Source organism: Rhinolophus sinicus, chromosome 17, assembly GCF_057876585.1.
Source record: "Rhinolophus sinicus isolate RSI-liver-muscle chromosome 17, RSI-T2T, whole genome shotgun sequence".
Taxonomy (NCBI): Eukaryota; Metazoa; Chordata; class Mammalia; order Chiroptera; family Rhinolophidae; genus Rhinolophus; species Rhinolophus sinicus.
The window spans coordinates 79,838,557-80,415,272 of NC_142517.1; the positions used below are offsets into that span (position 1 = coordinate 79,838,557).

General features: G+C 39.2%; 8 protein-coding genes, 1 long non-coding RNA gene and 1 other non-coding gene across 28 annotated transcripts in view; 4 read left to right on the top strand and 6 right to left on the bottom strand.

Annotated features, from left to right (window-relative positions):
* Window positions 1-1,667: 1,667 nt before the first annotated feature.
* TMEM45A (transmembrane protein 45A) lies at window positions 1,668-87,813 on the bottom strand. 8 transcript variants are annotated; one of them, XM_019756483.3, is made up of 7 exons: window positions 87,471-87,809; window positions 62,626-62,708; window positions 21,528-21,722; window positions 20,042-20,254; window positions 18,484-18,668; window positions 14,109-14,254; window positions 1,668-2,193 (listed from the first exon to the last, which is right to left on the bottom strand). In XM_019756483.3, the coding sequence occupies exons 2-7, from the start codon at window positions 62,642-62,644 to the stop codon at window positions 2,100-2,102; spliced, it is 852 nt and encodes a 283-aa protein (XP_019612042.1). In that variant the 5' UTR covers window positions 62,645-62,708; window positions 87,471-87,809; the 3' UTR covers window positions 1,668-2,099. The 8 variants fall into 8 exon arrangements, with proteins under 8 accessions (XP_019612042.1, XP_074188969.1, XP_019612037.1 ...); XM_019756478.3 differs by lacking the exon at window positions 1,668-2,193 and adding an exon at window positions 4,696-5,257 and having other exon boundaries at window positions 87,471-87,813; XM_088794031.1 differs by lacking the exons at window positions 1,668-2,193; window positions 62,626-62,708 and adding exons at window positions 4,696-5,257; window positions 84,950-85,020 and having other exon boundaries at window positions 87,471-87,813.
* A 16,284-nt stretch (window positions 87,814-104,097) lies between these two features.
* On the top strand, window positions 104,098-104,201 carry LOC141568024 (U6 spliceosomal RNA). The gene has a single exon (XR_012491039.1). It is a non-coding gene; the product is annotated as a U6 spliceosomal RNA (small nuclear RNA).
* Window positions 104,202-105,126: 925 nt separating this feature from the next.
* LNP1 (leukemia NUP98 fusion partner 1) lies at window positions 105,127-113,101 on the bottom strand. The gene is given in 4 exon segments (XM_088793732.1): window positions 105,127-105,417; window positions 109,161-109,391; window positions 112,801-112,847; window positions 112,850-113,101. Coding segments are annotated over 4 exon segments (543 nt in total). The 5' UTR covers window positions 112,965-113,101; the 3' UTR covers window positions 105,127-105,267.
* Window positions 113,102-132,201: 19,100 nt separating this feature from the next.
* Window positions 132,202-166,210, top strand: TOMM70 (translocase of outer mitochondrial membrane 70). The gene is made up of 12 exons (XM_019756491.3): window positions 132,202-132,988; window positions 144,290-144,463; window positions 145,742-145,868; window positions 147,525-147,634; window positions 150,198-150,346; window positions 152,537-152,744; window positions 155,024-155,158; window positions 156,179-156,286; window positions 157,695-157,811; window positions 160,101-160,198; window positions 161,500-161,622; window positions 164,099-166,210. The coding sequence occupies exons 1-12, from the start codon at window positions 132,659-132,661 to the stop codon at window positions 164,250-164,252; spliced, it is 1,833 nt and encodes a 610-aa protein (XP_019612050.2). The 5' UTR covers window positions 132,202-132,658; the 3' UTR covers window positions 164,253-166,210.
* A 9,537-nt stretch (window positions 166,211-175,747) lies between these two features.
* On the bottom strand, window positions 175,748-192,147 carry NIT2 (nitrilase family member 2). The gene is made up of 10 exons (XM_019756492.3): window positions 192,012-192,147; window positions 189,245-189,363; window positions 187,487-187,607; window positions 186,368-186,456; window positions 182,381-182,474; window positions 181,813-181,887; window positions 180,669-180,747; window positions 178,858-178,956; window positions 177,501-177,556; window positions 175,748-177,152 (listed from the first exon to the last, which is right to left on the bottom strand). Exons 1-10 carry the CDS (start codon window positions 192,037-192,039, stop codon window positions 177,061-177,063), a joined length of 852 nt encoding a protein of 283 aa, XP_019612051.2. The 5' UTR covers window positions 192,040-192,147; the 3' UTR covers window positions 175,748-177,060.
* Window positions 192,148-202,386: 10,239 nt separating this feature from the next.
* Window positions 202,387-255,928, bottom strand: TBC1D23 (TBC1 domain family member 23). 3 transcript variants are annotated; one of them, XM_074332893.2, is made up of 20 exons: window positions 255,730-255,793; window positions 240,881-240,957; window positions 238,303-238,414; window positions 236,749-236,854; window positions 234,673-234,877; window positions 232,078-232,201; window positions 228,988-229,112; window positions 228,842-228,888; window positions 227,964-228,067; window positions 226,472-226,594; window positions 225,238-225,330; window positions 222,877-223,047; window positions 219,621-219,663; window positions 217,481-217,590; window positions 212,032-212,171; window positions 210,671-210,715; window positions 208,478-208,566; window positions 206,347-206,482; window positions 204,885-205,079; window positions 202,387-204,048 (listed from the first exon to the last, which is right to left on the bottom strand). In XM_074332893.2, the coding sequence occupies exons 2-20, from the start codon at window positions 240,925-240,927 to the stop codon at window positions 203,967-203,969; spliced, it is 2,097 nt and encodes a 698-aa protein (XP_074188994.1). In that variant the 5' UTR covers window positions 240,928-240,957; window positions 255,730-255,793; the 3' UTR covers window positions 202,387-203,966. The 3 variants fall into 3 exon arrangements, with proteins under 3 accessions (XP_074188994.1, XP_019612087.1, XP_019612088.1); XM_019756528.3 differs by lacking the exon at window positions 240,881-240,957 and having other exon boundaries at window positions 255,730-255,926; XM_019756529.3 differs by lacking the exons at window positions 210,671-210,715; window positions 240,881-240,957 and having other exon boundaries at window positions 255,730-255,928.
* Window positions 255,929-280,064: 24,136 nt separating this feature from the next.
* Window positions 280,065-306,658, bottom strand: LOC109460773 (cell cycle control protein 50C-like). Of its 2 annotated transcripts, none has more exons than XM_088793989.1 (7): window positions 304,459-306,112; window positions 301,361-301,471; window positions 292,397-292,498; window positions 291,028-291,115; window positions 290,498-290,638; window positions 285,218-285,429; window positions 280,065-282,392 (listed from the first exon to the last, which is right to left on the bottom strand). In XM_088793989.1, exons 1-7 carry the CDS (start codon window positions 304,648-304,650, stop codon window positions 282,204-282,206), a joined length of 1,035 nt encoding a protein of 344 aa, XP_088650115.1. In that variant the 5' UTR covers window positions 304,651-306,112; the 3' UTR covers window positions 280,065-282,203. The 2 variants fall into 2 exon arrangements, with proteins under 2 accessions (XP_088650115.1, XP_019612043.3); XM_019756484.3 differs by lacking the exon at window positions 280,065-282,392 and adding an exon at window positions 306,129-306,658 and having other exon boundaries at window positions 282,538-285,429; window positions 304,459-304,657.
* A 3,471-nt stretch (window positions 306,659-310,129) lies between these two features.
* Window positions 310,130-576,716, bottom strand: part of CMSS1 (cms1 ribosomal small subunit homolog) — a 334,075-nt gene continuing 67,488 nt past the window's right edge. For 3 of the 8 annotated variants that reach the window (XM_019756500.3, XM_088794218.1, XM_088794217.1), the window contains 9 exons: window positions 343,831-343,919; window positions 333,341-333,412; window positions 331,345-331,474; window positions 327,823-327,882; window positions 326,017-326,119; window positions 323,084-323,144; window positions 321,667-321,754; window positions 311,829-311,917; window positions 310,130-310,426 (listed from right to left, as the gene is read on the bottom strand). In XM_019756500.3, coding sequence (XP_019612059.3) covers window positions 310,343-310,426; window positions 311,829-311,917; window positions 321,667-321,754; window positions 323,084-323,144; window positions 326,017-326,119; window positions 327,823-327,882; window positions 331,345-331,474; window positions 333,341-333,412; window positions 343,831-343,919 — 776 coding nt within the window. In that variant the 3' untranslated portion in view covers window positions 310,130-310,342. Of the gene's footprint in view, window positions 310,427-311,828; window positions 311,918-321,666; window positions 321,755-323,083; window positions 323,145-326,016; window positions 326,120-327,822; window positions 327,883-331,344; window positions 331,475-333,340; window positions 333,413-343,830; window positions 343,920-362,376; window positions 362,493-388,531; window positions 388,554-424,933; window positions 425,141-454,438; window positions 454,476-576,716 lie in introns of those variants that run through there. The other 5 variants (XM_074332954.2, XM_074332971.2, XM_019756504.3 and 2 more) reach the window with 5 other exon arrangements.
* Window positions 332,431-350,012, top strand: LOC109460785 (uncharacterized). 2 transcript variants are annotated; one of them, XR_016019748.1, is made up of 4 exons: window positions 332,431-332,735; window positions 339,711-339,969; window positions 342,228-342,453; window positions 347,171-350,012. It is a non-coding gene; the product is annotated as an uncharacterized LOC109460785 (long non-coding RNA). The 2 variants fall into 2 exon arrangements; XR_012496610.2 differs by lacking the exon at window positions 342,228-342,453 and having other exon boundaries at window positions 332,444-332,735.
* The window catches only part of FILIP1L (filamin A interacting protein 1 like), a 266,691-nt gene continuing 61,229 nt past the window's right edge, over window positions 371,255-576,716 (top strand). The window contains exons 1-4 of the mRNA XM_019756494.3: window positions 371,255-371,747; window positions 530,185-530,437; window positions 531,195-531,368; window positions 538,402-538,580. Coding sequence (XP_019612053.2) covers window positions 530,195-530,437; window positions 531,195-531,368; window positions 538,402-538,580 — 596 coding nt within the window. The 5' untranslated portion in view covers window positions 371,255-371,747; window positions 530,185-530,194. The remainder of the gene's footprint in view (window positions 371,748-530,184; window positions 530,438-531,194; window positions 531,369-538,401; window positions 538,581-576,716) is intronic.

The window sequence follows — 576,716 nt, forward strand, 5'->3', positions numbered from 1 at the left end:
ATCAGAGGCCGTAGTCTCCCAAGCAAAGGAAACTGGAGGGCACAGAAATCGCTGAGGAGTCGGTATCACATCAACAGCCATGGTTGATTTTGCACTGAGTTATTTAAAAACTTTCTTTCCTTTGAAATACCATGAAATACCATCCAATGAAGCATGGGATACCCTCAAAGATGAGATTGGGAAAAGCTCAGGCGTTGAGACCCCAGGTTTTGGGAAGAGTTGAGATAAAACACAGATAACAGTAAAGGAGGGTACCTTCCCTCAACACCTTCCTTGGTAAAGGTTTCCATAAAATTACAATAATGGTATTCAAATGTATTGCTCATATCAGAGACTAGAAGCAGATAGTCCCAGACTGTGGACTTAGACCCGGACCTAATATTCCTCCCCTGAGAACTATGGGCTGTATCTCACTCATATTCTCTCTGTGCAGAGACTGGAGGAATGGAAGTTTCTGTTCTCTCATAAAGATGGCTAGATTATTAGCCCTTATCAGTTTTCAAAATTCCAGGCTTAATCTGGTTCATATAATTATTCCTAGAGTTCCTGCTCGGGCCCAGCTATCAGCAATGTCATTTGCCTATAACTGCAGCTGCCAGCTCATTCTTTTGAAACACAAAGTTGCCTAAGTCATAGAAACTTGCTAGACTACAAGAGACCCCTGTGATACAGGACATGCGTGGGGCAGAAGGCCATGGTCACCTGAAGACCGTGATGTGCGGGTATTTTACATGCTAGAAATGCAGTAAGTTTTACTGTTCAAGATAGACCTTTAGGTACCCACATCAGTTGTTTTCAAACCTTACATTTAAAAATGAATGTGTTCAGTACTTTGGCCTAAACAATCCACTCACCTCCCTCGTCAGTGTCACTATGGTAATAGACTGGGACAGCCTTCTGGATTTATCAGTGTTTCTGGAATGCCAGGGAGCCTTCAGTATTTAATTGCCCACATTTCACCCCCAGCTGCCCACGAGGCTGACTCCTTCCCTCCATATTTGACTCACCCCTCAAGAATCCTTAAACCCCCCCCAACCTTTTCTGTCACAGCAGAGACTGGCCTTTCTAACTAACATTGTACAAAATTAGCTATTCTTCATGCTTCAATTTTGTCTCAGAGGCCCTAGATTTATAAAATGTGACATCCAGAAAGCAGCCCATGATTCATCCAATTCAATTCCCTTATTTTAGAGAGAACAATATGGTGATTGCTTAAGCTGTAGAGGCTGCTTAGTAGTAGAGCCAGAATTAGAAACAAGATTACTTGACTCTCCACTGGGGTCTACTTAGCCCACAGATTATGTATGGCTCTGACGTTTTACCGAGGTTTTCCATAAAAGGCGATTCTTTGTTTTAACCCCTTAACTATTTCAGCAGAGGAGATGGTATGGTGGCCATGCTACACTGTGTATGACTTCTTACTCTATAGATAACATCACAACTCTCCTTTCCCAGGCTCTTATTGCTTTGCAACTACATGCGCTGGGGATCATCTCTTTTGTCTTCTCTGAAAGAGTGCACAACTCAGGATGACTTCGGGCTTCCTTTTCCCAGGGGAGAACTCAGGTGCTACAGAAAAAGAGGAATTTCAATGTCACACAGCTTCTTCGTGATGTAAGGGTGAAGTGCACTTGAATAACAAAAACAAAGATTTGAGGTGTCTGAACCAAGGTTCATGTAGGCATTTATTTCTCACTGCAACATTAAGATAAACAAGTGTCATTCCATGTTTAACAAGTTACAAGTTGTAGGGAGCCCGGGAATCTTCCGCTTATCTATAAAGCAAATAAAACAAATGTTTTTCGTAGCACTGGCATCAAATTTTAGATGACCTGGGAAGAGTCAGACCAGGCCCTGCATACTAAGACTGATGTGCAAGATGAACTTATCCAAAGTATTTTCAAACTGAAAAATAAAACATTTAAAATCAAATATTTTAACAAAATTGGAAATACAAACAGTACACCAAGAATCATCCTCAGTCAGTTGTTCTCCAAACAAAAGGTCAAGAAACAAAACCATGAACAAAGATAATGTAATAAAATAAAAGAAAAAGAAAAAGAAAAAGTTCACCCAGAAAGACTAGATGCCCATCAAAATCACATCTCTTCTTCTGATTCTTGTTCTCGTTCAGTATTTTTCAAGAGTCCAACTTCTGAGGGGCAGAACCTGTTAACTCGATATTTAATCAACCTGAGGAGAATGAAAGACACCTCACGTTATGGTGTTCAAGAACCCAGAGCAATATATATTTATAATACAACAAGTCATTTGGGAGAGGCAAATGGGAGAGGCACCCCCCCCTTCAAAAAAATCACTTTTGTTTGTCTTTGGACCTACCTGAAATTTTTTTTTTTTTTTTTTTTGGATTAAAGCAGGGTAAATAGATACAATATAGCTTTTGAATGTATAACAGGAGTATTTAATTAGGCACAGAAGATGCCTAATTATTCATAACTTTTATCATTTCTAAAACAAACAAGAGACTCTGTGGACTGCAAAATGCCCAGAGGAAACCAAGCTCAGCGGAGCTTCTCCAAGTCTGCTCCTAGCTGTGTATTATAAGAAGGACCCCTCTCCTGAAAGGACAGGCGTCTCTTTCCCCATGTCAAGACTAGGATGTATTGCAGCCCCTACTTGCACCTTCAGAGGGGTGCTTGTTTACAGGCCACAGGCTGCTCAAATGCAGGTTATGGTTTATGATGAATTAAAAAGTTAGAAGTGCCCTCTACCCTTGTGACTATCTTCACAGATTAAGAGAATCTGTAGGATTGCAGGAAGCTGCAATTATAATTTTTGACATTGGAAGATGAGAAGCTTTCTAGTGGCAGAAACCCAGCAGGCTCTCCCCTTCTCTGTTGTAATAAGAGCTAGAAAAAGCTTTTTCTGTGTGTGATTGTTTGTGAAGACATTTTACTGTGTGATCATATCAATAAGACATATTATCTTCCAGAAATACATAGGAATATGCAAACAAAGTTGATAAACCAAATGACCAAAATCATTCTCCTTTTATGAAAAAGTTCACCAACCTGTCTACATCTTCATGCTCATTTTCTGCCTTTATTCTCTTTCCCATGAAGGTCTGGTCTGCCACTATCAATATGTAATGCCTTTACTTGTGCTCTGCATCCCACTAGAATATAAGTTTTATAAGAGCAGAGACCTCATCTTATTTACTGCCCTAACCCCAGCCAGAGTCCAGAACAATGTCCAGTACCTAATAGTGGCTCAACACACATTTGATGAATCAACGGCCTTTGGAGCAATCTGCCAGAAATTCATATCGCTCACCTATTCATAAATAATGTATAATTCTTCAGTCACTTCCAAGTCAGCATTAACGCCTCCAATACACAACTGAGCAGTATTCTGTAACATCTGTTGACTCATCAAGAGCTAAGGAAAACCACTCAAAATCATGTCTTGATTATTATTTGACTATTGCTGTTGCCTCCAATGTCTTCAACTCTTCAAGGCACTGTTCTCATGAAAGGCTAATAGTCTTAAATAAAGTCTGGGACAGCATTTGTGTTCTTGTTTTCTTAAACCCATACAGTTATTTCCACATTGTACAGCTTCAATGCATGCTAAATAAAATGGGTTAGTTAATTCATTCATTAGATTCATTCCTGATAACCCTTGTGGAAAATAAAACAAAGACACTGCTACTTATTACAAATTAATTGTTACCACAGTTCCTGTTTCCCATTCCTCCTCTCTGGATTATATCTGCTATTGCTACAAGCTACAAAGATGAGGGATGTTCAGAAACCTTAAACAGGTTCTGTCTACACCCTGTAGCTCTAGGTATTGACACACGCAGAAATAGCTACTGGGGGAAGATTCATTGAAGGTGGAGCGATAAGAGGAAGTACAAATAATTGCTAGTTCCTGGAATGATGCAAGTTCAGGGAAATAAGGTTAGGGTGTATCTAGGCTTTTGTTCCCATATGTTCTTCTCAATTAATATGAGAAAGAGCAAGGCTAAGACTCTGGGTGTACTTCCCGAGTCTACCTGGAAATGAAATTTCCATAAGGCGAACTATTATATGCCTGGAATTTGGTTATCTCTATTTTGTTCTTCAGAATGGTGCACATGAAGCATCACTTGGAAAACCAACCTGAAAATGGGCAATATTTTTCCACCCATAGAGAGGGGCTTTTGAAATAGTTTTGTGCAGCAGAGGTATTTAAATACAGTAAAACAAGTAATAAGATTTCCAAATAGATTTGTCACGGGACTGAATGAGACAATCTTTGAATCACTGTTCTGGAAAACTGGAGAAAATAGCTTCATTTTTCAGAGACTTTTGAGGCATTGGTTCCATAACTCCATTTTGCTTTCATGGTGACCTTTGTGCTATGTCAAAGCAATTCTGATATAATGATGGCTTCAAAATCCATCACCTGTCATTGGGTCATAAACCACTGCACAGTCAAACCCTGACAGACATTTTTCAAAGCTTTTTATAATTACAGGATTGAATTACCTACCATGGGAACTCACTGAAAGTCAATACTGAATCTTAATGACATTTTTTAAGCTATTGTTTAAGTTCATATCAAAATATGTCAGAACATGAGTTCCTCATCTTATGTTTTCAATAACAATATGAGAAAAAAACTAAAAAGCATAAAAAAAAAACAAAAAAAAAAAAACATGATTGCCAAACAAATGAAGCCTATATTCAAGTAACTCTGAAACAGATCTATTAAAACAGCAAATAAGTGTTTATTGAGTATCAACTATATTTGGACAGTGTGCCAACATCTGTGAGAAATATGAAAAGGGTTTTTTACTCAAGACAATACAATCTAGGTAACGGATGAGACTAACAGGCTAATAACAAACATCACAAGATAGATCAGAATTGTTAAAATGTGTGGTAGAGGCTAAAGTACTATAAAAACTCACGAAGGAAGATGAGCCAGAGCCAGAATAATCACAGAAGTTTTCATAGAAGAGATAGACATTTAATTTGGATACACTAGGTAGAGGGAACTACATGGTCACAACGTTAAGAGGGGGGCTGGGGGCAGAGGTTGAAAAAATAAACATGGAGTTTCTGGTTTCTAGAGAATTGTGAGTAGATAACAACTTCATTAGGGGTCTGAAGGTTTTTGAAACAAGAAGAGACAGTAGTCTTCTTTTCGCTCTGGAAGGGAGCTGACATGCAGTGGAGAGGCTCCCTGAATGTTGGCTTTGGTCTTGGAGACTGCCCAGCCCCTAAGGAGATGAGGCCCAGATGTCAGCCTAGAACAACAGAGGAAGAAGCCATGTTTCACTCAATAGCAGAGCCAACCTTAACAACCAGCTCATGCACATGCTTTAGGGAAACGGAAGAGGACTAATAGAAATCAATTAATGAGCAAGCAGAATTTCCCAGCACCCAACGCACGTAGACCTCTAGGAAGAGACAACTGTAAATCAAAGTGGGCTGACGCAGAGCCTAGCAGAGATATCTGGGAGCCATTTCCTTCATGATTTCCTCACTCAGAGAAACAGCACCAATTCTGCTTCAGAAGTGAAACTCAAAGAAGTACGGAGCAGAAGACGTGACCTGGGGCCCAAGTCTAGCGAGAAGAGTAGAAAGCTAGGTTTGGCAGAGGCTGAGAGCCCACTCGGCCTAGAAGCAGCTACTGAATTCTATGAATTTAGAGAACCTGGTGGTGTACTGTCCAGTATAGGAGTCACTATGACTATATGAATATTTATATTAATTAAAATTAATGTGGGACTAGGAACATGTCAAGGGCTCAATAAACCCACGGCCACTGTAATGAATATTGGAGATAAAGAACATTGTGTTCAGTGTGGAAGTCTGAAGGATTAGGTGAGAGAGTCTACATGCCTAGTAGTTGGGATCAGCCAGGTCAACTGTGGATTGGCATTAGCTACCTTCAAAATAGAAACTGTACTCACTCCTTTCTAGTCCTACTCATCCTTCAAACTGCAGCTTTTTTTTTTTTTTTTTTTAAGATTCTCTCTCGCTCTCTTTTTTCTTTTTATTGGGGAAGGGGAACAGGACTTTATTGGGGAACAGTGTGTACTTTCAGAACTTTTTCCAAGTCAAGTTGTTGTCCTTTCAATCTCAGTTGTGGAGGGTGCTGTTCAGCTTCAAGTTGTTGTTCTTTCAGTCTTAGTTGTGGAGGGCGCAGCTCAGCTCCAGGTCCAGTTGCCGTTGCTAGTTGCAGGGGGCACTGCCCACCATCCCTTGCAGGAGTCGAATTGGCAACCTTGTGGTTGAGAGGACGCGCTCCAACCAACTGAGCCATCCGGGAGCTCAGTGGCAGCTCAGCTCAAGGTGCCATGTTCAATCTTAGTTGCAGGGGATAGAGACCACCATCCTTTGCGGGAGTCAAAGAATCGAACCCACAACCTGATGGTTGAGAGCCCACTGGCCCATGTGGGAATCGAACCGGCAGCCTTCAGCATTAGGAGCACAGAGCTCCAACCACCTGAGCCACCAGGCCAGCCCTCAAACTGCAGCTTAATTCTCAATTGTGAGGAGGCCTCCTCTGAGCTACAATAGTGCTTTGTTCTTCTACTATTTCCACTTATTGCATTGTATTTAAATTGTCTGTCTCTCACCATATAGTCTACACTGATGCATCTTTGATACAGAAGAAGGAAGAGAAGGAGAACAAGAAGAATAAGAAAAAGAACAAGAATAACAACAAAAGAAGACTGGCATCAGAAACATGGCAGAACGAGGGCTACTCCTTGAAATCTCCCCTGGAAGTTACAACAAATTGAACAGCTATAATTCAACAAAGGATATCCTACTCAATATGCAAACACATCTGAGAGCTCTGCGCATCAAAACATCTGAAGGTGAGCTAATTGGGGCAAACAAGGGAGGGGGGAAATGGAAGGTACAGAGATGGAGCTCACAGTGCTTCCAAGAAAAGGCAGGATTGAGAATGCAGGTACACTGTCTGTGGCCCTTAGCATTCCTGCCTGCGGGATCAGCATATAACACAGCAGAACCCAAGGTCGGGGCAGAGAAGTCTGGGCAAAGACCTAATCCTGAAGGGTGAGAACTACAATTCAAGCCCTCACTGCCAGAGAGAAAACAAAGACAAAGAGCCTGGCTGCCTCTCCTGACCCTCCCAGAGTTCACCTCCCCCACACACTCCTAGTGTTAGCAGTGGGCCCCGGAAACAAATGTAGCAGTGTTGCACTAAAGAGCAGAATATCTACAGCCCTGAGAACAGGAGAGACCGTCCTGGAGCAGCAGACACACAGTGCAGCTAATTCTGATGAGAGACACAGAGCTATAGGGACGAGACAGCCGTGGGCTGGACATTGACATTGCTTGGAGCCACAAACACACCGGCTACCACTCCCAGCCCACCCCACCCCCACCTTTCATGGCTGATCCCTGGGAGAGGCATCAGGACTGCTGAGACACATAAGCTCTGCACTGGGCTGCAGGGCAGCATTGGGGTTTCAGAGGCTCATAAACACATCACCCACCGCATCCTCCCATGGGGGCAGTGCCCTGAGTCCTAGGAGACCTGATCACAGAGAAGAAGCCTACCTCCCAGGAAACCTACCACCACACCAGAAAGTGGAGCAGCACAAGAGAAAATAGAACATTGCAGCATAAGAGAAAATAAAACATTCCAGCAACACCTATGAGAAAGCAAATGAAAGACCTCTTCATATCACCCTGCTGCAGAATCCACTCCTGTAGATGCCCAGGAAGAGAAATCCAGTAATTGCCATGATGGCAAGGCAGCTCACAAAGAAAATGAAAAATCTCCAGGAAATGAACTTAAAGACATGGAAAAAATGTGACTTGAATGACAGAGACTTCAAGATTGCAGTTCTGAAAAAACTCAACAAGATGCAAGAAAATTCAGATACGCAGCTTAATGGCTTAATGAACTCAGAAATAAAATCAATGAACAAAATGAATATTTTACCAAAGTGATAGAAATTTTAAAAATGGAAATTCTGGAGCTGAAGAACTCGATAAAAGAGATGAAGAATGAAATAGCCAGCTTATGAAATAGAGCTGACCAGATGGAGGAAAGAATTAGTAATATCGAAGACAGAAATCTGGAAATGACACAGATGGAGAGAGAGAGAGAGAGAGAGAGAGAGAGAGAGAGAGAGAGAGAGAGAGAGAGAGAGAGAGAGAGACTGAGAGACTTGAGAGTTAAAAGAAATGAAAGAACTCTACAAGAACTATCTGACTCCAGGAGAAAGATGGGTATCTAAGAATAATGGGTATACTAGAAGGAGAAGAGAGAGAGAAGAGAGAGTCTATTCAAGCAAATAGTCAACGAGAACTTTCTAAAACCATGGAAAGACTGGATCCTTAAATCCAAGAAGCAAACAGAACACCTAATCACCTCAATCTCAACAAGCCTTCTCCAAGGCACATTGTATTGAAGCTGTCAAAAATTAATGAGAAAGAATTATCAAGGCAGCCAGGGAAAAGAAGACGGTAACCATTAGATTATCATCAGATTTTTCAACAGAAACTCTACAAGACAGAAAGGAGTGGAGTCAAATACTCAAACTATTGAAAGAGAGACATTACCAGACAAGAATACTATATCCAGCAAAGATATGAAAAACGAATAAAGCCCTTTTCAGACAGACAGAAGCTGAGGGAATTTTCCACCACAAGGCCTGCATTACAGGAAATACTGAAGGAGGCTCTTTGACCTAAAACAAAGTCAAAACATACAAAACCATGAGCAAGATTACTAACAGACAGAAGCAGAAAATGGCAACCCCTACACAAAATAGAGGACTACACACTTAAACATAATATAAAGGGTAAAGAACATAAAAACATAAAGAAAAAGAAAGAGAGAAGACAACTTGCTACTGCAAAACAGTAATCAACTCAGAGCATTAATAGGGATAATTTGTGACAACAAAAACATAAAAGGGGAGAAAGTAAAGGTCTGAACTTGTAAAAGGGAATGGAGATGAGAAACATGCTGAAGAAAAAGGACCACTGTATATAGGACAATTTCTTTTGCATAAACTTAATGGTAACCACTAAAAAAAAAGAAAATCCAGAACGGAGACACATAACATAAAAAAAGAGGAAACAGAGAGGGAAAATCATAGAATATCATCAAACTAAAATAACAGAAACACAAAGGCAAAGAAATTAATAATAGAGACACCAAGCTACAATAAAACAAAACATGAAATGACTATAGAAAATCTCATATATCAGTAATCACCCTAAATGTAAATTGACTGAACTCACCAATAGAAATGCAGAGTAGCATATTGGATCAAAAAACAATACCCAACCATATGCTGCTTCCAAGAGACACATCTCAGCTAATAGGACAAATACATATTGAAACTGAAAGAGTTTGAAAGGGCCCCCTGCAACTAAAATTGAACACAGCACCTTGAGCTGAGCTGCCGCTGAGCTCCCAGGTGGCTCAGTTGATTGGAGCGCGTCCTCTCAACCACAAGGTTGCCGGTTCGACTTCTGCAAGGGATGGTGGACTGCGCCCCCTGCAACTAGCAATGGCAACTGGACCTGGAGCTGAGCTGCGCCCTCCACAACTAAGACTGGAAAGGACAACAACTTGAAGCTGAACAGCACCCTCCACAACTAATATTGAAAGGACAACAACTTAACTTGGAATAAAAAGTCCTGGAAGTACACACTGTTCCCCTTCCCCAATAAAATCTTTAAAAAAAATAAAAAATAAAAATAACCTCAGCAAATTTAAGAAGATTGAAATCATATTGAGCATATTCTCTGACCACAATGCCTTGAAATTGGAGACCAACTGCAAAAAGAAAGTGTGAAAAACCTCAAATACATGGAGAGTAGACAACATGCTATTGAAGAACAATGGGGTCAAAGAAGAAATAAAAGGACATATCAGAAAATACATAGAAACAAATGAGAATGAAAATACATTGTATCAAAATTATTGGGAAGCAGTGAAAGCAATATTAGAAGAAATTTATGTCATTACAGGCCTATCTCAAGAAACAAAAAAATACCAAATAAACAACCTAACGTTACATCTTAAAGAACTAGAAAATGGAGAACAAATGAAACACAAAGTCAGCAGAAGGAAGGAAATAATAAAAATTAGAGCATAACTAAATGAAATAGAGAACAAAAAGACAACGGAAAAAATTAATGCAACAGAAAAAATTAATGCAACAAAGATCTAGTTCTTTGAAAAGATTAATAAAATTGACAAACTCTTGGCTGGACTCAGTAAGGTAAAAGGAGAAAAGGCACAAATAAAATCAGAAATGAAAAGAGGGGAAGTTATCACAGATGCCACAGAAATACAAAGCATCAAATGTGAATACTATGAAGGACTATATGCCACCAAATTCAATAACCTAGGAGAGATGGACAAGTTCTTAGAAATATATAGCCTTCCTAGACTGAATCACGAACTTGAAAATCTTAATAGACCAATCTATTGTAAGGAAATTGAAATAATCATCCAAAACCTCTGCAAAAGCAAAAGTCCAAAACCAGATGTCTTTACTAGTGAACTCTACCCAACATTCAAAGAGGACTTAATATTTGTCCTCCTCAAATACTTTTGAAAAATTAAAGTAGAAGCAATATTTCCTAACTTATTTTATGAGGCCAACATCACCCTGATACCAAAACTGGGCAACTATAACACAAAAAAAGAAAACTAGAGACCAATATATCTGATGAATACAGATGCAAAAATTATAAACAAAACACTAGCAAATCAAATACAACAATACATTAAAAAGATTATACATCACAATCAAGTGGGGTTCATTACAGGAACACAAGAATGATTCCATACATGCAACTCAATCAATGAGATACACCACAAACAAAATAAAAGAAAAAATGTTATGATTATATCAATAGATGCAGGAAAAAAGCATTTGACATGATAAAACATCCATTTATGATTAAAACACTTAATAAAGTAGGTATAGAAGGAAAGTACCTCACTATAATACAGGTCATATATGACAAACCCTCAGCTAATATCGTACTTAATGGTGAAAAACTGAAAGCTTTTCTTCTAAGATCAGAAATAAAACAGGAATGTCCCTATCACCACTGTTATTCAACATAGGTTTGGAAGTCCTTGCCAGAGCAATCAGGCAAGAGAAAGAAATAAAAGGCATTCAAATAGGGAATGAAGAACTTAAATTGTCACTTTTTACAGATGACATGATTCTTTATATAGAAAACCCTAAAGACTCCACCAAAAAAAACTATTAGAAACAATAAACAAATTCAGTAAAGTTGCAGGATATAAAATCAATGTACAACAATCCATTGCCTTCCTACATACTGACAATGAAATTTCAGAAAAAGAAATGAAAAAACAAAAACAATTCATTTTTCAATTGCAACTAAAAGAATAAAATACCTAGGAATAAACTTAAAGGATGTGAAGGACCTATACACTGAAAACGGTAAGACATTATTTTAAAAAACTGAAGAAGACACAAAGAAATGGAAAGATATGCCATGTTCATGGATTGGAAAAATGAACATAGTTAAAATGGCTATATTACCCAGAAAATCAATATATAGATTTCTTGCAATCCCCATCAAAATCCCAATGGCATTTTTCAAAGAAATAGAACAAAAAATCATCAAATTTGTATGGAGTCACAAAAGACCCCGAATAGCCAAAGCAATTCTAAGAAAAAAGAACAACACTGGAGGTATCACACTCCCTGACTTTAATTTGTACTACAAAGTGATAATAATCAAAACAGCATGGTATTGGCAGAAAAACAGACACACAGACCAATGGAATAGAATTGAAAAGCCAGAAATAAGCCCACATATATGTGGGAAGATCATTTTTGACAAAGGAACCAAAAACATACAATGAAGAAAAGAAAGCCTCTTCAATAAATGGTGCTGGGAAAATTGGAAAGCCATGTGCAAAACAATGAAATTAGACTGCTGTCACCATATACCAAAATTAACTCAAAATGAACCAAAGCCCTAAACATAAGACCTGAAACAATAAATTGCATACAAGAAAGCATAGCTACTATACTTATGGACCTTGGTTTCAAAGAGGATTTTATGAATTTGACCTCAAAGGCAAGGGAAGGAAAAGCAAAAATAAATGAATGGGACTATATCAAACTAAAAAGCTACTGCACAGCAAAAGAAACCATCAACAAAACAAAGAGGCAACCAATGAATGGGAGAAAATATTTGCAAACAACACCTCCACTAAGGGGCTAATATCCAAAATATATAAAGAACTTGTACAGCTCAACAACAACAAAAAACAAACAGTCCAATTAAAAAAGGGGCAGGAGACCTGAACAGACACTTCTCCCAGGAAGATATACAAACAGTCAACAGATATATGAAAAAATGCTTAACTTCACTAGCTATTAGGGAAATGCAAATCAAAACCACAATGAGCTATCACATCACACCTACCAGAATGGCTATCATCAACAAGACAAATGATAACAAGTGTTGGAGAGGCTGTGGAAGAAAAGAAACCCTCAAACACTATCAGTGGGAACGTCCATTGGTACAGGCACTATGGAAAACAGTATGGAGGCTCCTCAAAAAATTAAGAATAGAATTATCATGTAACCCAGCAATCCCTCTTCGGGGTATCTATCCAAAAAATCTGAAAACATTTATCTGTAAAGATATATGTGCCCCGATGTTTACTGCAGCATTATTCATGGTGGTCAAGACATGGAAACAACCAACATGTCCTTCGATAGATAATTGGATAAAGAAGTTGTGGCACATATATACAATGGAATATTACTTGGCCATAAGAAAAGATGAAATAGTGCCATTTGCAGCAACATAGATGGATCTTGAGATTATCACACCAAGCAAAATAAGTCAGACAGAAAAAGTAAAAAACCATATGACTTCACTCATATGTGAGATATAAAACTGAAAGCAACAAAGAAATAAGAGTAACAAACAAGAAAACAAAAACTCATAGACACAGACAATAGTTTAGTGGTTATCAGACGGTGAGGGGAGAGGGGGTGGTACATGAGGGTAAAGGGGATCAAATAAATGGTGATGGAAAGAGACCTGACTGTGGGTGGTGAACACACAATGTGATGTATAGATGATGTATTACAGAATTGTACACCTGAAATCTATGTAACCTTACTAACAACTGTCACCCCAATAAACTTTAATTAAAAAAATAAATAAATAATGAAAAAACAAAAACAAAACAAAAAAACAACTCATAGACAAAGACAACAGTTTAGTGGTTACCAGAGGGTAAGGTGGGAGGAGGGCTGGTAGAAGAGGAAAAAGGGGGTCAAATATGTAGTAATGTATTACAGAAACGTACACTTAAAACCGATACAATTTTACTAACCAATGTCAACCCAATAAATTTAATTAAAAAATAAAAAGAAGAATCACTTTCACTGAGCTCTTATTATGGCCTAAGGAGTTTACATAGATGATCTTTTTTAGGTACTATTATTATTCCCACTTTGCAAACAACAAAACTGAGACTTAATGTGGCTACATGATTTTCCCAAAGACATACAACTGATAACAGCAGAGCGAGGAATAGGTGTTCTTATCAATCGGCTCTACTGCTCCTCACCCATCATGTAATATATCAGGGTCCTTATAAAAGTATGCACTATTTAACAGAAGCTTACTTTTAGAAATATTTACAGTAAATGTCAAATTTACCAGGTACCTAAATTTAATAGGAAACATACCTGTTTGTCAAAAAATGACACCAAGCTTGTAAAATGCTATAATTGATGTGGACATACGCAAATGGAGGGCTCACTCACTACAGGTGTGGAGAGGACCATTCAGAAAAGGAAACAGCATATGTAAAGGCATGGAGGCACAGAAGAGTGTGTTGAAGGGTGACGCATAGGTCAGAGGCACAGCAGAGACACTGCTGAGCTATTCTAACTTTAAACCAGCATTTATTCTTTTCACTGGGAATTTCGGTGTTCAGATAATTTTCTGCGATATTACCCTATCTTGTGCAATGCTAAGGCATGAAATCCCCCTTTGAATTTTAAGTTCAATACTATCAAGGGTTGTTGATCATATAGCAAGGAATAGAACTTCCATGAACAAAAATCACTAACTTACCAGGTAACAAAGGCATAAATCATTCCAACGATGATACAGGTCAATGCATAATGCCAACAGAAGCATACGGTGAGAAACATAATGTTGTCATGATCCGTTGCATCCCACGCAGGACCTCCACTGGGAGGATAAAGGACAAAACCAATCTGTAATGTAAAACAAAAAGCACATATTAAAATAACCAGCCACTTCTCCAAAGATGGTGCATTTCAAAATGCTTGGTTCCAAGATCAATGGTAACTAAGATAACTCCCGTTATCTGAAATGCTACAGTTAAGACATCAGATTTTACTGCCTATTTTAGTAATATAGACAGTATCTAGTAGGTCATACTTTTGAGGGGAAAAAATTTTAAGGACATTTAAAAATCGATTTCAAAATATGAATAATAATCATCTCTGGGGATTGGTGGGCTTTCAGAGAATGTGCTAGGTTTCTAAGTTGCTCAGTTTCACTCAATTACTTCAATATTAGAGTACAAAAGGTTTTAAAGTAAATAATTGCCCACAGCTAACATTATATTCAATAGTGAAAGACTAAAAGTTTTTCCCCTAACATCAGATAAGACAAGGGTGTCTGATTTCACCACTTCTATTCAACATTATATTAGAAATTATAGTCAGAACAATTAGGCAAGAAAAATAAATAAAGGGCATCTAGACTGCAAAGGAAGAAGTAAAACTATATTCACAGATGATATGATCTTATATATAGAAAATCCTAAAGAATCCACAAAAAAATTATTAGAGCTAATAATGAATTCAGCATATTTACAGGATACTAGATCAACACATAAAAGTTAGTTGTATTTTCATACATATACAATAAACTACCCCAAAATTAAGAAAACAATTCCACTTACAATAGCATTGAAAAGAATAAAATATTTACGAATAAATTTAATGAAGGAGGTTCAAGACTTGTACACTGAAAACTACAAAACATTGTGAAAAGACGATCTAAATAAATGGAAATATATCTCATGCTCATGGACTGGAAGATTTAATATTGTTAAAATGGTAATAACACCCAAGGCAACCTACAGATTCATGCAATCCCGATCAAAACCTCAATTTCCATTGCCTTCTTGTAGCAATGAAAAGCTGATCCTAAAATTCATATGAAATTACAAGACACTCAGATTAACCAAAACAACCTTGAAAAAGAAAAACAACATTGTCTTACACTGACTGATTTCAAAATTTACTACAATACGACATACGGTAATCAAAACAATGTGGTATTGACATAATTACAGACATATAAATCAATTAAATAGAATTGACAGTCTATAAATAAGCCCATGTATCTGTAGTAACTTGGTTGACACGAGTGCTAAGGCTATTCAATGAGGAAACGGTCAACAAATGGTCCTGGGACAACTGGATATGCTCATGCGAAAGAATAAATGTAAACACTTACCTTACACCACATACAAAAATTAACTCAAAGTGGATCAAAGACCTAAATATGAGAACTAAAACCATAAAACTCTTAAAATAAAATATAGGAGCAAAGCTTCATGACCTGGGATTTGGTAATGATTTCTTATACATAACATCAAAAGTACAATCAACTAAAGAAAAAATAGATAAATTGGACTAATACATGATACGACATGGATGAACCTTGAAAACATTATGTTAAGGGGAAAAAGCCAGACATAAAATGTCATATACTATGTGATTCTGTTCACATGAAATATCCAGAATAGTAAATCCATAGAAACAGAAAGCAGATTAGTGGTTACCACAGGCTGGGAGGAGAGGGAAAAAGGAAGTGGCTGCTTAATGGCTCTGGGGTTTTCCTTTTGGGGTAATGAAAATGTTTTAGAACTAAATAGACGATAGTTGCACAACACTGTGAATTGCCACTGAATTGTACACTTCAAAATGGTTAATTTTATGTAAATTTTACCCCAATAAAAAATAAGATCTGATATGGATGGATGGATGGATGGATGGATGGATGGATGGATGGATGGATGGATGGATGAATGGATGGACGGAAGAATGGACTCTCCGTTGATTCATCATTCAGGTTACTTGCCTGACCCAGTGAAACAAGACAGAGAGTTTTTATTTTTGTGCTGGTGCTATGGATTTTATTTATCAACCAGTGTTATATATATGATATTTTTCCAAAATATCATATTAGTTGAAATTAGTAAGGTACTCTATAACTTCTTCCTGCCCTTCTCTACAGCCTAGGAGATAAAATGCACTTGTTGTCTCTGTGTTAGAGTTAAGAAAACTAAGTAATGCGTGACCTGCCCCTCCATCCCCAAACAGTTGCAGATATTGGCTTCATTGCTGCTTTCCCCCACCCACCAATGGTGAGGCCTCTGCGTGAGGACATGGCAACATTCTAAGGGGATGAGGCATTAGGACTACTGGCATAAGACATATGAGACATCAAATTAGAGATCTGAGCCGACAATATTTAGAAACTGCAGGAGGAGAATGCCACCCAGCTTGTTTGCCTGCTGCTTTAGACATATCGGTGTTTTGCAATACTCTTTTTCTATGCTGCTGGGAAAGCTCAATTTGGGGACAAAAACGACCAGAGCCCAGGTCTCTGAAAGACCTGGAAGAAAGCAAGAAATTCTAGATCCTCTCTGTTCACTGTTCAGAAATAACAAGAAGAAAACGAAAGTCATGCAGTCAACTCTCAATTCAAGGGACCCAGCCATTTAAGCTGGGTGTCAGGACCGTGAGAACCTGCTTCTCATGCTTTCTTCTCACAGCAACTCGTAGAAGGTGACAGAGAAATTCTGTGTCAACAAAGGGCCTTTTAGGAAGGGGGAGTGTAATGAACTATGAACTTACTCCCCAGTTCCCACCTATCAGTTCCACCAATGTTTCCCCAATTTAACTCAGATATACAACCCATCCATCCCATCTTGGAGAGTGATTTGCTTATCTTCCAGAGGTAAGGATTAATAGTTGTGAGTTAAATTGTATCCTCCAAAAAGGTGTGCTGAAGTCCTAAGCCCCAGTACCTGTGAATGTGACCTTATTTGGAAATAGGGTCTTTGCAGATGTCATCAAGATGAAGTCATACTGGGTTAGAATTGGCCCTAAATCCAATGATTTGCATTCTTACAAGAAGGCCATGTGAAGACACAGGTACACAGAAACAGAGATGTGACTCTGGAAGCAGTGACTGGGGTTATATTGCCACAAGCCAAGGAACACCAACGATTGCTGACAACCAGCTAGGAGAGCAGCACAGGACAGATTGTCCCTCTGGGCCCCCAAGAAGTAAACAACCCACTGACAGCTTGATTTTTGGACTTCTGGTTTCCAGAACAGTGAAAGAACAAATTTTCATTGTTTTAAGTCATCTATTATAAGGTATTTGTTGTTTTTTTCTTTATTAGTTTTCCTTCAAAATAACCCTTAAATCTAGACCCTCTGCTCCAACAGGCTTTCTGCTCCCCCACATCCCCGACCTTAAGAAGAACCCTTTTAGTTCCACTGGAACCAAACCCGACCATCACTGTATCACATATTCTACCGTCACATATTCCCTACCCCCTATTTTGACCATGATGTTTCTCCCCCTTCATCTTCCAACGCCATCTTATCACTCCTCAGGTACAATGCAAATCCCTGAAATAACCTCATCATCCCAAATCCCTGTTTTCTGCTGATTGAAAAAGTCTTCCCTGATTAAATCACATTCACCTTTCATCCTAGACTTTCTTTACATCTATATATGGATTATGATTTTTCATTCTCTATATGTTCACTGATTGGAACCCAGTTTTTCAACAACACACACAGGTTAGGGCGTAAAATGGAAAGAACCTGGGATTTGGGGTCAGACAACCCGCATTTAGATTCTAGTTCCATTATTGTGTGATCCTGGGAAAGTAACGTGGTCTCTCTGGGTTTCCTTATCAGTATATATTGGGAATGTTAATACCTAACTTCCAAGTTGTTGTGAGGACAGAATGAAACAATGTGTGTGTAAAAGTACAGTGGCTAACACATAGCTGTTTCTTAATAAATAATAGTTTCCTCCATTTCCTGCCTTTCATAGATTTCTTGAGTTTACTACCCATTAGGCTGTAAATTGCTTTAGCATCTTACAACTGCTTCCAACTAAAAGCACCAACTCAGAGTTCCTACATAGTGGATGGTCAGCTGTGTAATGAAGTTGTACACACCCTACTTCCTGCTCTGTCAACACTCCTCTCAGGGCCGCTGGGCCGCTCCAGGAAGCATCACCTCTCAAGCCCCACATTTCCACTACAGGCAGCACATCAGAAGGACGTCTCTGGGTTCTCGAGCAAAAGGGCCCACCAAACAAAGAGAGAAGGATACAAGGAGAGAGACAATAGGTACAGTAACTGGAGGTGCCCACTCACCTGCCAGAACCAGTTCCCCTGAAGCAGGATAAAGCTTGATCGCAGAAGCTCCAGAGTTAAGTTGCTGCGTGCGAAGAGCTCCAAGAAGGTAATGAGGCCTGTCAATAAGATGACCAAGACCAGCAGCTGGTGCACAAAGATGTCTAGCATTTCCCGGCCGTGAGTGTGGTTGTAGAAAATAAAAGCTGATGGAGGGAGGAAAAGAGTTTGTCTTTTTCAATGAAACCACTGTTTCTTTCTCTCTCTCTCTCTCTCGCTCTCTCGCTCTCTCGCTCTCTCGCTCTCTCGCTCTCTCTCGCTCTCCACGGAATTTTACACATACATACATCTGTCCACTGCTTCCCACAATAATGGCATTTTTTGGAGTCATCCTACCTCTTTAGAAAGGAATCTTTGAAACCTAACACTGTTTTTCCCTTCCGCATCCTTCATTCTCTCCTCTAACACATCATGACATTTGCAACTATATTTCAAAGCAGCTTAGGAAGCTGAATACTAAGCACGATGGGGTGAGGAGCAGGAGAGAGAGTGAGTACACAGATGAGTGAGACAAAGCCTCATCTTAAGGAATTCAGTCCAGTGGAGGACGACAGGTATACACAAATCCTATGAGTGGAATTAGAGACGTATGACAAGATGCTCTGGAAGGTCCCAAGATGTAGAAACTAACTACATTTTTTAATCCCACGGACAGATTCCAGCTTCAGCTTCTTCCTTTTCATTTAGATGACAATGAAAAGATGTTCATTCCAAATTTCCTAACACCGCGAGATCATGAGACTCGCACTGTGATTGCTGGTGCACGTCTTTGACCGAGCCCTTGTTCTCAAGGAGGGGTTGGCAGAAGTTCTTATCTTCACACATAAGAGGCAAGGTGGACAGTTAGGAAACAACTGCCTCCTAATAATTTGGGGCTTTTTCAGTTCCATAATCAATCTATTTCTTACAAGTGCAATAAATGAAAGCAAGTCATTAAACACTTGATTTCAGTGTTTCCCTATACAGTAACGGGGAGACCAGCTGAACCAAAAAAATGTTGTTGTCATGAATCTCTCAAAAACAGGACCTCATATTTTTAAGTGACTGAATTTTTTGCACCCAACTTATCATGTAATGATGGAGTTTTACTATTTCAATATTTAAAAGGTTAATTAATAAGTAGGTGCTGAAAGCAACTCTGCTATGTCTCTATATTTCAGTATATTCATGGTTCACTACTCTGAGCTCAGTTTCACTTGTTAAAAACAGAAATAATTATAATCTCAGGATAAGCCAGAGATTAATCACCATGGTAGCTGGTTCTTTAAGACAGATGTAAAATGTGAATATGTGAATAAAACACTTTGAATGACTGTTCGTGTCCAGTTTTATTAAATGAGTCAGTAAGGAAGGAAAATCTTTGGCATCCCACCTAGGACACTGAATAGTTCCCTGTGGCCCAAATAGGTAACCCTGTAGATCAAGGCTGCACCAGGACACTAAAGGAATATTATTATAAAGGGCTAGACAAATGCCCTATAATAGTGAAAGGGACAGGAAAATACTCACTCATACTTACCCTCCACAAATAAAGCATTTGCCATCATTAACTTGGTTAAAGACGCAGGCAGTGAACTGATGGTGTTACATAAGATGTTTGTCATACCCATCAGCCCAAAGAAGAAGTACATGGTGCAATGATGCCAGCTCAGGAGTTGGACCCACTGGCCCGCTTTATAGTTATATAAGGACAGGTGGGGCCCTCCAACAATGAACTGCTCCCCAACCATACCTGTAGAGGAAAAATTAAAGTTTTAGCAAACCTCTCCATCACTTTATGAAGAAAACAAGAAGATGCCGGAGGATTAGCCCCCTGCTTAGTCTGACCTAATAACATTCTATGACACTGATTGCTCTTTCTGAGCTATTCCCTCACAGGTAAACGCTGGTGCTTTAGGATGGTCTTAGAGGTTCAAATACTGGTTTGGATAACCACTTTTAGTCAAAGAGAACCAATTTAGTTAAACAGCTATTCAGATCGTTAAAGCTGATGATCTTAGTTCCACTTAGTTCCATAATCAGTTCCACGAATGATCTTAGTTCCTATTTTAATTTCATGACTAAATACATCTTGAATGATTTGGGTTTGGGATTTGTAAGATGAGTCCCATAGAGGCTGATGCACACACTATATCTCTGGGTAGCTGCCACAAAGTAGGGCGTTTCACTTGGTTCCCAATAAAAATGCTAGATTTCAGCTTTTCCCCAATTAAGTATAACTGGGAAAGCACAGACAGTTATAGCATATTGTCTAGTCAGCTACACCAACAGTTAAACAATCTTAAAGATGCTGCTTTATTTGCTCATCTATAGGATTTGGCAAGGAAATTTCTCTCTTTGGAAATGGTTGCTCTATAATTTGATGACCATAGATAGCAAAGACCTATTGCCATGAATTAAGCATGAAAAAATCCAAAGGAAAATTAGGAAGTTTTGCTCTTCATAAAGAACAGACTGAAGGGAAACTCTAAAAACACAACAATTTCACAGACTCTTATAGTCAATGGAAAGGCCTTAGAAGTTGTCTGACCTAACCTCCCTCTGCAATTTAGAAATCATACACAAAGGATGAATGCAAGTCTTCTTCGGCCTGAACTTTGTACAGCCTATCCACAGTGATTTATTATTGAAGCTTTCCCATAATTACTTCATTATTTTGGTGTTAGTTTGAAAAATGGTTTCTGATAGACTTCACTCTTTCAGGCATCAGAATAATTGATATAAAATTATTTCAGAGGCTCCAGCTAATTCTATAAAGGAAATTCACCTGCTGTGGGCAGGCAAGTTAATTATTATGACTAACTCATTAAGGAACAGGTCTTTGTATATAAAGTATCACCTTCTAACAATTGTATCAGATAAAAATTACAAGTAGAATATATGTTCAGAGATATTTCTAAATAAAAAAATTCATTTTAGCCACTTCTTGATTTGATATTAAATATTCTCTGTGCACATGAAAATACACAAAAGGAGAAAACAGAATTCAGAAATAGTCCACTCACCGGTTAAAGCCATGCAGATTATTATGATTCCCTCTAAAATTTCAATTCGATAGAATAATGCTTTGGAAACCAGGTAGGAAGTCCGCTTCTGCTTTCTGCAGGTATACTTCAGAATGCTCTTTATAGCCCACCAAGTACCCATGATGAAAAAGAAGGTTCCGGGGAGGGCATGGCCTTTGAAGCTCCCCATGGTTACTAAGATAAGAACATACAGAAGATGAAAACATTTCATTTCCAGAACTTAGACAAGTATCGCTTGTTCCTGTAAAGTACACTATCTTCTGATAATTATGGATACACCACTGATTGAGGGGAAATGAGAAAATTATATTACTGTCAACAGTAGGAGTTTTACTGTAACATTCATAACACCAATACAAAGAAAAATTCATGTTCTTTGAACACTTACCTTATTCTAAGCACTGTGTTAAGTGTTTTCCATGAGATCTCTACGCTAATTTTTACAGCATACCTATAAATGAGGAATTAAATCCCATTTTCAATTGGGATACAAATTTAGAGAAGTCAAATGACTTCCCTAAATGTCATAACTATTAAACATAAGCTTCATTGTTTTTAACAGGCTTCATTGTTTTTAACAGGCTTCATTGTTTTTAACAGCCCAAAAGGGTTTCTTAAAATGATAGTATGTACTATACCATATAGTTACACTTTAAGCATATTTGAAGGAAAGTAATATTTACTTTTATGTTTAAAACTTGAGATGATATAAAACTGCCTACAACTTTCTTTAAGTAGGTAATTTCACAGTATCAAGATTCAAGTGGAAGAGACCATTAGTGCTCATCAAACATCTGTCTGTCCTCAGTCTGTCCTCCAGTTCAATCAAAACCATGTCTGTCCCCAGTCTGTCCTCCAGTTCAATCAAAATCATGTTTCTAGTTCTGGCCAACAGACTGTGGAATGTATCACTTTCAGGCTGTCAGTTAAGAGCACACATGACTCTTTTAACTCTCTATTCCCCTGCTATAGCAACCTTGACATGGCATGTCTGCAACACAGAGGACGGCCAACCAGCCTGCTTCAGATTTTGCAAGAAACAACCTTTGACTGGGCTAAGTCATTGAAATATTGAGGCTTAACAGCTTAATCCAGCTGGTAACCCAGATAGATACCAAGCCAATTCAACTGTAAATTCTGTTTATGATTGCTACATGTTGGCACAATAATAAATAGAAATGTCCTCCTTTTTTATTTTTCAATTACAGTTGACATTCAATATTATTTTATATTAGTTTCAGGTGTACAGCCTAAGTGCTATAGAAAATTAGTCTTGAGTTAACTGAGTTTTTAATTATGTGAGCAGCCCCTGTTCAAATGTATTGTACCTTCAATGGAATTATGAAGAAAAAGGTCACAATCATCCTTGTGGATCTTACCAACAAAGGGGGTTTCAGTGTTTCCCTAGCCCAGCAGACTTCTTTATCTCCTTTGGGGTAACTAGGCCTCTCAATTCAGGGCAGATCCATTTGGCTTACGTACACAGCCCTCTGACACAAATGTGAGGTTTCAAGGGGGAACTGTGAAGCTGACTTAGATGATTAAAGTTTCTCACATATCTAGTCGAGACCCCAGATGGACATTTCAGCACAGCCCTGAATCATCCAAACCATCCAAGAGACTCTAACTCAATGTATCGCATCGTGGTACGTAAGGGCAGGTTCTTGCCCTAACTCTGACTTTAATTAGTGGAATGGTTTGGGGCATGTCACTTAATCTCTCTGAGCCTTAGTTCTTAATTAATAAAAGAAGGAGTTGGCATCGATAATATCTGCTCTAACATTCTGTGATTCTTTATTATCCTGACCACCATCCCCCTCATAGTGTTACTGAGTTTTCCTGTTTGTCTTGGCTTAGGAAACCCTATGGGGTTGAAAAATACTTCTATGTGGGATTGAAAAATATATCCAGACAGGAAACTATTTGAACTTCTCTGGGGGAAAAGAATGATATGTTTTAAGGAGCCTTAAACGTTTTATATTCCCTGGTACAGGAAACCCACTTCCAGGAATGTATACTAAAAATATAACTATAAATATAGGCACCAAATTAAACACCAAATACATGTCAAAAATTAGAACAATGATTAAGTAAGTTTTGTAGCCACTAAAAATAAATGTTCAAATAACTTAAATGATAGGAGATACATTCAGTGAAAATAATAGGATTTTTAAAAACTGAGAAGAAGGGGCTTTGGATTCAGACTGACTAAATAGGAATCCCAACTTTACCATTTACTAGCTACATGACTTAAGGCAAGTTAATAAATCTGTAAGTGCCTCAGGTTTCTCCTCTGTAAAATGAGACAAATAACAGTACCTACATCGTAAAATTGAAACAAGTTACTCCAAAGCAACTAACCCACAGTGCTATTAAACAAGCTCATGTTATCCTCAACCTACCTCAAATTGCCAAATTAAAACAAAAGTAATCCCAGATGAGTAATTTTACTCAGATACTAACTGCCAAAAAGCAAGAAACATCTATATAATTCTGTTGGCCATTATTCATGTACAGACCATAACATTTTTCCTGCTATTGTCTTACAGGGTTACTAGAATCTTCTGTGGTTATTTAATTCTTTGACTGCAATTAGAAAATAAGCTTCTTGAAGGCAGGGACCATAAATCTATTTTTTCTACTCCCACATTGGACCTGGATAGTGCCTAATACACTATGACCTTCTAAATTAATAACAGTAACTAAGCCCTTCTTATAATATAGGATCATATATTTATAAAATACCTCCACTCTGTGGTCTCAAAGCCCACTCATACTCAACAAACCGCAAAATTGAACTAATCATAGTATCCACCCACCCACTGCCAGAGAATAATTTTTCCCCCAGTTACCTATTTTGGTTAACAACACAACCATTCCCCGACTTACCCAAATTCAAAATATGAAAATCACCCTCGAGTCCACCTATGTCTCTAAAAACTAGTCGTTGAGATCTATTGCCTCTATCTTCCCCTAGCCCTTTCAATTTTGTCTGCTTGGGGAATTCTCCCTGATGGCCCAGACAGCAAAGAGGCCCTCTTATATCGTCTCAAGGTACCCAGTTCTCACTGCAATTAATTCTTTGTGTGACTAGTTATTGAAGGTCTGTCCTCTTCATGAGCTTCTATGTCCATGACTATATTATGAGAGGCTATGGAGCGGGCACCTGGGGACTCTCAGAGGTTAGAAGCTCCTGGTATATTAAAAAAGGAGGAAAATGCCAAAACAGAATTACAAAAACTGTGGTTGTTTTTAAATGTTTAGGTTTACCTAATAAATACGTTCAACACACGTAAAATATATCGCTTATGTTGAAGATAACATGAAAATTTAAATTTGGGGCTCTTCCAAAATGTGCAGCTATGGGCCAAATAAACTTCCTGACCCACGTCCATGACCAGCTGACATGTTCCTGCTGCCCCAATGGCTGAGCGGACCAGTATATCTCAGCTCAGCCATTGGAATGTGATAGGGAGGCAAGGGAGAGTAGTCGAAGGTTTTTGAAGAAGCATAAGAGGTGATCAGAGTAGGGGGAGAAAAACGAGTCCTTGTTCCTACTTCAGTTACAGAACTTCTGTATCTCTAGGCTCTTAATCTAAAACAATCTGATGGTTCCAATCATTCACTGATTAAAAAGCCCAAACCGAACTAAGTCAAAGCAGGCTTGCTATAGTTGCGTGGCTAAGCAACCCAACAAACCCATTTGCTCCTGGCAATGAAAATGGCATTCATTGTACTCCACTTCCATTGTGGAGAGGAAAACAATTGCCCAAAATTTCAAATATCGCTTCACTGTCATCTCCTACAACACCATTACCCATAAATCTATTTTTTGTCCCCTGCTTTACTATTGCCTGCAGATGCAACTCACTGCTTATAAAAGCAAAATACTCCCGAGTTTGATTAATCCCAAGAACAGACACATTGCACTTGGAAGGTGAACACAAGGCTTTTCTCACCCACAAAGCAGCACATACCTACCAGACAATCAGCAGAAACCCCAGGGAAAATCTCCAGGGTAGGAAACAAAAAGGTCCTTCCTCAATACCCTCTCTGCCTCATGTCACCACTTATAATCTCACAAAGTGAAAGCGGTCTACCCAGGCCTAAAACAGGCAAGATTCACCGCTGGCTTCCAGCTGCAGTTCATCCTAAAAATTCATACTTTTGCGCCATCCAAAAAAACCCTCTGCACCTAATCGCACCAAACATCGTCCTCTGAGCAAAAGACTCCTACGTAATACTCTTTTTGAACCCTTTTTTCTGACTATCCCCCAACACACACACACACACACACATACACACACACACACACACACACACACACACACCACCCAAAAGAGAAATATTTTAAAATTTACACTTACAGATAATATTGGGCAAATCCCAAGACCTAAATCAGGTGTCAGGTGTTAATGCTCAGTGTTACAGCCGCATAAACCACAGAGCAGGCCTATGCACAGAAACAGGAAAGCACTCAGAATAGGCCAGAGAAAGATATTCTACAGTGTTCTTGGTGGAATCTCAATCAAATAGCTAACTTCAATATAAAATGAATACCATGGGGAAAACCTTAAACTAAAATTTCTTTTTGAGCCACCACCAAAATAAAGTATTCCTAAATTTCAATTAATGACGTATGAGACACATTCAATACACATTTGTAAATTCCAATACACTAAACCAATTTCAACTATTTCTTGAGCTTCACTTTACTATTTGACTTAACACTCAAAGCAAAGCATATACAAGCAGATGTAGCTTTAAATATTTTTGATTCTCCATCATTCTGTACCAGCATTTTCTCTCCCAAATTTCAACCATTTTGAAAGAAGTTTCAGTGTTAAACTATCCTTACCTTCACCCTTCCCTCAGTGTCAAGTCCAACTCAATTCTCTTCTTCCAAGAATTTACAACGGTTCTGGTCTCAAGAAGGAAAAGCAGGTATTGATTGGTCTAAATCTAAAACGTCCTCCTTGGAGACTAAATCCAGGTTCTCATATCTTTCAGCATGAAGTCGAGCAGCTAAGTCTTCAGAATGTCAGAATGCCTGCCTAAATGTGACTCTACAGACCACACCCTTTTGAACATCACACCTTCCTGTCTGAACTTGTGTCACAGAGGATTTCCCAACAAGATTCGCTTTGTCATCCCACCCACATGACCACTAGCCTCAGTCATGTCCCACCTACTGTGAGAATCAAAGCCAGTGGAGCATGTGTGAGCTTTGCTAGCTCTCTTCCAGGCCATCAAGATGAACATAAGACAAAGGGAATGGTTATCACAGCAGTAACATAATAGACCATGTTCGATAAATCTATAAAAACAAACCATTTCCTAACATACAGTGCCTCAAGCAAGAGATTGCTGCAGGTGTCAGGGTTGAAGTCATGACCAAAACCAAAGTTATAGGAATAAGAAAAGATGATGGAACAAAATGGCTGTAGGTCAATAATGAAACTCACTGATCCTCAAAGGAATATTCAATCTGGTAAAGAGATCAATACATAAATTATTCTAAACCAATATGAAGTTTGCACAGAGCAAAATGGGAACAAGGAAGAAGCAAGTATCTGACTCTAACCAACAGCTATTATCCTGTTTGTATGCAAGTCTCATTTTTCCTCTCATTGTTACACCCTTGGTGAGCAAGGGCCATCTCCCTTATAATGCTTTGCTAACTAGCACTCAATAAATAACCAATGAAAAATGAGCTCCTGTCTGGGACCCCTCTCCCTGAAACCTTGACCTGGGTGGCAACCAATATCACAAAAGCTGTAGTGGTTAGTTAAATGCTGACTCCTGGGCCCCACTTCAGATCTACCAAATTGATAAGAAGGGGGAGGCCCAGAAGTCTGGCTTTTTAACAAGCGCTCATGAGTTGATTTTTATGTATTCTTGAGGTTTGTAGAGCCAAAAGCTTAGAGTATGTGGAGAAAAGCAGAGTAGCACTAAGACACTAAGATTTTAATGTGACCTCTACATCAGCATACCCCAGAGGCCATTTGTCACCCATCAATGTCGTAAACCCTGATGTGTTTGCTCATCTTGGGCTTTATATTGGACAGAGGTGGGTGGCTCAACAGCTGCTCCTGAGGCCAAAATAATAATGTGACTGTCACAAGACAATAATTGCTCTTGAGTGCTGCCATTCTAGTTACTTTATTTTATCATATAGTAAAACATTATTTTATTTTGATCTGTTTTCTATATCCTTGCCTCTTATTCCCATACTTCTGTCAATCTTTAAATAATTAAAGTTATTCATGTCCTATGGACAAGTCTTAATCAAACATCCAGAATGACAAACAGGACTCTAAACTTGAAAATATGAAAGAGGGCGAGGCAATCCTGACTTATTTCTTAAGAAACAAAACTAACAAATAGAAAGTATGAACAAATGTCATGTTGCATCACCTGCCTGTAACCAACTCTTCAAAGTAAATAGAAGCCTGGATTGTTTCTGTCAGTAGTGTTGTACCTGAGACAGGAAGGGAGCTAGCATTCATTAAACATCTACTATGTGCTAATAACGTTCCAGTCATTCTATCTTTGAAACAACTCAAGGAAGTATTATTTCCACCACAGGTACATGGAAACTGAAACTCCAAGAGATTTATTAAGCTAGTCTAAGTCACAGAGTTAGTAAAGACCAGAGCTAAGATTCCAAGTTCCTCATATATGTTATTCAAAATCTCATATCTGTTCCGCCAGATAAGGGCAACGACTAGAAAATGTTTGTGAAGAGCCTCATCAACTAGTCTTGTCGATCACCTTTGAGTATGTTAAACACTGTGGAGAAAGGGCATCTCCTCCTGGGATTTTCTCCCATTGAATTATCAGAGGGTGTAAAGGAGGTGAAGCTGCGCACGTAGCCTATTTATTTACCAGTACTGCAGTCAAGGTCAGCGTGAACAGGGCCGCCAACAAAAGGAAGGCTGGGCTGAGTAGTCTGCAAGGACTTCATTTGACAAAGGTCTGGATGCTAGAGATGTCAGTGATATGGTAAGAACCTAAAGAAGTCATTCTGTAGTTCCAGGATTCCTGCTGCATCACAAGTTCAAGTCAATGAACAACGATTGGGTACTTCATTATATATATATATATATATATATATATGGATCTGCTTCAAGTTACAGGGGACTCCAAGGTGAACAGTATATCCATTTTCTATCACTGCTGTAACTCAGGCGGTAAATGTTCTCCAATCTTAAGGGCCCATGTGATTAAATTGGGTCTGCCAGGATAATCTTATCTCAAGGTCATTAATTTTACCACCTTTGAAAACCCTTTTGCCAGGTAAGGTAATATATTACAAGTTCCAGGAATTAGAACACAGCAGGGTGGGGACATTATTCTGTCTACCACTACAACATATAAAGGTTTACAGTGTGTCAGTGTAAAGAAGACAAACACATAAGACTGTGATACAAAAGAGATGAGCTAGATTTATGGTAAAGGAGTAAAATACCCACGGTGTGCTGAGCCCCTTCATTTAATTCAGGGATGGGAGAGAGGCATACGACCGGGTCTCTTAGGGCCATTTGAGCTAGACCTTGAAGAATGAGTAGGGTTTTGAAAGGTGGAGCTGAAAGAGAAGAGCACTCCAAACATAAGGAACAGCATGAATAAACTCCTGGTGGCAGAAACATACAGGAGTTGATGAAGTTACTCCTACCATAGCAGTGGGAGACAAAAGAAAATACAGCTGGAACCCCTACGCATATGAGAAGTTGGTAAGTGGCAGAAATGACAATATAAATTACCAATAAGTGGAAAAAACTATTTTTAAATTAAGCCTCCAGTTATAGATAAAAATTAAACTAGATCCCTACCTCACACCACATTAAATTCTAGGTGCATTAAAAACCTAATTATGAGAAATCCAATTTTGAAACTATTTAGAAGAAAATATTTCAAAAGTTCCTTCTGACCTTGGGATTTGTTTAAAACAAGATACAAAAAGCAGGATAATGAAGAAAGGACTGATAAATTTGCCACCAAAAATTAAAACTTTTATATAGGAATGACAAGTATGCACAGGAAAAGATGTTCAACGTCATTAGTCATTTTGGAAATGCTAATTACAATAACAAATACCAAGACGTGTCCACTAAAATGGCTATGTTTTAAAAGACTGACAATAAATACCAAGTATCAGTAAGGACATGGACCCACTGGACTGCGGGTGGGGGCACAAAATGCGACAGCTCCATTGGAAAGCAGTTTGTCATTTTTCAAAAGTTAAATGTGCACATACAATTCAACCCACCTAGGTATTTACCCAAGATAAATTAAAGTTATATCCACACAAAGATTTGTACATGGATGCTCACAGTAGCTTTATTTTATAATAACCCAAACCTGGAAATAACCCAAATGCCCACCAACTAGTGAATAATCAAACTGATACATCTCTAAGTAAAAGGAACAAACTACTGATACAAAAACCTGGATGACTCTCAAAAGCATTATGCTACATGAAAGAAACCAGACACCAGAGTACATACCGCACAGATTCGTGTGTATGAAATTCTAGAAAATACAAAACTGTGGTGATAGGAAGCAGTTCAGCAGTTGTCTAGAAGTAAGGAGCATGACTGAGGAGCATGAGGGAGATCTTCAAGGTGGTGGAAATAAGCTACATACTCTATTTAACATAAAAAATAATTACACAAATGTATACATTTGTCAAAACTCATCAAATTACACACTTAAAATTTATGGGTGAACTTTATTGCATGTAAATTATACTTCAGTGAAGTTTATTGAAAAAGGAGAACAGACACTTTTTCAGCCCTTCCTTCTCTCCTGCAGCCTGATTGTGATGGCTAGAGCTTTGGCAACCATTTGAGATTCTGAGAATAAGACCCATATCCAAGGGAAGGAACCGTGAACATGAAATAGGCTTATTCTTGACAACTTTGTGGACCTACTAGTCCATCCATGAATACCCCATTTTCCTATTTTATGTGCTATGGAAATGAAATTACATCATGTATAAAAGCAAAACAAAAAATTTTAATCAATTTTGTATATATACCAACAACAAAATCTTAAAGCTTCTATATGCTAAAATTATAGCTAACATTTATTGATTGCTTTCTGTTTACTAGTCTCCATTCAGGCAAGGGTTTTGCATTTTAACTCATTTAATCTTCCCAAGAAGCCTCTGAAGTACATACTGTTATAACTCCAATTTTGTAGATGAAGAAACTGAGGCAAAGTTAGAGAGGAACTAAAGTGACTAAGGTCACGCATCTGATAAGCAATGACACGGATTCGTATCTTGCCTTGTGTCGACAGTAGCTCTACCACAGTGATACCATAACTAAAGTTCAAGGACACATGACAGAGAAGATATTTGCAATAAATGTAACTGAAGAAGGCTGAGGAGTCAGAATGTCATTTTCAACTAGGAATCAGTTGGAAAAAGAAAAACTGCTCCCCGCCCCACTATGGGCAAAGAAAAAGAACAGCCAATTCAACGCAAAGCAAAACCTTAATGTGCAATAGTCATATGAAAAGATGCTCAATGCCACTAGAAACCAAAGAAAACTAAAATTAGAGCAGAGGTATTTTTCACCTATTAGATTGTCAAAATTAAAAAGATCTAGTATGTCAAGTGTTGCTGAGAGTGTAAGGAAATGGGAACCCTCAGATGCTACTAGAAGTGTAAATTGACATTACTACTTTGCCAAACAATTTGAAAATAGCTAGAAGAGTTGAAAGTGCACATGCCCCACAACCCAGCAATTACATTTGTAGTATGTACCCTAGAAAAACCCACATACATGTTCTCTTGGATATGTAAAAAAAAAAAGTTCATTGCTGTACTGGTTGTAGTAACATAAAATTAAACGTAAGCTGAACATCCATCAATAGAGAAATGCAAAAACAACATGAAGTAACATATATTCAATAGAATGTACTACACTTTAAAACATTTTTAATAAAAGCATCATATCTATATTTAGCAATGGGGGTAGATTTTTAAAGCATTAGGTTGAATGAAAAATGCACACTGCAAAACACTACCATAGTTTGGCGCAACTTATGTATTATTTTTAAACACCTGAAAAATAATGTACATTGCTCATGTACATATATGAATATAAAGATATAAAAGTGAGGATATGCACTAATAATAGTGGTTTCCTTTGGCAAGGGCAAAGAAGAATCGAACTGAGGGATGTCAAGAGACATTCAATTGTAATATTTTATTTCTTTTATTTAAAAGAAAGAAAAACTTGAAGCAAATGACATAAAATGTCAGTTCTGTGTGGTAGGAACACAAGTGTTTGCCATATTATTTTTTCTGCTTTTCATTACATTTTTAAATTAATAGACTTTATTATTAGAGAAGTCTTAGGTTTACAGGAATTAAGCGGAAATTACAAGGTTCCATGTTTTCTTTCCCCACTGCTCACAGTTTCCTAATTATTAAATTCTTGTGGTACATCTGTTGTGGCACTTGTGGTACATCTGTTACAATTTATGAACCAATCTTGATACATTATTATTAATTAAAGTCCATAATTTACATTACAGTTCACAATTTGCTTTATAGTTCTATAGGTTTTGATAAACGCATAATGTCATGTATCTATCATTACTGTATCACACAGAATACGCCACAAAAAAATCTCCTGTGCTTCACCTATTCATTCTTTCCTTCCTCCCCCTGAGCCCATGGCAACCACTAATCTTCTTACTATAGTTTTGCCTTTTCCAGAATGTAATATAATTGGAATCATACAGTATGTAGCCTTTTCAGATTGAATCCTTTCACTTAGTAATATGCATTTAAATTTCTTCCATATCTTTTTGTGGCTTGATAGTTCATTTCTTTATATATATATATATATATATATATATATATATATATATATATATATATATGTGTGTGTGTGTGTATATATATATATATATATATATACACACACACACACACACACATATATATATATGTATACACATATATATGTATATACATATATATATTCTGAATAATATTTCATTGTATGCAAGCACTACCTACCGAGTTTTTTAACCCATTCACCTATTGGAGGACATCTTGGTTGCTTTCAAGTTTTGGCAATTATGAATAAAGCTGCTATTAATATTCATGCACAGGTTTTTGTGTGGACATAGTTCCCAACTCATTTGAGTAAATACACGGAAGCACAATCCTGGATCATATATTAAGACTATGATTAGTTTTGGGAGAAGCTGTCAAACTGTTTTCCAAAGAGGCTGTACCATTTTGTATTCCCACCAGCAACAAACGAGAGAGAGTTCCTGTTGCTCCATATCCTCTCTAAATTTTGGTGTCATCAGTGTTCTGGATTTGGGCCATTCTAGTAGGTGTATAGCGACATTTTATTGTTGTTTTATTTTGTAGCTCCCTGGTGACGTATGATAATTTGCCTTCTTTGGTGAGGTGCCTGTCCAGACCTTTTGCTAATTTTTTTAATTGGATTATTTGTTTTCTTATTGTTCATTTTTAGGAGTTCTTTGTATATTTTGCGTATCAGTCCTTTATCAGATATATGATTTGCAAATATTTTCTCCCAGTCTGTGGCTTGCCTTTGATTATCTTAAAAGTTTCTTTCACAGACTAGAAGTTTGTCATTAAAATGTAGCCTAACTTACACATTTTGTCTTTCATGGTTTGTGTAGTTGATGTTGTATCTAAAAACTCATCAACATACCCAAGGTCATCTTAATTTTCTCCTATGTTTTCTCCTAGAAGGTTTATAGCTTTGTATTTTACATTTAGGTCTATGATCCCTTTTGAGTTATTTTTTTGTGAAAGATACAAGAACTGTGTCTAGATCCTTTTTTGTTTGTTTTTTTGCATATGAATACACAGTTGTTATAGCACCATTTGTAGCCTTTCTCTGTATAGAATTGCTTTTGACGCTTTGTCAAAAATCAGTTGACTATGTTTATATGATTCTATTTATCTCTATTCTGTTTCACTAATCCATATGTCTTTTCTTTCATCAATACTGCACTCTCTTGATTACTGTAGCTTCATAGTAATTCTTCATGTTGCATACTGTCAGTCTTCTGAAGTTTTTCTTCAATATTGCATTGGCTATTCTGGGTCTTGCCCTTCCATGTAAACTTTAGAATCAGTTTGTCAGTATCCACAAAAACAACTTGCTAGGGTTTTGATTGGGATTGCACTGAATCTATAGATAAAGTTGGGGAGAACTGACATTCTAACAATATTGATTCTTCCTATTCATAAACATAGAATGTCTCTCCACTTGTGTAGATTTTCTTTGATTTCTTTCATCAGAGGTTTGTAGTTTTCCTGATCTAGATCTTACACATATTTTGTTAAACTTATACCTAAGTATTTCTTTTATTTTATTTTCTTTAGTGCTGATGTGATTAATGTTCCATTTTTTATTTCAAACTCCAATTGTTCATTGCTGGTCTATAGGAGAGCAGTTGACTTTCACATAATCTTGTATCCTACCTACAATCTTACCATAATAACTTTTTGGCTCCAGGAGGTTTTTGTTGTTGTTGATTCTTAGGAATTTTATACGTATATAATCATGTCATCTTTGAGCAAAGACAGTTTTAGTTCTTCCTCCCAATCTGTATATCTTATAATTCCTGTTTTTATCTTTGCATTACATAGGACTTCCAGTATAAGGTTGAATAAGAGTGGTGAAAGGAGGCATTCTTGCCTTGTTTCCAGTCCTAGGGGAAAAGCATCTAGTTTCTTACCATTAAGTATAGTGTTAGCTGGTTAGTTAGGTTTTATGTCACTATTCTATATCAAATTAAAGAAGCTTCCCTCTATTTCTAGTGTGCTGGTTTTCAAGGGTTTTTATTTGTTTTTTGTTTTTTAATTTCTTTAAAAAACAAAACCTGGAAAGGTGTTTTAGAGCCAGATCACAGAGGACCATAACTGCCAGGTTACGAAATTGAAACTTTATTCTATGAATAATACAATAAGAAACAACTAAATGTTTTGAGCAAAGAAAGGCTATAACACAGATATTCATTGAACCCTTTAAGCATTCCATATTACAAGAATCCAGTTTCTATCTAAAGATGTCCAGAAAAGTGGACTCTTTCAACTCCTTTAGAAACCCATTCTGGTGACACACACATAGCACTCTCTGTGAACCCTGTCTCACAGCAAACTTGAATCCCTTGGAGATTCCAGGGAAGATGCAGAACATTCATTAGCCTTGATCAACTGCTGCCACAAAGACATGACCCAAACTCAGTATTCCACTACCCGCTCTCTGCCCAGAAGAGAAAGCTACATCATTCTGGCTCAGGGAAGAGGCACCGGCACCCCATGGCCCCCAATAGCTTACTAAGCAATGTATAACCAAAATGCAGTGACCATACCCGAATTAACAGTGCTGACACCTGCATTTACATTGCACCTTCTCTTCTCACAGGGGAGTGCTGCTGTCAGGAGCTCTGTTGACAAAGACATCTGGACGGATGACTCCTTGTCTTATCTATCGATAACATCGGTAACTCGGTTTCCATGGCCTTGGCTGCCTCACCTCTCTTTACCCACCTTCCTACATCTTGCTCTCCCCTTCCTTTTCTCCCTCTCCCTACCATAACCAATTCTCAGCAGAGATGCAACTGGGTCCTAAGCAAATTGCCTCCAAGAGCACGCACGGACCATCTTGGGAAAGAAAGGCACTTCTGGATCAAAGTTCATATTTTGGCTTGGTTTGGATTTCTGTGTGTGGAGGGGTGGTAGACACAGGTAATCAGTAGAAGCCCATAGAGCAAAGAATAATGGAAAAGGGAATGATTTGCCAGCTAAAGCTAATAAATCTGAGTTCCTGAAGCTTACAGACTACACAAGCAGGCAGTTCTCCCCACCCTCAGCTCCACAGCGCCCACTGGTGGATGCCTTTTCCCCAGCTGGCTGCTCCACGAAATGCATTCTAACCTGGTTTTCTTCAAAAAACCTATTCTGGTTCTCTACTTCCTCCTTCCCTCCTGCTGCCAACACACACATAAATATGATTCGGTCTGGATCCTTTGCTCTTGGGGCAGGCTCAGGTGTGGGACCAGGTTTGAGGCCTCCATATTTTTTCTACTGTATCCATCTAACACACACCCAGCCTTGGCAACCACAGAATAATTAATCATTGAACCTCACCCTGTGTCAGAAGGGACAGTGTGAAACATCAGAGAAAGGAGGTCATTTCTAACCTGAGGATGACTGTGCTTCCCTGGGAAAGGCTTTTAGAAAATGTCTGGCTTTGTTGAGAGGAAATTCGGTTTTCTTTGGAAGAAGTGCCTCTACGGTTGATCAGAGATATGTATGGAAATGATAACTAGTGCTCTGGGCTGCCTGTCCAGTCATTCATTCCATCATTCCCTCTATTCACCCATGCTTTCAACAAATATTTATTAAACAACTACAATCTGTCAGGTACAGTTCTGTCCACCAGGGACACGAGCTTGAATCAGAATTCTCATTTTAACCAGATTCCCAGGTGATTCATTCGCACATTAGAGTTTGAGAAACACTGGTCTAGGGTAGAATTTCTCAACAGCAGCACTGTTAACATTTCAGGCCTGATCATTTGTGGGGCTGTACTGTGCTTTGTGGGACGTTTAGCAACATCCCTGGCTTCCACGTACTCAATTCTGGCAGTACTTTTCTTCCGGTTGTGACGATCAAAAATGTCTACAGATATTGGTAAATATCCCCGAGGGGCAAAATCACATTTCCTTCCCCAATTAAGAAGTACTGGTTTAGAAGGCCCTTGGTCAAATCCCCTTAATAAAAAAAAAAAAGACTTTGTTTTCTTTTCTCTTGTGAAAAAGAGAAATGTTACAAATTTAGCTGTTAACTATGATATCAAAGTAAGTCCAACCAAGATTGTGTGTACATTTTCCAGAATGATAAAGTTACATTATTGCAACTAATAAAAGAAACAAAACATCATTTGGAAAAATGTTTGCAAAATTCCCATGATCTTTTACATTAAAATGTTTTACGTTTTCTGTTTAATGTTACTACTAAGGGCAAAGAGGGGCCTGGTATTACATATGACATATATGAAGTTAAGGACCTGTCATTGGATGTCATCACTGCTGATTATATTTTTCCTGGGTGCAACCACACAAAGGTCTATCTGGAACATCTCCCCATTTTGAAAAAGATGGCCAGTGTGGTCATAATGCTACCATCACATAGTGGGAGTGATGGCAAGGACGAAAAATCATGTTCAAATCTAGCTTGCAAAAATATAAACCCCATAAACTAAGCTGAAACAGTATGGGGATATCTGACTAATGTGCATTTTTTATTAGAGGAGAAAACCAGCAGGATAATTCTTTGGTCTCTCAGTCCTTTGGTGTTGGAAAATTTATGTCTTTCTGTTTATTTTAATTATTATTATTATTATTATTATTATTATTTTTAAAATCCCCATCTAGGAAATAATGATTCCTGATTTTAGAAAGTACCTATGACAAGTAAAGAAAGAAACAAGATAATTTCAGCTATGGAGAAAATAACCCAGGCCAATGTGAGAGGTCTCAGGCTCCACTTGGGGGACCAGCGACAGTGGCTCCCCTTTGGAAATGCTGAGCTTCCACCCCTGTAGAAGTGGGTGGAGCTGGGCTGAGCCAAAGGAGCAAGGCTATGGCAGGGACTGCCTCTGTGGAGCCGATGAAGCCATCAGCCTACTCCTGCCCTCAAATACATCGGTTGTATTGGCTCCATTTCATAGAAGAGGCAGCTGAGTTTGAGACCTTTGGCGTCTTGCCTGAATATCCATAACCAGTAAGTGGTAGAAGGAAGAAAAGGAACCCAAATCTCTGAGGTATGACCCCAAATACCTCTGCTTTTAGTTTCCTGTGGCTGCTCTAACAAATGACACAAATTTAGTGGCTTACAGTTCTGGAGCTCAGAAGTCTGAAATGGGTTTCACTGGAGTGAAACCAATGCTTTAGCAGGGACATGCTCGGCTCCCTCCAGAGGCAGGAGGGGGAGATCCATTTCCTGGCTGCCTGCATGCCTTGACTGCTGGATGCTTCCTCCATCCTCACGGTCAATAGCATAGTCTCTTCAAATCACTCATTCTTCTGCTGCCACGCGGCCTTCTGCTCCTCCTGCCTCCCTCTTATATGGACAAGGACCATTGTGATTATATTGGGCCAACTCAGATATTCCAGAGTAATCTTTCCATCCCCAAATCCTTAACTTAATCAAATCTTCAAAATCCCTTTTACCATGTGAAGCAAACCAGAATATGTCACCCCAAAATATGCCTCATTGACATAAAAATTATTTTGAGCTGAAGGCAATTAAAAAGCAGTGAATGCAGGAAAGCTCTGTCTACCCCCCCTTTTCTGCCTAAAGTCAGGATATAAATTCTCCTTTTACAGGAGGCAGTCTTATCAGCCCAGAGATAGCATCAGAGGAATCTGCAAGCAAACCTTACTCTTTAGTTCTCCGCCATATATTTACATTCCCACAGTTTGCCACCCTTGGAAGCCTTAAACTACCTTCCTGCAAATGTGCAGTTCTTTACTGAAGATGTTATATAAGCTGGAATTCTAAGCCTCTGCTTTGAGTTTCGTTTTGTTGAGGTTTATCCATATGGTATGTGCTGAGAGCAGTTGCAAAAAAAAACAAAAAAAACAGTTTGTTTTTCTCTTGTTGATTTGTCTGTTTGTTAAAGAGTCCCAGCTGAAAACATAACATGGGTAGAGGTCAAGTTTTGCCTCCCCTATGCATGTACAGTAACATAGTTTCGGTTTCTGGAGATTAGGATATGGACATCTTTGGGGGACCGTTATTCAGCTTACCACACCTCCTTAGGAATGTCAGTTAGAAGGAGACATTCTAACAATCATAAAAAATAAAAATGTTTTAAAATCACTGACAGGCGGGAAAAGAATAGTCATGGGAGCCGTCTACAGACTCTCGGGTTCCAAGTCGTTGAGGGAGACTCCAGAGCAGTGTTATCTACTTCTCAATCCTGGTTGCACCATAGAATCCCTTGAAGAGCACATAAAAAACAACCCAGGCTAGACCCCAATTCCTAGAGATTTTCAGTCTGGGTTAGCCCAGGCATCATTCTAAAATCTCCCCTAGGGGAATAAGCGCCCAGCTTCTGCAATCAGACTCATTGCATACAAAGGTCAGCTCCGCCACTGTGTGCTAACCTGAGTCACAATTATTGAACTTTGCCTCAGTTTCCTCTTCTAGACAAAGCTAAGGATAAGCTGACATAATACAAGCTCAATTCTTGTCACATAATAGATACTGCATAAATGTTACATGCTGTTTTTATGTTAAATGCCTCAAAGCTCTCCAGGGGGTGTCTCATTCCAACTCAGGCGGGAACCCAAAATGATTTGCGTGTGTCTAGGGTGTGAACAGTGGGATTAGGAGGCAACTAAGCATGGTCTCCCCTAACTGTCTGGTTATGATGGGCTCCGGGAGTGCTCGCCCCAAGGGAAGGGCAGCATTAGGAGCAGAGCTGCAGATCTCCTCATGCTGGCGTGTGTAAAAATTACATGAGTGAGTAAGAAGAAACCATCAGAAAAGCTGACACTGGGGGTAGGAAAGGTGTGGTGAGCTGTACAAATGGGAGGACTGCTAAGAGCCGTCCAATAGTGTCAACAGATTTCGTATACACCAATTTAATGCTCATAAATATTACCCCCATTTTAAAGATAACGATAAAGTGCGTTTCGTAAAGATTATAACATGACTCGCGATAGTGCCGTGACAGAAACAAGATTCAACACCAAGTCTACATCCAAAAGGGAAACAGGAAGAAAAATGACGTTTGTAGAGCATCCACCTCTCTAGGAGTTTGCAGGGTCCTCCCAATTCCATAAGGTGGTATTTTCCTCCCCGTTTTACATGAACAGGATAGAGACCTGAGTGGCTAACTTGCCCAGGTCAAAAAGCTTACAAATGGTAAAACTGGGAGCCTGACTCCAGTCTGTCCACCTCTAAACCCCCGTCCTCTTTCCCATCACTTCCACCTTTCTCCACGCCTCCAAAGTGAATTGTAACAGCCAGAGCAAGAATCAAGAACATTTACTGAATCCTGACTCTGTATCAAATACTGTACTAGGAGCTTTCTATGCATTATTTAAGAAGAATCAAGTAAGGTCATCGTGACATAAAGACAAAATAGTTACTCTGTGTATGGCGCATGGGTCAGCAGCCTCACCTGGGAGGGTCGGAAATGCAGCTTCTCTGGACCCACCCCCTACGTATGGAGTCAAACAAAGTCTGCATTTTAACAAGATCCTCAGGTAACTCATCAGCACCTTAAGTTGGAGAAGACTGCTTTGGGCGGCTTTTTCTTACTGGTTATCTTTCCAAAGAGTTGTTTTGGTAATGTGTAAGTAAGGCCTAAGATTCTCCATTTACCAGAACTGACAGGGCACCAGTGAATGGTCCCCGGAAGCAGCTGTGGTTGGAGATGATGTCAGAGAGGGCAGGAGGCCCCACCTCCCTTTCCTCAGCACAACCTTTTCTCTTTGCGTGTTCCTGGGGGTTGGTCTCCAGCACACACCATTAGACTCGAAATATCCTCTGCAGGAGGGCACGCCACAGGACAAATTACACTGAATGTGGGATTAGCTAATAGCCCTAGAAAGCCAGACGGGATAAAGCAGTTCTTCTCAAACTCAAATTGTATGCAGACCTTGAAAAGGAAAACATTTCTTTCAGAGCCAGTGTGTGGACTTAAATTGTTCTTACTATAAATTTTCTGAAATAAAAAATACATATATCTTTGGACAACTATAAAAATAAGAGCAATTTATAAATTAAACGTAAGTGAAACTATAAAACCAACACAAATCAAATAAAGTAATACAAATCAAATATAGCAGACAATGATTTCTGCTAAAATAAATCACCTACCCCAGCATGACTAGGGCACTGACAGCTACAGCGTATCTTCTTTCTGGTCCAGAATCTGTGTATTATGTGTCCCCCAAATTGACTCCATTCTCTATTCAAACTGAAAGCCACTGAAATGCTGCCTGGCATATTAAGCCCATCTTCTTTACTCCTCAACCCTTGATAATTAAAGTAGTGCTGTTCGCCTCTGTCATGATCCTAAAAACAAACATAAGCTCCAGCACTGAGATCATTGGCTGAACTCCAATATGATGCTCACCCACATGCTCTAGAATATGCTTATTTCTCAGTTACTGTTGAAAGGAAAACGCAGAGTTAGATTATTATAATAGAAAGCTTGCTGACCTCCCTCCATGCCCCCAAGAACATGAGCAGACACCTAGGAATTTATCTTCAACTTGGGAAACACTGGGATAAAGAATTTGGAAAAACTTTACCCAAATAGTTAATAAGGGAAAATTCCTCTTGATATAAATATTTCAGCTAATAAATGCAGAAGAAATTATATAATTTAGAACTTTACAAACCCTAATGAATTAGTAAACCCAGGCATTGATAAACGAAGATTGCTGACATCCAGAAGGGATAACCAACAAAATGGGTCTGAAGTTTTGGGGGGGAAAAAATTGAACCTGTGTGTATTCCAACTCTCTAGATTACCAATTTACAGAAAATATAGGAGCAGAGGAGTGTGTTACATGACCTGGGGATGCAACTAGTAAAATCCAGATGATGTAAAATTCTAAAGGACGAACTAGTTTTTCAACAGACAAATTATAAAGAAAAACAGAGAGGAAAGGAGAACCTGTATCTCAATAGAGACTCCTGAGTCATATCTATAATTGACTTTATTTGGTCTGAGCTTTATTTGAATCTTAATTCAAACAAAAATAATTCAGGATTTTTAATTTCATAGGGGTAAAGATAATCTTAGGCTTTAAGTTTTGTAAAAGAATCCTTATTGTTTAGAGATATATACTGAAATATTATGAACCAAATAATATGATGACTTAGATTAGTTTCAAAATTATACTGGTTAATTTTATACGTCAGATTGGCTCAGCCCATGGTACCCAGTTTTTGGTCCAACACCAGTCTAGATGTTGCTGTGAGGATATTTTTTCATATGTGATCAAAACTTAAATAAGTAGACAGTGAGCAAAGCAAATTATCCTCCACATGGGTGGGAGGTGAGGGTAGGTATCTAATCTTTTGAAGGCCTTACGAGTAAACTGAAGTGCCCCAAGGAAGAAGTAATTCTGCCTCCATATTGTCTTCCCAATAGAAACTGAGAAATCAACTCTTCCCTGCGTCTCCAGCCTGCTGGCCTGCTCTACAGATTTCAGACTTGCTAGCTCTCATCATCTCAAGAACGAAGTCCCTAAAATAAATAAATAAACAAATAAACAAACAAACAAACAAATAAATCTCTCCATATATTTACACACACACACACACACACACACACACACACACACACACACACACACCTGCTTTGTTCTGTTTCTCTGGAGAATCCTGACTACTACAAAACTTATATAGGGGAGAGGAGAAGCAGATAGGGAAATAGATAAACCATATTGGCCATGAGTTAGTAATTGTTGAAACTAGGTAATGGCTACATTATACTATTCTCTTTATTTTTAAATTTTCCATTTAAAAAGTTGGGAAGGATAAGAAAGAAATGGAAGAGCCAAGCCAAAAGAAATGGAAGAAAGCTGGTTTTTCTGTCAAGGGTCTGATGATAGAACAGCACATCGTAAATCAAGGCTGTCCTGAGAGAACCCAGGCTGTGACCCCAATACTCACAAGGGAGAAATTAAAGCTGGAAGGGCCTGGCCTTGGAGGCGACTCTTCTCTTGACCTTGAACTTCCAGTCTATTTTAGACTGCACCTTCTCTGGCCCCACAGCACATCCCTTTAGCACCACACTTCTGTCACACTTTTACTCTCCATCTCTTCTCACTAGCCAGAGCTCTTTACTAATCCAAGCACCAAGCTTGCACTCAAAAATATTTCATGCATGAATCAAAGCAATGCCTACTCTTAAGCCAACTCATACGCTACCACCTTCTAGCCCATATTTTCTTCTGTTAATCATTAGAGTCTACCACTAACTGCTCCAGTTTTTTGGCATTTTCATATCCTCTGATTTCAAATATTCACACCCTACCAACCAAATATTTGAGGTCTCTCTTGGGGGAGGCGTGTAGACACTGGCATTCACAATCATACAACTTCGTAAAATGAACCTTCAAAATCCCATTTCTCGGCAGGAAACAAAATCCCATCCAACAAGCACCCTAATTTGCAGTGCTTTCCTTCCAACCTCATCGACAGCAAAACACTCCAACCTTTAGGACATGTCACGAATGTCATTCTTTTACAGAATTTCAATGTGACTATTCGTTCAAATGAGCTATTTCTTTGGCTTTGTCATAGTATTTCACATGTTTTGGGTATAAATTGATTGATTTTACAAATGGAGTGAGAAAAATCCTAGGATATCCTATCTTATACATTTTAAAACTGAAAAAAAAATCTAATGCCAGTTTAACTTCTGAATCTAATTTATAAAGGGAGACAGAAACTGTGTGAGAAAAAAAAAAAAAAATGAGGCAGAGGCATCTAAACTCCAGCCTCATTGAAATTCAAGTTCAGACAAGAAAAAGTGGATTTTTTTAGCTCACTATGCTCCATGGGAAATGCTCTGACCCCTATACAGGAAAATGAGAGGTCCGAGTGAGTTGAAGTCTCATTCCTGCCTGCCTCCTCTTCTGTCCCCTGATTTGACCCTGAAAGGCATTACTTCATCTCACAGAAATCTCCCCCTTTCTTCTGCCCTCACCTCACAGAAGGTCAGGTATACAAGTTCATGACAAAACCTCAAGGTAAATGAGAATAAACAAAGGGAATAAAGAGGATGAGTAACTGCTGCCTCAGCTGCCAGTGTCTGAGTTGGACTATGTGTCCAGGAAGAACAGCAAGTGTCCCTGAGAAAACCATACACAAAGAGCCTTCCTTTGACAGAAAGCAGAAAGAACTCCAGAAATTGTGTCAGTAACCAAAGTTGACAGCTATGCAAGAATGTCACCCATGTTTCCAGTTCCTGCTCTCCAGTACTTGGTACCATTTTAAACATCTGGAGGTAGATTTGCCACATTTAGCAACAACAACAAAAGTACAGAACGCTAGTGAAAACTGAATGTCAGATAAATATTTTTAGCATAGCTATGTCCTATACATTGCATGCCTTATTTGAAATTCAAATAATGAGCATCCTTTGTTTCCTCTGGCAACCCATGAAGGCATTTCCCTGAGGTAAAGAAACTTGCAACAGCTCAATGTGGAGGGTTCTCAAGCAATACTCGTAAAGTTAGTAAAGTAACTGACACTGAAGTGCCACATGAAAATAAGAGAAAACCAAGAATATTTCTTTCTCCCCAAGAATGAAATCCATTAGCCAGAGATTGACAAGTTTCTTTGAGTAAGAGAACTCAAGTTGACTTGGTTGTAACTTCTAAATATTTCCAAATCTCTATTTAAACATCCGTGCTTTTCTGAATTGCACCCTAACTATTTCTTAATCACAAGTGCTCCTGTGCCTTATTTATACAATGAGAAATTTGGTCTAAAAAAGTTGGTGGCTTCATCAAGTAAACTGAGGACGCCTGGGCCAAGGTTTCATTGTAAGAGGCCACCTGAGTTCATGTGGGTTTGTCTTTTTTTCTAAATCAATAGATACTGAAAGTATAGCCACAATCAAATTGTGGGATATGGTAGGAAGGGAACCTAGAAATCCTCTGATATTAAAAGTGGGTCATTCTTATATTTAATAACATTGCAACCACTGGTCAGGGATGATTTCCAATGTTTCTTCCAACTTCTTCATGAGTCCCAATATCAGAGCTACTAAATCATTGGTTCTTTACTGGTTCTTTTGAAAATTGGTTCTGAGCAAGTAAAATAAGATGGGAAAGTCTTGGGACCCAAAGTAAGAAGGACTGTCACAAGGTTGGCCAAGTGTGAGGGACACTGTGTTAACCTTGTTCCTTCACACAGATTTAACACATATACAGAGGGAACCAAAAACATGTGTACACATTTTAAGAAAGGAAATAAAACTATTAAAATTGTAATACTTAATATATACCAATAACAAAAGATGAACACAAGTCGTGTGTATACAATTTTTGGCACCATGGTAGATGAGGACCTAATATTCAAGACATCTTTTGAATTCCTGTTGGAGTTTTGTTCCTTTTCCTGCAGTCAAATGCTACAGTTATCTATCTATCTGTCTATCTATCTATCTATCTTCTTTCTATTTAATTGTATTTTTTAAATATCAGTTTTCAGTGACGTCCTCTTTATTTTATTACCATACTTAAAACTCTAAACACACTCCCACCCCCAGCACTCTTCTCAGCATTTTTCACCATCTGCCATACTATATATTCTCTTACTTCATGTGTCATTCATGCCCTATCCCACCACTAGAATATCAGTTCCATGTGTGTAAGAATTTATATACATATTTTGTATTCCCAGTCCTCCACTCCCTCTCCTTTGGCAACCATCAGCTTGTTTCCTGTATCTATGGGTCTGTTTCTGTTTTGTTTTGTTTATTCACTTATTTTGTTTTATCAGATTCCACATATACTTGTAAATGAAATCATATGGCATTTGTCTTTCTCTGTCTGACTTATTTCACTTAACATAATACCCTCTAGGTCCATCCATGTTGTCACAAATGGCAAGATTTCATTCTTTTTTATTGCTGAGTAATATTCCAGTGTGTGTGCGTGTGTGTGTGTACATACCACATCTTCTTTACCTATTCATCTATTGATGAACATCTAGGTTGCTTCTATATCTTGGCTATTACTAGTAAAGCAGCAGTGAATATAGGAGCACATACATGTTTTCGAATTACTGTTTTGGATTTCTTCAGATAAACAACCCAGAAGTGGAATTTCTGAGTCATAAGGTAGTTCTATTTTCAATTTTTTTGAGGAACCTCCATACTGTTTTCCATAGTGACTACACTAATTTACAATCCCACCAACAGTGCACAACGATTGCGTTTTCTCTGCATCTTCACCAGCATTTGTTATTTGTTTATTTATTGATGAACAGGTGTCAGGTGATACCTAACTTGTTTTAATTTGTGTTTGTCTGATGATTAGTGACATTGAGCATCTTTCGTATGCCTATTGGCCATCTGTATGTCATCTTAGGAGAAATGTCTGTTAAGTTCCTCTGCTCACTTTTTAATTGGATTTTTTGTTTTTTGGTGTTAAGTTGTGTGAGTTCTTTATATATTTTGGGTATTAACCCCTTATCATATATATCATTTGAAAATATCTTCTTCCATTAAATAGATTGTCTTTTTGTTTTGTTGACGGTTTTCTTCGCTGTGTAAAAACTTTTTAGTTGGATGTGGTCCCATTTGTTTATTTTTCTTTGTTTTCCTTGCTCAAGGAGATATATCCAAAAAGAGACTGCTAAGAGAAATGTCAAAGAGTTTACTGCCTATGTTTTCTTCTGGGAGTTTCATAGTTTCAGGTCTAACATTTAAGTCTTTAATACTATAGTGATTTAGATTGGGTAATTTACGACATTTTGATCTCCATAAAGGAGTTGTTGGAAACTTACTTTTTTATTTGCTTTCATTTACTCTCGCTTTACAAATATTTATGGTGCACAACCTCTAGACCAGGTTGACAAGCTTCTGAGTACTACATCTTCCAAAGAGATAAATGAAAAGAAAGATGAAATTTGTTTTTCAGTGATTTCCGATGTAGATGATGTCTCAGAAAGCACACATATATGTACGTGTGTGTGTGTGTGTGTGTGTATATATATATATATATATATATATATATATATATATATATATAATACGTAATATATTATATATATAATTTTAAATTATATTTATGCATTTTACATTTTGTATTTTAAAACACTGACATTAACAGTATTTTTATGTGTTGGTCTAAAAAAATTAAGGAACATTATTCTAGCCACATTAATTCACTTTCTGTCTTTGGCTGCAAATATGAAAGTCAACCTTAAGTCAAAACCTTCTTAAAGCTTCCTAGTTTGAAAAAGACCCTGCTTAATTACTCAGGGGACTCTGAAGCACAGTGTGTTCTTTATAACTTAATTTGTTTGAGTTGTGACCAGTAGTCTGTTGCAACCCGAAACTAACGGACTTAAAAAAAAAAAATTATGAAAATCTAGAACTGTTTCGGAAGATGATTTCTTTATTTCTTTCTTCCATTAAAAATAATAGACTTCTTTATGGCTAACTGACCTTAAGTCTACCTGCAGTGCTGTCTAAAAAAATGTTCCCTATGAGAAGACCCCAAGTTGCCTCGTCATTTTAACAGTGGGCCTTATATCAAGTCCCAGCCAAAAAATAGTTAGGAAAGACTGGCTAATAACAGCACCTTAAATTTGTGTGAGACTTTTAACCCTTCAAAGTCCAATATCTGATTAATTCTACGGCGGCCCTTAAGGAATATGAGCAGGAATACAGGAAGGCGTGAGGCTATTACTCATCCAAACTTTCACAGCTGAGTCATGTCTTAAAACCCCAGTGTCCCACATTTCTGGCTTCAAGCCGTTTTCACTGTTCCTCACTGACAGAAATCAAAAAAGACATCTAAATGAGAGTAGCCCAAAACAAGTGAAAAACCAGCAATAACAGGACTTTGGTGGAAAAAAACAAAAACAACTAGAGACTGCTATGCAAGAAAAACAACAAGCCCCGCAAAGGCTGACGACGGTTTTTCAACTCACTCCTCTGGATTTACTTGGACACACTGAGGGACCTTGCGGTCCTACACGGGATTGCCTCTTGAAGTCCTGTCCAGGTCTTTGATACCACTATTCAGTGTCCCCATCCAGGGCTCTGGCCAGCACCAAAGGTACACAAAAGTTGGACTCTTAACTGGCACGGGGGATGCAAAATGAAAGCAGGACCAGAGGATTCTGGAAGCATTGCTCTTCATCAGCGCGTGCACGGCTTACCATTCATTTAAACAATGCCCATGGATTAAGGACTTACTATGGACTAAGCACCTGCAAAATGCTTTACCTACAGTGTGTCATTTTATCTGCCCATCCTCCAGGGAGACAAATTACTCTTAGCCTCCTGGTATTAACAGAGTAGGAAACTAAGGCTTAGAAAAGATAAATAACTTATTGAAAGGGTTCTCATAGCTAGCTAAATGGCAGAGCTGAGATTCGAACCTAGTCTGGCTGACTCAGGAACCCACGCTCCTACTCATATGCTCTTGCTCTTCCCTGGGAGGCAATGCAACGTGGTGTTTGAAGGGCAATGAGGACTCCAGCAGGCCTGGCCCAGAGGGCAATCCAGGGCAGAAGCAGAAATAAGGGAAGAGGGCTAGAGGTGAGGCTTCAAAGATTCACCGTCCGCTGAAGAGGTTGCCAATCCTGCTGTAGGTCATGCTTCTCCGGGAACGATGTCATTACGGTGAAGAGGGAGAGAGGTGCCGCAGCTCCTGGCACACGGCTCTTCTGCCAGTGTCAAGAAGCTAGTAAAAGCTTTAAAGCGAGGAAGTTACATGGTCTAAATGGTATTTCAGGAAGCTTAATTTGGCAGCCGTGCACAGAAGATATCAAAGGCAGCAAGAGGCTGGAGGCTAGGAAACTGGTTAAGAGGCACTTGCAGACACTCATTTCTGAGATGATGAGTCTGAGTCAGAACAGAGTAGTGGGAACAGAGCAAAAGGACGAAGGTGAGACATACCTACCTGGGAAGAAGAACTGACCGGCGCTGGGGATCTATATAGCCACAACTGTGGTCCACGAAGGTCTCAGTGGAAGAGAGCAGGAAAGACATTCCCAGAGCCATTCGTCGCCCCAGCCCTGCACACTCAGGAACCTGCCCCTCTGTCTCCTCACCAGACCACAAACTCCAAGGAGTCTGGGAGACTTCTTGCGTCTGGCAGCGCCACAGCTTTCCCTCATTGCCCTGGGTGTTTGGTAGACTCAATAAATACTGACTGGCGGTCTGTTTCCTCTGCCTGGAATGCTCTATGCCCACCTTTGCCGGGAAACTATGTAGGAAGGCCTCCCTGCGGACCCAGCACGTCTCTTCCTCAGAGACCTCTGCGACCATCCTAATTAGGTCTTCCACTTTCCCTCCCCATACAAATGTTGTATTCACCGTATTTAGTACAGTGTGGACTTCAGTATCTGGATAGTTGAAATTTATTTTTATTTCCTCTTGTTGTTGTTGTCGGCTGTGGTTTCCTGCCTCCCCCCACCAGACGATAAGCTCCACAAAGTCCGTTTTTCTTTTCACCATTGCGTCCCCAAAAGTGAGGTCTCATGGAAATACAACACGAGCCACATTTGTAATTTGCAATTTCCATTAGCCGCATTTAAAAAAAAAAAAAAAGAAGAAACAGGTGACATTAATTTAATACTATATTTCTTTTAACCAAATAATCCAAAATGTTATCATTTAAACAGGTAGTCTATAGAAAAAAAATTGTTAATGAAATAGTTTACGTTCCTTTTTCTTTGTAAAAAGTCTTCAGCTTCTGTGTTTTACACTTTTAGCACTTCTCAGCTGGGACGAGCCACAGGTCAAGTGTCCCATAGCCCCATGTGGCTACTGGCTGCCATAGTGAACAATACAGATCCTTGCAGGATGTTTGACGTGTATTACTTACTTTCTGAACAGCTGATTCATGACAAAGGGAGGGTGGGGAGGGGAGAAATGGTTAGGTGGGCATTATGAGAACCATCTCCATAAATGAGGACATTGGTTTGAAGATATCATGTAACCTGTTGCCCAAGATCACTTGTCTTGTGAGTGAAAGCGAGACTGAGAATGCAGTCTGCCTTTCTCAACGGTGCTGCCTGCACCCACGAAGGCAACATAACAAGTCTGGTCAAGCCAGACTGCTTTGAAATCTCTCTCTCCTCCAGCTGAAACCTCGCAGGGCTCCTATAAGATATCGTTTGGAATCTCACAGACACTCTCATTTCAAAAGTATTATGTGACCATTGCAGGCTGACATGAGAGCCTCCCCTTCCTCCTCCATACATCGTTTAGAGGCACCCTCATCTCATTTGCTGCTGTCCATTAGGACTCTGCTATGACCAAAACAAATACACAAATAGCTAGACATAGAGATAGAGATATAGAGATACAGATATACTGAAGTTCCCCAAGTATGCTAAGCTTTCTAACATTCTTCCTTAGTTCTGTATAGTCTTTCCGCTGCCTGGAACCCTTCCCTTCTTTGCCTAATTAATACCCATCCTACACGACTCAGTTCAAGAAAAAAAGAAGGAAAAGGAGATGGAAAAAATTCAATTCAGCCGCCATCTCATTTCAGCCAAGGAATCTCCCTGACCCACTCACCAAGTATGAAGGTCCCCTTTTCTGTGTTCCCAAGGCATTCTGGAGGAATTTTTCATGCATATCATTATTATACACCTACGGTCTCCCTCACTGGACTGTGAGCTTCTGGAAAGTCAGAACTACGTATGTCCTTTATGTCCCCATTGCCTAGCATTTATTGAATGGGTTGTTAAACAAGTAGATAAGTGAATGGATGTGTGATGACCGTACTCATTGTCTTGTTCAAGTATAAGAAGCAATACCCAGTCCCACACAGTCCAAAGAGTTAAGAGGATAGAGTACTCTTGCAATAGCTGCATCTCACTCAGACCAGTTGTCAAGGTGTGGACCACAGTGACAAGAGCAGACAGCACCAGCAGAGTACCCTGTGATGCCTCCAACCATTTCGTAAGAAGCAATGTCCTAAGCTCTGCAGAAAATGTAGCAAAGCTGGTACTCCCCAGGAGGTCAGGAATGTGTGGAAGTTGTGAAATACTTAGGAATGTAGTGGGTAAGAAGCATAGTAAGCATGAGAAAGTGGTCACAGAGCCAAGGAGCCCGGGAACAGTGACCTGGAGGGGACAGAGGACATGGAGTTGTTGGTATCTGTCTCCCCCTGGAAGGGCAGATGGTGGTAACTATACTGAGCAAAAGGCAGGACCACAAAAACTTAGTTCTCCCTAACTCACCCCGCCCTGGGCAAGGATGTTCAGCCTCTTAGAGGGAATACTTAGAGAGGTCTTTATAGAGGGGCCTCTTGGCTGTATCCTGGGATTGTGATCTGTAGTAAGTCTTGGGCCAGAGCTTCTAACCTCTGATACAGCACACTGGTGTGCCCCTGGTGGGCGCAGGTGTGTCAGAGGAAAATACAAATTCCCTCAGTCCCAGAAGCAGGCAGATGAGGCTAAGGGGGGGCCAAGCCTGTGGAAGCCTGACCTTCCTGGACTGTTGCCTAGGAATGAGTCTTCGCATCTACACAGTGCCAGGTTCTATGTACATTGTGACATGAAAAATGTTGGAAAGCATTGAGGTAAACTATAATAAACGAATGAGCAGCACCAGAGATATAAGGTGAAAAGGATTTTGTTTCGACAGGGCCAAGTGGGCAGAAAGTAATAGATATCATGGTAAGTAGGATCCGGCCCAATAGCCTTGCAGGATTGCAAGCTCACAAATGTAAGTACAGACCCAGGCCAGCCTATTTGTGTGTGCGTAAGTAACAGTAACCCACAAGGCTAAGGCCCAGGTCCTCAACACACTCCTGAAAAACAAACAAATCAAGGCAGGTGACACTACATCCCTCAAATAGCCCATATTTCCTGGTCACAAGAGGCAGACCAGGGGCCAGAGTCAGCCCTACAGCCGTGCCTGGCACATCCCCACCTCCCTCCCTGGCAGGGGCTGGCCCAGGGAGAAATTGCTCCTTAGGAATTAGAAAGTCTGACAGAATTTCTCATGCATTCCATCATTATCACCTCATAGACAAGCTGGAAAATGAGAGGGAAGGGGTTGTCATTGTTAGTGAAACTGGGGCCATTACTCCCATACCCAACATTTACTCTTCTGCCACTGTTTGCCTTTGCCTTTTCAAGCATAGATATGAATACAGGCTTGGACAGAGGTGGGCATGCACATAACCAGAGAACCACAATGCTACCTGAGAGAGCACTAAAGGTATCAGAAAAGCATGGCTTCGATTAAACTTCTACTCAATTGGAAACCAAAACAAACACCTCTCCTTATATTACGAAGCTGCTCAGAAATATACTTCACAGTCACAGCAAATGGACCCAGAGCTGTACTGGGGCCAGGGTGTAGGAGGAAGGCAGAAGCTGAATGTGGCAAGGAAGGTCTAGTCTCTCTAAACATGTGTAAGACCAGTCCCACCTGTCAGAGTGACTCTAGCTGTCATCACTCTTCTGTGACCTAAGTGGGCTGGAGAATACAGATCCAGCTGGCACAAAGTGATATGGAGCAGACAGCCCCAAGGGTGTGTGTGTACGTGCTAAAGCTACCGTGGCACAATAAGAGCTCTAGCCAAGGAGAAGCTAACAGCTGAGATGTAAATAAGCCCTGCCTGGGTGTGGCAAATACCAAAAAGGAGAAACTAAAGCTAATCCCCACCACACCCAGACTCAGCCAAAGATCCAGATGTCACCTGCACTCCTTCTGTGCAACACTACCTGTGGGGAACTGAGCACCTACAAGAGGAATGTAAGCTCTACTAAATCCCAAACTAAAGTCATCCAGGGCCTTCACTGAGACGTACTCTCTAAACTTTGCTCCCAACTTCTGAAATGGTTCTCCAATATTTGGAAATGACGGGAAGGCAAATATCTTCGTTCCCCAAAGCTGGTAAAATGCTCACTCACTCATCATCCATCATGGGCTAAGGAAGAATTAGGGTGTCTCCTTGATGTGAATCTTACCCTGATACTGCAAAGGCTGCCTCCAGTCCCAGGCTGGCAGTGACACCATGATGACCTCAACTTTTTTGCTTCCCATTATTCCTCCACCTCCTAGGCCAAGACAGGAAAAGTGAGTTTTTCTTGGTAATGAGATACTCTGCTCCCATTGTCTTAAGGACCGGAAATGGGGAAAGCACAGGCTTCTACTGTCCAAAAGGATGAAGTCAATTTGATAGCCCGTGTGTTCTTGCTTCTCCAAGCGATGCAGGGAAAATACTGAAACCAGGGGTCCAGCCCCACCTTGGCTCACGTCAAGCTGCACAGAGTTGGAGGTACCTGGGGGGGGTGTGTGTCTCAAGGCAGGTAGTTATGTAAAAAAAAAGAAAAATTACAAGCAAAACCACAAAATGCATCAAAAGAGCACAAGACAAAAGTAGGAAGAAAGAATAAAGGCAATAAATAGAAAACAGTAACAAATATGGTAGATATTAATACAACTGTATCAATAATCACTTTAAACGTCAGTGGTCTAAATACCAATTAAAAGACAAGTTTGTCAGAATGGAGTGAAAAAGATCCAACTATATGTTGTTTACAAGAAACTCATTTTAAATATAAAGATACAAATAGATTGAAACTAAAGGGATAGAGAAAGATATGCTAACACTAATCAAAAAAAGTGGCAGTAGCTATATTAATCTTAGACAGAGCAGACTTCAGAGTAATCAAAGTTATCAAGAATAAGGAGGGGCATTGCATACTGATAAAGGGGTACATTCCCAAGAAGATATAAAAATTTTTAATGTACATAGTCCTAAAAACAGAGCATCAAAATACATGAGGCAAAAACTGATAAAACTGCAAGGAGAAATAGATGAATCCACAATTCTAGTTGGAAATTTTCACACCCTCTATGAGAAATGGACAGATCCAGCAGGCAGAAAACCAGTAAAGACATAGTTGAACTCAATAGCACCATCAATCAACTGCATATAATTGGCATCAATAGACTACCTCATCCAACAACAGCAGAACACACATTTCTCTCAGGCTCACATGAAACATCCACCAAAATAGGTCACTTTCTGGACCAGAAAAAACACCTTAACAAATTTGAAAGAATGGAAATCATACAATATACGCTCTCAGACCACAGTGGAATTAAACTAGAAATCAATAACAGAAAGAGATAACCAGAACATTGCAAAATACATGGAGATTAAACACAATTCTGGGTAACACCTGGGACAAAGAAAAAATCTTGAGAGAAATTTTGAAATGTTTTGGGCTAATTGAAAATAAAAAATATAACTTATCAAAATTTGTGGATTATAGCAAAAGCAGTGTAGTACAAAATTTATAGCACTGAGTGTATATACTTAAAAAAGAGGAAAGATCTACAATGAATAATTTAAGCTTCCACCTTGGAAATTAGAAAAAGAAGAACAAATTAAATCCAAAGTAAGCAGATAAAAAAGAAATAATAAGCACTAGGACATAAATAAATGAAACTGAAAACAAGAAATCAATAGAGAAAAATCAACAAAACCAAAAGCTAGTTCTTTAAAAAAAAAAAAAAAATCAATAAAATTGATGTCTGTAACCAGACTAAGGAAAAAAGAGAGAAGACACAAATTACTAACATCAGAAATGAAAGATGGGATATCATTAAAGTTCCCATGAACATTAAAAGGTAATAAAGGAATACTATGAGGAACTCTATACCTACAGATTTGACAACCTAGATGAAATGAACCAATTCCTTGAAAGACACCACTGACCAATCTCACATACAACAATTTGAATAGGCCTATGAGGTGTGATCAAACAATATGGTGAATGTTTAAATTTTAAAAGTTTATTGTTACAGTAAAAGACACACTGCCATTAATCCCCTTCAAAATACTCCCCCTCGCTTTGAACACACTTGTTTCATTGTTCTTGCCACTTTCCGAAGCAGTTCTGGATGTCCTCTTTCATGAGTGACTTTAGTTGTGCTGTCATGGCTGCCTAGATGTTGTGAATCATTTTGACTTTGGGGAAGAGCCAGAGGTCACACGATGCCAGATGCGGTGAATAAAGTGGATGAGGACACACCATAATATTTTTATTTGACAGAAATTGCCCTATACCAGAATCAATGTGCAACATGGAGCGTTGTCATGATGGAGAATGATTTACGGCACACTTTAACTAAGTACTTCATTATTTTTTGGTACATACGTAAATGGCATTTTTAAAGTTCATACTGCACTTGTTCATGCTGGTATATAGGAAAACAATGGACTTTTGCACGTTAACCATGCATAATAAAACCATGCTATAATTGCTTATTAGTTCCAGGAGTTCATTTTGTTGATTCTTTCAGATTTTCTACAAAGATGATTATGTCATCTGTGAACAAAAACAGTTTTATTTCTTCCTTCCCAATGGTTACCTTTTATTTCACTTTCTTACCTTACTGTAATTAGTTAAGACTTCAAGTACGAGAAAGGCTGTGTGTCACACATCGCTTACGGTACAGCAACTTCTGTCAGATAAAAACATTATGATGTGTCCTTATCCACCTTATTCACCGAATCTGGCACCATGTGACTTCTGGTTCTTTCCAAAGTCAAAATGACCATGAAAGGTAAACGTTTTAAATTGACTCAGGACATCGAAGCTGCTAACAGTGCAACTGAAAACATGAAACAGGACTTCCAGAACTGCTTCAGAAAGTGGCAATAATGATGGGATGAGTGTGTTCGAGTAAGGGGAAATATTTTGAGGCGGATTAATGGCAATATGTCTTTTACTGTAATAATTTCTTTAAATTTAAACATTCACTGTATTTTGTGATCACACCTCATATGCTTTTTCTGCATCTATTGATATGATTTTGTGATTTTTCTTCTTTAATCTATTGTGATGAATCACTTTAACTGATTTTTGAATGTTGAACCAGCTTTGCACTCCTGGGATAAATCCCATTTTGTTGTATATGATTATTTTTATACGTTGTTGTAAGTATTTTTACTAATAATTTTGCTGAGGAGTTTTGCATCTGTGTTCCTGAGATATATTGGTCTGTAGTTCTGTTTTCCTGAAATGTCTGTCTGGTTTTGCTGTTAGGATAATGCTAGCCTCATAGACTAAGGAGGTATTCCCTTTGCTTCTATCTTCTGGAAGGGATTGTAGAGAATTAGTATAATTTCTTTCTTAAATGTTTGGTAAAATTCACCAGTGAACCCACCTGAGCCTTGTGCTTTCGGTTTTAGAAGGTTATTAAGTACTTACTCAATTTCTGTAATAGATATACGACGTGTGATCAAAAACTATGGTGAATGTTTAAATTAAAAAAAAATTATTACAGTAAAAGACATATTGCCATTAACTCCCCTCTAAGTACTCCCCCTCGCTTCGAACACAGTTATCCCATTGTTCTTGCCACTTTCTGAAGCAGTTCTGGAAGTTCTCTTTCATGTCTTCAGTTGCACTGTCCTGGCTACCTCAATGTCCTGAGTCAATTCAAAATGTTTAACTTTGATGGTCATTTTGACTTTAGGCAAGAGCCAGAAGTCGCCTGGTGCCAGATCCGGTGAATAAAGTGGATGAGGACACACCATAACGTTTTTATTTGACAGAAATTGCTGTACCAGAAGTGATGTGTGACACAGAGTCTTTCATTGTGATCACAAAATATAGTGACTGCTGCTGCTGAGTGCCATCCAACAGAAAGGCAGGGATCTTCAATAGGGAAGTGGCCATCGAAGCATAGTAACCGTGTGTGACAAGTTTCAACTTGTTTGGTGCAGCCAATTGGGTTGAGCTATGGTTGAGAGAAGGTGCATACTTAGATAAAAATTGAATAAAATACATACAAGATCTATATGAGGAAAACAGTAAACCATTGATGAAAGAAATCGAAGAACCAAATAAATGGAGCGATATAACATGTTCATGAATAGAAAGACTCAGTATTGTCAAGACATCAATTCTTTCCAATTTGATTTATAGTAGATTCAATGTAATCCCAATCAAAATCTCAGCAAGTTACTTTTGTGGATGCCAACAAATCAATTTTAAAGTGTATGTGGAAAGGCAAAGACCCAATATAGCCAACACAATATCGAAGAAAACAAAATCAGAGGACCTGATCTCAAGATTTACTATAAAGCTGCAGTAATCAAGACAGTGTAGTATTGGCAAAAGAACAGACATATAGATCAGTGGAACAGAATAGAGGGCCCAGAAACACACACACACACACACACACACACACACACACAAACTGATCTTTGACAAAAGATCAGAGGCAATACAATGCAGAATAGATAGTCTTTTCAACAAATGGTGTTGGAACAACTGGATATCCACATGCAAAAAAATGAATCTAAACAGAAACTTTATACCCTTCACAAATGTTAACTCAACATGTATCATAGACTTAAATGTAAAACTGTAAAACTCCTAGAAGACAACACAGAGGAAAATCTAGGAGACCGTCAGTATGACGATGACTTTTTAGAAAAACACCAAAGGCAGGATCCACGAAAGAGATAATTGATGTCAGATTTACTACAATTCAAAACTTTTGCTCTGCAAAAGACACTCTCAAGAGAAATAGAAGACAATGGAGAAAATATTTGCAAAAGATATGTCTGATAAAGAACTATTATCCAAAATATACAGAGAACTCTTAAAACTCAATAATAAGAATACAGAAAGAAATTGAAGAAGACACAAATAAGTGGAAATATAATTCATGTTCATGAATTGGAAGAATACTGCTTAAAAGCCCATATTACCCAAAGCAATCTACAGATTCACTGTTATCCCTATCAAACTTCCAATGGCATTTTTCACAGAAATACAACAAAAATCCTAAAATTTCTGTAAAACCACAAAAGACCATAAATAGCCAAAGCAATCTTGAGAAAGAAGAATAAAGCTGGAGGTATCACACTCCCTGATTTCAAACTATGCTACAAAGCTATAGTAATCAAAATAATATAGTAATAAAAACAGACACATAGATCAACGGAACAAAAGAGAGAGCCCAGAAATAAACCACAAATATGGTCAATTAATTTACGACAAAGAAGCCAAGAATATACAATGGGGAAAGGACAATCTCTTCAATAAATGGTGTTGGAAAAACTGGACAGCCACATAGAAAAGAATGGAACTGAACCACTATTTTACACTATACACAAAAATCAACTAAAAATGGATTAAAGACTTGAACATAAGACCTGAAACCACAAAACTTCTAGAAGAAAATATAGGTGGTAAGCTCCTCAACATCTTGGCAATGATATTTTGGATTTGACACCAAAAGCACAGACAACAAAATAAAAAATAAACAAGTGGGACTACATCAAACCAAAAAGCTTCTGCTCAGCCAAGGAAACTCAACAAAATAAAAAGACAACCTACCCAATGGGAGAAAATATTTACAAATCATATATCTGATAAAGGGTGAATATAAACTATATAAAGAAATTATACAACTCAATAGCAAAAAAAGAAAAAAAATCCAGTTAAAAATGGGCAGAGAATCTGAATCGACATTTTTCCAAAGAAGATATAAAGATGGCCAACAGGAATATGAAAAGGTACTCAACATTACTAACCAGCAAGGAAATGCAAATCAAAACCACAATGAAATATCACCTCACACCTATTAAAACAGTTATTATAAAAAAAGACAAGAGATAACAAGTGTTGGCAAGGATGTGGAGAAAAGGGAATGTAAATTGGTGCAGCCACTATGAAAAACAGTATGGCGGGTCTCAAAAACCTAAAAATAGAATCACCATCTGATCCAGCAATCCCTCTTCAGGGTATTTATCTCAAGGAAACAAAATCATTGCCTTGAAAAGATATCTGCACTCCCATGTTCATTGCAGCAATATTTACAATAACCAAGACATTGAAACAACCTAAGTGTCCATAGACAGATGAATGGATAAAGAAAATGTGGTATGTTATTCACAATAGAATATTATTAAGCCATAAAATAGAGGGACATCCTGCCATTTACAATGACATTGATGGACCTTGAGAGCATTATGCTAAGTGAAATAAGTCAGACAGACAGACACATACTGTATGATCTCACTTATATGTGGAATCGAAATAAAACCAAACCCACAGGCAAAGAAAACAAATTGGCGGCAAGCACAGAGGCAAGCACAAGAGGGGTAGAGAGAGGTAGGAGAAATGGGTGAAGGTGGTCGAAAGGTACAAATCTCCAGTTATAAAATAAATAAGTCCTGGGGATGTAATATACAGCATGGTGACTATAGTTAACAATGTATATTTGCAAATTGCTAAGAAATTACATCTTAAAAGTTTTTAGCACACAAAAAAATGTAGCTATGTATGGTGATAGATGTTCGCTAAACTTATTACGGTAATCATTTCGCAATACATACATCTATCAAATCATTTTGTTGTACACCTAAAACGAATACAATGTTATATGTCCTTTATAGCTCAATTAAAAAAAAAAAAACAACTGGATAAAAAAGTGGGCAAAAGACATGAATAAACATCTCACCAAACAAGGTATACAGATGGCAAATAGGCATATGAAAAGATGTTCAACATGTCGTTAGGGAATTGTAAGTTACAACAGTGAGATACCACTATACACCTATTATAACAGCTAAAATCCGAAACAGACGTGAAACAATAGGAACTAAAATTCATTATTGATGGGAATGTGGTACAGCTACTTTGGAAAATAGTTTGGCAGCTTCTTACAAAACTAATCATAGTCTTATCATGTGATCCAGCAATCATGCTCAGTGGTATTCATCCAAAGGAAGTGAAAACTTACGTCCACGCAAAAACCCACACAGAGATGTTTATAGTAGCTTTATTCATAATTGCCAAAATTTGGAAGCAACCAAGATGTCCTTCAGTAGACGAATGAGTAAATAAAGTGAAATACAACCATATAACGGAATATTATTCAGTGATAAAAAGAAAGGCGCTATGAAGACATATCAAAACAATATGGAGGAAACTTAAATGCATATTACTAAATAAAAGAAGCCAATCTTAAAGGTATACCTACAATATGATTCCAATTATATGACATTCTAGAAAAGGCAAGACGATGGCGACAACAGAAAGATCAGTGGTTGCCAGAGGTTAGGAAGCAGGGAGGACGAACAGGCAAAGAACTGAGGATTTTTAGGGCAGTGAAACTATCCTATGTGATACTATAATGGTGGGCACATGTCATCATTCTACGTTTTCTGAAACCCATAGTATATGCAACACCAAGAGAGAACTGTAATGTAAACTATGAACTTTGAGTTACAATAATGTATCAATGTAGGTTCGTCAAAATGTGTCACACTGGTGCAACATGTTGATAATGGTGGAGGCTATAAATGTGTGAAGGCAGGGAGTAATGGGATCTCTATATTTTCTGCTCAATTTTGCTGTGAACCTAAAACTGCTCTAAAAAAATAAAGTATTTTTCTTTAAAGGCACTGCAGGTAGATGCCCAATATATAAAGACACGTGAACAACCAGACAGTATCACTTTCCAGCACCTGGCAGGGGCATCAAAAAGGGGGGCCCACCAATTTATCCTTTGTCTGGCATCTACGAGCATCTTCACACAGCCTAAAAGTCATATTCTGTGCTCTCAAACAACCCTTGTTTTCATGAGCCAAAAATGGAGAGGCCTCAGTGAATCAACAAGGAGGGAGGTGAAGAAAGCAGCAGGCACGGCTGCTTGGTAATAACAAGAAGGCACTGTCTGGAAATCGTGTCCAGCACACTGCAGGGGAGCTCTCTGGGTACCTCAACGGAAGCCAGTTATGCCAAGCCAGCTGAGTTATCCTCTGGCCCTGGCCCAAGAAAGAACCTCCCTGAAATACCTGCCAAATTCCACAGTCACTTGTGAAATGTAGGTCACCCGCTGCAGGCCCACAAGGATCGTCATAACCCTGAAGGGAACATTCACAGCTCAAGAGGCTTCCTCACTGGCCCTGATTTTTTTATCCTTGCACCATTGCATTGTTCACTTTGTTGCTCTCCTCTGAAATCCCTCTAGTTTACCCCAATTTCAAGAGTTCTGTTTGCCGTTCTCTGTAACAAGACTGTGCTGAAACAGTTACTCTTGGGACCTTGCCAAGAGGAGAGGACACTAGGGCCTGCTCACACTTCCTCCCAGGAGCATGCCCTGACTGGATCCTCCTGGAAGAGCCGGTGTCTCCCATGCTAAGGTAATGTACACACCTGCACCTTGGAGCACCCCCTCTTGGGACCAGGCATGTGGCCACATTTCCACCAGCAGGTAGGAAGGGCAGTTATCAAGAACCCTGTGCCCCAACAGACCTGGAGACAAACCCATCCGGGGGACCATCCCATCTTGTGTGCATGCCCGTCCATGCCAAAAGAATTTAAGTTTGCTTACAAAAGTTAATAGGGTTGGTAACATAAAATAAAGATGCATGAGAAAAATGGGAAGTTGAGGGGCCAGGAAATTCTGAATTGGGAGTGGGGAAAAACTGACAGCAATTGAATGGTCTCTAACTTCATCTTTTCCACCTCATTCTTTCCTTCTTTTACTGTACTGGTTCTCCGTGATTCCAGCTCTCTTGTCAAAGTCACCAAAGACCCCCACATTGCTAACTTCAATGGCCAATTCTGCCCTAATCTTACTTGAGCCACGAGCAGAATTTATAGAGCTGATCATTGTCTCCTCCCTCGAAAATATTCCCCCTTGTTTTTCCTCTTCACCAGCCCCTCCTTCTTTCTCTGGTTACTCCTGATCTCTCAGCTTCTTACAATTGGAATGTCCTAAGGCTCAGTGTTTAGAACTCGTTTCATTTCTCTCTATCCTCAGTACCCTCAGTACCAGGGGATCGCATCCTGTTTCACGGAGTTAAATACTATGCCACATGCCCACTACACCCAAGAGTTCATCTTTAGCCCAGACTTCTCCGCTGAATTCTAGACTCCTATAGCCAATGGCCCACTCAGCATCTCCACTCAGATGTTTAACATACATCGCAAATTCAAAACTGTCCCAAACAGAACTCCTGATATCCTCGACCCACAGTGCTTTACCCACAGTTTTCCCCCCTTGAGGACAACGTTCTCCCTGTTACTCACACCAAGAGTTTTAGAGTTGTCCTTGACTCCTCTCCTTCTCTTACTTTCCACGTCCAATCCATCAGAAAATCTTATTGGCTCTAGAATATGCTCAGGGCCTCACTGCTTCTCACCATCCTCTCCATGATCCCACCCCCACATGACCACTTTGGTACAGACCTCAGTTATTAAAATGGTCTCCTAACTAGACTCTCAGCTTCTGCCTTTGCCCTTTTCAGACTATTCTCAACACAGGAGCTGGTGTTATCCTGCTGAAATGTAAGTCAGACCCAGGTCCTCGCAAGGGCCTCCGTGGCCCTCCGTGATTTATTCCCATCACGTCTCCAGTCTCCTCTCCTCGTCCTCTCTTCTCAGCCACTCCCTCCCAGCCACACTTGCCTCCCTGCTTCTCCTTGAACACGCCAGCTCCCCTCCACCCTTAGACCTTTGTACTTGCTACTCCTCCTGCTTGAAATTCTCTTCCCCCTAACCTCCTCTAAGCTTTTGCTCAAATATTTTCTCAATGAGGCCTTCCTTGGTCACCTTATTTAAAACTGCAATAGCTTCAACACCCCATTCCCCTTTCCTGTTTTGTTTTCCCCATAACACATCCATCATTTACTGATTTATTTTGTTAATTACAACTCCCCTTACTAGAATGAAAGTTCCTTGAGTGCAGGATTTCTTTTTTCTATTTTTCTTTATTGCTTAATCCCTGGGTCTTAAAACTGTGCCTAGCATATAGTAAATAGTTCAGTATGCACACACCTTCCCACAACTACTTTGCCTATTTAACGACAATGCTAGATCCTAACATAGAAGGAAACGAAATATCCATAGAACATTAGAATTAGGCTAGTCTTAGCTTTGCCTCAATCAGCCACACCTCACAATAGGCAGGCTGGGGAAACACTCACAATTATAGGAGTCGAGAAAGGCAGACCATGACTCCCACAGTAGGGAAGTGGGTTAGGGTAAGAGTTGACAAACTAAAGGTAATACAACTTTTACTGAATTTCTACCATGCGATAGACTCTGCACCAGGCTCTTTGCTGACATTTCATTAAACCCATACCACCCCGGAAGCAGGCATAATTACCCCCATTTCACAAATTTAAAAAATTGAAGTTCAGAGAGAGATGAAGTTATTTGCACAGTGTCACAAATACATAGGAGAATCAGGATTCAAACTAGGTCTATATGAATCAAAAATTCTTGCTCTTTTCACACCAAAGATTACTCTAGAAAAGATAAACTAACCTTTGAAACCTTTGAACATTTTTCAGATCAATTCTCCCTTCCTAGCAGTCATTCACCATTCTTGGTCTCAGTAGATCAAGTACCTAGAATTGGGGCAGAAGGGATAAAAAAGAAGACGCTAAAACCAAGCCTTTGTTTCTCAGTTTTAATGTTGAAAATTATCCAACAGAATAAAAAAATAAAAAAATCAATAGGCTGAAACCTGACACTTTCAAGGCTCATCCTAAACGGGAGCACGCAAGACTACTCAGGTGACATTGGTCCGTTTTACACACACATACATGCCCACATGCACACCAAAAGCAACTAGTAAGAAAAAATATATATATATTAAAACTTACCACACTTTTTACCTCACACAAATTGCTCAGGGGTCACGAACAATGAAAATGTGCTGCTCGGTAGCTAACAATCCTGGCAGATGCTGCTTGAATGCTCAGAAAAGACAAGCATATGACACCAGCATCAGCCTTGCAACAGCCCAGAGAAAACTCTTTCCTTCCTCCCACTCACATGTTTCTTCTTGGGCGTTGTATATACCGCCAGTGGCCTCCACCTCCACCCAATATACAGAAACCTGGCCCATACCACCCAGCAATTAATGTCATGAGACATGACATTCTGCTAAGCTCTCAGCTTCCACACTGTCCTGTGAAATCAGGGCGGGAGGACTGAGTACCGTCAGCAGGTGTTTTTTCCATACCTACTAAGTATTCACACTAATTATTCCCACTCTCACCAACTTCACCTCTTGATTATCATTTGTATGGAATTATTCAACCAACCAGCTTAGGTGTCCAGTGTGTAAAGACAGCAAAATTAGAAGGCTCTCACAGGGAATAGCCCAGCAATGACTTTGCTTCTCTTGCCTGGACCGAGCTACCAAGCCAACCTGCTCACACCCAGTCTTACACAAGGAAAGCAGATAAATGCAGTAGTCTGCACCCCTCACCTGAGCTATACCTATGAATCCTAAGAAAACTCAGAGATGAATATTTGCAATCGTTGCTGCTGGTTTTAGCATTTAGACCCACCAGCCAATAAGAATATTTATTGGTTGTTGTTTAAAAAATAAGACCTACTGGAGTGTGTATGTGCATGTGTGTGTGTGTGTGTGTGTGTGGCATGCACCTATGAAATGTGAGGTTGTGCTCACTAGGTACCATAAAACAAAGTAAACCAAGGAGATATAGAAAATTCTTCTTTCAAAAGACAGAAGTACTGGTGACATCAGAAACATGGTTGGTGGTGTGACGGGTCCCCCTTGATCTCTCTCCTTGAAGTTACAACAAATTGAATAGCTATAATTCAACAAAGGACTCCCTACACAACACACAAACATGTCTGAGAGATCCAGTCATCAAAACATCTGAAGGTGGGCAAATTGGGACAAACGGGAGGAGGGAAGAGAGAAGTGCAGATATGGGAGCTGCAGGGCACTTCCTGAAGTTCACTGCACTCCCAGGAGAGGGGAAGATTGAGAATGGAGGTGCACTCTCTGTGGCCCAAATAACCCTGCCTGAGTGGTCAGCATATAACATGGCTGAGCCCAGTAGGGCAGAGACCTCAGGGCAAAGACCAAATACAGAGTACTACAGCTGTGGTCTAACAGCCCTCACTGCCAGGCAGAAAACAAAGAGAACCTGGCTGTTTCCCCCCACCATCCCAGAGCTCGCCTCTCCTGCACACTCCCAGTGTTAGCAGCAGGCCCTAGAAGAAACTGTACCAGTGTCAGATTAAAGAGCAGAATATCTACAGCCCTGAGAACCGAAGAGGCAGTTCCTGAGCAGCAGATGCACCCCGCAGCTAATCCCAGCGACAAAGGAGTAGGTACGGTGTGGGGCAAGGCAGCTGTGGTCTGGAAGTTGTCATTATTCGGAGAAGAACAAAGCCACAAACACACCAGCTGCCTCTCCCAGCCCAGCCCACTCCCACCTTTCAAGGCTCATCCTAAGCGGGAGCACGCAGGACTACTGAGGTGCACAGCTCTGCATCTAGCTGCAGGGGCAGCACTGGTATTTTGGGGCTCACTCACCAATCCTCCTACAGGGGTGGTGCCCTGAGACAGAGATGACCTGGTTACAGAAGAGACGATTTCCACCTCCATAGAAAACCTTCCACTGCGAGAAGCCAAAACAAGGAAAGAGAAAACAAAAATCTCCAGCACTACCTACTGGATAACAAAAGAAAGACTTTTTCATACTAACCTGCTGCAGAATTTATTCTTGTAGATGTGCAAGAAGATAAAAAAAGTCATCAATTACCATGAATAACCAAGGTAACAAGGGGGCTCAGAAATAAAACAATCTCCAGAAAATAAAGACATGGAAATATGTGACTTACATGACAGAGAATTCAAAATTGCAATTCTGAAAAACTCAATGAGATGCAAGAAAACTCAAATACGCAGTATAATGAAATCACAAATAAAATCAAAGTGAATGCTTTACAAAAAAACTGGAATTTTTTAAAAGAACCAAACAGAAATTCTAAAGCTGAGTAATTCAATGAAAGAGATGAAGAATGAAATAGCCAGCTTAGGAAACAGAGCTGACCACATGGAGGAAAGAATTAGTGATATCAAAGATAGAAATCTGGAAATGACACAGATGGAAGGAGAGAGAGACTTGAGAGTTAAAAGAAGTGAAAGAACTCTACAAGGACTATCTGACTCCATTGGAAAGAACAATATAAGAATAATGGATACAGGAGAAAAAGAAGAGAGGGAGAAAGGCACAGCAAGCCTATTCAAACAGTCGATGATAACATCCTAAACATACAGAAAAAAATGGATCTTCAAATCAAAGCAGCAAACAGAACACCTAATTACTTCAGTCTTAACAGGCCTTCTCCAAGGTACATTATATTGAAGCTATCAAAACTTAATGACAAAGAAAGAATTCTCAAGGCACCCAGGGAAAAGAAGACAGTAACCTACAAAGGAAAGCCCATTAGATTATCATCAGATTTTTCAACAGAAGCTCTACAACACAGGAGGGAGCGGTATAAAATATTCAAACTATTGAAAGAGAGAAATTACCAGCCAAGAATGATACATCCAGCAAAGTTATCCTTTAGATATGAAGGAGGAATAAAGCCCTTTCCAGACATACAGAAGCTGAGGGAATTTTCTACCACAAGGCTTGAATTACAGGATATACTGAAAGAGGCCATTCACCTGAAACAAAAAGTCAAAAGGATACAAAACCTTGAGCAAGATTACTAACAGACAGACAGAAGAAGAAAATGGCAACCCCTGGAGAGAATGGGGTATTATACACTTAAACATAACATAAAGGTTAAAGGAGATAAAAACTTTAAAAAAAAGAAGAGAGAAAAGAAGATGACAACTTGCTACTGTACTCACAAATAAACTCATAGCATAAATAAGGATAATTTGTGACAACAAAAACATAAAAGGGGAGAGGATAAACATCTGAATTTGTTAAGGGAAATGGAGATAAGATGCAGGCTGAAGAAAAAGGACTACTGTATACATGAAACTTTCTTTTACATAAATTTAATCATAACCACTAAAAAAAAGAAAATCCAGAACTGAGACACATAACATAACAAAAAAAAGAGGAAACAGAGGAAAAAAATCATAGAATACCACCAAACTAAAATAACAGACAGAAACACAAGGGCAAAGAAACAATGGAGACACTGAGTACCAGAAAGCAAAAGATAAAATGGCTATAGGAAACCCTCAGATATCAATAATCACCCCAAATTTAAATGAACTGAACTCACCAATAAAAAGGCACAGAGTAGCAGATTGGATCAAAAAACAAAACCCAACCACATGCTGCTTTTGAGAGACACATCTTAGCTCTGAGGACAAGTATAGACTCAAAGTGGAAGGGTGGAAAGCGATACTCCAAACAAATGACATCCAGAAAAAAGTGGGTGTAGCCATACTTACATCTGATGAAACAGACTTCAGGATAAAAAAGGTAACAAGAGACAAAGATGGACATTTCATAATGATAAAGGGGACAATACAACAAGAAGACATAACACTTATCAATATATATGCTCCCAATCAGAGAGCACCAAAATATACAAAGCAACTACTAACAGAACTAAAGGGAGAAACTGAAAAAAAACACAATTATAGTAGGGGACCTAAATACACCATTGACAGCTAGGGATAGATCGATCATCCAAACAGAAAATCCCAATGGAAATATCAGCCTTAAATGACACAGTAGACCAAATGGATATAATTGACATTTATAGAGCCCTTCATCTTAGAACACCAAACTATACATTCTTTTCTAGTGTACATGGAACATTCTCAAGAATAGACCATATGCAGGGACACAAAACTAGCCTAAGCAAATTTAACAAGACTGAAATAATACCAAGCATATTCTCCAACCACAACGCTTTGAAAATGGAGATCAAATGCAAAAGGAAAGCAGAAAAATACACGAGTACGTGGAGATTAAACAACATGCTACTAAAGAACGACTGGGTCAAAGAAGAAATAAAAGGGAGATCAGGAGATACATAGAAACAAATGAAAATGAAAACACATCATGTCAAAATTATTTGGATGCAGCGAAATCACTATTAAGAAGAAAAGTTATATCATTATAAGCCTATCTTAAGAAACAAGAAAAATCCCAAATGAACAACCTAACATTACATCTTGAAGAACTAGAAAGAGAAGAACAAAGTCAAAAAACAAGAAACCCAAAGTCAGTGGAAGAAAGGAAATAAGAAAAATTTGAGCAGAATTAAATGAAATAGAGAACAAAGACAATAGCAAAAATTAATGCATCAAAGAGCTGGTTCTTTGGAAAGATTAATAAAATTTACAAACTCTTAGCTAGACTAAGAAAAAAGAGAAAAGACACAAACAAACAAAATCAGAAATGAAAGAGCAGTTACGACAGATACCATAAACATGCAAAGAATTATATAAGAATACTATGAGGGATTATATGCCACCAAGTTCAATACCCTAAAATAAATGGCAAAGTTCTTAGAAATATATAACATTCCTAGACAGAATCACGAAGAACTAGAACATCTAAATGCACCTATTAACCATAAAGAAATTGAAACAATCATACAAAACCTCCCCAAAAGCAAAAGTCCAGGTCCAGATGGCTTCACTACTGAATTCTACCAAACATTCAAAGAGGATCTAGCACCTAGCCTACTCAAACTCTTCCAAAAAATTGAAGAGACAGTACTCCCTAACTCATTTTATGAGGCCAATATTACCCTGATACCAAAACTTGGTAAGGATAACACAAGAAAAGAAAAGCACAGACCAATATCTCTGATGAATACAGAAGCAAAAATCCTAAACAAAATACAAACAAATCAAATACAACAATACATTAAAAAGATTATATATAACGGTCAAGTGGGTTCATTCCAGGGGCATGAAGATGGTTCAACATACACAACTTGATCAATGTAATACACCACTAAAAAATAAAGGATAAAAATCATATGATTATATCAATAGATACAGAAGAAAGTATTTGACAAGATACCACATCCATTTATGATTAAAACACTTAATAAAATAGTTATAGAAGGAAAGTACTTAAACATAATATGGACCATATATGACAAACCCTCAGCTAATATCATACTTAATGGTGAAAAACTGAAAGCTTTTCTTCTAAGATCAGGAACAAGACATGGATGCCCCTGTCACCACTGTTATTCAACATAGTGTTGGAAGTCCCAGCCAGAGCAATCAGGAAAGAGAAAGAAATAAAAGGCATCCAACTTGGGAATGAAGAAGTTAAATTGTTACTTTTTGTAGAAGACATGATTCTTTATATAGAAAACCCTAAAGACTCCACCAAAAAACTATTAGAAACAACAAACAAATTCAGTAAAGTTGAAGGATACAAAATCAATGCACAAAAACCCATTGCCTTCCTATATACTAAAAATGAAATTTCAGGGGAAAAAATTTAAAAAACAGTTCCAAGGATGTGAAGGACCTATATACTGAAAACCATAAGACATTATTAAAAGAGATTGAAGAAGACACAAAGATATTCCATGGAAAGATATTCCATGCTCATGGATTGGAAGAATGAACATAGTTAAAAATGGCCATATTTATTACGCAAAGTAATATACAGATTTCATGTAATCTCCATCTAAATCTCAACAGCATTTTTTCAAGAAATGAAACCAAAAATCATCAGATTTGTGTGGAACCACAAACTACCCTGAGTAGCCAAAGCAATCCTAAGGAAACAAAACTAGGCTGGAGGTATCACACTTCCTGATCAATTTATACTACAAAGTGATAATAATCAAAACGGCATGGTGTTGGCAGAAAAACAGACATACAGACCAATGGAAGAGAACTGAGAACCCAGAAATAAACCCACATAAATATGGGCAGATAATTTTCGACAAAGGAGCCAAAAACACACAATGGAGAAAAGAAAGCCTCTTCAATAAATGGTGCTGGGAAAATTGAAAAGCCACATGCAAAAGAATGAAACTAGACTGCTATCTGTCACCATATACACAAAACGGATCAAAGACCTAAACATAAGACCTGAAAAAATAAATTGCATAGAAGAAAGTATAAGTACTAAACACATGGACCTTGGGATCAGAGAGGATTTATGAATTTGACCTCAAAGGCAAGGGAAGGAAAAGCAAAAATAAATCAATGGGACTATATCAAACTAAAAAGCTTATGCACAGCAAAAGAAACCATCAACAAGACAAAGAGGCAACCAATTGAATGGGAGAAGACATTTGCAAACAATGCCTCCAATAAGGAGCTAATATCCAAAATATATAAAGAACTCATACAGCTCAACAAAAAAACAAACACAAACAGTCCAATTAAAAAATGGGCAGAAGACCTGAACAGACATTTCTCCCAAGAAGACATACAAACAGCCAACAGATATGTGAAAAAATGTTTAACTTCATTAGCTATTAGGGAAATGCACATCAAAATCACAAGGAGATACCACCTCACATTTGTTAGAATAGGTATTCTGAACAAAACAAACAATAACTAGTGTTGGGGAGGTTGTGGAGAAAAAGGAACCCTCATACACTCTTGGTGGGAATGTAAATTGGTACAGCCACCATGGAAAAGATTACAGAGGTTCCTCAAAAAATTAAGAAGAGAATTACCATATGACCCAGCAATCCCTCTTCTGGGTATGTAACTAAAAATTTTGAAAACATTTATCCATAAAGATATATGTATCCCTATGTTCATTGCAGCATTATTCATGGTGGCCAAGACATGGAAACAACCAGTGTCCTATAGAAGATTGGATAAAGAAGCTGTAGTACATACATACAATGGAATATTACTCAGCCATAAGACAAGATAAAGTACTGCCACTTGTGACAACATGGATGGATGCTGAGATTATCAGGCTAAACGAAGTGAGTCAGACAGAAAAAGTTGAGAACCATATGACCTCACTTATACGTGGCATATAAAACTGAAAACAAGAAAGGAACAAGATAAACAATCAAAGAAACAAAAACTCATAGACACAGACAACAGTTTAGTGGTTACCAGAGGGTAAGGGAGGAGGGAGCTTGATAGAAGATGATAAAGGGGGTCAAATATATGGTGATTGAAGGATAACTGACTCTGGGTGGTGAACACACAATGCAATATATAGACAATGGATTATATAGTTTTCAACTGTTTGAAATTTATATAATCTTATTAATATTAACCAATGTCACCCCAATAAATTTAATAAAGATAAAAAAAGGACAGAAATCCCTCATGTTGCCTAGACCTGAATTACCCTTTTAACTACAGTTAAAATCAGTATGGAAATTGTTCTAGAACGGGAAAAGAAATCTCTGAAAACCTCCTATTAAAAGAGTTTAAACCGAGGGCGGGGGGCTCTAGAAGAGGGTAAACAGGGTCTAATATATGGTGATGGAAAGAGAACTGACTCAGTGGTGAACACACAATGTGAGGTATAGATAATGTATTACAGAATTGTACACCTGAAATCTATGTAACTTTACTAACAATTGTCACCCCAATAAACTTTAATTTAAAAAAAAAGAGTTTAAACATTAAATCAATTAAGACAAGAGAATCTGCATCAGTTTCATTAGATGCTCATCGTGATACATAAACTTGTAGAAAGGTGGTGAAACAGGCCCTTGATTTTATTTTCTCACTCTTGTTACACTTGAGTGACCCTGAAAGAGTAGAGGCAGAACCAGCCTCATGATATATAGACCCCAGAGCAAAATGAAGATGTGGGGCCCCTTGTTTATAAATTGTTGAGAATTTTAAAGTAGTGACATCAGAACATTAAACCAAGCATGGGACTCTTTTAAAACTGGGCTCTGTGCAACTGTACAGGTTGCATACCCATAAAGCTGGCCCTACAGATAGGGAACTTGTCCTCTAAGTGATAGAGACCTGGAGAAATACTATGGTGAAATTACATGCTCTCTGGCATCATTCAACCCTGAAAAGCTCAATGACCCTAGAAGGGTCACTCCATGGTGGTACCACTTGGAGAGAAGAGTAATTTCTCCCATCAGATATAATATTGAACTGAATTTCCCTAAGTGTGCCTGTTCCCCCAGGAGATTCAAAAGCTTTCTGCCCCTGTAGTTGATATGTATGTATGCGTTTATTTATTTGTTTGTTTGTTTGTTTGTTTGTTTGTTTAAGATTGGGCAAAAATTAACCTAACCAACCGAATTAATCTGGAAAGACCAATCTTGCAGGGATGGACCCAGTGAGAAACCTGAATGCTTGGTGGCAGACATTTTTCTGTAATGTTGGTTAGAGAAAATATTTCTCTACCCTATCAAGTTGAAAGAGACTTCCTTGGTCACCAGCTTAGTAATGATTGGGTTTTATAAGAACTAGTTACAAAAACATAAGACTCAGTCCCATGACTAAGGGGAATAAGTCATCAAGCAAACTTCCAACAAAATGCTTGAGAAGATTAGCTCGGTCACTTCTTTTTTCTCTCTTTCTCCTTCTTAACTGACCTACCCCCCTTCATGCTGTTCAAGACCTCAGTGGAAGAACAAGCAGGTCCTACCCTTTCCACCCACCAGTACCCCCAATCAAAATCCACTTACCCTGTGAATCAAACAGTTCCTCTAATAAATTAATTTTAGAAACGTGGTTAACGACGGTGGATAGGTTATACATGGAGAAGAGCCCAAAGGGAGGCCAGTGGAGGAGCTCATTTAAACCACAGAATCTTTCCTCAGAGGATACCACGAAAACAGCTGCTTTCTCCAATCACTAGTATTAATGGCCCTTTCCATAAGAGTAAGATGCTCAGTTAATGTAAGCTAACTTGCTCATCATTTCTCCAACTGGACTTAAAACACAGAAAAAACACTTGTTCACTTTTTTTCATTCAACACAGACTCAGAAGTGCCTTCAATGAATTGCTTCTCAAATCACACCCACAGGAAAAGACAAAGATGAACTTTGGTGTGGTGAAAGTAGAGGAGAGGTTATCTCTAAATATCATTTGTTAACTGTTAGAAAGCAAGACAACAGATCCAAAATGGAGTCACTTGTGCTAAGCCCCGCCCCTCTAATCACCAAACCAAGACTTAACTACAGTTTTGACTCTTCAAGAAATAGAATCTTAGTCAATCAGGAATTGACTGATCAGCACTAGTCAGGGAATCTGCCTGATAGATCCCTTCCCTCCCATAAAGGAAAGTATTTTGTAATAATCAACCCTTGTTTTTCTCTGGTCTAATTTCCTAGTGTCCATTCCCTTCTGTCTATAAAAGTCTTTCATTTTGTACAGCTCCTTGGAGCTCCTTCCTATCTCCTAGATTGGATGCTGCCTGATTCGGACAGATATTTTTTTCTCAAATAAACTTTAAAAAATTTTAATATACCTCAGTTTATCTTTTAACATAATTCAAATATGGAAAAGTAACGTATGAGTTGCCAAACGATAAAGAAAAAATTATATGCTTCAAGCCTATGACTTTTCCTGAAAATTTACTTTTTCAGGCCTTACCAAGTTCCTCATTAACAACATTCCATCCCAAATTTGACAATATGCTTCATGATTCAGTATCATCTATGATTGATAATGTGCCAAAAGGAAAATTCAGAGGCTAAAACTGGGCTCAATGTGAGAATAAATGCTATTTTCCATTAAATGTTAGGGCTGTACTGTCTGAGGGTGGGAGGTGCTTTTCCAGTGATAGCCCCAATCTTTTGTTTTCATAAGAACTAACTTCATGCCAGTGCCAGGATACCTCAAAATCAAAACATTCTTTCAGTTGACTCTTTCCTAAGTTTTCAAACACTACTTCTTTTAAGACACTAGCAAAAACCTTGGGTTCTTGGGGGCAGCTGGTTAGCTCAGTTGGTTAGATTGCAATGCTCTTAACAACAAGGTTGCCGGTTCGATCCCCACATGGGCCACTATGAGCTGCACCCTCCACAACTAGATTGAAACAACTACTTGACTTGGAGCTGATGGGTCTTGGAAAGACACACTTAAATAAATAAAAGTTAAAAAAATTGGATTCTTTTAATTTCAATAAAACCAATTGAAGTAAGATCATTAGAGTGATACATAAATTCTATTTCCAGCTCAAAAAAAAGATCCACAGAAAAGAAGAGGGAAAATTCTCATAATAGCCTCTTCTGAATCCTGTGTGCTTTCTGTGTAAATGAAGACCTAGAGAAAGTTGTTGACAAGGGCAATCATGGGTTTTGAGGGAAGTGGAATGAGAGTAAAGGGCGGAGACAAAATTGGGGACATGGAAATGAGACTGAGACTGAGATAAAGTAAAAGGTTCCTGTCCCCTTGACAAATCACATTGTCAAGCTGATTCTCTTCTTGTGGAAAAAAATCAACTCCCATCTGAGAACCAATCAGAATGTAACCACTTATCAGGGCACAGAAGCAATTTCATCCACTCATCCCACCTTCTCTTACTCATTACCACTGTAGAGCATAAATAATTTAAAAGAATGTTGAAAGTAAAACAACATTTATCACAATTAACAAAACAACAATAAGATTATATCAAGTGTTCTACGCACTTCTCTCTGGAAACCATCTTTGTCTTGATTGCTTCTTCCTGGTAGGCTGATGACCCCAGATATGTTCAAGAGTACAGAAGATAGTGCTGAGCTCATCAGATAGAGGCAGAATGCTCTTACCCATGCTCTCTCTCTCTCTTTTTTTTAAGCCCAATTTCCCTTGTTTGTTTGTTTTTTCTGTTTGTTTTGTTTTGTTTTTAATTGGAGAATATTGGGGAACAGTGTGTTTCTCCAGGGCCCATCAGCTCCGAGCAGCTGTCCTTCAATCTAGTTGTGGAGGGCGCAGCTCAGCTCCAAGTCCAGTCGCTGTTTTCAATCTTCAGTTGCAGGGGGCGCAGCCCACCCATGCAGGAATTGAACTGGCAACCTTGTTGTTGAGAGCTCGCGCTCTAACCAACTGAGCCATCTGGCCGCCCCGTACCCATTCTCTCTTAATCTCCTAGGTATCTCTCTCTCTCTCCATGGAAAACACCAGAGATGAACAGAACCTCCTCCAATCAATGTTAATTTGAAGGAAATTATAGTGATAAACTTACTCCATCTACCATCTAGTGTTGCTGCTGCTTCTGCTGCTGTTGTTGTTATTATTATTACTGTGATGATGATGATGATGATGATGCGAGTGAATCCTTTCTGCCATGGGAACCATCGTGGTGACTATGAGAATACTGACCAGCATCCATCCCTACCTCCCAGGTGTGGTTAACCAATCCGTACTACGGTTATATTGGGAATATAAGTAGTTTTCCAAGACCTCTGATCAAAAGCCTCCTTTCTAGGTGAAAAAAAAAAAAAAAAAAAGTGACTATAAGACACCTCCTTTAAGAGACAAAATGACTTCCAATTTTCCCAAAGACTGATCCTTTAGTCCCAATCCCTTAAAGAAGGTAAAACTTCTGTCAAATGATAGTAATGATATTTTGTCACCATCTTCAAGTAGGCACTTTCCCAAGAATTGATCTGGGCTATAATATTTTAAGAAACAATTTTCCAGCATCCAAGAGATTTACAAGTTCTATGAATAAAAATCACATATCTGCACAGGCAGAGTAAGAAAGAATGTCAGCCAAACTGAAGAAAACTTCTTTGTTCTTGTTTGTTCTAGCAACAAGGCATCTAAATAGAGAGATCCAGTAGGTAGGGCATCAAACTGGACTTCAGGTTGGTGATGCATCAGAGAATCACACCTGATAACTAAATTAAAAACCAATTCTCAGAAGGACAATAGACAGCTCAGAGTCAAAGCTTGGAGCTCAGTTATGGACCTCTGGAGCCTTAAGCCCACGCATGACCCCAGAAAACCACTCTCTGACCCAACCTCAAACCTCTGCTAATAAAGTCAAGCTCCGCGTCTTTATCCTTAGTCAAAGTCTTAACGGGACCTTGCTGACTTCTCTCCCTGTACGCTCCTGTTGGTTTTCAAAGGTTTCTGGTTCTAGACTCTGGCTTAGCCCACTTCCTTAGACCTGTCAGCAGATCTTGGCCTCCTTTGTTTAGCCCTTATTGCTCACTAAGGCCTCTGATTCTGAGTCATCCATTAGCCTCAGAAGATTAGCCCCACCTCACCCTCCATTTAACTTGCGGACCCACCCAAGCCACTTTCAGTGGCTTTTCCATATAAACAGTCTGTCTTGGCTCATGCTGCGGGCTTTCCTAAAGTCTCTCAAAGGTTCACAAACCCCAAACAAGCAGCATCTCGCCTCAGTGTATCCCATACCTCTAGCTGAGCAGCCCCAAGCCCAGCACTAGCAGCAGCTAGCCTTGGTTCACAGCTTAGCATTTCCAAAGAACCTCCAAGTCCAGCGCCAGTGGGAGATATCTGTGGATCGCTCTGTGGCTCATACCAAGCGGCCTGGGCCAGGGCACAGGCAGAGGCTGAACTTGGCCTGCAGCAGGGCCCCTCCCAAGAAGCCCCAGGGCCAGAACAACTGGTGGCCAGCTTCAAACCAAGCTGGAGCACCACCAGGCCACCTCCACAGATGACACAGGTGAAGGGCAGACTGGGCAGGCAGCAGAGCCCTGCCAGAGCCAATCTTGCTTTATAGCAACCTGCACAACAGCTCCTCCATTCTAGTTACAACCAGTCCTCACAACCAATCAGCCTGAGGGTCAATCCCACCCATTGATGTGCAAACAGCAACCAAGGCTCCACTATAATAAGAGGGCACACATAACCCATACAAGGGACATACTTGCAGCATCCAGCTCAGGTGACCAGGGAGACTGCGCCACTGGGCCTCACAGCACACCTATTTTGTAAAGCCAATTTACTAAGACTGGGAGACATAACAGCTTTACCTAATACATAGAAACAAACATGGGCAGGCAGCCAAAAAGGGGAGACAAAGAAACATATCCCAAATGAAAGAACAGAACAAAGCTCCAGAAAAAGAATTAAACAAAATGGAGAGAAGCACTCTACCAGATGCAGAGTTCAAAACGCTGGTAATAAGGATGCTCAATGATCTCAGTAAAAACTTCAACAAAGACATAGGCAACATAAAAATAGAAATAGAAAAGAACCAGTCAAAATGAAGAATACAATAACTGAAATAAAGAATACATTAGAGGGAATCAACAATAGATTACATGAAACAGAGGTTCAAATCAGCAATTTGGAAGATAACATAACAGGAAACACCCAATCAGAACAGCAAAAAGAAACAGGAATCAAAAAAATTGAGGACAGTATATGGGGCCTCTGGGACAACATCAAATGTACCGGCATTCACATCATAGGACTACCAGAAGGAAAAGAGAGCATGGAATTGAAAACCTATTTGAAAAAATAATGACAGAAAATTACCCTAACCTGGTGAAGGAAATAGACGTACAAGCCCAGGAAGTGCAGAGAGTCCCAAACAAGATGAACTCAAAGAGGCCCATACCAAGACACATCATAATTAAAACACCAAAGGTTAAAGACAAAAAGAGAATCAGCAGCAAGAGAAAGGCAGTCAATTACTTACAAGGGAGCTCCCATAAGATTGTTAGCTGATTTCTCAACAGAAACTTTGCAGGCCAAGAGGGGTTGGCATAAAATATTTAAAGTGATGGAAAGCAAGGACCTACATACAAGGTTAGTCTATCCAGCAAAGCTATCATTTAAAATTGAAAGAGAGATAAGGAGCTTCCCAGACAAGAAAAAATCTAAAGGAGTTCATTACCCTCAAACCAGAATTACAAGAAATATTAAGGGGACTTCTTTAAGAAGAAGAAAAAGAAGAAAGATAAAAAATGTGAATAACAAAATGGCAATAACGATGTATGTATCAATATTTACTTTAAATGTAAATGGATGAAGTACTCCAAACAAAAGACATAGGGTGTCTGAATGGATAAGAAAACAAAACCCTTACATATACCGTCTACAGTAGACTCACTTCAGATCCAACGACCCACACAAACTTAAAGTAAAGGAATGGAAAAAGGTATTTCTTGAAAATGGAAATGAAAATAAACAAAAAAAACTAGAGTAGCAATACTTATTTCAGACAAAAAGACTTTAAAATAAAGGCTATAACAAGAGACAAAGAAGGTCCCAGTAATCCCACTTCTGGGTATTTATCTGAAGAAACCCAAACCACTACTTTGAAGGTACATGTACATCCATATATGTTTATTGCAGCATTATTTACAGTAGCCAAGATATGGAGGCAATCTAGGTGTCCATCAATGACTGAATGGAAAAGAAGAGGTGGTACATATAAACAGTGGAATATTACCCAGCCATAAAAGGGAATGAAATCTTGCCATCTGCAACAACCTTAGATGGACCTAGAGGTTATTGTACTGAGTGGAGTAAGTCAGACAGAGAAAGACAAACGTTATGTTTTCACTTATATATGGAATCTAAAGAATAAAATAAATGAACAATCAAAATAGAAACAGACTCATAGACACAGAGAACATTTTAATGGTTGCCAGATGGGTGGTTTGGAGAGATGGGTGAAGGGTGTGGGGGTGTTAAGAAGTACAAATTGGTAGCTACGAAATAGTCATGGGGATGTAGAATATAGCATAAGGAATATAGTCAATAATATTGTGATAACTATGTATTAGTGTCAGATGGTAGACTTATTGTGGTGATCACTTCGTAATGTATATAAATGTCTAATCACTATGTTGCACCCCTGAAACTAATATAATATTGTATATCCACTGTAATTGAAAAACTAAAAAAAATTTTTTTTTAAATTGACCCTCTAAAAAAAAATTTACCACCTGAAATTCAGAAATTCCTTACATTTCACTTGTTTTTTTTCTTCTATTAAATTTATGACAAATTAAATATAATACCTTTTACTGAAAATGTAACTGGTGGTAGACTCTAGGCCAGAGACAGACACTGTCTCTCTGCACAAGGAACTGGGTCTGTTTGGCCACCCTCGTTGTTGACTCAAGTCATAAAACAGACTAATTATACTTTCAGGTCATTAGGAAGGAATTCAGATGCCTCTTAAACACCTAAGTTACTACCGGGAAATACCTACAGCACTGAGGGTACTTTGGCTCTGAGAAAAGTGAAGTTAAGGGAGCACTACATAATTTGGTGAGAAAGAGTTCACTTTTCAGCTTAAAGAAGTGAGTTTTCATGGGAATGAGGCCATACGATGAAAAAGGAACCACTGTAAACATCCCCAAGAAGAAGAGATTCCCATCCAATTTATTTTTTGCTGTTTTTTAACTGAGATATAGTTGACATATAACATTATAGTAGTTTCAGGTATACAACATGATTCAATATATGTATATATTGTGAAATGATCACCATGACAAATCTGGTCAACACCCATCATCACACCTCCTTGTTTAATTATGACCTATGAAGAGCTTTTCTCCTACTGTGACTGCTTGGGCCAGTTCTGAGCATTGGGAATGAAGGATCCCAGACTACCTGTAAGGGTTTTTACCTTTGGCTGGGAAACTCCCACTAGACTAAATCTGGACCAAGCATCAGCTTGCTCCTGGAAGCTTTTCACAGATGCCTGGGCTCCTTCAACACCTGTGAAAAAGAATCTCCCGGAGAGGGACAAGAGCAGGCATGTTTTTTTCAAAAGCTCCCCAGGTGATTCAGCTACACAATTAGTTATGTACCATGGTACAAGACTAGAATTCTCAAGGCTAGTGTGCTGTGTTTTTTATTATTGTTATTATTATTATTATTATTATTATTAGTTTCAGGTGTACAAAACAAGGTAATAGTTAGACATTTACACCCCTCACAAAGTGATAACCCCCCTTCCCCAATCTATTATCCCTCTGAATTCCATTGACTCTATTCCCTATGCTGTACTCCACATCCTGTGACTACATACATATATAATTATAGTTGACATACAATATTATTCAGCTTCAGCTTCAGGTGTACAGCACAGTGGACAGGCATCTATGCCATCCATGAAGTGCTCTCCCTCATAAGACAAGTGCCCATCTGACACCCTACAAAATCTTTACATTATTGATTATATTTAGTGTGCTGTCTTTTGAAGGCTGCAGAAATGTTTAATGAAAAGAACACTACAATCAGATAAATTTTCATATTCCTCATTTACTAGACAAATAGCAAAATTTACCTTTCTTAACATCGATTTCCTTATGCATATAACATTACTTTTCTAAAAATCAATTTTCTCATGTATTGAAGGGAATTCAGTAAAGTAATGTATATATATTTTAGAAGCTATAGAATTTTAGGCACCATGGAGAAAGGTAAGGATACACCACTCACTTCCTTGCCATGGAAAGTGCTGGTCACTTTTTATAAGAAACAGGAAAAAACAAAGCAATAGAGGATAGCAACATTTGGTCTAGACAGCGAGGAAGAAAGGAAGTATTTGTTTCTGGACCTTTTCCACTTTAGAATAATTGATGGTACCAGAAGAGCCCAGGCTGGTCAGAGTAGTGGCAGGTGAATGAAAAAGAACTCATCTTCCAGTGTTTCACTGAGGCAGCTGAGTGTCAGAGTCCTTGGAAGGAGCTCCGAAAGCAATAGGAGAATGGAAACAGTCAGATGACTTACAGAGAAGCCAAAGTCCAGAGAGAGGAAACAGTGCAAACAAGCCTGGCTTGACAAGCTTAGCCCAATGCCACTGTTACTCTAAGTGGCTTGGCCTTCTACAGCAAAGGAACATTCTTCCATTGGAGCTCCACTGTCTGTTCTCCATGACAAAATATGCTCACAAAGACCTGTATGTTTCAACTGACAAGTTGCAATATGTATATTATACATGTATATGTGTATGTATTTGTATGTGCACAGATATTGTTGAGTGAAAAAAAGCAAAAGCAGAACAATAAATATAATATAGTCTCATTTACATTTTTAAATTATATTTATGTTTAGATCTATACTTAAGTGGATTCTTGGAGGTCTGGAAGGATATAGGGCTAAACTATTAACAAAGGTTACCTCTGGGGAGATTAGTGGGATAGACGAAAGCAGGTAAATAAACGGGAAACCATTACTTTTGACTCTATACACTCTGTTTCAATTTTTTCAACATACATAGATTACTACTTTTTTCATTCTCAAAGCCAAAGAAAGATAAGGAGGGCTAGGAAGAAAGAAAGGATGGAAGGAAGGAAGGAAAGAAGGGTGGAAGGAAGAAAAGCTATCAGCAACGAGTGTCTTTTCAACACAGGGATAATCTTTCTTCCTTGGGACTATTAACAATTAAAAGAGTAGAAATTTTGAGTAATTCTATGAGGAAAAAAATAGGACTTTAGATAGAATTTTAAAAATAAGTCAAGCATGAATCAATGTTTTTATACTATGGCTATATCTATGCTAATGATGTTTATATAGAGATGACCATTATAATGATTGATAAGTGAATTGCTTAAATATCCACATGCAAGAGAATAAAGTTGGGCCCTTATCTCCATCATATATAAAAGTTAACTCAAAATAGACAAAAACAAAAAAACTGAACATCAGAACTAAAACTATAAAGCTCTTAGAAGAAAATCCTTATGACATTTGATTTGGGAATGATTTCTTGGATGTATAACACTAAAACCACAGGAAACAAAAGAAAAAATAAATTAATTGGACTACATTAAAATAAAAAACTTTTGAGTATCAGAGGACACAATCAACAGACTAAAAAGGCAAACCAGGTAATGGAAGAAAATATCTGCAAATAATATATCTAATAAGTAGTTAATATTAAGAATATATGAAGAACTCCTACAATTCAATAACCAAAAATAAACACCAAAATAAAAAAGGAACCTGACTTAAGAATGAGCAAAAGATGAATAGACATTCCTCCAAAGAAGATACACAAATGACCAATAAGCTCAAGAAAAGATGCTCAGCATCACTAATCATTAGGGAAATGCAAATCAAAACCACAATGAGATATCACTTCATACCCACAAGGATGGCTATTATTAAAAAAACAAAAACAATAGCAAATGTTGGCAAGGATGTGAAGAAACTGGAACACTTGTGCCTTGCAAAAGGGAATGGAAAATGGTGCAGCTGCTATGGAAAAGAGTATGGCAGTTCCTCAAAAAATGAAAAATTGAATTAGTTTATGATCCTGCAATTCCATTTCTGGGTATGTACCCAAAAGAACTGAAAGTAGGAACTCCAACAGACATTTATACACCACTGTTCATAGCAGCATTATTCGCAATAGCCAAAAGACAGTGTATTCGTCAAGTTCTCCAGAGAAATAGAACCGTAGCATATATATAGAGAGAGAGAGAGAGAGATTGATTTTAGAAATTATCTCACGTGACTGGAGTCTGGCAAGTCCAAACTCTTCAGGGCAGGCCAACGACCTGGAAACCCAGGGAAGAACTGGTGCTGCAGTTCAAGTCCAAAGGCAGTCTGTTGGCAGAATTCCCTCTTCTTCAGTGGAGGTCAATCCTTTTGTATCGAGGCCTTCAAATGATGGGATGAGGCCAACCCACATTACGGAGGATAATCTGCTTTACTCAACTGTCTACTAATTTACATGTTAATCTCATCTAAAACAATAACTTCACAAAAATAGCTAGAGTAATATTGAACCAAAATATCTGGGCACTGTGGCCTAGTCAAATTGACACAAAAATTACCCACCACAGATGGAAACAACCCAAATGTCCATCAGCAGATGAACAGATAAGCAAAATGTGGTGTATACACACAAGAGAATATTATTCAGGCTTAAAAAGTACAGTCACACTCCACATAACGATGTTTCTGTCAACAACGGACCACATATACGACAGTGGTCCCGTAAGATTAAAAGAACTATAAGCAAAAAGTTTATTTGTGATGATGAAAGAAAAGGCTGGACCCCACTAAGATGTTGACCTTACTGCTAGCTCTGGGTGGTTTAAATCAACGAGGGGTTCAGCATCCTGCCTGTCTGCCCCGTGCCTACTGCGTATCTGGGCCTGGAGTTAGTGCGAAAGCAGGAGAGGGCTGGGGAGAAGGGGAGCCCCCCACACACAGGGGCACACACATGCCATGCACACAAGCTCACTTCCCTTCCTCAGTTTCTCTTTAGCTCTTTCCTCCCGGGCCTCTCCCTTTCTCCCTCTCTCCTCCACCCCTTTCCCTTTTATTATTTCTCATCTCAAGTTTTCTCTCTCTGGGTCTCTTGATTGCTGCTCTCCCCTTCTCTCCCTTTCTCGTCCTTCCCTCGCTCCCTTCCTCCCTGCCTCCTCCTGAGCTCTACTCTCACTCAGATGGCTCCTCCCTCCACAGCCCTCCTCCTGCTCCCCACAATGCATTCTGGCACATGCATGGGCACACACACACTTTTTAATGTACCTTTTCTCTGGGTAGATACACAAATCCTTACCATTGTGTTATAATTGCCTACAGTATTCAGTACAGTAATATACTGTACAGACTTGTCACCTAGAAGCAATAGGCTATGCCATCTGTATTAGCCTAGGTGTATAGGGAACCATACCACCTAGGTTTGTGTAAGTGCACTCTACCTTCACACAACGAAAATGCCTAACCAGCATTTCTCGGAATGGATCCCCATCTATACGGGATGTATGACTATAATGAAATTCTGACACATGCTACAATATGGAAGAACATTGAAAACATACGGCAAGTAAAATAAACCAGTCATAAAAGGACAAATATTGCATTAATTCCACTTATATGAGACACCGATGGTAGTCAAATTCATACAGACAGAAAGTAGAATAGTGGTTGCCAAGGGCTGACAGCAAGGATAATAGAGTTATTATTTAATGAGTACGAAGTTTAAGTTTGATGAAAAAGTTCTGAAAATGAATAGTGGTGATCATTGCACACCAGTGTGAATGTACTTAATACCACTGAACTATACAATTAGAAATGGTTAAAATGCCAAATTTTACGTTATATTTTACCATAATAAAAAAATGAAATAAAGCCGGCCCTGGTGCCTCAGGTGGTTGGATCGCCAATTTCCTAACGCCGAGGTTACCGGTTCTATTCCCACATGGGCCACTGAGCTGCGCCCTCTACAGCTAAGATTGTGAACAACAGCTCTCCCTGGAGCTGGGCTGTCATGAGGAGCCAGAGGTCAGCATGAGCTGCTGTGGGCTACCGTGGGCTACTGAGTGTCGGGTTGAGCGGCCAGCAGCCAGCGTGAGTGGCCCACAGCCAGCGTAAGTGGCCGGCAGCCGGCGAGAGCTGCCGTGAGCTGCTGTGAACAGCCGACCGATGACTGGTGACAGATTCCCTCAGCCCGGGTTAGAGCAAGGGTCATAATACCAGCATGGGCCAGGGAGCTGTGTCCTACACAACTAGACTGAGAAACAATGGCTTGAACTCGAGGGGTGGGGTTGTGGGGAGGCAGAAGAAAGGGGGGAAAAAGAAAAAGTTTGATAAATTGTACTTTAAAAAAATGAAATACTAACATGTATAGGCTTTACTGTGATTCAGACACTATGCTAAATAATTTATATTTATTTTCTCACTTAATGCCTATTGATATGCCCATTTTACAGATAATAAAGCCTCAAAGAAAAAGTGACTTGCTCGAGGTACACTAGTAAGAAGCAGATCTGGGATTGAAACCCTCACATTCTGACTCCAAAGTCTGTGTGCTTAGTGTGTTATACTAAAAAGAGTGACTACATTAAAGTAATGAGATAAAAAGCAAATGAAAATATTTTCCAAATAATATTTCAAAGTTAATTCAATACATTAAAAACTTCAATAATGAATTCTCTAAAAGATGTGAAATCCAGACTGGGTATGATTAAAAATGGGACACCTAAAATAGCCCTACATTGGTCCTTCACCAGGAGAAGTTCTTATCCCCAAACCAGAGCATCTCCAGAAATAGGACAAGAAACCAGAATGTCCAAAAACTAGGAGTAGAATGTGTACCTGGCATCTGCCCCATTTTTCCACAGGCTTGGGAACATTTCATAGTTACTCTGTTTTTTAAAATAAAAACACCGTGGTCCCATTTATATTTTTAATTATATTTGTGTTTAGTTCTACACCTGTGAGTTGACTCTTGGAGAAGGACTGGAAGGATATTGACCAAACTACGAACAAAAGTTAACAAAGAGTTGTAGAATGGGAAGAAAGCAGGTAAATAAATAAAAGGGAAACCATTACTTTTGACTCATACACTGTGTCAGTTTTTCAAAGGAGACAAACCCTCAACTGACCTTTATTGAACGTCTACTATAAATCCAGGGACTATGATGGTTCTGTTCAAACAAGATGAAAAGACAGAGTGCTTATCTGCGATGAGCTCCACCTAATAAATAAAACGTCTTCTGTCTCCATGTGCAGCACATCCCATAAACAAGACTCATGTTGGAATTTCCCTTCCAGGGAAATTTTACCAACTCAGTTCCTCCAATGATCCTCCTTCCATGAACTTCCTGACCATCGCCACAAACAAGACAAGCAGCCCCGCTGTATTAAACCTAAGGCAGTGTAGACCAGTGGTTAAGGCTTGGGCTCTGGCATAACACTGTCCATGTCTGCATCTGCCACTGTGTGACCTTGGGCAAATTGCTTAATCTGCCTGTGCCTCTGTCTCCTCACCTAATAGGTACCAACTCTCACAGGTTTGTTGAGAGGCTTACATGTGCTAAGACATCTAAAGCACTCAGAACAATGTCTGCCATGAATTAAGTGGTCAGAAAACATTAGCCATAGATGTATCAAATAGCCATCTGTAAGCAACAGACTGTCCCAGAGATGAAGGGAGAAGAATAAAAGATCATCCAAGGGAGAAGGGACCTTACAGATCCTTTTACAGATGATGGCAAAAAGAGGGCCATAATGGCTCAGTGTCTTGCCTGAAGTCACACAGGTGGTCAGCAGCCATACCAGGGCCAGACTCAGGTTCGGTCTGACACAGCTCAGTGCCCTGGAGGAAGAGAAAGCAAGAGCTCTCCAAACTGACTTTCCACTTAGGTATATACTACAAGTCTTATCTCCTTCAATAATTGTAAATTATGAAGTTGTAAGTATTAACATGTGAATAGACAATTCTCTCAGCAGAATAAGAAACAGCTATTCTGCAAACACTGTGTGGTTTGGGGGAAGGGGAGGGGTGAAACAATCATCCATATCAAACACTTTAGGACCTGGCCTATTTCTGAAAAGTAATAGTCCAGAATGACAGACCTCCAAGACAGCCACCACAGAATGAGTCCAAAAGTGGGACCCAGACTCATTGGTCAGCTCTGCCCACACAGCTTGCTGGACCTGAAGGCAGGTCACAGAAGCAGTGGCGCAGATGACTAGAGTATGCTGGGCAAGATGTGGAGACCAGACTCCAGAGATTGATCATTCCAGAAACAATGCCGCTATGTAACCGCTGCCAGTTCAGCTTGCCATTTCCCATCAACCTACCTCCCAAGCCTCTCCTTCCCCTTTGGGCTCTCCATGCCATCTTCTCCCACCTCTCCCATGTTTCCAACCTCTCTTCCCACTAACCTTCACAGATTATTCTGCATCACAACGCAATGCCTGGGAAGATAGATCCTCAGTGCTTTCCCCAGGCTTTCCCTTCCTCCTACCGTATTTTCCCAAAAATAAGGCAGGGTCTTATATTAATCTGTGCTCCAAAAGACGCATTAGGGCATATTTTCAGGGCATGTCTTATTGTTTCATGTACATCAATCTACATTTCTTCTAATACAGTCATGTCATCTTCTTCTGGACCATCGTCATATATACTAAATGCATCTGTCTGGCTGACAATCTCAACTGGGGCTTATTTTCAGGGTAGGTCTTATTTTTGGCGAAACACTGTAGTATGCCTGCTAGCTGCTATTCTATGATACCTTTCCCCTCATTAAAACTGTTTGGCAAAATCTTTTCCCAGAAATGCCAACCCTTCCATGAAGCCATCCTACAATAAGATGTCCTCTTTCCATCCTCTGCACTCCCAGAACCTTCTAAATCTAAGGCATTTGATAAGTTCTACTTCACTCCCCTCACAAGACTCTCTCCTTTACAGCTTTATACAGTGCATCACTAACAAGTGGTCAGCTCTCAGTAAACACTGGTTACTAGCATAGAGGTCAGAATGGTGGCTGGGAAACTGACGTGCAGCAGAGTAAACTAGAAAGAAAGGCAATGAAGAGTGAGTACAACAGCACAGACTGACGATGTGCCAGAATTATTCTCAGTGTTTAACATATGTCAACTCACTCAGTCCTCAAGACAACCCCACAAGGTGGGTGCTGCTATTATCTCCACATTACAGAGGTGGAAACTGAGGCACGGATGGGCTGAGTAGCTTGCCCAATGTCAAACAGTGTGGTTATGAATTAAACCAAGCCAGCTGGCCCTGTATATTGTTTCTCTACAACACTGTTCCTTCTAACCTCGCATGCCTGAAAACCATTTCGATGGTTCTACCCGCTGTATGCATTGCCTTTCTGAATCAAAAACATATTCTGTAACTTGCAATTATGGTACCTACTGCTTCAAAAATTCTCACTTACTGCTTTCTGAACCAAAAATTATAGATCAATTCTGGCCACATCTCTCATGACAGTAATAATATATGACAAAGTCTCAAATCCAAAATGTTGCTTAAACAGATAGAACTATATATGTTTCGAATGGAATGGGCCTCAGGCCATTCACCTAGTTCAATATTTGCCATAATTTCCATTTCTAAATCCTGAAATATATACCAGAACTAACTGCGAGCATACACATCTAACAATCATTCTGAATATTATATTGATAGATTTATAGGATTAATATATAACTACGGTATATGTTATTGACACACACTGTTAGTTATTTGTCACATGTTTAAGGTGTTTTTTAGCAAAAGATACATTTGGGTTACAACTACATTCAAATTAAATGAAACAGCAATTACCTATATAATTGAGGTTTTAAATAATCTAATACTAAACATCCTAGTAACAGAAGCAAAAGTTTTGTTAACTGTGACTAAGCTCCGTAAATTTCTCAATCTTCCATCAAAACAGTCAGAGAGCTGAGGATGTATAAAGATTTCAGCTTTACAAATGTATACTCTTTCCCAGAAAGAAAATAGAAAAATAAGTTTATCGGTAGGTTCGACTTTGAAGTTAGGAGAGTCTTACAACAGGATATACCTTAAATTTCAATTACCAGGAATTTTAAAAGTGGCATACAAATGACCAAAAGTTAAATTAAATTACAATCTTAGCAAAGCAGGAGAACAGGAAGCCAAGGGTCTGAGGAGTTTGTGGCAGCAAGAGATATTTTCCTTTCCCTGATGAAGAGAAGACGAGTGAAAACAGCAAAAAGACAGAATAGAAATCACAGCAGGGGAAATACGAGAGACAGCACGTATCCAAAACTTACCCAACTCGGTCTGTTTACTCAACACTTTATTTCCCCCGCTTTGCCAGTTTTAAATCAGACAGCGGCTGGGCTTTTGTTGTTGCTGTTTCTGTTCTTTTGATCCCAGAGCCCCATGAAAATTAAACTGTGTGTTGGATAGGATCTGGCTCCCTCTCGCATTAGCGGGGAGGGAGGGAAAGTTTAAAACTTGGATCCTTGTTTGCTTTTGGGGGGAAATGAATAAATAATAAGTGGCCAGGAGAGGACGTGGTGGACGTGCTCAGCTGAAGTCCGGCCCGCGAAGGGGCTGCACACTTCCTCAGCGCAGCTGTCCAGATGTGCCTCATCTGGTTCCCCGCGGGGCACAAACCTCGGCCGCGGCAGCTACCCGAACCTCCAGCTGATTGGTGGCCGTGGCGCCTCGCTTGCCGCCTAGTGGCCCGCCGGCCCGCCACTCCAGCCGGCCTCGGGCCCGCCCCCGCCCCCCGGGCCAGCTCGCTCCATCCTCTTCGGGAACCTGGAAGTGCAGCGCGGGCGCTGATGTGGCACTTGGCGGCCGCAAGCCCTAGAGGGGGCCCGGGGCCGAAAGGGGGCCCTCCGCACCCAGGCCCGTGTTGTACCCATCCTTTTAGGCAGTTAGGCTGTTTTGTTTGAACAGCATGATTTAAATCGGTTCTTGGGATGACATCAAGGCGCGCCTGGCGCTCGCTTGAATTCCCTGCGGTGCCGAGGGGCAGGGACTTGGGCTCGGGATGCCCACGCGCCAACAGGGCGCGCAGGCCACGCTTCAGGACTTCATTCTCCCTACTTTCTCCAGGGAGCGAATTTTAAAATTAAAGAGTCTGTTCCTGAGGACAGTATTCTTTTGTTGGCGGAAAAGCCTTAATGAATCCTTCCTTGAACTCCTTGTTAACTAGAGGGTGGTTGTTTCTGCGGAGAAGCCCAGGGTTGGTTACAGTGCTTTGGTTGGTTCGGGTTTTTTGTTGTTGGGTGGTGATAGTGGTAGGAAAAGGAAAAATGTTAGTTGGTTCTGTGATAATTTAGACAGCACTGCACTAAAAAAATGTTTTGATCCTGGGGAAATCGTGGAAGGATTGACTGGTTAGTTGATTTGCAAATTAACTGCCATTATAACTTAAGGATGTTTACAGAAATGTGACGTCATTGAAATATTAAGATGGCAAGAGCCACCTTCATTGGATAGTTAAGATAATAATAGCTATACCCCAGCCAAACACTACACAAAAACTGTGGCTCCGCCCACATCCCCACCAGCAGAGGCCAAGTGGAGAAACTAGACTTCCACCCTCACAAGACTATAATAACGTGAAAACAAGGAGCTAGGTTTTTTAAAAGATCAATATAATTGGCAGTTAGCACAACTGACAAAAAGAGACAGAGAAAGAGAGAGAGACAGAGAGACAGAGAGAGACAGAGAGAGAAGACACGAATTACCAATGAGGAATGAACCAGGATCTCACTACAGACCTTGCAGGCATCGAGAAGAAAATAAGAAAACAGCTCAACACATAAATATGACTTAAATGAAATGGACCAGTTCTTTGAAAAACACAAGTTACCACAATTCACTCAATATGAAATAAATAATTTGAATACCCCTGTAACTATTAAGGAAATTTAATTCATACTTTAAATACATCGAAAAAATTAATCTCCAGACCCAGACAGGTTTCACTGTAGAACTCTACCAAATGGTTAAAGAAGAATTAACACTAATTTCACATAATAATCTTTTTCAGAAAATAAGAGAGACTAGTTCCCAATTCACTTTGTGAAGACAGTGTTACTCTGATGTACAACCAAAGAAACACAAAACAAAAAATGAAAACTGCTCACCAATATCCCTCCTGAATATAGACATGAAAAGTCTTAACAAAATATTAGCAAACAGAATTCAGCAATATATAAAAATAATTATATACCATAACCGAGTGGGTTTTTTTCCAGGGATACCAGGCTTCTTCAATATTCAAAAATCAATCAATATAACATGATATTGACAGCCTACAGAATAAAAATCACATGCAAACATATCAAGTGATGTAGAACAAGCATTTGACAAAATTCAGCACCATAAAAATGCTCATAAAAATAGGAATAGAGAGAAATTTTCATAATTTGACAAAGAGCACCTACAAAAAACGTACAACTAACATTACATTTACTGTGAAAGACTAGATGCTTTCCATAATACTTTGTTATTCTATTTATATAACATCCTTGCAATGACAAAATTATAGAAATGGAGAACAGATTCATAGTTGCCAGGGGTTAAAAAGGTGGTGGGGTGGGAGGGAAATGAGTGTGACTATAAAAAGGCAACATAAGGGATCCTCATGATGAGGGAAATATTCTGTAGCTTCACTGGACCCATGGGCTGTTGTTGGGATAGTGTACTATAATTCTGCGAAATGTTACCATTGGAGAAGACTGGTTAAAGGGTACCTAAGATCTCTCTGTATTATTTCTTACAATTGTATGTGCACCTATAATTATCTCAAAATTAAAAGTTTAATTTAAAAAAAAAAAGGTTTCTAACTCTCCCTCTCACCTCCCCCTTGTTCATACTACTTAGTAAAGCAGTTTTGTCACTGAATGCAGATCTTTCCAGAAAGGAATAATTGCCTCTTAGACTTTCTGGGTTGTGTTCAGGATGAAATGTGTGGAGCGTTATACAGAAGTATTTTAAAAATTTGGAATTCCGCCTTGACCATTTGGGGGCATGAAGTTATTCTTTTCCCTAATGGCAACACTAGGCCAGCTGAGCTGGTACACCCTCCACACAGCAGCCGGACCCAAAGGGAGTCTAAGGATTCAAACTTATTTCAGGCTCAGCCAGCTTCATTCTCTTGTTGGATTGACACGGTCTTAGATCATAAGGATAAAGAACAGCTGAGTACACTGCTCACCAAGTCCTCCTACAGTAGCTTGTGCAGGGCCAAGTGGGGAACAAGGGATCTCTGTAAGTTTCATTAAAATGTGCTCGTCCCTCTTATACTTTACCCTCTGGACAAAAGATGTGGGTGTGCATAGAATATGATTGGGAAAGAGGTACATTTATAGCTACTGGAATGGACACACTGGTTTTATAGAGGTGAATAGAGAACAATAACCCTGGCACCTGAGGAGGGACACCGCAAACCCTGGGACATAGGAAGGAGTAGGGGAACATTAATTATATTTTGTCTTTCATAGCTGCCCCTGGAGCCTTTCCTTGTTCCCAAGGAAAATGCCTTGATGCAACTCTCCTAAAGTGTTGCAAGCATCTTAGATAACACTGTGGGTCTGTCATTCCCTGTCAAATAGCTCTGAGCTTAATTTGATAGCCATTCCCCTTTCCCTTACCAAAAAGACTATTGGAAACAACAAAAGATAGCTCCAGCTCCTACACCTTACCAACAGAACACCTGTCAGCACCTCTGAATGTTTTCTTCACTCCCATTCTCAGTCATCCCTTGAGATGAGAAAATTGCCACTCAACAAAAACATAAAAAGGGGGAGAGTAAAGGCCTGAACCGGAATATGGGAATGGAGAAAGTAAGCGTGCTGAAGAAAATGGAATACTCTAATTATTAAACTTTATTTTACATAAACTTAAGGGTAACCACTCAAAAAAAATCCAGAACTGAAATATATACTGAAATAAAAGAAGAAACACAGGTAAACATCATAGAATACCACCACACAGAAATAATAGACAACAACAAAAAGGCAAAGAAACAATGGAGACACAGCATTACCAGGAAACTAAAGATAGAATGACAGGAAATCCTCACATATCAATAATCACCCTAAATGTAAATGGACTGAACTCACCAATAAAAAGGCACAGAGTAGCAGATTGGTTCAAAAAACTAAACCCAACCATATGCTGTCTCCAAGAGACACAATTCAGCTACAAGGACAAGCATAAACTCAAAGTGAAGGGTGGAAATTGACACTCCAAGCAAATGGTACCCAGAGAAAATCAGGTGTAGCCATAATGATATCAGATGAAACAGACTTCAGGGTGAAAAAGATAACAAGAGACAAAGATGGACATTTCATAATGGTAAAGGGGATTATATAACAAGAAGACATAACAGTCATCAATATTTATGCCCCCAATCAGGGAGCACCGAAATATACCAAGCAACTACTAAAGGGAGAAATTGACCAAAACAATTATACTGGGGGACCAAAGGCAATGGAAGTAAAAGCTGAAATAAATGAATGGGACTATATGAAACTTAAAAGCTTCTGCACAGCAAAAGAAACCATTGACAAAATAAAGAGGCAACCAACTGAATGGGAGAAGATTTTTGCAAACAGTGCCTCCGATAAGGGGCTAATATCCAAAATATACAAGGAACTCATGAAACTCAACAACAAAAAAACAAACAACCCAATTGAAAAATAGGCAGAGGACCTGAAGAGACATTGCTCCAAAGAGGACATACAGTTGGCAAATAGACATATGAAAAAATGCTCAACATCACTAATCATCAGAGAAATGCAAATCAAAACCACAATGAGATATCATCTCACCCCAGTCAGAATGGCTATCATCAACAAGACAAATAGTAACAAGTGTGGGAGAGGCTGTGGAGAAAAAGAAACCCTCATACACTGTTGGTGGGAATGCAGACTGGTGCAGCCGTTATGGAAGGCAGTGTGGAGGTTCCTCAAAAAATTACGAATAGAATTGTCATATGACCCAGCAATCCCTCTCCTGGGTATCCACCCAAAAAATCTGAAAACATTTATACGTAAAGACACGTGTGCTCCAATGTTCATTGCAGCTTTGTTTACGGTGGCCAAGACATGGAAACAACCAAAATGTCCTTCGACAGATGAATGGATAAGAAGTTGTGGTATATATACACAATGGAATACTATCCGGTGGTAAGAAAAGATGATATAGGAACATTTGTGACAACATGGATGGATCATGAGAGTATGATGCTAAGCGAAATAAGTCAGACAGAAAAAGCAGAGAACCATATGATTTCACTGATATGTGGTATATAAACCCAAAACAACAAAAGAACAAGACAAACAAATGAGAAACAAAAACTCATAGACACAGACAATAGTTTAGTGGTTACCACAGGGTAAGGGGGGTGGGGGATGGGAGATGAGTGTAAGAGAGATCAAATATATGGTGATGGAAGGAGAACTGACTCTGAGTGGTGAACACACAATGGGATTTATAGATGATGTAATACAGAATTATACACCTGAAATCTATGTAATTTTACTAACAATTGTCACCCCAATAAATTTTTAAAAAACAATAAAAAAGAAAAAGAAAATTGCCACTCAACTATCAGACAAACAGGACAGATTAGACTGACTACCCTCAGATAGTTTTTACTAAAACAAGGAATAACCTCAATTACTCTAATTTAACTGGGAAAAATAAGGTTTCCCAGCTAGTCAGGCGGCCACATTGGAGGCATTGTCAATCTGTGACCCCCAACCCTCAATGATACAGAATTCCCTGAGCAGTCCCCAACAATTGACAACACCCTGCTCTTTCCAGGGATACCCATGGGTGTCCAGCAGGAAGAAATGAAAGCCAGGCATTAACGTGTTTCCCTACCCAAAATACCTTGAGTAGCCTCTTTGGAATGGTCATAAGAGACCTACAAGTGTCTAAACGAACAGCAGTTCAGTAACTTTCAAATCACAGAGGAGGTCTGTGATTTGAAACAACAAGACTAGCCTTGGTTACTTAGAGAAACTTCCCAGAGGGATAAGTGGCTCAGTACTTATGCACAACCTGCTAGCAGTTTTCCCTACAATAGGAGTCATCCAAGTAGAAAAAAAGATGGTGCAAAATTTACTCTTTACTTTAGCTGAAGGAAACGATGACACCGCCTTGGTCCTCAAAGGCATTCAGGGCAGCTTCAGCTCACTGGCCAGGATTGGTAGGGATGATAGACTGTCTCCTATGGGCCAAGGTGGAGTCTGTACAATTGCAAACATATACTGCTGAATCTGGATTAAGGCCTTGAGCCAAGCGGAAAAGTCAACACAGAAACGTAAAGAGAAAGTCTCATGGCTGTCTAAGGTAGACCCTGATGGTTTATGGGATTTATTCAGCTGGTTGAATCCAGGACTCTGGTGGAGAGGGAGGAGGGTTTGAGGTTACTGTTGCAGCCAATCCTGCTGCTCGAAGTCCTGTGAATCGTAGCCTTATTTAAATGATGTCTGAGCCAAATTAAACAGATCTCGTCCCAGCCCCTGTTGATCAGATTAATCAGATGGGCGATGGAGTGGCATACTCACGGGAAAATATGTTCCAACTGAAGAAGATGTAGAAACAAGGGATGTATATTGTTTGGGAGACAATTCTCCATGGATGTCTCAGGTTTCTTCTGCATGTCTTGTGAGCAGAAGAACTGACAGCCTTTCTTCCAGACTATCTTCTCAAGAATGTTTGCAGAGCAAACAGCCTTGGAAAATAGAAATAACGTCTTCTTCCAGAGCAGAGGGCATTTTTGTCTGATAATACAGATTATGTCTCCTTCCAGGGCGGAGGTTAGAAAAGTGTGCTTGTAACCCACTCTAAAATATTAGGGTTTTCCAAACTCAGGAACACACTATATGTTCAAGCATCAACTGTCTCTCATTCTGTATGATTCGGGGTTCTGAGAACCAGCTCAAATGATACCTTGGCTGCTGTCATTACTATGAGTAATTCACTGCCCTTTATCTCTGACCCGGGAGTCTCGTGTTCTTTGTCACCATCCATGACACTGTGGCAGACTAACTTGTTAGATGACATGGAGGTAAAATCTCAGCGTCTCCACAGTTGTTGACAGGAGCACCCTGTCTATTAGCCATCAGCACAGATCCCTGTGGTTGTGACTCTGACCTTGTTTCCCTTTACGGTCATTAAATCCACCCTTGCATCTGAGATTAGGTGTCTCTCCTGCACTCCCATATTCTGAAATCCTATTATTGCTTTTAGGGAGCTCAGCTCTACGGCAGCATCTCCTACCATCAGCCCTAGCCTTCAGTGAATGGCCACCACTGCTCAAAGACACCAAATGCCCCATCCCTTTACTAGTGAATTCCTTAATACCTTAATCAATGGAGTGTCCTCTGGGCCCTGTTGGATAACATGAACAAGGGATGGGTTCTCTTGTCTCATATCATAAATCCACTCTAATTTCCAACTTGTTGAGCCCTCTGACCCCTTCCTCAATCCTCTGCCAAGGTAGTTCTGGCATTTCCTACTCTTTTACTATCAATCTTGCCTAAGCTTCAAGGAGTCATTCCAGCAGACTACTAAGACAAATTCCAAGTGTCCTCACCAGGTTATTAAATTCTAAGCCATAAGAGTGCTACCATGTCAATAAACTCTTCCCTATGTGGTCTTATATTTCACCCCATGTACTCCAGTGTTTACATATAGTCTGCTGGTTTCTGCTAGTTCATTTTAGCTGCGTCCCACAATTCTTTGGGGAAAGGAGATACTTTATCTTGGTGACAGAACTGTATTTCTCCACTTGGACTATCAGTTTAGAGGTAGTGAAGTATAGTGGGCAAACTTTAAGAAGGATGACAGTGCCCTATGAAGCAACCACTTCAGAGGGTCTTTCATGGTTACCAGGCAAAATGAGACTACTCTCCTCTAACAAAGGAAAGGCAACTGCTTCTTCCAACCTAAGTATTTAGGGAAATCTGAGAGCTCAAGATTCTCTGGCCTATCTACTCAAATATCTCCCTTGCAGGTCTCAGAGTCTCACGTCTTGGTCAGGGCTCTGGCTTTAGCATAGGAGACATATCAAAGCTACTTGTTCACTCTCCTTCACAGTTCTGCTATGTTTTCTACTAAATCTCAAGTTTGATTTTCATCACCAGAACCCTGATCCCTGCAACTAATGAGGGTCTTTTTAAACACTGCTTTTGAGATCTTCTGGCTTTCATAGCCTGGATCAAGTTAATAGTTGGCTGAATTAAGCCTGTCTGTCTCTTCTTTGAGGATTTGAGGCAATTAACAAAAGCCTGCCAACTCTATTTCTTATGATCTAGTCTCTTAATACTGTTTCTGGCCCTGTTGCATTCCAGTGTTTCCTCTTCCATTTATATCTCATCCAATACATGAAAGTTGAGAATCTGAGTAATTGTGATGCTAGAGTGTGCCAGAGATTATCGCTGCTCCTTTTCCACAGCAAGAGGATCCTTGATGTCGTTGCATCAGTAAGTGATCTGATTCTAGAGGCTAATCTTAATTATCAGTTTTCCATATCATTTCCAGTAGCATGCCTTAGTTTGGGTTTCCTTTCCCACCTCCCTCCCAATAAAAAAATCAGAGGCTGGGTAAAAACTTGGATGCAGATAGTTCACTTTCTAGGTGATTCCAGAAAGCAGGAGTGAGGGAGCAGAGAGAGCAAGACAAGAAAGGAGGAAGAGCCATTAATAGGTTTTGTTACTAAGGACATCATTGTGGGCCATAGGGACTGGCATACACAAAGGACCACTTAAGAATCCTACAGAGCAGTGGCTGGATGGCTCAGTTGGTTAGAGCGCGAGCTCTGAACAACAGGGTTGCCTGTTCGATTCCCACATGGGCCACTGAGCTGCACCCTCCACAACTAGATTGAAGACAACGAGCTGCAGCTGAGCTTCTGTAGGGGCAGCTGGATGGCTTAGTTGTTTAGAGCCCGAGCTCTCAACGGCAACTGGACGTGGAGCTGAGCTATGCCCTCCACAACTAGATTGAAGAACAACAACTTGGAGCTGATGGGCCCTGGAGAAACACTGTTCCCCAATAAAAACAAAATTTTTTTTAATGTGTTTTCTTTAAAAAAAAAAAAAAAAAGAATCCTACAGAATGTTTCCCATAATTGTCCTCTTAAAGGCTGGAGCATTTATTTACTAGCTCCTGTCATCCATTGGATAGGAAGGAAGAAAGGAAGGAAGGAAGGGAAAGGAAGGAAATATGATGGCTTATTATATAATTTCTTAAAGGATTTAAGGCTTCTTCCAAAATAAATATGGAAAAAAATGTTTAGAAAAGAAAGACTGGAAAAACATTGCCAAAATATTCATCACATGTATGCCTAGGTAATTGGGTTTTGGGTGATTTTTATCTGCTTCTTACTTTCCAATTTTTCAACAATCGACATGTAGTATATTACACTTAAAAATAATTTTGTTTTATTGTGCATGCTTCCTTCCACGAACACACTAAAATTGCAACTAAATTATAGAACAATCAACCTGGAGAATTATCTGAAGTCTAGCTGAATGGAAGTTTTATAACTAAGGATATAAAAAAGCCAATTTGAAGCTGGTAGGAGGGGTGGAGACATGAAACGCCCCAAACCTCCCTGCAGCAGTTGAGAACAAGGAGGGAAATCTCAGCCGTGGAGGTTCCCTCTGGAGAAGCTAGAGGCACCTGCCACAAACCAGTCTCCCCAGCCCAGAGTACTGGTGCTGGAAAGAGGAGTCCCCACAACATCTGGCTGTGAAAAACAGTGGGTATTCTGACCATTCGGGTGAGATGGGAGGCAGCCGGAAACCCAGGCATTCTCTTAAAAGGCCCACACACAGACTTTCTCACTCCCAGTCACTCACCTTGGGCTCCAGCAGAGGGACAGTTAATCAGGGGGTGTTGGAGACATACAGGGAGCAGACTGAGTTCTGTTACTTCAGGTTGAGGGCTGGAGGACAGTCACCAATTCCCTGCAAGGAGGTCCTCCTCCCGTGCAGCCAGCAGGCGAGCGCCATCTTTCCTGTGTTGAGCCCACCCCCTTACGCTTACTGCCAAATCTGAATCTGATTGGTCTGGTGAGCTTTGAAGCTCCACCCTGCTGACTCACTGCGACCCTACCCCACCCAACTTCCCCAACACATCACATATCTGATAAGAACGTATATCCAGAAAATATAAAGCACTCTTACAAATAAAAAATTAACAAAATACAACCCAGCTTTCTTAAATGGGCAAAATATTGGAACAGAATTCATTAAAAAAAGATATACTGATGTCAAATAAGCATTTGAAAAGATGTTCAATATCATTAGTCATTTGGGAAATGGAAAATTGAAACTACAATGAGATACCACTACATACCTATTAAAATGGCTAAAATTAAAAAGATTGGCCACAACTGTTGGTAAGGATGTGGAATAATTAGAATACTGCTGGTGGGATATAAAATACTACAACCACTTTGGAAAATAGTTTGATAGTTTCTTAAAAAGTTAAACATAAATTTACCATATGGCCCAGCCATTCCATCCCTAAATAAATGAAAGCATATGTCCACATACAATGAATGACGTATATAGAAACTTTATTTGTAATAATCAAAAACTAGAAACAACCCAAGTGCCCATCAATAAGTGAGGATATAAACAGATTGTGGCACCTCCATAGAATGGAATACTACTCAGCAATAATCAACATGGATGAATCTCACAATAATAGGGCAGAGTGAAAAAAGTCAGACAAAAAAAATTCATTCTGTATGATTCCATGTCTACAAATTTCTAGAAAATGCAAATTACTTTAAAGTGACAGAAAGTAGATCAGTGGTTGCCTGGCTCAGGGTAGGAGGGTAATGGGAAGAAGAAAGAGGGAAGGCTTACTGAGGAGCATGAGCATATACATGTGTCAAAATGTATTAAATTGGCCAATTTTATGTTATGTATATTTCATTACAAATTTTAAAAATTATCAAATTGTACACTTTAATATGGGCAGTTTATTATATGACAATTATACCATAATAAAACTGTTTTAAAATGGTGTTTTTAAATAAAATAATGCTATAAAAACATTATGCACCAATATTTTGTGCCACAATTACTATTTCTTTTTGTGTTTGTTTGTTTTGTTTTTTTTTAACTGGGGAATATTGGGGAACAGTGTGTTTTTCCAGGACCCATCAGCTCCGTGTCAAGTCATTGTTTTTCAATCTAGTTGTGGGGCGCACAGCTCAGCTCCAAGTCAAGTCGTTGTTTTCACTCTAGTTGTGGAGGGAGCAGTTCACTGGCCCATGTGGGAATCGAACCGGCCATCTTGTTAAGAGCTAGCACTTTAAACAACTGAGCCATCCAGCCGCCCCTACTGTTTCTTAAGAATAAATTCCTATAAGGAAATTTACTAGGTCAACTAATAATAATAGTTCTAATGTTTTTAAGACACAAAGCACTTTCAAGAAAGGCTGAATAAATTTTTACTTTTAGTATCATATCTCACCCTCTTCAAACTCTAAGAATTAGTTTTTTAAAACATTTGCAAATTTGAGTTGTAAATAGCCTCTTATTTTCATTTACTATGCACCACCTACTAGTTATTATTATGGATACCATATTTTACACAGAAAATTGACGAACTAGAGAGGTTCAAGTGAAGGCACTTAGGGTGATGGGGCTGCGGAACTCAGGTTCTGCGAGAAATGGTGGGTGGCACAGAATGTTCACCTGAGGAAACCCCATGGGACCAGAGAGCATGTGTGTTCTCCTGTAGGAAGTGCAGTGACATCATTCAGGAGAGGAACTAGACCTATTCAGCAGGGTACTCGAGGGAAAGAAAAAAACCAAGTTCCATGTGGCTGGAGCTCTTACAAAAGGGAGATTGCAGCTCAGGAGGAGAAAGGACCTTTTTTGTGGTGGTAGGGAGAGGGATGGCAGGATAATAACAGCATCAACTATGAGAGTTTCAACACAATGAAATAGGCTGCCTTCTAGTCCTGGCAGCCATCAAGAAGCGTCTGGAACATACCTGCCAGACCCATTACCAAGGGAGTGCCTGCCTCGACTAGGAATTTGAGTGCGATAGTCTTGAATCAGATGACCTTTATTTTTTTCCAGTTTTATTGAGATATAATTGACATGCATCACTGTATGTATATATTTCAGGTATACAGCGTAAAGGTTTCACTTACATATATTGTGAAATGATTACCACAATAAGTTTAGTTAGCATGCATCATCTCATATAGAGATAATAAAAAGAAATGGGGGGAAAAAGAGAATTTTTTTTTCTATTGTAACAAGAACTCTTAGGTTTTACTCTCAACAGTTTTCATATATATCATACAGGAGTGGTACTGATAGTCATCTTGTGTACATTATATCCCTAGTATTTATTTATCAAATGATCTTTAAAAGTTCTGCGATTTTGCTACTCTCATACCCCCTCCTTAACATGTTGTTGGGTTTTTTTCTATTCGCTCCTGCACTTCCCAGAAATACTGACTTGTCATTACCTTACTATGTTTGCAAATTGAGGGTTGAGAAAGTAAGCCACTTGCTTATAAGAACATAGTGAGCCGTCTTTAAACACATTAACTAATCACAGGTGGGAGATGTATTTCAGAGATGAGAAGAGAGATTCCTGGGAAAGTACTTGGTTGGCACCTTAATCATATGGAAACGGCTCATGACCTGTACATCATTATTACCCCTTAATGAATGGCTAACCAGTGCCCATCCCAAACGCAAAATCTAAACAAATAGACACAATAGTCATTATAAAGTTTTCATTTGTTTGCACTTATCCCTCCACCAAAACACTTGAAGGCAATTTACACAATAGCAATGAAAACATGAGCTGTGAAGAAAGCTCTATAGTACATAAAACACTGAGGAGGGAGAACAAAGGGAGGAAGCAAGATTGAAACAATGTCTTTCTTCATTAAAGCTTGAAAACCAGCTAGATGGGTGTTTGATGTCATGCTAAAATGTTTTGATTTAATTCTTTAAATAATGAGCAGCCTGCCAAGGTCTTCCAGATAAAGAGTGACACACTAATTTTTTTTTTTTTTAACAAGTTATCCCTGAGGCAGGGATGTATAGATTTTTGTTTACTATCTATCTGTCTTTATCGCTGGAATGTGAGTTCCTGGAAGACAAGGGTTTTTATCTGTTTTGTTCACTGTTGTAGTCCCAGCACAGGGCAGGCCGTCAAAACATCTTTGTTGAATGAACACATGGATCCTGGCAATCAGTAAACACGGGAGAGACTCAGGGCTCGTCAGCCAAGGTAAGGCGGCTACGCTCTGGGTTTTACGCCACTTGATGGCTGCTGGGCACACACGTATGCACAGGCTGGGGCCGAAAGGCTGGGAAAAATAGAAGTTTCTCCGTTCACATTGTTTTTTTCCCCCACTCGCATCTCTGTATGTGCAGATGGAGCACAGCTCTGCTCAACCAATTAATATGATAACTGGCTCCAAAGCGACAGGCGGAATTCAGCCAAAACAGAATTATGTAATCCAAGGTTAGAATACGATGTTAAAAACAAAGACAGAGAAAAATCAGAATTTATCATTTCTCCCTACCCCAGTTTAATATTTCCCATTGTGCAAATGTAAATCTTGTGCACAGTATTTTAAGCCCTCTTTCTCCTTTTGTGTCCCATGGAGATATCCAGTTTTTTATCTTCCCTCATGTATACCTTTAAATACATTAATAAGTCATGAGTATTACCCAACCTTTAATGTGTTTAATCTAACGTCTGAGAGTTTTGGTAGGCGGTGCTGTAATTCTCTCCTTTCTGTTTGAAAGCAATGGTAATGATTTTGTCGTCGGCCGGACACTGAGGCTCCTCTCGCATCCCGCGTTACCGGTCCAAACGTCAACTCAACTCTGCCCCCTAGAGGAGACGAACCAGAGTGCCGTGACCGTAACGGTGAGTTGTGTTAAGTTGGAAATTCTGACACTGGCTTTTCCAGAGGACTGACACTTTCTATTGTATGTGCTATTGCATTATTTAGAAGTGTGTCAAACATTGCTTTTATAAGTTTAAAAAGTTTCCATTCTAAGGGGGAAAATATTAACTACGAATACAATTTTCTATTCCTAGAGACTAATACATAACTAACAGTGTCCTACCTAAAATAGGGAAAATTAATTCAAGTTTTAAGGCCCTGGTTATTTGGAATAACACTTTCAAATTATACATTTTAAGTCACGACTATGTGATAGGCACCTATTAAGTTCTGGGAATGCAAAGATGATTAATATGTGGTTCCTGATACTAAGAATTCACAGTCTAGAAGACAGACATGAAGGAAATCATTACATTATATGATAAAACATGAATTGTACTATATCACAGGAGAGAATATGAATGGGCAAAGCCATTTTTATTTGGAGAAGGAAAGAAGGGAGGAACGAAGGAAGGAAGGAAAGTAGGAAGGAAGAAAGGAAGGTAGGAGGGAAAGAAGGAGATATAATAAACTTTAAAATGTTGTTACTAGTATTAGGCAAGTTAACCCCAAATAACACCATGGATTAATTAAATTCCAATACTGTTCAAGCTCAGTAGAACTTAAAAAGCAAAATTCAAATACTACAAAAGGAGGCTTGAGAGTTAGGATATAGAGCGTGCTGTCCAATGGAAATATGAGACATAGATGTAATATTTCCTAGTAGTCATATTAAAAATGGGTGAGGAATAAGAGAAATTAATTTTAATCATCTGTTTTATTTAACTAAGTATATCCAAAGCATTATTTTTGCTGGAATCAAGGCAAGATATAAAGGGCCTGACATGGCATAATGGCTATGAAAATAGAGAGAACTAGGTAGATCCAAGTGATATTTAGAAACAAAATAGGCAGAAGTTGATTATTATTTGAATGGTGAATGAGAGAAGTCCAAGAGGGCTTCAAACTTAACCAGGTTCTTGCTTACCAAATGGTAAATGGTGCTGCCATTCACTGACACAGGCAACAGAGGAGAAGGGCAGACTGGGAGTTGACAGGGCAAGAAGTAAGAGGTTACTTTTAAAAGATGATGGTGAGATGCCTGTGAAATCTGCAACTAGTTCTATGACCGAAGGCCAGTTGTGCACCTGAGCAAGGTCTACACCAGAGGGCTAGATTTGGGGATCATCAATACACTGGTAGCTGACATGGTGAGAATGTGTAAAATGGCCCCAAGAGAATAAGGAAAGCAACGGACAGAGTTCAGAGGAAAGCTATTGTTTAAGAAATAAGGATCCCTCACCAAAGACCAGGCAGGAGTGATCAGAGAGGTACAAGACAACCCAGAAGAATATAGGTCACAACAGCCAAAGAGGGAGAGGATAGTCGGCAGTGTCACATACTGCCAGAAAGTCAAGCAAACCCAGTAAAGCGATGTTTTCATACAACTTGGCAGTAAGGAGGTCACGAGTGACTTTGACGGGAACAGTTTCTATGGAGGGTAAGGATAGGAATCACATTGCTACAGACAGAAAATCGAGAGGGACGTGTACATGACTCCTCAAGAAGTTTTCTGTGAAAGAAAAGAGAGTTAAGGTGATCACTATTGAATATCAAGGATGGTATCTCTCGGTATATCATGAGGGAAAGTTTTCAAGATAGAGGAGACTTGAGCATGTTTAAGGGCTATTGGAAAGGAACAATTCAAATCATGTGCTAGACTATTTTATTGATTTGAAAAGATATTAATGATATTAACTGAAATGAGCTCATGCCTGAAAAATAGTTTTTTATCTAGGTCCATGTGTATCTACATTGACAATATTCTGCAAGGTCATATACCAAAGTATTAACCATATTTAGCTCTGAGTCAGTACAATAAAAAGCTTTTAGTTTTTATTCTTTTTTCTTTTTCTGTATTTTTTCTTAGAAGTGCTGTTTTATAGAAGCAGGTAACAAGTTGGTGACTTCATTTTCAGAGAGTCCCCCTCTCCTCCACTTACTATTGTCCTGAAAGTATGTAGAAAATAGAGTTCTTTCCAGTTTAATAAAATATATTATAAAATCCCTAATCATGACTTTTCGAGGTATTGCCATTCTTGAGTCCAGGTTGGGGAAGAGTCTTCACACATGTTCTGGCTGGAGTAGGAGGTAGCTACTGTCTCAGCCAACCAGCCACTGAGCCAACGGAACCCTATCCAGGTATCTCCTCCTCCCATGGATGGGCCATCTCTCCCAAGAACTTTCTATAGAGGCCAGAGCTGATGAGCAGACTGTCCCCAAGTCTGAAACTTGGTTGGCAAGACTGAAAAGTACCTGAAGAAAAGGTGGAGAAACAACTGGTTTTCCTATAACTACGGCATAATGCAGGGAGGAAGGTTAGGCCTCATCAGTGGCAAATAACAGGCAAATGTCATCATGTAAAAGCTTGAAATTACCTTTTGCATGTGTGAAAAAACATAATTCTGTGTGTAAAAGGCCACATGAAAGTGTCAATCTGAAATGGATGAAGGTACAGCTGTCTGAAATTGGAAAGCATGTAAGTCAAAGATCATTGCTACTTTACTTTTCTTTCACTGTTTTCCTCTTCATTCCTTCTCCTGTTCCTTCTTTCTACTAAGTCAAACTTAGCTTGTATTGTACACAATCAATCAATTATAGTATTAGTTTTGAGTAGTAGTTTTGGGAGCTATTCTTCTTTATGAAATAGAGACTAGCTGCCCTTGGGCATTTGAAGATCCAAGACAGAAGTGAAGACTAAACCAGGAGAGTCCTAGAGAATTCTAGAATCTTTTCTTCTAGGGGAAAAAAAAGTGATAGAATATGGCCTCAACGTGTTAATTAACCTGTTTGTGGTAATCATTCCATAAAGTGTACATACGTCAAATCACTGTGTTGTACAATTCAAATATATCCCATTTTATTTGTCGATTATACCTCAATAAAGCTGAAAAAAATAAGAAAAAGGAGTGCTCACTTCAGCAGCATATGTACTAAAATTGGAACGATACAGAGATTAGCATAGCTACTGAGCAAGGATGACACACAAATTCATGAAGTGATCCATACCTTTTAAATAATTCATGGAATGTAATATACAGCATGGTGACTATAGTTAACAATACTGTATTGTACATTTGAATTTTGCTAAGAGACTAGATCTTAAAAGTTCTCATTATAAAAAAAACATAACTATGTGTGGTGATGGATGTTAACCAGACTTATTGTGATCATTTCACAATATATACAAGTATCGAATCATTACATTGTACACCTAAAACTAATAGAGTGTCAATTATATTGCAATAAAAATAATTAATAAATAAATGTAAAAGGATGTGGCCTCATAAAGTTAAAACCCAGGGCGTAAAGCTGATCTCATAGAATCAGTCTCCACCCATGTAACTAAAATGGTAACCTACTCCCACTCCTGCTTTTCTGACACTGTTCATTCCCACCCACGTGGCACACATACTAAGTCGGGACCCACTGCAAAGGGGAAATGGAGGTCCTACCTCAGGTTAGGAGCACGAGTCGGAATGACTGGGTGCTGGCCCTAACTCTGCCACCACACCTGTGAGGTCCTGAACTTTTCTAAATGTCAGTTTCCTCAACCAGCAAGTGAAGAGACTAGGTCCACCTCCGAGTGGTGGGGATTATTTTACGTAATGCATTAAAGACCTCAGCCTAGTACTTGCTTTAATTACCAGTTCTCATTAAACAGTGGCCATTAGACATGCTTACATAAATTACTTCAAATAAGGAAGTAAACTTAGAGTCACACTAATGACGTTTATTTAAAATTATTTGTGAGATTGGCGTGGAAGAAGGGTTAGTAAAGATGTGTGGGTGGTTCTTTAAGTATCTTTCTTTACATTTTCAAGAATTGCTTTATTCTATTAAAATACCTTTTATTTTTCTTATTCCCATAAAAGGTCAATAAGGCAGATCAAACTCTCAACTAAGACACCAGAAGCAGTTGGAGGATGATGTGAGTCTCTTGGGGAGCAGCGGAACCAACCACCCACTTCCATCACTCAGCATCTAGTTACTCTTTCACAGCTACCACCCCTGGGTACAGTACACTGGGACTCAAAAAAACACAGTAGCATCTGTAGTTGTGATGTTGAAACAAAGCATTATTTGGGTCCTTTTTCAAAGAGGGGGACTATGTATGCTATTCCGTGTTCTTCCTTTCCAGAGCTCCTTCTTTCCTCCACTTTCTTGCGGGGTCTTATCTCCATCCACAGACATTCTCTTTCATTTCTTTCCTTTCTGCTCTCAGCTCCCTGAAAGACAAGAATCAGAAAAGCATGGAAATGTGCCAATGGCTGACAACATTCCACATTTCTCTTAATTGTCAGAAATGAAGAAACCCCTGATCGATCAGCAGACTTCCACGTCTTAGTTTCTAGTAATAAATTAGCATAAGCTAAGGGTGATACTAAATGTTTCAGTCATAAATAAAAGGAACAGGGAGGGGTGTTAGGGCGTCAGCAGATGGTCTGTGGAGGAAAGTCTCTGACGCATGGAGGGGTGATTTCACAGCATGATAAAATTAATAGTCTCCTGGTGCTTTTTGAAAAGGAATGTGGCACGTGAATCATACATGCAATGATTCTAACTTCCCTGTGTCCACTCCCTTAAATTACATTAATAGTAGGGTTTGCACTAGTTTTAATGTAAGGGCTGTGTGAGATGAAGTGTCTAAATAACATCCAAACGCATTAACAGTCCCCAACAGGTTACCCAGAAAGAGGTCCACAGGCACTGATTTATTGAACACACACTATTCTAGGATCAGGAGATATAGCACTAACTACAGACAACAGACTTCCTAGGTTTTATACCTAGTGGAGGGAGACAATCAATAAGCCTAAAAGGAAACAAGAGGAAAACAGATAGTGACAAGTGCAATGATAATTATACACAGGTGATACTATAGGGAACTATTAGGGAAAAGGCTACTTCTTTAGTTTCCATGGTCAAGGAGCGCCTTTCAAAGGAATTACTGAACTTCCCGCCCCTCCCAAAAAGGCATTGATAAATGTGGTGATGATACCTATTTATACTTCTGCTTTTAAAAGTAAAGAAATAAATTCATTATTCTCCCCCTCCTCCATTTGAACTGGATACACCGGAGAACCCCTGAGTGCCTATCAAGTGAACATACACAGTGGTGAGTGGAAAAGTCGTGACTCGGCCCTGCAGGCTGAGTTATAGGGATGCCAGGTGACTGCAATGGTGTCAGTTACTCTACAATGTTCACTTGCTTTTATACAGTATCTAGATTGTTTCATTTCTACCTGAAATGGTCCATTAGTCAAAGTTAGAAAGCAGAACAAATGATGAAGCTGAGATACAAATTAACAGGAACTTAAAAATAGCTCTATAAATGTGCCTCCAGGTAATTTTCATTAGATCCAGCATTTGTATTGGATCCATCAGTCTGATCAGAGTTTATATTTAGCAGTCATGAATGTCTCTGATACATACAAGAACAGTTTAAAAAAGAGAAAATATAGTGATGATTATTTCCGATTTGGCTTTTCTCTTACCGAAAATCAAGACTGTCTGAGAAATGCTCGTAAATAATGGCCTGAAATATTTTACTTGTCTCAATCATTTGGAAACAAAATGCAAAAATTATCAAAATAAGCCAATTGAGTTCTTCAATATCAAAATGAAAGAATTTAATGTTCTTGGTCACGATCAAGTCACAAAAGCAGTTTCTGCCTTTTTTTGATGCTAAAAGATAAAATTTAAATCTAGATGTTAGTATTCATTTGGCCCCCAAACAAAAGATAATAAGTATCATTTTAAATTCCCTGGCAAATCACACTTTTCAATATAGTTAGCTTTAGAAAAGTGTGTCAATTGTTAAATACAAAAAAGTTGTAAAGTATCTGTATATGTTCTGAAGTTTTAATTTTGCATTAAGATACACTTTATAATGTACTCTAAGAACTGATGTAAAACAAAATATTTAATTTAAAATTATTTACCATGTGTGTTTATCGTACAATATGAAAAAATATTAAATAATTTTGTAAATTCCTAGCAGGTTTCCAGCTATTATATATGCCTGTGAAAAGAGTTCTTGAGTAAAAAAAAAAAAGTTGAAAATGCTGCCTTGGTCACCTTGGCACTCAAAAGGAAGAACTTGGAAAATGAATGGAACAAACATATGTTATATTTTAGGACTAGTGCGATGAATATCTCTTTAATTAAAAATCTGATTTCACATTTACACACTTTTAGGGCTTATAATAATATTAGCAAATGGTTTCATATAAGCAGTTATATATGTGTTATTATGTGAGATTTGTTCTGAGGCCATCAGAAACAACAAAGAACTATTCGGATTAATTTTTTTTCAAAATATATGTACCCTATACCTTGTTCCAGAAAGAATTTGAGACAGATAAGTCTCCTGAATGAATATAATTAATGACTTTAACATGCAGTTTTAACACAGGAGTTCTTTCACTTCTGTTGTATTCCTGCCAAAAGTTCCTACTCTGAATCTAATGATGAGGAAATATCAGATGAACCCAAGCTGAGCGTCGTTCTAAAAAATAAAAAAATAAGCAGCCTGTACTCTTCAGATGCCAGCGTCATGAAAGACAAAGAACGACTGAGGAACTGCTGCAGAATAAAATAGAGTAGAGGGAATGAATTGGCTGCAACACATGTTCTGGAATCTCCCTATAAAGAAAAACAATGGGAAAAATATGAATAAGTTCAGTAGATTAGATATAAAAAGTATTGTATCAGTGTTAATTTCCTGACTTTAATTTTTGTACTGTTTTATATAAGAGAATGTCCTTGTGCCCTTGTTTGGGGCTGGGGAGGAGAGGGAGAGTATAGGTAAATATGGTAACATGCTAACATTTGGAGGGAATCTAGATGAAGAGTGTATTCTTTGTATTATTCTTGTAACATTGTTCTAGGTCTGAACCCATATTTTTCAAAAAACAGTAGAAAGAAAGGACAAAACAGGAACTCTTGATAAGGTTCAGATATAGTAAGTGACAGCTGTTTACTGTTCTTCCTTCTGTATTCCTCTTCTGATCAGGTAAAGAGAGCAGCCTACTGAAGGGGGAGCATAGATACACAGGGTCACTCTGACAAATGTGAGCCTAAGGTAGACAGCGACAGTCCCAATGGCCATCACTGCTGGGCAGAAAACATTGTGCTCAGATGAACAATAAAGGAAGGAAACACCTACGTGTCTTCCCCCTTTCACAGAGCACAGGTCAAGAACAAGGCCGCCATACACCTGGGCTCACTTATTTGCTCTGCCTACTACGTGGCAGAACATGTTATTCCTGTTTTGCAAAATAAAGCAAACGCCAAAAGCCCACCAAAAAAAAGAAGTATTTTTCTCAAGGTCACTCAGTGAGTTTGTTGCAGACTTGAAAAACTGCCCTCAGATTAATTGATCTCTATCTTATTACTTCTGTGTAAAGTTTGACATCATCAGTGGAGTCTCTATTCTTCCTCTCATTTCATGCCTGTCTCTCCCCTGTGCTTTACTTAGACTCCCCCAAGGCCACTGTGACCTCCTGGTCCACTCTCACTCCTGGAAACTTCCTAGAGAGTGTCCAGAGCGTTCCTTCTGTGTGCTTTTGAATGCACAGGGGAACGTGACGCCATCGTAGATTATTTGCTATTGGAGTAAATATGAAAGCACAGGCGGTTTTGCTCATCTCTACATAGTGAAAAAAGAAAGTCACATTTATCATAAGGGTGATGAAAACGGTCTCAAAGAACTAGAGGACCTCGATAACAAAAACGTTCCATGAGTGGTCCTCCAGGAATTCTTCCTACACCAGCTGTCTTCAATAAAAACAATAATAACATTTTATGTACATCTGGGCTATCTAAAACTGAGTGTCATTTTTCAAACATCTCACCACCAAGCTGTAAATAAAGAAGTCAGATTTGTTCTCCTCAAACTTGGGGGCAAGCAATCCTTTGGGTTTCCTTTTCTAAAGTGACTTAAATATTCAACAATTCTGTTACATACCAAAGAGAGAGAGCGTTTGGTTCTAAAGCATAGTTGCTGTTCAAAGGACTCTGAAAATGCCTGAATTTGGGAACGGGATCTTCTTTTTGATTCCAGTGGCTCCTTGAATGACCCATCCTCTAAGCATTTTCTATAATCCCGCATGTGGGTGCAGCATGGAAATCCCTGGCCCTCAACAGAATGCCTTCTAGGATGGCTGCCAGATGATGTGATTCTGGGAAGCCCAGGAAACTGGAAACATAGAGTAAAAATGTTTACAGTATAAAGAGACAGTACAATATTAGCACAGAAACAGAATATCCATAAATTACTAATTAAACAAATCTCATGTTGAACTGAAATTTTACCTTCTTTATCAGTAGGACCTTCCTCATACATGAAACAATAGAGCCAATGGGTTAAAACATTAAGTAGAACACCCTTAGACTAGCTTTGCTGCTCTTCCACTATCAGGACAGCATAATGAAGCGTTCCGAGCCTTAAGTTGGTACATGTAAGTAGATTCCAAAATGATCAAAAAGAATTTAATGAAGCCATAAATGTTTAAGAAATAATATAAAGGTATTCACCTTTCTATGATTTATTTCTAATATTGATATGAAATATTTCTATGATTTCTGTATGAAGCAGGAATTTCTAAGCAGAAGAGCAATGGAAGAAGTCATAAGGGATAAAATTACTTGTACAATATAAAAATAAAGCTTATATGCATTAAAAAACTTAAAATGAAATAATAGACAAAAACCAAAAAATATTTGCTATATGTTACTAATATTTAATAAATATCTTGAAAATACGTATCTTACACCTAGAAATACATAGGGACCATGTAATACAGTGACATCAGTGTTAAAATCACATCGAAAAATGATCAAAAAAGAAATGATTCATGGAAGTCAAACTTCTTGAAAGAGTTGTGACACTTGCTCTCTCAATATCTCTCATTCCCCACCTTCCCCTCAATCTAGCTTTTGCACCCACAATTAATTTGGGTCAGGGCATGTTGCCACGTTCTCTGCACGTTCTCAATGTTGCCACGTTCTCTGCACATTTTGTTCTTTAATCATTCAGGAGCATTCAATTCAGTTGTCCATAGGACCCTTCTGGAAACATACTTTCCCTTGCCTCTACCTGTACCCTCTCGGTTTCCCTGTAACCTTTCTGCCTGTGACTTCACCCACCACTTTTACCTCAATAATGGCTAATCATCCTTCCATCTCCACGGAAACTGCGTATCCCCAGAAAGCCTTTCCTCCCATCCTGATTGGTTCAGGTCCCTGTTAGATGCCCTCATACTTCTCCTTTACGATACTCATCACAATTATAATCCATAATTTGGGTAATTTTGCTACATATCTCTTTTCTGTTAGACTGGATACTCCATGACCTCAAGGGCTGTGTCCCATTCTCTGCTAGAATACCAGTACTATAGAGCGCCTTGCCTTACTCATAGCATGAGTTCATTAAATATAGACTGGATGAAGAAATATATAAAGAATGAAAGAAAAAGAAATACCAAATGGTAAAAATTGTTTATGCTTATTAGTAACCAAAGATTATGTGAAATGAGTTAATGTACAATGTTGCCTCTCAGGTTAGGAAAAAAAAATTTTTTTCTTAGTGATGATAGGAACACCGGCAAGAGCGCAGGGAGAGGGGCACGGTCAGTCCTCGCTGCTAGAACTCTAAATGCACACAGCCTTCCTAGAAAGCCGTGGGCAGCATGTGTCAAGAGGCTTAAAATATTGCCCTCCTTGGATGCATGCGTTGTATGTTGTGATGGGTTGAATTGTGTCCCCTTCCCCCCAACTGATATATTGAAGTCCTATGTGAGTAGGTCAGAATGTGACCGTATTTAGAAATAGAGCCTTTAAAGATTACGTTAAAATGAGGCCATGGGTGGGGGGCCTAATCCAGTCTGACTGGTGTCCTAATAGAAGAAGAAATTTGGACACACAGAGAAACACCAGGAATATAGTCACACGGTGGAAAGCCCATGTGAGGACTGTCTATAAGCCAAGGAGAGAGGCCTCAGAAGAAACGGAATCTGCCGTCTCCTTGATTTTGGACTTCCAGCCTCCAGAACTGGGAGAAAATTAATTTCCATTGTTTAAGCCACCCAGTCTGTGGTATTTTGTTATGGCAGCCCTAGCAAACTAATACTAATGTCTAGAAACTTACTCTCAAACAATAATCAGAAATATGGTTAAAGATTTGTAAAGGTGCTGATTAAGACACATGAGGTAAATCTTATATATAAGTCCATCTGTTATAGGTCAGATGTGGTACTTGGTAGTGATATTGGAATATTTCTCTGTGAGTCCCCAAATGATGGAGGGGACTTTTGAGTGAGTGAGTGAGTGCTGGGACTGAAGAATGGAATAACGGACCCAGGAGAGGCAAAGAGTTTTAAAAAGGATAGTTCATTGAAAGCAAAGGTCAGAGCTCCTGAGCAGGAGGGGGTCCCAAATAGGGGTGCCCAGTGACTGAGGGAAAAGCTCTTACTTTTATACCTTCCCTCTGTTGGGGAAGGCAGCTGGCGCCTTCTAATGGAATTCGTCTATTAGGTTTGTCCTGTTTGCCCATCCTGAAGGGATTAACGAACCCATCCCTCAGATCTGCTCCTTTGTCTGGCCAAAAGGGATTTATGAGATAATTTATTAAACTCATATCTTTGCCCTGGAGTGAAGGAGACATTCCAGAACCTAGAGTTTCAGGATTTGGCTGCCTTTTGCTCATTTCACCAGGGATCTTTCCTGTCTGCCTCACAACACGTTAACTAACCTGTCTCAGTAAAGTCAATAAGTTGGGGAGCAAAACAGGCACAGTGTCCCCATCTCGGAGGTTATGTCTGTGTAGGGAGTAGACATGAAACAAATGGGGCATATGACTACATACTTGGCCAAATGCTAGAAAGATTCAAGGTGCAATGAGAGGATATAACAGGGTAAAATTATATATCGAGGGATTTGAAGTAGGGTGATAGCATCAAATGGGCAATCTCAAAACATACCAAACTGGGATGAAAAGTTTCCTCCATGATGTGGGATTGTTTGGGAAAAAACGACTCCACAAATAGATTGAAAAAAATAAACAAAAACTTGACTTGGAGCTGAGGGGCCTGGAAAAATACAGTGTTCCCCAATATTCCCCAATTAAAAAGAAAAAAAGAGTATATCAACTATATCAAAAGTAGTGATTTATTATGTGGAATCCCCAATTCCTTAGAGGTCACTAAATAGTGAAACTATTTGCAGTATTTCAAAAAGACTATTGGAAATCACACATTGATCCACACCAATGCTACACAGACTAAACTGTGACATCAAGTTTCTTTCCTTGGACTTGAATTATATTATCCCTCAGCAGGATTATCTCAGGCTTATCAGAAGCTCTGAATAGCAGTTCAAGAAATCTCAGGTTACTGAAAATGAGGAAATCATTAGCTAATAGAAGAAAATCAGGTCCCTTGGAGGACAAGACAAAACGATAAAAGGGATTTTTGTGGATATAAAACAAAGATTTGGAAGTACTGATTTTCAACCACAGGAAACTATACAAAAGGACTCTTCAAAAATTATCTAAGAGAAGCCCCCCTCCCCTTATCCAGCTCTCCCCTGGTTCTGTGACAGTAACTCACTGAGCAGGGCAGGGACGTTTTCCTGTAACTGGCATCTTGTGATCGTCCCGGAGTCGTCTCTCATCCTCCTTTATCCAGCTGTGACGCCAGAAGCTGCTCGTCCATTTGGCAAAAGACTCATCATCATCATCATCATTATCATCATCATCGTCATCGTGCTCCATGTAAAGGTGATTCAGAATGTCCAAGACCTGCCCCTAAATCTGGCAGAGAGAACTATCATCCGACAGGGCTGATTTGGTGACACTCAGGATCTCCTCCAAAAGACAAACTAAAACTGGTATTTTCAAATGGTCTCTGATAATAAGATCCTTAAAGGAGGAAGGTTTACTAAACAACCGCTTCACCATCAGGCAACCTCGCATAATATCGATTTATAAATTGTGCAGCCCACATTCCTCTCCCCTCTGCCTGTCTTTTTAAATTAAGAAACTTTTTAATCCTTCCATTGCCCGGCTCGTGCCTCGCAGGCTAAGGGTGGGAAGTACAGTCCGTTGCCTGATTTTCCCTGTGCTTTGCACCAATGGCATGTGATGGCATCTCCAGCTGTCAATGATGATGGAGCATGACCCTCATAATATGCCTGTCAGCTCCAGGCCAGCTCTGAAACTGGGTCACTCACAAGGGACAGACTCACTGCAGCCTGCAAGATGTCCAGATGTTGGCATGTCATTTGTAGACTAGATCCTCTCCTGATAAATAAAATTGATATTGGTATAATCTAGCTCTTGGGGCAAAGGGAACAGTTTTTTTAATTGACATATTATTTATACATGTACAAATGCAAATAATTTACATGTACATGTAAATGTACAAATCTTAAGTACATTGTATGATGAATTTTTACATACCTATACCCCTGTATAAGCATCACCATGCTGGTGAAGACGAACATTCCAGCACCCTAGCAGTCTCCTTCTTTTCCTTTTCAATCCATCCTCCTTCCAAAAGGTTCCCACTTCTGACCTCTGTCATCATAGATTAATTTTGCCTTCTGTTGCACTCTTTTTCAGTGGAATTATACAATACGCATTATTTTGTACCGCACAATATTATGCTGGTGAGATTTATCCATGCTAACAGTAGTTCAGGCACTGTATGAATAGTCCACTTTTTTTTTTTTAATCTACAACTGATGGTCACTTGGGGCTGTCATTCGTGTAGCGTCCATTTGGGGCTACTATAAACAAAGCTTCTATGAACACTGTAGTCTCTCTCTTTCAGTGGGCATTTTTTTTTTAAGATAAGGAGAATATTACATATGTTGAACCCCTACTTCATGCCACATATGGAAGCAAGTATTTTGCATATGCTATTTTCTTTATAACAATGCTGTGACTGGGAGGTTTGTATCACATTTTATAGATTAGGAAATTGAGATTCAAATAGACCACCACTTGCCCGAGGGGAAATGACTACTAAGAAGCACAGACAAGTTTGAAGCAAGTAGTAAAACAACAAAATCTAGGCTCTTTTCACCACTCTTCCAGTGTTCCAAAGAGAACTTTGAAAAATCTTGCATTTTTAAACAGAGGTACTCTTGGCCATTTTCCATAAGAAAAGTCTTCTTTGAGCTGCAAAAAGATGGGCTTAATAATTGTGACTACCATTCTGAGAGTATGTTACCACAATTTATAAGTTACTAAGGGAAAGTAACCTAAGCATAAAATGAATTGCAATGTTGTTATTTCTTGTTTTAGTGAGAAATACACGCTTGTTACTTCGCAATGTTTTTATTAGAGAATGGAGGAAGCCTGCTTCTCAATGACCCAGATGGGAAAGGAAAAGTTATAACTGGATCCCATCATTGTTCATTGTAATAACATCACTGTAATAACATTGTTGCTGTTATCAAAGAAAGATGATAACTTCTCTTGGGGAAGCGGGACCAGTTTTGTCCACAAAACTTAACTATGGATAAACTTATCTAGTCTTATGACAGGAGTGTCTTTTCTTCAAATCGAAAAATAAATCTATGGCCAGGGGATGGAGAAACTAGAACAGATAATATCTAATTATTACTTTAAACTATTTTAAGTAAAAGAAACAGGACATTATTTTAAAACCTCTTTGAGTGATATCTGTCTCTTGGAGTTCTGAATCCTTTCCTTAGTGTCTTATGGACAGAAACTATTTAGAGACTGGAAAGTGTGCATAAAAAGATTTTATATATAAATATATATATATTTGGAAAGAGAGATTTATTATGAGGAATTGGCATCTTGAAATTATAGAGACTGAGAAGCCCCTCAATCTGCCACCTGCAAGGAGATCCAGGAAAGTCAGAGGTATAATTCAGTCCAACCTGACGTCCTGAGATCCAAGGAAGCCAATGGTGTAGATCCCAGTCCACGAGCAGAAGACAACGAGATGAGATATCCCAACTCAAACAGTGAGGCAGGAAAAAAATGGGCAAGTTCCTCCTTCTTCTGCCTTTTTTTATATACAGAGAGTGCCAAAAGGAATACACACTTTAAGAAAGGAAAACTGATGAAAATTGTAATACTCAATATATACCGATAACAAAAGATGAATAGAAGTCACGTTTAACCTCTGCAATTACAAGAGGTGCTCAAAGTGGTTACCATGAGCATCCAGACACTTCTGATTATGGCGAACTACTGCTTGAGCAACGTTGACCAAAGTGATCCCTTGTATACAATTTTTGGCACCCACGGTATATACTGGTATATATATTTAGGCCCTCAATGGATTGAATAATGATGTCCATGTACATTTGGGAGAGCAATCTACCTTACTGAATCCACTTATTCAAATGCTAATCTAGAAACACCCTTACAGACACACTCAGAATCTGGACTGTAGATGGTCATATTGACATATAAAATGAACTATCACCAGCACTAATCCCATTCATGAGGGCTCCACCCTTATGATCTATTTGCCTTCCAAAGGCCCCCCCCCAATACCATCACATGTGGATTAGGCTTCAATACATGAATTTTGGAGGACCATAAACATTCTGTCTATAGCAGCGTGCTTACGTGACCAGCACACAGTGAAAACCGTGGACACTAAATCTCTAATAAGCATGTAGACAACATTTCACATGTGTTGCCACAACTCAGCGCTGGAGGAATTAAGCACGTCCTATGGGACCCCACTGGAAAAGGACTTTTGAAAGCTTGTTCCTGGTTTCTTCTGAACTGTACCTAATATACTTTCTCCTTTTCTGATTTTGCATTGTATCTTTTCAGTGCAATAAATCTTATCCACAAGTACAACTATATGCTGAGTCTTGTAAATTCTTTTAGCAAATTCCCAAACTGGGCGGGGCAGTTGGTGTCAGAAGTAGGACTTGCCAAAACAACCCTGACTCACTGAAATATGGGTAGAGTAACGTTTCAGAAAAGGAAGGATGAGAGGACACAATGATGAACTTCAGTGCCTCGTGACTACATAGCCATCCGGGGTATGAAACAGCATCTGAGATGACGTCTGTGTAAGAGTTAAAGTTACCTATGGAATCGGAAAATGATAGATACAATCCCAGGAGAATTGGCTCCTTGAATTCACTGGCTGCTTTTGGCCGTGGCAGCTAAAGTGAAGGGATTAAACAGTACAGTCTGGGTGATGTCTGTGGGTTTCATTCTCTCGTCCGGGTGGGAATAAACAGTCCCCACAAACGTTTTGGGTTAGCCAAAATGTTGAATCTTTGTAATGTTTACTCCTCCAAGTGGGAGGAGAAAAGATTAACTCAGTTCCAAGGCTAGAGCCAACTTTAGATAACTCAGAAAAAAAGGAGGGGAGGGGGAAAATAACACTATCCACTGGTGCAACAGCCCCTTACATTCCAGCTGGGCTCTCAGTTAATCCAGAAAGTGTTAAATTTGCTGCTTGCGGTTTGAGTAAACTGGCAATGAAAGAAAAAGAGACTTTTTTAAATGGCATTTTAGTTTGTGGCTACTGCTTCTGGGGGTATGATTAAAACTAATGTAAATTTTTATATGCTTATAATTTCATACATACTAGAGGAATTATCCCAATTAGGAAAAGCTGCCTTATAAAAGGTGTTAGTCTAACATGACTTCCTTGCTTTTTGCTGCTGGTGGATGGATTAAAATTTAAGCTGTTTCAATATATGAGTATTGAAATCTCCATAACTGATTGTTGTTGCTATGAGTTTTGCCTGTTGGAGCCTATGGGAAAAGGTAGACCACATAAAAGGAAGAGATAATATCCACAAGAAAATATACTCTTTGAGTTTTGAAAAGCAGTTTTTAGTTTCCTAATAAGTTCCTGTAAAATTAGATGTCTGACCCTGAGAAGCTGATGCTTTTCCAGCCTAAGGTACATATTTTTGAGTGGGTCAACTTGGACTCTAAAATTGACAAGACAAAAAGGGCTTACGAGGACTTGGAGCCCCACTGTCTGGTCTTGTAGTCTCTCCACTTTGCTGCTGCTAAAGGAGACAAGTCCCTGGCTTTTTTTGGAATCCTATATTCTGAGCTCCTGTTTGCCTGGACCTGACGGTGGGCTGAAACCTGATAATGGCTGTGATGGACTATGCCAACCTCTGAAAGCGGGCAGTGGCTCAATGAACAGAACTCAGAGTCTGGGACTAGTGCAGATTTAAGACACCCCTCTGTGGGGTCCTAAACTAAGAAAACATCTTGGATGCTGGCTGGACCGTGTGGGACACTTGCGCCTGGGGAAAGACTTGTTCTCTGATGGGACCATCGGAAACCAAGCTGCTGGTGGCTCTATACTTCCAATGCAGGGACTAATTGCATCTGAGATGATTGATGACAAGAAACCAAACTGTGGTTCCTGTTGAAAGCTGCAAGTTGGGAGGGAGCACATTGTGCGGAGTGGGACCCCTCTACCCACTCCTGGCACGTGGGACTCGACCCCTTCTTGGGGGTGTGTCACTGGTATTGACTTAGGCTTTCCAGATTATTTGAAACTTGCAATGATGGATTGATAGCCTGATTGTATTTCATTCACCTTTCTGCTTAGTTAGCCAGTTTGATTATTAAATATAGCTGTCCCCACATAGAGATCAAGCCTCTCTAGGCTTCTTATTACATAAATGATCAGGACAAAAGGGGTGGAGGTTATGTAAACACATTCTGAAAACTTTTGAAGATTCAAGATTTTGTCCTAACTAATTCCTGAACAGGAGTTGTTTCTGGTTCCCCAATGTGGCACTGGGTCTCCAGGGAGTGTCCTGATCAATGACATTTTGTGTGTGCTGTCACAACTCACTCCTGAAGTAATGAAACATGTCCTGGGTGACTGTTGGGAAAGGACTGTTGGGAGCTTAAGACAGGTTTCCTCCAGGCTTCACCTACTTGGCGTTTCACTTTGCTGGTTTTGCTTTGTGTCGTCTCACTGGAGTAAACCTTAGCCATGAGTACAACAACAGGTGAGTCCTTGTAGAGAGTCACCACACCTGGGGGTGGTCTTCAGGACCCCAAGTACAGGAAGGAAAGGGAGCGCTTCAAACCTTGGGCCAAAAATTCTCCCAAAGCGGCAAAATGTAAATACATCCCTGGAAGAAAAAGAATTTGGTCTACATTATATAAAACTACTCCACCTCCATTGTTTTCCACTTAAGCCTATGTGTATATCTTTAAAAGTAGGAGAGAAAGATGTCACCCATTTTGCCTGGACTAAGGTTCTCAGAACAAACCTGGGGCAGTGAAGGAGCAACAGCTCGGGGAGAGCTGCCCTTCCCGCCTGTCCTGAAGCACTGGCCCGAGAGGAAGCCATGCCCCACCCGGGAGCCCAGCTGCAGGCTGTCCCCACAGGGGCCTGAACACCTGCCCTGCGGAGAGGCTGCCAGGCCACAGGACCAACGGGAGCTGCCTGTTTGACTCTGCTCTAATGCTCGGTCTCGCCAAGTACACGGAGTGTCCCCGGAATGTCAAGTGGTGGAGACATCTGCAGGTTTCTAGAGTTTGAGTGTGTGTTTTCTTATCATGTTTAATGTGAAATGAACTACCTTCTCTGAGACGGTAGGAAACTTCAGGTGTGTGTGTTTCATAACCTTGAGAGGTCATGGATGCCCAGGTAATCAGTGAGCATCATCCCTGGGCTGCGTAAAAATGAAGTCGCTTTTGAACGCCCTTTCTCATATTCTCTGTTTCAGAAGACTGCGATAATGAAAGGACGATTTTCCCTTTATTTATTTCATTCCTTTTCATTTATTTCATTCTCCGTAGTTCGTCTTGTTATAGTAACTTAGTTTTCTAGTTTTTGGGGTTTTTTTCTTAACAGTTAAAAAAAAATTGGCTTGCCTGAGCCAGTCCCATTCTGGAAAAGAAATGCTATGTACAGAAGAACTAAGCTGCTACCTTTCTCTCTCTCTGTCTCTCTGTCTCTCTCTCTATATGTGTGTGTGTGTGTGTGTGTGTGTGTGTGTGTGTGTGTGTGTGTGTGTGTAGTCATAATACATCAATGGTTTTAGACAATTTGTATTTGCCAGAAAGCACGGCTGTGTTCTATTTAATGGCCTGATTGTTTGAATGTTCTTTTGTAGGCGAAATGTACTAATATAATCATCCATTTCCATGAATGTTATCAAGTTACACTGTGAAATTTGGCACCCATTTGATATGGTCATCAAAGACACAGATTGTTTGTTGTTTAACCAAGTGTCCTAAAGCATGTACATGAGGGTACATCATCATTTTTTATTCTTAAAAACTATGCAGCTTCTATTATGAAACCAATGTTTCAAATATACCACTGTCAATGTAAAAACTATGTGAGGGAAATAAAGGTGTATTTTCAGCGGTTTGCCTACAAGAATATTGGTTATATAAATATCCAGTGACTTTGGCATTCAGTATCATTAAGTTCTGCAGGCTTCTGGCTAATGGTAGGCTTCATAGTTGTTAAGATAGGTTTTTATGAGACAATACATCATCTCTTCCACAGGACCTTTAAACACAGCATTGATTCTCATCTGCCAGAGATGGAAGGTCATTTTTGCAGCTTTGCCTCTAGGAGTGTTACTAATTGCATGACCTCTCAAGGTTTTTTTGACCCCAGGGCACCTATTATTCTAAAACAGATTGAATATACTATTAGTTAAAATTTACCATGATGTAAAAAACTTTATCAGTCTAGCTCGTCAGTGTGCTATATTTCAGAAAAGGTTTCTTCCCAGTTAGACTGTAATTTCACAGAATCTAAGGGTAATGTCTTAGCACTTTCTCCCCCCGCCCCTTTTTTTAAGGAGGGCGCAGCTCACAGTGGCCCATGCAGTGATCGAACCGGCAACCTTGGTGTTATGAGCACCACACTCTAACCAACGGAGATAACTGGCCGCCCTTGGCACTTTCTTTTAACTTGAGTCTCACTTCTAATGGAGCAAACAATTTGCAATGTACAATAAAAGAGTGGCTCACCAAACATTTAAAGGAAATGTGGCAAAACACGACATTTTGAAAAAGAAATCAAAAAGTTTGAGTCAATAAACAATGGAAAGTCTTCAGATTACTAAAAATGCTGAGTGAAAAAGCCCAATCTCAAAGTGATACATACTGTATGATTTTCTTTATACAACATTGTTTAACAATCATAGAGATGAGGAACAGATGAGTGGTTGCCAAACATTCGGGATGGGTGTGGGGCAGGGTTGTAGCTATAAAAGTTTAGCAGGACGGAGCTTTGTGGCGATGGAACCATTTTGTACTTTGATTGTAGTGGTAGTTACACAAAGCTATACATACGTGAAAACTGCACAGAACTATCACACACACACGGAGTGTATATATATATAGTTGGTGAAACATGAGTAAGTTCTGTTGACTGTATCGATGTCAAGCTCCTGGTTTTGATGTTGTCCTACAGTTATGTGAGTTGTCAATATTGAGAGAGGGTGAGTGGAGGGTACATGGGAACTCCATGTACATTTATTTGTAATTCCCTGTGAATCTATAATTGTTTCATAATAAAAGTAAAAAGAAAAATTACTGGGACCAAGCAAAAGAAACTTCTCTAAATGGGTAGCTATAGGATCAAAATGCTACTGAGCTAGAGATATTCTGGGAAGATAATAATGAAGACAGCATTGGTTTTCAATCTCTGAATCACCACATAAAAACCAACGCAGCAATTGTAGAGGAAGACATCCATGGACAACTCTACAACAAATAAAGGTGACAAGATGTCTCCACCCCAAGTGGAGGGTGTGGGGTCAAACCACCAACAGGTGAGACCTAATATAATTGTCTATGCAGAAGGAAAAAGAAGGTAGCAACAGGGCATCTGCCAGACCTGAGAACAGGAGAGTCACAAAATAGCCAATACTTTGGAAAGCACCAATTACAAAGGGACTAATTTTAAAACAGGGTTAATCTTTTATCCAGCAACATTGTTGAACTATTTTATTGCTTCAAGTAAATTACAGATTTTCTTGGATTTTCTATGGAGACAACCATATTGTCTATAAATAATAAGTTACTTCTTCTTTTCCAATATCCTTTTATTTCCAGGCTTTTTGTTTTTTTGGTTTTTTTTTTTTTTGGTCTTATTGTTTTGGCCAACACCTTCAGTACTATATAATAGAACCTGAAATCTCTGTTTCTTGACTGCAAAGAGAAAACTACGAACAATTCACTGTTAGGTATGATATTTATTTAGACTTTCAGATGGTCTTTATCGGGTTTTATAATGAAAATGTTTTCCTAATTGTGTCACAAACAAATATGGCAAAATATTAATATTGTTTAAATCTTGGCAGAAGATTGTGGTAGATTAAAAATAACTACAACTTTTTTGCTACTTCTCCCATTGAGAGTTGCGGTCTCATTCACCTCTGCCATGAATCTGTGCCAGCCTTAGTAACATGCCTGACGCATAGAATGTGGGAGAAGTGATATTTTGGAAAGCTTTGCCGCTTCTGCCTGAGGCTCTTGGGACACTCTCTAGGAACCCCAAGCTGTCACATAAGTCTGACTACGCTGACTGCCATGCTGGAGAGGCCACAAACATGTGCTCCCCTGGATAGTTTCAAATGAGCTGTCTTCAAGCCTCTTCACCAAAGTGTCAGAAACTGAGTGAAGCCGTTGTGAACACCCCCACCACCCCCAAGTCTAGCCCATCCACCAGGAGAGTAAACTTTGTTGACACCAGCAGAAAAGTGAAGTAAGCCTTGCCCAAAATTCCTGAGCAACAAAATAGTAAGATATAATAAAATAGTTGTTTGACGCCACTAAATAGTTTTAAGCTACTACGTCTTGGGATAGTTTGTTAAGCAGCAATAGATAATGGGAACATAGGTACAGAAATGATTTTTCATGGTTCTATGTTTTTTCATAATTTAACAAAATTGAGCCTTCTCCTCAGTGTTGGAATTGAGGCTGTTTTCCACTAGTTGGAAAAAAGAACAAAAGGAAAGATAGGGAAGAATAGCATAGAGGATCTCAGGTTCAATGCTGTACCACCGTACTGATGCTAAGACCCGGTCTGCATAACCAGGGGTACTAGTCTAATAGGAGTGAATCAGAAAATGGTGCCCGTAATGAGTGGGTACCATACTGCAGGTCCATCACTCAGTGATAACCAGCATCTTCATGCAAATAAAAAAGAAGCACCTTTTTCCCGGCAGACACCACCTGATACCAGACTGTGATGAACCAAGTGCAAGCTGGACCTTGGCGCCCACTTTCCCCAGCATCTTGTGGGATAATTAGGATAACCTATAGGTGATATCTGTATAATTTAAAGCGCAAGGCAACATTTCTGCATTTGCAAATGACGCACGCTTTTGTGGGTGGCAGTGAACTAAGTTGAAGAGGATGGAAAGATCTTATAACTTTGTGTGGGTAGGCAGAAAGGTAGCAAGTGAGTGCATTAAAGTATACATATGACTATCAGTCACAGCTAAGGAGAGGGAACTAGGGTTACTGTAGATCATTCTCTGAACATAAATGCAGAAGCTCCTTCTGACAGTAAAAAAGGGCATCCACTTAATTGAGTCATAAAGTGCCATTCCTCCTGAGAAGTAAAGAAGTGCCACCCACTCATCTGATGCTTTGATGGAAGTGGAATAAGGCAGAAACCATCAGGAGAAAGACTGGAGATTAACAGCACGAGGGCTCAGAGGAAACAGGGACTTATAAGTGGGGTACCAAGGACGCCAAGCGGGTCCCAATGGGAGCAGTGGGGGAGCCAGCAGCAGTGAGCAGCGTGCTTGGGACTGAGGCCTAGTATCCATGATGCTGGTGCTGATGGCAGAGGACTACTGCTGGTGATGGCAGTGGTCGCAGCAGGTGATGGTTTCCCAGCTGACACCATTGGTGATGGACAGCAGTGGTGACACCAGATTGTTAATGTTGGCAACAGTAATGGAGAATGGAGCCGAAGCGTTGAACAAACGCTTCATCAACTCTTTATTCAGCACTGACCATGTTTCGGGTATCAAGCTGGGTAGATAAATAAGTTAACAAACACCCGTTCCATACCTAGTCCCCTAGTAGGTGGGAGTATAAAGATGACAAGAACATGGTCCACACCCTCCAGGGACTAGGAATTGAGTATTGGTAGCACACGTGAGAAAAAATAATTATGACAATGCGTTCATTATGGGGGAGAAAAATCTCTATGGTCTAATGCAAAAAGAGAAAATACATTCCTTTGCTTTGACATATAACATTAGAGAAGGCATTGTATTAGACACTATAAGATACAAAATCACACATAGATCTGGACTTCTTCTAGTCCAGGAATGAGATAGGACAACTATAATTCTATAAAAGGAGGTAGAAAAATATGTTTTAAGAAAATTCTAGAAGGGGTCAAATATATGGTGATGGAAGGAGAACTGACTCTGGGTGGTGAACACACAATGTGATATATAGATGATGTATTACAGAATTGTACACCTGAAACCTATGTAACTTTACTAACCATTGTCACCCCAATAAATTCTAATTTTAAAAAAAGCTCTAGAAAAAGTCTTTTGTGAGTTCAGAGAAAGGCCTGCATATAGTAGGCACTCAATAAAATAAACATTCTACCTATTTCATATTTTTTTTCGATACTCTTCCATATCATTTACTTAAAAAAAAAATGTATTGAGTGCCTACTATACGCTGCTTTCAACTGAATGTTTCTGTCCCTCCAAAATTAAAATGTTGAATCCCTAACCCCCAATGTGATGGTATTTACAGACGTGTCCTTTGGGAGATGATTAGGGTGAGATGAGTTTATGAGGGTGGGGCCTTGGTCTGTTGGGATTAGTGCCCTTGCAAGAAAAGACACTAAAGAACTTGCTCTCTCTCGTTCCCACTCACCTGGTGAACACAAAAAAAGAGGTTATGTGAAAACACAGAGAGAAGGTGGTCATCTGCAAGCCAGAAATAGAGCCTCATCAGAAACAGAATTGGCCAGAACCTTGATCTTAGACTTCCCAGCTTCCAGAACTATGAGAAATAATTTCTGTTGTTTAAGCCACCCAAGTCTATGGTATTTGGTTATAGCAGCCCTAGGAGACTAATACAGATTTGGGTACAGGGAATGGGGCCCCCTAAATTTCATCTCCTTTTTGCATGTAAAATATATTCATTCCATTTCATCAGCTCCTTAACTCATTGCAGCATCCACTCTAAAATCTAAAGTCCAATGTTTCATTTATTTATTTTTTCAATTAAAGTTAACATTCAATATTATATTATAATAGTTTCAGGTACACAACATAGTGACTAGACATTTATATAACTTACAAAGTGATCCCCCCAATGTCTAGTACCCACCTGACACCATACATAGTTATTACAATATATTATTGACTATATTCCCTATGCTGTACTTTACATCCCCATGATTATTTTGTAACTACCAATTTGTACTTCTTAATGTTATCATCTTTTTCACCCAGGCCCCCAACTCCCCTCCCATCTGGCAAACATCAGTTTGTTCTCTTTATCTATGAGCCTGTTTCTGTTTTGTTTGTTCATTTATTTTGTTCTTTAGATTCCATATATAAGTGAAATAATATGGTATTTGTCTTTCTCAGTCTCACTTATTTCATTTAGCATAATACCCTCTAGGTCCATCCATGTTGTTGTAAATGGTAACGCTTCATTTTTGTAATGGCCAAATAATATTCCATTGTATAAATGTACCACAGTTTCTTTATCCAATCATCTTTTGATGGGCACTTAGCTTGCTTCCATATTCTGGATATTGTAAATAACACTGCAATGAACATAGGAGTGCATATCTCTTTTCAAATTAGTGTTTTAGATTTCTGCGGATAAATACCCAGAAGTGGAATTGCTGGGACATAAGGTAATTCTATTTTTAATTTTTTGAGGAACCTCCATACTGTTTTGCATCAGAGTTTCATTCCTAAACTATGTATGGGTGAGACTTGAGATATAATTCACCCTGAGGCAAACTTCCTCTCCAGCTGTGAACCTGTAAAACTAGACAAGTTCTGTGCTTCCAAAATACAACGGTGTGACAGGTATATTGTATACATTTCCATTCCAAAAGGGAGAAATAGGGAAGAAGAAAGGGGTAATAGGTCCCAAGCAAGTCTAAAATGTTAGCAAGGCAAATTCCATTAGATCTTATGGCTCAGGAACAATCCATTTTGGTGCAATGCCCTCCAGGCCCACAAGGGGGTAGTGTCACCTCCACAGTGTAGGGTGGAGGCCGCCCTACCCAGGCAGCTTTCTGCAGGGTGGCCCTGCCCCTGAGGCCCTGGGTACAGGCATCCTTGTGGCCCCACACTTTGAAATAGAGGAGAAACCAGCCCTACCCACTGGTTCTGTGGTAGGAGTGGCAGGCCTGATTTCAGAACAGCCTTTGCAGCATTCTTCCCATTGCTAGAAGGATAGAGCATATTTATAGTCAAATAGCTGTAAAACATCAAAAGTCCAACAGCCTTCCTTTATTCTGTCCCATTTTTCTAGTCCTCTTTAGTCCCAGCTGGCAGTGTTTCTGCTTGTATAATCCCATCTCTAGTCCTGGTTTCTGCTGAGATGGATGATTAAGTCTATGAGTTGTACTCATGATGTATCACATGGTTATTCAGCCACACCTTTAGTCCTCTTTAGAACAAGCTTTCTCTGTTTTCTGTTTTGTTTTGTTTTGCAATATGGATAGGCTACGAATGTTCCAAATTTCCAAGTTCTGGTTCCTTTTTATTTAACAGTTTCTTCTTTAATTCATCTCTCTCCTCTTGCATTTACTATAAGCAGTAAAGATGACCCAAGCCATACTTTCAATACTTGGTTTACAAATCTCCTCTGCTAAATATCCAATTTCATCAGGTGCAAATTCTGCCTTCTACAAAACAGTAGAACACAATTCATCCAAGTTTGCTACTTTATAACAATGACTATTCCTCCAGTTTCCAACAATCTGCTCCTGTTTTCCATCTGAGATTTCACTGTGGCCTTTAACATATTTCTACCAACATTCCATTCATGATTATTTATATATTTTTGTTAGAAGATGGAAGTTTTGTCTCCAGCTTGCTCCCTTTCACCAGAATCACGTTTCATGTTCTAGTATCTACCAACAGTTCCTTCAGAGCAATCTCGGCTTTTTCTAGCATGCGACTTACAACTCTTTCAGCCTCTTACCCATTGCACAGCTTCAAAGCCACTTCCACATTTTAGGTATTTGTTACGGTAGCGCTCCACTCCTGGTTCCAGAAGCCGTATTACTCAGGGTTTGCCAGAGAAACAGAACCAACCAATAGAATATATATATATATATATATATATATATATATATATATATATATATATCCTATTATATATATATATAATAGTATATAATAATATATATAATATATATATACACACATATATGCATATATATGAAATGGACTTACACAATTATGGAGATTGAGAAGTCTCAAGATCTGTAGTTGGGAAACTGGAGACACAGGAGAGGTGATGGTTTAAGTTTCAGTCAGAAAGCTGACAAGCTCAAGACCCAAGAAAACCCAATGCTTCAGTTCAAGTCCAAAAGCAGGGAAAGGTCAATGTCCCAGAGCTCAAGGTAGGCAGGCAGTTGAAGTTGCCTCTCTCTTACTGAAAGGAGGGTCAGCCTTTTTATTCTATTCAGCCCTTCAACTGATTACAGCCTCACATCAGGGAGGGCAATCTGCTTTACTCATCCAAAAACCCTCACAGACATATCCACAATAATGTTTGACCAAATATCTGGGTACCTCATGGACCAGTCAAGTTGACACATAAAATTAACCATTACACTTATTATCTTTTGGTCTCTAGAAGTATAAGATAAACAGTTTCTATCCTCATGGAGCTTATGTCCTATTGAGAAGTCATATTAATAAATAATTTCAAACAGCACTAAATGCTTAGAATGTAGACCAAGGAGGCAAAACATATGAGAAGAGATGGGGGTGGGCAGAGACATCTAACCTGATAGGAATTGGACAGGGCCTAAAAGTCTTTCAGCTTGAGAATGAAATTGGAGTTATGCCTTGGGAAGAGTAAGTAACCTAGTACCAAGGAGCAGAACGATACATAGAAGAGAGGCACCAGAGGCTAGGAAGCTAATTCAGCATCCAGGAAAGATGAAAGAAATGGAAAAGAGAAAAGAGAAGGGGAAAAAACTCCTATTTATTGAGCACCTGTTATGTATTAGACATACTTTTAAATGTTTTCACATATTTGACCTGGGAAGTGACAGGGGTCATGAAAAGGAAGAAAAATATTTAAAAAGATATTACAAAGAATCAGCAAGACTTCACAGCTGATTTCATGTTTACATATGTATATACTGGTATATCCACATGTGCTTGGGTGGGTAGGGCTGGAAAAGACAAAGGTCCAAAAAGATGTAAGGTTTCAATTATTAGCAACCAGTAAGGTTTAACAGTGGTATTATGAGAGGAAAAAAACGGATTACACAAAGGAAAACAATGAGAAAGGAAGATGAGTCACATTTTTAAAAATGAGGCATCCAGGCAAAGCTGCTCAGTAAGCAGTAGGAAATTATAGGGCTAGAGGTGAAAGAGATGGCATTCCAGATGTGTAGATAGAGATTATCTTCAGAGAAATTGCCCTTGAAGCCATGAGATGTACTTTGGTTACTAATGGAGAGACTGAAGACAAAGAGGACAAATTCTGCTTTTTTTTTAAAAAAAAAAAAAGATGTTTTTTTAATTGGGGAAAGGGAACAGGACTTTATTGGGGAACAGTGTGTACTTCCAGGACTTTTTTCCAAGTCAAGTTGTTGTCCTTTCAATCTTAGTTGTGGAGGGTACCATTCAGCTTCAAGTTGTTGTCCTTTCAGTCTTAGTTGTGGAGGGTGCAGCTCAGCTCCAGGTCCAGTTGCCATTGCTAGTTGCAGGGGGCACAGCCCACCATCCCTTGCGGGAGTCGAAACCGGCAACCTTGTGGTTGAGAACCCGCGCTCCAACCAACTGAGCCATCTGGGAGGCAGCTCAGATCAAGGTGCCGTGTTCAATCTTAGTTGCAGGGGGCGGAGCTCCACCATCCCTTGCGGGACTGGAGGAATAGAACTGGCAACCGTGCGGTTGAGAGCCCACTGGCCCATGTGGGAATCGAACCGGCAGCTTTGTAGTTAGAAGCATGGAGCTCTAACCGCCTGAGCCACCGGGCTGGCCCAAGAGGACAAATTCTTAAGGATTCCTATATTTGCATATCTAGAGCTGTGCTGTCCAATGTGGCAGCCACTAGCCACACAAAGCTACCTAAATCAATTTAAATTAAAATGAAAAATTTAGTCAGTCACACCAGCTATCAATAGCTATATGTGGCTAGTGACTATCATATTGGACATCACAGATATAAAGCCTTTCCTACATCACAGAAAGTTCTACTGGGCAGCATTTATCTAGAGATTGGTCAGAGAGAACCACCAGGAAAATTCAGTCTCCTGAAGCCAGGGAAAACAACGTTTCAAGGAGTGAATGAGAAATATCAAGTGCTTCAATGAAAGCATATGAAGACCAAAACAAACAATAAATTTAGTGACCTTGAAAGCCATTTCAGATTAGTAATAAACTTAGAAACTAGATTATAAGAGATTTTGGATAAGATGGGTGATAAATAAATAGAGATAACAGGTGTAGACAATTCTTTCCAGTAATTTTTCAGTGAAGAAAAACAGAGAGAGAATGGAAGCCTAAGGAAGCGTTGAAAGAGAATCAAGTTGTGTATGTACGTGCTTAATATAAGTATGTCTGTGGACTCACTGAAAGACTTAGACACCAATCAACCAGCTATCCACCAACCTTCGGAAAACCTTTCCTGTAGCAGTGACAATTGAGGGGATAGAATCAGAATTTTAAAGCTATAAGGAGCTTTAGCAAGCATTTAATCCATTGGTCACATTATGTAGAAAGCAGAGGTGCCCATAGTCACAAAGCTCAGTGGTATTAAAATTTAAGAACTCAGGTCTGCATGACTCGGTTAGACATTTTACCTCACTCAACTGCCTCCTAAGATACAGACCAGAGAAGAGATGAAAAAAGCTTCTTCTATTGAGTTCAATTCATTTGGCAAAACAAAACAACAACAAAACAAAACAAAAAAAAGGAAATGTCTATGTCCACATATACAAAACTTTGATTTTTTAGGATGGAGACATAATTTTCTAACTTCTTTAAAATTTAGGAAAAAATGAACTAAGCATTGTCTACTATTTTATAACAAACATTACACTAAAAAGACCTTAAATATTATTGAACTAAATCTTGAATATAACCTGAGAGGTGTGTGTTTTTGCTATTTGACAGCTTAGAAATTTATGCACCAGTTCAGAAAGGTCTAGGGCCGGCCTGCTGGCTCAGGTGGTTGGAGCGCCGTGCTCCTAACACTGAGGTCACCAGTTCTATTCCCACTTGGGACAGTGAGCTGCACCCTCTACAGCTAAGATTGTGAACAACGGCTCTCCCTGGAGCTGGGCTGCCGTGAGCAGCCGGAGATCAGTGTGAACTGCCATGAACTGCCACTGGCTGCACGGGCTGCTGTGTGCTGCCATGAGTGTCCGACAGCTATCGTGAGCGGCCAGCAGCTGGCCGCTGTAAGCGGTCAACCAACAATCGGCAACCGACTGCCTCAGCCTGGAGGAGCGCAAGGCTCATAATACCAGCATGGGCCAGGGAGCTGTGTCACACAGAATATTACGTGGGGTCTCAGCTCCTGCTCCCTGCATAAGGACCCAGGACATGGTGAGGTCAACAAGGAACACCCACGGAGCCATAGATAGGGGAGTTATACCACAATATTCTCGCTGGTGGGTGGGTTAGAGACACAGGAAGCAGGAGCCACACAATCCACAATCTGCTGTCTGCATATCTGTCAACTGACCCCACTTGCTAACTGCAGTCTGCGCTTGCTAGTTTAGCAACAGGCAGTTATATCAGTGGCTAATGGCTAACTGGTAACAGCTGATGGCCAACTAGTCACAGCTGATGGCCATTTACTACCCGAGGCAGCACCTTTCCATGTGAGTCCGAAAGCCTGGAAACTACTCTCTGGGACTCTGTCCCCACAAGCTGTGTCCTACACAACCAGACTGAGAAACAATGGCTTGAACCGGAATGGGGGGTGGGAAGGCAGGAGAAGTGGGGGGAAGGTCTAGTGACAAAGCTAGTGACATTCTTACTCAGTTCTATACTATATAATCATTTAGGAAATGACAGAGAAAATGGGAGAAATTAATAGGCTCAGGAATGGAAATGGAATATTTAACAAAGTATAATATAAAAGTAGCAAGAAAGAATTCATTTACTAGTGCCGATCTTAATAAAATCCAACCCTTCAGTTAAATATTAGTTAATTCAACAAAAAGAAACTCTAACACTGATTTCCTCTGGAGAGGGGAACTGGGTGGCTGGGTAATAGGGGCTGGAGAAAGACTTTACAGCTTTTGGATTGTAACCATAACAATCTGTTATCTATTCCAATAAATAAGTTTTTTCAAAAACTTCAAATGTTTTACTTCCCACCAACAGTTTGTAATTAGTAGCATTCTACAATTCCCTATGAGGCTGCAGAAAAAAATGGCAATTTCAGGAAAGAAAAATGTTAACTCTGTTCTGAAAAGGCAAGGTAGAACTCACATGCCCAGGCAGAAGACTTGCTTTGGGGGGTTGGGAATCAGGAAGGGAGAGAAGCCATTTGCCTGCAACAATTAATATATGTGCTGCCAAAGCGGGCACTACCTGCAATAATTAGTATTTGATCAATTCAATTCTATTTCTATCATTTTCAGCTCATCTCTTCAGTCTGTTGCTAAGGAACCCTGTTGCCTGAAAGCAATTTCCTGATAGGAACTTACATGAAGCAAGAGAAAAGCAATGATCCTGAAACTTTCAAATTAGGGCATTCTAATTTAACCAATCTATTTTTTTGCCACTTAATAATCTTTTATGTAGTGCTACTGTGATGTTGAAAATCCTCCAATGTACCCCAAAGGTAAACGATCACTTGTACATTTTTAATATAAAGGTCTGCAGACCAGTATACCTGAAATGGGCGCCATAGTCCTAAATTTTGATTCTCTATTAATACTTGTCTTTTCTTCTTTAAAATACTATGAATTCTAAACAATTCCTGGCAAAGGAAACTTTCCTATTTTAAAAGGCCTCGTGACAAAACTATTAGATATGTAATATTAGGTTGGAGCAAAGGTAATTGCGGTTTTTGCAATTTTTAACCTTTTAACCAATTACTTTTGCACCAACCGAATTGCTGTGGATTGAACTTTCTATCTGAGGGCTGAGGTAAGTGGGTTGAGACATCTAAAGTAAAACAAGCATGGCCGTGGGCGGATCACAGCACTGGGGAAGGAGGGGGCGAGTGCTCCAGGGAGCGTGGTGTGGGCTGGGGTGCCAGGCGGAATCCAGTAGAAAACACAAACCCGTAAAGGAAAGGTGGGAACTCGGGGTCTTTCACGTTTCTACCCACTGAATTCGAGAACCTGGTAACAACACACAGATGTCATCGCTTTCGCAATTGGTGAAGACCGGGAGCCGCAGGGACCACATTCAAGCCGTCTCAGTTCAGCCAACCTGGATTTGCCGATTTCCATCCAGTCTGATTTCAGTCTGCCGTTACCCCAATAGCCTCAAAATCATCCAAAGTAAAATTTGGCCATGGTAGAGATAAGAGTGGTGATACAGCACGCTATCTTCAGCTTTGACGTCTTTCCTCTCACATCTTTAAAAGTCCTTCCTATCCGCTGGTTTCCAGGACACGCGGAAAGACAACCAAGCTAACCGCCGCTGAACCCTAGGAAGCGCCAACGTGGCGGTAACTAGACAACTAGGGTTCAAATTCCACCAATAACCTGGGCAGTTCGGCCTACGTCCCGCCTACCACTCCTGCCAGCCAATAACCTTCTCAACTCCTCTGCCAGTCCCGCCCATTGCTAGGGCTGCGGTGGAGCCTATGGTCTGGTCGCCTGCACGCCGTAAAGCCCGCTGTACTCGCGCAGCTCCTCGGCCTCGTTAGACAAGAGGGCCCTCGGCCCTTTCCTGAAGGCCCAGGGAACGAACGACATCAGCTACCACTGGAGACCCAAGACCCCAGACGTTAGTGTCACCAACAGCAGCGGGGTGAAAGGAAATTGAAAAGGCTGCCCAGGACGCCCACCTGACCCCAAGTGTCCCTCAACCGGAAGTGATTATCTCCTCTTCCTCCCCCCCCCCCCACGGTTAAGAAGGGAGGAGAAGGGCAGCCAGGTCTGGCCCGGCATGCCTCGGGCTTCCGGTGACCTCTGGCCCTTTTCTGTCGCACGCTCTGCTTCCTAGCGTGCTCGCTCGCTCACTGCCTTCCCTTCCTCCGGTTTTCCTTCGCGCACTACCTGGTGACTGTGGCGCCCGCGACCGGCAGAGAGGCGGTGGCGGAGGACACCCGTCATGGCCGCCTCTAAACCTATAGAGGCGGCGGTGATCGCTGCGGCTGCGCCCGGCTCCGGGAGTGGGGTGGGCGGCGGCGGAGGTGCGACCGCGGCCCCGGGCACTGGGGGCCTGCCGCGATGGCAGCTGGCCCTGGCGGTCGGGGCGCCCCTGCTGCTGGGCGCGGGTGCCATGTACCTGTGGAGCCGGCAGCGACGGCGCCGAGAGGCCGGGGGCCGAGGCGAAGCCAGCGGCCAGAAGCGCCACAGTGAGCGGAAGACCCCGGAGGGCAGGGCCAGTCCGGCCCCGGGCAGCGGACACCCCGAAGGCCCCGGTGCTCACCTGGAAATGGTGAGAAGCAGCGCTGGGCCATGGAGGTGGAACCCAGCGGTTGCAGCCTTTCGTTGATGGGTTGTGCCGGTCAGGGGGCTTCCCATCTGACGGCAGCACGTGGGTTTAGGGAGACTCGTTTCTGGCTCCCTTCATAGGGAATGGAGTAGCCGGAGGGCACAGGCTAGCGAGCTTCTTTGACAGTTTCCTTTTGGTTTCAGAAAAATATTTTTCTCAGTGACACAGCATTTATCCCTAGTGATGTGGGTATGGTGGACATTTGCAAATGTGATGATTGTGTTTAATTAATTAGTGAAGGAAGCCAAATTCCGTTAACGCGTAATACCTGGTAATATGAATTGCTTTGGTGATATCCAAGGCCTAGAACTTAACCGGTAATATCTTTTTAATAACGAGGCACTCCCCTTTTTTGAAGTGTTTTTGGTTGACAGTAAAATGGTGTTCATTGGCATTTGTTTTTTCATCTGTGAGAGTGCTTAAACATTTTGGGTAGAAGCATCTTAGGTTCATTTTTCATTTTACCTGGAAATTTACATGACCAAGGTTGACATTGGTGAAACAGATTCTCTGATGTTAGGAGAAGCATTGGAGAATCTGGTGAAGTGCTTTGTATGCTTTTGTTGAACTATTAAATCCTTTTGGTATCTTAACAGCTGTGCGGGGAAGGTGGCCAGGCTGCATTTAACAATGAAGGATGGGGTGGGATAGAGGGTTTTATCCACCTCTGGGATTATACAGTGGTAGTTACAGAGTAAATCAGAGGTCAGAGAAACCACTGGTCAAATAACTCCTAATTATATATACATTTGCAAGTCATTTCCACTTTATACTATTCAGACTGAAGACATGTTTTCTTACTAAGTAGTCAAATTAGCTTTAAAGGAAGTTTTGATGTGGGAACCAACTACCATAATTTAGTATGTACTATATGTCAGTCATCGTCAGTCATGAGAGAGCCAGATAGTTTTTCTAATAGAGTAAAACAAACATTGCCTTTTTTTTTTTAATATAGAAAGTCTGCATTACACTATGGTGAAAGAACACATGAACTGTGAGAACTAGGAGATGTGTGCTTTATGTTGGGCTCTCCAGAATAGTTACCTTGGGAAAGTCATTTTCTCTCTCCGGCCTTAGTGTCATTCTGTAGAATAAGAGTATTAAAATACTAGATTAGATTGTTCGGCCCTAATGGTGATTCTGAGTGCTGCTAACGAGAATGGTAATCATGGGCATTCTTTGAATTAGTCATCACTTGGCTTATGTCATTTTCGTATGTCTGAAATTCTCTGGTCATTTCCTATTTCATTTGTCAATTTAATTTTAATCACAGAAGAATAAGGGATGAATGAAAAACACATAAAAGTTCTGTTATATAATAATCACCAAAAATAAAGATAGTTTCTATACATGAAACGAGGTTTTGACGTTTCATTGAAGTTTCAAATACCCCATCTCACCCATTTGGTATTTGGTAGAATTTAGCAAACTGTCTTTCAGATTTTAGATTTCCTTAAATCCCATTTTCAGTTTTTCAGCATTGTCTGCGTCAACACTGATGATTTTTATTTAAATTTCATGTGTTTTCTAGTTTTATCAGAACAATTCTTAAATTCACCTGACTGCTATTAAAAATTAGACCTTAAGAGTAACTTCTTTGTGTGCTTGAACTGCTTTAAAATGATTTGTTTTTGACCCAAAATAAAACAGAGTTAAACACTTGTACATAGTGTTGTACTTGTGGAATTTGTGGGCTTTTACCTATAATCTTGCTTTGAGTTACTAGGTGATTTTTTTAGTAAAGCGACAATAAGAATGCCAATTTTTTAGTAGAAATTTGTATTTTAACTGTTTGTGACCAATAAATACTAAAAGACTTTTTTTTATGGTCTAGTCGTTGGAGTTGTTATTTGACTATCTAAATATAATTTGTTTATTATCTGTGGTTGTAAAAATTGCTCTGTATTTAAATAGCACCTTTAAGTTGGCAACCTCAGTGGATTTTGCAATTAAGGAAGCATTTGTTTGAACTAATGGAAGAACTGGCAGAATCGTGATGCCCTTATTGTTCTTTCCTCACTTGAACGATAGCTATAATTTTTAAGGGAGTGAAGGAATGGACAGATATTGTCAGTTTAGGGTTCATTATCAGTGAATAATATGGGAAAATCAGTGGTTTTTGTCATTTATGTTTGCCTTTATGTAAAATTAACTAATAAAATTACTGGATTTCTCTCTTGGGTTTGAGATTTTCATGTGCAATGTAGACCATATTCAATTATCTTTTTTCTGGGATAGCAAACACTTCTAATGAAAAGGCAGACATTCATATTTTTGTTTAGCTATTGGAGATTTTAGAATTTCACTAAAGAAAGGCATCTAATCACGGTTGATAGCATCTGAGATTGAGGTACAGTAGTCTGCCTTTATCCAAAGGGTATATGTTCCAAAACCCCCCATTGGATGCCCGAAACTGCAGATAATACCTAACCCTATACAGATGTATCTTGACTTAACGATGGGTTTACATCTCGATAAAGCCATCGTTAAGTTGAAAATACTGTAAATCAAAAATGGCACATTGAAGAGCATCAGTTCTTTACCCTTGTGAATATGTTGCTGACTGGGAACTGTAGCTCACTGCCGCTTCCCAGCATCACCAGAGAATATCATACCACATATCTTTAGCCCGGGAAAAGAGCAAAATTCACCATCTGAAGTACAGTTTCTACCAGATGCGTAGCATTTTGACACCATTGTAAAGTTGACAAATCGTAAGTCAAAGCATTGCTAAGTCAGACTGCCAGTACCATGTTTTTTCTTATACATACATATGTTTGATAAAGTTTAATTTCTAAATTAGGTACAATAAGAGATTAACAGCAATAACTAATAATAAAATAGAACAATTATAACAATACACTGTAATAAAAGTTACGTGAATGTGGCGAGACTCAAAATTATCGTACTGTACTCACCCTTGTTATCATGTGAGATGATAAAATGCCTGCGTGGTGAGATGAGGTGAACAACATAGGCATTGTGAGGTAGCATTGGGCTACTACTGACCTGGAGATCCATCAGAAGGCGGATCGTCTGCTTTGGGGGACTTGGACTCGTCGTCAGGAGCAGACCATGTCGACACTGGGAAAATTTTCCGACTGTGGGTAACTGAACCGGGAAAGTGAAGTCACAGATAAGAGGGGACTGTTGTACTTACAGTAGTAACTCGTATTCCATTGGGGGCCATTATAAAAGTCTACCGTGATGTGCCATTGATTCAGTAGTTTTTAAACATAACTTGAAGAATTACAGATTCTCAGGAAATTCTTTGAAGATCATCGTATCCATAGGGCTTTTGAATCTCTGGGCCTGATACCACAGGAGACCACCACACCCACATATACACCACGCCTGGTATCTTGGTTGCACAAACGCCTTAGGTTTTTCTTTTTTCAAACAACCTGTGATTTTTTAAAAAGTGCATTTATTTAAAAGCATTGTTGACTTTAGCTTTTTATCCAATTGTTTTTTAATGTGATGATCAAAATACAGTTATTCTAGTATTCAGGTTTTTAAATGTTACACAGGTTATCTCAGCCCTCTGGAATGCAAAGGGAGAAATGCACCTAACCACTTTCATAATGGGATCAAAGACTGAGGAACCTGCTGTGTTATCAGTCATCTTCTAAATGAAATAATTCTCTTCCTGCAAATTATCTGATGATCTGTTTCTAGTTATTCTTTTTAAAAATCAGGATCACCAATGACATGCTTATATAAGTTCAGTGAATATCTTTCAATCTTTTATCTTACATGATTCTTGGCAATCTTTCACATTGTCTTCTCTTAGTATCAACTTTTCCTGTGCCTTTTGAGGCACTACAGTCTCTTGATTTTTTTCTTTTCCTTATTTTATGACTTCTGATACCTCTTCTGCTGATGTACTCAGTCTGCTTTCCCAGGCTCTTCTCTGCCTCTGCCTTTCAGTGACCGTGAAGGTTCAGTCATAGGCATTCTTATGCTCTATTCCTTCGGGATGCTTGCTTACACTCTAGCAGCTTTACTTAGCACTTGCATACTTATGGCTCCCTCATTTCTTGTGTGTAGCCCAGACCTCTCAAGAGGCTCATATTTAAAAGGAATCTCCACTTGATTACATCGCAAGTGTTATATTTCACACTCTAGGTGCCTGTTTCTTTTCTGCGAATACCCCTTATCAGTTAATGCGCCACATCTAATTTCCAAAGCCAGAAACTTGAACATCATCCCTAACTTTTTATTCTTCTCATGTTCTCCACATCCAGTCTAGAAAAACATCCGGGAAATCCTGCATTTTAAATATCTGACTACCACTCCATTCCCACTGCCATTATTTCTTCACTGAATAACAGCTACTCTCATTATTGCCTTCCTCCAATCCATTTTGTCACCACCAGAGTAAATCCGGAGAGTCCTGTGCTTAAAACAATTAAGTGGTGTACTGTTCATTGCCTGCAAGGTAAAACTGAAACTCATGGTTGAAGACACTCCGTGATCTTGATCCTGCTTAGCTCTTCAGCTTCTTCTCTTGCCGCTTCCTCTTGTTTCTCGCCTTGGATGTTCTGTGAACAGTACCGTCAAATCACAACATGTAGTCATTTCACCTTTTCTGAAATCCTCCTCTCCCTAAGCACACCACTATGTAATTACATGACACTGAACTTTTTCCTTATGTAGCACTTCCACATGGTACTAGGGTTGCTTACTCATGTTTTTCTACTATATTCTTGAGTCTGTCCAGGCTGGGATGGCTCTTACCTTTCTCACCGTTGTGTTCTGAGACCTAATACAACACCCAGCACATAGCAGGTGTTGAGTGAATGAACCAATGAAGCTTCATTCTTTTGACATCTGTAAATGTGTGTGTCTGTGTGTCTTTATGTATGTATATAAAATACATATTTTAATTCCACAGGTTGGGTATTTTTTTCAAATTTCCGGATTTTCATGTTTTTTCTACGAATTGATCCTGGAAATTGGTATAACATTCTTAAACCTCATTTAGGCATAATTTTTATAAGTTGCTTGATTTTGTATGCACTATATCCATAATGCTGCAGAAGCAGCATTCGTACAAGTAGGTCCTTGTTAGGTAAAGAGTAGTCTGTATTATGATTTAGTAGGTGGCTTTGGTTGTAGATTTTTTTAATTTAAGGATATAATATGGGAAAAGGCTTGATTATTTTAGATATTTTCTTATTATCCTAGGTTTGATTCATATAAAAGTAACAACTGGTCAATAAAATATTGAAAGATTGTTTTTCATGCAGTAAGTGTTCCAAAGTTAAATGCTACTTCTGTAAAGTTGTAAACCCTTTGGAATTTGGTGAAATTAAGGGAATAAAACCATTTAAGAGAAGCATTGTCAAACCACCTCCTGTATATTTTAACTGGATACCCATTTTATTTTTCTCATTCTAGCTCATTTTCTCTCACAGTGACTATATGTGATTATCAGGATAATTTATAAATACTTGCCAAGAATTTACAGTAATTCCTTACTGCCAAATGTATATCAGTGAAAGCTTTCTGTAATGTAGTCATGTCACCATTGCAGGGCTTATTTTAGAGGTCCCTTTCTGATCCCCTCAATTTCTTCTGTGTGTGTGCTAAATAACCCTTTCAGAGTTGTTTTTCCTTCTTGGAGTATTTTCCTGCCCTTCATTAGTCATTTTCGTTCCAGAGCAGATTCTTGTAAGTAACCTTCACTGACTGTTAAGCCTTGATTATTTTCTTACTTTGTATTCCCCTAAATTTACTGATTAGACCTTAATATCTGTAGTTTTGGTCTTGAAGTGTTACTTGTTTTTCAGAGTTGATTTGACTCTGCAGAGGTGGGGGGCAGGCTCCTAGGTTTGCTTATTTGATAAGTTTCAGTACACAGTGTTTATTGGAAAAAGAAGACACCGTTTACTGTGTCTCTCATTGTTTCCTTTTAGATTTATTAGCTGAGTTACTTTTTTTCAAGTCTTGCATTTTACCCAAATAGTTTTGATGCATTTGTGTGTGTATGCGTAGTTGCTTCTCTTTGGACTAATAATTTTCTGGTTATTATACAATTTACTAATGACCTAATGTCCAGTTTTTTAATGTGAACTGGGGTCTCAGTGTTTTGATCAGTAATAGTTCTTTTGAGAGGCTGCCAGTTTATACTTGTTTCCTGCAGTGGCCTCTTGTGTTCCGTCGGGATAAAGACTATCCTGTGGGTTGTCTAGTGGAGTCACACCAAGTGTGCTTTTAACTAACATGAATTCTGGTATACTTGCTTGGAAAAAAAGTAAAAGATCTAATTGTGCTGATGGTTTCCTTTGTCTTTCACTGAATGACCTTTCGCTCTGGAGTCAGTAGTGGGCAAGATGTTTTCATACCTGAATCTGTTTCCTTTGTTTCAGCTCCAGAGTGTGAATCTGGGTGTGATTTGTATGATAAAGGTTCACATTCATAAAACATACATGACAGTCCATCAGTATAGAGGTAAAGTTTAGGCAATTTGGAGTCAGGTTGCTTGAGATTGAATCCTATCTTGGGCAAGTTTCTCAATCTCTTTGGGCTTCAGTTTCGTTATATGTAAAATGGGGATAATAATAGCGCTTACCTTACATCTCCTGTGTGGGGCTTTTCGGAAGAATTTCCAGAATTTTGACAATTAATGGTTTTCTGCTTCATGTGTTAACTTCAGGTTTCCCTAGAAGATTTGACCCCAAATATTTGTTGAATTCATTTAGCAGAATCACAGGTTCATGGAGTTGACTGTTGGATAGTTATTAATTATGAAGAGATGAAACTTATTCAAATCTTTGTTGGAAAGGACTAAGTTTTCTAGTAGTTTGTCTAACACTTTGATTGACTTACTAGGCAGAAGTGAATGTCTTTTCTTTTTCATGATTTACCTGTGTTTTTACCTGTAAGTTTAAATGTATGACCATGCATTGCTTGAGGAAATTGAATATGGAGTACCTAATCTTTTCAAACTGTTTTCTTTTAGGAAGAGGTTAGTATTTTTTGAACCCACCAAAGTTACACGTAGGAGGCCAAAGTGGCAGAAGAGGAGTAATGGGAGTTTGGAGTCTTGTGTGTCAGCAGTGGAAGTTACTGGAGGGTTTGAGCAGGGAACGACGTGATCCAGCTTACTTAAAAGATCTTTCAGGTCAATTAGAGACTAATTTGTTATAAGAAATGCAGGGGAAAGTTGCATTTTCGCAGACATTTAGTGTAAAATATTGTGAAATGTTCAGAACCTTAAAAAGACCACCAAAACCAAAAGTGGTTTCCAGTAAAATAAATTACTTTATAGTCTTTTAAATCTCCTTAGTAGCTTTAAACTTTTTCTTCCAGTGCATTTATTTTAATTTCTACCTAGTATTGGCCTCAAAGCTTGTGAAAATAGGGTCTAGCTCCTGACATATCAGAAGGCTGGTGTTGATTCATAATCTGGACTTGTGCTGACCAGCTTTTTGTTCTAAATTCCATCAGTGGGCCCAAATAGTGAGCTTTTCTGTTCTGTCTCTGTTATAATGTCATTCTTTCACTGCATTTATATTAATGAAGGGAAGCAGTTGGGCAGAATGTAATGGGTGGAAAGGGACGGTGAGCAGTTGGTGATGAAAACGGTAACCAAAATTGAGAGCTACAGAAATGTAGTTTGGTTGCTTTCTGGAGTGGCAGTGGAGCAGTGGAAGAGAATGTAGGATTTGGCGGTTTGCTGGTGTAATTTGATCCTTTTCCACTCACTGTCATTTAGAGCATTGTTTTTTCTACAGTACAGTAAGGAAAGAATTAAGCAGGCTCTGATTTTGGTCTTAAGAGTTAAAGAATTTGTAATAATTTTTAAAAGGAAGCTATTGTAAAACTTGACTAAATGGAGGGAAATAGCTAATTGAAAAATTCAGTTGGTTAGTTTTAGGTTGAGTCAGACTTTGCTGACTAAAATAAGAAGTATCCATATTTCTGAGGAGTGAAAGCCTTGTGTACCAATCCAGATCTCTCTATTCTTTTAACTTGTTAGCTCTCACTATGGCTGCCGCTCCTTGTGTTCAGTGTGATACCGTTTAGCCTTAAACTTCTAGTAGGCAGGGAAGAGTTCATTGCCAATTTGTGCTTATGAAATAAGGTCATTACTCTGCCCATAGAAAGGTTTTGTTTAGTCTGCAAATCTTTAGTAAAAGTACTAAAGAAATCTTCAGTATGTATGTTTATAGTCAAACATACTTCTCACATGCATTTAATATGCCACATTATTTCTCTATTCAGTCCCTAGTGTTTTAGGAGGTGGAGTAGCCATGTTCTCAGTGAGTTAAAGAAACATTGTAAACTTTTTGCAAGAAATTGAAATAATGTTTTTTTCTTTTTGTTATAATGTCAAAAGTAATAGGCTTTCATTTTGAAGTTTTATTAGTCACCATAGGGTTCATAATTATAATGTGTTCTTGGCAGATTTTACGTTTTAACAATAAAACTGTCCTTCCTTCTGTGCTCCATCAAAGGCTTTTGAATATTATTTTATCTGAGACTGCCTTCTTTTTGTTAGTATTTGCCTTCTGTATCTACTTGACATTCTTTTTTGACCTGTCATTTTGTTTTAGGTCATGCCTTGTAGGCAGAATGTAATTTTTTATTTTAAATAGTTTGAAAAGTTTTTGGTGATTTAACTTATTTACAGTTATTGTTATTATTGACATATTTAATGATTCCTGCCATAAGTACCCTGCTTTTTTGTTTCTTAACCTTCCTCTGCCTGCTTTATATTGATAATCTGCCCCACTTTGGAGGTTTATTTTTAGTGTGAAAGCAGTTGTAGACCTCTATTTCTGTTCTTGTGTTCAACTTTAAATGTTAGTTTGGTTAGGTATAAGATTTTAAATTCAAGATACTCTTCAGAATTTTGAAGTTGTTAATTCATTGTTTTTTTAGTGCCTATTGTTGATGACAGTCTGACACAAGTTTGGTTCTGTATTCTTTGTAAGGAATCTTTATTTTTTACCTAAAAGTTTTCAGGATCTTTCGTTTTGAAAATTTTACCATGATGTGTCTAAAAATGTGTGTAAATTTTCTCCAACTTGTAATGTTTCCTTAGATACTCCTTCCTATGCCTTTTCTTCTAAACTTCAGCTAGATAAATGTTGTCACTTCCAGATTTATACTACATGTCATTTAACTTGCCCTCCAAACTTCTCACCTCCCTGTCCTCCTTTCTGTTTCATTTTCATAGTCTTCCTTGGTTCCACCTTCTACTTGTTAAATTTGCCCCTCAGTTATGCCTCCATTCTAATATACAACCCAGCCATTGAGTTAATTGTCATAATTCTTTTTAATTTTTAAGATGTCTAATTGGTGCTCTTTAGAAGCAACCCCTCTCCCTTTTTTAATGACTGTGATAGCCTCTCATTCCTCTGATGTTAAATTTTCTGTTTGCGTGGTTTATTCTGCCTTCTAAAACTAGTTTTGGATTTGAGTTCACTGCCTTTCTTTCATGTTAGCAATCCTTCACAGTGTGGTCTCTTGGAAGACAAGCAAGGTGTGCCTGTCACCTCTTTCTGTACGTAGGGGATCGTCCCTCCTTCCGGACGACACAGTCTCACTGCAGTCAATTCTGCTTTTCTCAGTGGAGTGGGATGACTGCGGAGGTTGCTTCAAATGCAGTTTTTTCAGCAATTACCTTGACAGTTGCCCCCCAGAATCCACAGCTACATAAGAGATTTCTTGTTGTCTTCTAATTATGGATGTTTTCTGCTGAGGATTTGTACTGTTAAAGTTTATGGAACTGGTTAAAGCTATTGACAAATGGAAGATTTTTATATTCATCTATTAATTTATTGGTGCTGCATTTGGTTTCTTTCATCCTAGTTTTAAAATATGTGTGTTTCTTGTTGACACTGACTAGCTTAAACTGGCTGTTTAATATTATGATCTTAGATAATTTCTTCTTTGTACACTATACTTAAAAATATAACTATAGCTGTAGTCAGAAAAGGGAAACAAAAGGTAAATGGAGGAGAAAAGCAGCAAAGAAAAATGAAGCAAGAATAAGGGAGAAAAAAGCAGATAGAAAAAATCATTGTTTTTGTGGCAGAGATGCCCTGGGTCCCAAAGCAACTTAGCTTTCACAGCCCCTGTAAGTCATTGGTGGTGGCAACTGTTAGGTTGGTGTGAAAGGAATTGCAATTTAGAAGGTTACAAATAATTGCAAAAACCACAATTAGTTGGTGCACCAACCTAATACTTCTGCTTTTGCTTTATCAGTGTTTACCTATTGGAAATAAATGGATTCTTTCACAATCACTTATCTAATAAAGTTGGATAATGTTGACAAAGTTTTGGGTAAACACATGCCACAAAGCTCAGGAGCCTAGACAACTGGATTTGTCTACAGAGATGCTTTCCATGTGTTGACATATTTGCAGCTGCCCTCAGTGGGTATTAACTGCCAACTCTTCTGTATTGTACACATGAAGTATAAAAGTTGGCTCCTCCAGAAATCAGACTCTGAGACAAAGATAGGAATGCAGATCTTATTGATGGGCAAACAATAGATCTGGGATAACAACTGTAATGAAGATCTAAAGTGTTTATAGTGTCTACTCTACACTGTTGACAGCCTAATAGAAAAATAGCAACACACACGAATGAGTGGTTTTCAGAATAAGAAAGCCAAGAGGCCAATACACATGAAAAGATTTTCAAATTCATTGACAATAAGGAAAATGCAAATTAAAATAATGGAATATTACTTTATACCAGGGTTTTTTAGCTTTGGCACTACTGACATTTTGAATCTGATAATTCCTTGTGGGGGGCTGTCCTGTGCATTGTGGGATGTCAGCAGCGTTCCGGTGTCTGTCCGTTGCCAATAGCTCCTTCTGCCATCCCCAGTTGTGACAATCAAAATGTCTCTAAATACTGTCAAATGTGCCCTAGAGAGCAGAATCACCCCTGATTGGGAGCCACTGTTTTATACCCATTGGACTGGTGAAAATCAAACGAGGTACCACACCTGTTCCTGGCAGGAATGGTGGGAAAATGGTACATTAAAGCACTACAACCTTTTTTTAAAAAAAAAAGTCTGAGTGTTTTTTAAATTAAAAATAATTTAAACCTTTTGGCTTAGCAATCCTACTGCTGAGACTATTTATACGAAGCGACTGGCACTGTAAACAGCCATTCAACCCTCCCATTTTTCTTGTGTCAGTTTGTCATTTAATCACTGTGATCTGAATCTATTCCTGAATATTGGTAATTACTTAATAATTGTTTCCTTCATTTCAGAATTCTCTTGATAGAGCCCAAGCAGCCAAGAACAAAGGCAACAAATATTTTAAAGCAGGAAAATATGAACAAGCTATTCAGTGCTATACTGAGGCTATCAGCTTGTGCCCTACAGAGAAGAATGTTGACCTTTCCACATTTTATCAAAACAGAGCTGCTGCCTTTGAACAGTTGGTAGGTATCCGAAGTTTTTCTCCATGCCTTTTGTTTCTGTTTATTTGTATTCTCTGCATTTATTTGTTCAACCAAATTTTACTGACTGTCTTGTATATGGAAGGTCACTATGGTAGGAGCTGGGTGTATAAAAGCAAACAGTGATGCATAGGACTTGAGGAAGGATCCTGGCGTATAAAGAGGTGAAATGGGAGAGGTAGCAGAGGCCAGAGCAGGCAAAGCCTTGTAATGGTAAGGAGTTTGGATTTGATTCTGAGTGTAATGGAAACTAAGAGTTTTAAGTAGAGCAGGGACCTCATCTAAAATTGCTCTCTTCTGTCAAGACTATATTGGAGGGATGCAAGCGTGGAGGCAGGGAGATTAAGTAAGGATCTCGTAGTATCCTAGGTAAGACACAAAGGAAAGCTGGCGACCAATAGCATTGGATGTGAAAAGTGAAGAGAAGCAGGAATTTTAATAACAGTGGGGTGGGAGAGGAGTAAGACAGCTAAGGAGACAGTTGAGTTGAGGAATGTCTGTTTTAGGAGAGTGGTTTGGGCTAAAGAGATACATTTGGGACTCATCTAACTACAGGTGTTAAGTAATGCCAGGGCAATAGATGTGGTCACCTAGGGAGAGAGAAGACATGAGGCCTTGAGGATTCCAGCCTGTAGAGATGAGGTAGAGGGGAGGATTCAGCGAAGGAAATTGAGAAGGAGCAGCCAGTGAGGTAGGTGGAAATCAAGTGGACTGGCAACTCTGTGGAGGTTTGGCAGTAACGAGGAACTGAAAATGGGGTGACAGCTATAGGGAAATACAGAATAAAAGGAGGGTTTTTAAAAGATGGACAATACTAGAACAATTTTTTTATGCTCATGGGAATGATTCAGTAGAGAAGCAGATTAGTGGAGAAGCAGGATGGCTAACAAACTGAAGCCTTGAAGTGGAGAAGAGTGTGGTCCGTATCACAGGTGGAGGGCGGCCTCTGATGAAGAGGCTGCTTCCTCAGTGGAACAGGAAGGAAGGGGGAGATGATATGGGCACATAGACGCACGTAGGTTTGGAGATTTGGTGGTATGTGCTTTGCCAATTTTTAAAAAAGCAGGTTGCTTATCTTTATTAGCTACTTATCTGAGCTGCTGTAATGTATTGTGGATATTAACTCTTTGTATGCATTGGAAATATTTTTTGTTGTTGTGGGACTTTTAATACTCAGCCTGTTAAGTTTGGGAAACTGATTTCTGTCGCACCGTGCTTCCTTTAATGTGACTTTTTTTTTTTTAATACTTTGAATTGCAGCAAAAATGGAAAGAGGTGGCACAAGATTGTACAAAGGCTGTTGAACTTAATCCCAAATATGTGAAAGCTCTCTTTAGACGTGCAAAAGCCCATGAGAAACTAGACAATAAGAAGGAATGCTTAGAAGGTGAGGGGTTTTTTGTGTTTCTGTATGAAAATTACTAAAGGCTTTGGAGTCATTAGTAAATTTGTATGAAACTGTCCATGAGTGGAGAAACCATTTGTCTTTAAAAGTTCAAATCTTTCCCAAATGAGACTTTGTTTCCTGGTTTAAATTGAAATTGCGGATATTTGAGTATCGTCTCTATTCCCAACTATGGATTAAATGAGTATTAAGATTCGCAGTTTATACACCGCACATTTGAAACTTGGCCATTCTAATGAGCATCCGTGTCATTCCATGAATAAGAAATCAGAAGAGGCTTAGGAAGTGATAGTGTTTCTAAGATTCGACATGTTTTTAGTGAATATTCTATATGTTAACTAAATATATATATAAATATGAAGTAATATTGAGATGAATCATTAAAGAAACATTGTTTTTAGTCCATGGTATTTTCAAACATTATTTTATATACCCAATTAGAAATTATGTAATTGGTACAAAGTATCAAGTGAATTTGCCATTCTTAGTAAAGACTGAATATTCCATGGCCTCCAATTGGCCATATCTGCTGCCAAAGCTTCAGTTAGAGTATAGGCCACGGGCTTTTTAAAGTACATTCTGCTGGGTGACATGGAGCTGAATAAACCGAAGTATAATTTCTACTGTCTAAAAGTGCTTTCCACTACACATTTAAATCTGACATATTTAAATTAAAAACAGCAATCGTCAGAAGATTTAGCCATAATTATTTTTAATAACAATAATTTTAATATTTAAAAGGAAGAAGCTGTTTTATTTTTTAAAATCTGGATTACCAAATGAGAGGTGGTTTAGAGAACATTTTAGAAAAATTTGAGGTTTTGTTGTATTCCATATTTTGGTGGTGGGTGGAAGGAATGGTTCTCTGGAAAAGAGAATTCTGGGTTTTAAGCTAGACCTTGAAGTTATTAGTAGATAATTTGTAGATAGGAGGTTAAATGGACTTTAGATAGCGGAAATGGAATGGGGAAAAGACATTGATATGGACGCCGGCCAGGTTATCAGGGGAGCATAACAGCAGATTGACTTGTTTGGAGGAGCAAGGATTGGTAATTGTAAGAAATTGATTTCAGAAAGAGGGGGAACAGCCATTGTTTGAGCACTTTGAATGAAAGATTGAGAGGCTCAGGAACCACTGATCTTACTAATTTCAAATCCTCCGTATCTTGAGCTGTGGCATAACCAGATGAAAATGGGATTCTGAAGCAGATTTACTTGAAAGCTCTGGCAGGATGGCTTTGGAGACGAGGAATAACTGTGAGGCCTGTTAAGAAGACCAGACATGGGAGCCACATTCTGGTGGTTCAGCCTGTAGTACTGGCCCGAAGAGAATGTTGTTTTATTTGCTATGTAAATTGTTAGAGTTGTGAGAAACATTACAAATCATGCACCATAGTCCCTTTGTTTCACAGGTGACGTAAGTGAATCCCATAGCAGTGAAGTGACTTTCTGAGCTTTGAGTTTGGTCATAAAGTATATAAAACTAGAGTGTTGAGAATCTGTTTATTGGAAATCAAATTGTTAGCCACATAAGGCGATGAATTTAGTTTGGCTTTCTGTGGTAATGTGCCCATTTGATACTATTAATCATCTTTGCAATAAATTCCTACTTAACTCTTGCTTTTCCATCATTTCTAGATGTCACTGCTGTGTGTATATTAGAAGGGTTCCAAAATCAACAAAGTATGCTGTTAGCTGATAAAGTTCTTAAACTTCTTGGAAAAGAGAAAGCCAAAGAAAAATACAAGGTAAATTAGTCTGAGTTGGTTAATAGAGTAGACACTATGAATGGTCATTTCTAATTTATATTGCTTAAACTTGAGCATGATGGTAACGATTGCTGCAATTAGATCTGGATTGTATTTCTTTATCCTTTAAGCATGGACTTTTGTGGCTTATCTTTTGTTAATAAGAATGTAGGCGATGTCCAGTGTTGTACCTGGAGACTATTGAAAGAATGCATCTATGTTAGGAGTTGCCGGACAGTGGCCTACAGGCCAAAACCAGTCTGTCACCTGTTTTTATTGGCACTCAGCCACTCAAACATTATTTTTGGCTTCTTCTAAGCTACAACGGCAGTCGAGTGTTTGTGACAGAGGTTGTATGGCCTAAAATATTTACCATCTGGCCTTTTTATAGAAAACACTTGCCAATCCCTATTCTATATCATTAAAGTTTTTAAAGGTATACTGTGTAAATGGACATTGGTTTTAAGCAGTCAGTAACAGATGGCTTTATTTAAGAAACATTTATTGAACAAAGCTCCATGGTGGACATTTTGGAGGGTGGCTGCAAAGACAAGTTCCTTGTCTTTACAGAATTATAGCTCCGTGAGAGAGACCATTAATAAGTATAAAAGGCACGATATGGTGACGTGTCATGGAAGGATATGAGTAGAGCCCCACGGGAGTGCCACAGCCATCACTAAAATCACTGGAGATTTTCTGCCGAATTTCAGTAATTTAGCAAGTGTTATTTTTTTCTTTAATAATAAATAAGTTGCTTTCTCTTAAATTAATTTTAATGAGCTGTGTGTATTTTTAACTTTACATCTCGGAGTATTAGCTGAGTTAAAACAGGTTTCTTCACTTACAAGACTTGCATGTGTCGGGACGTGTTGTGAATCTCTAAGAGGAATATAGCTGTAGTGGTTCCCCGCCTCTTAAACTATGGGACCTTTTTTTCCCCTCGAGCATCTCATAAAAATGGTATTCTCAAAACACTTTGTAAAATATCCTGTTAGGGTCTCACAAATTGAACCTCGTAGGAACCTAGTTTCCTTGTGTCTAGTTACATAATGTTAATGTTAAGTAATTATACTGGTGGAACAGAAGGGTGGTAAGGAAATGTAAGTTAACCTACATTTATATAGGTTCTAAATCAGTTTCCACATATATCTTTTAATCTGTTTGTATGCCACTTTGTAAATCACAAAATACTTTTCATGTTATTTTGATTTTTACAACCCTGTAAGATAAATAAGGCAAGTACTTTTATTGCCATTCTAGAGATGAGAAAACTGAAAATGACATTTGCAAGGTCACATAGATGATAAGTAACAGAGCTAGAATTTGTATCTTGTTCCTTTGATACTTAACTCCATTACTTGTAATATTGTTTTCATTTTAAATTTGTAACTCTATGTTAGGCAGGGAGGTGAAAGCTTCATTTCTAAGCTGAAATCGGAAATTAAAAGACATTAATGATTTACCCAGCCTCCAGTGGGTGCTATTTAAATTTCTATTTAAGCTTTTCTCCTAACATGGTAAATAATTACCAGTATATAGTCCTACTCAGATTCTTCAGTGAAGTATTAAAGTTAGGCCTATTTGTCACTTGATGAGTGACCATTTGATTTAAAATATTTATTTGTATAATCCTAAATTAAGACATTGAACCTCTGCCCAGAGAGAGCTCGAAGATATGGGTTTTCCTTTAGATTTCCTGTTCAGTTTTCTTGTTTCCCAATCTCATCTATCCTAGATTAGATCATTTAATTACACAGCCAGATTCCTTCTTTTCCCTCCTTCAAATACAAAGACATTAAACCTACCAAAATAACAAATGATATTTGTTACACATTTTAAAATACCACATTTTCATTTAAAACTTTGGGGGTTGAATTTTGTAGATCAAGGATCCAAAATATATTATGAGAGCCCTTTGGCTGTTATTCCCTCTTCTCTCTTCTTTTAAAACTTTATCATCCTAATTGTACTATAAAGAGAAACAAAATACACCTATAATTACGAATACAGTTGCCATGCCAAAAAGGAATAAGTGAAACAGGAAATGTGATTTGTTCTTTCAACGGCACTTACTGTAATGGAGATCTTCAGCTGCAGTGCAGTACTGCAGACGGGGCACAGGGCAGGTGAAAGCCTGTGGTAAGTGGAGGTAACGTTTCAGGGCCTGTGTAATGTGTCTGCAGTCACATCTTAGTAGATTGAGACATTGTCTTCTATGACAAGGACCAGGAGAAGGAGATCATTTTAACTCAGCAGTTATTTGTCTCCTGTCTTCCAGATTTCACCTTCTTTTACTTCAATTTTTGTGAGTGGTTCTAAGAGTTTTTAATATTTTACATCTTTGGAGAGGGAAAAGGCTGTCATTTAAAACCTGCTTGAACATCTGGGACTGGCAGCTTTACCATTTCCGTTGTCTTATGGTTTTGAGCCTAATAGTACCCTTCAGTTATTTAAAAAAGAGATTCCAGTTTTACAACAGTCATTCTCAGCGTTCTGCACACGCACCTGCTTCTCTGGTTAGTGTTTTCTCATTTCAGTATATTCCAACGTGATTCCATTTCAGAACCGTGAACCTCTGATGCCATCTCCACAGTTTATCAAATCTTACTTCAGTTCCTTCACGGATGATGTCATCTCCCAGCCCATGCTCAAAGGAGAGAAGTCGGACGAAGATAAAGACAAGGAGGGGGAGGCTTTGGAAGTGAAAGAAAGGTAAGTGTGTTGAGTGCAGTATCCGCCTAATGTTTGGGGGAGTTTGGGTTTCCATTTTGGTTTTGTTGTATTGCTGCCATAGTGGGGCTCTTAAATCATCTCAAAAAAAAAAAAAAAAAAATCTCTAGAGATAGATAGAAATATAAGAAAAATTACATGTGTGATAATAGTATTATAATAAAAGTACTCCTCTCCTTGTGTGTGTCTATTACACCCTGAGAGTTACTCTCTGGTGACTAAAATTAAGGTTGTACTGCCAGGAGTCTGCCCTGCTTTTAGGATCCTCCACGATATTCTCCAGAGAAACAGGGGCACTAATTTGGGAATTATCATGTAGCTGAATAGCCAAATGTTTTATTGCAGGGAAGTTTTTAATTTATAAACTGAGATGCTTAGGAATGCCCAAAAGAGTGACTTTCTTCAAGTTTTTTCCTGCTTGCCTAGGAAAGTGCCATTCTTTGGGCTTCTTGTGTTTAATTGTGTAGAGAGTTGAAACCAAAGTACAGTGCCATCAGACGCCATGTTTACAACTGGAGCTTCGTGATGTAATGTAGTACGTAAGCCATTTACCCTGCTTATCCATTTATAGTTATCAATACTTTTGTTTTGCTGTTAAGACTACCTCTCCTCTCTAAGAGAAAGTACGATATTATTGCCCACATGACATTTTTCAATGAATTTGGAAGAAAAGGAAATATTGTTCCCATAGCAAAGCATAGTTTTGGATCTAAGTCATACTGGAAAGTTTGAGGAAACACGCTATTTTCCAACATGACCATGTTCTAAGGGAGGATACTATGCCTAATTGTTCCAAGATGTTAAAATTTTAGTTATTTGATGCTTAATCTTTTCAGAAAATTGAGAAGTAGATATTTAAGACGATGCCAGTAATTTCCTGTTCTGGTTAGGAAATTATCCTTGTCCCAGGAAAACTACAGTGAAGTTAAAACCATTATTCTAAAAGCTATATTGAGAGCTTGCAAGACATAGCTACCTCTCACTGGAACACTAACTGGAATTGGACCTAAATTTTTGAATTGCATTTTACTCTGAGCTTTAGCGTCATCATTTTTAAAGTGGGGCTAATAATACTTACTTTGAGGGTCATTGTGAGTTTTAAGGGTTATGTTTGTAAGCATCTAGCACTTAGGTTCGCAATGAGTAGGAACCATTATTACTTCCATTATGACTTAATAATTACATTTTCTTAGCCTGGTGACCTAAGGAACAAATCTAGAGTGTAGGGAATATTAAAATGTAATTATAGGAAAGGTTAGCTCAGAGTTTATAAGATTTTGACCAATAACTTATAAGTCACTTACCAGTTTTCTCTATTCAGAATATGTAACAAATGAAATGAGAAAATGTACTTTAATTACAGTACCTTATATTTATTTGTAAATTCTTGTGTAAATTCCTCATCTTGTGTAAATTCCTTTTCAGTTAAAAAAAAAACAAAACCCCTCCTAGAAGCATCCTTGATAACAGTCATCATCTTAGAAGAATGATGATATTGTGGCCACTGCATTTTTAGAAGGAGGGATGGATGGGTGCTTTTTTAAAGTCCTTTTTGTTATGGAAGAATCTTCCTTTAAATTTGCTTCCTTGATATTTCCACCTATGCCTTCTAGGTCTGTTCTTTTCGGTGAAGCGACAGCTTCTCGATGAGAGAGCTCTTCAGCTATTCCCCTGCCTCCAGTGTTCTCTCTCGCCATCCATTTTCCACATCTCAGCCAGAGTGATCGTTACAAAGCACAGCTTAGGTCACACCCCTTCCCGTGGCATCTGTGGCCCTGAACTCACTTATTTCTCTGTTCTGTCAGTCATAAAATAACTGTTGGGTGCCATCAATGTGTCACAGATACGAAGGTGAATAAGACTTGCCCTTGTTACAGATCAGTCTGTCATTAGCTCTTTTCTCATAATTAAATATCTAAGCCTGGGCTTGTCACCCTAGGTTTCTGCCATTGACTGCTGTTTCCTTTTTTAAAACTCTCCAAGGCATCAAGAAAACCCCAGTCTGATTCAAAAATCCTGTGTTACCCCTCTGCCCCACTGCAGTCCCACTCTGGCTGACTAACTTGTTACGGGGAAATGGACATTTGCTTAACTTGGGTATAGTAATGTGTCAAGTTTTAGCATTTGATCTTTTCTTAGTAAATAATGTCCTGTGTTCGTTTATATTTTCAGTTCTGGATATTTAAAGGCCAAACAGTATATGGAAGAAGAAAACTATGATAAAATCATAAGTGAATGCTCAAAAGAAATAGATGCTCAAGGCAAATACATGGCAGAAGCTTTATTACTACGCGCCACCTTCTACCTGCTCATTGGCAATGCCAACGCAGCCAAACCAGATTTGGATAAGGTCATCAGCTTGAAAGAAGCTAATGTGAAGGTATGCTTCAACACATGTTTGTGCGAGAAAACTAATCAATAAAAATGGGGCTTTTTGGTATGTTTTGCCAAACTTTTTGCATTCTAAGTTGCCGTTCTCCAAACGGCTATTTTTTTTTTTTTGGAAGGAACTACACCTAATGGTGATTGAGTTGGTGTAGCGAAGCTGAAACATAAATATCAATGATAGCTAGGAAAGGATAATACTTTTTTTCTACAACATCTGGCAGTTTCAGCTTCCCCTTGTAGCACTGCCTACTGTAATGGATGATATGTGGGTGGCGGTAAGGCTGAGACAGCGATGCTATGTAGGTAATGCTGTAAGTAACGTGCCGTATGTAGTGCAAAGGTTATAAATGCATTTAATAAAAAATAAATAAAACACATTTGAAAATATATTCTGAAAGATTTTATGCTACATGAACTAAAAAACAGGTTCTAAAAATATGATATAGATACAGAGATATACCAGAAGTTTTTGCAGTTGTGTCATTGGGACAGCTTTTTATTTTCCAATGTGTATGCAATTGGAAAATTGCAAATGTGTATGCAATTATTTTCATAATTCACGTTGAGGGGTTTGTTGAGTTATGAGAGCTTTCTACTCAGTGTAACAAGACAGAACTTAGCCACCAAGTAACACTGTTCCTTACTAGTTAACTCTGTGGCCTGTTTCTTCATTGAATTAACTCTGGCTTTCTTTCCACCTTCAAATTAATTATTTGTGTATTCTATAGAATATAAAACTTGTTTTCAGGGCCTAAATATTTGTTAACAAATATCTAAAATTGTTATAAACAAAAGTAATTACAACTAAGTATTAAAAGTTCCTTTGAAAATGAGATTTTCAAAATACTCTAGTAATATTATCTTTAATTTTATTTCCTGCTGATTACAAGTATGTTGTTATGTATTTTTATTATAATCATGGAGGCATTCTTATTTGTTTCATGTAGAAAGACATGTAGTTTTGCCTTGAAAGAAGTGTTTAGGGAAGAAACCTCTATCTTGCTCTGTGATCATGACTTTTCATTTTAATGGCAAGCAGTAATGAGCCTATCATATGCCATGTACAAAAATGAACTCAAATGGATCAGAGGCCTAAATGTAACAGCTGAAACTATAAAACTTTTAGAAGAAAACACAGGAAGTCTTCATTACTTTGGGTTAGGTAGTGGTTCCTTAGATACGACACCAAAAGCACAACTAACCAAAAAAAAAAAAAAAAGACTTCATCAAAATTTAAAACTTGTAACTTGTAATTGAAAGGATACCATCAAGAAAGAGAAAACGTTCTATAGAATGGGAGAAAATATTCACAAATCATGTATCTGATAATGGCTTATATCCAGAATGTATATGGAACTCTTCTTACAAGTCAGTAATAAAAAGACAACTCAACTTAAAAACAGGTGAAGGATCTAAACAGACATTTCTCTAAAGAATATATATGAAAAGCTCAGCATCATTAGCTATTAGGGAAATTCAAATCAAAATCATGAGATAGCATTTTACACACACCAGGATGGCAGTAATCCGAAAGATGGACAAGTGAAAGTATTCGTGAGGGTGTGGAGAAATTGAACTGTTTATACATTGCTAGAAAGAATGTGAAACGGTAAAATACCTTTGGAAATTAGTTTGAGAATTCCTCAACAAGTTCAACAGAGGTAGCATGTGACCCAGCAGTTCTCTCTAGGTGTATACCTAAGAGAATTGAATATGCTATATGTCAACACAAAAATGCATGCATGAATGTTCATAGCAGTGTTATTCGTAACAGCCAAAATGTGGAAACAACTCAGATGTCCATCAACTGATGAATGGATAAACAAAATGTGGTATAGCTATACAATAAAATAATATTCAGTCATAAAAAAGAATAAAGTGCTGATACGTGTTACCAAACAGGTGAACCTTGAAAACATAGTAAGTGAAAGAAGCCAGACACAAAAGACCATGTAATGTATTATTTCATGTTTATGAAATGTCCAGATTTTACCAATTCATAGAAAGTAGATTGACAGATTAGAGGGGGAATAGGGAGTGACTGCTAATGTGTGTGAGGTTTCTCTTGGGGGGGATGGAAATGTTCTGGAGCTGGATAGTGGTGATGGTTGCACAACTCTGAATACACTAAAAATGACTGACTTGTACACCTTAAATGTGTGAGCTTTATGGTATGTGAATGATATCTCAATGCAGCTGTTATTTTTTTGAAAAATCTAAACTGGAATAAAAAGTAGTAGTAACAAACCTTTTCTCATTTTGGGCATGTAGCTTCGAGCAAATGCTCTCATCAAACGAGGCAGCATGTACATGCAACAGCAGCAGCCTTTGCTGTCCACTCAGGATTTTAACATGGCTGCTGATATCGACCCTCAGAACGCAGACGTGTATCACCACCGAGGACAGGTAAGCCTGTTTTCTTACCGCAAGTTCTGACCTTTGGGTTGAGAAATTTGATACCGCGTTTGAGTCTTGCAGTTTTCTTCTATCACTTCTGATAGCTGTGAACAAAGTATCACAGTGGTTTAACAGTTTGGTTTGGCATTTATTTCCATCTTGAACATTTGTCCTTATAATTTTAGTATTTACTTATAAAAAGCGAAAAGGAAGTCTACAAATATAAGCTTGCCAGTTCAGGTTTATTTTTCAGATGTTTCTGGTTCATAGGTTTTCAAATGAGTAAAACATTAAAAACATTTAATGAGCATTTTGAGTTAATGTTAGAATCAACAGAATGATTTCTGCAAGCTTCTTGCTAACAAAGAAATATTTAGCTTAGACTATCTGAACAGTACAAAAAAATCTTTTCTGAATGGAGTTATAATCTGCATATTTGTTTTTTAGTAAAAAACATCTAGTGAAGAAAACAATTCCTAACTTTAGCCTCATCTGGGGAAAACATGGCTTTATAATCTACTTGTTTAACATGACTTCTTGCAATGCATTTTGGTGGAACATATGGGCTATCCATGCAATAGAAAAGCTGAAGTGCTTTCTAATGGAGAATTTTACCTAGTATTCTGTATGAAGGGTGTTAAGAACTGTAGAGCTAACCTCTTAAAATTCTTAACATTTTGATCCTTACAGGTAGTATCTTAAAATTAACTTGAAAGCTAGTTATCCGATGTCTGATCTGCTTTGATATTTGAAAGTATAGAAATGTCTAGTTTCCTAGAAGAAAGGGTTTCTTGCTTAAGAGTGATCAAAATTGAAGTGCAGAAGTGGTGGGTTTATAGTGCTTTTTTAAAAATTGGACATTAGTTTTAAATTTTACAGTCGTTTAAAATTACAAGATTTTCTAGTTCTGTTTCTAGAAAGTAATTCTCTGTTGCGTGAAGAGCACATGCTTAGCATTGTGTGGAGCTGTGATGAGAGCATACTTAACGCTGCACTACTTTGAATTGTGTTTATGTATTTCTTCCTCAGCTGAAAATACTGCTGGATCAAGTCGAAGAAGCAGTGGCAGATTTTGATGAATGTATTAGGTTAAGACCTGAGTCGGCTCTGGCACAAGCTCAGAAATGTTTTGCATTGGTAGGTTCTACTTTCTTTTGTATTTTCTTAAACATCATTTTTATTTCCCCATTGTTAACAAAAATGCATATCTCATTGTCTATACAAAGTCATCTGTTTTTCCCCCAAAGGATGCCTGTAGGGGGTATGTGTTAATTTAGGGAATGAGAAGTGTGTTCTGATGCTCACTGAGGTACTTGCTCCTGTGTTTCTCTGGTGTATTATTATGAGTTCACCTTGATAGGTGTTTGTCCCTGATTTTAATGCTCGCCTGACCAGCAGTATTTTCTCTGCTTCTCCACCAAAAACTGGTACAAAGAACACAAACATTTTGAGGAAGTAACTGCAGTCATAATATCAAATAACTGCTCTCTCATCTTGCCTTTTTAGAACTATTAATATTCAGAAACACTGAAAATCAGGTAAAATAAGTCCATTTATATTGAAATGAGGTTCTTCCAGTTAGCTCTATAGGTTGAGTCCTAAAATAATTTTAGAAACTGGATAACAAACACATTTACAGTCATGCATCGCTTAACGACGACAATAGGTTCTGTGAAATGTTAGGTGATTTCATCATTGTGTGAACATCACAGAGAGCACTTACCAAATCTAAATGGTGCAGCCTACTGCACACCTGGGCTGTGCGATACAGCCTGTTGCTCCTGGGCTACAGGCACAGCATGCAACTGTACAAAACACGAGATTAAACCAAGCACAGGAGGAGAAGATGCAGTCAAGAGATTGGTAAACATGAGATGTGAAGCCGCTGCCAGCCTAACGCGGCATACCGTTTTATAGCAAATTTTATATAAGTAGAAAGAGTACACGCTGAAGTAATGATAAGTATAAATACAGAAACTGGTAAGTTTATTATCAGTCTCAAATATGGTGTACTGTACATAATTGTACATGCTATACTTTTATACAACTGGCAGTGCAGATTTGTTTACACCAGTATCACCACAAACGGGTAATACAATGCGTCATGTTACGACAGCTGTCACTAGGCAATAGGAATGTTTCAGCTCCATTATAATCTCATGGGACCACTGGTGTAAATACAGTCTGTCCTGTATATTACAGATGAAAAATGTTAGTAGATAAAAGGCACTTTATAACCCCTTTAGTAAAATGGCAATAAATTCTATTTAAAACCCCTGTTTGTATGCAAAGTTAAGTCCTGACAAGGTAGGGTGCCCTCTTCAGAGGACTGAACAGCTGGGAGTTGCAGTGAGTGGTAGCATAGCCCTGGCCTATGGATCCCCTGCTGCTGCGCTGTTTCTTTAGAACTCTTTTAGATGCAGCAAATTATGTTAGCCAATCACCTGCTTTTCTGGAAATACTCCTGTAACTTTGTGTGACTTTCATATGTTAACATTCCATGAGTTTTGAGTTCCTGATTTGACAGGCTTGATTTTTTAAACAGTATCGCCAGGCATATACGGGAAGCAATTCTTCACAAATCCAAGCGGCTATGAAAGGCTTTGAAGAAGTCATAAAGAAATTTCCCAAGTGTGCTGAAGGCTATGCACTATATGCCCAGGTAAATGATGTTTCATATTTTTTTCAGTTTCCAGTCCTTTTTTTATAAAGAATTGCATTTAATGAGTGGCTGGTTAGCTCAGTTGGTGAGAGCGTGGTGCCAATAAAACCAAGGTTGCCGGTTCGATACCTTCATGGGCCACTGAGCTGTGCCCTCCTCAAAAAAAATTAAAAATAAAAATAAAGACCTGCATTTGTATGCTGAATCTCAGTCTGGAAATTAGGTTACGCTGCTTCCCTGGTTGCAGCTTCTGTGGAAGCAGATGGCTTTGCTCCTGTGTCTCCAGGCCCTCAGGATGGTCCCTAGTCACCTCAGGAGGGGCGCCTGTGTCGTACAGTTTGAAAACCACAGGCCTAAGCTCTTAACATGGGGAGGCTTAAGCAGGACATTTCTCTCATGTTTTCATTTGGATTGGATTTGTAAAATTTAATTCCTTAGGGAAATTTGCTATATTCAGTTGGTGGGAAAAATGTCTGTGGAAAGAGTTTTCTTTCCATTTTGATCATCGTTCCTTTTGAGTGATTTGAAAAGCTGTAACAGTTCATTTTAACGTCTCTTTGGTTTGTCTAAAATTCTTGGTTTGGGATTGAACCTATGGGAAGTAGGATTTCAATTTGAATTATTTACTTACTAACTTTAAATCATCCATTTAAATGACAATGATTAGCTTCTTAGAGCCATAGTTAGATTTTCCCTCCAATTAAATGATCTCTGAATGACCGTTTTCTCTTAGTCTTTAAGTTAAAAGTTGCTTTTAATAACATAAACCATCTATGTTAATATTCAGTAATTTCTGTCTTATTTTTTTTTTTTTGCAAAGAAATGTCATACCTGCCTACACATCATAGAAATAGGAAACATTTGAAAATGACCATTGTCCAAACCATTCTTAAGGTTGCTTGTTTTCTTTTTAATTTCCTTCATGATATCTTTGTCAAGTTAAAATTTCATGGGGTGAAATTTTTTCTGAGGGTTTATTAAGAGGGAGTTTGAGAAGATTGATTTGATCCCAATAGAATTTGCATCTATTCTCTAAAGCTCTACATATCACTCCATTATTAGAGATTGAAATTCTCAAATAATTCTCGGGGGTATGAAGTTCAGCCCAGAAGTTCTTTCACCTCAGAAATAATATCTATTCAGTTTTTGTTCTTACAATTCCTAGACAGCATGGTGATAATTAAAAAATGAAACATTGGTTGCTGACTACATGCTCTATTTAGTTATGAAAGCATGTACATATACAATTTTATAGAATGTATAGAAGTTAACATACATGTTATAATTGTACGGCATCTGCATTGAATAGGTACACTTGGGTTTATTCCTATGTCAGGAACAAACCAGAAGGTGATAACACCATCCACATCACTGAAATGAAATTCAAAAGGACTTTTTTGGTACAGATTTCTACAAGCAGCTAAAAGAGCAAAGGCCACTGAATAGGTTTTAAAGAAACCAGTATTATAATAGGAACAACTCTTGCAGAGCTTTCCTAATTGCACATTTTGCTGCGACTGTGTTACTTTCAGAATATGTTTCCACTTACTTGAGCTATCTTATTAGCGTTAGCATTGTTACAGTCTGTTTGCACTGCAATTTCTATCCTTTGGTCCCTCTTCTGCTTTTTGCTTCACTATATATACAGTTATATGTAATTTTATATATGTACATGTACACACACACACACACACACACACACGCAAAGTTACATAGTACAACTTGTTTTTAAACTCTCAAAATTTGGGCTTAGATGCTGGCCAACTCTCAAAGTTACAGTCTGAGTGTGATCTGGTAGCCATATAACCAACCCTTCCATTTTTGCCATGGAATTTGCCTTAAAATGGTTGATCGTAGGCTGCTTTTTTTTTTTTCCACCAGTAATTTTTTAAGGAATGACTGATAGGTTAACACACATACCTGAACTTATCCTTCCAAATGAGTGTTGTCTTTAAATTCTCATAATAGGATGTATTATGATAAACTATAAGTGACATGAATGTACCTGTGAGAATCTGATATTACAACTGGCACCAAGAGTGGGATTTTACATATTCTACAGTTTTCCACATTGCTGTTGCATTTAACCACTTGCCAAAAAAGAGAGGCACAGTTAAGATTTCATATTTATAACAATGTCATGTAAAAAACTATAATTAAGTTATAACATTCTAAATGAGTTTACATTATTTGGTAATAAATGGATAAATGAAGTAACTTTTAATAATGTACTTTTAACTGCTTAGGTTGACAGTTACCTTAATATAACTGAAGTATCTCCTCACCTAGGCATTAACAGATCAACAACAGTTTGGTAAAGCAGATGAAATGTACGATAAATGTATTGATTTGGAACCAGATAATGCCACAACGTATGTTCATAAAGGGTATGTATTTTTGTGGTTCTGTTTGTCCCGGTAAGAAACTAAATGTCTTGCATATTAATAAGATGGATTTCTTTTGGTCAGTGAGGAAGGAGACTGGTGTAGAGTCAATTGACAAATTTCTTAGCTGTGGATGCTTCACTGTTAATTTTTTAAATTTTACTTATGTTTCATTCTTACATAGTAGTTAGTAAATGTACTGTTTTCACTCTAGCTTAAGGATTTCAGTTCCAAACACCCTGTCAAATGTTACTTGTATCAAAATAGGAAACATGTAAAATAAGTTTTTCTTGTTTTTGTGTACTTGAATTATTTAAAAAAACTTCACTTAAATTTACACAAAGCAAAAAACTAAGCTTGCAAGTAAATTAGTAACAGAGACTAGACTGCTAGGCACTTTTATTGAGGTTTAGTTGATACACATCATATTAGTTTCAGGTGTACATGAATCAGTATTTGTATTTATTATGAAATGATCATAAGTCTAGTTAACGTCATTATACATAGTTACAGAATTTTTTTTCTTGTGATGAGAACTTTAAGATCTGTCTTAAAGCAACTTTCAAATATACAATACAGTATCATTAAGTATAGTTGCTATGTTGTATATTACATCTTCATGACTTATAATTCGAAGTTTGTTCCTTTTGATTCCCTACAACCATTTCACCTACCCCTCATCCCCTGCTTCTGGCAACCATCAGTCTGTTCTCTGAGTTTGTTGGTTGGTTTTTTAGATTCTTTGTATAAGTGACATAATACGTTATTTGTTTCTGTGTCTGACTTAGTTCATTTTGCATAATGCCCTCAAGGTCCATCCATGTTGTTGCAGATGGTAGGATTTCCTTTGCTAATGGTTGAATAATATTCCTGGGTGGGGGTGGGGGTGTGTGTGTATGTGTGTGTGTGCACGCACATGCATATGCCATGTTTTCTTTATCCATTCATCCATTGATGGACAATTTAGGTTGTTTCCATGGACACTTTTTTTCTTTTTTTTTTTTAAGTTTATTGGTGTGACGATTGTTAGTAAAATTACACAGATTTCAGGTGTACAATTCTGTATTACATTATCTATATCTCACATTGTGTGTTCACCACCTGACACTTTTTTTTATAAGGAATTGAGAGTACAAAACCACTATAAAATGAAAACAATTTGACGCTGATTACGTACAGTTTTAGATTTTCCTTTTCCTTGTAAATTAAACTATAAATTCACTGAGGACAGAAATTGAGTCATACGCTTCGTTCCTGTTGATACTGGCCCATGGTCACATCTGACTGCCTTTTTGCATTTGCAGTTTACTTCAACTTCAGTGGAAGCAAGATCTGGATAGAGGTTTAGAGCTTATCAGCAAGGCTATTGAAATCGACAATAAATGTGACTTCGCATATGAAACCATGGGAACTATTGAAGTGCAAAGGTAACTTCTAGAGTGTTCTTAGTTAATTTAAGACAGCTCCACAGATACTTATCTTTCCATTCTACTCATTACAGATATTATTGTCAATATCCATTTTTTGTGTTTTACTATGTTTCACCTTTTGAGGCAAGCTTCCTTCAAAACTATACTTCAATTTGTCTTGTTACATCATTTTTCCAAAAGTCATACTTATAAAAATTAAGTCAAGCACATGCATTACCAAGGGAAACATAATCTTTCTCTAATACCTGTTGTGTGTTCTTTCCTCTTTTCACCTGTATTATTCCTGCTGGAGAACAAATAGCCTGCCACGTGCTTAGGCAGCGCAGTGTAGTAAGGACTGGTAGCCAGGCTGCCAGGAGACCTGGACGCTGCTACAAAGCAGCCACCAGCCACCTGATTGGGCATGTTGCAACATCTAAGTTTTTTTTTAAATCAGGGAGTTGGGTAAAATTTTTTACCACTCTGACTTCCCATAATTTCTTGTTTCATGTAAATGTTTATCCAGAGTTGCACTTGAGATCCACCATTACCAGATGACAGTCGTTTGTGCCACAGAATTCAGTGTAGTGTACTGTTTCCCCGAAAATCAGATGTAGCCGGACAATCAGCTCTAATGTGTCTTCTGGAGCAAAAATTAAGACCCGGTCTTATTTTACTATAAGACCTGATCTTATATAAGACTGGGTCTTATATTTTTGCTCCAAAAGATGCATTAGAGCTGATTGTCCGGCTACGTCTGATTTTCGGGGAAACACAGTACCATCTTATTACTGGCCTTGCTGTCCGTTTGAGTACCTCCTCTGCAGCCAGACACTGAACTTTAGGTGTTTTCCAAATATTATTTAAATTGATGTTTACCCCAATCTTTATAAAGAAAACATGCAGATTATATGATCCTCAGTGTAACTGAAGCGTGTAGAAACTGATGCCCAGACTTGTTGACAAGGTTATGTGATGAGCCAGCAGTAAAAACATGAGCCCGTATTCCACTGATATCAAAGTAACTGAGCTCGCCACTGTCGCTTGTCAGAAACCAGTAGCTGTCTGAATTCCGTCATCCAGCCCCTCCTGGGGTCAATCTTCTCCCTGCTCCAGAGTAGGCAGAGTGGGTGTGGGTGTGGGTGTGTTGGCTGATGATAATTTTTGTGGTTCTTTTGAACCCATTCTATACTAACAGTTGCATTAAATATTATTTCTTAAATGCCAGTTTGTTAATGTGAATGGAATATTCTCATTAGAATAGGATGGGGTAGTGGTTCTTAATCTTTTTAAGCAAATTTTTTGATTTTCTTAGAATAACATGCATACAGAAAACACTTTCCATTTAAATTGTTTCTAGAGCCTGGGTTAAGGACCCCTGACTTTCGAGGTTTGATGGATTTTGTTTGCATATTTATTGTACTTTAAGAAATTGTCTAAATCCTGCCTTACGAATAAGTGAATGTGAATGGGTGAAGGAAATTGCTGATTACCCTAGGATTTAGCAAATCCGCTGTCTACTTAATATCTGAATTCTTGGAACAAAAGTTTTATTAAATCTATCATGTGGCCATATATTGTAGTAGAAGGTTAAATACAGTCACCCCAGAGGTACATTGTATTTCTTAGAGTCTAACTGGCATATATATAGTAGGGACTTAAATATGTATTGTAAGATTTCCTGCATATATACATAGCGAATACGATTGAATTAAAGCAGCTCTTGGTTCTTGGTAAGTATACAAAGCCAAACCACACTTAGACTGTCAGAGGTAAATTATATATTTTTTGACCAAGCATATTCGTCCATTTACTCAAGAAACATTAATTACCAGGCATTGTACTAAGTTCTAGGAATTGAGAATTGTCTGTCTGTGTTCAGCTGACTATGCACAGAATGACAGCAGAACTGTGGGAACACTGACAAGGGAGCGGGGAATATTTCTTATGAAGATACTATATTTGAACTGTGCTTTAGAAAGGTGAGGCTTTGACTAGAATCAAGCAGAGGCTATAGATCATCTAATTGGATGCGCAGATATGAGTGTACAGAGAATTAAGGCAGACCCGTGTGACTGGAGTAGAGGTGCATAGGATGGGATATGGTGGTGAGATGAGGCTGAAAGAAGGTGGGCTCACAGCTCTGTAAGGTAAGGCCTCTCCACGCCTTACTGTTCTGTGCGGCTGTCACTGCTTTCTCAAGGAGCTTCATGGTACAGGAGAAACATGTAGAATTTAGGCACCAGACAGGAAGATTTCTTATCTGTAAACAAAGACTGAGTGGTATAATGCAAACACATAGTATTTGTAATAGTAGCTAACATGCATTGAGTGCTTTCTATGTGCACTGTTTTGTTTGTTACAAAGAAGCATTTTATTAGAATCATAGTTGAAACAATGGTCAGACTCCATGTAACATATCTTACTAATAACTTCATTGCATTCTGTGAAGTGCTTGTTGAATTTGACACATTTACAATTTTTGTTCTTTTAGAGGAAACATGGAAAAAGCCATTGACATGTTCAACAAAGCTATTAACCTGGCCAAATCGGAAATGGAGATGGCTCATCTATACTCACTCTGTGACGCTGCCCACGCCCAGACAGAAGTTGCAAAGAAATATGGATTAAAACCACCAACATTATAAAATATGGGGGAAGGAAAATGACCCTCTTTTTAGAAGTTTACCCCCCCTCCAACTGAACCCTAAAGACACTGTCATGAACGTGTTGAATGGTGGAACTTAGTATTTCCGTTTGTGCTGTTGTCATTGTCACACCTGTTTCTCAGTTAGGTGTTGTGGGAGTGGCTGTGGGAGGAAGTGTGCAGTGTTGCAGCTTTTATTCCCTATGCAACAGAAGCTTAGAACTTGTTAAAGGATGTCAAAATAAAGTTGCAAAGAGTACAAATGATAATTGGCCATGCAAATAAACACTTTGATTTGGCTTTTTGTTTGAGGGGGCTGGGAAGGGATGGTGATTCTCTGGATGATTTTGTCTGTGTGTGTGTGTTCGTGTTTTTAATATATATGAGTATTTTACAGCATGTTGGTTTTTAAATTAACATAGCAAGTGCTGTAAAATAGGTTTCTCTTAGATTTGATTAATCCCGTTTAGTTGTTTTTGAAGGAAACAAAGCTTACGTGGGGGTTTTGTTTTTAAGGCAGCAAAATTGAGACCCTTTAAACTACTGTCAGCATGCACAATGCTTCTGATTCTGCTCAACGTTAGACTCAGTGGCAACTCTTAAGCCACCTGACCCTCAACGCTACTGAATAATGTACATCATTCTTAAAGTGTACAACAGCTGGTTTTCATACAATTATGCAGAAGCAAAATACTCTGACTGATGTATGTGCTGGAAGACTGTGTATTAATGGGAGAGTGGACCGGGTAAGAGGTGAGGTGACATGTAAATGTTTTTATAATGGCCCATAGCTATTTTCTGTAGTAGGTACCACTTAATGTACTTTTTAAAGAAAATACAGGTTCGTATCACTTCATAGTGTACTTTTTAAAGAAAATGCAGGTTGGTTGTATGTATAAAGATGGAGTAAGTGTAATATGTGGGAGTATTTAATTAGCTTGAAATTTCTAGTGAAGAAAATGTGGCTAAAGGTTCAAAAAAGATGTAAGTCGTGGAGTCAGAAGCACAGTATTTCCTGAAGTGACAAGTTTAGTGCTTCAACTATGGTTAAATGTGCTTAAGGAATTCTGAGCCCGTATTTTCAGATGCTGAGGACATCAGGAATGCTTTTTAATTTTGAACTAGCCTTGGTCTCTAAGGATGACCGGCTGCCCGTGCCCAGGTCTTCACTAGGGATACTGTCAGGTTTTTGTTCATTGTATTTTTACCTCGCCTTCTTAGAAATCATTTCATGGTGTTTCTGTTTCCTCCAGTTGTCACTTTTATAGACCATGCTTTCGCTTATTAGCTGCATTTTTCTGGTGGTTGTATTCTTAAGGGGTCTCTTAAGAATGAGATATTTGGGGTGGGGACAGGTTTATTTAAGTCTAAGAATAATACTTTTCTGGAAATGAAATCTAATTAGAGTTTACATTGTTGGTCGTAAAGGAGCATTTTACCCCTCTTTTAAAAGGGTGCTTTATCCTATTGAAACCAAAAAGATTTTGTCTACAAATGCTATCTTTTTAGAAACTATTAGAAATGGCTCCCTTCCAAAGTCAGAGTCTGGAAAATATAGACGGGGCCTCTAACTAATTAGCGGGGGCAGTTAACATAATTTGACTTGGATAATGGAAATACGAGAGCTCTGCATTTTAGTTCTTCAATTATGTACCTACGATAACCCCGAAATACATAAATATTCTGTACCACTGAATAACCTCTGACAAAGTTTTTATTTGCATGGCTGTATTTACATTAACAGATATTTTCTTCTCTTCTCCCCTCCTACCCTTTGGGGTTGGGTAGAACACACAAAGGAAATTGAAGCATGTACCATTCAATACTGTCATTCCAAATCCTCACGGACTATTGCCTGTTCTGAAAAGTATTTGAACCTGCACTGAAAGCTGCATCTGTCTGTATCTTCTTTTGTAAATGACCTCACATGTAAATTCACCAAATAAATATTACATTCAAGCTTTTCTATCCTTCAAATCTATTTGCAAGCCTTAAACACACTGATAGAATGACTAATGTGCCCCAAAAGATATCCACACTTCGATCCCTGGAACCTGTGCTTGTTACCTGGTTTGGCAAAAATAAATGTTGTAGATGTGATTCAGTTAAGGATCTTGAACTAGAAAATTATCCTGGATTATGGAGAATTTCCAGTTTGTTTGCCAAAAGTTATGTACAATGTTGTGAGGAAACAGGTGAGTTAATGAATTCTGCTAAGACTTGAGGGATAAATAGGATTTAGGTAAGGACTTGAAGAGTAAACAGAATTTAAGTTAAGGATCTTCTTTCTAGAAAATGGGGCAACCAAAATTTAAAAAAATCTAAGTGAAGGGACATTGAGTGAGCTGAAAATAAGCCATTCAAGTTAGAGCCCAGCAAGATGAAGTTTTTTTTAAACTGGTAAGGAGTCGCCAATAGTGGACTACAGATTTATTTAAGACCATGCATGTAGGTGAGATTAGGACAAAATTAAAAGGGGTAAAAATAAACTCTGGGAAACGTGAACATCTAGGGGAAAAAATGATGAGTGATAATACGACCGAAGTCACATCGATGTTAGGTTTCAGGGAGGCCAAATAGGTCTACAAATAGATCACTAGTCATCTGCCAGGGAAGTGTCACTGGAATGGTGAGGGCAGAACTGGGCTACAGGGGTCTGAACAGTAACTGAAAGATGAGAATTACCTAGTGAGCAGAAATGATTCCTTTAAGAAATTGGGTGAAAACAATGTTTGAGGATGGCATGGTTTTTGTTTTGCAGGAGAAACAGAATGAATCTACAGACACAATAGTAATAGTTGCGCACAAAGGAATACAGTTGTAGGTTTTAAAATACTTCAGAAACGGCTAGAATCACAACGTGCCCACCATGCTCCATTATTACAGATGCCTATTCATCAGGTGAGTTATGAACCAGCTACAAAACAGACGTCCTTGTATGTGTGTTTTAGTTATTTGAGTGTAGATCTGGAGCTTAATTCCTGACTTTAACAAAACCATTTTATCATAAAGTGCGTTCTCTTCCAACAACTAGCTTTAACTTATCCTCCAATCTTCAAGAAGAAACAGAGCTTCATGAAGATGATCACTCATCTTCAATGAGTGTCACTCATTCTTACAGTGATGGGGTGTACTGTAAGATTTTCTACTTAAAAAAATGGCTTCACACTAAAATAAAGTTTTAAGTATGTGTGTGTGGGCTTGACATTTTTTAAAAGGATCTGTGAGGTTTATAATACTAAGAAATTATTTGGGAATTTCTAGTCTGGCCAAGATGGAGTTACAGTAATCAGATTTGCCGTCCCACCTAAATAACTGAGGGGGGTGGGGGCGGGGGGGGAGATCATGTATGAAACAGTAGTTTCCAGGCATCAAGACAGTGTTCACAAGAGAGGACCTCAAGAGCTTAATAAAGGAGATGAGGAATGCACTAGAGAGCACTGAAATAGAGAAGACCAGGTGGAAGAGAGAATTAGCAAGGTCAAAGACAAACCTAGAAATGACCCAGGAGGAGAAAGATAACTAAGAGATAAAAAAACTCGACAAGAACTATTTGTATTAGAAAGAGCAAGATAAGGATAATAGGTATTACCAGGAGAAAAGAGAAAGAAGGGGACAGAGAGCCTACACAAAGAAATAAGAACTTTGAAGCCCATGGAAAGAACTTGACTAGAATAGAGGAAGCTAACAGAACCCCTAATTATATCAACACGACAAGACCTCCAAGACACATTTTATTCAAACTGTCAAAAATTAATGAAAGAATTCTCAAGGCATCCAGGGGATAAAGGACTGTAACCTACAAAAGAAACCCCATTAGATTATCATAAGATTTCTCAGTAGAAACAATACAAGACAGGAGAGAGTGCAAGAAAATACTCAAAACATTGAAAGGAAAGAAACATCAGCAAAGGATAATTATCCCAGGAAATTTGAAGGAGAAATAAGGCCTTTCCCAAACAAAAGCTGAGAGAATTTATCACAATACCTGCATCACAAGAATTGTTGAAAGGAGTTCTACTGGAAACAAGATAAAAGTATACAAAACTTTGATTTCAATGACTAATAGAAGCAGAAAACTACAAATCTTCAGAGTAGGATATTAAATAATTATAAAGGTTAAGGGGGAAAGGGGAGTGTTAAAAAAATAACTACTGCAATTTGGTAACGAAATGTACAACATAAAAAGGGATGATTTGTGACAAAAGAGAGAAAAGGACTGAATGAGTACAGGTGATTGACAATAAGAGGTAATCAGAAGAAAAAGAACTATTGTATGTGTGACACATTTTACACAAAATTAATGATAACCATAAAACAAAAATCCAGAGGTGAGACATGAAAAATTAAAAAAGAGGAAATGAAGAAAAAGTTGTAGAAAACTGCCCAACTATTATAAAATAGCAGATAATCACAACGGGGGGGGGGGGGGGGGGAGATACAGAGAAACCAGAAAACAAAAAATGCTGCAGTAAGTCCTCATGCGTCAATAATCACCCTAAATGTAAATGGACTGATCAAAAGGCACAGAGTAGTGGGACGGATTAAAACAAGACCCAATTATATGTTGCCTAAAGGAGACTCATCTTAGCACCAAAGACAAACATAGGCTCAAAGTGAAGGGGTGGAAGATGATACTTCAAGCAAATGGCACCCAAAGAAAAGCAGGTATAGCAGTACTTTTATCAGACAAAATAGATTTCAAGATTTAAAAAGGGGACACAAAACTAGTCTCAATAAATTTAAAAAGACTGAAGTCATACCAATCATATTTTCTAACCACAATGGTATAAAACTGGAAATTAACTACAGGAAAAAAGATGGAAAAAAAATATGTGGGGATTAAACAACTTGTAACTGAACAACTATTGGGTCAAAGAAGAAATAAGAGATCAAAAGATACACAGAGACAAATAAAAATGAAAATATGCCCAAAACTTTGGTATGCAGCAAAAGCAGTACTAAGAAGCTAACAGCATTATAGGCCTACCTCAAGAAATAAGAAAAATCTCAAATACTCTAACATCACACCTTAAAGAACTAAAAAAAGAAATAAGAGTCCAAAGTCATTAAAAGTAAACAAAAATCAGAGCATTAATAAATGAAATAGAGAACACAATAGAAAAAAAAATTAATGAAACAGCTGTTTTTTTGAAAAGATGAATAAAACTGAAAAACTTCTGGCCAGACTAAGAAAAATAAAAATCAAAAAAATAAAATGAAAGAGAAGTTACAATGGACATCACAGAAATATAAAGGTTTTTACAAGAATACTATGAAAGGCTATATGCCACCAGCTGTGATAACCTATGAGAAATGGACAAATTCTTAAAAATACATAACCTTCCTAGACTGAATCTAGTTAATCAAAATTGGAAAACCTAAATAGACCAATCACTAGTAAGCAAATTAAAACAATAATAAAAAACAAACGTCCAGGTCTAGATGGCTTCACTCGTGAATTCTACCAAACATTCAAAAATTTAATACCAATCCTTGTCCACTTCTTCCAAAAAAAAAAAAAAAATTGAACAGGAGGGAATATTTCCTAACTCATTTCATGAAGCCAACAATACCCTGATACAAAAAATTATAGGCCAACTATCTCTGATGAACGGAAACGGAAAAAATCCTAAACAAAACACTAGGAAACTAAATACAATACATTAAAAGGATCACACATCATGATCAAGTGGGGTTCATTCCAGGGATGCGAGGATGATTCAACATCCACAATCAATGCGATACACATTAACAAAATCAAAGATAAAAATCATGATTATATCAATAGGTGCAATAAAAGCATTTGACAAGATACAACATCTATTTATGATAAAGTACTCAATAAAACTGGCAGAGAAGGAAAAGTATGTCAACATAATAACGGCCATATATGACAAATCCTCAGCTAACATACTAAATGGTGAAAAACAAAGCTTTTACTCTAGTAAGATCAGGAACAAGACGAGGATACTCACTCTCACCCTGTTATTCAACATAGTCCTGGGAGTCCTTGCCAGAGCAGTCAGACCAGAAATAAAAGGCATCCAAATTGGGAACGAAGAAGTAGAACTATCACCATCTACAGAAGACATGAAAACCCTAAAGACATCCCCCCGCCACCCCCCCACACACAGTTAGAAACAATAAATACAGTTAAGTTATAGGATACAAAGTCAACATACAAAAATCCACTGTGTTCCTATTTACTAACAATGGAACATAAGAAGAAATGAAGAAAACAGTCCCATTAACTGCAAAATTCCTAGGAACAAACTTAAAGGACATGAAGGAGGCTGTACACTGAAAACTACAAGACACTGTTGAAAGAAAGTGAAGAAGACACAAATGTTCATGGATTGGAAGAATTAACATTGCTATAATGGCCATATACCTAAAGCAATATACTGACTTAGTGCAATCCCTATCAAAATCCCAATGGCATTTTTCACAGAAATAGAACCAAAAAACCCTCAAATTCGTATAGAACCACAAAAGACCCCAAATAGTCAAAGCAATCCTGATGAAAAAAGAACAAAGCCAGAGGCATCACATCCCTGACTTTTCACTACAAAGCTACAGTAATCAAAACAGCATGCATGGTATTGGCAGAAAAACACAGACCAAGGGAACAGAATTGAGAGTCCAGAAATAAACAGACACACATATGGGGCAACCAATTTTCAAAAAAGGAGCTAAAAACACAATGGAGAAAATCTCTTCAATAAATGGTGCTGGGAAAACTGGGAAGCCACGTGCAAAAGAATGAAACGAGACTGCTGTCTGTCACCATGCACAAAAATTAGTGCCTATGTTTTCTGCTATGTATTTTATTGTTTCAGGTCTATATTCAAGTCTTTAATCCATTTTGAGTTAAACGTATGGACCTTGGTCTCAGTGTAGTTTTCTGGACTTGTCCCCAAAGGCAAGGGAAGTAAAAACAAAAGCAAATGAATGGGACTACATAAAGCTAAAAAGCTTCTGGAAGGCAAAAGAAGCCATCAACAAAACAAAAAGGCAACCAATCAAATGGGAGAAGATAATTGCAAATACCTTTGAAAAAGAGCTAATATCCAAAATATATAAAGAACTCATGCAGGTCAATAACAAAAAAAAATAACTCCAATTAAAAAATGGGCAGAGGACCTGAGTGGACACTTTTCCAAGGAAGACATACAGATGGCCAACAGATATATGAAAAGATGCTCGACATCACCAGTTATAAGGGGAAAAGCAAATCAAAGCCTCAATGAGACATCACATCACACCCGTTTGAATGGCTATCACTAATAAGACCAAAAAAAAAAAAATAATAATCATAAAAAACATGTTGAAGAGGCTGTGGAGAAAAGGGAATCCTCACACACTGCCAGTGGGAATGCAAATTGGTACAGCCACTATTGAAAACAGTATGGAGGTTTCTTAAAAAATTAAGAATAGAGCTATCATATGAGCCAGCAATCCCTATTTCTGGGTATCTACCCCCAAAATTTGTAAATGCTTAATGTAAAGATGTATGCACCCTTATGTTCAGTGCAGCATTAGTCACAATAGCCAAGACATGGGAACAACTTAAGTGTCCTTTGACGGATGGTAAGGAAGATGTGGTACATGCATAAGATGGAATACTACTCAGCCATAAAAAATGATGTAACACTGCCATTTGCAACAACATGGATGGGTCATGACAGTATTATGCTAAGTGGAATAAGTCAGAAAAGGACAAGAACTGTATGATTTCACTCATGAATGATATAAAACAAAAAGCAATGAACAAACAGAACAAACCAAAAACAAGCTCATGCAGACAACAAAATGGTGGTTACCAGAGGGGCAGGGAGTGGGGGGAGGAAGACGAGGGTAAAGGGGTCAAATGTAGAGTAGATAGATGTCATATTATATAGATGTACACCTGAAACGTATATAATGCTATTGTCAACCAATGCCACCCCCAATATACCGTTTCCCCAAAAATAAGACCCAGCTGGACAATCAGCTCTAATGAGTCTTTTGGAGCACAACTTAATATAAGACCCATTATTATATTATATTATATATATTATAATTATATTAGACCTGGTCTTATAGTAAAATAAGACCAGGTCATATATTAATTTTTGCTCCAAAGACACATTAGAGCTGACTGTCCGACTAGGTCTTATTTTGGGGGAAACATGGTAAATTTAATTTAAAAAACTAAAAGGATGGATAGGAAAAGATATATCATGATACTAATTAAAAGATTGACTAGCATTATTAATATCAAAGTCATTTTAGAACAAAAAATAATACAGAGATATAGTTATTTTATAATGGAAAAAGGATCAATTCATCAAGATGACATAATCCTAAATATTTATGTACCTAATAATAAAGCTTCAAAACACGTGAAGCAACTGATAAAACTGATAGACAAATCCACAATTATACTTAGAGATAGCAATACCCCTCTGTTAATAACTTATGGAAACATTAGAAAATTAGTACAGATATAGAAGACTTAAAAAAAAAATCAACCAATGTGACCCAATTGACATTTATAACCAATGTGACCCAACTGACTACCTAAGAACAGCAGAATAAACATTCTTTTCAACTGCACACAGAACATTTACTAAGAGAGATCAAACTCTGGGCTATAAAACAAGTCTCAATAAATTTAAAAGGCTTCAAATTATACAAGTATGTTATCTGGCCACCATGTAATTAAATATGTAATCAGTAACAAAAAGATTTAGGAAATCCCCAAATAATTAGAAACTAAATAACCCTCCAATCAAAGATAAAATCAAAAGGGAAGTTAAGACACTATTTTAAACTGAACAAAAATAAAAACATAACATATTAAAGGCAGGGAATGCAACTAAAGCAATACTTAGAAGAAAATTTATAGCACAAAACACTTATTCGAAAGGAGGAGAGGTCTTCAACCAATGACCCTCAGCACCCACTTTAAAAAACTTTTTTAAAATAGCAAATGAAACTCAAAACAAGCAAAAGAAAATAAGAGCAGAAATAACAATGAAATCAAATTCGAAAAACAGATCATCAATGGAACCAAAAGCTGGTTCTATGAAAAGAACAATAAAATTGATAAACCTCAAGCCAGAACAATCAAAATTAAAAGACAAAAATGCAAATTACCACACATTCCTCAGACCACTGAAGAGGAGGAAATACTTTTCCAAGTCATTTCATGAGTCCAGTAGACCCTGACACCTAAATCAAAGGTATTACAAGAAAAAATAAAACTATAGACCAACATCCCTTATGAACACAGATCCGAAAATTCTTAAAATGTGAGCAAATCAAATCCAACAATATATAAAAAAGGACCTTAATACACTGCAGTCGAGTGAAGTTTATCCCAAGAACACACAGTTGGTTTACCATTCCAAAGTCAATCAACGTAATTCACAATATTAACAGGCTAAAGAAGAAAAAGAGATATGGTCATCTTAATAAAGGCAGAAAAAGCACCTGAAAAAATCTAGCATCCTTTCCTGATAAAAACTCTCAGTACACTAGGAATAGAAGGGCATTTTCCCCAACCTGACTGAATGCATCCATGAAAGACTACATGCTTTCTTTCTCTAATGCAAATGTGTCCACTCACTGGAGGTCCTAGCCAAAGCCATACGCCAGAAAAAAATAAAAGGGAACCAGAATGAAAAGCAAGAAGCTTACTTATAGTGTCTTTGAGAATTAATCATCTATATAAAAATTCATACTATTTCCCCCGAAAATAAGACCTAGCCGGACCATCAGCTCTAATGGGTTTTTTGGAGCAAAAATTAATATAAGACCCGGTGTTATTTTATGTTATATAAGACCGATAATATAAAATAACACCTGGTCTTATATTAACTTTTGCTCCAAAAGACCCATTAGAGCTGATGGTCTGGCTAGGTCTTATTTTCGGGGAAACACGGTATAATCTACAAAAGTAAGCTGCTAGAGTAAGTGCGTTTAGCAAGATTGCAGGATACAAGATCAAATACAGAAATAAATTATATTTTACATACTGGCAGTGGAAAATTGCAAATTGAAGTTAATAAAACAATACTACAGCGTCAAAAATTTTGCGGTCCTTAGGGATAAATTTGACCAAAAAAAAACAACTGCATTAGTTTTTACAGTAAAATTACCAACCATTGATGAGAGAAATTAACAAAGGCCTAAATAACTGAGGAGGTATCTCATGTTCATAGATCAGTAGTTCAGTATTGTTGTCAATTTTCCACTAAACAGCTCTATACATTCAATACCATCCCAATCAAACTCCCAACGCACTTTTTTGTATAAAAATTTACAACCTGATTCTGAAATTTATATAGAAATACAATGACTTAGAATAGTCAAAACAATTTTGAAAAGAGTTAGAGGACTAATACTTCCTGACTTTAAAAATTACTAATAAAGCCACAGTAATCAACACAGTTAGTTACTGGTGTAATGACTGACAAACAGACTGATAAAATGAGAGTCCAGAAACAGATCAAGATATTAATGGTCAGTTCATTTTCCCTAAAAGTGCCAAAGACAGTCGGTAACCACAAGATTGCCACGGGGATACAAAAGTCAGTTTGGGGAACGTAATCAATAATGTTGTAAAGATTTTGTAGGGTCTCTGATGGACACTTGTCTCATGGGAGACCACCTCAGGGATGATGTAGATGCCTGAACTCTGCACTGTACACCTGAAGCTGAACAATAATGAATGTTAACTACAATGTTATACATATATATAGTTACAAGAAGCAGAGTACAGCATTAGGAATAGAGACAGTGGAAATGTAATGGTTGTGTGCGATGTCAGAGGGATAGTGGATGGGGGAGGAGGGTTGTCACTCTGGGAGGGCTATAAATGATAAATGTCTAACTATTACATTGTTTTGTGCACCTGAAACTAATTTAAAAAAGTTAAAAAAATAAAAGTGCCAAAGATACTCAGTGGGCATAGGATAATCTTTCCAACAAATGGTACTAGAACAACAACAAAAAGAATCTTGACTCTTACACCGTAAACAAAAAATCAATAATTCAAAATGAATTACAGACCTAAATATAAGAGAAAGTCTTTGTGACCTTGGATTTGGCAATTTCTTAATGAATACAACATAAGAAAGACAAACTTCAAAAGAAAAAAATTGGCCTTCATGAAAATTAAAATACTTTTGCTCTTTAAACAAAATATAAACAATACAGATAAGCAAAGAAGATCATGAAAAAATACTCGGCATCATTAGTTCTGAGGGAAATACAAATGAAAACCACAATGAAGTAACATTACATGCCCATTAAAATAGCCGAAATTGAAAAGACTAATCATATGAAGTGTTGGGGAGTATACTGGGCCTCTGACAGAGTAGCTGCTGCTGGTAGCGATGTATAAAGGCACACTTCGGAAAAGTTTGGCAATGCAATACACATATGCCCCCATTATTTCATTCCATTCCTAGATATCTAACTTAAGAGAAATGAACAACTTCTACAAAACGTTTCTAGAAGCTTTATTTGTAACAGTCCAAAACTGGAAATTCAAATGTTTATCAACAGGTGAATGGAGAAATGATGGTATATGCATACATCCATTCAATGGACTACTCAGCATAAAAAAGGAATTCTTGATGCATACATATGGATAAATCTCCAAACGATGATGAAAGACAAAAAATGTATAAATATGGTATAATTCCATTTTCACATAATTCTAGGAAATTCAAATGAATCTACAGTGACAAAGCTGAACAGTGATTTCGTGGGGACAAGAGGACTAGCTTGAGGATTATGAGAGGGCACAAGGAAACTTTTGAGGGGTGGGTATGTTTGTTACCCTGACTGAGGGGGTTTCATGGATGTGTCAGATGGTGCACATCTATTCCCACCTGTTTAAAGGTGTCATATTGGTGGCTGGAACCTGGCTATGGTGGAAGTATTTACACCACAGTAATGAGCAAACGTTACAACATCAGGGCTTTTTCTTAGGCAGCTGACTGTTAAACATTTAACGGCTCACCACTAGCTACAACATACATAAATAAAAGCTCATTGGACTTAATTTTGAATCGTGCAAAAAATTTCTGAGAACCACTTAGATTAAAATTTTGCCTTTATCAAGCTACAAAGTATTACTAGGGAGAAAAATAAAGAGACCCAGACACCCTTATCAAGAAATTCTTTGGCAGAGACACACATTGGTTGCCTCCACCAAATGCTGCCACTGCCATTCTCCCACAGGCTCATTGTTGAGACTTTTCTCCAAGACCAGAAGGGTCTGGGCTGAATCTTTAGCTCTTTTAAAGGCCCAAAAGCTGCTAGAGTGGCTGCCACCTCCAGCAAACACCAAGGATCCACATTTTTCTTCCCACAACTACTCAAGACAACAAAAACGTAACTTTAAAGTGCTGCTCAAAAAAAGTATACCAGACCAAATTTTCTACATAATGGATTCCAATTCCAGCAATGAGGTAAGAGGTTTACGACACAAATACATTTGTATCAGGTCCATCACCCACCAGGATACCGAGACCTGATACTTTCACCAGCTGCTTTGGGGCCATTTACGCATGGGATAAGGTTTAGAGCCACGCCCTTCTGCTGTTCAATCGCAGCCTGAGGCCTTTCTTACTAACGTGGGATGGAGGCGACCATGTGCTGAAGCTCCAGCCTCTCAATAGAGTTCCCAGGAAGGGAAAAGGCTGAAATTAAAAAATAAAATAAAAATCTCCATTAAAGAATTCAGCAGGGAGTTAATTATGCTGCAGAAACGTATCTTCCTATTTTATGGCACGTTGGAAACATAAACCTTAGGGCTTTTTCGCAGCCACTTCATAGAGGTCTGATCGCTTCTGGCTAAAAATGGGGATTTGCTGGCGTATTTCAGCCATCTTCTTCAGGTCTGTAAAAACAGGAAATGCACTATTAGTAAGATGTAACTAAATCTTCACTAACCAAAGGGATTTCTTCCCCAGAGTGTAAAAATAACCAGAGCCTCAGCAAGTAACTTGGTAACATGGGCCTTGTCTAGCGGCACAGAGGGCCTGGACTGCCCCTGGAGTCACTTCAAAGGAAACCAAGAAAACTGAAGCTGAACTACAGCCCTCAGGGCTTGGCCAGAGAACCACGGATAAATGAGGTGGGGGGGGCGGGGGGAAGGAACCCCTCCAGGTGACGGGCTGCAGAGTTACGGAATCTGGCCCCAGGGCAATGGGGCCACAACACCTAACCTGTGCCGGGCAGACCTTACCTATGTCTGAATACACGATCGTTTCCTCAGTGCCAGCTTTGGCAAGGACCTCGCCCCTGGAAAAGATTCAGGGGAGAATGAGTGGATTCACTAATGTTGGCTGATAGTCAAGACCTCTCTCTGTTTTTCCTCCCCATCTCAAGGGCCAAAGGGGAAGGAATCTGAGATTTAAACCAAGGAGGGGTATAAACTTCAGTTTACCACTTAAGAAACTGTGTGGCCTTGGGCCAAGTCATCTGTAATCTCCATTCCCTAATCTGTGAAGTGGAAATAAGAGCTCCAGGATGACTTGGTGAGAAAATTGTGGAGTATGTTTTATAAACTGCTAGCCTGTTATCTACGATATAAACATCTGGGAACAGACCACCTGTAACAGGAAGTGCCATCCCATGCCCGCACGAGTGCATGCCAGCAGGACCCCCTTACGATGGCAGTGTGGCACAAGGCTCATAACACCAGCATGGGCCAGGGAGCTGTGTCCTACACAACCAGACTGAGAAACAATGGCTTGAACCGGAATGGAGGGGGAAGGAGGAGGTGGAAAAAGAGGGGGGAAAAAAGAAATGAACCCTTCTCAGTCTTGTGACTGGTACATTTATCCTGAAATTATAGATATACGTGTGTGTGTGTGTGTGTGTGTGTAATCATACAGATGTATAACAAGTAGTATGACATAAATCCAAGTTCTGAAGTCAAAAATCCTAGAATCAAACACCAGTTCTAGGCACGTTACCCTGAACTTCAATTCTGCCATACACTGGGCTGAACGGAGGATACGTTCCTGAGGTTCAAATTAAGGCTGTGTGTGAAAGTGTTACGTCAGCTGTACAAATGCAGACCACACGGTGTGCATATCGGTGTATGACCACATGTGTATCTGGGCAGACTCTGATGCTGGTGTCACTGAGCAATACAACGCTTTACCCTCTCAGAGGACAAGCTCATACTTTTTCTTACTTGAACCCATCCTCCCCACTCTAATCATTATTCAGGGAGCAAAATCCTTACCCTGTAACTCATTTCTGCCCTAGGACCAGTCGCCCAGTCTAAATTTTAACCAAAAGAGTTTGGGAGCCTCTTTTACTAAAACCACGGACTGCTGCCTTGTTTGTCCCAGTACATGATCCAAGTCTGACTGACAATAAAAGCCAAGAAACTCAGAGGCCAAGCGCTCAAGCAGGAGAGCAGGACCATTTCTTTCTCACATGGTTTCCAGTGGAGGCTTCTCTTCGAGAGAGAGGCAGAGACCTGTCAGGCATGTGGGGACGTGGGGGCACGTGAGGGGCAGGGCTGGTCACGAATCAGGTGCCATCTGTCTGGAGTCCCTCGTGAGCCTGTCCCTGCTTAGGCAACTCACCAAGGATTCACGACAGAGCTGTGTCCCCAAGCGACATAGGAGGCGTTTTCATCCCGGGCAGGAGATGCCGTGGCCACATACACCTGGTTATCAACAGCCCTGTGTCAACGGACAGAAAAGAGGCGAATCGGACATTACAGACCTGCAACATTTTCCTGTTCTAAGTGTACAGATCCTCCTTTTAAAAACCAGGACAGGACAGACCGGCTCAGATGTGGAAGGAAACACCCAAACCCTGGAACCCTCTCCTCAAAGTCTCTTACTGCATAAGCCGGTTTGCCCCTGGGGCAATCTTGTCCAGCAGGGGCCATCCGCCAGTGTCTGGACACCGTTTGGATTGTCACACTAGGGGGATGCTGCTGGCACCTAGTGGGTGGAGGCCTGGGATGCTGTGCCACGTCCTACACCGCACAGGACAGCCCACTTGCTAAGAGTGACCCAGTCCAATGCCAGTACTGCCACCGGTGAGAGACCCTGGCCTGGGCCAACCTGTAAGACAGCAGAGCTTCTCTAGTTAATGAAAGTCAAGGTGGCCGCAGAGGATGGATTGGGCGTGCTGGCGCTACACCTTGCAGGGCTTCATGGCACTTCCCTGCCAATGGTGGCGGTCCCATCACCTCAGATTAGACCGTAATTTCTGGTGCAGCCCGCATACATCAAGCCACCTAACCTGGGAGCCCTCTGGGCATAACCAACAGATCCATGCCAGGTTACCCAGTCTCACCCAAGCTTTCCTTGCTTTCGACAAGGCTGTATTATTAATACTCACGGTGTCACACACCCCTACCCCATCTTCTACTGTGCAACAAGCCAAACACCTTGATGCCCCCTCCAATCAAAATTACCATCATCTCTAGAAGTGAGAACAGTGGCTGCCTTTGGGCAGAGAGAGGAGAGTTCTGACTGGGAAGGAGCAAAAGGGAGGATTCTAGAGGATGGAAATGTGCTGTGTGTTGATCTTGGTCGTAGGTGGATACATATGTAAAAATTCACTGACATGAAGACTTAAAATTAGTGCACTTTTCTGTAAGTATATTATACCTCAATGTAAAAACTTTTAGTGGAGAAAACCATCATCTCTGACCACAATTTCATGGCTGGCAGAACAGTTCACACTCACACACTCCCAGCCCATTTCCCTTCCATGGTACATCCACCTCTGCTATGTGCCCTTCACCACTTCTTAGCCTTAGGGGACTTGGGGGACTAAGGAAACAGCAAGTGTGACACGCCAGAGATACCTGTGTGATGCCCAGGTTTATAGGTTAGAAGAACAAGGGCTCACAGTGAGGTTCTTGGCAGAATATCTCTGGAACCTGCAGGCTGCTGTGGAGCACGGGGTGGGATAAGCACCCCGGTATGAACAGCTCAGGGGCAGCTGTGTGAAGACCACCGACCTCTCCCCGGGCTGTCAGGCTAAAATGGCCCCTGCTTTGCCTTGGCTTCTGGGGTTCTGAACATATACACTCTGGGTCTCTTAATTCTTTGTAAAAGTTGCTGGCAACTGTGTCAGACACACTGACCTGTATCTAATCAGAGTAAATGAACTTGATGCACTAAGTGCTCTTGGAAATGCAAAAATCACAGTCCCCAAAATCCTGAGTTTGGTGCTGTGGCTTCTGAAGAGAAGGTCGCCAATAGAAGCCTTCCCTTTGGGCTGAAAAATGAAGATTCATCTTTTTGAACTGCCAGGGCATTCTGAGTCATGGGCAGTATTCCACATCCGGAAGGTTGGTACTTTCGCCAAACTGGAAATCTTTCCACAAAGAAACACTGAGATGCCTGAAGGTGTGTTTGAGATGCTTTCTTACCGGCCTCGCTGAAGCAACTCCCAGTGAGCCGGTCCAGTGGTCAAATTGAAAGCTCCAGGATATACCAACAGCTGGCAGCCTTGGGGAGAGAAAGGCCGGAGAAGAGTGGCTGTAGGTGCACACCCAGCCACACCATTCCCTCCTTCCACTCCTTACCCAGTGGGCAACAAATTCAAACTTTCCCAAGCATAACAACGTGTCAGCAAGTCAGACAGTGTCAGCAGCATGAAGTTACGGCTCTGAATTCCTTTAGAGATACTCACATGACACAGACAGACACACGAAAAAGTGGTATGGATGACCGAAACCACAACATGTGACTTCACTTAAAAAAGTGAAGAACTGTCAAACAAATTTCTCTCAGCACCTGGTCAGCTCTGCATGGCCAAGGAGCGTGCTTTGTATGCTTTTCAACGGAAACAACGGCCAGAGGAGGTGCTTCAGTGCTTACCGATAAGCCTAACGAACCGCCAGCCCAGCGCCCATGTCTCCACCTTACACTGAGAGGCAGTCAAACCACTGCACCCACTTCACTTTGGCAAGTGCCAGTTGGATCAGAATGAGAGCAGCTTTGGCGGTCTGACAGGAGTGCTAATACCTGATCACCATACAAGGGGCTTTCTAAGTTCTCTCCTTAATCCTCACATCATTGCTACAAGGAAACTGCTCTAGAGATGAAATAATTTACCCAAAGTATCAGACCAGTTAGAAGATTTGCAACTAGAATCCAGATTTTCTGACTTGGCTGGGATCTTCCTGGATGGGAGGGCACTTCTTTTCTGCATCAAACGTCACTGACTACATTTCTCCTTTACCCAGCATCTAAGACTACTGAGTAGTGAAACCACGAGAGCACAGACTACATCTTCATTTCTACTGGGCTCCAAGTGACTCTTCCCAGACACAGCAGCAGGAAGGGCTCAAAGGGCAGAGCAGATGTTTAGGAACGTGGCTGCTGACATAGCTGCACAGTGTGTTAATTAAAACCTCCAAAACTCCATACTGCCCAAACACAGCAGAAGTCTGAGAAGCTAGATGGGGTGGAGAGAGTAAGACCTCTCCTCTAGGTTTTCCAACGAAGGGCTCCCTCTACCTACAAAGGCCAGTCCAGACTCAAACCTACGGAAGTGTACTGCTGCCTCACCTCTCTGTGCGTAGATCTGTGCAAGCTCTGCAAAGCGCATGTCGTAGCAGATGCCCAGGCCCACTCTGCAGTAAGCTGTTTTCCAAACAGAAAATGCACAAATGAAGTTAACCTCCCGCAGCACGGCATGGCAGGGTAAAGCTCCTGATGTAAGGATCACAAAATACTGATGCAGATACAGTAACACAGGGCCCATGGATAGAGAACATTTATAAGCTTATCCCTGCTTGGACTTCACCTCATAAAGACGTCATTGATGTCGGCAAAGTAGAGATGAGAAAGATAATAAGCATTCATTTAGAATGACTAAGTGAGAAGTATTCAATCATGGCCAAATAGGTCCACTCTGGAAGCTACCATACCAACGGGAAGCTGTGACCAAATGGAAGAGCAAAATGATGTGAAACCCTTGTTCTTCATTCAGCCCACCCTCTAGATCTCTGCCCCTCTCACTTCTGGACTTTCAGTCAGGTTACGTAAAGGAGCTGAGAAGGGACAAAAGAGAAAACAAAGGAATACCTGATCCTCTTCTGAGACTGCTAAAGGCGTGAACTTATCTGGTACGTACGAGTCTCAAATGTGGAGAAACTATCACCGGGACTCAATGTTTTAGATTCTTGAAATGTAATTTTCCCAGGAACGTCAATGTCAAACAGATGGAGCTGCGTCACAAACAACGGCTTTGGTTACCTCGCTTCCAGCAGGGTTCATGGTGGTAGTAACAAATATCTTTCCATGGCCAGACACGGGGAGTACCCTAAGATCCACTGTACGAACAGCACCCCCACCTTCCCACAACCCACCCCACAATCTGACTGGCATTTAGGCAAAATGAATTTTAACACAGGAAATGGGAAAAATGATGTTCTAGGTTTCAAAATCCTTCTGTGGTGGTGTATAAATCAATGTCTAGGTTTCTTACGGGAAGCAATTAATGTGTTGCTTTTTATACTCAATGTAAATGCTAAATGATAACTCCTCACAATCAGAATCAAAATGACACACTGGCAGGAGAGGTGTAGAGTAGGTGAGCAATTAGAAATAGGTAAAATTTTGCAAATCAAATGTAGTATAAACATAACAACATATCACTTCCAAATTAGATTTTGATTTATCACACCAACAAAATAAAGGAGAAAAGTTATATGATCATCTTAAAAGGTGCATAATGAACATTTGGTAAAGTTCTACATCCATTCTTATTTAAAAAACAAAAAAGAAAACTCTTCTAGGAAGGGAACTTCCTTAATCAGATAAAGAGTATCTACACACACACCCTAAAGAAACACTGTAATGGTTAAATACAGAAGGTGCCAAAAAAATGGATACACATTTTAAGGAAGGGCAACTGTATTAATTGTAATACTCAATATGTACCGATAACAAAATGAATACAAGTCACATCTGACTTCTGCAATTACAAGACGTGCTCACAGTGGTTACCATCAGCGTCCAGACACTTCTGATTACGGCAAACAGCTGCTTGAGCATAGATAGCATCTCTTAAACTGTGTATATTTTTTTGGCATCCCCAGTATTAAAAGCCTATTAAGATCAGGAACAAGACAAGGACGACCTGCTATTCAACACTGTACCAAAGGTCCTAACAAAGCAAGGCAAAAGAAAGGAATAAAACATATAACGATTAGAAAGAAAAGAACTATCTATTATTCTCAGATGATATAATTGTGTACCTAGCTCCAAAGGAAATCTACAGACTATTAGAATGAGTGACTTTAACAAGGTTACTATATACAAGGTCAATATTTTAAAAATAACTTGTACTTCTATACACTAGCAAGAAATAGAAAACGAAAGGATGCCAAAAACCACCAATGAGCAATAAATCTAGCAAATGAGATATAAGACTATATAAGACTATACCCAAAAAACTATAAAAACAATTTGAGAGAAATATGTAAAAGCCTAAATAAATGGAGGGATATATGCCATATTCATGGACTGGAAAACTCAATGCACTTCAAAGAATGGGGTTAATATTATAGTTCAATTCTGGCTCCTCTTCCAGTAATGGCAGAGTGGTTCCTATCAGATCTACCAGCTTTCTCACAGTAACTAAGGACTGTGGACGAAACGAAAAGCACAGCTATTTAAATGCACTGGAGAACAATCAAAATCTGGCAAGAACTGAAGGGAAGCCAACACCTGGAAGAACGAAATAGCACTGGGTGAGTGTCCCCTGTGTTCACAGCTTGTAGTTGGAAGCAAGGCCCCAGAGGGTGCGAGAAGTGAGTGGTGGTGCAAATACCCACAATCGTACTGGCTTGCAGAACCAGAGGATAGAGTTTCACAGCAGCTGGAGAGTTAGGGGGAAATCCTGAAAAGGAGAAGGCCAAAGAGGAAGAATTCAAATTCTACATATACAATCTGCCCAAATCTCTGGTTTTAACCCCTGAATTAAAGACGTATGTGGCAGACTCCAGGCAGCCCAGCTAACAACTGTAGAAAGAACAGAGCAGCTGAAGTTGCTGCCGACTGCACAAAGGAAACAGACTTTGGTGTTTTGAGCACAGCCATGTTAACTACTTGCGAAAACAAAAAAAATCAACACTTTTCAGAGAAATATAATAGAAGCTAGAATCTCAACAACATATAATCTAACATATAATAAAAAATGACTAGACACACAAATAAACAGGAAAATGTGACCTACATTCTAAAGAAAAAATCAGTGGAGCAGACCCCAACCTGACCCAGATGTGGTGACTGATTACCGAAGCCTTTAAAGCAGCTATTGAAACTAAGCTCAAGGGTGTGTGTGGTGGGGAGCTCTTAATGAATAAACAAATAGAAAGTATCAGTAGAGAAATAAAAGCTATAAAAAAATGAAAATTTTAGAATTGAAAAATTAAATATCTGAAATATTTAAAAATTTCACTGGATTGGCTTACAGGATACTGGAAATAACAGAAGAAAAACTCAACGAACTTGGATAGATCAACAGAAACTGTCCAGTTTAAAGAAGAAAGATAAAAAAAAAGGTTGGAAAAACAAAGAACCACAGCCTTGGTGATCTGGTTTGGTGAAACAGTATCAAAATTGGAATCCTATAAGAAGAGAATAGGACAGTAAAATATTTAACAAAATAATGCCCCCAAATATGGTGAAAGTGAAATTTACAAATTCAAGCACAAAGCAAGACAAATACCAAGAAAACCATCTAGGCACATCAGAGTCAAAATACTAACAACGAAAGATTACAAAATCTTAAAGGCAGGCAGAGAAAAAAACAAATTACCCAGAGGGTAACAACAATACAAACCACCACTGACTTCTTATCAGGGAAAAAAAAAGGTTAGAAGATAACTGAGTAGTCTCTCAAACTGCTGGGGGTTAAAAAACAACAATAACAACAAAAAAACCCAAAAAACTATCAATTCAGAATTCTATTTCACCAAAAATATCTTTCAAGAATGAAAGCAAAATAAAGATATATTCATAAGTAAAAACTAAGAGAATTCATACCTAACAGATCCTCACTACAAGAAAGGTAAAAGAGGTCTTTCTGTTTGAAGGTAAAATACCAGATAGAACTAGGATATTCAGAAAGAAATGAAAAATATCAGAAATGGAAAATATCTGGGTAAACATAAAACATTTTTCCTTTTCATTTCTTTAAAATACATGACTACTTAAATAAAAATGTTTTGTGGTATTTATAATGTATGTTGATGTAATACGTATGCTAACTATAGCATACAGAATGGAGAAGAGGTAAGAAATGGACCTATATGATTGCAAAGTTCTTAAATTTCGTATGAAGCAGTATAATATTAACTCAAGTGACAAGATAAGGGTGCATATTGAAATCCCTAAGGTAACAACAACAAAAAAGCAAAGAGGTATAATTTTAAAAGCCAACAAATAAATCAAAATGGAGTTCTAAAAAAATAATTAACCTAAAAGAATGCAGAAAAGAAGAACACAGGAAAAAACGGTAAATGTATATATGCTTAAATCCAACCATAATTATATTAACTATAAATGGAGTAACACTCCAGTTAAAAGGCAGACATTATCAGAATGAAGAAAAAAAGCAAGGTTCTCCTTGTGTTGCCTACAAGAAAACCATTTTAAATATAAAGACACATATAGTTTGAAAATAAAAGATTAAAAAAAGATGCACCATACAAACAGTAAGCATAAGAAGCCTAGAGTGGCTATAGTAATATCACAGATAAAATTCAAGACAAATGTATTACAAGAGAAAAAGACATGATGATAAAGGGATCAACTTACCAAGGAGGACTTAATAATCCTAAATGTATATGCATTTACTATTGCAAAGTTGTCAGCTCTCCCCAAAGTGATCTCTACATATTCAGTGCAATCCTAACTAAAATTTCTGTAGGTTTTTCCTTTGCTGAAATTGATAGGCAGAGTCTAAAATTTAAATCAAAATGCCAACAGCCAAGAATAGCCACCTGTGTCACCCAGTCAAAATTCCTGATGTGTGTACAATACAATGAGAGGAACCAGGGGTCTTCACAGCAAATTCTCAAGAGGCAATGAGATTTACCACGTTCCTTCTTACCTTTCTGTGCTTTACCAGTAAAGTTCCATCAGGTCCAAACACAGCACAGGTATTATATAATTTCCCAGCATCCTCTTCAGGAATGGAACCTTTTATTGAGAGGAGAAACACACAGTCACAGAAAACATTCTGAATAAAAAATTCTTTTAGGTTAACTGGACAAAGGTTTGACAAATTGTTACTTGGGTCCAATAATAAAGTTTAGTATCTTCTAAGGGTTATTTAACCATGATTTCCTTTTCATCTTGAATACAATCTTTCAGAGATAAACTCCAGAGCATAGATAAAATATAATTAGGTCAGATACCAAAGATGAGTTTCAAAAATAACCAAACGGCTTCTGAATTCAGCTTTGATCTTGAGCAACATTTAATCTGAAACACTGGAGCAACATGGGAATTCACTGTCAATTGAACTTCACCAGGTTCTGCAATATAACTATCCAAAAGGCCTCAAGATGGGAATGTCAGTGCACGTCTTTCCTATCACTAAATGCAGTTCCCACAGTTCTGTCTCTTCTGGCTTTGCCTTTTCTCCTTCCTCTTGTTCAGGTCTAATTCTTATATAGCATAACAGAAATAATTTTGTTTGTTATATTTATAAAACAGTTTTACTGTACTGATTTTTATTTAAGCAAATGCACATCTTAAAATTTATTTCAACACCATGTAAATAAATCTACCTTGATCTATATGGCATCTTTATGGAACAAATTTGCTTAACCCTGTTATCAGTATAATGGAAGACACTCAGAAACGGTTTTTCTTTCTACATTTCCACCTGCCCCTGGACTCCCACTCCTTCTCCATGGAAAATCATCAGTTTCACCTTGGTGCAGGTCCTACGATATTTACTATGTCTTGCATACATAGCTACATATAAAAATCAATAACCTTCCTTTGTGTGTGGGATTAATCTGAATGGGAGTACCCACTTGTGTATTGAATTTGGCTCTTTTTCCACTGAACAGTGTGTCTGGAAGATCTATCCACATAACTGCATATAGATCTACTTCATTCTTCTCAATGGCTAATTTGTATTCCATGGTTTAAATGTAACAACAAAAATTATTCAGATATTTTTAATGTTTAGACCATTATACCAAGGGTAGGAAGTTACCTCCAATAAGATATATGCTGCACTCCTTTGCTACTTCAGAAAGCTTCTGTGTGGATTCACCGGGAATTTTCTCTGCATATTCAGGAAAATAGTTCGTGCCATATGGAGAATTAAAGCATTCCTAGAATAGTGTTGGCAGAGGAAAAAAAACATCAAAACACCCAACTGATTTAAAATTCTCCTGTGAGAATACATAGCTGCGGCTTCTAACTCTGCTCTCAAAGGGGTAAAACACAACTGATGAGAACACTGACACTCCAGGGCTATGAAGCCTGTGGTCACAGGTAGCACTGAGCAGCTGGCTCAGGTGGGGCTGGAGAAGTCCCGAGTGCTCCCCCAGAACCCGGTCACCTTGGCAGAAGGCCAGGACTGCCTTTCCCATAGTCCGCAGGAGAGCTGAGTCCCTACCTCCGGCACCCAGGCCCCACTACAACTGGGCTTACTCGCAGGACTTTGGGTGTTAGGATGAATCCACAGGCTCAAAACTGTATTATTAACTATGTAAAGCAATAAGGCCTGTGTTTGAAAAAATACAGAAACTTTGAAAGCCACAGAGGTTAAGATAGCTCCTCATGTGCAAAATGAGCTATCCCTAAGCTCCCTTCTAGCACTATCATTCTGATCCTACAAAATCTCTCATTCCCCAAGATGTCTGTCTTCAACAGCTCAGTGACGAAAGAAAAACAACCTACTAGACTTCAATTCTAATTCATTCGTCTAGCATTTGTTGAGATTGCCTGTGCCACACACTTTGCTAGGAAACTAAAGTCCGAGGATCACTAGCTTGTCCAAAACACGTGTTAGGTAGAGAGGCACATGCTGAATCCAAGTGCTTCCACTCTTGGTCTTTAGACTCTGATCTCTGGCAACATAAACCAACAAGAGATCATAATTAGGGTACAAGTACAGGTGAGTCCCATGACTGGGGCTGTAAGGAAGACTGGATTAACATTAAGATCTAGAGCTCCCTTGTTCAAGATTCCTCCTCACTGGCCACATCTGTGATGGCCTGCAGCCTAAAATACGAGATGGCCCTGAAAACGCTCTAGTCCATCTAAACAGGGTTTGCAAAGGGCTGCCTCCTCCCCATGCGGTGGGGGTGCAGGGCGGGGGAGGTGGCCGTGTAGAACAGTCCCACGCAGCCCCAGCAGGCCTCTGCCAGTGGAAGAAGCAGTAGATGCACGTCCTGACACATGCAGGACTTTTCTCTGGAGCTAACCCCCAACTTGCTGACAAACAAACGCGGTGCAACCTTTAGCTGGTTTTGTTTTAAAAGAAATCACCAAGTAAAGAGATGCAGAATCCTACCGGCTTACTACAAGCTACCACATTTAGGAAGATGTAGTAGCCTGTAGTAAGCCAGCAGAAGGCCACAGGCTTCCTAAGTGTCTCTAACAATTTTTGGTTTTCAACAATTTTTTAAAAATGTTGGAGGCTTAGCTTTAAAATCAATACATCCTGGTCCTGTAAAGACTTAATTATAGAAGAAGGAAGTGTCTGAGGCTGAGTATTTTAGCTTTTAGCTAAGTCCCTCAGCCTACTAGGATTGTGAACAGAGCAGGTGAGCCTAAAGACCTGTGACCATGTTGGCACGTCCTACAACAAAGACCCATGCTTGGATCATCTTCCAGACAAACATGGAACAATCCTGGAGCCCCAAGGGACTTTGCTGGACACACAAGAGGAAAACCAGAGCTAGCAGACACTACTCTGCTGGGTCAACAGTTCCCAAAAAGGGGTGGGAGCCTCCATACTTACTGGCAGAGAAACTATTTTGGCTCCTTGCACGGCTGCCTTCCGGATAAGGCCACAAGCTCGAGTGAGGTTATCTGATTTGATGGAAGAAACCTGAAGTTGGATGAGGGCCAAACGGAAAGCTGAAGATGAAGAGAAAACAGATACCAGAAGATCTGACTGCTGAAATCAGAGTAGCAGTTCTCAACCTGAGGGCAATTTTGCCCCCCACCCCGACCCCCAGACATCTGGCAATGTCTGGTGACAGTTTTGATTGTCCTAACTGGTGGGGTGCTACTGGCATCTAGTGGGAAGAGGTCAGAGACACTACTACACCTGCCGCGACGTACAGGGCAGCCCCTCACAACAAAGACTTCTCCAGTCCCAACTGGCAACAATGCTGAGACAGAGTAACATCCATGGGCACAAGAACCTGAGGAGAAGGAGGCAGGGCCAGCTTCTTACTTACAAATGAGAATATGCTTGAAGGAAGACAACTGGATTTGAATAAAGAACTATTCCTTACTGTTTGATCTTGGGCCTTGGGCTTGCCTGATCCAGGCACTGAGCACAAGCCAATGCTTCTGAAGAAGGGAAAGATGAAGTCCACCATGGCTACTGATGGCTTCCCCTCTCCCCTATCCCACCCAGAAAGGCAGCTGTCCTTTCTGCTTCAGGTTTAGGACTGCCTCACATTCTGCAAATCACCCAGTCCACAGAGGGGCTACAGCAGGGAAATTTCACCACTGGGGAGTACTTGTCACTTCGTTTCCCCAGCTGTAAAATGAAAATAACAATGACTTTGAAGGTCTCCAGCTGTGTATAATATTCATGAAAATCTAACAGTGAAGGACGTAATCACCCAGGGAAAAAAAGAATATGCTAAGTGCAAGGACCAACATGGGAACAAGATAAGGAATGTGCCTGGTCCTCTACACATACAGGCATCTGTGAGGTATCGTTAACACCACTTGGTAGATGAGGAAACAAGAGGCCTGCAGGGGAAAGTTGCACAAAGTCAGTGAACAAAGTAAGTGGCATAGCAACAATCCAGGCCCAAATCTAGAATTGTAAATGTAAAGCAGTAAGGCCACTGTGGGGATAGAGTCCCAGAGAGCAGTTTCCAGGCTCTAGGCCTCACGTGGAAAGGTGCTGGCTCGGGTAGTGGATGGCCATCAGCTGCCCCTAGTTGGCCATCAGCTGTAACCAGTTAGCCAATTAGCCACTGATGTAGCTGCCGCGACTGCGTTGGTTGGTCAGTCGGTTGGTTGGCAGGCAGAGAAGCTGACAGCAGGTTGCAGGTTGTGTGGATCCAGCCTCCAGTGAGACTATAGTGCCACCAGTGAGACTATAGTGGTATGACTCCCCTACCCATGGCTCCGTGGGTGTTCCTTTTTGGCCTAGCCATATCCTGCGTTCTTATGTGGGGAGCAGGAGCTGAGACCCCACCTGCCGCCCTGCATGACAAATGGTGCAGCGAGCAGGGTCCCCCGCACGACAAGCACCTTGGTTGTTTGGTTGGTTTCTTTTGCAGGGGAGAGTTCCTGTAACTAGAAAACACTCCTAAGGGATGTCAAATCAACACAACCCTCAACCCCATTAAGAAGCACAGCTCTTAGATCGTCGGCCTGTCATGCCTGGCCTCTTCAAAGATGCCAGTCACACCCAGAGGGAGGTGTCTAACAGGACTTCTATATTACAATCCTGAGCACGCCAACTTGCACCTCGGTGCTCTAGGCTGAAATGAGAAACAAAGAGCACTTCCACAAAAGCCTCACAAAACCTCGGTAGGGGCAGTTTATGTCCATTTTACCGGTGAGGAAACTGAGGTCCAGAGATTAAATGACTTGTTGACATGGGAACCTACTGACTTAAGTCAAGACTGTAATAATCCAGGTCTCCAGACTGTGAGTACAGAGCACTCCACTGCCTCATGTAATATAATCTGACACAGGCCTGGGGTGGGGGGTGGGGGCAAATAAAGCTAGAAACTCACCCCTGGGGCTGAACCAGGATGGGGACGTGTAATTAACACGCAACACCCAACCTTAAAGCTCAGTGTTCAGATGCAGAAACCACCTTCCCAGTTTTTTGCTCAGGAGAGGAAGGCATTCTAATGAGTGTGAGGGGAGGTGCAGTGTGGAGCCAATTACCCAGTCCTCTTACCACACAGGCCAAATCAAAGAAAACAGGTGCTTTCGTTTCACGTGACAGGGCACAGCCACAAACAATTAGGGCTGATGCCTTTGCGAAACCCAAGTTCAAAAAATCAATCTTAGGTGAAAAGGGTGAAAGCAACCAGGCTAGATAGTCCCGCTTCTAATGCAAAACCTAACAGTCTCCAAGAATTCCACAGGGCAGAGGCTCTCACACCGTAAGAAATATCGTAATTATAGTTACAAAAGGCTTTACTGAAAGTGTAGAGGCGGGGGGACGGGGGGGGGGGGGGGGGGGGCTTGCATTTTACGCGAACACCCGCCCCTCCCGCGCAGGTGAACTTGACAAAACAGGGAGCTCCGGAACGCACCTACAAGCACTGCCTCACCCCACGCAGGAGCCCAGTGGAGAACAAGGGGCAGGCCCTTGACTCGAAGCCCTGAGGCTCCCGCGGCCGCCTCGCCTCCCTGGCCCGCCCGCCCTCTCCTCCCTCGCCTCGAGCCCCGCGGACACCCGGTCAAGGCCACGGCCGCCGCGGGGACAAAGTTCGGAGGCGAGGGTCTGAGTCGGCGACACCCGTCGTCTGCGCCGCACCCGAAGCCTCCCCTCCGGCTACGGTGGTCGCGATACTTACTGGCCATAGCTCTGCCTGGAAGCAGCATGCGCCGAGCGGGCTGAGCCTAGTCCTTCGGTGGACGCGGACAGCGCCGTGAGGGGCGGGGCAAAGGCGCGCCGGAAGGGGAGGGGCAGAGCCGTGTCGTGGGGGCGGGGCAAAGGCGCGCCGGAAGGGGCGGGACGCGACGCCCGAGGTTCCGCCTCCTCCCAGACTCCGGGCCCGCCCGCTGCCCTGGGAAGGTCTTCCTACACGCTTCACCTACTAATCAAATGCTGTTTGCACTTGGGTGGAAAATCGGGAACAGGCTAATTACTACGAAGTCGGGAAAAAGGAATGCCTCGAAAGGCAAAGGGACAAAGAGGGGGCAACCTAAGGCGGGGGGTTTGCTTGTGTATGTTTCACAACCGGCCTCCCATTTTCCGCAAAAGGACAGAATCTCTTGCTGGTTGGATTAGCTGCGCGACCAGGGTAATACGTGAGCTGATTGCCTTGGGCTATTTGAACAAATCGCTGTGACGGGGATGGAATTTTCCTGGTCAAGACGTCAGTGGGATCTGACTACTAGGCTGCTACGTAGTGAGGGAAGGGAAAAGAAAAACGAAGGGCTCAAATTCAAGATATTCAACAATTCAGTCCTTTAATATATTGAAATCTGTTTGCCAATATTGCTTTAGAGTTTTTGCATTTATATTAGTGAAGATTGCTTCTGATTTTTGTTTGTGCTTTTGTCAAGTTTGGGAATCAAAAATTATAAAAACTTCCTATCCCTTTTAATGCTCTGTAATAGTTTAGATCATATTGATATGGGTCCTAGTTTTTAAAAAGAGGCTATAAGACCATTTTTAGATTAAATTAGAGACACTTAAATATGAACTGGATAGTTGACGCTTTAATGAATTCTGTGTGGTAATGGAATTGTAATTATACCAGACAACATCTTTACTCTGAGGAGATACATGAGGTATTTAGGGTGAAGTGTCAGCCATCTGACTTGAAAATGCTCAGCAAAAAGACAACATGTACTGATATAAAGCAAATAAGGCAAAATGTTAATTATTGAATGTGCGATGAGGCTATGTAGCTGTGAAATTTTAAACTTTAAAACTTTCATAATAAAATGTGAGAGGGATACAGAGCAATTAGGGGTTTCTGCAGCTTTATCAGACGATCTGGACCAGGCTTTGTAGCAGGAAGGTCTTTAATAACCTTTTAATTCCTGCTATGCTTATTAGCCTATTGAGGTTTCTGAGTCAATTCTGGACGCTGACAATCTTAAAAAAATAAATCAACCATTTCATTTATATTTGCAAGCTTATTGCCATAAAGTTGTATTTACCAGTGGTTCCAAACATGGCAAGACATGTTATTGGAACATCCAGGTGGAGATTCCCAACAGGCAGTTGGGAATAAACCTCAAGCTCAGATGTCCAGGATGGAGACTGATTTCACGTCATCAGCAGTTCAAACTAAGACAAAGCTCTAAATGTGAATGACAACAGGCGAGTGGACTGTGAACAGCACAGGCAGAAGAGGGGCCTGTGGAGCCTGGGAAGGAGCCAAGAGGTACCGTGTTTGCCTGAAAATGAGACCGGGTTTTATGTTAATTTTTGCTCCAAAAGACTCATTAGGGCTTATGTTCAGGGGATGTCCTGAAAAATCATGCTAGGGCTTATTTTCCAGTTAGGTCTTATTTTCAGGGAAACACGGTAGCAGAACAGGAAAGGGCCATCAAGATTAAGAGCCTCTGGGTGCTGTGTTCCCTACATCACATGCAGGGAAGCTGCTGACTTGGAAAGCGGTCATTTCTAAAGAAGGGAAAGGTAATACAAATGAAAATTGTTTTTGAGCTTTCCTTTAGAACTTCGAGGGCAACATGGAAAAGCTAGTTGCTGGGTTCCAGTTCTGCCTCTGCCACTAATTTGAGGTTAACACCTAGGGCACTTCACTCTCAGGACCTTTCCATCACTTGTAACACAAAAGGATTTAGAGGCTAGAGGAGAGGCTGAGTTTGTGCAGCCCTGCTGCCACCACTCCACTCCCTGCCCCTTCAACTGCAGCAGATCTGCCTTCATGTTTCTGTGGTCCCTTTCATCTGACATTTGAAAAGTGGCCAAAGAATAAAATCACTAAACTAAATGGATCTCTAAAGCCCAGCTAAAAAGCTGGTATTGCTAACCATGTCTCACAGCTTTAATGACCATTTCCAGGCTGGCACTGGTCAGATTTGACTGAGGAGCTATTCCAGCATCTCGAGCTGCCTGTAAACCATCTCGGTTTACGTGTCTTGACATAAGTTCAAACTCAACAGTCTGAAACTACATCTGTCATCTCTAAAGGAGCTTTTCCTCCCAGCTTTCCTTTTACTTACAGGCACCACCATTTGTGCTATTTTCCAATTCTCGCTGCTCCCCATCCCCTCCCCCCAAAAATGTAGGTCACTTCTGTGTCTCTCAAGTCTTTTATCTGCCACCTCTTGTCAGGGACAGGTCCCTTCTTACTCTCCTAATTGTCGTGTCCAGGCAGTGAGGGTGCGAGAAGGAGCGGTTTGGGTTAAGTGTTTAAGAAAGAAACAAACAGAGACTTAATGCAGTTAAATCTCTCCGAAGGCCAGGGGTCCCTCAGTCTCAGAGGACTGGAGCCCAGAATAAGGCCGACTGAAGGTTTTTATTGATAGGTATACAAAAACAAGAAAGAAACATTGTTTCTTACATGGTCTGCGAGACTCATACATCATAGCAGAAAAATGTTTATTCCAATCACCCTTTATCTATAAACAGCCGAAGCACAAGGTCCCATGATGTCTTACCTAAGGTATGTACCTTTTCAGGGTCAAGTCTCTCATATTGTAACAGCTCTTTTGAGATAAGTGGAGAGAACTGATCTTTGTTGTCCTCATGACTGCTCTCACAAACAGGTGCAAGGGAAAAGCCAGAGCCGGCAACAGCTTTTCCCAGGCAGGGGGAAGGGGAGGCAAGGCCCCTTCTCATATTTTTCTAAGGCAGCTCATTGGGGGTCCCCACTCGGTTCCGCCTGGCTTAGGTTGTATCTCCCGTGAGATATCTTACCCATCTTTGGCTGCAAACCATCTTTTGGGGACCAGAGAGACATAAGGTATAAACACAAGGATGGAACAGAGTCCCAGAAAGGCACAGTCTTACAGACTCTTCTTTCCTTAAGGAAAGACACGGGGGACAGTTGGCTAGGCTGTTGCATGACTACACCTAATGTGCCCCTTGATGGCTGCCTCCTTTTCTGTCCCCATGACCACAGTCCATGGCTAGGCCTTCCTCATTTGGGGGAGACTGCTATAAGCAACTCATAACTGCTCTCCTTTCCATCAGCATCTTATCCTCCAATCACTCCTTCATAGTGTTAGGGAAGTTAGTCCGGGGAGACATGAGTTTAATTTGGGGGAGTGAGGCAGATATAATATCAGAGATGAAGAGCTGAAAATCAAGATGAAAAATTGGAATAATCTGCACAGAGTAAGGACACAAACTCTAAGAGTGGAGATTCTAGAAGGAGAGTGTATGATACTACAAAAAAAAGGCTCAAACTTGGGAAATACTGAGTTTAGAGCTTTGCATAGGGAGAGACTTCATGGGCATGTGTGTATAAATATACACATACACATGTAGATATGTCTATTTCAAAATTTCTGATGCAGTTGTCTACAAATCAGAAGATAACGAGTTCAAAACATTGCTCCATCACTCACTGAAAGGCCGTGTGACTTTAGGCAAGTTACTTAACATAGGAATAGCAACTTAATATACCTACAGGGGATAGAAAGGTACCTCTGGAATGAAGGTGGCAACTTGAAGAGACAAAATGAGTGGTGAACTGAAAAAGAACACTAGCTCTGGCCTGCTGTTTCCAGGCCAGCACACAGCAAACAGGTTGGGCATAGTATAGCAAGTAAAGAGCATGAACTCCATCCAGAATTAGGTCATCTGTTTGTAAACCACTTATTTGGTGTATGATCTTAAAAGTCACTTACCCTCTTTGTGCCTTAATTTCTCCATCATAATATGGGGATAATAGTACACACAGCCTAAGATTGTTGTGAGGATCACAAAACTCCTGATTTTTAAATGTTGCTACCTAGTTCAAATATCAAAAATTGTGTGGGCCACACAAAACATGCCAGTTTGCAGCCCCTGCTATTCTTTTCAATCATTTCTGCAAATAAAGGATGACCACTACATGTCAGGCATTGATACAAGCAGTGGAGATACAGTGACAGATACTTCACACTCATAAAAATTGGTTGTCTAAATTCCTTTATCCTGCCTCCTCACAAATTAGTTGAAAGGATCAAATAAGGAATATGAAAATTCTAAGGAAACAAAATCATAAACGTTGGATTTTGAAAATAAAATCTATTAACTTAGGAGCTATTGATTTTTAAAATATTTTCATTTCCTGACCTTTCTGATGTAATTCTATGAGTTTTAATACATTACAGATTTGTGTAACCACCACCACAATCGGTACAGAACAGTTCCAGCACCCTACAAATCCTTCGTCATCAAACCCTCCCCTCCCCCCTGGCAACCACTGGTCAGTTCTATCCCTATAATTCTGCCTTTTCCAGAATGTAATATAATGAAATCAGTGTGTATTTTGAGAGTGACGTCTTTCATGTGGCGTTATTGTTATGCCTTTGAGACTCATCCCTGTTGTTACATGTATCAATTTATTCCTTTTTATTGTTAAGCATTATTACACAGGATGGATGTACTAATCTGTTTATCCACTAACCTACTGAAGGAATTTGGGTTGTTCTCAGGTTTGGGCAATTATAGGACTGCTATAAACATTCTTGTCCAGGTTTTTGTGCAAATGTAAATTTTAATTTCTCTAGGTTAAATACTTAGGAGTGGGATTGCTGGGTTATACGGTATATGTATGTGTAACTATAAGAAATTGCTAAACTTGTCTAGAGTGGCCGTACTATCTGGTATTCACACAAGCAATGTACAAATGTCCTAGCCGCCCCCCATCATCACCAACACTTGGTATCATCAGCTTGTTTTCAGCATCAGCCCCTCTGATTAGGTGTGTGGTGGTATTATTGTGGTTTCACTTGCATTTCCCAACGGCTATCTTCCTATGTGCTTATATGCCATCTATATATCTATTTTGAAGTATTTGTTCAAATCTTTTGCTAGTTTTTAATTGGGTTGTTTTCTTATTGTTGAGATTGAAAGTCTTTATATATTCTCAACACAAGTCCTGTTAGATAAGTTTTGTAAGTATCTTTTTCCCCAGTATGTAGCTTCTTTTCATTCTATTAAACGTATTTTTGCAGAGCAAAATGTTTTAAGTCTGATAAAGTCAAATGTATTTTAAAAATTTAATGGATTATACTTTTCAATATCATATCTAAGAAATCTTGGTCTAACCCAAGGTCATGAAAATGTTCCCATTTTCACCTATTAGCTTAATAGGATTAAAATTTATATTTAGCTGTATGATCCATTTTAATTTTTGTATAAGGTATGAGGAACAGGTTGAGGTTTATTCCTTTGTATATGGATATCCAACACCATATGTTGTAATGACTATCCTTTCTCAATTGAATTACTTTTGAAGCTTTGCCAGAAAAAAACACCATTATTTGTATGGGTCTGTTTCAGAACTATGTGTTCTGCACTGATATACTGAAGCTTTATAGTAAATCATAAAATTGGGCAGTGTGAGTTCTCCAAGTTTGTTCTAATTTCTCAAAATTTTTTTGGCTATTGTAGTTCCTTTGCCTTTCTATGTGAACTGTAGAATCAGCTTATCTGTATGAACAAAAAATCGTGCTGGGATTTTGACTGGAGTTAAATTACATCTATAGTTCAATTGGGAAGACCTGACATCTTATGTTATCTTCCAATCCATGAACACAGTATGTTCTCCGTTTATTTAGGTCTTTGATTTCTTCCATAAGCATCTTGTAGTTTTCCGTATATGAATCCTGTGTGTTTTGTTAGATTCATACATAGATATTTCATGTTTTGAACACTGTAAATGGTATTTTTATGAGACTGACGCGCTGCCTGCTGTGCTGTGAGGGCACCTTGTAAATGGTATTTTTTAAAAAGCTTTTGATTTCTAACTGTTCACTGCTAATATATAGATATATAGATGATTTTTGTATGTTGGACATGTATCTTGCAATCTTACTAAAATCACTTAGATAGTAATGTAATGTGTGAATAAGGACAATTTTATTTCTTCCTTTCCAATCTGTAGGTCTTTTATTTCTTTTCCATACCTATTGCACTGGCTAGGACTTCTAGGACGGTGTTGAAGAGAAAAGTGAAAGTAGACATCATTACATGTTACTAGTCTTTGGGGGAAAGCATTCAGTCTTTAATCCTTAAGCCTGACATTAGCTGGAGGTTTTCCATAGAACCCTTATCAGGTTCATGAAGTTTCCTTCTATTTCTAGTCTGCAAAGTATTTGTTCTTTTTCTTTCCTTTTTTTTTTTTTAACACGAATTAACACCTTCACAAAATACCCAAAGAAATAGAAGAGGAGGGAACACTTCCCAACTCATTCTGTGAGGCCTATATTACCCTTATACAAAGCCAAAGACATCACAAGAAAACTACAAACCAATATCCCTTATGAACACAGGGATAAAAATCCTCAATAAAATACTAGCAAACGAGTCCAGCAATACATGAAAAGGATTATACACCATGAACAACAGGGATTTATCCCAGGAAAGAAGGACAGTTTAACATTTAACATGAAAACCAATCCCAATGTAATAAACCTTATTAATAAAGGAGAACAACCGTATGACCATCTCTAGATGCAAAAAAAAATAAAAAAATGTTTTGACAAAATCCAAGACCCTTCATGATAAAAACACTATTATGGACAATGTTTGTGTCCCCCTAAAATTCACATGTTGAAAGCCCTAACCATCATGTGATGGTATTTGGAGATGGGGTCTCTGGGAGGTAGTTAGGGTTAGATAAAATCATGAGGATAGGGCCCTCATGATGGGATTAATTAGTGTTCTTATTTATGAAAGGAAGATCTGTGTGTGTCTGTGTGTGTGTGTGAGAGAGAGAGAGAGAGAGAGAGAGAGAGAGAGAGAGAGAGAGAGAGAGAACAGAAGAAAGGCCAAGTGGAGACACAGCAAGAAGGAGGCCTCCTGGAAGCCAGGAAGAGATCCTCACCAGAACCTGACCATGCAGGCACCCTGATCTTAGACTTTGAGCCTCCAGAACTGTGAGAAAATAAATATCTGTTGGTTAAGCCACTCAGTCTGTGGTATTTTGTTACGGAAGCCTGAGCTGATATACTCAATAAAGTAGGACTAGAACAGAACTTCCTCAGCTTGATAAAGGTCATCTTTGGAAAAGTTGGAGCTAATATCACACTTAATGGTGTAATTCTAAATGCGGTGTTTCCCCGAAAATAAGACCTAGCCGGACCATCAGCTCTAATGTGTCTTTTGGCGCAAAAATTAATATAAGGCCAGGTCTTATTTACTATAATAAGACCAGATCTGTAATAAAGTAAATAATATAATATACCGGATATTATACTAATTTTTGCTCCAAAAGACGCATTAGAGCTGATTGTCCGGCTAGGTCTTATTTTCGGGGAAACAGGGTGCTTTTCTCCCAAGATCAGCACAAGACAAGGGTGTATGCTCTTACCACTTCTATTCAGTGTTGTTCTGTAAACTTTAACCAGGGCCATTATGTAAGAAAAACAAATAAAACTCATCCAGACTGGAAAGAAAGAAGTAAAACTATGATTGTAGATGATAGGATCCTCAATGTAGAAAATACTCATGAATCCCCAGAAAACTGTTAAAATAATTTTTAAAATTCAGCAAGGTTGGAGGATACACAATCCATATACTAAAATGAAATATTTTTCTTTACACTAGCAATGAATGATCTAAAAATGAAATTAAGACAATAATTCCATTTACAATAGCATTAAAAGGAAAAAATACCCTTAGGAATGTATTTAATAAAAGAAGTGTAAGACTTATACACTGCAAAACTACAAAACATTACTGAAAGAAATTAAAGAAGACCTAAATAAATGGAAACACATCCTGTTCAAAGACTGGAAGGCAGTATTGTTAAGATGGCAATATTCCCCAAATTGATTTACAAATTCAATACAATCTCTATCAAAATCCTAGCTACTTTTTTTGCAGAAGCTGATAAGCTAATCTAAAAATTCATATGGAAATGCAAAGGAATAAGAATAACAAGAAACTCAGAAAAAAGTCTTGAAAAAGATCCAAGTTGGGGGATTCACACTTTGCAATTTTAAAAGTTACTACAGAGCTACAGAAATCAAGACAGCGTGGTCCTGGCATAAGAATAGGTTTACAGACCAATGGAATGGACCGATGGAATGAGTGTACAGAAATAGAACTTCAGTTATGGTCCACTGATTTTCATTTCAACAAGGGTGCAAGACTATTCAACATGGAAAAAATAATCTTTTCAAAAGATAATGCTGGGACAACTTGATTATCCACATGCAAAAGAAGAAAGCTGGAACTCGCGTCACACAAAAATTAAGTCAAAAATGAATCAGTAATCTAATTAAAAGAATTAAAACTATAAAACTCTTAAAAGAAAACATAGGAACAATTACTTGCTTAGATAAGACACCAAAAGCACCAAGTGATAAAAGAAAAAATAAATAAACTGGACATACCAAGACTAAAAACTTTTATGGTTTAAAGGACATCATCAAGAATGTGAAAGACAACCCACAGAATGGGAGAAAATGTTAGCAAATCATATATGTGATAAGAGATTTGTATCCAGAATATGTAAAGAACTCTTACAACTCAACAATTAAAAAGAAACCAATTTAAAAAGAAATCTGAATCAACAGTTCCCCAAAGAAGATATAGAAATGGCTAATAGGACAATGAAAAGATACTCAACAGCATTAGTCATTAGGGAAATGCAAATGAAAACCACAAGACAGTTCACATCATAGTATGGTTATAATAAAAAAGACAGACAATAACAGTGTTGGCGAGGAATAGAGAAATTAGAGCCCTCATATATTGCTCCTGAAATGGTAAAGCCCCTATGGAAAAGAGTTTGGAAGTTCCTCCAAAAGTTAAGTGTAGAATTAACATATGACAGAGTAATTCCACTCCTATGAAGACACCCAAAAGAATTGAAAACATGCCAGTACATGAATGTTCAAAGCATAATAGCCAAAAAGTAGAAGCAACCCGAATGTCCATCAATGAATGTATAAATAAAATGTGGTATATCCACACAATGGAGTATTATTCAGCCATAACAATGAAATCCCGATACATGCTACAACACGAATGAAACTTGAAAACATTATACTGAGGGAAAGAAGCCAGACATAAAAGCCATTTCTTGTATGATCCCTTTTATCACGAAATGTCCAGAATATGCTAATCCATAATAAGAAAATAAATTAGCGGTTACCCAGGGCTGGAGGAATGGGGGTAAATGGGAGTAACTACTCATGGGTATGGGATTTCTTTTGGGGTTGATGAAATGTTCTGGAATTAAATAGTGGTGATGGTTGCACAACTCTGTGAATATCCTAAAAACTACTGAATTGTTAATTCAAAAACTACTGAAATGTTCATTATAAACTGAATTGTAGACTTTCAAAGAGTTGAATTTATGATACATGGATTATATTTTAGTAAAGATGTTATTTTTTTTAAAGTTCAAGATGTTAATGGTAAAGTTGAGATACTACTTTCATCACACGTTCTCCTAAGTCAAACTATTAATTAAACATGTTTTGTTAATGGTGGTCAAGTGGTATCAAATCTATGTAGAGCATTCATTTTACACTTAATAAGCAATAATAATTTCCCGGGAGTCAGGGGAGGAGAGGGGATACTTTTCCTTTTCACTCACTCAGTTTCATTGAGCCTTGATTTTCTCAACTTGAAAATACAGAAAATAATACCAACCTCATAATGTTACAACTTCTGCAGTCCTGAGAGTCCAGGAGAGGTGGCTATCCCAGAGTGTTCTAGTTCTGTGGTTAGTGAGCCAGTGAAGGGAGGATGAACTACATGAGTGCCTCATGCAATCTTGACATGTATTTTCATTTAATATTCACGACTAATAACTGTGATGTTAGCATAGATAACAAACTGAAGTTCAAAGAAGTTCAAGGTCAAAATTTACTACATGTGGAATTTCATGTCATCAGTATTAAACTACCTCTTCCCCCCCCACCATGTAGATGAACAGAAATAGTAATCTAATACTTTCAAACCTGAAATCTGAACATTTAAATCCCACTGAAACGATAGCCCTCAATTTTTTTGTATCTATAGAGATTTACAAATGGGAGGGAGGGGAGAAAGAGAGACTGTCATTAAGAACAAAGTTTTGAGCAAACTGTACTGGTTTATTTACAATTGTAATTTATAAACAATAACACAAACATCTTTACATTAATATTATGAAAAAAGCTGCCCATAGCTGAAATGGGGAAAAAATGAGACTTCCAGACATTTCTAAAGGGGGCATCAAGAAAAGGAAAAAATGCAATATAACAGTTGTAGGGAGTGTTATAAATATCAATTATTGCACCAGGTGCAATTTCATGCAAATGTCTTCAACCACTCAAGTAAACTGTTATTATTTAGATATTAGAATATTAAAATTTATTCAACTATGTTTCTTTTTATTCACTTGATTTCCATTAAGTAAATTAAAATAACTGGCTGTAAACAGGGTACATCTAAATAATTCTATCAACCCCTTAGAGATAATCCATTACATTTTAAGACATGGCAGATTGTAAGGATTTGCTACTTGCCAAATAGATTTTACAAGAAGTCATTCCATGGCCTCAAATGTATTCCCAGATTTCTCTTATCTAATGTGTCTAATACAGACCTTGATAAATTAAATTGAGGAAGCTGTAAAATAAAGCAGATCACATTACAGTTTTGTTGTATTAAGAGAATAAAAATAGTTTCAAGCCACTAGAATTTTAGGAAGACAGACAAAAACTAAAGAAGAGAAAGAAATTTCAGAAAGTGATAATAGAAACAACTGTAGTTGATACGGCTCGCTGATTATTTGGCTTTTATTTAAGTGGCATTAGTGTGGTCACAGGCCATAATCTCACTGAGGATAAATCAGTGTGTGCTCAACACCTGTTTTGAAATATCCTAAATCAAATATTCCATTTGTAGTAAGACCAATGACATTTTTACAGATACAATCTGTCCCCAAAATGTTAATTATAAACTTAACATACCTACCTACTTACTATAATGCTTTTAACTGCTTCTTAGAAACCATCAGGATGAAGTTTAGTATCTGAAGCACTTCCTGTTCAAATTATTGGCTAATGATGCAAAGATGATTTAGAAATTGATGTTTCAACATTTCACTAGCTGGACTGAATTTCTGAGTTAGCTGGAATCTTCATTTTATTAAAAATATTTCCCTATTTTTAAGAACAGAAAGAGGCTAATTATTAACCTATTGTAATACTTTTTAGCTTTTGATATTGCTCAGTGGGTAAAACTAAATGTAGCAATTAAAAGGGGTCTCTTCAACTAATTCTATTTTCTAATTTTCAGTGAAGACATTGCAAACATGTATGTGTATGGTTGTTTTTAAACCTGAAAGTGATGTGTGTTCCCTTAAAACAGCTCTTCAAAACAGAACTGTATTCTGCACCCTTAGTTCATAAGGGCACAGGGTCAGTTACTTCAGTCATTTAATAACTGACCTTTATAAGTAACCATTTTACAAAAACAAAAATGCAAAAGAAAATATTTAAAAAATTTTAACTGTCCAGGAGTGATTATAATAATTGATACTTTTTAGACCTGCTATTCAAGCACCCCTGTGAGCAAATGAACGGTCTGCAGTTAGTATTCAGTCAGAAAAGTATGTCCATATTTCTCTTGGTTGCTTTAATTTCTTTTGAAATAATTTTCTTTTATATTAACTTTCCAAAGCATCCAAAACTTTCATGATTTGTTGTTTTATGGCTTTGGTAGCATCTCCTGCATTTGGAATCAAATACCTACAGGAGAAAAAAAAATACACATATATATATTAATATAGTGCTTTCCCTTCAGGACTCAGATGTCACTTCCAATGGGAAGCTTTCTCTGACCTACAAAGCCAGCAGAAATGTCTTCCTATGTACTCCCATTAACTTATATTAACATATACTCAAAAGCATATTTTGAAAGACAGAAAATCTAGATATAAAAGCAAGGTGATTTCTCATAGAGTAGAGCAAGATGGAAGGAACTGCAGGTCAGGAGTTAGGAGGGCTATATTTGGTTCTATCACAAGCTAGGTATAAAGTTCTAGAAGTCATTCAACTCCTCTTGGCTTCACATTTTTATCTGTAAGATTAAAGATGGCTTAGTTTCAAGATCAGAGTGGTATATGGCCTTGTGCTAGTCTATAAACCCTCATTGGTCCATAATGACATGAGGAGCTTATACCAGATTGTAAATTAACTACACCACTCAGCACACTGCTTAATTCACTGACACTTTTTCAAAACAAGAATTATTTGATGAAAGAAAATAAAAAGATAGCCTTACATTCTGAGACAAGCATCTTACTTGACTGCAAACCAGCATTTAGTGCAGCACTGGTATAGATTATTTTTAAAGACCCTTCTGTCAAAAAGCTTATTTAATTACCATATGGAACTTACTGAAATCATGTGCTAATGGTTAAATCACATATGACTAAGGATTTGGAAGAAAAAGCAGCAAAGAATATTAATAAAAGTTCTTCAAGTATCCTATCCCACCAGCTATTTCCCAAAATAGAGAAACAAAATGCATTTAACAATAAACTAATATCAATAATTCAAATATCATCCTAAAAAAATCTTACCTTTCAATTGCCAAGATTTCTATTCCTGAAGCACTGCTGTTTCCATACTTGAAGGTAATTAGCTCAGGATGTTTCTTTTTGGACGTAATTTTAACTACAGAATTTAGTGCTTGTCGAGACTGTATATAAGCCAATCCTTTCCGTGAAAGAATCTCCCTTAAACAGTACATATGTGTTGCAGTAACCAACAAATGGCTTACAAGGAAAAAAAGCGTTAAGAAAGAAAAAAAATAGTTTTTAAAAGGTTATTCAAACAGCTGTTACTTCAACAGCCCCAATTATAAAAAAATGTTAAACTCCAGATGAAATTACTTTTGAGTTAAAAAATACATTGATAAACAAATAAGCTATCTAATAAAAGCTTTTAATTTTCCCTTAGTTGTATGCAAAATTAATGTTTTATGAACAGATAATCCTGTAACTGTTTAAAAGGCATAACACTGTATAATAAAATAAAAAAGCATAATACAATTAAAAATCATTAAACTAATAAATAGATTTTTAGAATCTAGTCTATGTGGCATATGGAATATACCATCTTTTAGACTTTTAACAGTATTGTCTATATTCATAAAATATTCTCATTCAACACACCACACCATATGTCTAGCATCAAAGACTACTATGCAATAGTTGGGCTGCCTTTCGTATTTTAAAATATTCTGTAACTGGATCCTGAAGGCAAAATGGGCAGAGAATTATTAATCCTCCCACACGTGCCTCAGCTCACTTTTTAGATAGTGATAATATTCATACACTTTTGGGTAATACAATAAGACAAATATCAGACAAGTCCAGAATGTGAGACATTCTGCAGAACAATTGGCCTAGATTCAACGGATTCATTCATCATGAAGAAAGGTGGGAAGCGGTGGTGAGGGGAGTCATACTTTGTACACTGGGTGAGACTAAATAGATACAACAGGCAAATGCATTGTGTGAACCGTAACTGGATCCTCGATCAGGGAGAAAAAACAAGGAGTATAAAAGATACGTTAGGGGCATTCTGAAAAACGTGAGCATGGTCTGTACGATGAATGATGTTAGGTTTTAAGGTTTTTAAAGATGTGATAACGCTACTCAAGTTGTGTAGGAGAATGCTCATATTCCTGGAAGATTCACGCTGAAGCATTTAGGGGTAGAACGTTGTATCTGTAAGCTGCCTCTGCATGGTTTGACAAATGGGAAGTGTATGTGTACGTGTGTATTTATATACACACATAAATAGAAAGCTGAGGTAGTGTGAGAAGAAGTTAAAAGCCGGTGAATCTAAGAGAGGCTTATAAAGGTGTGAGATTTTCCAAAATAAAAAAATTACATAAAACATTTTTAAAACTCAAGATATATAATACATATTGACAGAGGGAAATTATATCTTATTGTACTTGGATAAATAAAAGTTCTTCTACTATTAATTTCCTTAAATTTAATTTTACTTCTGAAGAAGACATTTTAAAAGTACCTAGGAAACATGTGTCCATTTTCTTTCACTTCTTTACAAGGAAAATGATGCTTGATATCTGGCTTGTTTATCCAAGTCTGAATGTTTACGACCTCTTTTCTATCATCATCTGACATTGAAGAACTGTCAATTTCATCTATAAAGAATTTAAAGTGTTAAAAGTGGGTATTAGCAACTTTAAAAATGATACATTTCTTAACAGCTTGAAAGGTTTTCCAATAGTATTTTAAACATGAGTTGGAAAAAAAAAAAGTTCTAGTCCTGCTACTATATTTCCTTATGACACTAGTACTAATACGGAAATATTGTTATGAAAAATCACTCTATCCAGTAAGAAAGTCAAGTGCAAATATTGAGAATACAATTTTAAAAGATTAAAGAATCTGAGAAATTTAAACTTTTTTGATTTAGATAACATAACTCTGATCTATGATTAGTTTGTAGAGAGACGGCTGAATTATCCAATAATAAGCACCCATCTTGAGGGCAAAGATGGTGAAGCCCTTTTTCTATTGCTGGTTCCTGATATTAAGGAAAATAACAAAAAATTCATCCTGGGATAAATAAGTAAAAACACTTTTTTTAAAAAATGAAATAAATAGAAAACATTCTAAGTATTTTGTTCTTCTCATTTAAGAAAGGAGAATTATAGTCCATAGGTTAATAATCATAAGTGTTCTTCCCTTGGCTTTTTAAGAAATACTTCAAAACATAAAAAGACAGTAAAAAAAGGAAATCTCATATATACACTTCCAGCTTAAATAAAGAAATGAAGCCCTCATGTATCTCTCCCGATCACATTTCCCTTCCTTCCCCACTCACAAACAGATGATCTGAATTTGGTGTTATCAGTCCCATACTCGTCTTTACTTTCACCATATGTGAATATCCCTAAATAATATAGTGTTTTGTATTTTAAGTAAAATTTATATAAATAGACTATTCAATTGTATTCTTCTATAACTGCTAACCTACTCCCAACATTGTAAAATTTATCCATGCTGATACACATAGCTCGTTTTCTCACTTTCATTACTGTGCAATTTTCCATAGTGTAAATTGTGTGTGTGTGTGTGTGTAAATACATATTTTATTCATCCATTTGCCTCTCCCCTTCGTTAATGAAGAGTTCAGATATTTGGGGAGAGACAGGTAACAGGAAGATGGCAACAAGAGTGTAGGGGGAAAAAAAGGAACATAAGAAACAATTAGAAATAGCACACAGAAAATTGCACGTACCTCAATGCAAGTTTTCTGGAAAGTGATTTTTAAATATGTATTAAGCTAAGAATTTACCCTCTAGATGTATTTGTAAAAGTTCATCTACATATATGTAATAAAAAATATCTGTTGCCATTTGAAACAAACTACCAGTTCAATTGAGGGAAGGCTAATTAAATTATGGTATGCTTATATGACAGCGGTACGTATGTGGGCTGAGATGGAAAACATGCAACATGTATTACTAAGTGGAAAAAAAGTGAGATTTGCAAGTATTTTTTTCTCATTTTGTACATTCATATACTGTTTTTTTTCTCTAACTCAATTCACATATTAACACTATGATTACTTAACCAGGGTAATCTGGGTAATGGGATTATGGACCAAAGAAATAAATTATTTTTTTAAATATAAAGACAACCAACCACACAGAGGATGACAAATTTCCCTGGCACAATATCTCCACCTTGTGGCCCGTTAGGATATTGCCTCCAGTTTCAAAAAGCTCTTTTCAGACGTCTCAGTTTTGGAACTCCCTGAACTTCAGTCCTACGACTCTCAGTCTCCTAGGTGGTGATCAAGGGGAATTAAATCCAATCCCATGGAATTAAATACTATCTCTACACTGATGATTCCCAGATTACCACCAGTTTAGACTTCTCTCCTCTGCTAAAGATGCCTATAATCAACTGCGTCCTCAATACTTCTGCTTGGATTTCTAATGGGCATAATTTAAGATGTCTAAAATCAAACTCGTAATAAAAAACCACACCCTCTACAATCTCCTCTACAGAATCTTGTGTCTTTTTTCTTTTTTTTAAAGCAGTTGTTCACTACTCCCAGAATAATCTCTGTAATCACTCCTCGTACCCGGGGAAAGCAGTTTATATATTTAAGTGTATTACTACACCTGTATCATATTCTTCTTCATCGCCAATGCTGAACACAGGCTTTACACCACGGTAAGGCTTGCCCACTCTGTCACTGCTGCTCACATGCCTATATTCAAAGAATTTTAGGGGGGAAATCATCACTTAAGAAGTTACCAAAGATTTTCACCAAGTATCATTTGAATATCCAAACAAAATGTAAATGTTCTTTGCCCACATACTACTCAGTCTTAGGATAGCTATGTTAAGGAAATTGAAACGAGGTAAGGAAATATGTTAGTAAAAGTGACTTGGTAGGATGAATACTTTCAAATCTGTAAAAATTAAATTTGAAACAATTTTAATATTCATATTAAAATCAATGCTTCGATCTGTGTGGCCTTAGGAAAGTTATTTAACCTTGCTGTGCTTCTGTTTCCTCATCTGTAAAATGGTAATAAAAATGCATCTACCATTCACAATTAATGTTAAGAATTAAGTCAGTTAATATTCTGTAAACCTCTTAGAACAATGCCTGGCATATAGCAAGTGCTACATACGTGTTTGTTAGACAATATAGATTATGGAACCAAATATGCAAATTATGGTAGGAGTGCTTAAGGCTTCTCATATAGGTGCAAATGTCTTAAGATTTTCCTCCCATTTTTTATTACTGTTACTTTTGTTTCAATAGACACTAACATTCTACTTCTTTTACGAAAGTGTAAATAAGCCATGAAAATAAATCTGCCTTTCTTCTTCAAGTGGAAGATGCATAAAGGACATGTAAACTAAGTTGATTAGCTCTGCAGGAAGTATGACCTCTTTTTAATATAAAAATTTAATCTCATTACTTTTCAGGTAATCTCAAATAAGCCAACAAGTAAAATTAAAATATTTTAACAAAAAACTATGTGTTTCTGGGGAAATAGCATTGTATTATTTGTAGGGTAAGGTTCAGTCAAGAATATCTACTATGAAGAAAAACTGTGGCTTTTTTTTTCTTTGTCATGTATCAAGAGATAGTCCAAAGTTGGAAAAAGAAAAATCAAGTTACATGTCTTTACTGAAGACTTAGCATTCAATTTTTCCAGAAGATGGAGATCAAATATGTATTTTAAATAATTTCTTTATATATTTCATCAATAGAAACCTTATCACAACCTAATCTCATTGAAATAGGTTTAAATGTTTACTTCTCCCATAACAACATTCCTCAATAGAAAACCAGTGAGAGTTGAGTGTATAACTAGATACTCTGAGAATTACGAGTATGAGTTAGGTTAATCAATACATAGCTTCAAGTTTAAGTTGAAATCATAAAATAGTTTGATTTTGTTAAAATATATCTAATGTAAAATTATCCTGTAAACCATCAAATGATGCTTGTTATTATTCCAAAGCTTAACTTACATTCAAAGTATAACTAGATTTTCTTTTAAGATGTTCATAGGTATTGCTGTAATTGATATTCTAATTCAAACCGCAAAAAAATTCTGTGAGTGTAAAAACTGTAAAACCATAAAGAAGTATTAAGTAAGTAAAGTTATTTTGCTCATCCTAATTTTAGATCTTTTCAAACTGATGGAATCTAATGACAAGCACCCCATCTTATTGGGGGCAGAGAAGAGATGGATTACATATTAACATGTTCACCATGACCTAATTTCTTTATGAAAACCAAAGGTAGAACTCCAGGACCGTGGTCCTTTGGATCCAATTTATGTATCAACTCACCAACTGAAATACATATATCTTATTAAGAAAAATCTAAAAATATTATAAAATTATGTAACAAAAAATTTGAACGATGAACTGTGCCTTTTTTCAGGTACTATCACTTTCTCCACTGTTAGGGCAAGAGATGGAAGTAAATGATCTCCAAAGCTAATACCCTATCAACTCTACATATTTTCTTTGTTTCACCTTCCTCTGTATCAAAATAAAAGCTGCAGGCTTTATGAAGTTCTTAGATTTAAATGTACTTGATTTTCACCTGAGGAATGGGAGGTATAAAGCAGCATGCAAGAAAAAAAAGTGTTGTAATGATCAAAGCAAAAAACAAAAAGAAAAAGAGATCAGTATCACACAGTCCTAAAAGCAGAATGAGAAATGTTTAGCATTTGAAACAGCTACATGAAATTTTATTCAAGACAGCATGAGGCTTATAGACAGCATGAAGCATGCTGAAGGAAAAGGATGGTCCAACAAAACTGCTCTACTCATTGGCTTACCGCTCTGTACATGTTCTGTCTGGCCAAGGAAGATTGAAAGACATTCTATAGCAAATTGAGGCAGAGGACAGAACAAAATGATTATAAAAAAACACAACAGCTTTAAAACAAAAATATAGTATAATCAGTTTTTCTAACCCAGAGCATACATTGTAAAGAAAATGTTTTGATCATCCCAAGTACAAAGAAAAATGAAAAAAAGCCAGTTTCAAGTGACTCTTTAACAGACAATAGTCTTTTCAATTTAGAGTTATCATTAGTTTATTTTAAAGTAAAATTAATGCATTTTAAAATACAATTTTAAATGTTCATGCTACAATATGCAGCAATAATAGTATTCTAATTCAGAATGTACTACCTAAAAGTACAAAGGTTAGGCTTTGGAGCAGACATATATTTTAATGAGCAAAAAAGATCTTTTTATTAAAAGCTTGATATTATGATTTCCTATTATTTATCAGCTGGCCATTTTAGACAAGATACGATTTTTTGGATTGGTGAAAATAACCTATTCTCTTCTTTACTATTTACAAAATGGGGAAAAAATGTACTAAAAAAAAGTGACATATAATATATTCCTGTATTTAGTTCTTCAAGACAAATGTTTCAACTTTTCTAGGATACTGCAAGTAAAACATGAGAGTGAAATTAAATACTATAACACATTTTCAAGATCAGGCTTGCTTAGAAAACAAATTCTGTACTGAGTTATTAGGTTAGCTTTGACCTCTAGGAACAAGAAACATCAAGTAGACTAACGTTTGGAGAAAAAAAAAAAGCGTGCACTCACAGTTCCAGCAAGAAACAATATGGCAGATATTCTTAAACTTACTTATTATTTGTTAGCTGTGTCCTTCATTTGTAATTCATGGGAAAACAGGGGTTGCTTATATTCTGTGAACAAAATTCTATGAAGATCTGACCTCTTAAACTTAAGAAAATGGGTTTCTGCCTTTTTAGCATGACCAAATTATCTAGATTTTAAATCCCTGTAGCAGAAGAGGTACCTGCTGTGAGATACTGCATTAAGACGATTCCCATCCATTTAATGTGTTGGAAACAGGTACCATATGAAGTGTAACACATACAATGGCATTTAAATATTTTGTAACGAATGACATGAAGGGGCAGAATCATTATTTGCATCTTATTCTGAGCAGTGGGACAAAAGAAAGCAATCTGTAGACAAATTTTACAGCAATAAAGGACATCTCTGCAATTATAATGAAAACTAGAACCATCTAACAGAAAAATGTACTTTATGATCCTTTTCTAGAACACATTCAACTAACATTTACTCTAAGATATTTTTCTTTAGTTTTAATTACTCATCATAAACTCATACCATATAAGCAACTCACCGGTCCACAGGAGTTGATGTATTCTCAATAAAACTGATCACTTTTTCCCTGACGTTAACGGATTTTGTCTTTAAAGCAATAGTCATTTTATTTACTAGTGATTTCATTCCTCTATCATTTGAGCCATTAGAACATTCACCCTGAAAAAAAATAAAAAGAACTTACTAAAGAACTGCTCTCCAAAAGATTAGCAGATACACTCCTGCTAAATGTTGTCTAGATGTTATGGACACTATTGTTTCCCTCCTCCTCCCCTAAATTCATTTGTTAAAGTCCAAACTCCCAGTACATGTCAGAAAGTGACTGTATGCTAACCATCATGTGACCCTTCATCGAGTTGTAGTCTTTTTGCTGGTGGAAAGACTGCCTATCTGAAATTGATGGCTGCTGACTCATCAGGGTGACGACGGCTGAAGGCTGGGGCTACTGTGGCAATTTCCTAAAATAAGATAACAATGAAGTTTGTTTGCCACATGGACTGACTCTCCTTTCACGAACAATTTCTCTGTAGCATGCGATGCTGTTTGAAAGCATTTTACCCACAGCAGAACTTCTTTCAAAATTGGAGTCAATCCTCTCAAACTCTGCCACTGGTTTATCAACCAAGTTTATATACTATTCTAAAACCTTTATTGTCATTTCAACAATCTGCAGAGCATCTTCACCAGGAGTAGATTCCATCTCAATAAACCACTTTCTTTGCTCACCCACAAGAAGCAACTCCTCACTCATTACTTTTATGAGACTGCAGCAATTCAGTCGTATCTTCAGGCTCCACTTCTCATTCTAGTTCTCTTGCTATTTCCCCAAAACATCTGCAAGTACTTCTTCCACGGAACTCCTGAACCCCTCAAAAGTTATCCATGAGAGTTGGAATTAGCTTCTTCCAAACTCCTGTTAATGTTGATACAGTGGTACCTTGGTTTTCAAACGTAATCCGTTCCGGAAGACAGTTCGAGTTCTGAAACGTTCAAAACCCGAGGCACGGTTTCCCCATAGAAAGTAATGCAAAATGGATTAATTCGTTCCAGGCCTTAAAATCAACCCCTAAAACAGCAATTTAGCATGAATTTTACTATCTAATGATACCATAGATCCATAAAATTTACGGCGTTCGTAAACCAAAATGTTCGCCAACAGAGATATTCAAAAACAGAGGTACTACTGTATTTTGATCTCTTCTCGTGAATCACAAATGTTCTTAATGGCATCTAGAATGGTGAATACTTTCCCGGAGGTTTTCAAATTACTTTGCCCAGACCCATCAGAGGAATCACTACCTATGGCAGCTATAGTCTTATGAAGTGTATTTCTTTTTTTTTAACTTTTTTTTATTAGTTTCAGGTACGCAAAACAATGTAAAAGTTAGACATTTATCATTTATATCCCTCACACAGTGACAACCCCCCTCCCCCCATCCACTACCCCTCTGATATTTCACACAGCCATTACATTTCCACTGCCTCATTTCCTAATGCTGTACTCTGCTTCTTGTAACTATATATATGTATAACATTGTAGTTGACATTCATTATTCTTCAGCTTCAGCTTCAGGTGTACAGTACAGAGATCAGGCATCTACATCATCCCTGAGGTGGTCTCCCTAATGAGACAAGTGTCCATCGGATACCCTACAAAATCTTTACATTATTCATTACATTCCCAAATTGACTTTCGTATCCCCGTGGCCATCTTGTGGTTACTGACTGTGCTTTCTAATCCCCTCACCTTCCCCCTTATCCCCCCCCCCATCTAGCAACCCTCAGTTTTTCCTCTATGTTTCTGAGATTGTTTCTGATTAGTTCGTTCATTTATTCTTTCCTTTAGATTCCACATATAAGTGAGATCATATGGTATTTGTCTTTCTCTGTCTGACTTATTTCACTTAACATAATGTTCTCTAGGTCCATCCATATCGTTGCAAATGGTAACATTTCATTCTTCTTTATGGCTGTGTAATACTCCATTGTATAAATGTCCCACAGTTTCTTAATCCAGTCATCTACCAATGGGCATTTCGGTTGTTTCCCTGTCTTGGCTATTGGGAATAGTGCTGCAATAAACATAGGGGTGCATAAATTTTTTTGAATTAGAGTTTTGGATTTCTCCAGATAGATACCTAGGAGTGGAATTGCTGGGTCATAAGGTAGTTCCATTTTCAGATTTTGAGATACCTCCATACTGTTTTCCATAGTGGCTGCACCAATCTGCAATCCCACCAACAGTGCACAAGGGTTCCCTTTTCTCCACCTCCTCACCAGCACTTATTGTTTGTTGATTTACTGATGATGGCCATTCTGACCAGAGTGAGGTGGTATCTCATTGTGGTTTTTATTTGCATTTCTCTAATGATTAGTGAGTTTGAGCATTTTTTCATTTGTCTGTTTGCCATCTGTATGTTCTTTTTAGAAAAATGTCTCTTCATGTCCTCTGCCCATTTTTTAAGTAGGTTGTTTGTTTTTTTGGAGTTGAGTGTTTTATAAATTTGGGATATATCATTGGATGTATCACTGGCAAATATCTTCTCCCATTCAATAGGATCCCTTTTTGTTTTATTGATGGTTTCCTTTGCTGTGAAAAAACTTTTTAGTTTGATGTAATCCCACGTTTATTTTTTCTCTTAATGAAGTATATTTCTTAAATAATATGACTTCAAAGTCGAAATTACTCCTTGATCCATAGGCTGCAGAATGGAGGTTGTGTTAGCAGGCATGAAAACATTAATCTCATTGTACATCTCCATCAGAGCTCGTGGGTGACCAGGAGCATTGTCAGTGAGCAGGAATATTTTGAAAGGAATCTTTTTTGTGAGCAGTACATCTCAACGTGGGCTTAAAACATTCAGTAAAGCTAGCTACACACAAATGTGCTGTCATCCAGGCTTCGTTGTTCCATTTGTCGGGCACAGACAGAGCACATTTGGCATACTTCTTAAAGGTCCTAGGATTTTCAGAACAGTAAATGATCACTGGCTTCAACTTCAAGTCACCAGCTCATTAGCCCCCAACAAGAAAGTCATCCTATGCTTCGAAGCTTTGAAGCCAGGCACTGATTTCTCTCCAGCTACGAAAAGTCCAAGAAGGCATCTTCTTCCAATATAAGGCTGTTTCATCTACATTGAAAATCTGTTGTTTAGTGTAACCACCTTCATGAATTATCTTAGCTGGATCTTCTGGATAATTTGCCGCAGCTTCTACATCAACACTTGCTGCTTTCCCTGCACTTCTATGTTAAGGAGACGGCTTCTTTCCTTAAATCTCATGAAACAACCTCTGCTGGCTTCAGTTTCTTCTGCAGCTTCCTCATCTCTCTCAGCCTTCACGGAATTGAAGAGAGTTAAGACCTTGCTCTGGATTAGGCTTTGGCATAAGGGAATGTTGTGGCTGATCTGATTTTCTATCCGGACCACTAACGCTTTCTCCACAAGACTGTTGCACTTTCTTATCATTCACATGCTCACTGGACTGTCACTTTTAATTTCCTTCAAGAACTTTTCCTTTGCATTCGCAACTTGGCTAACTGTTGGAAGTGGTCTTGCTTTCAGCTTAGCCCAGCTTTCAATATGCCCTTCTCACTAATCATAATCATTTCTAGCTTTGATTTAAAGTGAGAAACATGAGACCCTTTCACTTGAATACTTAGAAGCCACTGTTGGGTGATTAACTGGCCTAATTTCAACTTGTTGTGTCTCAGGGAATAGAGAGGCACAAGGAGGGAGGGAGAGAGCGAGGGAAGGAGGGAGAGGGAGGGAGAGAGAAAGGAGAGGGGGAGAGGGAGAGGTAGAGGAAGGGAGAGGGGGAGAGAGAGAGAGATAGAGAGAGAGAGTCATTAACAACACAAAAAAACCATGTTTCTGTTTCCATACTCAAATTCAAAACCAAATTATAATGAATATGGAAATTCTTTGGTACTTTTGAATATAACCATCTTTAAGAGAGTTTCTTTACCAGCCTCAATCAATGTTTTTTAAACACTGACTGAGGTTGGTAAAGAAGATAAAAACTTCAATGGAATATCCAATGCTATAGGTGGTTAACAAAAATTACAATAATATTTTCTGGAGGGCAATTTAATAAATGCGGAATTCTAAAGATATTGTTAAGTAATCTTTTGATCAAGTTATTTTACCTCTAGGACTAAATAATCATGACATATGCAAATAAATATATTACTACAAAAATTAATTGCAGTAGTGTTTATAACAGAAAAAAACTGGAAGCAATGTACATATTCAACAATTGGGGACTAACTGAATAAATTGTAATATATCACGTTGGAATACTATTTAGTTATTAAAATTGAAAATGGCAAATGTTTATTAAACAGTGGTCTCACTTGAAGAACTCTTAGATACCTAGATGATCACGTTGAAAATTTAATTTTCAGAGAAGCCTTATCTGCTGATTATTTGACCAATGATTTCCTTTACTTACATGGTTGAAGATGAACCTCACGTAATACATCTAATGAGTTACAATTTTATAACTACCATTACATAGGTAAGTGGCAGGTACTACACTTTTCATTTGGCCACTTCATTCTCACGTCATCCTTATGAGGAAGAGTCCATTATTACCATCCATCTTGCACAGATGAAGAAACTAGGGCTGAAAAGATTTTACTGAAGATCACGAAGAAAATAAGGGGTACAGATAAAACCTGAATACTCAGGTATGTCCGACCTATAAGCCCAAGTTAGTAACCATGACCATAACTCTGTCCTGCAGTTTTCCTTCTATTCCTGTTTTAAAGAATAATCATTAGGTATTCCTGCTACTTGTTAAGAAAATGATTTAATGACATCTAATTCAACTGACATGAAATACTGAAAAAATACTAGAGACTTATTGCCCAAATATTTCCAAAGTGTAAGAGAAAAATGGAGTTATCCACTATAGCAATATCCTGCAGTAACGTACATCTCAATAACTAAAAATTAAATATACTGGGATTGGCAGTCAGTTCCTGTCTTCCTCTGCCTGGCCCATTCTCAAATATGGGGAACTAAAGTTTTAATCATGTAAGTTTGCGGTGGGGAGGAGTACAGATATGGTATGCGGGAGATGCGGACCATAAGCCTCAGTATTATCCTGGCCCAAACTAACTGGGAGATTTCTAGAACTGGCTTACTTCAGAATGCCAGCTAGTCAGAGAACTCAGAATTATCTCCATTCATATTTAAGCTGCGCAGAAAACTGTCACTAGGTGATACCAAACTGCAGTTGGACAGGGAAAAATCTGAATGTAGGTGAACCTCCAGAATTCCTGGCTAGTTTAGCTTTGTGACAGGCCTGCTACAATATTTCATTAACCTCACAAAAATATGACTCATTACTGTATGTGTCTGAAATATTTTGACTCCATTTCTGTTATGGTGGGGGTTTAGTAGTTAACCACCTTTTCTGGGCATTTATCTCAATCTGGTGATGTACTGGACACATACACTTACATCAACAGAAGAATTGATACTGCTCCTTGAGCCTGAGGTACTAGCAATCCAATGGCCATATCCATTTTCTGGTCCATCCACATTAATGTCTGCCAAGTGCTGCTGCAATGCTTAAGATAAACAAAAAAGGACATATCAACCCCTTTTGGAAAGATTCATTACCAGAGAAGCATAATAAATATGTCATAGCTGAATCTGAAAAAGGATCCACAGATATGATCACAGGTATTTCTGCACCTCTGAAAAGGAGTAAAGGACTCCAGTCTACATAAAGCCTTCCTCTTCTCCTTTCTTCTAAAGCCTTCTGTACACATGTAACTTTTTGGAATTAACCCAAAGGGTGACAATAACTGTATACATAGGCTGGATGTTTTCTTCTTTGGAAGGTAATCTTTCAAGTATTGATAGAGCTCAGCAACATTTTTATAACATAAAAGATTAACAGAAAACTTATGGTGGTTTTTGTTTTATCATAAGGACACATTAAACTTGGCCATAATAAAAAAGCAGTCTTAGCTATGCATTAACTGCTATGGAAAGAGGTTATTCTTGGAAAAGAAATAACTCATAGTTTAGAAAAAAGTTTCTAAAATCTACATTATACTATACAAAAATGCTTTTCAGACACTTTTGAGAACAAGCATAGTGACCAAGTTTTGAATCATATTATCAGAATTCCTAACAAATAACACTGGGCCTAAGGCCAACACTTGCTTAACACTATTCATTAAAACAATACCTTTTGTAGATCACTCTGTGTATGAGTCTCAAAGGTAGTTAATTATCAGTTCATAATGTATAGGAGATAATCATAATCACTGCTAATATTAAAATCTACAAAGACCAAGAGGAACTAGGTCCTAATCTACCAAAAATCCTAAATTATAACATAATAAGATTATATTAACTCAGAACTTAATTCTTATAAGACTCCCATGATTCAAACTACAGACTCTATTACCTTCAACAAATGTTAATTTGATTTTATTATTAATTTTTCCCAGTGTTTCCAGGTCAATATTTTTATGACATATCTTTTCTTAATGTAAAACAAGCTTTTTATGTTTTAATTGAAATATATTTGACATACCCTGTTTCCCCGAAAATGAGACCTGGCTGGACAATCAGCTCTAATGCATCTTTTGGAGCAAAAATTATATATATTATATAAGACCCGGTCTTATAGTATAGTATAATATTATATTAATTTTTGCTCCAAAAGATGTATTAGAGCTAACTGTCCGGCTAGGTCTTATTTTCAGGGAAACAAGGTATTGACATTGTATAAATTTAAAGTATGCAACATGTTGATCTGATACATTTATATGTTGTAATATGATTACCATTATCGAGATAGCACCTATTTCACATCACATAATTACCATTTCTTTTTTGTGGTGGAATTAATTAAGATCTAGTCTCTTCACAAGTTTGATGATTACAATAAATACCTTTGTCCATATTCACTATCCTGTGCATTAGTACCCCGGGACTAATTATTTACCAGTTGCAAGTTTGTACCCTTAAATAACATCTCTTGTAAAAAATAAAAACTCTTTTTTAAATTCTTATTACCCTGCCCTAATCCTTCATAAATTCTCAAATATTTGACTGCAGAGATTTTGTCAATTATTTTACTATCCTGGATTACCAGATATTAGTCTACAGATTTGGAAACATCAGCTTTATTTGTTTTATTCCATTGAGCCAATATGTATTCAGCAGCTAATACCTTTAAGTAGTTCAAAAATAAAAACAAAACAAACAAAAAAAGCAAAAGTAGGAAGGGTATACAGTGAAAAGTCTTCCTCCTATTCATTTCCCAGTCCTATCTATCCCTTCTCCATAGAGGCAAATCATGTGGGCAGTTTTTCATACATCTTTACAAAAAATTTTTTTGCAAATACAAGCTAATTAAACACACTTATTTACACAGTCTTCCATTAAATATTCACTCATTTCAATGGCCTACTGTGTGTGTTATCTATATGTCCTGCTGGCTTTGCCTTTTTTGAAAATACTGAATACCTAAAGAAAGAGTATACCCATTAATTAATTTGGTCACTACTAATCAGCTGTCATGATAATATAATTTTCTCTGCAAAGAGGAGGTAAAGGGATTAATAAATTGAAATCTTACCCATGAATCCTCCACTGGCAATGCTCACATATTCTTTGCTTTTCTGTAATGGAAAATGAAATTTAAATTCCAAAATGCAGTTTAATTAAAACTTCTGATAATTCTATAAACACTAACAAATGTAATATAAGGTTATATGTTAAATTTCTGGACTTTTTCTTTTCTTTGACATTTTGGACTTTGGCACAGAAAGGTATATATGAGTACATTTACCTTGTATATTTTAAGGTCTGGTGTTTGGGTGGGAAGAAAGGAATGACTTCCTAGCTATTAACAAGACTAATTTTATTTGTATTTTAGTTCCAATCCTGCAAACCAGAGTCAAACCAAAATCAGTTAAATTGTATTTTTGGGTGTAATTAGAGTGGTTTTTAAGTTTTCAAAATATTTTCTGTCCTTTATAAAAAGGAAATATAAAAGCAAGTATTACAGCTAATTATGAAATGACAGAATGTTACCATTTTACAAACTACTAAAAATTAATAGATATAAGCAATGATAAACAATGAGACACAAAAAAAGAAAGATATCTGGGCAGTATTTTCCTCCTGATGGAAGTATACACAACCCAGGACCTCCTATTTCCCCCAAATGTAATCTGATCAAGTCTCTAGATCTAATTTAATTATCAGTTTATATTGAAAACACCAGGAACAGAACTTGATAAACGATACCATGAGATTGCAATCAGCAAAATCCAGAATGTGGGAAACTCTACAAGACAAAGTAACCAGTTTTTTTTTTTTTCAACAAATACATTCAAGGAAAAGAAAAAATCAGGAAAGAGAACCTATAAATCTATAAAATAAAAAAGGGGCGCCTGGTCAGCTCAGTTGGTTAGAGTGCAGTGCTCTTAACAACAAGGCTACTAGTTCGATTCCCACATGGGCCACTGTGAGATGCACCCTCCACAACTAGATTGAAACAATTACTTGACTTAGAGCTGATGGGTCCTGGAAAAACACACTTAAGATAAATAAAAAGTTAAAAAAAAAAAAGACTTAAAAAAGATATCAACCAAGTGCAATATCTTGTTTTGGATCCTGGAAAAGTCAGGGAAACCTGAATACTAGCTAGATTTTTATTTTGTTATAGATTTTTTTTTGTTAAAATAAGGTATTATTTTGATAATGTGTTTACGTCTTTATAAGGAGTTTATAGGGTTCAATTCTCCCTACTTTTAAATTTGTTTGAAATGACAAAAATTGGGGAAAAATATTTCTAAAACCACATCTAGACCTGAATTACAAAATTCACAATATTCCAAATTTTTACCACCTGACAGCCTTCACAATATATAACTTACACTAGAGCATTTTTAGACTAGGCCAATTAAATTTATAAGTAAAATGAGTTTGAGTCACTATTTTTGTTATTCTGTAATTATTTTTAAAAAGATTTTATTGGGGAAGGGGAACAGGACTTTATTGGGGAACAGTGTGTACTCCAGGACTTTTCCAAGTCAAGTTGTTGTCCTTTCAGTCTTAGATGTGGAGGGCGCAGCTCAGCCCCAGGTCCAGTTGCCATTGTTAGTTGCAGGGTGTGCAGCCCACCATCCCTTCTGGGAGTCCATCCAGCAACCGGGTGGTGGAGAGGACGGGCTCCAACCAACTGAGCCGTCTGGCCACCAGGGAGCTGAGCGACAGCTCATTGACTTCATTCTAGTTGCGGAGGGCGCAGCTCGCTGGCCCATGTGGGAATTGAACTGGCAGCTCCGTTGCCCAGAGCTCACGCTCCAACCAACTGAGCCACCCATCTGCCCCAATTTTTTAAATCTTTCCTTTAATATGTATGGTATAAAATTATCTTACAGTCCCTCTCCCAAATACCTGTTCCTGCTCTCATTTTGTCTTTCAAAGATTTTGTCCTTTAATTTTCTCAAATAAGATTTCCAGTAAAATACAGCACGAATAGAAATGGACCCAATTGAATGGCTTGTGCAACACCATGCCTATCGTCTTCCTGATTCCATAGTTCAGAGTCATAGAAAATGTACTTGAATGTACAAACTACCAAAGAATACTTAATAAACAACTATTTTTATAAAGAGTGAGCTATCAAATAGACAGCGTGTGCGCATATTGTATTTGTTAATAAAACCATAAAATTCTGCCAAAAAAACAATAAAGAGCGAGCCATCACCAAATGAGGCTTTGTAGAGAAGAGGAACAGAGTACATAAAATCACTAATACAGATAGACTGGTTATACCAAAGACAACATTCAAACACACACAAAAAGGAGGCTAAGTGTCATATACTTATTCAATTTCAAAATAAAGATATTAAAATGAATTATACAGCTACTATAAAAAGTACCAGGGCATAAAAAAGAATCAAATCAATGCAACAGAAATCAATGCAATCCAGAAATAGATGCTGATTACTAATAACTACCAGGGATCTTAATAGAGAAATTCAGTGTATTTAAAAGATGGTATTTCAAATTGATAGCACAACTGGTTAGCTAGCTGGAAAAAAAATTTTTCTTGACTCCTACCTCACTTCTTAGACACAAAAACATTCAGATGGCTCAAGACTTAAACATAAAAAATAAACCAGATGAGCAAGCAAGAAAAATCTGGGGGGGGGGGGGGGGGTCGGCCCGGTGGCTCAGGCGGTTAGAGCTCCGTGCTCCTAACTCCGAAGGATGCTGGTTCAATTCCCACATGGGCCAGTGGGCTCTCAACCACAAGGTTGCCAGTTCAATTCCTCGACTCCCGCAAGGGGTGGTGGGCAGCGCCCCCTGCAACTAAAATTGAACATGGCACCTTGAGCTGAGCTGCCGCTGAGCTCCCGGATGGCTCAGTTGGTTGGAGCCTGTCCTCTCAACCACAAGGTTGCCAGTTTGACTCCCGCAAGGGATGGTGGGCTGTGCCCCCTGCAACTAGCAAAGGCAACTGAACCTGGAGCTGAGCTGCGCCCTCCACAACTAAGACTGAAAGAACAACAACTTGAAGCTGAACAGAACACTCCACAACTAAGATTGAAAGGACAACAACTTGACTTGGAGAAAAGTCCTGGAAGTGCACACTGTTCCCCAATAAAGTCCTGCTTCCCTTCCCCAATAAAAAAAAAAAAAAAAAAAGAAAAAGAAAAATCTGAGGGAAAAGACCTTTCTTGGCAAGACACAAAATCAATGCTATAAAGAAAGAATACAGATAAATTTGACACTGTAGATAAGAGCACAACAGCTATGAGAATTTCTTAAAGGTGAAAGCAGCAACAAAGCAAAACTGCAGTAACCTGCCATCATACCTGTAGGAAGTGCGCCAGGACCATGTTCATATACATGTCTTCTTCCTCTCGGCCACTGCCCATGAAGCACAGGTGCTCACCGCCAGCGATGGAGCCAGACTCGATGGACTGCTTCTGTGCTTCCAGCAAGGATTTTACTGACTGGGCAAACTCGGATGGATTCTGAAGCATCTAGATAATTAAAAAAAAAAATTAAAACGTGCTAAGCCTTGTTTTACAAACATTTGCAAAACCTGAAATATTTTTCCAGGGGGAAAAAAAAACCAAAAAAGCATTTAAATATCCACCATGAAAACAAATGAAAAAGAAAAGGCTCTTATAAATAAAACCTCTGGGATAAGAAAAAAGAAATATACCTATAATACATTAGAACAAAAGTTGAAACTATAATTAAAAAATAAAGTTGAAAAGTCACAAAGATTAAACTATGCAAAGAAAACATTCTATTAGAAAACACTTGTGGTTATTATTTATTAAACAGTAAGCTATGGTGTCCTTATATCAGGACAAGAAAAGTTTCACACTGAGTGCAAGAGTCCATGACTAAAAACACTACATCAAAAACAAGCTTTATTTTTTATTTCCACTTACATGGCAAACCATGTATTTCTCAGACAGTCAGAAATAGCAGAAGCAGCCTTTTATTTATCATCACTACTCTAGGTACTAGAGATAAAACGATGAAAAATTAATTTCTTACCCTTAAGGAAAAAAGTATGCCAACAACTACAAAAATTTGTTAAAACTGCTATACTGAGGCTAGATAAAAAAAAGCACAATGAAAATCCAATAGGAAAAAAAGGACAAACCATAGAAGTAATTTGTAAACAAACAAAAAAAATTAAACAGCACACTCACAAAAAGATGCCCGGCATCACTAATAGTTACCACTGTTTCTTACCCATCATTCTTGTAAAATAAAAAATTGGTAATGTCTAATAATGCTGATGGTATAAAACAATTATTCTCATTTACAGTTGTAAAGTGTAAGCTGGTTCAGCCTTTTTAAAGGGCAATGTGGCAGTCTCTAGTAACATTTTTACACCCACACCCCTCAACCCAGTAATTCTACTTTTAGGAGTCTATTTTACAGAAATATTTGTACAACTTCACAATGTATGTATAAGGATGTTAACTGTGGCATTGTTTATTATAAGAAAACTGAAAACAACCCTAATGTATGGCAAGCAAGTCAACTGTACAGCAAACAAACAATAAATTATGGTATATCTGTACCACAGACCATTATACAGCCATTAAAAAGAATGTATTTAAATGGAAAGATTTCCAAGAAACTGTTAAGCGAAAAAAACAAGTGAACTGCCAAGTGAAAAAGCAAGTAAAAAAAAAAGTGAACAAGAAACGTGTAGATACATTTTAAAGGTCTGGAAGATTAAACAAGCTGTTAATAATAGTTAACTCTGGAGATTCTCTTTGAATTTCTTTTTTAAATTCAAGTATTCAGGAATCACTTCAGTAAAATGTTAAAATAAGCATGAAAGGTGGACCATCTGAGTTTTCCTAGATGAATCAAGGAAGAGAAAGGCGCAGAGTTCACTATCAGGGCGCAAACAAGCTAGGAGTGCCTCTTCTACAGCGCCCAATTCTCTGGGTTGTTTCACCTTTGCTTTCCCTGAGTTTCCTCTCAACACCACCTAGGCCCTTCTCTACATGCCTTTCAGCCTCAGCGACAACTTTGTCAGACAAGTTGGGAAGAGGGTAGACTGCATTGTCAAGAAAATAAGTTACTCCTTTTTTCTGTCTTCCCCATCCCTGAGGTTCTAATAATTCCAGAACGGCTTAAATGATGCCAGTCCTAGTTCTACCAACTGCTCTAAGCCTCTCTGACAATATTTAATTATTTACTTCATCCATTTCGTCAATTAAAGTGACCCAAAGATAGCAATTTTAACAACTTAGCACCCATATGCCAGACACTACCCTTATTAAATATTAGTTTATTATATGCGTAAGAACTCATGATGAAAAAACGGCTCATAGTAAAAACTTTTAGAATAATACCCAATTATAATAATTTATAAAGAACTTACTAGGCACAAGGCACTATGCTAAAGTGCTCCATCAGGTGGTGGCAGTAAGAAGTTTAGAATTTACTGACATAACAATGGTGAGCAATAGTAAGCCACAGGACAGTGTTTTCATCTATCCTTTATGATACCAAAAGGTGTCCTGGGTGAAAAGGTAACTTGAGAGCAATACTTTTATCATAAGGGCAGAGACTCCCTCCTTAAGCAGAAAGAAAAACATCCTTAATCAGGTACACCTACATTTATGAGCTAAAGAAAAAAACTGATTTCTTCCCTTAGGTTTAAAAAATTTTTAATCAGCATTTATACCAACCAGATCTGAATCTAAGTGGAAAGCAGTTGATAAATGTCCAGCATTATACTGTTCCGCAGGACGGCAGTCCACCACAAAGAACCGGACTCCTTCCTAAGAGAGAAGCATCTGACATACTGAAATTTGCCATGAGAGTCACATTTTACACAACATAATGCTAACAATTAACCAAAGGAGAGGGACAGATTTATTAAAAACATGGATCTCACATAGAATCAGGAGGACTCAATAAGTGAAGAACCAACAAAATAACCAAGATCGTAAATAATTTTATTCATTTTAAACAGTTAAAACATTTTGTATATACTGTTCTTGACTGGAAAGTCTTAAATTATGTAGCAGGAGAATGTCAGCTTGAGCTATAAAACACTACAGTGTACTAGAATTTAATTAGTTAATGTGTATCATATTAAACACTTTTTAAAAAAACATACAGTTATAAACTCAGATCTAGATACGATTCCTATTTCTGCAAATCGACAAATTTATCAATAATTCAATTCACATAAGAACTAAATATTCTGGGGGGTGAGAGGAAGTTCTACAATGCCAATTTGAACTGAAGAAGTTTACATGGATCTCTTTAAACTGGATTACAAATTTTCATTTGTTTTTTAAGTAATAGTTCTAATAAGGAAAATAAGTGAAATGCTTGTTTTGAAAAGATCTACTGTAAAAGGCATCTTTCCATGTCCATTCCTCTTCCCTCCTTGGAAATACACCCTACCTTCCAAGTATACTCACATAGACAAATGTTGTAATACTAGTAATGAAGAACATAAATTTTAAAAATTGGCTCATTAGATTTTCACGAAGACAGTAATACAGAAAATTATGATATACGGCCTCAATTCTCCTTTGTTATATGCTTTATAGCATTAAACCATGTAATTCATTTAGTTGTATAACTACCCAGAATTTAACTGTTAAATGCTAAATTCACCCTTTTGAGTATTTACACCACAGTTAGTTTCTTTGCTAACATACGAAAAATGATTTAACAATTTACAAAAATTGGTGTCAAAATAATTGTTGACAACTAAAATAACACCCAACCTGGCAGTTTAAAAATGACTATCTGAACAAAAGATTTAACACATTAATAATAAAAAAAAAGTATAATAGCTACAATGTTATAGTAAATTTTGTGGAAATCAATAAAGGGAGGACACGTTGGTTCCTTGCAGTTAAAGGGGACAGTCCTCTGACAAAACTGTGGGTTTGCTTTACTTACTCCCTGCAGCTGGTTTGCCTGAAGGATCTCTGACACCGAGACGGCCAGACACAGAGCCTGACTCAGATCTGCATCGTCATCTTTAATACCCAACAAAGTACTACCAAACAGATGGTGATTATCCTGTTGGAAGAGAAAATTTTAAAATATTATAAAGACAAAAAACAAAATTCTCCTACATAAATATTCTTAATAAACCATGATAAAGGTAATACAATTATATAATATCCTTGAGTCATGTGATTCTCAAAACTTGGTATCACCTCAAATCTTTAAGCTAAAAGCCACAAAAAAGCTACATACAAAGTCCCTGTCAGAGCTGACACAGAATGAAAGAAATGAAATCACAGAATCCACACAGCTATTTTCTATACTGTCAACTACAGCAAACATTACATTTTAAAAATGTTTACTCACAACTTTTCATATTTTAATAAAAACAAACACATGGCATGAATGAACTGCATAAGTGAAGTAAGACATTGATCTACAGCCTGCTCTAATTAGCCAATGCTAGTGCAGATTGTTTGCTCTGTCTGAAGAATTAAAGCTGGTCCTTTTGGAAGACTGGAAAAAGACTTCTTTGTCATTCAGCCTCCTAAACCACTACGGTATCCCACCATCTGACTTACTCAGCACAGCTGGGCGCTAAGATGGTCTGAATTAAGCAATTATTAAAATAGCTAAATGAATCCCTAGAAACAAAGCTCCTTTTTAATTAGTTTCAAGAGAACTGTTCTACAAAAGTTTCCCTTACCTGCCTTCTGAAACACACTATACTGAACAGAAATTAACCTCATCTTGATGTTTCAGTGACATGATGACTACCAACTAGCAATTATTATGGTAGAATGCCTTAAAAAAAAAAAAGACAACGATGCTCGCTTGAGCACCTGCGGTCACAGACAAACCTGTCCGCCTTACTAGATGGTAAGGTATTTCTGTGCCTCCCCCACTACTAACTTTTGCTTCTTGCAGTTTTACTTTCTAGGAGCTCATATCACTCATGTTTCTAATCGGGTGTCCTTTTGTCTTGAACACAGTGGTGTGGTCTGACTATGGGGCTAAGTGACCCTTTTTCGCTTACAAAATAGCTCTGTGTCATTCAAGTTGTACAAAGCTGAACTCTGGATAAAGGAGGCATAATTATTCATGCTCCATCACATTTTTGTAACAATTTTTAAAGTCAAGAAAGCACTAACTTAGGCAATATCTCATAGTCAATTTTCTAGCAATCAGAAATAACTAATAATCAGAGTAGAAGTGAGATAGTATACAAATACCAGCATATTTGTATACTATCTTTTTTAATCTGTCTGTTCCTTCACTGGGGAAAGCAGTTACAGTGGAAAATCACACAAAACCGCAACACATAAAAAGACAGAAAAGAATGCCAACCTAGAGTATTTTAACTGAACTGAATACAACATAAACAATAAAACAATGCACAAAATGTGAAATACTGAATAGTGCGTCATTTCTTGTCTTATACCTTCCTAAATGAAGCTGGGGTTTTACTGCAATAATACTGAGCCAGAGAGAAAAGGTCTTCTATATCTTCCAGATTCAAACTGGATGGAGTTTTTTCCAAGAACTCTGAAACAGGATAAAAGATAGGACAACATTTTAAAAACTGTTTAACGAAGAACACAACAATGAACATCATTTATGTATCAAAGCTGGAACGCCCTCAATATAATAAAACTGCTTGTGGAAAAGCAGATTTCCCCAAAGGTGCTAAAACTATTAATGCAGTTCTGCTGTTTGTGAATTATGGTGTCAGGCAATCAAATCTAATTCATGAGCCTTGATCAGAATATGATTTATTTATTTAACAACACCTAGTAGGTGCCAGGGCCCCTGGAAATAAAAATGACTAAGAAATAGTTCCTGACTTAAGGAACTTTGTCTTGTGTGAGATGTAAAAATAAATCATTAAAATGTAGCAAGATAAACACTGTAATAAAGATAGTACAAAGTGCCAGGCAATACAGAGAGAAGGTAACTAAATCTGTGTGGGGGCTAGAGTGGGGAGAACCCAAAAGGAGAACCAAGGTTTCACAATGGAGATACCAAGAAAGCTGAGTATTGAGAGGTAAATTAAGGAAGAGCCAAGAGGTGGGGAGAAAGGGGGTAGGGAGAGGAGGGGATTTTATTTGAACAATGAAACCAAAGAAACAGTATATGGAAAGGAATAAAAGTGAAAAAACATGAAGAAATAAATGAAGATAGCAAAACTGGGGAAAACAGTCGAAGGTTTGTATCATATCTGAAGAGGGTGTAAGAGTTGAACGGAACCTCAGAGATCTTCTACACTAATCTCCTAAATTTATAGATGAAGAAGCTTTCTCTACATTAAATGATACTTACTGATAACTTCTTCTTTGCTGTCAGACTCCTGTGCTAAAATAACTTCTCTGTAAAAAAAGAATCAAATTAATTTAAGTTAAATATTAACAGAGCACCCTGAGAATAAAGAGAAAAAAAAAATCTAACCAACTTGACACTTCACTTACTTTGCATTAACAAGGATTATTAACATTAAGAAATAAATAAAAAACGGATCTGCTTGTTGTAGATATCCATCCCATATTGCCTGAGTGACTTCAATGGAACAGTAACATGCAAAAAGGCTTCCAAGCTGTAATTAGGAAATCAAATGGCAAACATAAACCATTAGAAATGGATTGTTCTTTTAAAAGTATTAAAGCACAATCAAAAGTAACATTGTATCAAATTATCTACACCTGAAATTTAATGTGTACTTTAATTTTAGTGCACCTAATCCAAAGGCAGGACATGCAAATTCACACACAATGGAGCCACTTACCAGCTGTGTGACATAGGACATGAAATATAACCTCTAAAGCTTACATTTCTATTTCTGTAAAAACCAAAAACAACCAGTTATACTACTACTATCCATCTTCTACCATTGTTGTCACAGATAATTAACCTATACTATCTACCACATTTCTGCCATAGCATAACTAACACGATTACCCACAGAGCTCTCCCTAAAGTAACTAGCATAACTACTACCGTACTTAGCTTACTAAGTAATTGTGAGGATCAAACATGGCAATTTAAGTTAATAGCACCTAAAAAAAATTTAATGACAATATAAATGTGAATTGCTCCCAAAGCTTACTTGTACATCATTTGAAATAGATGAGACAACATTCATGTCCCTCAATAGGCTTCAGGAGCTCTATGGCTTTCAATATAAAATTAAAACGTTGTTAATGTATAAGTTTTTCAACAGCCCAACTGTGTTGTAAATTGCATGAATTCAGTGATACTTTTAATTTTCATTAGCTACAGAAACAATGCGATATCGAGGTTTACATTTAAAATATTTTTAATGGCTAAAAGGAGCTAATGGGAACACATACATTAAGTGCCAGAATACATACATTTTGTGCCAGGTACTAAGCTACTGTTGCAGTATTAAATATTTTTTATTAAATAATCTTTTATTAAATATCTCTTAAATATTCTCACAATAGGCCTTCAAAGAAGACATTTTTCTAAGTGAGGAAATAGACCCATTTTATAGGTGAGGAAACAGACTTGTATTAAATAACTTTCTCAAGTTCACAAAGCTACCGTGTTTCCCCGAAAATAAGACCCAGTGGACATAAGACCCGGTCTTATATTAATTTTTGCTCCAAAAGACGCATAAGAGCTGATTGTCCGGCTAGGTCTTATTTTCAGGGAAACAGGGGAGTGAGTGGCGGTGTTAGGAGCAGAATCTCTGAGACTACACAGCCCATGTAACCGCCATTACATTTGACTGCAAAGCCTTTAAAGTCCATATGCTACTGCTGTTTCTGTTGTTTAAAAAATTACTATTACAAATCCAGATTAAAAGATGCAAATACAAACAGAATGGCAATATATGTTCATCATTAAACTCACTTAAACTAAAGCTGCCATTGCACTGCTCATAATTATGGGTTTTCAAGGTATGGAAATTAGTTTTGTTTTATCTCATGATTAAAAAAATACCTCCATTCATAGACATAATACTAGTAGCAAGAATGAACTATTTGGGCCATAAACTGAAGAGAAACCAGTTCTTTTAATACTCAGCTAAAATGTACTACCAGCACTGAGTACTAATTCAGAGTTCTGGCAACAGAAATGACATTTCCTAGGCATGATGTGACCAGAGAGACCTTTATTAAGTATTAGAATGCTTAAAAAAAATATTTTCTTACTTCAACAAAAATAAGTAGATTAAATGCCAACATGTGAATCTCAGAGAAGCTACAATTTTATAGGTATTTTATTATTTTAATTCAACGTGACAAGACTGTAACTTAGAAGGAACTAAAGAACAGGCTGCTGCAGTTTGAGATTTAATGTACTAGAGTTGAAACCAGTTACAAGTCTCTAATGACCATTTCCTAATTGTTAACTCATCCTATCACCCTAAGGTAGGTACCATTATTGTTCCCATTTTACAGATGAAGAAATTGAAGCTCAGAGGCTAAGTGTCTTAAATCACACAGTTAATAAGTGGCAGAAATGGGATTCTTTCTGAAAACTTAGGTAAGGCATGATCGAGGAATATGGTGAGATTTTGACTACACATTCTTCTAGCACCCATCATTGTTTTAGAAAGATCTTCAAGCAAACCTAGGAGAGCAGCTCTCACAGTGGTCTGAGGAGTCCTCTAGTACCCACGCGGATGCGTACCTGTCTGGGAGTCCGTGCGGTTAAAACTATTTTCATAATAATACTTAGAATTTACTTGCCTTTCTCATACTCATTCTTACATATAAACAACAGAATTTTCCAAAGACTCCATGATATGTGGTATCATCACAGACTGAATAAAGAAGCAGATATGAGAACCTACCTGTCTGTGATCTGGCCAAATATTGAGATTTGCAAAATTATAAAACAACGCCACTATTCTCACAAATTTTCTTCTGAAAAATACAGTTATTTTTCATTTAAAAAATAGACTATTTATGTTACCATGTAATGAATTTATCATTACTTCTAAATCAATATTTAAAACTTCTTAGTTTTAATTTCTAATCAACATAATCTGTAAAAGGACAGATCCTCAATAAATGTTGTATATAAGAGGTCCTGAGACCAAAAGGTTTGAGAACCACTGATCTAGAATAATAAAATTTCCCAATGAAAATACAAATTGGAATGACGGCGTAGAGATGTACTTTATGTTCTTTTATATTAATCATTAGATAATCTTAAATCATTTTCCTCATGATTGGATATCAATTCTTATACAGACTATCAACAATTTAATCACACAAAGTTTTAAAGTAAACCAACACTTATCATATATATTTACATATATTAATACGTGTGTATTACATATATGTGTAAATGTCACATATATTTTATTGTAAAACAAAAGGCTAAACTTCATATGAAATAATCTGAACTAACATAAGTGACAAGCAAATAAAGCTATTTTTGAAATGCCAATAATTTTACTCCTTTGCTTTAAGTAGTAATGGTCTATAATTTAGTACTTTTCTTCCTCTTCCTTGGGGAAAAAAACCCTAATTATAGTTTCATAGAAATCTAGTTTTCATTAAGTGTTCCTACTTTCACTTTATTACCCAGTTGAGTGCATAGGAGTCTGGAGTAATTTTCTTTGTATCAAGAAAAGAACAAAGCTCAGGCTCGTGGTATTGGATGAGTAATCGGAAAAGATGAAATGGTCTCCCCTTCAGGGAACAATCCCTAAAAGACAAGAGAAGCAAGGTTTCTTGAATTAATGTCAGAAATGATCATATCAGTAACCAATCCTTTTGCAACACTCACCTCCTCTCCCCACTCCTAGAACACCTGAACACCAGCCTACCTGACACAACCAGACAGCACTCTCTTGCTAACACTTAACGTACCTAACCTGACAGAGTTTGTAGAAACAGCAGGTCTATAGTCAACTCTAGGGAGATTCTCTCCTGGTGAACCCAGGTGGCACTCAAACGAAAGGATTATAGGGACCATGAAGACAGCCACGTAGGTTATTCTGTTAAGTGTCGGACCTACCTAGTCTACGTATGTTTGAAACTTCAAGGATAAGTATGTTTTAAAAGTTCTTCGTCTGAACAGACATTTCTCAAAAGAAGATATACAAAGTGCCACTAAGTATGTGAAAAGCTGTTCAACATCATTACCTGTCAGGAAAATGCAAATCAAAACCATAATGAGATACCACTTCACACTCATGAGTATGGCTATAATCAAAAACATGGATGTTGATGAGAATGTGGAGAAACGGGGCTTCATTCACTGCTGATGGGAATGTGAAATGATGCAGTTGAGGAAAAGTCTGGCAATTCCTCGAAAGGTTAAACAGAGTTATATGATCCAGCAATTGTACTCCTAAGTACATACTCAAAAGAAATGAAATTACATGTCCACACAAAAACTTATACACAAATGTGCACAGCGGCACCATTCATTAATAGCCAAAAAGTGATATTCCAAATGTCCATCAATTGTTGAATTAGTAAATAAAATGTGTTCTATGCACATAATGAAGTAGTATTCAGCAATAAAAAGAAATGAAATAATATGTTACAGTATGGATGAACCTTTAAAACATGATGCTAAGTGAAAGAAGGTAGTCACAAAAGACCTTATATTATGTGACTTCGTTTATATGAGTCCAGAATAGGCAAATCCACAGAGATAGAAAGTAGATTAGTGGTTGTCTAGGGCTGAGAGTGTTGGAAGGAAATGGAGAGTTGACTACTAATGGGTTACAGGGTTTCCCTGATGAAATGTTCTAAAAATGACTGTGATTATGGTTGCACGAATCTGTGACTATACTAAAAACCACCAAGTTGTATGTACTAAAAGGATGAATTTTATGACGTGAATGGCATCTTAATAAAGCTGTTATCAAAAACAAAAAAAAGAAAAGAAAAAGTCCTTCAGTTGATTCTAACTAGCAACCAGTGCTTTACTTTAGTAAGTAAAGCACTGGTATCCATCCAAACTTAGGTTCAAATCCTGACTCAGTCACACACCAGAAGTGTAATCCTGGATAAGTCATTTACTCTCTCTCTTTGCCTCAGTTTTTGTAGTTGTAAATCAGAGATACCTACCTTCTAGTGGTCACTGTTTGAATGAGAAAATACACAAAGCATTTACACCTAGTATAGTGTGTTTTCACGTAGAAAGTAGTAAAATCTGGTAGTCATTTAACAACCACGCTCCAGAATAGTAGTGTCTACCTTGGCTACACACTAATCAATTGGGAAGCTCTAAACAAACACTGATGCCTGTGTGCCCTCCTCAGAGATCTGACTTCGTCAGCTATGCAAACAGGCACCAGGAATTTTAAGAGCGATGCCAATGATTCCAGTGTGTATCCGAGGTTCCCTGCCTAACCACTGATCTAGACTGTGTCAGAAGTACCTTTTGGCTGTAAAATCCTGACTTCCTGATCCACAGGACTGGCTACTACAAGAATTCTTTCTGGCCTCAGGAGTGCCGTGCCTGCCACTCCCCACCCCACCCCTAGCTATCTGTCTGGTTTCAGCCTCAGTGTCACTTCCCAGGGACGCTGTCCCTGATCTCCAGGGCAAGTTAGGTTGCCCCCTCATGCATCCCCACAGCACTCCTTACTTCATCTTCCTCATACTCAGCACACTTCTGATTATTGTTCAATGCCTATATTTCTAGGACTACGTTCCAAGCTGTAACCCCAGCACCTCACTTAAGGTAGCACTCCAAAAATTTTACTTTTCACTTAAATACTATAATGTTACTTTTATTTTATAGGTAAAGAAATTAAAAAATGGATACTACTGGGGGTGGCCAGTTAGCTCAGTTGGTTAGAGCGTGGTGCTAATAACACCAAGGTTGCCGGTTCGATCCCTGCATGGGCCACTGTGAGCTGCGCCCTCCTTAAAAAAGAAAAACAAAAAGAAAAAAGGAGATACTACTGAAAAAGCATGAAGCATGAAGTTATGCTGCATATATACGGATATACTCTAGAAGTATAAATTCTTAACTAAAGAATCCTTTAAATAATGTTTATAATCACAAAAATAAAGTGAAATAAGTTATGATTCAAATAACCTTCAAAACTATCTGATCCTTTTACTTTACCACCAAAGTAAATCTAACAACTTTACTTTGAAGCAAACTACACCTTTATTCATTTTTAAAACTATAATAACTAACTCATATTTTACCTGGGGATGTACTTATTCATGACAGCATAAAAGCAGTTGTATAAATCGCTGCGTGGCAGCTGAAGATGCACGAGTGGTTTGAGTAGGTGTATCCAGCTAAGCGACGTGCTGTATTTAACATTACGTGATTTACAATAAAAGGTAATTACAGATTCAATATCCAAAAGTAATTCTGCTGCCTCCTTTTCTGGCACTGAAAGCCGGTCTAGGAAAAAAGTGTCAAAATACAGTTACCAAGGGCCTGTTAGAGGCTCAGATATTGGACACAACAATTGTTTACAAGCATAAAGTACTATGTTAATGCATTTAGAGCATGACATAAAAATACTTTCCCTTATATTTATTCGGTATTTACTAGTTATTCAATATTTACTAACTTAATAATACTTAAAATGTATATATACGAGGTATGATCAAAATATATGGTGAATATTTAAATGAAAAATTTATTACAGTAAAAGACACATTGTCATTAATCCCCCTCAAAACACTCCCCCTCGCTTCAAACGTACTTATCCCATCATTCTTGCCACTTTCTGAAGCAGTTCTGGAAGTCCTCTTTTGTGAGTGTCTCTAGTTGCGCTGTTGTAGCTGCCTCGATGCCCTGATAATTTTGACTTTGGGGAAGAGCCAGAAGTCGCATGGTGCCAGATGTGGTAAATAAGGTGGGTGAGGGCACACAGTAATGTTTTTATTTGACAGAAATTGCCATATACCAGAAGCAATGTGTGACACGTAATGTTGTCATGATGGAGGATGATTTACGTCACACTTTAAAACACAGCTTCTCTCAACCGTAGCTCACACCCGACTGACTGCACTGAACAAACTGAAACTTGCCACACATGTTACTAAGGTTTGATGGGCTGCTGCTTGTATTGAAGATCCCTGTTTTTCCATTGGATGGCACTCGGCAACAGCATTCACTGTATTTTTTTATTACAACAGAAAGGCTCTGTGTCGCACATCGCTCTGGTATGGCAATTTCTGTCAAATAAAAACATTATGATGTGTCCTCATCCACCTTATTCACTGGATCTGGCACCGTGCGACTTCTGGCTCTTCCCCAAAGTCAAAATGACCATGAAAGGTAAATGTTTTGAATCGATTCAGGACACTGAGGTAGCCACAACAGCGCAACTAAAGACACTCATGAAAAAGGACTTCCAAAACTGTTTCAGAAAGTGGCAAAAACTACGGGATGAGTGTCTTCAAAGCAAGGGGGAGTATTTTGAGGGGGATTAATAGCAATGTGTCTTTTACTGTAATACATTTTTTTAAACAATCAAGGTGTAGTTTTTGATCACACCTTGTGTATATGCTAAATGTAAGGATGGACAATCTGAACTACAGGGCTAGGAAAGGTAGTCATAACTCATATTCCTGGAAAGCAAAAAACTGTTTTCTAAACAAAAGATTATCATCTACCCCATGATGGGCAGCTGCTTTATCAAGGGGAAGGAAAGTGATTCATTCTCTACCCACAAATTCCCTTTCTTTTTGCCCATACCAGTGATAATGTTTCTGTTGTAGTTAGTACACAAAAACCTATTTAATCAATAATTTAACTAAAATATAATGGAAAGAGAAACAAAAAGATACCAATGAACTGTAGATGAATTAAAAAAGTGAAATACAAACTAAATTAATTTAACCTTGAAAAAGATTTTGTGGAACAATCAGAAACTTATTCAACCATGACTTACCATAGTTTTTCTATAGCAAATCATGACCTATGATTTATAGATAAACTTTTGAAACACAGCCCCCTTTGAAGACTACATACAATCATACAGATATTAATTATACAAAAAACTGCAACAAAACTGTAAAGGTACTTGAAGAACTGAATATGTAATACAAAAGAAACACTAAAAATTGAGCTCTCTTTCTTGAAATATTAGACTTTATTTCATAAGAATTTCAAAAGACAAGTTCTAAAACTATTTACTAGCCTTTTACAAATGCTACATATCCCAAATAATAACAAGATAATTCTACTAAAGAGTGACTCCTCCACCCAAAAACTACTATTTCCAAAATTGTTTACTGTTTTAAAACAATTATTAAACTTACCAACAAACTCTAGACAATCTTTGTGAATAGTGTTCTGTTCTGGCAGGTCTAAAATACCATCCCATGATGCCAAACTGTCACCTTTTCCTGCAACATTTAGAGCAATCTGGAAGAGAGATAAAAAAGCAACTCTCTTCATGTTATTTCTCATCCTTGGAAATATGCTATAATAATGAAAGGCCTGAATTTAGGAATAATAATTCATACATCTAAGATTACAAAGTAATGTACCTACACTCCACCAAATGCTGAGCCCTTAGTCATATCACAATGAACAAACACAATTATTTTCAATCCTCCCACATTATATTGCACTACTTCATGTCAATCCAGTGCACAGAAAGAATTATACAAAATATTCACATAATTGCATATGTAAATTTACTTCAAGCAAACACAACCAATGCTATGGACTGAATGTTTGTGTGCTCCCCCAAAATGCATATGTTGAAACCAAATCCCCAATGTGACAGCATATGGAGGTGGGGGGGCCTTCGGGAAATGATTAGGTCATGATGGCGGGGCCCTCATACATGGAATTAATGCCCGTATAAAAGAGACCCAAGAGAGCTCCCTTGTCCCTTCAGCCATGTGAGGACACATTAAGAAATTACTATTCTTTCTAGTTTCATGGTATTATGGTTATTTAAAACGTCTTCATGTTAGAGTTTCATACTGAAGTATTGTAGTGTGCTACCAAGGATCTGCTTTAAAATAATCCAGCGGGGGGTGTGGGGAGGAAAGGATGGGGTACTAATCAAACAAGATTGGCCAAATGCTGATTAACAGTTGAAGCTAAGTGTTAGGTACATGGAGGTTCATTGTACAAGTCTCTCCACTTTCGAATATGTTTTAAATTTCTATAATAAAACATTCAGAGTGCTATGTACAGTTACAATTCCATTTCTGTTACGTATATATGTGCAAAGGGGAAAAAAGGAAAAAGATATACACCAAGACATTATTATGTATTTTACCTATAGGTAGTAGATGATTTTTATCTTATCCTTTGCTTATATATGTTTTAACAAAGATAAATATTTTTATTGTAATCATTAAAAAAAATCTTACTTTAAAATTAAAAAATAATACAAATGCACTGGAAAACAGCTGAAGAGGAAAATAAAGCAAAGGAAAAACCTCTGTAACTCAGACACCCAGAGATCTATTTCCTACCCCCCACATCCCTTTTTTTAATATAGCTCGATCATTCTACATCAATTAGATACTCAATGATTGCATTTTCCCCTTTCATTAATTCTTCATAAACATCATTTCTAATGATTACAAAATAAAACATTGCCTTTCAAGACCTAAATTATTAAATATATAGAACATCACAAAAGAAAACACTGACTTTCAAAACCTAAATTATTAAATATACCGAATATTACAGAAACAGACATTTTAGTAAGTTGTTCCATTTGATAAATTTTCTAGATGTGGCATGCTCATAGGATAATAAAGTCTTCTGCAATTAAGACAACTGAAAATAAAAATTCTCAAGTATTGTTCTTAAGTGATGACATTTTATTTGTTTTAGTTTCCAGTTACCTTCCAAACTTTAGCCCTCAGATCAGCAGGCAGTGGTCTCCCTTGAATTATATTTCTCAAAGTTTCAAGATCACAACCTCCTGCTTCCAGAGCTTCTTCAAGATCTTTTTCCCTAAAAAACAAGTCCTATATATTAAGATAAATTTTCTTGTATTTTTCTTATTCAAGATTTATTTATAAGCATGGCCTGTTAAAGGCTGTGTATCTAAGATTAAAAAAAAAAAAAAAAAAGGTTCTAAGCAGCCAAAATGTAATTCCAAGGCAAATACCATTTTGTTTCTTGGGAAATCTCAGGTTTTATACACTCAGTTTACCCTTAATTTGCATTTAGTTTTAACAAGCTCAGTTTTCAGTGTTCTAAGATTAAAGAAATTTAGAAAGAGAAGACAGGGCAAGCAGGCTGATGGCATTGAGAAGTCACAGTAATAGGATTCATGGTCGTAGTGACGACTGACACTTTACATAGCACTGACTTTGTGTCAGGCACTGTTCCAAACATTTTACATGTTCTGTAAATTCTCCCAACAATCCTATTAGGTTACATCATTGGCCCCAGTTTACAGATGCAAAAATTGAGGCAACTGAGGTACTGTTTCCCTGAAAATAAGACCTAGCCGGACAATCAGCTCTAATGTGTCTTTTGGGGCAAAAATTAATATAAGACCCGGTCTTATACTACATTATATTATATTATATTATATTATATATTATATCAGCTCTTATAGTAAAATAAGACCAGGTCTTATATTAATTTTTGTTCCAAAAGACACATTAGAGCTGATTGTCCGGCTAGGTCTTATTTTCAGGGAAACATGGTAGCTTGTGGTCACATGTCTAGCAAGTAGGAGAGCCAGGATTCAAATTTTAACAGTCTGGTTCCAGAATTTTTGCTCTTTACATTATGCTAGATAGTGGCAAGAAGAAGAAATTATAAAATTACTGCAGTACAGGAATACTTGGTACAGAACTATACAGATATATGCCTAGAGCAGTACTGGCTTACAGTAAGTATTCAATAAATGTTAAAAGAGGAACAAAAAAGACTCAATGGCATTACTGTATTACATATTAAAGCAATATAATACCACACCAAGTAAATTATGAAGTAAATCAACAAGCAGTTATGTTCAGTCTCCTATGTTTAAGGAGAAAAGTATGAAATAAATTTAATTTTCATATACGATATATAGAAATCTGTACAAATAAAAACCCATAACTCAGTCAGACAATCTCTAAAATTCCTTGAAGCAGCATGAAAGGGAGAACATCCCCCTAGAGTCAGGAAATGAGGATTTTGTCATTTTTTTGGTTTTGAGGAAAATAAATTACTCTCATTCCATATTCTCTCAATAAGGTAATGTAAATCTCTCCTAGTGATAGGATTCCAAGAATATTAGTTTAAATGTACAAATTTCCTCAAGTGTTGCCCTCTTAAAGTATAGGAATTTAATGAAAATGTAATCACGTGGGATCATATTCAACAGAAAAGTAGTGATCAAATCTGAAAGATTTCTTAACAAAGCTACTATAAACTCATATAAATAGAAAGATAACTAGTAACTACACAAGAATCATTTTGTTCTTTTGCTATATGATCACCAAAGTGTTGGACAGGAAAGTGAGGGAAAGAGATTTCACGTCTACTGCTGAGAAACATTTCAGGCCTACAGTTGATAAAGGATGGGGTTAATCTGTTCTATTCTGGCACAAAATTACAACACAGCCTGTGAGAATTTGAAGGATTGCTGATAACCATGAAAACAAAGAAAATTTAATGAAATCTTTGACGAATAAATAGCATATTTTTAATGACTGAAAGTGTAAATAAACTGAAAACACCATTTCATGAGATAAAATTCTTTTACCAAATAAATGAAGAACTAGAATTTTTCCCTTTTTCAGTACAAAATCCTTGGTTCCTTTTTGAAGTAACTTTGCCAAAACCCTTACTATTCCAGACAACAAAGTATTTGGGAGCAAAATGCCTAATCCTCAACGTACTTTTTAAATCATAACATTGTACAAGCACACCTTTGTTGATACAGCTACTGCTGGATTCTTTGAGCAACCCCAGGGAACCACAAACGTTGTCTCCAGCAGGACAACCATGAGGAAGAAACCAGAAAATGCTCCATCTTAAGTAGTAAAAGGAACTTCTCAGAAACTAAATAATTAAAAGTAACGTTATCTTCTGAAGAAGGTGTTCAAAGGTTCAGTTATCAGAACTTCAACATTACAAATGTGGTTGAAAAAGTAGTAAAAGAGCTGAAAATAAGTGAAGCTAAATAATTCATAAAAAGATCAAGTTTCTACCAAGAGATAGGAACTCTATGGCATTGAACTCTCCAGTAGAATTTTCCTCCCCTAAACCAAGTCTCCTTTTGCTTTTAAACAAGCAACACCTAACATTCAAAAGAAAAACACAAGTCTGGGATGGGTGATTGGGTATGTTGTGGTTTTTTAAGTTTTCTTTAGTTATGGCAGCTTGTTACTGACCTAACAAGCTAAAGGTTGGTAGACGTGCACAGGACATTCAGAGAAGTCTTAAAATACGAAAGTATGGGGCTTGTTTATTTACCGTGGTAAGTACGAAAAATAATTGTCTCCTTTGCTCACAAAGTTCATTCAGGACGGAGCATACCCAAAGCTTTGGGGCTGGAAAGAAGCAGAAATGCATGTCTCTCTGGCTCTGTGACACTGAAGATAGAATATAGGTTACTGCTCCTGATCTATAAATGACATATTTTCAAAACCTAAATAAAACATTACAGAATTTCCTTTCATCTGATGTTTTGTGTCAAAATCACCTAATCTAAGCATTGTAAACCAAGTTGCCTTAGAATTACAGCAAGGCAAACAATGTGACGAAATTTACATGAAATTAGTTTAATGTTTATATTTAAGCTAGCCACTGAATTAGATTTTTCTTCCTCAATCAAATGGTGAGTAACTTCTAGCATATGGAAGTATCTGCACAATGCTAGTTGTGGGGGGACGGGGGCAGGACAGGATGGGACACGGATTTTCAAGCACTACCAAAATAAACATGCATCTCTAAATGCTTCTAGGATTAACAAATTCAATTTGATATGTTGCGATTATTTTCTGTATAAGCCATACACTGAATCATATTTAAAATTATAATTTTAAAAGCATCTAGAAAATAAAAATAAATAAAAAATGAAAACTAGGTTATATATTTTGTGTTCTTAAAACTTAAAATTACAGAAAACCTGCCACTAGGAAAAAATAACTATGTATTACACTTTTTTCTAAATTCTGTTTTCCCCCAACCATGTTCTAAAAACTTGTTTTCCCCATAATTTCAAAACTTATGAAAACTTTCATTGTACACAGTCCAAACAGGAGATGAAAACAAGACTTGGTTCATCTCCTAAATTTATATAGGTAGGTAGGTAGGTGGGTAGATAGATAGATAATCTTTCTGTACTTAAACTCCACACCCTGATCAGCCTTCTCCATTCCTCCCACTGTGATGCCAGCCCCTGGCAACCACTGATTTGCTTTCTGTCTCTACATATTTACCTATTCTGGACATTTTATATAGGTAATCATATATATGTGGTCTTGCGTCTGGTGTTTTTCACTTAGCATGTTTTCAAGGTCTATCTATGTTGTAGCATGTGTATCAGTACATGCTTTTTATGCCAAATAATATTCCATTGTATGTATATACTATATTTTATTTTCTTATTCATCAGTTAAAGGACATCTGAGTTGTTTCAATTTGGGACTATTATGAGTATCCCTTATTTTTTAACATAAATATCAATAGTTAACTGGTTTAGTGTATGATACATACACAGTATTATTTGTTCATGTTATTTATTCTTCCTAAGGTCTCACAGAATTTAAAAATAAAGCTTATTAAAATATCACATCCATTAGGATGGCTATTATCAAAAAACAAGAAAATAAGTGTTGGCAAGGATGTGGAGAAATTGGAACCCTGTAAACTGTTGGTGGGAATATAAAATGGTGCAGCCACCATGGAAAACAGTATGGCTATTCCTAAAAAAATTTTAAAAACAGAATTACCATAGGATCCAGCAATTCAATTTCTGGATGTATACCCAAATGGAGTGAAAGCAGAAACTTGAATAGATATTTGTACACCCATGTTCACAGCAACATTATTCACAACAGCCAAAGGTAGAAGCAACCTAAATATCCTTCAATGGTTGAAGGGATAAAAACAGGGTATGTACATCTACAACGGAATATTATTCAGCCTTAGAAAGGAAAGTCTAACACATGCTACAACATGGACAAATCTCGAGGACATGATGCTAAGTGAAATAAACCAGACACAAAAAGAGAAATACTGTACAATTCCATTTACGTGTACAGTACGTACTCTAGAGCAGTCAAATTCATAGAGACAGAAAGTAGAATGGTGGCTGCCAGGGGCTGGAGGCCCGGGGGAAATGAGGAGTTGGTGTTTAATGGTTATAGAGTTTCAGTTTTACAAGATAAGAAGAGTTCTGGAGATTGGTGGCACAACAGTGGGAATATACTTTACACTACTGAACCGTACACTTAAAATGATTAGCATAAGTTTTATGTGTATTTTACTATTTAAAAAACCAACTCTATTCAATATATCACAGAAGCTCATGAATTCAGGCTTTAAAGTCAGATTTGAGATCCAATATTGGCCCAACTCGATGCCATATGATTTAAGCAAGTAACATGTATAGAAACACAGGGCCTACCTTGTAATGGTCGGTTGATGCTTAAATAAACTTCTGAACACAAATCACAAACGCAGTATTTGGCACAACATTTTTCAATTAACAGAAGCCATGAATACTATTACTCTTATTATTACTGACTTTTAAAAAATGACTTTTTTCTTATTGTAACAATCATTTTAGAGAAGTTGACCAATGTATAATATTTAAAAACCAAAAAACAATCACAATTCTATTACCATGAGATAACCACTGTTCACAGTCAGTGAATTACTTTTCAGTTCCCTCTCTCGATCGATCGATAGATAGATAGATATAGATATAGATATAGATATAGATATAGATATACAGATATATATGTATGTATGTAAAAGTGTATATGTGAGTGTACAGAGACATATATATAACACAACACTGGATTATATGGAATATGTAACTTTATACCTTGCAGAATTCATTTACTTATATTTTTCAAAAATATTACGAACAGTTCTCTGAGTCAACTCTTAAAATATCAGATTTTTAACGGCTGAATAATTGATTTGCCTATTCCTCTACTACTTGGTATTTAGATACTTTCTAAATTTTCCTTACATTAATCTTTTCCCACTTATCTTTAGCACAAATTCCCTCAAGAATTATTCAATAATCAGTAAGTATATTTTAATGTAAAAAATTAAATATTGTGGGCATAAAATATTTAGAATTATGGTAGTATCCATTAGAACAAAACCAAAATTGTGGAAGGTGGCGACTTCAGAGAAATGGGATCAGAAGGAGAATTTCACTTCTCACATAGCATCAGTCAGCACAACCTGAGTAAATGTAGACTATGTACTATAACCGTATGTACTGCTTGAATATTTAAATAATATTTATGGATTCCTTTTTAATATTTATACCCTTTCACCCAGCAATAATTGAGAATGAGCAAAATGATTAATCTACAAGCATGTTCAATGCAGTTCTTACTATAACTATGATGACTAACATAAAAAAGACATAATAATAAGTGTTGGCATTAATGTAGAAAAATTGGAACCCTCACACATTGCTGGCAGGAATGCAAAATGGCGCAGCCATTCTAGAAATCAGTTTGACAGATTCTCAAAATGTTAAACAAAGTTACTGCTGTACGACCCAGCAATTCTACTCCTAGGTATTTACCCAAGAGAACTCAAAACACGCCCACACAAAAACCTGTACATGAACCACAAGATATTACACTTTACATCCATTATAATGGCTAGCACCAAAAAAAAAAAAAAAAAAAAAAAGGCAATGATGTGGAGAAATTAGAATACTCGTGCATTGTTGGTGGGAATGTAAAATGGTGCAGCCATTGTGGAAAAGTTTGGCAGCTCCTTATAAAGCTAAATGCTGAATTACCATATAATCTAACAATTCCACTTCTGAATATGCATCCAAAAGAACTGAAAACAGGGACTCAAAATTGATATTTGTACAAACATGCTCGTAGCAGCATTATTCACAATAGCCAAAAAGTGGAAACAACCCAAATATCTACTGATGGATGAATGGATAAACAAAATGTGGTTTATACATACAATGGAATATTAATCAGCCTTAATGAGGAAAGAAATTCTGACACATGCTACAACATGGATGAACTCGGAAGAAAATGCTAAGTGAACTAAAAACCACTCACAAAATAGCAAGTATTATATGATTCCACTTATATTAGGTACCTAAAATAAATTCATAGAGACAGAAAGTAGAATAGAGGTTACGAGGCTGGAGGCCGGGGAGAATGGAGAGTTACTGTTTATGAGACACAGAGATTCTGTTTGAGATGATAAGAAATTCTGGAAATGGACAGTGGTGAAGGTTGTACAACACTGTGAATGTACTTATTGTCACTGACTTATATACACTAAAATGGTAAAAATTTTATGTTATGTATATTTACCACATTTTAAAAAGGCAACAACAAAAAACTCGTACATGAATTTCTGTAACAGTATAATTCATAGTAGCCAAAAAATAAACATTCCAAATGTCTATCACCTGATGAACTGATAAATAAAATGTGATCTATTTATACAATGAAATATCACTCAGCAATAAAAAGGAATAAAGTGTCGATGCACGCAACGCATGGATAAACCTTGGAAACATTTAGCTAAGTGGAAGAAGCCAGATGCAAAGGCCACATATTATAGGATTCCATTCACATAAAATGCCCAAAACAGGCAAATGTATAGAGACATAAAGTAGATCAGTGTTTGCCTGGGGTGACAGGGAAATGAAATGATTGCTAACGGGTATGGGGTTTCTTTTTGGAATAATGAAAACACTTTAAACTTACATAGCGGTGATGACTGCCTAACTCTAAATAATGAAAATACTAAAACCTCTTAACTGTACAATTTATATGAATTTTACGATACAGAAATTATATCTCACTAAAAATGTTACCAAAAAAAGTGACTCTTTGTCAGAAAAAGTTTAGGGACTCTTTAATTTAGGACTCTAAGACGAAGCTACTGTGGCGAATGCTCATTTACCATCTCAGTGAAGGGAGTGTATCACCATGAAGGGTCCAAACCACCCCTTGGATTGTTACAGGGGTAAGAGCTTGCCTTGCCTCTTTAATTCCTCATGTTAACTACCATTGTAGGAAAGGAACAGTCTCCTAAACAGTTGCCATGGCAACTCAATAGCAAAAGCACCAAAGAATTAAGGATATAAAGGCTTAGAGGAAAAGTGTTATAGAGAAAATAGTATAAAACCAGAAAATGTGACATCAGATCCCACACCCTTAACATCTAGCTGTGTGACCTAAGATACAAACTCAGTTTCTTCACCTATAAAATGGAGACACCATTTAATCAAAGGAAGCGGAGTGTATTCATACAGCATATGAATGATATTCTGTTCTACCAAACTACCCCTCCCATTCCATCGTAACGCCTACAGCTTATCTGAATCTGCCCTTTTCAAGTTTCTCTTTCAGGACAGTCTCCATAGAAGACTTCACTGGCACTGAAGCCTTCACTGTTTTCCAAAGGAGAAGAGTGTCAGACAGTGAGCTGCTATTCACACGAACCATTTTGGGGTACATGTGACACAAATCCTGAGACAAATCAGACAACAGTAAAATGTGGAAAAAACTAAAGTCAGAGGACAAGAGAAAACATGAGTATAGGAATACTAAGCCAACTTCATTTAGTCAAGAATAAATCTTTAGGGCGGCCGGTTTGCTCAGGGGTTAGAGCGCAGTGCTCATAACACCCAGATCGCCGGTTCCATTCCCACATGGGCCAGTGAGCTGCACCCTCCACAACTAGATTGAAAAACAACGACTTGGAACTGAGCTGAGCCGCCCTCCACAAATAGGTTGAAAAAAAAATGATGACTTGGAGCTGATGGGTCCTAGAAAAACACACTGTTCCCCAATATTCCCCAATAAAAAAAATATTAAAATAAAGAATAAATCTTTAAAGACAAAATAAGAACTCAAATGTTTTCTTTAAATAGAAAGGATTCAAATGAAATAATACAATAGCCCTAGAATTAAGCAATTAGCAATCATTACCAGCAACTTATTAGATGGTCTGCATGACTTTCCATAACTATTCAACTTCAAAATAGCACTGACACCCGAGCACACTGAGATAAGTTTCTAAAACACTTATGAGAGGATGAGTCCCAGATTGGAAATTTTTTTTTTAAATTCATGAAGCCTCTCAGTCTATCAAGTAAGCTAAGTAAACTTCACTAATTTTCAAAAGTCTTAAGCTCCAATCCTTTTCTATAATTATATAATTCTAAGAAATGTAAGATTATAGTTGAAAAAGACCACTTAGGACCCAGAATATATGTAATCAGCTAAACTGAAATGCAAAATACAGAGAAACTATAAAGAATACCCAATTACTAAACTTTTAAAAATTACTTTTGTGTCTTAAAGTGGTCAGGGTCTAAGATGTATTATTGCTTGAGTCAAATAAAAATACAAAAGCTGCATTACTGGGGAAATCAATAAAAGCCAAAAGGCTGCTATGTAAACATCTTAAACATATTATTTCTACTGCACATGGTATTGTTCAAACCTGAGTCTGCTAGCAGTATTACACAGAGCCAAGGGATAAAATGGACTCAGAATCGTCACTGAATGTATTCCTAGCATTCAAAAAAACAAAAACAGAACGGTGATATTTCCTCAAATATTTCCACATTTGCTTATTCAAAAGTTCCTAAGCATGACCTACTTCCTTTCAAGAAATCATCTTTCTCCTTCCCTTTACAGTTCAACTCCCTGCAAAGTCTCCCCTCGTCTGCACTAACTCTCTCCTCATTTACTCAAACTCTCCATCACTCTACTAAAACCGCTCCAAGAAGTCACTGGTCATCTTTCTCAGTCCTCATCCTCTTTACATACTTTGCAGTTAGCCTCTGTCCTTAAAACACTCCTTCAGTTTCCAGTAATTCTACTATACCTCTCTCTAAACCACGCTCTGAATTATTTCCTTCCCTGATAAAAGTATTTTTAGTCAAAGCTTCAATAAACATGTACTGAGCACTGAGCACCTACTACATGACAGCCACAAAATCCACACTCTCATGGAGTTTATACTTTAGCTGGCTATTCCAGGGTTTTAGCCCAGGTCCTACGAGCATATCTAAAACCCCTTGAAGAGAGGTGGGAACGGCTCTTTCTAAAGTGCAGTCCATTCAGAGTTGTTTGGAATGGAAACCACTATAAGCACAGATTAACCATGACAGGCCAGACTGACCATGCATGTATTTTATTATATCCAGGCACAAACCTCTGATCAATTATTTAAAACTCGAAAATGACCAACTAACTAGTTCTAAGCACGAACAAATTGCGTAACAGTGAGTAAGAGTGGCAAGTTGCATGTGCTGAGCTGTGATTTCATAACTTACTTTGTGCCACCATATTTCTGGTTATTTCTTAATGCTCAGGTCATGAGACATCAGCACCAAAGCTTTGTCTTAACTTATTTTGCGACTGTTGTTCGCACACTGGTTACTAATTACTACTAATTACTACTACTCGAAAACTTTCTAATTCGTTCCTGAATATTTTGTGTTACATTTGTGTTACATTTCCATTAGACATGGAAATAAGACAACTTTGTTACAGATTAACTCATACAGTAGATATGGATGGAGTGCAAAGACCATAAGGTATACTGCAATTTATTTTTAGATACCAATCTCAGACTATTATAAAAACTTCCTGACAACAAACAATATGATGGCACATACAGAAACGACCATGATCACGTGAGAACACAAGCTGATCACTGAAATCTTGAAGATAATATGGATTTTTGGTCAGAATCAGACACACTTGACAGTATTTTAACAAGATGTATATTTGCATGCTAAAGGGGAAAATGCCCCAGTCACCAGCTTAAAAAAATTAGTGAAACTTTTTATCAGGATCAGATCAAAAGCAGCTTTGGGAGTCCCCTTTCAAATAAAGTAATCCTCTCCAGAATTTGTGTTTAACCAGGATCTTGTGCCAAGTAAAAAAGATGCTAAATCTAGTCTTCTAGGCTTGACAAGCCAAACAAACATGATAACTATAGTATTTCAGCACTGTGCAATTGCAAAAGAAATAGGCATCACAAAATGTTGTTCTGCAAACTACTAAAATTAACTACAAATGAAACAGATGCTTTAAATCTTCATAGGCTTATTTTTGACCCATAACCCATGTAGATCAAATTACACCAAGGGTGCCCCTTCCTCTGCTAAGAAAAAACTCAGGAATTTTTGCCTGAAAAAAGAAAAGAAAAAACCAAGCAAGCAAAAAAAAAAAAAACTTCTCATAATTTTACTATATGTGAATGTTGCAATGCCTTTGCTGTAAGACTTGGCTTACAAAATAGAAGAATCTCTTCTCTATTAGCGAGAAGTTAACTTGAGAGAGTGCTCTAAATCCTTTTCTCTTCCATGCCTCCTCAAAATAAAGACACTAACACACGGTTCTTTTCTATACATTTGGAGGGACTTTCCAGCACTTTTAATGCACAAAGAAATGCATCAGGGTCCCCCAAATACACCAAAGCAGTAGTTTGTTTGGAAACTGAAAATAGATTGTATTTTTTGCCTAAGAGAAAGAATGGAATGAAGACAGCACAAGTCCACACAAAACAGCATACTTCCTATTACAAATTTCCACTTTATCCAAAATACAATGAGAAAAGAAATACCACCAATATTCCTTTTCTTGAAACCCTTACTTTGGAAACTAAAAGAACAATTACTGCAAATGAGGTGACAACACTTCACAATATTTACACAATTCTTTCCAAGGGTACTTTACCAATGGAGACCATCATTTGGCAAAGAAGTCCATGATACTTTTATTTTTTACCTGGATTCCAACCAATGATAATTTATTTGGTAAAAGAGGATCTCATTTGTTTTCATGTCAGTGGCCAAATCTAAATGGAATCTACAAAATAAAGCTCAAAAATTTCTGGTATTCAATTACATATCTACAGAGGGTGCCAAAAAAATGTATACTCATTTTAAGAAAGGAAAAAACTATTAAAATTGTAATACTCAATATATACCGATAACAAAATATGAATAAACATCATGTTTGATTTCAGCAATTATAAGAGGTGCTCAAAGTGGTTACCATCAGCGTCCAGAAACTTCTGATTATGGTAAACTACTGCTTGAGCAATGCTGACCAAAGTGTCCACTTGTATACATTTTTTTGGCACTCCCGGTATCTATGAGATAAATATACCCTTCTATGTGTCACTTTTTTATTCATAATTAGCTTTAATATTTCTTTTCACTGTACATACTGGAAATGTTTACATTTACTATTAAGGAATGCCAAGCACATCCATCACCAATTGAAGAGCTTTGCAGGGGATTTGTGATTTCCATGTTGTCCCTTCTCAAAACCCAATCTGGTTTAAGTCCTGAAACTATTCTGGTTCTTACAGGTGTTTCTGGGATAAAGGGAGTGATTATAGAAGAATTCTTATTTAGCTTATAAAGTATTCTTTCAGTATTCATTCTATGTTTATTAGCTATAAGTTTGTAGAGACTATAAACACACTCAACAACTTGGACCTATTTCAAAAAGCAGAGGCTTGATTTGTTGGCATCAGTAAACAGCTAACAATCAACAAGTTTTGGTGAAAGTGCTTCCGCTCTCACCTGCAACTTTGTCACCAGGCTTTTCTCAGTACATCTGCAAAAGCACCAACAGCGTTATCTACATGTGTCACTTTTATACTTTAAAACAAAGGCTAAGAACTCTTTAAAGGGGAAATAACCATAAGGGAGTTATTTTCAAAGCAAGCTTCTTACTTCTCCAACATCACTGAATAAAAACAACAAATTACTGATAAATTACAGATAAAGTTATTAACACTGTGTAATTGTTTGTATCTTCTAATTAAATATCATTGCGCTCTCATGGTCTGTTAATAAGTAAATCAAAATAAGTTATGATTCTATTTTTATATATGATATAGAGACATCATAACATAATTATATTACTAGTTATATTTTTACATATATTTAATATATAACTTATTATACAAATGCATTTACATACATAACATATATTAGCTATATATTATATAGATAATATATGCAACCATGATATCTTAAGATTAAAAAATAATCTATTTAAGTGATTTTTGGCAAGGGATACGAGAACACATTATGAAAACCAAAGAGGTACAAAGCGAGGTGGGATGCTACAGTTACATCTCTTGGGTTTTCACAACGTGTTCTCATATTGCCAGACAGACAATGTGGTACGGCTTCTGCATCTCCTAACAGGTGTCACAGGTAGCAATACACACATACCTTCCACAATGCACATCTCTGAATAGTGTATCTTTCAAAACACATATTTGAGTATAAGATTAGCATATTTTTAATTGGGTTCTCTCTAGGTATCTGTTAAAGTATGTGTGAAATATACAAGGTACATGTAATCAACTTTGGAAAGACCACAGGGTTTAACGAGATGTGAGTTTAAGTTCCAGATTTTCCACTAACTAGGTTTGTCACCTGGCCACCCTAAGCCTGTCCTCTCATCTCTAAAAAGGCAACAAGTCACAACTCCCCTTTCTCATAGAATTGTTGTAAGAGCCAAGTGAGATGGTATATATAGGCATTATATAAAGAATAAAGTTTTATGCAAATATGTAGTATTTTCTAATATCTTCTTGCTGAAATTATTAAATACCACCATAGCAATTAGTTTTATAAACAACTGCTGATAAGAAAAGCACACACTACAGCATTCCCACCCAACTATGAAATGCGATGTCAGCTTAAGGATAAGAAAAAACTCCTAACTTCAAGAAAAAGGAAGAAGACTTGAAACAAATGATTTATTAGTCATCATTTTATCACCTCAGGTCAAAAGATTAGAGCCTTAAAAACAAACATACATTAAATTTCAGGAAATAGCTTTTCTTTTCATTGGCTCTTAACTTACTGCTCTTGCATTTCCACAAGAAACAACTGGCTCTTACGAGCCTAACATGAGGGACTGATTTGTTTTCCATTTGTAATTTTCAATAACTAAATAAGTCACTTCAAGCACTGCCCTCTGCTAGAGCATGTAATTTCCAAAAACACCAGTATTAAGATATCTTTAGAAAATATCTTCACATATTATTCCTAGGGCTACAATGATGAAAAAATTGAAGTTCCCAAGCAAGGCAGAACAATGCACAATTTTGGTTTTAAATTTGTTTCAAATTTTTCTAAAACACTACTTAGCAGCTTGAATATAAGCAATATTTAATGTTTGCTGAATGAATTATGAATGTTTTGCTAAACTTTAATTTGCTTTTGATACATTGGGGGTAGGGGGCACTGTCTTTGGTCTTTGGTTTATACCAAGTAGGGTCCGCATGTCAGCATAAGCAACAGAAATGATCTGCCAAGCATATTTTATCAATTCTGTTCAGAAAACATCTACCGACTCATAAACTGGCTGTGTACTGCAGCACACTTAACTCAGTGCTCCAGAGTCACCTGAATTGCCTCACTGTACTTCGATAGGGAAAACACCTGTACTCTCTGCAGTGAGTACAAATAAATGTTAGTATATTAATTAAATCCTAGAAGAGAACTATTATTTAGGAATTGCCTCTAAAAACAGTAAAATCTGAATTACAATAAAAACATTAATGTAAACAGTATAAACAAAATAAGTCTTCTTAATTTCTAATCTTTGTCTGCCCCCTGCTTATCATTTAAAAAATTGAACAGTTGTCACTTAAAAACCCCTAATTCAGGACAATAAGGTTCATTTTCTCTTCACTTTTTGTAAGCTAATATCTAGTCTTCCCAGAACCAGAAGCTGTCAATATTCTTCTTAAACAATGGGTTCCATTCTCTCATATTAAATGTATTTCTTTACTGATTATATTACATCTAATATAGCAATCACCTACTCCTAAAGTGACATTTTAATACTCTCCTCATATTTAAACGCTTACGAAATGGTAAGCACTGAGAGTACTATTCACAAAGTACACAAAACTTTGAAAATGACCCTATTATTCTCAAACAATTCCTATTCACATCTTAAATGAACAATGGAAGCTTCTTTAATATAACTGATATTTTCACAATTTTAAGAAAAGCTTAGCATTAATTTAAGAAGAGTTTACAACCTTGGTGCAGCCACTGTGGGAGGCAATGTGGAGGTTCCTCAAACAATTAAGAATAGAATTACCATATGACCCAGCAATCCCTCTCCTGGGTATATACCCAAAAAATCTGAAAACATTTATCCACAAAAATATATGTGCTCCGATGTTCATTGCAGCTTTATTTACGGTGACCAAGACATGGAAACAACCAAATGTCCTTCGATAAATGACTGGATATAGAAGATGTGGTATATATACACAATGGAATACTACTCGGCCATAAGAAAAGATGAAATAATGCCATTCGTGACAACATGGATGGATTCTGAGATTATTATGCTAAGCAAAATAAGTCAGACAGAAAAAGTCGAGAACTATGTAACTGAAGGCGACAAAGGAACAAGACAAACAAATCAAAAAACAAAAAAGCATAGGCACAGACAACAGTTTAGTGGTCACCAGAGGGAACTGAAATACACATCGTCTAGAACCTTGCTAACTAGAAGGTGGTCCATGAACCAGCAGAAATGCCATCACCCAGGAGCTAATCAGTCAGAAATACAGATTCTCAGGTCCCAAGCAAATCTAAATCAGAATCTGCATTTTCACAAGATCCTCAGGTAAACTCAATGCACATTTAAATTTTGAGAAGCACTGATCTAGAACATAACTGAAAACCAGTATATAAGTAAAAGTGACATTTTATACTTTTAAGATTTTCAGGCCACATCCTGAGCCTTTGTATTTACAAATGTATACACAATTTTAACAAATTCAGCTACCTAGTTTCTCAGATTAGGAACAAACTGGGAGATACCACTAACAACAAAGAAAGGAAACGGGAAAAACTAATAAAAGCAATCTCAAAAAGGGATGTATAGGGACACTTAACAGCAACAATGCACCTTACCTGCCTAGATAGGCCCCAAAGGTCTCACTGTATTACAGAATTGTAACAGTAATTGATGTTCTTAAACGTGCTTCTCCTAACTAGACCACAAATTCCTTGAGGACAGAGACCTAGTTTTATTCTTATCACTTACCATTTGTAAACTCGATAACCCTAAGTCACTAAGATGAGTTTAGGTTAGGCAATGAGATGTATTAACACATTTCAGAAAATTTTCCATCTGAAAAAGTTACAATAAAAATGTGAGAGCTTTTGTTTTTTAAAGTAAACCCTCCCCATTCCGTAACAACCGATTCACCAAGCACTCTAAAAGGAAAGGCCTTACCAAACCTATGGCTCCAATTCTGAATATCCCTTCTAACTCTATTCAGACTCATTTCTAGGGGACCGGTGAGTAGTGAGTAGAGAAAAAGGAACAATTAGAAAAGAATGGAGGGAGAGTAGAAATCACAGAACACCTCCATTCATGAAAAAAAAAAAAAAAAGCAAAAAAAGAAAGCCACACCAAAGAGAACAAATGCTACCTCTAGCAATCATTCATTCCATGTTCCTTGCCCCTGTGAACCAGACTCGTGCTCACAATCCTAACCAAAGAACTCCTCAAAGACACTTAACTCTACAAACATTTCCCCTCCTGGCCTTCAATCAGCTGATTACAGTTTATGATACAACAATTCATTCTTCCCAAACAGCCAACTTCACGACGTTCTAGTCATTACTCTCCAAACAAATCATTAGTTTTCTTGCCTATGTCCTTGTTCGTGCTATTACTCCATTCAGAGACGGTTTCTATCTGTTAATCTGACTGCATTATCCAATATGTTAGTCACTAGCCACGTGTGGCTACTTAACATTTGCAATATGGCAATACCAAATTGAGACGTAGGGTAAATGTAAAATACACATTGTGTTTTGAAGACTTGGTACAAAATAGATGTAAAATTACCTAATTCTATTTTGATAGGTTTGATTAAATAAAATGGATAATTAAAATTTATTTCACCTGCTTCTTTTTTAGTTTTTAATATGGCTATTAGAAAATTTGAAATTATATAAGTGGCTCACATTACACTTCAATTGGACAGCACTGATCTAAAACCTACTCATTTTTCAAGGCCTAATTAAAACACCTCTGCTTCCATGAATTTCTCGATTACTGTATTATCAATCCCTTTCAATGATTTCCCTTTCTTTCTTGGGCATTAAAGTCCCTGTCCGCAAATGCCCTGTATTATTCTTATGCAAACAGCGTGCCAGTGAGCAGTATGCATACGACAAACAAGGAAATCTAAAACTAATATAGGTGGTCAATACATTTGGATCAAGTGTAAAAATTCGACAAGCCTCTAAAGGTTCCATATTTTATGATGTCCCTAAAAATGTATTGTGAAGATCAACTATTTCAACAATAGGAACTTTTCCCCAAAATTAACGACACTGGGTGACTAAAGTCTAGCAAAAAAATGACTGGAGATCCTCCCCACAACCCCGTGTATAAATCAGGCAAGCACGCCAAGGAGCAAGAGCGCATCGCATCCAAAGCTGTGAGGATCGAGCTGTGAGGAAAGTGGCAGGAAGGCAAAGGACGACTGGTGTGAGAGAGACGAACGGTGGAAATTGTTGGAACTCGAAACGAGGGGAAAAAAAAACACCTAAGATAAAAAAAAATCTCAACTATTTCGGAGGGATCCTCCCTGGGAGTGTCCCTCAACCTCTGAACCCGCAGGCAAATATCGCAGTAGTCCTTTCAAGGGATCTGTTCTTTAAATGCTATGCTAGTGCCTCAGATCCGCATCTGCGAAACTTCCCGACCAGCCTCCTCTTACTCCCCCGGCCGGGGACTCCGGCCAAACCCAGCCCTGAAGCCTCCCTCTCCAACGCATTTTGGGAACCCGTGGACGAAGCTGGAGGACCGAACTGAGGCCCAGTAGCTGGACGGCACCCCTCTCCCTTCGAGTCCGGCTTTAGCCCCTTGGGCAGCGGGCTGGCTGAGCGGACCCGGCGAGCAGAGGGGGCGGGGCAGGGCGCTGCACTGGGTTGAGGACGGGTCTTCCGATTCCATGCCGGCGCCTGCTGGTGCCTCAGAGCCAGGCAGGGTGGTGAGAAGGAAGAATGGAGGAGCAGTGCGAATCAGCTCCGGGCTTTCACTCACCAGCGGTCGTCGCTCGGCGTTGACAGTGGCAGGACCTCTTCTCCTTCCGCCATTGCTGTTGACGTCCACGTCACTTTGCCGAAAAGTGGACCGAGACCGACTCTGAGACCCAATGTCGTAAAAGGTCCTCGGAAGCCTGGAACCGAGCTTCTGGAGAGGGAAAGGAAGAGGGAGGAGGCAAGGGACTGGAGGAACGCAACGTCACGACGACCCACGGGCCACACGCAGCTGTGGGGGAGGAGACTTAGTGAGACGGCTGCCCCGTCAAAAACTACATGTCCCAGAATGCCGCGGGGGTCCCCGGCTGGGCGGGGTGGGCGAAGCTCGGTGAGGGAGCATCTCCTGGTAGGACGCCCTTATTAGCGTCGCTGCTTGGCTTCCAGTTAGTGTTTTCATTCCATCTTGGCGTCGTACTTAACAAAGTCAGCATTGAGAGTCCTTGATAGTGATAGAGAAGGGGAAGTGGGAATTTCACAAAGAAGGTGGAGGTAGGAGGGTAGACACGTTTCAGTCATTGCCTACTGTAACAACTGGAATTAAGGAAAGTCGAGTGAAATGACAAGCCCACTCCTATTTGTGGGGCCCTGTCAAAACTGCAAATGGACGCCACATATTTTATGTCTGAATGCTTAACCTTTTTTTCTTTTTTAAGCTAGACAGTAAAGGAAATATGTTCCAGCCTTCCACCTTTATAAATAGATCTTCATAACAACCTGGAAGGTCAAGTCCAAATTTAGGATGCTAGAACTCTTGGAGTTCCAAGAGGGAGGGCTGCCACGTTCCTTCTCACCCTACTTCCCCTTCACTCCACATGGATGACAACCTCGGCTTCCTCCATGTCCAGGCTCACACCACACCACTACCCCCAAATCTCTGGCCTTTTGTCTCCCCTTCATCATTCGTGTGCCCTGGGGTGGGCACAGACTCAGGAGGATGGACCTACAGAAATACTTCTGCAAGCCCTAAAACCAACGGTGAAGTAGAGCTACATGTAACGATATGGATAAATATGAAAAATACGATGTTAAAAGAGCAAAACAGTAAGGAAGAATAGGTAATGGGTGGTTTATATTTGGAGTTAAAAATAGACAAGAAAATACATTGTTTATGAATAGACGCATAAGTGCTTTTAAAAAATGCAGGAGAATGATATATAGAAAAATCGAAATGACGATTGTCAAAGATAAACACAGCCAGACACTAGTCAAAGCAATAAAGACAGATTTTGTTCGGAAACTACTGACAGTAGAAGACAAGATTTCAATTGAAAATGTTTAGCAATGATATTTTCTGGAATACTGGTATCGTCTGTTATTTATGCATCAACCTTTTCAGTGTTCTACTGAGTATTCCTTCTGAAGTCATGATATTCACCAAGATGACATCCTCTCATTCCAGTGGTAATTCTAGGAATCTGCTTGTTAGGTCAAGTCCTTAACCTTGGTATGTCTTTGGTTCCTCTTTCTTGAACAGGTTCCACTGGTTCACTGTCGACCATATTTGCTTGAGTTTGGCTTGTTGATAATCCAGGCTGTTGAGTTACTGCTACAGTTCTGATCCTCAGCCCTTCCTCTTGCTCTGGATCAGGTTTGTCCACATTTTCCCCAACATGCCTCACTTCCTCAGATGACAAGGACCACACTGTGCCCACAAAACATTTTCTAGCTGGCTACAAGATTTTATGGCTGTAACTTTCTGAGTGTTTTGGTGCTTTGAAAAAAATCTCAAAGTCCTGCCATTTATCTGAATTGTTACGTGCTTTAAAAAAAAGTATGAGCATGGAATGGCAAGTAGAATTTGTTAAATTCTAGTAGATTTCTGCTTAAAAAAAAACTTCTCAAGAGCTAGAGAGGATTTTATTATGAAATCATCTGCCTGTATTTTCTTATATTACTGCTTTCTCCTAGTTGTAAGAAGATTTCATCAATACTAGGAGCTCCTGCTATATTTCTTCCTATCCCTCTGGAGCAGAGGGAGTTGGAATCTTAGACCTCGTGCTGTGGTAAGGTGATGCTACTGGTGAGGACCATCTGGATCTGTGCACAATGTAGCCATTCCAAGATATGTCTCCAAGAAAGGCCCATCCAGTCATCTGCATGGGATGTGTTACCTGCCTGCATTTGTGCAGCTAACTGTATTCCCACACCCAAAGAGGAAGCTGTGATGTCATTTCATATTATCTTTGGATAAAATCAAATTGCATATTTTATGGAGAAAAAATTGTTTTTTTGGTTTTGAATGAAACTAAAAAACAAAAATATTTTTTGTTTATTATTTGGTGCTCTGTGCCATATAATTATGTAATTTATATTGTATTGTATGTACTTAATTCATATTATGACACATAGTCTAGTCTCAATATTTGTTAAATGAACTAAGGGCATTTTTATTGGTGTGTTTTTGTTGTTGTTGTTGTTCTTTGCAGTATTTTGGAATGGGTGAAGTCATTCACCTACATAGAAATGGCTAGTTGGGGTCAGGGGCAGGTAGTTGTGAACTCATCTGGTCAATTGGTCAATTGTTATGTTAGTGTAGTAGAACTTATTTCATTTTTTATTATGATATTATTGTAGCATGTCTTTAAAAAAGAGAGAGAAATGATCATAGTTTCTGATATTTTATTTATATTCAAGCACTCTTTTCTTGACTTTCATGCATTCTTAGTAAGAATGAAGACCTAATAAGATGTATTAAACTATTACTGCTTTAAAAATTACCCCAAAACTCAGTGTCTTAAAACAATGAACATATATTATGTCACAATTTCTGTGAGCTGGATGTTCTGGCTCAGGGACTTTTGATGTTACAGTCAAGATATTGGCCAGGGTTGTAGTCATATAGTCGTTTGAAGGCTTCAGTGGGGCTGGAGGGCCCACGTCCTCGGTGGTTCACTCATATGCCTGACAAGTTGGTGTTAGCTGTTGGCAGGATGCCTACCATCCTCTCCAAGTGAGGCTTTCAATGAGCTGTTTGAAGGTCCTCTTAACATGGAGCCTGGCTCCCCCTACAATGAGAATTTAAGAGAGACCAAGATTGAAGCCACAATATTTTTTATGACCTCGCTTCAAAAAGTCACACTCCATCATTTCTGCAATAGCCTATTGGTTAAACAGGTCAGCTCTATTCAGCATAGGAGGAAACTACAAAAAGGCTTGAAAACCCAAAGGCAAGAATCACTAAGGGTCATCTTAGAGGCTGACGGCCACTCGAGGTAACATTAAATCCTGCACAATCTTCTTGGTTCAATCAAACTTGGTCCTGAGATCCCTGCCCGTACCATCTCAGCTCTCCTCAAGCTCTGTCTCTTCTGAACTTGTGAAAAATGATTAGCAGGCCCTCTCATCTGGGCACTACAGCATCTTGTACTCTTTAACTCTGACAATGGCAACCATTTTTAACTTCTGTCATAGCCTCTGCGATGAGAAATGCAGGGCTGAAAGTATATGGTGCCCAAAAGTTCTTGTTAAATAACAAAACATTGATTTTTGTTTCTTCAAATATCATGTGAGAATTTCAGAATTCTTAACTTTCCCAGGAATTTTCCTTGTATCTTACAAGGACAAATGTTTCCACAATTATCAAAATTACTTCAGTTATTTGTAACGTTAAAATCCCATCAGGACCTGCATTCCAAGACGCTTTAAACTACTGAAGCCTAACATTTAGTTTAATGATGAGCAAAACCAAATTAATTCCCATTCGCTGATGATAAGTGAACAGCTAGCAGCAATTTCAACATCTGCTATTAATTCATTTAAAAATGTTGAGCAAACAATGATAAAGAGGAGCTAGAAACTATATTATTTCTCCATTATCCTTCTAGTAGTTGTCTTTGCTAATTGAAGTTGACTCTTCATAGATGATGTATATGGATCCAAAGTAAACATTTAGGTAGAGATTTACCCATTCTTGGTTTTGGAATGGTTGTGCTTTAATGTGGGAGTCTGTTTCACCCTTTCCTCATTCCAAATTAATTCCCTATTGTTCCAGATAAAAGGCTCTTGTTAAGGTTGAATCCCTGTTGGTTGGAAACAGGGATAGTAAACAATATATTAGGTGGAACTAACCTTAATTTGAAAGACTTAACTTCTTGCTTTTTGTGAGAACAAACACACACAACCGGTAAACAGTATCCTTAGACAACTGGCTATGCTATTCATGTATAATCTGTCTCCATTCCCCTCATACACTTGTACTCACCCTCCCTTTTAGGCATTTGTCTTGCTAAATAAAATAATTAGCAAGGAACCATTTAAGTTAATTTGTTGGAATTACATGATAGGTACTTTGAACAATATGTATAAAAAATATAGGCGTATGTTACAATTTCTATGACTGTTATTTGCAGGCTGGTATCTGTAACACCCATGCTAAATTGTACCGATTATCACTGTTATTTCTAAACTTTAAATTCACACAAGGAGAGTACAAAATTTTATTTTTAAAAATAATTCTTAGGATATAATGAATATGAAAATACCACAGGTACAAAAGCATTACAAATTTTTAAATAAATAATCTCTTCTCTATAATTTTGCTCACACATTATTTTTGTTGTTGTTTTTTTCTGGACAATATCAACTACTTCTCTGTTGTTAATTCCCACCTACAACCTGATAATTCCTAGATTTGTATTTCAAACCTTAGCCTTTCTTTTGTACTTTGCATCTATAAATCTAGCCATCTACTGGGAACTTGCACTTGGATGACCTACAAACACTCCAAACTAAACATGCTAAAACCAAATGCATTGTGTCTACCTGCTCCCCTACCATTTCTGTGGAAGTGAATGGTTTTATCATATATCCAGTCATCTAAGCCAGAAACTTGGGAATTCTTCTAGTTTCTTTCCTCCTTCTTTCCCATAGTTCATCAGGGCCTATGGATTTTTTTCCTCCCTAAGTATTTTTCAAGTCTGGTCCTTCTCCACCCCTGCAGCTTTTCTCTTGCTTTTGCTCCTCATTATGTTTTACATGAAGGGATTCCTTAATTGGTCTCCACTTCCTTCCACTCTCTTCCCTAAGCAGGCAACACAGCCCTTTACACCAGGGGTTCAAACTGGCAGCCCTTGGCTGGATTTATTTTCTTAGCAACTTGTATTTTGTCGTTGTTTTTAATCACCTAAATGTCTCTATACACTTTTCAGTTTGTCTCCCCCACCACTCCCCATCACTTTAGACCAGTCCCCAATTCCGTGCTTGTGACTTGCTTGGTCCTCAGAGGTATTTGAATTTGTGCCTCTTGCTGCCCATTTCTAAAATGGAAATCTACCTAAAATTTTTCAATTGCTACCATCCCCTTTAAAGAAAGTCCAAATTCCTTATCACTGACACAATAGTCTCACAATCTGAAGTACTTTTCCCTTCTTTCCTTATCACTCACTGTATACTCCAGCCATTCTGTATTTACAGACCCCAAACACACCCTGCTGCTCCATGACTTTATGTCTTTGTTAAAGCTCATTTTCTCTGCTTTGTTACATTCTACTAACTTCCATCAGCTGGTTCCGCCTCGCCATATGGCTTGAGCAACATGTTCTCTGTAACCCTTTCTCAAGCAGAATCATCCACTTCTGCTTTTTGCAACTACTTCCCCTTAAATATAACTCAATTATTGAGTTCATGGTCCCCTCACTTTATTTTACTTATGTGCTTATATATTTGTTTTCTGAACTAGACATGAGATCCTTGGGACCAGCTTAATAAGCTTTTACATTTCTACTGCCTGGCAGAGTACTTGATACATAGCTGTAATTAGCTGTATGAATAAATGAATGAATGGATAGTATACCGGGGATGCCAAAAAAATGTACACAAGTGGACGCTTTGGTCAATGTTGCTCAAGCAATAGTTCGCCATGATCAGAAGTGTCTGGACGCTGATGGTAACCACTTTGAGCACCTCTTGTAATCACAGAAGTCAAATGTGACTTGTATTCATCTCTTGTTATCGGTATATATTGAGTATTACAATTTTAATAGTTTTTACCTTTCTTAAAATGTGTATACATTTTTTTGGCGCCCTCTGTATATACATATAAAGTTATTATTGCAAACACTTATAGAGCATTTACTATGAGCTCGGCATTGTTCTAAGCACTTCTGTTAACTTGTTTAATCTCCCCAACAACCCTATGAATTAGCAATGAATAAATATGAAATCTGAATTCAAGTGAAATCAAATAGGCAAGTAGTTTTCTATCATGATTTAAGAGGCACTTCTTTAAACGTAGAAATGCTTGTCATATTTGTATTAAATAAGAAAAGTAAGTTAATGAAGACACAAAAGATGAAGAAGGAAGACTTTAATTCAGTGTCTTTTTATTACAAGTAGATACAATTGCTCAATTGTAGTTTCTGCTTCTGCTTAATGAAATCCTACCTGGGAGAGGCAAGATCTTGTATCACCATTTTTAGCCAAAAGCAAAATAATTTTTTCCTGCCATAAAAACAGTATTTTAAAAGTTATGCACAAAGTAATTGGTGGTAATCTGTAATCAGAGACAAATTATACATTCATATATAATGATAATGCTTAAATTTTGCCTAGTCATAATCTATACAATGTCCTATGAGGCTCTGCATAATCTGCAACCCCAGCATTCCCTCCATCTGGAAAGCTCTTTCCCCAAACATCTTTACAGCTCACTTGGATAGATAGTGTTCAGGTGGGCAGAGATATGGGAAAGAATTTCAAGGAGGGACTGAGAGTAGACCAGTAAGGGGAGAGACAGCCCAGCCAGGATTTGGCTGAAATTGGAGAGCCACTGAAGATTCTCGAACAGGAGAGGCCCATATGATCCAAGGAGAGTTTACAAAGACGAATGTGGACTTGTGTTCAAGTTGGATTTAATGGGGAAGAGATCAGAAATGGGGAGGTCAGGGAAGAGGAAGTAAGATCCTAAACTGGGATATTTGTCACAGGGCTAGAAAAAAGGTAATGGAAGTGAGAAAGACTGTGAGAAGAGAAAGGTTACGAGACAGAGTTCCTGATTACACATGAGAGACAAACGAGACAGGGGAGTGGTCCCGATGATAGAGGCCACAGCAGGAGCAGAGCCTCAGGAGAAGTATCTGTTGGGGATAGAGGTTTGATAGACATGGGGTGTACTGGGCAGGTGGAAATATGGCCATGACCCTGAAAATGGACTATGTCTAAGGATCCAAATCCTGTAAAATTCTGATTCTGATTCTTTTTGTAAGATGAGAGGTAGCTGATTAGGAGACAGAGAAAGGCAATGGACACTGTCATATACCACTATCGGAGGGAAATTGATGCAATGTTTTTGGACAGGAATTTGGAAATACTCATCACTGTCTAAAATATGCATACCCCTTGAAGCATTCTTTGTGGACTTTACTTTATAGAGATGTTTGCACAATTGAACAAGAGTATATACAAGGATACTCATTGATGTATTGTTTAGCTTGTAACGGTAAAAAAGAAAAAATTAGAGTATACTTAATTATCCATCAGTGAATGATACATCTTTATGATGAATTACATTGTCACTGATAGAATAGAATAAAGCTATAAATACTGACACAAAAAGATGTCTATGATATAGTAAGTAAAAAAAGCAAGCTGCAGGATGTGTTAATTAAATGGGAGGAATCCTATCAGTTTTGTCACTTATACTTCAATAAAGCTGAAAAAAATTAAAATAAAAAAACCCTCTTAAACAGTCTCCCTGCCCCCAACCATAACAGATTATCATTGGTGTAAATTCTGGTTCTACCGTAAAAAGCTGGGTCCAACACCAAGTCTCTTCCCCTCCCTGGGAACTGTGTTAACCGTTTTATTTATTTATTTAGTTAGTTATAAATAAAATGAAAGAGTTGGGGCGGCGGGGGGAGCAGGTTACAGAACAGTGTGTTTAGTGTAATTCCACTTTTTCGAAAAAAAGTGAACATACAAAGGTCTAAAAGAATATGTGGAATTGTTAACTGTGATCGTTTTTGGTGGGAGGACTTGGAGGAACATTCATCTTATCCCTCTATATATGGTTAGAATTTTTCCACTGAGCATCTATTCTGTTTGTAATAAGAATAAAAGTTTGGGGTTTTAGAAAACTCACGAACAGATTTTCTTAAAGAGGTCATTCAGTCACTGACACTAAAGGTGAGATTGTCAAAGTAGGTGAAAGCAAGGCAGGAAAACACGTGGTAGATTTTATGTGTGAACGAGGTACGTGTGTATTTGTATGTGAAAACGAGCAGGCAAGGCCCTGTCTGGTTTGGCTCCTCCTGAACATTGTAGTCCCTCTCCCAGGGCTTCCCCCCGCCACACACACACACACACACTGGCCACCTCTGTGCTCCTTGAATAAGCTTCTCAACACATGGCCTTTGCACGTGCTGTCTCTGTCTCGAAAAACCCCCAGCCCCGCACACACACAGACCCCCACATACACGTATACGTCAGACTCTTACTTCCCATCTCAGCGCTTACTCCTACTGCCCTTCCTCAGAGAAGTGATAGGGCAGCCTTTCAGAATAAGGCAGCTCCCTTTAGTAGGTGCATCTTTAGATACACAACATGCGGTTTGAATGAGGGAAGCAAGAAATTGAAAATGGGAAAGGAGAAGAAAAGCCCTGAGTGATGTATACTTTAGTGGTATTCACGCTGCAACATTTCTTCTTGATCTATATTGTCTTATCTACCAGCTTCTCTTACTTTTAAGTTTACTTGTGGTTCTTCACAGCTGTTTCTTATGCAGGGCGATAAGAGAATCCTGAAGTCGTCAGGAGACTATGACCTCCTTCGGTATCATCATACCATTTCCCTTTGGACAAGTTCCTTTCACCAATTATTTATTAAGCACCTGAGTACATACCAAGTTCTAATTACAGACCCGGGGTACAAATGACCTTATCTACTGCCACCTTTCCTATTTTTGCCTCTTCTACTTTCATTCAGAGCAATCAGCCCATCATTGTGATTTTTAATTCTGTGAGCATTGGAACCACCCAGAGAGCTTAAAAAAAGAATGACGTGGAAACTTCACCCCAAGGATTCTGACTTTGCTGGTCTAGAGTCAGACCAAGCACAAGATGCTCGGACAGTTCCTTGGGTGATGCTAATGTGCAGGCAGCATTGAGAACCGCTGGCCCAGATGAATCTCGAAACAGAAACTGTACATGCAGAACTGGAGAACAAACGACTTCTGGAAATCAAAGCTGAGTGGTTCCAATGACATTGGTCTCTAAGATGGTGTCAGACCAGCTTCATTGAAAAAGGTAGAAGCTGAAAGCAGAAAGCCTAACATGGTGACAGCTGAGGCATCACCCCAGAATTAAGCTGATGAATTAAGCGGAGCACTTGTTTGCGGGAAATAATTTGATTATTTGTACAGCTGGATGAGGGGCCGTTGTTCGTGGAGCTGACGAGCAGATTAAATGCCTGTAGCTCTACATTCACTTTCAGATTCTGTTCTCCGTCACTCATTTGTCTCAAAGATTTTAAGAACAAGCATAATACTACTTAAGGAGTTAATGCATGGGGAACTCGAGGCTCTGGAAGGTTCCAGCTTTATTCTTCGGCAGTCGAGCTGCCAGGACCCCTGACTCCCAAAACGCAGAGGCTATCACCAGTTGAGGAGACTGAAACCGGACACGGGATTTGCCGTCCTGGCTCACGCCCATATCAGACAGATGTGTGCCCGTGCTCAAAATACCTCTGCTCTCAGAGCCTCGGTTTCCTCAGACGGTTTACCCAAGCCCCTTCAGCTTTAACAAGTGACACTAGGTGGCACTCATGTAACTCCAATGCGGAGAGGCTGGCAGATATTGGCTGCCAGGCTTCTTCAGTGCCTTAAAAGACCCAGAGACATGTTACTTTCAACTGGAGACATAAGGCAGTTTTAAGAAGACTGCTTGGGCCTCCTTTTATGAGGAAGAGCTTTGGGATCTGCGGATGCCTGTTGTATTTTACTGGCTACTTTCACTAAGTAGTTCTGATTTCATATTGCTCTTTCTATCATCTCAAATGTCAAAATATCGTATAGAAAACGATGTCTATGGTCTCTATGGTCTAGCTACATTTGTAACACTGTCCAGACACACATGCTTGTGTGACATAAAAGCATGTGGTGTTACCTTAGCAGGTTCTAAGCTCTGCCAGTCACACAGCACTGCCCGAGTAACTTCTAGGGGACAGGCCACTGTGCCAACACAGAACTTTAAACGACTGGGTTTCTTCTCTTCAATGAATCACCCCTGGACAGCGTCAGCCAGACATGATTGTTGTTCAAAGTCTTGCTCCCACAGCTGCTTTGTCTTGGTGTTTTCAGGAGGTTCATTCTGGTCCAGGTTTGTTTCAAGAATCCAGTCTGGTTGAATCCAGCTTCAGAACTGACCTCAGAGGGGAGGGAGCTGGGAGCCTCCATGCTCAGGATATTGTCCCAAAGGTGATTCATTGGCAAAGTCATCCCCGTGACCTTCCACTGACACCTGTCAGCTAACCACACTTCTTGAAGCTGAGTGGCAAGTCCTTTCTTGAAAAGGAGGGCCTAACTGGCATATGTCGTGTCTGCCACAACTACCGGGAGTCACCACGAGATTATGAGTTCCTTTTCTCTGACTACAAACTTCTGATATTGTCCACTTCCCCTTTGAGCCCTGAACATGCTCTTCCCACCCTCTGTGACCCCTATGCTTCTATCCCCCTTGCCCCATTTCTTCACACTCACCGCCTTCTGATTTCTCATGCCTCTCTAGCTAGGTTTACCAGCTTCGACTCAAGAGTCTGGTATTTTAATGTCGCCCTCTCTTGCTCCTCTTGATCTTTTGACTCTCTCATGCCGGACAGACTGGTTTCTAACTCTGAATCACCTCACAGTCTGCTTTCCTGGGAAACTTGAGTGATGAGCCTTACTGGAGAAATTCATGTAAACCTACTAAATGGTAAACTACACTTCTGCGACAGCCAATTTCATCAAAGCATTTTCTGTTGCAATCCTTTTACCCAGTTCTTATTGTCTCCCTAGCCCACTTACGTTGCCTCTAACCCGTAGGAGATAACGGGCAATTACTCCACACCGCCCTGTGCTAGAGACATCTGTATACGTGAAACACATCCACTTTTGTCCCTCCAACTTGTATATGGCAACCCTTGAGGGCTAGGCCATGATTTGTGCTGACTCAATACCCAGAATAGTGCCATGAACTTAATTGGCACTGAAAAAAATATTGAATGAAGAAGTAATTGAGTGAAAAAAACTAAATTTGCTATATGCCTACTGCAGGCCAGGGATAGTGTCAAATATATAGTCTCACTTACTCCTCATAGCACTCCCATTCTGTAGGTTTTAATAATCCTACTTGGTAGATTTATATGTTGCCTATCTCTTGCCACTAAACATAAGTTCCTTGAGGGCAAATATCATGTCTGATTCATTTCTGTAGCTTTGTAGCTCCACTTCCAGGTAATATCTGACATATAGAGATGCTTAATAAAAGAGCAGGGATCTGGTAAGTGACAGAACCAACAAATGAAGGGCCAATTACAAGACCCAAACCCAAGTCTGTTAAACTCCAAAGACTGTACACGCTGTGCTATTATGTCACGTGACTCTGTCTGTATTAAGTGTGGTCCACTGCCCAAGGTCTCACAATTCAATGGTCAAATTTCAATTAGAAGAAATTGATCCTCCATGCCACACTTCAATCAAAATGGTGACAGAAATTGTAGTTATCACTCGCTTTATTTACTTCTAAAGAATGTACCTAACATCACAGGAAGGATAATTAACTACTTCATTAGTTTTCTGTTTCCTCTTCAAACATCTGATTGCAATTGTTCCTTTACCTTGATTTGAGGTCATCCATCATGTTTAATAAATGGCACTGTGTTCAGCTATCATTTTGGAGCTATTTGAATTCCATAAGCCTTCAATTTCTTACCAAGGGAACAAGAGGAGCCAATATTAGCATAATGCTAATACTGGTGACAAAATTCTAAAGCATGAGTTAAACAAATGGTATTTAGCAGAAAATGACAATTAAGCTCTTACTTAATCTTCCTTTCTGCTAGAATTTGGCTTTTAATCAACTGAAACCACTTGATAGTGTAAATGATGTGGCAAGCACCAGAAAGAAGCTTCTAGACAGCTTGTGCGTCCAAACAGTACACCAATCTTTGAACCATATGTTGAAAATTGAACAGTTGGGATTCTAGAATTTCCATTCCCACCACTACTTATAATGGAACCTAACAACTGTGAACACGTTTTAGAGATTAATGAGGCCTTCATTTATTAAAGCATTTTATGAACCTTTCAATGTAAATGCCAACTATTTTTAAATCTTGTGATCACATGATGGAAATGTTTTCCTAAACAATTTGGACTGGTCCATAATAATTCTAATGGTTTCCCTGTTTATGTACCTTTACAAATTAGCCACAATATTGCCAAGGAGGATTAAACAAACAGGTCTTTTTGAAATAGATGTTATTAACCAAACGGATGGTGCTAACTGAAAATTTCTGCTATAGCAATGAAAATGAAATAGTCTGTAATAGGAGGGAAATGAACTAAATGATCTCTAAGGTTGCTTTCAGTCATGGGGAAATAAAACCTATGGCTCTAATCCTGAAAAAGTTTAGCCAATGTGAAAACCTGAATACAATTCACATGCCCTGTTATTTGTGCCTTACCTGATAAATTCTTGCCCATTAATGTAACTCATATCTGGAGGGAAGTTAGCAACTCTATGTGAATTCATCCATTTGTTTTTATTAACTCATCATTCCATCTACAAGTTTAATAAAATGGTCATAATCTAACAAGAGTTTCTAGTTAAAGGAAGAGGCATTTCGGAAATGTTTTCTCCTTATGTTTTTTGCAAAGGTGGTGACAGAATTTCAAGACCCAGCTTTATATTCCACAGTTATAATTTTGTTTCATATATATATATATATATATGAAAAAAGAGCTGCTATTGCAGCACTTCTCACAATCATAATACCTTACATTCATATCATGCTTTACAATTTAACAAATTTATTTTTTCATTTTTTCATTTCCTCTCACAATCAACTCATTGGCTCTTCTAAACCACTTCTCATCACTCTTTAAGCACCTAGTCTCCTTGTCCCCTCAGGCTCCACCTTTGATCCCCTCAGTGGCCATGAGGAGAGAACTTGGCAGATATTCTCATTCAGAGATGAGCAAACCGGAGTTCAGGGAAATGAAGAAATGAGCTGGCTGAGGACGACGCCTCCGATTACAACTTAGTCTGTGTCTGTAAAGTTAATTTGAATCAAGTTTTTGAATGAAAAGGAATCATTTGGGTAACTGAAAATGGCTAAAACCATTTTAGCAAAGTTGATAATTGTTAGCTCCATTTCAAGACCATTTGCTTACTCACAAGGATCCATAATGACTCCTAACCAGAACATAATATTTCTTGACATGTATTCTTCTTGGTATGACGTAGACAGATCACTCAGATGGGTTTGGATTGAGACACTCTTGACTCCTTAACTGTGTGACATGTGGGATGGATATAATGCCTGGCACATAGCTGCACAAATATTTGTTGAATTAACAAATCGGCTTTGAAATTTTAATACAACCTCATTTTTTAAAATAAGCTATGTCTTTGGCATAATTCTTTTGGAAAACCATAAGGCAACAAATAGCAAGAATCATAGGAATGTCTATGTGATGCTCTTGGAATCAGGAATTCCACTCCAAAGAATTTTTCACACAGAAAATAATCTTCAAGAAGTAACATCCTTGAAGATGTTCCTAAGGTTATCAGTCACAGCCAAAATATTGCAATAATCTCAAAGCCCAGGATTTAGTATCTGTGAAAGGTACTATTTCTGCCTGCCTAGCATGTTTCTTCCCCACCACTTCCTTCATTCTTCTCAAACAGGGGTAAGTACATGACCCAGGATGGCCAGATTGTCCCATCTCCACAGCCCACAGTGACTGGTTTAGAAATGAGCCAATAAAAGTCCTTTTCTAGGTGTTTTCCTTTAGAATTAGTTAGGAAGACCTCATCTTGCTTCTTTGGTCAAGGACTGGAAAAATATAAACCTAGAATTGTGAGCCACATGGAGAAAGCTTAGCTGCAGTAACACAAAGTAAGACCAATACATAAGCAGAGGCAAAAGATGAAGAGAGACAGAAACTTAGCTGTCCCATTCCGGAAAACATCGTTTGAGCCCTGGATCCAGTCCCATCTAAGATATCTTGCACCCAAACTCACTCCAGTTACACAAGCCATTCAGTCTCCTATTTTTCTTAAGCTAGTGTAAGTTGGGTTTCTGTTATTTATAATTAAGAGCCCTGATTACTACATCCGCAGAAAGGAATGCTATGTAGCCTTTTAAAATAGCAATTATACAGGAACATGGGAAAATATTTACAACCAAATGTTAGGTAGTAGTAACAAAAGATAAAATAGTAAGTGTGTACTTTTACGTATGCGCATACAAGAAAAAAGGTGGATGTGTTAAGAATGCTTACTCCTGAGTTGGAGTGAAAAAGTATAGAAATTGTCCTTTTACTTTATATACTTCTATTACTTGAAAAGATTGCAGGGAGCATGTATAATATTGTTATTTTCATTTAAAAAGAAATGTCACCAAAGAAGTACGTACCTTAGGATTACCATGATATAAATATATGTAGTTACCTGGAAGATAATACAAAAATAGTTATTACAGTAAAAAGCAAAATTTTAGTTCACATTTTTTCCCCAAAACATCTTGAGATGATTTTACTGATTTATTGGCTTTTCAGTAAGCAAAGGGATGTTTTAAAGAATAAAATGCATAAGCTCTGTCATGTGATAAAGATGAAAACTAACAAAGGATAAGTGTAATCTCATCTTTTGGGAGTTTGTTTATAAATTATAACTCCATTTTCAAATTAACATTTTATTCTAACTTTACAGTGGTTGTGAGGGCACTTAGATTGTCGGCTTTTCTGGCCTTTTCTTTACCGCTCTCTCTCTCCTAACTCCTTTTAATGGTTGTATGATTGTAAAATTTGTCTGAGTAGATTTATTCTGAAACTAGTTGTGGAGGAAGTCATCTTTTCTTTTGACTTATATTAATATTAGCCCTGGTAGTTAACTCCATATAAGATATTTCAGCTTATCTCCTACTCAAGTTTCCTCACATAGAAAATGAGAACTTTAGGTATATAATTTCGTATATAAAATATCTATTTTTACCCAAAGACATGACTAGTTGTTTGGTTTTGTTTAGAATAAAAATTCACTCGTGAATGATTTTGAATGATAATCTGTTCTGGTAAATTTGGAACAATAAAATTCCATATATTCTATGTTTACATCTACTAAGAGAAGTGAAATATACCTATACTCCATTTTCTCTACCTACGATATTGGGGTGTCAGAGATGCTGGTACAATTAACTTACGATTCTGAAGCACTACTTCCCAGAAATAGGGAAAAAGGCAAAATTAACACAAGGCACATTTCTTCACCTTAAGTGATAAAGCACTGTTTTGGCCTTGGTCAACCATGTGAAAAGTAACTTAAGGAATTTGAAAAAGTTGTTTATCTTCTCTTTACCTAATTGTTTTTTAATTTAGAAAATAGAGACATAATAATAGCTTTCTTGACAAGTTCCTAGGATTTGTATATCAACTGAAGTACACATATTAGAAATGAACAGCTTGATAAATTTTTACAGACTAAACATGCTCATGTAATAAACATACAAGACAAGAAGCAGAATGTCACCGTAGCCCAGAAACATTCCCCATATACCTTCAGGTCACTACTCCCCTGACAAAGGAGAATTCACTATTCTGATCTCTAATACTATAGATTTTGCCCATGCTTGAACTTTATACAAAAGGACTCACACAATATGTACTCTTGTATGCCTGACTTATGTCACTTAACATTATGTTTATGAGATTCATCCATGTTGTTATGAATCATTCCTTTCCTTGCTGTATAGTATTCAGTTTTATAAAAAATACTAAAATGTATTTATACATATTTATGATGATGGGCATTTAGATAGTTTTTATTTCTGGCTGTATGAATTGGAGAACAAATATATGCATTTCTGTTGGGTCTATACCTAAAATTGGGATTGTTTGGTCATAGCTTGTACACATGTTCAGCTTTAGTGAATACTGCCAAACGATTGTTCAAAATAGGCAATCCAGTTAACATTCCTACAAGTGATGTATGAGACATCTGGTTGTTACACATCTTTGCCCACCCTTGGTATTTTCTCTGTTGAGATTTAATATAGAAAAAATTATTTCATAAACCATAAATCTTCAAATGCAAGGTGTTTCCCAATGTTATTGTACTAGTTTGTCTTGTTCCAAAGTAATGCAAGGTGACTCACAGATAACAATGTGAATGCCACTTCACTACTCACAGCTTCTCTTCAGATGGTTACTGCCTATGAGACAGACCTTAATTAAGCTATGCCTTTGTTAGTCCAAATAAAAGTAAGCCCAATAACCAAAATGAATTAATTTTTCTTAATTTTCCTGGAGTGTTTCTTAGAAATGCTAATTATGTTCTACAGACAACAGAGACTAATTCCTTCCAAGTCGTAAAACCTGGAGGCATTCAACTGTATACCACAGGCCAGGAAAATCTAGCACATAGCAAATACACTCACTTGAAATGCAAATCTGATTTCCTATGCAAAGTTAGTAACCCAAACACTAAGAACAGAATTCATCCAATTTCTTTTATGCCCACTGCCTGACTTTTCTACATCTGATTTTGAGTAGTTCTACTAGAGTTTTCTTTCTTTTTCTTTTTTTTTTCAATAACAATAGAAATGTTGGATAGAGAAGAAGGGAAAAGCCTATACTTAATAATGGCTGCGGTTATTAGCAGACCAAGCACAATGGTGGGTCTATATTGTGATGTGACAAAAATGCTCAAGCACCGAAAATGCTAATGCCTCATTATCATCTTCCCGCTACTCTTTGCAGTTGCTGACCCCTAACCTTCCCTGCTGCCTCAGTCTTCCCTTCCACTTGCTTTAAATCGATGAGGTTTTGCTGTTACTGTCATTTATACAACCCAACTTGCAACGGAGAGTGTGACTCTATCCTGAGGTGCTGTTTTAATTAATTAACAAAACATATTTGCAAAATAACTTCTATGTGCCTGACACTGAGAACCCAGAGGTAGATAAGACCCTTTAAATAGTTTATAGCCAAGTGAAGGAGACAGATAGGTACACATCTGGCTGTGAGTGCTAAAATAGCAATAACAAACAAAGCACTATGTAAACATAAAAGGACTTTTAATTGGTTACACTCGTGGATTCGAGACAAATGAGAAAGATATTTTATTCTCCCTTCTACTGCAATTTCATTTACTGTGTTACCGTAGTCTCGGGCTACAATTACAGTAATTTATTCAAAGTAGAAAGAAAACCACAGTCTGGCAAATATATGAATGTAACAACTATGATGAAAAATGCTCACCTTTCATATTTGTTTCTTTATTTTGGTTTTGGGTGTTTTCTGGGTTTTCTGTTTGATGTGCTTTCACAGATCTTCCTGGAAATCACCTATGACTCGACTCAAAGCTCATGAGTTATCTCCTACTGGGTCATTTCTGATTGGCACAGGCTTGGAAGCTTCTCCGAACAGGTTGTTCATTGGTCTCTCCTGTGTGTGGTCCAGCCATGCATTCCAGCCTCTCTGATCATAGGCTTGTTACATATATTTGATAAAAATGGTGTGGACATTTTGTCTTTATTTCTTCATATGTTCAAAAATAAAATAAAATAGAAGACCAAAAATTGAGTGGACAGGTACAGTGGACGCTAATGGGTCCCAAACCTTCAGGTGCGCAGGAATCACTGCTGTGTTCTAAATACAGATTCCCAGGTCCCCCTCCAGGGCACTTGGATTCCATAGTTCTGGCCCAGGACCCAGGAATCTGCATTTAACAATAGACCCAATTGATTCTAATGGAGGTGGTTCTTGGACCTCATTTTGAGGACCTCACTTTGGTTCCCATCTAACAACCATACAAATACTCTACATGGTTGAGGAGATGAAAATCTCTGCCTGGCCAGTCTTCATGCAGATACCTAGGCATTACCAGCCTTTTCATCAGCAGCTCTTTTTTTTTTTTTTTTTTCAGTTAACAAACGTTTTTTAATTTTAGATTTGTAGAACAATTGAGTAGAAAGTTCCCACAGATGCCTTAAAAAAATCTCCTGTGCTCTACCCATTCATCCCTCCTTTCCTTTCTCATACCTCTGGCAATGGCTGATCTTTATACTGTCAGCATTTGGTGTTGTCAGTGTTTGGATTGTAGCCATTCTAAGAGGTATGTAGTGGCATCTCGTTGTTTTAATGTACAACTCCCTAATGACATAGGATGTTGAACATCCTTTCACATGTTTATTTGCCATCTGTATATGTAATTGCTAATATCATCTAACTCCCAATCTGTTTAAATATCTCCAATGGGTTGATATGTCTTAATTCTTTCTAATCCCATGGTGCTGCTGGCTTCAGGCTGCCCCCAGTAGATATCTTGTTCATTACATGCTCTATTCCTACACGTCATTGGAACTGAGGGCCCTGGACTTTTCAAACAATATACTGGTTCCTCTAGAGGCTTTGACTTGGACTGCTGACAGAGAAATCTTTATTAAATCCCTGAAAATAATATTCAAGAGACACACAAGGGAAATGAGTGATGAGAAGAGGAGGTACTATTATGACAGTGGACCCAGGACATTAGGTTTTTCACAACATCCTTTTCATGAGTCAGTTCATCTTTTCCATTTCAGTTTCAGGGAGGATACGTGACCCCATGGAATTAGGAGTCCTTTCCTCCTTTTGCCAAACTGCTCAAGCCAATGAATATTCAATTGACATGCTATCCAAATTTGGGGGTCTGCTGACCACAGGGGACCCTCTGCTTGAGTTATTGCTTCTGAAACTTTCACACAGCTCTCTCTAGAGAGCGCAGAATGGAAGCCAAGTTTCTTGGATGAGCTGCAGTCAGTTTTCCAAGGATGTGGTTGATCCCAGAAAATACACAGCTAATTTATAAAGAAGAAGGCAGCTGCCTTGAGGATAACATATGGAGGATTCAGAGGTCAAGAATTGACCTCGGTCCATATGGGAAACTCTCACTGGTGTGAACCAAAGAAGCTTGCATGACGCTATAGGCTATCTAAAACTCCTGACAATGCTATTTTATGTTTTAGACAGAAAGAGGTCAAAGATGAAAATCCTGAAATACAGACTCTGTCTGTGCATTGGCTGGGAGACTGATGGTATCTGAGTTGGCTGGAAGGAGGTTGGGGAGTTGAAAACTCTTTCCTTATGCTGCTGCTGGTCCTGAGCCTAGGATTTAACTATTATTTTTCAGTTTAAATGAGTTCAATAGATCTATATATGTTAATATATTCTTATAGGAGAATTTTTCCAGTCTTTGAGTCTCTAGAAGTCAATAAATCACGTTAAAAAAAGGCCCAGATTATCTGTCTTCCTTCTTCTTAATGCCTTTGCAAAACCATGCATTACCTCACAGGATTAGTATGTGACAGATTCTATTTTGAGTCTTCAGATGAGTCCTTCATTTAGTCTTTCTTGAGAACCAGAGTTCAGAAGAATCCGTGCAACCGGCAGTCGTCCCCCGGCCCTGGATCTTGCAGTCCTAGTTTCAAAGAGGTCACTGTCTTCTTAAGGGCCATGTGGAGACTCCAGTGTGTTCCCAGGAGAATGCATTCCTTGTGCCAGAATGTTATCTACAGAGCATCTTAGACAGTTCTATTCGGTGATGTGGTGACATAAGATGTCTGTGGCTGAAGAACTTTTTGAGTGGTTAAATAATGGGACTGTCTTAGTGAACCCAATAAACCCTAGTTAATAAAACTCCCCATTGATGTGGAGACTATTCATTTCCAATGAAAATAGCAAGACAGGAACCTCACACAACAAGCATGCCGTCCTAATTTGTTGCAAGATATTGCAGCTGAAAGCCACAGCCATCACCACTCCATGTTTTTTACTGATATTTGGCTTGTTCAAATATTTAGCACGTGTATAAGAGCAACTCAAAAAGACTTTTTGGTATCTGCCATTCTCAGTTCCAAGCATGACACAATGACCCTGAGACTTTTCTGTGGTGGTGGTGGTGGTAAAATATACATAACATAAAATTTACCTTTTTAACCATTTTTAAGTGTATAGTTTAGTGGCATTAAGTATATTCACACTGTTGTACAACCATCACCACCATCCATCTCCAGAACTTCACCTTCACAAAGTGAAACTCTGTCCCCATTAAACAACAACTTCCCATTCCCCGCTCCTTGCAGCCTCCAGCACCCACCATTCTACTTTCTGTCTATGAATTTGAAGACTCTAAGTATCTCATGTAAGTGGAATCATATAATATTTGTCCTTTTGCGACTGGCTTTTTTCATGTAGCATGTCTTTTAGGTTCATCCATATTGTAACATGTTAGAAGTTCATTGATTTTTAAGGCTCAATAATTTATTTTTATCTATCTATCTATCTATAGACATATAGCTATAGATAAATAGATAGATATAGATATGTAGATATTTATCTCAATTACAGTTTATCTATTCCTCCATCAATGGACACTTGAGTTGCTTCTACATTTTGATTATTGGGAATAATACTGCTATGAATGTGGTTGTACAAATATCTGTTTGAGTTCTTGCTTTAGATTCTTTTGGGTGTAGACCCAGAAATGGAATTGCTGGATCCCATTCTGTTTTTTTGTTTTTTTTTTCTTTTCTTTTGTAATTCTGTTTTTATTTTTTGAAAAAATTACCATACTATTTTCCATAGTGGCTACACCATTTTCCATTCCCACCAGCAATGGTGCCACTTTCTTCACATCCTTGTCAGCACTTGTGATTTTCCCTTTTTTGGATGACAGCCATCCTGATGGGTGTCAAGTGATGTATAATTGTGGTTTTGATTTGAATTTCTCTAATGATTACATATTGAGCACCTATGCATGTGCTCAGTGGCCATTTGTATATCTTTTTTGGCGCTGTCTAGTCAAGTGCTTTGACCATTTCAAACAGGATTGTGTTTTTTTGTTGTTGAATTGTAGTTTAAAAAATATGTTCTGCATATTAATCCCTTATGAGATATATAATTTGTGAATATTTTCTCATGTGTGCCTTTTTTGTCCTGGAGGAAAATCTTTTCCCAAATCCCTCCAAAAGACATTCTCTTATGTCCCATAGTCAGAACTGGGTCTCATGGACATTCCTCCCTGAAGGCAAGTGTGTATCTAGCATTTTAACACTTGTCACATGAAGTGGGCTTTGACAGGAGGGAAGAAGGCAAAGGATGTTAGTGCTGGAGGGTAAGAGATTTGCCTCACTACACTGTGTGAGGAGTAAATAAATACAGTAATGTGGGTAAGGCACACCCAACCTGGCACAGAAAGGGCTCCTTCCTCATCTGCTTCATTTCTCCCACTCTCCCCTTCAGGTTTCCTTCCTCATTTTTCAGCCGCAGAAGATGGAAATCCAAAAATTTTCCCACCTTCCTGAAACAAAGATGCTGCCTGTCTCTTCCACCCCAGCCTACTGTTTGAAGTTCTGCAGCTCTAGTTTCCATAAACCATTTGGAATCAACCTGACCTTGCAAGAAAATCCCTGACCCTCAGACTGAGGAATACAACTTTATGGCCAGGCCAGGAATGTTGGTTATACGAACGAAACTGAGAATTCTTTGTAAACAAACAAACAAAAAACATCAGCAGAGTACAAGATATTTTTTATAACGTGAGCCTGCACTAACAACCGTCTGTTTCAGTGAACTGAAGCTCTTTCCATACAGAAAAGGAGCACAAGGCGCCTGTCTGGCCCGGCGGCTGGCTCTGTGAGCACAAGATGTTTCTTGCCATCAGAGTAATGACTTCAGTTTTTCCATTCCAACTGTGGTGAAAATGAATAAGAAAACTGGATCCTGCCTCTGGAAGCAGGATACAGGCTCCACACTAATCAAAAAAGGAAGATTCATTATAAGACAATATTTCACTCTCCAGACTTTGAAGAGTTCCTACATGTGTCAGAGGAGCTCTGAATCATTTCACGGACTGCCACAGGATTAGAATGAGGATATTGTACAAGCCTGACCCTTTGCAGGAAAGTTGTGTTTTTCCTCCCCCCTAAGTGAGCTCCTCTTGCTGCTCTCTGAGTCATTGCAATCCAAATCTCATAATTTCACCTCCTCTTCTAATCATTTTACCAGATCGCTATTTTAAGGGGGCAGGAATGGGGTAGAGATTAAAAAAAAAAAAAAAAGAGGTGGGGGAGGGGGCCATGGCTTACCCTAAAATGCATTTAACTAAGAAGTGCCAATGAAATACTGATACTGTGAACAGGTAAAAAAGAGAATGAAAATTTTAGAGACCAGTTAGCAGCTATAAGAACTTCAAAGGGCCACGCCGTTTGCCAAACCAAGGTAGAGTTAGCAATGGACCCTGCCCCAGTCCTTGTGAGCGGACCCTGGCTGAGCACTGCGGGGGTGGGGGGGGGGGCTTGCTCGGAGAAGGGGGAACGGGCTTCCCCGTGTCGCACCCGGTGGAGAAGCCAGGACAACGTGCTCAGCTGTGCTCTCATGTATGATCATCCAGAGACAAAATATGTTGACAACTGCTGGCCATGGCGCTGTGGGATTCTGTTGGACACACTGCAAAGGAAAACCACCAGCAGCTGTCTGAAACGGGTTTCTTTAATTAACATTTGGTTAATAAAGCCTCTGCCATGAAACAAACCAGATGGAAAACCAGCCTTCACTAGGCAGGTCTTAGTGCAGGCTGGGAAAGATCACGCTGTTGTGACCAAGTCAGGAGGTTTTTATCAACGTGAACACCTACCTCTCTGTGCCCAGCACGAAAGTAGTTGTCCTGGGCTTGGACAGAGGAGTACGAAGCCTGGTGCGGCCCCGTAGGAGAACGCTCTCCCTTCTGTGGGGGAGGCCAGGCTACCATTCAGGAAACTGAGAGAAGCCTATGGGAGGCGAGTGTGGAATCCACGTGCAACGGTGCGGGTCAAGTGCGAGTGGGTTTGGAAGGACACCAGGACGAGTGAGAGGAGTCCTCAGCGCAGGAGCCCCTCGGCAACGTGAACTTGTCACACAGAGTAGGGATTTCATTGGTACATTTCAAAGAAAGGTCAACTCTACACTTTTATCACCGCTCCTCCCCTTAAAATCTACTTCTGTTCATACACCCATAACTTCATCCTACCTGCTGCCTCTCCCCACGCGCTTAGAATATACATCTAAATAAAAGCGCTTCAAAACTCCAACACAGTTTCTAAATAGACATACTCACAGTCACACACTCCCAAGCTCTCACTGCTTCTCGTTTGTATTCTTTGTCTGTCTTGGTCTCTCGCTCGCTGTCTCTCCCTTCAGCGGTGTTGCCAGGCGTTGAAGAAAGAGGAGGGTAGCACCGAGTTTTGACAATCTGTCACCAACCAGTTCACAGAGCACAAGGATGAAGCATTAGAAAAGTGGAGGAAGAAGACAAGAACAAGAGGATGGGGGCGGGAAGAGAAAGGAAGCCAGAAAAGTCAAGCTTCCCGCTGTGGGTGGGGAGTTCATGGTGAAGGATGATGCTCGACCCCGACGTGGAGGATGGTGCCCGGATTTTATAGCAGGGTGAGAGTCACAGAAAGATACATCGTTTAGAATGTGCCGACTTGTGGAGAAGCCGAAAAGAAGAACTACACATCTCCATCCAGTCATAAATTCTGGCCACTTCTTTTCCTTGAATAGTAGTCTCTTGAGGCTGAACTTAGGTTTTGTATAGGGCCTTTCCATGGAGCCAACTCTAGTGCAAAGTGAAATGAAGAGTACTTTTCCTGAAAAGTCTTGATTACTTGGTGAATGCAGATGCCTTCTGTGATGGTTAATTTTATGTGTCAACTTGACTGGGCCGTGGGGCCCAGATATTTGGTCAACCACTATTCTGGATGTTTCTGTGTAAGGGTGTTTTTGGATGAGATTTACATTTAAATTGTCAGACGGAGTAAAGCAGATTGCCCTTCACAATGTGGGTGGGTGTCATCCAATCAGTTAAAGGATTGACTAGAACAAAAGGCTGACCTCCCCTGAGCAAGAGGGAATTCTCCAGCAGACAGACTTCAGCCTTCATCTGCAACATTGATTCTTCCGGGCTTCCCAGCAGGCTGCCTTTTGGCTTGAACTGCAGCTCTTTCCTGAGCCTCCAGCCTGCGGCCTCCCTCCGCAGACTTTGTACTTGCCAAGCCTCCACAATCATGTGAGCCAATTCCTTAAAATAATTCTATTTACACACACACACACACACACACACACACAACACACACACACCGCACACTATTGGTTCCTGTTTCTTTGAAGAACCCTGACTAACACAGCGTCCTATAAGCTGACAAACAAGGTTGGGATGGAGCAGTGTGTCCATGCCTTCATCCAGTCAGTACCGTAACTGAGGAGCATGGACTAGAAGGGTGAGAGCCCAGGATGTGAAGTCAACAGGCCTGGTTCACATGTGTGCTCTGTTCCCCCCTAGCACCCTTCCTTGGATAGCTCACCTAAGCTCAAGAGACAACAGTTGCTCAGACGACTAGAGCATTGCCAATCCCTGGTATGTTAGTTTTCTATTGCTACTGTAACAAATAACCATCCACTCACTGTTTAAAACAACATCAATTTATTCTCTTACAGTTCTGGAGGTCAGAAATCTCAAATCAAGATGCCAAGAGGGCTTCTGGAGGCATCAGGGGAGGATCTGTTTCTTGCTCTTTTCAGCTTCTAGAGGCCGCCTGCATTTTGGGGATGACGGCCCCTTCCTTCCATCACTCCAAGCTCTTGCTTCTGTTGTCACATCCCTACCACTTTTCTGAGCTCCTGCCTCTCACTCTTTTAAGAATGCTGATGGTTACACTGGGCCTTACACTGGGCCGACTCAGGTAATCCAGGATAATCTCCCCACAGCAGTGTCCCTAACTTAATCACATATGCAAAGTATCTTTTGAAATACACCAGTAAGGTGACATTCAAAGGTCTGAGGATTAGGACATGGGTGTCTTTGGGGAGGGGTGGGGCATTACTCGGCCCCACACCTGGTCACTGGTTGCATATGGAAGGTGAGATAAGGGAGTGATTTCAAGATTTCAGAGTTGGTACTAGAAACTATTTGGGTTTTTTTTTTTTTTTTTTTTTGAAAAGTACTAGACTATTTGTTGAACGCAGCAAGTTGCAACAAGGAAATTCTTTCCTGGCTGTTCAACAGACAAATATGTGTTGGTACTGTATTTTTCACTAACAATGAAAATTCTGCTGCTAGAGTCATCACAGAGAAAAGCTTCCCCCATGTCAAAAAATAATATAATAAACATGTTTTGAAAAGTATGATATTCTGGTCACCTTGGTACACAAGTATATGGGGTCTCTTGCCCTGGCAGCTTTACCAAGTACTTCGCTCAGTCTCCTCTAAGCGACCTTTAGCCGGAATGCCAACCTTTTCAGCTGGACTCTGAGAAGCTCCCTCAACACATATAATTCAAGCATCATAAGTCCGTGTCATTTGCATGTTAGACTGTGTTATCCCAACATAAACTCCAGAATTGTTTTGTGCTGAATAGTTTTTGAGGGGATCAGTCACTTTCAGAGCTTCCCTCCTGGATGCACGGATAACTTTAGGGAACTCCCTCACCTTCCTTTTTGCTGTATTGCTATGTTTTGTGTGCCCAGGGAATTGTCATAACCTTTGCTTGGATTAGTCTTAACAGAGAAAACTTAGTCTCCGTGGAAAGGAGAGAACATTGAATAAATCAGTTTTCAAAGTGCATCCCGAAGCTCAATTCCATGCTCAGCAATTATTGTTGGTAGTCTAGAATAATTTCAAAACGAAAGGAAGGAAGGAAGGAAGGAAGGAAGGAAGGAAGGAAGGAAGGAAGGAAGGAAGGAAGGAAGGAAGGAAGGAAAAAGGAAAGAAAGAAAGAAAGAAAGAAAGAAAGAAAGAAAGAAAGAAAGAAAGAAAGAAAGAAAGAAAGAAAGAAAGAAAGAAAAAAAAAAAAAAAGAATTTCAACCAGCCAATAAAGATTTGGGTCTGAGCTTTGACTAATGATTAAAAGCACTAACCTAAGCTTGGGGCCCCCAGGCCTACTTACTCTTGTCTGGTGATGGTACTCTCCTAGGCATTCAAATAAATATCTGAGACTTGGTTTAGAGCTCAAGGATGATTTATCTTCCCCATTCCAAGGACATTTTATTCTACATAATTATGCCTTTCCCCCCTCCTCCATCTCCTCCTCTTCCTCTTCACCCTGAAACTCTCATTATTTATCCACCTGGAATTGCACTTGGTTCGTCAACGCAGTTCCTCCTGATAAAATATCCGTCATGGTGAGGCTTCTCAGACATCTTTGGCTCCATTTACTTCACTGTCCATTTCTGCGTTTTCTACTTTTCTTTTTAAATCTTCACTTTACTGCTGGGAGTAGACCGTCTTCCTTCCATTCAGCATCAAGTGAATTGCCATCATGGAAAAGGAGGCCAGCCATGTCACGGCTCCGGTCACTGTGTAGGTGACACCTAAGAAAAGGCTACTGCCTCCACTCCACGTCAGGGTGGAGAGAACAACTGATTTTTCTCCTCGGAATCTGGTTACTGGAAAGTCGAAGAACAGAAAACGTGTTAAGGATCTGTCATCGCTCTTCTCAGCTCTACCACTGTATATCCTAACTACATTAGGTGGAACCTTTTCATTGCTGTTTCTGTAGTTTATAAAAAAAGGTTGACTATTCCATTTCATATTGTCGAATCTTTAGTATGTTTAGTAGTATGTTGTATCTTGCTGGAATGAAATTCAGTAAAAACAAGCCTTCTCTTTACATTCAAGTAGTTGCAATCTACGAAAGAGATTCTGACACAGATAGATCTGAATGACTTACAGACAACTAAATAACGTACAAATATATTTAAACCCAAGGAAATGAAAAGAACACAGATAGGCTGTACTGCAAACTTAGTTTTCACTTATGAAGGAGACCCAGGGTAGGCTAAAGTCTTTCATAGGCTAAGGTCTGAATTCCTACCTCAGGGAAAATTCTTCAGGAGGAGAGAAGAACAAAAAAATAGTGAGCTAAATGGCAAAACATTTTTGGTGGGAAAAGTAAAAGTGGGGTATTCGTTTAGGTTCTGAAAAGGCCAGCATCCCTGACTGCTGGGGAGAAAAGTGTTTGAAGTGGGTTTGCTATCGTTAGCATTTTAATGATGTCATTTTGATTATGCATGTGGCCTGAGGTTTTTAAACATCTGGTGCCTTTTGTAAACCAAACTAATAAACAAATAAAGGCTTCTCATAGCAACGGCACAGGACAGCAGCATTTCCCAGCAAAACGCTTAAAAGGCCTCGAATCATTTGGCAACATGCTATTCAAAGGCATAAGGAAACTTGTTAGAAAACCAGTTCTCACTCTTTCTTTTACGTCAAAATTCCTCATTGTCACCAGGTCTTTGGGTGCCACCTCAACTCATTTGCCTGTTTTTCTCCCTCAGTTCCATTGGGGGGGTCTTTATGTGAGGACACAAAGAACATCTTGTCTCTGTCAGAAGTGGTAAGCGTTTCCTGCCGCTCAGGCTTAGCTCTTCTCAGTGCATATTAGGCAGGCCATGAGGCGGGTTGGGTAATAGTCACACCAGGGCTCCACACAGGTAGTGCACACGGCAGGCCCAGGGCTGAGGTTCTGTGTGGAAGATGCTGGCTTGAGTCATCAGCATTTAGAACACGACTGTGGGTGAAGTCACCTCAGGAGAGCATGTCTCAGGCGGAGAAACGGTGTCTCCTCCGTTTGGAACATGGACTCCCTTCCTCTCCCCTCAAACCCAAACTCACTGTCATGCACTGTGAGGCCAGCGGTATGCGGTAGGATTCCCCCCCCCAACCCCATTTCTTGATTATAGTAACTATAACCGCTTTACTGGTAAGGCAATCGCAGACGGGGTCGACGGGACCAGAAGGTCCAACGCCAGAGACCATGGTCAAGCAACGTTTAATCTCAGTTTTTGGGGGGCGTGAGAGAGACAGGGATTGCTGAAATCACGTTTAAATTAAAAGGTAATATTCCGTGGCTTACTCTTTGATCTGTATGTATAATGCTGCATGAGAGAGAGCAATTTGTGGCTTTTGTTTTCATAGACTAGAATTAGAGACCTGTTAAAGGGACACACTGAAGGTGTTAAAGGGACACACTGAAACAATACTGGACAGTAAGCAAAAGGAGGCAACAAGCTGACAGGCAGTAGTGGTGTCACGTCAGTGTGCGTGTCTCCGACTGAGGAATGTCCCTACTCCCGTCAGGATGCAGAGGTCCACACTCTAGGACAGAAAAGAAGAAAAGATGGAGCAGGGAGCTGGAGCAGATACAGTCAGTCATTCACTTAAAAATTATCCCCAAGAACTTGTCATTGAAGTTCACCAAAGGTAAAGAAACTAAGAAGGTATTCTGTGTTACGATCCTCTAGCCTGCTGGGTGGGGGTCCCAGGAGCGACTCCCAGCCACCAGCTCTGAGATGTCCCAGGGAGTGCTGATGCCTAATCTGCTGATGTCCTGAAGCTGAGTCCGAGCCCTGGAAAGATTCCACCTCCCAGAGAATTCTGTTTCAGGGAGAATTGGAAAGAGACGTTAAGATTAAGTCTGAAGTCCAGAGTTAGTATACATTGTGTTTGAATAAGCAATTTTTAAAAGATAGTGTTCAGTCTCATTTTGAAGTGAAATCCTTTTTGTGTTAAAATCAAGAGTTACATTTGTATTTTTGAATTAAGTGAAAGAATTCAGCATCTCCTATTAAAGCCAACGTCTCCCAAACCGGACTGTATGTCCGTAACGAAGGCACTGACGCCTACTAGCTGGCTTTGTACCTAAGAGAGTGAAGAATACAGCTTTTTAAGTGCAGAGCTCGGTGCGCTCCCATGTCGGTTGGAAGAACTGGACCTGCCCCATGAGTCCAGGGCTCCCTTGGTCTATGATGCTTTTGTCTAGAATGGAAGGTTCTACCGTCTCTCTGTTTTAGTTATTTTTAGTCCATATTCCAAATGTACTCCTTCTCAAACCACTTTTTCTTTCCATGGTCCTCCATCTCATCCCATCCTATATAACAGGCTTCCCCTCACTGTTTCAGATCTCTAGGCTCAGTGTTATTTAATCTTTCTTGGGTGAAAGAAATAGTCCTTTTCTACTTATCCGTATCTACTTACTTGACATTGCTATTAACTGTTATTCCTTAACAAAAGGTATACATTTGATTGTATAAAGTAGAGACAAATAGCTATATGGTGATGGAATGACAATATGACCTATAAGAGAACCATATATTTCTTTAGATAGATAGATAGATTTGATTGGAGAATAAAAAAGTACAGAATAAAATAATTCAACGACTGGTACCCAGATGGACCCTGATTTTCCTTCATCGCAGAAAGAAGTGGAATAAAAGGATACTGTAGGTTATGTTGAAACTGTAATTACCAGCAGGCAAGCCTTCAGTAAAATACTGTATTCGATTGAGTCGACGGTACAGTTTTTTGAAAGTGGGAAAGGCAGCTGTCCGCATCCACACGATGAAATCCTCATTAATGAAGCCATTGTTTACTGAATCCTCTTCATCCAGTTTATAGACAGGCTTGGGCCAGTAGGGGGGCTTTGTGGTTCCTGTGGGAAGAAAACAATGGACGTGGCTGAGGAAATAATCTACCCCCTCCAGATTTCCTTAGAATGTAGAGAATGAAGTAACTTTTGCATTCTTGAGGAAAAAGAAATAGAAATTAGACTTAAAAAAAAAGTGTGTGTGTGTGTGTGTGTGTGTCTAAACCACCTAAATATGCAACTTTAAGAAAATGTGGGGGGAAATGGTGATGATATTTTCATAGGGTTAAAAAGGAGAGCAGCATATAATTTTATATATGCATATAAAGATAAGTACTGAAGAAATAGGTAGAGCAAAATAACAGTGGTTGTATACTGTGATAGCGTCATAGGGAATGTCTTTACTTTCTTTAACTTGGTAACTAAAGAGAGCAAGTTAAAACAAGATACCAGTTCATCTAAATCTTGTTTAATATTATATTTAAAGAAAAGAGTGACAATCATGGATGAGGCGATAGAAATGGGAACTCTTGTGCAAAGCAGATAGCTGTATGGATTAAAAACATCTCTGGCAATCTAGGAACACGCACCAAAAGCTTTAATATATTTTGCATACATTTCGGCCCAGATTTTCTACTTCTAGGCATGCATTCTAAGGAAATAACCATGGCAGTGCATGAAGATTCCGTCACATAGAAATTCTCCCCAACCCTGTGCCTGAGAGCTCAATGTTGGAAGTAAGGAGGAGGAACTGACAAATGGGAGCAACTGACAAATGGGAGCAGGAGGTGGAGAGCACAGGTGCCGCTGGCCTGTTCTAAAGCCAGGAAGCCTGTAGGTTTGAGTGCCGTAGCCATGCTGGAAACGCAGGGTGAAGGTCAGTGCCAGGGGCTACGTCTGCCGAGTTTCCTCGCATTCTCATCCTGCCCACTTTACCATGGTGGGCATGGCTGTGTCTCACTCTATAGCAGAGTCTTTTGTACAGTGTCATCCTCATCTTTTTTCCACAGGCATTTTGTCCAGTGCCTGGCACATAGTAGGTGTTCAATAAATGCTTGATAAAGGGACAAGAGATTCCAATTACAGTTGACGGAAGCTGATAATAAAAACCGTAGTGAATTTTAAAGAGCTAGTGAACAAGAGAAAATTGCTTAATGAACTTTTCGCTTCCATAAAACTGGGTTACTATTTATAGGATCCAAAATGCTCAATAGGGACTCTCTAATTTAGCCAGAGCTCATGCCCTAAGGCAATGTGTTCTATGGGCACTGACATCGGAATCACCCAGGCAGCATGTGAAAAATGCAGGTTCAAGCATGCCCTCCCTTATTAACTCCTGATCCCACTCGAGCCCACATCACCAAGAGAGTATGGGGAAGAGTGGTCTAAGAGGCACCAACTTCCTGCATTTCCCATCCCAAGTTCGGGTCATGTGTAGTCATCCATTCATTTAAGTATAAGCATTTCTTTGTTACGTTTTTTAAACTTGTTATTGGGGAATATTGGAGAACAGTGTGTTTCTCCAGGGCCCATCAGCTCCAAGTCATTGTCCTGCAATCTAGTTGTGGAGGGCGCAGCTCAGCTCCAAGTCCAGTCACCGTTTTCAATCTTAGTTTCAGGTGACGCAACCCTCCATGCAGGAATTGAACCAGCAACCTCATTGAGAGCTCGCGCTCTAACCAACTGAGTCATCCTGCCGCCCCAGTATAAGCATTTCTTGATTGCTCACTATGTATCAAATACTAGAGATACAAAACAGCACAAAATCCAATCCCTTCCTTCAAGGAATTCACACACTGAAGTGGGGATGACTGGTATCCAAACAGATCATTGTAGTATAATGTGGTAATTCTCAAATCAAGGTAAGAACAAAGTGCAGAGAGAAAGCCAAGGACCCTTTGTGTTACAGGCCTGTGGTAATGTGGCAAGACAAAACAATAGAAGGGGCCAAGTTCCTTTCAAAAACTAAGAATTCCATTATATAGTGACTACACATGCCAGCTTGCGTTAGACAGTCCCACTTATGTCTGTTATCCCAGCTGCTTTAGCACTTGTCCCAAACAAAGGATGTACCTAAAATTTTATCCTTCCAGCTTCCAACCATTGTCTTAGCTATAGTGTATGAGACACTCATGTGCAGTGAATGGAGTGCTGACTTTAACATGTAATTAATGAAACATACCCAGAGACCCTTTCGGTCAAAAACAACATCCCTGTGACCTCTGGCAGCTGCTTGACATTCCAGCCAGTTAGGCTCCAGCCTCTGTCTTGGCCTGTGAGATGCATGAAGCTGCCGGGCTGCCAGTCAGTGGGATCAGTAGGAAACATGGGAAATTAGAGATTATGTTATATGCACAGGACGTGGTGTGGGAAAGAGACGCTCAGCGGTCTTGCTGAGAGTAGTCTGAACTCTCTTGCAACATTGGTTCTGTTATTTATTACATGGTGTAAAAACATAACTGTTTTATTGTTTGGTATCAGTTTTTTATTTGCTAATAAATCCTTTTAGCTGTGAAGAGCTAAAAATGAAACATGTATCTTTGATGTAAAGTACAGTTTCTCAAGAAAGTTGGTTGCCATTTACTCCCTACCATGGGAACCATCGTAATGTCAATAACCCACATGAAAATCAAAAGACATAAATCTGCTGAAGAACATCAGAATATATTTCAAAAGTTTGTGCTTATTTTTAAAAGAGTGTATCCAAAGACAATACTTTACTTCGTGTAGCTACAGAAGGTCCATTTATATATCATGTGAGCATGACTTTTCATTTATCAAATGAGTTTCCTTCTAGTCTCACTTTTTTATTATAATTTTATTTTTTTGTAATCAAAGGAAAACTTTAATGTGTTGGCTCCATTAGTACAAAAAGAACTTTATAAACAGTTAAATGAGGCCAGTTTTACATTAGTGTCTTTAGATGCTTCAAACAGAAAAATCAGAATAAGTTAATTATAATAATGGCTTGATTTTTTTTTTTGTTTGATTCTTCATGGAATCAAAGTGAACCTTTTTGATATTCAATCTTGGAAGACAAAACCTCTGACATTATTGTAAACATTACTATAAATTCAGTTTAAAAATTCAACAATCAAGTATAAATTTCTTGGTGTTGTAGTGATAACATAAATGCAAATTTGGTGGAGCACAACATCTGAGTAAAGATAACGTTCTTAGTAAACTAAGAAATTTAAAGAGAAATGTACTTAAAATTGGTTAAGGTACATATATAATTCCTAATTGTATTTAAACAAGCTACAATATTTTAGTAATCAAAAAACAGCAGTAATTGTGCAAATTTAAATAGTTTTATATATTCATAGTTAGAGAAATTGAAATGCAAAATTTTTACAACATGGATGTTAAATGAAAGAAATGCTTCAGCATGATAGTATATGTGGCCTGTCTTTCTACACACCATCAACTTGAATTTTAGTAATGTTTGAGCCCTTAAAAACTATTTTGAATATCAAATGATGTATCCTGCAATGATCCTGAACTTTTTTTGGTAAACGAGCCCTCTAACTTTTGGTTGAATTTTGTTCAAAATAGTTGAAAAAAATTTAAAAAGTATTGATATATGGAATGCCAAAAAAACTTTAGTTTTTGAAGATTTAGTAAATTGTAATTATTGAAAACCAAGCTTGCAAATAAGAAGATATTGAAATTTACCCCTATAAAAGCAATGGAATAATTAAACATGTTATATAATGAGAGCTCAAAATATATACAAGATTTAATTTTTAAATTCTATAATGATGCTTTAGAATATCTCAACTTATAAGAAAACTCTTTTGATGGAGCTCCTATTTTTAACTGGACAAATTTTTCTTCTCTACTGGAATTAAATGACACCAAGAAGGTCTAAGATTTTGCAGCATCTAAATTTAGGAATACATTCAAAAGAATCATAAATTGAAAAAAACGTGAAGTCAAAAAGACAGTGCCTATGAAAATATTTGTGTTATAGTACTAGCATATTTCAATACAAAAAAACTGAAATTGAGAATATCCTCCATTTAGTAAAATTGACTGACAGCATAATAGGTACCTCAGCACCTATAGATATTTTCTCCATTAAAAAAAACATTAGGGGGCAGCCAGATGGTTCAGTTAGTTAGAGCGTAAGCTCTAAACAGCAGGGTTGCCAGTTCAATTCCCGCATGGGATGGTGGGCTGTGCCCCCTGCAACCGAAGATTGAAAACGGCAACTGAACTTGGAGTTGAGCTGTGCCCTCCACAACTAGATTGAAGGACAACAACTTGGAGCTGATGGGCCCTGGAGAAATACACTGTTCCCCAATATTCCCCAGTAAAATTTATGAAACAAACAAACAAACAAAAAACACCCAACAACAACAGCAACAACAAAACATTAGGGTCAAAAGAGAAGAATCAATTAAAGGTATTAACAAATTGAAATTGATTAACCATAAAATGCAACTTTAAAAAAGACTGCAGGTACTTTTGTGAAAAAATTTAAAAGAATATTCTAATAAAATGTTTTCTAAAAGAATAAAGTAAACACAAATTCACTAGAAAAATACAGGGGTATGTGATGAAGACATATATGACCAATACATATATGACTGTATCCAGAATAATTATTCTGCTTATGTTATCTTTTAATGTTTAGATAATAAAGTAGTTTTTTTAAAACAAGTTTGTTTAATGTACACAGACATACTCTTTTAATATTTTAAAGAACTGCATTTTTAAAGTAGTTTGTAATAGAATTATTTTATAGGTCTACCAAAATCTTAATGTTATTTTATTGATTAATAAATAAAAGTTTTAAATAAATATATAACTTTATTCCACTGCCCTCTTTCACTCTCAAAAGTGTACCAGTTCAGACAATAAATTACACGGTCACCCTAATTTTAGATGCAGCATCAAGTTTCTTAAGACACTGCCTTTTTATTAATGGTAAACTGGGAGGAAACAGGGCACCAATCATTTCATGTTTCTGATAGGTATGTGATGGAGGCCTGCACAGGTAGGAAAAGTTAGACCAAAAAAGAAGTCAACAGAGAAGGAAAGGAGGAGAAATCATAAATACCTCCCCACGCACACAAGACAACATATCTATAAAGACAAAAAAAAAAGTAAGCTAACGCATAGATCTTACCTGCAAATGTACTAGGAAGATTATTTAAACTTGGATTCTGAAACTTGATGTTTTTATCTGTCCACCATGCAATTCCACTCGATAGCATTGGGACTTTGATATGTATAGATGAATTAAGGTTGTATGAAAGAATAATGGTGTCTGTAAGGAAATTAAAAATTATGTTCGAGGAGTGAGCAAGCATTTCTGCCACCCTTTGACGTGCAAAACCAGACAGATGAAAAATAAGCCAGGGTTTTAGCGACTCTCTACATGCCTACTTGCCATAGATGCTGGAATTACAAGACTTCTTTTTTCTTGCCAAGGTCCCAGTTCTTGAAAAATACTCTTATACTCCATTTAACTTATGTCCCTAAGTATTTCAAATCTCTGGTAAGGAAGAACTTACTTGCAAATGAAATACTGTAAGTCAGTGGACAATGGATACAAATTTTTTTTTTTAAAAAAAACTGCTCATTCAGCTGCAGAGGTGAGCTTCTGAACGTTTAGGTTGTTACACATTTATGAAAGGAGATAGAAAAGTCACCTACCATTGAATATGCTATTGGCAATAGCACCACAAGGAGCGATGGGGGTCCCATTGTGGGACTTACTGAATGGAGCACAGTTTCCAACATCCTGGATGCAAGGTGATACAGGAATGAGAAGTGCTTTTAGTTAATTCCCTTAGAACGTTGAAAGTGAGAACATTGGCAATGTAAATCAACCCACACTGATTTATTGGCACAGACCAAGATTATGGACTGCTAACTGATTTTTCCCAGGCTTCTGGCTTAGACTAGGAAATTTTTGTTTTGGAGGGGCGTGTGTGTGTGTGTGTGTGTGCGCGCGCGCACATATGCACACGTGCAGGGTTTTCTTCTCCTTCATTAACAATACATAGCATACCAAATATGTCTGTAGAAAGGAAATTTACCTTGTTGGCTGTGCTACATATCACCCTAGGTCTACACTGGAAAATATTTTTTAAAAACTTTTTTTGAAGTGTAATTTATATTCCAAAAAGTATATAAATCGTGGGTCTCTAGCTAGATGACTTATTGCAGGAAATCCATCCACCTGAAAACCAGACTATATGTTTAAAAGAGTGATTGCTAAAAATCGTTTGTTTATAATTTTCATATAATAATGTCAGTAGGAAAAGGTTTCACTCTAGCTTTTCTTGCTATCATGCTGAGTATCACCGATCAAGAATAAAATTTTGTAATACTAGGTCTGAAAGGGTATTCAATTAAAGCAAGTAGAGCCCAATTTCCTTAAACTTGGTTGCTTGAAGGTCCCAATTATAGGAAAGACAACACTACCTAGATATAGGGTGAGCCAGACTGAGACCAACCACTCAAGGTTGGTATCAAAATGGTTGGTGAATCCATCAACTAAAATGGGCAACTTTAAAGATAACTACAGAAATTAAGTGTGAAGAAATAATATTGAAATCTAATCAATGTGTCAATCATTCAAAGAAGCAAAAACTTGACTTTTGAAGCAGCTCTAGTAGGTCATGCACGTTATTAAACAGAAACATAAAATCCTGAACTGTGGTTGAAAGGTACTTGAAGATTTGCCCTTCTGACACATTCATTCTTACCAAGATTTGGACAATTCAATATGCATCCAATTTTAATATAAAAGGCTGTCAAATAAAAAAAATGGTTGATGCATGAAAGGATAACCATTTAATTGGACAAGATTCACATTACTGTTCTGAAGAGGGAAAGTACTCTTTCTCAATAGCAGTTATGCTGAATACCCAGCCCCTTCAATTTATGCAAAAACGAAATGAGTATTTCTGTCTTGTAAAACTTTAGCTTTTGAGTTTATTTTCCATACTTTCTTTTAGACTGAAAGGTTCATTTAGTTAAAAAAAAAAGTATTATGCCAAAGTAAATAAAGCCTTACCTTTATATCTCTACCCATCAGTTGGCTATTACTTCTGGATAGAATATACGGATAGAGGTTCTGATAGAAGCCATATAATTTGTAATACATGTAAACATTACCCTGTAAAGAAGAAAAGAAAAAGTAAGAAGAGTAAAAAATTAAACTGTAATATTAATAAACATGGACAGGATTTTTAGAATATAAATAGTAGTACAGAAAAAAATGATGGAAATTGAAAGTTTCTTTAGCTCATACAGAAACCCAAGAAATCATTTAAAAACAAAAAACAAAAACAGTGTTGGAAAATCCTGGTCTACATAGAATTAGTAAAATGACTAAATAACTTATTATTATTTTTTTATATCTTTTTTTATTTTTATTAGTTTCAGGTGCACAAGACAAAACAAAACTTAGACGTTTATCATTTATATCCCTCACACTGTGTGAACCCCCCTCCCCCCATCCACTATCCCTCTGTATGTTCCTCAAATTAATTTTCAAACCCCCATGACCATCTTGTGGTTACCAACTATTTTTCAAAACCTCTCACCTTCCCCTTATCCCCTCCCCGCCCCTCTAGCAACCCTCTGTTTTTCCTCCATGTTTCCAAAACTGTCTCTGATTAGTTCATTCACTTATTCTTTTCTTTAGATTCCGCATATAAGTGAGATCATATGGTATTTGTCTTTCTCTTTCTGACTTATTTCACTTAACATAATGTTCTCTAGGTCCATCCATGTTGTTGCAAATGGTAACATTTCTTTCTTCTTTATGGCTGCGTAATACTCCATTGTATACAGTTACATAGATTTCAGGTGTACAATTCTGTATTACATCATCTATAAATCCCATTGTGTGTTCACCACCCAGAGTCAGTTCTCCTTCCATCACCATATACCTGATCCCCCTTACCCTCATCTCTCACCCCCCTCCCCCTTGCCTTCTGGTAACCACTAAACAATTGTCTGTGTATGAGTTTTTGTTTCTCATTTGTTTGTCTTGTTCCAGCACTATGTTGAATAGAAGTGGAGAAAGTGGGCAACCTTGCCTTGTTCCTGATTTTAAGGGGAATGGTTTTAGCTTTTCCCCATTGAGTATGATGTTAGCTGTGGGTCTATCATATATGGCCTTTATTATGTTGAGATATGATCCCTCTATTCCCACTTTCTTAAGGGTTTTTATCATGAATGGCTGCTGAATTTTATCAAATGCTTTTTCTGCGTCAATTGATATGATCATGATTTTTATTTTTCATTTTGTTAATGTGGTGTATCACATTAATTGATTTGCGGATGTTGAACAACCCTTGCATACCAGGGATGAATCCCACTTGATCATGGTGTATGATCTTTTTAATGTATTGCTGAATTCTGTTTGCTAGTATTTTGTTGAGGATTTTTGCATCTATGTTCATTAGCGATATCGGCCTGTAGTTTTCTTTTTTTGTGGTGTCTTTGTCTGATTTTGGGATCAGGGTGATAGTGGCTTCATAAAAAGTGTTTGGGAGTCTTCCCTCCCTCTGGATTTTTTGGAAGAGTATGAGGAGAATAGGTGACAATTCTTTTTTGAACGTTCTGTAAAATTCGCCTGTAAAGCCATCTGGTCCAGGGCTTTTATTTGTTGGGAGATTGTTGATTACTGATTCAATTTCCTTGGTGGTAATCAGTCTATTCAGGTTTTCTGTCTCTTCTTGAGTTAGCCTTGGAAGGTTGTATGCATCTAGGAAATTGTCCATTTCTTCCAGGTTGTCAAATTTGTTGGCATACAGTTGCTCCTAGTAATTTCTTAAAATTTTTTGTATCTCTGTGGTGTCTGTTGTCACTTCTCCTCTTTCATTACTGATTTTATTAATTTGGGTCCTCTCTCTCTTTTTTTTAATGAGTCTGGCTAAAGGTTTGTCAATTTTGTTTATCATCTCTAAGAACCAACTCTTGGATTCATTGATCATTTGTATTGTTTTTCTGGTTTGTATTTCATTTATTTCCGCTCTGATCTTTATTATCTCCTTCCTTGTACTCCCTTTGGGCTTATTTTGTTGTTCTTCTTCCAGATCCCTTAAGTGTGAAGATAAACTGTTGATTAGTGATGTTTCTTGTTTCTTTAGGTAGGCCTGCAGTGCTATGAACTTCCCTCTTAGGACTGCTTTCGCGGCATCCCATAGATTTTGGGTCGTTGTATTTTCATTTTCGTTTGTCTCGAGATATCTTTTGATTTCTTCCTTGATCTCCTGCTTGACCCATTCATTATTTAGTAACATATTATTCAGCCTCCATGAATATGTGTGTCTTCCAGTTTTTTTCCTGTAGTTCATTTCTAATTTCATAGCACTGTGGTCAGAGAAGACAATTGGTATGATTTCAATTTTCTTAAATTTATCCAGACTTGCTTTGTGGCCTAACATATGGTCTATCTTGGAGAATGTTCCATGTGCGCTTGAGAAGAACGTGTATTCTGCAGCATTGGGGTGGAATGCTCTGAAAATATCGATTAAATCCAAGTGGTCCAATGTGTCATTTAAGGCTGTTGTTTCCGTATTAATTTTCTGTCTGGAAGACCTGTCCCTTGTTGTCAGAGGTGTGTTGAAGTCCCCTACTATGATAGTGTTACTGTTGATCTCTGTCTTTATGTCAGTCAATATCTGTTTTATATATTTAGGTGCTCCTATGTTGGGTGCATAGATGTTTACTAGGGTTATGTCCTCTTGTTGAATTGATCCCTTTATTATTATATAGTGCCCATCTTTGTCTTTAAATATTTTCTTCATTTTAAAGTCTATTTTGTCAGAGATAAGTATTGCAACTCCAGCTTTTTTTTCATTTCCATTTGCATGGAATATCTTACTCCAACCCTTCACTTTCAGCCTGTGTGTGTCTTTTGATCTGAGGTGAGTCTCTTGTATACAGCATATACAAGGGTCTAGCTTTCTTATCCACTCAGCCACCCTATGTCTCTTGATTGGAGCATTTAAGCCTTTTACATTTAAAGTGATTATTGATAAATACATATTTATTGCCATTTTTAAATTTGTGGTTAGATTGTTTTCATCTTTCTTCTATTTACAGAAGTCCTTTTAGTATTTCTTGCAACGCTGGCCTGGTGGTAATGAATTCCTTTAGCTTATTCTTTTCTGGGAAGCTCTTTATCTCTCCGTCAATTTTTAATGATAGCCTTGCTGGATAAAGCAACCTAGGTTGTAGGCCTTTGTTTTCCATCACTTTGAGTATCTCCTGCCACTCCCTCCTGGCCTTCAATGTTTCTGCAGAAAAGTCATTTGATAGTCTTATGGGAGTTCCCTTGTATGTAACCCTCTGTCTTTCTCTTGCTGCTTTTAGGATTCTCTCTTTGTCTTTAATCTTTGCCATTTTAACTATAATGTGTCTTGGAGTAAACCTGTTTGGGTTTATCCTGTTTGGAACTCTCTGCACTTCCTGGGCTTGTATGTTGGTTTCCTTCATCAGGTTAGGGAAATTTTCAGACATTATTACTTCAAATATGTTCTCAATCCCTTGTTTCTTCTCTTCACCTTCTGGTATTCCTATGATGCGCATGTTGTTGCGCTTGATGTTATCCCATAGGTCTCTTAAACCATCTTCATTGTTTTTTATTCTTTTTTCTTTCTGTTGTTCTGTTTGGGTGATCTCTGCTAACTTGTCTTCTAAGTCGCTAATTCGATCCTCTGCTTCATCTAACCTGCTGTTAATTCCTTCAAGTGAGTTCTTTATTTCGGTAACTGTGTTCTTTAATGCTAACTGGTTGTTCGTTATGATTTCTACATCCTTCTTGATGTCCTCTCTAAGCTCCTTAAACATTCTTATCATCAGTATTCTGAACTCTGTCTCTGATAGTTTGGTTACCTCTGCTTCATTTAGTTCCATTTCTTGAGGTTTCTTCTGTTCTTTTATTTGGGATATGTTTCTTTGTTTCCTCATTCTGGCTGACTCTCTGTGTTTGCTTCGATGTATTAGGTAGATGCCCTGGAGTTCTTAGTTCTTGCTGGATTAGTATGTAATAAATGTCCTTTATATTTCACTTGCACTACTTCATTCTTCTCCCCTGCGTGTGCTCCAAAAGTGACTCTTGTGTTGTGTATATTGTCCTATTAAAGAAGACCCTTAATTGCTTTTTGCTTGTGAGTAGGTGGGGTTAACTCCTAGGCTGACTAGTTGTGAGACTTGGCTCTGCCCACGCAGGGTGTTGTGCTGCGTGAGGGTTGACCGCTTAGATGTGGTTTGGCCTCTATGTGCCTGTAAAGAATCCCCCCTGGGTGTGTCACTTGTAGGTCAAACCCGGTAGTACTCTGGCTTGGTCTGGAGTTGGCCGCTGGGTATGTTGAATCTTGTGCCTCTTAAGCTGGGCACTGGTAGGGCAATTACAGAACAAAGCAAATCACCAAGCACAACAACAAGGAAAAAATCAAATACATTCACATGTAAAAAACAATCGACAACCCCCACTCGACACAGGCAAAGATGTCAAAGATATAAAGACAAATCAAAACAGAACAAAAGCGTATTGTGCAGGTAGAGCCGGTCACCTGGTGCCCAGAGTGACATTGAGGCTGCAGCTTTAGATGCATGGGCTGAGGGGTCTGGACAGTAGTTTTTACAAAGCCAGTGCAGTTTCTGCCCTTGCCTGCACATATGCGCACTAAGAGTAGCACCACCAGCCCTGTGTCCCTAAATAACTTATTTTTGATTTTTTTAGATAAGGACAACTGCACTCCTACCTTGAAATTTTTTTATAACCAGGTTTTGTATTCTCAATATATAAAATTTGATTTTATAAATATTGTTATTTCCCAGCAATACGGGGAAAGTGCTTTGCCTAGGGGTAGCAGTAGGCATAAAAAATAACGTGATTTCAAAGCAAAGCCATGAATCAGAATCTAAAATTGGAGCCACTGAGCATACTTGGGTGCATGTACATATTGGGCACATGAAAGGCATGAGACGGGCTCTTTGCAGTCTGGCTCCAGGTGTGCTTGTCTTCTTATTCCTAGGATGTAGCACAGGTCCGGGCATGCAGTCCTTGCTTAAGAAACGGTGGACCCCTTGTCATGGACAAGAAGATGGAATAATTCAGTGATCCAAGACAAGTTGATTTTCACCTTAGCAATAAGTAGCGCTGCTGCCACGAAAGACATGCCTTTTCATGTATCCCGCTGCATGAGGCTGCCCAATCACAGGCGACCATCATGCTTCTACCTTTATGGTCACACGCCGAGTCCCCAAGTCTGTAGGCAGACTTGATACAGATTTTACTAACAGCATATATAATGCAAATAGAATTGGCCAGTGTAGCTGTTTATAATTCATATACTACCCACCTCCAAAATGCTGAAGGCCTGCATTCAAAAATACGTGAACATCTAACGTTCATAAGTGCCTCCCATCAAGTTAGGAGCTATATTCAGTGCTAGAAATACAAAAGTATTCCTTTATGATTCCCCGAGTCAATTGATTTTCTTACACTGTGCAGAAAACAGCATTCGGCAAGGCTTTTGGTCCCACTCCAAGGACCTTTAAAGAGGGTGACTAGGGACAACGGGTGCTGGTACCCAGGGCAGGCCGGATATAAAGGTCATGGGTAAGTGTGGTCAGTTACAGAAAACAGCAAGAGCAGGAGAGCTTAGTCACTGGTAAGACCCTGAGAAGGGGACAAGTGGGGGCCACAAAGAGGGAGGCTCCCACACAATGCACGGGAGCATGGATGTGACGGCGAATGAGCCAGGCATCGCGGGAATGACTGATTTCCCTTCCTCATCCGAGGAGGACACTGCGATTGTTGACCCTTAACTACAGAAAACACGAACTCCACAGAAAGGGATTTACCATACATTTTCTTGGACGCTTAAGAGAGAATTCTACTCACCCGAAGTTACATATTTATATCAATGATAAACAGGCAGAGAACACTCTCCACACTAGGGTACAGGAGTGTTTTAATAACCTTTTCTCAATGACCCTTTGTCCAAGATTTTGCTTAACAAGGCCTCCAAGGCCATCAGCTTTGTGATTGGTTCTGGAGGCACATACTTGGTGGTGTTTCTTCTTTTTAAATCAGTGGCGCTTTGTGCAGCATCCCGAGTTTAAAGCACAGAGTCTCGTGTGGACTCATGGCTACTGTGTGTCGTGAGGGCTAGCCGGCCACCGGCGGGTCCGGTGATTGCCCTGAGCAGTTGGTTGGATTTTTCTGGGAAAGCCTGTGCCTGAAAGGAATGGTAACACTTCATTTGCCTCTGGGGTTTCAAAGGACACAGACAGATGGGAACTGCATCCCTTTAAAGGTTTTATCCTGTGGATTTTTTCTTCAAAAATGTAAGCATTCTGAGCCCCAAGAAGGAACAACCCTGCTTGACACATCGATTTCAGTCTTCAGACATTCAGAACTGTGAGAGAAAAATATCTCTGTTGTTTTAAGTACCCCCACCCCCAATTAATCGACACTAACTTTTACTTTGGAGGGTAGGGGTTAGCATGGGGAGCTGAGGAAGGTAAGAAAGGGCACAGCTGTAGAGAACAAGAATTTTTGACCTATAATAAAAACACATATGTAAAACTTACTCCAGTGACTTTATATAGATTTCACTTGTAACCTAAGTATAAGTCAGTAATTTCCTTATAATTTAAATCTGACTTACTCATGAAAACGATTAGAGCTAGCCATAGTCAATATAGATGTATTCAGAATATTACTGATGCCAACCTGCTTTTATTGGGCATCAAAGGGGGAGATAAGAGGCACAAAAAAACCAAAGCTTCCTGGAACATAAAACATTATCATTTAGCATTTTATCTTTCCTCCATTTATTTTATAGCAAACATTTTTTGAGCATCTACCACATGAAATGTCCTGTGCCAGGCACTGTGGAGGAAGCAACCATTCATATGTTCATTCAATAAACATTAATCGAGCACCTACAGTATGTGAGGCATTATTACAGGCGCTTGGGATACAAGAGTGAGAGACAATAAACAATACATATAACAAACTATTCATTTCTATAGGCTATTAGAAGGTGATGAATACCATGGAAAATATTGAACTTACAGCAAGGTAACAAGGACCAGGAGGGCAGGGGTGGAACAGGATGGCCAGCACACGCCTCACTAAGGGGAGAATAGAGCCAACACCTGAAGGAGGGAGGGGAGTTAGCAAGAGGGGATCAGGCACGCGGAGCAAGGCAAGCGTATGCCTGACCGTCTGAGGAACGAGGAGTCCAGTGCGGTCGGAGTGGGGTGGGGGGAAGAGAATAGAGAGATCGGGTCAGAGAGGAACCACAAAGCCAGATTATATAAGGCCTTGTAAAGACTTGGGCTTTTTCACTAAGTGGAAAGAGGAGCCAAAAATTACAGGAATTTTTAAGCAAAGGAATACATGATATGACTCATGCTTTAAAAAGTTAACTCTGGCTGTTCTGTTGAGACACTGATGTAAGAAGGGAGACCTGTGAGGGGGCTCTTGCAGAAGTTTGGGTAAGAGCTGAATGTGGCATGGAACCAGGCAGCTGTAGCAAAGGTGTGGAGAAGTGGGCAGACTGGATATATTTTGAAGGTAGAGACAACAGGGTGAATCAGATGTGAGGTGTGAGAGAATGGAAGGAGTCCTGGGCCTTTGGCGGGGGATGGAGTTGCTGAGATGGAGAAGTCTGTGGGTGGAACAGGGTTTGTTTTTTTGGTTGGGGGCGGGGGGCAAAAGGAAGAATGGATATCAGTTTAGCCTTGGAAATACCTATTAGTCATTCACATTTTGACAGCAGGAAGGCAGTTGGAAATACAAGTGTGGACCCTGGAAGAGCTAGAGACATAAAAGAGTGTTGGCTATAGACGGCATTTAAAGCCAGGCGGTCGATGACATTTCCAAGGAAGCGAATGCACATAGAGAGGAGAAAACTGAAAATGAAGACTAAAGCCCTGCAGATCCGAACATAGAGTCTGAGGAAAAGGAACTAAAGAAGGGCAGCCAGGGAGGTAGGAGGAAATCCAAGAGAGTGTGGTCTCCTGAAAGCCAAAAGGAAGTGTGTCAAGGATGAGGGAGAGATCACCTGTGTCTGGGGGGCTGACAAGGCCCTAAGGTCCCCTGTGGGCTTATCCAGGGCGACGGCACGGGTAACCTTGCAAGTTCACTGGGCCTCGCTGACAGGTTCTTAGGGATACACTGTTGTCTAGCTCCTCCCTTCCTTCTTCCCTTATTTCGGTCCCTTCCTCCCCCTTCTCCCCTCCAGTCCGTTTCCCCTCCTCCCTTCCTTCCCTTGTTCCTCCTCCTTCCCTTTCCCTCACAGGGGTCAGAGCTGTGTGGTCTGACAGTTCTCCCAGCCTCCTCCGGCTCCCTCCCCATTTTCCCTCACAGGCAGTTCCCCCAATAAATCTCTTGCGTGGCTAATCCTGTCTGGGCATCTACTTCTCAGAGGACCTGGGCTAACACAAGACTTTAATTCGCCCAAGAGCAGGGACTTCTCTTATTATTTCTTTGGCATTTCTCACAGTGCCTGTTAGCCAGGCCAAGAGTTGCCTAAGGGATTCGGCAACTGCATATGTAGAATGACCTGGGGGGACCCAAGGGGAGTCCACCAGGTGTGTGACCCCTGACACTCACTCACTGTGTGACCTTAGTCAAGTCACTTATCCTCTCAGCCCATTAATCTTCTCACTATAAAAAGAGTGGTTAGATTCCATGATTTCTAAGGTCCCTCTTATGCTGACATTTGGAGTAAAAACTATTTGATTGATGGTAAGACTTATGTTACAAAATTGAGTAGGTAAAGAATCTGGAAACTTAGAAACAAAGGAGAAAAATAAAATTCCAGAGGAAAGGGGGTAAGAATTGCACATGAATTCAATACTTCATAAGATCTGTCACCCCCATGCTGCCTTATTTTTTTGCATGTTGAGTTTCGGGAGCATTTGGTGGAAATCATGAACTGCCAAGTGTGAAATAGGAGACCAGCATATCGCCAACTGAAGGCTCTTGAATATCACTTACCTGCATTGTCTCTGGAAGGTAGAAAGAAATAGAGCAGGTGCATTCTTTGTCAAAATTAATGGCATTTTCCCGCAGTTTTGCACAATTTGCACATGTATCTGTGTAATTAATCTGGCAGGCAGGGAAAAGAACCATTATTAATAAAAAGTTACATGAGTGTGTGCATATATATATATTAAAATTCAAGCCCTGAGCCCATCAAAGCCTTCAAGCTCTCTGGGTCAGGGGCGTGCTGTCTGGGCCACGAAGGAATGGTGGCATGCCGTGCAGGACGCACGTTTTTGCAGACGCTCGCTCGGAAGGATTGGGCCTCTGCGCAGTCTTTCGTTTTGGGACCTGCAGCATGTTGCCACTGACCTGGAGTGTTTCTGTTGCACACGTACATAACCTGCTGTGATAAAGTCTCACGCCTGGATCCTAAAGAGGTGTCACTAGGAAAGTATTAGTCAGTGTCACATGAGAACTGGGGCTACGGCCTGAGTCTAATCAGCTTTATGGGGAAGTCACTTCACTGTTTTCTATTTTATTGTATGGAAAATATTTATACTAACGAATACTTCTACATGGCATCTAGGGGAAGTTATTAAAAATGACCGAACATAGAAAAAGTACTTCCAAAATGTAGGGTTATCGACATATGTGGAATAATTCTGACTTTAAAGGGTTGTTACATTCCGTTTTTTTAAAAGTTAAGTTCTGTGAAAATGGTACAGTGGACTCTGTACAAAAGGGTAGTGTGTTCCGAATGGGCAAATCCTGTGAGCTGTGGCTGAGGGAGCCAGTTATGCAAAGGTGCGGCTGGAAGAGGAAGGCTGGGAGGCTGGGAGAGAGGCCATGTCTGTCGTTAAGCTGCAGGAAATGCTCATCTCAGGTGCCCAGGGCTTGTCATGGCTGTCAAGCCTTCTGCTTTTCCCCCAGTTTTGAGGCGTAATTAGAAGATTATGGGAATGGGGGAGGAGTAGGGAAGCAAGGCAGTGGCTTTGTCCTCGGTAAACTGCCAATGGGACTTCGGATTCTTTGGGAGAGAAGACTACTAAGAAAGACAGAAGGAATTCTGAATCCTTGCAAAGCCACTGGGAGTTTGGAAGCCAAACAGGTCAAGCATTGGTACTAAAGATTAGCCCAAAGGCTACTTAATTGTACTTAGATGCTTATATTTACTTAAATCATTCTTTAAACCGGCAGCAAGGCTTAAACTATTATTTTGGAAGAAATTGATTCATTTTTTGTTGGTGAAACTGCATTCCAATTTTTAAGAAGCGGTAAAGAACAGGGCTGTATTGTAACTGAGAGCTGGCACACTGAACCGTGACTGCGGAAACTGGGGTTCTGCTTCAGCCGGGCTCTGATCCTGAGTTAAATCCTTAACCTCCAGGGTCCACATTTTGTTCTTTAGCATCATTGCATCTAGCAATTAATTGGTCTGTGAGGTCATTGTATTAATAGTAGTATACATTTTACTCCATGGTTCTTGTTGGAATTCTATCAATGCAGTTAGAAAAAAAAATGTCTCACGATCAAATGATTTTTGAGTAGATGACATCTAAGGTGCTTTCTAGTTCTAAAAATCTTATGAGGAAAACATATCTCTGATCTGTTGTCACATACTTTGGTGCTCAAGTGGCCTTGTAAGCCTACAGCTCTAAAATGACATTGAAGATTACAATCTGCTTCTCATAGATTTTGGAGAGGCAGAATTAGCCTTCTGGCTTCCAGTGAACTGTGCAAAGGGCACCTGTTGTGCCCCAGGGCTAAGTGAGAAGGGGGAAGCCCACTCAGAACTTTTTTCTACTAGGTTTGTGCTTGATCACACGGGGCTGGGGTATGTGCTTCATCTTATCACCCAATATAATGAAACACTTCCACGTGCAAAAGAGGATCCCACACTCTGGATGGTTTCTGGTTTTCTCGTGTAAAAGCAAAGTGTTAGAAACAGTCCTATCTGAAGTGTCTTAAAAAAAAAAATCAATTGGAAAATCCCTTTAACATTCTGACGAAAGCATTCTGTTGAAAGTTGTCTGCAGAGTGGCTTTGGCTAACCATGGACCGAGGTCCCCCTCACATGCACGAGGCTGCCTTTTACAGAGGGTGAGGGTGGGTGACCAGAAGGGAGGAAGCAGAGACTACACAGGAAGTGGGGAAGAACTAGAAAGAAAGGGGTTGGTGAAGAATAGAAAAGTAAACAGGATGAGCAGTTATTGGAAATGAATGTGAACCTTGTAAACTGATTACTTTATCCCCTTCCACAAGGCCAGTTTAATCTCTTCCTGCCATTTTGTCTCTGCCACCTGGTGAGGTCTAATGGTTTCCATATCACACGGGAGGACTCAAAAGGATTTAGGGGCACTTAATTCCTGGAGAGAGAAGGTGCCCGGAGGTGGCAGGGGGCAGCAGAAAACATAAGTAGAAAGGCAATAGGGGGAATGGGACCTGAACCGCTGTTTTCCTTTTTGAAGTCCTCACTATTTGCTCTAATCCATATTTTTCAATAAGTGTGTGTCTATTGTGTACCGGGCAATGTCCAAGGAAGAGGCCGTGGATTACGTTGAACAAGACAGCTGTGCCGAGCTCTCTGTTCTTACCACACGCTGTTTTACCTCCTTAAGAGGCCAGAAAGATCTGGGTCCTTGCCTTTCCTAGAGTAAAGCGATGATCTCAGGGGGAGTTCATGTGCAAAGGGAAAGACACTCTGCTTGAAAGTGGGGCAAAACTGAGACCTCTATCTTTGGCTCCTCACTCTTTTTATTAATATGATTCATGGGCATCTGGCAGTCATTTGGCCTCACCTCTCCTTCTCTCACGTCTATCAACTGCTTGCTCAGTCCTCTGCCCGCATAAAAACCTTCTGACTTTCCTGGAGCCCTGAACAGTATGGCTGAGCCGACCAGTGTCAAAGTGATTGTCCTCAAGAGGGGATAGGGAGGAATGAAGCCACCACACAGAGGCTCTCATCGTCTGCACCTGCCAGCTGGAAAAGGGATGCTCCAGTCTCATCTAGTTCCCTGTTGAGGGGCTGTCTTCTCAAACAGACCACTCATTTACAGTCCCAAAGCTGACAATTCTTAGAAATTGCGTTAAACATGTAAGAAGGGACAAACCTCTATTTCCTTGGTGCTCTTTGCAGACAATATAAGGAGGATGCCCATGCTGAGGCAGAATGCTCCTGTGATAAAAAAGCCAGTGAGGACTTTGGTGGCTGAGAGCTGGAGCTGGTAGGCGGGTAATTGCTGCTGCTTCAAGGCAGTGCCGTCTGGCAGCCTGGACTGACAAATCTGGGATGTACTGTCCATTTTGAAGCTGTAGGTGACCAAGATATACTGCTAAGACATTTATAACATTACTACTAATAGTAATACCACATTATGGTAATATTAACTTAAGACTGATGTGAACGTTCCTTTGTCGCTGCAGTCTTTCGGCTTCCTGGAATTATTCCTTAACCAGAACCGACATTCAGCAGAAGTACAGCTCTCGTCAATCAGCCACTATTAGGTATATTTAACTTAGGTTCAAAAAGCTTTGTGCTAAATGCCATGCTGAGAAGGAATACTCCTCAGCAGGATCTGTATAAACCAACATCTGGCCACACTGGGAAGCGGTTCCAATGGGCTATTTCTGGGATGTGGTGACTAATTCAAGGTAATCCCTTCCTGAAAGGGGGAAAATGGATTTAACTTTAAGAACTTGTCTAAATCCTTGAAGGTTAATACAAAAAATAAAAGTTAGGGCTCTCAGCTTTTTTTCAAATGTGGCTATCCCCTTACATGAATATAAACTAAATTGGGAAATGCTCCCAGATTACAGCAAATTTTGTGATAATGAGGAAGAGAGAAGCAAACAGGGATTGTAGAACACAGATGTCTAATCTCAGCAGCTTCCAATTTTTTTCACCCACAAGAAAGACTCAAGTAGAAAATGTAGTTTAAAAACATCTTTTCTAACCTTTCCCAAGCACATGCTTTGGAGTAGCCCAACTGAGGCAAGAGAAAGGAAGAGAAAGACAGATAATGATTAAATGATCAATATTGCAAGATAGTATTATTGTTTTGGCTTGAGGTTTTTTAATCAATTATTAGAAATTCACTAAGATCATTTTCAATAGGCTGTTAATTACCACTTCCTTTTCTTTAAGATGCAGTTAAGATGTAGAATTAGGATTTTTTAAAAATTAGGTGAGTCTATAACTTCCTTTTTGATTAACATTGCACAGGAAATCCATGCCGGACTATTTTTGTACTAAAGGAGATGATGACTTTGGCAAATGTACCTAGTTTAAAAGAATACAAAGTTGGGGCTGGCCCGGTGGCTCAGGCTGTTAGAGCTCCATGCTCCTAACTCCGAAGGCTGCCGGTTCGATTCCCACATGGGCCAGTGGGCTCTCAACCACAAGGCTGCCAGTTCAATTCCTCGAGTCCCGCAAGGGATGGTGGGCTCCACCCCCTGCAACTAAGATTGAACACAGCACCTTGAGCTGAGCTGCCACTGAGCTCCTGGATGGCTCAGTTGGTTGGAGCGCATCCTCTCAACCAACAAGGTTGCCGGTTCGACTCCTGCAAGGGATGGTGGGCTGTGCCCCCTGCAACTAGCAACAGCAACTGGACCTGGAGCTGAGCTGCGCCCTCCACAACTAAGACTGAAAGGACAACAACTTGACTTGGAAAATAAAAGTCCTGGAAGTACACACTGTTCCCCAATAAAGTCCTGTTCCCCTTCCCCAATAAAATCTTTTTTTTTTTTTAAAGAATACAAAGCAAATGCAAATACTTACATTAGGAGGTTTCCAATTCAGAATCAAAGCTTCCAACCTGCAAGATTGGGGGGAAAAGCACAAATAGCAATGGGAACTTTTCAGCATGGCTTTTGAATCTGGTTGGGAGGTGGTGATGAGTATCACTGTTGGGACCAGACAGCCTTGTGTGAGAAGAAGGCAGGAAACACTTCTAGTTCACATCTACAATGTGTTTTACTAAATAAACATGGCCAAGAGCTTGGCTTTAAAAGGCAGTAACAGCCACGTGAAGCTGAAGATGAATAATATTGAATGTCAACTGTAATTTAATAAATACATACCTAGTCATGGGATATAGAATAGAGCATAGGGAATAGAGTCAATGAAATTGTAATACATATATATGACGTCAGAGGGGTAATAGATTGGGGGAGGGGGGTTATCACTTTGCCAGGGGTGAAATGTCTAACTATTGCATTGTTTTGTACACCTGAAACCAATAAAAAAAAAAAAAAGAAAAAAAGAAGGCTGGTTCCAAGGCCATCTGTTTTGGTCAATATAAGAATATATATATATATATATATATATATATATATATATATATATATATATATACACAAAGGCGGTAACAGCCTATAAGATTAGATTATCCACAGAGCTGGCCAACACAATACCAGGTATGTTTGCAATCTAGGTACTTGATCCAACCTTGGGTGGGATTATACTACATAGAAAATGCCTAGCAAAAGGGTCATTATAGTAACAAACTAAGAAGAACAGTATCTCTTAGGGTTTTTTTTAATAATAAAAACAACAAAACCAAACTAACCAAAATCCCAAACTAAAAGGAGCTTCACAGCTAGTATATTAGGGTTTGCCAGAGAAACAGAACAAATAGGATATACATGTATATACTGAGAGAGAGAGAGGTTTATTATAAGGAATTGGCTCACAAAATTATGGAGGAGGTTGGCAAGTCCAAAATCTGCAGAACCGATATCCCAGTTGGAGTCTGAAGGCCAAAAGCTGCTGTAGAATCTGGAAGAGCCGATGTCCCAGTTTGAAGGCCATCAGCCAGGAAGAGCTGCAGGTTCAGTTGGATGCAGAATTCTCTCTTACTCGGTGGGGGAGGGGTACTCAACCTTGGTTCTGTTTAGGCCTCCAACTGACAGAATGTGCCCCCCCCCCCCATTACGGAGGGCAATCTGCCAATTCCAGTGTTAATCTCATCCAAAAACACCCTCACAGAAGTACTCAGCATAATATTTGATCAACTATCTGGGCACCTGTGGTCAGTCAAATTGACACATAAAATGAACCATCATAGGCAGTAAGTGAGCACATTTCTGGGGCAACGTTCTTGAGAGACAGCCAGATACACATTTTATAAGTACTTTCGTACTTACATATTTCTCTCTTCTAAATAAACCTACTTCAAGCATGCAATTGTATTTCATATGCTCTGCTTTTCAAATTTCTAGAACAGGGATCTTAAACCTCAGAACTACAGAAATTTTTGGCCAGATGTGTCTTTCTTGTGGAGGCTATCCTGTGGGGTTGTCGAGAACTGTCCCTGGCCTCTACCCACTAAATACCAGTCATGACCTCTTCACTAGATGCTGGCAGCAGCCCCCTAGTTGTGACAACCAAACATGTCTCTGGAAATGGCCCCTGGAGGGGGGGAAAATCACCCCTGGTTGAGAACCACTGTTCTAGATTGATATGGAGGTGATGATTTGTTAGCAGCTGCTGTGTTGTAGTATCAGAAACCTCAGAGAGTGATTTTTTTAAGTCCTTGCTTTCATTTCTATTTAACCGCTGTGTAGACGGTTTCCTCAGGCATTACCAGTTATTTTGTATATATGGGGTTGCCTCATATTTCACTGCCTTTTCCTATTAACTGCTGGGACACAAATGTACAAAATATGAGGCTAAATCAGGAAGTGGTTATATGTGTGGGGTATAGTCACACCCACACATACTTACATGAACACATAATATTAATGATGGTCTGATTTTTTGGTTTTGGTAAGTCACTAGTGGCTCAGTGGATTGGTCCCAATTTTGATATGAACAGACTGCATGTCTCAATTTGCAAATCTGTCCTCTTATACACTCATGCTTGGTGTTTTCTTCCAGATTAATCTAAGACATGTCAATTGACAGGAAGTTAAATGCCTGTATTGGGAAGGCATACGATCCTTTTTTTTTTCTTACTATAGGCCAAGAACATCTCACATGTTACGATTAAAGAGATAAAAACAATGGGCTAAGTTTAGCTATAGCTTGAATACATTTTCATATTGTGGTGGCTTATTTTCTTTTGCCTCTAACTAGGTGGGCCTGAGTCAGGGTCCTGCAAAACAGAACTTGCTTTTCTTTTCTTTGCGTCCCTGCATTGGGCTTCCAGACCACAGAGGTGCACCAGCAGCAAGTCACTAGTGTGTGGAAGTGTGTGTTTGCTGGAGTTCGACTTGTGAGACTGCCAGGCTGATCTAAAATCACACAACATTCAAATGTGGAATTTTATATACTAATAGTGGCAGATGTTTGCTTTTTTTTTTTAAATCTCTTGTTTTATATACTTGAGTCCCTAAACAGGCAATCATGGTGTCCAAAAGTGAAAATGGGAGATCTGGGTTTGACTTCTGGTTCTGTTACTTAAAATTAATGCATGTCCTTTCTGAGATTCAGTTTCATCATCTATTAAATGTGAACAATAGCATTTTTCCTTTAGGACTATTTCAACAATTAAACATGACAGACTGTATGTAAGTGAAAGCCCTAAACGATGCTTGACACAGAATGGGTAATCAATAAACATTATTTAAATGAGTAAAAAAGTAAGTGAATTTGAGCAACAAAATAAAAACCAATAGTATTGAGTTATCACCCAAAGAAGAAAATAAACATTCATGACTCCATACTCATGTAAATAAACAACTGAACAAACAAGTAAATGGGTAAAAGAGACAGCTCTTTCTTACAGAATTCCAATTAATAAGTGTTGAAGCAATAAGGGAAACAGAAAAATCACTCTAGTAATAACGGTTTCAGGCAAGAATTACCAATGTTGCTAAAATTAGTAGGCAAAGTATGAGGAAAGGATATTTGTATAGCCTCAAAGTATTTCCCCCAAGATAGATATTAATTACAAAGGGAAAAATAGTAACTTTGCAGTAGAGAAAATCAGCAGATACCACCATAACTAGGTAGGTAGGTGATCAAGGTTGACGTCACCAGTAATAAGACACATCAATATCATAATATGTACCCTCTGCTATGATGCATTAAAAAGGACATATCACTTCTGTGATATTCTGGCCCAAAACTGCAGAACTTCAATCAAATCATGAGAAAACAATCGACAAATGCAAATTGAGGGCCATTCTACAAAATACCTCATCAGGACTCTCACCGAACGTATCAAGGTCATGAAACAAAAGAAAAACAGTAACAGTCACTGATCCGAGGAAACTAAGGAGACAGGACAACTACATGTAATGTGGGATCCTTGATTGGATCCTGGAGTAGAAAATGCACATTAGTAGAAAAACTAATGAAATCCAAATAATATCTGTAATTTAGTTATTTGTACTGTACTAATATTGATTTCTTAGTTCTGTTAACTGTACCACGGTTATACATTGCGAGAAGCTGGGGGAAGGGGATCTGGGAATTCTCTATACTATTTTGTTAACTGTTCTGTAAGTCTGAAATTATTTCATAATAACAAATTGAACAGTAAATGAGTAAGACAGTTGCAGTTATATTGTTGTCTTTTGTATGTTTACAACATGCCACATACACTTGCAGCCCTTTCTAATCACTACCAAAGCCACCCTTCACTCTGGGACCAGGCGTTACAGCTGACAGATCTGGTTCACATGTACCATCACACGGAATCCTCAACAATCCTGCGAGATAGCATCCCCATTCTGCAGATGACAAAACCGAGGCTCAGAGAGGGAAGCAGTTTGCCTAAGGTTGCCTAGCTGCTCTTTCATTTTTCCTACACAGTCACATCAGAGGCCAGTCGGTGAAAGAAAAATAAGCCGGTAATACTTTATTATACAGAAAGTTGGCAAAGGACAGATTCATTTGGTCAAAGAGCTTCCATCAAACATTCCCAGTGATCTACCTGGTGATACAGTTAACATAATCAAACACTGAGTGATTGCAGTGTACTCCAGAGCCATTAAACAAGATGCAAATCCCACTCTGAAAACTGGAATTCTCATTAGGACCCAGATTTAGAAAAGGCCCAGCTTCAAAGATTCTGACTTGCACAAACTGAGGACTCCCATTTCCAGAAGTTCAAAAACCTCCTTTCTTATCTAAATGAGGAAAAAAAAAAAAAGGTTAAGATCAAGAAAAGATGGTCTTTGTGAATAAATTCAACCATCTGGACTCCCTGGTAATGGTATTTAAGCAGCTGTTATGAACAGAATCAGGGATGACAAAAGTCCTAACCCACATTTTATCCAGAGTTGAAAGTTACATAAGTAAAGCAAGAGGTAGTATATAAAACATCAGTTTTGTTAAAGTGCCGTTTTGTTTGTAGCCATTCAAAAAAAAATCTCACACAAAAGAATCCCACGAAAGACATTCAAAGTGTGCCCCGATTATACATAATATTTTGATATAGGATAACTGCTAGTAATAACATCAACATAATAAAAACGATAGGTGACAAGTTTTTGTTGTTGTTACTATTTCTCCTTATTATTAGAATTAGAAAACTCATGGTGGATTACTCAAGTTTAACATTGCAATTGAAATGATCAAATATGGCTTCACATGCCAGACATAAAATTGGTTAAACCAATTTTTTAAAAATCAGTCAGTTCAGGAGACAGAGTGTGAGTCTGTGTGTGTGTGTAACTGAAAAAATTGTCTCAGCTTGAAATGTCTGATATAACTCACCAATCAATTATAATCAGGTCTGGTCATTCTGGGGATATAGTTTTATGTGATAAATTAATTCATTCAGTATGTTTTTAGGAGTAATTCTATGTCTCTTCACAAGTTACTGCCATGATTCATTCCTGGCTGGTGACGGGCAGCCATGTTTTTTACTGCACAAATCCTTTTCTCTCCAACAGCTACTTCTAAACATCTGGCTAGATTGAAAAATTAGCCCCATGATAACATGGTGGGTGGCAAATCAATTTTTCACATTATGGTGATAATGGATTACTTTCATAAATACATAACGAGCTAATGTTATGCCCACAAAGGTATTCAGTCAGTCTTAACCCACTGAGACATCAAAAAATGTCCCCATCCCCCCAAACCAAAACAGCCCTCTAACTTAAGTAAGTGGGATTTGGGGGATGTGGACATGTGGGCAACGAGGCAGATTTGTATCTCCAAGTGTATTTACAAGGATGAAAAGCAAAGGTGATCATGTGTCTACAGCAAGGCACACGGAGATGTGCCGACTCCGTCAGACCTTCCTGTTTCTCAAAGGTACGGTACAGCTATGGTCCCCAGTGGGGCAGAGGCCATCGGTCACTTAGTGAAGAAACAAAGCTGATTCATATAAAACACATGGAAAGGATAGAGATATATGTAAGGGGTGAGATGGACTCTGTAATTGTCGTTACTTCAGAGTAACTTTCAAAGGCCAGAATGTGCTGGCTCCCCATGTCAAAGACTTTATGACTGTGTTTGAACTTGAATGCAATTTGGAAAAAAAAAAGAAAAGATTAAAGGCAATTGCTGGTTACATGGTACCTCGGGAATGTCCATCATTCTCTTCAACTTCTGATCTCTCCAGTTCCAGTCAAAAACCAGAAACTTTAAGGGGTTCAAATTAAGGCCACCTGAAAGATACAGGGAGAGAGTTGCTGCAGGGAAGATCTCATGACATAGCTTATTAAAATACCTTTTTATTCTCCTGGTTGCGTTTTGCCTCATTTGCTGTCTTCTTCCCTGGTAACTAATATCTGCATATTAAATGCTGCCCTTGCCTGATGGAAAACAAACGCAGCTCTGAGACTTGCTCTCCTCATAATCTTATCACTGATTCTGAGGGAAGCAGAGACGCTGCTCGTGCTAAGCTTGTCAAATGCTCAAGTGCTGGCAAAGAATCAATACCAAGCCTCCATTTCACGAAGCCCCAGAGAGTACAGTTTCATTCCTGACAGGGATTTGATAAGCTCCCTGTGGTATGGGGTAGTGGCCCTTCAGAGGGGTTGAGTCCAGCGGAGTCTGCATGACTGAGGAGGTGAGTGGGAAGAAGGATGAGGATAGGGTTGGGAGATTAGTTTGAGGCAGAAAAGGGAATGAAGATGAATAGGTTCTATTCAAAGTCTGCTATCCTTTGAGACCGGGAAACCACTTAAGGACTCCATTCCCACCGTTTTCCTGTCTATCTAGAGACAATAATGGAATGTGGGGCTCGAGGGGACCTCGGGGACTGTCTGCTTCTCAGAGGTCTCAGGGCTGGGCACAGTTAGTTCTTCTCACTCCCCATGTTCTTCCCACTGCTCTAGGCTGTTACATGTTTCATTTGCAAACATAACTGAAGCCTTCCTTTATATAACTGCAGCACTTCCCTTCAACTTTTCTCTGCAATTATTTTAATATTTTCCTCTCTGCCCAAAAGACTTTTTCATGCTTCTTATAATTATGATGCCTATTATTTAAAACTCTTTCTGAAAAATTAAAAATGATAAAGACAATGGGTTGATAGTCTTCCCTTAAAAATAACTTACAGGTGGTAAGTTATTTAAAAATAACTTACAAGCAGAGCAAACAGATATAGCTTCTCTGGAAAGCAACTGGGCATTATATAATACGAGTTTTAAATGCTTACTATTTGATAAAACAGTTTTTCTTCTATGACATTTCAATAAAAACATCAGAAATTTAAACATAGTTTCTTGCAAAGATGATCACTGCAGTATTATTTATAATAGCAAAAATCAACACAAATATCCTACCATAATAGAATTGTTAAGAAACAATATAACTTAGAGTTAATTTATAAAGTATATAAAGAACTCATACAACGCCATAGCAAAAAAAAAAAAAAAAAAATCTAATTTAAAAATGGGCAGAGGAACTGAATACACATTTTTCCATGTGTATTCAAATGGCCAAAGGTACATGAGAAGATGCTCAACACCACTAATTATCAAGGAAATACAAATCAAAACCACAATAAAATATCACCTCACACCTGTTAGAATGGCTGTTATCAAAAAGACAAGAGATAAGAGATAACAAGGATTGGCAAGAATGTGCTGAAAAGGGAACCCTTGTGCACTGTTAGGGAACCCTTGGTGCAGTCATTATGGAAAACAGTATGGAGTTTCCTCAATACATTAAAAACAGGACTACCATATGATCTGACAATTCCATTTCTGGGTATATATCCAAAAGAAATGAAATTACTATATATCTGTACCCCCATGTTCACTGCAGAATTATTTATAATAGCCAAGACATGGGAACAATCTAACTGTCCATGAATGAATGAATGAATGGTTTTTAAAAATGTGATATACATACATAATAGAATATTATTCCGCTATTAAAAAAGAAGGAAATCCTGCCATTTCCAACAACATGGATAGACCCTGAGAGAATTATAATTAAGTGAAATAAATCAGACAGAAAGACAAATATTGTATGATCTTACTTATATGTAGAACCTAAAAAAACTGAATTCATAGATACAGAGAACAGATTGGTGGTTGCCAGAGGTGGGAATGGTGGAAATGGGTGAAAGCGGTCAAAAGGTAAAAATTTCCAGTTATAAAATAATTAAGTTCTGAGGATATAATGTATAGCCTGGTGACTATAGTTAACAATACAGCATTGTATATTTAAAAGTTGCTAAGAGAGAAGATATTAAATGTTCTCATGAGAAGAAAAAACTGTAACTATGTGAGGTAGCTGATTTAACTAAACTTATTGTGGTAATCATTTTGCTACACACACACACACACACACACACACACAATCATTATGTTGTATATCTTGGACTAATAATACAATATTATATGTCAATTATATCTCATTAAAACTGGAACAAAACAACATAACTTTACAATAGAATATTACAAAGCCATTAAAAATGAAAAATTAAAACTATTTAATGACAAGGAAAGTCCTCATGAGATATATTAAGTGGAAAAGGTAGATCATAAAGTTATGATCTACAACATGAGCTCCATTTATAAAAATATATACAAAGTGAGGAACTTCTAGTCAAGATAGTGGAGTAGGCAAATGCTGTGTTCGCCTCCTCCCACAACCACATCAAAATTACAACTAAATTATAGAACAACTCTTGAGAACCACCTGAAGTCTAGTTGAACAGAACTCCTATAACTAGGGAGAGAAAGAAGTCACATCGACTTGTAGGAGGGATGGAGATGCGGAACAGCTGGGCCCATACCCACTTGTAATAGTTAAGAATCAGGAAAGATATCTGACTGTGGAGGTCCCCCCCAAAGAATGAGGGGTCCCAGATGCACACTGGGCTCCTCAAACCACACCACCAGTGCTAGGAAGAGGAGTCCCCACACATGGCTGTGAAAATCAGTGGGGATTCTGTCTGGGTGAGACGGAGGGCTGCTGGAGTCCCAGGCATTCCTCTTAAAGGGCCCACCCATAGACTTACTCACTGATGGACTCACTTGCTCTGAGCTCCAGTGCTAAGGTAGCAGCTTGAAAAGTGCCAGGGACATATGGGGAGGAACTGAATTGTATGGCTTCTGGAAGAGGGCTGGAGGGGCAGCTCTATCCAGGACAGAAGTGCTGGCAGGAGCCACTGTTCCTTTGTTGAGCCCTCCCCACACCCAGCCTGCAGGCTCAGGCTGGCACCAAATCTGAGTCTCCATCAAGCTGGCTAATGCTGCTTGTCCCACTCAGGTGATTCCCTGAGGACCGACCTCACCCAATTGGCTCAAAGGCACGAACCTTTTCAGAGGCTGTTTCTCACAAGTGGCCAGTCTCAGCCTGAGCTGTGGACTTCCCTCAAATCTCTGAAAGGCCCACAAATCCCAAACAAGCAGTGGCTGGCCTCAGAGTGCCCTGTACCTCTTGCTAAGCAGCCCCTAGCCTGGTACTAGTGGCAGCTGGCCTCAGTTTGCAGCATGGCCTCTCCCAGGTGCCTCCAAGCCCATCACAGGCAGCTACCAACTGCAGATTATTTTGTGGCTCTTACCAGGTGGCCCCGGGCCAGGCACAGGCAGTGGCTGACCTAGGACTGTACTAGAACGTTTCTTAAGAGCCCCAGAACCAACGTACCTGGTAGCCGGCTTCTGACCACACTACAGCACCACCCAATTAGTTGGACAAATGACACACCCAAAAGGTGGACTCAGCAGGCACCAGAGCCTCACTACAGAGAGCCCCATTCTGTGGGGGTCAGTCCTCACACAACAGCTCATCTGCTGTAGTCATAGCCAGTCTTCACAGCCAGTCAGCCTGAAGATCAATCCCACCCACTGATGTGCCAACAGCAATCGAGGGTCAACTACAACAGGAGGGCACACACAACCTACACAAGGGATACCCCTGGAGCATCCAGCTCAGGTGACCAGAGAGACTGTGCCACTGGGTCTCACAGGACATTTACTACATATGACTACCCTCCCAAGACTGGGGGACATAGTAGATCTACATAATACATAGAAGCAAACACAGGGAGACATCCAAAATGAGGAGACAAAGAAACATGTCCCAAATGAAAGAACAGGACAAAACTCTAGAAAAAGACCAAATGAAATGGAGGCAAGCAATCTACCAGATACAGAGTTCAAAACACTGATTATAAGGATACTCAATGAATTTAGGGGAAGAATAGAGGAACTCAGTGAGAGCTTATACAAAAAGATAGAAACCATAAAAAAAAAAAGTCAGAAATGAATAATACAATAACTGAAATAAAGAGTGCATTAGATCAAATCAACAACAAATAAGATAAAGAGCAGAGACTCGGATAAGCAATTTTGAAGACAGGTAGCAGAAAACACCCAATTGGAATAGCAAATAGAAAAAAGAATAAAAAAGATGAGGATAGTTTAAGAGACCTCTGGAACAACATCAAGTGTAACAACATTTGCATCATATGGGTACCAAAAAGAGAAGAGAGAGAACAAGGGATTGAGAACTTATTTAAAGAAATAATGACTGAAAGCTTCTCTAATCTGGCAAAGGAAATAGAAATACAAGTCCAGGAAGTGCAGAGAGTCCCAAACAAGATGAACCCAAAAAGGACTACACTAAGAGACATCATAATTAAAATGCCAAAGGTTAAAGACAAAGAAAGACTCCTTTTAAAAGTAGGAAGAGAAAAGCATTTAGTTAAGTACAAGACCGTCAACTGATTTCTCAACAGAAACTTTGCAGGCCAGAAGGGATTGTCATAAAATATTCAGTGATGAAAAGCAAAGAACTACAACCAAGATTACTATACCTAGCAAGGCTCTCATTTAGAATCAAAGAAGAGATAAAGAGCTTCCCAGACAAGAAAAAGCTAAAGGAGTTCATCACCACGAAACCAATTTTATAAAAAATGTTAAAGGGACTTCTTTTAAGAAGAAGAAAAAGAAAGAGGTAAAAAATATGAATAACAAAATCGCAATAACTATCAATAATTGTTAAATGTAAATGGATTAAATATCCAATCAAAAGACATAGAATGGATAAGAAAAACAAGATCCATACATATACTGTCTACAAGAAATCTACTCCAGCTTGAAAGACACATACAGACTGAAAGTAAAAGGACAGAAAAGATTTCATGCAAATGAAAACAAAAGGAAGCTGAAGTAGCAATACTTATATCAGACAAATAGACTTTAAAACGAAGGCTATAACAAGAGACAAAGAAGGAAATTTCATAATGATAAAGGGATCAATCTAACAAGAAAATATAACCCTTGTATACATTTATGTACCCAACATAGGAGCACATAAATATATAATGCAAGATTGACCAACAAAAAGGGAGAGATTGACAGTAATACAGTCTCATAGGGGACACCCCCTTGACAACAGTGGACAAATCTTCCAGAGAGAAAAATCAACAATGAAACAGTGTCCTTAAATGACCCATTAGACCAAATGAATATAATTGATATTTTTAGAGCATTCCATACCAAAGCAGCAGAATATACTTTTTTTTTTTTTTCAAGTGCACATGGAACATTTTCCAAGATAGACCACACATTAGGCCACAAAGCAAGTCTCAACAAATTTAAGAAGACTGAAATCATATCAAGCATCTTCTCTGACCACAATGGTATGAAACTAAAAATCAATTACAAGAATAAATCTGAAAACCACACAAACACATGGAGGCTAAATAACATGCCACTAAACAATGAATGGGTTTACAATGAGATCAAAGAAGAAATCAAAAGATGCCTGGAAACAAATGATAATGAAAACACAACAACCCCAAATCTATGGGACACAGCCAAAGCAGTTCTAAGAGGGAAATTCATAGCAATACAGGCCTATCTCAAAAAATAAGAAAAATCTCAAATAAAGAGTCTAATGTTACACCTGAAGGAAACAGAAAAAGCACAAAGCCTAAAGTGAGTAGAAGAAAGGAAATAATATAGATCAGAGCAGAAATAAACCAAACAGAGTCTAGAAAACAATGCAAAAGATCAATGAAATCAAGAGGTGGTTCTTTAAAAAGATAAACAAAACTGATGAACCTTTAACCAGATTCATCGAGAAAAAAAAAGAGGACCCAAATAAATAAAACCAGGAATGAAAGAGAAGAAGTGACAACTGACATTACAGAAACACAAAGGATTATAAGAAAATACTACAAACATAAAATTATATGCCAACAATTGGACAATCAGAAAGAAATGGAGAAATTTCTAGAAAAACAGTGTTCCAAGACTGAATTAAGAAGAAACACAAAATCTGAATTGACTGATAACTACTAACAAAAGTGAATCAGTAATCAAAAAAACTCCAACAAACAAAAGTTCTGGACCAGATGGTTTCACAGGTGAATTTTACCAAACATTCAAAGAGGAATTAACACCTAAAGATTCTACCAAAAAAGTATTAGAACCAATAAATGAATTCAGTAAAATAACAGGATACAAAATTAATATTCAGAAATCAGTCGCATTTTAATGCACTAATAATGAAATATCAGAAAGAGACATTAAAAAATCAATCCCATTTATAATTGTACCAAAACACACCTAGAAATAAAGTGAACCAAAGAGGTAAAGGACCTGTACTCAGAAAATTATAAGACACTGATGAAATTGAATATACAAATATATAAATGGTAGCATATATCATGCTCATGGATAGGGATAATTAACATTGTTAAAATGTTCGTACTACCCATACTACCCAAAGCAATCTACAGGTTCAGTGCAATCCCTATCAAAATACCAATGGCATTTTTCACAGAACTAGAAAAATAATCCTAGAATTTATATGGAATCACCAAAGATCCTGAACAGCCACAGCAAACCTGAGAAAGAACAAAGGTGGAGGTATCATGCTACCTGATATCAAACTATACTACAAGACTATAGTAATCAAAACAGCATGGCACCAGCATAAAGACAGACACATATATCAATGGAACAGAAAAGAGAGCCCAGAAATAAACCCACACCTATATGGTCAATTAATCTGACAAAGGAGGCAAGAATATATAATGGGGTAAAGATAGTCTATTCAATAAATGGTATTGGGAAAATTGGACAGATACATGCAAAAAAAGAGTGAAACTGAGCAGTTTCTTACACCATATACAAGAATAAACTCAAAATAGATTAAAGACTTTAATGTAAAACTCAAAATCATAAAACTCCTAGAAGAAAACATAGGCAGTAAACTCTCTGACATTGATTGTAATACACATATATTTTTTTGATATTATCTCCTGGGGCAAGGGAAACAATAGAAAAAAATAAACAATTTTTTAAAATTGTATTGGGGAATATTGGGGAACAGTGTGTTTCTCCAGGGCCCATCAGCTCCAAGTAGGTGTCGTTCAATCTAGTTGTGGAGGACACAGCTCAGCTCTAAGTCCAGTCTTGGACGTGCAGGGGGTGCAGCCCACCATCCCATGCGGGAATTGAACTGGCAGCCTTGTTGTTGAGAGCTTGCGCTCTAACCAACTGAGCCATCCGGCCGCCCCAACAAATTTTTAGTTTGATGTAGTCCCATTTGTTTATTTTTTTCTTTTGTCTCCCTTGCCCGAGGAGATATATCAATGTTTGGAAACTCTCCTTAACATATAATAATGAGTTATGTATAATAAAATGAATTATGTATATCATATATGTACATAAAATGAGTTATGTCATTTGTCTCACTTTGTTAGATTTTCAGTTTCTATCCAGTGTGCTAGAATTGTTCTTTCTGAACATTTTGTATGTAGCCTAACACCTGTGGTTAATGAATATTAAACCTTTCATCCAATCAGAAATAAAGTTATTTTCCTTAGTATTACAAAAAATCAACAGCTCCTTAAATGATTTTCCTACTTAAATGAAATATGCTTTCATACTGAGTTCTCACAACTCTGTAGAAATCTAATTTCAACAATATGTACAGCTTCATTTTTCTTCTCTCCTTTCTTTTAAATACGGAGAAGAACGGCCCTATTGTATGCGGGGCCTGGTGATACACACCCATAAAAATCTGTATTCCAGGAAAGAGAGGGGTGAGTCTTTGGCTAAGAGCTGTGGGAGAGACAGTCTATCCTCGGCTTCTCCTGTTGCCCAGCCAATCTCTCCCGACTTTGTGTCTCACAAATAGACTACAAGCACCTCTCACCTGTTCCTTCACTTTCATTGCCTTCCTATGTCCACAAGACAAAAATCCAAACTCCTCAGTTTACTGTCTAAGGTCCTCCCTCCACAATCTTTCTTTCCAATTGAATCACTAGCTACTACAGCACACGAAGTCTCCAGCGAAGAAAGGTGGTCTCTCCAGTAACAAAAATAACTAGTATTTGTTGAGTTCTTAAGGTATAACACTTACTGTGCTGAGCTCTTTACTGGCATTTAATTTTCTTAAGAGTCCTTTGCGAAAGGTACTATTACTATCTCTGTCATTCAGATAAAGAAAAGGTTTAGAAAGATTAAGTAAATTGCCAAGGTCACAGAGCTGGTATGGTGAATTGCTGGATGTGGGGTTTGAATCCACACGTGAGATCTGAGTCCACAACAGGGGCTCTTAACCTCAACATGGTATTGCCTAATCACCTCCTGCAGATATGCCACCCGTGTCTGCCAACCCTCTTCTGATTCAGCTGTTCTCCCATTATGACTGCTTTTCTCACATCTCCGTACTTCATAGTTCCTATTTTAATCCTCCCACCCTCCAAAGATCAGTTAAAGAGTCTCCTCTGTAAAGCCTTCCCTGCAGATTCAGCTACATCAATGGCTCCCTCATTTCAACTCCTCTAGGACTTGGAAGTGCTCGCGTGGCCCCTGGCAGTTACTCCCTCATGTTGTCAATCTCATTCCATATGCATTTATCTCTTCCACTAGTTCAGGAGCTCTCTGACTGGGAAAGGCTCAGGAACCAGGAAAGTCTAGACTGAGAGACCCTGGTGGGGCCACTTAACCCTTGGGAGCTTCAGTTTTCTTTCATAAGAAATAAGAATGCCATCCTGCGAGGATGATGTGAGTCCTAAATGAGATGTGTAGCATGTTTAGCATAGTACTAAGCACAAATAGGAACTCAAAAAATATTTGTTTCCCGTCTTCATCCGGGTACTCCAACTTTGTTGCTTGTAATGGCACAGAACTCTGTATATAGTGGGTTTGTTTAACCCTGGATGGCTTTCATCTGGAGAAAAAACACTAGTATTTTTATTTTTTGTTCGCTTCCTGGCAAATGACCATATCTATACTGATGAACACATTACTTTTAGATATATAAAAAAATCCAGGAAGTGATCCAGAGAGTTATAAAGTAGTGCTCTATTATTATATTAAAGAAATAATTTGGAAATGAGTATTGACAAGAAATCTTTAATCTGGCAGGTAGAAGAGGTAATAAGATCATGAGCAGGTTGGCAAGTTTTTAGGCTACTTACTGCTTTTGAGAAAGTCAACAAATCCACCAGTGGATGTTGTCTGGAATGCTTTCTGGGTAAAGCATTAAAAGAGAAATGTATTTGGAGAAATATTCTAGAATACTAGTATTTCATCCACAGCAACTGCTTTTTTGTTTCAACATGTTTTATATACTAGCCCTCAAGTGAGGAACCAAGACTCAATTAAGGGAGAGGGAAATACTCAACACATCTAGCTCTGCAAATTCCAGAGGGTGTAAACTGATGGAATTAATTGTGGATCTACTAACCTATGTAAAGCAATTGAAATGTGAATGTGTTTAGGTGGGCACCGTATTGCATTTTGCCACAGTCCTTATCATTTCCTATTTCATGATACCTGCTGGTTGACTTTAGAGACTAAAGGTTGAGTTTCCAACTCTTGAAGTAATGCAGAGGTCTGGTTTCACTGCATCACACATGTGGTTTCCCAAACTCATGGGAATAAGGCAAACTCCCAGCTCTGAGCAGAAGTGTCACTGCACCTTTTCATACCTTGTTTCACAAGTTCTTTAATCCTCCCTGGAGTTCCTACACCCAGGTGCACGGCACGCTTCTCCAGCAACTTTACCTGCTCCTGGACCTATTCCAAGACAGAAGAGAATAAAGAAAAGTGTGACATTGAGATTTATTAAAAAAATGTATGTTTGGCTATTCAGACAACCAAAATGTATTTCTCATACATATGTGGTGGTCTTTTCCTACAGGCCCTGACTCACAGCTCCCCAAGCTCTTGGAATTTCCTAAGTATTCAAGGTGAGAAAGGTATCTTTTGTGATGTGAATGAGACGACCTTTGGAAGTACCTCAGGATGGGGACTGGTTGCCCGGAGAACCAATCTTGTGATTGGAGGGTTGGAACTTTCAGTCCTACTCCCAACCTCCAGGGAGGGGAGAGAGGCTGGAGGTTGAATCAGTTGCCAATGGCCAATGATTTAATCAATCATGCTAATGCAATGAAGCCTCCATAAAAACCCGAGAGGAAGGGGTTTGAAGAACTTCCGGGTTGGTGAACATGTGGAGATTCGCGAGAGTGGTGAGCCTGGAGAGGGCATGGAAGCTCCACACCCTTCCCCCATATCTTCCCTATGCATCTCTTCTACCTGGCTGTTCCTGAGTTATATCCTTTTATAGTGAACTGGTGATCTAGTAAGTAAAATGTTTCTCTGAGTTCTATGAGCTGCTCTAGCAAATTAATTGAACCCAAGCAGGGGGTCATGGGAACCTGTGATTTATAGCCAGTTGGTCGTAAGTACAGGTAACAAACAGCCTGGTCATGCGACTGGTGTCTGAAGTTGAGGGAGGGGATATGTGTGTAGTCTTGTAGGACTGAAGCTTCTACCTGTGGAATCTGATGCTATCTCCGGGTAGATAATGTCAGAATTGAGTTAAACTGTAGGGCATCAAGCTGGTATCTGGCACATGGCTTGGATGTGTGGGTAAGCACCCGCTCCCCATGTTGGAAATCGGGTCCGGGAACTCTTTTCAAAGAGTTACTACCAAGTATAGTCATACGCCAATTTAGAGCATTTTATCTAAAAGTTCAGAAAGCTAAAAAGCAAATGGGGCTACCCTTGTTTTGGGTCAATTTCTAGGGCAAAGAAGGTTAATATGAAGATAGAGAAGAAAGCTGGTACATCTTCAGAGTCCAGGGGTCAAACCTCAGCTTCTGTGCGGGAACCCTGGAGCTCGGAAGAGCAGGGACTGCTGTGGGGAGAGGCGGGCATGCAGAGAGGCAGGGAACAGAGAAAACCAGAATGGTTGTTCAACGTGTCAGATAAGGAAGGAGGCACCCAAGGAAACACCTGCTAAGGAGATAAGAAGAAGAGGTTGAAGGGAAAAAGCTGAGGTCTGGGAGTGGCCTTTCAGGATCATTCACAGCCCCCATCAGAAACCAAGGGCCCTCTGCTTACCTTTATGTGTTTCGCAAATAATTTCATAACTTTGCTGTCTCCTTTGAATGCTGTCATCGACCTAATGAATAGGAATAGATTAATGCATAAGAAAACTCACTCATTCTGGGCCACATTGACTACATAAGCATTATGTTTTGCTTTATTCAAAAGAATATGTGCATTTGGGTGTGTACATATACGCATATGTATGTGTATATATGCACACACGTAAAACATTCTGAGATTTTCAGGTTAGCCCACCTCTGAAATAAAAGCGGACTGGACTTTTATTCAGGCTTCTAATTCTGTTATACAAGGTTAGATTAGGTTTCCTTGATTATTGAAAGGCAGACCTGCCCTTCACGTGTTATACAGAATTTCTGTATTTCAGGTCCCCGGAGAACATTTATCTTCAAACTCTGCAGTATAGCTCTCATACAGAATTTGGTTGTGAGAAATACCGTAGAGCAGTGGTGCCAGCCTGCGCTCCGTGGAGCCCAGGGGCGTCTACAAAAGGTTATCTGTGGCTGCTGTGTGGGGAGTTGGGGGTTAGCTGACAGGGGGTAGCAAGAGCGCTTCTGTCCTTCATCAGAGCAGCCCCCCACTTTTACCTACTTTGTAGAGTGAGCTTTTCTGTAAAATTTATATGTGGAAATGCTTCAGAGGTAAATGGGTATAAAACAAAAAATCTTGTAGTTGATGTTTGGGGCAAGAACTAACACGGAAATACTGCTTGGAATACGACTTTGCCTTATACATATATCATTGCTATGTTTGGGGAAATATTATTGACCAGTAGGAATCTATGAGGTTGCAAATAGGGAATCACGTTATACAAGTTATGTTGCACTTGAGTTTTTACTTACACATAAGCTTTCTCCAGGACAAGGTTAGCTTGGAAGACAATTTAGGGGACATATTTAACATAACTCAGGGTTCTCAAGAGAGCAACTATTCTTAGAAACGTTAGAATTATTCAACATTAGTCTATGAATAGGGCTCGTTGTGCCCACTCAAAAATCACCTTTTGCAAATCACCTAACCTTGAAATGGATCACAGTTACCAGGGACACAGAAAAACACCGAGAATTTGTAAATGAAGTGTGACAACATAGTGCTTTCATGCCCCTCAGAAAGGCATTTACGTAGAGCAAACGCTCAAATCAATCTGACAACTTGTTTTTAAGAGGCCACCGCTTCGCCGTCAGTGTTTGAATCTGAAACGAGTTCTGTGGTGGTAGTTTTAAAATGCTGAAAAGTCACTGTGAACTCCCATGATTTCGGAACCAGCAAATACAGCTGCCCAGAAGCAGTTGGAATCTTGAAGATCAATTATGTTTAGAGCGGAAATAGTTGAAAGAGACACTTTTGTTTTACTGAGAGAGCGAGTGGGACAATTTAATGTCTGTGCCTAGTGGGGAAAGGAGAGTTTGAAGGAGTATTAACAAAGCTTAACGACTGCTTTTCTTAATTCATCCTCAGATTACTGCATCTGGAGAAATAGACGCTACATAACTACTGAGCGTCTGCACCTTCGTCTATTTGATCAAGTCCCTCCTTCTTTAGGACTTTTTCTTTACTTTGTCTTTTGTCAAAGCTTGGCGCAGAGCCTGGTCCTGGGAGACGGCGAGTCCCAGTAAATCCCCTTTTACTCTGATGGTTCTTCTCTGGAAGCTAAATGTTACCCCACTTCCAGTGGAAGCCTTTTTGTTTATTCTATCTATAAAAACTACAGTAAGTGATAAAGTACATGAAAGCACTTAGTAAAGCACTGACAAATTATCTCTAAAATACAACTTTTACATTTAAATTTTTGGTCCATTTGGAATTTATCTTGGTATAAGAAGTGAGATATGGATCCAACTTTATTTTTCCAGATGGCTACCTGGTTGTTCCAATATTATTTATTAAATAATCCATATTTCCCTACTGATTTATCACCTTCGCCATATGGTACATTTTCATGTACCTATGGGACTATTTCTGAACTTTCAATTCTGTTCCACTGATCTGATCTGCCTGTTATGCACGTGACAATTCCATACCGTTTTAATTATTGAGACTTTGTAATATATTTCGTGGTTTTTGTTTTTGTTTTTTTTAATCTAATACCATAGGTATAACATCCTCTCATTAGTATCTTTTTCAGAATTTCCCTGTGGACCGATTTCTTCTCATAAATTTAGAACTAGTTTATCGAGTTTAAAAACAGTTCTTTTGGATTTGCATTGGAACGTGTGAAACTTGCAGATTAGCGTAGGTAAAACAGCCATCTTTAAAACACTGCCTCTATTCAGGAATATAGTATGCCTTTTTGTTTATAAAAGATCTTTTGCATCGCTTATATAATATTTTCTTTATATAGGCTTTGGTAAGTTTATTTCTTGGTATTCTGTCTTGTTATTTTAAATGAGTTCTTTTCTTCTATTTTTTCCTTCTAACCGGTTATTGTTCCTATGATCTCCCTGCTTTCACTGTATGTTCTCCACACAGCAGCCAAAGTGATCGTTTAGAACGATTATTCAGATCATGTGACTCCTCTGCCCCAAATCCTCCAATTGCATCGCATCTCAGGGCCCTTTGCACTTACTCTCCCTTCTGCCAGGAATGCTCTCCTTACACACCTGCTTGGTTTTCTCCTTTACTTTGTTCACGTCTCTGCTCAAATGTCACCTCCTTAGAGACGTTTTCTGGGACCACCCTTTTAAAAGTAGCCCCCATCCACTTCTATCCCTTTGCCATGCTTTATTTCTTCTTCTATAACTTATCACTGCCTGACATTATAATATACTATATTTATTTGTTTCTTGCCTGTCTCCCTCACCGGAAAGTAAGTTCAATGAGAGTGGATTCTGTTCACTGTTACATCTCCAGCATACAGAATGTATCAACTTGGCACATGTCGGTTACTCAGAAAACATGTACAAAATAGAATAGGTGAAGCCTCCAACCTAATGAGCTCCAGGGCTCGGACGGCAGAGCTGCAGAGGATCAGCATCAGGACCGATTTCTTCTCAGTATGGTTTTTGCGAAGTTTTACCCACTTAGGGCAGACTGAAAAAAAGACCATAAGAAAAATATTACTCTAAATATAGCAAAATAGGGCTCCCAAAATTGCGTATTCTCCAATTACTTCTTTGTTAGGTTTAGGTAAAATAAAATATAATGAGCACTCTTTAGAGTCTATTCTCTGGTTATTCTATGTATTAGATTAAAATGAAATATCATTAATGTACAATACAAAATATGTAATATGCCAACTAGCTAAATGGAACTAGTTTTAGTTAGACTAAGTAAAAAAAAAAAAAGCTTGAAATAATGCATTTGCGATATTTTAATTTATGTTTGATGTTTGAAGGCAATGTTGATGAGGAAAAGAACTCTGATTCAATAATGTTAAATTTTAAAGGGGCACAGCATAAGATATGAAATGGAAATGACATTAAAATGATAGCAAACGTTTGTTAAATACTGACACTGTGCTAGGCAGCTTACATACATTCTTTTGTTTAGTTCTCATAATCTAGTGAGGGTGATTCAATTATTACTTACATTTACTGAATTTGAGGCTGAGGAAAGTTTATGAACTCAAGTAGAGTGTCACCAGAACTGATTAGAGTTTGAAAGAAGATTGCCAAATCTCTATATCTAAAATATTTCACTGTTGGTTACAAATAAATGACTACCTCGTATAAATACCCTAGTTATTATTGGCGACACAAAACACATATTGAAAAGATCAAATTAGATTGACGATGCAATAGCCACAGTCTGAATTCTGAGGATGTGAACAGAATTTCAGAATCTCATAGTTGGAACAGAGATCACACAGTCCAACTTCCTTATCTTTCAGATAACAAAATTAAGTCCCAGAGGAGTACTCAGTGACCTGTCCCAGGTCAAACAGCAAATTAGTGGGGAACTGAGATTAGAACACTAATTATTCTCTGGATTCCTAGAGTAACACTTCCAATGTGCTGTAAAACACACATGAGTCCAAAACACAGATTCTCAAAGCCAGAGCAAAACAAGAATAAACTTAAATAAAGATTAAGATGGACCCAAAACAAAATAAAACTTCCATTTAAAATCTATTTAAGGTAAAGGGATCAAATATGTAGTGATGGAAAGAGAACTGTCTCTGGGTGGTGAACATACAATGTGACATATAGATGAGGTATTACAGAATTGTACACCTGAAACCTATGTAACTTTACTAACAATTGTCACCCCAATAAACTTTAAAAAAAAATCCATTTAAGGTAAAAAATTTTGATTGTAAATGTGGTTTTAAAAGTTTTTGTTTTAAAGAGACAGATCTTATTATTTATTTATTTATTTTTAATAAATTTTATTGGGGAATATAGCATGCTTCTCCAGGGCCCATCAGCTCCAAGTTGCTGCCCGTGGAGGGCGCAGCTCAGCCCCAAGTCCAGTTGTCATGTTCAATCTTTAGTTGCAGGTGGCGCAGCCCACCATACCATGTGGGAATTGAACTGGCAGCCTTGTTGTTGAGAGCTCGCACTCTAACCAACAGAGCCATCCGGCCACCCCTCCAGAAGCTCAGTGGCAGCTCGTTGTCTTCAATCTAGTTGTGGAGGGCAAAGCTCACTGGCCCATGTGGGAATCGAACTGGCAACCCTGCCGTTCAGAGCCCACGCTATAACCAACTGAGCCATCCGGCCACCCCAGACCTTATATTTTAACGGAAAAATAACAACTTGAATAAATTTTTAAAAAAATGATAGTTTACTTACTTTCTTTTAGGTATGATGAAAGACTATGAGTCAAATCATTGGCCTTGAGGAAACAGGAGTCTAGAAATATGAGAAACATGCTTTGTAGAGAATTTTGCAAACACATAATCAAAATAGATTAAATGTAAATTACGTATTCTTGAACAAGGTTGTAAAACATTAGTGAATTAGTGAGCTCGTTATATATTTTAAAGTGTTGTCTAGTCTTTAAAACAATAGCAGCAGCAGCAACAAATAAACTGTCCATAGTTTCTTAGAATAGTGAAATAAGAGCTTATTGCATCAGTCAATGGATTAATGAAGCATTGTATTTTCAAATCCATGGACAGACAATATACAAAGGCAAAGCTGAAATAGCTAACAAACTATATAGAGATGTTCCAACTCACTAGTCATTGTAGATGTGCAAATTAATATAGTGATTATATTTTACACACACACTGGACTGGCAACTGCTAGAAAGAAAGATGAATAATACCAAGTGCAGTCAAGAATGTAGGGTGATGGAAACTCATAGGAACTGCAGATGTAAACTGGCATGGCTATTCTGGACAGTCGTAAAATTAAGATGTATACCACCCTATGACCCCACGATTACATCCCTGTGTAAATAATGGAAAGAAATTCCTGCGTGGTCTATAAAGAGGCATACATAAGTATATTCATCCTAGCATTATTTGTGATCGTGGGGAACTGGAAGCAAGCAGGTGTCCAAATCTGAGAAAATGGGTGAGCAATATGCGATAGCCGAAATCACGGCAACACTGTGCAGCAGTTAGAAGCACTGAAGCAGATGTACATAAAGCCATATAGACATGTCCTAACAAAGTGCTAAGTCAGGAAAGAAACAGAATGAGAGGTTTAGCACATGATTTAGATAAATTGTAAAATGTACACACATAGAACAACACAACATATTTACAAGGATATATACATATTTAAAAACCTATTAGCACAGAATGAATGCCTATAGGGAAATGAATGCCTATTGGAGTGTGTATTAAGAAAGAATGGGAATAATACATGAAAATACAACAGGACATAACACAACAACACAGTAAAAGACAATGTAACACACGGAAATAAAACCAAGGGGTTTTCTCAACCAATGACAATCATGGCCTGGCAACTATGTAGTATTTTTAACTCTGTAACTAAGATGTATAAAAAAGCATCCTGTTAACCATCCTAATTCTTTCTACAAGAAGAAGTTTGTCTATAAACACAACAGAGTGCTAGGGAGTAAACTATGACTACATTCAATGAAATTTATATTGTAACCCAGCATTTGTAACTCACATTCTGTGAGCAACAAACTTCAAAGATGTTGCCTCGCATACTGTTCTAGAGCCTTGGATCGTCTTTAAAACTGTAACTTCCCAAGCCTGGATGTGATTAGACTCACCTGAAGAGCTTTAGGAAAGACACAGGTTCCTGGGGTGGACTCCCTTTTGTGCAGTGAGTCAGAAGTCCCTGGGGATGAGCCTGGGAATTTGCTGTGTAAGTTCCCGGGTGACTTAGCGGCAGCTAGCTAAGGCTTTAGCTCTGCTCTAGAGCACCCTGCGGCTCTCAGGAGCAAGCAGGGTAGCTCCTTGGGACTCCTGCCTTGCAACTCTAAGTAAGTGCCCCTGTGTGAAATGAACAACGGACAGTGCGCAACAGGAATCGAAAAGCATGTTCCTGGCCCTACAGACACAAACAACCTCAAATCAAAACCAAGTTAGACACTCAGCAAACTAAATAGCAACGATACTTTAGTGTTTATAGCCACCTTACATTTAGGCCCCTTCCTGAGCCTGTTCCAAATACTCTTGGCTCATACCCCTGCTCACCCAGAACAGACTTCCCCTTGGTCCTTGGTCTCATCAGTGTGCTGACAGCATCGTTAGTGACAGGCCTTCTCTCTAAAACATTCCTGTGATGTCATGCCGCCGATCACTGTCTCAGAATGGCTTAATTTCTTAACCGAGAGTGAAAAATCTGTTCTTTTTGGCTAGGACAGTATTTTGTAACATATTTACAAAATGTTTGCTCCTCCTTAAATCAATCCATGACCACACATTCTTGCCTAACTGAACTCTAACACAGCAATAATATAATGGAAGCTCACTATGGAACGTAAAGGACTCCTTAAAGGTTTCTTCTGACCTGTGACTCTCTACAGTTGCGATGAATTAAAGTTTATGACGTTCCATGAGGTGATAGAGGAGCAGTGGGTCCCGTTATCTTACCAGTCCTTCCAAAATTGAAAGTATACTCTAACAAAAAATCTAGAAGGGAAAATTGACCACCGAGCCACAGTAAAACCAAATTTCAGTTAAACCTAGAAAAGAGGCTTTGTTTTAACACTTGCTTCCTGAAAAAGGGCAGTCAGGACCTAGCTCTCCTCCTCTAACTGCAGTTGGAGCCATCTGGGCTCAGTAAGTCAAAAACTCCAAATCAAGCTCATATGGAAAGGCACTCCTTCACGTCCCTAAAGGATATTCCTTTTGGAAAAGAAACAGACGGGCACTCATGTCTCCAACCTGACGCACATTTTGTAAAAAATCCTATCACAGAGGAATTATAAAAATTCAGGGAGCGGGCTGTTTTTCAGCTTCTCAAGCCTCTAGAAAACATAAAATTGTAATGGAAAAAGGAAATCAAACTGCCCTTGACGTGTTGCAAAAGCAGTAGTAGATATCCCTTATGGTCTATAAATAACTCATCTCAGGCAGGGGTACACAAAGTGTTTGTGGCTTGATTTTATGGCAACATCTCTTCAATCTCTGACCAAAAGAACTACAGGATGTATTATAATCTTGAAATTAATTAAAATAAGTTGTTTTAAGAATTTTGCAATATCTTTTAACTTAATTTTACATATTCTACATAGATTTCAAACAATAGTAGGCTGAAGAACCTGGGGCGAGGTGTCAGCTTTGCTAAGAATACAGAATTTTGTCCCTATCTTTACATAATTTGCTTGAAAAAGTCTGGGCTGGGACCCAGAACACTACCCTAAAAACAAAACCATAATTAGAAACCATCATAAGAATAACAAAACTCAGCTGCTTATTAAAGTCAACATTCTTGTCTATAAAGGATGAATAAATTCATGTTTCATATCTGTACTTTTAAATGTGTCTTATATTTATTTTTATGTAACTTCTATCCTCATTAGGGATTCTTACTTCTTGAAGAATCACTGAAAAATATGCATACCCAACAATTAGCCTTTTAAATAAAAAATACAATTACAAATCTTTCTGCTACACTGTACAAATACCATTTAGCATCTTAATAAAGAAATCATCCAAGAGTTAAAACTATCAGGTTGAGAAAAGAAGTATTAGCACGGGTAAAATATATTAATGTCTGGCTGACATACCCAGCCATAACATATAGAAGAGAAGAGATGAATCTGTTTTGTTCCTCATCATCAGGAAAATTACTAGCAATTAACAATGGGTCCTGCTGAATAACCTCAGAATAGTAAGGAAAAAAAAAAAAAAAGGAAAAAACAAAGAAGCCTGGCTGTACCTGGTAGGTTAAGTTCTTCTAATTCAATCACTGAACGGTTGCTGCTGTAATAGTCCTTGATCAGCTTCTGGAGGTCTTCAGGTGTGCCTGGTTTGGGCTCTGATTTTGCAAGGATGTCAGTAATTTTCTTCTAAGACAAAAGAAGAAAGAAAAAATGGGAAGAAAGATTTTAGAATGGTATTTGGCTTAGGATAGGTTGATTCCCTTGGCATTTAAACTGCACATAGGTTTCAGTGATGGCCAACTATACGTGTGAGTTCTAATAAACACATTTGAGAAAACTTGGTATTTTAAAATTGGGCATAACTGCTTTGAAGAATGAATGATCTAAAAGACTCCTTTTTAACTTTTAGTTTAGGACTTCTAGAAAAACTGACATTTTAATAGAAACTAATAAGGTATTCGTTTCTATTAAAAGTCAAGAAATCTTGTTGCTGTGGAACCCTTCTTTAAGACGATTTGTATTTCGGGGAGAGCAGAATCTTGCGAATTTGTTGCCTAACCTGGTTTTTAGGGCACTGACTCTCAGTTTGGATTTCTGGGATTAAAGTAAAAGCTGCAGGAGTAACCTAGCAAGGACTCACTGAAAAGGGAAACTTTTAGACCCTCAATTCTCAAGTCTGGGAAGATATAGTCTTGAAGTGGCCCTTTGGAAACTAGAACAGGAAATATTTTACAACATCTATTTTGATTTGGACTTATTTGTGTAGCACTTACTGAACACTTGTAATGTACTAGGAACACACAATTGTTCATTTAGTTTTCATCATAAACTTCCGTTCTCATTTCCTTCTAATGTTTCACCGAAGATCCAGAAAGAGCCCCCGCCCTCACCAGTTTTCGCCCCTCCTTCCACAAGATCCTCATTTCTATACCACTGCCAAGAATGGTCCAAGTTCTGTCAAATGAATTAACTTTTAAAAAGATGTCATCAGTGGGCACATTTTAGCATGACCTCAGCCAAGGCTAAACTATCCAGCTAGAGTTCTGACCTTGAGCCACCAAGAATTTAACACTCCTGGAGGCCATTAGTGTACAAACTATCAAAGAGAAGTTCAAGTTCCTTCTTTAAGGACTTGCCAAACCTCAGCCAATTTGGCATCTCCCATCTTCCTATTTGGCCATTTGCAAGCAAAGAAAACATATGCACACACACTCTGAGTTTTCTAAAAGCTTTCTGTTAAGTAATTGGTTCGAGTCCATCTTCTTTCCTCTAATCCCAATCATATTTCCTCTGCTGACTTCAGCAGTATATCCTTCTTGGCAGGGAGAGAATTACACTGCTGTTTTCACAACTGTGTTGGAAGGTCAAAGCTAACCACACTTTCTCCAAGTCTGAGCCATAAGAAAGTTCGTATAGGAGCAAGAGTCTTCCATATGTTCACAGGCAAGTATTAAAATGCAAGGGGAGTCTTTTGCTTTAAATTATGGTTCAGAATGTGAGTCAGAATGCCTTATGCTCCCTTCATCTGCTTATTTGTTTCTTTTTGTTAATACTCTAAGATAAAAGGCTTTTTTTTTCTTTTTTTCTTTTTTTTAGCATGGGTCTAACTTTAATAAGTGGAGAGTTAGAAATAACACAGGAGACTGGTTCCCCTGAGTTACCAACTTCAGCTCTGTCTCCGTAAGATAAAAGGTTTTAAAAATTGAAATGGGTAAGAAAAGAAGGTTGACACAGTTCTTTTCTTGGACAGAGCGAGGGGGGCTAGAGGGCAGGATAGCTCTGGGCCCCTTCTAGAATGAGAAACTCGTGTCTGACAGCCAGCCACAATGAAAACGCAGGGTGGGTAAGAATGATGTTTAGTGCTCCACAAAACTGAACTAGGAATCAGAAGGATTTATTTTTAGCTCTAACAGAAATACTTATTGCAAGTGACTTTAGGAAAGTCACCAAACCTAACTGAATCTTACAATTTCTGCATCTCTAAAGCGGGGATTACAAAAATGTGATGAAAACATGCAGGGCCACGTCATTGCAAACAATTATTGATATTACCTTTCTCCATTTCCTGGTCTTGGTGGATTCTTCTTTTGTTTCCTTTGGTTGTATCAAGAAACATTCCTTAGGCTATAAAAAATACAAATGAGAAAACTTTCCTCTTAGCATGATGAGTTGTCAACTAATGGTATGAATCCCAAAGTGTCCACTGCCATGTATATATTCTTCAGAGTATCTGTAACATTCTACAAAGAGAGAGATCCTGGAAGACCCACTGTAGGCTATTATGCGGCCTGGAAAATCTTTGAACAAAGGTCAAAATGTGTGAGTCCATGTATGTGTTTGGGGTGGTGGTAGAGGCTCTTAAAGATTGAAGAGAGTAGCCAGGTTTGTAAAATACAGACAGAAATAGATGTGATTAAAATTAAGATGCAATAAGGAAGTCTTTGACTAGTGTGACAGGTGTTTTCCGTTAACTGGTGATGTGTGAGCTTGTATTTCCAAGTCACTGGTTTATTATTTTGCTATCCATTTCTTTCCTTTTCTCAATAAGCATAGAAAATCTGAAGTAGGATATTTTTTTAAAACCTATATTTTTATAAAACCAGCTGCACCAAATGGCTTACTGATCTATAGTGACTACAAAATGAACGTTTCTACTGATGGCCTGAGCAGTCAGCACCCATGGGGGGGTTGGCGCTACCTTGACCCTGAAATACCCTCTACAGTTTAGTGCTATTTTTTACCGAGTCCTCTTTTTTTTTTTTTTTTAAATGTAGAAAAACAGGAAATTTGGACTAAGACCTTGATTTATAAAGTAGAATGCCTCAGATTCCAAATGTATTAATCATAAGCAGGAATATAAAATGTTTCCTGTGCTGGATCTTTTATGCAACATTTTCAAACAAGTTGCCAAGTAAGATATAAAGTATAAGTGAAAACGTATTCTTAGTTTTTCCTTGATTAAGTTGCCATTACAATTAGAGAGTACCAGTTTAAGCTGGTAAACTACTAACTAAAGCAAACTTGTTTCCACTGGCTCTGTTTAAAATGATTACAAATGAAGCTTTCTATTAAAGTTTGTGGACAGTCTGCAGATTAAGAATACCTATGGCCCGAAGCCAGAGAGAGAGAAATAATACTACATAATTTCTTCAGGACGTGGTCCAGGACCTGCAGTTTCTAGACCCCGTTTCACTCAGTAAAGAAGTAGATCCAAAAGACTCAAGATTAAAGTAACATGGAATCTTGAAATTTTAGTTTCTTCTCAGTTAAAACAAAAAACCTGCAAAGAGCAGTTGCATCATAGCTAAAGAAAAAAAGATATTATGACCTCTCTTATTTAGAAAGTTAAGCTATCTTGTGGATGTAGATACATGCCAATTTGTGCTGATACATGCCAATTAGAATCTGGGTCAAGGCCACTAGTGTGTCACAGAAGCTGCCAGATGGTCACAAGAGTCCAATTACAGAGCAGGCCAACGTCTGGCTCATGCTCCTGAGGCAACGGCCTGGATCCGATTAGCAGATCCCAAAGCATCCTGCAGTATCTTGTCACCAGTGTCAAGGTTCTGGAGAAGCACATGTAGAAACCTGTTCCATTTTCTTATTTAGCAAATGAGGGTGCTGTTGCAGGGTATGTTTAATGTGCTGGCTTATATTTATGTTAGGTTTACAAGGCCAATTAATTCAAATTCGACACAAATCTGGAAATGAGTTCAGGGATAAGGATACAGACTCTGGAAGAGAAATAAAAATGCAATTCTGAATCATGCATAGGAGAAAAGAAACATACTTGATGACCTGCTTTAGTCAAGACAACAGCATCAGGTTAAAACGCTAGGTTCAAATTCTTAGATCATCCTAAAGGAAATGCAGTATAATATTTGTTTTCTGGGAGCAGTCACCTTAGCTGGTTGAGGTAGGGTACTAATGAAGAAGCCAAGTTTATGGGGCCAATTTCCATACTGGTGAGATGGCTTTGTGAGGAAATAGAAATCCAGAGTGTTGAAAATTCCTAAACTTAGCTGCCTTATGAATGCTGATGTTTACTCTCAGAGAGACCAGGTAAAAAGATGTGTAAGACTGAGGCCAGGCCAGTTAACCATTTCTGGAAACCAATTTCAACAGTGTATGTCTTTGACAATTGATAAGTAATGACATTTCTTTATATGAAATGTAGTGATTTTAAATATGTAGCCAAAATATGCAGTTTAAATATTTAGAAGAGTCACAGTTCCCCCCAAAATATGAAATAAATTAAGCTTTTAAGTGAAGGAACTGAAGCAAATTCTCAGTTTCTTAAAGTGTCAAAAATTATATTATTTAATAATAATTCTTCTGGTTAAACATGACAAATTAGCCTCAAAATGCCACGATACTGAAAATAAAGGAAATTGAAAAGGTATAAATCTATAAGGACCAAGAAACAAGGAAATAGGGTAACAGTAGTGGAGAGATTTTAACAACCTTTTGGAAACTAGAAAGTGATTGAAACTGGGTGGAAGTGATTTAGCAGAGAGAGAAAGCTAGCATCTGGGTTTCTGGAGAGGAGGAAACTAATTATAAGGGAGTCTGTTTGACTTGTTGGACTCTGAAATGAGTTAGTAGTTGGAGGCACAAGGTACTATAGAGAGTGAAGGGTTTAAAAGAAAGAGACTGGCTCTTTATATTTAGAAAGATAAACTTCCCTCACACCTCCCACTGAGCTGTATCTCCTGCCCAGGCAGCCAAGCAACCCTCTTATTGCTGCTTCCTCTCATCTTGCTCTTCCTGGCAGCAGACTGGAGGTTTATTCTCTGGAGAGGACAAGAGGACCAAGAAGTCCGGCACAGGGGAGGTAGGGCAGAGATTGAGGCTCACTTTCTTTTCCCATCCCTGTTTCAAGATGTCTCAAGTCGCGCTTACAATACTACAAGCAGGAGACCACTGAATTATTCTCTGGAGAAATGAAATAGCCTAAGAGAAATGCCACAAGAGTGACATTTGAGGGTACCATACTAAAAATCTAGCTTGTTATCTTATCACCGAACTATGAAGTCCACTAATCAACAAGCCTTACTATGTACAAAAATTTTCTGACAATTTTTTAGTGTATCTCTCTTGCACAGGAATAGACAAGTTCATCAGACAGCTAACAAAAGTCTCCAACATAAGAAAATATGAACAACAAAAAGAAAAAGAACCCAGAGGAAAGAGGGACATTTCTTCAAAACAATTACAATTAATATTCTCAGAGTGATAAGGGAAAAATTTGCACCCATGAAATAAGAACAAGATGCTATTAAAAAATGGAGCAATCAGAAAACATTTAAATATTAAAACAAATAATAAAGTTGGAATAAAAATGTAGGAGGAAGGCTTGAAGATAAAGTAAAAGAAATCTTCCAGAAAGATTTTTAAAAATGATAAGAAAAAGTTTTAGAGAATCAGCCCAAGAGATTCATCATTCCAATAAAAAGTATATATAAAAAAAGGGGGGTCATGTAAAATAGTGAGGAAGAAGTGCTCAAAGTAATAATACAAGAAAAACTTTCCAGGACTGAGGGAAACTTTGTAGAACATGAAACTCCAAATTGAAAGCCCATTAGGTATAGAGTCTAATAAATAAGAAAAATACCCACACTAAGAAGCATCCCTGTGAAATTTTAAAACATTATGGACAAACAAAAGATCCTAAAAATTTCCAAACAGAAGAACAATAACATACAAAATACAAAGGGTCAGACAAAAAAAAAAAAAAAAAAAATAGTTTCAGACCTTGCATCAGTATTACTGGATGCTAAAACTCAGTGGAACAATGCCTTCAAAATTATGAGGAAAATTTATTTGCAAATTAGACTTTTATACCCGGCCAAACTATCCATAAAGTTAAGAGTAAAATAAAAACATTTGCAGATATTTAAGGTCTCAAAAAATTTATTTTCAACCCACAGATACTGAAGGCTGTATCCCAGCAAAATAAAGGGCTAAACCAAGATAAAGGAAGATATGGGATTCAGCAAATAGGGAGACTAACCCAGGAGAATGTTGAAGGGGAAGTAAAGAAAAGTCTCCATTGCTCAGCAGGCCCAGAGAATAACCAATTCAGAGCAGAATAGGACCATGGAGGTCTGCAGGAAAGAACAATAACTGATCCATTTGAGCATATGGAAAATATTACTCATAGGCATGTGGAAGAGATGTTGAACATATGGGAACAATTAATAATAGGAACACAGCAAGCTGGGCAAATGAAAAAATGAGGTAATTATTAATACCATGAAAATAAAAAGTTGTATAAGAAAGGAGAGATGATTATAGCTTCTCCCTTTCTCGGGGTTGAACAGCATTTCCATGGTCATAATAATGAAATAATGACAACTGTTTTAACCAAAATGTGATGTTGTGTTGGCAGGGGATGTAGCAGTTAGAGAGGGATGGGGGGTGGGGAGGTAAATGGAAGAGCTATGTCCTAATATGCTACCTTAGAAAGTTAATATATAGTGTCAGAAACTGATAAATCAAGAAACTGTAGAAAGTATAAGGTAGCAAATAAGAAAAACAACTAAAAGCTGAGGGTGACTGCCTTTGAGGAAAGACCTAGGGTAACAGTAGGGAAGCGGACTGTTGTTTTTTCATTAAAAACCTTTACTACTGTTTGATTATTACTTTGGTAAAAAAAAAAAAAAAAAAAGATTTCAATTGCCATTTTATAATAAAAAACAAGAATGTTCATTATGAAGAGAAACATAATTTAGAAGCAGCTTTTCAGTTTCGTTTGAGTGTGGTCAAAAGTTATTCAATATACACCCACCAAATGTTTAAAATGAAAAGACTGTTAACCCCAAATGCTGATAAGGATATAAAGCAACCAAAAGCCTCATACACTGATGGCAGGAAGGCAAAAATGGTACCGTCGTTTTGGAAAAAGGGTATAGTGGTTTTTGTAAACCTAAACATGACTCAGCAATTACACTCTTAGGTATTGACTCAAGAGAAATCAAAATATATGTTCACAAAAAGACTTGTATATGAATTGCAGATTGATTCCTAATAGTCCCAAACAGGAAATAGTCCCAGGTATCCACCATTGGAAAATGGATAAACAAACTGATATATTCATATAACTGAATATTACTCAGTGTCAGGGACTGCATCGTGCCCCCGCCCCCAATTCATATATTGAAGTTCTAACCTCCTATGTGACTGTATTGTAGATAGGGTCTTTAAAGAGGTAGTAAAGGTTAAGTGAGATCATTTAAGGGAAGGGTCCTAATCCAACAGGACTGGTGTCATTCTATGAAAAGGCAGAGACACGAGGGATGTGTACACAGAGGAAAGACCGTGTGAGGACACAGTGAGAAGGGGCCCATCTACAAGCCAAGGAGAGAGGCCTCAGGAGAAACCAAACCTCCCAACACCTTGATCTTGGCCTTCTGGCCTCCAGAACTGTGAGAAATAAATTTCTGTTGTTTAAGCCACTCAGTCTGTGGTATTTTGTTATGGCAGCTCTGGCAGAATAATACACTCAACAATTAAAAAACAAAAAAAGCCACTATACATGGACATAGATGAATCTAAATAACACGGTACTGAATAAAATAAGCCTTGAACAAAAGATCATATCCTGTACACTTTCATTTACATGAAATTCTAGAACAGGCAAAACTAATTATTTGGGAAAAAACATCAGAACAGTGGCTGCCTCTGGGTTAAGGAGTTTGGAATGGTGATTGACAGGGAGGTGAAAAGAAAGGGCTCTGGGGCGATACTTTATACCGTAAGGATTCATGTTAAGGAATTGCATGAATTTGCCAAAACTCATTGAATGGTACATTTGACATTTGTGCATTTTATTGTATGTTAATTTTAGCATAAAAGGACAAAAATAAAGATCTTTAAATATTGAACTTTTGTTAATGATGTGCATGCTGATGTGTTTGGGGGGAGTGTACCAATTTTGCAGATTACTTTGAAATGTGCCCAAAATAAGTAATGGATGGGTGGATAGTGTGTCTGAACACACTGGTCATAAAATGTTGGCCTTTGAAGACGTTGAGGGTGAAAATCTACTAGTTAGTGAGGAAAATTTTATTGAAAACTGAAGAAGAGAGGATCTTTGTTACGTAGTGGTAGAAAGTTTAGCAATACGGTCTGCAGTTACATGAAAAGTAGAAAATGTATCTAATGCTGTGGGTTATCTATCGAAGGAGAACCAAACAGTGTTGACGATACCACCAATTTTTTCTTGTGGCTTATGGGAAAATGCAAAAGGAGGGAGTTCAGTTGGACTATCAAAGAAGTCAAGGGAATGGCTGCAAATCCATTTGTGAAGACCTCAGAAAGAACAAAGGTGGCACCTCAGAGCGCTATTTAGTCACATAAGAGCTCTTTAAATAAATTAAAGGTTTGCCTCACAGATTTTCTCAAACATGTCTCTAGGAAGCTGAAGGGCTACTGTCCTTCAGTTGTCTCAGCAGAGGCCCAAGGTCGAGAAGAGTTTATCTGGAAAAGATCTGTGTGTGTGCCAGCGGCAATGTTATGAGGCAATCCTGTGGAGAGGCTCACATTTGAGGGATTGAGGCCTGCCAACAAGGAGGTTGAGCCCCCCAACCGCAGCCCACAACCTGACTGGCATCTGATGAGAGATGTAGAGCCAGAAGGAGCAGGCTAAGCCACGCCTGTGAGATAACAACAACTATGAGGTAAAGAATTTGTTATGTTTTAAGCTGCTAACTTTTGGGGGAAATGTGTTATTCAACAATAGATTAATACATAGAGGAAAAGAATTGAGACACCAGCACGGAAAGGAAGAAGGTAAATCAGAGAGAGTGGATAGGATATACTCTTCTTTTAACATCGTCAAGTGTAAACTTGAAGATCAAGAGTGGGAGAGGGGTGAAGTGATCAATGCTCAAACAAGGAAACAGGAAGAAAATACAACAGTAGAGAAAGGTGAGTAAGGACAGAAAGGGATAAGTACTCTTGCTGGAGATTTCTTTATGATCCAAGGAGATAAACAAAAAGCTAGCTTAAGAAAAAGAAGTCCAGTGTGGTCTCTGAGGGGGAGAGGATGGGTCATGGCACCACTGAAAATCTACTGAAGGCATCCATGAAAAGTCATGAAATCCCTCCTAAGGGATTATATTTCTTAAGGGAACCATAATTACCAAGTCACTAGGGCTGGCTCTGAAATGACTGATGGTGAGGAGGGAAGAGGGTGATGCAATCTCTAGGAGTAGGGGAATTCATCATTTATTTTGGAAGCAATATCTGGAAAAAAAAGAGAACTGTTGGCAAATCTTTATACTCACATTATTGAGGAGGCCAAGGATGATTATTTAGATGTGAAAGCGTTGCTAGAGATGATGTAGTTGCTTGGGGAAAGAAAACTTTTATAAAGTTATAAATCTGCTTCAAATATTGGACAGATGAGAGGTATAGAGTCAGTAACGGAAATGCGAGGCCGCCTATGGCACAGGAAAGAACACTGTCTAGCACAACAGATACTCTCACCTGGTGCAACGGAAGCCGACATGTATATGACAGCTGGCGGCATAAGGCCAGGAAGTTCCTGTGCAAACATTACAAACAACAACAACAACAAACTGAAAGAACAGCAAAGAGATTAAGCTAATGAAAAAAATGAAAAATGTAAATACAGCATAAAATATCTTTTCTTTTTTGATCCAGGGGAAAATGCAATTACTATTAAACAACAAACATCCAGTCACGTCTACCACATGAGTCAAACGCTTAGCACGCTGCCAGGCACTGTCGTAAACACAAAAACACCCTGGCTCCAAGATGCTCATGAACTAGCTGGAGACTCGAGCTCGATGAGTAAAGAACTAGAAGAAGATTCAAGAAAGGACAGTCTGCCTGACAAGGAGGATGTCTTTGGGGTGGTGAGATGAAGTCCAGAGGGAGGAGAGCAGCTGGAGAGAGAACGGGCAGCCCACAGAGGAGTCAGAGGGGCTGTGTGAGCAGTTAGAGTGGAGGAAGAGAGACCCCAGGTCTGAATGCCAAGGTCGGAAAAACTTTCAAAGAGGGGGCTGGAGGAGGGACACTGGGTCACCAGGGTCCAAGAGATGTCTGCAGGCAGCAGGCTAAGTGTCCCAGCTTGGCACACAAGCTGGGACACAAAAGGCTGAGATGGAAAGAGTGGTGAGAAAACTGGAATAGGGCTATCGTCACCCATTCCTTCATTGCACAACTAATGAGTGCCGCTCAGGGCAAAATCCTGTGCAAGGTGCTGTGGAAATGCAGGTAAACTCTGCATTCAAGGTGTTCAGAGCGGTGGGGGAGACCAGGGAGCTAGATGGGTAACTCTCATAGGAGGCAGAGGGGCACAGGAGACTCCCAGAATTCTCTGGTTCAGTAAATGAGGAGAGGCTTAGAGGAACGGGTTAGAGCACCTAGGATTTGAATTCTTTACAGCAACTTGGTAGTGAAAGAAATTAGAGCCAAGAGGATGGTGGTGAAAACGGGCCATAAAAATTAAAGCTTTTGTAATTTTTTTTCTTAGCCGAAAATAGTAATGGTATGTCACCAACAAAGCAGATGAGGACATAGCAAATCCCATTTTCCCCAGTTGAAAGAGAAAGGACAGGTGAAAAGGAAAGTGGAAGCAACAGCATCCACAGAACCTGGCTCACAGCCCCCCAAGTGGACCATGACCCCAGGATCCATCTCTCTGAGCCTCAAGTAATTTGTCAGATAGGGTACCCTGTACTTCACAGGGCAGCGTGAGGATTATGGGAGGATTACAGGTGGCTTTGCACAGGGCCGCCTGTGGTAAGTGCTCAATAAACGGTCTTTATTATTGTTGAAACTGGAGCTACTGAAAGATAGGCGAATGTTCACAGAAATGAAGAAGGTATTTAACTTTTTCCTCTCCCATTTCCCCCTCTTCTTCCTATGGTTCTCTGCCCTTTATCTACCATGGTGGTTGTCGGAAAAGAAGAGCCATGGAGGATGGAGCTAAAAATAGGAAATTTAGCAATGCAGACGGCTCCACGAATGAAGACAGGGAAAATGCAGGCTTGGGCAAGTCTATTAATGCAAACTTCTTTCACCAATGAGTCCTGAAAATGTGAGCAGGTAGCGAGAAGATTATCAAGGGAGAAAGGAAGAAAAGAGAAAGCCAATGGGGTATGAAGAAGAATATTTGGAAACAAGTTCTGCAGGTAGGCACTGATGAGAGGCAAAGGTCAAAGGAGGCAGGATGAAGGTGTGGTTAGTGGGCTAAGTTACTGTAAAATTACATTCCACCTTGGTGAAGTACATTGAAAAGCTAAGAATATTAACCTGTGTCTTTGACAGAATGAACTAAAACTGATAGAGGGACTTTGAGCAGAATAGTTAATGGTTGGACAGAAAACCAAGATGATTATATATTAAATACAGAGGGTGCCAAAAAATGTATACACATTTTAAGAAAGGAAAAAACTGTATTAAAATTGTAATACTTAATATATACTGATAACAAAAGATGAACACAAGTCATGTGTATACATGTTTTTGGCACCCCTGGTAGGTATATCTTTCTGCTTTCCTCTTCCCACAAAGAAAAAATAATGAATAAAATAAAAAAGACGAAATATATTTCACTATAATAATTAACACTTCAGTGCTTATTCTTTTTGCCATCTATTGTTGAAAGTGCTTGACAAGCATTCATGATTTACTACCCACTGTAACTGTGAGGAAAATACAATTACTTTCACCATTTTACCAATAAGGAGGCAGAGGCACAGAGTGTAACTTGCCTAAAGTCTCGCAGCTTGTAGGTAACCATTATGCAAAACTGCTTCTCACAATTATCCTCAACCTGGTCACAAACTTTGGGTAGCGTCACCCTCTAGTGAAATGAGTTTAGGGCCACTTATAATGAGACCACACATCCTTACTACACAGATGATAACTTTGGAGTGATAGTAGATAGTCCCCTAAAAATGACACTCGGTTACCAATCAAGTTTAAGGAACACATAACATGAAAAAGCTGCAAATGGATGTGAGTGAGTGAGTGAGGTAGTGAGTAGGAAGATTGAAAAGGAAATAAAAGGCCATAGGTCCAGGAAACAAAAGTTTACCAAATGGCCATTTGTGGTGTTATGAAGGCAGCAAATCCTGTGATAAGAATTAATACAATGGACCATGATGCTGGGTAGCGTGAGGCCCTGGGAGCCTGCTGGCAGCAGGCATGGCACTGTGACCCTGTGTTGGTGTGTGTGTGTGGGGGAATCTTGCATATCTTTATGAAACCTGTCTCCTTTTAGGCACTATACATAAAATAATAAGACTGGAGATTTGGTGAAAATGTGATACAAAAATCTAAGATGCCATTATTGTAAAATACATTTATATTGTAAAAAAAAAATGTTAGGGGAAAAAATAGACTTTGCTTGTTTATAATTAACGAAGCATGGCTTTGTCAAAGGCAGAGAAGGTAAAAGTTTCCCTGAAATCCCACCAGTAAATGTTAGGCACCGGGATGCTGTAGAGGGTACAAGAGGCTGATTGCAGAAGCCAGCAGTGTGACTCTCCCACAATGACTGTCACCTGTTTGGTTTTCTTTGACGGGGCAGGAACCGGAGCTGTTTTTTGCCGCTTCATTTCTGTGTCTCCTCCTCCTTCATCACCTGATGCTTCTAGAAAATATAAAGTTTAAAAATTAGAAAAGTCTCTCTTACCCTCTCCCCCCCACCTTTGCTCCCATTGCTAGTACAATCTTGGTACCAGCTTTCTAGAAGGTTCTATCCCTTGACTTAGTAATTCTACCTATAGGAAGCTGAATTTAAGGAAATGACCCAAAATGAAGATAGATATTTCAGCACCAACATGGCAGTCTTATCTATAAAACTGTACAACTGAAGATTACCCAGATGTCTAACCTTTGAGGATGCTCAATTATGGAACACTCACACTGATGTTACAGACACCAAACTCCTCATTTTCAGATTAAAAAAACTGCTGCTTAGTGGGGTGAAGTATTTCACCCCAGGTCACACACTTGGGAGCCCGGATCTATTTGAGTACAAAGTCTTCCCCATAAGTGATACTGCCCGCCCTGGGAGCGAGCCAGCTCTTGACACTGAGTACTGAGTCCAGGGGGAATGTTAAGAGATTGGGACAAAAGGATTATAGGTCATGAGAAATTCTTACTTTGAATTTTTAAAATCTTTCAACACTGGAAAAGAGAAATTCTTACTCCAAGAATCAAGAAAAAATAAACGTTTTAACAGTTTTCCTGTTTATAAAGCTCTCTTGAAGAAACATGACAACCATAAGTTTTGTACTTTCCCCGGTGCCATCCTGTCTTCCAGATTACAGTGGCTTCTCTCCATAAATACATTTTTGAATCTTTGAAAGGCTCTACTCATTCTCTTTGAGTTTCTCTATATATCTCAAAGTCAGCTCAAGATATGAATTTCTGAGCAACCTGGGTCAGAATTCATATTTAGCTCCAAATTAAGCCATTTAGTAGCCTTGTTGGCTCACTGTGATGACTGATTTTATGTGTCAACTTGATTGGGGCACAGGGTGCCCAGATAGTTGGTCAAATATTATTCTGGTTGTTTCTGTGATGAAATGACCATTTGTATGGGTAGAAGGAATATCCCAGATCGCCCTCCCTAATGCGGGAGGGTCAACCAATCAGATGAAGGCCAGAATAGGTTGACCCTCCTCTGAGTAAAAGAATTTTTCCTGCCTTTGGACTTGAATCGAAACATGGGCTCTCCCTGGATCTGGAGCCTGCCAGCCCTCAGACTGGAACTATACTATCAGCTCTTCTGGTTCTCAGGCCTCTGACTAGGATTGGAACTAAACAATTGGCTCTTCTGGGTCTCCAGCTTGCCAAGTCACCCTGCAGATCTCGGGGCTTGCCAATGTCCATTACTGCATGAGCCAATTCCTTATTTTATATCTATCTATATCTATATCTATCTAAGTATATATAGGTATAGACAGATATATAGATATTTATTTCCTATAAGTTCTGGCTTTTTTCTGGAGAACCCTGATTAATATACATACTTTCAACTGTATAGCATAAGAAAAAGGACTCTGCCTAATGAGTAGTAGCGGGTAGGGGATTGACAAAGATTTTTAAATGAGCAATTAAGTTGGCGTTAAGAGTATTTAGAAAACTCCTTCTGGGAAGATAACAGCAGTCAAATTTGTCCCGCTTTCTTTTGCTAAATACAGCTGAAAATCCTAGATTTTATATATAAAAACAAACATAGAAAGTCTCTGAAAGGTGGAGAGAAGAAGGCAGACCTGCTAGGAACGTTGGGGATCAACGAACAACACAGGGGTGAGGTCCTTGGGTTTTCATTTTGCCTCATTATCTCAGGCTTGAAACTTAAGATGCAGCAATTTGAAAATGCCAATTAGGGAGCAGACAAAAAAGGCCCCCCAATTACTCTAAAATTTATGTGGAAAGGCAAAGGAACTAGAATAGTTAAAGCAATTATGAAAAAGAATAACCAAGTGGGAGAAACTAGTTTATGCAATTTCAAGACTTATTATGTAGCTACAGTAATCAAGACTGTGTGGTATTAGCATAGGGATAGACACGGAGATGAATGGAATAGAATACAGACCCAGAAAGACACAAATATGCCCAAATGATTTTTGCCAAATATGCAAAAGCAATTCAATGAAGCAATTCAACCCTTTCAACAAATGTGAAAACAATCCACAGGCAAAAAAATTAATCCCTACCTAAGTTTCATGCCTTACACAAAAACGAACTCGAAATGGATCACGGACTTAAATGTAAAATTTAAAACTATAAAACCTTTAGGGAAAAAAAAAAAAGAAAATCCTTAGGATCTAGAATTAGGCAAAGAGTACACCAAAAGTACAATCAAGAAAAGGAATAATTAATAAGTTAGACTTTATCAAAAGTGAAAATGTCTGCTTTGCAAAGACCCTGTTAAGAGGATGAAAAAGCAAGATATAGAATGGGAGAAATATTTCCAAACCACGTATTCAACAAAGGACAAACTAGTATCTAGACAACATAAAGCATTCTCAAAACTCAGCACTAAAAAACCAAACAATGGAATTAGGAAATGGCAAAAGACGTGAATGGATATTTCAATGAAGAGGATATACTGTGGTAAATAAGTATATCAAAATATGTTCGACAACCTGAATCACCAAGGAAATGCAAATTAAAACTATGAGATATTACAATAAACCTATTAATGGCTAACATTAAAAAAATAGCACCAATACCAAATGCTGGTGAGGATGCAGAGACACTGGATCACTCATACACTGCAGTGCAACGTAAAATGGTACAGCCACTTCCATTCCACAAATGGGAAATAGTCTGGCAGTTTCTTAAAAGAACTAAACATGCAACACAGCAGCTGCACTCCTGAGCATTTATCCCAAAGAAATGAAAACTTAGGTTTATATGACAACCTGTATACAAATGTTTACAGCATCTTTATTTATTATTTATAATAGCCAAACAAACTGGAAACAACCCAGATGTCTTTCAATGGGTAAATGGTTAAGCAAACTGTGCACTTTCCATACCACAGAATACTAATCAGCAATAAAAAGGAATGAACTACTGATACACACAACCTAGATTAATCTCCAGACAATGGGTGTGGCTACAAAAGAACAAGAAAGCTTCTTGTGGGATGGAAATGTTCTGTATCCTAATTGCATCAACGTCCATATCCTTGTTGGATATTGTCCTACAGTTTCACAAGTTGTTACCATTGAGGGAATCTGGGGAAAGGGGATTTGTGATCAATCGCTCTGTATTGTTGTTGTTGTTTTTTTTTACAACTGCATGTGAATTTACAATCATTTCAAAATAAAGAGTTTAATTAAAAAAAAAATGTATTTAAAGGAAATCTGTTTTCTTTTTCAGGAAGCCCAAAATTAGATGCCGGAAAAGCTAACAGGTGTGTGGCTGGCTGTGGACCACGCACATACGTCACTGCAGTCCTGACTCGGAGAGCCAGGAGGCAGCTGCGTTCAGAGAACCACAGTCAAGCCAGGGAGCCCCTGATGGAGCCTTAAAAACAAACACACAAAAAAAACGAGTGAGGTGGGGGGAAGGCTAAGGTCCAGGGTGGCCAGATAAAATACATGATGCCTTGGTAAATTTGAATTTCATACAAACACTGAATAATTTTTTAGTATAGATAAGTCCCAACTATTGTCTGGGGAATATCAAAATTATTCATTCTTTATGTGAAATTCAAATTTAATGGGTTGTTGTGTATTTTTATTGGCTAAATCTGGCAGCCCTACCTGGGGAATATTCTTCCCCAGAAAAGGCCACCTTCAACTGTGTGAAATTTCTTATATTGGGTTCTATTCATCGGGCCCCCTTTTTCTTAACATCCTCCAACTTATCTTTATCTGGGATCCTTTGGGTAAGCCTTTGCTAGGACAACACAGCCCTCCTTTCTTCCTCTCATCCGCACTTGTACACTTATTGCACCTTGTAAATCAGCACGTGATTTTATCCTTCCTCACAGTGTGTGCTGGTATTGCCTAAATGTTAGGCTTTCTCTCCATCTCCACTGTAAACAGTTTGAGGGGACCCATGAGTACCTCAAGTACCTGTCTCAGTGTTGATTAAAAGTAAAAGTACTCCCCCACACCTATTGCTTCATTTCCTTTATATTATAAAATATATATTCTCTGTGTAAAACATGAAACCCCTTACAAAAATTTTTTATCCTTTTCTTAGCTTTAAAAATAAGATTAAAAGGATGGAATACAAATAAATAACTGTCAGGATCAAAACCGTAAATATTTAAAAATCAAACAATGCTCTTAAAAAAAACCTTCTGAATTCTGTGTTCCTCCATTGTCCAGAATCTGATAACTGAAGAGGACAGTATGTATTTAAGCAATCTAGTTGAAAATAACATATTTTTAAAGGTATGCAACTCTTATACAACAAAAACCCATGAGAAATATTTAAATACCTTGTTAATCAAATGCTCTAAATCTGAGTGACTTCTTGTTCCAAAAAATTATTTCATCTGAAACCTTTTAACATATAAAATGAGATCATCTCATAGCACCATACGTTGAATATATTAGTTGTTTCTTTAGTCTGTGATGCTTTTGATTCCAAAAAAACTGCTTTTCTGAAATAAGGATGTTAGTGCTGCGATTTCCGTTAAGAGAATACTAAACATATGGAGACCCAGGCTAGACCCAGATCCCTCTAGAATGGCTGGCCTTTGATGAGGTTCAGCCAGGCCTGTGCCACTCGATCTCAATGGTTGGTTCAGGCCACGGAGTGGAGCCACCAAGATGGTGCTGCCATCTCCAAATCCCTGAAAGTCTACAAAACAAACAAACACCCCCCACCCCCACCAGATAGGTTTGGTTGAATTCTTCCAAAAGAAGAGTCAAGTACACTGTCCTTTTAAAATATATGGCAAAAAGAGCAAGCTAAAATAAAAGGTCCTCTCTTTCCCTCTATCCCTGCCTTCGTCCTCTTTAGGAGAAATATCAGCGGTCCAATTTCCCAACGATTTCCTTAATCCTTAAAGTACTTGCTTGCATGAACCCTTTCTAGGCTCTGGGAGGGACCCTGGCATCGCACTATACAGTCAAGTTTTCTTTAAAATTTTGCAAAGAGAAGGTATTTTAACCACAATATGCATATATTAAAACCAATGTCTATTTCCAGTAAGAATTCTCTTGTCCCATATCCCCTAGTGAGTGGTGTTGGAATGGGAGCGAGCATTTTGGGGATCCAGTTAGAGGAAGTTGGTTGAACATACATTTTATTTGAATGTAATGGGATATTATGTGGTTCCCAATCATATAGCCTATAGTTAAATTATTGCTAGCTGTCCTAGTGTAGGAATGCTTCCAGGAAAACTACCACGCTATGCTAACCAGACACCCTGACACAAAGTGAGCGGGGCCAGATGTTGTAAATGATGACACAAATGTGCCTGTAGCATCCAGCCCTAGAACTATGTGGGAAGTGGAGAAACCAGGTTGGGGAAATATGAAACCAGAGCTAGTCAGTAGAAAATTCTTCCAAACATCAAAAATGTAAAATTGTAAGCAGAGAATTAGGTTCCCATTTTCGCCTATTCAAAGAAATGGAAGGTCTTTCCTGCAGGAATACAGTAGATGGTGCATTTTACATAGTTTTAAAGAAACCATATTTTTAAATTTCTTACTGGAGGGAGTAAAATAAAAATTTTCAGAATTCCTGTGTTTGTAGCAGTACTGTTGTGATTTCTTATTTAAAATAACTTTTTTCATACCTAATTTTGTATTGGTAATTTTGTATTCTTTTTCTGAGAGACAGCCCCCCCCAAATTGTATAAGCTTCAGGCCTGACAAAAACCTAGATCTGCCCTAGGTAGCAACCTGTTAAACTCTCATTAGTTTTCATAGTGTCTCAACAAAACAAACTACTGAAACAACAACATGGATAAGTTTCAAAAGCATGATGCTAAGCAAAAGAAGACAGATTCAAGAGGCTACAAAATGTGTGATTCCATTTATTTAACACTTTGGAAAAGGAAAAATTATAGGACAAAAAACAGATCAGTAGTTACTGAGCACTATAGATGGGGGACCTCTGGGGGGTGAGGGCCTGTTTTATCACTTGTTTTGGTTGTACAACTGTATGTATTAATCAATATTTATAGGACTGCACATTAAAAAGGGTTAATTTTAATATATGTAAACTATTCCTCAATAAACCTGACTTAAAAACATAATAATAGGGGGCTGCCGGATGGCTCAGTTGGTTAGAGCGCGAGTTCTTAACAACAAGGTTGCCGGTTCGATTCCCACATGGGCCAGGGAACTGCACCCTCCACAACTATATTAAAAACAACAGCTTGAGCTTGGAGCTGAGCCACTGGTGGGCGACCGGTTTTCTCAGTGGTTAGAGCACGGTGCTCTTAACACTAAGGTCACGGGTTTGATTCCCACATGGAGCAGTGAGCTGCGCCCCCTCCCCCCTGCCACACATACAACTAGATTGAAAAACAATGATTTGACATCCTGGAAAAACACACCGCTACCCAATATTTCCCAATTAAAAAAAATAATGGAAGCTAGCTTTCATAAACAATTTGTAGCACTTGCCCATGTAACACAACTAATAATCGACAGAGGTGGGATTAGAATCCCAGATACTCTTATCCTGGAGTCCAGATCTTAACCCTCAACTGCCCTGCATGAAAAGATGTCCCCTACAGCTTAATAATGCCTTTCCTTTTATTCCTTGTTTGCTAGGAGGGGTTTTTCTTTAGTATCAGAAATATATGTTAAATTTAATGCAATTCTTTTTGGTTTTGCATTTATTGAGATAATCATATGTTTTTTCCCCCTATAATCTGTTAATGTGGTGAATTGTGAAAACTGGTGGTTATTCGCTAGGACAAATCCCAATTGGTCATGACATACTTCTTTTTAAATAACATTTTATTTTGTTTTTGGGTTAACATTTTATTTAGACTTGTTTTCATCAATGTTCAGAAGTCACATTGACACAATTTTCCTTTCTTAGTACTGTTCTTTGTCTAGTTTAGATCTTGAGGTTATATTAGCTTCAAAAAAGAATTAGGAAATGTCTCTTTGTTTTCTCCTCTGAAATAGTTGTATATGGTTGAAATTATCTGTTCCTTGATATTTGGTAAGATCTGTCAGTAAAATAAGCAGAGTGTAGTATTTTTTTTGGTGAGTATGTTTTAACAAATGCTTCAATTTCTTATGGTAATATGATTTATTCAGGTTTTTCTATTAATTTTTAATTCAGTTTTTGTAAGTGATATTTTTCTACATAATTGGCTATCTTCTTTGAACTTTTCAAATTCATAGGTGAGAGTTGATCATTATATGTAGCTATGTCCCCTTTTTCTTTTCTGTCATTTCTTTTTTATTTGTATCTTTTTTCTTGCTTAAGCTTGGACAGGATTTTCTTTTAAATAAAAAAACCCCCAGGTTCTGCATTTATACATACTTTGTGTATTTGATTTCTATTACACTAATTACTGTTCTTTACTTTCTTTAGGTTCATTCTATCGATTTTCTAATTTTTGTAGTTGGATATTTAGCCTACTAAATTTTCCTTTTTCTGATGTTATAAGCATTAAAGCTATATATACATTCCCTCTAAATATAACTCAAGCTGAAGACCCTACCTTTTAATACTGTAGTTTTGATACTATAGCATTTTCACTATCATTTAATTCTAAATATTTTTAAAGTTTCCATAATGATTTTGCTTTGACAGATGAGTTAGTTATTTAGAAGTGTTTTTTTAAATTTCCAAATAGACCTTTTAAAGTTCTCTTGTTTGTATTGTGATTAGAAAAATGGTCATCCTGCATACCAATTCTTTCATATTTGTTAAGACTTGCTTTATTTTCTAGCACAGGGATCAGCAAACATTTTAGGTAAAGGTCTATATAGTAAATAGATGTAGGGTTTGCAGAGCAGTTAGGACTGTCAGTAACTACTCAACTCTGCTGTGCAAAAGCAGCCCTAGACAATATGCAAATGAAGGGGCGTGGCTATGTTCTGCTAAACTTTATTTATAGAAACACACCCTGGCTGGATTTGGTCAATGGGCCAAAGTCTGCCAACTCCTAACCTAGAATATAATCAATTTTTAAAAATGTTTCCAAGTTTTTCTGAATGGAATGTATAGTTTCTAATTGCTAGGTGCAGAGTTCTCTAATATATGAGTATGATCATAGGTTAACTTAATTATGGTTTTCAAATCTGTTATGTTTACGATTTTTTATGTTTTATCTATCGATTACTGACATGTATAGTAACACCTCCTACACTTATTTAGAATTTATCCATGTTTTCTAGTAAACCTACCCATTTTTATTTCTACATCTCATAAGTATATTAGGTGCATGCGAGCTTAGAATTGTTACAACTTCCTGTTGGTTGAATTGTTCTTTTTATCATCATGTTGTGACCCAGTTTTTCAAAATCCTTCATGTGTAATTTAGTTCAATTTCACTTATTGGGGGTGGGGTGTTCTACATTTCTAGAGGTGGTCGCTGTTCTCTGAGAAATCTAAGTGTACACTGAACACTAACGCTGGAGACAGAGCTGTACTGCAACAGTCTAAAATATTTTGCTGAAATTACTCATCCCTAGGAGCCAGAATGTTTTATTTGGCCAGGAAAGGGAGGGCTGGGAAACGACTCTTAGAGAACCACGTTCCCAGCTCATTAAGGGACTCCCGGCAGCATCATTGAGAAAGAACACAATTCCCACATCCAAAGAACAGGACCCTGTGAAGTATGAACTCAGTGAAGGTTCTGAAGCCAAGCCAGCAAAACTGATGAACACAGGGCAGGGGAGGGTAGAGCGGGGAGAAGAGGCGAGAGGCGCAGAGGGGAGGAACTTGCCGTGAGAGGCACAGCAATGAAAGAAGCAGCTCTCAATTCTGACTGCACTTCTACTGACTATCGTCATGCTTCGTCCTGTCTTGCTTCTGCACACTTTTCAAAATAATTACTACAGCTATGCCATGACCAAACAATAAGGGCTTATTATCAATTAGGCCACACCAGAAATAACTGTACTGTTTCTAAGTGTATCTCATTTGCTCTAACTATTCAGAATGCCACCTCTCCCTTTCTCCTTGTCATCTCTGCTCTCCTATCACAATCTTACCCTGTCTTCTAAAATTCAACTCAAGTTTCACCTGCTCTGTAAAGACCTTCCAAAAGTAGAAATAAGGCTGTCTTAGGGCTATAACCTAGCCAGTAGTCGCAATTTTCAGTGAGAAATGAAGATGTGGAGAAAAGGAGACCAGATCTAGTGAGCAAGTGAAGAACTCAGTGATAGGTGGCAGAAGAAGCAGAAAACCCAAGGCCAAGCCTGCAGTGCCCAATCCAGGGCCTCTGGTTGCTTTGAGGGCACTGCTCAGAGAAGCTTGGGCAGGTTCAGTACTCAATCTCCTGGCCTTTTCTGGCCACGCAGTCCCAGACTGAGGTGTGCGGACACTCCACGCCTTCCACAGGCGTGTGGTGGTTCATCGGGCTTCCCACTGGCATGGCGCATACCTTTCTGGTTTGTTGTTGTTCCTAGCTACCACCTTTATCTTTTGGCTTCTGCACTCCCACACTTGGCAAGAAACTGGGCATGATCTACCTTTTCCATCTCTCAGGCTCCTGAAGATGTCTTCTCCCTCTCTCCAAAAGATTTGACAAAACAAATGCTTCTGAATGTGTACGTTCCTGTGAGTTGCTTCTATCAGACATTTTGTCACCATTCTGAATTGGAATGGGGAGTGAGGGGGGACCTCTGCTCCCCTTTAACTTTGCCATTTCTAGTGGCAACTGCTACAGCCGGGTCTACCTTCCAATAGTACTCCTGTTTTCATAGCTGAAGATGTCCCTAGCAGTGGACCCACACTTTGCTCCAAAAATATGCTGCCAGTTCCCACAGAAAACTTGGAAGTGAGAAAATTTGGAAGAAGATGGCAAAGCTCAGAACTGGAGTTGCTTTATAGTTCCTGAAACTCTGAAAGAAGGTAAAGCACTCAGACCAATAAGATCATCTCAAAAATACATGACGGAAGAAAAACGTTTCACCTCCTTTCGGTGCGGAGCTTACATGTTACAAGATTTGTGTCAGCAGAACTAAATCTTGAAGGTTATTTTTCAAATTTTGACTGCTCGGGGTTGGTAATGCTTTCTCTACTAATTTAAAACTGCACGAGACCAGCAGCCTCAGGCACCAGCAGCCCACACCAGGGCAAATGCCCAGGGCCACAGGAGTCTGACCTTTCGTGTGACAGTGGCCATGGAAGGCCCTTCATGCCAAATATCAGGGAGCTACAGGACCTGTCTTATCTTGAAGTTATGAAACTGCTGTGGAGATCCCGCAGCTGTCAGACGACAGCTCTGAAGGCAGAACAGCTACCTGCTTGCTGTCTGTCCACAATAAGGTGTTTTTTTTCTTTCATCCGATTTTATTTTTGGCTTAAGGAAGAAAATTAGTTAAGTAGGTTTGGACAACCTCAGTTTTACTCTTGAGTGTTAGAGCTCTAACTTGCTTCTTTTCTAATTTATTTTAAATGTTGGAACATTTACATACAGTAGTCCTTCCCCCATCCATGATTTCAGTCTCCGTGGTTTCAGTTACATGGGGGTCAGCTGTGGTCCGAAAATATTAAATGGAAAATTCCAGAAAGAAACAATTCATCAGTTTTAAATTGTGCACCATTCTGAGTAGCTGATGAAATCTTGCTCTGTCCTGGCTGGTATGTGTATCGTCCCTTCGTCCAGTGTATCCACACTGTAGACTCTACCCACCCATTAGTCACTTAATACCCATCATGGTTATCAGACCCACTGTCTTGGTATTGGTGCTTGTGTTCAAGTAAACCTGATTTTATTTAATTATGGCCCCAAAGCACAAAAATAGTGATGCTGGCAATTTGGATGCCAAAGAGAAACCGTAAAGTGCTTCTTTTACAGGAAAAAACAGTACATATAGGGTTCAGTACTATCTGAGGTGTCAGGCATCCACTGCAGGTCTTAGAATGTATCCTCTTTGGATGGGGGGCTAGCATATTTGGGGGCAGTTTTCAAACTATGAGTAATTTCAATTTAACGTGTATGGTCAACCTTGGCAGCTGGAGTTCGGTGAATAGAGCCATGAATGCTGGCAGTGGCATTTTGGGTCTTGATAGAATTGTTGTGTTTATTGGATGAGCACACACTTGCTATAAAGAGGAGTACTATTATTGTAATCTCTGTCTTACAGAGGTGGAAACCGAGGCACTTGCCCAAGGTTAATAAGAGTGAGCACCAGGATTTGGATCTAGGTGGTCTCGACTCAGAGTCTGCTCTTAACTGCTATGCAATGCCCCTCTAACTTGGAAAAAGCAAACTCAGTAGCTCTCTGGTGGCACTGGTCTTTAAGCAGGGGATTGGAATCCATGGAACTTTGGTTGAGCCCAGTTTAGCATAACGTGTGTTCTTATATTTGAATAACACGCATCTGACTGGGGCAGAAGCTAGTGCTTGTGCTGAGCAGCTCCCCTCCTCTAACACACACAAACCAACCCACCAATTAGCCCAGACACGTATTAGTGCTCTGGCCCACATCCCACCTTATCCTATCTTTTAGATGGGGAGAAAGTATACCCTGGCTTGCCTAGGCTAGTCCTGGCTTATGCCTGTCATTCCCATATCCCATCTGGTTTAACATCTGTCTTACTGCAGGGATCTTTAATATATTAATATGCATTAGTACTCCCCAAGTGTAGGAATGGAAATGAGGTCATCCTCAAGCTTATTTGATCCCTGACCTCTGCTCTGTGCAGCACCACTGTTAACAGCTCCCAGAATAGTACTCTGTATACACATTTGGGGAAGGGCAAGTGTAGAGGAATGATGAAGGGGGTCCTAGAAGGCTTAGATTCTAGTTCCAACTTTTGTGATCTTGGGCAAATCACTTACTTTTTGCCATGGTTTTCCAATTTGTGGATTGATGAAGTCATACTGCTGTGATTTATGATTCTCTTCTGGTTCAGGTCAATTTCTATTAAGAATGCTGTATACCCTGGACAAGTCAGAATTTCCAGAGTGAGGCTGAAGTACAGAGACAATTAAAAATATATATATAGGTGAACAAGGCCCGTTATATGGGTATGTGAGTTACCTCATGGCCTCCGAACAGAAATTTCATAAGGAAAAAGCCTACGAGGCGGCAGTTACCCATTCGCCCTTGCTCTAGAGTGTGATCCCAAGGAAGAGAAATAATGTTATAATGGAAAAGCACACTGTTTCTGTTAAGACGGCCTTATAGCCTTCTCAGAGGCTTCAACTACCTATTAGATTACTGAATGTATGCCCTTAATGTACATCTTGTGAACTGTTAAACGTGGGTGGAATGTTCACATGCCCTGCTTCAGAATACTTAACTTTCTTACCCAGCTTTTCAATGGAAAAAGCCAGATCATAACTGCCTTTTTCTGTGGCTTAGGACAAGGTACTATATTATATCATCCTTAAAGTTCCCTACTAGGAAACTAGTCAACTAGGCTTAAAGATATTCACCTATCAATGAATTACCAATTACATGGGAAATATACAGAGAAGGACTTGTATTTGGGATGAGCTTCAAGGACCACAGCTCGGGTCTTACATGATTGAGATAAAGCTGAGACATAACAGTCTAAAAGGGTACATAAATAAGAGAGGCTAAAACGTGACTTGACTTCTCAATATTACAACTACCCATTTGATGGGATCATCATTAAAAATGTTTTTTACCCTTTTCCCTGATATAAAGGTAATACATACTAATTGTAAAGACTGTAGAAAATAAAGAAAAGTAAAAGGAAACATAAAACTTTGGTACTACTATAAAAAGATGGTCCCACTATAACAAGAGATCTACTATTATAATTTTGGGACATCTGACAATAACGTCGACCCTCAACTTTTTGTTACTCTCTCCTTCTTTGTTTTCTGGCACACTACGGTTTGGTTCTCAACTCCTCACTTCACGCACTTTCTTCTCTTACCTAGCCCTTAAAATGCTGGCGTCCTCCAAGGGCTCCACTACCCTATTCTTTGGTGTCCATACACTTTCTTGATGTTCCTTCAAAGCCAGAAGTTGGCAAACTTTTTATTAGAGGACCAACTAGTTAATATTCTAGGCTTGTGGGCGATATGATCTCTACACACTGAATGATGAAAGCATCCTTTGGAAATATGTGAATGAGTGGGCATGGTTATGTTATAATAAAACTTTATATACAAAACAGGCAGCCAGTCCATGGGGCAGTTTGCCAACTCCTCCTTCAGGTAGTTGTTACAGCTCAGCAATCTCTTGCTTAGATTAGCACACTGCATATGTCCTCCCTACTGGACTGTAAGCTATTTGAGAGCGGGTATTCTTTTATCCTTGTAGGCTCGGCATATAGCATAGAACCTGGCAGACACAGTCAATCAACATTTGCTGAGATGCCCACATGTATCAGTCTTAACAATGAAAAACTTTGTTGTGCTACAAGGAAGAGGGCGTTTCTTCCATGTAAGCCCTTCAGTAGCTACCAAAACAAACTACCTCATGGTCTGTGTAACACACTGAAACATCGAGTGGAATTAATCTTTCTTTCCCAAATGTGAGAGGGAAATTCAGGTCCAGGAAATTCACAATTTCAAGGCCCAAGTAATATTGCAGACATCAAAACTGAGCTGTCCAGCGTGATCTATAAAACAGGACACACTTTATAGGAACTGAGAAACAGCTGTTTCCCCATTTCTTTTTTAAAAGGGGAAATAGGCTACAGGGCTCAGGGGTATACGCTAAGCATATGGAGAAAATTTGTTTGCTTAAAGAAACGTGACATGGAGTTGACAAAGGGCTCACTTTGTAACAGATAATGTCCTGGTGGGTGAAATTAAGAGGATAAGAAGGATATATATACAGAGGCATTTCAGCATTGTGATTAATGAAGAAAGGAAACACCAATAAACACTGAAGGGATAAAAAAAAAAAAAGTAAAGTTGAAGCTGAAAGAAACTGAATATGCTCCAGGGAAGGCCCTAACTACAAGAACCAAGTAGCACTTGCAATAATAATGGATTTATTAAAATAAATTTTTTGATAAATATGACACTGACTTACGAGAAAATATGGAAACCAAAACCTAATTCAAAAGTAACAGTGTGAATATTGAGTTTCTCTAAATATAGTGTAGAGGCTCCTTCTAGAGCTTAGAATACCTGGAAAACATATTAAAGACTCTGGGGCATAATTTTAGACTCCTAGAATATACTTAGAAATAGGTAATAGACAAAGAAGCATGTTAAACTTTTTCCTATTAATTTCCATGTTTGAACTTAACCAGCAGTAATATTTTTAGTATAATTAAACATTTACCAAACTCCTTTTATGGGGAGGTTACTTGTTTTCTGTGACTCAATATATTCTCTCAAGTGGCAATTACTAGATAGCATACTTTAGAATTTCTTAAAATCATAAAATCACTATTGCTGTGAAAAAGGACCCATGATTTTCTTAAAAGAATAAAGTTAATGTTAGTTTCCTGTAGCTTTCTACTTCCCCTTCCCTCCTAAGAATTATGAAGGATTCATTATGTGGCCATATGGACATTAATTCATTCATCCTTGAAATATTTAATGAGCATCTACGTACCAGGAACTGTGCTGAGCCCAGAGGAGGCAAGATAAATAAGATGTGGTCCTTACTCGAAGAAGCTGACAAGTACGAACAACAGACATGTGAATAAGCAACTAAAATGAGACATGAGGCTACAGTGATGGAGAACAAATATGAAGCGGTTGGGGACTTGGGGAGGGACTATAAAGGGACAGCATCAGGGAGTTTTCTAGCAATGAAACAGTCTGCATAGCACTGATTGTAGCAGTGGTCACAGAAATCTACACACGTGTTAAAATTCACAGACCTGTATGTCAAAAGAAAAAAAGCTTAATTTTACTGTATGATAATTTAAAATGTAAAATACAATGTGATAGATGCCTATCAACAGGAGTGCAGGTCAACGAACCATGGTGCATTCATATAATGGAATACTCCTGAGCAATAAAGGAATGGACTGGTGATAAACGCAACAATATGGAAGAGTCTCAAAAGCATTGCTGATAGCAAAAGCAGGATAAAACGAAGTACATCTTGTCTGATTCCATTAATATGAACTTCTAGAGGAGGCAGCATTAACAGGACGACAGAAATCAGAGCAGTGGTTGCCTGAGTGTGGGGTGTGTCGGGGGTTAGGGTCTGGGGAAGGGGTCTCAGGGAACTTTCAGGTAGCACTGAAATGCTCTAGGTCATGGTCAAAACTGATGGAACAGTACTGTTAAGATCCAATACCTCAATAAATATGAATCATGTCTCAATAAAAATACACATTTAATTGTCTTGGCTTGTCTTTCACACATAGAATTTCTTACGGTGTTTAATGTTGTAAAAAACACTGACAACCTCTGTCCCATTACATTACCATTTTCTTTCAAAGATAAATTGAAATTTCTTTTGGTTTCTTATGAAATAAACACAATAACCAAAAGGGAATCTTGTGACAAACAATTAAAATGCACTGTGCAGAGTACGCAGCAGTTGGGGGACGAGGAAGGAAGGCTCTGTTGGTGTGAGTCACGGAAGGCATTTGCAAAGAAGTGACTCTCACCTGGATGTTGAAAGAGTAGGAGTCCAGTGCACAGAGCAGGAAAGGAAGAACATTCCAGAACAACATGTGCACAGTCACAGATGTGAGAGGGCTGGGGGAGGTCCTTCCGAGTGTGGCTCACACATGGGTGCAGGGAAATGAAGCTGTAACGGGGGGGTGGGGGGGGTCCAGATTGTAAAGACCATCCGTCCCCTTCCCCAGTGCTCCCCACTTCACATGGGCTGTTTAATTCAATCCTCACAAGCACCTCATGGTTGAGAACCAGGGCTTGGGAAGTGCAGGGCCTTGCCCAGGTCCCCCGGCCGCTACGCAGCAGGGCCAGCGTCCCCACAGAGATGGCCTGGGCCTTCCCCTCACCCTCAGGGCTGTGCTGCCTCCTACCTACCGTGCCGAGGACGCTGGGCCTACTCATGGGCCTAAGGGAAGCGGAGACCTGACCAGAATCTGCTTTAAGGAGATAACTGCTCTCTGACAAGAATGGATCTTTTGGGCTGTAGTTCTCAGTCTTTCTTTTTCTGCCTCAATTCATTTGAGAGCAGAACTATTTTTTAAAAGATCATTAGTAAGAGTGGCTAAGCGGTGATCACCAAAGGCTGTTTCCACGCCTCCCATTCCACAAATACGTTCTAATTTCGGGATGGGGACAGCAAGGAGATGAGTTCAATAGGTTTCTAAGTGGGAGCTAGGGTACTCTTGGGGTCCCCCAATTTAAATGACAACATTTATGGAGTGGAGGGGCTGGATGTGCGAATTTTGCGCAGATGTCCTCACCAACCATCCCAGGGGGTGTTGAGGCACTGAGGTAAACAGGATTTGCCGACCAGCTACCTTCCAGGTCTTGGTGATAATGTAGATTTTCTGGCCCCTGGACTGGCTCAGGTGTTACACTCCCTCAGGATTGGAGCTTTCAGAGCCGTCTTGGAGAGAGGACACTGCTTCTGTTATGTTCTAAGGACTATGGTTCTCTGCTGGGGGAGGGGGCACGGAGGCTCTCGGAAGAGCCGGGCCCTTCTCTCAGAACAGACACCTCCTTGGGCAGCTCCTTCTACGGGGCAGAGATTAAGACTAGGTCACGGGCTCGCCGTTGGAGATTTCCCTTAATGAATAACGCCTTTAAAATAAGCACAACAAAGCTGCAGAGAGCTCACGATTTATAAAATGTATTCACATTCATTATCTAAAAAATTTTGAGCCCACAAAAATGTTGGAGGTCAGCATTAAACAGATGAGGAAACTGAGGCTTAGGGCGGTTAAGTCGCTGACAAAACTTGCATAGTTTGCCTGCTTTGTTCCCTTAGTTCCTTCCCTCTCTGCCCAACTTCTTTTGGTTTTTAAAAAATATTTAGCTATTAGTTAAATATATTAGGGCCATCTTATTCTAGTAAGGATTTAAAGTAGCTTACAAGGTTACGAAAATAAATAAAAAGATAGTATAAATTAAAAGTGGGGGCAAATATGAAAGAATATAAGAATTAGACCTGAAATCCATCCAAGACTTACAATAAAGATGTCACGATGCCTTCTATATTTATTTGCTATTGATGGGGCATACATTTGATTCTAAGCCAATGTGAAAAAAGGAAACTTTGTCACTATTGAGAAGCCACAGGCTAAAACCACAATAACAAAACAATCAATTCCTCAGGAGAAGAACTACAGTGATTTTAGGTTCTTCATAATTACAACATAAGTCGTAATGCACAGCAACTACCTTTGATAATTTAACAGCTTTGAATTAAATCTTAAAAGGTGACTCCGGTTTTCACACTGTTTTCTCAGTATACAAAAGAACCCAGCATGTCATGTTATGATGAAGATGAAAAGTTCACTATCTCTCCAAACTCCCACAGCAAATTCCACGCACGGAAATCAAAGCAGGTAACACCCCAGTGAACTCATTAGCTGTTGAAACAATTTCAGGACCCAGGGAGGTGGGCCCGGTGGCTGTTGCCACACATGCTGAAGGGGAAGAGACAAAAACCCCACCCACCCATGTGCTTCACAGAGACGTTGTATCTGATCTTGTAACTTATTTTAACTTCATGATAGGACATGGTACCAAACATTAACAGGACTTTTTACATCTGACGTTCCTTATGATCACTGTTTTTAATACAGAAAAGCATTACTCCTGAGTGCCATTTTCTATGTTGTACATCTTGCTGTTCGGGCTCCAGGGCCAGGCTTTATTTACATTGGCTATTTCATGCTTTCCTCCTATAACCCTCCAGTTTCCCTTACTTCTATGCCAAGGAACGGACACCGAGTTTTTCCTTTTTATAATTTATACATGCAGAAAATACATCCAAGTCAGGAATGCTCTTTTCATCCACAGGAAGAGTCTGGGGCCATCTGACTCATCGACACGACAAGCCCAGAAATAGAAAAAGCAATCTGGCTGAAAGGGAGCCACGGATGGAAACTCCTAAGCCAGCATGCAGCTAAGGTGCTATGTCATATGAAATTTATTCTCTGAGGTCAGCGATTAGAGTCAGGTTACAGCCCAAACATAATTCTGCCTGCTAATTACTTGACCCATTACGATATTTATTTCACCAAGAGCGATGCCCAGCCATGACTTCCGAGGGTGGGCTTGGAGGCAGATGGAAGGAAGTAGCCAGCCAGAGAAATAGCAACCTTTTTCTTTTACAAATAGACACGTCTCCCAGGCCCCTCACTGAAATGATTGTTTCCTGCCTCTCTAAGTGAGAGATCAGATGGATCATGCTCCTTCTTTTCCAGCAAAATGAGGCACCTGAGATCCCACAGCTCTTTAGCAAAGTGCAAAAGAAGCTCCAAGGTAAAACGGTAACAAAACCAAACCACGCTTTGTGTGGGAAAGAGGAAAAAGAAAGGGCACTAACGGGTGGCTAGAATGCCATAGGCAAGCGCCTTGGAACTTCCGGAAGACTTACCTCCCTCCACTAAGGACATTCAGAGTGGCAATGAGAAGGAATGTCAATTTCCAGATGGAGATGTTGGAAGAACGAGACGACCATGAACAGCAATGACTCTAAAATACCAGGAATACATGAGGACAACAGCCCTTCCTTCCCAGGGGGTATAGGCAGTGCCTGAGGTGTTGGTGGGCGTGAGGAACAGGGCATCTGAACGCTGGTATCTGACAACGTGAGACTCATCTACACCTCATCAATATATACACCACTGTCATTAATAATAAAACTAATGGCAGCGGCAGTCGCTGTCACCACACGCTGAGTGCCAGGCAGTGCACCAAGAGCGCTCTGCCCATGACTTCACTGAGGAGGGCTGTCCCCTCCCTTCCCACAGGGCTCCCAGGTGGCCCTTTGCCACTTGGGGATTAGTTCCCCTTCTGGGATGTCCTTGACGGTCAAGCAAGCTACTGGCACCCGAGTAACAAGAGGGACGGTGAGGGCTGTGAGGATAGAAAGAGATCAACCCTATGACTGGTTTGCTGCAGGTCCCAAGTCACATGAGGCTGCTGAGAAGGTCAGGTCACCAGCTGTGACCTGAGGGCCAACGGGAAGGCTCCCCAACGTCTTGCTTTCTCCCATCGCTCCCATTTCTGTCCCCAAATTGACACATGGAGAAAGAAAAGAAGGGAAAGACTGATGCCTATAGCTGAAGTGTGCAGTTTAATGGCCAGAAACCAGACTTGTCACATGTAATCAAATCATCATAGTGTTGGTGACAGAGTTAAGACAGTTGAAAAAACAGTTGCTATTCCAACTTCCAATTTTCAAGTTATTGTTGGGGCTGAAATTTCTCTCACCTCAAGTGTTTTTATTTTGGAAAATCTCCAAAGCATACTTTAGCCATATTCCTGTAATTGAAACATGAAAAAAACAGGGATGTTTTCAGCCACATTAAACTCTCACCAGATGCTCTTTAAAAACTTTTTGCATGTACGTAGCACCTTTTATTCCAGCAGAGTCATTTTACTCACCCCTGAACTACATCCACCATAGAATGAAAATACTAACTCTTTAAGCCTTGGTTTACCCACTGACACATACCATCTCCAGAGAGGAAGTAAAGAGAATCCCATCAGCCTTTCTAAGTCTCCCTCTCTACTCACACCACGGGGAATCCAAGTCAAATCAATTAAACATTTACTGCATATGTTCTGTATACCAGGAGCAAAGCTGAAGAACAGCGGGAAGTTGGCAGGAGGATAACCAACTTGCAAGTGAAAATGACATGTAGGATTCCTGTAACAAACAGTGTCAGGGCCAGGCCTTGATCTGAATGGCTCACCGCAAAGACAATGCTTCTGGCTTCTTCTATTATCCACCAGCAAAAGAGAGAACTAGTTTGGGCAATTAGAGGAAAAGCCATGTGAAGAAAAATTAATGACGGGAGGCCTAGAGTCCCTGAATTCTCAGGTCACCACCCTCAGGATGACCCCAGAGCACGACTTGGCAGTACCTTGCCCTGGGTTTGGTCTCCCAGTAACCATGTTGACCCCTTCCATTCTCTGGAGGAGGGCCAGACAGAGCTTTTGAAAATGTAAATCGGATTATGTAAACGAAAACTCCACTGGCAGTTTGCTTTTATACTTAGACTGAAACCCAGGTTCCCCACCACAAACCACAGGCGCTGCCAAGAGTGGGCCTCTACTTACCCCTCAGTCTCTCCCTGTTCTCCTACTTGCCCCACCGCACACCGGCCCCCCTGACCTCCCGGGGCTCCTAGCACATGCCAACTCCTTTCTTGCTCCAGAGCCCGTCTGCTCATTGTCCTCCTAGCGGGACTGTTCCTCCAGGTCTCGCTCCATCACATCAGGTGGCACATGTGAAGCAGGTACTTCCCGCCCATGCTCTGCCTGCTCGTCTCTTACACTACATCATGGCACTGCCACAAACTATAATTATCTGACTCATTTGTTCACTTGTTTTTATTTGAACCTTACCAGGGCCTTTACAATGCCAGGATGGCAGGAACGAATAACATCTGCTTTTGAAATGCTGTATCCCTAGTGTGCAGGACAGCGTGTGGGCACAGCGGACATGCAGTAAGTGATTGCTCCACGGATGGTGAAGTGAATAAAACTACAAATAGTAAATTAAAACAATAACAGAAGAGGGCCATCTTGTTATTTTATTTTATGCTTTTACCACTATAAAAACTATTGTACTACTGTACATCTTGGATTTCTGTTAAGAGATTTTTGTCATGTATTCATTTTAACCAGGACCACCCTGACTGAACTGGAGAGCTGAGAGAATGGAGACTAACGTATGGCTATAATTAGAAACTTTCAAAATGATTGCTTAAAAACACCAGGTTTGGCACACAATGCATTTTGAATAGGGGGACTAGCCCTTTCTCATTTAAAAATATTTGTGGTTGAAAGCAGAGTTGCTCTTATGTATGTAGCATGGTGTTCCTCAACTTAACAAAAATACAAAAGAACCTTCCAGTCAAGTGCCAAAACACTTAAGAATGAAGACAGCACAATGTATTCCTGGGAAGCTGCTGTGAAACTGGTCTGAGCAGACACCCTTGGTCACCCTGCCATTTGGCGCTGGCACAGGATGACGAGCATGGCGCTGTCTGGAAGCTCACAAGTGCTCTGGCTGCCAGTCCCTGCCTCCCCGAGCCTGCCCAGTGGCTACAAGGCAAGATCTTGAGTCTTTAGATTGTGTCTGTCTGGTTCTTTGGTCAGTGAGGACCAGTCTGGCCGGCTACCAGGAGCCCGGCCACACCACAAAGGAAGGCCTAGGTGTGTTTTCCTGCCTCGGGATGCTCTCCGCAGGGCCCAGAGCAGCCTTTCCCCAATCACCTACTGATTTGGTCAGCCTTTAGGATCAATCTTTCTCCTTCGTTTCCTCAGGGTATTTAATTTCTCTGCTAGGACTATAGTTGCTCGGCACCTAGTTTACTTGGATGGAGTTCAGCGTCCTTGCATAATGCTTGTCTTTCCATGTCACCTGCTCCCCATTCCCTAGGGGCTGCTTGGGATCAGGCCACAACTCAGGCAGCTCACCTGGACTCATGCGGCAGTCAGCTGCCCAGACTCTCCCTGCAGTGTTGAAATACTCCACTTGTAATGTATGCGACTGGTCCCCATGCTGGAGCAGCCCCTGTTCCTCACCCCCACCCCATAGCTGGCCTCTGAGGGCCAGCATCCTGCATCAGTAAAAGTGCACAGAGGTGACACGAGTGGCCCCCTCAGGGCACAGGGATAGGATAGCTTTGCTCAAACCCAGAGATTATTCTGGGGAAGCTGTGACATAGAGGCTTCTCCAAGGCTTTCTGTCAAGCACAGGGCACCCAGCAGTGTGAAATGTAAAGCCAGGTCACACAGTTTTCATGAGTAAGGTAAGAGGATAAAACTAGATGGGCCCTGAGGTTCTTTCCAGGTGAAACATTCCAGTCTCCCATACAAAGCCTTCTGGGTCCAAATCCTGTGGGTTTCCCACTACACCTCCCTGACTATAATTTGCTGCTAAAATGCCTCCGGTGGTTCCCACGTCTGTGGAGCAGTTAGAACATCTAGCATCAAAGCATCTACGGTGTTTAATGTTCTGGGCTCAAATAAAGATTCCACTTTACCTAGTACCACGCTGAACACCATACTCCTGGCTTCCAGGCCTGGGGGTAGCTTGCCACTGCTGACCCATCATGTGCCCTCCTGCCATGTGCTTACATCGTGTCCTCTGCTGAGAACGTCCAACTGCTTACCCATCCCCTGGCAGAAACCTCCTCCTCCTCCCCCAAGGTGTCCAGTTCCAGTATTTCCACCCCACCCCCACCCCGTGCAGCTTCCCTGACCTCCACCTTGGGTAGACTCAGACAGAACTACGGTTAGCCCTACGTTATCATGTGCAGCCCATTAAAATTAGAATTTTGATGTGTGTCCCTCCTACCGAACCGAGTGTTTGACAAACAGAGATGGAGCCACATGCTATTTTATCTGTACAGCACCAAGACCTCATGTAGTGGGCGGCATATTTGGGGCACTCAGAAAATAATGGGGGTGCCAAAAATGTGTACAAGTGGACACTTTGGTCAATGCTGTTCAAGCAGTAGTTCGCCGTAATCAGAAATGTCTGGACGCTGATGGTAACCACTTTGAGCACCTCTCGTAATTACAGAAGTCAAATGTGACTTGTATTCATCTTTTGTTATCAGCACACGTTGAGTATTACAATTTTAATATTTTTTTTCCTTTCTTAAGAAGTGTATACATTTCTTTGGCACCCTCTGTATCTGCTGACGTGAATTGAAAATTGTGTGCTTACAGACGTGTGCACCTGTCCTGGAGCCTACCAGAGACAACAGCTACTGAGGCAAGATTTGAGCTGAAAAATTAAACAACTTCTCTGCTGATACAACATTTCTTTATAAGATGTGCAATTACAAAGGACAGGAAGACCAGCATGAACAAACATTTTTAAAGAGGAGAAGGGCTGGGAGGGGTAAAGGTTTCTAACTCATATATTTTCCTGTTCACAAAGAAACTTTCTAGCCCAGGAGAAAACACAGGTCCAATTTGAGACATTGCTAGAATTATTCCTTCTCTTTTTTCTCTAGTTTTCAGAGAACCAGTGCCCACTTGGGAAAATAATATGGAGTCAAAAGTGAAGAGAGCTGTGCAGTGATAGATATCAACAAGGCTATTGAGTGATGATAGCTATGCCACGAGAAAAGCATTACATAATGACATCAAAATAGGACACTTGAGGGATGTCTCAGAGCTTAAACAGCTGTCACCTGGTATTTTGGCATTCTTGTATATGAAGAAATAGCCCCTGGAAACTGAAGAGTACAAATTATTCGCAACAAGATTCTGAGGTCAACAATATGCTTTTTTTCCATGTCTCTCCCTCCTCCCACCTCGCTCTCTCCCCCTCTCCTTTAAAGTTAAATTGTTAGCATCATTTTCACTTTAGAAAAATATGAAACCTTAAAATATGTATAATTCCAAAACATTGTTTACAGGTGGGTTTCAAAGGAAGAGATAGGCACCCCTCCTTATACCAGGTTTTCCTAAACAGAGTTGTTTACTTGGAGATATTTTTCTATTTTGTGGATTAGCCAGACCTTTCATTTTTATGTATAGGGCATTAAGTCCGTCCTTAGGGAACATGAAGAAGATAATACATGAAATTTAAATTTGTCAATTTTGCTAGTGGTGAAATGTCTGTTAGGAAAAAAGTTTAAAACCCTGGAATGTAAAAGTGGCTGATCTCAAATGTGTGCTTTTCTTCTTTCTTTACCTTCTAGCTCACTGAGATGCTGTTCCAAAATCACTTTACTCTAGGGTTGCTTCTTTCCTTAGCCCATTGGTCAAAGTGGTCAGTGATGCTTCTTCCGGTCAATATACAGGTATTGTGCCCTGGTGTGTGCTAGGGGCTGGGCTGCAATGTTAGAGGGTGCAGTCTGCGCTCCAGGAACTCCCAGTTTAGTGTGGGAGAGAGACAAGTACGCTGGCAACTGCCATTGCTGTGAGATTCAGGGTGAGATGCAATTAAGCTCTGGGTGCCTTGGGAGTATCACAGAGGAACACAATCCACCCAGGGTGGGGAGAGGACAGTGGGAAATATGGGATCTGGAATTTGGGTCCAGAAAATGTGAGGTGTGCCCGGGGAGAACTGTCTCTGATGTCCAGTGATCCAGCTCTGCTACAAGGACCCCATGTTTCGTTTTACAATTTTTACAATTCACTGAAACAAACCAACAAACAAAGGACAAAGTAGTTTAAACTTCAATTTTTGAGAACTCGTACTACATGTCTCTTTCAACACCTTCCAGACATCTGCAGTAATAACTGTTAGTAAGAGTCAAGCAAAAAACACAGGGTTAGGTTTTCCTGGATCATTTCCAAGTCATCAATCGACAGATTCACAGAATGTTAATGCTCAAACAGCACTAAGATAGGATCTTTTTCAGTGCAATACCTTTACAGACGAGGAAACTACAGCTCTGAGTCAATGAAAAAATGACCATTAAAAGATTAGGAATATTTTTTCCTGGTATTTCCCTTCTTTACTTGGTTGCTTGGTTGCCCATGAGTAGGTGGGAATATGAACCTTTAGCGAATCTGTTCCCTTTCTTTGAGGGATTAGGGCTGATGGGGCTGAAAAGACTGTAAGGACTGAGAAAGTAGCTGGCAGGGTGGGAAGACTGGTTACACACAGGGGCAATGAGCAAAGAAGTAAATAGTTTGAGGATAACAGAAACCACTGCTGGGGAAAGGAGTTACAAACATGGAAAAGGTAAAAGCTAGAATGCTCCTATGGTATTAGATTGAAACTGGAATATGCTTTCATGGTGTTGAATACAGATGGAGCAATAGATATGGCTGTGTGTGTGTGTGTGTGTGTGTGTGTGTGTGTGTGGTGTGTGTGGTGTTGTGTGTGTGGTGTGTGTGTGTGGTGTGTTTGTGGTGTGTGTGTGTGTGGTGTGTGTGTGTGGTGTGTGCGGTGTTTATGTGTCTTGTGGTGTGTGTGTGTGTGTGTGGTGTGTGTGGTGTTGTGTGTGTGGTTTGTGTGTGGTATGTGTGTGGTGTGTGTGTGTGTGGTGTGTGCGGTGTTTACGTGTCTTGTGGTGTGTGTGTGGTGTGTGTGTCTGTGTGTGGTGTGTGTGTGGTGTGTGTGTGTCTGTGGTGTGTGTGTGGTGGGTGTGGCATGAGGTGTGTGTCGGGTGTGCGGTGTGTGTGTGTATGTGTCTGTGTGGTGTGTGTGTATGTGTGTATGGTGTCGGGTGTGTGGTGTGTGTGTGTGTGTCTGTGTGTTGTGTGTGTGTATGTGTGGCGTGTGTGTGTGTATTTCCTAGTTCCTCTGGTTTTGAGAGCCTACTAGCAATGGGCATATTGTAGCTCAGTGAGCACCCTCAATGCCCAGATCTTGGTTTCCATATGCTATTTTCCATAACCCATTCAGGTCTCCTTGAAGAAGTGGCTAATTCCAGGGCTGGGTAGAGAAAATATAAGATGCACATGGAATATTTTCTCGTGCCAGAAAGTAAGAAAGTACTCAGAAAATGATGAGGACTTGTCAAAAGAACAGCTTGAAGGCGCTCCACTGGCCAAATCTGAGATCATTTAGGCATGAAAATAATATCAATGGATTATAACTCACTGATTAAAACAGGAATCCATAAGTGCACATTGATATAAATAAATACAAAAATAAACAGGGGAGAAAGGAAAGCTCTTCCTTATAGTAGAAAGTTTATTTAAGAGCAATATATTTACATGATCTCAAAGTATCTTCCCACAAAGTATTTATTAATTGCAAAGGGGAAGACTGTAACTTTACAGTGGAGAAGTCTGGCAGATGCCACCTGACCGAGCAGGGCTGGTACAGACCAACTCCATGTATGTCTCCTGATAGGATGAACTAAGGAGAAGATAGCACTGCTTCTATAGTATTCCTGCCCCTAAAATGCACAGACTGTCTTGTTATGAGGAAACATCACACAAAGCTACACTGAAGAACATTTTACAAAATGTACTCTTCAAAAATGTCAAGTCACAAAAGACAAGGAAAGACCGTAGAACTGTTTAAGATTAAAGGACAGCCATGACAACTAAATGTAACATATAATCCTGGACCAAAGGGAAAAAAACTATTTTTTCCCCTGTAAAAGGTATTATTGAGACATTTGGTGAAAAGTTTAACGGGAACTATGGATTAGAAAGTAATATTGTTATCAATGTTAATTTACTGAATTTGTTATGCTGTAGTTACGACCACACTTATCTTTTAGAATACTAACGTATAAGTGTATAAATTGATTCATAAAAATATATACACACATATACAAACACAAGGAGGTAGGGGAAGGGGGAGATTAAGAGAAGAGGGGAGGGGAAGGGAAGGAGGAAAGGGAGGAAGCAAAACTGGTAAAATGTTAAAAATTGGAGAACCTGAGTGAAAAGTACATGGGAACTCTTTGTTATTCTTGTATCTTTGTTGTAACTTTGAAATTATTTCAATGGTAAGGGTTAAAAATAAAGAGCGTAGGTTATGGCACGATTCAGATCCCATTCTGAATTCCCAGTTTGATACTTATCAACCATGAGGCTCGGGGAAATTACTTAATTATTCTGAGCTTTGGTTTTCTTATGTCATCACCACTATAGGACTAATTTAAAGGGATGCTGTGAAGATTAAAAAAGATAATGCACAGACTGCGCACCTGGCTGGTGGTGGCTTTGTCTGATACAGGACATGATACCAACGGGTGACGCAATCCAGACTTGCTGAAGAAATGAACATGCTCCTTCTTCCTGCCCCTGTCGCTCCAAATGGAACAAGTGGTACCACTTAGAGAATATTAGGGTCTTCAAATTTTAGCAATCTAAGGTACGAGATTTCTCTTCACACCGAAGAACACAAAACAAAAAAACCTGAATAATAATGATAAACACCACCACACATTTGGATGTTGCTCTAAAGTGTCCTCAGTGCTCTGTACTCATGTCTCATGTGACACTGAAGGGAACAGGCAGGCATTCAAGTGAAAGTTCAACACAGCGTTAATAATAGCGAATCTCGCCAGTGCCTTGGGTTCTGACTGTCAAAGAAGAGGTCATGCCCTTGCTACTTAAACCTCAAACAAGGCTTGCATAGGTTCATGGTTGTAGGGTACAAAATGAGTGAGGTGCAATGTAACGTCCATCTGGGCATCTGTTCCTTTGATGCTGGCACTGCTTTTTGTGGTTCTCAGTGTATTTGGGGCAGTGACGGGGCAGAGAAGGGGACCCAGGTTTTGCCTGGGAGGTTTCTTTTCTCAGCCAAGATGTGCACGTGAATCTGCAGTTACCCAAGAGGGTGTTGCAGAGCTGCCTGCCAGAGTGGTGTCTTCTACTCTGCAGAGCAGCTGCTGGGCACAGACAGACAGACACACACACACACGCTCGCAGAGCCTATACTTGCCTCTACTTGTCTGCTCCGGGCAGATGGCTCCTGGCTTTTGGGTCGCCTCATCCGGCAGCCAGTCCAGTTAGGCCCTTTCTTCTGTGGAGACTGGCAAGCTCAGGGTGAACGATTCTGACAGGCTGCCTGTCTTCAGAGCATGAAGGACGCTGCCCCGAGAGTGAAGCGGGTTGTATTTAGTGTTTGGGCCCCTTCGGTATTGGGCTCCCCACTGCCTCTCCTTTGGAGAACTGTCAGTGGCCCCTGGTTGCAGACTCTCTGTGGCTTTGAAGCTCACAGAACAAAAACTGAGAGAGTGTCCAAAAAGAAAAGAAGAAAACATTGGTGTTGGTCCCTGGATTCCACTGTTGGATTTTGGTGGGGATGAGAGAGTGCTACCGGGCGTGATCAAGCAAAGGTGCCTGCACGGTAAGGTAAGTGTCCCTACGGCTGCTGATGAGAAGCTTTGGGGATGTTAGTGTGTTATCCAGCCTCCGGGAATTGCCCACACTGCTCTCCAGGAGCAGGAGCTCCTGGATATTATGCATGGGGCGGTGGGGGGGGGAGTTTATGATGATGATGATGAATTTAAGCTAATATGAGTAAGAGCTGTTTGCAAAACAGAGGAACTGTCCTGACAGTAGGTAAGGTTTGCTGAATTGATAGGCATGAAAGAAAACCAAAATTAAAATTTAAATTGTTGTTCTCTTAAGGGTAAGGCAAATGGTCAAAAATTTAAAAAATGGTTTGTACAAAATGACTGTCCTTGTTAAGAGCTTAATTTTGTAAGCTGATGTGAATGATCAATACATAATTTCAAAACCATCACAATGTGATGAGAATGGAAAATTATACTGGATAGGCTAGAAGGGAGAGAAGGAATTCTCTTTTCATGGGAAGACAGAAGAAACTAGCATCTTAAATTGGGAAGTAGATTGCATTCTTTTTTCTTTATTTTGTTCATATTTCTTTGATGCTAAGATTTGATGAATGGGAGCCAGAGAACAGAAGCAGATTTTTGAGCAGGGTTTTGGAAGGTCTTGGGAATTACCTATCACCTCAAATAACATGATTAGATATCCACTGCACATCACATCTCAGTGTCAATAGGAAATGGTGCTGGACTGCTGCCAAATGATACCAGAGAAAGTTCTGCTCACTGTACTTGCTCAACGGGAATATTAGTCAATGTTTACGGTGACTGCATAATTTTGAATATAGGAGATCCATTCAACAGAGAATAGGAATATGTCAGCTAAAAGCTTGACATACTCAATGATTCCTATTTCTCTTCCTAATGGCAGATGATCACATATCTTTTTTCCCCCCAATATCTGCGCAAGTCTCAGGAGGGATTATAAGAGGTGCAATACATATATTGCTTTACTACACTCACCATATTCCACGAGTGCATTCCGTTTGTATAAAGGAGGGCATGGCGTATTGTACTACTGGAGAGAACTCTTTCAAATTATGGCAATGTTTCTCTAGCTGCAAGTAAAAATGCTTTTCCAATGATGACACTTTCCAATATATAGGCATACTCATTTTATGGTGTTTTGCTTTATTGCACTTCACAGATGTGTTTTTTTAAAAACTCCACCAGCAAAGAGATTACAATTTGCTTTAGTGTGATACTCAATTTATTGCAGTGTCTGGAACTGAACCTGCAATCTCTCTGAGGTGTGCTTGCATCAATCTTCTACCCCTAAAAAGCAAATATTCCCAGTAAGTATATCTCTACAGTTACCAGTTGACACTGTTATGAAACTCCCATTGTATTAATGAAAAATCAGCATAAGTATTTTAAGAGCTGTTTGCTACTGCAAATTTCTAAAGGCAGTAATGATATTCATGGGCTATATCCACTTCTTTAAAACAAATATGTAGGGCAACTGAGACACGTCTACTCTGATGAGAATTTTTCACGCAATTTTCCAAAGCAAAGTGTGTTTGGGTTCTTATCATAACCAATGCAAAAACACTCTGCAAAGATTCTGGGACAAAGGAAAGAATTGATTATAAACAAAGAAGTGCAATTTTCAAAAAAGAGTTTAGTTTCCATTAAAGTTCATGTGTAATTAATTGTATTTTTTGCTTAAACTGTGATTGAAGTAAAGAATTTATTAGCTAAGGATTGGTCTTAGGTAGTGGCATTGTCACTGGAGATGGAACTACTTTATTGTGGCTTGAATATGATGGTGTGTTTGATAGAACACTATTGCAAAAGACTGACATTGCAACTTGCCAAGAGTTGGGCAGGTCCAAGGATAGGAAAACAGTAATAAAAGTAGAGGGCCCTGTATTCTTTTCTTCAGAATAGAGTCCATATTATTCTTTGTCTTAACTTAAAGGAAAATTTTCATTACCACTGAAATACATGCTTTGCTTCTCCAACATGTTGCATTAAAAAACATTTAAAGAAAAAAATGTTAATTGCTTTTATTTGTTTTAGGATAGAACTTCTGACCACTAGCATTTAATAACCATTTATGCTGAGCACAAATAGGTTTTTTTTTTTTGTTTCATTATAATTAGGGGAGATACTTATATAACAAAGGGCTTCATTTGCTTGCTCATTTGTTCATGCATTCAGCAAATACTTCAGAGTGCTTCCTACGTGCTGGGTTCTAGGGATATAGACGTGAATGAGGCAAATGTTTTCCACATACCCCGAGTGTAGGAACTTTCACAGAGGGGCCGACAACTAGTGGTCTGAACCTGTATATTGCTCATGTTGTTTGCCATGGGAAGTATTTTCTCCCTCATTTCTGATTAAGATACAAGTTAAGAACCAGAAACAAAAATATTGTTCCTACTTTATAAAGGTTATTTAGTGTCTGCAAGCTATGGAGACAATTCCAGAGATCAAATAGTCAAATCATCAGCTTGGCATATACATGCTAGTGCAACTACCTGAGCCTTCTTTGAGGGATGTGGACGTTTCTGGCTGTTCTAAACTGCAGATATTAGACAAAAAGCTCACACACTGATAGGTTGCTCTTTCAGAATTGGGTCATACAGGAAGATCCCAAGGAAGACACTAGGACAAAATATGTACTATAGTCTCATAGCTATCTGGGGTTCAAATGTGATGGAAGTTCAAGGTGTTTCTGTCTAATCTGTCTGACTGGAGGCTACATCTGAAAAGAGTGGCCATACTCTGTTGGTTGAGGAGGCTTTTTATGATGGCATTCATCACAACAATGATGTCACTTTATACCTATGAAGTGTTTTACATTGTTTATAGAATTCCAGCATCAGCCACTCACTTGACCTTCGGGTGACCCTGCGGGATAGGAGAGGTGGGTGTTACTCCCTGTTTAGCAAGTGGAAACGCTAGGTTTTAGACGTTTAAGGGACTAGCCCAGCTCATTTTCTCTCTAACGCAGTCTCATTAAGTAATTTCTCAAATGAAAGACTAGGAAACATGCAACATGAGTACTCCAGCCCCGACCTACTGTTAGAAGGTGGGTGTAGCCAAGGGGGAGACTATGCCTCTAGGGAGAGGTTAAGGCCTTCCCCACACCCCGTCCTCTTCCTGCCTCATTCCCCTTCTATGTACTCACCCCTCAGTTCTTTCCTCTGGCCCTCGAAAATCAGTTTAGTTGCTAAAAGAAACATGAGCTACTGCCTTTTCCTTCCTCTTCAGGATAGGAGCAGTACAGTATATTAGTGTATTCATCTACATGTGAATGAACGTGGAATTTTAAACCGCTGCTTAGTACCACCAGCCTGGAAACATAACACACGGTTTCATCAGATCAGACCAATTGCCTATCCAGTCCAGATCCTGCTTCTGGTGGAATCACAAGTGGGCCCTGGAGAAAAACAATTTATCGTGTGTAAAAGACAACATCACAGGAAAAAATGATCTACATGGATACATGGTAAGCCTGGGTAACTGAGAGCAATATCGAGATAGGCAGAGTGGAACAGGACAGTTTTAAGTGAATGAAGAAGGTCTTTTTGGTGCATTCTGAGAGTACACTGGTCTGCTGGTAACTAAGCTACTGAGGGCCACAGTGTGTGGGATGCCAGACATAGCTAGTATCGTCGGTGCCAGACTAGCTATGACCAATCAAATACACAAGTCCTCATGTCTTTCTTACATTTTTCCTGGAATTTATTCTGTACCTATTTAAAGTCTGCTGTAATTGTTGCAAGGCTTTTAGCTACTTTTCTCTTATCTTGGTGGCTTGGAATGAATATTGTAGATCTTCATGATGAGTCTAGGGACAAGCCCTTGTGTAGGAGAGCGGAATTCAGGGGAGGATAGCAAGGTGGATAAAGCAGAGGCTGCACCTGGGCTTCTCCTGGAGCTGCTGCTCCTGGCCTTGCGACAAGGAGACAAGAGGCAGCTGCCTCTGAGCCAGGGTGTTAAACTGCCAGGTTATGACTAGGGACACCAGCATCTTGGTTTTCAGCTGCTCTGAACATCTTCACATGAAGCTATTTTAAGGACCTTTGCATTTGATCAGGGAGCATGTGGGGTAAGCCTGTGTTTTCCATGTCAGTTTTAGATCCTAAGCAGGTGCAGTGTGTAGTCCAGAATTTCAAAACTTACTATTGTATATCACCTGAGCCAATGCAAAAATAACTATATTGGTGGCGGTGGGAGGGTTTGTTATTGAGATGGAGACTTGTTTCTTAAATAAAATGAAAAGTTTTTAGGACCTGAATTAAAAACAAAAATCACTGACCTTTTCCATCGTAATTTTTGTTTGGCAACTTTTAGTTAAAAATATGAAAGAATAAGTAAAACCATTTGGCTAGAGTTAGAAAAAAATGTAACTAGTTGTGCTAAGGTCCATTAATGTAACTATATTGTATTTATTATGCTTGGAATATTCCTGACAAGGATACCAGAGCACATTAGGGGCATTTAGGATTATCTGACAATATCAAACCGTGATTTACCTCTTGAACTTTGACAATTAGAGAAAGATATCCTCTAAGACTCATCCCACTCCCTGAAGGTACACAGAGTTCAAAGGAAAGGAAAGTCTGTATAGAACAAAAATCCCTTTAAAAATGTTTTCAATTACGTATTCGCAAATTCCTCCAAAATTTATATAGATCTTCCATGTCTGTTGAAACCATGTCTCTAATGGTCCACCACACACTCATGCATCTGAACCAGAGTTATCCATTCTTAGTTTAAAAGTTATGTCTGTACGGTTTAGGGGTGGACTAAAAAGGGGTGAGAGGGAGTATTTGGGGTGATGGAACTGTTCTAGGTCCTGACTGTAATGGTAGATACATGACTGTATTAGTGATCAACATTTGCAGAATTTTGCATTATAAAGAGTGAATTGTACTGCATGTAAATCATAAATTAAGAAAATAAATGCAAAATAGATGTTAAAAATCACCAACTGTGTGGCTCTACATTGAAAGCTTTCCACAGCACATTCTGCTTTCATGTTGATGGACTGCAGCTCTGACATAGATTTTCAGTGGGAAAAAATAAAAATAAAGAAATTTTAGGGCACTGAAATAAACAAGGGAAAAAGCATCCTTGAAAAATAACTGGTATAGTCAACTCCCCTCATTTTACAATGAAGAACTGAAGCCTGCCAAAGTTTTCCCAAAGTCTCAGAACTAGTTAGTGGCAGAGAAAGATACCTGTTTTTCTAGGAATAGTTAAAAAGGATCAACCTACAGAAATTCAACCCTCTAACTACTCTGGTGCAATGATGACTGTCAAAACTGCATTGTCTAATGAAAACAGTCATGGGGCAAAAACGATGCAAAAAAACTTCAAGTAGCTACCTTCCAAATGTTGTGTTGAGAAACTGGCCCAAGGCTGCTGGCGTCTGGCAAATAAACAATTACAAGGGGAAATCAGCTGATTCTAGTAGTCAGTAGACATTATGGCATGCATGGTGTCTGTCAAAAACAAGAGTCACTCCCGCTGCCACCACTACCACAGCCTGTGCTCACTATGGGGGGAGTATCACAAAAGATGACCTTGGCCATGTCTGGAAGGGGCACACATTTGTTCATTTGTTTACTTATTTATGTAACAAACAAATGCCAGGCACTTTTCTGGGTCCTACAATCCAATGTGGATCTTGGGATCATAACAGTATAGCCTCTAGATAAAGAGCAATGCTCAACCACCAGAATAGAGTAAGACCTGTTTGCATATAGCAATCAAACAAAATCCCAGTTAGAAATAAACTAATAAATGAATGTGTTCATTGTAATGTATAATGCCTAAGAGCATGGATTTTCCCAAACAGCATCCTGGGTTCTAATTCCAGTTCCGTGTGATCTTCACAAGTTACTTAACCTCTCAAGGCCTTAAGTTCCCAGAAACATAAAATGGAGATAACAATTGTACTTGCCTTGTTGGGAGCAATAAATGAGAACTATAAAGTGTTAAGTACAGTTAGTGGCACATAAGTGCTCAATAATCGGGAGCTATTATTACATTATTATTAATACAGAAAACTCCCACCATGGGGTTATAGATTGGGTCGAATAAAATTCAGTCTTGAAAATGTGGTATACTAGGTTCTTCTGAGAAGGTGATAAATACTACAAGGCCCAGAATACACAGGCACAAAACTTTGGATCCTTTGGATCAAATTAAGAAGCCTAGGGCTAGAAACATCATATAGAAACCAAGGGGACTGGCATTTGAATGTTGTGTTTTCTTTGGGACGCTAAGAACCACTCCTAGAAACACTACATACCCACACACAGGTATGAATTTAAAATGCCAAATTTTGTGGTTTTGGCATTTAGAAAACCCCCAGAAACTTGATTATTAAAAGCACACCATAAATTTCCTTGATCTATGTTAGAGTAGAAGTACCCATTTTCCTGCTCTGAGATCCTCTAGCTGTAAGAAAGTGATTTCCTTCCTTCCTTCCTTCCTTCCTTCCTTCCTTCCTTCCTTCCTTCCTTCCAATTATCTTGCTCTCTCCTGCCATAAAATTTAAATCACATAATGGAAGTTCTACCTTCAAAATGTGATAATTTATGGGCACACAGCCCAGAGGATTCTGAGGAGACAATGAAATTCCTAAATGTGTGCAAATCATTTCAGAATGGGAACCAACTCTTCCAGTAATTATTTATATAATACTACCTCGAGAGAATGTTAATGGTACAGCATTAAAATTACTCCTTTTAAAACAATGCACTTCTACAGGGTTTTATTTGTTCTTTCCTAATTTGGAAAGACAGCACGGCATACAAAATAGCAAGTTTTATTATCTTAGTGTTAAGTGGTTGGGTCAGGTTTCAGAAAGACTGAACTGATGCCTTAAATACCCACCAAATGTGTGGAAGGAAGGCTCCAGTTCAAACTATGACACAGTTGTGCATCCATTGCTCTTAAAGTAAGCAAAGTGACCAGAAAATTCCACTACCAACAAAGTGCCCAAAGAGGCCTACTGAAGGGACAAAAACTTCAGTTTACCTCAAACTTAAATACACTTAGTAATTTTCTCAGATGGTATCATGAAGTTGCAATCATGACCTAAATAATCTAGTTATTTCGGCACGTAATTCTGTTATTTTTGTTCCCATCCACATCTGGATAGTTCATTTGTACAAGGCAATTTCAGTTGAAAAGAGAACTTCAAAGGTTCACCTAGGTCTAGTGGAACTAATCTGTATATAAACAAGGATTTTTTCTTTTTAACGTATGGAAGAACATAAAGATTTGCACCTGTACTTGCAGCACTAAAACAGTAGTTCCGTTTAACTGGTAGCTACAAATTTACATCTCTTGGCTCTGTCACAAAATCCACAAGTATTTAATGCTTTCAGAGTTAGATCAGATACATGTTAGTGGCAAAATGCCAGTCGCCATTCTAATGGGGCTTTTGCATTTCTACCCTTTGTCTTACTGACCAGAAAACATTTTTCTTAGTTTCCTTTAGCACATTTCAGCTACCTTATTAATTTTCAGTATCTTATTAATTTTCATACCTCGGTATCGGGGGGGGGGGGGTTGGTTCCAGGACCCCCAAGGATACCAAAATCCGCGGGAAGCTCAAGCCCCTTATATAAAATGGCGTAGTATTTGCATATAACCCATGCATATCCTCCCATATACTTTAAATCATCTCTAGATTGCTTATAATACTTAGAGCAAATACTATATAAATAGTTATTATACTGCATTGTTTAGGGAATAACGACAAGGAAAAAAGTCTGTATGTGTTGAATACAGCTGCAACCATCCTAGGCCTAACTACAATACTGTTTTTCCCTGAAAATAAGATGGGGTCTTATACCATATTTCCCCCCCAAAAAGACCGGGTTTTATATTAATTTTTGCTCCAAAAGATGCATTAGGACATATTTTCAGTGGATGTCTCATAGTTTCATGTACAACAATCTACATTTATTCAAATACAGTCATGTCATCTTCTTCTGGAACATCGTCATAACGTACTAAATGCATCCATCTGGCTGATGATCTTAACGGGGCTTATTTTCAGGGAAACACGGTAGTACCTGTCAGCAACAACATAACATTTTTTTTCCGAATATTTTCGATAGTTTTTTTCTTTTTTAAGCAGCAAAATAACCCCTGGTATTTAATTTTCCAAATGTGAAAACATACTACAGGGATCAGAGTACCGTCATGGGATTAGTGGAACAACCAGTCAGACACCACATGAGTGAATCAGGTGGGGTTTCCCTCATGGGAAGGGTTCCAAAGGAAGCGTAGATTCTCAGAGGAAGGTGAGCAGACTCACTAGCACAGGCGAGGCGGCAAGCTTCTCGGTCCTAACGCCCCTACCAGGAAACACAGTTGTAGATGATAACGCCCCTGCACGGAGGCAGATCTCCTTTTTCAACTAAGAATCATTCTCCAGCTCTCAACTGTTATTTGGGTAAAAAGCCAAAATGGGGCTACTTGGGGTAGTCTTTCACTGGAGGCTCTGGATCCTCTGCCACCTTTTCCCACTATCTCTACAAGAGTCTTTCTTGCTCCAGAGGCCATACTGTGTATCTTGCATAATTCTGAGGTTAATATATCTGGGTCATTGGAACAGATCCAGATGAGCCAACATGCAAAATGGGTGCAGCCTAGACTGGCCTGGGGGAGGACTGAGCTTCCACAGAGTGTGATATCATCTGCAATTGGACACCTCGGGGGGTATTCCACAGTCGGGAAGCTTACACTTCTGCGTGTAATGGTATCCTGACTGTACCAACTTGTGTCTGTGTTTTTTTGAGGATTCAACCCCTTCGATTTACTGAAGTATCTAGGTCTGATTGTTCCATCAATTCCAGCCTACCACTGACAGTAATTTCATATTTTATGCATATCTTATGCATAGCACACATAGATATTTTCTCATCAAAATCCCTCGAGGGTATATTCTAACTGCCCTGGTTTCTAGACTCCTGAGCACAATTCTGTCCAAACTAATAAAATAAGTCTGATGGTGAGAAGCTAGTAACATGAATGACTTCCAGGATGGGTTTTAAGTGAGAAAGAGTGAGAAGGGAAAGCTCATTGATAAAAAGGGTTTTGTTTGGTGTACAGAGAGATTACAAGCCACTTTCAAAAGCTTAATTGCATCCCAGGAGGTTGAAAACCTGAGTCTGAGGTATGTCATGTGGAGAAGGGAGAGTAAGTATGGGCTTCTGAAAAGGGAACTAATCTTTTGAAATATCTCCTGGGATGGCATCTCCTTGATTTAGCAGTTGTTTTTCATTTCTACTTCCCCAACTACCTTTGTGTAAGGATTAATGGCCTTCCCTCAGCCCATTAACTTGCACTGCCATTAATCTCCAGGAAATACCTTGTCAGTGCTGTTTAAAGGGCACATAAGAAATGCTGTGTATCAAGGTAAAAATGGTTACTCTCACAGCCATTTAACTACCCTTTTCAGTGATTACTGAGTCTTTCTGGAATTCCCATTTGCCTCATTAGTTAACATTTTAATCACAGTCTTACTTGTAGGCTATGAAGTTGTTAGACAGGAACTCTAACTGATTTAAAGAAAAAAACAAAAACAAAAACAAACCAACCTTCCTGTAGGGTAAAGTGAGTTTTCAAAAACATGTGTCAAAAAGGATGTTACTAGTCTAAATTCCTATAATTTGTATGTGTTTCACATATTTGGAAATTGAATGTTGCCGCCCTCAAGTCAGTATTATTGGTCAGCTTCAATTACAGGCTATTTCATTTTTAAACTTTGGTAGGAGAATACATTATCTATTAAAACAGCTTTGTAAATAGGCTAGAAAAATTGATATAGGCATAAATTTTTGTATGCTGTCAGAGGAATGTTTATGAGATGTAAACAATACTTCTTGTTAAGGGTTCTTGTAAATACTCTGTACAAGACAAGGCTAAAAGAACACTAGCCATAGCTAACTACAGTAGAAGAAATAACTCATAAATCAAGTTTCTCATGAGGAGAAAGTCAGATAATGGCAGGCATTTTACTAACGTGATTAGATTGAAAGCACAGGTGAGGTTTTGGCTGTAACACAGAAGTGACTACAGAGGTAAAAAATATGGAAGGAAAGAAATAGGGGTGGCAATGGCTGGGCAGTGAACCAGCTCCAATAAAAACGGTGGTTCTCCACTGTCTCTGGGGCAAAGGAACACAACAAAGGCGATTGTGTTCAGCTCCACTTTTCCTGAATTTCTCTTCCACTTGAGGAGCGTTAACAAGCTAAGGGCATTGGTGTAAATCACCAAACCCCCAGGGCTAAACTCACTGCTTCTCTGGCAAAACGGAAAGAGTCCTCAACCCTAAACTTGGGATTCTCAGGTTTTCCAAAAGCAGGTTTGGTCAGCCAGCTCTGCACTCGCTTCTTCTCTGCCTTGGTCACTGTCCTCTGGGTCTTGAGAAGATGGGTCTGTGCTCTAAGTCATTGTCCTTTAAACAAAGTGGTGAACTGCTAACAGTTTTGTTTAAACATTTGTGAAAGTGGTAATCACACAGCTACATCTCTCTGGGTATCGCAAACAAAATGTAGTTCAAATTCCTTGTTAAAAAAAAAAAAGAAAAAGAAGCTCAGAGTTCTTGAATAAACAAAGCCAACCGATACGGTTAACAGGCTTTGGGTGACCACAGTTATGTCATCTGGTCTTCTGTTTCTTGTGTTGGGCAGGAGTCAGGCTGAGCCATTTAGCGGAGGGGCCTCCAACCAGGCCATCTATATGCTCTGCCAGAGTAAGCTTCTCTGCAGCCCCCACCCTGCAATTTGGCATGACTGGTGGTGGTGGGAGGGTGGGTAGAGAGGGCTCTCGTCCCCAGAACCTGCCCTCCCCAACCCAAACACACACAGACAGCAGTTATCTTCATTGCAGGGAAATGAGAAGTCAGAGGCTGATGAGGAGCTCCAACCTGGGGACGTGGCCTCGGGGCCTACAAGCAAATAAGGGGTGCAAATGGACCCTTCTCAGTGAAAACCTCTGCATCCCGGTTCTGACTAATAGGGGTTTATCTTTACGTGAATATCAGCTGTTCATTGATAGTGTCTCCGACATTCAGGCACAAAGACTTTTTTCTTTAGGGTGAAAGAGACAGATCCACCTTAATGCAACAATTTATTTGAACAAACATGCTTATTGGAAAGCACGTCAGGCCAAACCCAAATGTTTTCCTGTTTAAATTTTCCAAGGGGCAGTTTGCAACAGTCATCAGAGTGACCATTCTAGGGCTTCTGATACAGTCCATGCCGGCAGCCGACAGGCAGCTTCCCATCCCGACTTTGGCCCTTCACTGCCCGCACTTTCTTTTTGCTCAGTACTCATAACGGTTGCTGCTATTGGCCAAATCAATGCTTCCAACTTTCCTAGGAAAAAACCAAATGCAAGATTTGGGGAACCAATCCCTAGAGAATCTAGATCTTCAGTTATACAGAGGACTCATGCTTAGAGGAGATTTTGCAAAAATGGAAATGCCTGTCCTGTCACTGGTTGGTTCCATGCCGACGCCTGTGTGGCATCCTCCAAAGGAGCAACAACGGCCCTCAGAATGGAGCTGCTCTGCTCAAGACTCAGGGTCTGTGGGCACAGAGCCCCAGAGAGCAGTGCTGGCTCAGGTAGTAGGTGGCCATCAGCTGTGACTAGTTGGCCATCAGCTGTTCTCAGTTAGCCATTAACCACTGATATAACTGCCGTGGCTAAGCTAGCAAGGTGTGGCGTGGCGTGGCGGAATGTGGGTTATGGATTGCAGAGAGGCGGATTGCAGTTGGCAAGTGAGGTTGGTTGGTGGAGACGGGTGGATAGCGGGTTGCGGATGGTGTGGCTCCTGCTTCCTGTGTTGTCAGCTCAGCTGCCAGCAAGACCGTAGTGGTATGACTCCCCTATCTATGGCTCCGTGGGTGTTCTTTTTGGCCTCACCATATCCTGCATTCTTATGCGGGGAGTGGGACTAGAGACCCTGCATGACACCCTGCATGACAGGGTCCCATGTGTGTCCTTCTGGACGGCTCTTGCCATTTGGAGCTGCTGCCTTCTCTACAGTGTGAGTGGGTCCCTCTTGAAAGGGCTGCGTACCCTGCTTCTGTAGGGAGACTTCTAATCACCAGTTGCCTTTTAAGGACTCCTGGCCTCGAGTCACGGAGTGCATTGGAATATATGAAAGTTGGAGAAGATATTTCACAGTCTAGATCTATGCGGCCTCTAGTCAGTGGGTCGTCCCCATTTTTACAGCACGTGGCATCTCAAACTTCAACCTCATACGTTGTTTTCCTCCAGTGGCACCTGCGCGACCATGAGTGGAAGGCATTACATTGTTTTTCCTTTAAACTGCCTTTGCCAATCTGCTCTGCCCTGGCAGAGCTTGGAGGTAGATGGAAAGACTATTTTTTTGATGACAGGGCTTAGCAACATTCCTTAAACAGAAAATATCTCTCCTAAACTAGAATACTTTTGAATATAATTTAGTCTTTGATCCCAGAAGGAGAAAGTTGGCTTTGCAAGGTGTTGTCTTTGATAGCCCATTAAAGAGCTCACAGATTCAGAGAAACCACAGAGTCCTTGGGTTTGTTCTTTCCGTCAAACACTGAGCAGTACTGAGTGCAAAGCATTGTGGGAGATACAGAATGGCATCCAGCCCTATCCTTGCCTTTGAGGAATGGCCAGTTTAGTAGAAGTACGTACTATGAAAAACACAAAATCTATAAAACAGTAAAGAATATGAAAAGTGTCACAAGAGAGGTACAGATAAAGTGCTGGGGTGATTCAAAGGAAAAGGAGAACTCCCATCTGTGGAGAAACAGAAATCACATTCACAACATGGGTCCAATTTCTTCTACAAGCATCCTATGCAGAGCGAAGGCTTTTAAGGTTACCTTTCGCTCCTCTTTCCTTATTGTCCTCTTTCCGAGGACATTTATTTATCCTCTCACTGCCTCAGTCCCTCCTGTCATGGAGTGGATCAGGTGGCACATGTGTTACTTTGAAGGGCATATTTATTTTCACCGCAATCAAGAATTACAACAACAGAAGCACTTCACTGAAAGCAAGGTTGTGTCGTAACTTTCCTTCAGTTGCTCACCCTCGGCCTTTTCTTTGCTGCTTCTAACCTAAACCTCCTTACCTGAGGCCACTCTTACCCGGCTGCAGAGCTAGGGATAAGGTTAAAAGTCAAATAAGACACGGTATCTAGCAGTGAGGAACTAGCAGTTCACCAAGAGAGGCAGACTTTGTGAATCACTGAAGTACAGGCAAGTATCATAGGTGGGCAGAGGGAGAACATTCCAGCTGTAGCTGTGGAACTGGATTGCTGAGGTGGAATGTGCAAAGAGTTTTAGAGTCGAGAAACTCTGAAGCCTCATTATTACAAAGGTCATCCATGTTCAAGTGGAGGCCGCCCACAATGGGGAGGGGGTTGAGAGGGAGAAAAAGTTTGACCTAGTTGCCAGTCCTCCCCCCAGGTATCAAAGCTTGCTTCCAGAAAAGCCTCTGGTCTTGGCCTGTGACCGCAGTCAACGTACTACCTCTTCTTGTGGGGAGTGAGGCGTTGCCGTTTCAGCTGTAGCATTCACTGTGCCTTAGAAAAGAAAAGGAGGACATCAGCGGTGCCTGGATGGCCAGGAAGCAAAAACATTTCCTTCCCCAGTCTCTGCAGAAAGCTGCCTCGGACAGTAACTGGTAACGGGCATGCTGCACATGTCTGTTTTTCACCGGAGTCTAATGAGAATTTCAATCTGCACCACACAGCTCCAGAGGTCCCCAAGTACAAAGTGACCAAGGTACCCCAAAATCTGATTGGCTCCCACCGTTCATGCAAGTGAGAGGCCATCATCATCCCCCCTTCCTTCTCTGCTTTCCGTCACCTGGGCTAAAAGACTGACTTCTGACACCACAGGATGCTAACTAGGCCTCTTCAGGAATGGGAAAGTCAGGAAAGGGAAACTCTTCATTAACTGCCTGGGAAAACTCTCTTCAGAAGACACCAGGACATCTCACCACAGCTCTGCACCTGAGCCACCTGAACCTGCAGCAGGGCTATCAGTAACCCCCCAGGCTCAGACTCCTCCAGACATTTCAGTGACTCCGGTTCTCACAACCTGCATTGTCAGCCAGCAGCAAAAACGCAGGCATCTCTCATCTGCTGTATTTTCCTTCCCACACAACTCTGCTTCCTCCCCCAGGTTCTTCCCTTCCTCTCTGACTTCCCTTTGAATCCTTCCTGTGCTGCTCTTCCAATCTCTCTGAAGACATGCAGAACCATATCAAAGCACAGCTTTGCTGTCAGGCAGATCTGGGTTCCATGATTCTAATACAGACTTGCTGTGCCACTCGAAATGATGCACATAGCCTCTCTGTGCCTTATGCCCTTGCCTGCATAATCCAGATGACAATAATTAGTCTGTAGAGTTCTGTGAAGGTTAAATGTATAACACAGCCAGGTATAGTACCCGGCTTATCCTAGGTGCTCAATAAATGACAGATGTTGCAGTTATTGGAATCCCCACATCCTTACCCTTCTCACAGACGCCTCTTCCCTCCTCCTGTTCGATCTCTTGTCCAATTCCTCCTCCAGGATATACAAACTCAGCCCCTTAACAGAAGACTACTCGTGCTCCCACAGCCCAAGCCCCACGCTTGGGGGGTAATGTTCTCCAGACCCACAGTGCGGCTTCCAGCCAATTCCTTTCCATTTTTGTATCAAAAACCCTCGTCCTTCGAGGCTCTTGCCATCAGCTCATGCCACACTTGTCCAGTCCCCAGTTCTGCCACCCACTGGCCTCTCCTCATCATTTCACCTACTTAATAAGGACCGGCAAGTAGGTCAAACTTTTTCCCTCCCAACCCCCTCCCCACTGTGGGCGGCCTCCACTTGAACGTGGATGACCTTTACAATAATGAGGCTTCAGGGTTTCTCGACTCTAAAACTCATTGCAATTCCACTTCAGCAATCCAGTTCCACAGCTACAGCTGGAATGTTCTCCCTCTGCCCACCTATGATACTTGCCTGTACTTCAGTGATTCACAAAGTCTGCCTCTCTCGGTGAGCTGCTAGTTCCTTACTGCTAGATACTGTGTCTTTTCTGACTTTTAACCTCATCTCTGGGACAGAGTCTGAGTGTTAAATAATTATGGAATGAACACCATGGTACATTCGTGTAGTTTGTTTTACAGTTTATGATATGCTTTTCTATTATCTTATTTGATTATCACTTTAGGAAGGTAGAAACATTGCACAATTCCCCTGTGTAAATATGGAAACGAGATTCAGAAAAATTAAGTGACTTACTCAAGGTTACGTAGTTAGACTACACCAACCATCCGTATGTTATCACCTAAAGACCAGCTGGGGCTTTTCCCAGCTACAAGAACAGCCCTCTTCTTTCCCTACTTTCCTTACCCCTGTATACTTGTTTTTTTGTGAAAACAAAACAAAAAAAAATTTGGAAAGATGATAGCTTATCCATCTTACGCACATGTGATTAGTTCTGAGAGGATTATGCACATCTATGCTCCCAAGGGTCTCCTGTACACTGAACTCTCAGGATCTTCTTAAAAGAATTATGTAATGTTACACTTCATTGCCCCCAGTGTGAACACTAACGTGATAAATGTTCAGTCTATTACCCACATTAAGTTGATTTCAAAACTGGAAAATGCAGAAACCAATCTTGCGTTCTCTGATTAATTTAATCCTGGATTTAAGCTTCCTGATAAAGCCCACAAAATGCCAATTCAAAACTCCTCTGGGTTACCAATGAAAAATGATCATTGGCAGAAATCTGAAAATTCCCTTTTAATATATAAAGAAGAGTACAGCAATTGGCAGAGCAAAAACTGCCTACTGAACTAGTCCATACCACATCCCATACGTGGCTGAGTCCTAACTTCTTAACTGGAATCTGATTTACAGTCCCAACCTGTGAAGTATCCAGTTTCAGGTAGTGAATGAAAAATCTTTCATACCTGGGTCATTTGCTACCTTTAAAACATTGCCCTAGTTTAAGGAAACCATTTAAAAAGGGGGGAACCGTAGCTAATGGTTTCTTTTCATGGTAAGTTTCCACCCCTGTTCATGGCAATGATTTTTGTGAAATGCTACATTCTTTAGGAAGGTACCGCTGCACTAGACTCTAAGGCAGGGGTGTCAAAACTGCGGCCCGCGGGCCAACTGCGGTCCGCAATCCATAGTTAATTGGCCCGCAGCAAATTCCAAAAATATATTTAGTTTACTTAAATAAACCAGGTGAGGCAATATGTACTTCACCTTGAGTGAGTGGCCCGGCTGTTTGTGTATTTTACCGCATATGGCCCTTGGTAAAAAACGTTGAAAAAAGTTTGGACACCCCTGCTTTAAGGGATACGAAGTAGGGTTACAGGCATTTCTACTCCAGTAGTGGAGAAAAATATGCACAAAAATATCCATACTACAAGCAGATTTCCTGGGCATGTATTGCTATCTACTGGCAGCAAGAGCCACAGTTCAATTATTATTAATAAAAATAAATGACAAGGCTATCTACTAACTACTAACTACTATGCTGAACACTTGAACGCACTAACCTATTTAATTCTAAGAATGTTATGAGGTAGGTGTTAGAAGCACCATGTTACAGATGAGGACCCTTAGCCTGAGACATTCAGTGACTTGCCTTAAGTCAAAGAGCTGTCTACATGATAGAACTGGAACCCAAATACAGAATTTTTTCACTCTAAAACACAGTGCTTGTTCCATTCCATCTCATTATCACCTGCTGAAGCATTTCATCACCAACACAAATATTACCTGATTTTTCTTACCCGTCATCAGTGTGAATCTGCTAACTGCCGAGAAACACAGGTGGGTTTTCAGTGGCTGTGTTGCAACCAGCACAGGCGAAGCCAGTGGTTTGGCAACAACGAATCACAGCACAGCCAAGAGTCAAAGTAGTCTCTGACCTATGGTCTTGTTGCTATTCTGATTTTACTAGATTTTTTAAAATAGCAACATAGCATGTACCAACACTGGGCCTAGCTACACGTTCAAAATTATTATTACCTGACCATATATGCCACTGTTGATAAAACTGTAAAAACCAACAAATGAACTGATAAAGGTTTCTACTGAGTAAAACTATTACACAAAGCTATTAAAAAGAAACACACACAAAAACAACGCAATAAAGCCATCACAACTTAGACAGTAGCAAGTATCCCAGCTAAATATTTTGTTGGAATGGAGGCCCAATCCTGGGTTGGGGAAAATTTAAAAGCCAAGTAATAAGTCTTTGTGACATTAGCTGAATAACCAAGAATATTCAAACTCAGAACTAATTATTAGAGTCAATTAAAAATGATGTGGAGGGCCGGCTCGGTGGCTCAGGCGGTTAGAGCTCCATGCTCCTAACTCCGAAGGATGCCGGTTCGATTCCCACATGGGCCAGTGGGCTCTCAACCACAAGGTTGCTGGTTCAACTCCTCGAGTCCCGCAAGGGATGGTGGGCAGCGCCCCCTGCAACTAAGATTGAACACAACACCTTGAGCTGAGCTGCCACTGAGCTCCTGGATGGCTCAGTTGGTTGGAATGCGTCTCTCAACCACAAGATTGCCGGTTCGACTCCCACAAGGGATGGTGGGCTGTGCCCCCTGCAACTAGAAAACGGCAACTGGACCTGGAGCTGAGCTGCGCCCTCCACAACTAAGACTGAAAGGACAACAACTTGAAGCTGAATGGAACCCTCCACAACTAAGATTGAAAGGACAACAACTTGACTTCGAAAAAAGTCCTGGAAGTACACACTGTTCCCCAATAAAGTCCTGTTCCCCTTCCCCAATAAAATCTTTAAAAAAAAAAAAAAGTGATGTGGAAAATAACTTAATGATTTGTAAAATGTTTATGATACACATGTTCATGAAAAAGTGGGTTTGAAACAGAGTATGATCCTCCTTTTTACACGCTAATCTGATAAAACGTGTACAGTCCTTGTATGCTGAAAACTACACAATGCTGATGAAAGACATTAAAGGTCTAAATAAAGGGGGAGACATATTATGTGCATGAATTGGAACACTTAATGTAGCAAACATGTCTATTTACCCCAAATTGATATACAGGTTTAATGCAATTCCAATCAAAATTCCAGCAATTCTTTTTTTTTAGATATAGACAAGATAATTCTAAAATTTATATGAGAAGGCAAAGGAACTAGAATAGCTAAAACAATATTGAAAAATAAGAAAAAAGTGGGATGGAAACAATATACTTAATTTCAAGATTTATATAGGTATAGTAATCAAGACTGTGTGTATTGGTGAAGAGACAGACACACAGATCAATAGAACAGGACAGAGAACTCAGAAGTAGACTCACGCAAATATGCCTGACTGATTTTTGATAAAGGTGCAAAAGCAAGTCAAGCAGAAAAAACAGAAGAGTCTTTTCAACAATTGGTGTTGGAGCAACTGGATGTCCAGAGGAGGAAAAAATGAACCACAACCAAAGTTTACGACCACCTTACACAAAAAATTAACTAAAAGTAGATCATGGACTTAAATGTAAAATATAAAACTGTAAAACTCTTAGGAGAAAAGTAAGAGAAAAATCTTTGGGATCTAGGGCTAGATAAAGAGTTCCTACACTTGACACCAAAAGCACAATCCATAAAAGGAAAAATGGATAAATCTGATTTTCTCTGCAAAGGCTTTTTTAAGAGCATGATAAGAGAATCTTGAGACTGGGAGAAAATATTTGCAAACCACGTAGCTGACAAAGGACAGCCATCTAGGATATCTAAAGAATCCTCAAAATTTAACAGTTAAAAACAAACAATCCAATTAGAAATGGGCAAAGGACATAACAGACATTTCACCAAAGTAGATATACAGATGGCAAATAGGCATATGAAAAGATATTCCACATCATTAGCTATTAGGAAAATGCAAATTAAAACAAAAATGAGATAGCATTACATACTTATCAGAATGGCTAAAATTAAAAAAATATCAACAACACCAAATGCTGGTGAGGATTTGGAGAAACTAGATCACTCATGCATTGCTGGTGGGAATGTGAATTGGTACAGCCACTCTGGAAAACAATTTGTCAGTTTCTTAAAACACTGAAAATATGACCCAGCAATTGCAATTCTGGCTTTTATCCAAGAGAAAATGAAAACTTATGTTCACACAACAACATGTACACAAAAGTTTATGGCAGCTTTGTTTGTAACGGTCTACAACCGGAAACGACCTAGATGTTCTTTAATGGCGAATGGTATGGTTAAACTCACACTGTAGAATATTACTCAGTAAATAAAAGGAACACACTAGTGATACAAACAACAACTTAGATGAATTGCAGAGAATTATTCTGAGTGGGAAAAGTCAATCCTAAAGGTTATATACCATGCGATTCCATTTATATAACATTCTCGAGATAATAAAATTATAGAAATGGAGAGCAGAATAGCGGTTGCTAGGGTTTAAGGAGGTTGGAGGGAAATAGTGGCCATAAAAAGCCACCATCCTTGTGGTGATGGAAATCCGCTGTGTCATGATTACATTAACATTTACATCCATTATTGTAATATTGTACTATAATGCTTCTTTCCTTACAAAACATGAGGTCTTTCCGATCAAATTCCATGAAAGTTCATTTATTAAAGCGTTTTGTTTTGGGGGCAGAGGACACACACACACACACACACACACACACACACACACTTCTTAAAGGTAGAGTAGGGTTACAAGGGTGACATTTTCCAAATGACCTCGGGTTAAAATTACTTGTGAGCCCAAGTTGCTTTGCAAGGGTTTAACCTCTAAACTGAGTTCAAGTGTTCTTAAGACATGCTTTACGCCACACGGGATGGAATGAAGCAGGCGAGCTCTGGGGAGGACTAGATACCACATTCCTGGGGTGCGCCTGGCTGCCGCACCGGCACACCTGTAAACTGCTCTGCAGAGTGGTGGCGAGACAAGTTGTGCAGTTCCTTTGGAGTTTTCCTTTGCATGCGGGTGGGCTGATTTTGTAGATCCTGTTCTTCCCTTTGATGAAACTCATGCTCAGAGTGAGTCAGGGAATGCAGTGGGAAATGCTAGACCATCCCAGGATGGTCTGCGTGGCTTGGAAAGACAGGTTGGTAATGCCGACAAAGAACCCAGGAAGGAGGCCCTGGAACAGCTTTCCATCCTACCATCTTGAAAGCCCTGAGTCGGTCACACATCTCTGTGGCCTGTCATGCTCTGAAAATCTATGATTCAGAAAATCTGAGGTGGAACTGCTTTTCTAAGTGTATTAGAGAATGTTACATGGTAGAGAAATAACTTATTCCCTGAAAAACCACGATCAGCATGACTGAATCGCATGCTTGCATTCCCAGCTGCACTTTTCCAAAAGGTGTTTTCAATTATTTTCAGTGAGCTAATGTTCCCTTGACTATCTTAAAGACTTAGAAGAACAGGACAATTAAATCTGAATCTTGAAGAAAACAATCGTAAACAGCTGCACAGTGGACCCAGGCGAACAAAGACGCCTGGGCTTTACTGGAAATGGCTCTCCCAGACTGCCTCACAGTCCAGGGAGCGACTGCCCTCGAGGAAGGTCTCCATGAAAGGAGTTCAACTGGGGCAACCACAGGAAAGAACAGTGGAGGGAAGAGCTTGGAGAAAATGTGGATAAGGTTTTCCGTGGCTACAGGCCCTACTACTGCTATTATAAGGAAAAAATGGCTGGCTTTGGGGAGGGGGCAGGTATGGAGGATAAGTGTGTGACTTTCACTCCCCTCGAGTTTTGTTTAGAACTAAGAGACCGTTGAGATCATCTAGTTCAATTCCTACATTTCAGCTGAGAAAATATAAAATGAAAGGCAAGATGACTTGCTCTAGGTCAGCTAGCCAGCTAGTCAGTAGGTGACAAAGTGGAGCTAGGTGACAGAAGCCCACTGTTTCACCTCTACATGCTACTTAAAAAGCCTGTGCAAATCTTCCCCACTTATGCACTGGGTGCCTTCTCTTCCAAATTACTAAGGAACGATGATTTCTTACTTTATACACATGCCTAATGAAATCTGTAGAGCGGTTGTCTTTTCCCTTAAAAGTAAGGTATCCATAAAACAATTTGGTCATAGGCTACCATATAAAGAACCATGATGAAGAACGTTTAATTCCATCCTGTTAAACTAAAGCATGATTGTTTTAGAAGTGTTTCTCGCTTCATATGCTTTTTGCTTGACATAAGGCTTTGACCTATAGGTGAATGCAGAAATATCTTCATATCTCCATCTGTATCTCCTCTTTAAGACTTTTAATTAAGTTAATCCATTATTTATTTGTACAGAGTTAGTAAAACTAAAGAAGAAATTTAATTTTCAAGAAATTAGCCATTACCAAGTAGGAAAGAATTGGAAAGCCATGTAAATTTCCTGAATGGTTTAGCTTGCAAATACACATGAATTTTATAGCCGCCCCCCTTATCCACAGGGGATATGTTCCAAGATCCCCAGTGGATACCTGAAACCTTGGATATGTATCGAAACCAATATATAATATGTTATTTCCTACATAGCAGGTCCTCAAATCACATCGTTTTGTTCAATGTTCTTTTGTCAAATACATATATATATATATATATTTGGTAAGATGCTACAGGAACTTAGCTCTTGTTTATATCAATTAGTCCACAGTAAAATTAGTTACTTTATAGTCGTTTCACTTAAAGTTGAAGAAACTATCTATACACGGCATTAAGGGAGGACGTACTGTACTACATATGAGTACATACCTTATCACTTAGCGGAAGCATTCGACCGCTTCTCTGTGGCACATCCCAACGGCCAGCATCACTGCTCTTGTGCTTTGCGGCCATTCTTAAGTTCAATAAGGGTGACTTGAACACAAGCACAGCAATCCTGCGCCAGTCGGTTTGATACCTGAGAGGGCTCCTAAGTGACCAGTGGGCAGAGCGGACACAGTGGACAAAGGGATGATTCATGTCCCGAGCAGGACAGAGCGGGGTGGCGTGAGGTGGTATCGTGCTACTCAGAATGGCATGCAATTTAAAATTTATGAATTATTTCTGGGATTTTCCATTTAATATCTTTGGACTGTGATTTGCCGCCGGTAACTGAAACCACATAAACGAAAACATTTATAAGAGGGGACAACTGTAGTATTAGGAAAATGAAATTGAAGCCGAACAAATAATTTCTGTAGGGCAAATACAGTCAGAAAATTAGAGAGCAAATCAATAAAATTACTAAATGTTGTTAAGCCACTTGAAAACAAGGGCTAGCTAGCTATTATAGTAGCAAAGTAGCGGTCTAGACACCTACTGCTAATTATGTTAGATAAATTTTTAATCTGGGCTACTTCACTAGCAGGAAGTGAATAAAATGGTCCTTGATGATACTTCCTAATACTGATGCTTTGAAGAGCAGAGGTAGGAAATTTCCTTATTTCATCAAAGGCTATTTTCTCTCAGGACGGTGTCAACCATGATTGATTCACACACCTTAACAGTGACTTAATTGGTGCCTTTTAAAAAATTTCTAAGTCATAGGCCAAAAAACAAACAAACAAATAAAATCAATTTTATGAAGTCTAAAAGACGAATGTGAAAAAAAGACATTATTTAATAACTGCTACCTAGAAAAATGAAAATTGGTTCCACATTGTAATAAATTACGGGATTACAGGATTTACAAAGCTGATGAAGAAGTAGATGGAGAGGAGAGAAAAATATTGGAAGAAAAAAACATTTCAGCACAAGGAGGACATGAAGACAAGCCAGGAGTAGAAGAGAAGCAGGAGACTAGTGGGTGCGATAAAGAGAGAAAGAGGAGTGAAAACACTGCAGAGGAGGACAGAAAGGGAAGAACAAGCACTTGGTGTCTAACGTGAGATTTTGGGAAAACTAATATGTTCCAACAGCTTTGGAAATATAACCATTTCCTAAGCAATTTATTATGAATCACCAGTGTATAAAATATCGATTTTCCACAAATGTTATATATAAGGGAATAACTTAGGTTTTATAAATTTATTTTGAAACCAAAAGGTATCTGCCTGCATATGACTTACGCCTTGATATATTTACTTTGATAATAAGAACTTTCTCCATTGCATTATTTTTGATTTGGGGGCCTTCATTCCACAATCAGATGTTCTTATTCCATGATGTCTGAAGGCTCTAGGGAAACCTGTATTAGTTTCAGATATGAAACTCCTTTTTCCATGTCAAATCAAGCTTCTGATTTAGTTAAGAGTCGGTCAGGGAACACATACAATGAGAACCTCTCTTTTTCACTGCCTCCTACATCCCAACAAGCCCTCAAATTCAACTTTAAAAACCCATAGGAATACTTTTTTTTTAATTTCCAGTTAAAAACAGGAGAAAATCTTTGTGACCTTATGTCTGATAAAGATTTCTTAGGTCTGAGAGCAAAAGTGCAATCCATAAAAGAGAACATTGACACACTGGACTTCATCGAAGTTAAAAACTTCTCTTGTGAAACACTGTTAAGGAAAAGGCAAGCCACAAACTGGGGAAAAAAATTTTGCAAATCATGTATCTGAAAAAGACATCTATTCAGAACATCTAAATAAGTCTCAAAACTCGATAAGATAAACAAGCAACTTAAAACACAGGCAAAAGATATGAACAGATGTTTCACCAAAGAATATACATGGATAACAAGTAAGTACAGGAAAAGATGCTCCACATAATTAGTCATTTGGGAAATGCAAATTAAAACCACGCGGAGAAGAGAAGAATAGCTAAAAGAGAAGAATGGCTAAAAAACAAAAAAGAAAACAAACAAAACCCAACCAAACAAACAAAAAACCACAGACACCACCAACCACTGTTGAGGAATGGGAGCAACTGGAATTCTCATCCACTGCCTGTAGCTGTAGCATAACCACTTTGGAAAACAGTCGAGTGGTTCTTTATAAAATGTTAACCATATGTTTACAATAAAACACAGTAATTTCACTGCTAGAGAAACACTTCAGAGAAATAAAAAGGTACATTCACTTAAAAACCTGTTCATGAACATTTATAGTGGCTTTATTCATAACTGCACCAAACAGGAAACCACCTAAATGTCCTCTAACTGGTGAGTGGGTAAGTCAGCTGTGGTACACCTATATGACGGACTATTTAATAGCAGCAAAAAGGAACAAATTATTGGTACACACAATAACTGGGTTGAATGTCAAGTATATTGTGCTAAGTGAAAGAAACAAAATTCAAAATGCTATGACTCTATTCATATGACATTCAGGAAACTGTGAAATTAGAGAAGAAAACCAAGTGGTAGCCAGGGGTTGCAAGGGGGGTTGCCGCGGGGAGGGGTTGATTAAAAAAGCAGCATAAGGGAATTTTTTTGGGTGATGGAGATATTCTGTATTTGGATCATGGTTGTATCACTGTATGCATTTGTCTAAATCAAAGAACTATACACAAAAAGTGAATTTTACTCTATGTAAATTTTTAAAAAGTAAAAATAATGTGTTAGCCATTGTTCCCAGCTCTCCAGTGATTTTATTAAAAATTTTAAGAGGTTCTACACTAAGTGGTTATAATGATCCATAGGAATAGACATCATATTTTGGACTTTAGCCTGGTGGATAATAAATTAAATTTTTAAAATATTATTTAAATTAAAAAAGTATTAAGTGTGTCCCTAGGGGTCAGGTGATAAAAATACAGACACGAGTAGAACTTGTGCTTGGCCTTATACCGTTTTACAACCAGAAGGGTCTGTGCAAACGGGGAAGCTGGTTTCTCAGGAGCAGCGCTTGCAATGATATAATCATTGCTGCCGATGTCCAAACAGGCACACCTAACTCTGTGACTACTTTCCTGTCCCTTTCTTCTGTGCTGCTGACAATGCCTCCAAATTGTTCACCCAATCAGCTCAACAGGTGAATTACTTGAGACTGAATCAAATGAAGCAGACTGCGACAGGTCAAAGGTTTCCCACCACTGCCAGTAAGGAAATGTAACTATGCTATGTGCTTTATTCAGGTCTGCTGCAGAAAGGTACATGTTTATTTCATTAAAAGTTATTTTATTACCTGGGGGAAACCAAATGTCAAGTTTAGCTCTCTAACACGAATCATATTTTATCCAAAGGCAGATGTACTTTTGAACTACAGCAGCCATTTGATTAATTTGTCCAAAGACTAAACTCTGCATTCAATGTAGTGACCTTTATGCCAAAGAATGTAACTGGGAGCTAAATTGTTTGAATCTTCAAAAAGCTTTACTACCATGTTTCCCCGAAAATAAGACCTAGCCAGACAATGAGCTCTAATGTGTCTTTTGGAGGAAAAATTAATATAAGACCCAGCCTGATATGATATGATATGATATTATATAAGACTTGGTCTTATATTATAGTAAAATAAGACTGGGTCTTATATTAATTTTTGCTCCAAAGGATGCATCAGAGCTGATTGTCCGGCTAGGTCTTATTTTTGGGGAAACATGGTAATTCTCTTTGACTTTCTCTATGACTCTCAAAGTGAGCCCAAAATGTGAATTTGCAAGCTACTTTGAATCAGAAGGTCAATTTAGGACCAAATTAACCAGCTAGGTTGACCTGAGCTTATAAATACTTGCATACTTTCAAGAGTGTAGCATGAGAAAAAAATCTCTACTATGGGGTAGTGAAAAATAGGAGGTAGGAGACTGAACAGGGACTTTTCAAATCAGTCATTCGAAAGGTTGACATTAAACTATTTATACAGATGCATGAAAATACAATACGGAGCTTTGGGTTACCTCAGGTACACATGCAGACTCTAGAAGCCCAGACTCGCAGCAAATGAGGTGGGTCTCACTGTTCAAGGTTTTCCTTAAAACTTGAGCCCCTTTCTGCTGGCATGAAGGCAGCAGGGTAGCTAGAGTCTGAAGGCAAGCACTGTTACTATACTTCTATGACAGGAAGAAATAACACAAATTACTTAGGACTTAGTGAAATGTTCTTCGTAAACCAGCTGTCAACTTCAGGATAAATAATTTTTATTTTGATAATTATGCTCATCATCTTACTACGTTTGTTCAAAATCTGCTATTGAACATCTATGGCAAGAATCAAAGAAATGGTGATATTTAAAATTTTTTATCAAGTTGAAAGCAGAACTCAGTGAAGACTGATTATTCGAGTACCTTTTTTTTTTTTTTAATGTGACAGTAACTATAGACCTCATATTATAAAGGCGATAAAGAAGCATGCCTCTAAGGAAATAATGTTTTCTTCTCAGTAAAAATCATCTGCTTTTCATGGCATCAGAGACAACAACCCAAATCAGGCAAAAACAGTCAATGATGATAATCGTCCAAAACAATGATGCATACATGTTGGTGTGTATCAGTCACGTGGAGAGCTTGTGAAAACACAGATTTCTGGGCCTCACCACCAGTTTCTGGGTGGGGCCCAGAAATGGTCATTTCTACAAGTTCCCAGGTGATGCTCATGCTGCTGTTCCAGCAACATACTCTGAGAACTGCTTCTCTAGAACAACCCTTTGGCAAGTAACGAGCTGGTAGAGATAAAAAATTAACCAGTTATGTTGACCGGATTAAAGAAAAAAAAAAGTAGCTACAGGTCGAAGCACACCTGAGATTCAGTAAAAATCTTTTCTTTGAATCATTTTCTAGACAATTTTGACCCTGTCAGGTACTGACTGCCAACATGTCTGACCCCGAACAATAAAACCCACACGTAACTTTTCAGAGCTTTAAATTGCTGCTAAAGAATTGTAATTTCATAAATATAGCCAGTCAAATGTACACATTCTAAATTACTAGATTAAACTTGAACTTTTCTAAACATTAAATCAAACCACAAGGGTAAGAGTTCTCTATTTATTCTTATTTCAAAACCACATGCAAGCTAATTCTACAGACTGTAAAATGTACAATAGGTCATTTTCACAAAATAAACCCCAAGGGGTGAATTATATCTCTTCAAACTAGGTGGTATCTTAAGTCAACAAGAGTGAGTCTTTGACTATCATGCCGAGAAGCAGATTTTGTGACATTTATGGACCTCACAGAAACAGAAACATGTAACAATAAATTTAGGCACGGGTATAAAAAATGGGTGTGTTTGTGTGGCGCCTATAAAGTTTCCCTACAGAAAATTCGTTGGAGCTTGACTATAGCTAAAACGTGGCTACCCTGGAGGACTGTTTCCCAGAGCTGCATTCTTCTGAGCAGAGATCTTGTGGATGCCACGCTAAGGGCCTCCAGAGCTGGCTCATGCCTCTCAGATGGTAGGGCCACCTTCTCCAAGACATTTCTGGAAATGAATACTATCTTATAATACAAGGGAATAAAAACCATTAACTAATTATCAGCCTGAAGATACAAGTTTAATGAGTGAAATTTCTCATCTGTAATGATAAAAATGTTTTTCTCCCTAACAGTACAGAATAGCTCCTTTAAGATGTTGTTACACTGTATTTATAAAATCTTGTTAATGAGTTACACATACTAAGTAGTATTTAATTTTGACATGAGCAGTTTCAGTATATTAAAAAGAATAGATTCTATTCTTTGATTCTTTTTATTTTTTATTTTTATTGGGGTGACAATTGTTAGTAAAATTACATAGATTTCAGGTGTACAATTCTGTATTACATCATCTATAAATCCCATTGTGTGTTCACCACCCAGATTCAGTTCTCCTTCCATCACCATATATTTGATCCCCCTTACCCTCATCTCCCACGCCCCACCCCCCTTACCCTCTGGTAACCACTAAACTATTGTCTGTGTATTCTTTGATTCTATGCAGCATACTTTATTCTACGATTACAGGGCTCCTTATTTTAACAATAATGTTCTTGGCTTGTTATAAACCACATAATGAAGAATCATGAGGCTCTTGTATTTTGCAACTTCACTGTAAAGATTCAGTGGAACTTAAAATGTCTAGAAGCATGCCATTTTTGTGTAAGTGTACTTTCAGAATATTATGTAGTACTTTTTCGAAGATGGAGAGGGAATCCTATAAGATACTGGCACAATTCTTTTTCAGATAACCTTAGGCCTTAAATATGCCACGCTTCATGTTCTAAAATAGTGGTTCTCAAGCGGAGGCAATTTTGTCCCTGGGGGACATTTGGGAATGTCTGGAGACATTTTTAATTGTCACAATGGGAGGGTGCTACTCACATCTGGCGGGGGAAGGTCAGGGATGCTGTTAAACATCCTACAATGCGCACACAGGACAACCACCCACGACTAAGATCTACCCAGCACAAAATGTCAATAGTGCTGCTGCTGAGAAACCCTGTTCTAAAACAACTAAGGCAACATATTAATAATAAAAAGACAAGATGTAATATAGTAACATAGCCAGCTTGACCATCCCGGTAAACATTATTTTCTTTAGAGTCTATGCCTTAAAATACAATGTATCGCTATGTGGGAGCTTACCAGGGTGAGGGCAGAGAAAGTACAGTCTCTCTGAAGGATGCTATATTGCCATTTGCTCCTATGAACCTATAAACCTATGAACAATTTGTGAATGTCTGGTTTTCCCAAGGTCTTTGCGTGTCACGTAAGACCTATCCCAGCATCCACTCTTTTTTCAAAGGATACAAATTTCAAAACACAGCTGCCTGTGACCTTGGGAGACCTAACCAGAATTTGCAAACAAGCTTATGTAAGCATCCCCTGGCCAGCCTTGTACTGAAAGGCCTAAGTAAATGAGAGTTTTGATTTCTCACGTGCAACAGTAAAGGGTCTTCTGGGAAGAGGCATCTCGTGTCTGAACCATAATTTAAAAAGTACCCTTTGTTTGTATTGTATCTGTAACTCTATAAGACAATATGATGGGCAAGAAACAAGAGCAGAGCTGAAAACACTAAGTCTGTGTAATGCCCATGCGACATAATGGTCTCATTAAACAACCTTATTAATGACCTGGAAACTTGAGTGGACATTACATTAGTAAGTTCCTCAGATAGCAATAAATATGGAGATGGCGGGAGAGACAGAAGTGAGGCCAAATATTAACAGATCCATGGAGATTAGAAATATGGACAATAAAGTAAGTATACCACGAGTCCAGTCTGGCAAAATACAATGAAGTACAAGCATCCAGGAAAAACTAACTCAGAAGACTCACATTCACTGGGGGGATACAACCTCAAAAGCATGTCAAAAGCAACCTCCAGAACAGACAGGATTTTGCAATGTAACAGAAATAGCAAAGCACGAAGTCTATGCCAAACTGCCCATCCTAGGGCCTCAACAAATGCTGAAGGTTTAAAAAAAAAATAAGGTGAGTAAAAATAACGCAGTTCTTGGGTTCGAGAGTGTGCACCCCTAGACTTCTGCTTTGGATTTAAACATTCTTTCAGAAAGATGAAAAGTACCTGAGAGATCTTTAGAGGAAAATTTTTTTCACAGAAATAGGCACATGGTGAGAGATTAAATGAAACAGAAAAAACTCTGCTGAGCAGTGACAAAAAGAGGTATTTAACTTTTATCAAATTATTGTTTACATCTGAAGGGTTTTCCAGGCAAGATAATTAACAAATGTATATTTTTAGTTATACATATGGCAGATGAGAAAGTGAATTTACAGGAAGCATCGGCCACAAAGCCATGTAATTGAAAGAAGACTCTGGGTCACAGAATTTTAGACAAGGAGGGATCCTAGAGATGATCTAGTTTGGTGAGGTCTGAGGGCCACTCATTGGGAACGGCCTGGAGAACTTGTGAAAAATGAAGATTTCTCAGCTGCTGCTCAGCCCTCCTGTGTCCTAATATGCAAGGGGCACTGGCCTGAGAAGCTTGCAGAGGTCAAGGGCCTCTTCCTGTTGATAAAGAAACTGAGGCCCAGAGACGTCAGTTGCCCCAGGGCAGGCACCAGTACATCCTGGTTCCTGGGCCAAGGTTGGTACCACCATCTGGGGCAAAAATCTTCCCAAATCTATAAAATGCCTTTATTTATTATCCTATTATGCAGTTTTCTTGATAATTTAATTCATATGCTAGACGTTGCTTCATTTAATTCTTGGGTAATAAAGGAAGGGAGACGAAAGAACATAGAGAACAAAGATTGCAGTGGGAAGTAGAAAGGAAAAACTCACACAGGCAGGGGCAGGAGTCAGAAATGACTAACTAGCCTCTGGTTAAGATACTACAATGTTTACATGTGTGAAGTTAAAACACTGTCTGAACCGAAAAACCTTTAGTACACTCCATGCACTACACTGCTACCCCTGCAAAATATACACTCAGAAGAAACAAAAAAAGGGAGGGAAACTGACCCTAAAAGGAACCTGAGGGTAATAAGTAGGTTTGGCTTAATCCCACGAGCCTTGTATAAGTTCATCCTGAAAGAGGGGCCGGATGGTTTTAGGAATGGCTGTGCCTCCCCTTGGGCAGACTTCTGAATCTTGGACGAGATGGACATGGCAGGGGTAAATGGAAATGTTCCCTCCAGGCCACCATACAGGATGGCACTGGCAGGATGTGCTCTCCAAATCCTAAATTATCTCTCAATACAACATGCCATGTGAAGCAGCGAAAGGCAGACGCACTCATGGGCTTTTCTTCTAGTTTCTCAACTCCCACAGACTTACTGTTTCAATAACTCAATAACTGCCGGCCCAGGGATTTAAGGAAATTAAACCGAATCTCTCGTCTTGCTTCCCCCCATAATCGTGTGCCAGTTTGAGAATCCCAGCACCTTTTGGATTCCCTGACTTATAAGACTTTTAACTTGTCTTCTTTACTTTGACTATCAGGAAAAGAGATGATTTTAAAAAGTACAATAAAACCTTCTTGGAAAGAGAACATGGAAAAGGAAGAGGAGTTCAAAGAAAAAATTTTGGTCCTTCCTAACATCTAAGCTTCCTAACAAATGTGCAATCTCTGCCTTGTTATCAGATACCTATGGTGAAGGCATACGGGCGAGAACCAGATTGCGGCTTGCCTCGGTAACTATTTCTGTGGCGTGTTCTGGAGAGCTCTTCCCTCTCATTAGGGGTCTGCTATTTGAAAAACATTCATGTTGCATTGATATGCCTTTCTGTTAGCAAGAGTTGGCCAGAGACTGTTTCAGTTGGCCATTTCCAGTTTGACAGTTTTCTAATCTTGTAATGGGAATCTGAAGGCCCCTGATTTCTTATAAAGGCACAACTCTGCACGTTGTCTATCCCCAGAGTGCAGGGAGCAGACGCAGTAGCAGAAACCTTTGCCTTGCGTTTTGAAGCAGCCTTGGGAGAGCGGCAAAGAGCTGCAGTCTGCCTGGAGGGCCCGGGGGGGCTTTCCGATTTGGAGCTCTGCTACTCTTCTCTCTGCAGGATAAACAGCTCCGAATTCTTCTTTAATGACAACAGCATATCAGCTCATTTTGAGGTTACAGCACACATAAACAGGATCTGCCTCATATTTTCCAGTTGTGGAGGAGGGAAGGCAAAAAAAAAAAAAGGGCCCCCACAAACCTTTTCCTGCAGTTAATTGTGGAAGACGACTTGCTTTGACTAGCATGCAAGACTGTAAAGAGGAAAGTAGAACCACAGTATGATAAATGTCTCCAGAAAGGAAACAGGAAAACCATTACTTCCCCTGCATGTGAGAACATCGGTGGTCAATCAAAGGGAGAAAGGTAATGCTGAACATTGGGGTTTTAAAAGAGACAGACACAAGCTTCAGACAAATCCAAGAGTAGAAAAGGTTCTTACTAGTTTTCCTGGTGCCAAAACCCACGGAGGCATCAAATGGGTGGCCTTGCTCAGCATGCACCCTGCTCCTCACTTTGAACGCCCAAATGAACACGGTCTGTCAAGTTAGTAGGGAGACCAGCAGGCTGTTTCCCAGGACCCCTTGGGGTCACTGCTTGGCACTGAAAACTTCCTGGCCTTCGGGAAGCCCTAACAAAATGTGCCAAGTGAAGATATTTGTTCACAGAATTCACTTTCTTGCACCCTGGACCCAAATTCCTAATTTGGTTTTGGATGAAAGGTCAAAAGGAAAAATCTCCAGATTTCTGTTTTGTTGACCTAGGCCTGTAAATCTCCCCTCTAGCCTCCTCTACCCCAATATTTTCCAGAAAGCTTCAGACAAAAGCTACTTTATTTGTATTTAAACGCGTACTTTAGTGATGTGAAAACTTGCTTCATTTTGCTACCAGTCAGGGGTCAGCAACCTTTTCCTGCATCATTCAGAAGATTGAGGTGACAAAATCAGTCACAAGAAAAAATTAGAAACCAGTGAGGACCACAGGTAGGAAAGAAACCAGGAAGCTAGACAGAGACAACACTACTATGCTCAGAGCCATGCTCAAGTTTGAGTCTAGATTTGGAAATGCAGGCAACCAACTAGGGCAGGTGGCCATTGAGAAAATGATCTCTCAGCAATTTTAGGCACATTCCATTCCCCGCTGAATAATCCATGGGTGTGAGAAAATAGGAGCTGAACGATCTGGGCACATGAGATTGAAGTGACTAAGGTCAGTGGACCCTTAATTCAGAGCTTACTGCCTAGTGCTTTGTCCTAAAATAAGGTCCATGCGACACTCGAGAGTGGTAAGTCCGGCTTGCTCATCTGGAAGAATGACAGTCCTAAAACCATCCGAGATGATAGTTTTATCCTAACATCTGATAATTGTGTTAGGTTACTACTGGGAAGAATGGTCCTAGGAACCTCTGCAGGTTGAGAGTTCTCTATCTTTCAGTTTCAGTCTGTGGATCACGATATCAAATTATAAAAAGGTCGTTAATTAGCTGATATGGCAAAGCCCCCCTAAAGACACCTGATGGATAGATAGGTCATTGCACCTGGGAAATAATGCAGTTGGGCTCCTAATGAGTGTGAACTTTGAGAGCTTTAATCACGTCTTCAGGTTGAAAGTCGTCACAGACTCTCTTCAGGGGAAACCGAGAGCCTGTGGCAGCTGACAGAAAAAAAGACCACGGCAAGAAGAAGAGGATGATAAGAGCTGAAATCAAGAGGGAAAGCTAGACATGGATCATTTGGGGAGAAAAAGTTTTGGCCACGATGGGGCAATTTTGAAGGATGGTGAGAGAAAGGCCTGAGCACAGACCGAGAAAGACCTGCATGCTGGTCCCAGCACATCCAAGGTGGGCTTGGCTCTGGCTAGAATCAGGAGTGTGAAAACTCAGGTCCCAGGGCTTTTTTGAACTTCCTCTGTGTCTTTCTCCAAGTAAGTGTTAGTGAATGCTTTGAAACCTGGGCAGGCTTAGGAAGAGGAAAGAATAGCAACTATTACTACAGTGGGGCCAGGCTACAGCAAAATGGGAGAAGCTGACAGTCTTAGCAAGGACTGAATGTCTCCCCAGGTAATTCTCCTCCAGGGAATAAGACGTCCTGGCCCCTGTTTCCGACCTTCTCTTGACCTATAAATTTCTCCATTATATCCAGCTAGTGGTGTAGCAAATGCAGGCTCTTAATTAAAAGATGGAGTAGGAGAGAGAAAATCAGGATAAAATCTATCCCCCCTTCCACTTCCCCCACATAGATAGTGATATGTCTGAAACAGGAGCAATTATAAGGACTGGACATAAAAAGGAAGTTTAGAAATGCTAGTCCAACTAATAAAAAGAGTATCTTCTCTTTAAAAACAGATAAACAAACAAGTTTCTTTTAATAAAAAAGGACATTATATAGGAGACAGTTTAATAAGGAAAAATTACAGAGAGGAAACTGCTGATAGGAAATATTGCTGATAGGAAATCTTTACTCATAGGCAACTTTTGATGGGCTCGTGGCAGCATCTTATTACAACCGCACACACACACATTCTCTTAAATTGGCACAAGGTTAATCTTTTTTTTTTTACAAGGTTAATCTTTAAGTTAGATACCTTGCAATGTACTTAGGTGGAAGCTTAAACTGATTAGGAGAGTAAAGCAACATTATTTAAAACTCTAGTCCTAAGAAAAAGCAACGTATTCAAAATCAGCACTAGTGTGAAAATGTATTTTTAATTCACTGGTTCGAAGACAGCAGGCAATCATTCCCGATTACTCTTAGCACATTCTTTTAGTATTATGATGATCAACTTCCCTCAAAAACTTTCAAGGGAGGAACAACTGAAGCCCCTGCCTCCTCCCCGCTCTCGCCCCCACTAATTTCATTGTCCTAGAGCAACGTTCAATGTTTCTCACATTAATGGGGTTCAGATCCATGTTCTGGCCATAACAGGGGTGAGCAAAGAGCATCTAGTGTTAGTCATTTGGTAACAATTATTCAAAGCCATGGCCTTTTTCCTGCATACTTTATGGCAATGCCACGTGTGCATCCAAAATCAGATGCTGTTAAATTTTTAATGTGTGAGTTTTCTATTTGGGTATGAAGAATTAAGAATTATGTTTGAAATTTGAGAAGGAAAAAGAAATGAGATAAATCTCCTAATGTACCAGACTTGGATTGCTCTATCAAACCAGATTTTTTTTTTAAAGTTTGCTGAAATGCGCTGGAATTCCTTTACAGTTTTAGAACCCTCTATATATCATGTCCACGGCAGGTATCACATCCCTCTCTTATGGCAAAGCCATGATTTCTCCTTATGCCCTCACCAAAGGACTAGTTTGCCACTCTCCCCATACGTCTGCCCCCCCCATTCTGAAATTTCTGGCAGAAAAAAGATCTGTCAAAACAGGTTACTTGTATTTTTATTGGTTCCTCCAGACCATGACGACATTTCCTGAAAGGCAGTGCCAGGAAACTATTAATGTCTGTGAAAAAGAAGTGAAAGCTCTTATGAGCATAAACTGTCTGGTGCCCCAGGAGACTGCAGCCCAAAGGAACCACTGGTCTTTAGACTGTGACACTGATTCAATTGGCTATTATATCAGAACTCCGAAACAGCACTTATCAGAGAGAAGAGGGACGTGTCTTTCTGAAAAGAGAGGTCTAGGAGACACAACAGGCTATTTCCTCCTTTTCTCTTAACCACTCACTTGCCCAAAGTACAGTAGCTGAGCAGACAGCTGACGGCTGGCTCAGTGAAGGCTGTCCCACAAATTAGTGAATTCATTCAAGTAGTTCATGGATCCTTTCCCAAGCAGGAGAGGTAAAAAAAGGGCCTACACCTGGAAGAAGAGAGCATGGCCTTCCTCCCAAACGGGAAGAAAGGATCCATTATAATATCCAGATGCAGAAACAGAATTGTACCTTTTTAAAGGACCTCAGTGAATCTGCCAATGCTCGAGTCCCTCTGTGTGATCACTTGTCCCCAGTGATCTTAAAGGAAGCAGGAGCTTTACAGAAGACTGGAAACTAAATTAAACAAAACTCGTTTGAGGCGCTAGGTACCTTTAGGAGATTTTCAAGTATTGCAACTGAAGTGTTATTAAGTGCCAAAATCTTGTGGGTACTTGCTAGGTTATAACCGGGTTTGTGGAGCAGAAAGGCCGCTAGCGCGCGGCACTGTCATATCCCACTGTTTCACAGTGCCACCTGCTGGGTGAACGTGGAAAGAGCTGAACTTTGTTTCTTGGATTGATAACATAACCCATGGATTAAAAGAAAGAAGAAAGGTCTTTACGATTTCCACTGTACACATAACAGCTCTCTCTATGATGAGAAGATCACAAATAAGGAGATAGGCCTGTTCACCTCTGCTGCTTTCCTAGCCACCCACAGTCCAGTGTTGAGTGTTTCCTTTGAAAATGTAGGCAGGACCACCGAGGTGCAAAGCTCCTGTAAGTCATGTGACTGGTGCCCCAGGAGTGTGCGTTGGGGTGCTCCTGTGAGGGACGGATCACCTAAGCACAGCCCAGGCCTGCGCTCTGTATACAAAGCACACTTGAGCAGGGAGTCTGTGTGGCACACACATTTGCAGATGTCTCTCTAAAGAAGACAAACAGATTTCTCTTGAAACAAAATATCCTGAGAGAAAACAAAGACCGACTGCCTATAAATATAGTCACACAAAAATCTTTAAACTGCGACCCAGGATTTCAGGAGTTGGTCTGGTCCTGGGTTGTTTAAGAAGCACAGCCTTCTGCATTATCTTCGCTTTAATCACCACCATCCATGACATCACCATCCAAACCATTTATTTAGTCTGTTTTCAAGCTCACCACATGGCAAATGACTGCCTACATAAACAAAACAATTGAGTTCTATAAGAATTCTTTGCAATGGAGACCCCTGGAGAGAGTAAAAAGTGTAATTGCCGTCTAAAACATACTGAAATTTCTGTAAGTGGTTTTATAAATGAGTGAATGACTCATTAAAAGAGGAAGAAAAAAAAAAAAACCTCCAAAGAGCTTCAGGAGGCATTTCTGAATCTTGCAGACATAGTAAGCGAAATCATTAATACCCCCACCGGCAGTTAGCCATCAGAAACCCCCGTTTCAATTTAGCTACCGATAGATGGGCAAGGTAAAATAGATGATAATATCTTTAAGAGTAAAGACTAACGCTGTCTCTAACTTCTCCTATCCCTTACAGCAGTGGTTCTCCAACTTCAGTGTGCATTAGAATCATCTGGAAGACTTTAAAACAAGCTACTGGGCCCCACTCCCAGAGTTTCTGACTCAGAAGGTCCAAGTGGGGCCCAATAATTTGCATATATAACCCCAAATCTGAATACGTGCTGACATGCGGGAGGATTGATTAGGCACAAGAAAGCAGTTGTTGGTGATATTCACTGACCATCTGATGACGACAGGGCAAGGAAAACACACCCAAAGTGTCATCTACACTCAGCATCACAATGGTGACAGCTCCGGGGCCCTATGGCAGTGGTAAAATATTAAAGTAAGTACCTTTTCAGATGGGCAGAAGGAGTAACACGAGATGTGGAAAACTAAGAAAGAGAGCTTTAGGAAAATGTTTTTCATGGTTGACAATAATTTCTAGGATGAGACAGCACGGGACAGAAGGAGTATAGATCATTTGATATGGTTCCACAGAACTGGGATTGGATCCAGACTGACATACGTTCGCAGTACGACTTTTGGCAAAAGTACTTAATCTCTCGGACTCTCCATTTCCTCATCTGTGACTTGGGTGGTATGCCTATCATGAGAACTGGAGTGGCCTGGGAACTGTGGTTTAGAACAATGGTTCTCAAACTTTGGCGGGCATAAGAATTACCTGGAGATTCTTGTTAAAACACAAAAGCTTCTTAAAACACAGATGACTGGGTCACACGCCCAGAGATTCAGAATCAGTAGGTCTGGGGGCGGGGCCTGAACACGTGCATTTCTGATGCTGACGCAGCCAGTTCTGCGACTACCACTTTGTGTAGCCCTGGGTAGCAACCCACCTCCAGCGGCCACTGCACATCACACCAAGGAGATTTCTCAATGTGTATCTCAACTATATCATTCTCCATATTCTATCTTATGTCATTTGGGCTCATGGTTTTCAACACATCAGACTAACCTTAAAGTAAGAACCGTGTCTTGTTCCCCTTTATATCACACATAATGCCTCGCAATGTTTTGCTATGCACATACGTGGGCGTGTGTAACATATGTTGGGGGATTGCTATACAGAGGGTGCCAAAAAATGTATACACGTTTTAAGAAAGGAAAGAATTGTATTAAAATTGTAATACAATGAGTGACGCTAGCATTCACCTGATTAACGCCATCTTTTAAGTGAACGTCACACTACACATTGCTACCATAATGCAATTCAACTTCGAAAAGTAATACATGGATAACATCTCTTAAAATGCGTACATTTTTTGGCACCCCTGGTATATTGCATATGTGGGCAGCTACAGCAATATGTTTGTTTATTTAGGTTTCTTTTTACTCAAATCGGCCCTCTATCAATCTATTCACTGTGTGTAAATCTAACTGCTGAATTTCTTAAAAAATTAGCTGTTTGGCAAAATTAGCCTCATGTGGTAGATGGTAACACGGAACTTATTCAAAGTGTTCCTATGTGTGAGTATGATTCGCCAGCATGCCCTCCATGAATCCGAGGCTAAAGAAAATCAGTAAGTGCAACTCATACGTTCCATTCGGACGGTAAGCATTTTCCAAGCCCTCTGCCAGAGGCCCCCTTGCTCCCCTCCAGGGCCCTCTACCCCCCCAGAGAGCCGCGGGGTCTTCAAGTTCTCTGCATTTAATAATGGGCTGCATTTGTCAAAACATAAAGAATGAAAACTGGTTCATACCGTAAATTAAGCCATTAAGTTACAGCCACAATCCAGCACGGTTCTGGCAAACACACACACCAGTGCCACATCTGATGAGTGGCTTTAATGTTTAAAAGGGAAAAAAAAAAGTGTGTGTGTGTGTGTGTGTGTGGCTGGGGGGTAGTTGGAAAAAGAGAGGCAGTGGGGCTGGGGAGCTGGTGACAAATTTGTCCTTTAAGATACACAGGAAATACTCTGAGGTTTTGTCTACTTAGGAAGTTCAACTGCAAAGCAGAAGCTCATGCAATGTTTACTTTGATACATCCTCTGTCTTCCCAATCTACCAAATCCCAAATACATTCTCAGAAGAAAATTCTAGAGGGAAAGACAGCCCTTGAAGGTTTACAGCAGACTCAAATTCACTTTCAAAATCTCTGTTCTTCTGGGACTTCTGAATCAGAAGCAATGAAACCAAACCAAACCAAAACAAAGCAAGGGTTCTTCCACCTGCTTCCAAAAGGTCCAGGAAGTTGAGGATTGAGAGGAGAAGTAGAAGCAACATTTCCAGCCTTAGGTGTGAGGAGGTTTGGGCATTCAGCACTGGCAATGGTTATGGTCCACGGTATGTATTTGTCACAGTCTTGGAGGGAGACATGCTGAGAGATTTCTACATTTGATTAAGCGTGAAGCCTACTTCAATGACAGGACAAATCAGTTTCTCTCTTTAAATGGAACCCTCTTTACGCACAGAAGAAATGAAATGCTTTTAAAAATTAGTTTTTCACTGTGCTCTGAAGTCCAGAGTTTTAGTGAGGTTTTATACAGGTTGACTCCTTTGTTTGTGACCTTGTAAACTGAAAAACAAACAAACGTATATATACACAATGGAATACTATTCTGCCATAAGAAAAGAAGAAATAGTGCCATTTGCGACAACATGGATGAATCTTGAGATTATTATGCTGAGTTAAATAAGCCAGAAAAAGTCGAGAACCATATTTCACTGATATGTGGGATATAAAACTGAAAACAACAAAAGAACAAGACAAACAAATGAAGAAACAAAAACTCATAGACACAAACAATAGTTTAGTGGTTACAAGAGGGTAAGGGGGTTGGGGGTTGGGAGATGACGGTAAAGGGGATCCAATATATGGTGATGGAAAGAGAACTGACTCTGGGTGGTGAGCATACAATGTGATATATAGGTGATGTAATACAGAATTGTACACCTGAAATCTACGTAACTTTACTAACAATTGTCATCCCAATAAACTTTAATTAAAAAAGAAAAACAAACAACAATAAAAAAACCCCTAAAATTAGCTAATCAATTTTTTAAAAAATTTTAATGAAAAGTCAAGCTCCCAATTTAAAATAATCCTTAAAATAGCTTCTAATAGATGGTCAACTCTGGACAGGAAAATATTCATCTCCGTACATTTGTTGCTAATTGTTCAGTGTGGGGTAGACATGCAAGGGTCCTTAATTTTGGTTTGTGAAGTTCCTTAAAACAAGCAGACATAGAAAACATCACACACACACACACACACACACACACACACACACACACACACACAGATGGTCTGACATTAAGTTTACAAACTTTGTTGCAACAATGTTGCTAAACTTTTTTGATATCAGAGGGATTATTCATTATGAATTTGTATCAAGTGGATAAACAGTTAACCAAGTTTACTATTTGGAAGTGCTGAAAAGACTGCGTGAAAAAGTTAGGAGACATGAACTTTTCACCAACAATTCATGGCTCTTGCATCTCGACAAGGCACCAGCTCACACAGCACTGTCTGTGAGGGAGTTTTTAGCCAGTAAACAAATAACTGTATTGGAACACCCTCCCTACTCACCTGATCTGGCCCCCAATGACTTCTTTCTTTACCCAAAGATAAAGGAAATATTGAAAGGAAGACATTTTGATGACTTTCAGGACATCAAGGGTAGTATGACGATAGCTCTGAAGGCCATTCCAGAAAGAGTTCCAAAATTGCTCTGAAGGATGGAGTAGGCACTGGCGTCGGTGCATAGCTTCCCAAGGGGAGTGCCTTGAGGGTGACCATAGTGATATTCAGAAATGGGGTATGTAGCACTTTTTCTAGGATGAGTTCGCGAATTTAATTGTCAGACCGTGTGTGTGCGCATCCAGAGAAAATTAAGGCTGTCATTCTTTGAAATACAGTAATAAGCTATTCAGATAATACAATAAAAATAATTATACTGATAATAATAATACAGCTATGCAGATAAACAGTAATAAGGCATCAGATCCTTAATGGTTGGCTGAAATCATTATTAAGGATAGAGCCACTTTTTGAACTTTCTGTTAAATTCGTTTTTTAAATGAGAAGAGAGGGAAAAAGGAGAAGAAATACCAGGGATTATTTGGGAACAAGCAGAACAGAGGTGAAATCTTGGGGTAAAAAGGTTTTAGATGGCCAACAAGTAGCAGGTGAGGGCACTAGTAGTACCTCTGCAGTAAAGAAAACAGGGTATCAAGTGGTACAATAATGGCAAAGAAACATTTAATCTAGCTTGAAGTTGTCTTGACTTTGGCAGCTATGACCTCCAAATCCCATTTTGAGGAGGTCTGAGAACTGGAATATTGGTCTCATGAATCAAAAGGAAACATCTATTTCTGTGCTCCTCTCTTTCCGATCAAAAGGTCAACTGGCTCAGAAAGAGTAAATGAGCTGCTTAGAGTTTTAGGGCTAGAATTAGGTCTCATGAGGCCCAGTTTGTCCAAGCAACTGAGAACTGGGAGACCAGTTATGGCAGTAATCTAAATCTAGGCCAGGTGGGCCGAGGCTGGGATCAGAGTGGTGGTGGGGTGAATGCCCAGGAGCCAGGACAAAGCTACAGCACAGTGACAACTCAGCCCGAAGAACACCGAATTCCCTCAAGCCTAAAAGACATGGCTTTTAAACTTTTAAAGATTTTTGAGATTAGGACATAGCTTAGAATCAATTTCCAAAGAGAGGCAGATGCGATGACGTGCTGTCATTGCCCATGCAGGTGCCAACACACAAACCTCTGGGAAGAGATGGCAGTATTTTGCAGCTTGCAGGGGCTGACGTGCCTGTGTGAGGGGCTGGCTGCAATGCATGCAGTGGTACAGAGGACAAGTGGAGAGCAATGGATGCTAAGAATGAAAAGGTATTAAACCTTCTGTATTAGAAGAAGACAGGATGAATACAAACAGTGGACATTTCCAGCTCACTAAGGACTACCCTTAGTGAGGGAGGCCATACAGGGCGGTGGTTAAAAGTGAAGGCTCTCAATTTGGGAAAATGAAAAAGTTCTGGAGATGGAGAGCAGTGTTGTTTGTCCAACAGTGTGAATGTACTTAATGCCACTGAATTGCACCGTTAAAAATGGTTAAGATGACAGATTTTGTTATATATATTTTACCAGAATAATAATAAAAAAAGTGAAGGCTCCATAGTCAGTCAGTCCTGTGGAGTTTAAATATTGCCTCTGAGACTTTCTGTCAGACCTTGGGTAAATGTAGTAACTCCCTGTGCGTCAGTTTTCTCACCTCAAAATGGGGAGGGTAATGCCACATACCTCACAGAGTTGGTGAGGAGTAAATGAATTAATACGTGTAAAGCATTTAGAAGAGTGCCTGGCTCATAATAAATGCTCAAGAAATGCTAGCTGTTGCTTTTGGTGTTATAATTATTATTATTGCTCTTACAATGAGGTAAAATGATACATTTTTTTAAAAAGTTCCGGCTTCTTTCTCTTTCTCCTTTCATTCTCTGGTAGAGTACTAATAAAAAACAAAATGGTGAAAATGTGGCTAGAAAGAGTAAGAGAAAGTAAAATGAGGGCGCCAGAAAATTAACGTCCTGCATAATCAAGTCTGGAATAGCCAAGAATTGCCTACATCAGCCAACCATTTAAATTCCAGTCTTTAGCAAAATTGTGTAGGGTCCTGAACCATCTGTGAGGATTTTCAAAGGTCCACAGGCTTGGTTCCAACTCACACTAACCAAGTCCAACTGGCCAGAGGTGGGGCCCAGGTAACTATCCAGTGATGTAGAAAGGGAGCCCACCATCTCCCAAACACTCACTGTGTGCTTAGGGATCACTCATTTGGGGGACTTTCGGGTTATCTGGAAGATTGCTATATATTCTAATATCTAAAAATTCGTGCCTTTCCTTCCTGTAAATTTTTTTTTTTTTTTTTTTTTTTTTTTTGTAACAGTGCTTTTCTGCTTTGACTGAAAAGAAAGCCCACTTTCTATGCACATTTCTCTTAGTCACTTAAGTAAGACAATTTGGCTAATCAGTGTCAGGCCACAGTGTGTGGTGTCTAAAGGTGGCCGTTGCTGAGCTATTCCTGAGCAGCTTGCGGACAGAGCAATGCAGTTCGTCACCTACCCCTCCTCATTTCAGAGCCACATGGGCTTGCTTATTAGACAGACATTGTACGGCTCAACGACAAGCCCTATTTCTTTTTCAAACAGGGATCTTTACTCAGTGAGAGGTGGAGGCTAGGTTTTTTTTGTTTTTTTTTCCCTCTTGGTGGGGGGTGCAATTGTAATTTGGTCCGATGTCGTTTTCCTGTTGTGGCTTAGGGCACTGGCATACTTAGAAAGTGCCTTGTGAGAGGATGGCCTCTTCTCTGAGAAGTGCGTGAGGCGGAAGGGTAAGGGATGGGCTGTGGGGACTGGAAGAGGAGGTGGAGTGGCAACTGCGAAAGCGTTACAGCAACCTGATGGTTTTTCCTCGCAGGCTACTGTACCCCTTTACCCACCAACAGCTTTTCATTTCTAAAATAGCAGATCAACAAATACTTGGTGGTTCCCCAAGACCCAGGAGATAAAGCCCAACCTCTTCAGCCTGGCATTGGCCTCAGTGGGTCTCCCAGATTCCTCCCACACCGGCCGGTTTCCTCACATTCCCGCAGCATGCCTGGCACCGCTGCGGCAACAGCACCTGAAGCCCATCTTCCTCTCTCCTCCTTGCCCTCTTTCTTCTCCTCTCTGAACTCCTCTAGCAGGAACTGTCTGTGTCACTCATTACGGCTCTTAGTCATATGGGCCACATTTTCAACGAATGATTTCATACATGTGTGATTTACCTCACTAACCAGACCAGAACTCCCCAAATTGGAGGCCCGTGGGTTGAATTCAGCCCACATACATGTTTTGTTTGGCCCACACAATGTTTTTGAAGAATTTGAATTAGTTGCCAGCATGTTTTAAACATCGGGAGATGGCACATAATAAAAATCTGCATTTCTGACTTTTCTTGACAAACTGAAAGCTCTGACGATGCCGGATCAGCATCCCGAGATGGTTTCAATCAGCTGGGGTTACGTCAGGACGGTCCCTTCAGAAGTGACGTGTCCCTTCCACTTTGGCATCGCCGCCATCACTCCTCGGTCCCCTCCTAGCTCCCTCACAGCACTTCCTGTTCCCTGCAGCCATGTAAACTTGCAACCTCTGAACTAGCCCCTCCATCCACGGTGGACACTGCCTTCATCTTGGTCTTCATCTCCTCGGCGCCCAGCACACTGCTATTTACATAACAGGTGCTGAAAAATAACTTTCCGAATGGAAGGAAGAAGGGCCAGGACTGGAAAAGCAGGTGAAAGTGATGGGTCAGGGAGACCAGGATAAAAGGAGGCCAAGCGTAAGGACACATGAGTGAAGCGTTTCATTTCAGTGTCCCACAAAGGACGTGAAAAGGAAGACCTTGTTCTTTTATAGCTTCAAATGTCAGTGATGTTTAAAGCTGAATGGAAAGGTATTTCATTTTTAAAATGATAACTTTCCAGAATCCGGACAAGAGAAACAACTTAGATTATCTGACGAGGCTCTTTACCTCTGAGTATACTTATCTGTGTCTGTAGTGAAATGAGTCAGCCTGTCCTTTTTAAAAAGAAAACCACAAAGCTTTCAGCCTTACTTTGTCCTGCTGACTAGGGAAAAGAGAAATTACCCTAAAGGCTGCCTTGGTTTCATGTCTACCTGCAAAATCCCAAAAGAAATACGCAGTAAGAGATGCATGTTCCCCAAGCCTTTCCCGGAACTTGCATCAAATGCCTGTGCATTGCCCTACAAGCGGCCCCTTTTCCACTCAGATGATGGTGGAGTTCGGAAGGTCAGGAAGAACCAGGTTCCAGAGTACTAAACACATCACTTAAGGACTAGATGTTAAGTTAAACATCATGAAACTGTGGCTTTGGAGAAGTCAGGGCTTAACTCAACGTTCTAACACTGGATGTTTTACGGCTTCCTCCTTCTACTGAAAAGCCTCTGTAATTTTACTGCCAGGCAGGTCAGGAAAAACTTGTCTATTGATCTGTCGATGCCTCTGGGTTTGAGGGTATAAAATGCGTTGAGTTAGTGGAGAGGTGCGGAATTCAGAGAAGTGAAAGACTTTTCAACTCGTCCACTCTGGGAGTTTGTGTTTGAACTAGAAGTGTGAGGAAACTAAGGCTGAACAAAGTTTTAACTTTGGGATGTGAGTATCTTAAGCTGCTGGGACACAGAGGAGGTCACCAAGGGGAAACTTACAGAAGCATCCAAGAACAGACATCTGTCTCATTCGACTATTTGTCAAGTTTTCTCTGTCTGCCTGCAGAGGTGACCCATTTTTTCATTGCAAGAAATTACAACTTAAAACCTATACCCACCGATAAGTTTCATTCCCCAGGTAGGGGCTTATCACAGCTTCTAAAATCTCACACCGTTCAGTGTCCTGAGAGAGGCAGTACGGTGTAAGGGGTGAGAGCATGAGCTCTGGGGTCAGACAAGACTTAGATTGGAGTCCTGGCTCTGCCAGTCAGTGATTTGGGGCCCTAGGAAAGTCAGCAGCCACAGTTTTCTCACCTACGAAAGGAGAATAAAAACAGTCTACATTGCATGGAATTACTTGGAGGTGTGAGTGAGAAAACGCATGCAGACCACTTAGCACAGCACCGTCCACACAGAGTCAATAAGACGCTACTGTCATCAGAGTCGCTCCCAATGTAGAAAGATGCAGATGGACATTTGGGTGAAAGGGCATCAGGATCTCCCAGGAATACATACACTGGTTTGGCATCTTGCTGCTAGTTGGTAGTTCTCAACAAGGTTGAGGTCAGTAACCTGTCAGAACAACGGGGGCTCTGAGTGATTTTTCCAGAAGGAGTGATAGGTTATGCTGAGCCAGCCAAGCTCACACCTCTGCTCTCTGTGATCTAATGCGTGCATTTCTGGATCAGTCGCGCAAGAGGGGGCTGCCCTGCATGAAGCCAACTATCCCATTTGGGGCCCAATCCCACAGCCTTGGATTTTAACCAACTGAGCTAACTGGTAACAGATAACCAAAGGCGGCACGGTCCCTGCTTGAGGAGTCCAGCCGACTTTTACAGGGACACATCACAGAAACTTTAACAAGATGCAGAACACAAAATGCATTTTAGTAATACCCAAGAACATGTAATGTTTCAGAGTTTGGAAAAACCGCAGCTACTCTGTCCACTTCAATTTATAAGCAGATTCTACAGCTTGAGAGGTCTGGGCTTTTATTGGCCGCTTTCCCTGATGATGTAACAAGTATCTGAAACTGACATGCCCAAGGCTGAACAAGAAGCTCAGAACTAGAGATCACGTCATCTTTCCTTAAAGTAATATCCCACTGTATTCTTGGTTTCCTATAGAAAAATTAGACACTCGAAGAATGTGGAGACACAGAGTATTAGAAGTATAAGTCTTCAGAGTTTATCGAGTCTACTGGAGGAGCAAAGAAACCATGTGGTATGCAGAGATGACACAGTTAAATGTTGTGTCTGCCAGCACCTGAGCGTCCCTGCCTGCAGGGCCAGAGCTTTCCATTACACCTGCCACCCTGAGCCATCCACTCATCTATTCCTCTCACAGAGCTACTCTGAACTTGTGAGACAAACCACTTGTTCATTTTTCTAATGGTCTGGGGCTGCCACCAGGTTCTACGGATATCCAAAGCAAGGAGACATTTGCTTACAGCTGCCTACCAACCCAACCTTAGCTATGGTAATTGTATTACCTCAGGATTGTTAATCCTTAGCACATAAGCCAGCAAGTGCTAGAAGCAATTCTCACCTAGATGCTAAAATGTTAGAATGCTATTTCTAAGTAGCTTAACTAGAATATATTATGAATTTTCCTTATCTTTGTATCACCAGCTAGTAAGCATTCAGTAACCATGATTTATTTTACTATTGAGTTACTTTTGTTTAAAATAAATATTTCTGTGTTACTAAAGTTTCTAAAAACTGTCTCATAAAATTTTTAAAAGTAGACGTGAGGTCTAGAAATTTTTAACAGCATTTATGGAATGATATATTGGAGAGCTGTCAGTTCATCAGCTGGAAATGTGAGGGAATCCCAGAGCCAAGAGTCAGACTTGGTTCCTAGCCAAGGTCTTGCCACACTCTCAGTCAGTAATGATTCTTGGTACCCTACCATTTTTCTATTGTAGAATGACCCTAAATAGGTTTCCTCTTTATTCCCAGTCTTTTCCTCCCTTAAGGCCCCAGCCTAAGATCTTGGTCCACCATAGCTGTCACTCATGACCTAGTACTATTCACCTGGCACCCACATGCTAACTTGGGGCAAGTATGAATATTCTTGTATCTGTGTCTTATGTCCACAACCAGATCTGTTAGAATGACCTTCCTTGAATGCTGCCTTAGTTCAGGCTTCTATAATGGAATATCATAGACCGAGTGGCTTCTGAACAACAGTTCTGGAGACTGGAAGTCTGAGCTCAGGGTGTCAGGAAGGCCAAGTCCCGGTGAGGGCCCTCTGCTGGACTGCAAACTGCCAAGCTTTCACATCCTCACCTGGTGGGGAACAGAGAGAGAAAGCCACCTCTCACGACATTAATCTCATTCACGAGGAGTCTGCCCTCATGTCTTCCTCTAACCCTAACAACCTTCCAAAGGTCCCACCTCCTAATACCGTCATGCTGTGGGGCGGGGAGAGGGTTCCCGCATATGCACTCGAGGTGGGGAGTACACGATTCCGCCTATAACAAATGCCTAAAACTAAGCCAGGGCTTTGCACCCATGGGTCGTCCATGATAAAACGTATCCTATCAGAAAAATGAGGGGACTGTACAGATCCTCTTTGGACTCCTTGAAGGTAGTCAGAAAAAAGCTAATATTCATCATATTGTGACAGGGTAAAATAATTTAACATGAAACAAGCAAGAATGTTTCTACTATTCAGACGTTCTGAAATGTTAAGGCTAGAATTTTCTTGAGTTACACAACTTCTTTTTTCTAAATTTTTGGGATCATCACAAAAATTACCCTTTTCTCCAGTGTTGGAGGACTAAAGAACTGAGAAAGGAAGAGATTAAAATGGAAATATGAAAATAAACATAGCAAAATGCTAACAGTGGTTATCTCTAGGTGGTGTAGTTATGGGTAATTTTATTTTTATCTTTGAATCTTTGTGTCTTTTCCACATTTTCTACAATGAACATGTTACTCTTATAATCAGAAATTCCAAGAAGCTTGAAAGTAAAGGTAAAGATGAGGTCTTTAGGACTTATAAATATTTGAGGAAAGACAAATTAGGGAGTTTCTAGCATTCGATGGTGAGCGACATAACATGATAATATGGCCCGTGAACTCCCGAGAAGAGCATGTGGCCAAATGAATCATATAGTAAATACGATCTCCATAGACTGAATGGATTAAATATGCCAATGGGGTTGGGGTTCATGAACAACTAAGGGGTGTTTTCGTATGATTGAAGATTCTGAGGAAAGCGAGAGGCACTGTTCCGGATCCTGAGGTTAGGGCTTGAGGTGAGAGCCCTCTACTGAAACAATAGGAGTAGAAGAAGAAATTGATGAAAACAGGACAGGGAGAACTGGGAGACCCTAAAGCCGGGATAGGGGCTGCCCAGAAATGTTCTACAAAGCAAGACCAGTGTCTATAGGGAGTCTGAGACAAGAGACTTCCAGAAAGACAGCTTTAACCTGAACTCTAAATACTGTGAACCAAGGGGTAAAGGGCAGGGCATGGAAGCAGAAGGGCTAAAAGAGGCACCACAAGCTATAAAAGGGCATTCAAAACTTTCTGAAAGGGCCTCTGCTGTGATTAATGAAATCTAAGCTTCAGAGAGAAACATGAGACAGAATTTGAAATTACCTCCCACTTTTGAAAATGTTGGTTCTTGCATTTGAATACAACTGTGACACCAAAGATGGTGACAAAAAGAGGGGGAAGGCTATGGAATCCAGAGACACTGTGACTGAGGCATACATCTCACCCTTGAGCTTGGAGGTATTTGGTGGCATCTGCCAAAAGACAGCACCAGACAGAGGGAAGGGAAGTCAGTGACCTGCCCTCCTTTGCCCCAGTGTATTCAATACAGCTTCTTTGAACCACATAAGGAAGACAATTAAGGTTGAATTCCTAAGTCCTGGGCCAGAAGTGGACAGCTCCAGTGCCAACAAGGGCTAGACAGATAACATAAACAAATGAAGTGGTCCAGTCCAGAGTGACCCAAGTACAGGGGAGAACCCATGCTCTGTCTGAAGGGAATGTGGGTCCAGGGTTGCCAAATATTCTGAGTTTTCAAGAAAAGACAGAGATCTGGATTTCTTTGTGTAATCTGCTATTGTAAGTAATTAATTCAATTTCTTTAGAAAATCATCATGCAGATCAAAGGAAATATATCCAGGGAGGAAATGTGGGGCCTGGGCTAGTTTGTAGTCTTTTTCCTTGGACCCGTTGTCAGTACAACTGCAACCTTGGTTAAGGAGGGGATTTGAACACTACATGCCACCTTGAAAGCATGGAAATATTTGACCTTTGGCCAGACTTTAGAATGCTAGGAAAGCTCAAGTGGTCAAAGAATCTGGGATAATATAGCTCTTCAGAGCTAATGCCTTGGGGAGACTATTACACAAGTTTAAGTAAGCCTAATATCCAGATGTACAAAGAACAAAGTATAGAATTTGGGAAGAAGTTAAGTGTGGGCCAGAGTCAAAGCTTGAAAACACTTGCATGCAATTTACTTTGATTCTAGTAGGAAGTTGCATATGAATACTGAAGGACAAAACCTGGCCCCCAGGGGCAATTTTATAAAAGGATACAGACTCAGCATGTGCTACGCTAGTGACCAGAGAATTGATTAGTTAGGGTTTCTGTGGCTTTGAACAGATTCCCAGGTAGAAGAAATGTTATCCACATCCCAAATGGATGGAAACCTCAAGGATGCTTTGTTTGAGACTAGAAAAATAAATGTGCTGAAGTGTAGACCCCTAAATGCTCAGGGAAGTGGGAGGATTTAATAAAATCCTCACTACCTGTACTGCGTTGAATAGTGTCTCCCGTCCTGCCCCCATTCATGTTCACTGGGAACCTGTGAATGTGACTTTATTTGGAAATACAAGTTACGATGATATCATATTAGATAAGGGTGGGCCCTAATCCAATGAGTGGTGTCCTTATAAGAAGATGGAATGTAGACACAAACAGACATTGAAGGAAGACAACCATGTAAAGACAGGGGCAATTCTGGGATAATTATTACCACCACCACCACCACCACCACCACCAAACCACCACCATCACCACCAAGGAATGCCAAAGACTATTGGCAACCACCAGACGTTATAAGAGGCAAGGAAGGATTCTTCTCAACAGCCTTTGGAGGAAGCAAAGCTCTGCTGACACCTTAATTTCAGCCTTCTCGCCTCTGGAACTGTGAGAGAATCAATTTCTATTGTTATAAGCCACCCAGTTTGTGGTAATTTTTATGGCAGCCCTAGGAAACCATGTCTTTTCCAGCCACTTCTGAAATGGAAGACATGCTATGGTACATTACACAATGACTTACAATTATGCCCTAAATTGGAGCAATATGTAGGTTATAAGAGATAAAGGCACAGGAAGCATACTGTCAACAGAGCATGAAAAACCTTGTTCCTGGACAGAATGGAAATGAGGAATAATGACTAGTAACCAAATGGAGAGCCGGAGAACTCAAACTACAGTGATGCTATACATAGCATTTATCCAAGAGTTGAACTAAATGTAATTTCATTTAGGGGAACTTACATATTGCAGATTTAAAAAACTCCAGTCATCCTAACCTTGCACAGCTTAGTTTCCTTTTTTGTGAAAAACAAACAAACAAACAAATAAACCCAAGAGAATAGCTACAGGTATGTTAGGTTCTTTATATATATAAAGAACAATATTAAATACTAATTTATTTATAGCTTTGTCCCATTACACACACAGAAAATTTTCCTTACACAATATACACTCTAACAACACGTTTACATGACTGTTGTAGGGGATGACTTCCATTTTGCCTTTGGAAAATTTTAAAATATAATTGTTTTTAAATTTGGTTACAGAAAGAAACAGCATTAATTTATCCATGGGTTCTCCCTGTTAATACTTTCTCTTTGGTTTTGTATCTTAATGGGGTCTCACATCCCCTTTCCCATACCAGCCTGGAATTTCTAATTTAAGCCCAGGGAAAGGGAGGAGAGGCTTCATGAGTCTCACTTAGAGGTCTGGTTAGTAAAGCCACAATAACACACAAATGATGCCCTAATGCCCGTCCTCCAATTGGGTGCACTCAGTTCTAGTAGGATACTAACACACATCCACACACCACTACCAACCATCACCACTGCCCAGACCTTGGACCCAAAGCTACCCCTGCAATTTTAATGCACACCAATGAATCTCTTTTAAATGTGCCATTCATTAGGAAGGGTATTGCTCCGTATCCATCTGGTTGATTTCTTGATTGTGGGTGTCTACTCTCATGTAAAACTCCAATGGAGTACATTACTACAGCACACGTGGCCCACACTCAATTACATGTCAAGAAAAATCTGAATACGTCTGCTTATTACAAGTGTGTACCACAGGGTCCTGGTCAGCTCTGTGGGAGCTGATTCTCAGACCGTAAGTGATGCCCACCGGTAGCCTAAATAACATGACAAATACATGTCATCATAGTATACATCATTTAATGGTGTATTGATAAGCTGTGTGTTCTTCCTTTGTGAAATATTTTGTATTTATTATATGTTTATAATATATTATGTGTTTATGTGTAATACATAAAATATTTAATGATATGTCTCATATTATGAATATGTGATTGAATAGAAAAGATGACATAAAATATATGAAATTATACATTTATAATATATAGCTATACAGTAAAATATGTATGTTTTAGAAATGTGAGCAGTTAGTTTTTATTAGTTAATCAACTCTGAAATAAAATTATTTACTACTCTTTTTTCAAGATTCTGGATGAGTCTACTTGCCTAGCATATACTGAGGTATCAAAATGAGTTTTAAAACACTGCAACAAACAGAATGTGAGAAAAAAAATAAGATACTGGGGCTGACAGAGAACAATTATCATGCATTAAAATTTTTGATTTGTGGAAAGCATTTCATTGATCTCAGCAACTGTTTTGATAATAGGTAGGTATGTAACAATTTAAAAATTAATTTACATGAACAAACTGTCACTTATACATGTGTTTTCTACATTGAGGGTGAGCATAACATTGTTTGCAAGAAGGCATCTTGCTGCCTAAAACTCTGAGAACAATGAGTTTGGTGCAGGGCATTTTGGAGCTGCCTTTGGACCAAATTCTGATTCTGAAGACTTTGACCTACAAGGAGCCACTTCTGTGCTCCAAGGAGCATATCTTACAGAGATATGCCATCTTCCAGGGTCAAAGGTGATAACTTAACAAGACGTGGGGCTAATTTACAGACTTTTCTAAAAAAAGAAAATTACAAAAATGTCTGATCTAATTTGGATTTGTCCAGACAGATCAACATTCTATTTGAGTATTAAAACATGGTTAAAATCAAGGTTAGAGATTTTACATTTCCACACAGAGCATTTCATGCAAATCTAATAAAGATATGCCTTTCTCTGATACTGTCCAAGCTGTCTGTCAATATGAGCACATTTTAATGAGCTCAAGAAATGTTGGTAAATGAATGAACAAATGAAAAACCACTTGCCCCTGAACTCTGCCCAACGACGCCCTTAATACATTTATTCCACAGGATGAGTCTGGGTGATTAAATGGATGTTCCTTTTCACTTAGGCCCCTAGGAAACTTAGAGCTAACTTTGTGATATACTTCTAACAACCATAAAGGACCAGATAATATTTAGTTCTGCTTTTCATTCTTATCTCTGGCTTTATATTCTAATTACCCCTGATTCCCTCAACTGTTTTATTCTTCTACACTGTATGCTCTTTGGACAGGAGGTATAAACAGATTAATAAATAAAAAGAAGAATCCTTTTAGAAAACATGGCACTCTAGTACCTAATTAACCTCCCCTACAACACTGTGTGATTTTATTTATTTTTTTAAAGAAGTTCTCCCTAAATTAACCTTTTTATATTTGGTAAGTTCGGGAAAATGCTAGGGCTTCATGGGAAAGTTAGAAAAGCAATGGCCTAACCTCTGATCTTTGTTGCGTGTGCCTGTCCCTTAAAAGAGGTGATATTCCTCTAGGGTAGTGCTAAATGAAACGAGAATTGGTCTGTTTGCTACCATGGCTTGTACTTGTCACTTTTCTATAATGTGGAGAATCCACATATTCCCAAAGGCTTAATTTCAAATACTAAGGTGAGAAGGTAAAAGAAACAAGAGGAAAGAGAACTCTCTGTCAGTGTCAGAGGCAACTTTCTACAGTTCTTCCTAGTTGAATCTAGACATCAACTTTGTTTTTGGCCTAACAGATTTATGCCTAAATTTTCTTTCTTTTCTTCTTTTTTTGTTTTTTTTTGTTGCTATGCTCTTTTATTCCCTGTAAGACGTAATTCATTTAGGTTTGAAAATAGACTGTTGTGTATGTGGTAACTTTCATTCCATGAGACAAACAAAAGTATTTTTCAACAATTGTCCAAGTCCATATTTAAGCAATTAGTCTAGACCATCATGTCAAACCTTATACAATTCTGCACAACAGATTTTCTTTAAAGAGTAAAATACAATTTTTGAAGCTGAAAGTAAATTTAACCAGGAGAAAAACCTGGGGCTGGACAGGAAGTTCTGGAATCCCAGTCTGTCCATGGACAGGAGCTGAGAAACACAGGGCCCACCTGGACCTGACTGCTTCCTTCCGCTGAGGTGTCCAAAGAGTGGCAGGGATTCCAGATTCTGCTATTGTTTTCGCTCTCTCGATGGCAGTCCAAAAAAGTAGTGTTAAGTGTCATCTGGCACCTTTATCACCATGCAGTTGCTCCCCTCACACCCCATGGGGGGATGTATCACAGTAACTTTGCACCCACAAAGACGGACGGCTTCAGGGTGGCCCTGCAGTGGAGTGAGCTGTGTGTGTCGGCAGCTTGCCTTGGTTAGCTGCAGCTGCGGGGAAGGGCTGGCTCTGCTCTCCCTTCCTCCTCTTTCCCCGACCCACCCCAAACCGATGCTTCAGGCAGCTGCCACACGTGAAGGCTGGCAGTGCTCACGGCTCGGAGACTGAGGGAAGGGGAGAAGTAAGGGGGGCTCATTTCTAAAGCGGAACCAAATTAAGGGCTGAATAAGTGAGCTGACTTTAACTCTACTGCCAGTTTTCCTCGTAAAATAGAGACTGGAAGGTATGTGGTCCAGACTGGCCTGTCCCCTTTCACGGAGGGTCTGTTCAGCATCTCCTGGGAGCTTGTCATTGGGGAGGAGGACCAGGCAAGAATGTAGGCAGACAGTGCAAGTGAAACCGGCGTGGGACTGTGGCTCGGTGGTCTGTACATCCCAGGTGCCTGAGACGGTCCTGTATTAATAACTGTGTCCCATTTCACGCTTAAGAGCTCTGGCCCAGTGTTTCTTGGGAGGGCACATTTATACTGTAAGGGGACAATTCCTCCTTTCATGAGACTGCTCTGCTCACCGTAGAAAATTGAGCACACTTCCCTCTACCCTTAAATGCCACCAGCATACCTCCACCCTATCCTTTTTTGCCCACCCTGTCATTTGGACAACCCCCAGCGCCCTCCCTCTTCTCAAATGCTTGCTGGTGAGAGCAGTGAACCCTGACGCAGAGCCACTGAGTGCACTCTCAGTTAGGAAATAAGGGCGCTGCAGCTAAGAGAGGTGAAATGATTTCATTACAGCCGTAGCCAGAAAGCAGCTGAAGCACTGTTCTTGACATCATACACAGGGCTCTTTCGGGGACAAAATTCTACTGTCCCCTGACAGACACCTGTAGCTGAATCACTGTTTGCAGAGGCACACACTGCAGGGGAAGAATTTACATGTGGTAATACCAGTGTTTTATTGTGACCACTTAATCATATGTAGTCAGTAGCTTCATAACCCTTTCTGGTTTCAGAGGTTATTAATAATAATAATGTGATTTTTCAAGAAGGACCTGATTCTTTGATTTTTGAGCACATAAAATTCAGAGTTAAGTTATAAAAGTTTTCCAGAAAGGGAGAGAAGGGTTGTCCTTATTTTTAAATAAATAAAGCTTCGAGTGGGATTAACAACAATCAACAATAGCACCAATAAACATAGTTTTGAAGAATCTTTTGTTCGAAACGTTAAAAATCTGTTTTTCTTCCGAAAATATTTAAAGATGTAGTATTATCCAAAGAAGCCAATAACAACACCCTATCGTTCCTATTCGTTTCACTTCCTTAATAGGACTTAACCCTGCAAATCCCCCTAGGAGGCAGGCAGAGAAAGTTATCATCTACATATAACTGATGACGAAATTGAGGTTAAGAACTTTCTGTGGCTTGCTGGAGGGTCAGCTTTCAGACCTCCAGTCCAGTATTCTCTGCATGATATCTTGAACACCCACCCAGGAGCACTGTTGAGAGCACGTACTTAAATAATTCAGCCTCTTTCTCCAGAATTTAGTAGAAAATATGATGCCCCGCCCCTCCACACACAGAATGACTCATGGTCATTTGCACCTACCAACAGCAGAACCAAGAGAAATGGGCACACAGGGTCACTTGCACTCACTGAGCACTTACTTTGTCAGGCTGTGGCTGATGCACTGAGGATGCAAAAGCTAGTCACACCTGACCTTGCCTTTGAACGGTTCAAAAACACCTGGAGAACATTCTTAGTATTTTCCTCATTTCCATCAGAGTTGACTCACTTCTTTTACCTTGAGCAGATATGGCCAAATGGTTGCTTGTGACTGGCTGGTTATGTCCAGGCTGGGGTCCCTCCCTGAGATGCCAAAGTGACTCTTCTTTCACTAACTGTTCCCCTTAAAAGCCCCCAAAGAAAACGAATTGTAACAACAACCCCAAAGCCTGGAGACATATAGTTTTTATGTATACAATCTCTAAAAATAAGCCTACAGTGTGTGCCAGCTGGACTATTACTGGAAAACTAAAAAAGGCTGTTTATTTGTTTTGGGTGATGACCTTGAGAAGTAGATGAAGAACGATCTGATGCCTTTAACTACACTGCCAAAGGAACAATATTTCTGAATTTCTGTCTCTTTTTTTAAGATATATTGGAGGCAGACGGAAGAGTGCACTGTCTAGAATTATACTATTATACAACTCTAAAGTAGTTACTAAGGATCTAAATTGCTGGGCTATCCTGCTCTGAGCAGTTTCAAATAGTCCAGAGATTAGATTCCTAGAGATTTCATTGGCTTGTTACTGTGAATACTGATAGCTGTTGCCGTTTGGGGGGAAAACCAAGCTGTCACCATGTGACAATTCCTTACCATCTGCTTGCCTCTCCATTCCCTTTTCTTAAAAATAAATAAATAGATAAATAAATAAATAAAGCAAGCAAGCAAGCATGTGGCAAGTATGTTTCTATTTTTCCACTAAGAATGCAGATGTGACAGCTTCTTCCCCTTCTCTCATCCTCCCCAGCTCAGTCTTTCCCCCTCCCCACCAAATGACCTCATCCTCGCACAGAAAGGACACCAGCTGCAGGGAGGGTCTGCCTCCACCAAGTGGGATCATTATCGTCATTAGTAATGCCAAGAGGCCCAGACGGCCTTGTCGACATGTGCAATGTGTTACAGCTCTGTGGTCTCCCCACATTCACAAAGAAGCTGCTGTCTGGAAATGTAAAGACTTTGCGTTCCTAAAAATAATGTTACCAAAAGAACACTGAGATACTTTTTAACAAACTAATCAGTGACTGTCGCTACAATGATGAGAACCCGCGGAGATGATGGACCTGGTGGTAGCCTCGCAAGTCATTTGGGTAGAAAAGTCCCATTTCAGAAAAATGAAGACCCCTGATTTTTCAGGGGGAGAATTATAGGAGCTTGTTTGCAAGAGGAGGGCTGCCTAGAAAATAAAACTTACAAAAAGAAAAAAAAAAAGAAAGGAAAATTCGAACACAATTGCACAATAAAAGCTAATGCTTTCATCTCAATTTTTACCAGCATATCCCTGTAGATTCGTGTGCATTTCTTCATGCATTTGTTCATTCTTCTCTCCTCTCCTCTCTGTGAATTAGTGCCGACTCATTCCAGAGAATGAGGCTGTGAGATTTTACCAGACATAATAATAATAGCAGATACCACACACTGAGTGTCTACTATGAGCTGTACTCAGGGTGCTGTGCTGTTTCCACACCTCTCATCCTCCTTGCACAGAGAGACTGTCCTTCTAGATGAGACAGCGAAGGCTCAGGGAGGCGTCCTGGGCCCTCCTCTGGAAACACGCTCTCTTCCTAGGCAATCCTGTCCCGACTTGTGGCTTTAAATATCATCTATACGCTGGTACCAATTTATATCTCCAGCCTAGACATCTCTTCTGAGCTTCAAATCTGATTTTACAGTTACCTGCATGACATCTCACAAGCAACTCAGATCAAACATTTCCAAAACTGAACTTGGGATCTACTCCTATCCCCCATCCCACCCCACCTGGAGGGTTGGCTCTCCTCCAAAAGTGCTGACGTCAGGAAATAGTACCTCACGTCAGAAAATAGTACCTCACGTCAGAAAACTGGAAGTCATCAGGAATACGCTTCGGCAATGCCACTAACCCAGGGTGCTGAAGTCCTATAAACTGCAGTCCTAAATCTCTCCTGAATCCATGCGTTTCACCACTGACTGCCACCACCATCTCTCACCTGGAAAACGGCATTAGCCTACACTCCTCTGACCCACTGCATGACGAGACGCAACAGAGGGAGTCAAACACGAGTATGATCATGCTTTTCCCCACAAAGAACTTTCAGTGGCTTCTCACTGCTACTAGAGAAGCCCACAATGCCTGTCACTGACACAGCCTTGCTTAGCCGTTGGCTTCCTCATGTCTGTATCTTTCCTCTCATTTCTCTTCTACAAAGTTCCTTCCCAACTTTGGGTCTTGGAACGAGCTGCCTTTCAGCCAGTGATGCTCTTACTCTCTCTCTCTCTCTCTCTCTGGCTGACTCTTACCTATTCTTTGAGCCTCAGCTTAAACATTATTTCACAAAAACAGTCTTCCCTGCTCTTCTGACTCATGCAGACCCTTCTTGTGTTTCCTCTTTATATTCACTACATGAAACATATATTTAAAAGTTTGGTTTTCCCAACTTGGGTATAAAGTCAATGAGGTGAAAGACCGTGTGTATCTTGTAAAAATGGTGCCCAGCATGCCTTGCACAAGGCCTGGCACATAGAAGACACACAATGAATATTTGTTAAATGAATAAATGAGGCAAGTAACTTGCTTAATGTCACAGTATATGAATTCAAATATGTCTCGTTGTAAAGCACATTCTCTTTAAAAATCTTGCAAAGAAGAAAAGAGTTCCTTGTAAATCCAACATATCATAATCAGTTTCAGGAATGTAAATTTTCCAAGTCTCAAAGTCCTTCTAAATCAAATGGATGGATGGACGGATGGATGGATGGACAGAAGGAAGGAAGCTTAGATGGCTGAAAGGGATGGGGTCTGGGAGCGTGCTGTCTCTCATAGCACATGTGACATAAGAAACAGCTACTGGCCTGCATGAGAAGTCATAATAGAGAAATGCGAGCACAGATGAAGGAAAGACAACATTAGGGATTGCTGAGCTCCTATAAGCCTGAGCAAAATGAGATTTAAAAACCAAGGAAATAAGTCTTTAATATAGCTGAAAAGAGGAAAGGCAGGGAGGTTCAGAAAAGACGAAATTTCATCTTTTAAGGAGGGGAAAAAAATTTTCTACATGTATCTTCTCTCCTCTCCCTCTTCCTAAGTATGTGTGTATGGAGGGGGCATTGCTGATAAGGCAGAACGGAGCAAAGAAGGAAAAACTGGAAATGCCTGACAAAAGCCTCTCTGAGGACGGAGGACTCAAGGGTAATTCTTTTCCGTCTGAGACCTAGGACGTTTGCCTCCATCGGTATTATTCTAAAAGCATTGTCTGCTTGGTTGTCTGTCAGGGACCCTCAGATGGAGGCGAGGAGAGAGGAGCACAGAAGCATCTGAGCAGCAGACTACATTAGGCCCTTCTGGCCCTGGTTCTGTTCATGCACTCAAGCTTTCTTCTAAAAAAGTACAGGGTTTCACATTTTTCCACGAGGAATGTGAACTTGTTACATTTGCCCTAGTTGTCAAAGTCTGGGAACTTTGGCTTCGTTCCTCTCGTCCAACCCATTTCTTTTCTTGAACTGTCCCAGCTTCTCAGAAGAAACACCCAATTATTAGGAACTTTAAGACAGTTCATTCTTGTGGTGCTGTGCCTGTGTGTGGATGAAATGGCAATAACAATGGGGTTATCAGCTTTTTGGCAAAAGAAAAAAAATGAAACAAAACAAAAAAACCTGTTCTCCATTTCCCCCTCATGTTCTCCATAAAAGGCAAGAAAATCTTCAGTAAATTCAGTGTCATCCAACATGGTTGGAATTGTTCTAATTACATAGTCTGGTTAACAGTGTCTGAACCACAAATCAAATACCAATTATTAAAGAATTAAAATAAAATACATTTTGCAGTAAAATGGCACAGGACCCTAACATTTTCTTTCTTTGAGGAGTCAGAAGGTACCTAAGGATCTTGCAGGACTCTGGGTCACTGTTTCGAACATTCTATTGCACGATGGTGCTTAAGGGCTGGCTAATAAAACACTAGATAACACAGTTCACGGTTTCTGTTATTGGCTGGTCACAGAGCCAACTGTATTTGTTACTGGCTGATTTTCTCATTAGAATACAGAAAAAATGAAGCTTCACATTGACTTTGAAATCTATGGTACTAGTTCAGTGGTCAGATAAATCTGTTTGTTTAGGAGCTTGGGGGATTTTTCTAATTTCAGTGACTAATTTTTTTTTCCTCCAGTGTCATAATTTTCACCCTTTTCAGCTCCTTTAATATTTAGGAATAGTAACTTTAATAACAAAAGTTTAGCATTTCTACCGCTCTGACAACCTTTTAGGGTGGGGCCAAGGTGCTGAATTTATGGCAAGAGAAAGGGACACAGATGAGCTGTACGTTAAAGGAAGAGAAAGGACAAAGAACATGTCTTTCTTGGGTATCTTTCAGCTGCCATTGTTTTTAAAATCAAGTTGTAGTTGGGGTCAGCATATGATATCCTTTCAATTTGAAAAAAGAAAAAAATTGAGAGAAATCAAGGCATAACGTGAGTTATTCTTTCCCTAGATTTCACAGATGAAAAGATCCCTAGTCGATCTAAAACCATGCCATGTGGGCACACAATACCCTGTTGCATCCTATAGCTGGGCTGTCTGCACTCATTCCCGCTCCCCAAATCAAATGCATACAACTAATTCTATTTCTTTTGGTAGGGCAATTGTTGATTAATGAATCATCTTCCCTGTAAGTTTTATTTTTTTGTGGACTTAGTTTGGCTGGGTTCCCTGGCATTCCTGTTGAGGTATGTAATGGAAAATTTGACCTCACACTCTGCTTTTTTGTAACATCACAAAACACTGATATAACAGGGCTGCAAAAAAGTAGCTTGGAGCTGAAGGGATGCACTGAAAGAATAAGCTCAGTGTGCAAAGGAACAAAGATACACTAAATCATCTGGAAAGTAAATGTTTAGCTTCATAGACATGAAGTTACATTTATCTTCAAGAATAGTTCATTTGTTACCGCCTAGGATGTCACAGTGCTTCCATCATGGTTCTGAAAGGCTGTAAACCAGACATAAAAAGCCATCCTCAAAGTTAACTTGCAACCCAGGCAGACCGTTTTGTGGATCCTATAACTTTCTCCTAAAATGGTGATTAAGGGTGGGGCAGGCAGAATAAAGGTGTCAGTAAGGGATTTCTTGCATTTCGTTACATCTGAATTGAAATTAAACCTTGGCAATCAGCTTTCTGTGATCACATCCAACCTCTGGAAAACATAACAGGTTATACACAGAGTCAGCTTTGGTAACTGCTAAACTTGGGATTTGGCAGAACAGACATGCTTTACGACAAGTGCTTCAGCAAAATTCATACTGTGATGAATGAAATGGCTATTAAAACTGTCTTTTTACTTTTTACGATAATAAGACTTGACTTTTAAGATAATAAGACTATACTCTCTTTCCTAAGGCAACGAAACTATTTCTTTAAATGTATAATCCCGACTGGAGAGGACACCTGCCCAGCCGCTGACTCCATGACCTGAGAAAAGATCAACTGGGCTTTGATGAGAAAAGAATCCCCTACAGCTCCTAGCACCACCTTCTCCACATGCCGCAGGCCCCTGGTCTGGGACACCCAGCCAGTGTTTCACGACGACACTGGCTGACGTGCCTCATCAACCCTGACAGTCCCCATGGCTGTCAGAAAGCTTATACAGAGCGTTCAGTTTATTAATCATCTAGATGTGCTGAAAAAAGGAGGGAGGGAAAGAGCAGATGCAGAGAAGGCTGAACAAATCACTACTTCATTACTCAGACTGCGGGAGAAACGCGCAGATGTTTCTTAAATGCTACCTAAGTTGTTTCCAAAACCACTGTCACATCTGTAACCTCCTCCCTGTTAAAAACACAGTGTTACTTACTGGAACTATACATGCGATGCTCAGCGGAGAGAGCTTTAATAGGCCATATGGGCTAGATGAGGAGTCTTTATTTGAATAATAATGATTTTTGTAAAAAAGGAGTTAAACATGAGAACTATGAAATATGCAGATGAGCCACAAGAGAAGCATTTCTCTTTGCTTACATGGTTAAGTGGCCACAGCCTGTTACTTGTTCCAGACACTGCTTTAGGTTCCTACGTCGCACTGACTTTGGCAGATGCAGGAAGAAAAGAAGTATTCTGCAGCTTGGAGTGAGTCTATGTATCCACTTATAAAATGCAGGTGGACAGAAAAAAGAAGGCTGTTAATGACAGAGATAACCATTAAGGGAAAAAAATGACTGCATGCCATTTAATATCCTGTTTAAGATCTTGGCTGAAAAAAAATTGGTGCTATATTAAATTGCTAATTCCAGGAAGGAAGTACTTCTAGATTCTCTTGGGTCCTAAATATTTCCTAGGTCTTACTTGGTTTCTGGCTTTCCTGAGAGACTCTTGGTATTCCACATATTATAAGGACACTGAACCTTACACTAACGAATTTGAAGTAAGTGCTACCCTTCTACTTCCCACGCGGTATTTAACTAAATTGGTATTTTGGTAGAACGCCGCTAAAATCAGCTGTATGCTTTTCAGGTCTTTAACAGTCCTGTGGCAGGCAAGTCTCATGTTCATTCACAGAACATACTCCTGTGACCACAAACACTTACGAAAACATGGTGATCCGTTTTCCGAGATCAAGTGGATAAGTGCACTGGACTAACTGAATCAGATAAAATGCATAGTGCTTTTCATCCCTACAGTGAAAGCTTTGGGAGTGTCTGTGTTTGATGAACTAGCATTATAAACCAGTAATTTCTATAGCAAAACAGTGGTGAAAAGTACAAATGTCCTATTTTCTTCTAGAAGCATTCGATTTAGGGATTTTTCAACATATGTTAATGCTGAAACTAATGAACCTGTGCCCAACACCAATTTCTCATCTCTTTAGGCAAACAAGTTTATGTGCGTGTGTATCTTTTTGGAGATTTTTTTATATATGTGCAGGTATATATATATATATATATATATATATATATATATATATACTGTATAAATGAGTATATATATTATATATATATTCTTTCTTTTATTATATGCAAATGGTAAAATTCATTGTTCTGTACGATGCTTTTTGGACTTCCCATTACTGTGCTGGAGATCTTTCCGTATCAATACATAAACACTCTTCCAGTCTTTGTTTCTGGAACCATAGTGTTCCACCAGTATTAACCAGTCCCTATGGAGGTACACTTAGGTTATTTCCAATCTTTTGCTATTACAATGTCAATTTTAAAATGAAAACAAACTGTTTATAGAAAACTACATTTGACTGATTAGTTTTGTTTGTTTCCACTTCCCACTCCAATTCTCTAAGTGGCAAAATGGTAAAAAAGAAGAAGAAGAAAGAGGCACAATGGGGTTTGGCTAATCAGTTTTTGAAAAATTAAAGATCTTATTCTTTTTTGTGATTTATAAAGCAATATGTTTTTGGATAGGCTCAAAATAATAGGCTCATTACTTCATTGCTATTATTATTCCTGTAAAAGTTATATTTTAATGAAAGGAAAAGAGATCAAAGGGAAAATCCAAGAGGTTCAGAGCTAATTAGGGGAAAGAGCAGGTCTCCTAAAATCTGGCTTCCCCTGGCCTGAAAAGTTTCTCTGACAACTGGAACAGAGAAATCTGATATAGAGTTTCAGTTCTGCGAAGCTCGAAATCTGTATTTTGGGGCAGGTTACCACCACCATCATTTTTCTTCAAAAAACATGCAAGTACGGACTCTACGCAAGCAGCTTTCCAAACAAGCCAGATGGATAGAGCAACTCTTCTCATGACAAAGATAAAACAAATAGAGGTGCGCTTCAATTTACGGATGGGGATTTGGGAAACTGTTTCTATGTTTATTAAATTTTTATAAATTTTATAATTTTAACATGAAGGTTGCTATTTTAAAGATCTTTGTTGAAAGAAAAAAATTTACATTTATCTTTGGGCATAATTTTCAGAGTTCTATATTTTGAATTGGCTTTATTTAAGGTGAAGATAACGCTGTGTGTGTGTGTGTGTGTGTGTGTGTGTGTGTGTGTGTGTGTGTGTGTATTTGCTTTATTTTAGCATTTAAGTTTTCAAATACTTTCACACTTAAAAGTTGCAAGAATAGCACAAAAAACTCAATACTCCACCCATTTTTACCAATTGTTAAAATTTTGCTACTTTTGTATTGTATGCTTTCCATATATCTGCTTTGTCTTTCTAAGTTATCTAACTCAGTTGCAGACATCATGTCACTTTGTTCCTAAACATTTCAATGTATATTTCCTAATAGCAAAGATAATCACTTATCTAATGGTAGTACATTGGTCAAAATGAGGAAACCTACATAGTCACAATACTATTATTTAATCCACAGATGTTCAAATTTTACTAACTGTCCCAATAACGTTCTTTCTACAATTTTTTTCCCCAGTGTAGGATCCAATCCAGGATCACACATATGTTTCGTTCTCATATCTCTTTGGTTTCCTTTAGTCTGAAACAGCCACTCAGCTTATCTTTGTGTTTCAGTACACTGATATTTTTAACATTATCTTTGGATTTGTCTGATATTTCTCTAATACTAAATTAATTACACATTTTTTGGGCAAGAACATCACAGATGTCTTTCTCAACGTATAAGAGGCACATGATGTCAGTTTGTTCTATTGGTGAGTGAAATTTTGATCACTTGGTTAATGTGTCACACACCAGACCTCCCCACTCTAAAGCTTCTAATTCCTATGGCTATTAATAAGTAATTTGTGGAGAGAGTCTTTGAAATGTGTATGTATCCTCTTCCTCACTAACTTTCACTTCCACGTTTTAGCATCTATTGACACTTCTTGCCTAAATCAGTGTAATGTGATGGTTGCAAAATGGTGATTTTCTAATCCAGCGTTCATTCCACATTTATTAATTGGCATTCTACTGTAAAGAAACCTTTTTCTTCCTGTGCATGTAGGATGATGGATTCTTATTTTATTTGATGAGTTGTACTCCATTATTTTTATTCGTTACTTTGTTGCTCAAGTTGTCCTTGATTTGGCCAGTGAGAGTCTCTTCAAGCTGATTCCTTTGTCCTTTGGACATGTGTCCCTCATTTTTTGAGCACTTTATAATATCCTGGCATGTAAAGGGGTTACCAGGCTCATCTTGTTTTTCCTCTATCAGCCCTGAAATCAGCCATTTCTCTGCGGAGCACTGGTTCCTTTTAGTGGGAAAGGAGATTTAGAAGCCAAACTCTGGGCACTGTGTGTGCCCATTGTTACCGGGCATCATTATTTCAAGGCCCTCGTAGCAAACAGAACTAGGCAGTTTTTATACTTTAAAAAGTCTTCATAAATTTGGCTCCAGGGACTCAAATTATAAAATTATTCCTTTTATATTAGGTTTTGCTATGTTGAGAGCTGGTTCAGGAGTTTTAGTGTTTGGGTCTGTTACAATGGATTTACATTATAATTACATTGGATTACTGATGGATTTGATGAGCTCTCGAAGAACAAGGACCAAGTCGCATTCATTTTTTTTTTTTTATCCTTAAAGCCCAACAGAGTTCAAATCACACAACAGACAACCCATAGAAATTATATGATCTATAGGCTTTGCTTTCCAAGAATCCAGTGTTGGGGGGAGACATAACAAAGGTGGCCATGAATTGATGACTACTACAGCTATCATGGGGGTTCTTTTTTTTTTCTATATTTGAAATTTTGCAAAATAATGAAACAATTGAAAGGCAATCAAGAAATATTCCCTTACCTGAACGAAAAAAGTCTCTGCCTCCTCTATGGCTCAGTTTCTTTATCAGTTTGGTAGCGTGAAAAAAAGTCAAGGCATTTGGAGTATGAGGAACCAGGGGGCAGTATAAGGTCCAAGCGAATGCCTCGTCATTTAAAATGTAAGAAAAAGATGCTCAGAGAATGCTCATGCATTTAAGAATTTAATTTTTTTTCAGAACATTTGGTCTAAGGGCCTTGAAAATGTCCATGGTTTTCATTGTCAAACCACTAGTCTATCCATCTTAGAAAGCACTAACTCGAAACACAAATAATTTTGATAGTCATTCTGAATATACATTTATCATATCAGATCAACCCCTAAAAATAAAATACAATAAAATAGGCCTTAGAGCTACCTGGAGATAGCAACCCCCTCACCCCAGCATTTTGCTGAAGACATTTTTTTAAAAGATGGTTTTCTCCCTTCATATCCAGGTTATTTTCTGATACCGTACTTCAATAACTGATAGTCAAATTATTAAAACAGGCAAGTAGAAAATTGCAGTCATTGAAATACCCTGCTTGGGTGTGGGGGAAGCTCAACCAGGTCTATTTATATGTATATGCTGCTCACTGATGAGAGTGGACATTCTCCTGAGGCTGCTTAGTTAACAGGAAATCTTGGCTCCTTCCCGTTAGGTCAACTGACACTGATATTTTTTATCAACATTATTTCAAAACAGTCTCTTTTGAATTATGAGAGTTTCCCCACCATAAATCTGAGCTCACTGTCTTACCTAAATAGTAGATATTTTCTGTCAAATTTCAAAAAATATGTGTCTGCTTAGTTTTACTGATAAGGAAATATGTTTAAGTGACCAAGAGCAGTCAATTCAGATGGGATTTGGAACCCCAAAACATTTTCTCCATTATTTAGGCTACCGAAAGAACCTTTTAGGGTTATTGGAACGAAACGACAACCTTTTAACCAATCTATGTTGGTACATTCCTTACTAAAGCTAGTGAGAAAATGCTAGTGAGTTCTTTCCATTACATCTGGGCCCAGTTGGAATGCTAGCATTCTGCAGCCCGCACATTGTAAATAAATACAGACCAAATAACTTCTTACTGCTGCCCTGAGCATATATTTTCTCTAGACAGTAAGTGGTGCATTAGCACATATTTGTCTCCCGGCTGCAGTTTTTTTTTCTCCCGGAGTCTCTGGATATATTTGTGGGACCATCTAGAAGAATCAATGCTGTGATACAAACTGATCAGGAAATTATCTCTTGATGGAGTCTTGTAAGGGTAACACCAGCATCCAGTCTTGCCGATTGCAATGGCTGATGAAACAAATTCACTTTTTCCCCCCTTAAGTGTATTAATGGATCATTAATGTAAGCAAAATAAAGCACGGCAGGGTGAATAATAGCAACCATATTTCTTCCATCAAATATCCATACTGTGTATCTGGTTGTGGTTTCAAAGAAATCTGGATTAAATAACATGATTCACATATGAAAAGGCTGCAAAAACTGGATTTTGGTATAATTCAGTCATACATAAAACAGCCACTTTTGCACTATACGTCCACATTTAGGAAAAATGAAACTTTCCCCTGAAATACTGGATATTTGACCTTTGAATCCTAAAAATTCATGGAAAGAATAAAATTTAGAGGGGCAAGGACAGGACTGAGTCTCCTCAGATTCTCAATACACCAGGGATTTCAATTCCATTCTGATCAAAGAGGCACTTTCTGAAATTCATTAAGCTTTCCAGTTTTCCTGCAGACTGTTTAAAACACTCACATCCTAATATTTGCTTTCCTGGTCCCTGGGTAAGAATTTAGGGTACAGCAGTTGAGGGGCAGTAAATTTCTTGGTGTAGGTAAGTTAACAGAGCTCAAGTTAAGGAGGAATCCAGGTCTGGCAGACAGTGTTTGCAGTGGAAGTTTTACAATGTTACAAGCATTAGTCATGCCCTTTAAGAAGATAACAGCAAGTTCTAGGAACTGTGATTTTCAAAAGGGACTGAGAATGAGGGTTTGGATGGACGTTTTCCAGAGCTGCAGCTGCTGAGCTTGTGGGTTTTTCGTTGGTTGTCACTTGATAGAGGTAGGGCAGGAAGAAGAATTCTTTGAGGGCAAGTTCAGACAGTGAATAGTTCAAGGCGGCAGCCTGCCTAGAAACTGTGAGCAATGAATGGACACAAACCACAAATGTTACAAGACACAATTAGTTTGATTTTTCAAGGTTTTTAAGGGGCTGAAATCATTCTATTATTATACAATATCCATGTAGAGTAAGATTAACCTAAAGTAACAATAGCCAGGAATATAGTTGAGGATGGTTTTTCCAAATTCTGATTTTGGGGTTTTTTTTTGTTTGTTTGTTTTGTTTTTTGTCACTATTTCTCATCATGGTAATGGCACAGCAGAAACAGCACAAACATTCTTGTCAGGGAAACAGATTTGGCAGTTACTTTGTGTGTGTGACTGGACCTCAATTACACTTCACCAGAAGTAACACCTACCTTGCTGGGTCGTTGTGGGAATAAATGAGATAATGTATGTTATGTGGCTGTAGATAGTAGCTCCTCAAAAAATGGTAATTATGTCATCATAACTAATGCTCCTTTGTTATAAATAACCAAACTACCATTTATGCAGTTGTTACAGATGATTTGACCTACAGAGCAACAAAAGGCTGTATTCAATTTCACATAAATATCCATACTATTTTAAAAAATGGTCCTTTAAGGTTTTGAGTTTATATGTTGTTTTTTTAACTTAAAGTTAATCAATATAGCTCTTATGTCATAAAAATAGAGATTTTTATGGGTTCTTTCAGCGTGGCAGAAGACAGTCTGAGAGTGTTACAATGTCATGAACTAGTTTTAGCTCAACAGGAAAGAATACACTAGCTGCCTCCTCCTTACTACCTCAGACACACTTCACAACGAAGCACTGATCACGAAAACCACCAGCTGCCATTCCTAATAAAATATTCTGTTGGCTTGACATACCTATGGCCAACTCTAAATCACATGTCCTCTTCTTATTTCTGCTTTTCTTCCCTAAGGCCAGCTAAAATCTGCCTTCCGTAAATCTTAAGAGAGTATATCAATCTGGAATCTGAGTGAGTACCAAGATTACCTAAAACAGCATCGAGGGTCAGGGTACCACCTACTTCTCCCTGCATATGCATACCCATCAGTCATTTCCCTTACCACATTTAAGTCACCTGTCCTTCAGGTATCATATTTTGTCTCTTCATGTTTTAACACCGATAGTCTTCCTCATATTTCATGATTTAGTCCCTGAGGATAGGGCTTAGCCAACTATGGCCAGTAGGCCCAAATCTCATCCACAGTCTGTTTTTCTATAGCACCCAGGATGATTTTCACATCTTTAATTTAAAATAATTTTTACGTTTCAAATTAAACTACTTTTTTTATGGCACATGAAAAATACATAAAATCGAAATTTCAGTGACCAGACATAAAGTTTTACTGCCACACAGACATTCTCACTTGTTCACATATTGCCTGTGGCTGCGCTTGTGCTACCATAGTTGAGTAGTTGCTACAGAAACCATAAGGCTGGCAAAGCCTAAAATATTTAGTATCTGACTGTTCACAGGGGAAGTTTATAGACACTCCCTAGGGGGTCTTCCTCTTGGGAGAACCTGAGGCCAACACGTATAACATACAGGGCCTGACCCCTCAGCTTTGGAAAGCATAGAGTCTAGCTTGACTTTTCAATAGGGGTGAAATGGGATTGTAAAAAAGACGTGACAGGAACCAGGAGATGTGGGTCTCAGGTTTTGTTTTGATGTTCAATCTGTAAAACTAGGTACTCAGCTTCTCGAGTCCTCGAACATAGCTTCTCCCTTGCTGGGCTCTCGGTTTCCTTTATGTCTGAAAAAAAAGTTAGTCCTTCACTGTCTTACTGGATCACCATGACAATATGTGAAACCCTACCCTCATCTCCTTTCTCTTCGCACCTCCCACATCTCAAATGCAGGGTCAGTGGAAATGAGGGGAATAAGCATATTAGAAATCTTCCCATAGGACTGCGGGATGGAAGTTTAAATCCCAGTTTTAAAAGTCTGGAGATGGGTTCCAATGTGACCACATATTTACTACAATGAATAATTCACCCTGGTCTCCACTGCAGAATGGATACTTAGGGCATATGAGACTGAATCACTTCTTTTCTGGAAATTCCCTATTATAAATATGACTGTTAAGCACATAGTCTAAACATGTTGATGCCTGGGAAAAATACCTTTTAAATAACAGCAGAAAAAATAGTGTGTCAAGCTGGACAAAGACAGAATAGAGCAATATGCAGAGATTTTTCTATTCACACAGGCATGATCAGTTGGCAAATACATTTCTAATCAGAGTCTTATCTCATGCATTTTATATTGTGATGCAAATCTGTACTTCCTTATTTCTAAGCCAAGAATAGGCTGTATAGCTGAACAGTAAAGAAATTTTACCACATTTCTACTTTAGAAGTCATTTATACCTTATTGGGCTATGAACTGATCAAAACCTTTTCCATTCCAAGTCCTTGCTGTAGAGTAGGAAAGCTGATTGATTTCACTGTCATGGATCTCCCTTTTGCTAACTATATAGCTAGTTTTTGTGTGTGTGGCAGAAGAAAATCAGCACTTATCGGATACTGGTCTAACGTAGAAGGTTAAATTAGTTATGGTTAAAATGATTATTCATCATTCCAAGTGTTGAACAGAGCTTGAGTCTTGGCTTGCTTTTGGTCATACCCCATTCATTACTAAGCAACTCTGGAACAGGTGCCCTCAAAGGGAAAACAGGTTCTGAGAAAAGACTGGAGTGGATGAGACATGCATGAATCTGAATGAGCGATAACTGTTCTAAGTAGGGAGGACAAACAATTACCCAGTTACAAATTTGACGAAAATGATCTAAACTCATTAAAATTAGAGTTGGAAAAGCTCTTAGAGGATTCTGTATCCAAGTGTCCTTCATGGAAAATTAATATGCATATTGGGTAGCCATAGTTCAGCTTCTGCCCGTCACTCACTCTTGGTGCAGACAGCCCCCTTCCTCACCCAAGCCAGTTCATTCCATTTCAGTACAACTCCAATGACCAGTTAGTCAAAATATGCCCCAAAAAGTAGAGAAAAGAAGAATGAGCTAGAAAATAATACGAGTTGCACAGTCCAACCGAAGTCCTATATTAAGTCTCGTTGTGGGACACTGCGCTGGGCCTCAGCTCTCTCCTTTGTAAAACAGGTTCTCTATGGTCCTTTCCAGTTCTGAATTTCTCCACTTCCATAATCTCAATTTCATGCTACTGAAATGAAAATCAGTTGTGAGGCAGCTACAAAGAGCTGTGAAGTTTTTCTTATTATAGTTCTCCCTTATGTCACACCTGGGCTGCCTATGAATGTTCCAAGACTGTCTAAACTTTATCCTAACACTTGGTGTTTACTGCAGCTTTCCAGATTATCTACAGCTTGATTTTGCTTTGACTATTGAAATCACAAATGTTATCACGACTCAGAATCTGCCCTTTTAGTCACTGGATAGCTAAGGCCAAGCGACCAAATCCCTCCAAGTGGCTCAGTTTGGCTGCAGAATTGTGAATTTTTTTTCAAAACATGAGTTATGGTTTACTGTTCTCATACACTGAAGTAAAAAAAGCCTTGTTCTATCTTCTATGGAATGTTAGTAGACTGCTTAATATTTGATTCTATTTTATGAGTAGAACATATAGGTTGGAATAAGACTTGAGCTCAGGGAAAAGCTATGCATTTTATCAAACCTACAATTAATGTACATTTGGTATACAGTGAATACCGGGGGTGCCAAAAATATGTGTACACATGACTTATATTCATTATCGGTATATGTTATTACAATTGTAATAGTTTTTTCCTTTTTTAAAATGTGTATACATTTTTTTGGCACCCTCTATAAACAATATTTTAAAAATATAAACAATATTTTTTTCCGCCAATTAAGTCCAACAAATGTTTTTTAAACAAAAGGGAGTCTAGGTGCTGAAATGACTGCTAACAATTGACTAACTTGTTAAAAACATCACCAGGATATTTTTGTCATATGTGTGTCATATTTCATTAAAAAGCTGTATTTTAAAAAAATTACCACTAGTTCATGAGTTCTGGTCTTCCCATTGAACTTAACAATAACATCCAAACTTCTCACGGCCTACAAGATTTGGCCTGCCTACCTATCCAATCCTCCTTCCTACCATTTTTCTGCTTCACTTCTTGTTGGTTTCACTTGTTCTCTACCAAAGCATCAAGGTTTCTTCCACCCGAGTGTCTTTACATGAGCTTTGCCTCTGTTTGTAGAACTCTTCCTCTTCCTCATTGCTTGTCTAACTCTAAACTGTGTGTTGTGGAAAACAAGTCCAATTGTTCAAATGTTTCCTGCCTTCAGAGGTTTGGAAGTTCACTCAGGAAGCTGCATTAACTCACAGGACGTTCTCCATATTCTAAACAGCAATGCACTGGGGAAAACGGTGTTGAGGCAGAAAACAACGAGCGTGCGTTCAAGTTCAGCAGGGTGGAGCAGGCAGACACGACGCACAGAGCGCAGTGGAGGAGCTCATTGCAGGTTCCTGAGCAGGACACGGGTCAGGATGCTGTGTGAAGCCTGTCTCCAAGGTGTAGCTGGAGAAAATGCTGGCTCTTCTTTTGGACCCTGGGGCAAAGGGGGTGTAGGCTAGGTTTGGCGCACTGAAGAATTTTGTTTGGCCCAAAGTGAAAAAAGTTGTTTCTTTTTAAGATTCATTTATTCGTCAAACACTTATTGAGCACCTACTCTGTATGAGGGACACTTCTAGATGCTAAGGATATAGCAGTGAACACATACACAAAAGCATACAAAGTCCCTACCCTTTTGGAACCTACATTCTAATGTGGAAGACAGGGAATACACAAGAAAAATATGCAGTATACTAGATCATGATAGGTGCTAAGGAGAAAACAAACTGAGGAGGGGAGAGGTGGGGGTGTGTGGATATGTGCGTAAAAGTTTAGATGGTGAGGCTGAGGAAGGCCTTGGGGAGAAGATGACATTTGAGCAAAGGGTTGGAAGGAGTGAATGGACCGTGGAGATACCTGGGGAAAGAGCATTCAAGCAAGAGAGCAGTAAGGGTAAAGGTCAGGAGGCCACTGTGGCTGCAGAGATGTCAGATTACAGGGGTTGGGAGGCGTCCGGCTTTCACACTGAATGAGAAGGAAAACCTTTGAAGGGTTGCGAGCAGGGCAGGAATACGATCCCTCTGACTGCAGGAGAGAAAGTGTGGAAGGGAGACCAGGTGGGAGGCTATTGCAATAATCCTGGAGGGAGATGATGATGGTGGTGTGGGTGACAGAAGAGCAACAGAGATACATAAGAAGTGACCAGAATCTGACTGTATTTTGAGAGTGGAGCAAACAGGATTTCCAGATGGATTACATATGGGTTTTGAAAGGAAGAGTGGAGTCAAGGACAACTCCAAGGTTTCTGGCTTGAGCAAGTGGAGGAAAGAAGTTGCCAACATTTAAAAGTAGTAGGAGATTTAATTTAATAATCCAGACTTCCAGCTTCCTTCAAAACACTAGATGATATAGTCAACTGTCTATCTGCATTTTTAATAAGACAAAAATCAGCTGGAGCTGGGAAGCAGCTGCCCCGTGGAGGCAGGACCTTGGCCCTTTGGGGTACCACGGGCCCAGCTCCTTGTTGCCTGGCCTTCTGGGTAACAGGCAGCTGTTTGTATCTGCCTGACTGCTGCAGGCAGCTGGAGTCTGGGACCCCTCCCCAAAGTTTTCTCATAAACTTAGTGTCATAAAATGTAATGTAAATTTGCCCATCACTTTGACTAAAGAAAGGAAGTTTTGACAAAGCACTTATTTCGACACGGGGTAGAAAAAGGGCACCTAGTATTCTAGATTTCGCCTCCAAAGTGATTTGATAGTGACCTGGGACAGACGTCCACCTCTGCCTCCCTTCTCAGTGAAAAGAGCAGCTCCTTGAAGAAACCGCTTTTCCGCATATTCCGACTCCATCAGTCTAAGTCCCACTCGCCTGGCCGTCTGTGTCCTCAGTGCCCAGGAGTGAGGTCTGGGGTTGGGCCACATCTTACTGCACCTGGGATTTCCACGCAAGGGCGCGCTGAGACCCAGGTTGGCACTGGGGGGAACTGGCTCCAGGCTGGTGCTATGACCAACAGGCGTGGTGAGCAAATGACTTATCTTCTCTGGGCTTCTGTCCCTCATGGACAAAGAATGGAGATGGACTGCAATAGGGCTTCTCAAACTCTAATGTGCGCAGGGGTCCCTTGCTCTAGATGGTGCCTCAGCTTCACTTACATGAGCGTCACTGGCTTGGAACCAAGTGCCTAAAACAATGTCTCTGTGGAAGGTAACAATGTTTCCTTTCAGCAAACAAAAATTACGTGAACCCAAATGTCTTGTGTTGCTTTGTCTACCCGGAGGCTCAGAGCTAAATGCAATGTTCAATTAATAGCAAAACCATTTTGCCTCAGGGCTTTGAGTACCCCATGTCCCCTTCCTTCACATTCATCCTAACAGTTCTGATTTTATTTTCCATCGCCCAGTTGTAGGTGCATTTTGATTCTAGATAATATCAAATCTTTTATGAAAGGAGGTAGGGAAGCTTCAGGAGGGAAGCCCTGTAAAGGAGGAGTGGAAAAAGGACAGTGACGTTTTTTTTAAATCTTTCTATCTTGATATTACAAATGTCAGCATATATGGCTTGTGAAAGAGATCAAATAAATACAAACCTTAGAGCCCTGACTCAACCCCAAAGCAGCTTTGTCTCAGAGACGTCTGAGCTTCAAAAATTGCCTTTGGATGGAAAAAAGCAGCTATGAACAGAGTGGAGCTACAGACTGGTGAGGAGGGCAAGCCCTGCTAGGAAAATGCTTTCACGCAGACCCTCTCTCTCTCCCTCTTATCTAATTATGATCATTTAGAGACAGAAGTGGTAAATCTCATGACCTGGATTAACTCCCAATAATAAGGAAGGATCAGTTTTGATAGCAAGAAGAATTTAAAGAAAAACGTATGTTAATTAGTAACTCAAAAACTGTGGGCAAAGTAAGCATCAAGACAGATACTCTGTGGTAATAAATCAAAGTACACTCTATAAACCTGCATCAAGCCAGCAGCCAGACAAGCATAGTAAAGGCCAGCATATCAGTCCGTCTCTGGTGTCATGGGAAAAACCGCGGCTTGGAAGTTGGGACACTCAGTTTGGCTCCCAACTAGTTTCACGACCTTGGGAATGTCATGTAAACACCCGGGTCGCATCTGTCGAATGAAGAGAATGTGGAGAACACAGATTCAGAAGTTCTCAGAACTGAGCTCCACTTACCCAGTTGTATCCCTTTGTTTAACTCAGGACCAAGCCCACACATACTGAATGCTGGAGGCTAGAGAGCTATTCTCTAGTGTGTCACATGCACTTCTTCTAACTATTGAAAGAGCTGTGTTTGTTCCCGAACCTGTTTATGCCTGTTGGACTTGTTATAATTACATAATTTAACCAAATATTATGTAAACTGATGAAGTACGACAGTGAAAGGCGGGAGTTGTTTTCTATGCAAAGTACACTGAACAGTTTTGGAAGACCTGATGAAGGCAAATCATTTACAATGGCTAGGAAGGTAGATGTAGGTCAGACAATTCTAAAAGAATGAAAAAAATTGTAAAAATCCACAAGGATTCTTTCTCAAGTCTTTTCTACTTTAACAAAATTGAAATGGGAAGGCATAGAAAAGGCAATCATTAAGGTATAATTAATGCAAGAAAAAAAGTTAGGAAATTATAATCAGCAGACCTATAATCAAAGAAAAGGCCTTGGCCCTACATCAAGGCTCGACTTCAATGGCAAAGGGAATAGCCATGGTGAAATGTTACAGAAGCCCAACCTTTTATTTAAAACCAGATGAAATAGGCCATGATGACACTGAAACAACTTTCCAGGAAGTGGCTAGGGAGGGAGAGGAAAAATGGAGGACGGCTTTAGGGTTGTAAGAAGGAGGGGCAGACAGACACACAGACACTGCTTCTGACAGTCCGGCGAGTCTCTGCCAGTCCGTCAGTTGAAGGGAGAATGAATCCATTCTGCATAGGATCACAGGCTGGTCTCTCCTAAATTCTCAAGAAGTAAAGATCTGTTTAACTACTCGAGTTAGGAGTTAAACTCTGCCCCTGCCTCGTCGGTTTTTTAAATACATATTTGATAAATTACTTAATGAGTAATAACAGACACTGGATTTACCTGGGCAATGGGCACTGAGAGCGAGAACACAGGATGCTTTGGTTTCGTGAGAGTAAGACATGCAGAGCCTGAGAAGTCCTAGGTAGAAAGAAGTTTTCAACGGCAAGACCAGGCCTGTAATTTTCTGCAGCACACCATGACATCATGGTTTATATGAGGCCAACTCTATAAATCAAGCTTTACCTAATTAGAGATTCTTCTAAAATCTACATTATTAGAGCAAATAATTAAAACTGCCGAGGCAATAATACAAGCCAGATCTGTTTACAAAAATGTTCTTTTTTCCCCCTAAACTTTTAGTCTCACTACCCACTTACAGATCTTTCACATTTAGTAAATTATAGACTCAGAGCATTTCTTTTAGTCTGACTTCACTTTCAAGGAATTCTTCAATTAACTTTACGTTACTTTAAGCTGTTCATCCAACGAGAAAACAATCTGGTTTCTGACTCCTTTGCATGCCAATGGCTGCCATCCATGTTTGACTTTCAGACACACTGTCTCTTGAGAGCCAGGCTCTGTTTGCATAAAACCAGCCAGTTGTCATAGCATTTTGACAAGCACTATAGAAAAACAAGGAACAATACTCCGTGGTGGCTAAACTGGGAGAATTACCACTGCAAGGGCGACTGCACTGGGGACACACAGGACATCCACACCCAACCTCCTGGCCTGAGCCAGAAGGTAACACATACTCCACTCTCACTTGTGACCTTTCCATTTTCAGGTGCCATCTCTTTACCACCAGTTCTTTTCTCTTCCCCTCCCCTCTTTTTCCAAAATGGCTAAAACCCCCGAAACTGATGGAAAGGCGTGGTGGCCCTAACAACAGGTAAAAATGCCAGTGGAAATCTAGGAAGCAAGAGATTGCACTGCCTTTGCGATGGTTACAGTGAGTCTCGTGTCAGCTCTTCAGCCAACTACAATGTAAAAAAAAAGCATGAGCTTAGTGGGACTTCAGTCCAAAAGTGAATTTTCTCTGACTCTGGTGTAGCACCTCGATTCTCTTTGCCTCTTAAGGCTCACTCAATGATGTTTCTAAAGAAATGCAAATAACAACTGGGCAGTGGAAAATAACCATGGGAACAAATGATGGAAACAAATGATGCTCACTGATGAAAAGGATCCTTAGGTTTTCTACCTATTCCAGCCAAATCAGGCAGAACGGACTCACTCTCCCTTTCCTTTCCCCTGAGCTTGGCTCGTGTCTGGGTGTCCCTCACCTATGTCGGTCCTATGGAAGCACCCATGAAGCCAATGGAATAATAAACCAAGAGTGATGCTTTGAAAGGCCTCTTGAATACTCCAGCCTAATGTAAGATGCGAGTGCAATTTTTCCAAAATCATGCTCGATGCTGTTCCTGAACGGGATGTGTCATTGTTGAAACTGCAGGCCTGTCCAAAGCAATGGAATGAACGCTCTGGCAGAGCCAAGCCATAGCAAGCATGCAGGCAGAGCCAGAGGAACTAGACTGAATGCACAGGCCAGATGAAACCCAAGGGCTGATCGTGGACTTGGCACTGGTTCGACCTGGGCCAGCATGGATGGGAGGACCAGGGGAAGGTCAGCAGTTTTCTTAGGAAGGAGATTGTGCCTTGACTTCCCTTTTAATGCTACTGCTACTGCACATGAATCAAAACATCTGTAGGGTCCCCGAGGGACTCGAAGTTATTCTAATACCATTCTTTCCACCTAGTCTCCCCCCTTAATTTTTATTTAAAATCCCTATATGAATTTTATTGCATGTTGTTTCCAAGTTACTACAAATGCTTTGTGGATAAAGGAGATCAGTGTAAATAGGTATGTCTCCTGTCTTCTCTCTCCTTTATCTCACACACACACACACACACACACACACACACACACACACACACACCTAGCATCAAAGCTATTCTCCCTTCTCCATTAAAAAGACCAGAGTTTCATAAAGTATCAGATATTTTCTTTAGATAGCAAATCATTGTTTCTATTGAATTATATTTCTGTATAGTCTCAGATTTTAAAGTATGAGCAACCAAGATACTTGATATAAATTTCACTAATTTGTTGAAAGCGTTGCTTGATGAAGGACCAGAACTTATCTAAAATGGGCTCATAATGTAGATCTTGTTTTAAACTCAAGAGCTCAACATAGCTCTTCTCCTGCCTTTTTGTCCTGACACTTGGATTCTCCAAAGAAAACAAAATGTTTAGGAATGTTCTCTCCAACGAGGCAAATCTGAAATTCAGGAGAGGGTTCCTTCTCTCCTGAAGCTTCTTGCCTATTCCTGCGCACCATTAGCTTATTTCTTGAAGTAAAGGTATTAAAGATGCTTAACTTGGAAGGAAACAATGAACTGAAAAGGATATATTTGAGGAAACAAAAACTTTGTCTCACTTCTTAGCAAGTCCAAAGAGGAATGAACTTGTAATGTACAAGGAGAGTTCTAGATTGTGTCACGAGAAACTCAAGTACTTGAAGAGTATGTCCGATGCCTAGAACAGCCGCTGACATTGAGATGATCATCTTCTCCAATTTTCTAGGTGAGAACAGTAAGCTGGGGAATTTTGCATTGGGATTTCAGGTCCAGGCATTAGACAGGACTTGGAAAGTAGAGCACATTGAGTCGAACAAAACTCAAAATTATTCATTCCCTTCTAATAAAATAGCTCTTAGTAAGTAAATAGCAACATGTACACCAACTTGGTAAATTTCAAATGAAGTCATTAAAAATAAACACAAACACCCTTTAAGACTACTTGAAAAAAACGTTATCGCTCATTATTCATTTTTAACCTGTTGTTCCTTTTGGTAAGAACAGGGTGAAAGAGAGGCTACTTTGCTGCCAATTTATATTTTTATGTCTTTTAGGTCTTGACAAAAGATCGCACTCCATTTGCAGCTCTCAAAAAAGAATGGCCAAAGCAATGCTGGGTGTCACATGCCCTATCTCAGGACTTCAAAATACCCAGAAGCTTAAAGAATCGATTTGGTTTCTAAGCTGATGGTATCTATCTTCTGGAAGTACAGAGGAAATATTTTGGCTTTCTCATGTAAATTTGTATAGATTTTGAACTCAGGAAACTTATGGCTTCCGGTTGTAAACTTGTCTTCTACTAAGAAACCATAGCACTAGACCACAGTGAGATAATCCAGCTTTTAGAAAATATGCCAAAGATTTATTTGCAGAATAGCTAAGTAAATTGCAAAGAATTATCTGAAATAGAAAAATGTGGTAGCAACAAAATAAATGAAGATACAAGGGGTTTAAAAGTTTGCACAGGGAAATGAAGACATTAAATGCCACATAATTTTAGAAAATAAAATTACAAGGTACATGATATGCTAGCAAAGTTCTCGATTATAGTAAGGCTTTCCAAGGAATAAAACTTGTATGGCGACTACCCAGGGAGATTATTGAATCAGAGTTATTACTCAGAAAATAAAATTGCATATAATACGTAGAGGTTTCAAGCCAGTTTCCTGGTACCACACTCTCCCTGCCCTCAGTCTCATGCTAGCCACTTCCTGTAACTAAAAAAACAAAAACAAAAGAAAACAAAAAAGTACCAATGCAGCTTTCTGGAATTCTCTTCCATAAATTCCAAGTGAATGAAAAGGAAAGAAATAAAATGAAAATAAGCCATGAAGTTAGATAACAATATGGTGAAAATTCTTACTCCTTAATGTTGTGATAACAGCTTCAAAGAAAGATTATATAGTCCTGTAGACTGTGAATTACACTCTTATGCAAACATACATCATACTCCTATCCAAACACACATCAGCTTACATTTATACTGTTTAAAAAGAGAAGCCTTTTAAATAGAAAAGGAATGGAAAAACAATCCATAGCTATACTCAAGAAGTCTAGAAATAATTTTAGAGAAAAAAGGATCTGCTACACTCTTTAAGTAGACCAAATTACCACAATTAAACTTCCAATGGCAGATAATCCAGGATTCTCAAATGTCTTCATTAACTGACTCTTCAGAAAAGGCCTCAGTATACATGTTGCTGGTGATACAAAGCGCATACAGAGGGATTTCGTTCTTTGGTTACTATGGTGCTTCTTGCTTGCTCTCATTTGGTAAGGTGGGTGACAGGTAGATTTAGGCACATAAATAAAACAGGATTAAAGAGGATAAAAAAGTGTTACAGGGACGTGATGAGCTAACTAACAGTTACTCATAATGGGAACAGTAATTGCAGTACAGATATGATTAATATGGTCATTGGCAGGTGCTAGAAACCTCATCTAGCTTGACTGCTTCAATCTATATCAGAGCCTCAGAAACCTTTCCTGAGCTAACACGTCAGTTCTTTCAGCTCTGTATGATGTACACAACGGGTTGGCCTTCTCTCCAGTATGCAATTCATTGTCAGCTTAATTGGTAATCAGATAGAATCATATAATTTAACAAATATTTTGTAAATACTGATTTTTTTAAAGATAGACTTTCTCAGGACACATCAGCTTGACAAAGGAGAGTATCAAAATGAGCCTGCTATAGAAGTCTTTATTAAGGATTCTATGGTATATGTGTGTAACATCACAAACTGTAAAAATATGTACAGAGGGTGCCAAAAAAATGGATACACATTTTAAGAAAGGAAAAAGCTGTACTAAAATTGTAATACTCAATATATACTGGTAACAAAAGATGAATACAAGCCAAGTGTATACATTTTTTTTGGCACCTCCGGGAGATACATCTATATCTGTATCTATATCTATATCTATATCTATATCTATATCTATATCTATATCTATATCTATATCTATCTATATATATATCTATCTTTATATATATATTTATTCATTCACAGACTGTGAACTTGAAAAAACGAATTAACAATCCATTTAAAGGTTTCCATTATAGTTCAAAATTAAACGAAATCTCAGGCAAATATAAAATGGTTCATAAGGAAGCTGTGGACTTCAATTAGATGGAAATATGCTGATTAATATTTTAGACACAACAAATACTCACTTGGTCATTAGACAACACAGATCCAAGTGTTGTAAACTATGAATTTGTTCCTAGAAGCATTATGAAGGAAGGGGATACAAGAAATGTGGGCCTCATAAATTTATAGTAACATTTCATGTATCTAATATGTTTGAACAACTCAAGAGATTCAAGAAATAAATGAAGGGATAAAAAGGACTCTTGAGTAGCCAAAATCTACAAATTTCACAAAAGGCTTCCTAATGTGCTCTTATTTTATATGCATGTTCATATGGCTGGTTATTTCAGCTTCACAGTCACAGAAGATTAGAGGCATAGTATTACGGAGCGATGTTCAGTGAGGCACCGTCACCGGTGTCTGCTGGTCTTTACAGCCAGGAAATCAGAAATGCTGTAAAAAGCTGACCCAATAGCTCCAAGCACAGCATTCAGACACTGTCTAATACAGTGGTAAACAGACTTGAGTATCCAAAAGGGCCTGAGAGGATCATCACACACAGGAGTTGGTAAATAAACATTTGCGGAAATGAAGTAGATGATGACCTTGAGTCCTCGGAAACCGTGTTTAACTTATGGTCAGGATATGGTTTTTTTAAGGCAAATAAATGGAAATATTTTAGCAAATATTTTCATCTAAACCAGTTAAAATAATACACATTTTAAAAGTTTTGGAGCTTACGGTGGTGTTGGGGGGTGGGGGGGTGGTCTCCAAGTATTAAGAAAATTGTATTATTCAAAATCACCAAAGATTCTAGAGAGTGGAGATTTTCCTATAGTACAAATATCTTCATTATTTATTTTTCTGAGTGCAATACTTAAACTTAATAACTTATGGTGAAAATATGATAGAAACAATAGCAATTTGTATATACAACTAAAAAAATTTGTTTTCCAATACAGATTTTTAACTCCATTAACTATAGCGCGCGCGCACACACACACACACATATAGATATAGATATATATAGATATACATAGATATATGTATATAGCTATATCCTCTCATTATTTATATATACATATCCCTCACAACTCTCATGTGTGGTTGAGATTACTTTCCATTTGATAATGCCTCCCCTCATTTATCAGACATTCAGTGAGTGCTACTGCTCATCAGGCAGTATGGCAAGTGGCCCAGGCACAAACATGAGCAAAAGCATACACAGTCCCTAACTTTCAGCCCAGTGAAGGCAAACAGATTGAGGAAAGTGAGGCACAGGGAATTTAAGAGCCAGTTGAAAGTCTCTAAGATTAAAATATTAAACTCACTTAAAAAGTCGTACGTGAATATACAGGTATCCATCCATTCATTCATTCATTCATCCATCTTTTCATTCATTCAACCCAAAGCACGGTGCGTTGCAGAACAGAAATGGTCCCCACCTCCATGCTCCTGGACCTGCGGGGTGAGCCTATATTGAAGAAGAGATGGGTAGCCTACTGTTCTAGTAGGAACTTTGCTGCAACCACTAAACTTTTTCAGTAAAATGTCAATGTCACGCTATCACTATTTCATCCAATATATGAGGATTGTGACTTCTCTCAGTCAATAACAATAAATGTCAGTGTTCCATGGTCTCAACGGGATTTATAACTATTAATTACCAGGTATTTAGTTTAAAAAATTAAAACTGGTGAGAGGGAAGAGACACTAGAATAGTAGAGTTGAAGAAATATGGCATCCAACTGATTCTGTAGGTATTTTAAGTTATATCTTTTTATTGAGTTGATCTCTAGAATAAAACATACAAAAAAATTCCCAGTCAAAAAAACATTGGGAAAAGCATGATGCTGGGAGTAGGATTTGGGGGCTCTGGTTGCTTATTACTCAATAAACCAATATGTGCCTAGTTCTATAGGAAGAGAAACATTCTCCCAAGGGAAAAGGAACTGCTAGGATTCATGACTCACCTGCCTTTGCAGAAAGTGTACCTAATACAGACACCCTTCTTACTAGTGAAAAGATCCAGAACGTCAGGAGAAGTCATTCGATGTTATGGTGTTCTCCTCGGTCTCTCATTACACTCACTCTTGGAGGCTTTGATCTTCTATTATGATGGACCATGAGCCCTGGTACTATCTCTGTGCCACAGAAGGCTGGCTTTAAACTTTCAAGATTGTGTACTTTGTTTCTTCGACTTACTAACTGTTTTCAAATGAACAAACATCTAAAGACTTAAAAGAAAAGTATGATTCAAAAGAAAAGTTCTCTGATAATATAGAATGCTTTTCCCAAGATTTGAGGAATGCCAGATTTTCACCAAAAACAGCTGTAAAGTCACTGTTCTAAACTTGATAGAGTGTCTAAAATAAGTTCAATCCTTTCTAAATATAATTAAATATAACAACTCTTCCATTTCCTGAAGTTCTAAAAGCCAAATTTGATGAAAACAGCCATAAAGAGGTAGGTTTCTTTCAAGAGTGTTTTTGTGACATATAAATATATTTAGTTATTTGCCCTTTCCCTTGCTGCCCAGCCCCCCCTCTCCCTAGCTTCGAGACAGAGTATACTACAGAGGGCAAATGTGTGGGAAAGTACAGATTGAGAAATCACAAAAATGAAAGTTTACATCATTTGATAAAAATAGTAATACTTTACCAAATGGAAAATTCCAGCACATGAAATGTTATTCCAATCAGATGACTTACCTAAAAAACAAGAGAGAAGAACGTGAGAACTTGGTGTCAACTCTCAACAGACTAGATTCCATAAGACATGGCAGGTATCTGAACAACTGTCCAGAACAAACAGAAACTATGCCGGGCCAGGAAACACCAATTCCTTTAGAAACGGTAATTAACATCAGAAAGGAAATGGCAAACAGGGAGCAAAAGCAAAGGGGAAAGGAAGTGGTATTTACTTTCAAATCACTTGACTCATATATATTTTAAGAGGCCAGTTTTGGAAATGTGGACACATGTGCACATAAAGGCCGTAGCTAAAGTGTGGCAGTACATGTGTGCCACATTTCTCTCCCAAGACCTCTGGTTACCGTCTTAAAGAGAGACTGTCAAAGCTGCAAACTTTCAAATATCTTCACCTCATATGACTCAAGGAAAAGGTGCCACTGTATCGAGTGCTACTGTAATTTCCTCTGTTGATTTTCTTTCCCCCTTAACACTTAGATGTTTTGGCTGTTTCCTTTTTTATTTTCCAAAGTGAACACTGATGTTCATGAAAGGTGCCAGATTAACAACCTGGGGAAATTAAGAGCTTGCTCTATCAAGAGAAAAGGCTCAGTGTAGTAGAGGTGATGAAAGTTTCCCCTACACTGTGCTCGCCTCTGTACGTTAGCTCTGACCCACGGTCACCCCAGCTCTCCAGTTTTCATGGTCCATTAATGCCTTTTGACTGTTACGGTTGCTGACGGGGGAGGCAAGCTTGTTCTTGTTTTTAATGCTACCATTATTATTACTACCAGTCCTGTGAGCTCTTTCTTACTTCCTCAGAAAAGTTACGTGGAAACTTATTAGCTATCGTTTTGTTTCAGGACAATAGGAAAATAAATTGAACTGAAGATGAATATTATATTCTCAATATTGCAGATTTGGTTAAAATCCATTAACGTCTTCAAATAGGAGGCAAAGTCTTGAGCAGTCAAGTTGAAACAGGCCTTGCTAAATTCAGTCACCTGCAATCTGAATTCTCATCCAGGGACATTCTAATATTTAACGGTCATAGACCTTTTGTTTTTCCTTTTGAGTCTACCATAAACCAGTCAATTTTATTATTCAGTAGCAACGATGGTAAAGTTTGATGGATGTTGAAGCTAAAATTATCATTATACATGAGATCTGAACATCACTATCAGTCAAATAGAGAAAAATATCTCTTTCTTCTATTTATAGGTGTTCAGGTTTCTGAATTGTCTGAGTATTTTGAAATTATTGTTCATTAATTCATCTCTCCTATGCCCCCAGAGCTACAAAATCGTTTTACTTCAACTAGTCAGATACCAACAACTATTTAGTGTTGGAACGTCCTGTGCGATGCAGTTCTCCACGCAAAATATAACGGTCAGAGCAAGACAATAATCCTTTTCCTATCTGGACCTTATAACAATAAGGGAAGCAGAGCTAGCAGACACATGCAAAATATTAATGGAACAATGAAATACACCACTGAATGCTGCTGACCAACAGACCAATAATTACTTAGCAATTATTTGGAAAGATCACAGTATTCATCCCAGCGTTGTTTCCTGTCTTTGCCATTGTACTTCTTTTTGTCAAAGACCAAATGCTCTGCAGCTAGAGTAGATTTCCATCTTGACATGGCCAGCACTTCCTGTAATTTCTAATCTCTAAAAGTGCTGGGGAATGAGAATTGCAGGGTCCCGATGACTACGGCAAACACATGGTAATAATTAGATGAAGGGTACCCTGGCTGCATCTCCTATGGAAATCTTGGAAAATGTTAGTTTAGGAACTTTGGCTGTTTCTTCCCCTTTGCCATGCATAGCCTTTATCAAGCGAGTCCTTATGGTATGAAAACATTTGGCACTGGCTCAAGTCTATGCTATTGCTGGCAGGGAACTAACTGGGAAGGAGGGGTGGAGTAGTTACCTTTATCAGGAAGGACTTTGACTTTATGGAAAGGCTCTTTCCTCTCCAGTGCTTAAGCAGCTTTACTGAAAGACTAAAACCCAGATGTGAGAGAAGAGATTATCTCCAAGGGCAGCGGCAATTTATTGTAATTATGTTAGCACAAAGATCAGGAAGGCGGAAAATATTATGACAACGTAGTAGGTGAGAAGGGCAACACCCTCTATACAGGTCTCAGGGTAAGGTTGTACTGGGAAAACCAACTCCTACCTCTAATCTGAAGGGACGCCTCAGTTTCCAAAAACTGCAAGAAAATTAAAACCTAACTATTTGGCAAACTAATAACCTCACACTCTGCAGTCACCAATGAGTGCGAGGCCGTGAGAATCTGCTGACCAACAGATATCCATCCGCCTCTACCCCCTCAGTGGCCAGCTCCTGCCAACTCCTGTTGCCACCGGATGACTAATATATCTTTCCCAATGACTCCTGTCAGTCCTCTATTACAATTTATAACAATGGCACTCAAAGCAACAAGGTCCGTTTTGCTTACACAACACTCTCGCTCCCATCGGTGAAGCACCTGTCTGATTTAAAGCACTTTGGAGGGTGGCCTTGAATTGCAACCAGAGCAAAATCTCTATACATTGTGGGCCAATTCTGGGCCTCTGCTCCTCAGCCACTCAGTTGAGAGTGTATTTTGTCCCTAACTGTGTTCTTCATTATCTCTTACGGTTTCTGCTGACTTTTGCCTCCTTCATGATTTGGTTTCTCTCATTGCACCACCTCTTTCTGGTGGGAGATTTACAAGCATGGATGTCCAGAATTTGGTATTAAACAAAATGGATAGGTGAACACGCAAAAATCAGTTTTGTGAACATGTCACTAAGTCTCTGCTCTACATGGTTTTCTAGTCAAATGAAAATTTCAGGCAAGAAGACATATGGATCTCAATAAGTAAAAGATAAAAACACCAAATCTGAGAGACTTAAGCAATTGACTGTCATGCTGATGAAGAGAAAACAGGAAAAGCAACAAAGTCCTTTAGAGCAGAAAAAAAACCAGGTGATTTTTCCTTTTCTTCCCATTTCAAACATCTGCCAATAGGCTAATGAAGGCCAAGGACACAGAAACATAGCGAGTCTGGGAAAATTAGAGGCCACGAGATGGGGTGAATCTCATATAAAGAATATCAGCTAAGTAAGATACAAGCGAGCCAGTGGTACTGTGAGAATGATGAAGATGAATATGGCCAGGTTTTGGACAAAGTACCTAAAATAAGACCATACAAAAATACTTGAAAAGCAAATTATTATTATTTTTTTTAATTCCTCACAATGCACATTAGCAGAAAGCTCAATTTTAAGGGCTTGCAGTGGTTTAGTAATCAAGACGATGCACCTATCAAGAATCTTTGCTCACTTTGGCTGACATACTGCAATTATTTATTTGGTTATCTACTTCAAAACAACTCCAGGAACATTTGCTCTTGGCTTTAATTTCTTAGCCTAAATAGCAAATTCTAGGAGTCATTATGCTAAGGGCTCAGTGCATCCCGAATTGGAATTTTTTTACAGGAAGAGAAGATACAAGATAAAGAAGCTGGAATGTTATCGTTCCTTGGCTGAGTTTTAATAATATAAAATAAAAAGAGTAAAACTAAAACTTCTGGGATTTGAATGATGACATCTACGACTCTGTAGAAGAAAATTTTTTTAAAAGTAAACTTTAAAGCAGAAAATTACAGATGATAATTTGTTGAAAAGGGATGAAAAGTGAGACTCAAATTTATCCATTTGTGGGTAGTAGTGATGATTACACGGAAGGAGGAAAGAAGTATGTTGGTAATGTACTCAAAGGAAATGTGTTAACAGTTCCTATTATGAAGACATTTAGAAATTATTTAGGGAAATGATTTATACAAAAGAAACAATTCAAAGACAACAAAAACAAAATTTAATTAAGAGCCAAAAATCGATTGAGGGTAGAGGGAGAGATTACTTTCTGAGTTTATCTCAAATGGGGCAACTGGAGCCAGTCTCTCTTACTGCTCCTGGCCTAATACCCCCCAAACGTACCTATATCCACAGTTTATAACTACAACAAATTGTTTTACCAGAGAGCTATGGCTAAAGGCTTTCAGGTCTATGGCTTTAGGTCTTTTTTTAGAACTCAGAATCCTGCCTCCCTCTTTTCTATAAAACTTCAATTCTATTTTCTATCCAATTCCTTTTCTCTTTCCTCTGATTCTCCATTCTAGTTCGGGTGTATAAGGGTTGAAAAGCAACAGTGGAGATGGATAGGAATGAGACACAGCTGGCCTGTGGCAAAGGGGCTGTGAGCTGTGAGTAGGAAGCAGCCACATTTTGGAGGCAAGATTTGGCTCTTCAAAGCCACGGGAGGCTTTTTTCCTGTGTTCTTTCCTCCTTTCACCTCTTCCCCTTCATGGGAAATGACAGGAATTTAACAAAACACACAGCCTCTCTGAGTTCCTAACAGTCTCCTTTTCCTCATACCCAAGAGTGTTTAATTTATTGCTACTGCTAACATTTTGAATGTACCTGTATTTAAATTTTTCTCCTAAGAGTTTCAAAGAGGTTTATAAATTTTCATTAAAGCAAATATGCCTGGCCATATTTTACATCAATAAAATTTAACTTTAGAATGATGAGAATTCGGTTTATAAAAAGGTTACTTTTCTAGAATTTGGCTCATTACACCACATATACATTTCCTAGACTAGTGGTGCTTAAATTTTAAGCTCCATACGGCTCCTCAGGGGTGCTTATTAATATGCATGTTCTTGAGCCACATCTGATCATGGATTTATATTTAATCAGTCGAGGGTGGGGCCCTGGAATCTACATTTTTACTAGGCACCCAAGGAGATTCTTACACACCTCCATGGGGGATAGAGGGGCCTCACTGTGAGACCCTGTCCTAATCTGGGAGCCACAGCCTCCCAGCTTCAACTTCCCCAAGGCAGCTTGTTTCTTAGTCACACTAGTCAAGCAGTCTCCTGCAGTTCATACTGAACAGTGAGTCAAAAATACAAAGTGAGAACGAAAATGGTCCTGGACAAGATTTAATAAGGTGCTATCAGCTACACAAATACAGGAAAGAAAGGGAGGTGCCCTAGTTTCAATCCCACTTCCTTGTCTATGATGAGGTTTGGTATTGTGAATGAGTTGGTTTTTCTATTCATGAGACTTGGACCTTTACTGGCTCTCCAGTTCTGTACGCTGACTGCTGGCGCTCTCTCCCTAAACCACTGACAGCCTTGCATAGCCAGTCTTGATTTCCCAAACTGCAAGCAAATCAGAACCTAACTACTTAGACAAGTAACAATCACTTGAAATCCCATATGCAATGGGTGCGAGGCTGCGAGAAGCTGCTTGCCAACAGACACCAATGATTCTCCTGCCTCTACTTCTTCAGAGGCTGGTCTTCCCACCAGCATCATAGGGGGAATCTGAGACCAGAATTCTTCTTGATGGCACATGTGCTTCTGCTTTTAGCCTCCAAATCTTACCTCTTACATACTATCGTTATCCAGCCCTTATCCTCAGACCTCAATTTCCAGCCCCTGTACCCTCTCTTCCTGCTGCCCCTTTCTTGGATTCATGTTGACTACTCTGACCTAATATTAGATAATGTTTAATATCTTGTACCTTGCTTCTGACCTCATGATTGGTCACAGCTATTCTCTCAAAGATTACGAGGGGCTAAATTCAAAGGGGGTTTTCTTAACCCTCTGCCTCTCTCCACCGCTCTGTTGGGTGGACCCCGTCATACTTTTCCTTCCGTTGGTTTCAGTGACAACACAATTCTCTTATGAACATAGTGAGTATTTGATCTGCTTGGTAGTAATCCTTCCAACCTGGCACTACAAACAGAAAATGGAAGATATACTCAGCCAACAATACACACAATGTGTTGAGCCCAAGAGAGTTTCAGTCCAACCTAAACAAAAATTCCCTTCCTACCAACATCAACCTATAGGAGCTGCATTTTACTTGAGCTCTAGGTTTTCTAAAGAATATGTAAGAACTGTGTGAGGGGTGTAAACGTCTAGTACATTGTTTTGTACACCTGAAACTAGTAAAACAACAAAGAACATATAAGAAAAAAAAAATCAAGTTGCATCAATATCACCTTGAAAACCCCTAGAAAGGTCCGTGCTAGAAGCCAACATACTCTCTCTCAGTGCCCACCCCAGGCGGGTCTTTCCTCTGGCACTGGCACAGATGATCATGTCTTTGGTTGGATACAAGAAGAAATAATTGGCTTGTGTTTAGGACGCATGTTGTACAAAACAGCACACGGAGCAAGGCAAGATGCTCACTCTGAGAGAGAACATGGATGGAGAAAAACGAGTACCCGTCATTTATCTCAGGTTCACTCCTGGGCGTAGACACACGGATATGACCGGAATGAGCTTGTCTGCAAAATGGAAATCATTATCCCTTCTCTGTTTATATTCATTTGCTGAGCAGGTGTAGCTGAATTTGTACAAATTTAGTGTCTGTATGATACGATTCCACCAAAGGATATATATGTACGCCTATTCTCTTGACCTGTAGCATCCCAAGGATAAACAAAGAACAGAGGCAGACACTACATCAGGTATGAAGGTCAACCTGAGAGGACTGGACACTTCTTTTGTAAGAATTCCTTGAGTACATAATCACATGTGATGTATTGGACAAAGTACTGGACTTGGTGTCGAGAGACTAAGATTCCAATCCCAATTCTGACACCTCTTTGCTAAGTGAGCTGGGCCAGTGTCCTCACCTCTAAAATGGGTACAAGTAAAACCGCTTTGAGGGTCACAAGAGAAAGTGCACAGGAAAGCTTGTACCATAGTCACCGATGCAGGCAGGTAGGTACCTGCTACAGGTTTGTTTGAACTAAAGCTGAGAGACAACACAGCCATATAAGGAAGAAAACTATCAGCATCGACACGACAGGACACATAGTAGGTGCTATGTAAGTATTTACCGAACTCTACTGAGAGAGACATCAAGCCGATTTGACCAAAGTGGTATGTAATTTGCTTGTTCTAACAGTCTTTTATTTTCTCCACATGGTCACTGGTACGAAGTCCACTTACGGCTTCATAAACATGGGCTTCAAACAAAAGTGCTTCTAATCAGATTTGGCAAGAAAAAGAGAGAAACACAGGGTGAGGTAAGTGTGAGGCTACGGTGCTGAATAACAGGGATGGCAGTGCCGCAGTGCATGAGTCACACAGACACCGAGCAGTACACAGCGAGAGATAATTCACAGGTAAACGCTGCACGAGCCATTACGTCATCCCTCCTCTGCCCTTTCTTCATCAATCATGTCGCCTGGGCTCTGATGCAACCCAGCAAGAATGTCTGATTTGCAGACAGCAGAGAGAGCCTCAGAACACACACATCCTCATCAGAGAAAGCAACATGAACCCAACTGAAGTTTCTGGTATTTCCTTTTGTTTAAGCCATGCTTTTAGAGCGGAAGTCTTATGGGTGGAATGTGAAACTATAGATTAAGCCTCTGCTCTGAAAGCCCAGAGGACTAGGCTTCATCACTTTGGACGAGTCGCTCTAGGGCTAGAGGCCCTTTCTACACCCATAAAACTATATGGTCTTCAAGGTCTCCTTCAGTGCTGCAATTTCATCATTAAAAATGCAGGCCCATCACACCTACACAATGGGCAGATAAACATTTAGTTGTACAAGTCAGGCACAAAAGCAGCTTTATGTATGTATTCTCTGCTATACGAGCATTCACAGTTTTGGCTACCCCCTGACTCACTAGGCGAGTGTGTAGCTATGCATGAAGCTTGCAAAAGCAAGGAAAATGTGGCAGGAATCGGTGGTCCTAGAAAGTGTGAACGTTCACACTGGAAATTATAGGGCTACTCTAGTCTAAACCATAGAAACTTACAAGCAAATGCTCATCAGGGCATAGAACATATTAACATCTATTTTCAGCAGGGTAATGTTTGACTAAGCAGTCGTAAGGGATGCAAGGAAGAAAGGGGGAGGGGAGAAGGAGGCGACTCCAACCTGAAAATAACTCATGACTTAAGAGGGACGCTGTAACCCTAATTCTAAACCAAATTCGGGGCCAGTCTGCACGTGACTTCCCCGGGAGAGCAGCTTGTGAGCCCACACCCCACCAGGTTCACAGGAAGGAGGCCCTTCTTCATTAGAGACGGATACAGAGCCGGGAGGAGGTGGTTGGCCCACAAGTCGGTCCTGCCATCAGACCTTCCACGTGTCAGGGCACCACCTTTCCAAAGCTGGTCAATGCAAACACTCACAGACCTATCACTGGAAGATCCACAGTGGAATCTCCAGAGAGGGGCATTTCCAATAAAATTTGGGATTCGAAGAAAACAGACAAACCCAGTGGAGATGAAAACCAAATGCCTGCAGTGCTTTCCTCATGGCCGACACTGTGTGGGGTCCCCTACCTTGCATGCTGAGCAGCTGGGGTGGGGGGTATCACCCCACTGCACCTGGAACAGCATTCAATGAGGTGCCCAGCCCTTTAATTGTTCAACCAAATGATTTATGAAGTTTGGCAGCAAAGACAGGGCAGACTGGTTTAAATTCAAAGGATCTAAACTGCAAGTCTGAAAACCTTGGCCACATCTGTAATGAGCACTGTTTCCCTTGGAAGGAAGAGAATAGCAAGGGAGAAGATGTGACCTGCCTGACAGGAAGACGGGACCCAGCTAGACGGAACACGTCTCCCAACTCCTTCCCCACCCCATTGCTTACCGATGCTCTGGCAGGCTTCCTACGAAAAGCAATCAGACATGGACAGTCCACTCTTTCTACAGCGAGAAACGTAAAATCCCAGCACCAACCCACACATTCTCATACACTGGGCTCAGGTGGTTTGTTCTGATTGTTTACTGATGGCATAATTTTTTTGTCAACTAGGGCAGGAGTCAGCCAACTTTTTCTCTAAAGAACCAGATAATAAATATTTTAGATTTTGAGGGCTCTACGGTCTCTGCTGCAACTACTCACCCTACCATTACACAATATGTACATGAATGAGCATATCTGTCTTGCAATAAAACTTTCTTTTAAAAACAGGTGAAGAGGTAGATTTGGCAGGCATAGTTTGTGGACTGTGTGTTTCCAAAGAGCTGAACTGTGATAACGTGACACGGTACTACCATATTTTTTACCACTTAAAACAATTTAAATCTAATCTTCAATTCTGGGAGATCTATCTTCTAAAATAACTAATCTTCATTAATAATAGGGATGATAAAAACGAATTTTCAATTGTGTGTGTGTGTGTGTGTGTGTGTGTGTAAACTACAGGGTAATTCAAAAGAAACTGAACACTTTCAAGAATGTATCGTTTAGTAACCAGGTTATCTTATGAAAATACTTGTACTAAATCTTCAAGTTACCCTTTCAGGTGTCTTGCCATAGGGCAACTCCAGGCTTTAATTACATGTTTATATACAACATAGTTACTGAGTAATACATTTTTGAAAGTTCTCAATTCTGTTTTAACCAACCTGTATATTATTTGTGTACACATTATAAAATGCTTTAAATCAGAGACACTAAGCTATAAACAATGGTTACTCCTGGAGAATGGGGGTTAGAAGTTTCACTTCTAGCGGTGTTGTTTGAATTTTTCACTAACACCTATTACTTTGTGAATAAAAAGGTGTTTGATTTTTATTTCGTAAAGAAGTGGTAGGGGTAGGCGATCGTTGGCACTGCCATTTAGAACTACTGACTTGAATCGCCCAGTGAAGGCGTTCTGTGACTCTCTTCTAAGTACAGTGTTTCTTGCCTTTAAACTTTCACCTGCTTTTACTCTTCCTTCCAGTTCCTTCTCCCCTCCGTTGATTCAGCCTAGCATCATTCCTAGAGCTGTAACTCACATTCACTCCACGATAGAAAACAATAACTATTTTATGAAGTTCCTAAACTGGAAGGAGGGATAGAGAAAAAGCGAGAAATACAAATAAATGCACATTATTTTCGGACTGTAGCGAGTGGTCTGAGTGACTAGGTGACGGGGAGGACCCAATGAGGTGATGTTTCGATAGAGACCTGAGAGCTAAGGAGGAGGCAGTCTTTTGAAGTAAATTCCAGGCTCAATGTAAAGTTTTCTGGTCGTGACTCAAAGCCACTGTTTTCAAATCCTGGTTCCACATTAAAATAGACCAGGGTTCTTCCAAAAATACTGATACCTGGGCCCCATGGCAGTCCAGCAACTGTCTGGAGGTGGAGTCCGATATTGCTTTTCCTTTTTTTTTTTTTAAAAAAAAGCCAGGACTGAGCAACAATGCTCTAGAGTCTAGACACTTTTATATCAGCATGAACAGAAGCTTTCAGAGATTAGCGGGAACTGCACTATGGGTGAAAACGAACTATAAAGTTTGAGAATGGTGTGGGGATCTTTTTTTTTTTAATCCAGTAAGATTAACTGGATGCATTGTTCGGTGATGTGATGAAGCCCTGGGGATTCTCCCTACACAGTTGAGCAAGAGACCACAGAAACACACAGATCTTTTAATTGGGACCTTTTGCCTGAGCCTCTGGCAAGCTGTAAAGCAAATGAACCGTCAAGTGACAGATTTCTTTGATGTGTTTAGCAAAGGGCTGACTGAAAAGGCTAGGCCCTGAGCTCCTCCTTGAAGGCTAATAGATTCAAAACTGGCTGAACCACAGAGAGAGGTTCCCAAGGCAAGGATTTAGTGTATGAGGCGTACGAATATGCTTGTTCTCATATCCATACACCCCCCTTCACCTAAGTCTGAATAAAGTTGGTAACCGATGACAAGGAAAGCAAGAACCACTGGAATTGGTTAATAATATTCTAAATAATTTTAGACCGTTCTTGCAACTTCCATCCAACCATCCACCCAACATTACACACCTAGCATTACACACCTACTGTGTGCTTCCTCAGGTGGTGCATGGAACATACCCGCCTCTCATTTCGGTGAGAGAGAAACACAAGTAATAATTGCAACAGAATGGCAGAGCACTTTCTCCCTGTTACCTCTGTACCTTGCACTCTCTTCTGCAGTGTGGAGCTTACCACACTTTCTGTCATGTACTTAAATGTTTTCTCAACTAGAGGTCCTTAAAAAACAAAGACTGTGTATCCTTAATACCTAATACAATTCATGGCATAGAGTAGGCATTCAACAACTGTCAACTGAATCAAATAGCAGATACATATGAGCATATAGATACACATTGGAAGAAGTGCCTACGGGAGCTAGGGAAGGCTTCACACAGAAGTGGTATCAGAGATGAATCTTAAAGGATGAACCAAAAATCTTCTGGAGCAGGTTTCTTCCAGGTGTGTGTTTGAACTGTCTGCAAAGCAGTGGAGAGGTATTCAAAGTTTCTATGCGGAAGAAAAAGATGACACGATAGAATCAGATTAGAGTTGAAGAATCATCTCTCTTGAAACATTGTGGAAAGTGGATGGGAGGGTGTGAAAGCAGTAAGTCTGGTCGCAGGGAGGGTCAAAAGGGAGTGTGTGATACTACAGTTGCTAGAAAAGATGGGTCCAGAGCAATTCAGGATGTTTAATTAACTGGCAGGATGCAGCTGGCTGGGTGTCATGGCATGTGAGTCTGACTTCATCTATTTTTCTTGTGTTTTTCCCCCCTTTTGCCCAGATCCCCTCCTTTACTATCACTGTGAGAGAAATTATTCTGTCCTGTCCTATTATGTGTATTGTTAAGCTAACTTAAGTCTTTTGTGAAACAAGGTGGAGACATTATACGTATAGCAATCAGATACAATGGTCCAGGGAGAGAGACATTTTGACTTTCTACAAAGAAGACAGGCAAAGTAGTGCGGCCATTAGCCAAAGCGTGGACTAGCGCAAGAGAGAGCTAGTTTGGGAGAAGAACAGTCCTTCTTTATCTCTAGGTCATATGCTCTAAGACCCCAGTGGATGCCTGAAACTGCAGATAGTACTAAACCCTATATATACTGTTTTTTCCCTTTACCTACATACCTATGTAAAGTTTTATTTATGAATTAAGTACAGTAAGAGATTGACAACAATAACTAATGATAAAGTAAACAATCATAACAATATATTGTAATAAAGGTTATGTGAATGTGGTCTCTCTCTCTCTCTCTCTCTCTCTCTCTCTCTCTCTCAATATCTTATTGTGCTATACTCACCTTTTCACTTAAAGGAAGTACTTTACGGCTTCTCTTTATGAATGGCCAGCATCACTGCAATTGTGCTTTGGGTCCATTATTAAATAAAATAAGCGGCACTTGAACACAAGCCCTGCGATACCGTGACCTGATGGCTGCCAAGTGACTCACGGTACATGGTATATACAGAGTGGATATGCCAGGCAAAGGGATTATTCACATTTTGGGCAGGACAGACTGGCATGGCATGAGATTTCATCATGCCACTCACAACGGTGTACAATTTAAAATTTATGAATTATTTCTGGAATTTACTGTTTACTATTTTCAGGCAGTGGTTGACCGTGGGCAACTGAAACCATGGAAAGGGAAACCATGGATAAGGGAAGAGTACTGTAATGAATCCCATTTGGGAATTCAAGTGGAGCTGGTCAGAAATCAGCTGGAAATAATGACTGGAGCTCAGAAAGTGTGAGACACAGGTTCGGGAATTGGCAGCATATATGTCATTACTGAAGTAACTGGTATGCTGTTAAACTAGCTTTCAGAGAAAAACAAAACAACCCCCCTACCTCGATTTGTAGCACTTGCTGATTTCCATCGCATAAATACCCTCATCTCGGCCAATTTTAAGCTACCAACATGACAGTCATTGAACCAAAGGTAGAGAAAAGATGCATACAACTTGTTCTTAGAAGCTGGCTCCAACATACCACTGGCAGAAGCCAAAGATGAACAAAATTATCCAGGGCTAAAATGAAGAGCAAGAATAAAACCCTGGGAAATATGGATATTTAAGAGATGGGCAGAAGATGAGCCAGCAGAGGGGCTTAAGAAAAAGCAGTCATGCAAGTAGGGAGAATATGCCGAGCAAAAGGGGTCACAAAAGGCACAGGAATAATTCAAGATGGACAGAGTGGTCTATAGTGTTAAATGTCGTTGAAAGGCGATGTGAAATAAATGAGGGTAGAAAAGTGTCCTCTGGGTGTGACTACAACGACGCTGGAAGTAACTTTTGCAGTGAAAGCCCAAGTATAGGCTGAGGAATGAAGAGAAGGTAGACAGGTAGCAGATCTGATTGGAGGAACGAAAAGGGCTGTAGGAGAAATCGGGTGCGAGGAAGTAAAGGCAGGCTGAGGGCGCTTTCTCCTCAGCACCATTAGTTAAGATGAAAAAGTCCGACCATGACTTTGGTTGACAGGAAGAAGATGGTGGAGAGAAAAGGGGATGATGAAGGTACACAGGAGAGAGGGCCAACGTGAAGGTCTCTGTCCTTGAGTAAATCAGCAATAATGGAATTAAGAATATAGATTAGAGATGAAGCAGATTTACCTTGGGTAAGAGGAGGAACCCTTTTGTCCTGGTAATGGACACCAAGTAATTAGAAAGAATGACAGCATTGAGTTTCATCTTTCCTTAAGTAGCCTGAAGAACTCTCAAGAAGTTATGTGATCAAAAGGCATCCAGGAGATAAAAGAAGTAAGAGGATGATCAAAGGTCTGCATAAGCTACAAGAGAACTAGCTCTACCAAGTTGTGAATAGGCTGCATTTTTCTCCTAGAAAAGTAGGGCCACCCATAAATCCTACTTCTTTTGGAAACTGTGTTTAGTAAATGTCTAATTCCAAAAATACACATTCTCGGATATCTATATATCTATATCTATATCTATATCTATATCTATATCTATATCTATATCTATATCTATATCTATCTATCTATCTATCTATCAATCTATCATAGAATGTGTTGATACACACACATTTAAACACATGCAAAATGGATTAAAATTCATCCTATTTAAAGATGTTTACAGTGGGCTACCATTTAGTTAGAAAATATTACAAGAAAATACTTTCAAGTCTAGGGGCAGCCGGATGGCTCAGTTGGTTAGAGCATGAGCTCTGAGCAACAGGGTTGCCGGTTTGGTTCCCACATGGGCCAGTGAGCTGCGCCCTCCACAACTAGATTGAAGGACAATGACTTGGAGCTGATGGGCCGTGGTGAGGCACACTGTTCCCCAATTAAAAAAAAAAAAATACTTTCAGGTCTAAAATAGGGATATCTAGGGTAGGATTATACTTTATAAATACATATTATTTTATGGAACTAAGTAATTTTTCAGATGGCAACAAATCTTGCTTAGATTAAATACTCCTTCAGTGATGCAGTATGATTCTGAATTTCCATACAACATTAGCTGGTTTCAATGCTGTGGTCTATCATGAACCTGGAATGACACGTCCGAAAAATTTTTGTTCAACTTGATCTTCACTCTTGACGTGAAAAACTCAAGCCCATATTTTCAAAGCCATTTGCTTCAGAATGCATTATATTTAATTTACATTTTAACAAGGTTGTGTAATAAGAGTCTGATTGAAGAGTTAGGTTGTCAGATATTTGGTATTTATGGGATTATCAAAACTCTGTTACCTCCTGCTGTTCTTATTTTATGTTTCGAAGAACATTCTCTAGTTTCATAGCTGCGTACAAAGTTTTTAACTGTTACCAAATCTACTCTATTATTCACTTCAGAGGGAGTGACAGTAAAGATCACTGAAGTATTTTTTTTTTGGAAGCACCTATATTATTTCCCTGTCACATTTCCTATTATGTCCCCCTCCTCCCTCCACCTATTGTAAGAACTACTGGTGAACTGTGCCATGGCAATTTTGAAAAACTTCCCTAAGTATTCTATGTGTAGCTAAGATTCAGAACTATTGGGGAAGGAAGACTTAAGCTCAAAACCTGGATTTGTCACCTAATGGTGACATGTGATGCATTTTCTCAATAATACACTGGCCAAGGATTAAATAACACATAAAAATCACTTCATATATTTTCAGCAATGGGAATATTTCTTGAACAATTATTGTTACATTCTTAAATTTACTACCATTTATTAGTAAATTTCTAAAAAATCCTATTTACTTCTAAAAACCTCACTGGGGACATTCATGGACTGTTCTAACCCTCTGGAGAGGTGTATGCCCCTGAAAGTGGCATCACGTTCACAAATAGGTGGACCACCCATTGGATACGGTCACACTTATTTCTAAGGAGAACACCCTCTCTTTAAATAAGACATGGGCTGCTTATTTGTAAATGCGTGGGAATTTTCTGCTCAAAACGAATTAGTACAGTAACTGTTCTATTGTTAATGCGTGGGTGGATGACTTTATTGGTTTTGCATCAGGCAAGTTCCTGACTCTCAAGTGTCTTTGCATTATGGGAACTCACAGACCAGATTATGTGTGTCTTTTGCCATTTGGGATATTGCTTGAGCACTCCGATATTTTTCAATTCTCTAGACTCTGCTTTTTATTTCTACCCATAATTTAAGCCCCTTGAGGGAAGGGGCGTGGTTTATACTCTTCCAACTCCCCCCTGCTCATAGAAGGAGTCAACAAATATTTGTTGGATGAAAATATGAAGGAAAATTAAGTGTCTGCTCCCTCCCTGTACCCCACTCCTGGCTTCTTTACGGAATTCCAAAAAGGTACTATCTTTTACAGACATGGGTGGATTTTTCTTCTTATGTTTTTCTTTTCTCCCTTTGGACACTGATTGGAAATGTGTTTTCAACTCTGGCTGCATATCAGAATCACATCAGGGAGCTTTGGAAAAAATACCAATGTCAGGCTATATCACCCCTAAGATTCCGATTTAATTGGTTTTAAGTGGAGCATAAGCACTGGTATTTAAAAAAGGCTCTCCAGCCAGTCTAATTGTAGCTAGGACTGTTGGAGCACATGAATAGGTATTCAATAAACACTTGTCAATTTGGTTTGAAGTTGAGAGGAGGTGTGGTAGGGATGGGGGGGTTGAGCTGATAGCTCATCTCGTTCTCTCCCCAGCACTTATCAAGTGCCTGATGGTAAAAGGCTTTCAGTGTAAGTCTGATGGCACAGTGAGCAGGTGAGTGAATGGATCCATGTCAAGTTCTCTGATGTGTGTTAATCGGCTCTGGTTGCTGGTTCAGGTCCTGGTATGAAAACAGTGTCCATTTCTGTCTTTGCCTTTCTATCCTTTCTATCCTCTTCTTGATCACCTTCCCCACCTCTCAATGGAAATAACTTTAGGGATGGCACTTTCTGTTTTGTGCATCACAGTATTTGTAGGGCTTAGAGCAGTATCTGGCATTTCACAGATGCTCAGTAAATATGAGTTTACTGTATTACTTTTTCTCTCACACACAAACTCACAAATGCAAATACAGAATTGCAAAACTAACCACTTTAAGACTCAGCCTTCTTAATATTATCTCCAGAAATAAAACACTAGCATTATTGCTCTTACTGAGTATAATTCACTCTCCCACTAGTATGGGGGCGCCTAGTGCTTTAGAACTAAGGGACTATTCCAGGTTCTTGATCCACCTGAAGTCTTAACCATAGCTATGGTAAAACCAGTCTGAATATAGACAGACATTTGTTATTTCTACTCTCCCTTCTATCACATTAATGCCTAATTTTTAATATTAACATATTTACAACATACTAGCACATTAAAACATGATTGCCTTACTCTTGACACCTGAGGTGCTTTTCTGCAGGAAAAGATATTACGGAGACTGAAGTGATGAATATTTTTTAAAAACTGATTTCACAATTCAAAAATGTATCATTATAAAGGCAGAGGAGCTTGCAGGAGCAGTGAAATGCAGGAACAGGGCTAAGAGAACAGGGTCACAGCGTGGATCAAGGAATGAAGTCCGAGCGCTGGAGTAACCTGGAGAAACTGGCACAGACAGAAGTCTACAGAACGAGGGCTCCAGAAGAACGGAGGGGTGGGAGGTGGGGGATATGGCACACGGGTTGTTAGACAGCAAGAGATGGACTTCTTTTCTAGCGCATTTCCCTGTGTTCCCCCCACTCCCAGCTTTATTGCCTAGAGTTCTAGAAATGTGGTCAGGAGTCCCTGAGAAAGTAGAGCAGCAGAACTCAGGCTAGAGAACCTAAAGCAGGAATCGAAACACTGGCTGTTAATTTCCGGAGCCTCACTTTGGACTCTGTGAGCTGCCGTCATAAGCCTCACTTAAATGGAGAGTTTGTTTTTCTCCAAGAAGGATATCATAATGTTTCACACAGCTGTGGCTGGATCCAAACAAGATAATGTATGAGAAAGTGCTCTATGAATTGTGAATCACTAGGTAAATGCTGTTAGTTTACTCTATTATTAGACTGGAGAATTTGTTGAGAAAAAGATATATCACCCCTCATTTTTCCTTCGCAGTCCTTTAGAAAATGTACCTGCTCTAAAGGTATAAACAGGCATACCACATTTCTAACAATTCTATACAGAAATTTGGAAACACAGAAAGTTCCCAATTACTTGGTACTCTGAAATAAGCTTTCATAGAATCTAAGATAGAAGCCAGGGGAGTGAAGGCACGTGCCAGATTTAGGACAAAGGCACAAACTGAAAAATGAAAGAACTGGTCCCAAGAACAACTGGCCAATGGTGGGAGTCAAAGTGCTATCATAACAGGTGTTTCTGTAAAACGTATAGAGACATCCAGACAATTCCACTTTCCTGTGTTTAGAGGAAGCAAACAGAAAGGGTTATTTTGTTTGTTTGTTTGTTTGTTTGTTTGTTTGCACCATTTTAGCTGCCAGTCAGGATTGAACTAAAATTATGACTTTAGAAATGGCTTTTTAAAACAATTTTTTTCTTATAAGAAAAACTCAGAAGATTAAAATTACTGACTTTCTAACAGAAAAGTATGTTTCAGATTAAAATGAAAGATCTCATAACAATTATTTTAGTTTTTATTCATTTATTAGAGAATAAAACAGTTGCTGAAATAGAACAAAAGTAAAAATGAGATTATTATGAAGCATGTATTGACTAACAATGAAATTATAGCTCGTCTTTGCAGTCTGGTGTACTAGTTCTTTTTACTTTGATTTGATTAGCAAAATATAGTTATTCCTCAGAAACAGAATAATGGTCTGGAAGAATACTACTCTGGAAATCTTTTAAGAATCACACAGGATGAGAGATTGGCAGCTCTGTTTTAAAACTATGTATACTATTGTTTGCCAGATAAAGTTAATGAAATGTTTACTGCTGGAGTGTTATTTTTAAGTTAACAAAAGCATTTTTGCTAACTTGCTCATTGGACATATGCATACAATTTGAAATGGAATTTCAAAATACTTTTATTATATCCACCCATGTAGAAAATAACAGGTTTCAAGACTGTGCTAAACTAATTCTGACTTTTGGTTCATGTTAATAACAGAACTGTTAATCTTGTCAGACAGGCTTTCTGTTTTAATAAGATTAAGGCCATAGTGGTTCAAGCTTCTGTAGTTTAGATCACTAGCACCTAAATACAGTGGGACCTCGGTTTTCGAACGTCTCCGTTGATGAACCTTTCGGTTTACGAATGCCGTAAATTTCATGGATCTATGGTATCATTAGATAGCAAAATTCATGCTAAATTTGCAGTTTTAGGGGTTGATTTTAAAGGCATTACTTTCTATGGGGAAACCGTACAGCGGTTTTTGAACGTTTCAGAACTCGAACCGTCTTCTGGAACAGATTACATTCAAAAACTGAGGTACCACTGTATTTCTTTGCACAGTCTCCCAATATAATTTTGCTCTCCCAACTATATCAGGGCTTCTCCACTTTGACACTATAGACATTTTTTTTTTGGATAACTTTGTAATGGGGGCTGTGCTGTACATTGAAGGATGTTTAGCTGCAGCCCTGGCCTCTACTCACTAGATGCCACAGCACCACACAACCACAGTTGTGACAACAAACTTGTCATTAGACATTACCAAATGTCCCCTGGAGGGCAAAAGTGTCCCCACTGAGAATTACTTAACTAGAGGAAGAAATAGTCTCTTCTCTCTACTTGAGTTCTTGGGCCCATACCCATTACCACTTTAGTTTATCTCAGTATATCAATCTCTCTCTCTCTCTTTCTCCATCTTTCCATTTGCAATCTATGATTTCTCTCTTTGAAAATTCTCTCCCCCATTAAGAAAACGTAAGCATACTAATCAACCAACCTCAAGTAAGTTCTGCAACAGATACAGCTACTGTCCTCTGTGTTTTCATTCACTAGGAACTTTTACAAAGATTAATCTTTATCACCACTTCTCAAACTTTGGTGTTGAAAATAATCTATGCTGGTGTTACATCTTTTCTTTATTTTTTTCTTTAAAGGTAAAACACCTACCAAGCACACATATATATCATTATTCTCTTTATTTTACAATGGTATGTCTTCATAGCCATGGAATGGAGGGCCATGTATTTAACATGGCAAACTTCATGATCCCAAGATATAGCACAATTTATATAGTGATGTATGGGCACCATCCATCAACCATCCTATTGATGTAAGCTATCTTTATGTGTCTTATAATTTCAACACATTTGGAATAATTGGTTCTTATTAAAATAAAAATGATTTAAATATGTCTTTTTATAAAACTTAAAAATATGAAAGTTCAATAAATGTTGTTGGGAAAACTGCATAAATACATGCTAAAACATGGCACTGGACCACTTTCATACACTATACACAAGAATAAACTTCAAATGGATTAAAGACTTTAAATGTAAGACCCCAAACCATAAAACTCCTAGAAGAAAACACAGGCATTACTCTTAGGAACATTTTTTTTAGATATGTCTCCTTGGGCCAGGGAAACAAACAAACAAACAAATCCAAAAAATATAAGAAACTCATACAATTTAACACCAAAAAAGACAATTGATTTAAAAAAATGGGCAGAGAAGCTAAATAGGCATTTCTCCAAAGAGGACATACAGATGGCCAAATAAGACACATGAAAAGATGCTCAACATCACTAATCATCAGAGAAATGCAAATTAAAATCACAGTGAGATATCACCTCACACCTGTCAGAATGGCTACCATCAATAAATCAACAAATAACAAGTGCTGGGGAGGCGATGGAGAAAAGGGAGCCCTTGTGCCCTGTTGGTGAGATTGTAAATCGGAGCAGACACTATGGAAAACAGTATGGAGGTGAGCATACTTTCTTGAGATTTGTTTTTTGAGATAACCAATTCCATTTTTGGAGCTCAACTTTTATTTTTAAAAAAAAATAAACTATGACCTCCCCTAGGATGATTTTTTACTCAATCCTCTTGCTACTCCAATTTACCCAAGTCTTACTAAGCTTTACTTTGGGTAGTCTATGTTTTACCAAGAAAATGATGTACTGAATATGCCATTACTAACCACATATGTCCTGCACCCCCACCCCTCGACCTCCCTCATGGCAAATCCTTTAAATATTCAACAAGATTTATCTTGTTCCCACTAAATCTTTTCTTCCAAGAGCATGTCCTCAGTTTATTTAACTCTGGAATCCCAGTTGTCTAAATTCCTTATCACTGTGGTCATTTGTTTGTTAATATCCCTTTTAAAATATGGCACTGAGATCTAAATGTGTTATTTTATATGTGCATAGAATTATGGGACTATTTCAGCGTTCATTCTACACACTGTGTTTTGAGCTGGTGTTTGTCTACATAGAATGCCCTCAATAAATATTAGCAGTATATACAGTTTCTTGATTTTATCATACATTTAGCTTCTCAATCGGGCAGGATTCTAAGAAAAAAATAGGTTTTCCTACTACTACTACTACATAACTCTTTCCTTTCTACATGCTGGGATCCCTCCCCCACAGTGGTTGGCCAAAGAGGAGGTTTAGCTTATCTGGCAAAGGTGTTCATTCTTTCTAAAAAGCATCTGAAGGGGGAAAGTCTTGGCAAAGATCATCTGAGAACAGAAGCCCCTCGGCAGTGTGCAGAGTAACTTGCAGTGACCAGGGACACAGGACAACTGATCACATTAGAAAGCTAATACAAGTGAGAGAATTTCACAAACCTTTCGAGGTCACAAAAATGTTATCCAGGGTACATGACCTAATGCAGACTAGCTGGTGCCTTCTGCTTCTGCTTTGCCATTATCTGTCAGTAATAAGTGGTTAAATCCTAAAAATATATTATGGGGTTTTCATTTTTGGCTCTAGATTACTTGTAAAGAAAACAAAATATAACCTTTAATTTGGTTTGACAAGACATACTACATAATAAATAAATTAATTGCTACTAGTAAAACTGTACTCCAATAATGTATTTTTGTCTCCCAGGCACATTCCAATGTCACTTAAAAAAATCTGCTTAGGCCAATTTGTGATGTACTTCCAGAAATGTGGATCAATTATTTCACACCTGAACATTTGGTAGAAGTCAGTTTTATTTTATCCTGTGTTGTATACCTGAAAATACACACACACACTTTTTTCACACAGACCAACGTATCACAGAAGTCAAGAAATTAACTATCAAAACAATAATAATAATAATAATAATAATAAAAACTATTAGGTAACTGATTTTTATCATGTAATATAGGATTTTCCCCTCTGCTGGCCATCCTCCTGTTTTCAGACCAAATCCGTGTTCTCGCTTCTTTTGGCAAGTCATCCTATATTCTGAAATTATTCCATCAGATCGTCTATTCTGCTTTGCTTTCATCCTCTGATTTTACTTTTCTCAGTAACTACTATAGAGTCACACGCAACACTGGTTTGAAGAGCTCGGAACAGAGATTCTAGGTGAATAATGTGTTAACTTCCATTTCTCTACATCAATGCTAGAGATATCTTTCTTGGCTACTTCAATAACTCAGAAAAGTTAGGGAACAATTTCCTTGAGAAATTATTTTCAAAAGGCACTGAAGACAAGTGATATAATGGCTGTAAAAAGGCTTTGAACCCTCTGAAGGAAAAGCATTTCTGATATGTTCATTATTGTGTATATCATTCCCGATGGACACAGAACAATGATTTCCCTCATATTTGTGGAATGGGTCAAAAGCACAGCGAATATGGGGGTACTTCAAAGACGTCCGCCCCACACATTTTCATACAGCACCGTATGTATTCCTTTGATGTGAGAGACTAAAAAACATGCTTAACACAGCTGCCTTCAGCTGCAAGCCCACATTACATGGATTTATTTATTTTTTATTGCTGCATAAATTATCATTTCATAGGGTTGGGCTGTTCAATTGTCATCACAAATTTTATAAGCACATTTTTGAAAAATGTGGAAGGATCATTCTATGAAATACTACATATGGCATTAAAGAGCCATGCAAATGAATGGTGGTCTGGGTACATCCATGATTAAACAATTCAATGATTCAAAAATAATTTCAAAATTACCTGAACAATAATCGGCACCCACTCATAAACATACAGAATCAGGTTAGTTTGGTGGATGCGAAATGTGTAATAAGCATGATGCCAGTAAGAAAAGAGACCATGATACAACAAAAAATGGAAAAATGTGTACTTAGGTATAATATTATTAACATATACTATAGTACTATTTCCTAATGGTAGCAGGTTCAGAAACAGACAGTAATAGCCAGGGCTATTCAGTTGTCTTTTAAGTAAAAATGGAAGATATTTGCAGCTCTATTTATTGCTGAGTTCACTAAACACTAAAGAATTTATTAGCTCATATAAATTTACTAAATAAGATGACAAAGCCTCAACCAACCAGCTATAAAACGGTATTCAGAACTCTTTGTTCTATAAATTTTCATTCATTTGACAAGTATCTACTGAATGTCTGTGTGCTGGGCACTGCTCTAAGTGCGCTGTGTATGCCTTCATGTACGAGGTCTGACAATTAAGTTCGCAAACTCATCCTAGAAAAAGTGCTACATACCTCATTGCTGAGTATCACTATGGTCACCTTCGAAGTACTCCCCTTGGGAAGCTATGCACTGATGCCAGTGCCTAGTCCACCCTTCAAAGCAATTTTGGAACTCTTTTTCTGGAATGGGCATCAGAGCTGTAATCGTATTACCCTTGATGTCCTGAATGTCATCAAAATGTCTTCCTTTCAATATTTCCTTTTTCTTCAGGTAAAGAAAGAAGTCATTGGGGGTCAGATCAGGTGAGTAGGGAGTGTGTTCCAATATAGTTATTTGTTTCCTGGCTAAAAACTCCCTCACAGACAGTGCCGTGTGAGCTGGTGCATTGCCGTGATGCAAGAGCCATGATTTGTTGGCGAGAAGTTCAGGTCACCTAACTTTTCACGCAGCCTTTTCAGCACTTCCAAATAGTAAACTTGGTTAACTGTTTGTCCTTTGGTACAAATTCATAATGAATAATCCCTCTGATATCAAAAAAAGTTAGCAACATCGTTGCAACAAGTTCACGAACTTAATTGTCAGACCTTGTATATTTATAAATGACTAAAATAACATACTGTATTTGTCAGAAAAGTACAACACAAAAATCAGTATGCTTGGCTTTGTAATACCCTCTCATGTAGCTTCACTAGTATTTATATCTGTGCATGTGATTAAATATCTGTATACATTTCTTCCTCCTTTGGGTGAAGATGAGAAAATATTGGACTTTCAAATCAGGCAGACCTGGTTTAACAATTCCAAGTAAACTGTACAATACTTGAAAAGTTATTGAAACACCTTGAATTTTCTACTTGTAAAGTGGGGATGCATACATTCATTAAGTCTGTATTAAATGCCAACTATTCATCACTGAGGGTGCTGGGAATACTGGGGAGAATGACCGGAAGACAGAACAGACAGGTGAGGAACTACAGCCGCATGACAAATGCTGTGACAAATACGGGTGCCACGGAAGCCTGGAGGAAGGAGGGTTTGACTCTTCCTAAACCATTTGAGGAAGGCTTCACTGAAGAGGTAATATTTAAGCTTAGTCCTGAGGTTAAATGGGAGCACGCCAGGATGTTACATGTCTGGAAATGTGAAAGCACTGGGGGCAGGCGTCAAAGAACTACAAGCACCACAGACCCGTACAGGGCCGTTGGGAAGCTCTGACAGGGTGAGAGTCTGTACCCACATGAATGAAAGGGGTCATAGGTTCTCCAAACCTTGGTGTCATCTTTGCCTCCTTCTTCACCCCGATATCTTATTAGCAAGTTCAGTATCTCTTGTTCACCATTCTACCAAAGTTCACGCCTTCGTTATGCCTCATTTGGTTGGAAGAGTCAAGCTGTTCAGCAAACACAGTACTTCTGCAAGTATTGAATGCTTGCCTGACTCCAGCCTAGCATGGCGGGAAGAAGCACTGGCCTGGGCAGGTCCGTCCTGGTCTACTGAAGAGCTAGGGACCTCAGAAATGTGACTCACTCTCGCGTGTCACTTGTAACTAATAATGCAGAAAGAGGAACAATGAACAGCTTACCAAGTGCCAGGAAGGGTACAAGCTCTGCAAATAGATTGTCCCATTTGATTCACACAAAAATGTTTTAAGAATGATCCTACTATAGAACCCCATCCCTTACCCACAATGACAGCATCTAGAGTACTAAAAAGCCCATAGTTTTTCAGGAGTTTCTAACAACTCACCTGAATAACACCTGAACTGAAGGTATGTATGGCTATATATAATTTTTATTCCACTTATCATATATTCTCAATACTGCCCACTATGGAAATACAAATGTGTTGGTTATGAGGCACTGGTATGTAACACATCTAATTACTATACAGCATAATCTTCTTAAAAACTAAAAAATTCTGAATTTCAAAACATCTGATGAAAGAGTTTCAGATATCATGGATGGGCAAGCAGAGACACAGACAGGTTAAGTAACTTGTCCAATGCCACACAGATAAGATTTAGTAGACCCAGGTCTCAAACCCAGGCAATTTGGCTCTAGCTGCTAGACTCTTAACAATTGAACTCACCTTGCTCTGACTGTCCAATAAACTCCAAAGACCTCCAAAGACAGCTCTAAGGTACTGTGAGTCTCACTTTATTATCCCTACTGCTTCAACTGAAGGAGGCTTCTCATCATTTCTAAGACATATCCTCTGCTTTCCAGACTTCTCAGTATGCTCTGCCCGGAATTCCCTTTCCTCCAATGCTGCTTTAACAATTCCTACCTGTCCTTTCAAGCTGAACTTAAGTGTCAAGTTTTTCAATGATGTTCTGGATTCTCTTCAACCACAAATGAGTTTTCTACCTCACCCTTTTATAGTATTTCACACCTCGTTTTTTTAGGGCACTAGACAAATTCAACTCCATTTTACAGCTTTTTGTGAACTTCTCTCCCGACTAAATTGTGCCCTCTTTCAGGGATGGGAGGGCCCACGTCCCATTCATCTGTATATACCCACAGCACTAGACCGGTGATGGTATGAATATTGCCATTGTTTCATAAATGTTGTCTGCAAGAATAAAAGGCTCATTTTAATTAATCATTTTGTATTGATAAGTACAGGTGATGTTTAACACTCATACAATACCAGCTTTAATCATTGCCTTTTAAAAATATTACCATTGTCAAGTGGAATTTTCATAAAGAAAGAATTCTCTCCTGTTTCTCATGAGATTGAGCCTTTAAAAAAAAAAGGGAAAGCAAAATAAACCATTTCCACTTATGAACCACTAGACTCCAATGCTGGCTCGTTACCTTGAACTTTAGTTCCCACACAGAAATTATCCTTTTAGAAAAGCAAATATGATATAACATCTTTAGAAACTTTCCACTTGGATAAATTTGGTTAGCATCTTTTAACTGAGCCATATATCCAGATACGATTATATCTTTTTAGCGTTGCCCAAAAAGTTGGCCATGAAGAGAGAACACAGTGGAATTTTAGGTAGAGTCTTTCTCATTTTTCTAATCTTAAATAGTTTCTAGGAAATGAGAATTTTTGAGAATTTTTATTTTGTTTCCATGAGGGAATTATCGAAGATAACATTTTATATTTATTTACTATTCTGATTATACAAATTCTAAATATTTTACTGTTAAGAATTTATGTCTAATATTTTCCAGAAGTAGGGCTTTAAAAAGTGTTTTCTTCTGAAATGTCCATTTCCTATTTTATATAAAAGATGATTTTCGGTGGAATTATGAGGGACTTCAAAACAGAATATTAATTTTAAAGAGGATCAGCTGACAACTTGCATATGGACATTTTGGCCTATTTCTATTTTTCTTGCAGTGTTTTTCTTTTAGGTTAATGATGGCTATATTCATATTATGTGCTCCGAACTGGCTTTCCACGAATGGTAATGGATTCCTCTTATTCTATCCACTTTTGTAAATGACTGGCTAGGATTAGGCCACCAAACAAAGTAAGGTCCATAGCGAAACCTACCCAACAGTCCTAATCTTAGCAGCATCACGCTCCATTCAAAAGATTCCATTCTTTTATTTTTCTGAAAAATTTGAAAGTTGAATAAGCTTGGTTAAGATGTAGTACCATTTGTAGTACACATTTTTGGGGTCTCTATGCTAAAATCAAAATCAACTATTTTCTGTTGTTGTTGAAATGTATTTCATGGAGACACCAAAGAAGAATTTTATCCTTTCAAAGGCAAAAATCCCAGGAAGATAATTCACTTAGGTATATGACTACCCTCCCTAACCTCTCTCACATCCAATCCATCCTGCTCCTCGTGCCTCTGAACACTTACCAGACCACGCTGACCACTGCGGTCTTCCTTTACTTTGCTTCCCTGCCTCAGATCGCTCTGCCCTCATCTGCCCTCCACTCAACGGCTCGAATGACCTTTCTAAAATGTAAAGCCATTAATGTCATTTCCTGGTTTAAACCTCTTCCCTGGCTTCTCACTGTTCCTGGGATGGTCAGCTGTACTGTGTGACAGACTTGCTTTCCATGCTTTGCTGCCTGATTTCTCCTCCAGCTTCATGCTCTTGGCAGTGGAACTGTGTACAGTTAATGCCAGGTTGCTTCATCCCTTCAGACAAGTGCCCATGCTGCTCTCTTTATCCAGAAGACAAGAAATAGCAGCGAATCTCAAAACTTAACTACTTCTCTTGACATTTGCTGGTTGGGTTAAGGCGTGGAGCTTCCAATAAACATTCAGTCTCATCTCAAGAGGTCCAGCCTCTGGTTTCTCTGGACTCAGGCTGTTATGGCAACTTTTATTGGTCCCCAGCTCATCTGCAAACTCATCAGGATCACTTTTATTAGTGCTACCAAACATTTCATTAGAACATGACTTTTAGGAGAAGCGCACCAGAAATAACAGATCCTATATACACTGCTCTTATCTAAAACTGACTCAGGCTTTAGTATTTAGCACTAGTAATTCTGAATCACTCTACAGTAACAAACCACACTATCATAAAAATATTTAACTTTTTCATTCATTTAACACGGTTTCAGTATGTAGTTATGTTTCTCTATCATTATTTGGAGCAAAGAATTTCAGCAAAATTTTCCTATGGAAAATGTTAGCCAACAAAGAGGCATATTCTACAGAGGAAAGAAATTGTCAAATTATGAATGAAAGGAAGTTTCTTAAACAATGTGTAGAGAATGTCTTCAATTTAGGCTGTATACACCAAATGAGTGCCAGTCTTTGAAAGAAATATGATTTCTCTAAGTATATATTCATGTTTAATATTAGCATCTAATCCTTATGAACTTTGAGCTCTCCAATCTCCTAAGATATGAAAATTTCAAATGTGCTTTATGCAAAATATAACTTTCTAGTAAAATGTCTATTATTGACTACTTGCGATGTTTTATACCCAGGATATACTATCAGCTGACTTTCACAATGAAGATGAATGAGAGAATACATGCCAGCCTTAGATACAATGTGGCCTTTCCTCCTTTCCATTCCACCATGTTTAACAAAAATACAACCAATAGGCATACATAGTTCAAAAGTAAATAATTTTGAAGTCCTTTCAAGTTCCACTCATTCAGGATTTGATTTGGGCAAGGAGTGTCTACAAGTAAGGGGTCATGTCTTAAGCTACTTAACTTTCCAGTCCTTGATGCTCAGTGCCTCGGGCACCTACTGAGTGTTCAGTGAGAATCTTTTCAGTGAAAAATGAATAAAAACGTCGTCCATAGTAGCAAGTAGAGGTAGTAGAATGAATAAAATTCTGTTGATACCGTGTTTCCCCGAAAATTAGACCCAGCCGGACCATCAGCTCTAATGCGTCTTTTGGAGCAAAAATTAATATAAGACCTGGTATTATATTATATTATATTATATTATATTATATTATATTATATTATATTATAATTATTTTATATCATATTATATAAGACCCGGTCTAATATTATAGTAAAATAAGACTGGGTCTTATATTAATTTTTGCCCCAAAGGACGCATTAGAGCTGATGGTCCAGCTAGGTCTTATTTTTGGGGAAACATGGTATATACAATATCTTAAGTTCACTCAGAAAAGAAAATAGGAACAGAACAAAACCCAGCTGCCTTCAATAATTGTGCTTCAGTTGTTTGGCCTTTACTTTCTGACCCTTAAAGTACGTTTAAAAGCGTTTAACTTATTAAATCGCATTGTGTCCCAAAGGAAAATTAACACACTTATCACTTAATCTACAAGTGGAAAAATGAAAGTATAGCTAGAGAGAGAGCGAGAGATTGCACAGGAAACAGAAACAAAATTTCACAATGAATTCCACTTTAACATTCTACCCGTATACAAGTAGTTCATAGATCATGGTTAGAAACTCACACTCTGGAACCAGACTGCCTGGGTTTGAATCCTGGGTCTGCTATTTACTGGCTGTGTGATCTCACATACATCATGTGCCTGTTTCCCTCATCCAATTAATGGGGATGACAAATACCTACTTCACAGAGTTGATATAAGGATTAAATGAAACTATACGTAAAATGCTTAGAAAACTGTGACTCATTATAAGTTCTATTTAAGTGGTTGCCATTATTATTATTATTCTTTCCACCAAACCAGTTAAATTTATTTTCGGAACTAGGGTGGGGGCAGGCATATTATGGCAGTGGAATTCTTTCTTGAAAACCAAACATTATGCAGGACCCCAATGAAAAAAAACAAAACAGATAAAAACAGTTTTGACTTTAAAAAATTGAACTCATACATTTAAATGTATGATGTAGTTTTAAGTTAATCAGTGTTAGCTATGAAGGCATTTTCACATAAAAATTTATAATTTGGGAGATGATAGTTATATGCTTCAATTATCCTCAACCTCTATCTCACTTATTTCATTTTTGTTGTACAGTGTCAAGAAAATTTTGACTTACAAAGATAAGTAGTCTCAAAAGCTTTTTTTTAAAAAAAGATTTCAATGAAACTGATCTAAAGGCTTGAAACAGGAACAGCAAGAATATTTTTCAAAGGAGAACTGTTAGAAATATTTAAGAACTGCTTACATTCCTTACAAGGGTAAATCAGGAAAAGAACAATATGTGCTAATGACATAATGTCATAATGCAGCATGCTATCCATTTACCTGTTACTGCATAACTGTTTGGTATGCACTTAGCAGAAAGGTGGGCCTCACTGATACTGCCTGACATTTAACTGACTGCTACGTAACGTACATGTGCTTGCAATGGTGACCTGTGCTTTTCCAATTTGATATGTGTGGACACTCACAGGCTGAGTGTGAGCATGCAGAGCCCCACGCTTCCTAATCAATGCCATGGGCACCAGAAGTTCAAAGATAATGTGAAGTGGTGGCATTCTTTTTCTCAGACCTCATGAAGAAATGAGGTCTGAGGAAAAAAATTAAAAAATTAACAGAGCAACACAATTATTTAAATTGGTAGTTCTCCAATGTCATGACTTTAGTATATAAAACATTTTGGTGTGATTTATTTTATTACAATTTTTACACAGTTAAAATAAAATTTAAATCACATGTTTATGGAACTCCTGAAGCATGTCTGTAGAACCATTTAAGAAAAACACTGAACTAGAATTTTGATTCCACATAGCGTACAGAAAATTGAACACAGTGTTGGACTCACCTGAAAAAGAAGAAAAAGCTGAATAAAATATAAAAACATTACTTAAGCCCATAGAGCTGAGGTCTTGGGATAAATAGCCTAAAATTCACGAAGGGACAGGTTCCTCCAAGGACATATGGAACCTGTAGACTGGTTCACCTCTGGCAGAATACAGAGCAAGAGACACCAGGTACTACAGGTAGTTAAGAAGAATTCAGGCAAACATTTAAGAATTCCTGAAGGACAGTTATAGACGAGAGTGAGTAAGGATCCTGTGAGCTGTTAGCACAGAGATAGTCAAAGACACTCCCTGACTTCTCCAGGGTCTCTCCCAGGTGCTCATGAGAAACATAGGGGCAGGGTGGGGAACCAGAAAAACCTCTGAACAGGAGAGAACAAGACAAGAGAAATGTCCGAAGGGACAATAGTTAAAATTTTTCCCAAAAAATAATTGAAGACATTAATCCATAGATGGGAGAAACCCAGAGAACAACACAAATCCTATCACACTCAAGCTACTGAAAACTGAAAATAAGGAGGAAATCTTGAAGGTGGCCAGAAAACGAAACAATACATTATAGAGAGAGGAACAAAGATAGGAATTGTAGCAAATTCCTTGTCACAAGACAACGAAGTGACATCTTTAAAATTTTGAAAGAAAACCACTGGGCTAAGACTTAGTTCCTGGTATATAGCCTAGATCCAGCAAGAGTCCTACTAGTAATCTGGGTATAGTTTCCTTGTGGAATTACTGTTCCCGAGTTTGTGGTGTCTATATATTTGTTTTGGACATGGCTTAATAATTTACCTAAAACATCTAATAAATAGATATCTCTGCATTACCATCCAATTCTATTCTATATGCATGATTTCTGTACGATTGCTGTTTAAGCAGGAAGGACTAGTGTATGTAGATCACAGTATCTTTTTAATCATCAAAAGTAGGCTAATAATAGTACACACTTATATAGCTTTACTATGCTCTACTTTCTAAGTGCTTTATAAGTATTAAAAGAAACACTGTATTACTGTTTGCTTGCTAGCCCAAAGAAAATATGCAATAATGTATGCTGCTGATTTTTGTAAACTTTCTTTCTACAACTCATTGCATATTTGACTTCCACATCTGAGTTAGAATGTTATGTTACTTTTGGAGTGACCTCGATGTGAGTATGTTCAGGACTGCTGAAATCTCTCTTTCCCTAAACTATTCTATCTAAAACAGAACTTTCTCTTCTTCCATAGCTCCTGGTACTGTGGTCACTTTCTGTCTGCTTATCATAGTTTATTTTTTATAGCACTTCTTACTATATAAAGTATTATATTTTTTATTTGTCTATTGCAAGTGTCTTGCACTAGAATGTATGCAGTAGGGACTTCGCCTCTGTTGGTTACTCTCCAACACTTCGAATAGTTTCTGGAACTAGAAGGAGTTCATTTTATATTTGTTGAATAGATGCACAAACGAATGCATCAATACAGAGGGTGCCAAAAAAAAGTATACACATTTTAAGAAAGGAAAAAACTTAAAATTGTAATACTCAATATATACCGATAACAAAAGGTGAATACAAGTCATATTTGACTTGCGCAATTACAAGAGGTGCTCAAAGTGGTTACCATACGTGTCCAGACACTTCTGATTACCGCTTGAGCAACACTGACCAAAGTGTCCACTTGTATACATATTTTTGGCACCCTTAGTCTATGCATAAATAAGAGAAATCCCTGTCACCTAAGGAAGCTGCTAAACCTGGGGTAGGGAAGTACAAGCAGGCAGAAGTTGAATGCCTATGTGAAAGGTGCTTACCTGGCTTACCTGCGATCGTCTAAGATGCTCAGCAATATCTTGGGAACATTAGCAGGCACTCAGTATTAGTAATTATAATTATTCATTGTTGTTCTTATCTCATGAATTCAACCTATGAGAATGCTACCATTTTCCTGTTTTGCACATTCGGAAAGGTCAAACAACATGTCCATGTTTATAGAGTTAGGAAGTGGTGGAGCTGAACCCACCCAGGTATGGCAGACACTAGAGCCCATGGCATGGGATGGTGGTGGTGGTGGAGAGAACACTGATGCCCATTGTCTAGCTCCTTGAAGCTCGCCTCCTGACCTCATTATTAGTTCATCCTGCCTCCTGAGGGCTAAATTATGATCTTTAGTTGAATAAAATTGAACAGATTTTTAATATATGTCATAAAGTAGCAGCCTCTACTCTCCAAATTTGGGTTTTCATCCTTACTTTCTAACTTGTTTGACCTATCAACGATAGCTTTAAAGTCAACAAGGTAAAATGTGGGCTTTACTAAAGTTACAAAAAAATATCCAGTTTTATGAAGCCCTCTAAAAACTGCAGGTCCACACCATAATAAATCAACCTGTGCTTGAAAGCACAAACTGTATATACTGGCACCTGAATCAGCTAAGATAAAAACGACAAGTCCTCCCGTGATAAATTGTCCTCTCCATATTATCCAATGGAAATACTCATATTGTCCAATACCTACAAGCAATTAGAAGGATTGAGTTTAACTTCCAAATTAAAAGGCCATTAAAATGGAACACAGTTCCCCCAATCTGTCTCTGAAAAACATTCAGAGAACCTTCTTGGTCTTAAAGCTTGGAAGGAATACAGTACATAGTCTCAGATTTCCTTTTATCATAAAGCAATTCACCAGCTATTTGAAACTGTAGACTACAAGAAACTGGGGGATAAAAATAAAATGGGAAACTATGCAGGATCTTTTAAAAGTTATTTATCAATTATACATTATGAGTCAAAGACAGCTGAACTTTAGAGTAAATTTGCCTCATATCCCCATCCCAGACCACAAACACCAGGCCTAGGAAAAGGGGAACTGAACACGTGATGGGATATTGCATCGCAAATCTCTGCCTTCCTCACTGCTACAGAGACTGGGGAAAGAGGTGCATTTCAACAGGGGGTTAAGTTCAAGTCCATTTATCTCTCATCCAGTGGGGATTGTGTTCAGATGTTCAGTCTATTACTAACCTACACAATGCGAGTATGAATTCTGTAAGACCTGAGGGGGAAATGTTGATAAGTTTTATGTAATAAAGCACACATTCGATATCTATCGATAACATCAGGCAATACAATTTAAAATGTCAAAATAAGCAAGATGAAAAAAGAAGAATTGCATATGTATTTGCATGTGTGTTTTAGATTTCTGTTTTGTATGAATATATGCTTTAATGTTCAGAAGGAGACTGAATTAATCATATTGAAATGGGATTTGCAGAATTAAGGTACTAAAACAGATCAGTCTTTGAAATGTATAACTGCACACACACACCAAATGAGTGTTTACCTACTCACAAATTCTCAAACCACTATTTAAAAGTTTTTAACACATCCACTAATTCCTTATAGAGATCACAGAAAGAGAAAGAAACATTTTTATTCATTTCCTTTATGCTGTGTTTACATAATGTTCCTAATTTTTTCACAGAATTCATTGAGTTCTAAAACAGATCTTGAAATCCAAACTTCAGCTTTTATCATGCAGGTGGCCTCATTTTGTCCTTCATCTTTCTTAAAAATTGTCATTCCATCCATTATTCCTACAGTTCTGCACCTAATTTTGTGAATAGATAAAAGGGAAGCTTTTAGTGGTTTCTGTCCCCAATTCTTGGCCGTTTCTGGCTCTCAGCTTTTATTACCAAAGGCATGAAAGATCAAAAGATGCTCTTTGCTGAAGTGTTTACAGCCTTGTAACACACCCTCTCACAACAAAGGGGTTCACTGTTTATATCTAACATGAAAGGAAAAGCTCCAAAAGTAGAAGGCCTGCATCTGAACGATTCAAGGGATAGAATTTTCTTGCCCTACACTCATGAAAATTCCCATCACCAACATCCAGTCAAACTAAATGTCCCTAAGAGCAAACGACCTCTTCGGGACGGGATGCAGCTCTGGCTTTCTTATGCAGTTTCCCCGCTTCACCCATACCTTCCATTTTCCCCAACAGGGTGGTGACATGGGGTCCTTTCACAAGCACAGAAACATCTCGCGACAGCCCGTGGAAACATGAACCATTATTTACACTGGAAAGAATGACGGGGAGCAGCTGTGCCCAGCAGTAGACAACTCTTGAGGCAGAAAATGGGGCTGTGTCGCCAATCTGTTATTATTGTAATAACTAATGGAGAGGAATAAAATGGATTACCAGCACTAAATCAAACTGGGAGGTTTCCAACGCTGTTGCAGGACGTTGGCTTCTCACGGTTTATGATATTATCAGACCTCTTGATGAATTTACAGTCTGGTAATCCTGCCATGCCATTAGTTTTCCACATGCAAATCCCTGGAATCTAAGTTGATTCGGCAAATGAAGGGGACTAGGGAACTCCACTGGGTCAAGTTTACTTTAACCTAAGGGAAAGCAAGACGGGCACTCTTCCTATTCTTATCAGATTTACTAAACTCACGAAAAGACTTGTTTAAATGACATCTTTCCCATGCTTTGCATGTTAGTGAATACTTTTTATGTCTCTGCAATTATTATCCTGTTCCTGTCAGAAGTAGGTGCCTCATTAATAATATTCTCATGGATTCACTTAATGCTTAGCCAGATTATATTATCAATATTTAATCAATTTATCCATTTGTTGACTATATTCCTTGTCAATGTGATAATTCTATGCCTAATCCGTATTTCCCATCTAGATTAAGTATACCTAGGTCAGGAACTAGGTATATATAATTCTCCATGTACAAGGCCCACCAAAAGTGTACAGGTGGCTTTTTAGGATGACTCAAATCCAACAGCCCCAATGTGATCATTCATTCATTCATTCATTCATTCATTCATTCATTCTAGGAAATTACTCTGCTCCCTTTTATGAGAATGACGTTGCAGGGAGAGGGCTGCTTTCAGCAGCTGGAGAGTCAGTGGGTGTCCTAGACTGTTCCCATGACCTATCCCAGACCTTTAATGACTCCACAGGGTGAGGTCCTGATGGACGCACGTAGCCCAAAGCTAGAGCCCACCCAGGTCTCTGTCCCCACACTAGTACTGACTTACATCAAGGAGTGACCACAGGACAGATACTGATGGAGAAAGTGGCAATTCTGAATGTGAGCCTCAGAGAGATGAAGGGATGCTAACACATTTCCAACTGTATCTCCTGTGAGACGGGTTCCTGAATCCCAGACCTGTATTTCAGCCTGAATTCTATAGACATCTCATAGTGGACATATAGAAAAACAGGACTCCATCTCTCCTTCCGAACTGACTTCTTTTCTCGCATGATGATCTCAACTACTGGTGCCAGCAACCCTCTCTCTCTGAAACCAAACCTGCCAATTCTTGCTGTTGACTATCTCATGCATACAACCCATCCTCTTCAGTCAGAGTCCGATTCCTTCACAGGGAAGATTGCAGAAGTTTCCTAACTAATCTTTCTGCCTCTAGTCTTTTTCACCTCTAATTGCCTCCTTACTGACACTTACCTATAATTTGTTCATGGCATTCTGCTGCTTAAAATCTTTCAATGGCTGGCTACAACAAAGAGGTTCATGCTTAAGTTCTCTGAAATGGTAAAAAGTCCTTCAAGCCCCACCCTGGCTTCTGACTAAACTCTATTGCTCTCTCTTACAAACTCTACCTCTCCCACTATCCTGCTTCATGTCCCATATACAGAATGTCTTGTTATTTTCTGAATGGACTGTGTTCCTTACTCTTTCTCAAATTCCTGCGACATTCCTGCATGTGCAATGTCTAGAATTCCCTTCCCTGCTTCTCTACTAGTAAACTCCTACAAGGAAACCAGGGACACGCTAGGTCTTAGTTGGGCAAGGAGGCACAGAAAGCTACAGGTATACCTCATTTGATTGTGCTTCAAATTGAAGGCAAATTGAAGGCAAGACCCTCCATGAGCAAAAAGATTTTAACTTGCTTTATTGCGGTGCTCTGGAAGAGAGCCCACACTATCTCTGAGGTGTGCCCGGATTCTGCCATTAGGAAGTTGTGGAAGGAAGGAGAACACAATACAAAGGGGTGGGGAAGCACAGAGCATGGAGGTATGAGATTTCAGGAATGACGAGGGCACCACGTTCATTTCCTTCACGGCATTTACCTCAGTTTATTGTATACAGAGAGTTGTTCAGTCGCACACCTCAAGTGCCGTGAGGCTTCAGGGGCAGTGGCAGAAGGGTGGGCGTTCTCTACTCAGACGTCGACTGCAGGCTCTGCAGCCAGACTGCCGCGCTCTGAAACTAGGCTCTACTATTTATCAGATGACCTTGGACAAGTTACTTATTATTCCTGTGCTTCTTCTTCCTTAGCTGCTAAATGGTAATTTTCTTCAGAAGACAGTTGTGAGGATGAATGAGTTAATACATGCAAAGTATGAGATTGAACTGTAGGAAATTACCATTTTTATAGGTCAAAATGATCAAATATCAGCAAGTTCATATGATTCAACCAAATATTTAAAACAATGTTTACTGAATAGTACATACTCAAAAAGTTATTATTTATTCTCATAGATTCTTCTAAACCATTACTCCCTAATGCCTCTGGTGTAACAGCCCTTATTTGTTGAGGTTTATCTCACCCAATGGTCTTTCCTCATTGATGTCCCTTTACTAATCTCCTGGTTCCTTTATAACAAGACAAGGGCACTTGGCTACAATCCTTACCATATTCCTTATCCTCTTACCATCCTGGGTGATTTCTGTATCTATCAAGACAACCCATCCAATTCCTCACCTTCCTCACCTCCAGGTCACCCACAGCAAGATCATACCCTGCATTCATCACCAATATCCAATATCCAAAGATGACCACAATCTTCCATCCTTCCCGTCTTCTCCGGCCTTTGCTCTCACTGCCGCTGCTCTTCAATCCCAGGAAAACCACAGTGTCTCGATCCCTCCCCTGGCCTCACCGCTTTCCACAGCTGGGATAGCATGACTCATTGCCCAAACCACTCTCTCATCAGTATCTTCAACTACACTGGACGTCTGGCCTTTTGCTTCACCTGTTTAACAAAACCTCAACTCAGGATCAATTCAGAAAACAGTGTCTTTATTTCTGGGACCCAGCTGTTGAGCACAGTTGCAGAAAATCAGCTTTCAGACTGACGCCACCATAAATTTGCAGCCCTCAATTTCAAGTAGGCAATCGACTCTGCTCAATCTTTTACTCGTCCTTGCTTAGCTTGCTCTTATTTTACTCAGCAACATTTCAAAACTGTCATCATGCTCAAGACCCCAACCAAAGCCACATCCTTCTCAACAGAGACATCATCTTCTATCTCAGTGAGACATCTACCTATACATTATCTCAGCATCCTCCCCCTCCCTTTCTAGGTATTTCTGGAGCTAACCTTGCACTCTTTCGTCCAACTCACAGGACGAGGTATCCTTCCTCTGGTTCAAGGCCCTGCTCTTTACACATGGCCGCTGTCTTTTTTCATGTCTTCTAGGACATTGTTCTATCAATATCCCCTTTATTTACCTAAATCTTCAATCTCTCACTGCCCATTTGCTCTTTCTCCTAAGACGAGAAGCCTATTTAAATCTTTCACCATATTAAAAGTAATTTGTTTTGTTTCGTGACCCTGGGTTGCCCCCCTAGAAACCATCCCCTTCCTTCTCTGCTGAGCTAAGTGACTTGAAAGAGAGATCTGTGCTCACTATCTCAACTTTCTCACTCTTCCCAGTCACTCTACAACAAGCCATCATCTGACTTCTGCCCTGGCCATTGCACTGAAAGCTTCTCTCATGAGTCCACCAATGAACCCTACCTGATGGACACATATCAAATCTCTCTTCCGTTCTGTTCTTCTTTCACTGTGTTTTTCCTTTGCTGTCTACTCCATGGGTTCCTCTTCTATTGTTTACCCCAAAGAATGTTTGTATATGTTAAGGCTTCACCCTTGGTACTCTGCTCATTCTACAGACTCTACTTGTGTAATTAAAAAAAAAATATTGGGGTGACATTGGTTAGTAAAACTATATAGGTTTCAAGTGTACAATTCTATAATACATCATCTGTATATTGCATTGCATGTTCACCACCCAGAGTCAGTTCTCCTTCCATCACCATATATTTGTCCTCCCTTATGCTCATCTACCACCCTCCCCTCCCCCTTACTCTCTGGTAACCACTAAACTGTTGTCTGTGTCTATGAGTTTTTATTTGTTTGTCTTGTTCATTTGTTGCTTTCAGTTTTATATCCCACATATGAATGAAATCATGATTCTTGATTTTTTTTCTGACTTTTTTCGCTTAGCATGATAATCTCAAGATCCATCCATGTTGTCACAAATAGTAGTATTTCATCTTTTTCTATGGCCGAGTAATATTCCACTGTGTATATATACCACATCTTCTTTATCCAGTCATCATACTTGCACAATTTTATTTGCTCTTGATTTTAAACACTATTGACAAGTCTATATATCCAGCCCAGATTCTCTCCCAACGCCTGTTACATTTATTTACTTGGATAGTCCACAGGGACTTAAACCCAGCATATCATTCATTCAGCGTTTCAAAAGTATTTATTGACGACCCTCACTTCATACTAGTATTCAGCAGTAAACAAGACAGCAAGGTAGGCCCTTTATCTTAGGCCTTATTTTTAACTACTACCTTCCATTAAACTTCAGGCTGTAAGAATACCAAACTTTCTGTAGTTTGCCATTTTCTGTTGAAAGAAGACTAAACACTAGGGGCCTTTGAACATGAGAATCTTTCAGCCTGGAATTCCTCTCCATGTTCTTTTCCATTTTTAAGACTTTAGGAGAAGTCCTGCTCTCCAAGAAGCCTTCTGTAAATTCCCATCCTGGGCTAAGTGCCCTGATCACTGCATTGACTAGGATATGTTAAAACTATCTATTTGAACATGTCTTTCCCACTGCATCTCCGGGGCAGGGATTATGTCTCGCCAATGAACAGCAGATAGCTTGGTAACAAATGTTCATTACCCAGCTAGATGTAATCTTTCCCCTCTTTAAACACCCCAAGTACTACGGTGCTTTACGAACGCTCCCTAATACTGCTGCATATATCTATTTGTAAGTCTCCTCCCCCTTTCCTTGCTAATGCTGGTTGAACTTTCTTGAGCATGCTTTGCCTCTTTCGTTCTCCACACTCCCCAAAATTATGTACAGAATGGGCACTGAAAAAATACTGGTTGAATTGAGCTGAAATGAACAGAGAAAACACTCCCATATTTAGATCTTCTATCTCTGAAATCCTTTAGTGGTGGTGTGCAGTTCATGGCTAAGATTTCCCAGGTGTCTGTCTGCCACAACCAAAGTCCAAAAGAGTATTATCAGAGATGTTCAGCCCGTTCTTCAAGATCTGGCTGTGTCACGAGAGACCACTCTGATTGCACATGTGGGCTCTCCCATCCATGTATATGGACTCACTACATTTCCTCAATTCATAGAACAAGGAGAAAAGATGGGACTCCCAGTGGAATAAATAATTCATTTGACCCATTGGATCACTATGTACCATATGTCTTCCTGCAATGTATTAAATTCAGGCTTTTAATGCCTAAGTTCATTTCCAAAAATGAATACTTTCTATTCATTTCTCACAAGCTTCACTCTCAATGTATATAAAATGCTATGAGTTCTCTGTGAAAGGAATGATGTAAACGTAAGACATTATTACTAACGTTATCCTCTAGATAACCTCATGAGGTAAGAATTAATGTCAGAGGGAATATTATTTTACAGGCGGAGAAGTCAGCTGATTTGCTCAAAGTCAGAGGTAGTGGTAAGAGCCAAGAACACACTCCAAAAGTCCTGTGCCGGTATCCACTGCCAGACCTAATACAAGCTTTGCAAAAAGGCTTTCTTAGGGTGTGAAGAGAGTACAAGAATTTTATTCTTTCTTTTTTTGGACTGTTCTTGCCCCATTCCTCTTTCCCTCTTATCATGTTTTCCTTCTCAAAAGAGAACCAAAAGAGAATGCACTGGTCACCTAGGCATCTACTGCCCACCTGCACAGCATCTGGGCCCGTGCACTTCAGTCAGGCATACTTCATTTAACTTCTGTCCATGGCTCTCAATCAAGGAAGCTCAGATCTCTGCCAGCTTGAGTTCATTCAGTTTGAGTAAAGCACAGTGTCATCCAGTATGGCATGCTCCACTGAATTCATTCTCTGCAGTTACGTCTCGTACAGGTGGCCCCTAGAACTTACCAGAGATCCTACTCTCCAAATAGTTTTTCAAGTCTGACACACTACATTTATTAAGATGATTCTAAGTCTCCAAACTACTTTTGATGTGACCCGCACAACAGCGATCATTTATGGAGAAGTAGAAATCTACTAGACCGAATTGTATCTGGTTCCATGCCCTAAAACTTTGCATAGCTTCCCCCACCCCCAAATCAGTTATCTGGAAGGGTGTCGGCCTTAGGTTGACAAGGAAAAGGGGAAAGAGAATAAGAAAGTGAAGAAGAGAAAGAAGAAAGAAAGATGAGAAGGAACAATACTTTCCTTTGTTAAAAGACAAAACAAAAAACCAGTAACAAAACAACTTGTTTTTTGTACTTTGTTGTTCAAGTGCTACAGCTGACGACTGATATGTTTACAGACTGTGGGGGAAGGGTATAACATATCATTTATTATTAACTGAATTAGGCCTGATTGAATACTGTGCACTGGGGATACATAGACGAATAGAAATGTAAACTATCATAATTCACTGAGATAATAGCTTTAATTCCTAGTAAGCATACATTCGATGGAAACAGAGAGGAAGGAACTAGAAAAGTCAAGAGGCTTTCATTTTGCCTTTCCTAGCCTCAGTCCAGGTAGGCAGCAGAGTTTAGGATGAAGACTTGTAACCTAGAGACAACAGACTGAGTTTCACCTGGATGAAGACTGCATCCCTCTTTCCCACTGGTTGGCACAGAACCATAACAACATCCACTGGTGTGCTGGTAAATGGTTAACAACTGGCTCTAGAAAAACAAAGTACTGATGTGTAGCATTTGATGATTTCCATGGTGCAAATATTCCGATGATGGCTGATTTCTAGCTACCACCACGGACCACTGAGGTGGGAAGAGAACAGACATAAATAACCTCAGGGGCACCATGTAGTCAAATAATTAGGAAGTGGTGTGTTTTGAGCACTTGCTATCTTTGTTTTCAAGAACCTGTTTATTTAATAGCAATTACAATAATTTAATTGGAATAATGACTATGTTTAACAAACAGCTCACAAAATTCTGAAAAATGTAGCAGTCACGAGTGAGTAAGGGTCAGCTCCAGCACAGCCCCCGACTCACACGCTCAGCACACCCGGGGCAGAGCTAGGAGTCCAGACCAATGCTGATTAAAAAGCTGTTCCTGGCTTCCCTCCCTGCTGTCCTTTCCCTATCCTACCAAGACCCTTCCAGACCAAGATTGGAAACAGCTAATCTAGGTTTACGGCACCCCTCGTTTGCCCTCTTCTCTCTCTCCAATGACCCTCAGTAATTTACACCCCCACCCCCACCAGAATGGCAGTGCGGGCAGCCCAGTGCTGAAGTCCGACAAACTGGGTTTGCTGATCACTATTAACTTTATAAACATTCGACAAATAGGACTATTATTATTCCTGTTACTCAACACCCTCCCCTTTATATCTACAGTTGGATTCAAGATGCCGCCACATTTAAATGGCATTGTCAAGCTTCACAGTATTGTTAGTATCAGCAGCTTTTCAGGCGAGACAAGATGGCAGGTACAGAAAGGAAGGGCCACGGGATGGGGAGCCAACTTCACCCTGAGTGATTTGCTCAGTTGACCATTTCAACTCCCAGCCCTTTCAAGCTACCAAGCAAAGCCTATGCAGCCTGCTGGGGTGCCTTTCCAATCTACTTCTGAGTTAACAAACAATTTCCCTAAGGACTTATTTACTTATAAATTGTGAAACTTTTATTTGTGTTTTAAGAGACACTGTGATTTCCCTGTAAATATCCATTTTTCTGTTAAAATACAAACCTATCCAGAAAAGTATCTGAGAGAAATTCAGAGCTACACATTTATTATTTATCTCAATTGTAAAAGTCTGGCAAATCAGTCATGACCTTGAGAGAACATAGTGCATATCCACAGAATATACACATCATAACATGACTGAGCAGTACCGATAAATGTAACAGCCTGCACTGCTAAAAACTTATTCCAACTTTTCATCCTTTATAAAAAACTATAAAACTCCCACATATATGAAGAACACAAAAAAGAGGTCATGAACTGCTTAGCTCTGAAAGAAAAATACCTGACTAACGTATTTGTTTTTTCACAATTGAAGCTCATATCCGTTATCTCATGGAGGGAACTATGAGATATGTTTGGCTAGCAGGATTTAAATTTCTTCAAAAAACATTCTCTTGGACCCAGGTAATCTTTCAAGGCAATTACCAGAAAATGCGTTTATTTACAAATTTATTTTATAAATTTTAACGTACCATAATTTATTTCTAGATACAGTAGATTGTTCTAAATACATTAGGTATTCCAATAAACACAACGAAAAGGGTCATGTTTCTTTTCTGTTGGAAGAAGTTTTCATACATAAAGTTTTTTAAAACCTGGTAAGTTATCGTGTCCATGCGCAATAGAACTGGTATCCAAATGATGTCATGGTAACTCAGGGAAGCATTTTCCAACTATTGCTGGAAACTCAGTGGATGAGACGATGTGATCCTCCGGGAAGCCTGGCTGTCCCGGGTCAGCCAGTGTCCTCAGGACTCCCTGCTTCGGTTGTCCTTCAAAGCCTCCTCCGTTTACCCGAAACAAACATGACCCTTTTCTCTGTGAGCCACACTGGGAAACGCTGGCTCAGAAGCACCAGCTTAGCAAACACCAACCTCCTTCCGGCATGTGACATATACACAGACGATCACTGCAAGCAGTTGATCCATTGAGCTGTGCAGGTGTGAGACGGTGCAAAGGGCAGAGGTGGGAATAAGATTTGGCTTGTGGCTCAGGCTTTCTTTCTTTTTTTTTATAACTTTTTTTATTGGTTTCAGGTGCACAAAACAATGTATTAGTTAGACATTTATCATTTATATCCCTCACCCAGTGACAACCCTCGCCCCCATCCACTACCCCTCTGACATCGCACACAGCCATTACATTTCTTACTACCTAGCCCTGAACCCGGGGCAGATCACTTTACCTGACAGGACCTCCATTGCCTCACCTGTAACATCAACTGATTGGCCTTGATCTTAAGTGCTCAGCTAACATGAGACCCCTATTTCTGTGAGCGCCGTCACACTCATAGTGGGCTAGGGGCTGTAAGGGAAATTTAGGATTGACACAGACTCTGCCCCATGCTCAAGGAACCTGTAATCTAGACATAAGATCATTAATGAAGAGGAACAGTAATGAGTAAATATAAAATCTAATCGAATTGTAATGAGTTTGGAACACTGAAAACTATCATTGCTTATGGCATCTCAAGGCACTTCCTACCGGGCATATAGATCTATAGCGTAAACTCGCATCACAGAACGAGTTGATAAGCTCTGCTTTTATTGACTCCTGCGACAGGATAATCATCATGTTCAAATATTCAAACATGTGCTCGAAGATTATAAAGTGATGTGGTCTTAAGAAATCAGCTTCACCTTGGTGGTACTTAGGAGCTCTGGCCTGGCTTAATCATCATTTCCATTATGACATATTTTAATTAAGTCATTAACAAACCAATGTATGTTCAGCGAACACTGACCAACGTAAGGAGGAATGCTGAGAGTCCTGCCCTGAATAAAAGTTCAAACATACCCCTCACTCAACATTCTTTGCTATTTTTCTAATCCTTTCAAGCGTGTGCTCCCACCTCACTTCTTTTTAGACCCACAGAAACCCTAATTCGTTTACTTCTCTGCTAGATCCTTATGTATCGGCCCACTTCTATTTTCACTGCTTTTCCTATCCTACATACAGGCCCCATGGACCATCAGTGAGACCTCTCTCTTACTTATCTTCATCCCTTCTGTCCCCAAGAAACCCTTGCTGCACACATGCAACACAGAAGCAATGAATCTTAGAGAAAAATCACACACGTTTGAAACTGGGGCAACTGTACATTCACGGTTGCCAGAATTAACTGGCTTGGCCGGGAACCGCTGCTAGGCCTTTCTGTTTCCCTAGAAGGAAGAGTATTTCCAACCTTCTCTGGTTCACTGTTACCTTAATTATTGTACCCTCTCAGGCAGGCTAACACTCTGTGACAGTGACAGGGGACAGGAGATCAAGGGAAGCCAACTGCAGGCAACCGCAACTGCTAGTGAAACCTAGGCCAACTCCTGCAGCCATCGGGAGAGCGACCTCCTTCCTGTAGTAACGCCTGTGGGGAATATATGAGAGACGGATTTGTGAATACGTGCTGTGTTTACGCTGCTCATGCCCATCAATAGCCGTGTCTATAGATGTCTTTAATTTTGCAGGCTCAGTTCATTTCCTTTATCTAAAACTTAAATCTTTTCCCACATGTTCTCAGGGCCTAGAATCAAGCCTAGCTCTACCACGGAGCTTCATAACCTCTGGGAAGTGATTTGAACTCTCTGTATCGGGGGGACAATACCTACCTCACAGAGCGAATGTGGGCATTAAGTCTGTTAGTATAACAGTGCCACGCCCATAGTGCAATGTAAGTGTTTGCTACTGTTGTTGTTGTTGCCCTATGTATAGAAGTCACCCAGATTTTTCTCACAGTCATAAGAATGTGAACACTGTATTATCTCTTTCTTCCTGTGGTTTCTTAAAATATACTGCTGATGGAGACTTGGTCTTGCTACTGAATGAGCTGTATCTGTCTAACCGTAATGATTGAATACATTCTTTCTCTAACAACAAAACATAATACACACAATATTTCCAACTATATGATCTCATACAGAACCTGCTTTATTTTCCATAGTTACTGTGCAACTAAGAGAATAACAAATACCCTTCCTGGTCAGGACTAGCCGTCATTCTCTACGCTCCGATAATATCTGATCCTGTCTTCCCATCCTACCTGTCAGCCCTGCTTTCTGCTCCAGCACTTCTGCACCTTTCTCCCCACTCACCACCTCCCCATTTAGTGCCCCACCCAGACTGAACCACCCTCACTTCCTTGACCTCCCCATGCACTCTCTCACCTCCAGCTTTTCTAACCAACTGTCCCTCCCACCTGAACACTTTGCTCCCCTCAATTACTCTGCTCCCTTGGGTAACACCTAGTACTATGCTGGACTTCGATTATACGGTACATCCTCCAGAAAACTGTCCTTGACCCCCTAACCTCCAATCACCAAGCTGAATTTGGTGCCTCTTCTAGAGCCCTTCTCACTCTATTACTAATTAGATCAGAGTTCCCCGAGGGCGGGGATCACAGCCTCCTTTGTCTTCTCTGCTTCCCTAGTTCCTAGCTGTGCCTATCATGTATAATTTGTACTTACAAATGGACAAATGCACTGTATCGTAAGAAAACAGTTTGACAGACCTAGCGATGTTTAAAAAGGGGACAAGGCAAGATCCCTGTCAATGTCTTCAAACATCCACAAATATCATGGAGGGAGAATAATATTTATTCTATGTAGCTTCAGAAAGAGACACCAGGACCCACGGTATAGGCTCTGGGGAGCCACATTTCAACACAACAAAGAACTTTCTAAAATGTAGAGCAGGAGACACGCTGGCCAGTATTCAGCTGCATGTAACTGGAGGAGTTCACACAGGGGCTGGTGACACTGGTGTGGCCAGTCTCCTTGCCAAGTTAGATTCTGTGACTCATAAAGTTGTACTTCTGGGCACCTGGGTACGCATATGCACGATAAGAATCACCCTGGGTACATAAAAGAGATGATCAAAGGTTATATATTAATGTCACCATGGCCCTGCCACACCATGGAGTACTTGGGGCAAAAGAACAGTCAGAGGGTTTTAGATAAAACAAAGTAATCCAACCCCAAGCCCAGCATTCCAACACAGGGGACAAGGCTGAGGAGAGGCAAATCCAGGTCCCCTCGGCCATTCTCCACACCACCTCCTTCATCCTGGAGGAGGCAATTTAACTTTACAACTTTCAAGAAACTTCCCATTAGAAGTGGTTTCAACTTTAGATTTATTGCATTTTCCAAGGTTACGTCATTCAGGCTATGCATAATCCAGAGGGACTCCAGGGGCCACGCTGTAAACTGCTACAATAAATATTAACGAATATTGTACCTGATAAAACCTATAACGTGCACTCACGCACCCACACAAAAAGGGACTTTTCACCTTATATGGTTACTTAAAAAAAAATCACCCCCTTTTACATTCCACTTTGTTGGTCTGCCAAACACGCAGAGTACATCTACTTTAAAAACACCAATTAAAAATACTAACAACACAAAAATATATAAACGGTGGTTCAAAGTCAAGGGCACATAAATTTACATGGATTCAGACAGTAAGTAAACACAAAATGAGTAACAGAAACTACTACATCATACAAAAGGAAGCTGAACAATTGCCCTAAATGTGAAAGTGATCCCCCCACCCCCATCCCAGTACCCAACTCCTCCACAGGCAAAAAAAAAAAACGATTGAAAGAGGGAGAGATAGAAAAAGGGGCCCAAGAATGATTTGAGCAGGACCTGCAGGAGATGGGGAGGAAGAGGGAGGCAATCTCATTTCACACCGTAACCTCAGGCAGCCTGTGGGGTAAGAGCCAGGAGTGCAGTTTCCAGGCTCTCGGCCTCACATAGAGGGGTGCTGACTCAGGTAGTAAATGGCCATCAGCTGTGGCTAGTTGGCTGTCAGCTGTAACCAGTGAGCCATTGGCCACTAATATAACTGCTGTGGCTACGCTAGCAGAAAATGGGGGCTAGCAAGAAAGTGGCGGCTGACCTAGCAAGTGCAGATTGCACAGCGGAGTCGAGGGGAGTTGGTCGGTTGGCAGAAAAGTGGCAGAAAAGGGGACAGCAGGTCGCACGTTGTGTGAATCCAGCCTCCAGTGAGACTGTAGTATTATGACTCCCCTACCTATGGCTCTGTGGGTGTTCCTTTTTGGCCTCACCATATCCTGTGTTTTTGTGTGGGGAGTGGGAGCTGAGACCCCGCATGACACCCCGCGTGACAAATGGCACAGCGAGCAGGGTCTCCGGCACGACACAGCCCCACGGGCTTTTATATTCCTTACCAGAAATGCTGCATTGACACGTGTTCAAAATCTCCAACACCTGGGCTGCATAACTGAGGGGCAGCTGTGGACAGAGGGCTGGGCTGGCATGCACAGAACTTGGATTGACATTGTTATCGTTAGCCACGTTCTGCCACTTTGCTTTTCTGAGCCTTAGCTTCCTCATCTGTAAAACGGTGATCCTAAAACCTACCTCATAGTATCGTTGAGAGGAAGAACTAAAACCAGGTGTGCAAAGGTAACTAATCCAGCTAGAAAAACACACAGAAAACCTCAATGACTTTGTTTGTTGAGAGAGAAAAGAACTGCTTTACTCTGTGGTACCCAGGAGGTTGAGCTATCACTATTGCTCCGATGCGGACCGTGGCCCAGGTCACGTGGAGCCCATCAGTGTGAAACTAAGAGGCACGATGCTATACAAACCGTAGGGAATTAATGTACGAAGGAAGGAGGGGGGCAGGAAAAGACAAAAGGTGAAAGAATGCACTAGGCATAATCCCGACATTTGTTTTTGCAAGAGAGATCGACATGCACCCTCGGGCACCGTCCCCTGAGCCTCCTGGGGACAGTCCAAGTCATTCCTACGGCACGAATGAGCTTGGGTCTCAGCCAGAGGACCACGCTCATACTCTTACTGTTGGGTAATTCTAAAAAAAAAAAATATACTAGTACAATTCGTTCTTTTAATTGTTCTCTACACAATTTATCTCATGTCCTCAAGGAGCTAATTGGATAGTTTACTGGAGACTCACTACGGCTCTACCTTTGGAGTCTGTCAGACATAAAGTGTCCTTACTATACGTAATTTTGTTTCTTTCATCGCTTACGCCTCTTTATGGGCTGTAGCATTTTGGTCTATGGATTACTAAATTCAATTCAGTCTGCAAAAGAAATTTTACATGGAGAAAACCAAGGCTCAGGGAAGTCCAGAGACTTGATGTAAGACAAAATGAATTAGAACCAGACAAAAATTAACCGAATTCCTCTTCATCTTTTTTATATTTATACAGAACACAGAATATTTAAAGTGTGGGGGAAAATGGGAATGCCCTGAACATTTATACAGTGATATTTTAAAAGAAAATTATGACCATAGCCTAATATGCTTTTTAATTCTGTTAGATTTATGACATATTTCAATAATTTATATGATGGGAAGATAAGGATCAAATGTTTATCAACTATTACTCATAAGAACTCAGTGCTGCAGAGCTCATTTCCATCTTACAGATAGAAAAAGACGTGCTTAGAAACATCTGATCGCTTCCCACTGCCTTAAACATAAAGTAAAAACAACTTAAGATGCTACTGTGTTTCCCCGAAAATAAGACCAGGTCTTATTTTAAGGTTTGCTCCAAAAGACGCTTTAGGGCTTATGTTCAGGGGATGTCATCCAGAAAAATCATGCTAGGGCTTATTTTCCGGTTGGGTCTTATTTTCGGGGAAACACGGTAGATGAGTCCCTATGGCTCTCTCCAGTTCATTCTGATGTCTCCCCCACCTCCTCCACCACAGCACAAGCTTCCCCACAACCTCAAGATCTAGCCCCAATCATTTGCTTCACAACGCCCTCTGCCCCCAGCCGTCTTTTTCCTGTGCATGATCACCAAGATTCAAACAAGCCTGAAGTATTTTCTAAAATGCTGTTTCAGTCTACTAATTGTAGACCCTCTGTGACCAGTTCTTCCTGCGGATCCCTCCTACCCCTTGGTTGCACCTACAACATGGCATAGTTCTTTCTTGGTTCACAAATGTCTCCTTTGTGAGTTCTTAACAGGTAGGACAGAGTCCTACGTCAGTAGTTTTCTGCGGGGCCGCAGTAACACCCTGCTTCTTCACGGTCAGTGTGACGAGTCCTAGTTCTACATCTTCTTGACTCTGCCCAAGTGGGGGCAGTAAAAACAGACACTGGGAAGCTGGTTACTTTCCCCTTCTGGTACTATCCCCTTAAATTCGAATGAAACCTTCTTTAGTCTACTTCATAAAAACAGCAAAAGGCAAACTCATGGAGGGTAGGGACACATGAGATCAAGGGGGCAGATGGCTCAGTTTTGTCAGAGGAAGAGGGAGAGTGACAGGCGTGCTGACTACTGTAGCTTAATTTCCAGGCCGAGGACAGAACCGCTCTGCAGAGGCTCACAGGAGGCGCCAAAGGGAGAAATTCCAGTGACTTATTATGGTATTGACGAAGTGATTAAAAGCAGTTTTGGCCTTTGAAAGACTTCCGATACTACCACACAGAAACATAATGAGGATCTTGTATATGTGTAAATACATACATTTTGTGTTAGTATTTCAAAAAAATGTCATAACTATTTGTGAAAAACCAGAGCAGTCTGGCTCCACGTCTTGGTTGGGCTGGCCTTTCTTCAACTAGATACTTTCTGTCAGTGCTTGGAACATATGGAAACTGGAACTCTGAAGAACAAAACCTCGTGTGCATACAGCGTACATGGTTCACTCACCACGCTTACTGCTTTTCACACTGTCTCAGTCGCTTGGCCTTTTGCTCGTAACAGCATCTTACTGCCAAATCAGAATACCTCGACGGGTGTTTTCAAGTCACTCCTCTGCTTTATAAATTATCTTTTGTTATACACCACATAAAAAATAAACGTATCAATATAAACACAAGTATTTCTCTTCTTATGAGGGGAAAAAGGGAGCAGAAAACAGCACCAAGATTTCTCGTCTGGAGAGCTGGGGAAAAGATAGCATTATTACGTCCAGCGAGAAGCCTGGGCAGAAATATGAAGACTAAGAACAGGTTCGTGGCTTTGGAAAATAGAAAAGCACTGGTGAGGGTAGAAGCTGGGCTACAAGTAACGGGGTGGGAAGTTGAGACTAATAGAATGAGGTCGGGCAAATGTGAAGATGGGAGGGAAACTGATAGAGGTGGCAACAGTGAAAGTGAAGATTTTATTAGGAAAAAGGACAACTGGACATGTGATGAAATCATAGAAAAAGAATCAGCAGTGAGAAAAAAGAAAACAACAACAAAAACGATAGGTATGCCAGGAAAGGAGGTATCTGATGGGGCAAGATTCCAGAGGCGAGGCCTCTGATCCAAAGCTCAGACGAAGGGACAGATGTGGAAACCAGGAGGGACACTCTTTGAAGGTAGGAAGAGAAGAAATGTGTGAAGAAGGGGAGAGGTTTGGGAGGCGGAGAGAAGGGGGAGAGCAAAGAACGGTTATCTGCAAAGGGCAAGAGTGGGAGTGAGCTGAGTGGGAAAGGTTTACCATCAGGGTTTAGGAATGATACAGATTCCTGCAACAAGGAATGAATAAAACCATTACTGACAGTAAGGGCCCACCTGAAGCTGGAAACTTCTTAAACACATATTCTTTAAGTCTGTCGGTCAGTTGGTCAGTGAACATTTACCGAGCATCCCAAAGTTCCAGGCAGCGTGCAGCCCTAGTCAAGGACTTCAGGGGCCAGTCCGCAAGTCCAGAAAGTAAACTGAAGGCAAGGTAGCAAACTCGATGTGAGAGGTCTACATAGGACACATGGGACAAGAGAGAAGATGTATTTAATCCAGAGGTGAGGCGGGGGAGTACCTTAAATTATTAACACAGTATTATCTATAAACTGTGAGAATAGAGAAAGGACAATTGGGAATCCCATCTCATTACCCTCCAGGATACACACTAATGAGAAAGGTATATAACCATGCCCCATGTGAAATCAAGGGATTTCACATAGCAGCGCTGAGGGGTCGTGACTATCAGTGCTTGAGGATATAATTTTCATGATCACCAATGAGTTAGACAGGCAAGATAGAGTTCCACAGGAATATGATAGAAACAAAAAAATACCACAGTCTTTTCACAAGAAACAAAGTGTCTGGCTGTGGCGATACCTCTTGTTAGAGCCCTCAAGCACTGCTGGGAACTATTCTGGGGGACTGGCTTCCGGATTCAACTTGGGCCACTAAATTCCGGTTTAATAATTACTTGTCTTCTATTATTCTCCTGGCGCCAAGCATAAAGCAAATATTTTCTCAAATGCCTTTTGCTAAAAAAAAAAAAAAAAAAAAAAAAAAAAATCAATGATCTGGGCTTTGTTTCCATCTTAAAAATGCTGTAGGTATCTTATCTTTCCATGAGAAATAAATACTCCAAAGGCCTCACTGTTCATGCTCCTTGTCATTTACAACTCTGAAAAGTAAAGTCTGCACTCGGCTTTGATAATGGGCTCTGTTCCTTCGTGTCTGTGAGCACACCACTTCATTACTGCAGCGAGGACCTGAGTTCTTACCTAAGATTTCTTAATAGGAAAAACAGCACTCCGCGGCTACAATGGGCCAGTCACAGAATTGGAAGGGACCTCGCAATCACTTGTGTGATCACTTAGGTGATGAAGGACAAATTACCCAGCACTTGATCTAACTTTTTGTGTTAAGTGAGAGAAGGCACCCTTTCGTCCTTACCATTACTATAACAGAACCTTTGCAATAGTGAAATAGATCATGGAAGACCAGGGTTGTTTTTGTTTTTTTCCCCAAAGTGATTTTGCCTTTGCTTGTGCTATACTAACTCCAGCTCACATTTACTGAGGGCGTACTATGTGCCAGGCACTGTGCTACTAAGCACTTTACGAGGATTGTCTCATTTTGTCCTTATAAGAATCCTAAGAGATTGGGGACATTATTATTCTTATTTTACGATCAGGAAATTGAGGCTTAGCAAAGCTGAGAGCCAAGTAGAGCTTGAATTCCTGTTCTGATTTTGCCATTAACGGATGTGTGATCGTCATCAGGTTACCTAATGTCACATGCCCTTGTGTCAATTGGGAACAATTACTATCCCTACTTCACAGGGTGGATGGAAAGATTCCATGAGACGCTGGCCCAAAGCACGTTTCTCATGAATCTGTTGTCCCTTCTTGGAGGTACAGTAGACACTAGAATGACCCTGGGCTGTGGATCAGGTAACCTGGGCTCAAAGCCCAGCTCTGCTACCGGTTAGCTGTGACAACGGGCACGTACTTCACCCTCCCTGAGCCTCAATTTCCTCACCTATAGAATATGAAGACCAGTATCTGCTCTTCACAGTTACTGAGGATTAGAAGAGAGGATCCCTCATCAAGAGCTTCCCTAGCCAAAGGCTGCTGCAAACCGAGAAACCGTCTCCTTCTCTTTTTTGAGGATCACACAGTAACTCTCTTAAGAGTACAACAAAAATAAGGAACATGACTTCTAAGAAGACTGCAGCGGAGGTTTACGAGACCTACTATGTGGGGAAGGAGGCACTGGTTAACCGCAGAGGAGCTCAGTGTGGGAGATGTGCCTTGTTGCCTTCGGACTACGGCTGGGCAGATTATTTGGGCATCTGGGAAAAGACAGGAGCGCCATAAAAGGGTATAACTGAACGAGCTGGCTAATTGCTCATGTGGATTGCTTGAGGCAGTTCTCTGTCAATATCAACCGAATTCCTAGGAAGCCTATCTCTGTGGTTTCATATCTATGAAAAGCACCTTCCAGCAGGAATGATGAGTAAGAAGTGTTTCAGAGATATTTATAGCATCTTCCTAAGAGCAGGACAATGGAGACAGCCCTTACAAAGATACGGACAAAGTCACCGCAGGGGACACTGGTTGGATTTGATTTACTCTTTTTAAATGTAGAGATTTAGGACCCTGCTCAAGTGGTCCACTGTATCATGAAATAGAGACAGATAACTGGAACCCAATCTTTATACAACTCCAATCCAGACAAGAGGATGTAAAGACATCTGTACTTCAAATGATTCTCTCAAAACCTCTGCAGCAAAAACTGTTTCACTACCTAGAACCTCACTGGTTACCTGCTTTCTCACTCCATGGTGGACCTCAAAGCAAAAACCAGGAGCAGGGTAGAAGGTGGAGGCAGGTGAGAAGAGCAAACGAAAGAGCAAATCAAAGCTATTCATTTGACACAGAGGAGGTAGAAAACAAAATACAAAAAGGTATTATTATTTAATACCTCAAATGCTGTTCATATAAATAATACTGAACTTGAAGTAAGCAGGAAGTATGGATTTACCTTTAAAAATATTCATCAAACATTAAAACTTTTTTTTTTTTTTTAAGTTCTGGCACTTGACAGGGAAAACAGTTTTTGGAAATTCACCTTCTCAGACAACCTGGTTTATTAACAAAAATCAGCTCAATAAAATGTTCTTCTGGATTCTTTCCAAACATATCTACACTTCTATTGCCCATTTTAAGATACTTTTATGGTGTTCACTGTCACCATGCAGCAGAAAAACAATTCCAAATATAAAGATTAATATACTCAACCACCGCAACCCAAATACATGAGAAAAAATTTCTTTAATGTTCCCTTAGGAATATTAATGAGCCATTTAATAAAAGACCGAAGTGTTTATGTTTTCTTCCTTCTTCACTCAAAAGTAGTAAACACAGATATCATAAGGAAATCTGGGGCAGGAAAAGGAAATTTGCGCTTCCTCTGTCGCTCTCTCTATGTGTGTATATGTGTTTAAAAGCTGTGTATCTACTTATTAGGTTGGTGTGAAAGTAAGTGCGGTGTTTACAATTATTTTTAACCTTTTAAACCGCAATTACTTTCACACCAACCTAATACTTCTACAAGAACTAAGGCACAGTGTTCTCTGTAGCACGAGAAGCTTAATAAACTGAGAATATAAATGATCCATTCCTTGCCACTTCTATTCCACAATGATTAAACCAACCATGAATGAACTCAATACAGATCCTGAATTCCTTACACTGGTTCTGAGAGTTGGACATTTCTGGGCTGGGGGTAGGATTAGCCAGAAAATTCTTTTGTGTTTTTTGGGTTTGAACAGACAAAATGACTGCTGAAGAACAGCTGAGAAAAATGTTCAAATTCTGCAGTGCAATACTATAATTTGCTCAGTATGAAAATACTTCAGACATCTAGCTGAAGCCAAAAACAATTCCACTGAAATTGCCCTGGTTTGACTTAGGACACAGATTTTGTGATCAGAGATAGACTGTATCAGATCTCAAGTAGGAATTGCACTTATAACCTTATTAAATCCATGAAGAAGTCTCATCTACAGGAGACCACGGTCTATGTGACATCCTGTCACAGCCTGTGGTGGTGCCTGTGCCACATGTATTCTTCTATTTAACAGGTTCAAGGGTGGCCCTGGCTCTCATGCACAGTCACACATATCCCACTGGAATAAATAACGACATTGTGCACAAATTTCCTCTAAGGTGTGGGAAGTCACTCTTTCAGATTGACTTATACCGAGGTTCCCTCCCAATTGTTTCAAAACATTATCTAAGGCGTGGGGTCAGCAAAATGTACCTGTTTTGGTAAATAAAGTTATACTGGAACACAGCCAGGGCCATTCATTTGTGATTGTTCTATGACTGCTTTTGGCAAGACAGAACTGAGTAGTGTGGCAGAAGCTACATGGCTTGCAAAACCTACAATATTTACTATTTGGCCCTTTACAGAAAAAGTTTGCTGGTCCCTGATCTAAAAGGCACCTGTTGGACCAACGAGTCACCGGAATGTCATTAGGAAAGAGATGTCACATAGCCAAGCTCCACAAGGTGGGCGGTGTGTGTGGCAGGGGAGGGGGTCAGGCAGAAACAGTGCCCCACAAGCACTGGCCTCGTTGCTTTTTCCCATCTTTATCTAATTTCCAACAGCTTTGTAAATACATGAGCTTTGCTAGGTTAAGTCCATGCGAATTTTGTCAGGGAGACAGGACTAAAACAAAACCTGGTCAGTTGATGATGAGACAAACTCAATCACTCATTGATTGATTCATTCATTCAACAGACTGAGCACATACTAAGTGCAAGGTACCAGGAGCATAATGGTGAACAGACTATGTCCGCACTCACGGAACTAAGAGTCCAGTGGGGAGGCTGAAATCTTTTAGATACTACAGCTGTATACAAAATTGCTACTGTAATTGGTTTAAGAAAGAGGTCATGGTGCCATTACAGTGTGTATGGGGTTATGACCTAGTCATCAGAAAGGTGAGGGAGAACTTCAGAAGGAAGTGTCACTAGAGCTGAGGGTTGAGGGCTGAGCGGGAAGAGTTAACCTGGTGAAGAGCAGAGGGAAGCAGTCCAAGCAGAGGGAATAACAGGGGCAAAGGCCCCGCGTGGGAGGGAGAATGGTGAGTGGAAGCTACAAAAAGACCAGTCCATTTGGAGCTCAAAGAGTAACGAAGGGAGGGGAATGAGGTGAAATTATGGCCCAGATCAGGCAGGGCCTTGGAAATGCTATAAACAAGTTTTGAGATAGTCTAACGGCAGAGTTAAACCTAGTAACCCCTGGGGGACAGTCTTTCCCCCGAGAGCCACTACTGTCTTCACGGTCAGTTAGTGCTGTTTTCCTTCCTTTCCCTTTCCTTCCCTTTCCATTTTTCAAAAATCCTGAACCAAAATCAAGTTCTATTTTGAATATTCACTTAAATCTTCATCATATTCAGTGAGCAAAAAACAAGAAAGCAAGAGAATAAAGAATTTACTTGTACATCTTAAAGAAATACGTTATATGTCAAATATCTTTAAAAACTGGAAAAAATAAGTTGGAAAGCAGAAAACAACAAAAAAGAATTTACTAAGTAGCTTTTGTGAATGTATTAAACATGCATAAAGAGAATTAGGTGGGCTGCTTCCATCCCTCTTTCTGTGTGAGGTGAGTGGGTAGAAATATTCACATAGCCACAGGCTGCTTCCTGCCGGGAACAGCAAATTTTAAAACTTCAATTATACTATTTGATGAATACAGCATTTTGTAGCTGAAAAACAAGGAAAGGCACCAGGGGAGACTAGTGAAAATAGAAGGTAATACAGAGTAACGAAAACAGGGCATGTAAACCATGGCTTAGACACTTACCAACTCTATGGCCTTGGGCAAGTTGCTTACGTTTTGAGTTCTGGTTTCCCCATTTGTAAAAATGAGTATAGTCAGGTGTCCATCACAGAGTTGTTATGAAGATTAAGTAAGATAATGTAAAAGTTTCTAACATCTACTAGGAGATCTGATACTGTTTTCTTTCTTTCCCAATAGCATAGGCTACTTCTGACGTATATTGTGGGACAGTGAAACCAGGGCAAGTGGCAATAGAAGATATAGATGAGGAAATAAAAGTGGAAAAGTCTCATCTGCAGTTATACCGTAGTAGGTGGCTCCTTGTTGAGTTACAGTGTTTTGTAAATTTTACCAACGTTTTGTTCTTTTACCTTCTTGGTTTAGCTGTTACAACAAAAACCTTCAGACACTGTTTACCAACTTTTTCTTCTTTTACATTTTGACTCAAAATGACTAATACCTTATAAGTGACCTTGTCCCCAATTCTCCTACGCAGGTAACAAAAATGTGAAAAGCGAGAGGTAGAGATGTACCTTTGATTATGGAATTGAAAGTTATTCTGGATAAGATTTAATGACGCATTCGAGACTATTTATAAATTAGACAACAAACCTCAGCCTGACTCCCCCCCACCCCACCCCCCTAGTTCCCGGCATGCCCCCATGTGCTGCACACCAGGCAGCTAAGAATACCCTTGGTAATCACTGTGATTTTTAAGGCAGAGATTAGCAATGTCAAAGGAAATGGTTACTTCTACATATGAAATCAGCTTTCCTCTGATTCTCAGAACTCAGAAGAACGAAAAAGGAAAAAATTATACTTGAGACATAGATGGCTTAAAGAACCAATACAAATGTTTTATTGTGCAACTCGAATCATCTTTTAAGTGTGTTATACCTTTTTGATTAGGAAATGCTAACGTAAGCACTCCATGCCCTTCTTTGTACATTTTTAGAAAAATATTAAGTACTTTGAAATGTAGCCAGGTTAGTGCCCTGAGAAGGAGCCCAAGGTTGCGATTGGATTGTTTATTTTCCTTCTTTCAACTGATGGAAGGCAGCGAGAGGGAAGTGGCCTGGTTAAGGTGGTGTTATAGGTGGAGGCGTAGACAGTCACAGACTCCTGGCTCCCCCAAACCAAGAATCGAACCATGCTATACAACTGAGCATTCAGATAAAGTTGAAGGACAAAAATCTAAAGCATGTTTCAATATTTAAGCAAGAAGCCAGCTGCCAATTATGGAAGGTTTTATTTAAAGTTATCGTATTAAAAACAAACCAACTGATTAGTACTAATACGTCAAAACAGAATGTGGGGAAACAGCCTAAGATTTCTTCGTAGGCCTAGCCTCAGCATTTTTAGAACCAGGCACTTACAGTAGCAAAATTGTCTTTAGTTATACCGTCGTGATAAATTACTCTGGCCACTTTCTCAGTTTGGGGGAAACTTTTCTTAGCTTTCACATTTAGAAAATCTTCATCCTAACTCTTTGAAATTTACTCACCATAATTTATATTATCAGGTGGCATTCAACTAACAACAGTGTCATGGGAAATAAAATGGCTAAAGAACTCTAGACCCACCTTGAAAGACTTGGCCAGGTTTTAAGAGCATGCCGTTATTAAAAATGAGCCCTTACGGAGTGGATGTGTGCTTGTCAGAGAGGTTGTACAGAAAGGTGGTGCAGACGGTGCCTCCCGCCTCACTGCCTGCTGGGAAGGAGCTGGGCAAACCCATCTCCGAGCTCTTCCAATCCTGACAATGTTTTATGATTCTGAGACTCATTTCTAAGCCAATTTGGTCCTTCTCTGGATGTCCTAGGTCACATAACAATATTTGGTACATTGCTTGGTAACCACGTTTTACACACCAAGTACTGTCTTTTGGTACCAAAAACTTATTAAAACGGTGACCCATTCACTGTAGGGATAAGAAACAGAATGCTGTTCCTTTGAAAGGAAAAGTGTTTCTTATCTTACCACCACCAATGTCTATATAGCTTTGCTTTTACTTTTGTTTGAAATACACTCCCCAAGTCTGATTCTCATCTTTGAAAGTCAAGTCTACATAATGAAGTAATCTGTAAATATAATAGCAGCCTCTTCCATGAAGGGAAAACACTGGTGAAAATAAATGTCATTCCGTTGTTAAAGATGAATTACTGCTACACATATTCCAATTATTTCATTTCTAAATTCTCAACTTTCCGGGCCTGCCTGAAAAGATGGCACAGTGGTCTCACAGTATCTAATCATTGCTCTATTTATATATAGTTTTGCCTTTTTGAAAGTATTCAAAACAATTTCATATTTTTAATTTGGTAAAGGGGAAAGAATTTAGAAGGGAGGTAGCATAACGATATGACTTGTGATGAAATATACCGCAGAGGCCAAAATCATGACTTTAAAATAACAAGGAGATATCTTTCTGAGCCAAGGACAGTTCTGATGGACTCTAGCCAGTTTCCCAAAGTCCAGACAAGTGGTCGGAATTCCTTGTTAGCTCTGGATCCCTTCTGAGTCCACAGGGTACAGGCCTCTACGGTGAAAGTGAAGGGAGGGGTAAAGGAAGGACACAAAAGAGGACCAAACAGACAGTGACAGGGAAATGGTTATATTACTAATAGAACCGTTATACAACAAAATACTATGCAGCCATTAAAAACGGTGCTGTAGGAGCATAGTGACATGGGTAACGTTTCCAAAACAACATGCACATTATAATAGCCACAGAAGAGAAGAAAGCCAGGAAGAAACTACACGAAAAGATGAAGAGTAGAAATCTCAGCATAGTTGGATGAAGGATAATTGTTAAAATTCATTATGCTTGCTTCCCCATTTTTAGTGCTTAACACATACTACCATTTAATTAGGAAAAATACATTTTTTTGAGAAAAAGGAAATGACAGAAAAGGGGGAAGAAAAGCAAACAATACAATAATAACAAAGCACTCCCAGGAGAAGGCAGGCTGGTGTTAGCACCTGAGCTATGAAAGCTGCACCCCTCCGATGGACACAGTGTGTATGCGGGGCAATTTGGGGCTTTATGTCATGAGCCAGCAAGCTTCTACTTAAAAAAACAAAACAAACTATAGCCAAGATGCTAGAAGAAGTGGACTCTACCAAAGGCTAAAATAAGAGTACTAGGGATCCGGGCCTCGGCGTGTAGCCACCATCAAGTTAAACTGCAATCATTTCTCACCTGAAAGTAATTAGCGTGTGTATGGTAATTTGTACTGAGGAAGGTGGGGTGGCTGCGTGTGGTCTCTTATGAGGCTAATAAAAAATACATCCTTTAGTTTTGAAGATCAACATCTGCAAGGCCCACTCCTCAGCAGCAACTGCAACCCATAGGGAATTCCGATCCAGACATAAAACCATGTGGATCAGGGAAGAGCATTGGAAGGTTCAATAACAAGGAAACAGGAGCCTTGGTTTCACTGTTACAACAAAGACCTTCAGACACTGTTTACCCATCCTTTCCAGGATGAGAACTCCTTTTCCATAACAAAAAGTTTCCTAATTCCCCATTGACAGTAGTTGCAGCTTTTCCTATGCATGGACTGAAAAAAGATATAACCCCAGAAGCCTACAACAAATTCAGAAAACCATGTCACTGGCTTGTATGTTATCAATCACAATAACACCAGAGCTGTCCTGGAGACACATTACACGTGCAGTTTCTCATAATGCTCTGGAACACGGATTGGAAGGCCCCTTGACAATTGTGAAAGCTCCCAGGGGTTCCGGGTTCACATGTTGAGAACCACTACCACAAAGCATGTATTATTTAATAGGCCAAGTCCATAATCTCCAGAACGTTCTCTCTCCAATGGCCATCACTAGAAATACAGCTATCAACCATCTGCATGTACCCGATCACAAAAGAAATACACAATTTCATGGTGAAGTGCTAGGCAGAGGAAATGAGTTTAGCCATGAAGAAGTCATACGCTGTGGGTACCCAGTCGTGTGTCGCGTGCACTTCTGAGCCCAAGGATTTCTTCTGTTGGCTCTGCGACAGTTTTAGCCTGGGAGGTAGGGATATGAGAATCCTGACAGGGGGGTTTCTTTTCTAAAACGTATGGCGTAAAGTTGCTTTCTTTGTCCTTATAAAGCCTTCCTGTGTCAACAGGCTGCCAGCCCCCAACCCCAACAAAAACAGGGGCGGCCCTTAAATGCCAAAAGAATAATTGTCTGAGCTTTGCATGCTGAAATTGACTTGGCAAGCTCTCCACCTTGCAAAGAACACAAAGAGCTTAGTTTAGTCTGTGTGTAAATGCTTCACCATCATTACCAAAACATCCAAAGCAACATACTCAAGGGAGGGTAATGATTCTTTGTTCCCTCCCCAACCCCCCCTTAATTGTAAGCTTCTGACATCCATTTATTTACTTATAGCTCCTAGCAGCAGCCACCCTCCTTGGTCAACTGCACTCTCGGCTGCCTTGGGCGCTTTCTAACAAAGGGCTACATGGAACCACACACAGTGGGCAGAACCCCCAAGCTCAGTCTATCCCAGTCCCACAGACTCTGGAGGTCCAGATCTATTCAACTGGGCTGGGAAGGGGTCCCCCCTAATTAAAGAGCACTGGAAATACATTCCTTCATAGAGATCAATGGGGCTAAGGGCTTTAGAGAGTGCTCGGCCCACGCTTCTTACAGGAGGATGTAAAGAGAGCCCTGATAATCAGTTTGAAGAACTGTGATACTGTGTTTCCCCAAAAATAAGACCTAGCCGGACCATCAGCTCTAATGCGTCCTTTGGAGCAAAAATTAATAAAAGACCTTATTTTAATATAAGACCGGGTCTTAGTATAATATAATATATTATATAATATAAATACTGGGTCTTATATTAATTTTTGCCCAGAAGACGCATTAGAGCTGATGGTCCAGCTAGGTCCTATTTTCGGGGAAACACGGTGCCAGTTTGACACAAACTTCTCGGGTCTAGCCAGAGCCACACTACCTAGGACGTGTTCACCCCACTGCATGTGGTTTTCTGGATGCTATATGGTGCTCCTTGATGCTTTTTGACTTAAGCAGACCTCCTGCTTTACAACAAATCCCTCCCTACCACCTAGAATGAGTTGAGTAATGGAGCGCAGTGAGGAACATGACCTTAATTCACACTGTGCCCTAATCGCAGAGTCAACCAAGCCTAGATATTTCTTCTTTCTTTCCAGTGCTCTCTGTTCTCTTCTCCTCTCACCACTGCACGATGCAGGTCTTTGGGGAAAGGGCACTGGCCTTTTCGATTTTGCTGATGTAGTCAAAGCTGTACCATGAGTGCTGAAGAGATGTCTCTCCCATCTTTAAACAGACCATTATTCCTAATAAGAACTCAAACAAGAGAACATAGGCTGCAAAGACTGGGTGGGCTCTGAACCCAGCTGGAATTCCTGCTCTGCCATTTACCAGCTCTGTGGCTTGGGGCAGACTGACTTAAACTCTTTAAATGTCAGTTTTCCATAAAGCACAAATTAATAGCATTTCCCTGACAAAGCTGTTTTCAGTATCAAAGGGTATAAAGCTGTAACGTGCCATACTTAGCACAGTGCCTGGCCAGGAAGACAGTAAGTTGTGTATCGCTATTGTGTCAAGGTTTTAAAAGTCTTGGTTGGTGAAGAGGCACTCCAGCGAGAGCCTGGGTGAGCAAACCCCTTTGACTCCCCAGCCTTCATCATCTTGTTTGGAACAGTTATGGCCAGCTTGGACAAGAAGCTAGTCACTTCATGTTAAGTCCCTCCAAACTGGCAGGATCATGGTTCCCTATCACCTCCCTGCTAAACAACAGGCACCAGTTCCTGGCAAAATTCCAAATTCTTCAGCTTGCCAATCTCCAACTTAGCAAGGCACAAAATAACACACTCTCTGAAAATACAGGTTTAGCACTGACTAAAAGAACTCTCCCCTGTCAGGAACGTAAGGCTGAGTAATATACTCTACTGGTGATGCTAAAAGGCAAAAATCCTTTAGTTCTTTTCTTATCCCATTTGACGTCCCAAAAGAGAAGGCATGTCTGATGAACCAAGAGCTAAAATTGTATTCATTATATCTCCACCAAGATGAGTGATGTGTTCCTGTCATATGCCAGGCAATGGGCACAGCATGTTATACATATGATCTCAAATCCTCCCAACAACCTGTAAGACATTGAGTCCCAAAGAAATGAAGTAACTTGCCCCAAATTGGACGGCGCGTAGTGATAGAGGTAGGGTTGTGACGTGGCCTGGCTGGCTCTGAGCCTGTCCTCTTTCCCCAGCCATATACCATGCTGTTTCCTACTTTTTTTTTTTTTTCTTATACTGGGATTCTAGAAAATAACCAGAAGCTTCAGGACATGAAAATTTTGATGTGTAACTAAAGTAAGTGACATATTAAAAACAAAACAAAAGCCCTAAGTTATAAATCCAAATGTGTCATTTTGTCAACAGTTTTCCCTTAGGAAGCTAATTCAGAAAATGTGTCATGGTTGATACATTTTGGAAATGTCTTCAAAACCCCTTCGAAGCCACATAAAAAAGCCAATCCTATTATTTTAAGGTCACAATTGGTTCTTTGACCAAAACCAGTATTAGCTGACCAAAACTCTAACTTGATTCACTAGATTTGGTTCCAAGAAACTTTTCCTTGTTGTCAGAAGTCAAATTCACCTTCAATGGACCAGATTTTGCCACGGCTGAGGGATATTCCAAAACAGAAAACTCTGAAAGTGGAGTTCCAAAACTTCTGACTAGTGGCAATGTTGTTAAAATGAGGTCACAGCAGGTCTCTGCCCCTTGAAATCATTTTCTCTCTTGGCTCCTGGGACACAGCTCAGTCTTCTGCTTCTCTATCTCTGCCGGACACCCAAGCATTGGTGGCTTTCTTTCTTTCTTCTTTTCTCTACCTTACGCTTTTTTTTCTCTAAAGAGAACTATTTCTTAAAATGTTTATGTATCCAATATTATGTCCCTGGTGCTTTCATTTTACATCTTTTATTATGAACATTTCTAAATAAACAGAAAATAGAAAAAATATAATGAAGACCATGTACCCATCAGCCATCTTCAACAACCCTCAATACTTGGCCATACTTGTTTCTCTTCTACTCTCTGCCTTTATTTTTTTCTAGAATATATAAAAGTAAGGCCTGGGACATCATGTTATTTTGCACTTAGAGACTTTATTATGTATCTAGGGAAATAAAAAGGACATTCTCTCAGATAAATCTAATGCCATTAATGCAGCTAACAAAATTAATAACTTCTTACTATCATCTAACACATAGTCCACATTCAAATTTCCTTGGTCTTCTTTTCTCATACCCCATGGACAATCAATAGCTAATACCAAGGCAACCTTCCACTGCCTTATTGATGACTTTCAAGGCTTTTTCTCACTTGTCATTTTCTCTCCTCAGAATGCCCCAAAATGTAAGAGTAATGTGACTGAATAAATTAGTTTAATCTTTTTTCCAAATTTTTTTACTTATTATATATTGAGAATATTTTTCCATATTAATGTGAAATGTAAAAGCTATGTGACTGAATACTTTAATCTTTCCCCCAAAGTTTTTACTTATCATTACATACTGAGAATATTTCCCATATTATTAAATATTCTTTGAATACTTGATTTTCACTGGCTGCCTAATCAGCCAGTAGATAGATATTCCATCATGGAACTCCTGTTATTTGTCGAACATTTGGTTGTTTCATCTTCACTATTATAAACAACCCTGTGAAGAGAAGCCTTAACCATACCCACAGTGTACCTTTCTACCCTCATCTTTCACCAATGAACAAATACCTCCTTTGTTTCAGCCATAAAGGATGATTTTATATTCACCACACACTGTGTTTTTCATCTACCTTCAACATGTACTTATGACCTGGACACGTTTTCTTATCCTTCAAGGCCCAATTTATCTCTGAGACACTTTCCCTAATTCCTTTGGCAGAGTTAGTCATTTCTTCTCAAATGCTCCCAAAACACTTTGCACATTAGACATTTTTTAATAGTATTTATTGAGATTTTGTATTTAGTCATGAACCTATATTTCTATCATACTAAGTTATGGGTTTCTCAACACCTCAGTTTTTTCATCTGTAAAATAAGGAATATACCAACTCCATGTGTCTGAATTTAGAAACAGATATAAAGAAGAGAAAGTAGGAATCATATTATGTGACAGACAATTGGAGCTTTACAAAAGTTAGTTTCCTTCTTTTCCCCTCATAAGAGAAAGTATAAATGTGTCAGACTAGGCTTACATGCTGAGGAGGCAAGGAGCTCAACTTTCCCCAGGTAAAGTGAGTATAAACTGAGTGTACCAGAGCTGCGGGGACAGGAGGAACATGGCCGCAAGGTCCAGTGCTGTCCAGGGACTTCACCAGGTGCAATGTTTTCTCTATGACACAATCTCTTTATTCTAGTTACAGGTCCTTAGATAAAAGAAGAGAAAGAAAGATGTCCTGTTGGGATCTGTAGGTGGGACATCTTGACTCTGAATCTCTCATTCACCTTGAGCTCCTCATTACCGTATGTTGGGTGGGTCTAGCCTAGAGGCCTACAGGCTCTCAAGGTGACTAATGGGTGAGGAAGAGGTCCAGAAAGCTAAGTATTTGTGGAAGACTCTGGGTACTCTGAGAGGTGTGTTTTTATCTTTTAGAATTCACATCTTTCTAGAGCTGGAAGAAACAGGGGTTGCCTGTGCCCATACAGTATTGCTGTGGAAACGGCAATAGAGTGTAAGCAAGAGGTGTGGGTTCTGAAGCTGGCTCTGGGTGTCACCACGGGCACACCAGGTGACCTTGCTGAGCCTCAGCTGCAGAATAAGGGGAACGGACAAAACTGGTTCCAAGAGCTGGAGGGACAAAAATTCAAAAAGAATAGAAAGGTTAAGTGACTAGCTCAATATCAACACACTTTTACAAAAAACCAGAGAGTGGGAAGAAATATGAAAAGTGATGTAGTTTAAAAACTGTTATAAGAATCATATAATTTCAAGAGCTCTGATCTAGTGCTGGGAGTACAGCATTTAAAAATGCATTTAAAGCTAACTTGGACTATATGAAAATAATTTTTTCTGTTATATTCCACAAAGATCTGGAAAACATTCCCAGCCCTGTGTCAACCTTAAATGAGAAAAGAATCTTTAAAGAGCCACTGATTTGTAATGGAAAACTCGGATAAATCAACTATTTATACTTTGAGATTTTTATATTTCTTTTTGTCCTTTCCTCAGAACACACAGCTAAGAAAAGCCATGATGTAAGTGTGCTCTATTAGACCTCATCGGCAGGCTGTTTGTTCTGTATCTACAGCCTAGCAGCTTCTCTGACTACAGCACTTAGTGGATAAGTAACCAAATAACATATTCAGGCCAGGAAAAAAAAAAAAAGAAAAAGTGCGAGTTTTGATGAGTCTAGCATGAGCCTTGAAAGAAAGAGGCATCAGAATACCTAAGTTTTCATCTCTTGTCTAAGTTTTATTAGCCAAAGTTATTTAAGCTTTCTGAATCTCAAATCCACCTTGAACACGGGACAAATCATTACCTATCTACTGACGTATCGAGCAAGGTACACATAAAAGGTACTGTAAGCACTCACCTGATAAGCTGGAAAAAAACTTCATTAAATGTTTACTATCAAATTTCTACACCTATACTTAAAATTCCAACTGAAATCCAACATCAGAAGCACTGAGATCTTCTCTAAGTATATACTCTCACTGGATCACTGCTTTAGTTGTGTGGAAAACGTTGCCCACCTCCGTGTATTTCTTTAAAAACACCCCGCCTAACGAAGAGGAGGTCTAGTGGGGTATGACCATAATGTGTGCGTGAGATTGTGTGTTGGGTGAGGGACACTAAGCTAGGTGGTGTGAAGAGTGGTTGAAGAAGCTGCGAGTTTCATCTGGAAGAAAGAACATAGCCCTTCCCATTGCAGGACTGCAGTGTGGCAAGAGGAGTAGCCTTGTCTGCTTTAGCTGTGGAGGCAGAAGCAGGATAGATGAATGAAGTTCCTGGGAGCTGGATTCCAGCTCCCAGGTAAGCACTTTGGGAACTTAAGAGCTGTGTAACAGTTGAGCAGGTGATCAGAGAAGATGCCCAGTGCCTGGTGCCGTGGGAGATGGGGGAGGTAACTACCACACTGCCTTCTAAACCTCATATTTGAGTCTTCTCTTTCTGCAACTTTCACATTCTCTTAGGACTAAGAATCCTTGGGAATACGAACCTGAATCACACATCCCCAAGTTCCGTTCCTCTCTCTGCAGCCCTGTCCATGCCCTCCCTACAAGGAAAAAAACCATTGAGAGAATGTTTCAATGATTTTTACTGAAAATGGAAGAAAAAGATAAAGGTGGCCATTACTAAATTAGGTTATCTGGTTTTCACTGTGTCTTTTTTTAGCCACAGATAGCTTTACTGCAGCTGGCTGAATTTAGTGTCATCAAATGTGGGTGATTAGGGCAATAAAAGGAAACATTTTTTTTCACTTTTTTATTTTAAGAGAAATCAAATAAAATACTCAACAGGATTTTTTTCCCTAATGTGGCCATGCAAGCACAACCTGTTTTGCAACTGAGTGCTATTAACATCTATTTATAGCCAGTATTTTCATAGATGAATCACATTTACCATGAGACAGTTAATATTAAGGGCTCAACCAGCTCTGCTGAGAACCCCGTAATCTTACTACATCTCTTTCCATTCCCCTTCTAGGGAACTAAGTTATAGCCTAATGGCTCCATGCAGAGAGAGGGGGAATCCAAGTGGAAATGTAAAAGCCAGCGGATAGCCTGCTCCCTAAATTCAGCAAAGTGTGGGATGTTAAACACATTCAACTTAAGGCCCTGGCTCAATCCCAGCTCTGTCCCTTGGTGGTGAGCAACCTCCAGTCAGCATTGACTCACTCTGCATTACGCAGCCATCTTGCCACCCAAACAATTCATCCCCCCAAATATCCTACCAAACCGAGTTTGAATGACACTGCTTTATAAAAGGTCACATACATAAAAACAGGACTAATGATTGTTAATGCTGTCAAATAAAGAGGAAGAGTGTAGTGGGTGTTCAGGTCATTTTATGCATGGGAGGGTGAAAACCGTGTTTCCCCGAAAATAAGACCTCGCTGGACAATCAGTTCTAATGCGTCTTTCGGAGCAAAAATTAATATAAGACCCGGTGTTATTTTACTATAATATAAGACCGGGTCTATATAATATAATATAATATAATATAATATAATATAATATAATATAATATAATATAATATAATATAATATAATACAATATAATACCCAGTCTTATATTAATTTTTGCTCCAAAAGACGCATTAGAGCTGATTGTCCGGCTAGGTCTTATTTTCTGGGAAACAGGGTATGTTGGGAGGCTGAATGAGGGAGAGCAAACGGTCAAGGTTAAAGATTTTCAAAGTTCAGTGACATTAACTGTAGATTTCTATTAAGTCTTGGGATCTAGTGTCACTTCTCACCAGGACATGCACAAGTCCTCTCTTTCTCTCTCTTCCCCATCTTTCCTCTCTCTCTCTGAACTTTGTGTAAGCACCTGCATTGATACTGATATTAATTTCTTTGTCTTTGATATCTCCTACCAGAGTTTCCACCCTTAATTTACCTTGACCAAGCCCTTTTCCAAAATTCTTTAAGATTAAAGAAGATAAACAAACAAAGCACTTAAAACAGTGCCTAGCATGTGATGGGTGAGAGATCTATACACATGAGCTATTTCTATTACTAGATTCTCAGTACCATTTTTCTAAATTTCTAGCCAGTGGCTCACAGAGGGATCATCTTTACTACGAGGCAGTTCCTCCTCAGAGCCGACCAGCTCTGCAAGGACTGCAGGATTCAGTCGCTCAGTGAATTCCTGCTGCGGTCCAACCCGCTGGACACCGCAGAGATCAACAAGAGCAGCGGCCCTGTGCTCACATAACGTGAACAACAAACCTCTTACCAGCCACCATTATCTCCAATTTTACATTTGAAGGCTCAGGGAGGTTTAGGACCTTGTCCAAGGCCACAGAGCTCACGCACTGGAAGCCTGATCCTGCCCAGTTCCACCTGCTCTCACATTCTCATACTCTTTGCATTATGTGATGCTCCTTGCAAGCAAAGTGGTCGAGAAAAGCAGATTAAAGGACAACAACCCATTCAAAGTTTCTGCGCATGAATAATGTATGAAAACAAAACATCTTTAATGAATAGACCAATTGCTGCAAGGAATATGGAGCTGTGAATTCCTGTCATTCAGATTTGTATGTAATGCTAGGTACCCAGAATTAACTGTACCCATATCAACAAATGGGACATTAGTCCAGATATGAAACTAAGCTCGCACAAATTTCTCAGCACAATACCTGACATAGCAGGCGCTTCATATGTGTCTGCGGATTAACTTAATGTTGAACCAGGATTTTTCCTTTACTACGTCTGCCTTCTCATAAGACCCTAAGTAGACAGGGCCTAGTGATTTGCTGGACTCTGGGGCTAGACTGCCCAAGTTAGGATCCGGCTCTGCCATTTTCTAGCAGTATGACCTTCGTCAAATTACTTATTAGCTACAAGGCTCAGTTTCCTCCTCTACAAAACCGGGCTATAAGTTTTTTGTGTGAAGACTAAATCAATTGATCAAAGGAAAGCATTTAGAAAAGACTTACATTTGGTAAGTACTGAATAAATGAAAGCTATCATTATTACTATTATTTTCTTCTTTAAATCAGAGTAAGTTGCGATTTGCTACCTCAGTATCACAGTAAATGATCAAGACCAAAACCAATTTCTGAAGTTCCTTTGTATAAGCAAAACATCCTCCTTTCCACCATTCAACCAGGGACAGAAACAGGTACAGGGAGACTAAATTCTGTCTAAATAGCACCCAATTATGCAGAATAAGCAATTTTGATATGTAAGATTAAAAATGATTAAGAAACTTTAACTTTTATGGTAAGGAGTTGCCTAGGGGTGTGTGTGTGTTGGGGGAAGGCAATAGGTAGAATAGGCAGCCATTTATGTTTGGCCATTTCCTGTAACTAAACTAAGCAAATAATCACAAATCCTCTACTAGTCCTTCTCTAGCACGGACACATCCTTACCAAGATCCACCGTGATTCAACCAGCTTAAACTCAAGAAAAACTGACCGAGGTCACCACATAAAAAAACAAAGCAGAATCTGTTTCTCAGGGCCAACTGCACTGTACCCGTATCCATAGATACAAGACAACAGAGAATCACAGAATTCTAAAGCGGGAAGTCCCGGGACCTCAGAGATCATCTAGTCTCAGTCCCAAGTGCAGCTGTCAGGGGATCCATTAAGGGCTAAGGAACAGGGTAGTTGTCAAAGGAAGGAACCCTGATCCTTGTTCCATCACGTATGGCCTCGTGGGACCAACCTAACCCAATATCCTCATTTTATAAGTGACAACCCTGAGCCTGGCTAATTAAATACAGAGCTGGGATCAGAAGCCAGGTTTCCTGAGTCCTGGTTTATCGCTCTCTTACACTCCTGAAGGCTGCCATTCTATGGCTGTGCTAGTCACTGGTAAAAACGGCTTCAACTCACATCTAAGCAGTTTTTCTCCTTGCAAAACCATCAGGCATTATGTCACTGCAGGCACTTTATGAAAAGAGTACGGCATCATTATTTGGTATAAACAAAAGCAACTTTCCATTCCTTTTTTTTAGGTAACCTGAAAATCCCAAACCACTGTTGCTATTATAACTTTTTTCTTTTCCTCAGTACGCACCCCTGGGCCAAGCACAGATGCATTAAAAATCTGCCAAGAGAAACAATGAAGTCACTGATAATACAAAGCATTAGAGTATCATGAAATTCACGTCTTTGTTTTCCTCTCCTCGATATTTAATTACTTCTCATTACTGATCATTTTGTGGTTGTTGGCAGAAGGGCAAGGAAACTCCACCACTGTAAACATGCGGAGACACACTCCTTGGTCGACCAGAAGTCTGCACATGATGGGTCTGTTCACAGATCCAATGTGCGTGGCAGCAAGAATGTTGATGCTATTATATCCCAGCCCTCAGAGGACTGGTGGCCTCAGGAAAAATCTCCTGAATTTAAGGAGAATAAACACAGTATAAAAATGTTTCAGGTCATTCCGTTTTTATCACTTACAAATATCATCACTGGCAAATGACTTTTGCTGTCCTGGCAGCTGTCACCTAACCCACTGGAGGAGGGAGGCGAGGGAAGTTAGGACATATAGTGTTCCATTCAGTTTTCTGCAGCAGCTCAGGGCTCCCGTGAGCTCAAAGGGTACGACTTACCAGGTTTCCCTGAAAATAAGACCTAGCCGGACCATCAGCTCTAATGCATCTTTTGGAGCAAAAATTAATATAAGACCTTAATATTATATTTTATATTTATCATATGTATCTATTATATATTATATTTATATTATATTATATTATATTATATTATATTATATTATATTATATTATATTATAATTGGTCTTATATTATAGTAAAATAAGACCGGGTCTTGTATTAATTTTTCTCCAAAAGATGCATTAGAGCTGATGGTCCGGCTAAGTCGTATTTTCGGAGAAACACGGTATGAGCAAAGCTTAGCAAACTACCCTATTAAATAGAGCTTACATTATCTTGGAATTCTGACAGGCATTACCATGGGTAAAACTGATAGTGGCAGAGGAATACTTATTGATTACCATCAGAATACAGGTTGATTCTTATCAGGGGGCTACTGTTCCACATATGAATATGTATGTGCATAAGAGGCCTGCATAATATAAATCATAAACTTACACTCCCAGGAAACTAAAGGAAGTAAAGAAACAAATATATATTTAGCCCTCTTTTAAACTAGATTTTTATGAGATGTTCATAGAAACCTGAATTGGTAGGTGTGGTAAACCTATAGATTTTAAAAACCGGCTTCAGTTAATTCTTCACATTTCTCTGCAACGTGAGTTTGCAGCTTCTTCTATCAAGAGGTGGAATCCATTTCCCCACTTCTTGATTTGCGGCTGACCCTGTGGTGTTCTTTCACCAGTAAAAGTGAGACCCTGGAGTTTCTGCTCTGACCCTCTGGGAATGCTACCCCGAGACCACCATGTGGGGCAGCCTGGTCTTCACCAGCCGGAGGTTCAGAACTCACCCATGTGGAGCAGAGATGAGGTGACCCCGCAGAAGTCTCCTAGCCCAACTAGCTGACAGTCAGACATGAGAGTGAGCCCATCTTAGACCGTCCAGGCCCAGCTGAGTGGCAGGGTGACTAAGGCTGCAGAGTGGCTCACAATTTTGAGCCACTGTTGTTTATGCTCTACCTACGTTTCCGGGTAGGCCACCAGGTAGAAGGAGGAAAGCAGGCACCTTTCTGAATACCGTTATGTAAGAAGCACCAGGAGATACCACCTGGGAGACACGAATGAAGCTTATAAATACTGGACACAAGACAGCGATAGCCCTGTCCTTCATGTGAAAACATATCTGTACATACAGTGGCATGTGATATCTATCTGTTTGAAATATATCTAATCTACATGAACAACCTTCCACTATTGCTACAGGCCAGAGCAAGGATCTTTCTGGGGTGTTCAAGATAATCCAGTGGGGTGAGAGGAAAATAATCGGATACTTTATTATTTTTAATTAATATTTCCTTTTGATTCTTTAAATATGTTTTCGCAAGGTACATAGCATAGTATATGAACATTATTTATAAATACATAAATATACACATTATAGGGTTTTCTACAGTCATATCTCCCACATATCCTCAACTTTTCACCCCTACACAAAAACATATGCTTCCATGCCTTCCCTTTTCTCAGGCAAGTGGATCTTTCCTTAGCTACTTAGGGAAGAGTCAGTGATAACTACTGTCACAGATCATTGTTCATCTGTATTGTAATTATTGATAGTCTCTTCAGCAAGGCTGTAAGCATTTTTAAGACAGGGTGTCTGGACCATTTGTCTTTGGCAGTACAGCATAAAGACATCAGAGCACGGTTTTTCACAGTGCAGGTTCTGGAGCCAGGTTGCCTGAATTCAAATCCCATTTCTGCCTCTTATTGGCTGTACAACCTTCAGTGAGTTATCTGTGCTTCCATTTCTTTGCTGTAAATGGGAATAACAATATTCCCTACCTGATAGGGTTGTTGTGAGAATAGAATGAGTTAATACGTGTCAAATGCTTAGAAGAATGCCTGGCACGTAGAAAGTGCTCAATACGTATTAGCTATCATCATCATTACCCCCTCCGACCCCCCCACACACCATCATCACTACCACAACCGGTTTTCTGTCTCCAATGTCTGATAGAGTAAATGTGCGACAGAGGGAAGTGAGGAGAGCGGAGCTGTAGAGACAACACATTTTGTGACTTGTTGAATTTCTCCAGAAGGATGCTATAACTCCAAGGCAAAGTGGTTCACTACTATCATCTGACAGTTGGTCTGTTACGAACAAATAAAACATGTAAATAATAAGCATGCAAGACAATAAACACCTTCAAGTTCTGCTTTTACTGCCCGATTACGGTGAGGCTATAAAGCAATTCTCGGCTGAAAATTATTACTGGGATTTCTTCCTTAAACACTGTCTTTTAACTGTAATCACTCCCCTGGTGGAAATCATCAGACACAGGTTTACTGCATACCCACACGTAGCATCTAGATTTCTATGGATTTCCTATAAGATGCAGACTCATAAATCCATCTCTTCTAAATATACTACTGATAACCCATGCTAGAAGAAAGACACAGTGGCAAGAATTGTTACATATCACAGGGAAAGGGGTCACGGAGATCACCCCCTCTCCCGCCCTGGGCCCAGACAGGGTCAGGTCTTAGAAGCCGCACAGCTGATCTGGGTTAAAACTCTCTTCCTTTGACTTCTGTCTAGGTCAGTGCACTTTCTCATGACCCCAGTTTTAGAAACTATTTCTATAAACCTTTTGTGTAAAAGTGTATCATTTGTATTAAGGGAAGGAAGAACACCACACCATAAATGGCCCACTTAGCATTGAGCTCCAAAAAATGCTTGTTGAAGGATGAGTGGAGGTATGAACGGAGGCCCAGCTGGCTGGCTGTGAAGTCCTCAAGGTTTCTAAGCTTTCCTGACCCTTAGCTCTCTCAGGTGGTGCCAGCAAGTGGGGGTTGGTGAAAATCACTTCTTAAACGGAGGATCCAGCAAAGACACAAAGTCATTCTTTCAACCTTTCTTTGCCTCTGTAATCCTGCCTCACATCTCATTTGATGAAAGAGATAATCAAATAAACTTGTTTTTCTTCTTGAGGTTTCCCTAAACTATAAAGGTAAAATTTTTGAGAATAAAAATTAATTAATAGTAGATAATATTTACTGAGTGCTAATTTTGTAGCAGCCATGTTGCAAAGATGTGACATGTGTTGACATTTAATCCTCATGGCAACGTTAGGTGAGAAACACACTATACTACTATCACCACCATTTTACAGATGAGAAAACAAGCACCGCAGTGTGAAGTACCTTTCCCAAAGTTTTATAGCCAATAACTAATGGAGTAGATATTTGAACTCAGGCAGTGTGGTTCCAAAGTCCATGGTTTTAAATTACACTTTTATACTGTCACTGTTCAAGTTTTGGTTTCCAATGCAAATTATAGAAAACAAAAAACAGATGTAAAAATTGACAAATTTTAATAATTTAAAATTTAAAACTTCTATACCATAAAAGACACAACGGAGTGAAAATGCAAGCTGCAGGCTAAAAGATAATAGCAAAATATTTAACCAATGAAACAGTAATATATAGAATATGTAATGAATGCCTGTAAATCTGTAAGAAAAAGACAACCAATGCAAAAGAAAAATGGGAAAAGACTACAAACAGGCAATTTATGAAGGAACTCAAATGGTCTCTCAACACATAAAAAAGGGTGCCCATGTCACTACTGTGTTTTCTCGAAAATAAGACCGGTCTTCTATTAATTTTTTCTCCAAAAGACACATTAGGGCTTATTTTATATTACGACTATCCTGAAAAATCATGCTATGGCTTATTTTCCGGTTAGGTCTTATTTTCCGGGAAACACGGTAATAATTACAGGATGCAAATTTAAAATTTCACTCATCAAATTGGAAAAAAACTGTAAAGTCAGTAATAGCAAGTGTTGATGAAGATAGGAGCAAAGAGGACTCTCATACTTTGCTATAAATTGGCACTCCATTTAGGAGAGCAATAATCCCTAGTAATGCTGAGAACACACTCATACATACTCCACATTCCAAAAATGTCACTCCTATCCTCTAAAGAATATTCCCTAGAGAAATGTATGTACACAGGGAAAAAATGTATAAGAATGTTCATAAGAATGTGTAAGAATATTCAATGTATAAGAATGTTTTTTTCCTAATACTGAAAAAATGTAAACTATTTAAATATCCATCAATAGTAAAATGGATAAATTGTGGACTAGTCATATAATGAAATAATCTATAGCTATCAAAATATATAAACTGAAGTAAAATGGAACGAGGAAGAATATAGGATGAAAAAGATACATTTCAGAAAGATGCATTCAATATGCCATTTACACAAGGCTTGGAAATACACAAAGCAATACTATCTATTGTTCGGCAACATGTATACATATTTTTAAAAAGTATAAAACATGCATGGGAATGAGATACACCAAATTCAGGGTGGTTACTTCTGGGGAGGGAAGGGTAGAGAGTGGGCTAAAGAAGAGATACATGGGGCAGGGAACTTCCACTGTATCGGTAATATTTTACTTTAAAAAATTATTTTCTAGAGTATATGGTAAATTAAGATTTTAGAGGTTTGTGTGGTAGCATGTAGTAGTTCATTATATTTGCCGTACTTTTCTGTATACTTGAGTTTTTTTCAGATTTTAAAAGAAATATTATTAAAAAGTAAAAGCAAAGCACCAACGATGATGGAAGTTTCATGGTTTGTAGGGACGAGTAAAATTAATCTGTTTGTGTATTACTGACGTATACTATAAGCTCAATTGCTGTTTTCTCTTTTCTTTAGAAACCTCAAAAGTAGACCATTTTTTCTTGCTATTATAAATTAATTTGGATAATTATATAATCAGATGTGGAGCCAATCTGACCCTCAAATATTACCTTATTTTATATTGTTTCCATAATAGCCAACTATTACAGTAGTGTTTCAATTTTGGAGATGAGGGTCCATAATATAAATCTTTGACTTATCCAAGGATAGATCTGGAATTTTAGCAGAATGTCAGGGATACAGCCAAGGACCCAGCCTTCATTCTTTTGCTGTTAGACTTTGCCATCACAACAAAGTAACTCAAAGGATTATAGCAATGATTCTAAATGCTTCTATCTTAATGTACCAAAGCTAAGAGATCATAAAAATGTTAAAAAACTTCCAAAGGAAATATTATAATGCGAATCTGCAGAACGTTGGAACAATTAGCAAACATACCATTTTACAATTATGTTAAGTATGTCTGAACTTAAGTAAGCACTGGGGCCGTGGTTGGAGGTATGACCCGGGTCTCTGAGGTGGAATGTTTGGCAGATGAACTTCAAATACAGTCTGTTTACCCATGGACATAAGTGGCCTTAATCAAAGCAGAACACATTTTTTTAAATGTTGATTTTAAAAACAGAAGTGTAAATAAGACTGTGATTTATGAATCTCCTAATGCTCTTCTCTGCTGTAGACTTCAGGGAGATGGAGTCTTTGGCTGCGGTAAATACAACAAGAGTGCAGGCTTGTTAAAGTGGTAATAGGTGCCCTTATTACAAACTTCACTCCATGAAGAGTTACAAATTATCTTCCTTCTTTCCAGTCCTTACAGAATGCGTTCCAAAAGCAGCGACACAGAGGGCTCAGCCCTCCAGCAATTTCCAAGACACAGTAAAGACCCCCGTTTCCAAGAGTCTGAGGACATGAAGCAGAGACAGCAGGACAAAGAGCCCAGCAGTGAGTCGGATGCAATCCTTCTACATCCCACCTCACACAGTGGTAAAGGCCACCAAGGAGAAGACCTCTCCAGAGACGACCTGTTATTTCTCCTAAGCATTCTGGAGGGAGAACTGCAGGTCAGCTGAGTTCCAATGATCCCCATCACGCTTCAGGGGGAAGGCTGCTTGTGAATTGGGTTTGGATGCTGCCACAGAAATATATATCTGTGGGTCACACTTGTGTATATGTGAGAGCAAGTGTAAGTACACACACACACACACACACACACACACACACACACACACAGAATTCTCTTCTGCTAAACTGAAGGGCAATTAATCACATCTAAAAGGGCTATCGTTATGCCATGCGACTGGCATGCACGGTGTGAAAGGCCATAGCCTCTGCCCACAAGCTCCAGTGCACAGGCAAGTATGGGTAACAATAATACCAGCTGACTTCTGCACGGGTCTAAATAACAACAGGTGCTTTTGGACTCCTGTGATCTGGCTCCCAGCCTTGCCCTGGCATTATTAACCAACATTGAAGAACGAAACACAGCTGCTACACATATAAGAGAATCTTATTTCCTACCCCTGAAAATGCAAATGCCAGTCCATTGAGGGGTATCATGTTATCTACCTGTCAGACACAATAAAAAATGTAGGGTTGTCTAATGTTGTATAGTGATCACTTTTAAAAACATTATTAATGGGATAATTAGATTGTAATGGACCTAATTTTGCTACCTTTTCTAAAAGGTGCTATAACTAAGTATAATTTGTTTGTATTTGAAAGAGAAGGAAAAAAAAGCACTCAACTCTCATAAGAAATTACTTTGGGAGACTGCTGGTAGGTAAAGCGAGCTTTCTGAAATGCCTTTTGTTCCTACAGGCTCGAGATGAAGTCATAGGCATTTTAAAGGCTGAAAAAATGGACTTGGCTTTGCTGGAAGCTCAGTATGGGTTTGTTACTCCAAAAAAGGTGTTAGAGGCTCTCCAGCGAGATGCTTTTCAAGCAAAGGCTGCTCCTTGGCAGGAGGACATCTATGAGAAACCAATGAACGAGGTATGTGTCAGATCAGGGGTGTGCATCTGAGGTGGAAGACATTGACCAGCCAGCCAAGCAGTAGGCCTGGCAGGTGGGCATGAAATGTAACTCCTTTATGATTATTTACAATTTTACATTCTAAGGCATTTAAAATCTACCCGCGGTAGATAAATAGTACATGTTCTACAGGAAAGGAAAGGAGAAGGAATCGTGACAGGATGTTTGCACTAGGTTTGTTTCTTGACACCAGACTGAAACCTAACAATGTAACAAATGCATTTTCTCTCTCTGTCTCTCTCTCTCTGTCTCTGTCTCTCTCTCTCTCTCACGCACACACACACACACACGGGAGCAAACTTCTTTTGGGGACTTGAAGTCTATTCAGGCTATAATAAAAAACAGATAAAGTTCACCATAGAGGTTAATTTCTTTGAAAACACTGAGGTATTATGTCATAGAAATTTTGAGCATGAATGGAAATGATCTGAAGAACTGTCCAAGAAACAGAGTTTTAGAAAGCATATATTTTAGATAAATGCATATTCTTTTTCCCTTCAAAAGTTTAATGACAGCAGAGACCTCTCTCCCACCACGCGCCCGGCAATGACAATGGCAAAGCTTCGCAGTCCCCACACGGCCACCACGGCACAGAGCTGCGGTGCGGCTTGCTTTTGACTTGCTGACATTTCTGAAACTCTTTGGCATCTTTATTTTATTCTTCTATTTTCCTCTGAGACTTCAATGGAAAATTTCATAATTTTTCATTTTCATAAAAAGGAAACAACTAGGAGCATGAGTTAAGGCTGGAGAGAGTGAACGCAAGTTTTGGACCAATTTCCCCCACATAAGCGCTGGCAACCTACCTTAGGACTGACCTCTAATGTCCTTGCTATTCTCGTCTTGGGTGTCTCATGAGAGAAGACTACCGTCTTGCCAAATTGTGAAGGAGTTTGGTCATATGGACCTGCTTCTCTGAGGGGAGAGGATGAGACCACCCAGAGTCTGTTGATTTGTGCTTTATTCCAGATTTTAAACAAGAGGAGCTGAAGCTGTGTTCAAGTCAACAGTGTTAAAACTGAATGCTGGCTCCCAACATGGTGACTGGGAACGAGTGTTAGGCACAGATTCCCCCAATCCATATGAGCGTAAATGCAAATTCACTCTCACTAAACATATCTTGACAAAACTCCATGAATGACACAACCCTTCAACACTTACTGTGAAATGAAACAGGATGATTCCAAACTGATGCTGAAATCAGTAGGAAAAACTTTTAGTTTCAAACTAACTCTATTATACACGTGCAAAATTGGAAATACCCCGCCCCTCTGCAGACGCTTGTCCCTGAAATTTGCCCATAATTTAGCCCTGCTTTACCAATCCAACCTTCTTTGATTACTGTCCCCACCCCCATGCACGCACCTCACATTCCCACCTCCATGACTTGCCCACTTTCGTCTCTTGCCTTCTATTTTCCCTAGAGATTTGTCTCTCCTCAGCTATCAGTCTATCCAATTCCCTGAAGTCCACACAATTAACTCTACCCACCCAACAAACCAGGTGTCTGCCCTCCTCCGGTACCTAATAGGAAGTAACGGGTGAGAGGAAGATATCCAGAGAAAAACCAGTACAGGGGAATTCTGACTAGAATTCCCTAGATAAGGCTGAAGAAAAGAAAGAGGCCAGTGTTCCCACTAAGACCATCCGTGACTGTACCCTAGTTACATCAAAATAAGGATCGGTATACTAAAAAAATAATCTTTTTTTTTCTCCCACTGCAGAGTGTTAACCCCCCCACACACACATACACACTTTTATTTTATTCACAATGTTCTTTTTGGAAAATGTAAAAATCTCAACCACGTCTAGGGTAAAGTAAAAAGGATTTATCTGTTCTCAAGGCAAAATACCTTAGAAGAACAAACTGCGCTCAGTTACATCACATGATGGGAACACTGACTTAAGATGAAACACTGGTGGAAGCCTGGGAGCTGGAACAAAGGGTGCAGATGGGAAGAGGGAATAGCTGGGTTGTCCAGAGGGAGGGAGACGCAAGAACTCAAGAGTCCACCACAGTTTTAACTTGTGGTTCCTGTCTTCAGGGTGTTTAATGTTTAAGAGAGTGACAGACAACATGATCATACAAGTAAGTACACAATTACACACATACTAATCTCTGGTTAAAACCACAAAGCGTTATGACAGACTATAATGGGGGATTAAATTTAGATGGAAGAATCAGGAAAGCCAAGATCCAGAGGGTAAATAGGGGTTAATCAGGTAGAACATAAAGGAATTCCATTTCCAGTAACACTGTGGACTCAATATCCAGTGAGATTATATCACTAAAAAAATACATAAAAGCATTAAACTATCTAACACACTCTTCAATGAATGGATGCACTTACATGGAAGCAAGAGGAATTCTGAAGCTGGGAACTAGAAGGGAAATTTCCATAGACTAGCTTCTGACCCCATATATTTTGAACCTTTCTCTTCTCAATCCACAAACTTCCAGTGCTGGGAACTAAAGGACACATTCATTTTGGAATATAACCTCCGGCCTTTCACCTTTATTTGGCAAGGCTGGTGAGCTGGCGCAGTGGCCAGTAAAAGCTTTTCTGGAACGCTTTCCTACATGAAGATGCTGGCAATAACTTGCCTATACATGGAAATGACTTTGAGACCAACTGAACTTCCCTTTAGCAGCACCCCAAAACTCTTCACAGCCTCTCTAAAACTACCTGGCATGAAAAACAAACAAACAAACAAAAAAACATATGATGGAAGCTAAGTACAAGTGGAAAAAAAAGAGAGGTTTTAGCTGATTACAATTAAAATGTATTACTTTTGAAATTTCACAAAATACATGACTAGGTAAACACACGGGTAGGCCTTCGACAGGCTCCAGATGACACCAGAGCAAGTGAAGAACAGCAAAACTTAAGCTTCATGGAAAAGCCTTCTCCTTCTCTCTCTCTCTGTGAGCATATGTGTACGTTTTTAGAAAAGAAGATCCGACCACGTTTGTAGCCATACTCTGAAGGGACAGAGTTGGGATCAAAGACACAAGAAAGAGAAATTCATAGAGGAAACAAGAAGTGGAAGGAGACAAATAGGGACGGACCAAAGAAGTTCACACAGGTGAAGAGGTTAAGAATGTAGAAGAATATAGGTAAGTTAAGAGTAGCAGAAGTAGGAGAAAAAAATAGAGCATTTATGATTGATGGTCTCTCGTCAGTCAAGTGAAAGATAAAGTTAAGAAGGTAAGGATGTATTTGGGGCTAGTACTTAGCGAGGCATGGCTTCAAATTGGCGCCTGGATGAAAGTTAAAGGCTGCTGACCAGGCATAGGGAAAGAGCCACGGGCAAGGTCCAGCTAAATATGAAAATCACCCAGAATGCTACCAAGATTGAACATGGATAGGTAGATTGTCGGGAGAGTGACCGGAAGTTCAGTAGGTGACCAAGATGAGAACGAGAAAAGACTATCACCATCCAGACAGGCAATGAAAACAGGAGGGTGTTCAGAAGAGCCTGGCAGTGGTAATGCAGAGCCAAGAGAATTGCGCTGCCATTTCCAGAGTCTGAGATATTGAGGTCATGAGAGAATGAGTGGTCCCTATAAAATAGAGATTCCAGTGTTATCCAGGAAAATCAGGTTTCAGTGAAGACTAGGAAGAAGAAGGGACATTTGTGAATAGTATATTTGGTTACCTTTGATCTACTAAAATGGCCAATTTCTCTGCTCTCTGGATTGCCTTTATCTCTAACAGTATATTCAGGCAAATCAAAGAAAAGGACAATCTTCAAAGAGCCAATGGAAAAGCAAAGTGTTAAAGCCATAGGGCAGAAAGAAAATCAAATGCAAAATCAGGGTGGTCTGTGACTCAGGAGGTAAAACAAAGGTCATTATTCATTTCTAAACATATATTAAGCAACTGGAAGTAAAAAGATGGAAAACCTCTCTGTTCTCCATTCCCTCTGACCATGAAACAATCACCAGAAAGCCAACCTAAGGAAAACTCACTGTACATCCTTCATCCTAGGCAAGGAGTTGAACTGCATTAGGAGCTGGGGGTAGGACAGGACATCAGGGAGGTCAAAATGATAAGCAGGAAGCATGTCATAGCACAGGAAACATTACTTTCCATTCTTTCTGTCCCTGACACTCCCTGAAATAACTGAGCCGTCTCCCTGTTTTCTTCCCCAAGCTTCATTCAATCTGTAATGGGGATAGATACAAAAAGGGGCACTGGTGATCTGACAGTCCCTTAGTACTTAATGATATACCACTTACACTGCTCCTAATTGTGGCGTGTGTGTGTATGTGTGTGTGTGTGTGTGTGTGTGTGTGTGTGTCTTATCTCCCTAGGGAAAGCATAAGCCCTGAAAGTCAAACGTCCCTTGTATTCCCCACGGCAACTATCATAGCACTAAGTCCATAGAACATAAGAGACACTTAATAAATACTTGTTGCCTTGAGAAAACTGGGGCACTAGGAATTGATGTTAGAAATCAAGTGCAACCATTTAATTTCTAAATGAGAAAACTGAAGTACAGAATGGTTAAGTGGCTTGGCCAAGCTCACACTGGTGGTGAGACATGAAATGAGTTCAGGGAAGATCAAGTCCATTATTCGATTTGTCAGGAATCAGTAAGAGACTGAACTGAGAACCAGTGACATATTTTCTAAGAGGCATCCTGGGCATGGAGAAATGAAGGCACAGAATAAAACTTCAGGTATATGTTAAAACATCTCTAGAATCCGTCATTTTTTTCTTTGGGAGCTTTCCCTCTGTCAGGCCACTATTTGACAGCTTTCCAATGACCACTCTTGATACACACGAGCTCCTTGCACCAAATAAATAGCATGCCGTACGTGGAAGCCATCCTTCAAGAGTCATGGAACGTGAAGAAAGAAAACCCACAGAAGCACTAGTCTCACTGATATGATGGAACAAACAATTCTATCCAGCAGTGATCAGAGAAAGTAACAAAGAAGGAACAGGAAAAGTTTTGGGTGGAAGGGGAAAAAGGTTTCTAGATTTTAGCACTGAAGAAAGCAGTCTGGAATCACCATGGCATGTTCTCAGAATTTCCCAAAGCCCAGCGTGGTTGAAGGCTGGGTGAGAAAGACGAGAAGGTATGGAGTCAGAAGGGGGCTGATGTGCCAGGAGACCAATGGGGAACGACCTTCTGGTTCTGGATAGGACAGTGGAGTCATGCCATTGGGGTTGTCACTGATCGGGACAGGCCAGAAGGGGGTGAGACTGAAGGAAGGGAGACAACTTGGAAGGCAGGTAAGAAATGAAGGGCAGTGATTCTTTCCAGCCCTCCTTCCCTGTCCCTTCAAACAAACAAAACAATGTGAGGAAAACTCACAATGGAAAACAACAGTGGTTTAAGCAAGTCTTTTATTTTCTCTTTTTGGGCTGAATAAAGTTGAATACCTATGTCCACACGATTACAAGAAGCTATCCGAGGAAAGTCATTTTTCTTGCATTGAAGAAGCCTCCACTAGTCCTTCATTTATGTATTGTAAATAGCTACTCTAATTATTAATTCTAGGGCTGATCTTATACAAATTAAATGTTTTAAGTCAATTGACAAATTTCCTAAATGAAGGCTGATCCTACCACTAGTTCACTCTTCAAATTCCAAAAGCAGTTCATTTGAATTTCCCTTTCAATGCACTTTAATGTTTGGGCATCTGATAAGAAGGAATTTTCAGAGGGCTCTTAGGGTTTGAGACCCAGGACAACTAACAATACAATCTCCCTCTCAGAAGACAGTCATTAGTTAACAGTGGCTGTGCCAGCAGGCAACATAACTTAGCACTTTCAGCTTCCACAAAAGGATCGTTTACATTTATTAAAAATAATCAATACCTGTATGACATAAGGTAGTTAGTATTATATGTGTGTTAACGCACCATTATAAACCTATATTAGAAAACTAGACAACCAGCCTGAGGGTTTAGAGGTCTGAGAGAATTAGTTAGGTTCTAATTGCTGGGATACTTTTTGTGCTAGTCTTGTTCTGAAATGCATTGGCTATTTTATGCCTTGTGTTCCTGGTCAAGTAGGTGCTTTTTAAGGATGTATGATTTAAATTGGCTTCTAATTCACAAAGTCACAAATTTTCAATTTTTTAATGATAAAGGCAAAGGATAAAAACCAACCAATATTATCAGTTATAGCACCTAGTATTTAACAAACTAGAAAGTCACATGCTTTCAAAACCATGTTCTTAACTGGATTTTAATTTATCACTGGCCAAAGGTCCCGAGCCACATTTGTTTCAATCAGCCTCTTTCCCTCTTTTCTTTCGTGACTCCTTGCTTGTTTATTTTGTTTTCAATCTGTAAACATATACTGGACACCTACTATAAGGCACTCCGTTAGATGCGAAGAAGTTAAGAAAAATAGGACGTAGGCCCTGTCTTCAGGGAGTTCACGGTCTAGTAGAGGAGACAAATACATAAATCCAGCACAGGGTGATAGATTTATAACAGACATGTAAGAAGCCACGGAAACCAGAAAGAACTGGGTGCTTACATGTGGTCACATTCACACTACATAACAACACAGAACTGATTAACAAATGTTTACATGTTTGTGTTTAAATATGCAATCACCTTGATGCGTAATGCAATGAAAAACAGAGCAAGGGACCCAAGAGGCAGATACGGGTAGAGCACCATCGGGAGGGCTGGGCAGTAGAGCGCAGCAAGTGCAGCTGCAGAATTAAACATTGTGCATATCGTTCTCCTGATACGGTTTCCCTAGAGAGAGAAGGCAGTGTCAGAAAGGGGTTACAGGGACACTGTTCTGATATCCACAGAGGCACCAATTTTTCTCTCTGGAGAAAAATATGATGACAGTAAAAAAGTATCAATTAACAAGAGGAAAGATAAAAACTAAACAAGGAGATCAGAACCCACTGATGAATTAATTAGTCAAAACTTGGACATTTCTAAAAGAGTGAAAGATGGCAATATTATGAATGATTTGTAGTTAACAGACTATCAATTTATTTTCTTTTGTAGTTGGACAAAGTTGTGGAAAAACACAAGGAATCGCACAGACGAATCCTGGAACAGCTTTTAATGGTAAAAAAATCTCATAGGCAAACCATATTGGAGTTGGAGGAAGAAAAGAGAAAGCATAAAGACTATATGGAGAAGAATGATGAATTCATACGCTTATTAGAACAGGAATGTGAAAGGTAAGGCACTTTGGACAAGACAATGAACCATGCTGCAAACTCTTACTAACCTCATGGGCTGGGCACTGTACCAGGGACACAAAGATGAGCATGGCACAGCCTCAGCTCTCAAAGATCTCCTGGTCCAGAAAACGATCTGTTTAAAGACTTCATCGGTACAATGCAAAAATAACCAGGTGTGATAAAGGCTGTGGAAACATAAATCCTGGGCGCCTAATTCTGCAAGGGAGTGCCCTGAGAAAGCTGCACAGAGGTGACAGAGTTTAGTTCCTATACAAACAAGAATGGAAACTATATACATGGCAGGGGCAGAAAGAAGTGTCACATCATAGAGGTAAGGTACCGAGGGAACTCAAGCTTTCATCGCTACAGCACAGGATGTAATTGCAGGATAAGAAAAGGAAAGGATAACCACAAGCAATTGGATGTCATGTTGCTGCAAGAAGGAGCAAATCACAAATTGTGAGAAGGGGGAAGAGTTGATCAGGTATGCTTCCTTAAAGAACCTTTAAGACAGCCTGGAGGAAAGACAGAAGGAGCTTATGTGCTCCAATGGCTATGGGCTTAGGGAGGATGGAGCGTAAACAAGAAACATGTATGATGTATAATCAGTTGTAATTAGTGACAAATGAGACCAGGGATCAGAGCAAGGGAAACATGGAGTTATTGAGAAGTACTGGCTATTCACCAAGGTACAGAATACATGAATGGGACACAGCTCATTGTGGTTGAAGGATTTCGGCGGGGGAGGATGGTTCAAAAGTTGAGGGAGGGGTAGGGGGTGAGTTCTGCTTTAGACATGTTGAGTGTGAGGTACCCAATGTAGTCCAATCTCCAGTGGGGAGAATAATGTGTCCAAAGACAACCCATATAGGTTTGGAAAAGGGTGGGCTGGTGATGCAAACTTGCATCTGGTAAGAGCTAAAGTTATGGGTGTTGGTGTGGTGAGGAGAGAGAATTCTGAAAAGAGAACTCTAGAAAACATCAATGCTTGGGGGTTTTCTGGAGGAAAATGGGTCAAGAAAGGAAGCTAAGAAAGAATGGTGCAAAGTTAGAAGAACCGGAGGGGAAAGAAAGCAAAGAATCCAAGCAAGAAAGAGTTTCGAGAAAGAGTGAGCAGTGAAATACCACCAAATAATACAGAAAAGGATGACAAAATGCCCCAAAATTTGGCAACAAGGAAAATAGTGAGGAACTCGAACCCTTTCACTAGAACACTGAGGGCAGCATAATGCTTTGAAAAATAAATAAAAACTGTGAACACAGAAACTTAAAATGTGAACTCATATTCTGAGAAGCTTAGCTGAAAAATATTGGGAGATTGGTTGGTACACACTTTAAAGCTCTATGGAGGGCAGGTTATTTGCTCCACTTCGACCTTCTGTTCTGAATCAATGTGCAAAGTATGAGCACCTATATTAACTGAGAGGACAACTGACCCTTTGTTGATACTACAAAGATAGAAAATAAGCAGTCTTCACATTGTCACATATTACTGGATCTTCACTTCCCTTGTTTTTCCATGTGTACTTCTTTTATGAGTTATAGAGCCAATGATGCTGCATTCTGACAGTTACAGGGAAAAAAATTACTTGTGAGCTGCCTTTTACAAAATACTAGTAGTCTCAACTGCTTTATTTAACTACTTACAATTCATGTTTTAGTTAGGTAACCCAAGTTACATAGCAGCCAGGATAATGGCAAACTTTCACTTCTCTTCAATGTACCTCATGGTCAGCGTGCCAGAGAATCCATGGTCCTCACACCCAGCTCTTCTTCCACATTCATCGGGAAGTTTGTTCTCTACTCACTGAGTCGAAAAGGGTCTTGTTCCTTTGTCCCTCATGAACTTGAAATATCTTCAGGGGCAGATGAAAGGAGCAAAAGAAGTCTGGCACCAAGGGAAGATTTGACTCAGACATTACCATATAAGATATGTTATTCAATGAGACAATGTCATATTAAATATTATTTTGAACCCCTGTGGTTTGGCACCCGTGGCCTCATTTGGACTCCACACTACTTGGCACTAATATGCTGACCACAGACATTTCTTTTCATCTCTCATTAGTATGAACATTTATTGACCATGGTCTGAGAGCACTGCCTGCCAGAGAACAAAGGGGTACTGGCCACCCCTGCCCAGGGGGCTTACCACATTCATGACGAAGGCAAGATGTACAGATTTAGCGTGGGAATGCGGAGGGCTGGTGGTGGTGCAGTTCTAATATTTACTGTTGTAGCTCTACTCTCTTCTGTAGGAAGGCTGAGGAGGGCAATTGAGAAGTAATACTGTAACCTGGGGGGGGGGGGCGATGGCAAGGATTATTTAAACCAAGAGAGAGCAAAGAAGAACACTGAGACATGGGAGCAAAGCATCACTGGGAATAAAGGCCATGGGCTAGAGGGAAAGGAAAATAGTGAGATTAAAGTAAATTGTACATCATGGAATCAATATATTAAGAAGGGTATTTCCACATGCATCAAAGGGGTTTAAGAGAAAATATTGTAAAGATCATATTTCTGAGTTTATAGGACACAAAGTGCCTTTGTCTTGAAGAATAATGAAAGTGAACATACCGTTACCCAAAACTAGGGACAAATGGCTGGACTGACTCTCCTGCCCTGCTTAGCCACTCCAGAAGATGTGAGGATACCCACCTATTTCTGTTTGCCAAGGAACAGCTTCCAGATGGAACTCTGGGCGTGAGAATGGTAACCCTGTTCTCAGTTCCCACTGGATACAGATAAAGCCTCCGCTGCTCCACCTGTGGAACATCACAATTCCCACCCCTTGGCACTGCTGGTGCCCTGGCCCCGCTGCTCCCCTGCCTTCGGCAGAGAGGCTATGGCTTCATACGGCATCACTTCCACCTGCTTTACGGCCATGTGCATCAAAGTAGTAAATGAACACCACCTAAAGACACAAGTGGCAGAAACTCTAATAATTTCAGGTAAATGGTAAATGTACACAGAGGTGGTGCTTATGCAAGAGGGAGAGATACCATTCACGTCTCATTTTCAGACGACAAATGACAAAACATGCACCGTCACTGAGTCCTAACTTTAGTGAGAGTATTTCCTCTCAAGCACACACCCTCACAAAAGCAACACTAACTTGTCCTAAGGGGTCAAAGAATAATGTTTACTTCCTTCCTCAAACAAAGTGATGTAAACCACTCCCAAATCGGTGACCCTCAGTACAGAGAAACAAAGATATCATAACCCCCATAAAAGGGGTTGGGTGGGTGACGACAGCTATAAAGGACTATCTGATTAAAGCTCTGAAACAACAGTGTGCAAGTTTAGTGCTAGTATTTTAAGTGTTGGGTAATATCTACTAGGAAATACAATAAGAATTAAGATATACATGACTGAGATAGTTAATTTGAATACTTAAGGCTCAATTTCTGTATTTTCTTTGGAAAATTTGCTTTATGTGGAAAACCCTAAAGGAGACTGATGTCACATGTTGTGTTTGGGCCAAAATGTTTGCCAAGTGATGTCGTTGTAATCAGTAAACAATTGATTTCCCACTGAAGGACTGAGGGGTAGGGATCAGCTCAGGAAACCCTGTTCCCAAGTATGTTAATGCAAAGTTTCCTTCACTGTAATCTGTGCGGTTTGGTTTGTCCGTAAGATAATATTATATCCACATGTCATGACAACTTTCTGTTCACTGACCAGCTCCAATGTGTGGATATGTGTGTCACTGACGACTTGAATTATATACTTGGCTGAATTACAAATGGAGTTGATGTGAAAGGTTTTATACAAAAGCAACGCCAGTAATTTTTGGCCTTTCTGGATGGCTTCACAGGAAAGCCAAAACAAAAATCACTTTTAGTCAGTGCAATTTTGCAAAATTTTCCCATAAGTGAAATGCCAATTTTGTCTGTACTTTCATAAAGCTTGCATTTTTTTTTCCTTTTTCAGTTCAATGGGTGAAAAGGCTGTGAAGAAAAAATAATTTCCTTTTTTTGAAACCATGTATTCTTTTTTAGAATACTCAAACAAAACATGGATACTAACCATATATATTACTGCATTTCTGGCCTTGAAATAACCACCAAAGTGGGAAACAAATGCTGTTATGGCAATTTGTATAAAAATGTGGCTTCAAGCATGGATTTTTTTTTTTTTAAAGCCTTAAATTACTTTTCATAATATCTTGGCCAAGTAGGTGAGCACTGATATTCCTATTTTACAAGCAGGAGTTCAAATGGTAGCTTCTCAAAAGCCACATAGTGAGGAAGGAGTCACAGGTAGAATTCATTTCTTGTTCCTGTCCTGCCCAAGTGTGACTGGACAGAGCAGTGGCTCAAGGGCAGAGAGGTCTTTGCAGGACAGTCACCAGGGACCCAGTTTCCAGGGGTGTTGCCTTGGACCACAGCTGGGGCGAAGTCCTTTGCTGTTTGGGTTTTTGTCAAGAACAAAGCACATCTACCTCTCTGTTTGCCTGAAACTTTGTAAAGAAAGATTTCCATCACCAACCTGTCTCTGCTATCCCAGGCCTATTTTCTTGTTTTCTACTGACATCAGACAAGATGACTGAAACACTGAGCCACATCTGACCCTCCTGTTGAATGAGTACAGTTGACCCGTAAACAACACAGGGGTTAGTGCCACCAACCCCCCATGCAGTTGAAAATCTGCATATAAATTCTGACTCCCCCAAAACTTAACTGCAGTCATCCCTTGGTGCCCACAGTTGAGTGGTTCCAGGAACCTCCCGCACCTGCACCCTCTGCCACACATCACCCTGTAGATACCAAAACCTGCAAATGCTCAAGTCCCTTATATAAAATAGCATAGAAAAATGCATACGGTCGGCTCTGCATCCATGGAATCCCAACTACAGACAGAAAACACTGTTTTTAGTCTGCAGTTGAATCTGCAGATGTGAAAACCCGGGGATTTATTGAAAAAAAATAAAAAAATCTGCATATAAGTGGAGCCGAGAAATTCAAACCTGTTGTTCAAGGGTCAACTGTATATTGGACTACTTTCAAAGATCTCTCAAAAATATAAAATCTTCTTTCCAGAGGCTTTAGATATTCCCTTGAAATATATATATATATATATATATATATATATATATATATATATATATATATATATATGAATGATGTATTGTCTGTTTTTCCAGTTAGTTTAACTAGTTAGCTAGTTAGTGCTGCTTGCCATTCATTCATTTATTCCTTCACTTACTGTCTCCTCCCCAAACCCCAATTAATTAAATGCCTGCTCCATGCCAAGTCCTGTGCTAGAGACCAGGTGAAGGCAGTAGATGTGGTCTCCACCTGCATACAAGGTCTGACAATTAAGTTCACGAACTTGTTACAACAATGTTGCTAACCTTTTTTGATATCAGAGGGATTATTCATTATGAATTTGTACCAACTGGACAAACAGTTAACCAAGTTTGGAACACCCTCTCTACTCACCTGATCTGGTCCCAATGACTTCTTTCTTTACCTGAAGATAAAGGAAATATTGAAAGGAAGACATTTTGATGACATTCAGGACATCAAGGGTAATACGACAATAGCTCTGATGTCCAGTCCAGAAAAAGAGTTCCAAAATTGCTTTGAGGGGTGGACTAGGTACTGGCATTGGTACATAGCTTCCCAAGGGCAATACTTCAAAGGTGACCATAGTGATATTCAGCAACGTGGTATGTAGCATTTTTCTAGGATGAGTTCACGAACTTAATTGTCCGACCTCATAAATCCCCAATTAATTTGTGCATGTGTGAAACAGACACCACTGCAGACTTTACGACTTGGTACTGATTCTTGTAAGGCACTATGACATCATGATGGGTAGATTTTTTTAAAAAAGGCACTATTATGGTAAAATAACACGATAACATGAAATGCTCATGAAAATAGAACATTCAGGAGAACTCAATAAACAAACTAGAGTACTTTACTATAGAATTCATTATATAGCAACAATTACCATTAGAATTTTGTTTCTGTAGTCTTAAATCTTAGCTTTTCAGAATATTACAATGTTTATAATGTAATATTACAATGGTTATAATGTTTTTTAAAAATAAATCTGTCCACTTTTTAAAAATCATATTTGGAAAGCCAGCAGTTTTAAATTTCATGCACACTAAACTATTGTTGTAGAATACATTGTACTCAAATGCAATCATTTCCTTTCAGTTTTCTGGCAAAGCGTTACATGTATTACATATTCTCGAGACAATGTCTTGCAAGTAGTGAAATGGATGCCAGATCTCCCTCTGACCTTTGTCATGGATATCCAGTTCTCTGTCAGAACAAAAAGGAGACCCACCACTAACTCCCACTTCGATATTATAACTCCATAGAGAATCACAGTGTGATCGGCACAGTGTTCATATACCCCAGACCTAATACAGGATCTGGGCAGTGATAGAGAGAGATTCACTGTCTCATGAAATACCAAAAAACCACTTAGGATTGTACCATGACTTAACTTTCAACACATCACAAAACCATACCCTTGTAACTGTACAATTCAGCGGTTTCTGTACAATACCGTTTAATTACAGAGGTCAAAATTCAGATACAATGATGACACTATTTGATTGTTATCCCTCCCAGAAAGTTGAGCTCAAATTTTACGAATAATTTTTTGGTGTGTATTTGGATGCATAATGATTAGTGAATTTATTGCTTACAAAAGAATATTACAAATGTTAAAAAGCAGTCTAACAGAAAACATAACAAGCATAGTGAGGGGTGAACTGGGAGATAGGGGACTGTGGCCTGCAGATCATTATTGGCAGCTAGTGTGTGACTTTGGGCAAATTCCATTATCTCCACTCTTATGCATAAAACAAATAGGACAGGATATATGATTTCAGATGTAAAATCTGTGATTATGTGATTATTATGAATAAGTACCTTTTACATCAAGCTTATGATTCTAATTCATACTATCAAAAGAGGTCAGTGAGAATGACAGCATCTCCACCACCAACTTCAAATCCAATCTGTATTTCCATTCTTAAAGGAGATCTAGATTCAGGTACACACTACTGCTTCTTGAACGTCACATATTCAAAACTGAACTTAATATCCTCTTTGCAAATCCAGGTCAATTTACAATGTTTCTATTCCTGTTAATGCCACCGCCATGAATCAATCGATCAGATAACTATAAAAAAAATTACAGGCATCTCTGAAACTCAAATTTAAACTAGAAAATAACTAGCAATCTAGACCAATCCTCTGATTTTTGATTGAGAAAAACAAGGCCCATCAAATCTCAGCTAAGAAATCCCCATTGTTGCTGCTAAATAGTAGAGCCAGACCAGAAGCTAGCTCTCTTGATAACATATTCGGCACGACTCTCCCTAGAATCATTATTAGGTGCTCAAGCCTTGCGCCTGGTGTTGTGGGAGGTCCTAAAGAAATTCATGACATAATTATCATACAGTTGAAGAGACAAGACCCTCATAAAATGATCTGTAGGTGATCCAGGGAGGATTCCGGTTCATTTTGTGGTACTATCACCACTGTTGCAACATTATGGGAGGTCAGGCAAAAAGGTTATTAATCACTGTAATCAACCAACAGCCAGCACAGCCCTAGGAGAATGCAGGACATACATTAAGCACTGGATAAATATATCTAACTGGCTCATAGCTACTAGGTTAACAGCCCTATAAAACTGGAAGCCAAAGACTGAATGTGGAAAGGCAACCTCAAACTTCTGTTCCATTTAATTATAAAATAAAAAGAGCAAAAGAGTCATTAAACCATATCAAAATGGAAATTTTTGCCTCATAAATGGAAATCAAGGTGGAACATTAGAATTAAACTGTATCCTGAATTTGCAACTTGCAGGTAAAATTTCCTGGCAAGTGTATTATTCCCTCACAAGAAGCTGAAGCCAAATAGCTTTGGCCAGCTATGAGGATGGAGATGTCTGGCATAAATGAGTAAATGAGGAGAACATATCATGACACAGAAAGGCCTTTCCTTGGAAGGGTGTAGGGTATCAGAGTTAAAAGCAGAGACTGGTAGAACAAAACTTTGAACCATGGTCCCATCTCCTTATCTGCTCCCACTAGCTATTTGACCTTGAACAAAGTACTTACTCTCTCTAAGTCTCAGTTTTAGCATCTGTTAAAAAAAATTGTGGATCTCATAAATTCTTGAGATGACCAAATGATATAATGCATAGAAAGTACTAAGTATGGTGTCTGATACACAGAAGCACTCAGTAAGCATTTGTATCTTTCTTCAAATTTGCCTTTGTGCAACATAGCTTATTTCCATGCTCTGTGTCACATCACCGGGCATTTTGGGGGTTGCCAGCAAGGCATTTAATTAGACCCTGTGCTGGGTGCTAAGGATGTGATGATGGGTAAGAGCAGTTCAAGGGGCATAGCCTTCCATCTGGGGGAGAGAGACACCAAAACAAGTGAAATGTAGCGTTAGAGGTATGCCGACAACAGAGAATACAGAGGAGGGCCAACAAGCCATCATTCTCTAGACTTGGTTGTATCTTCTTTCCTTCAGCGTAGGGGTATCACTGAATGTCCTAATGATTTAACACTATAGCACTGAGCTGGGCACTATTGTGCTCGATGAACTTTTTTTTCTTTAAACTATGGAAACTTATTTCCCCCTTTTGGAACTCCTTCTACTTAGGTAAACAGAAATGTTAATGCAATGGTATTCTGAAGAGCACAACCTACCACACATGCGAAATTAAGACCCATCCAATGTGATGGTTTTGAAGTATACCAAAAGTCGCCACGTGCTCCTCTGGCCTTCCTCTGTCACAAGATCCCTACACTAATCATATCTACTTAACTAAAGTGATTGTGAAAAATCAAATATTCCCACTATAAGCTACAGTAAGTGGGCTTACTTTTCACAGTTCCTTCTGCAGGCCCAAGCATGGAGAAATACAATAAATATTTATTGAATAAGTGACTGAAATATAGGACAAGGTGTTATAATTGAATCTATTATTTTCCTTTAATATCTTATCCTACATTAGCTTCCAGATAGGTTCTCTTCCCTTAGCCCAGCTTTCGAAAATAACATACAAAACAAATCAGTTTTCATAGGGGAAGCAGAATAAGCTTGAAAGCTTTGTGAATGTCCCAGAGAGAGCAGATGGAAAAGATGGCAGGTCCTTTATCAAGGAACTGGAAGAAAGAATGATCCTAAAAGAGGTTTTGAAGCTAAAAAAAAATCAGAAACATTAACTATAAAAAAGCTAAAAACAACTCTCTCCATTCAGACCTGGCACAGTTTTGATATACTATTTTGTTCACGAACAAAAAAATCATGACATGTTCCTAAGTCACCAATAACTCCTCTATACCATAATTTTTAAGTATAAGAATAATACTGCATCATACAAGTCTAATTTATTTAACAAATTCCCTATCATGGATATTTAGATTCCTTCTACTTTTTCACTTTTATAAAGGACACTATGATGAATAGCCTCATACTCCAATGCATTTTTACGCCTCCCTGATTGTAGACTTAGAATAAATAAAGTCTTAGATGTGAAATTGCTGGGTCAAAAGTAATGAACCTTTAAGGATTTTGAATACTGTAGCTAAATAGCACTCTATAGACTATTTATACTATTATAAGCAATGAAGGGGGTACCCATTTCTTACTTTATAACTTTACCTCGGACTAATCTTGAATCTGACCTAATCTTAAACATGATATGTATGAGGTTAAAAAGTATATAAAGTGAGTGTTAGTAACATGAATCAAGTTTTCCCACTGACTTGAGCTTTTATTTTAGAGACGTGTTACTTCTGAAGAAAAAATTTCAATATGTCATCAAAACCATACTCAAACATAACCTTTTCTTGAAAGACTATTTTGCCATTGTCCATGTAATTTCAGTATATTTCCTTTTCCCCATCAAATTCAGGTTTTGATGGCCTGGCATCACTGGTCTTCCTAACACTGCTCCTGCAGCTCCTTCTCTAAAAGGTCTGAAACCTCCTCACTCAGGCCAATCCCACTCCAAGCTTTAGAGTCCAGATCCAGGACTCCAGCTCACCTTTCCCACCACATGACTGATTCCGCACTAGTTTACAATGGTTATAGCACTGACCATAAGAGGTCCTAACAAGTTGGATTTCGTTAGCATTGTGGAATCCAAGCTTCATTTTGTCAAATTCCCTTCTAATAATGCAGTTGGTTTAGAGCAGGGGTGTCCAAACTTTTTTCAACATTTTTTACCAAGGGCCATATGCGGTAAAATACACAAACAGCCGGGCCACTCACTCGAGGTGAAGTATGTATTGCCTCACCTGGTTTATTTAAGAAAACTAAATATATTTTAGGAATTTGTTGCGGGCCAATTAACAATGGATTGCGGGCCGCAGTTGGCCCGCGGGCCGCAGTTTTGACACCCCTGGTTTAGAGTGTGTGAGAATTCCATACCAATTTCTCCTATTTAACTCAATTTTTATTTGCCAACTCTCATTTCCTCCCTATTTATCATGTACATACATTTATGCTCAGAGCATTTTCCATTTATTTCCATGAACTCCCAGTAACAACATGAAATATGTGAGATGTCTGGTGAACAAGTAATTTATATCTTCAGAAGATGTTTCAGAAGAAACATTAGCAGGATTTATGAGGCTGAGTATATGTTTTCATAAAAATAAGTAATTTCTAATTCACAGTTTTGTCACTTTATATCATGCATTTTTTGTTCTGAATAAATACGACATTCAAGGCATTTCATGCCATAACAAACACTGGAATATACATAAGTAAAGGAAAAATATATTAAAAAGACAATCACATGTGGCTATCAAAACACTATTTAGCAAACATTTCCTTCAAAGATAGTAGAGAGATCTCAAAATGGAATATTTACCATTAGTGTCAATAGTGAGGACCAAATATAAGTGAAATTAAAAAGAAAAAAACACACAAAAAAACGTTTCCCTGTAGGGCACATCTGTCATTTGCTTGATGTCAAATTACTTCTTACTCTAAACAGATTTGTTGATTAATCAAAACTCCAACTAATAATCTACTCAAGAACACTCCAGCTGTTCTACAGCCATACTTTCAAACAGGATAACATTAAGCATTAGGACAGCATTTAGATGAAATGAATGGTCTTTTGTGGAGTCATCCTTGGAGAACTCCCCTGGCTTCTTCATGCAGAAGAATTCAGCAGCTTCTTCTCACCATTTCTTTGATGGCTAAGATTTTTATCAATAAACAAAGTAAGAGGCACTGAATAACAAAAAAATGTTAGACGGGGGGAAAAAACTACTCCTTAATTTTCATCTGTGCTGAATTCTAAGTGAGGCATGTCTCAATAATAACAAAGCAGAGCAAATCAGACAAAACTTCATCCCAAACAACCTCTGGATGGCAGAAACAGAAATCTCTTCTAGACAGAGTTTAATCTTGAAAAATGCCTCCCTGTCTCCTCTGGATAGGCCTGTATTTTTTCAGACTGATTATATTTTGTTTGTTGAAACATGTGGGGCACTCACTTAGTTCCCACTTTCAGTTCCATAAAGAAACCTTAGGAATCCAAGGAGATTTGTGGGTTCATAACGTTTCTTGCACCGTGGATGAGCCCTCAAAACCCACCAAATCATGCAAAGGACCCATTGAAAATTGGTTTCTTTGGACTTCAAATATACCATGCATGGATGGGGGATTAAAGGGGCGAAAAAAATGGTACAAACATACAAATATTGTAGTAAGAATGTCCAAATCTATAGAGAATTTTTATAAAAATGTATTTGAGCCAAACTGGATACGCCTGGAAGCAGGATCTCAACAGACTGTGATAAATACTTCTAAGAAATGACAGTTTGCAGCTTCTTTTATGCATTTAGAATTAAGGAGGGAAGATTATATGAAGGTGGAGAGAAAGCAAGGTGGGGTCGGATTACAGGATAGTGAAGATCATGTGCTCTCTCAAGGCTGGTCACGCTTTAGAAGGAGAGGTCTGAAAAGAGGCATTTCACGGGTGTGTTAACCTAGATGTACCTAAACATGGACAGGGCTTGCTTAAGGCAAAGACCAACCTTTAACTAAAGAAGTTATGTGGCTGTGGCGTGACTACCCACCACGAGCTGCAGTGGTAGGAATTTGTGACCAGATCCCCCTGTGAGGTCATTTTCCATAGAACCCCCTTTTTGTCCACACAAACATAGCAATTCAGATGAAACCACATTCTCAAATGTTTCCCAAACAATGTTCCAATTCTGCTTTTATTAAGTGATCATGGCCAATCCAAACCTTCTCACAGATGCCGTATTCATTAATAATTACTTTCATTTAAAATATATCTGAAACATAAAGGGGGATGGGGGGCAGCACCCTCAAATGCCTTTAGGTCCCAGCAGGGTGAGGCAAGTGAGAGGAACAGGCTAGGCATATACAACAGGGAATGGCTGAGACCTTGGAAACCTGCAAAGCCCAAGTCCACCTGGTGAGCTTTCTGAATAATTACTTCAGTATCATCAATATCACCCATAAGAAACAGGCCCTATGGCACAGTTAATCCAGAAAGAAGCCGCCAGACTTGAGGAGTCCAGCTTTGGAGAACCGGATACATACGGGGAGGAAAGAGAACACATGCTCTTTGTAACCCAATAGCAGAAGATGGGCACTGCACCAGAAGGGCAAGCCCTGGACACCAACACTCGGAGTGTAGGGGAGAGAGACAAGCCTGGTTATCAGGTCTCTGGTCTGCCTTCTCTTCCCCACTGTATGTAGGATCCACGAGAGCAGAGACATCTGGTTATCTCTGTATCCCGAGCCCCTCACAGAGATGCCCAATAGATTATTTGTAGAATAAATAACGTATTACTCTCTCCAAATATAGCCACGAACATGAGCAGTATAATTGGTAGCAGCAGCTATAGGGACTTCAAAGCAGCTGCTGGTTTCAGTGGAGAACTCTCCCCAAAGGTCCTCTCCTTTTTGATGGTAAGAATACCGAGTGTATGTATTCTTTGTGCTTCTACATATGACCCAGAGACATGAACTTTTACTTTTTCTACACTGTTGAATGAATGTAGAAACATTAAATTTCTTCAAATTTCATATATATATATATATATATATATATATATATATATATATATATATATATATATTGCAAAACAAAAACTGAAATGACAACACGGAGTACAAGCAGCAAAATCAATATTCTGAGAATTCTGTATTAAACAATCCAGTTTCAGCAACAAATAATGTTTAATATGCGGGGGAAAATATAGAGGGGAACTTTATAAGCTAAAAGAAATTTAGACAATTCCATAGAACACATTGCATGATCTTATTTGAATCTTGATTCGAAGACACTATGAGAGAGATAGAGAGAGAAACAAAGAGAGAGAATATCAGAGAAATGTGAACACTGTCTGGGATATTTTACAATATGAAGTATTCCTAAAGTTTAAGTGTGTTAATAGTATTGTGATATGCACTTTTAAAAAGATCCTTTTCTTTTAGAGATATATTCTGAAAATATTTAAAAATGAAGTGATGGGATATTTGGGATTTGCTTCAAAATAATCTGAAGAGCACAGTGTAGGGGAGGAAAAATAATTTTCCCTCTAACCCTTCTCAGTTCTTAGCTGAGACCTGCTGTAATAAAGGACAGGTTAACAAGAGCAAAACGAACAAAAGTTTATTAACGTATTTATATCATATATACATACATGGGAGATACCTAGGAAAAATGAGTAACTCTATGAGAGAACTAAGCTACCACATTAAATACCAAATTCAGGTAAAGACAACAAAAAAGAAAGATGGGGGAAGAGGGTGGGGAAGGGACAGCCAGTTTGGGGAAGTTATCAGGAAAAGCAAAGGTAAAGTTTGGTATGCAGATTTAAGTTGTTGCATTCTTCACTGATAAGATTCTCTTGTGATTCAGTCATCTATCTCTTCCTGGTACTGAGAGTGAGACACTCCTACAAATACTACAGATTTCCTTCATTAAGTATAAATTTCCTGTAGAAAAGCATAATTCTACTCATGTTTAGAACCTCTGCTGCATCTGCTGTTCCTCAAAATGATCAGCTCAAAATAACCCTTATGTCAAAGAGGTATATTTGGGGGTGGCATATGCTGTTTGTTACCCTTCAGTGGGGGGAGGGGGGGCGAGTACAGAAGAAACAAGACTGGCCAAGGGCTGATAATTATTGAATCTGCATGAGTGACACATGGGGGTTCATTATACTATTATCTCTACTTATGTAAGTGTTTGAAATAACTGAAGAACAAATAAATGAACAAATAATAACACATGAAAATAATTAGAAAACTTAAATGAACAGAAAAGTATAAAATAAAAATTAAAGCCTTCCTCTCACTTCACCTCACTTCCTACTCCCCAAAAGTAACCCATAATTAATGGTTTCCTGTATATTTTTCCAAAAAATTATTGGCAGTATATATCAACAATGCATGGAGGAGATCACATTATATTCTTCCTGCCTTTTTTTATAAGTGGCTGTATATTATTTCATTTTATAGATGCAATTCACTTAGCCCTATATATGGGTTTTAGATTTTTTTTTTTTTTTTGCTATTAAACACTGTTCAGTGAATTGGCTGACTCTAAATGACTTCAGATACTTTTCTTTCAGAAACAGGTTAATCATTGGTAGCTTTGTGTTTGTTTTTTGAATAATGAGGAACTAAAACCCACACAAAAAAAGACTTTATGCAGGACCCTGAAGGCATCAGACGAATGCAGTGGGGGTGGTGTGAGGGGGCAACCCTGGGATGGACAGTTACAGAATGAGGTCCACAGACCCCACGCATGTACTTGTTAGCACCTTTCCCAGAGGTCTTCAGATCTCCTAGCAGGACAAGCCTATAAAAACAACAGCAGCAAGGATTTGACCCAAGAGCAGCAGCTCCTGCAGTGCAAATGAGATGTGTACTTACCTGCAGCAGTTGCCTGATAAAGTAACAAAATGACCCCAGAAGAATCAAAGGTAGCAGAATTCTAAAAGCAAAGCCCACATAAACTTACTTTATGTTTCCCAAATACAAAGGATGCCACTTATTTGGACAGAGCACTGCTACTGAGATGAACAGGACATAATTCATGAACTCCAAACTGACCCTAGATTTTTTCTGGAGAATTAGAATAAGAGGTAAAACTATTATGAACCTATGAGTCACTGCCATCTATGGCCCTTTCTTTTTTCAGGAAAAAAAGATATGTAGGATAGCTTTCTTTTCTAAACTATTTTAAATTTTACAGTAAGACTAAAAATCTCCACAGATAATATTTTTAACATGCTAACACAGCTTATGGGTGAAATAGTTTCTTTTCAAAATACAAAATTAAGATAGATGATCTATGCACATAAAGTAGAACATAAAATCATCATAAAAATGTAGATCTAGGCACAGATAAAATAGCTAATGTACAATCCTACAAAAATGAATAAAGCCAATGCTTTGCCTTTTATGAAAGATGAACAATCTCAGAACATTTTTACTTTGGAAGTTAAGCTAATACGATGATAGGAGTGATAATAATTAGATCCTAAGAAATCCACTAAAAAATTACTGGAACTAATAAAGAGCTCAACAAGGTTGCAGGTTACAAGATCAATGTACAAAAATCAACTGTATTTCTACACAGTAGCAAGGAGGAAACCAAAAATAAAATTAAGAAGACAAATTTTATTTACAACAGCATCAAAAAGGAATAAAACACTTGGGAATAAATTAAACAAAGAAGCATAAGACTTATACTCTGAAAATTACCAGACAATGTTGACAGAATTAAAGAAGAGCTAAATAAATGGCAAGACATCCCATGTTCACGGATCAGAAGACTTAATATTGTTAAAATAGTAATACTCCCCAAATTGATCTAGAGATTCAACATGAGACTCAATCTATCAAAATCCCACATGGCTTCTTTGCAGAAGTTGATATGCTGATCCTAACTCATATGGAAATTTGGGGAGGACCCAGAATAGCCAATAGTTTTGAAAAAGAAAAGCAAAATCGAATGATTGATACTTCCCAATTTCAAAACTTACTACAAAGTTATAGTAACCAAGACAGTGTGGCACTGGCAAAAGGAACCACAAATAGATCAGTGGAATAGAACTAAGGGTCCAGAAGTAAACTGTCATGTTGATGGTCAATTGATTTTAAATGTGTACCAAGACAATTCAATGGAAGAAGAACTGTCTTTACAACAAATGGTGCTGGGACAATTGGATATTCACAAGCAAAAGAATAAAGTTTTTTTATTCTACCACAACCAAAATTTAACTCATAATAGATCAAAGACCTAAATATAAAACCAAAAATTATAAAACTCTTAGAAGAAAACATACCCATAAATTTTCATGACCTTAATTAGGCAATGGTTTCTTGTATATGACACCAAAAGCACAAGCAAAGAAACAAACAAACAGGAAGAACATTATCAAAATAAAAACATTTGTGCTTTAAAAGTTGAAAGTCAGACCACAGAATGATTGAAAATATTTGCAAATCTTACGCCATCTGATAGGGGGCTTGTATCCAGAATAATCAAAGGTCTCTTACAACTCAATAAAAAAGACAAAAAGAAAATACAATTAAAAAATTGGCAAAGAATTTACACAATTCTCCCAAAAAGACATACAAATGTGCAATAAGTTCATGAAAAGATGCTCAATATTATTAGCCATTAGGAAAATATAAATCAAAACTACAATGAGATATTACTTCAAACCCACTAAAATGACTATAATAAAGAAGACAGATAGTAACCAGTGTTGGTGAGGATGCGGGGAAATTAGAACCTTTATACACAGCTGGGTAGGAATGTAAAAGGATGCAGCTGCTCTGGAAAATAGTCTGGCAGTTCCTCAAAAAGTCAAACATAAAGTTATCATATGACCCAGAAATTACACTCCCAGGTATATACAAGAGAAATGAAAACTTTATGTCCACATGAAAACTTACACATAATTGTTCATAGCAGCATTATTCACAGTAGCCAAAAAGGGAAACAAACCAAAAATCTATCAATTTATGAATGGATAAACAAAACTGTGGTACATCCATGCAATGGACTACTTACTATTTATCAATAAAAAGAAACCTCTTGTCCATTAAGCAGCCATCCTCCATTTCCCTTTCTCCAGCCCCTGGAAACCATTTTCTGTCTCTATGGATTTTCTTATTCTGAACAGTTGATACAAATAGAATCATACAATATATAGGAAAAAATTATTTCCTTTTGTGCCCGGCTTCTTTAACTTAGCATAATGTTTTTGAGGTTCATCTATATTATAGCATGTAGCAGTACCTCATTCCTTTATATGGCTGAACAAAACCGAAAGGGAACATACGGCTACAACTGGATATTTCTCGTGAGATATCGATTAGCTGTTTTCTTAAAACTTTACAAGGAAGACCTTTTAACGCCAGATCATACTCAGGAACCAAAGGATAGGAACTTGGAAATAGGCTGATGAGGATATCCCAAAGAGAAACAACCAAAGCTAATGATTACAGTAGTCTTCCCTTATCTACAGTTTGGTCTTCTGCGGTTTCAGTTACATGTGGTCAATTGCAGCCGGAAAATATTAAAAGGAAAATTCCAGAAATAAACAATTCATAAGTTTTAAATAGCACACCATTCTGAGTAGCGTGATGAAATCTCATGCTGTCCCACTCTGTCCTGCCCAGAACGTGAATCATCCCTTTGTCCAGCATACCCAGGCTAGATATGTTCCCTGCCTATTAGTCACTTAGTAGCCTTAATCATTTGGTTACTTAGTAGTCTTGGTTATCAGATTGCCTGTCACGGTATCACAATGCTTCTGCTCAACTAATTTTATTCTTATGTTTTTTAGCTTGGTAAAATAAAATACTTTATTTAGGCATTTTATCATTTCATATGATCACAGTGCAGTAAGAGATGTTGAGAGACTGCATTCACGTAACCCTTATTACAGTATATTGTCATAATTGTTCTATTTTATTATTAGTTATTGTTGTTAATCTCTTACTGTGCCTAATCTATAAATTAAACTTTATCATAGGTATGTATGTATAGGAAAAAACATAATATATAGAGGGCTCAATGCTACCTGTGGTTTCAGGCATTCACTGGGGGTCTTGGAAAATATGCCCCGTGGATAATGGGGGACTAGTGTACTTGCTGGGGGGAAAAAGAAGAAAGAGCATTCTTGTTCTATATATAAAAAAGGGGAAATGGGGACATCTATCTTCTATTCAGTCACCCATTTGGCATTTATATAACTTAACACTATGCATGGAAGTAGAAACTAGGAAAAGAATAAAGAATACTATATGGATCCTGTCTGTGAGGCCTCAGTACACACCTACGTAGCATGAGGTAACTAATTGTGGGCTGTAACAGAGACGTGTACAGAATGTTCAGGGATCCCATTTGAGGATGGATTAGTTCTGCAAGGAGGGAATGTGAAAGCATCCCAGCGGGGAGCAATCAGCTTGAAGACTGAGTAGACTCTTACCAGGCAGAGCAGAGGGGAAAGGTATTCCAGGCAGGAAAATGTACCTGTAGGTACAAGGAAATAAAATAGATAAGTTGGTGGAATTAAATCTCCGTTGTGGACGAGTAGGTTAGGGCCAGGGTGTGCAGACCCTCTGTGTGATTACCCCAGGTTTCCCTTATATCTTGAGTCCAAGATAAATTTGGCATGCAGAAAAATCTTAACCCATCATTGTTAATTTGTCAGAGAACCCACAGCATACACAAAGCATTGAGTTAGGTGTTTCAGAGTCAAATTCGGGAAAAGCAAATCAAGAATAATAACATTAGAAACAATGATCAGAAAACTACTATTATAAGCAACACACCAGAGAGCAAGGCTCTTCAGAAATGGCTTCCATGTTACCCATTACTATACAACTTCCTGATAAAGGCTTAGTTTACAATAAAATGGGATTAAAGAAGTACCTGTCAATTTGGCTAAAGTAAATGGAAAAGAAAATCTCATTCCATCCTAAATCTCAAAAAGGGAGGTATGGGGGTGTAATATGCTACCTAATCCTTCTTGCCTGGCCTTAAATTGGCTAATTACAGCAACATGTGAACAAATGGCAATGAGATATAACGAAATGGAAAAGGGAAAAGAACAGGAATGTCTATTTATTTTGACTGTTCCCTGAGCGCTGCCAAGAAGACATTCCAACTTCCATCCCTTCATCCTTAAAAAGAGCTACTCAGTTAACCTTACTTAGGGAATATCATTGTTTTAGAGATCACTGTCATTGGCCGTCTTTGAGTTTGGCCCGAAATTTGTTGAGCAAAGTTGATAAAATATAATAATAATAATAATAATAATAATAATGGTGATGATGATGATAACTAGAGTTCTGTGCTATTTCCAACTGCAAAATGGGCAGAAATATTTTTGCTATCTACCTCCCTCGCATGAGGGTTAATTGAGAAGAATATGGGTAACTGGGCAAAAAGTTTGAGATCTATGAATCAAAAGTGAAATATAAATCCAGTAAAATGTTTCTTTACATATAGGGATAATATCTAGAATTACAGAATATTAGTTATATCAATCCAAGGGCTAATTACTAATACTTCCCAGATTACTTTTAAAAATTATTTCCTTTAAAGGCGGCAAGGGGATATTGGAAACAGTAGTATGCCTATGCCACTTCACCCAGCACCTAACAACTGTGAAGACATGTGTTTGTTTATTTTGAAAGTTCTTAGTGATAGGAAGATTTATTAGAAAAATGAAACACTTCACCTCAAGCTCACAGAACTCTGTTTTTGTTGCATTAGTCTTGCCAGGAGAATTCTGAATGTGTTTGCATTCTATCAGTTGACAGTGTGAGTCAGCCTGTCCCAAACCGGTTTTCTAACCAGAAAACTGAGAAGTTTGATGACACATTTAGGTAAACATGCTCACTGGATGAAGTTATTTAACATTTTATAGCCTTTTAATCCTCTCTAAGCCTTTGAAATCCATACAGGTTTTTAGACAAGATTTAAGTTCATATGAGTCAAAGAATAGAAATTATATATAAACCAACTCTATTAAGGATTCCATGGGTTCTGGATAACTAAGAATGTCTAATACTTAAAAGAGCAATGAGGGTAATCTGACCCCAAATGAAGCCCTTAACTGTTAATTAATCAATCTTATTTCTAATTAAAATTTCAGCTCTAAATACACTTCTTGCCCCAAGAACTGAAATTTCTATCCAATGATGACATCTCTTTGTTGACGATGATAAATGAACTCTGGCTGTGAAGGGTTCACTAAAATAAAAGAGCTGTAGACCACGACTTTCATTACCCACTCTCCAGGCAATCTGTAAACTCAGTAAGCAGCTGAATGCAAATGGAATCAAAATGTGGCAAAATATAAGCCAAAGTTTTCTAAATTGGCTAGAACTGATAGCAACTGCAAGCTATTATGAGAGTTAACATGGACTTTTTAATCCATGTCTATGAAAGGCATATAAGACATGGACCCAAAGGTTATATATTCCTCTTTTGATATCCTGTTCTTTGTGATAGTATTACTTTTTTATGCAAAGAAGACTCTTCGGGTGAATCCACCATTCTGCTTAACTTAAAAGAATTCTTCTTGTTTCTGCCATGAAAGAGTGTTTCTGCTCCGAAATTTAACTTTTCATTATTCACTGTTAACCATGGGAGTAAATTCTTAAAATATCACTAAATTGCTAGGGAGTAGCGCTAAAACCTTGTGATACTGTGACTCTCCCCACTCACTCCCAGTCCCTCCCTCCTGCCCCAAGGCTTCCACGTCACTTCTCCATGGACATATGAAACCCATATGCACAACACACAGAGACACACACATCAAAAGTCAGTTTATTTTGTAGGTAGCACCACTGAACCCCAGTTCAGATTACCTTTGCTCCATTCTCTGGTGTTGGACGAGATAGAGAATTATATAAGGAGAGACCAGAACTTGAAATAGGTGTCTCTGCTTTTCTTTTACACGCAGCCTCAACTTCTATCCCTAAGTTATAACATGTTAACTATCTACTTGTTTGAGAAATGATGTAATCAAACATTCATTTCTTAAATTTTCCAGGTAGCATTTCCTTGTAATACTCCCTTACACACACACACACACACACACACACACACACACACATAGTAACAGTCCCTCAATAATTTAAAAAAAAAAGAGCATAGTGGCTAATTGGTAAATTTTTCATGAAGAGGAACTGGAGTGAAAGTAATCCCACATAGAACTTGAATTAAACGCCTGAAACTAAGAACCTCACTAAGAGAAAGACCATACACATATACACACAACATGAATCCTTTTTTTGTAGAGACAGTAAATCCTATTTTGTACATTCTATTCAAAAACAATACAAAGAAAGATAGATCCTTTACAAAGATTTTGATGATTAATGATAGTAATAATAATAGTAATGACAACAGTTACATTTGACAATAGTTACTGAATGTTTACTGTCAAAATGTTTACTGTGTTGAGCACGTGAGCTGGCTTACTTCATTTAATCCTCGGAACAATCTTTTAAAGTAAATATTGTTGGCTTTATAATATTCAGATAATCAAACTGAAGCTTAAAGACACTACGTAACTTTGGGAAAGTAACTGTATAGAAGAATTAGGATTCGGGTCTATCTGACTCCTGAATCTGGGCTCTTCACCCTTCTCTGCCACTGATTCCCAAAACTAAGTAAGCAATCATCATCGTTGCCAGGGGAACTATTTTAAAATGCAGATTTCTTGGCCCAACTCCATACATACTGAATCAGAATCTCTAACTGTGGCATTTGGAGGTAGGAACACAATGGCATCTCAAATATGGTTCAAATGTTCTTTTAAGATGCCAGGAGAACTGAGTGAAGCCAGTTGTCACAGAGTCGTCTAAGTCAAATCATCTGCCTCAAATAGAAGATCGCATCTGTTTTTCCATGCGAACCTCTTCTCACTATACAGCAGTCAGAACGGTCTCCTTTGCTGAAAGGCCAAATGAGGGCACGGTCACACTATGTCAGCAATTAGTATCAAGATCCCCAGCTGTATGGGCTGTGTTATGGCAGATGAAAGTGATACAGCACAGCAAATCTGCTGATTCAGAACTGCTGAGTCAGAACCTCATCGCACAGAAGGCACAGAACCAATATGGAGAGAACTTCAATTCCCAGCGAGGCGATACCCCCTGCATAACTGATGCACATTTCTTAATATGAAATAGACAGTTTTAACTCCTAAAAAATTCACTTATCATCCAGGCCATTTATTCATTCATTTCAAAATACTGAGTGCCTACCATGTGCAAGGCACTGTACCAAACTCACTACTCTCTCCTCAGGAGCAGAAAGGCATCCAGGCTGTGGGAAAAGGGGAGCACTAATTAGGGGATCAGGAATGGCTGCATGGAAATGAAAGCATTTGATCTACGTTTATTATTTAAATACTTTTAAATATTATTTAAATAAATGAGTTCTGCTCCATGAGACCATTCAGAGTGTTGTCTTCATCTACATGACCAAAGCTGAACCTCTACTATGTTTGTGTTACAGTGCACAGGGTGGGGGTGCAGAGGCTGGGCAAGACGGGTTAAATACATGAAAGGTGTCTTACTTTCAAATTGGAGATGTCCATCAATTCTATTCACATCCCACTGATCCAGTTTGAACTCACACAGCCACTTCTCTAACTGCGAAAGCTGGAAATGTCTAATTGGGCAGCCATTTGCCCAGGAGGGAAGAACCAAGTGAAGGCTTAAAGACAAATAACAGTCCGCCATAATCTTAGTGCAAACCAATTAACCTCTCTGTGCCTCACTTTTTCTTCATGATCTTGAAAAAGGTAAAGATTCCTTGAAAAAGACACAGGAAACACCAATCATAAAAAATTAATAAATTAGATTTTATGAAAATTAATAACTTCTGTTAATCAAAATGCAACAATTGAATGAAAAGGGAAGCCACAGGTTGGGGAGAAGATATCTGCCTATCTATAACCAACAAAAGACTAACATCCAAAAAACAGAAAGAACTCCCACAAATCAATACAAAAAACACTGACAACCCAATATAAAAAAAAAAGGCAAAGATGGGGGCCGGCCCGGTGGCTCAGGCGGTTAGAGCTCCATGCTCCTAACTCCGAAGGCTGCCGGTTCGAGTCCCACATGGGCCAGTGGGCTCTCAATCACAAGGTTGCCAGTTCAACTCCTCGGCTCCCACAAGGGATGGTGGGCAGCGCCCCCTGCAACTAAAATTGAACACGGCACCTTGAGCTGAGCTCCCGGATGGCTCAGTTGGTTGGAATGCATCCTCTCAACTACAAGGTTGCCGGTTCGACTCCTGAAAGGGATGGTGGGCTGTGCCCCTGCAACTAGAAAATGGCGGCTGGACCTGGAGCTGAGCTGCAACCCTCCACAACTAACACTGAAAGGACAACAACTTGAAGCTGAACGGCACCCTCCACAACTGGGATTGAAAGGACAACAACTTGACTTGGAAAAAAGGCCTGGAAGTACACACTGTTCCCCAATGGAGTCCTGTTCCCCTTCCCCAATAAAATAAAAAAATAAAATAAAATAAAGAAAAAAAGGCAAAGACGTAAGAGACACTCATTAAAAAGGTTATCAGATAAGCATGTGAAAAGAAAGTTCAACACAATCAACAGGGAAATGCAAATTAAACTATAATGAGATACCTGCTAAAAAGGCTAAAATTAAAAAGATAACGTCAAGCATTGATGAGTAAGTGGAGTAACTGGAACTTGCATACATTTCTGGCAGCAATATAAATTCCATTTATATGAAGTTGAATTTCCATTAATATGAGAGTCCATTTAACAACGTTCAAAACAGACAAAATTAATCTATGGTAACAGAGGTCAAAATGGTGGCTACTTCCTGGAAGGGAGTGAATATGAACTAGAAGGTGGCACAAAGGAGGCCCGCAGAGTTGCAAATGTTCCATAGAGTTTGCACAGGTACATACATATGTAACAACTCATCAATCTGTACGTTCAATATTTGTGCACATTACTAAATGTAAATTGTACCTCAATAAAAGAGAAAAATGAAAATAATAATGCTTATATTATAGATTGTGAAATGGGGCATGTTACACATTCTGAAGACGCAAGAGGTAGAAATGACTGGACTCAGCAACTCTTATGAGTCTTGGTGACAAGAAGATTGGTTCTAATCACAGCAATTGGAAGACTGGGAGAGGCGGATGAGTTTTTGGCTTTGGAATGTTGTGCTTGAGAAACTGGTGAGACATTTAGGAGTAACTGCCTGCACACGAGGGACTAGATAGAACTCAGGCAAGCAGTGGTTCTAGATAACGATTTGGGAATTAGAGCCTGGAGGGGAATGTTGAAACAGTAGGAGTAGATGAGATCACCAAGGGGAAGTAGTATAGAAAGCAAGGCACTGGACTGTTTTGGCAAATGCCTACCTCAGAAGGTAAGCAGAAGAGGCTACGTGATGAAGGAAGGTAGAAAAGCAGCAGCCTGTGATATATAGAGAATTTGGAGAGTCCAGTGTCTTGGAAACCAAAGGGAGAGTTTCAAGGAGTGGGTGGGAAGTGAACTGTGTTAACTGGCAGAGAGGTGGCAGAGCATGAAGCCAGAGAACGAAGCCTAATGGATCTGATGACGAAGTCACCAACGACCTCTGCGAGAACCATTGCATCAGAATGGCAGGTGCCAAAATCCAATTTCAAGGATCCAAAGAGGGTCGTAAGGATGTAGATACATTGAGTGTGGTAATGTTCTTTCAAGAAGTCTGTCAGGCACTGACTAGAAAGAAGAGAGATGCTGGTCACTTGTAGAAACAGTGAAATGGAGGGAAAAGAGCCTATTAAGGATAAAGATGCTGGAACAAGAGAGGACAAATAAAACCAAGTCCCAAAGCAAACAAGTGGGCATGGAAAGAAAGGCGGACACAGTCTCTCCAGACAGCGATGGGGAGTTGATATAAGCATGAATCTCAGGTTGACTGAGAAGCAAGGTGTAGTCATAAAGGAAAGGAAAAAAAAAAAAAAAGGAAAAGAGAAAGAAAAGGAAACCTCTAGGCTTTCTAGGTTTGCACTAGGAAGGTGTCAAACTAACAAAAATTAATGTTTAGAAGACTCTTTGACCTTATTTTAATGGACTATCCTATTTTAAAGGAGTGTGTTAAATATGTTTTTTAAAAAAATCCTATTTTAATTTGGTCATTGAAAAATACCAGTGCCAAAAAAACTGTCTGAGAGAAACTGAATAAATTTTTACCAGGCAGGTTCTACTACTTTAAGTGGTTATAAATACTTGATTGAAAAGCAATGTTTTTCCCTCTCTACTGAAAGATCTATTCCAAGATTAGGAACAAAAATACTAGCAAATGATGGAAATAACAAAATAAGCACACTCTAATGGTGAAACAATCTGGTCAATGGTCTTTACAAACCCCTTTTTATAGTGAGAATAAAAACCACAAAATTATCATTAACAGCAACAATAACAAAAACATTCATCACACTCACTGCTGCCAGAAATGTAAAGTGTTGTCTGAAAACTGGGCAACTGAAGCCAGGTAAGCGGATTAAGGCCCACTCAGATACTGAAGTAGGACCATTTGCTTGGAAAAACAAGATGCGTATCTCAATAGTTACTTTTCCCGGCCAAAGATCCTGCTTAACTCAATTAGCTTAGGCTTGTTTCTGTTACTTGAAGCCATACTTTTCTATTACCAAATGAAGAGTTTTTCATTTAGGACAAATTAGTACAAGTAAATGAAGCAGCAGGGGACAATAGCTTTATCATTATTTCAGCTTGGGAAACAAAAAAGGAGGGTTGCATATTTTTCTGTATGAAGCATCTTAGTGAAAACAGAAACAAATACTTTTTTTGGATTAGGTCACTGATTCAACCAGCCCAAAGGTCCCTGCACCTGACAGTGGCTGCCAAAGACGCCATGTAGGGGCCTGTGAAGATGCAACCTTAATAGGTAAATTACTCTTAATAGCCAATTTTGGATTTCATCCATGAGTCTATCAAATTCTTCTAAACTGACTTCTTTGTTAGCCCACCCAACTAATACAGCAAATGCTTTAAAACAAGCACATGTACACACACACACACACACACACACACACACACACGCACGTGCACACACACACTTTACCATATGCTAGTCACTGTTTTAAGTGCTTTTCACGTAACTTGAATCCTCATACCAAACCTACAAGATAGGTACTATTATTAGCAGCATTTTACAGATGAAGAAACTGAGGCCCAGGAAGATAAACAGGTTGCCTAAGGACGCAGAGCTAGGAGTGGGCAGAGGTGAACTGAACCCGGCTGTCTGACCATTTGTCTATATTCTTATCCATGAGGCTACACCACTCCTAGGGCACTGCTCTTTGAGTAAAGGCACTTCCTGCAAAACTCTCATTCTAACAGTTCTAGGTGTGAGTGAACAAGACTGTGTTTGTCCTTCCATAGCACTTACAATTTTATAGATTTTACCCATATCCTTTTTCCACTTTAATCTTTGCAATTTACCATCTATCTACATGGGAGTTACCTCATTACCGTTTTGTTTGCATTTGTGTGAAACGCTGGTTAAACCTTTCTCAGGGCAAGTAACTAAAACTGCACAAAACATTAATGTGGATATGCTACATTTTTAATCAAAAGTCAGGTGATGCTATTGATTTAGTGTGAATCCCTTCCTAACAAGTATTTTGTGGACTTGTTAACCTAACCCTTCTGGCTGTCCAGAGTCTACTGGTAACAACTTACTGTAATCCAAGGTTTGTTCCCTGGATCAAAACTATAGTTTTTCAGATACAGCTTGAATTACCACCCTTCACACCATTTTCTACTTGAAAATGGGCTGACAGCTAGATACTCTTATGCATCAGAATAACTTCCTTAGCAATGATGGTCTATCACCATGTAATAGAATCACCCCAAAGGTGGTTAATTTTCACTGCCTTTTCCATATCACCATGTAATAGAATCACCCCAAAGGTAGTTAATTTTCACTGCCTTTTCCATTGCCCTCTCATGGACCTGCATTTGAAGAAATTGATTCATACTGCATAAGAAATAAGGATGAGTAGGACACCTGTTCAATTCAACAAATATCTATTGAGCACCTCTTTCCTAGGTATTGGGTGTAACAGAAACTATCTGAGTGACCCCATACTTTTGGCTGTCAGGAGACCGTGCCCCCAAATGCCTACTCAAAAAATGCCACATGGTATTATTAGGTACTACTAGGTTAGTGCAAAAGTAATTGCGGTTTTTGCAATTATTTTCAACCTTTTAAACCACAATTACTCTTGCACCAACCTAATAATGTCTTGGTTACGAATATTAAGAGTCAATTATACTGATAAAGTACTTTTTAAAAAATGTATAATCTAACATTGTAAATATCCTCATTACTTAAGAGGCTGGGAAAGCAAGTCAATCATTCAAATATATTGCTCTTAAAAAGTAAAATGTAGTTAGCTTAACACTGATTCTTAAAAGGCCCCATGTAATACTGGCAGACAGACCATTGGAAATTAATGAAAAGGCCAATCTTTTTGTTTTGTTTTGTTTATTGGTATTATTATCATCAGCAGCAACACATATATTTTATGTATCTACTACATGCAAAAAACTATGTTGAGTTCTCTTGGGGACAAGATATGTGGTACTGCTTACCTAGAAACAAATATATAAATCTTGAAGAAGAAGAAGAAAAAAAAAAGAAAAAAAGAAAAAAAAAAATATATATATATATACATACATATATATACACATTACTATACTTAAGCTTGTTGGAATCTGTGTTATTTTTCAAGATAATGCAGAGAAAAATACCTTATCCATTAGGTATATCCCATCCACAGTTTAACAAAGAAAAAAAATCACTTGGCTGAGAGTAGAGTTACACAAATTGTTTATACAAAACGGCTGAGCTTTGTTTGACTATTTAGCTTTAGAATACACACCGCTGATATTTAAGCAGTGTAAACTGTGTAGTATCATTGTCAGCGTAAATCACAGGTCCTGATGTGCAGTGAGCTTTCCCAAAGAACATCTGGCTAATAGCCAAGCAAAAGTACATAATTTAAAACACTCAATCAGTTTCATTCTGAGGCATTTTGTTTAGTATTTAATAGCTTCTCCAGGGACAGGAAAATTACAAAAGCGCATTGTTTTGACATGAGCTAAAATGAGTCATCGCTCGTCACTACATTTTTGAGGATTTGGCATTAATCTTCTGAGACGATAAACCATAAACATTTGAAATAAATATCAATTTTCCTAAACAGTTTAGTAAAGTCAGGCTACTCTTCTCATTGGAGCAAAAAGCTGGTAACCCTAAAGGAAGGCACTATCCTGTTTCTACTTGTAGCCATTTTGTTTTTTCCAAGTAAGTTTCCTGAACATTTTCAATGGCCATGTAAGGCCCCATGACTAAAGCAATGCTAAAGCTTATGTGATTTTTTTTTTTAATATAAAAAGTTAAAAGAATAGTATACACGATTTAATCCCTGGATAAATTCCAAATGAATTGTCACCCTAGTATTTCCACCCAGTATTCCTTGCATGCAAAGGAAATAATTCTCAACAAGAAGCAATACAAACAGGCTTCATTTTCAAATCCTGGATGTTCTGGGGCAGGTCCTTCTACCCCCATGTCCTCTGCCCCTCAGGCATGCTCTAGGGTCTAGACCAATTTCATTCTCCTTTAGACCAGACATAAAAGTTTGTTAGATACTAGAATCATCACAGGAGCTTTTAAAAATCCCAATGCCCAAGGCAAACCAATTAAGACAGAATCTAAGACTAAAGTATCAATAGTGCTAAAAGTTCCAAGTAATTCCAGTTTGTAGCCCAGTTTGAGTATCAGTGCTTTAGACTTGAATGGGAGATCAGAAAGGGGTAGGGTTAAGCAATAATCAGGACCTTTGGTACTTTATGGTTGTTCTGATGAATATTAAGTAGGTAAAAAGAAGTTTGGCTAAATAATTTTTGGGAAATTATAGAGTTAACCTTCGACATTTTTATTGTGATGTGTCTTTGTGTGGGCCTCTTTGGGTTCATCTTCTTTGGGACTCTGTGCTTCCTGGGCTTGTATGTCTATTTCCTTTGCCAGATTAGGGAAGTTTTCCATCATTATTTTTTCAAATACCTTTTCAATTCCTTGCTCTCTCTCTTCTCCTTCTGGTACCCTTATGATGTGGATGGTGTTATGCTTGATGCTGTCCCAGAGATCCCTTAAACTGTCCTCATTTTTGTTTTTATTTTATTTTATTATTGTTCCTTTAACTGGTCTAATTGGGTGTTTTCTCTACCTTGTCTTCCAAATTGCTGATTCGATCCTCTGCTTCATCTGAGCTACTGTTAATTCCCTCTAATGAATTCTTCATTTCAGTTATTGTATTCTTCATATCTGACTGGTTCTTTTTTATGTCTTTTATCTCCATTTTTATGTTTTCTGTCTCTTTGTTAAAGTTCTCATTGAGTTCATTTACTCTTCCCTTAAGTTCATTGAGCATCCTTATAACCAGTATTTTGGTAGATTGCTTGTCTCCAGTTTGTTTAGTTCTTTTTCTGGAGTTTTGTTCTGTTCTTTTATTTGGGACATGTTTCTTTATCTCATCATTTTGGCTGCCTCCCTGTGTTTGTTTCTATGTATTAGGCAGGGCTGCTATGTCTCAGTCTTCGTAGAGTGGCCTTATGTAGTAGGTGTACTACATAAAAGTGGCCTTATGTAGTAGGCGTCCCTGGTCACTTGAGCTGAGTGCTCCAGGTGTGTCTGTGGTGTGGGTAGTGTGTGCCCTCCTACTGTAGTTGAGCCTTGATGGCTGTTGATACTGTGACTGACCCTCAGGCTGATTGGTTGTGAGGACTGGCCATGACTACAGTGGAGGAGCTGTGATGCAGGGCCTGACCTCACAGAGCAAGGTTTGCTTTAGTGGGGTTCTGGTGCCAGCCAAGTCTGCCCTTTGAATGAGTCATTTGTGGAGGTGGTTGGATGGTACTCTGGTGTGGGCTGAAGCTGGCCACTGGTCCTGGGGACTCTTGGGAGGGGTTCTGGTACAGGCCCAGGTCAGCCACTATGTGTACCCGGCCCAAGTCACCTGGTATGAGCTACAAAGTGATGTTCAGAGAGTTGCCACTAGTGCCAGGCTTGGGACTGCTTAGCAAGAAGTATGGGGCATGCTGAGGCCAGCTGCTGCTTGTTTGGGGTTTGTGAACCTTTGAGAGATTTTAGGAAAGTCCCCAGCATGAGCCAAGGTGGGCCATTTGTATGGAAAAGCCACTGGAGGTGACTTGGTTGGGCCCACAAGTTGGAGGCAGGGTCTCAGGGAATCACCAGGGCTGGGCAAATGGTGTGAACCAGGTTGATGGAGACTCATACTTGGTGCCTGCCTGTGCCTGCAGGCTGGGTAGGACAAGGACTCAGCCATGGAACAATGGCATCTACCAGCATTCCGTTTAGGAGGGGGCTGTCCCTCCAGCCCTCACCCTGAAGCCCCGTAAGTCCCTGGTACTTTTCGAGCTGCTGCCTCATTACTGCAATTCAGAATGAGTGAGTTCATCAACAAGTAAGTCCATGCATAGGCCCTTTAAGAGGAACGCCTGGGACTCCAGCAGCCCTCCATCTCACTCAGCCACAATCCCTGCTGAAGTTATGGCACTGGCACTGGAACCCAAGACTCAGCAGCCTGGTGTGGGGCTGGGACCCCTTGCTCCTCGGGGTGGGGTGGGGTGAGGGATGCAGGGGACCTCTGCAGCTGAGATATCCCTCCAGTTTCTACTGCCACTCCGTGGGTGTGGGGCCTGCTTACTCTTCTTCTCTGCCCCTCCTACCAGTCTCAGACATCATTTCTTCTGTATATCCTTAGTTATAGGACTTCTGTTCAGCTAGTCTTCAGTTGATGGTTATTCTATAGTTTAGTTATAATTTTGATGTGGTTGTGGGAGGAGGCGAGCACAGTATTTACCTACTCTGCCATCTTGATCAGAGTCTATAACATAGAGTTAAGAACATAGATTCTGAAGCCAAACTTCTTGGGTTTCAATCCTGGATATTTATAACCTCCCAGACTAAGGGTAATAGTGGTCTCTACCTTATAGGTTGCTGTGGAGATTAAATGAATTAATCTATGTAATTATAAAGTGTTCAGAATGGTATTTTATACACAATAAGCACCTGGTATGTATTAGTTATTAATATCCTCATCATCACCATCTTTGTTATTCACGCCTCATTAACATAGATGAGAGTTGAATGATCTCTCCTAAACCTAAGAGAGTTGAATGGCTTTGATTTCCAGAATTTAGTCATTATGAATTTTATGACTGACATCACTATTATATGTGTATATGTCAAATTTTTAATTCATTCATTCTATAAATACTGAGCATCTACTATGTACCAAGCACTGTTCTAGATGTGTGTTACATTCTAACTTTGCAAAAAGCATTCATTCACATTTATATTTATTTCATTCTAAAATACTGCCAGATTGGTTCTGATCTTAGAATTATAGAGTTTCAAGGATTCAATACAACCAGAACACCACAGGTATCTTAGAAATGTATAATAAGAGCTAACTAGTTGAATACTTACTATGTGTACATACCACTCGAAGCACTTATCAGCCATAACTCACTTAATACAACTACCTTATGAGGTAGGTACTTTCACTATCCCCATTTTATTGATGAGGAATCTGAAAGGCACAGAGAGGTTACACAATGGGTAAATGAAGAACCCAAGATCAAATGCAGGGACGTTAATGTGCACTGAGGAAAGAGGCCGTGAAGGTGGACCATGGTGGAGTCACAACCAAGATGGAGGTGGGAGCCCCAAATGTCCATCATAACAATTTCAGGAACAGTGCACGTTATGTTATTCCTCATGTTTTATCTTAGAGATATTTTGTTGAAGAATGCAATAGAAGCTAGGAAACTGCTAGAAAAAGAGAAATAGCAGCAATCATCACAGCTACCACACAGATTTTACAACACCCAAGAACCTTTACATACAATAACTTCTGATTATTTTAATTATATAGTCAATATAATTCATGGAGAACTTCTTTGTAGAAAGAATTAGGTGAAACATTTCCCATATGATCTTAAAATATGTGATTTCCATTTTTAACTCTAGTACATTAGTAATGTTCATTAAGGCTAAAAAGATGTACCATGTTGAAAAATGAACAAAACACCTGCAAAGTGTAATAACTTGATATTGGAAACCAGCAATCTGATTTTGAAAACTATAACCAAATGTTCTTTTCAAAATAAAATTGAACAGACTTTTTATAGGATGCAAAATAAAAGATTAATGAACAAAAACTACTTTCTCTTAAAACACATTTTTAGATGAAAAGAAATGAGTTCCTAGTTTAAGTCTCAAAATAAAGGCACACATAAAATCTCCATCTAGTATAATCAAAGAACATCCATTGTAACTGTTTCCCTAAACAAAATGGAGTGATTACATTTTTAGCCACATCACTTCTCAGGTGATTTGAAATACCAACAGAAATCATATTTGTATTAATATTAATAATTATCTAATAATAGAGTAGCTTGAAATTTACCTAAACTTCTATTGAGAGATTCAGACTCAATGTTCATGGAATATATCTCATTTACTGGTACCTTCTTCTGATATTCTTGCATGACAGTCTAAGTCATATTAACACAAAACAGAACTACTGTGTTTCCCCCAAAATAAGACCGGGTCTTATATTAATTTTTGCTCCAAAAGACTCATTAGGGCTTATGATTAGGGGATGTCATCCTGAAAATTCATGCTAGGGCTTATTTTCTGGTTAGGTCTTATTTTTGGGGAAACATAGTACTAGGACAATGTGAAAAATGCATATATATTTTTATATGTGAATATATATATATATCAAAAGTCCATCTATTAAAAATATGTCACTATAAAATAAATATTTTGTTTAGCTGATCATCCTAATTTTCTGTTTTTAACGGAGGAGACTTTAGAAAGGATGAGATTGGACATAAAGAATCAGAGCAAACATAGCCTGTAGGCATTATGTAATTCCCTGTAGACCAATTTATTTGAAATATCTTTCATTCCATATACCCACAACACACCTCTAAAAACAATGCTGTTTATAATATAGAAATACAGGTTTTTTTTCTAACAAACTTTTCAAAATATACAACAAAAATAATGTATCACATCGAAACTCTCAAATAAGCAACATTTAAACCAAGGCTTCTTTTCAATGTTTCCTTAATTTTTGAGTCTGATAAATTAGATTAAGTTTATTTAGAAATACATTTTGATAGCTTATTCAAGGAATAAAACAACAATAGTAGGATATTAAATCTAATATTTATGAGGAAATATTGGAGGTAGGGTATCTTTTCTTAATGCAGTCCTCATGGTGGTTAGAGACAGGAAAACTGCATTTAGTCATGAGCACTGGATACTTCCATGGTGGTTTGTTTGGACACAACTACTTAACAGAAAGCTTTGACACACTGTTGGGGGCAGGGTCTCTTACAGAATTGCTCTATCATCGCCACCACCCATCCTGGACATTCCTTTTCTGGGCAAGATAAAATGAGAAAAAGTGATGTAACAGGAAAATAGGAAACTAAATATAACCAGTTTAGAACCTCATTCTTTCCTATTAGTCTCAGAAACAATACCCTGGTTTTCTACTTTAATTAATCTAGATTTTCCCTCAAATACACCACATCACGTAAATACTCCATAGAAAGGCATCCATTGTCTTGGCAATAATTTTATTCTTCAGAGAATATAAACTATTCAAGATCTAAAAAAGAACTAGTACTGAAAATTATATATTTGATGTCAGGCAGATGAACACAAATTAGTTGATATATATAAAGCCAAACATTTAGTTGCCCTTTTTGTGTGTGTGCTTTGTTTTGAACTATATTTACTGCCAAAGCTATAAAAGAATGGTCAGCAAACTTATTGTAAAGGGCCAGGTAGTAAATATTTTATGCTTTGTGGGCTAGATGGTCTTGTTGCAACTACTCAATTCTGCTGTTGTAGCAGGAAAACAGCTATAGATAATATGTAAACAAATGGGTGTGGCTGTGTTCCAGAAAAACTTTATGGGCACTAAAATTTGAATTTCATATAATGTTCATGTATCATGGAATATTATTCTTATTTTGATATTTTCCAACTATTTTAAAAGGTAAAAATCATTCTTAGCTTGTAGGCGGTATAAAAATTGGTAGTGGGCAGGCTATAAAATTTAGTCATATCTTTTCTCTGCCATGTCCTGCTTTATTATACATGTAAATATATATAGAAATTTCTGGCTACAAACAAAACATTTTATTTAGACTACCTTCTTAGGGAGCCATTTATTAAAGCATGAGATTGAACATTAAAAAACAACAACAACATACCAATTATGCCAATCCTAATAAGTAGGATATTGGGAAAGAAGGTACACAATAGTTGGTTTCTACAGCATTGTCATGTGTTTAAATCATATTTACAGATATATACCTATGTCATGCGGGAGACCCTGCTCGCTCCGCCATTTATTGTGCGGGGTGGCCTGCGGGGTCTCTGGTCCCGCTCCCCACATAAGAACGCAGGATAGGGCTAGGCCAAAAAGGAACACCCACAGAGTCATAGGTAGGGGAGTCATACCACTATCGTCTCACTGGTGGCACTATAATCTCACTGGAGGCTGGAGCCACATGACCTGCAACCTGCTGTCCGCTTCTCTGCTTACCAACCGACCAACTGACCAACCAACGCAGCTATGGCAGTTATATCAGTGGCTAATTGGCTAACTGGTTACAGCTGATGGTCAATTAGCCACAGCTGACCGCCATCTATTACCCAAGTCAGCACCTTTCCACGTGAGGCCGAAAGCCTGGAAACTGCTCTCTGGGACTCTGTCCCCACAACATATTAAAAAGTCCTTTGTTCATGCTAATCCTATTCATTGTCAAGGCCCATATCAAAAATAACACCTACTGATATTTTCCCCACAATCTGAACAACTGAAGTTAAGTTTTATTAAACAGTTAATTAAACATTAGAAAGTTAAAGGCTGATAATGTTCTCTGTCATAATCATTTCTGAGCAAACAAAGCAAAAAAAAAATTTTGTTCTGAAAAACAAATTATGTTTTCCTCTAGTACGTTTCTTCAATACAACAATAGTCTGTAATTAAATTTTAGAGGCTTAAAACATATTTCCTATTTATTAGCCATGTATGACATAACATACAATTGGAAATGAGCTTCAGCACCCTTAATAGACATTGTTTTTTCGATGTTGTTAAGAGAATTACTTTTTTCAAAGTAAATCATTGTGCTTTCAATTTGTTAGAGGCTAAATACTGGCTAATGCATAGCCTGTGGAACAAAAACATCAACCCCTTGCCCTTATTTAAGGTAACTTGTGGAATCTTAAACTATTGAGCAAAGGTTTAGTTGCTATGGCAACAAATACAACATAAACATTGCCATTGTAGAATTATCATCTAAAAGAAGAGCACGCCTGAAGACAGTAATTTGGGCCCATTCCTCTGTTTTTGGTCCTTCAAAGTCATTGTTCTTAAGTGCTGTCCCATTTTTCTGCTTTTATTACTTTAATAAAGGATCCTATTTCTGGACTAGGTCTTTCCCCTTTGAGAACCTTTCTCCCAAGACCTCTGTACAGAGCTTAATGGATTAAGATGACTGCCATTCATGAAAAAACAAAACAAAACAAAACAAAAACCCTAGGAAATGTATACATTCCACACACAGAAATGCTCTACTAATGGGGTATGCAGACTTTTTAAAGCAAAACAGCCCCTCTATGGAAGAGCATACCAATTATGTGGCTAACATTAGGGCAACAAATTTTCCCTTGCCTTCCTATTGCCATATGCCTGTCATTTTCTCCCTATAGTTTCCATTCACTGTTTCAAACATATGTTGCCACTTATTTGCCAGGAAAGGAATCTCTGAACTGCCCGCTTTATGTATGATGAAATGGCAGACGGAACGGAGCCAGGGAGAGCCGCATTAGCAGTTATTCACACTTCTGTTTTCTCTTAACTTCCCTTTCTCTAAAGTTTATTCCTCATATGCTAGGAGGGATGTGTAATCATAAAGACATCCGTGACTCAAGCTTTAGAATATGGAACCACAGTAATTCCCTGTAGAGCAAATGGTTCTCTCTTCCACTGAGCTGCATGCCTCCGTTACAGAATGCCTATCTTTACAGCTTAGCTCTTGATCAAACATAGGTGAGGGGCTCCTTTGTCAAACCCTCACCAAATATCAACATTCTTTTCTTTTCTAGCAATCACTGCTAGAGTTTACCCAACACTTAAGCACAGTCATTTAATAAGACACCTGTTCATGGGTTCAGGTTGCTAGGGAATTGATTGTCCCGAGTCAAGAGGAGAAAACACCATGGAGATTAGTTAAGAAGAAGGGGTTTTCTGACAAAGATGAAGGGGATTTATAGAGATAAAATGTGGAAATCTGCGGTAATATGTACAGTAAAAAGAAACGGATGCTTATTTCAGTCTGCATTGATTGTCCTCTTTTGGCTTACTGAAACCAATCTCTGGGTCAAAAGCACTGCCATGAATTAATAGTTATGTTATTGTTGAACTAAGTTTCTAAACTGTATCAGGTGGACATTACCAATAATTTGATCTTTTCTGGAAAAGGAGACAGGCCAAAAAATAAGCTCTTGTTCATGAGCAGAAAGGAAATATAGCACCCTGAAAAACCCACAAATATTACCATTCATATGTTATGGGATATGATGAAAAACAAACAAAAAAAAGTCCTGCTGAATGAAAGCCCACTAAATCTATGAAGCCAACTACAAAGCTAGTTGAATTATGATTCATCCTTTAAAGGGGAATGGTTTCAGCTTTTCCAGTCATGAACACGGGTGACTGCAAGTTGCCTAAAAGAACATGCTGTCATGCTTGAACCTGGGAGAGCTAAGAATGAAATACGTTACGTTTAATGATCCTGGCCACATAAAATACATACAGGCATTCTCTGGGTTATGAACACCTGACTTGTGAATGTTCCCTCTATATAAAAAGCCAGCATACATTTTGCTCAAAAGGATGACACCTGCAGGGCAAGAGTATTTCCAGAGTTATTTAGTTTTCTTCAGGCTCGTTGGCCAGGGGCTGCCAAGGCAGGTAGGTATTCATTCACCTGGAATCCAAAGTGGGGACCTGAAACACATTCGCTAATAAATATCATGTTTTATGTAAAACATAGGCTCCCAGCTAGTCCACAAAAACCTAGCTGACCCAAAATATTGTTTAAATTCTATACATTTGCAAGAATATTGTTCTCTACTACATGCTGTAATAATCAGATTATGTATAAATCTTGTGAGCTATATTTCTGTGCTACAACATCACCATACTGTTGCAGCTAACTACATGCAGGTTTTCAGCCTTATTATGGGTTTAGTAAGCCTCCTTGTGCTAGTATGAGAATCAACTCTCTACTCAGTGGGGAAATAACTTACCAATGAACCTCTGAAACAGTCGTTTTGCAAGATGGGGAACTTCCTACACTTTGAAGATTAAAGTATTCACTTTCCTCCTTGCTGTAAGAATGCAAATTTATATAATAAATTTAGCATTATCCCAAATTTCTTTTTTTTTAATCCTACATTTCTTCCACGAGCAAAAGAAACTATTAGCAACACACACTTTAAAAGCATAAACAAAACAAACCCAAGAAATAGTTATTCATGGAAAGAAGAGAACAGCCCACCAGCCATGTAAGCGTCACGTGGCCAGCGAATGCCAGCGCCTGGCCAGATCTGCTCCAGATGTGCCCCTCCTTAGTGACCATCCATCTTACCCATCCACAACAGAGGAGCGATGGGGTGGAACGTTACCTGAAGTCCTAAGTGCCACCTTCTCTCACACCTTTCCAGAGGCAGAAGTTCTTCTTCTGCATGGAAAGGGCGCTTTATGAACCTGTGCAATTCACTTAGATTTAAACTAGTCTATCTCCTCTTCCATATTAATAGCTCACCAACCAACTCCTAGTTTAAATTCCTTGAAGCAGAGGATTTGCCTTATTTGCACCATAGAGCACAGAACTTTGGC

Excerpts from the sequence above, each read along its gene's own strand:
- LOC109460773 (XM_088793989.1), bottom strand. The coding sequence starts at position 304,650 with ATGGACAGTACATCCCAGATTTGTCAGTCCAGGCTGCCAGACGGCACT. Across the intron at positions 285,430-290,497 it reads TCTTCCTAGTACATTTGCAG|GAACCACAAAGCCCCCCTAC; the intron begins GTAAGATCTATG and ends TTCTTCCCACAG. Across the intron at positions 282,393-285,217 it reads GTTTCAACATAACCTACAGT|TTTCCAGTAACCAGATTCCG; the intron begins ATCCTTTTATTC and ends CTGTTCTTCGAC.
- TBC1D23 (XM_019756528.3), bottom strand. The coding sequence starts at position 255,782 with ATGGCGGAAGGAGAAGAGGTCCTGCCACTGTCAACGCCGAGCGACGAC. Across the intron at positions 238,415-255,729 it reads ACGCCGAGCGACGACCGCTG|GGAAAAAGATCTTGAAGAAG; the intron begins GTGAGTGAAAGC and ends CTTGTTTTTTAG. Across the intron at positions 225,331-226,471 it reads AGGCAAACCAGCTGCAGGGA|GAAGGAGTCCGGTTCTTTGT; the intron begins GTAAGTAAAGCA and ends CTTCTCTCTTAG.
- TOMM70 (XM_019756491.3), top strand. The coding sequence starts at position 132,659 with ATGGCCGCCTCTAAACCTATAGAGGCGGCGGTGATCGCTGCGGCTGCG. Across the intron at positions 144,464-145,741 it reads CTGCTGCCTTTGAACAGTTG|CAAAAATGGAAAGAGGTGGC; the intron begins GTAGGTATCCGA and ends TTTGAATTGCAG. Across the intron at positions 155,159-156,178 it reads TGTATCACCACCGAGGACAG|CTGAAAATACTGCTGGATCA; the intron begins GTAAGCCTGTTT and ends TTTCTTCCTCAG.
- NIT2 (XM_019756492.3), bottom strand. The coding sequence starts at position 192,039 with ATGCTGCTTCCAGGCAGAGCTATGGCCA. Across the intron at positions 186,457-187,486 it reads CAGCATATATCTTATTGGAG|GTTCCATTCCTGAAGAGGAT; the intron begins GTAACTTCCTAC and ends TCTCAATAAAAG. Across the intron at positions 180,748-181,812 it reads ACAGATCTACGCACAGAGAG|GCTGCCAGCTGTTGGTATAT; the intron begins GTGAGGCAGCAG and ends TCTCTCCCCAAG.
- TMEM45A (XM_019756478.3), bottom strand. Across the intron at positions 20,255-21,527 it reads AATCTGCATGGCTTTAACCG|GTATGGTTGGGGAGCAGTTC; the intron begins GTGAGTGGACTA and ends TTTCCTCTACAG. Across the intron at positions 5,258-14,108 it reads ATTTATGCCTTTGTTACCTG|GCTGACATCTGGGCCTCATC; the intron begins GTAAGTTAGTGA and ends CTGTTGTTCTAG.